The following is a 527,919-nucleotide window of genomic DNA, read 5'->3' as shown; positions in this document are numbered from 1 at the left end:
TATCAGCAACGTATGTCAATAAACACATTTATACACATGCATGCGTGTATCTATATATGTGAATAAATACTAATCATTCCTCCTTTTAAGGTCATGTAGAATACCTTTTTAAACGTGGGTGCATTGCTAAATATTGTGCGTGTCATTGAGATTGCGGCATTTCTTTGATGCCGGCAAAGCGACCCAGCGTACTGCAGGGGTATTTCGGCGGTACGTCTTTGATGCCTGCGATGCGACGAGAGTTTGAATTTAGAGAACTATGAAAAAAAAGGCGCTATTATTTTTATTTATAATAAATATAAAACGGAAAACATTAAAATCCATCATTTAAAAGATAAAATTGTTAAACAAAACAAAATTAAGAGAGAGAAAAACATTCGGCATGTCTTTGATGCCGGCAATGCGACGAGCGTCTAAATTTAAAGAGCTGCTGACAGAAAAGAGCTCCATATTTGTACTGAAAAAAGCCGCTATTATTTTTAATTATGACCAAAAAAAAACGGAAAGCATTCAAATCCATCATTTTAAAGACGAAATCATTAATCAAAACACAAATAAGTGAGAGAAAAAAGATTCGGCACTCAGGGACTGAACCCGGGTCGCCTGGGCACAAGTCCACCACTCCAACGACTGGGCTACGCGGACCCTCGCTTCAGGACTTTGGACTCCAAAATATCAAGAACGCGTGGATCGATTTTAAAACAAATTTCACATTCAGATGTTTTGAGAACGTCTCTATCAAATGAAAATATAAAAAACATTCAAATCTCAAAAATTGAAAAATTAAGGTTTTTCATTTCCTTCCGGTGACGACCGGAAGTGACGGTGGACGTTCAAATATGCGTAGTACACTGCGGCTGGACACTTTCTACCATCCCAGAAAATTTAAAAGTTCTATCTTAAATACTTTTGGAGAAAACTCGTGAACAAGCAAAAACATAAAATCTTTAATATCTCAGGACCGGAAGTGACGACCAAAAAAATCCCATGTACTTTTCTTACAAATTTTGTCATGAATAAGATCTGAAAGTTTCATAAAAATCGGCCGAAGCGTTTTTGAGAAAACGTGGGAGAAAAAAAAAAGAATATTAATAATAATAGAGGAAAAGAAACAAAGCAAAAACAATAAGGTCTTCCGTTTCCAACGGAAGACCTTAATAAAAGTTTACATGTGACATTACAGTGTTCTTCACAATAAACGTGTAGGTGGATCAATCATTTGTTCTGTGTGTCATGTGTTGTATGTGTAGTTCTTGCTGCGTGCGATGATTCGCCCCAATCATCGAAAAATTCAACGTCCAAATACTTTTTTTTTTCATTTTCTGATATTCAAGTCTTTACAATACTTATCCAATTTGTAAATAATTGATTTAGATTTTTCGGGAGAAACATCGAAAATGCATGGTCATGAAAAAAATGTCTTTGATAATGATTAAATAGAATAATTCATTTCTTTAATTAATAATGGCGCAAATCAAACAATCAGTATATATAATGCATCATATGATTTATGGTAAATTATTTGATACAAAAACGTGATATTATACCTTGTTTTGCGACAGATTAGAATGTCTTAACATCATTGCATGAATTGCGTCACGTGATTGCCTTATAAATTTCTTCACACGACGAGCGTCAAAAATTTATACGGCAACATGGTGTACGTAATGTTATTTGAGGTGATTTTTTAAACAAATGTTTCGATTTTTAAGCCCAAAATATTAAGAGTCCACCCCCCCCCCCCCCTTTGCCCGTTACGGAATATAACGATCCTACATTTTGCACATTATTAGAGAATTAAGCTAAGAATTCATTTGTTATAGATTATATTTTGTTTGTTTACATGTAAAATTTAGGTCCTCGACAAAACAAAGCACAAAATAAAACCACAAAACCTCTGCTCCGCCTCACCTTCTATGGACTTTACCGACCCCACAAATTTCTGTAAACAGTCAGTAACAAACCTTATAAGTAATAATATTGTATTGTAAAATATCATAGAATATTGTAACATATTGAACAGAGTATTAAATTGAATATTGTATCCTACCATTTAATACAATATCTTTTCATATGATATTTTACGGTATATTGTGATTACTGTTTTTATGTTAACATGATTTGAATATCAAATATATCATATTGTGTAAAATATTATTACAGTTGCTATACTTGTTTATGTATAATATCATGGTATCATAGATATAATTTTCATATAATATTATCAAATTAGTCTCATGTTGGTAATATCTTGTCTCAGTAAACAGAATTCCCAAAAGGGAAAGAACAGTTGCCTAATGCCAAGTTGGATATAATGGACGAGGAAAGTTAACGGTGATTTGATGCTTTTTACATGGTCTTAGAAGACATGTTAATCACTGACTGTGAAAGGAGACTGGTGGATTCCGGACAGACAGATAGAAGCGTGTTAGTACATGGGGGAAGCAACCACAGATGAATATGACTTGGAAGAGGAGGGTTTAGCAATTTTAGCCAGTGCAAAACTTCACTGCTGCTTCAAAATAAGATGTAAATATAATGGCCCATCTTAAATTAAATTCAAGTTTTTGATTTAACTCGTTTTGATTATGATTAATATTTTATTTCTCTTATCAAATATATAATTAGTGTTGCGACGTTTCAAGATATTTCTTTACTCCGTTTCCAAAAAGTGTTTGTGGATCAGTTTCAAACTTCAGTTTTTTGCTTAAAAAATTTGAAGAGAATTCAGATGATCATTTCCAAAAGAAATAATTTCTAGGCTTCAGCAAAATTTATTGCAAAAATATGACAACGTTTCTGAAAAGCATAATTTGAAATTAAAAAGAGCGGTGTGTTACAACGGTCTTTGAAAATTACGATTTTTTTTTTCAAAGTGCATTAATTTTGGGATTAAGTCAACGGACTTGTTGTCAAGTTGCTGAATATCATATACATTTATGTTTTGGAGATAAAAAAAGGGGAAGGGGCAATCTTCCAGTAATCAATTAAATAATGTACTGGTAACTGACTTGAATCTTTGGTTACCCCCCACCCCCATTCTCAAAGACGGTAAATTAGATTCATTAGGGTTGACTTATAATCATACTATCAACAAATTACGAATTAAACTCCTGAATTTGTGATTTATACATTTTTTTTTCAGAGTGCATTAAGTGTCTCGATGCTAAAAAAAAAAAAAATGCTGATGTGCCTTTGTAACGCACATTAGAATATATTTTTTTTAAAGTGGGTTAAATTGGTCCCAAATTCAACGCACTTTGAAAAAAACAATTCAAAGTGCATTGGTTTGTTCCCAGATATAACGCACTTTAGAAAAAAAAAAGCAAAGTGCGTAAAATTTTGGAAAGTGCGTTGTCACAAAGGTGTGTAATAGATAGTGAGGGAGTGGAGTGCTTTTGTGTAAAGGAGATTGTAGGGTAGTCAGGGAAAATGTTATGCCTCGATGACCTTTTTTCATTTATTTTGAGTTGAAAATGAAAAAAAAGCAATAAACTTGAAAAAGAAATCAAGAGGAGAATCTTTAGTGCATTCGTATCTCAGCAAAAGATGCAAACTTCAGATGTTTCCTGTAGTGGGATAATGTTGAATCCCCCCTTTTCGCCCACTTGCCCCCTTGCCGATGACGAGCCAATATATTCTCAGTAGTTCATTTAGAAAGATGATTCATGTACCGAATAATTAGACATTATAGTTAACTGTAAATATTTGTAATTGTCTCAGTGTATCAAAATCCTTAATTAGCAAAATATTGAAAGCATTTGCGATTAATAAATTACCCCCATTGCAAATCGGGTCCCCCTGGCAATTGACGTCAGTTGACGTTATTTTTCGTGCTAGACATAAACTTGCTGGGGATATTACTCTCAAACAGAGTGTTGAAAAGCTTTGATTTTCATTATTCTGGATGGGCTCTAATGAGAAATCGACTTTGCGGAAAATATGTAAGAAGAGTGACCATATACGATGTTTTATTGCATACATGTATAGTATACCACCAAACGGACTTCGAATCGATTTGTTTATGGACAAAATAATATGTAGGCTAAATCTTACTATATATACTTTGAGAATAGTAAGAGGGTTAATCTTGAGAGGTGAGTCATAGATGTACGTTTGTCGTATGCTTTGTGACCTTTAGGGTATGCACCCTTTTTGTACTTGATTGATATACGTATTGTAACTTTGTAGCTGATCTCGAATCCTCCACAAGCATGTTCCTTTCCACTTTTAATTTTTGCGATTGTGTTGCATCATCGGTACAATAATGTAAACACGCTCGTTAATTCATTTTTTGTGTGGAAATTATGTCCCGGATGTGAAGCAGTGTCCCACACTGTCGACAATCCAATTAGTCATTCATATGTTTGATTTCAATGACAAGATCAAATTCGCATTCATTGTTGTCGTTTAATTTTGATTTTAAGTTGGCCACCAGGAAATCGTCATGGATTTCTTTATTTGCGTGTTTTGAAGAATTGTGATTTGTAAATTAATCCTTTTTGATGTTTGACTTAACATGTTTATGAATAAAAAAAAATTAAAAGTTTTTAATTTTTCTAGTTTCTTTTTAGTATCAATGATTCGGCCTTTTTTTGTCACGGAAGGTGACGTCTGCCATTATTATTATATATATAACGTCAGTCACGGACTGTCGTAATAAGGTGACGCCTGAACAACGATCGCAAAGTTATTTAGCGTGGTACGTGATCAATACGTTAAGTTTAGATACTATTGCACAATGTCGAAGCATGGGTTATATACCATGGGTTATGGAACCCTTGCCAACAAAAATTCAGAAAAGCGTTGTTTCATCATGTATTAATCATAATTGTATCTCCCTAACTCTAAATGCACTTCCATGTATTAAATAATATTCTAGCAATCTGCTTATTCTAAATCGTTGTAAGTAGGATATACAAAAAAAAAAACATATTCCAAAGATTTTATTTTCACTGGGTTTTTTTTATATTTATTTCCTCTTTCCATAATCAAGGTGAATGACAGAACAATAGGGAAAACCCCACCTACAATAAAGAGTTCGTTTTCCTGACTGTTTAGATGGAGATAAAAATTCATCCAGTCTGTCTTTGTCATTATCTACACAAAAAGAAAGTTTAAATCATAGTTTAACAGTATAAATTATTTGAATGAATATTTCATCAAAACAACTCTCTTGGTTTTTTTCTGAATCACATTCTGTCTTTTACCAAGATCTGACTTCGGTTATTAAAAAAAATCGAACCATTTTGGTTGGTATCGACGTCTCCCGATATCCCAAAAGCAATTAGTCCAAATAGCACAAAGAAAACAATCTAATGATAAAAAAAGAAATACAGATAAATCATAATAATTACATGTAAGTATATACAAAATACATTCTCAGTCATTATCAATGTATAGATTGGCAAAAAGTTCACACAAACTTTTTGTGCATACATATAAAATGTCTTTCCTTCTCAAGATTACAAAAAAAAAGAAATTTCAATTATTTAATTCTACATGATCTGCTTTATTGGCGCTTAAAATGTATTATTAGCTTTCGTTGTAGATTAATATAAGAAAGTTTAAAGATGAAGTATCGATGGAGCGTTGATTAATTTTTTTTTAATTAATAAAAAATTAAATTTAAAACCTGTATTCAGCTCCCGAGAGTTGATCATACTGTTATACTAAAACAGATATTTTACTATTACAAGTACGTGTATTACTGATGAAAAAAAGCAATTTTTCATGGATAAGAAAATATCCTGTCGTGATCTTGTCAAACAGGATGATCTCGATTTGAGCAAATATATTTAAAACATTGGGATTCAAGTACAAGACTTAATTTAAATGTAATCAGGTTGAATTTTTAAGACTTTAAGCATTTAAGGAAAAAATGTATCAACCATTTAAATTTAGAATCAAATATCAAATAGTATAGTAGTCATATCATATAGTTATATTGTTTTATTTTAGTTTTACGTACCAGAATTTTATGATTGTTTATCTCCATCTGTAGCACGGGATGGAAGGCACCTTGTAGTTATATTAATCTTACGTTCTGTTCTCTTTTTAGTTACCTCGTGTAGTACGTAATACTTTGCCATGTATATTGAATTCCATTACATCGTCGATCGTGACTTTTTATGTTTTTATGAACATGATCTGATTGCATTTTGTAAAATAAATTTCTCCAAAAAATCAAATCTTTTATAATCGATACATGGTATTAAAAGAAAGCCTTGAACTCAAACAAACTTTAAATGTTTTATAGAATTCACAATAATAGTGCATTCAATTCATGCAGGAAGTTTGCTGTTTACTACAGTTTAAAAGTCCTTAATATTTTTATTACCTTTATATAAAGAAATTTTGAATATAGGGTGCCCAACTATTGAATTTAGTATCTAACAGATATTAATGTGTAGTACATATATTATGTATATGACATCTTTCAAAAATGATAACTCAGAATATTGGTTGAAGAAATTTCTGTTGAAAATGAATACCAAGAGCGCTCGAGTAATATATTTGTTATTTTACAAATCAAGGATAGAGAAGCATCACATACGTAGCACTCTGCAGCGTAAATTAATCCCGCTCTAGTGTACTGTACATGATCCCTTTATATTGAATTGATGTAGAACTATTCTTAATTTTAGTTTAGTATTTTTTTTTACATTGAATGCAATATACTAATGGCTCTAATATGTTTTATAGCAGTACACCAAGAATGCAATTCATGTATTTAGATAATGCTGATCAGTTATCCTGAATGTGAGTCTGTATACAGAAATTTCAATGAAAATAAAACTGCCAAAATTATCAATTTTGTTGCAATGCTTATCAATTATATAGTTATTGAAATTGACAATGTGATATTACATTTTGATGAACCCTTTATTATGCATGTCTTGTGATAACGTAACAGGTGGGTTTTTTTTAGACTCCACATGAATTTAAACAATAACAAGGTATTTATGGAAAGCATGCGATCTATTTCAAGAACAGCAACCTACAATATTTCATGTCTAGGATCAATTACGAAAGCTACAATCTGCCATTGTGAATAAACAAGTTACTTTTTTGATATAAAAGAATCTGAAGCCTACCCCCCACCCTCTTACGATTGTAGTATTGATTGGAATCAGATAAAAGGGGTTTTTGCACAGTAATATATAATTTTGAATTTAATATAAAACATTTTACTGCAGATCAATTTACGCATTATTTTTCATAATCTAAAACATTCATTTTTTCACATGACAATGTTTTTTTCAGTGTTTCTCCCAAAGAACCTAAATAATTATATAATATCTTCAAAGTGTGATGAGTATGCTGAGTATGGTAAGAACTAGAACATCAAAAGGAGTATTAATACGTTTTACTTTGCGATCATTGGGGCGAACGCAGCAGGAACTACACATACCATGAAACAGTTTCTTACTCAAAGAGAACTCTTTCAGTGAAATCCGTAAGAGATGAGCTGAGTGTAGGAGTTTGGACCTTTTCATTTGTTTCCTAACTTTATTTTCAATTTGTGAATTTTTGTTTGCTTGATAATTGTCATAGAAATGTGCACTCCTTTTTAAAGATGTATAATTAGTCGTTCCCATTAAAATGTTTGACAATATGCAAACTTTTGCGTAAAGGTTTTAACTGGTTAACGTTTCTCTTTATTTCTTTATATCAATTAAAAGATAGAGACTTTAATTCTAACGAACATTAGACCCCCGACTGCTGGATAAAGTCAGTAGCATATAATTAATCCTTATCTAAGCAATGCAATATTTAAAACACATTCTAAATAGCCGAGGGATAGCAGTTTACACCTAAATACCGATTACTAATTACACATAAAACACAGTACAGTTGCTTGATCCACCTCTAAGTCCACCTTGATTCACCTCAAAGCTTATAGTAGGGAAATCGGGCGCAAATTAACGGTGACGTCACATGTAAACTTTCATTAAGGTCATCCATTCCGAACGGAAGGCCTTCCTATTATTCTAAAAATTTTCAGATTTTTTTTTATTTTTCTTATAGACGCCAAAGTTGATCCTTATTATATCACTCGTTTGCTCACCCATTCTTTTAAAATTTCAGGTCTGATAACTTTCCGGGCGAAATTGTCGTTTAGTTGATGAAAATCCCTACCGGTTTTGAATGATTACCCGTTCAGTAAAATTTAATAACCTTTTTTGTCAGATGGGTTTAGCTTTAACGATGACTTACAGTCTCAAGGATTGGCTGCTTTGGAAGTAGACACATTGACAATGTGCAAAATACTATCCATTTGTTATCCAAATGCAAATAAAAGGAGTTAAAATTGCAAACATTTGATATAAGATGTATTTCAGAAGTTGTTGGTCTTACCGGGACTTTTCATTTGGTATGAAGAAATACGTGCTGGCCCCTAATATCAGGGAGTTAGAGCCAACTTAGAGGCTTCAATTATTTTTGTCAATAACTTGTAAGGTAATTAATTATTGAGGCAAAGTTGTTAACAAATTAATTCTGATTCCAGCCGTAGTATTTAACTTGATGTTTTGTAATTAATATTCAGTCTTTGCAAAAAAATTATAGCCGGTTCGGCCCATTTTGTTGGGGTGTGCACGTTTAGGAAGTTGTAAACGGGCTTCTTGTTATGCACTAACTGATACATGTAGCGCGTAAAGATGATTCAACATAAAATTCTAAAATGCTTTTTTTGATATGTATATTTTCATTTCATAAAAATAAAACTTTATGACTTTCTTTTAGTTGTTTGTTTTAAAATTGTGCCACTCTCTATATTTAGATACATTCCGAGACTCATGTTACCGATCGATAATAGAGTCGCTGTATATGTGTCAATTTTAAAGATTTCTAATTTTGGATTATTTGCTAAGGACCATTTCAGAGCCTTTGTCCGGAAACGAATGTCCCTAAACAATTTCAAAAATAAAAATAACTCGCACCCGGAAGTTACGATTTCTCATCTGTTTCTTTCTTAAAAACTAAATTTAATTTAAAATAAAATTAAGGTTTAAAATTGTCTAGAAAAAGAATAACAACTAGAACAGAGTAGGTCTTCCGTTGTTGCTGCGAGTTGAAAATATATATAATTTAAATGATTTGGTGTTAAACGATTATTATGTCTAAAATTTACGTTCTGCTTTTGTTATAAATACGTGTTGTGATTGAAAGCCTGTATAAAAAATGTTTTTTGAAAAAGACTGGAAGAAAATGTTTTAGGAAAACTATTTGTCGAACACAGTTGGTGTAATTGTTTCAAAAACTCTTTAAACAATGAGAAGTTTAATGGTGATCGAGTTAAATCTTTAAAGGGTAGCAATCATTGTCATATACATGTACTCATAATTTATTGTATGTTAAAAGAGATCAAACCCGCCTAAATAACACTTAATCGTTTCTTTAAGATAACCTCTGTATTTAAATCTTTGTAATTTTTTGGAAGACTATGTGCAAGTTTGAAATTGTTGCGTGGTATCAAAACAGGCACGTAGCATCAGGGGGGGGGGGGTGCGCCTCCACTTAATTGTGCAGCAAAGATTTTTCTTAAAATTACATACAAAAAAAAATGAACATGGAGTTGCCCCATCCCACTTTTATGGGACCATTTAAAAATTGAATTGAAAATAAGGAAATAATTAGTCAACCTCAGGTCAAAGGTATACTACTACACCCCCCTCCCCGAATTAGGATTTTCAGAATTTTGGATTTTTTGTTTTTTCTTGTCAAGAGTTTTTGGATGAGATTGCCCTCCACCCCCACTTTCAAAACCAATGCTACGTTCCTGCTATATTTTGTAAATTATAGTCACAATTGATGTCATCTCTAACATTTCTATAGGGCTGAAATATATATTTAATGAGTCGAGTAGACTTGGACATTCAAAATAAGAAAAAAATAGCTATCAAAGATCAGCGGTATAGTTTATGCAAAAGTGAGCGTCGAAATTTTACACCAGGTGCTATGTAATTTGTACTAATTAAATAACCTTAGTTACAAAAATGAATATTACTTCTTTGCATGATGCTATAATACACAAATACCTTATTTCTATGTCAATTTTTTCTTCTTTATCAGATCATAAGTATTTATCTCGGAAAAAATCGGGAGACACTTCAAAATGAAATATGCGTAAGATCATGGTGTTAAGATTTTTATTTTCATTTAAATTGATATAAATGTGACAAAGGGGCATATTAAGTCGGATTTTGGGTTTAACATTTACATATATAAAGGAAATTCGACGCTTGTTCCATGTTAATTTTGTTTTGTGGTTTCTTCTGTTTTCTCATAAATATTATATCAAGAAAATACACTCCGTAAACATCTAAAATGTGCAGATTTAGAGGCGGTGAGGTATTTGTTTCATGAATACATGTTTGTATCATTGAGTTTTTCATTGTTTATGATTATGTTATTAAGATGACCGCAAATGGCCAGTTACCACGCGATGGATCTCCTTGGCCAATGTTCAGAAGATGAGTTACGTAATTGTGTACACAAAAGTCAGGGATCTGTAGGTCGATTGTATCAGAATATATGCTTGATAGTCTTTATTCAAATTTGAGTATTAATTATATGCATGTATAATGATTTTGATAATATCTAAATAAACAATTTCTGCATTAACAAAGATCTTGCTAATGACGGTCGTCGCACATAGGAGCATCGCAGGTGCATGTAAAATATTAACTCAGTGAAAATACAGAAGTATAAAGAGCTTGTAGGATTTGTTTCATAAAACAAGGGAGGAAAACTCATATACGGTGATTAATCATTGACGTATGATGGCGACACACATGAACTACGCGTCCTTCTACCCAAAGGTAGTCTAAACGTGCGAAGCGTCTGTACAAAATAATCACTAATCATTCAAGGCGTGATAACTCTCCACGGCCAAGTGCGATGAATAAGTTACGTAATTACATAACACAAAACTTACGTTCTTAAATGTTGCAGTAATTGTATGCTTATTATAATATAATCATATACTCAATTGTTTTGTTTTAACTTCTTGTGCTAAATTGATAAAATTAAAAAACAATTCAACTTCTTTTAATTAATCGCTCCCGAAATTGTTTTTATTTTGTTTATAAGAACAAAACATATTCCAAAAGGAGTTATGATAAATGCACAGGGCACAAAAAACGTGGTCTAAATTTAAATGACAATAACATTCGCAGGGGTGGTAGTCGGAGATTGGATTTGAACGTCATGTGCACATACCGAACTGTACGTCATAATAGCCGATGCTTAGCGTAGAAGGGTGTGTAATAACAATTGACGATTGTCGGAGGGGTGTGTATTAAATTTTGTTTTGCCTCGGACTAGAATGTCTCGACGTCATTGGATGAAGAGCGTCACATGAATGCCTTATAACTTTCTTTGCACGGCAAGCGTCAAAATTTATACGGCAACATGACGGACGTAACGTTATTTGAGCTGATTTTTTACACAAACGCTCAACCATACCTTTAATTTTTAAGCCCAAAATATTAAGAGTGACCCCCCTTTGCCCGTGACGTAATATTAAGATCCTACAATATGGCATCCATGTTTGCACAGACGACTGACGAGGAAGGTAAAAAAATTATTGAGAATTAAGCTATGAATTTTAATGTTATATATTATCTTTTGTTTGTTTACATATCACACTTGAGGTCCTCGACAAAACAAAACACTTATTATTCCGCCTCGCCTTCTATGGACTTTACCGACCCCACAAATTTCTGTACACAGTCAGTAACAAACCTAATAAGTAATATTTTATGATCGCAGGTTGACTAACTAACATCAAAACGAAAAGTGTAAGGCGAGTTACATGTAATAGTTGGGATACTTTGGATCTAGCAACTTTGGTTTAAAGTATGCAAATAAATACGCATACGCTAGCGTTTTAAGTTTTATTTTTATAACACAACAGATTAGGAGTTAATATCTATATGATAAAAGTTAATACATGAACGTATACATTATTTGACGGTAAACAATGAACGGATTGTGTTCTACGTCTATACGATTAAATGATAGATGCAGAAAACGGAAAAGTTAAAAGGAAAACCCCTCACTCCCTAATTGCTTTTTAAAATTGCTCCCCAATTGCTTTAAATTCTTATTTGGACAGTAACAATAAGTTACAGAGAAATTTGACCTTGGAACAAAATTGTGTACATCATTCATTTCAGTTTGGATTTTTTAAAACCCTGCTCGCTCCTCTAAATATCCAGCCAGAGGTTTTTGTTTCGTTTTTTTTCAATTTTAAAGAATTGTTTAAAATAGACCCCTATGATATTAATCTGTAAACGTGTTTATTCACACGCTTGCGCGGAATATATTTTAACTACATGTATCCACATATTTAGTATCATTGTGGTATATTAAAGTTCATTAGGGTTTCATTGGGGTTCATTGTGATATCATGTGGTATCATAGGAGTATCATTAGGTATATTTGGGTATCATTGGGGTTCATTGGGGTATCATTGGGGTTCATTGGAGTATCATTGGGGTTCATTGGGGTAAAAAGACGCACTGGTTTTTTAGTTATAAAGCAAAACTTTCTAGGTGCCTAGATCCGTTTCTGAAGGGGCAAGCCCCTTTTGTATGGTCTCAAATTAAAGCTCTTAACATTATGCACAACTTTTGGTCTATATATGTTTAGGAAATATTTCAAATAAAAAGCTACGAAGCTAAAACATTAGTAAAATTTAGCTTTTTTTAAAAACATATATTTTGATTTAATAATTCGAGTAGTATAATTGGTCAATTAAAATACAAAAAGATCAGAGGAAAATATTGGCAATCATTGTCACAAGCATCTTCAATTTACGTTTGAAGTCTCAACATCTTCTGTGAATGTTCTTGATACTACAGTTTACAAAGGCCCCAGATTTCAAACCTTTAACAAGCTTGAAATCAAGTCATTCATCAAACCTACAAACAACTTTCAATATCTACACAGACAGAGCGCTCAAAGCCCATCTGTGTTTAAAGGTTTCATTAAAGGAGAATGCATTAGACATGCACGAAATACTACCGACCTTACAATTTTGAATGCTACACTCAATGATTTTTCGTAAGGCGCATCTGTCAAAAGCGGGGTTACTCTCCCCAAGAAATTGACACAATTATCAAAGAAACAACAGACACAAATCGAACAAAACTCATCCTCAATAAGACTCCAAAGCAAGCACTACGTAACCCTACGGAATTGGTTACTAAATTCAATTCTTGCCTTAAAGGAATCAAAAAACGAATTTTAAAGTATTGGGATATTGTACTTTGGAATTCTGAATGCAAATCTTCTATTGATGCTCGACCTATTATAGCTTTCAGCAAGCACAAAAACATTAGCGACGAGATAATCAGGTCTCACCTAAAATAAACATCAGCTATTTGCAGACCCCTGATGAGGCTCATAACTGCCAAAACACTCTACAACTATTAGTACTTGCATATTTTAAATTGCAATTTGCTTTTTTGCAAAACATTACACTATCTTTGTGGTTTGGAGAGTCGGGTCCTAATAAATCGCTAACAAGTCTGGTTGATTGATGTCGCTAATTTTCACACAGTGTCAATAATAAATATTTTAATCTTTAAATTATTTGCTACAGACCATTTCGGAGCCTTTGTCTGGAAACGAAAGCCTCAAAAAATTTAGAAAAAGGGAAATAACTCAAAACGGGAAGCTGCGATTTCATTTTTTTGTGTTCTAGAAACATAACTCAATTTACAATATACCATGAAAATTTGAATGAAATCGAATGACAAACAAACAAGTTATTGAGGTTTTTAAAACGTCTAGAAGAAGAATATCAATAACTAGAGCAAAGCTCGTTGCAGAGCAACGAGTGGGTCTTCCGTTCATGTCGAAAGTAAAGCTAGAAGTTCCTGTAAGAAGCAGAGTTCTTAAACCAATAAACAGAAGTAACTAAAACAAAAAGAAAAAAAATCGAATTGTTCTTGGTACTAGTTAACAAAACCCGAATGCTTCTAAGTACGAATAAACAAAACCCTTGTCGATTTCAAGAACGAAATAGCAAATAAAAATCCGAACGTGCTTAAGTGCGATTTAACAATTATCGAATAAGTTTAGGTACGAGTTAATTTAACTCTGAACATAAACTATTTTCTTAACCAAGAAAAAGGAATCAAAATTTCCGGAAAAATCAATTTTTTAAATCCCTATATCTCTGTAATGCATCGTCTGATTTTAAAACAGATTTCAGTTTAAGACTATGATTTGTAAGTTCTTTTATTTGCTCTATTATTAATTACAAATTATAGTTAAAAAAAAAGTAATTGTAAAAATACTTTGTAGCCCTTCCGGTCCCTAATTTGAGGGGTCAGCCCCATTTTGACATCAAATAAATGGTCTTGAAAATATAAACATATTTTGTTCAACAAATATTCACAAATTGTGTTAACCGTTCTAGATATATCCGAACAACTGTATTTTAGGGGCCGACCCTTAAACTCCTTACTGGGGCCAAAAAAAAAAAAAATTAGGTCCCATATTGTTAAAAACAATTATTTTGAGCAATTTTTCTTCTAAAATGCTTTTCAAATATTTCTCTTTTTCTAGATATTAATGATCAGAGGTTTGGACATCTGGCCCCTTGAAACTTCTAATTACGTAACCTATGACTTAGGTGTGGTACCGTATAGATAAACAACTGTATAATAAATAGTTTTGCTTCTATAATAAACAACAAATTATTTTTCAGTAAAAAGTTATTATAAAAATCACTTTATAGCTCTCTTGGCCCTTTATTTGAGGGACCAGTCCTTATTTCTTGATATCAAATAAAAGGTCTTGTAAATATAAACCACAGGATGAATTTCCATCTTTAAGTCCTCCTTAAAGATAGCTTAAAGGTGTTTAAAGGTAGCTTAAAGACGATCTTTAAGCTATATGTGTTGCTTAAAGGTGGCTTAAAGAAAGCGTAAAGATGGCTTAAAGGCAGCTTAAAGACTATCTTTAAGCCACCTTTAAGCCACCTTTAAGGACAACTTATAGGTCTTTAATGTCCAAACTTCTTTAAGCCACCTTTAAGCCATTAAAAAAAATTAATTCAATAGTATGCTTAATTTCCAACAAAATGTATTAACTTTATGAAAGAAAAGGTATTTAAACGGTTTTTGTTCTAAAAAGAAAAATGAAAAAAAAAACACACAAAAAAAGTTTACTAGCATCACCACACTTCCTCTGCGCCACGGCAACTTACATATATATGAGCGTTTTTATATCCTATATATCAGTGGATATTGAATCACTGTATTGAATGTGTTTACTTGAAAAGATTTTGACAAACCATTCAGTTTGTAACAATCAATTATATCTAATTTATAAATTACATTCATGCATGTATTTAGAATGAAATACGGAACTTGGTCTTCAGTGAACAAAAATATATTTAACTAAATGGAAACCGTTAGGTTCACTATAGTAGGCTTTCTTAGTTAATAAATTTAAACCGAGTAGATATACGTTCATCTAATTTATAGCTATAAAAATGAAGGAAAGAAAATGAAATCATTTCTTTTATTAAATGCATTGATACTATTAGGGTATTTGTTCAATTTCCCGCAATTTCCCGGTTTTCATGATCGCGGCGCCGTTCCAATATGTTTAAATATTTACATGTAATTGTATGTACATGATTTTTAAACTATCAATTCTATAACAAACAAAATTACCAATTACCGGTGACGCATTTACTGCGTGTGGCAATTGCAAATGACTTGTACATACAATTGTATGATGTGCCAGGCCGGGTATATTTGACATATTTACCCTTATACATATATTTAAATAATCAACCCCTATTTATGATCACCGGTACATTAATTAATTAGCCTCAAGATTTTACTCTTACATACATGTATCGTTAATTTGTAGACGTAACATCTTTGAAACCCAGAGCTAGGAAATAATACTTTGAAAATGAATAACAAATGAACATACTAAGATTCAACGCCTTTAGAAACCCTGACGTGCACCTGGGCACACGATACACCTGTTGTGTATACCGTGTATATTCTGTGTTAGTTCCAGGGGTTTTCTTAAGTTGGACAAACAATAGACTTTAATTAGATATACACAAACATGCACCTGGGCACACGACACAACTGTTGTGTATATCTTGTATATTCTGTGTTAGTTCCAGGGGTTTTCTTAAGTTGGACAAACAATAGACTCTAATTAGATATACACAAACGAACAAAACCATGTCTAGACAAACAAAGCAGTAATATCCTGCCCGATATAACAAAGGCAGTTGAGAGTCTTTTCATCTTTAACATGTATCTAGCAGATCTAGATTTAGAAATTATGAAAATTGAAAAAAAAATACAAACCTTAAACCGATTATCAAATTAAATCATGCATTTTTGGTTCATTATCTTTATTTTGTTCAATAACCGAATGAACTGAGAGAGAGAGAGAGAGAGAGAGAGAGAGAGAGAGAGAGAGAGAGAGAGAGAGAGAGAGAGAGAGAGAGAGAGAGAGATTTTTTTCACCGATTAATTTATAATAGGAAACAAACATTTTTTAATTAGTTTTATGCACATATTAAGATACAGAGACTGCTCTCATCCCTATAATAATTTTGAAACCCTCCAAAAATTTTAAAGAATTTTATAACGGCAATCTGTCCATCGTAGCAGTGCTGATGATAGCGATCTGTGTTTAATGGAGCGACGATTAAAACCGCCTGGAACACCCCCCCCCCTTCCTTGGAAATTATATTATCACTCGGATGACCACCTCCCATCTCTATAAAAGAGCTTTTGCATTTAATATATGTTTTTATTGTTCAGCTTGATCAATATTGACTTAAAGGCCACTTAAAGACAGTCTAAAGGCAGTGTAAAGAGAGCGTAAATACCACTTAAAGATGCTTAAAGGTGGCTTAAAGGTGGCTTAAAGAAGTTTGGACATTAAGGACCTATAAGCACTTGCTTAAAGGTGACTTAAAGGCGGCCTAAAGGTTGTATAGCCTTTAAGCTCCTTTAAGTCACCTTTAAGCCACCTTTAAAGGAAGTGAACATGAAAAAAATAATTATTGCTTGATAAATTTTAAAAGCATTTTGAAACTTAAAAATGAGGTCTGTTACCTTTTTGTTTATTTCTATCAAGAGATTTTATCAATTAAACACTCTCAGTGAAAGGTTTATGGAGGTAATCCATTATTCCCCAGCATGCATCTGTTCTCTGACGTAGATAAGCCACATTGTTGCTGGTGACTGGGTCAATGTTGGAACTAGGCCAGTGTTTATGTACAGAGTTGATAAAAGTTAAGAAGAAAAAATATGCCTTGATGTGAAGAAAAATTTTGTGTACTGTCATGAGAAGACAAGGATTTAGTACATTTCTATAAATGAACCTCAGATAACTATTTATAATTTGTACAAAAATGAATATAGATAAATTAATTTGTGAAATATAAGACCATCACATTCCAGATCTTTGTACGGAGATGCATGTGGCAGTCAGTGTTTACATAAATGAAATGCTGTTTTTAGATTTCAATTTAAATTAATATAAAATTGTAATTCCATTTTCTTTGTGGGCTTTCTTACCGTTACTTTTTGTTTAAATGCCCTGGAAATTTTTTTCATTTGTTTTTTTTTTTATACATAAGATCTTGATGATATGTACGCCGGTTCTGTTTATGCTGTCAGAAGAATAACAGGACTAAGACACTTTTTAAAAGTCATGATGCTGTGCAGTGCACCTGGTGTGCTCATTTATGTAGCACACATAATGTTCAAACCCATAAACAAGAAATTCCCGAGTGCAAGAAAAAATAGGTCACAATAACACTGATCCACGGACATTCCGTTCTAGTTACATGTCACATTAACTGCTGGTGGTAATGCATCATTCTGAGATCCAAAATCTTCCTCCATAAACACTGTTTAAAGTGACCACTCTTTACATTCCTTTCAAGTTTCCATTCACATTTTGATTAGAGCATTTTATCTCTGTTACTAAACGTGTGTAAAAATGCAATGTGTCTCACTGACGGCAGCATCAGTGCTGCCCTCTCTTAGATGCTTAGAGATAACCCAGCAGGGAGGTAATGATTTTAACAATATGGCAGCGCTCATGGATTGCAAGAATTAGTTATTCTAAGTGGTATATCTTTTTACTGAGGAAAGCTCTGTCTAAACGGTTTTCAGATATCATTATACACATCAAACAGACAAATTTGAGCCCTTGATAATTTTTTCATGTTCACTTCCTTTAAGGACTTGCTTAAAGATGGTTTTTCGCCCTGTGAACACTTTTTGTTCAACAAGTGTTCAGAAATTGTTATCCGTTCTAAAGATATCTGAACAAATGTGTTTTAGGGGCCGACCCTTAAATTCCTTAATGGGGCCACCAACAAAAATTATTTAGGTAGCATATTGTTTAGAACATTATACTAAGCATTTTTTGTTCATAATGGTTATTTAAATATTTCTCCTTTTCTAGATATTAAAGATCAAAGTTTTGGACTTCTGGCTCCTTGAAACCCCTTATTACGTAACATATGAGTTAGGTATGGTACAGTATCGATAAAAAGATGAACAATGAACATTTTTTTTCATAATTGATATCAAATTATTGTTCAGTAACGAGTTATAGCAAAAAGACTTCAGAGCCATCTTGGCCCCTAATTTAGGGGTCAGCCCTTTTTTTCTTGAAATCAAACGAAGGTCCTAATTAATCTGAACAACTTTTACATCACATGTCTTAACAAAATATTTACACATTAAAAGCTAGGGCCGAAAGTGGGCAAACATTTCGTGAAAAAAATTGGTGCCAATTTTTAATCTCGGGCGAGCTTCGTTGCCTTACGCATTTTTCAAAATATCAAATAAAAAGGATCATCTACAGATATTCATCTACTATCCCTGAAAGGTTCACGTTTCTATCGCAATTAGTTTTTGAGAAGTTACGTGGAAAAAATGGTCCTTAAAAATTCACTAAATCCTTAAAATCTCAAACCGGAAGTGGCGTCATCAGCGAGAAATTGTTTAATGTCAAGTACTTTTAATGCTCAATACGTCTAGCATTTGAATTTCTGCAATATTCATCTCAAATAAAAGTTATCAATAACGACAAACATTAGTGACGCAGAAACTTTAAATAAAATTTTTATTGATAAACAGTAGTTCTCATTCAAACCTTTTTATCAATCAATTATAACAATGAATAGTCCAATTCAAGGATATTCAAACATTAAACTCAAATTGTTTCAAAGTTACACATTACTAGTTATCTTTCCGTTCGTTGTTTGCTTAAAGTAATTGATGTATGTAGATGGAGATGCGTTGGCGTTTAATTCACGTATTGGTGTAATTATAAGCCATTCATCTTCTCGATTAGAGCATTTTTGTTTCCCTTTGTTTTCAAAGTTTACAAACATTAAGCATTATATATTGGAGATTGATGATAAAGCCTTTGGTTAATACAGTCTGTAAACATGTTTAAATAGTTATCCTCACGGAGTTACATTGTTCTGTGATGTGAACGTTCTGCTAATGTTTTCACCAAATGTGTTTGGCCTCATCACTGAAGTTGTAAAATATATGGCAAAATATTAACACAGAAGCCTGAGACCGACTTCAAACGCAATTCATCCGCCGGACCTCCAAGTATCCTTTGACTTGATAGATATAAACAATCTAGACGAACTGGAGAAAAACTCGTAACCATGGCATACATGAGGCTAAAATGAAAGGACGAGTTCCTCCCGTTGAACACGGTAGATTTTCTAATGTGCAAAGTAACCTTCCGAAACACGCGGTGTGAACGCACTTTGTCCTAAGAATGGCTTTACTGAGTTCAAAGAGCTAGGTGGCTCCTTTTATAACGTTGTACTGACGTTTTATGGAATTGTTGCTTGGAAAACGTATCAAGTGTTTTAGTCTCAATGTTCTATTGACGTCACATATTTTCCGTTTAATACACAGATATGCGATATTCAGTTTACTTTGTGGTCACACTATACATACCAATTTGCTTTGAGTTCATCAAGCGATAGTGTTGAAATGATTAATAGCACTAACGTTTGACTGTTGGATGTACATATACTTTTCAACACTTTTTAGGATAGAAAGTTGATACATATCAGGGCCTAGCTGTAGTTTTTGCTGTCGATGTTTTAACGAAGAGTAAAAAAAAATACGGTCATATCTAGAACGTAAAACCTGTTTAAATACTTGTATTTCTTTTAACTTGTAATTTGTATCTGATACATGTATATGTACTCTGAACGAATCTGTTGTATTCAAGACAAACACCTTTAGGTATGGTAAAGGCTCACTGTAAAAATATGTTATCTATCTAACATGTAAAAGCTCTCAAAAAACAGAAGCAATGTACTTTTTTTTCTTTCAGCGAGTAAATGCAAATCGTCGAAAGTCCGGTTTCCCATCATAATATGATGTAGATTACAATTGATATTTATCTAATATTTAAATACTAGTACAATAAATTACACAAGCACAATAAGGTACATTTTGTTCTCCATCAGCTGGTTAATGCAAATTATAAAATGTCCAGTTTCTCATCATTAACGAGGCCGAGTACAGAACGAGTACGCACGCTTTCGCGCAGCGTTTCATTTGTATTGTGACGTCATCTTTTTGTTTTGTTGACGCCATGGCGTGATAGCTTCAACTGCAGATATTCAGCGAAATTTGTTGAAAATAGCTCGTTTGATGCGTAAAATTGATATTATATTGTGGAATAAACATAAACGTCTCGAAGTATAAGCTATATTTGGACTCGGGTTGAAAACGTGAAGAGGGTTCAGCAAGCCTAGCCCTCTGTCACGTTTTCTTAACCCGCCTAAATATAGCTTAATTCATATATTTCAAAACAGTAACCATGTATTTTATTTTAATGACCTTTAATGTGTGATGTTATATATGTATTTAAAACTAAAATATGACTGAATGTTTTAATAATATTATAAAGATCACCATTTTCGTCTTTGTCAAATAAAAAATAGCCATTATCTGACAAGCTGGAAAATTGGGCATACAAAAAACAACTTTGATAAGACCCCTGGAACAAACCAGGAGGTAAAAGGTTTTTTTTATTTGACCATTTGATGCCTGTTAGCAATAACTTTAATATGTAGAATAGAAAAAGAAATCCCTAGGGCAGAAGTTTCAGAAAATTTTTAAAAATGTTCAAAATTGATACATTTCAAGCAAAATCCCATAGGGTCCTATGTTAAAAATTAATAAACTTTGAGATGACCCCTTAAACAAATGGTGTGGTAAATGTTTTATTTTTTTATCTTAAATTAATAATTATATCAGTAGAAATTCATGGAAACAATTTCATTCAAAAATCTAGGGCAGAAAAAATTAGACCCGGCCTCGTTAAATGATGTAGTTTACTTGATGTAAATTTCATTATCTTACTCATCTATACCTCGCGCTTATGTACTGTTATCTTTTTAAAATAATCGAAGAGGACGTCATGTCTAAAACGCAAAAAAGAAAATCAAGTGAAAATGCACCGTGTATAATAAAAAAGTATACAAAAATGTTATATTCTGCAAAAAGTTATCTACTCTCTGTCATTTTTTATAAATTATGATAATTAAAAACGCAAGAAATTAACGTCGATATATGCCACATAGTCGTTGCTTAAGGATATATAAATGCCGACGTTGCGTAAAAATATGAATTTCTGCAAGCGTATCATTGAAATCAGTTGAAACAATACCACTTTCTTTAATAAATAATTATGTTTTTGTACGTCTATCATAAAAATATAGAAGTTTTTGATAAATAACAACTGGTTCCTAGTTTTTTTCTTATTAGTCCTTTTATTGTTTTTAAAGCATTTTTATCTAGATGCGACAGGAAGACGTTGATGTTTATAAATAGATCAACGGCGTTTGTATTTCAAGCGTCCAAATTATAATCTAGCAGATCCCTCTGCAAAAATATAATTGCAAGATCGTCGTTGTTACAGCGTTTGATTTTCAAGCGTCCAAACTATTATGGCGCAGATTCGCTATCTGCGAAAATATGATTGTAGAGGTTGAAGCAGAGTTATTGTTACTATCTACAATAATCATATGATAACTGAAAAAAAACTCCCCCAGATGAAATTTTTTGGTGGTATCCATTGTAACAATTTATAACTGGTTTTGTCGATGGTAAAAAATGACACAATAAAACAATGGTAGGATATCATTATACTAGTAAGTGGCAAAATGTTATATCTAAGTATATGGAATTTGCAATTTAACCATGTTCAGAGTCAGTTGCTATGGCAACAGAAACCAACATAAAGGGTTACTGTATAGACCAATGTGTTTTTAGGGATTGAATGGGGTTTTAGCTTGCCTTGACCCAAATGTTACGTTTTAATTTTAACATAGATTTTGATGTCAATAGAAACTGATATCGTGATCTTTATTGTAAAAAGTTTTTCTTTTGAATGATGATGTTTAGATAATAAGGAAGTTCTCGTTGTTATGGTAAGGAGGTTCTTGGGAGTTCCCCATTCCTAAATTGATAAGGTGGTTTATGCGTGTGCTTTGTCAGGATATTTGTTGACTTTAAAACATATTTCCGATAAACGCAAAGTGATGAAGCAAATGGATTGCCATGCTTATTTAAAATTCAAAGTAAATGTGCCTCTTTTTTATCAAATGAAACAACTGAATCCAAAAAAAAAAAACTTTGGCATCATACAAAGTTTTATTGTTCGGAAACATCACATTGATGAGGTTTTCCTGTTCAATTGTTTTCTCAAAGTGGAAAATAAGCATCCTATTTATATACAAAATGAGAATTTACTTCGAAGACCCGGTTTCCAGGAGCATTATGTTGTTTGTCATTGATTTTGCGAAGTTTTGAATTTATCATATTGTCTGCCATTCTAAAATATTAATACTATGCGTCTTTCATGTCGAAGCTGCATAAAATAAAATGAACATTATCTAATATCCATCTCTGGAATAGGCAACTAACTAGTTCATGTATTTATGACTTTGTACAACAACAATGCAAAATTCATTATTATGCAAAGCTTTTTTCGCAAATTGTTTCGGTCTTGTCTATTTACCGGTTAACAATTTTTTTGATGCATAGAGGGTATAATCTGATGTCTCAAGGACTGTTTATGTCTAAAAACAACATTATCTGGAATGTTTTTCATTCAGGAAATCAAAATGCTGTTTAATTAATTTTGACAATCAAAAACAATTGAAAAATGTGGGATTTTTTCTGTCATTCGCGATTTTTTTTTTTTTTTTTTTGCTAAAGAAAACACAATTGAAATAATTTGTACATGCATATCAAGATTTTTTTTCAAAAATTAAGAAAATATTATTAAAAAAAAATGAAACAACGAACAATCCTGACCTAGATACTTTAACGCAATTTTGTAGTGAGTTTAACTTATCAAGTAATTTATAACCGGTAAAGATCCATAATGATTTAAGTTTGCCAACAGAAAATTTTTGATCTTCTTTTTAAAATTATCATACTTCATTTCCGTCCCTTATACGTTAAATGTTAATGAAGTCTTTATATTTTGCTAACAAGTAAACATTAAGAAATTCATGCAGAATTTGCCTTTATATATGTCTTTATATATCTGTGCATTTAATGCCGAGGGAATGTGCCCTATCTTCAATATTATAATGTTCAAAAAAAAAATTTAAATATTGTTATGAAATTTACATCAATAATTTTCCACTCTTCATTAATTGATCAGAGTTAAAGATATTAGTTGAAGTTAAAGTTCATTAATTGATCAGAGTAAAAGATATATTCTCTATGGACGAAAGAGTAATCACGATCAGACAATTCATTAAAATACATGTATATGCTTTAAAAAGAGCCATTTAGATAATCAATAAATGCATAACCGTCCTCTTTTGTTTGCAGAGTTCACACCTATTAAACACTTAAAACACATTTATTTAGCCAGATTATACCAGCTGACCAGTTGTATTGAGAATCAACCTGCTAGGGGCACAATGTTGTGTGTTGTGATCCTCTTGGTTCTCTATTTACCACCATCGTTAGGTTTCACAGCAGAAGTGGTCAAGAATTTGACAAAACTCATATTTGACACAAACGCTTACGACAGCAGCCTTAGACCGGCTTCAAACCAAATGTATCCGACGGACCTGAAAGTGTCGTTCGACCTAATAAGCATAAACAAGCTAGACGAGTTGGAGGAGAAACTCGTTACCACGACGTACCTGACCCTTCAATGGAAGGACGAGTTCCTCACCTGGGACACCGCGGGATTTCGGGTAAAAAAAATTCCGTTGCCACAGAACGCAGTGTGGAAGCCGGACTTTGTCCTAAAGAATGGTTTTACCGAGTTCAGAGAAATAGGTGGCTCTTTTTATTACGTTGTACTAGCATTCGATGGAACTATTATTTGGAAACCGTATCAAGTGTTTGAGTCACAATGTTCCATTGACGTCACTTACTTTCCATTTGATAGGCAGATGTGCAATATTCAGTTCACTCTTTGGTCACATTATACATACCATGTTACTTTGAGTTCATTAAGTGAAAATGTGAGAATGGGCAACTACAAAGCAAATAAAGCTTGGGAAATCACGTCAACTTCACAACACATCGACAATTCTGGGTCCAAAAAATCATAACATATACCCTGAATTTGAAGCGAAAACCTGGTTTTTACGTCGAAAATCTTGTCACACCGATTCTGTTTCTAGGTGTATTGAACATTCTAGTTTTCATTATTCCAGCCGATGCCGGAGAGAAGATGTCCTACTGTTTCACTGTGGCTTTGGGATTCATTGTCTTCTTGACAATCATAAGCTCTGAACTACCGGCCAATTCGGACAGCACGCCGTACCTTTCAAAATACCTACAGATTCAAATCTTTATGGGAGGAATAACACTCGTCATTTCTGCAATACAACTGTGGCTTTGCCACAAATCTGAGGAGCAGAAGGTCTACACACCTTTAAAAATTCTAGTTAAAGTTGCATTGTGCAAAACACTTAAAGTCAAAGTGTCTTGTGACGACAGAATTCCCCAAGCCAATGAACGGAACGATAAGAATCAGAACGCGGAAAAATTTGATGATCCAATTTCCTGGAACGATGTTTCGTCTGCCATTGATTTTGCAATGTTTTTGATTTATGTTTTCCGTTTATTTTATAAGCACTAGTACCATTATGGCTTTTCTAAAGAATCGGTAACAAATATACTTCGTTTCCGTCATAATCGTTTTTAGATTTCTTGTATTTTGAATGTTTACAATGCTTTTTGACGTCATCATTGTTAAATTAAGACATTATCCAAAGGTTTTGTTCATCAAATCGATCATGTTTTCTTCATAGTTTTTTTTTCTCAAAGTGGAAACAAATTAAAGCTAAAAGATCATCTTTTAGAAATTAAAAGGTAATCAAAGATTCAAGTTCATCTTTTGTAAACATTTTATAACAAATTAAATATAATAAAAGGCGTTTTTTCGTGCAGTGTGCTTTATTAACTGTATGATTCGGTTTCCTGGAAGTTAATTTTGCGATTTTTTGATTTTGATACTCGGCTGTATAAGAACTGCTGAAATTATAACTTTTCTAAAGAATTTTGTAATTGGTGACTTATTAGTACAATATATATAAGTATTCATATATAAGTATTTATGAATTTGTATAACAACAATGCAAAACTGTATTGCTTAAAAAACCTTTTTTGGTCATATTGCCGGTTTAAACTTTTTTAACTACACGTTATCAATACTTGATTAAGAGAAATAATTTCATATTTCTTCAAACAATATTATCATTTTTTATGTCCCGGATAATGGCGACGTCGTGGTTTCTATCTATTCAATTCTATTTAACAACTAAACATGGACAATCGATGAAGAAATAGATAAGTAGTTAAATTTAACAGTGAATTAGGTGGATGTCTTTACGGCGGAAATTTGCGAGAGAAAAATATAACGTTCACATTGTTTTCAAATAGAATGTATGTGTACAGCAAAATATCCTGCAAATAATGTGTACAATGAATGAACTAATAATTCAGTGATGAACAGATCAAGCAATCAAACCAGCTGAAGAATATATACCACAACATATTTGGTTTGTCAAATCTTTAATTTTTATTCTAAAACCATCGGGCTCTGGCGTATCACATCGCCGGACTTTAGCAGATTTAGCGGACTGTTGCGTGTCAAATCATCGGGTTTTAGTGCAGACTAAAAGACTTTGGCGTGACCATTGCACTTTCGAGTCCTTCATATATATGACATGCTAACAGTATCTTCTAAGTTTCGATAAAACTAGAAATAAATTTTAAAATATAGATCAATATGATGAAGATGTTTTCTTGAAATTATCACAAGTTAAAGAATCACTTGTATATAATAAAAGAGTTGACATTTGAGCAGGTATTGGTTTCTTTGCAAAATGATTTCCGTTCAACTTCTTGATTTTAGGCCATACACTGTAAACTATGAAGCTCTAGTTCTATTAATGTTTAGTGATTGAAAAGAAAAGGTTTCACACTTGTTGTCCGAGCAGTATTAAGCATTATTATACTTTTATGTTAAATACTGAAATCTGATTGGCTTAGACGCAGTTGATAATCCGTTTAATCATCCTCAGCGTTATCAACGCACTTGGCAACCGGTAACACAACGAATTGTTACATGTGCGTAAATTATGCGCGTACGGTTCGCGGTAGAATTTATGTCATTTTTACATAAAAACAGTAAGATTTTCTCTAAAATAAAGACATTCAGTTTAATAAAATAATTAGTGCCTGTTTGGGAGGATAATTGTTGAAATTGACACCCCTCGAAAACCATTGTCAACCTCCGCTTCGAGTCAGTTGACAATGGCTTTCTCGGGGTGTCAATTTCAACAGTTACCCTTCCAAACAGGCACTATTTATATAATATTTACATTCAATGTATATTTCTCCATATATTTTTGTATTGGAAATCTGCGACGTTCAATTTCTGTGCACACATTTTGCTTATTCATGCACCATAGGCACTGATACAAAGTATTCACGTGTTTTGATTATATTATTTTGTAAGATTAGATAAAACCGTCAATCTTACATAACAAATCTAATATTTACTTTTGAAAAACAATCATTATTATATATCTACCCCCCCCCCCAAAAAAAAAAAAATATGTATATTTTTCTCCAGAAAGATTTTGGCACTATATTTTGTTGTTGCGTAAGCTAACTAAATAACATGTAAATATGGCTGTTTCATGCATGTTTCGTATTCCTGACTAAGAGCGCAAATAATGGCTATATAGCGGCAATAAACAATATTCATACAAATAGACATCAGTATGAAAATAAAAATATACTAGACACGACCTCGTTGCGAGCAACGAGGAGGTCTTCCGTCCGATTTAAGAACTTGAGATAGATGTATGACCTTGACGTTGCTTTTTAACAGCTACACATGATTTGAAAATAAAAGAAAGACGTCTTCATTCTTAGGACAGAGACTATTTTATTTCCGTTGTAAGCACTCTGGTTGAAAACATTTAGGTCCCTCTTTGTTCCAAATTGAGGGACCATCCCAATTTTTCTATACCAAATAAAGAAAATTATTATCCTTAACACATTTATACAACAAGTGTTTAAAAATTTGATTCTATTCTTAAGATATTTGGAATGTCCCCAATTTAAGGGGCCAGCTCCTTTTTTTTGATATTAAATGAAAGGAAATTTAAAACTAAACAGATTTTGTTCATCAAATATTAAGACATTCGTTACTGTTTATAGATATCTGAGATAGAGTTTTTGTAAGGGCCGATCCCTGATCTCCTTCTATTGGACTGTTTAACGAAATGTTGATGCTTGAATACTGTTCAGTAGATCATTTTGTACATCTTTTCTTCTATACTGCTTATCAAAATATTTTTCCTTTACGAGATATAGGTAATCAAAGTCTTGATATCCTAACTGCTAAAAACCCTTAATTACGTTGCACACGAGAAAAATATTATATTGTATTGGTACATTACAGGTGGGCCCCTTTTTCTTGGTATTAAATGAAAGGGAATTTAAAACTAAACAGATTTTGTTCAATATTTGTTCAACAAGTGTTTAGAAATTATATACATGGGAAAGAAATATTCTAGGAGCCGACCCTATAACTCACTAATGTCTCAGTAAAGTGCTATCGATGAAAGACTTCAGAGCCCTTTTGGCCCCTAAATTGAGGGGGCAAGCCCCTTTTTCTTCATGTCAAATAATGGGTTTTTTTTATATGAAATATATTTTGTTCAATTTGTTACCGTTCTTGGGCTATTTGGGAAAAAACGTTTTAGAGGCTGGCCCTTATATCATTATCGGGCCACAAAATGATATTATAATGGTTGAATTTTGTTTGGAACATCATTATAGGGATCTTTTATTCTATATTGCTTTCCAAAATATTTGTCCTTTTTGAAATATAAGTGATCGTAATTTTGAACCTCTGGTCCCTTAGAACCCCTAATTACGTAAAGCATGGATTTTTTAATTATGTATAGTTAAATAAATGTAAGAATATTTTGGCTTCTTGAGCCCCTAAAATGAGGGGCCAGTCCCTTTTTAATAATGTCAAATAAAAAGTCTTTTGATATTAAATATGTTTTGCTAAATAAATGTTTAGAAATTTGTTACCGTTCTTGAGCATTTGGGAAAGAACTTTTTAGGGGCTGGTCCCTTATATCCTTATCGGGGCCACAAACGAAATTATAATGGTTGAATATTGTTAAGAACATCATTATTAGCATCTTTTATATTGTTTTCAAAATGTTTGTTATTTTTGTGATATAGTTGATCAATATTTTGGACTTCTCGTCCCTTAAAACCACTGATTACGTAACGCATGATTTTTTATAATGTATAGTTAGATAAATTGAAAATAAACATTTTTGCTTCTTAAACATATTTCACAATATTTCTCAGTAATGTGTCATGGAAAAAAGACCTCAAAGACATTTTGGCCCGTAAATTGAGAGGACAGCCTCTTTTTCTTAATGTCAAATAAAAGATCCTGTAAAAAAGAATTTTATTGTTCTACATGTCTTATCAAAATATTTTGGATAAAAATGACCCAATAAGAAAACCGAGAAAAATCACTTCATTTTTTATATCTCAATCTTTGGGTCCAGGCGAGCTTTTGTGCCTTTTGCGCCAGACATAAATGATTCACTTTAGACAAACCTACAATTATTCATCTACAATTCCTAAAAATTTGAATTTGATATCTTTTGTCGTTTAGGAGGAGTCTAGAAGGAGAACTTGCGTGCACAAAATTTGTAAGAAAAAAAAAATAATAGGGAAGAAGTAACCGAACAAAAACAATGAGGTCTTCTGTTGGAAACGGAATAGTTTAATAAGTATGGGGTGATTATTTTTGGATGTCGTCGATCCTTTGACAAACCAAGCCACCCATGCGAATGTTATTGTCATTTAAATTTAGACAACGTGGTTTAATTTGACCTTTTCAGTTTCGCAGTAAAAATCGTGCCTCGTGTTTATAGTCTATTTCCTGGAATCTAGGTACTTGTAGTCAAACATAAAATCTAGACGTTTATTAATATTAAACAATATCTCCATTGATTGGTGGATAAATTGAGTTCTAGTAATAAATGTGACAATAGAAAATATAGGGTTTTCTGCTCTTGCAACAATTAACATTATAAAAAGCGGTCCTTTCCTTAGGATTAATTTTCGATCCGTGCCTGACCTAGAAATGGCATCAATACTGAACAGACAATACTGTTTTATGCAGAATGTTCCTTGAAATGGGTTCGATATAGTAAGTTTTTTTTTCCGAAACAGACACACATTCATTATATAAAAAGCACGGTTATGTACACCAAAAGCATCAAACATGGCTATGATTTTATTAGGCAACCCAATGTTGATATTTTCAACCAGGGTAGAGTGGTTGAACACGAACGATAACTGTTTTCTGAATATTATTAGTTAGGTTAAATAACCGCTAGATGATACAATGAGACATATCTTTTCTAGCTGCAATAATCTAGCCCTCTCCGATTTTCTATATCTGATGTTTACCGGAGAGGGCTACAATTCCACAAAATTGTTTTTTTAATGCGGCTGACTTTTATATTTGACTTCCTTTAGATAGAATGATTTTTAATTCAGGTTGAACAAATTAACTGTATATAAAACAAAACCAGATACAACACATCAGCATGTTTACCAGTCGTCTTTTTCAGCAGCCATGACAGTTCTCGCGTGATTTTATGGGATGTACGCTTGGAGTTTTGATGGGCTTGATAACGTGAATGTCAGAGTAAATAATAGATCTTACCTCGTTATATCACTAAAACATAATTTAAGGAAATGGTATATAATGGAAAATTCATATTTACCGCGTTAATTATGTTTAAAATAGGGGAATTCCTATATTCAGTTCAAGATCTGCTCCTGAATTATAATTGGCTGTCCCAAAATAAAACCGGTCAAGGTCAGTAAACATGGCGGACAAATTCAACTTTCGTTGTTGACATACACGAAAAATAACCGATATATGGACTATACTTGATATTTTTGGATTATTTTATGCCATAGACATCTATAACGTTTGAGTTCAGGAAAGAAATGCAAATGTTATTGTCATTTATAAACGATTTGAGACGAAATCGTTGCGGGAGTGAATCACTCCCGCACTTGCACCGTTACGGAGATCCTATGGAGTTGTAACCCTCCCCCCCCAAAAAAAAAAAAATAAATTTTTTTTTAAAAATCGGGAGAGGGCTTCATTATTGCAGCTATATCTTTTCATGTTTTAATATAACTCAAAGTAGGATATGATATAAAAAACGACCAGAACTTATGTATTTTGAGATTACATGAACACTTATACTTCTGCTCGAAATTTCACAGGAACTGAACAAATCTCGGGGGAGTTTCCTGTACTCACATTCGAACATATCTGAATTTATTACATACTTTACAACGATAAAGAAAACTTTCCGAACACATTCGCAGGGGTGCAAGCAGTGCAAACAAATTATCTTACTTCACTAACGCGCGATATTCAATTTGTCTGCACCGTTATATGGCCGATGACATCTAAAAAAAAAAGCAGCCATTCAATGCTTAATTGAATGCTTATTGTTGAATGTCGTCGGTCCTAGAATACAGCTAGGCTGGGCAGAAAAAATTAAATACCACGCGTTTTCAATGCTTATTTTTATGTTTGCATTGATGTTAATTGTATAAAGCATTCTGTGTGCACTGTCGCTTTAAAGCCTATATATGCGTTTCTAGTCGATGACATAAAAAAGAACACCTACATTAACAGGTTATTTTGTTCGCTTCAACGATGAAAAATATATTGATTAAATATTAATTTGTAGAGAATTTTATTTTTTATTTTTTATTTTAATTTAAATTTTAATCTTCAATAATAAATACATTTACAACAGAACGGATTTGCTCATACATCATAAAGGTCAGTACGATCTACCTATTGCAACCAAAAAAGGAAACAAGGTTTTAAGATGTACGTCAATAATTTCCCCCCGTCAAGTAATTGTTCATAGTAAAGATAAATGCTTTGTGAAAACAAAATGAATCATTAAGCTAGTCAATCTATGAAAACATTTTAATCAACTTTAGAGAAATTGATTATCAATAAACTCATTACTGTTTTCTTTTGTTTGCGGATTTCAAACCTATTAAGCACTTAACAAATCAATTGGGAGGCCAAACTAGATAGTTGAGCAGTTGTAATGAGGTGAATACCTAAACGGGGCAAAATGCTGCATGTTGTGTCCTTTCTGGTCCTGTTTCAACCATTCTCGTTGGCCTTTACCGCGGATGAAGTCAAGAATTTGACAAAATACATATTTGCCACAAATGCCTACGACAAAAGCTTAAGACCGGCCTCAAACCAAGTGTCTCCGACGGACCTGAAAGTGTCTTTTAACTTGCTGAGTATAAACAAGCTAGACGAACTGGAGGAGAAACTCGTCACCACGGCGTACCTGACGCTTTCATGGAAGGACGAGTTCCTCACCTGGGACAGAACCCAATTTCGGATAAACAAACTAACGTTGCCACAAAACTGGGTGTGGAAGCCGGACTTTGTCTTGAAAAATGGTTTTACCGAGTTCAAAGAACTAGGCGGCTCTTTTTATTACGTAGTACTCGCATTCGATGGAACTCTTTCTTGGAAACCTTATCAAGTGTTTCAGTCACAGTGTTCCATTGACGTTACGTATTTTCCATTCGATACACAGACATGCAATATTCAGTTCACTATGTGGTCACACTATACATACCAGGTAACACTGAGTTCATCAAGCAGTAGTGTTGAAATGGATGACTACAAAGTCAACAAAGTTTGGAAAATCACGTCAACGTCACAAAACATCGACAATTCTGGATCCAACAGTATAGTAACATATACCCTAAATCTGAAGCGAAAACCTGGTTTTTACGTCGAAAATCTTGTCACACCGATTCTGTTTCTAGGTGTATTGAACATTTTGGTTTTCATCATTCCAGCCGACGCCGGAGAGAAGATGTCCTACTGTGTAACTGTAGCTTTAGGTTTCATCGTCTTCTTGACAATCATAAGCTCTGAACTACCGGCCAACTCTGACAGCACGCCGTATCTATCAAAATACCTACAGATTCAAATCTTTATGGGAGGAATAGCACTCGTCATTTCAGCGGTACAACTGCGGCTTCGCCATAAATCTGAGCAGCAGAAAGTATATACACCATTCAAACTTCTAGTTAAAGCCGCATTTTGTAAAAAGTTTAAAGCCAAAGTATCATGTAAGGATAAAGCTACCCCAGTATATGAACAAAACAAGGAGATTCAGGACATGAAGACATATGATGATCCAATAACATATACCTGGAATGAGGTATCGTCCGCCATTGATTTTGTGATGTTTTGGATTTATATTTTCGTTTATTGCATAAGTACTATTACCATAATGACTATTCTTAAGAACTAATAAAATACAAAATTTATCTTGAAGATCGGTGATTATATGTATGCGTGTATGCAAAATTGTGTTTAAAATTCATTTTACATGTATTATTAATGGGATCTCATCGTTTTAACTTTCTTCTTAAGTTGCCCTGCAACACCCTTTCTTGAATGCAAGACATTGTTCTAGTTTTTTAGCTCACCTAAACCGAAGGTTCAAGTAAGCTTTTCTGATCACCTGTTGTCCGTCGTCCGTCCGTCTGTAAACTTTTCCCGCTTTTGACTTCTTCTCTAGAACCACTGAGCCAAATTTAACCAAACTTGCTACAAAGCATCCTTATGGGAAGGGGATTCTAAATTGTTAAAATAAAGGGGACAACCCTTTTTAAAAGGGAGATAATTGCGAAATTGCGAAAATTGGGTGGGTGTCTTAAAAAATCTTCTTCTTAAGAACCACTGCACAAAATATGTGCAATATTTACACCAAAGCTTGTATATATAGTGAAAATTCTAAATTGTAAAAATCGGGATCCTCAGGTCAATACTGGGGTCCCAAGAGGGGTTCAAAGTTGATTTAAAAAGACCAATTTATAACATAGAAATATACATGTATGAGGGAAAATGTTTTAAAAAATGTATCCTCAAGGACTACAGTGCTAAAATTAGTGAGATTACTATACAAGTACCCTAAGATAGTGTTGATTCTAAATTGTGAAAACCGTGATCCCCGGACTAATACTACGTACGGTTCCAAAATATGTTCAAAGTTTAACATAGACTTATATAATGGGAAAATGTATTTAAACTCTTCTTTTTAAGAATTACAATGCTACAGTTTGTCAGATTACTATGCAATCATTCTAAGATAGTGCAGATTCTAAATTGTTTAAAACATTTTTTCATTAAAAGAAGTATTCAAAAAAAAAGAAAAAAGAAATTTCCATGATAAGTGTATTATAGTTAAATTATCTGGAAATAAATGTGTATGTTTATCGACTAGTTTTTTGTTTTTTTTGGAATGTCGATCCCGACATCAATTACTCACATATCGGGCTCCAAGTGATCGGAATCAAAGATCATAAATTCAAACAACTTCAAAAAGGTGTGGATCTTGGTTTTTACGAAGTTTTGATTCACAAACACAGAGTTAGGAAAGATAAAGGAACAAAATATAAAAATGGTTATGGAAAAAAAGTAGGAATCATTGATAGACTTTGACTTGATAAGTCAACTATATATAGACTTTCCATGGTTTTTTTAGTTTAGTCTATAAGACAGATGATCGATGACATTGCAAAATCTAACATGCCTAATGTCCTCATCACACCTGCAATATTTTTATTTGATGAATCGATAAAGAAGCTTTTAATGATTGAAATACAAAACAGATGCCAATATCATCTTTTAATTATTTAACGAATATTTTTCAATTTTTTCAGTGAAATGGGATTTTTTACTGCAAATGGGTATTTTAGAGCTTAAAATTCAATCTCATTTGATGTGTAAAATAACTATGAATAAAAACATGCAAAAGATAAAATTGTTTCTTCTTTTTATGTATTGTTTAATATATGGCAAAATCTTGAAATATATGAGTTTTACAATATTTATTCAGGGTTCACTTCATAATAAACCCTTTCGAAATAATTAAAATGATACAAGGACTATTGTTCAGGTGAGCGATTTGTGGCCCATGGGCCTCTTGTTGTGGCTTGAATTTGCAAACTTGTCAAGGTGACGCTATTTCCCAGTTCTGATATATCATACCTGCCTTATATTGGCCGTTCGTGTCATTGTGATGTTTTTCGTGAAGCCTCTGATTGGTGTTGTAAATCCCTTAGAACATGTTTGGCCCTCTTGCCTCCCTTTCTGCAGTCCTGGCCAACATTTACATTCGTATTAAAAACATAATATGAGAGATTCTGGATCCTCTGACCACCCCTTTCTGAACTTTTTTTTTTGAATTTGGTTTAAACTCGTCAACAGTGGAACATATTTGTATTCCTCAAAAGCAGCTCTTCACAATCTCTTTAAGCGAAGCGAGCTCTACCGGCAAGGCGTGTGTGAATAGAAAATTCGGACTATTTGCACATTCATTCAACGGATTTTTTTTGGCGTCAGTAAATCGGACCAGTAATGCCTTGTTTTAATCATCCCAGTAGTTCCCTGTAATCATGGTGTCCCATTTTACACTCTCACGAGAACAAGATAAAAGACTTTGTACATGCATTGTAAATATACTGCCGACACAACGCAAATTCCATTACATAAGGCTAACGGAGTTATCGTCCTTTCGAGTGACGTCACAATGGATTTCTTACACATTGATCCGACAGAAATTTTCGGCGTCAGTAAATTTCGACCCACAATGCAATTCCTCAATGTCGGACGATCTCACTAGACTGGATACCATCTCGCGAGAATCAAAGTAAAACTAATTTGAGAAACAGATAAATTATGTAATTTCAAGAACATAATGCTTTTAAGTAAACAAGACAGTATATTTCGCGGAGTTATTTTTTTAGGGTGTTTTCAAAGAGACAGACGACACTTGACCGACGTGAACTTTGACGTCACAATAAGGGGAAATTACTCTAAGTAGTTATTGTAAATCTGCTGAAATATAAATACCAAAATCTTCTCAAAATCTTGCAGAGCTAACGAATGGGGACATTTCTTCAAAGATAGGAAACAGCTGTAACTTGCTCTTATTTGGATGAATGCTCACATTTATTTTATTCACTATATTTACGGTAATTTCCAGGAATCTTTTTTAAAAGGGGGCGTGGGAACATCATTCAAAAATTCTTCGCAAGCAAAAAGAAAAAAATTCTCAAAGTCAGGAAAATTCTAATCCGGGTGAAGAATTAGGAGTGCGTAGTATGCCTTTACCTCTTTAGCTGCTCAATAGTGTCTTTATTTTCACTTCCATTTATTTCATGCTCCCGGGGAATCCATTTTCCTTATATGATCAGCAAGTTTTTTTTATACGTAAAGGACTATGTGCGGTTTTATGCATTTTTTGCCCCCAAAATCAAAGTTTTAGAAAGAAATAAAGGTGTAAAAGGTTATCACCACAGTGACGTCATAATGTAGAAATGACGTCATGAAGATTGCATCATTTTGATAAATTGATGTTTTGTAGCAAAATATGGGTGTTTTCCGATGATTTTTCGACTGGGAAACGTCGAGCGCAGGCTTGCTCAAGTACCATTTTTTAGTATAATGTGTGTAACTATCTGAAGAAAAACATGTGTTAAAATCGCACTTGAGCAGACCTGCGCTCTATATTTCCGAATGCAAGATATAGAGCAAAAATGAGAATATTTTCTATTTTTTGCAAATTTGCGGGAATTAGGTCATTTGGGTGACGTCATAGATAAACAGCGAATGAGTAATGATGACTAAAATCAAGATTAACGTTATAGGCATCCTCTATACAATGATTTGTGAAGATTTTATTTTTATACGATACTATTTAAAAATTGGTTGAAATCGGGGGCAGATATTTGACCATACCGCACATAGTCCTTTGATTTTTTTTAAACGAGGGAGGGGGGACTCTGTGATAAGTCAATTTTTTTTATGTAAGTTTAAGAAAAATGTCTGCTGCAAGAAAAGAGGAAATAAACTGTAATGTACATTATGTTAAAATCTTTATTATTCAACAACATTTAAATTTATCCGAGATAAATTCTATATATAAATAGAAAACAAAATCTTATGAATTATTAATGATGAAAATTTACTGGAAAAAATAGGCGTGTTTATTTTATTCTGCATTCAAATTCATTTACTTTACGTCGCTAGTTTTATTTTTATTGTTTTATCATAATTCATTATTTTATCACATGCTGCGCTCGCCCCAACGGTCGCACCGTAATACATATTATATGGTACAGATCCATTGCCGACTCAGTCAGCTTGTGGTGGTCAGATACATAGGCGCTGCCTTGCAGGGTCAAACCTGCTGCAAAGTTCTTCATTCTTTCCCTTGTCTCTTTAATGATATACTTTATATAACCTTTGTGTTCCACCCATCCATAGAGCCCTGGTATACCTGCCTTCTGAATAGATGTATCTATGCATGTGTTATCCACCATACAGTACAACCTAATATTCGCTTTGATAGCAATGATTGTTTGAATCTTCGCTCTACCTAGTTTTAATACACTAGTACATGTAGATATCTCGTGCACAAAACATACCTGCGCATGCAATTATCTCGAGCTTATTGTGTTATACCTATATACCTTTATTATCTCTTGGGCATGACATATTATCTATAGCGCACAAAAAATAATCACATGCGTTCTACATCGACAAAATATTGATTGATAATGTTTTGAATTGTTCTGATGATGCATATTTTGGATATCAACCGTTCATATTTTACCGATCGTAAATTTAATAAAGTGCTTTAATAACCATCAGAAGCACCATAATATTCTTATTGTCACCAGATATAAAGAAACGCCTCATTTCTCCTAGAAGTTGCTCAATAAATGTTTCTATTTTGGATGATGAGTGAGGATGACGTTGAACCTTAAGAGGTCAGGAAAGGAGACTAACGATGGTAAAGTTTATGTTATTTATTACTGAATGTCCCAGGACAAAGGTCAATTAAGAAATAATCATTCATGGTAATAACTAGAAGGCCACTTACATTATTGGCGGCGGAAAGCGTAAAAAGACGTTAATGCAAAACGAATAACAATGCATTATTCAATTTTCATCATCCACACTATCCTCAGCATCACCATGCTACGCTTTATTTATATTTTACATATATACAATTAGAAACAAAATACTATTCCTATAATTCCATATTTCTTATGCGCTTACAAAGTTACATGTATCATTATTCAGTTATTCATGCTAGTGGCTACTGATATTTTATAGCCTTAATCATATTTCTACATTTTTATTTTGGTAAATTGCGATCAAGGAGAGTAACTCTTACTTAACTTGGAAAAATAATAGATATTGTGACCATTTATCATTCTTTGCAAAGAGTTTAATTAGTGAAATCTGAGCAGCAATGTACTATACCTGTATGTATATTTGTATTTTTTCATCCTGAAACACATTTGTTGACATTGCTCGATATCTATTAAATCTATTACAGGGTTAAATCCCCGAATTTTTTCAGATCAAATAAAGATCCTTAAAAGTGGGCTTGTTAATTCTTTGGGACAACCCATTACGTTACAATTTTCTCCATTCAATTATTTCTTTCAACACTGACGCAATATATATTTTAACAAAAATAATATTAAACTAAACATGATCTCGTTGCGAGCAACGAGGAGGTCTTCCGTGCGATTTTTTGAAGGTAATATGACATTGACTTTGATATTTGAACCTTTATCTCCTTATCGGGACAACGTAACAAAATTTTGATGGTTGAATATTGTTAGGAATATCATTCTCAGCATTTTTATTCTATATTGATTTTCAAAATAATGTTCTGTTTGAGATACGTTATCAAAGTTTTGGATTTCTGGCTCCGGGATCATGAAACTGTCTTAAATCTTAAATCAGACTTAAGTCAATAAATTTGCACTTAAATTTTAAGATTGTTCTTAAAGTGGATCACAAAAAAATGACTTACAAAAATGTACGGTTAAGTCTGAAATATTGTCTCAAATCTTAAGACTGCTATTATGCAGACTTAAGTATATAGAATGTTACTTAGTAAGTTCAAAATGGCGACACTAGTTGGATTTTTATGAAGAAATGATCAGCAAAGAAGGCGGCTCCCTCGTCCTCGGGTTTTCTATTTATAGTCTAGGTTTTTCCCTTTGTGGACTTGCTATTGAAGTTATTTCCCTTTGTTAAAGTGAAAGTGTGTAAACACGTCTGTATAATGACTGACATGTTATCCAGTTAGAAACTATGCTAATATTTGTCTGAAGCATCTTTTAAATATAATTTTTCAACTTTGTTGTATATAATAATGTTTACGATGCAGCCGACAGGAATCTTTAAACGAAGAAGAGTTCCACTTTTAACAAATTCGGTCTAAAATCGCGTGAGTTACTATGAAGTTTAAGCTAAGACAAATCTTACCTTAATTTTTTCTTAGATCGTTTTGTGATCCACTTAAGTAAGCAATCTTAACTAGGTCTAAATCTTACATTTAAGACAAAATTCTAACAAATTTAAGACAGTTTCATGATCCCGGAGCCAGGTAACTTAAAACCCCTAATTACGGAACGCATGATAAAATAATTATAATTTACTGTTAAATAAATGTGAGATAAACATTTTTGCTTCCTAAACATATAACAAAATATTTCTCAGTGAAGTTCTATGGATTAAATCTTTTAGAGCTCTTTTGGTCCCTAATTTGAGGGACCAGCCCTTTTTCTTGATATCAAATGGAAGGTCTTTTGATATTAAAATATTTTTTTCAACAAGTGTTTAAAAATTTGTTACCGGTCTTTTGTAAAGACTGTTTTAGGGACTGACCGCTAATCTCATAATTGGGATCATATGACAAAATTTCGATGGTTGAATATTGACTAGAGCATCATGCTAAGCTTTTATTATTCCATATTGCTTTTCAAAATATTTGTCCTTTTTGAGATATAATTGATCGAGATTTTGAACTCCTGGCCCCTTAAAACCCCTAAATACGTAACGCATGATAAAGTTTTTATGATGTATAGTTCAATATGTGTAAGATGAACATGTTTGCTTCTTAAACATATTACAAAATATTTCTCAGTAAAGTGCTATGGAAGAAAGACTTTAAAGCCCCTTTGGTCCCTTAAATAAAGGCCCAGCCTCTTTTTCCTGACATCATATGAAAGGTCTTTTGATATTAAACATATTTTATTCAACAAGCGTTTAGAAATTCGTTACCTTTTTGGGGATAGGACATTTTAAGGACTGACCCCTTATCTCCTTATTGGGGAAAATAACGACACTTTTATAATTGAATAATGTTTAAAACATCATTCTAAGCATCTTTTATTCTATATTGTTTCTCAAAATATTTGTCCTTTTTGAGATATAATTGATCGAAGTTTTGGACTTCTGGCCCCTTTAAACCCCTAATTACGTAACGCATGATAAATTTTTTTAATGTATAGTTTTATATGTGTAAGATGAATATTTTTATTACTTAAATATATTACAAAATTTTTCTCAGTAAAGTGCTATGAGAAAAATACTATAGAGACGTTTTGGCCCCTAAATTAAGGGGCCATCCCGCTTTTTTATGTCCAATAAAAGATCTTTTTAAAATAAATTTTAATTGTTCTACATGTCTATTCCTATGACTCTGGAGGTTTTCCCGGGAAGCTGCCATGAGGATAGACTTTGATAGACTTTGTAAGACAGACTTTCCTTAGACCGCCTGGAATTTTTAAAGAAAGAATCAGGCCAATGGTAGGTTAGATCCTCATGTTTTATAAACCAGGTATTTTAGTTGCAACGTTGAATAAGAAATCTATATTTTGCAAAATTATTAATTTTTCCAAACGAAACTCATTTGTAATAAAAGTGTTATTTATACATGGATGATAATTTGAACCAACTTAGCATGTCTGATTACACATGAACCAAAATATTCTGTTATTAGTTGTCAAGAACTTCTTGTTGAGATATTTTCATTATTTTTTCCGGAACAATCATATGGTGTAAAAAATAACAAACAAAAAAATGTGTAAAAAAAAAGAAGAATGATAATGACTGTTTCATCTAATCAGTAAAATAATGCTAAAAATGTTATTCTTGATTAAAACTCTGCGAAATGATATGAAACAACATGCAATTATTATCCTACCATAGCTCAATGACTTCGCGCATAATTTTAACGCAATATTCGTGACTTCACTGAACAGCCACGATAGCTTTGTAGAAAAAGGCGTGACCTTATTTTGAAAGTAACGTAAATAACCTTAATTGTTATGATCCATTTAAATGAAAATCATCCTACTTGTTCACTTTTAAATATTGTGTTGTCTCACATGAGCATGCATACCATAAATTTTTTAATACAGAATACGTGTTTTTTCATTAGGAAGTGGAGAAGTAAAATTCAGCATGCGCCGTCATTTGCTTGGATTGATCTTATTGATGCAGATAATGAATAAACAGAATAGGAGATATATACCTACTAGTAGTTAGTTAATCACAATAAAAAAATCCTATTGTGCTCTTAGTCAGATGCTATGTGGATGTAAACAACAATTAATATTAGAACTTGCTTTCCGCAGTTGCATTTCTTCATTTCTAAAACAATAATAACAGTTGATTATGATACAGATAGTAGTGCCAAATTTTTTTCATTTGTACAGATTTGCATTAAAGTGATCCAATGAGTTTGCTTTATATAAATTTGCATAGTATCAGCCATGGGTAAGTAAAGATTGGTTCCTATATGTACTATTAACATGAAAAATCCCAAACCACATTTATAATATAAAAGCATTGACTCTTTTCTTTTTTATCGAGGTGAAGCATTGATCAAAAGTTCATTGGAATTCATGTATCACAGGCACTATTTGTTATATAAGTTCCTTGCAATGTTAAAATTGATACCCCTATCTAGGTCTACCGAACATAAGATACATACGTATCATTATATTGGGTTTTTCGTTGGACTGACACAAAACCTGACCTAACGCCGCCTGAAATTCATTACATTTACTGAGTTTCATGCAGTGATGTGACAGAACAGAAAGATCCAAGATGACGAAGATGTGTAGTTAAGAGTTTGGTTTTTTTTATTCGAAAAATGTATAAAATCAGCAGAGAGGGTGCTTGCGAGCCCTCGCCGAAATCTCCCTTATATACAACACAACGTTTGGGAAGAACGCTGCTGAGCATGCCCCAGGTGCCTCTGACCTGCAATTGAGAATATTTCCCCATTGTAAGTTGTAATAACATTTCTTTCAAGATTGATGTGCAAAAACAAAGAGAATATATGAGTATAACTTTATAGCAAGTCAAGTTGACCTATTACATGTATAACATTAATTTTAAAGTGAAATAAATATTACGGTAAACATGTACGTACATGTAGTATTGGGATATTCTATTTTTTCAATTTTTGTGCAGACAGAGGTTCGCAATAAATTAGGTATGACCGTATGACATAAAATGCCATGTGTAATGTGATCAATTTAGAAATATGCTAATTCATATCTATGATATTTGTTCATTAAGGGGAGAGTTGATAATGTGTTTATTTGTGTTAACGGTGCTTACATGTACGCCTGGAAAAATAAAATTTCCCCTGGAAAAATATAGGCCTGGAAAATGAAATGACGCATGGAAAAGGTTAGGTTAACGCTTTAAAAGTCCTATTTATAAACAATATAAAGTGACTTACAAACTTACATAGCCATTTCTTTTCGTCTAGGATTTTCAAATACTGTCATGAGTGTACACTTAATTGAAACTTAGCCTTACTGAAATTTCCCTAACACATGAATGGATTTTGACTTATCAGGGGATTGCACTCCTGCTTGAATTTCCAGGCAAAATTTTGTTTCAATGCTTTTAGCACTTTACGCCAGCAAAAATGACACCCTAAAAATTGAAATGAAGCCTAGAAATGTCCTTTTCTACTGAGGCGTAACTTTACACAATTCCGTCTTATAATATAATAATTTGAATTTGAAGATTTTGCCAAATTCCACTTATATTCCAGGCATTTGCACAAGCAAAGCAAATTCCAATCTAAATAATCAGGGTCACAATTTCGTTTTTATAATTAAAAAATCAGGTATGGTGCTTACCTCCAGGGTACATATGTGTACATCTTAACTGCAAATAAGGTCCTTTCTTGAAAACTGTAGGAAGAGCTATTTTGACACTTGATGCACCAAATGTACAATATAATGTAAAAAAAATAGCTAGTCACTATCATTACAGATGTTAACGTATACCAAAGTTTTGAAGCTGATTCCTTTAAACACTGTTACACTAAGATCGTGGAACAATTATACTAATGTGTGTTTCTAAAACAATTCCAGTTATTGTTCAAAATCCCATCACATATGATATATTTATTTTCAAACCCTTTTATATCACTTTTTTCTGATTTGTCTGTGGCCTTGACAAACTATTTAATTACAAAAGTAATTTAGTTGTGATGCATAATAATAATAATAATAATAATCATGCAGCTTATCCTATTACAGAATGGCTGAGCCTATAGGTGATGAGGAAAATCGAAGAAATGTCCACGGGTCAACCCCAGGAGAAGTGCTTGCCATTCTGGTCATATCATTGTTTTTGCATGTAGTCTTGTGAGCCTGGTTAGCCTTGCTAGCCATGGTGCCAATTGATATTGTTCAAATAATGATCCGTGAGGGAAAGGCGGGGCCACAATGGAGGAGGTACAAGTTTACATAGGAAAAGAAACTGTTCTCAAAAGCTCAAGTGCAATAATATATGGTATTACTTGTATGCACGCTTCTTGACGTATTGTTGATTCTCAACTGTTTAGACTATGGCCTCTGGACAATTATTGGGTCTCATACGGGTTTAAATCTGATTTTCTTGAGAACTGCAATTCTTGATATGTGATATAGCTATGCAATCACCCTGGTATAAAAGGGCACAATGCATAACATAAGAATATCTAGAGGAAAAAATTGACGATCTTTTTATACAGGATCTATTCTTCTACCTTGCCCAGATATGTTATGTCAATCGCAACTTCTAGGGCCTTTTAGGTAAAGGTCAGAAAAAAAACACCTTAAATGCATTACCTAAGCGTCGATGACAAACCCCCTTTTTGAAAAAAAAACTTGATATCAAGATAACAAATTTTAAAATCTGTTGATATGTTAGCTACACTTAATGAAAATCAATAATTTCCCTAAAATATAGCAAAAATGGCACACAAAGCTCTCTGGCCGATTCTTCTTTAGATGGGTAAAAATTTTGTAAAAATTTCTAATATACAGTAATGTTAATACATTAATGTGCATTTGAGGTTTTTTTGAGCTCCACCGGAAAGGGCCGAGAACTTGCGATTGATTTTCTTTATGACTGATATTATTATGGATAGGGTTGGTAAGGTGAGCGATGTGGCCCATGGGCCTCTTGTTTACATTTACAGCGGTTTGATTCTTTTGAAGAGCTTTTATAAGAGTTTATAAGAACTTAGGGCGTTTAATGATTTAAAATTCAAATTTTAGATGCTAACTTTTATTTCTAGGCCGGGGTAAAGTATTTGCGACCGGGTGAAAGCATTATTGTTTTGGGATGGAGCAGGTCTATGAAATCTAGTTAACAATGATGGTAAATATTTGTAGTTCTAGCTGCATTTGCCCTTATTCTATTGGTCACACATTTATGACCTGCCAGAAAAAGAGTCGATGGCTTTAATATCGAATGTGGAGAATAGTGTATTATATAAAAATGAGAATTTCTAATACCTGGTTGATATACATTTTATTTTCCTATCTTTTAGCGGATGCATCAATTAAGGCAGGAGGACAAATACCATTAAGTAACTTGTCTGCTGAAAATAAATCAGAACATCTTACTTAGCTTGCTTTTGTTGTTAAAATGTCCTAAACAAAAATTCCAAGGAAAAGGTGGAAAATATAACAAGTTTCTTTATAAATAATTTACAATTTATACTTGTTTTTACAACTTTAGGATAAGAGATGTATCTTTACATGTTATTTTTCTATGTATGAATGTGTTTAAGCAAAAATGTAAACCAAAATGTGAGATATAATTGATTAACGTTTGATAATTAATCAGAATATTGTCATGTTCCTTGGATGAGGGCTAAAAATTTTTTTAAAAGACTTATGATCAAGTTCATTAAATTCTATTAACTTAGCTGTGTAACAGCTTGAAAATTATAAAGTAATTCAAATTATTTTTGAAGACAGGAAATTGTGATTCGGATGATTGTGTACTTGCTATTTCATGCGTACTAACATTCTATTTTCTTATTGTTTTGGCCAAGTGTGCTTAAGGTAACTCCGTACCTATAAAATTATGGGTTCAAAGTTAAAAAACTTAACTTTTTTTAACTTATTGGATTTGAATTTCATCAAAAAATAAATAAAATATATATGTATCCATATTATTTAAGATGAAAGGTAATAAAAACCAAAGGCTGAAATAGTCATCTGAAAATCCCACTTTTTCTTGTTTAAAAATTAAATAAAAGTGGATGGATAGTTGTTTATCTATTTAAATTTATTGCTAACTATGTCAGAAAACTAAAATTAATTAAAAAAAAGAAAAAATTGTTTACATTAGAAAAATTATAGCATTTAGATATATCACTTAGAGAAAAATAAAAAAGAGTTATTTCCCTTTGTTATTATTGAATTATGTCGAATATAAGGATGAAAAACGCTTATAAAATATCTCCAAGTAAACAATGATTTGAGTTTTTGATATGCACCTATAATAACTTGGAAATTAAAAATCTACTTGCAAGAATTTTAATGAATTCATGGTTTATGTAAAATGTATGACGTCACAGGAGGGTGGATTTACTTTAAATGTAGTAATATTAATTTGTGGCTTTTTATTATATGTTCTCATACATTTGTAACTGTGTTCATTCCAAACTTTTATGCAATAAAAATGCAAAAAAAAATAGTTTCTAAAATCTTTTAAAAAGCCATTAGGCCCAGATTCTAGATGTTTGCTGACCACATAGCTTTAATAGAATTTGATTTGATTCCTTTTACTCATGTTTTTCAATACGTCAAACAAAACAGTTTAAAAAATGGTTAAAAAAAGATTAATGCCCAATTATACAATTATGGAGCATATCATGTTTTGTCATGGCATGTGGTGATAACGAACAGTGTCCAAGATGTCCAAGATCAAAAATACAAAGGACGAGCAAAGCAAACACGGGCCTATTTCAATCTTCTAATGAAATGCATTCCCAACTACTACTAAATATTTTTTTCAATAGTGGTTTTATTGCAATAGTGGTTGCAACAGTGTTTTATATTTCTCTTGGAGTTTCGTCCCTTTCGAACTTTCAATTTTGATCATCATTTGAATATAGTATCGAACATTTTTCTAGCGCGACACCATTACCAGAAATTTCTAATTTTATTACTTTTCTGTAAAGGTTGGCCATTTTTAACTTACAAATTTGTTGTTGATAAAAGCAAATGTATAAATGTACATGTTTGCAGGAAATGTTGGTGCAATATTTTTTTCGGTAGTTATGCATCTTTATTATTAAATTATTGTGTTTATTTAATGCGTACACTGTCGTTCACAATGTGTAGCATTGCTAAGAATTAGAGGAGAGTGAAATATGTGGTCTTGCTTTTTTTCATTGAATCAATCAATCTTTAAGATAAAATACAATACATACTGGTAATTTAAATGAACTTTGTGATCTCGACCTTTCCTATTACAATGAAAGTCCTTCATTTCTGTGTTTAAACTTAAACATGTATGTAAAACAATGAATCGTGTTAAAGATTATTACATGCGGACCTTACCTATGGCTTCAAACACCATGCTTAAAAATTATCTATTTTTGCAAGCAATTAAGTGTTGTCATTTTACATATCTTGACCTTACTTGTCACCTTGATTTATTTTCCCTTGATAGGTATTTACAAATAGGCCTTCGTCTAAAAGAAACTGCAAACATATAGGGAAGCAAATTAAAAAAAAAATCACCCTGTTAGGCATATTTCCTGTTATATTAATCAGTATAGAAATACATATGGTTTTCATATTATATCACCAAATATAATTGAAGGTGTGATGTTAATGTCTTCTCGATGATTTTTATGGCTAAATTAAGATCAAATAAGTCTTTCTTTCTTAAAACAAACCTTCTAATACTTAGATTCAAGCTTGCATTGTCATATTAGATCTTGTATTGTATAAATGGGTATGTATAATATTAAAGACTCAAATAAAAAAAAAAACCACATATATATTCGCAAGTTCACTTAGGTTTCCTTTTAAGCAATCAAGTTATAGTCATCAATTGCACTACTGTTTACAATTTTTAATTATACCCGCACTTTCTGAAGAAAGTTCGGGTATATTGTTGTTACCCTGTTCCGTCCGTCCGACCGTCTGTCACGTTTTACTTTCTCAAACTGCTCTTACATCTTATAAACCAGCAAACTGAACTCTTGGAGTTTGATTTGGGGTATCATATTGTTTTGTAAAAAGGTTTAAAATTCTCTGTTAATATATGATTTAAGGGTGGGGATCTCAACTGTTTTGAAGATATAAAGGGACTTGCTGTTTGAGGGGGTTAGGACCACCCACAGGGCCCATGAGCTACATAACATTTGATGCCCCTTGACATCAGAAACATGAATATATATGGTTTAGGGGTCATGATTATAACATTTTCTGAGATATATGGTAATTTCAAATTCCTGGGGGGTAGATGACACCAGGGGTCAGATCTAATAAACCCTATATATTGCCAGTAACAGTCAATATATGATTATGAAAACCCTATAATATTATCTTTGTCCTTTTCAAGTTACCATTTACAATAGAGTCTACGATTCTTCCTAAGAATCAAGGTTCAATCATATATGTTAGACCCCACACCCTCCCCCCCCCCCCCCCCCCCGAAAAGTGGTTGTCTAGCCCAAAATGAGAAAATTCAAACCAGGGTGCACAACTAGATATGCAGGCCTATCATATCCTAGAGTTGTGTACAATTATGTTCAGCCATCTCTGAGAAACAAGTTCAGAGCGGGAAAGAAGAAAAGGAAGATGAAGAATAATAATACATGTAATAAGAACCGTACAAAAACAATAAGTCTCCAAATTATATTCGGGAGACTAAATAATAAAGATTAAATAGAGATATGATCATCAAACATCAATAATTTAAAGATAATTGACAATTTCTGATTCTAAGGGGGTGAGGATGACCCCTTAGGGTCATGACTTACATGCCATAATGATCTGATGCGCCATGACCTAAGAAGGAACAATATTTTTGGATTAAGGTTGGGATTTCATTTTTTTTTTATGATATTTGATAATTTCAGGAATTGAGATAATAAAGAATAAAGAGTGTGAACTTTTAAAAAGTTGCGTCTTAAAAAAGTGAATAAAGCATATTTTAAAGAGGAAAAAATAGAATTAAGCGTTGGGCCAACACATATCTACTGAGTTTCATTTCCGTTTTATATCCACGCAAGCGCAGGGGAATAAATTATAAGCAAGCGGCCTCTCAGTCAGCCTGAGGTTTTTGTACTAATATCATTTGTATATTTTAAGATTCATTTGTAAATGCATATTTCTTTCTTCAGACATCGAAAAACTTAAAATTTAAATTCACTGCAAGATATTTGTTTTCATGTCTCTGTTAAGACAATTTAAACTATTTTAAGACAGCAATCGCAATCACATGAAACTCAACAACTTGTTTACATTTTTAATTTCCGTATAGTTTAACGACATGTACATGTAAACTGAAATGTGATGACTATTAATGCGTGAAACCTTATGTATGGCAATCTTTTGTAAATTTCTTCTTATTTTCGTTGTCATAATAAAAAAGTAAAATATCTTTTTTGAGTCACTGAGTCACTCTTAAACATATCATGAAAAAAAAACCAAAATCCATATAGTAATACATGGATTATTTAATTATAAAGAGACATCTACGCCTGTATATAACTTCATGTCAAAGCCTTAATCAGCTCACCTAACGCAAATGTTAAAGTAATTAATATGTGTCTGTTGTCTGTCATCATTACTGTCTTCTTTGTAGTTGTCGTCGTAAACATTTCACATTTTCATCATCTTCTTTAGAACCAATTATCCTAAGATTTGAGAGTAGTACTATTTGCAAAAATCAAGGGATCCTTCTTCTTACAAGGGGACAAAATAATTATTAACAAACAGTTGACATTTGAACTTATGATATCACTTTTCAAACTTTAATTTGTGTTAAAATATCTAGTTTTAATTATTGAAACCTTACCCACTTCCTTACCCAAGCCTACCCAGGATAAGTGCGGTGCCCAATAGTGTTCAAATTTTGTTAAAGGAATAGATTTGGAAATACTTTCGATATCTCCAATGTTACGATATGATACCAAAATTTGGTCCCAAAAGACGGGTTCAAGGTTAACATAGCAATACAGTTTAGATTTTACATTCATTTGTTAGACCGTGATGCTCCAACTATTACTAGGGTCTCAGGAAACGTTTAAAATCAGTCTACGGTTTATGGGGAAAATCTTTTAGAAATATTCATTTCAGAAAGAGATATGCTCTAGTTTGTAAAATTAATAGGTATCACAACATCATTATATATGTTCAAACAACACTGGGGTTCAAATTTAAAGGGACCAAGTAGTTGACATATAATATGTGGACACAAATCGATTTTTTAATAAAGATTTACTCCCCTATATCCCAGATATCCCCTATGTGTCTTGTTGTATTCGTACCCAATATGAAAAAGGAGGAAGGGGTCAACATCTGTCATTCCGTTGTTCAATCCACATTTTTGGAGACACGATAATCTAAGTAGTTTTTAACATAGTATATATAAATTTTGCACACATGTAGTTTTCTTTTTGTAGAAGACGACTGTAAATTTGAAGTTATATGTATATGCCCGACTGTATCTATTGTTTGCATGTCATCTTAGAATTAATTAATCACTATGATTTATACATCTTAAAAACTAAACCATTTTAACTCAGTTTACCTGGAATGTCTACAGCAATAGTACAATTTATTGCTTGGGATTTACAATTTGAGATTTGAAAAAAAACATGTTCTGTTAAAAATAAAAACAAACAAAGGGTCTTATTTACATGACGTATGGTTGAACATGTTTAACAAAAATAAGGTGTTATATAAATCTACCCATGAAATTGATACTGGAATTTAGGTGATATAAAATGTGTCATTGAGTCATTTCATACACAACATAACATTCCTTTCACAAAGCAGAATTTATTATGTAAAATGAAGTATATTGATTATTTTAATAATTTAATGTTCACATGGAGGGAATGTGTGTATATTAACACCCCCTTTTGATCTTATTTGAAATGAGTTTAACTCTTTTCGTACAAGCTTACACACTTATTCTAGTCAAGGACTGGGAATGAAAATACAGACTACAAAAAGGCCTCATCTTTTCATCAGAAGGACAGAAAGATGTCTGCACTACTAACAACTGCTCATCTGGGTTAACAGCTTTGGGCAGGTTATCTACTGTTTGCAATAAAGGTAACTAAATTTAAAATCAAGTACAAGGTTTAAGGTGGGGGATAACACCATTTCTGCAACGGTTATGTTTTTTTTAAATAAAGAGAGGATCCCATAAAACAACAAGAATATCTTTCGTTGAAAGTTCTAAACATTCAGATAAATATGAGCTACTTTAATATCTATTTGGGCTTGGAGCTTAATGGCTAGGCGTTACAGGATCTGTTTTGGGATTTTTCTGTTAAAACATTTACAGCTCTCAATGATTAAGAATGATCAAGGGTACTCAATCGACCCACCAACAATATAATCGCATTTTTGGGATAAAAAAAAGTGTTCCTGCGAACAAAATGCGAATAAGTATATTTGAAAATGATTTTCGTCAGCGAAAGTTTACTACAAAATGACAGCACATAAATTTCGAGGCTACCTTTTCTAGGATTGTTGGCTGCTGTTAAAGTAAGCATGTTGGCCCTTACTTCATTACAAGTTGTCTGAACTAGCACCTCCTTCCCTGAGTCCCGGGGACCGACCAGGATAATATACTTTGTTAGAAGGGCGTGTTCATGAACCCCCTAGGCTAATTTGAGAAGGAAGGCTTCAACAAATAAAGAAATGGTGATTGGAACTTTGAATCAATTTGGGTATACTCATAACGTTTGAATAAAAATATCACAACTAAACTGTTGTGACCAAACCCCCAGAAAAATGTGAAGAAAAAATTGGGAATTTACCATGAAAAAACTACTATAAAAAAGCTACACAGCAGTGTAGTGTACTATGGATTTTATGTTTATATATATATATATATTTTTTTATATATTTTTGGTTATCTCGAAAATAGTTTGGCTTACATTACTTCTCCCTATTTAGATTTTGTTACAGCAAAAGAAATATATATATGGAGAAAATATAATTCTTTCCACATATGTTAATGATAATAAATGATAATAAATGTATATTGTCAATGAAACCTAGTATACATAAATGTTAAAAATTAAAAGTTGTGGCTTTTTACAAACACATAATTTTGGTGCCTATTATGGGATTCCCTTTTCAATTTATTGTCTGATAGCACAACAATGTGTGAGACGAGCATTCGGGAATTCTCCCAAAATCTAATATGATTGTGTCACTTTCTTATAGAAATGTTTGACTTTTACACAACTCTTTGTTTTCTCAAGTTGTAGTAGCTGGACAAGGGAGAGATATTAACTTTCTGTAAGTTTTGTAAGTATACATCTTTCATGAAGTTGATATGGAAGATAGATGACTATAAAATCTAAATTTACATGGGATCTTGGAAAATAGACCACAGGTATATATGTTACTAAAATCAATCTGATTAAAATTCAATCCCTTCATATGCTCTGTTCTTGTTGGTCACTTTGGTTGTAAAGTACTAGATACATATATAAATATAAATGAAAGGTTAAAAAATGTTTAAACTAGATTAGTCTTCAAAGTATGCAAGACATGGTTGAATGATTTAGTTTTGGTTGTAAGGCTCTATTAGATTGTTAAAAAATGGTAAGAATGTTCCCTACATCTTAATAATACTGGTTTTAAAATTAGTTAGATTTGAATTTTGATAATTTAAGGTGTAATGTCCCTCTGCTATTAATTTTATCATATCTTTTTTTTTAAAATTTCATATTGATTTTCATAAGTCATAAGTCAATATCAATAGATTCAAATGAAACAAAGTTGAAGTAATGAAGCGCTGCTAGATTGTTCAAAAATTGATAATGTGTCTAATCATGATATGAAGAAAACTAGACATAGTGAATAGAAGAAGCAAAATTTTACCATCGCAGCATAAAATTAAGAATATCAAGTGAATATGAAAATAATATATAGGTATATACATTGCCAATTCATAATAGAAAACATAACGAAGCGCTGCTTTTTAGTTCAGAATAGCACTTTGTTGCATAGGTTTGTAACAAAAATTGCTTCAATTAGCAAGAGTTATCTTTCTTTATCATAGACTATTGAAGGTTTTACATTCATGTTTTACATACAGTACATGATAAATTGCCACAGTTTCTAATCAGAAAGGTTGTCTGTTTTTAAATTTGGATAAGATAATAGTACATGTAAATGGATCCATATACATGTAGTTTAGAAATGCTAAAAATGTAAACCAGTCGTGAGAGAATTTTGTTATAACACAGAAAGGATCTTTCAGTAATTTTTTGATAGCAATATAGTGATATATTGTCTTTAATAAAATGTAATATTATTTTTCAATGTTGTTGTCCCATATCTGTTCTCTCACCTAAGAAAACCCTTTTTCAATTTTAAACATTTGAAACGTATAAGTTTCAACGACAATAATTAAGTCTAGAGTTTGCAATTGTCTTGGTCACGTTTTTCTAAATTAAAATTCATTCCCCTTTGTAAACGAGCTATAAATAGAGAGAGAGAGAGAGAGAGAGAGAGAGAGAGAGAGAGAGAGAGAGAGAGACAGAGAGAGAGAGAGAGAGAGACACACACAGAGAGAGAGAGAGGGAGAGACACAGAGAGAGAGAGAGCAAAATTTAATCCAAAATTCAATGGCCTAAAACATCAAACACGCGCACGTACCGTTCATGTACTGAACTAGTACATAAAATTTAGTAATATTAAAAAAAAATTAATCCATTGGGGGTAAGGGAATGGGTATTACATGTAGACATTACCTCATTAAAATTTTGATAAATAATGATTCGCTTCTTGTATTTTTTTTTGTAAAAGTTTTCTTTACTTTTTTAATTGCCAAAAGTTTGGGTTCAGTTCGTCTCGTTCAATTTTCGTTTTTTATAATTGAATATTAAATAAATGTCGCCTTCAAACATCAATTGGGGCCCAGCAGTGTTTCCCTTATTCCTACATGCCTTAATAATTGTGAGTTCACAGAAACAACGTGAGATTATTTTGTACAGAAGTTATCTCTCTTATCAGAGGGATATTACACCTTAATGTCAAAATTTACTTGAATTCTTTTTTATAGCCAACAGCAAAGATTTATATTGTAAGGAAAGAATTCAACTTCTATAACAGCTTATAGTTTGTTCTAACCAAGATCCAAAAGAGTATGGTGGATTCACCCTTTTAATCTGACTTTCTAATCAGAATAAAGAGAGAAAACATTTTAAAATCCTTCCCAAATACCATAAAGCCAGACAAAATAACCTAATTCGTTTTTTAACAAAACATTTTTCAACCTTAATTGCAAAAAAGAAGTCTCTAAATTTAGAAGACATGTGCATATGTCTGATTGCCTGTATCTATTGTAATCAAGTCAGAGCATGAATATTTTTTTCTTGGTTTTTAATTTCATTTCTTAATAACTAAATGATTCTATCTCGGTATATCTGGCATGCTAACGGCCCTAACACCACACATTTGCTAGCTTTTGCATGCACATTGCAATACCTAAGCATAAGACCGTTTATTAAAATGTTAAACAGAGATATAATGAAATTTAAGTCGACCTGTGAAATTTATAAGAGATTTTTGTTGTAATATAATATATGAACCTTTTTTATGATATCATTTCCAAGATAAATGCATGCAATATTGGCTGATGTCATGTCAAACATGTTTACCCCACCTCGTTAAAGACCACCTGGACTAAGATTTTATTTTTTGTGCCCCGAGGTCGGTATAAACTTTAAGAGAAGGCTTGCTCTTTGGCCGCATATATATGTATTTGTATTTGAAAAATGAACATCAATTTTAGATAAAATTGTATTTGAGGGAAAAAATGATAGACATATGATGATTGGAAGTCTTAATCCATTCAGATACAGTCAAATATTTCAATATCAAGTTACAACAGAACTGTGAAATTGTGACCAAAATATTATTTATTGGCATACGTGCTATAAAACGTTAAAAGGCAGCATTTTCCTGTCTTTTAAACAGCTAGGCTGACACAAATTCTCCATTTATATACTATTAGATTGTTTTCAGGAAATGGGGAAGATGATTCTTTCCTTTGATTGTTATGATAATGCATGTACATGTATATTGTTAAAAAAAACATTAACAGATATAAATGTTTAAAATTTAAGACAAAGAGTTCAAAATTTATAGTTCTGAAATTTTACTGACAAATATCTTGAGGTACATAATCCGGAATTCACTGCACGATATTTTGTATCTATGCGCATGTGCACATATGAAAGAGACAATTATAAAGTCTGGCATATAATTGGTGCCACCAAAACTAGTACCTATATCGATTTAAAAGGTAGTTACGTTATTGTAGGTTTGTGTTACAATGTTTAGCGCTTTGTCCAAATGTGTATGTAAATTGCATATTTGATTCAATTATGTTAGAAAAAGAGAAAAAACTACCAGGCAGCCATCTTGCAGCAATGTTATAGATTTGCATGTTCTAAAAGAATAACACATAGTTTTGATTTTTACATGTTCATAAAATGAGTAGGAGGAGTAAAAAATGAGCTAAGAATTAATTTTTTTTAAGATAAAAAAGAAACATTTCCTTATGAACTTGGCCATACATATATATGTATGTTAACAAAATATTTATACAAGGAAGAAAATGGCGCACTTCACCTGAACATTAAAATGACTATGAAAGGTTAAAATAACAAAATTTAGTTTTTGTAAAGATAAAAGGTAAACAATGAAGAAGGGCAGGTACATGTACATGCACTTAATATTAACTACAAAGTGATTTATAAATGAGCCTAAATTGTTCTAACCCAGTTTACATAGAATCTGAAGCAATTGTATACATTCTTTATGATTTAATTTTATATAGTTAGAAACAAAAATTAATTGGACAAATTTTAATTCTTTATAAAAAATAAAAAAGAAACAAGTTCTTCAAACGTTAAAGGTATTATCCTATGGAGATAAATATTTCTGGGTGTAAGCCACTGTGACATCAATAAAACAGATTATGCCAGTGGGAAACTTTTAACAAGTATCAAGGCAAAATAAAAATAAAACGTTACAAGCAGATAATTAACATATATACTTTTTAAACTTACGTGTACGTAAGCTTAAAGTTGTGATCTTTTCTTATCCATTATATTCCGGTTTCTGATCTGTTAAACCATCTGTGTAGCAAAAGGCTCATTGACAAATCTCTCTCTCTCTCTCTCTCTCTCTCTCTCTCTCTCTCTCTCTCTCTCTCTCTCTCTCTCTTTAAAATAATTGCATTTACAATTATCTGGTTAAAACATACTTGTTCATAATAGCTCATCAAAAAGGCGCGGCTTCATCAATTTCATATCATAATATAAGCTGTATTTTTGGCGTCCAGTTATAAATATAAATCGAATTGCAAAATGACAAACATTAATAAGTCTCAGAAAACTGCTAAATTGAAGTAAATTTGTCTTGCGTCTCAGAGACTACATATACCTAGGATGGGATTAATATGATTTAGATATTGATTATCATTAATATTGGCCTTATTGTTTAGTATTTCTGGCTCTACATGTTTGTTATAGGTCCCTTTACATATTTTAAATGATCCCTACCTTTCAACTCTTTCTCATTTATATTCCACATCTCAGATCCGATATCCCCTCTTTTAATGTTGCCTTGTTTAAGCTCGACAACTATCTAACTTGTAATAACGAGCCTAATATAGATATCTTAATTTCTTTCAGAATGGCTGAGCGAATAATTAATGATGAGGACAACAAAAGTGATATCCAGGTGAGAATTCCAAGAGTTCTTTTAGTCATGCTGGCAATAACACTAATCCTGCACATTATCTGGTTAGCCTGGTTAGCCTGTGTGGCCATTGTACCAATTTTCATACAGGCATTGCACATTTGTTAGAGCTATTCAATTGAGGTATTTATATGCAATACATGTTTATACAAGGTGTGTAAAAGACATGGATTACATAAAAGACATATTGTTTATCTAAATCGTTTATTTTAGAATAAAAATATAAAACAATCAAGGGTTTTTCTTTAGGTTGTAACATTTGTAGATGACAAATTTAGTTTACAGAACTTGTTAACATTTGGTGACTGCCAGTATTAAGCATTATGTATTTTTCAATTGTTCCATATATTCGATAATATAATAAAATTCATCAGCAATATGTCCTTATTAAACTACAACATTTGCAATCTCTTTCACCAAGTTGGATATTGGGGCACCTTCTAGCCTCGATAAATGATTCACCAAAAGTAAATCTATGATTTTAATGACTTTTGTATGATATTATGTACGATATAAACAATAAAGATTTGTTCCCCGCAAAAACAAATGGAATAACATTTCTAATATTAGTTTAATTTACATGATGTTTTTCTCTTCTCTTTTGCAGCGGATGCATTAGGAGTACTGAAAAGAGAGTACATGGAGCCTAAACCTACTTTGAAAGATTGCATCCTAAAGTCCTCAAAAGAGCACTAAGTCTTGCTTCTTCCATTTATTATCTCAAACTAAATAAAAACTCAGTCGCGATGTGAAAATAAAAGTTACTTTTGCCAAAATTAGACTTTCCTCTACCGTTATTTACATTCAACTTTAAAATTAGATATGTATATTTTGTGCTTAATGTGTTGAACTAAAATATAATATATATGTAGGGTATTTCAAGTTCAGCCTAAAAGTATATGAAACTTTGAACAACTTTTTTTTTTAATGAACCACCTAACTATGGCATTATTGGGGAAATCATATACAAGTAATTGTCCTATTATGCAAATTACATGATTATATCTGTGCTAACTTCTAAAGTTTATTTTTAAACATGTATTTCTCTTGTGCCAAGCTTGCTGAACTTAGGAATTTTTTATGTACTTAACCGCGGTTATTTCAAACATATTTGTAATATTTTTTATTCATTTACTTATTTATTTTGCTGGTCATTCTTCAGTCTCCAAGTTTACTTACTGAATTAGATTTTTAATTCTTGTTGCTTCTGTATTTTGACATGTTACAGCGGCACAGTTTTACTAATCTGATATGCTAAGCATCGCGTACCTCCTCTCAAACTGCTGCACAGATTAATAAAAACTCTGTAGGTAAGAAGGACAGATTGTGTAGATCTGTATATTAGCAAGAAATAATTTCAACTTTTATCATATATCTGGTATTTTTCGCTCCGTTTGAATTTAGTTTTTGGTCATCACTGATTCAGTACAGAACAGTTTGTCGGTGCAACGCCTCTTACACCAAAGAATAGAATTTTAAGAAAATTGTAGCAGATAAAGACAAACTTAAAAACAAGTTTTAAAGCGATTATTTTTCTGGATTTATTCCCCTTTATTCAAGTATTTTATATTAACTATGCATACTTGTCCAATCATTATCTTGTGTAGCATTGTCATAATGTAATGTAGGGTATGTGAGATTGCTAACTTTTTCTTTCATTGAAAACGAATAATGTTTATGCATGTTGTTTTAATACAAAAGTATGAATAAACCCTGGAAATCTTTAATTGGCTTTTAAAATTGATTGAGGGTGTATGTTTAATCCTAATGTTATTTTCTTCTATCTTCCTAACAGCATATCAGTGTATATGAACTGCCTGCACACAAAATACGAAATCAATAACCCTAAAATATATACATGTATGTACGTGACAGATTTTATAGATCTCAGTGTCTGGGCCACGGTAAATCAATAGAAAAATTTATATGAAAAAAAGTTATATGAAAATCTATAAGGTACGAAATTGATTTTATGTAATGCCGCTTATTTATTGTTGCATAAAGACTATCCGACTCTTGAATTTAGAATTACAGTGGCATAATGCCGATTTTTATCTAAACAAACAAACAAACTCCCATAAAATAAGTTAATTCGCCAGTATTGTTGGCATTTTGTAACATGCAACATGGCACAACATATAACCATTGTAATCAATTACTTATTGTTGAGGCACTTTAAAAGGCCTTTGCATGCACATGGGCCACATCGCTCACCTGAGCACCAATGGCGAACTACTTTGAATTAAAACACTTTAAATAATTAAGAATAGTAAAATTTAATATAAAGCAAAGTTAAGTACCTTAATTTTCTGATGTAATATTCAATATTTCATAAAGGGGGTGGTTGAAAATATATTGCGCTATACAAATTATATATAACACTTGTATATTATTTCCTGCAGTTTTTGCACATATGTGAACAGTAATAGCTCTTTAAAGACATGCATTTTCTAATTAAAGACGCATATCAGTTTAAAAAGCAGAATCCATTGTGGACTTACCTTATCGCGTGTAATCATAATTTAAACATGTTGAATCTACACAGGCATCTGAATGCCTGAATAAAGCAATCAGTCGCTTAATAAGCCAAATATAAAAAAAAATTCCTATTATGTATAAATATGCACAAGGTGTGTAACGCCATTTTGACCCCCTCGTCGATTCAGGCTTCAATTTGCCACATTAATCAGATATGCCTATCGGTTTGCGTGTAGCATTGAGTTCAGATATATATTTCTCAATAAATATTTCCTTCTAAAGTTTAAATCCAACGCACTGATAATGCTATCAACTAAAATTCATGCAAACTTTGAATTTCGTCCCAGCTCGATAGCTTTCAGCTGACGTAACAAAATTTTAGCTCCGAACTGAAAGCTCAAATGCATAAACTTTTTAAAACAATAATTTTGAACTTATTTCATTGACAAACTGAGATCAGATAAATTAAAGAAACTTAACAAGTATTCCTTTTAAAGGAATGGTCGGCAATAATGATATATTGATAGCTATAAGCAATCAACATTATTAGTTTGATGTAAAATAATGAAAAAAGTACTGTATTTTTACAAAACAATAGAATATTTTGAACCTGTACACCATAATTTCATCATTATAAACCGTCAACAAATATAATTTTGAAATAAATTTGGGGAAAGCCGTTCGTAAACTCCTTGTCCAGTTTTATATTTTTAACGTAATTATTGAATGTTAATAATGAAAAAAGTACTGTATTTTTACAAACAATAGAATATTTTGAACCTGTACACCATAATTTCATCATTATAAACCGTCAACAAATATAATTTTGAAATAAATTTGGGGAAAGCCGTTCGTAAACTCCTTGTCTAGTTTTATATTTTTAACGTAATTATTAAATGTTAATACTGAGTAGGGCTCTTCAAAGAGCATTAACATGTATACAAAGAAAGAGTTGTATTAAAATAATTTAATGCGACTGAAAAACTTTGAATGCCATCATAACATTGAGGTCGCATTATAAGGTAACCTTGTTTATAAATCAAGCCGTCTTCCTAGCTACTGTTATGCAATATCAATAGATCAGTTCATGGAGCATCTTCTTGTGATTGAGGTCGGTTCATCGAGGTCAACTGCATTACTGGAATGAATATTTTGATCGAAATTCTTACGCGTGAGAAAAAATGTGCATTCTTGAATTAACAGGTTGAACTCTATTTTATGTATGTTTGCATCTCTTAAAGTAAATGAATTGACATAAAACTGAGTAAAATGTTACATAAATACTAAACCAAACTTCAAGTTTTTATAAGAACTACTTATGCAAGCGGAATGTTTGCGCACGTGGAAGCATTTGCCGGATGCCTCATATGGACACAACAGTGATCGGCCAAAGCCGATCACAAACACTATGTTATTTGTTATCCTCATTTTACTTAACATATATTTTAAAAATTTTATATATAAAGAACCTCGTTTTCGAGATATCGTAGACTAGTCCTCTGTGTCGATTGTACGAAAGATGCCAGTCTACGAGATATAGAATAACGAATCCAATTAAACTTATGAACTGATTGACCCCCTTTATTAGCATTTTTGTAATTAGCTAAAATTTGGAACAAAATTAAACCTCAATTGTTGCAATTAATATTTTCCTTTCCATAAGGATAATTTAGATAAATTACTTTAAGATTAACTCAGTAGTTCTTGAGAAGAATATTTATTTTTTAAATGCACCCCCTTTTTAAACAGTGTCGAGGTTTTCTCTGCTTTAAATACAATCTGGTCTTTTATTTCTGCAATTTATGTTCACCTTCTTATAAGAATGATTTGTGCCACATTTGGTTGAAATTGCCCCAGTGGTTTTAGAAAAGAAGTTCAAAATGTAAAACATTTACAGATCTAGACGGACGGACGGACAGACGGACGGACGACGGAGAACGGGTGATCAGAAAAGCTCACTTAAGCTTTCAGCTCAGGTGAGCTAAAAAAAACCTTACGATCAAAATTTCTTTCAAAGTCCGTGGTTGATTTTTTTCTAAAAATGGGACATACTGGATATTATTGATTCTGTTCTTAAATAGGAAAATGTGTTTCACAATTAATTTTCTTACAGTGTCTAAAACGCCGTTGGGTCTGTGGATAAGGATGGGAATCTGATAAGACTACAAAGAGGCTTCATCTCACCGTCCACCGGACATTGAGACGTTCCCACCGATAACAACCTGCCATCTGACTTCACACCCTTCATGGCTTTGGGTAGTTCTTTCTTCAACCCTTTGGAATCAGTCTGGAATTTAAAGCAAAGTAAGCTTTAAAGTCCAGTAATTGGGTTTTTTTTTAAATAACATTGAATCATTTCTTGAACAGAATCTATAATTTTTATTTCTTTTATTTAAAGTTAAAACATTTCAAAAGGAAAGGGAAGTATAAAGACAAAATAGCAAACTTATTGGATCTGTTTTAAAAGTTTCGATTCTAAACATTCTTTTACAGTATCCTACGTTTACTTAACAACTGATAATTGTAAACCACGTCCGACCTAAAATTAGAAAAAACGTATTATTTCTTTTATATATTTATCCAAATTGCATGTTTATAAAAAGAAATCTTTAAAAAAATATACGTTTAATGTTTAAATATATATATATTTTTTATTTTAAGAATTTTTTTCAACAAAGACACAACACCGGGTTGAGATACCTTTTAACTAGATGAAAATGAGCATTCTTGGGGCATCTTTTCCGGGATATTGGTCAAACATGTTGACCCTAAACCCGTTACAGCCTTGACAAGCATTTTCTTTCTTGTGCCACGGGGACTGGCAAAGAGGATGGACTTTGTAAGAAGAGCTTGTTCATGGAACCCCAGGGCTTTTTAAGGAAAGAATGAACAAATTGAATGGTATGCGATTGGACCGTACTGTGAATCGATTCAGGTAGTCACAACTGTTGATAGAAAAATCAAAACGATTTGTAAATTATGCCCATATACGAAGTATCATTGGGAATTAAATATAGACGTGTTAAAGTAAAAAAAAAAAGTAAAGACTTTTATGTATATCATTATTTGGTTTTCTTGAAAATAGACATGCATTACTTCCCTCTTTTTATGGATTTAACAATAAAGATAATATATTTGAGGGAAAAATAAAAATTCTTTGGACAAATAGAAACGGTAAAATGTTTACGTTGTCAGATAGATTTAAAAGACATGATCGAGTGTTAAAAATTATAGTTTTGTCCTTTTACCAACAACGATTTACATTACATTTTCTGAGATAAATTGAGCTGCTTTATTGATCATTATGCGCATGAGCGACAGCTTCGTCACACATCTAATTAAGAGTAGTTCTATTTCCATATTGACGCTTATGTTTTTGATCGGAGAAGATAATTAAGTTAATACAAACAAGGTATCTGTATGTTCTTATGTATAAATGAATTGTCCCAAAAAATATGTTTTTTAAAATGAATGAATTGCAAATCAAATTTCATTTAATTGGTAGAAAAGATGAAGTTATTGTCCATGAACAGCCATCTCGCTTTTTAAAGCAGTCGAATAACACATAGCATTTATTGCTACTGGTTCAAATAATGAATATTAAAAAGAATATTTAACAAAAAAGAATTATATTTTGTTAAAAGAGATATTTTTTTTAAAAAAGCCTTATATGAACCCGAGCCCTTGCTCAGAAAAGATGTCAGCTAGAGGCCACCCGTCTGGAATCTTAATCACCCATACACATTTATATAATATAAAAATAGGAATTTTTTTCATATAGAGAAGAGGTTTAGTGCTACGAGGAATGAAAAAAAATCCTTTTTGATTCTTGAAATATGTTACCATAGCTAGGCCAAATAAATCTCGACCAGTCTCAATTTATCAAGCTATCTGACATACATTCTGTATTACTTTGTATTGGATTTTATTGTTAAAAAGGTTCAAACAGGATAATCAAAAAATTATGATACTGTTTTGAATGCCCAGCACAATTTTAAAGAAAAAAATACAATTCAGTGCAACATATCGTATAAATAAACAAGGAGTATAATTTTATACTATTTAGGTTAAGTGACGTTTTCATGTGTTAAATGACAGATCAGGGAAATAAGATATTATCATCTAAAAAGCAAATTGCGTCTTTTTGGTTAACTTGACGTTTTTCGTTTGCAGGTACAAGAACAAGTTTTAAAATAAATTGCCATCGCACCCTGTTTTACACTTCTGTTTGATTCCTCTCCTGATTTCCTTCAATAAGCAGCTATGATATTACATTTAAGATTTTATAATTTGATCATTTCATAACATCAAATGAGAGATCCCCTCCCCAGGTTTACACAAGGGTTACGAGTAACGCAGCAGTTAGCCACCCCCTGGGCTAAGTCCTCAAGGACATGAAACTTATTTCAGTTTTGTTTCAAACCATACAACAATTCTTGATGTGTTTTGGGGACACTTTTCATGCTTTGATCTACTATTATTCATTTTTTTTATTTTACTTGTTGTCCATAGTTGTCCTTTTTTCACTATGTAAGCATGTATTTTTTAGATTCACGATTTTTTTTATTTTTTACTACCCTTCTACTCTTAAAGTCTTTTTATGTCTATAAAAACCAGTTCATCAAAGAAGAGAGATTAAAGTTTAAGGTGAACGAGTCTCAAATTTCTGTTCGATTTTGTAGCTCTTAGGTAAAGATGTGGCACCATGAAAACCCAACACCAATTAAATGACGTCTTTGCCTCTCTTTCAATTAGATTCTTTTCGTATTTAACTATTGATATACAATTTTAGCCACTAATAATTAACATGATATCTTATTTAACTGTTTAACCCATCGGGTAAAATGGTTTTGAGGTTTTAAAAAATCATCAGAATTTATGGATCACCTGTAGCATGACTCTGTATTAAATGATTGCATGCAGATCACAGTCAATGCCAGTATAACATCTTGTTATTTATTGAATTAAGTTGAGTACATATGTAATCAAATAATATACATTGGCAATATAAGTTTGAATGTTAAGATATATATTTAATTAAAGCATTTTAGCTAGGCCAAATGTGTTTCAACCAGTTACCTTCAAAAAGATTTTAAACTTTTTGTCTTTTAAGCTTTTTTTTTCTCACAGAATGCCTTTCCCTGGAGGAAAAATTATTGGCCTCGGTGACGGAAATCATAGCAGAGAAGACATCCATCCTCCACATATGGATGATTCAGGAGAATGGCATTGGCTTCCTATACTTATCGGATGCTTATTTCTGATCGTCATCGTAATATTCATTATATGCCTCGTAAGCAACATTATATTTTGCAAAGAAAGAATAAAAAAAATCCATTTTAACAAAACAGATCAAGAAATGTGTGTATATGAAAGATATATTTTACTATAATACATTTTAGGTGTAAAAACGTTTCTGTATTTGAAAAAAAAATTGAATTCATGACTGTATAACATTCAAATTCATATATGTTTATTTTGGTTTCGTATTTTTGCAGTTGAAACGCAGAAGCAATGTATTTTTACATTGGAGTTTCAGATGCGATGAACATGAATCTACATCTGAGAATGAAGAATTAAAGCATAAATGAAAAACTTTTCCAGTCTATGTGATGCTTTATTCTGATGCCAGATAATGTATATCCATGATTAAATATTAAAATCATCATTGTTAAGATTTTAACATATATATAAAGTTTACTCTTTGTGATTGATCTTTGCTGGAATCAAGGGTTATTCCGATGACCCATAACAGAATTGGGGGCTCGTCCGGGATATTGAATTTCGTTAATTTGCAAATTGAGTTTAATTTTGTTGTTTTGTTAAATTAATAATTTAATTATCCAGCAGAAATCAACATGGTATTTTCGGTCACAGACTTTCTTGCCTCGTCAGGTACAGGTTTTTGAAATTTTGAAAAAGGATGACTTGATCGCATTAGGTATGCACTTTGTTTTAAATGTAATGCTTCAATGAAGAAGCAAGAAATTAAAACAAATTAATAGAGGAAATTTTTTTAGAGACATGTGATTTTCAGGCAATTTTTAAATTAGAATTAGAACCTTATAAAATGTCAGAAATGCAGCATCTAGTAGAGTTAGAAAAAATCCAATTAGAACGAGAAAAGTTAGAAAGAGAAGACTGAGAACGTGAAAGAAAATTTGAATTAGAAAAATTAAAATTAGACAGACAAGAACGACAAAAAGAGCGTGAACTGAACTTTGAGTTAAAGAAACTGAAATTACAGCACACAACAGAACATTCATCTTTTAGGCCTGAATTTGATGCAGCTAAAAATATTAGATAATCTCCAAAATTCAGGAAAAATCTGTAGACAAATATTTCTCTTTATTTAAAAAATTAGCAAAAATCTTAAATGACCACAGAAGGTTTGGTCAACTATGCTACAAAGTGTACTTACTGGCAAAGCAGCTGAGGCATACTCTGCTCTTGGTAGCTGAGAGTTCAGACTATGAACACGTCAAGTCCGTTATTTTAAGGGCATATAAATTAGTACCAGAAGCATATAGACAGAAGTTTAGAAAGTATAAAAAGTTTGATAATCAAACATTATTTGAATTCTCACGAGAGAAAGAAGATTTGTTTGATCAGTGGTTTAGGTCTAAGAAACTTGATAAATCTTTTTCTAATTTACGTCAAGTCATTCTGTTAGAAGAGTTTAAGGATTGTGTTTCTCAAGATTTAAAAAAACATTTAGAAGATAAGAATGTAAAAACTCTTGAGGCAGCAGACCCATCGGATACTTTCACTCTTTCTCATAAAAAGATTTTTTTCACAAGATCTCAAAATGCCAATTATTCTAAAAGTTCAGACTATTTTAACAAGAGTGTTCTAGAGTCTCAATCATCCACAAGTTCCCAGTCTTCACAATAAGGTGGTTCTAGGTCCGGTCCACGACGTTTTGAAGGTTCTTCTGGAATAGGATCGCTTCCTACTTGCAGTTATTGCAAAAAGGTCATCTTTTTCAGTAAATGTTTTAAACTCAAAAGAACAAAATGACCTTGACAAACATCAACCATTTGCCTGTGCTGCAGTTAGAGGTGATCAAGGAACCTAAGTTTCATTTTGTTCTGACACTCCTGAAGTTCAGGGTGCAAAGTCCAGTTCTACTGATTCTATGAAGGATTATAAGCCATTTTTGTCCCAGGGATTTGTTTCACTAGTACTTGATGACTTCAGCGAAACTCATCCTGTTAAGATTTTGAGAGATACTGGGGCTGCACAGACTTTATTGTTAGATAGTGTACTGCCTTTTTCTGAGCAGACCTTTACTGGTAGGTCAGTTTTATTACAGGGTGTGGAGCTCGGCGTCATTAATGTTCCCCTACATTTAATTTGTTTTAAGTCCCAGGTGTTTCTTTTTTGCTAGACAATGATTTAGCCGGTGGAAAGGTTGTACCCGATCCTATAGTCTGTGAGAAAGTTACGTCCAATGTCACCAATGTCATCATCATGAAGATGATGATTTATATCCAGCTTGTGCTGTTACTAGAGCGACTGCCAGAAGACGAGAAATTGAGGCTGACCATTCTACAGATGCAGTTACGAAAGATTTTTCAACTAAAATTGATTTAAATGACACTTCCTTTTCCAATATAGATGATTATAAAACAAGCACTGAACCACAAAATATTAGAAAATGATCAAGACTATACCATTTTCTAGATTTATCGGCAATGACGATAAGTTGAATCTACCATCAAAACAAGAAATTGACATCATCAGCCGAGAGAAATTACTTGCTGAACAACATAGAGTCCCTGATATCATTCAATTAAGTAAAAGAGCCCTTCCACCAGAAGAGGTCATTAAAGTCGGAGAATGCTTTTACCTGAAGGATGGCATCCTTATGCAAAAATGGCGACCACCTGATGCTTCCCCTGATGAAGTGTGGCGTGTTGTTTACCAGATAGTAGTCCCAGCTGTGTATCGTAGGGACATCATGGCTATAGCTCAGGAAACTCCTGTGGCAGGTCATTTAGGTGTCAATAAGACTTGTCATAAAATTTTGACTAATTTTTGTTGGCCTAAATTGCGAAAGGATGTTTCTGAGTTTGCAAGTCGTGCCATTTTTGTCAGATGGTAGGTAAACCAAATCAGAAGATTCCATCTGCACCTCTCCAACCAATTTCAGCATTTGAAGAACCTTTTAGCCGGGTATTTGTGGATTGTGTAGGACCTTTGCCTAGACCAGTATTTACTTACCATCATGTGTACATCGACAAGATTTCCAGAAGCCATACCACTTAGAAATATCAAGGCAAAGACCATAGTCAAGGTCATTACCAAGTTTTTCAGTTTTGTGGGGCACCTAAGGCAATCCAGTCTGATCAAGGTTCGAATTTCATGTCAGGATTGATCCAGCAAGTTATGCACGAGTTGGAAATTAAGCAGTATAAATCAAGTTCCTACCATCCATAATCCCAGGGCGCGTTGGAACGTTTTCATCAGACACTTAAAACAATGCTGAAGACCTATTATTACCAGTATGAGAAAGACTGGGATGAAGGAGTTCATCTTGTACTATTTGCTGCACGGGAGGCTGTTCAAGAGTCTCTTGGGTTCAGTCCTTTTGAACTGGTGATTGGTCATACAGTTAGAGGTCCTTTGAAGTTACTGAATGATAAGTGGCTGACTGAGACTAGTGATCTAAATCTTGTAGATTATGTGTCTGTTTTTAAAGAAAAACTTTACACTGCTTGCAAAATTAGCACAGGAAAATCGAAAAAAAATTCTCAATTGAAAATGAAGGTATGGTATGACTAAAATGCTAGAAATCGTAGTTGTATTTCTACCTATTCCTGGACATCCTTTACAGGCCAGATATTATGGCTCTTATGAAATTGAAAGTAAGATTAGTGATGTAAACTATGTAGTTAGCACACCAGATTGACGGAAACAAAAACAAGTGCGTCACATTAATATTTTAAAAGAATATCACGAAAGGTTTGACCGAATTCTTGTCAAACCAGTTTCCACTTTAGACAATGTTAAGAAAGTTCAAAATTGTATTGAAAGTGAAATGGTTATTGATATAAATGAGAAAGATTGTAATCAGAGTGCCCCTTTACAAAATTCAACAATTGTTGCTAATTTTGACACCAAAGTTGGACATTCGAGCATAAACCAAATAGAACAAGTTAAAAAGCTGGTGGATGAATATCATCAACTTTTCTCTGATGTCCTACAGAAAACAAAATGCAGCCTGTCATGATGTCATAGTGGGCGATGCTTTACCTATCAAACAACATCCTTATCGACTCAATCCCATAAAGCTGCAGTACCTAAGAAGAGAAGTACAATACATGTTGGACAATGACATCATTGAGCAAGGTAAAAGTAACTGGAACTCACCATGTATTCTTGTACCAAAACAGGATGATACTTATCAATTATGCACTGATTTTAGAAAAAGTGAATTCCGTCACGAAAACTGATTCCTATCCCATTCCTAGAATTGATGACTGTATTTACAAAATAGGAAATATCATGTTTGTCAGTTGAACTGTTGAAGGGTTACTGGCAAGTTCCATTAACAGAAAGAGCAAACGAAATTTCCGCTTTTGTAACCCCGAATGGACTTTACCAGTATAAAGAAATGCCCTTTGGCATGAAAATCGCACCAGCTACGTTCCAAAGTATGATTCAGTCCCTTCTCCAGGACCTCGAAGGATGTGAGGCTTATATTGACGACGTCATCATATACAGCAAAACACGGGAGGAACATCTTCGAATCATGTGTGTATTATTTGACATTTTAGCTAAAGCCAACTTAACAGTGAATCTTGTAAAAAAGTGATTTTTGTCATGCTTATGTAGAATACTGCTTATGTAGGTCATAAGATAGATCATGTTACTCCAATTATGTTTTAAGTGGAGGCTATTTCTATTTGTTTAATTGGACAATATAAGTTTTCATTTGCACTCAAACTCAAGGGGGGGGGGGGGTGTTATATATAGTTGGTTTGAATAGTAGAATATTCTGAAGTTGTCAGTTATTCTTTCTAGAATATTCTTGAGTGTCCAGGTAATTCATGTAATTTCTTGTACATATAATTTCTAGAATTTGCAAGATTTATATTTTAGTATAAATAACTTATAAACAGTGCTCATAAGAGAGACTCTCATTGGACCTTTATTCAAAGACATTAAACTCCGAACAGTTTACTACTTACTGGGACATTGTGATTTGATCCATTCGGCAGATTGTAACGACATTCTTTTGTTAGGATTATATATATATATATATATATATATATATATATATATATATATATATATATATATATATATATATATATATCTAAGTGTCAATAAATTAAGTTAAAAGTTTACTATTTGTGATTGATCTTTGCTGGAATCAAGGGTTATTCTGACCCATAACAATATTCCGATGTAAAATATCAGCATCAGCCCCCTCATTGTTGCCCAACCCCACCCCTGAGATAATGATTTAAACAAGCTTAAAATAAAGATTCTTAATCTACGTTACCTCAGTATATTTCTTTTTATGGTCAATTGCTTTTTGAGAAAAAGGGTTTTTAAATACCGGTATTTTTTTCTATAATTATATTATATTCCAATGTGAAATATCCTCCTCAATTGTGGCCCAACCCTACCCCCGGGGACCATGATTTAAACAAACTGAGGATGCTTCAATTCAAAATTCAGCTTTTCTGCTAAATTTGAGTTTGATAGATATTCTTTTAAATAAATAACAAAAAGATATCATTTATTCTTAATTATACCCCCCTTAAAAGAGGGTGTGGTCCCTTACTTTAAAAATTGAATTGTCCACATCCAATAATGCTTTGCGCCAAGTTTACTTGAAAGTGGTCCTGTGGGTAAGGTATATTTTCCTTGCCTTACTATCATCCTTTCCCTTTCTTTCATTTCTTATCCTTCTTTACTTTCTTCGTCTTTCTTTTCATTCGTGTCTTACTTTTTTTTTATCTTACAATTGATAACAATACTGTAAACCAACTTTTATTCGCGCGCGAGAAAAATTCGTCCTAAGACCATCCTAAGGATGTAAAATCACATTTTTGGGGAATATTTGGACTGTTGTGAATATTTTTCTTAAGATTAGTGGAATAAAGCAATATTTCCCACAGTTCCAGTATTCCGACGAATTCCGACAAACCTCAAACTTCCAATCCGGGAGGGGGGGGGGGGCATAGTCATTTATTCTATCATGTATGTTCATTTAAACAAAATTATGTGGGGAGAGACCCCAAACTCTCCCCCCTCCCCCTTTCCCGTTCCTTCATGCCTGCCTTCAAGCAATTTTTAACGCAAATATACTGTGTCTGTTTGGCGAATAAAAGTTATTCACTTATTTTTAATATCTACATTGTACACTACGTGAGATACATTCTTTGTTTTGATTCTTTTGTAAATTTTTCGAATATCCTTGGATAAAAAGTAAATTTACATCGGCTAATTTTTATCACTTCATTCTGAAAAAAATGAAAATGTTCGTAATGTTGAATAAACTGTATTTATGTATTTTCGAGATATATTATGACTTATTTCTTATTTAATATGCTCGTATTCTGTATTTTGAAGATTAAAGGAGTGTTTGTACTTGTGTTTATTCTACATGTAAAGTTAAATTCTAAGACAAGCGCGTGTTTATGTATTACATGTACTTGAATGACAGGATTATCAAATGTGAATTTACACTTAAAAAATGCACACGTTTTGTTTAAATAATTATTTGCTTTGTAAACTAATTCTATCCTGATACATATTTTCTTTAAAAAAAAATTTGGATTTCGAGGGGGGGGGGGGTGCTTTATTTTTTTTATTATTATTTTTTTTGGGGGGGGGGGGTTGGGTTTGTTTTTTTTTTTTTTGGGGGGGGGGGGGGTCGGGGGAGGGGTTCGTTTATTGTTATTGGACACTGATACGGAAGCTCTGGGATGGCATTGACTTACTTCTAAATTGTTATGACTTATTCATTATGACTTAATTGTTATTATTTGATTAGACTGTTTTTTAATTTCAAGCTAAGATCGTGTAAAACGTGCTCCAAGAGTATTACGGATTAAGAGGGGAACAGAAAATAAAACTCTTATGATTATAGTTGTTTGCAACCTCTTTTTCGATTCTTTTCAAATGACTCTATGGCTGGTGTTAAAAAAATTTATGTATGGTAAAAGTACGTCAAACCAAAGAAAAGAGGTGTATTGGGAAGTTCTTAAGAAGCTTGGGACTCATTGGTTGATAAATCTATTTAAAGATATCAATGTTACTAGAATGTTCAACTTGGACAATCCAGTTGTGAAAGAGTGTCTGTGACTTTACTTCATGCACGCCTTTAACACTGATTTGGATAGAATAGCAAATCACAGGAATTCTCATAAAATTTGGTCACAGAGAGGATATGCTGAACTGCCTTCTGGTAAACCAGATGTCTTGTATTTTGTACCTGAACTGACAGACGGACAAACACCTTAAAACACCTGTGACTGCTGAAGATGTTTACGTTTGTATCACATGTACATGTAATTTGTATGAAAAGAAGAAAGAAACGTGTATCGAAGAGTTCAAAGAACTTGTGAACTTAATAAAACCCGATGTTCAAATCCCAGTTCATCCCTATGAATCTTTGGAATTATTCATTGAATTGAACGACGTTCTCAAAGACTACGTATTTTAAAACAAGTCACAAAAGATAAGTACACATATTTGGTTCGTGTGCGTAGAACCTTTTCAATGGCACTGTTTCTAAAATATTTTCTGTTTCATTACTTGTTCAAGGGCATTTCAGATCATTAATTTTGTTACTGCTGCAAATATACAGGGCATAAAACTAATGTATCCGTGTTATTCCTTTCCGCACATGATTAGATAGCATAAATCCTAATAATTTATCAATCATTACCCCCTTTCCTCGACACTACCAATTGCATTATGTATCTAATGCTTCCCTCATAACATAAAGTCAATCAAATCAAAATTGTGGTACATACGTAGGACTTGGGCCACATGTACATGTATATACTTGTTGTTTCTTGCATGTACTTATTACTTACTTGTTGTTATTTAATACCTACTTGTTATTTATTAATTTTTAATACTTACCTTCTATTACTTAATGCCTGCTTGTTAATTGTTAATTTTTATTTCTTAACTGTTAATACTTATTCTTTACTGGTTGTTTATTAATTCTTATTACTTATTTCTTCATTTGTTATTTTCTAGTTATTTCTTAAATTTTATTTTAGTTTTTCAACTCTACGACAATCAGCTCCAGTCTGAGGATTAGAAACCCCAACATTTAAGACTTTCTTTGCCAAATTAGAAGCATGTGTTTTTATGGAGGATAATCGTGTTCAAAAATCCAGACATAAACTTGTAAATCCAAATACTAGTACGTAATCGTGTTGGTGTGTGAGGCTGAGTATGAATATGTGTAATTCTGATCGTGTAACCTATAAAACTCATAGATAAACACATGTAAGATTTGACTCAGTTCCTTCGCATGATGCACAATTTGCAGCTATATTGCTTTTGTCATGTTGTAAATTTTGAATTACATCATGACACTTTCATCAGATAATTAATCCTTCAACTTTGCACACTTTCAATTTGTAGTTTTTGCATTTGTATCTTCAGGCTCGGCAATAGCACATCTGACATAATACAAATTGACGAATGTAAAGTCTACAAGTTTATCGAATTTTGAGATGACCTTATACGGCAACTGCCTTGCTGCGGGGAAACGGCATGCCGTAATTACCGGAATGGATGAAAATTAAACATTATACGCTTTTAATGAACGACACTTTTTCTATCGAAAATACCGGTATTATTTTTCGAAACAAAATTGAGGTATGATTGAAACTGGACCAAACCGGAAGAGGGTGATGTGATAAATGCGCTAATTTCTGTAATATTATTATCATGGCATTATACGATAAGGGTTGAAAAGAAATGCCTAATATCTTATTTCTCTGAAATAATTTGACATGTAATTTAAAATGGAGTATATTAATAAGTTAATGCGTACTCTTTTCTAGAAATGAGACGAATCAAGAAATTTCCTAAGGGGTTAAATATATTTTGAGCGGCATGAGGTTCGGAGACAGCCGTGAGGTCCCATGTAGCTCCATTGCTTCTGAATTCTAAGAATTTTTAACTGGGTTTTTCGATCATTGAAATAGTGAAATTGGCGGGCAGGCGAGTGGCTGCCAAAAAGGTACCCGTATTGTACCGATAACTCCTCGTACAGTTTTCGAGATAGGAAATTGTTCTTTTGCATATCAATTATAAATATATCAGAGGTATGCAAATTGCTAGGATTTTTATTTCTGATAATTTATAATATATATATATATATATATATATATATATATATATATATATATATATATATATATATATATATATATATATATATATATATATATATTAGCTGTTGAAGTCATTTTTTGGCAAAACATTTCATATAGAGTATCCAATTTCTTTGGATACTTGGTAGTATTTATCAATTCAGGATTGACAAATGGATTATGAATACTGTTCACACATGTATATACGAAAACCCGGTTTGATGTCACATTGACAGCTTTTCTCTTGTTATTTTTCTGAATTAGTTAGAATAAACGATCTGCAAATATTTGGTAATTTTTTACGGAATATTGTATGTTACTATACATGTATATATACTTTTTTAAAATATCAAAATGATTTTGTTGTGCAAGTGAAAGATAAATAACAAAACAATCTATACTCTATCCCGTGTTTTTGCTTCCATCACTTTTCGCTTGATCTTTCGATAATCATAAATACCTTTGAGCTCAAACTACTTTCATCCACTAATATGAAAAATGTCCAGATTATCTGTTTTGACACCCCCCCCCCCCCCACCGCTTTAGATTTCAATACACATCCAAAAATAGAAAGTCCACGAGGATTTTGCATTGCATCAGCCATTAATAAGCCCGGATGATAACATTGGAAATTTGAGCGAGGTTGTCCGAATACTTCCGAATGGAGAAAAGATAGATGTAAACATTTCCCATTATAAATCTCCGTAAGAAATTTGTTTTCGTTCCTGTAAACTTTTATGAGTGAAAAGGGATAATTTGTCAATGAAGATATCTTGGATATTTTCCATTTCATCGATTTCAACTGTACTTCTTTCACATGTGTATTTTTATTCAAAATCAACAAAAAGTGGTGGAAGCAAAAACTCGGGACAGAGTATAGAACTGTTATAAAAAAAAGTTTTCTGAAAGTAAGGAACGGGGTGGGTCAGATGAATTTGATCGTATATGAACTGGTAGAGTTTAAATCATAAACTATTTTAAAATATATACTGTATAGACGATAATTTTACAAAATTAAGTAGCTGCTTTATGGTAAACAGTACATGTTCACAAGTAGCTGTAAAGCTGTATTATAATAGCTCTCCGGAATTTTTTACCAACCAATTTTACAAAGCGAGTCTGTATTGAACCGACATTCAGGACGTCATGCTCATATTCCGTAATATTTGCTTGAAATTTTCATAAATGCCAATTTTCACAAGCTTGATAGGCTTTTGTCCCTATACATTGCCGACAATGCAAAATGAAACATTTTTAAAAATAATTTATACACATTGTAATTTCACGACAGCGAAAATTATCTTTGGAATTTTTATTTATTTATTTTTAAAGGGGGTGTCGTTTCTCGTGTCTCATATTAATCAAAATCTCAAAAAGAATGTCTTTATATTCTTTGTTTTTCTTATCGATAACTTTCCAAAAAATGATACTTTCTAAGAAAAGTTGTTATCCAGAGATAATATGATTATAGACCTACCTATTATTTTTTTTTATTTATTCCGTCCCTATTCCAGCGATTACGGCATGCCTTTACCTGCAGCTAGCCTTTTTCTATCGGTGACGTCACTGTTTCCATATATGGTCATGTCAAAATTCGACAAACTTGTAGACTTTACATTTGTTGATTTGCAAAACGGAAATACAAATGATGAGACTACAGATGGAAAGTTTGTATTATAGTGGCAGGTTACGTGTAAATAACAAACAGCAATTTACAGCTGCAATTGGCATCTATAGGAAAAATTAGATTGAAGGACTACGAGTTCAACTCTAAAATGTTTATCCCTGAGTTTCATAGGTTACGTACACGATCAGACACATATTCATACTCAGACTCACACACCAACACGATTACATATTCGTATTTACAAGTTTACATGTCTGGATTTTTGAACACGATCACCCTCCAAAGTTTTAACATAAACCTAGATACCCATGTTAAAGAAGGTTTTTACACCTATAAGTGTGATGACAGTCCAAGTCATTTCAATTCAATTGAATGGATGTCTGAAAAGTTATAGCTATTGACATATGTATTTTGTATTTAAAAATAAAATTAAAAAAATCAAATAAAAATGTTTAAAAAATAATGCATGTATTATTCATAGTTTTGGGGAGTTGATTTTAATCAACTCTCCTATGCAGTTACTCAGGCAAACCGAAAGTGAAACGGTGTTTGGACCGAAGCACAAATCATCACCGCTGACATTGCCGTGAATTACCGACCAAACCATTACACACTAAACATGCGATGTTCGCACAGGCACTTGTTTCTGAGAAAAAAAATTATATAGTATTATAATAACACAGGCACTTGTTTCTGAGAAAAAATTTTAGCCTTATACTATATAATTTTTTTTCTCAGAAACAAGTAGGCTAAAAATTTTTCTCAGAAACAAGTGCCTGTGGATGTTCGTAATTAATATACTTTGTCATCAATTGAGGAGTGCTTGAGAAAGACAGGATGCATGGTTGTATATACAAGACTCTAAATCTCTGATTTGTTTGATCAAGACACATTTCTTTTAATTTTGTCAAATACTGATAAGCATTACCGATTGGTCAAAAATGGAGAAATGTGATTGGCTAAAAAATTTAACACATTTCAATCCCTTTAGTATATGATCACTACAGATACAAATAGGCTATTTTAAAAAAAACGAGCTCTTAATAATTACAGCCAAACATGTACGACCATCTTGGCTACAAAACGCAATTAAATCTGCAAACTGATGTAAACATTAGTTACATGGTATGTAGTTGACCTAATATGGTTTATACGCGGCGGTATATCACAAGTGACCGTTTGATGCCCACGATATTTTGGAAATGAACTTTGCGCAAAATTGAATTGATTTCGTGAATTCTATGTTGAGCTGAGAAAATGGCGATGTTTTCAAATTCTTTCTTAAATTTTGGTTTGTTTCTTCGTAAAAAAGAACAAATGTTGTTTGGGCAACATTGATTATATATTAGCCCCCCTAGGACTTCTTCGCGTCGGGCGATATTTCGTCCCTCCTGGGGCTAATATAATCAATGTTGCCTTCAAACTAAGTCAATATTTGTATAATATTAAAAAAATTTAAAAAATTGAATGACAGGAAAAGTATTAATTGAGCTTATCTGATTTGTACTACATACCTTATAAACGCATAACGTTTATACAAATTGTTAGTAGTGTCTTTTATTAATTTTCAATCTAAAGTTGAAAATGATTACATGACAAATTATAATTTGTCATGTAATCATTTTCAACTTTAGATTGAAAATTAATAAAAGACAGTAGTTTTAATACAACAGCATAAATAAAACCCTACATAACTTCAAAGCAAATAAAATAATACGTAACAATTCCTTTTGAAGTTTATTACAGTAAACTGAAATTCTTCATATATTCACAAGTGTATAAATTAAGAAATATTTCCTTCATTTCAACTTAAGTACTGACATATGTATTACTTAAGGTTTTTGTTTCATAATGCTTTACAAAACAATTTCTGCAACCACAAAAAACATTTATCACAGTCATCAGGGCGGATTTTCTCCAAAAATGCATCACTTTTTATTTCTTCTTCTTCTTTCCTCCTTTCTTCTTTCCTTTTTTGCCTTTCCCGCCTTTTCCTCCTTTTCCGCCACCGCCATCATCATCGTCTGCTTGGGCTGCTTTGGCGCGTTTTTTGCCCAGAGGAGTCTTTGCATACCAACCCTGTAAATGTGAAAAACATATGAGAATATTTTTATAAATGTCTACACATAAATGATTGAATTATAGATGTATCCGCATGTCTGTAGCTCTAGGTCTTGAAAAAATCGGATGGACGACCTGAGAGCTACAGTGCCTACCACAGTAAAAAAAAAACCCTGCAATTTACGGGCCACAAAATATTGCGCTTGTTTTTAAAAAAATCCGCCCGAGCATGAAAAAAATGTCAACTAGCAGGACCTCCCTCACGTGCCGTTTAGCTCGATCAGCTGTCATGCTATAACAGTTGGGAAGCTTTACCCAGGTAGTTCACTACTCCTATACTCTGACTTCATGTGCGATTGTTCTGTTTAGATACTCGTCTTTAATTCTAGCATTCTAAGTGACAAACTATGGTGTTGCCCCCTGCTCAAAATACGATGGGTTTGCTACAAACAGGCGCCTGACAACAGTGTATGAACTGATGGATTAACGATTTTCAAAATATAATTTTACTTTCTATTCAAAAAGCATTGAACAACCCACTGAAATACGATATATCAGGCTGATAAGATCAATAACGGCTAAAGTGATCAATCAAATCAAAATCAAATTATTACTCCTTAAAAAACAAATATAGGGAAAGGTAATTGTTTTGCGTCGATGCGCCTCGGAACCGAAACGTCATAGTAACGAAACGTCTTATCACTTAGGTGCCGAAAGATCTTTGTGCTGAGGTGCCATGTCACCGTTGGTCTTCGATAAATTTCGGATGTTGTCGACATCTATATAGGTAAGGAAATCAACCGAGGTACGCCAAACGTTTACAATAAGGTAGGCCTAATGTTGTAAGAAATCCCTGAACTTTAGTTTATAGGAAAATGAATTTGTTTGCTAGATTTTTTATCAATGCTATGTGGCAAGTATTTTTGTTCAACAGTTTATGTGCAAGTACAAGATAATTTATCATATGTTGACGATTGAAACTGACGAGATTGAGTTCAATTTGCAGATTTTTTCACAAGTAAGAAAGGATGGTAATGGCATGTCAACATAAGTCGCTGTGTGCAGGTCAATGGATGTGGAATGCACTGGCACTTTGAGTTATAATAAATTTTTAACAGTATAATGCAATCCTGTGGACAAACAGATTTTTATGAACAGATTGGGAAAAAATCATTTTTTATTTTATTTTTTGCACTTCAAATTTATTTCCAATTTGGGCTATTATATCCCAAATGGAGAATGATATCCCATTTGGGCGATTGGTACCAACCTGATTAACACATTAAACTGAGTCAAGAAAATAGGTATTATATAATGTAATTATACTGATTTATAAGTAAATTCCTTTATTTTATTTAAATTAGCTAGCGGTGCTCCCACCTTAAATGCCTCCTCCTCCTCTTTGTAGATGGGGTCAATCCTGGCCAGGGGCGCAATGAACTCCACCGACTGCAGCGGCTTCTTGGAGAGAGTTTGGATCCTCCTCTCCGTTAGAACCTGGGTGATGGCGGTCAGCATGTGGCCGGGCGTGTAACCGTCCGTGACTTTGGACAGAGAACTCACGTCCAGTGTGTTGGTGATTACTCCATTGTTCTTCAGAACCAACCTCCTCCATAACACTCCAAAATGTTTATTAAAGTGTTTTGTTATACTTTCATGTACAATACTGAAATCTGATTGGTTAAGACGCAGTTAATAATATTTACTATTACCCTCAGTGTTAGCAACGCACTTGGCAACGGGTAACATTAAAAAATGTTACATGCGCGAAAATTATGCGCGTACGGTTCGCTGTAGAATTCACGTTATTCCTATATAAAAGCAGTAAAATTTTCTTAAAAATTTTAAAAAAGACATTCAGTATAACAAAATAAATAGTGCCTGTTTGGGAGGATAACAGTTGAAATTGACACCCCTCGAAAACCATTGTCAACCTCCGCTTCGCGTCGGTTGACAATGGTTTTCTCGGGGTGTCAATTTCAACTGTTACCCTCCCAAACAGGCACTATTTATATAATATGATCCTGCATTAAGCTAAATACATACATGTAAATTATTTATACAAAATTGCATCATATATATACATGTACCAGCTATACTATATAAATAGTGCTTGTTTGGGAGGGGAAGAGGAGGTTGACAATGGTTTTCGAGGGGTGTCAATTTCAACTTTTACAGTTACCCTCCCAAACAGGCACAATTTATTTTTTTTTATACTGAATGTCTTATTTTTAATGAAAATTTTACTGCTTTTATAAAGAAATGAACTGAATTCTACGGCGAACCGTACGTGCATAATTTACGCGCATGTAACAATTCATTCTGTTACCCGTTGCCAAGTGTGTTGCTTAGGGTAATAGAACGGATTATCACCTGCGTCTTAACCAATCAGAATTCAGTATTTAACATGAAAGTATAATAAAAGTAGATAGTGTATGTTCAGCACTATAAGTGACACAATACTCCAAGGGTTAATTAGGGCATATGTTGTAGTACTTAAGCTTTTAAAGCCATAGGTAATATATTATATACCAGGTATTTTACAAATGATATGAGGAATCTTTAACATTTTGACATTTTTATTGGTGCACGTAAACCTGAATTATTGCCCTACCTTCCCAACAATATAATATATGACTACGTAGTAAGTGAATTAGGCTCTCTGAACTTTATGTTATGTATATATTCTGGTATATGTACATGTACTCAGTATGCAAGATAGATAACTCTGAAATCTTTATGTGAAAGTGTACATGGATATCAGGTATTTAAACCTTGTAAAGATAATTGACTGTAAACTAATATACCATAATTGCATATTCCAGACATTGTCTTTTTTAAAATATGAATGAATGATGTTTTTGATTTTTTTTTCTAGTGCTTCCATTATTTGTCATCTCTGCCATTCCTTGATTATTGTACAATACATGCTACACGTAGATATTGTTGCATTAATAAAATTTCATTCTTGATTTTTAAACTCATTTGATATATAAATTGATATCCTATACCCCTATATATCACCGATATATCACCAAATCTGTTTTTAAAGCCTGCCCAGTTCAAATCTATTATAAAGAAATCAGTGGCTGATAGTTGTGCAGAGCAAAATTATGGGACCACTTCATCCTTTTAAAAAACCCACCACAGTATTAGTTTCACATAGCTACATTGCATATTGAGTCTGCTGGGTATTGACATTTGTCTACCCCATAAAACTGGTAGCTAGATCAGTTTTCAACATGAAAAGATTTAAAACCCTAGTGCTGAAGTACTTACCTAGAATAATTGATTTCTTATTGATTGAACAGATCCGGAAGCTTTAATATAGACTGGTCATGCAGTGAGGGTGACACTTTAAATGTACATTGTATGTGGTGTATTGATCATGCACCAGCTGGGTAAACAAGTTTCCAGGTACTTGAAAAATTTATTAGCCTAGCAGTAACATTTATTTATTCTTCCCTTTAAATTAAAAGTTTTAAACTTACAGTGTCTGGAAGCATAGTCGGGTCTTGGGATGAGGATGATCCTTTGGTACAGACTACAGAGGGGCTTCATCTCCCCGTCAAACGGACAGCGAGACGTCCCCACCAGTAACAACCGGTCATCCGACTTCACACCCTTCATGGCTTTGGGCAGTTCCTTCTTCAACCTTTTGGGATCAGTCTGGAATTTGAAAGAAAGGTAAGCTTTAAAAGTTAAGTATCAAGGTTTCTAAAACTTTTAACAATCATTTCATGAAAAGGACATGTCCATATAAAAAAATTACCTTATTCAGGTTTTAAATTTCTTAGCTTAATTGTTAAAACAATATTTAAAACCTGAATAATTTAGACTTACTGGATCTGTTTTAGGAATTTTCTTTTTAAACATTCTTTCGCAATCTCCTATGTAAATGACAGAGGGTTGTAATTCTCGACCAACCTGAAATAAAATTTTAAAAATTTAATCTTAAAAACATTAAAATTATAACATTTAAAATAATTGTTAAATTCTGATGTATTGTTCATTAATGATATTTTACTTTTTTTTTTTTAGAGATTTTCACAACAAAAAACACACTGCACACAAAATTGAAAATACCTTAAAAACTAGATGAATGAGCATTTTAAGGCCATCTTTTCCAGGGTATTTGCCGGCTATATTGGCTGCCGTCAGGTCAAACATGTTGGCCCCCACCTCGTTACAGACCGCCTGGACTAGCATCTTCTTCCCTGTCCCCCGGGGACCGGCCAGGAGGATAGACTTTGTGAGAGGGGCCTGTTCATGGACCGCCTGGGATCCTTAGAGAGAAAAAGGATAAATTCTAATGGAAATTGGTATATGATTGGAACTAACTGTGAATTCATTCATGCAGGTACAGTCAACTTTTGATAAAAATCACAATGATATTGGGGAAAAAAAGGACCACAAATGAAGTAGCGTTAAGAATTAACTATAAGTATGCTGTAAAATTCTTAGTACCGAGGGAAATGATAAAGCATTTACATGGTCAAAGAAATTTAAAAAACGTGACTAAGAATTCAAGTCCTGGCATTTTACCAACAATATTTTTGTAGCATAGATATTATCTGAAATGCATTATGGGTTTCATTGTCTAGTGCTGCGCATGTACGTACAACGGAAGGGTAATCCATGCTGCATGTAACACGAGGTTGATCCAATAATTCTTAGTAACCCAAATATTTTCAAAAGGACAGAAGGTATTAAAAACAAGGTAAAGGCATGTTCTAATCAATAAATTTTTCAAGAAATGTCTAAAACAAAGTAGGTCTCATTGAATACATTGCAAATTTCATTTCATATAATTTTTAGACGTGAGGAACATGGAGGAATTTATTGTGCATGAGCAGCCATCTTGCTTTGGAATTGCATAGCTGTAGTGTTGATCATATAGGTGGAATGACACATAACATTAATTGTTACTGGTTCAAATAATGAATTACATTAAGGAAAATATTAATAATTAAAAGAATTATATTCTGTTTAAAGAGAATTTTTGTTAAAAATTTCCTCATATGAACTTGAGTCCCATTAAGTTGTATGGCCTGTAAAGATTGCAGCTAGCTAGAGGTCATAAAAAATCAACAGTTTAGTTTTTTATCACCCATTAACATACATTGAATTATAAAAAAAAAGGTATTTTTTTATGTAGAGAAGAATTAAATGTTACATGGAATAAAAAATATCCCTTTACATCCCTCAAAAACATGTATATATGAAAAAATGACAATAACAAACTGTCAACCATCTCAAAAATCCATAAAACGAAATACAAATTCAAAGCAGAGCAACATGGACCTCTAAAAAATAGAGGTAAGATTAGCTAGGTGCCCAGGAGGAATGAGCAACCTCTGCTGAACGGTCACACCCACTGTGTGCTGTTTGTCGAAATCGGGAAAAAACGGAAAAGTCTGTAGAATTAGGTGATTAATTATGGTCTAACAATTAGTATGAAAAATGTCAGTTAGCATGCAACCCAGTGGAAGATTGTATTTGCTAACAAGGTCGTTGTATCGACCATAGAACTTACGAAAAGATGACCTCAAACGAGACTGTTGACAGTCCTGTTTTATCAACTTGTTTGTCAGTAGCTTGCCATGCCTTAGAAACTGTTCATACGAAGAGCATGCCCTTGTGTATCGAATTAACTGAGAGACAAAAACACCATATGCAGGTGATGAAAATATATTGCTACATAAGTAAGGAAAGTTGACTATAGAAAAATTGAAGTCATCCTGTTGTCATAAAGTTTTGTTTTAAGGTTACCATCAATGTCCATTTCCAGTAAAATATCCAACTATGAAACAGATGATGCAGACTCTGTGGTATCTTTTATTTCAAGTTTTCTGGGATATATCGAGTCGACATAAGTATGGAAATAATAACTGTTGATTGATAATACGTCGTCGATATACCTGAATGTTGAGTTGAAGGCCACAGCGAGTGATACTATAGCATTTACTTGAAAGCATTTTGCATGAATCACACAAACATGTAAGTTAGGTACACATTGTCAAACACCTGCTCAAATCATGTCTTTAATTTGAGCACAGTTTATTTTTTTACATATATAAATAATACTTCTTAGAACAATTCCTTTTTTTTCTTCCCTACATTTTAATGTCTCAATTTATCATGAACATACAACATAGTCTCATTTACTTCAACTTTCATCTTTACTGAAAGATTCATTACCAATGTTTGCATGTCAATCACAGTCAATGTTACTCTTATTCACTTACCGGTAATTAATATTTGGTTAAATTCAGTGAGCAAACAATACATGTATGCCATGGCAATTTAAGACTGATATATTAAAATAAAAATTTAATTAAAGAATTCATTAAGGTAAGGTTTGCGGTTACAGGGAGATAACTCACATTTTCATTAAGATGTAACACCGACTACCCTTTATTTGACGTCATAATTGATATCATTTTTTTTTATTTTGCGGGGTTTTGTAGTTTCAATGAAAGAATAACAGAACACAAGCATTTTATCAATTTCCACAAAAACAAAGTCCGCATCATATGGTTTTGAATAGTGTTTTAGAACAATATCAGATTACACATATTCTAAGATACGTTTTTCCTGAAATCGGGGGGATTAAAAGGTTTCAAATAAGATGCTTTACATAATAGAGAGGTTGAGATTTCAAACGTGTACGGGTACGTGTACTTGAACTAGGGGAACCACCTAAATTCCTCGTGAATTACGTCATCAGTTTTTGTGACGACATGGTTTCTACACGTTCTCTAAACTTGTAGAGTGTCGTCTACACGTAAGTTCAAACGTGTAGCTTTTTACAACAAATTAAATCATATTGATGAGTGAAGGTGTTCTTGTGATACATTATATAGATTTTTTAAACTTCATTTGCATGAAAATTTATTAGAATTTCACCATTTATTTGGAATTGACTAAACAAATTCATGTCACAAAACTGCGTCGATTTACGTACACATTTATATCCTACAAGTTAAGAAATCTCAACTGATAAATTACAAAAACGTGTACGTGTAGTTTTAACACACGTACGCGTACCCGTACATGTTTTAAATCTCAACCTCTCTAATAGTAGTCCAAAATTAAGACTTTTGTTGCATTTTCTTCTATTTTTAGATAGTTCATAAGAAATTAATAAAAATGAATCATGATATACATGCATGTAAATAGTGACATTATTTTCAAACATTTTAAGCATAAATAACCCCCATAATAGCCACATATAAAAAGTACATATTTTCACGAAATTGTTTAAATTACATTTTATCAACATGAATTTTGACCTTTTGTAGTTATAAAACAGGACAACAAAATCATTTGAATTTCATGAAAAAAAAGACTTTAGTGTAGTGAACAAAATGGTATGTAACTTTGGTACAACTCCTAAAAAATGCAAGCCCCAAACCTTACCTTAAATAGCTAGGCTGCCAAATAAATTTCAACTAGTTGCCTTAAATCTATTCAGCTCAATTAAGTTAATTAACGAGGCCGAGTACAGAACGAGTACGCACGCTTTCGCGCAGCGTTTCATTTGTATTGTGACGTCATCTTTTTGCTTGGTTAACCCCATGGCGTGATAGTTTCAACTGCAGATATTCAGCGAAATTTGTTGAAAATAGCTCGTTTGATGCGTAAAATTAATGTTATATTGTGGAATAAACATAAATGTCTCGAAGTATAAGCTATATCTGGGCTTGGGTCGAAAACGTGAAGAGGGTTCTGCAAGCCTAGCCCTCTGTCACGTTTTCTTAACCCACCTAAATATAGCTTAATTCATATATTTCAAGACAGTAACCATGTATTTTATATTAATGACCCTTATTATGTGATGTTATATATTTATTTATTACTTAAATATATCTGAATGTTCTAATAATACTTTAAAGATCACCATTTCCGCCTTTATCAAATAAAAAATAGCCATTATCTGACAAATCTGGGAAATTGGGCATACAAAAATCAACTTTGATAAGACCCCTGGAACAAACCAGGAGGTAAAAGTTTTTTTTTATTTCACCATTTGATGCCTTTTAGCAATAACTTTAATGTGTAGAACAGATAAAGAAATCCCTAGGGCAGAAGTTAAAAAAAAATGTAAAAAATGTGCAAAATTGATACATTTCAAGCAAAATCCCATAGGGTCCTATGTTAAAAATTAACAAACTTTGAGATGACCCCATAAACAAACGATGTGGTAAATGTTTTATTTTTTTATCTTAAAATAATAATTAAATCAGTAGAAATTCATGTAAAAAAATTCATTCAAAAATCTAGGGCAGAAAAAATTAGACCCGGCCTCGTTAAATGTAACTTTTTTTTCTTGCAGAATGCCTAAAGGAATATCTTACACTGGCCGCACAGAAGGAAATTATAGCAGAGAAGTAAATAATAGCAGTGTAGGAAATGATACTATTGAAGGAAATCATCCTGCACATGATGATTCAGGAGAATGGGATTCGATTCTATATACTGGAGTCCCAATTCTGATCATCATTTTAATAATAATAATCTTCAAATGCCTTGTAAGCAATTTTTAATTTTGTACAGAAAGTAACTAATGAAAAAAAAACCATAAACTTTTTGTGTGTATGAAATATGTATTCCACATGAATCGGTGTTAAATGTCTAAAATTGTATTTCGATATTTCGAGAGAGAAAAAAAGTACCATAAAAGTGGTTATCAAAAATGGGGGCAGCGTTCAGTTAATTAATGACACAAAAATAAATTTCCTTTTTTTTTTTTCATCTTGCATGATGTACCTATAGTAATCTTTGTTCATGAATATATTTAACTCATACTAATATAATTCATATATGTTTATTTTGATTTTTGTATTCTTGTAGTGGAGACGCAGATACAATGGACATGAACAGATCAGGATGGCGAATAAAAGCAAAGAAGACAAAATAATCAAGCTATGAAAAGAATTAAACCAATAAAATATGCAATGTGGTGCAATTAAGGTCAAAGATTATTAACAAAGATGTTTAATTTTTTTATGAAGACAAAATACATGTGGTACTTTCGCAAATGTTGGAGGAATTTAAAAGCCAGTGTGGCACTGCAATGGTATATTTTCCAACTGAAACACACTTTGAGGAGAGGGGACACTGTATGACGCTTTGCTCTAATTGCTTACGATGTACATGCATTTGTCAATCATGAACTTCTCATCATTAATATTATAAGACTTTAAATGACAGAGCTACTGTGATTGTATATCGGTATATTAATATACATGTAGTACTTTGTATATTATATTCCTTGAACAGCTAGCCTTGCCAAAAATGTTGATCATAGCCTAGCCTAAAGCAAACATTATCATGAGAAGATGTGAATTTATTTGTTTCTGTTTTATGAATCTATTATTTTGATTGTATTGTTTATCTTTCAAGCTTTCTTATTGCATTCTTTTTTTTTATTTGGTCTGTTTCCAAAATAAAACAGTCCTAGCTTTCCATTTTGTTGACATTGTTTATTTAGAAAATTTCTGTTCTATAATTAGAGCTTAATCAGAACAGTAGAGGAAAGAAGATCCTGCTACAATTTTTTTTTGATGCAGGTCTCAAAAGTTTAGACCAAACAGAAGCACTGGTATTTTACAATGTATTAAACTCTTAAATATAATGAATACTGTGGAATCATTAGATTTCGTGGTGGCTCAATTTTCGTGGAATTCGTGGGTACTTCTTTGTCCACGAATTAACATCCTCCACGAATTTATAAATTAGGGTAATTAAGTCATATATCCTTTGTAGGTTTAATGAATACACGAAATTACGTCCCCACGAACCTGTATCATTTAAGCAATCCGCGAAAATTGGCCCCCACGAAATTTAATGATTCCACAGTAAGTCCTTATTCTAAGAGTCAAGACTTACCTAAAGGTAATATTCCGAATTCCGTCACTAATCTCCTGACATCACTCAGTGAGGGCATGGGCTCTATGTTGGCCTGTCTGAGAGTGGTCCCCAGGTAGCTGTACTCGCCCTCAAACTCCGAGAGTCGGATCTGAGGACAGCGCACAATGATGCCCTCCTTCACTAGCTCCTCATAGAGGGATTCAATTGTCCTGTAATTTGTTGTACAAATTGTCTCATGAATACCAACCAAACACACACAATTCTTGATTTAAACAAAAACAAGATATCATATATAGAGTCTGATTTTTTCTCTTAAATTTTCCCATCTTTTTTAATATTTCAATCATGTAAATCTATCAAACTTGCTAAATTTCATTTATTTTGTTCCCCCCTGAACGAAACTGTAAAGGCTTTATCTAATAAATTCCAAAGACCAAATTAATATAAATTCTTAGGCACTATAACTTCAAGCTGTTAACCCAGATAGCATGACTACGTTGGGCCAACGTTGGTAATTGGTAATTGTACCGTTGGTCGATGGTTGGCGTTGGGCACACAATGTTGGCCCAACGTTGGGCCAACATTATAACACATCTTTCATAGCACATTGATTGCTTTGTTGGCATAACAACGTCGGGCCAACGTTGGGCCAACATAAGTAAAACATGTGATCTCTATTTGTTGGTAATGCACAGTTGGCCCAACGTTGGGCCAACATCTTACCATGCCATGAATTTCGACTTAGTGTTTGTTGGTGTCACAATGTTGAGCCAACGTTGGCCCAACATAAATAAAATATATGATCTATATTTGTTGGTAATGCGCAGTTGGCCCAACGTTGGGCCAACATAACATGCCATGAATTTCGACTAAGTGTTTGTTGGTGTAACAATGTTGAGCCAACGTTGGGCCAACATAAGTAAAACAAATGATCTATATTTGTTAGTGATGCGCAGTTGGCCCGACATTGGGCCAACATCTTAACATGCCATGAATTCTAACTAAGTGTTTGTTGGCGTAACATTGTTGGGCCATGGGTGGGCCAACGTAGGTAAAACATGTGATCTCATTTAATTGTTGGTAATGCGCAGTTGGGCCAACTTTGGGTCATTATTTTTACATACTACGAATTATGACAGAGTTAAAACAAACAAACAGATAACATAAACACAACCACAAAAATTTAAGGTATAGGTGAGTAAATAATGTGATTTGCTCTGTTAATTTTGATTGCAATTATGAGGAATTTATAGTGTCTTAATTATGTTTTAACACATGAAAATGTTAATTAAAAAGTTTGTATGTATAACTTGTTGAGTTTAATCTATTTCTCTTACTTTGGAATACATAACATGATACATTGTATGCATATAGATCTCAGTAATTTGGGTTGAAAAATAGTTAATATATGTTATTAATATAAAAAGTTTTAAAATGTCAAACGTTGGCCCAACGTTGGTTCGTTGTTAGATTTTAAACCCGACAATGAATTTTTTTTTATTTTTTGAGAAATTTAGTGGAGCATTGTAAATTGTATTTGGGCTTAATTATTTAAAACTGTTGGGTCATAGATGTTGGCCATTGTTGTTCTGTTGAGGGATGGTTATTGTTTATATAAATCTGATGAGCTGTATGTACACGTGTAGCTGGAGCGCCTATTGCATAACGAATCTTAAAGTGTCGAAATTAAGAGGCAGACGGAGCTCCTTTACTGCCCAAGTATCTAGGTCAGTGCTATTCACAGCATGGGACTGGCCAGTTTCCTTGGAGATCGGTCATCTGATATAACCAGGATGGTCAAAACTGCCACGTTTTATTTCGAATATATTGCAACCGTTGTGCGTGTACACCTATAGTAAATAGTGTTTTTTCTACTCTACGAATTATACATTAGAAGATTGGGGATACATATGCTACAAAAAGTAAGTACATGATAATTTATTATATTAACTTATGTAAGTATTAGTTTTCTTTCAAGAAATCGAATGCTTCTGTAATGTTTCTTTATATTAAATAATGTTTGAATTGTCAATGAGTTAAGTTAAAAAAAATATAGAAACATTCATAATCATATTATACATTCCTTTACAGTATAACAGATAACATTAATTCATATTGAACAATAAAAATAACAACTAAAATTTACATTTTCAGCCGCAGTAAGAAAAAAACAGACTGTGTGCCTCTGCAACAGATGTAGAGATAGGGAAAGACGGGTTTCGTTTTTCAAAGACCGTGAAGGTGAAGGGAAAAAAGGGAAGAAAGAAAAAAAGCAAGGAGGTAACCAAAGCCACTGAAGACAGTGACCCGGACAGTGATCAGACCCTACAGTTCGATTGTTACTAAGGAATTTACATAGACAAAGAAATATGCTAGCGATTCTTTTTAATTCTAAAAAGTGTTTAAATGTATTGTAAATTCTTACTAAAAAAAAATAAAATCTGTATACTATGTTTTTGTTGCATAGAATATTTGAACTCCTGCATCTTAATAGCCAAACAGCAAACAGGAATTAATTGAACAAGAGTGTTGAATTTAAATTGGGATTACATTGAATAAGTGCCGACATGCTACGTTTAGCCATTGAAAGTTTGATCGTTGTCACTACGTTAGCCCTCACCTGTTTACTAGGATGGACCAACGTTGACAGAGGACGTTGGGCCGATGTAATTTTCCTCGTAATCTTTACGTTGGGCCAATGTTGACCCTCAGTTGTTCATTACGTTGTACCAACGTTGGCAGACTACGTTGGGCCAATGTAATTTTGCTCATCGGCCCTACGTTGGTCCAACATGTTGGACCAACGTAGGCCCAACATGTTGGACCAACGTAGGGCCGATGAGCAAAATTACGTTGGCCCAACGTAGTCTGCCAACGTTGGTACAACGTAATGAACAACTAAGGGCCAACGTTGGCCCAACGTAGTCATGCTATCTGGGAAATTGTTTAGCTGTTTAGTTGTTTTAGCTGTTTGCAGGTATTGTACATTCATGCATGTGATTGCAAAGTAAAATTTCCTTCATAAAATGTGAAATAGCAAACTAGAGAGGGGTATGGGTTATTCATGAAACCTAAAGAAATTAACAAACTTTTAGGAAACCAATTGAATTCATCGAAATGGCCCATAGTAAGCTACATAGATTACATGAATATGAGGCTGTCCATGCATTCTTGACAGTGAGGAATAGGATATATCTATAGTACAAATATTAGTAATTCAGCCTTACCTGTCGGGAGTCAAATCCTTCTCCTTCTTCTTCTTCTTCCCTTTCTTTCCACTCTTCTTTCCCTTCTTCTTCTTCTTTTTCCCAGATTTTTTCCCCTTTCCTTTCTTCCCCTTGTCCCTATCCACAGCCTGCAAACAAAAATAATGTTTTTATAATGGAAAAATCATTCTTTTATTTGAGGATACTGTCACTAGAAATTCATTTATGAGCTTTTCAAGCTTTATTTATCAGTAATTTAAAGATAAAGATAAGATTTTTTTTCAGAGAAAAATTTACGTACAGCTTTAAGATTTTTCAGTTCTGCTCTCATGAGTTCATCCACTTGGATACGGATCTCTTCCTCCACTTCTTTTCGTTTTTCCTCTTTGATGAGTTCTGCATCGTGTTTCTGGGAGAAGTTGTCTTTTTCATCACGAGTCATCCACACAGATTTATATTTATCTGTTCCTTCGTTGATAGAAGGAACGAAACTCGACTCTGCCATCTTCCAACCTTCCTCTTCTTCCTATGAACAAAAAACAAACATTGAGCCTTGAGTCCAAATAATAATATCATATTCATTAAAATTAAGGCAATCAGTCTCTCCAGACATTCTATGAAAATAATTATATATATATATATATATATATATATATATATATATATATATATATATATATATATATATATATATATATATATATATATATATATATATATATATATGTGGTGTAAAAATTCAATTTAATAATTTTGTCTCTACATATAAGAAAATCATGCCAATTTACAAGACAACAATGAATTCTTAAGAATAAACATGATGGTGAAAATGCTAATAGAGTTAACAAAAACATAAATCCAAAACTTCACAAAATCAATGGCGGATGAAACATTGTTTCAGAAAATAGGAAGCTTAAGTTTCTATATGTCCTGATTTGCATTGTTGGCTTCATGTACTTGGGAAATTTTGTCTTTACACGATACTTCTGCCTTAACAAGACCGAGTACAGATTGAGAACGCACGCTTTCGCGCAGCGTTTCCTTTCTATTGTGACATCATCTTTTTGCTTGGTTGACGCCATGGCGTGATAGTTTTAACTGCAGATATTCAGCGAAATATACTGAATAAAGCTCGTTTGATGCGTAAAATTGATATCATATTGTGGAATAAACATACACGTCTCGAAGCATAAGCTATATTTGGGCTCGGGTCGAAAACGTGAAGAGGTTCAGCAAGCCTAGCCCTCTGTCACGTTTTCTTAACCCGCCTAAATATAGCTTAATTCAAATATTTCAAGACAGTAACAATGTATTTTATATCAATGACCCTTAATATGTGATGTTTTATATTTATTGCTTAAATATGTCAGAATGTTTTAATAATACCATAAAGATCACCATTTCCACTTTTGTCAAATAAAAAATAGCCATTATCTGACAAATCTGGGAAATTGGGCATACAAAAAACATCTTTGATAAGACCAACTGAACAATCCAGGAGGGAAAAGGATATTTTTTATTTGACTATTTGATGCCTTTTAGCAATAACTTTAATATGTAGAATAACAAATGTGCAAAATTGATGCAGTTCCAGCAGAATCCCGTAGGGTCGTATGTTAAAGATTAACAGACTTTGAGATGAACACTTAAGCAAATGGTGTGGTAAATCTCTCAATTTTTTTAATTAAAAATATTAATTATATCAGTAGAAATTCATGTAAAAAATTCATTAAAAGTCTAGTGCAGAACAAATTAGACCCGGCCTCGTTAAACTTTTAGCAAAATGCAACTTTCACTAGAAGTATGAATGATGTGTACATACTTCTTGCTCCTCATATTGATGGCGTATGAAACACTGTTCCTGAAAATCGGATCATTAAATTATCCATGTCCTAATTCTCATAATGGACTGAGAAAACTGTTTCTTTACACGACACTTTTGATTTTAACTTTTTACAAAATGTAACTTTAACTAGCAGGTCTTTTTTAAAAGTGTTATTTGTTCACGGATGTGATATGTATTAGGCATTATGAACATCGATGTTTAAGCCCATGCTTAATATCATTCGTAAAACGTTACACACAGGTATCTACACTGAGTACAATATTGTGTGTTGTAACACTTTTGCTTATGTTTTCACCAAATGCGTTTGAAGTTACCACTAGATGGTGAACATTTGACATAAAATTTGCTTGCGAACAGAGTTTACGACAATAGCCTACGACTGGCTTCAAACCAAATGCGTTCAACGGACCTAAAAGTGTCTTTTGACCTAAAAAGTATAAACAATCAATACGAACTGGAGAAGAAACTCGTTACCACATCGTACATGACGCTGAAATGGCTGGACGATTTCCTCACGTGGGAAACAGTAGGGATTCCCGTTTACAGACTTACCTTTCCTGAAAACGAGTGTGGAAACAAAACTTTGTCTTAAAGAATGTTTTAATGAGTTTACAAAGCTAGGCGTCTCTTTTTTAATTTAAGGAATAAGGAATCATTCTTTGAGTTTTTTGAGGTGATACTTTTGGTTGGGGTGATACTTTTGGTTGGGGCATGGGCAAATTCAATAAAGCCCAAAGGGCTTATAATAGATTTGATCGAAATTATCACCTCGTAGTATTCAAAGAATGATTCCTTATTACTTATATTTATATTAATTCCAGTGTTTATACTTTAAAACAACATGAATTAGAGCCACTTTTTTACGAAGCACATGCTGTGTATCACAACATGTGCAGCCAATACCGTTTTTCGGTTATGCTATAAGACGCGCTAAATTTATGTCACTAATGTTTTATAAAGTTATCGGGTTTTAGTGCTCAAAATAGTTTCGTAATGTTATCACAGAAAAAGACAGTAGAAAATGTAAATATGACGCTGTATCAATTGACGTTTGATGGTAACTGCTACTTGGAAACCTTATCTATCGTTTTAGTCATAATGTTCTATCAACCTCACGTTTTTTTTTCCGTTTACAACACAGACGTGCAATATTGAGTTCATATTACACACTAAATAAAAAACTTAAAATTCATCAAGCTAAGTGTTGAAATGTGAAATTACAAATTAATAAAGATTTAAAAAACAGTCCAACTTTACAAAATATCTAAAATTCTAGACATTCTCAATATGTAACGTAAATCTGACTTTCACGTTGATAATCTTGTCATACTGATTCTTTTTTTTTATTTGATGTATGGTTCATCAGTTGCCATTCCCGCTGATATCAGAGAGAAGATGTCTCTCTGTTTCACTGTGGCTGTAGTTTTCATAGTCTTTTTGACAATCATTAGTTCTGAAATACCTGCCAACTCAGACAGTTAACATGTTTCCATAGACACAGGAGTTCTGAGTCAAGACTGGATTTTTTCTTGTTTTAAAAATAGATGCCATGCCGTCTGAAAAGAATAGGGTATGATATTTTGAGACACAGTTACAACATAAATGTGCAAAATTCAAACTTTTTTCTCAACAAATGGTTGTAGAAAGGACATCAGTGAACCCCTTCATTTTTTTAGATATCTAAATCTTAAAATACAGTCTGTAGTTGCGCAGTTTGACACCTTATTAAAATGATTAAAAAGACATTGTCCTGTTCTTGTATACATAATTTGCATACAAAACAACATGTGGAATCTCATATCTATTGCTTTTGTATCTTTTGGCAACAGTTTTGGTCAGCTTCGAGCAGAGACAAGCCAATTCAAGAAATGTTTACATTCTTATCCTCAAATGTACAAAATGGCCGCACACCCCCCTTAAGTTTAAAGACAAAATAAATGAACATTGTCTAAGCATGGGTTACAGTAAAATTCGTTTAGTACGAACACGGATATAGCGAATTCTCGGATATAGCGAACTTTTTATAAGTCCCCGGTAAAATTCATATCAAATCTTTACAAAATTTTACGGTTATAATGAATTCGGATATAACAAATTTACGGATAAAGCGAACTGATTTTGAGTCCCGTAGAGGTGAATAATAATCAAATTTAACACTTTTATAGCCATTTTTATTTCACAAATTGAAAAGTTCGCTTTACATTTTATCATAATAGTTTGAATGAATTTATTTTCAAATAAATTTTTCAATTTACAATCCGATTATTAAAGGTATCAAAGTAATTTATTTTGATTTTCAGCCCTAGTTAACAACAATTATAGTCTTGTGAAAGAAAACAAGTATTTAGTGAATTCGATATAGTTATTATTACGAATTCGCTATAGGAATATAACAAATTACGGATATAACGAAGTAAAACCATTGGTCCATAGGACTTCGTTATAACCAGGTTTTCTGTATTTACTTTCATGGAATGCTTGCGAAAAAAAAACAATAAGGAAAGCAATATTTTACTATGCGTTAATCATACTTGTATTTTCCTAATGCTTTATTGGATGCATTTACTTGTAATAGATTTATACTAGCACTCTGCTTCATTCCAAAATGTTCTAAAAAGGACATACAAAACAAATAATATTCCAAAGATTTTTTTTTCACTTTAACTTTTATTTAACTCCTCTTCAACCTCTGTCAGAAGGACTATGTTTAAAATTCCACCAACCATTGGAAGATCGTTTTGTTGACAGTTTAGATCGAGATAAAAACTCATACTGTCTGCCTTTGTCATCATCTACACAAAAAGAAAGTTTAAATCATAGTTTGGCAGTATAAATGATTCGATTTAATGCTTCATAAACACGTCTCATGGTATTTTTTTGTGAATCACGTTCTGTCTTTTACAAAGATCTGACTTCAAATGAGAAAAAAAAATCAAACCTTTTTGGTAAGTATCGATGTAACCCGATATCCCAGAAGCAATCAGTCCAAACAACGCAAAGAGAACAATCTTATGATAAAACACAGAGATACAGATAAAGCAAAATTCTTAACTTTACTTGTATACGAAATATTTTCGCAGTCATCAACAGAGTAGAAATTGGCGAAGCAAAATCTTTATGAAAAAAATGTCTTATCAATTTTGAATTGCGCATAAAATGGTAAGAAATTTTAATTATCTAACCTTACATGATCTGCTTGTTTAGCGCTTAAAACTTATTAATAGCTTAAATTGTACATTAATATAAGAAAGTCACCATATGAAGTATCGATGAAGCAGAGTTAAAAAAAATCAATTTTTTAATCTATTCAAAAATATAAAACTAATAATCTGCACTCTGCCCCCGAAAGTAGATAACACTGTAATACGAAGAAGAGTTATTTTAACAATATACTTACGTATATTACGAAAGAAAAAAACATTATTTTTACGAAATCGTAAACCTTTCAAACGGAATATATACACATGGTCCGCTTTTGAGCGAATATATCTTAAACATTAGAATTCAAATACAAGACTTAATTTAAATGTAACTATGTTGAATTCTTAAAGACATTCAGTATTTTAGTAGAAAATGTATAAATCGTTAAATTTCAGAATCAAATAATTATTAAATATTATAGTAGCCATACCATTAAGTTATATACTAGTTATTGCTTTATTACAGTTTTACATTCCAGGATTTTATGATCGTTGATCCCCATCGTTGATGATTGATGAGTACTTGTCCGGAAAAGCTGGTTCTGTACCACTGGATGATAGGCATCATGTAATTATATCATCCCTACAGTTTCTTCTCTTCTTAGTTAACTTGTGTATTATGTATTATTTTTCCATGTATATAGAATTTCGATACATTGCCGATCGTAACTTTAATGTTTTTAGGATCACGATCTCAAATCATTTTGTAAAATTAATCTCTTCAAAAGCAAATGTTATATAACTGATAGATGGTATTACAAGACTTGACCTCCGACTAACTATAGATGTTTTAAAATTTCACAACAAATGTGTATTCAATGCATGACCATTTGCTGTTTACTTCAATTTAAAAGTCCTTAATATTTTTTTTTTTACCTTTATATGAAGAAATTTTGAATACAGGATACCCAAATAATGAATATAGTATAAAGTATATAACAGATATATCTGCAGTGGAATGTCTATTATTTCTTTCTAACAAATAAATACTCAGTATAACGAATATTGGCTTAAGAACGTTCTGTTGAAAATAGATAATGGGGCAATTAAATGAAATATTAAATTCGACCGTCATCGGTCAATAGGGGAACTTTTCCATGGACCATTCTTTCCTCATTCCTCTTTTTGGCATTTATTCAGGTAAATTTTCTTTTCACTTTCTTATGTATTAGACGGAATCAAGCAATGTTATATATGTTAAATGTTTCGATTTGCTTAATAAATTCGTAAATCTTCGTTATTATTGTTATTTTGTAATTCAATGGCAAAATGTAAAGAGTGAACAGGATTGGTGTTAAAAGACGTTTCCGCCTTAGTTTATTATGCTTCAATTGATGCTAATCAATTGATCTTCAAAACAAAACCGAATTTTAGAAATACAATGATGTCATATGTAAAGAATGAGATTCTAGTCTACATGTAGAAGCAGAGTACTATTTGACAATCCTTTGATTAAATGTTGATCCTTGCCACTTAAAAAAGTATATGTAAAGAGTGTTTTGACGCTTCAATAAATATTTTTACCAACGACTTATAATGTTTTACAGGAAGCTCTTGTGATGAAATATATACAATTCTAATTAATTTTGAATACGAGTGATAGTGTGTTTATTGAAATCTCAAGTGTATTGATGTTTATCGGGATTAAAGTTTATTGATGCGTGGACTGCATTGTATTAAAGTCTTACACAAACTTCTAGTTCACATTATGGCTGACCATAAACTTAAGAGGTGTTTGGTACAGTGTACATGTATTTTGCTGAATCAATAAACATATTTTAATAAATCTCATTGCACTGCTTGAAATCTATTAAAACATCTTTTTATCATAAAAATATGTATAATCTATAACGAGCGGAGAGTAGCTAGGCAAGCAAAGTGAGCTTGAAGCGCTAGACCGCGGGAAATAAAACGGCACAAATTTACAGATTCATATAAAAAGTATTTTGGCAGCAGCCCAGCATGCCCTCTAGTCCCTGTAGTGCTTTGCAGAAAATGGCTGACCTTTCATTCGGAATATACAATTTTGTGAGGTTTATGGACTTGTTATTAGTACTGTCACCTATGAGAACCATGAAAGCTATTTCACGTTTTTATTTCTTCATATTACGTCAAGAAATATATGATTGACATCAAGCAATTAAAATTATAATCTTTACTTACAAAAAGTGTATGATTGTTGATACCCATCGTTGGTGATTGACCAATTGACCGTATCTTGTCTCCCTCTGTAGCACAGAATGATATATATATATATATATATATATATATATATATATATATATATATATATATATATATATATATATATATATATATATATATATATATATATATATATATATATATATATATATATCATATCATATATAATTCATCCTGAAAGTGAGTCCGTATACGGAAATATCAATTAATACCAAACTGCGTAAATTGTCAATTTGCCATCCTAAATATTGAATTACAATTCGATATTACTTTTTGATGGACCCTGTTATTATGCATGTCGGATGATGATGTAACAGGTGTTGTTATTTTGATACTTCACATGGATGTAAACAATAGCAAGGCATTTTTGCAAGCATGCGGTTTATTTAAATAACAAGAACAATATTTCATATCTAGATTCAATTACGAAGGCTACCATCTGCCATTGTGGAGTTGAAAGTTATTTTTTCAATGAAAAGATATAAATAATTATAAGCATATGAAGCCTTCCCCCACCCCTCACGATTTTAGTATTGATTAAGACCATTGAAGGGTTTTTGAGCAGTAATATATAGTTTTGAGTTCAACCAAACGGTTAAAGATGCGTTTTCTTACAACCACTGTTGAAATAAAGTATTTCAATAGTGGTTTGGATACATTTCAGTTGATGTCTTTTATTATGTCTGTGTGTAACATCTTCCTTTCCAGTAGGCAATTTCTAAATATAAGAAGTATGTCTTATGAGATGATGAATTCCTTTTCAATAATGATATTTTTATTTACCTTTTTATGATCATGTGCCCATACCACCTGTCATCTGGAACCGAAAGTGTTATTCGCAGATGAAATATTAGGCATAAAAATAACATGTATCCCTACCGCTATTAAAATATTTTATTTTAACAGTGGTTGTAATGAAACGCCACCCTAACCTCTATTGATATAATTTATTTCAAAAGTGGTTACAATGAAATGCATTCCTAACCACTATTGAAATAATTCATTTCAATAGTGTTTAAAATGGATTGCATACCCGACCACTATTGTATGTGGCGTGTACAATATTTTGCGGAAATTAGTTTTTTGAACACGTTGGCGTGGATTTGAATTAGCGTATTCCTGAATTTGACTATTTGTATACATATATGTATGGCATTTAGCGATGTACTTGATTTAGCGGAAGCTGCATTCCGCCAAAAGCGCTAAATAGAATACACAGCCAAATGTCATTTACAGTAAACCAGATCATGTAGGGTTAACTAATTTAAATTTCCTACCATCTTATGCACAACCTAAAACTTAAAAAGACACTTATGCATATGCATAAAAACTTTTTATTTATTTTTATTTAAACTTTTTGCCAATTTTTACAATGTTGATGACTGTGCTTGTCTTTCTTATATAGGTATTTATCTTGTTTTAACTGAAGTTCTGTATTTCATCATTAGATTGCTCTATTTGTGATGTTTGAACTGATTGCTTATGGGATATTGGGTGACGTCAATACTAACCAAAAAGGTTTGATTTTTTTTTATCAACTGAAATCATCTTAGATCTTGGTAAAAGGCAGATTGTGAGTCAGAAAAAACCAAATGACTTTTGTTAATAAAACACTCAATCAAATAATTGATACTGTTCAACTTTGATTTTACCTTTCTTTTGTGTAGATGCTGGCAAAGACAGACTGGGTGAATGTTTATATCGATCAAAACAGAAAAGAGAAGGATCATTGATTGGTGATTGGTGGCGTCATGAATATGGTTCTCTCACGAGGTTGACAGAGGAAATGATTATAATGATGTCTTTCTCTAAACTAATGTGCAATTGTTCATAAAATTAGATAGTCGAGTTTTCGATGGGTATGTTATGAAGTATGAACAGCAAATTGTTTCACAAAATATGTGGAAAATCCACACGGAGTAATGAATCAGATGACCTTTGCTCATCAATATCATTGAAATTAGTATTATAGGCCTATTTAATTAATTGGTTGGCTGGTTGGTTGGTTGTTTCAATAGTTAGTTGATTTGGTTTTTTGGTTTTTTTTGTTGGGGGGGGGGGGGTAAATTAACATGATGTGATGGCGCGACAATGCTATAAGATGATGGTACGAGAGCGATGGTGCAATAGCGATGACGCGATGGTGCAATGCGAAAATGTGATTGATGCTATATCGGTTCATCTCAGATATTAATAGAAATGATGTCCTTTATTTATACAGGCACAATTAGCTAACCAAAAAACAATTCCACATTATTGTCCTGAAAACTTATCTACAGACAGCAACTATATACGTAAACTGGTAGAACATACAAAACATGCATTTCTAAGTGATAAATAAATTTACATTATATGTGATTTAAACTACTTGGAATTGCCTAAAATAGTGAATGCATTATATAAACCTTCTATGGAAATAAAATACAGGCTATCACTGAAACGCCGAATGAATATTTAAAAGATTCTAAAGTTGGGTAACATGAAAAAAATAGAGATAAATCGATCATTCCAGAAAAGTGCGCCGTGAACTGTAAAAGATCTTCTTAAATATTATGTCTTTGCTCTTGGAATGTATTACTTCTTCGCGTCAATGTGGATGATCTTGTGTTTATTGTTCTGTATACAAAGTAAATTGCAGGAGGCATCCAATTCAGTAGTTGTAGCATTTCTGACATAGATGAATAAAAATGTTTGTTTAAAACCACCCCCTAGCGGCTCGCTTTTGAAGTAAACATTATTTATTAAGACCATTTTTGTTCTTCATGTTCAGTGTAGCAGTAATTAAAATTTGGAAAAACAATAGTTTTAAAATTTAGTTCTCTGTTGTATCATTATCGTGCTATAGAATGTTTTGCGCACGTTCCTTTGAAAAGAAAAATCGCATCAGGCAGTAATTAAAGGAATAGATTTTATAGGTAAAATTGACCATACTCGGTTGTTAAACTTGACTATCTAATTATATTTAAGTGTCTTTCTTTTTAGAATGAAATTATTTTAAAGAGCTAATTATCGGTATAAAAAAAAATAAAAAAAACACGAAAATCTCATGATCGTGACATGGTTTTAAAACGGAGTGGGTAAAAATGCACATTAAAAAATGAAAATGCACAGTCATACGCTTCATGTACAGAGCAAAAAAAATAGAGCTTGATCTTGTATAATAGTGAGCCATAAGATTTGATAAATGATGTGTCTAAAAAATCTAAACCTGAATTAATAGTTAAGATTATAAATTTAAAAGGAAAGGACGGTACCTGTACTCTATATTCATTTTGATTATCAGAGTAACCTCCATTTAATTTGTTAAATGATCGATGTGCATGATATGAATAAAATGACATTACTATCCTATTATTCTATTTAAATATCAAATTAAAACTGAAATCATATAAACAAATCTGGTTATAAAAGTTTTTCACTCACAAAAATTGGAAGATGATATTTTCGCTCTTTTTGTGAGAAAGGCACAGTCATTCATGTTAACAGTTCTGGTTTGAATACAATATAAAACATTACGTAAATAGTGTCTGTTTGGGAGGGTAACAGTTTGAATTGACACCCCGAGGAAACCATTGTCAACCGACGCGAAGTGGAGGCTGAAAATGGTTTTCAAGGGGTGTCAATTTCATCATGCTGAATGTCTTAATTTTTAGGGAATGTTTTACTGCTTTTATATAGAAATGACGTGGCAATTTTATGGCAAACCTACGCGCATAATTGACGCGCATGTGACAATTGTGTTACCCGTTGCTTAGTGTGTTGCTAACACTGAGTGTAATAAAACGGATTATCAACTGCTGCTAAACCAATCAGATTTCAGTTTTTAACATGAAAGTATACTATATTGATATACTCAGTTGAAATCAGAGGGGATTTCGAACTATGCTCCTCCGTGCGCACGTATTTTTATGACGCAATGCGAATCTAGATAGGTTTCCATAGTTCTTGAATTAAAAGAATTAAGTGATTTAATAAAAAAAACCCATCAAAATAAGTTTTAAAAATCAACAAATTTAAAAAAGTTCAATCTTGCGGATAGGAATTTGTCGTCTTCGTCAAATCTGTAAAAACTTAAGCCGTGGAATGGTATCACTCAGCATCTGTATTAGGATATTTTAGAATTTTGCAAAACAGTTTAAAAACAGTTTAACAAATTTACTCAAAGTATCAAATAATTGTTTTTATAAGCGGAATATTTGGAAGAATATTTTGCTTTGTTTCGTCTCATTTTGATTTTGCCTTTCTGATCGATATGTTACATGTATATCTAGCTTTGAATTACTGCAATTTTCACCTCAAATGATAAGACTTTTTGTTGTCAATCATTGACAAACATTAGAGATGCAGAAACTTAAAAGTAAACTCTGATTTATATTTAGTAGTTCTCATCAACACCTTTTTATTTACATTTCTAATTTTCAATAGTCCAACTGAAGGAATTTCAAACATTAACCTCAAATTGTTACAAAATTTCACATTAATACATGTAGTTATCCTACCATTTGTTGTTTGCTTAAAGAGTTATTGATGTCTGTACATAGAGATGCTTTGGCGTTTAATTTACTAATTGGTATGATTATGAACCATTAGTCCTCTCAATTAAAATGTTTTTGTTTTTGTTTTGTTTTTTATTGTTTTTAGAGTTAGTTTAAAAATATTAGGTACTGTATACATGTATTGGAAATTGATGATAAATCCCATGGTTAATACAATTATTTAAGATGTTTATACAGGTACCTACACGGAGAACATTGTTCTGTGATGTTACTCTTAAATTCTGCTAATGTGTTCACCAAATGCTTTAGGCTTTATCTCTGAATTTGTAAAACACTGAACAAAATATTTGTTTTAGACCACTGCTTACGACTGCAGCCTGAAACCAGCTTCAAATGAAATGCGTCAGACAGACCTACATGTACTAGCATCCTTCGAATAAACAAGCTAGACGAATTATAGAAAAAGGCGTCACCACAACGTACCTGACACTTAAATGGAAGGACGAGTTCCTCACGTTGGATACAGTTAATTTCCCACTGTGTTGATTAACCTTCCGATTTTTTTTTTTACAGCTATTACATATGCTCTTAGTCAATGATATAAAACATACATGGAACAATCATTTTAACAGGTTATTAAATTCGTTTCCACGTCTAAAAAAAAATCTTGCAAGAAACTTTTTAAAGACATTTTTTATTAATAAAAGATATTATTTAACATTTTTTTTATAAGTGCATATCAAATTGGTTATATAAGTTTGAATCTCTCATTAAGCTAACAATACTAAATATATTCAAATTATATTTGCAAACTGGTCGAGGACAGATCGATGAGACGTGCCATGGTGGTCGGCGATGGCTTCAGTAATACATCGAGGAAAAACCAATTTGCATAATCTGTTAAAAATAAGCACCAGCCAAACGCGTGAGGTCCTAACCTGCGACCCATTGTAGGTGTGACTTTTTGATAAAAATATCGTAGCTGTCGATAAAATACCTTATTAAACAATAATAGCGATCTTCCAAGTTTGTATACTGTCAAAACTGAACTGTTGTGATGGGTTCGTGAAACGTTTTACTCCTTACTAATTCACTTGGATTACTCCTGTTTTCAATAAACAACAACAATATGAAAAAGAAATAAACAATAAATTTATCTACATATGTACAAAGGAAATATTTGTTCTCCAAGGGCCTCCACAATTTCATGCATTGTCCACATCTGTCCACCACGCTTCACCACGTTCCACCACACTCCACCACGTTCCTCCACGTTCCATCACAATTCACCAAGATCCACCACGCTTCAATATCTTACACCCCGTCCGATCACACCTCTGCGAATGTTAGTGTCATTCAAATTCAAATCAGACCACGTGGTTTTACTTGACCCTCTAAGTCGTGTGTTGTGTTTATAGTCCATAGAATCTAGGTACTTGTAATCTAATATGTAAACTAGACATTTATAGATTTTCAACTTTATCTTCATTACCTGGTGGATAAATGAGGTCTAGATATAAATATGACAAAAGAAAAAAAGTTATATTTTTTTTATGTTGCAACAATATTAACATGTTTAGTAGCGATCGCCATACGGATTAATTTTTGACCCGCGCCTGACCTATTTATAGCATCAGTGGTGAAACAGACTATACTATTTTATGCAGAATGTTCCTTGAAAATGGTTTTTATACAAGTTTTTACACATAACAGACACCCGATTTTTTTTTAAAAGCATGGTATTGCCCACCACAACCATTAAACATGGCTATGATCTTATTAGGCAACCTAATGTTTATATTTTCAACCACGTGTAGAGTAGTTGTACACGAACGATAACTCTGTTCTGAATATTAACATGTAATTTAAATCACTGCTAGATGATAAAACAAGACATATATTTTAATAGATTTTCGTGTTTTAATATAAATCAAACTAGGATATATGATATGAAAAACGATCAGTACTTACGTATTTTGAGAATATTATCTGAACACATACTTCCGCTCGAAATTTCACAGGAAATGAACAAATCTCGGTGAAGCCTTGTGAACTTTCATTCGAACACCTCTGAATTTATTGCATAATTAGCAACGATACAGAAAACATTCCGAACACGGGGTGGATCATGTTTAACAATAAATTAAGAACTATAACATTAGTCACTAAGTTGTGGCAATAAAAATACAGAAAATATAGGCAACCAGGTCTCACAACGCCAACGACAAGTTATTTGTTAGGATACATGCTGATCACATATCCGGCTGATTTGGACATGGTATGACCTCGTTGGTTGAGTCTTCTGTGGAGTTTGATAAACTGAAACTAGAACTGTCATTAGATTCATCACAGTTTAACTCACATTTATGACGAATCTGTAAAGCTACTGCTTTCTAGTTGCTGTGCGAAGGAGTAAATGTGTCTGTTTATTATTACAGTCTTTTGCCAAATGTCCATTTCTATAACAAATGTAACACCTTCTGTCGTAGTTCTGCTGTGATGAAGTTGAAGATGGTTGCTGCTTCGGGTCAGTTCTACTGCCAGCGCTTCTGAAACCACTGTGTCTAGGATTTTGATTCTGAAAAACTAGAAAGTCTTTAACGAATGATGAATAACTATGAGCTTCAATGAACTGGTTTGCCAGATTCGGCATTTCCTCTACAGTTTTTGGATGACGCTCCTTAAGATACATTCCTAATTGATTACTACAGCTGTTAAGACGTAATTGTTCTTTCAAAAATAAGTCTTTAGTGTTCTCATACGATTTATCTCATTGCAATTCAGTTTCTCTTTTGATTTTTTCTAACTCAATTTCACTTTCAAACTTTTTAGCTTCTCTCTCTGCTACTCTTTCCATTTTTTCAAACTGTTCTCTCTCTTTCTTTTCAACAAAATCTTGTAAGTAACTCCCGAATGGTTCAATCCGAACCATCTCACCCATTGTTACAAAAAACAGTTTCAAAATTTATAAAAACAGAAGAAATAAAATTGAAAAACCACATGTTCATTTACTTCAAATTTAAAATTCAAACAAAGTCCGACCAATGAATGACAAAAATGAAAATCACCGTTTGTACTAAAAAAAAAAAAAATACAATACAATACATTACAATACTTGGCTAACAAAGAGTCATCTCACCGCTGCCACCAAAATATCACAACTGAACTTTTATAATGGTTCTTTTAATGTTTATCCCTTATTAATTCATTTGGTTGACTCCTGTTTTCCATTAAACAACAACTATATGAAAACAAAATAAACAATATATTTATATTCATATGTACAAAGGAAATATTAGATCATGGTTCTCCACGGGCCTCCATAATCTCGTGCATCGTCCACATGTGTCCATCACGCTCCATCACGCTCCATCACGATCCTCCACGTTCCACAACGCCTCAATATCTTACAACCCGTCCGATCAGGTTTTACAATAAATTAACAACTATAACATTTGTCACCTACAATTAACATACAGATTTCTAATAAATCATTATAATCATAAGTTATGAGCTATGTGCCAGACGGTGTCATGAGGGAAAATATATCCTCCAGACAAGTATTTTCATATAGGACTTATATAATTATATCTTTGGTTTCCCTTTGTCTGAAATGACACATTTTCATTGGTTTAAACATGACACATGAGTGCCAGATATATTTCTATGTCTGACTGGTGGGATTAACATTAGGCAATGTGGCGGAAAACTAGTACATTTTTGTGCATTGTAAATTGCAACTTTTTAACACGTGTGGAACTGTAGTTCCCAATTTGTCTACCCGAATGTTTTCAGGCTGGGAGCTACAGACCCGCAGGCACATGTAAATGCATCCAATTAAGGATGGGGGGATACAAGTATGATTGACATGTGTTAGATAATGCTTTCGATATTGTTTATGCAAGTTTTCCATAAAAGGAAATAACCCATGCTTAGACAGTGTGCAATAATCCTTAAACTTAAGGGGGATGTGCGGCCATCTTGTACATTAAAGGATAAGAATGTAAATATGTATTGAATTGGCTGTGTCTGCCCAAAACTGACCAAAACTGTTGCCAACAGATACAAAAGCAATTAGTACGGCATTCCACATGTGGTTTTCTATGCAAATTATGCATACAAGAACAGGACACTGTCTTTTTAATCATTAAAAATGCTGTCAAACTGCGCACCTACTGACTTATTTTGAAAATTTAGATATTTGAAAAAATGATGGGGTTGATTGGTGTCCTCTCTAAAACAATTTCTTTAGAAAAAGTTTGAATCTTGCACACTAATGTTGTAACTGTGTCTCAAAATAGGGTACCCTATCTTTATTTCATCGACATGGCATCTATTTTTTAAAACAAGAACAATCCAGTCTATACTTAAAACTTCTGTGTATATGTAGACATGTTAACTGTCCGAGTTGGCAGGTATTTCAGAACTAATGATTGTCAAGAAGATAATGAAACCTAGAGCCACAGTGAAACAGAAGGACATCTCTTCTCTAATATAAGCGGGAACGGCAACTGATGATTTGAACACCAAAAAAAAAACCCACAACAGAATCAATGTTGACGAGATTTTCAAAGTAAAAGTCAGGTTTTCGTTAAAAATTGAGGGTATATGCTACGATACTGTTTGTTCCAGAATTGTCGATGTTTTGTGAAGTTGAACTGACTTGTCACTTCATTACTTTGTAATTTCACATTTCAACACAATCGCTTGATGAACTCAAAGTCTTTAATTCAGTGTATATAGTGTGACCACAGAGTGAACTAAACATTTCACGTCTGTATTAAACGGAAAAAATTAGGTCGATAGAACAATGTGACTGAAACTATTCATGAGGTTTTCAAGTAACAGTTCCATCAATCGCCAATACAACGTTATAAAAAGAGACGCCTGTCTTTTAAACTCGTAAAACCATTCTTTAACACAGAGTTCGGTTTCCACACTCGTTTTCAGGAAAGGTAAGACTCTGCCTCGATCCACGGTAGAAACTCGTCCCGCCATTTCAGCGTCATGTGCGCAGTGGTAACGAATTTCTTCTCCAGTTCGTCTTAATTGTTTATACTTATTAGGTCTAAAGACACTTAAGGTCCGTTTGACGCATTTGGTTTGAAGCCGATCGTAGACTGCTGTCCTAAGCAATGGTTGCAAGTAAAAATTTTGTAAAAGTTTCACCAATTCAGCGATAAGGTCTAATGCATTTGGTGAAAAGATAAGCAGAAGTGTTAGAACACATAACATTGTATCCCGTGTAGATATTTGTGTATACCTTCTTAGAATGATATTAACCATGGTCTTAAACATCGATTTCCAATAAAGCCCAATGCGTATAAACTCTGAAAACAAAAACACTTAAACACGTGCTAGTTAAAGTTACATTTTGTAGAACGTTTAAAAAAAATGTCGTGTAAAGACAACATGTCCTCGATAATAAGGAGAATCAGGAGATTACAATTGGTGATTTGATGATTCAATTTTCTGGAATAATGTTTCATACGCCATCAATATGAGGAGCAAGAAGTATACACACTATTCATACTTCTAGTTTAAGTTGGATTTTGCAAAACGTTTGAGGCAGAAGTATCGTGTAAGACAAAGTTTCCCTAATACATGAAGCGAACAATGCGAATTAGGACACACGGAAACTTGAGCATCCTATTTTCTGAAAGAATGTTTCATCCGCCATTGATTATGTGATGTTTTGGGTCTATGTATTTATTAATTCATTAATATTGATATCATCATGGTTGTTCTGAAGAATTAAAGTAGTATTTGTCTTGTAAATGAGTATTACTTTTTTTTATATTGAAAGACAAGACGAATAATTTTTACACCACATATATCTGTATACAATAGAATATTTTTTTTTAATTTTTGTGTCTTTATTTTTCATCCTTTTTTTCTATTACAAAAAAAATTGCAGATTGGTTCAGATAAGATGAAAAAAGTATCTGAACGCAGGTTGAATAATCTAATCGAATATTTGCTAACAAATACAAGAAACCATCTATTGTTTTAATAATTTTTATCAAATATTAATTGTCCTTGTATCTCAATCAATGGCTATACGATGCATGACTGTACTAAAATACATAAACTATCACTCTGATTTATAATCAACAGTATTGTATTACACGGAGAGTTTTAAAGAAATATACAGAAAGCGAAATAAAATCACGACAAGTTGTAGCCTTGATAATTGATCCTAAATATGAAACATCACCGTTACAGTTCCTCTTTAAGTAGATCACATGCTTTAAAAATGTCATGCTTGCTTAAATCCGTGTAATGTCTTGCAAAAAATGCATGTTTTTTCATAATCAATAGACATACACAATAAAAGGGTCAATCAAAATTTGATGTCGGCGTGCGTACCGTTATATTTGGCATTTAAAAGTTGATTAATTTATGCAGTTCGATTCTCGTTGAGATTTCAATATTCATACTATGACTCGTATTCAAAACTAATTAAAATTGTATATATTTGATCATTAGAGCTTCCTGTAAAACATGTTCAAATCATTGGTAAAAAAATATAATGAAAGGTCAAATGAAATACACTTTTCAAATGTACTTTTTGAGTGTCAAGGATCAACATTTAATCAAAGGATTGTCAAATAGTACTCTGCTTCTACATGTAGACTAGAATCTTATTCTTTACATGTGACATCATTGTGTTTCTCAAATTCGGTTTTGTTTTGAAGATCAAATGATTAGCAAAAATTATAGTCTTGTGAAAGAAAACAAGAATATAGGAATTCGCTATATTTATTATTAGGAATTCGTTTTACGGATATAACGAATTACGGATATAACGAATTTAAACCATTGGTCCATAGGATTTCGTTATAAACAAGTTTTACTGTATTTACTTTCATGGAATGCTTGGAAAAAAAACAGTAAGGAAAGCATTATTTTACTATACATTAATCATACTTGTATCTCCTTAATGCTTTATTCGATGCATTTACTTGTACTACTAGCACTCTGCTTAATTCCAAAAGGTTCTAAAAGGATATACAAAAAATAATATTCCAAAGATTTTATTTTCCCTTTAATTTTTATTTAACTCCTCTTTAACCATGTGAAGAATACCACCAACAATTGGAAGATCGTTTTGGTGGCCGCTTAGATCGAGATAAAAACTCAAACTGTCTGCGTTTGTCATCATCTACACAAAAAGAAAGTTTAAATCATAGTTTGACAGACGAGTATAAATAATTTGAGTTAATGCTTCATTAACACAAGTCTCATGGTATTTTTTCTGAATCAAGTTCTGTCTTTTACAAACATCGGACTTCAGTTGATAAAAAATAATCAAACCTTTTTGGTAAGTATCAATGTCACCCGATATCCCATAAGCAATCAGTCCAAACAACACAAAGAGAACAATCTAATGATAATATACAGAAATACAGATAAAGCAAAATTCTTAACTATACTTGTATACGAAATATTTTTGCAGTCATCAACAGAGTAGAATTTGGCGAAGCAGAATCTTTAAAAAAAAATGTGTTATCAATTTTGAATTGCGCATAAAATGGTAAGAAATTTAAATTTTTTAACCCTACACAATCTGCTTGATTGACGCTTAAAATTTATTGATAGATTTAATTGCACATTAATATAAGAAAGTCACCAGATGAAGTATCGATGAAGCAGAGTTAAAAAAAATCAATTTTTTAATCTTTTCAAAAATATAAAACTAAAAATCTGCACTCAGCCCCCGAAAGAAGATAACACTGTTATACGAAGAAGATATATTTTAACAATATACTTACGTATATTTCCAAAGGAAAACAACATTATTTTTACGAAATCGTAAACCTTTCAAACGGAATATAAGGGTATTTCCCTCTAACTATTTTTAGAATGGGTAGGACAACAAAGTGGTGCCTTTAAGCAAAATAGTCCCTATACTTGCAGAGTGTATATACATTTATTGGGACATTTTAAATCAGAATGCCTTACACATGTCAGAAAAGAGGATTTGCAATTTTAAAAACAAGTTTCAAAATTGAATTATCATTTGAAGGAAAAAATTGAAATTGTTTGATGAACACCCTTTCCAAAACTGAGAAATTCCCTACTTTTATTTTCATTTTCAGAGTTTTTCAATACAGACGCATTTTGCCGGAAAAGGAATCTGACTTCAAACCACGAAATTTTAACAGGAAAGAGACAATTTGATGAGCTTTCATTCAAGAGGTCCCTCGTTGCTGAACGAAAATTAGGGCCGGAGCTATGAACCATAACGTTAACATTACCGCCTATGGAAAATGCATTAGTGGACTATACCCATATACACATGATCTGCTTTTGAGCGAATATATCTTAAACATTAGAATTCAAATACAAGACTTAATTTAAATGTAACTATATTGAATTCTTAAAGACATTCAGTATTTTAGTAGAAAATGTATAAATCGTTAAATTTCAGAATCAAATAATTATTAAATGTTATAGTAGCCATACCATTAAGTTATATACTAGTTATTGCTTTATTACAGTTTTACATACCAGGATTTTATGATCGCTGATCCCCATTGTTGATGATTGATGAGTACTTGTCCGGAAAAGCTGGTTCTGTACCACAGGATGATAGGCATCTTGTAATTATACCATCTCTACTGTTTCTTCTCTTTTTAGTTAACTCGTGTATTACGTAATACTTTTCCATATATATAGATCGCCGATCGTAACTTAAATGATTTTAGGATCAGGATCTCAAAACATTTTGTAAAATTAATCTCTTCAAAAAGCAAATGTTATATAACTGATAGATAGTATAACAAGAGAGCCTTGATCTCCGACTAATTTTGGATTTTTAAAAATTTTCACAACAAATGTGTATCCAATGCATAACCATTTGCTGTTTACTACAATTTTAAAGTCCTTAATATTTTTGTTTACCTTTATATGAGGAAATTTTGAATACATAATACCCAAATAATGAATGTAGTATATAACAGATATATCTGCAGTAGCATTAGTAGTAGTAGTAGTCTATGATATCTTTCTAACAAACAAATACTCAGTATTACTGAATATTGGCTAATGACGTTCTTTAAAAATAGATAATGGGGGCAATTAGATAAAATATTAAATACGACCGCCATCGGTAAATAGGGGAACTTTTCTCGTTTACAGACCATGCTCTCCCCATTCCCCTTTTTGGCATTTATTCAGGTAAATTTCCCTTTTCTCTTTCTTATGTATTAGACGGAATCAAGCAATGTTTTATATGTTCAATATTTCGTTTTGCTAAATAAATTCGTAAATCTGCGTTATTATTGTTATTTTGTAATTCAATGGCAAAAAGTAAAGAATGAACAGGATTGGTGTTAAAAGACGTTTCCGCCTTAGTTTATTATGATTCAATTGATGCTAATCAATTGATCTTCAAAAACAAAACCGAATTTTAGAAATACAATGATGTCATATGTAAAGAAAGAGATTCTAGTCTACATGCAAAAGCAGAGTACTATTTGACAATCCTTTGATTAAATGTTGATCCTTGACACTTAAAAAAAGTACATGTAAAAAGTGTATTGACGCTTCAATATATATTTTTTTACCAATGACTTAAAAATGTTTTACAGGAAGCTCTATTGATGAAATATATACAATTTTAATTACTGTAGAAGCAGAAATATTCGTTGGGGATTTAATTTCGTTATTTTCGTTGGCAATATAAATCAACGAAATTAAATCCATGACGAATTTTTAACCCTGGTATTAATGAATACAAAAAGATTACCATATGACGAAATTAAATGCCAACGAAATCTTGTTTGGTTTAAAAACAACGAAATTTTGACCCAACGAAAATATATGTTTCTACAGTAGTTTTGAATACGAGTCATAGTGTGTATATGGAAATCTTAAGTGTATTGATGTTTATCGGAATAAAAGTTTATTGATGTGTGGACTCCATTGTACTAAAGACTTACACAAACTTCTAAACTAAGTTCACATTATGGCTGACCACGAACTAAAGAGGTGTTTGCTACAGTGTATATGTATTTTGCTAAATTAATATACATATTTTAATAAATCTAATGGCACAGCTTGAAATCTGTTAAAAACATCTTTTTTATTACAAAAATATGTATAAACTAGATACGATCTCGTTACGAGTAACGAGTAGGTCTTCCGTTCAATTTTTAAACGATACGATTAAAAAATCAATGAAATTTGAGATAACCGCTCCATTTCAGATATCATATACCATCGCCAATATCCTTTAAAATGCTAAACAAAGAGTTTTGCTTTTTCACAAACAGCACATTAAAGATTTAATATTTTAGTCCCCTAAAATCCCTAATTACGTCATCAATCGGTTTTGAAATGAGTTTTACAAACTGATAATGTTACGATCAACAACTTTGTTTCTATGATGCATTACAAAATTTTGATCGTTTTAAGGTATGTGTAATAGAGTTTACAAGTGTCTTGGCCCCTAATTTAAGGGGCCAGCCCTTTAATCTTGAGTTCATTCGAAGGGTCTCACGAATACTAACATTTTGTGTTCTAACACTTATCTAGAATTGTTATTCATGTTTTAGATTAATATGATTGGATAATTTAGGGGCCGGCCTTCTAGATCCTTAATGGGGACATACATTGGTGTTTTGATTAATGGATTCGGTTAGAATCATCAATGCAAACATTTTCTCTTCTACAATGCTTAACAAAATATGTCTACTTCTCTAAATATATTGCGTCAAAGTTTTAGTACTTTGGCTCCTAAAAATCCCTAATAACATAATAAAAGGGCAAAGCAATGATTTTCCCTGATATATATTGTAACGATCAACAACTTTGCTTCTATAATGCATTACAAAATCTTTATCGTTTTTAAGTTATCTGTAATAGAATTTACGAGTGTCTTGGCCCCTTATTTAAGGGACCAGCCCCTATTTCTTGATTTCTTTGAAGAGGTCTTCAGAATACTAACATTTTTTGTTCTTACACCCATCTAAAATTGTTGATCATTTTTGAGATACAAATGATTAAATATTTTAAGGGCCAGCCCTTTAGATCCTTAATGGGGACTTACATTGGTGTTTTGATTAATGGAATCGATTAGAATCATCAGTGCAAACATTTTCTCTTCTACACTGCTTAACAAAATATGTCTACTTCTCTAGATATATTGCGTCAAAGTTTAAGTACTTTGGCCCCTAAAAATCCATAATTACGTAATAAATGGGCGTGGCAAGGATTTTACCTGATAGATATTGTTACAATTAACAACTTTGCTTCTATATTGCATTACAAAATCTTTATCGTTTTTAAGTTATCTGTAATAGAGTTTACGAGTGTCTTGGCCCCTTATATAAGGGGCCAGCCTCTTTTTCTTGATTTCGTTGGAAAGAACTTATGATTATCTACTATTTTTATTATATATGTCTTAATAAAATATCAACTCATAAAAAGATATAAATCAAAACGTATGAAAATTTTGATTCGAAATCTGTACCCAATTTTCGAGCCTAGGCGAGCTCAAAGAAATGGCGCTACTGGCGTAAAAAAATTGCATTGTGCACAACTTCAAACTATGGTCTACCTATCCTGAAAATTTTATATTCACATTTCTGATAGTCTCTGAGTTTATGTCTGCACAAAGTTGGTCGTAAAAACTTACAAAATCGGCCGTAAATCGGAACCGGAAGTGACGATTTCAAAATTTTAAAAAACTTCTAGAATTATGACCACTGGCAATCATCTGTGAAAAAATGGTCGAAATCGGCCGAATAGTTTTCGAGAAATCGCGTGCACAAAATTCGTGGAAAAAAATAATAATAATAACTAGATACGATCTCGTTACGAGTAACGAGTAGGTCTTCCTTGCGATTTCTGTTTTAAATCATACCATGATTATTCGATATAATTTCAGAAATACCCCCCCCCCCCATACACACTTTCAGATAATGTATACAAATCCCTAATTACGTAATAAATGGGTGTTGCAATGAGTCTTCCAGATAGATATTGCTACATTTAACAACTTTGCTTTTATAATGCATTACGAAATCTTAATCGTTTTTATGTAATTTGTAATAGACTTTACGAGTTTCTTGCCCCCCCCCCAATAAAGGGGCCAGCCCTTTTTTCTTGATTTCTTTGAAAAGGTCTTAAGAATACTAACAATTTTTGTTCTTACACCCATCTAAAATTGTTGATCATTTTTGAGATACAAATCACTACTGGCTCTAAAAAGTACTGAAAGTGCCATTTTTTACTGATAGTTTCTGATATTTACTGATATTGTACTGTTAGTGCTGAGAATTGCTGATATTTACTGATAATTTTACTGCTGTTACTGATAATTGCTGTTGGTTCTGATATTTACTGATATTTACTGATGCTTTTGCTGTGAGCTCTGATAATTACTGATATTTACTGAGATTTACTGTTGGTACTGAGAATTGCTGATAATTACTGAGAATTACAGGCAGGGGATTTTTAAGAGATTAATTTTAATTACTGTAACATGCAAATTATATTTATTTAAAATTATCGGTAAACAAATACCGGACATTTTTAAAGAGAAATATGTAAGATCTAACTAAAGTTTTATCAACAGTAACTTCTTTTTTAAAACCACAAAAATTAGATTTGATTATTATTCTTATAATCTGCTTATTTATTTCAATGCATATTTTTTCTGTTTGTTCTTGTTCTAAGTTTTATTTCAGCTGATTAACACAATTCAGCACATAAATAAATGAATGTAGAAATTGCAGAATTGCTATATATCCCATCCCCGTGCGCCAATCCACTCGATACTACAGTGTTACATTGTTTATATAGAACAATCCATAGTAACAAAAAAAAATATAAAGATTTTAACCACTTTATGTAATTGATAAACATCTATTTAATGATTCTAAATTTTGAGCGATCAACTCTTTAATTGAACCGTGTTAAATATTTATAATTATAAACTTAAGATGTTTTTATCCCGGCCATAATCACTAATTTTGTTTTCAAAATAAAATCAAACACTTTTGTTTCACATTGTATTTCCCGGCCATTTATATTTGTTTATTCTGAGGCTGCAAGATATATACACAGGTGGTCAATTTTCACACCTTGCCACAGTCACTCTGTCGTGTATATATTCTGAGCGCTGTCTGTTAGTTCTGAGGGTTTTCTTGATCCCAGACATACCAAAGAATCTTTTCAGCGACTGCCAGACATATACACAGGTGGTCAATTTTCACACCTTGCCGTGGTCACCCTGTCGTGTGTATAGTCTGAGTGCTCTCTGTTAGTTCTGAGGTTTTTCTTAATCCCAGACATACAAAATATTTTTTTCTGCTTGCTTTTAGGCGTGGAGATTAAATATCTAAGCGTTCATAGATTACAGAAAATCAGTTAAATTGTGTGTCTTATTTTCAAAATTATATAGCTGGTCATATAACCGCATACAAGTGCATGAATAAAGTATTAATGAGAGAGAGAGAGAGAGAGAGAGAGAGAGAGAGAGTTTTTTTCAATCAAATCGCTGTTGCAATCGGTGGTTATGATACTGTAATGGGACATAATCATGCTTATGCCTTTCTGCATTGACGCCTCAAAATACGTTATAATAGATTATCTGAGAGAGAGAGAGAGAGAGAGAGAGAGAGAGAGAGAGAGAGAGAGAGAGAGAGAGAGAGAGAAAATTAAAGCATGATGAGCCGTAACACTTTTTCACTATATTAAGCTGGTGTTCTTTGTAGTCTTAGAAAAGTTTACACTCGAAATCTGTGTTTGAAATGGCAGTTGTGATGCTGAAATAGAACTTTATCGTGCTAATGCCGTTATGCAATTTTGACTCGGAAACTCAAATTTTAGGACTAGATAATATATGCGAGCAAGAGAGAGAGAGAGAGAGAGAGCAGGGTGGGCAGATTTACAATAATAGAACTAGATCATGACAACATTACTAGCCGTGCAACAGAAGATATATGTATTAAAAGAGAAAGAGTGAAAGGTCTGACAATAAAAATTATTCTTCGCCGATTGTTACCTATTTTGATTTCAGCAAATGGTAGGAGAGAGAGAGAGAGAGAGAGAGAGAGAGAGAGAGATTATTTATCCAACTTTTTTTAATCAATTGAATGCGGAACAAATAAGATGATGAATATGAAAATCATTCTAATACGTTATTTATATTGTTGTCAATAAAAATAATACTTTTCTCTTTCAATAAATATTCTCAAGATCATGGATTCCTGTATACGGATATTACGTAATGTCATACACAAGGTGCCAGACTGACAATTTACAAGGTTGAATTGCGACATTCAAACCTCTTGATCTGCTGAAAGTATGTATACTATACACAGATACTGCCTCGCTAATCTTTCTGTGAAGTAAAACATCAAAGACATTATAAAGTCCTGACCGGGTATCTCTCTATTTTGAAAAGAAAAATAATCATGTTAAGAATTATGGGGTTTTTCATTGTTGAAAAAAAAATGTCCACCGCATTTGGAAATTAAAATTTTTGTGGAGTCTGCCTTAAGTTTAAGTACCAAATTTTGACCGGCTTTCTAATATTGTCTAAAATGTGATCTGTGAGTTTCCGAAGTTCAAAAGAAGCTAAATATCAAATAAATAAAACTTAAGAATATATAATTTAATAAATTGTGTTAAATCTGAAATATGTGTTATTTAATAATTAAAAGACAAAGTTTTAGGCCTTAAAATATTCTCAGTAATTATTAGCAATTCTCAGTACCAACAGTAACTCTCAGTAAATATCAGTAATTATCAGAGCTCACAGCAAAAGCATCAGTAAATATCAGTAAATATCAGAACCAACAGCAATTATCAGTAACAGCAGTAAAATTATCAGTAAATATCAGCAATTCTCAGCACTAACAGTACAATATCAGTAAATATCAAAAATTATCAGTAAAAAATGGCACTTTCAGTACTTTTTAGAGCCAGTAGTGAATGTATGAATATTTTAGGGGCCAGCCCTCTAAATCCTTAATTGGGGCGGAAATTCGTGTTTTGATAAGTGGAATCGATTTAAATCATAAATTCAAACATTTTCTCTTCTATGATGTCTAACAAAATATTTCTACTTCTCTAGTTATATTGCGTCAAAGTTTAAGTACTCTGGCCCCTAAAAATCCCTAATTACGTAATAAATGGGCGTGGCAATGATTTTTTCTAATAGATATTGGTACTATCAACAACTTTGCTTCTATAATGCATTACAAAATCTTTATCGTTTTTAAGGTATTTGTAATAGAGTTTAAGAGTGCCCTGGCCCCTGATTAAAGGGGCCAGCCCCTTTTTTATTTCTTTGAAAAGGTCTTAAGAATACTAACAATTTTTATTCTTACACCCATCTAAAATTGTTGATCATTTTTGAGATACAAATGTTTGAATATTTTAGGGGCCAGCTCTCTAGATCCTTAATGGGGACAGAAATTCGTGTTTTGATAAGTGGAATCAATTTAAATTATTAATTCAAACATTTTTTCTTCTATGATGTCTAACAAAATATTTCTACTTCTCTAGTTATATTGCGTCAAAATTTAAGTATTTTGGCCCCTAAAAATCCCTAATTACGTAATAAATGGGCGTGGTAATATTTTTTTCTAATAGATATTGGTACGATCAACAACTTTGCTTCTATAATACATTACAAAATCTTTATCGTTTTTAAGTTATTTGTAATAGAGTTTACGAGTGTTTTGGCCCCTAAATAAAGGGGCCAGCCCCTTATTTTTGATTTTTTTGGAAAGAACTTTTGATTATCCACCTCTTTTGTTATATATGTCTTAACAAAATATCAACTGATAAAAAGATATAAATCAAAACGTCTGAAAATTTTGAATGAAAATTCGTACCCAATTTTCGTGCCCAGGCGAGCTCCAAGAAATGGCGCAACAGGCATTAAACAACTACATGCTGCACAACTCCAATCTATCGTCTACCTATCCTGAAAATTTGATATTCATATCTCTTATTGTTTCCGAGTTTATAGCTGCACAAAATGGGTCGTCAAAAATTACAAAATGGCCGAAAATTCCGTACCGGAAGTGAATACGAAAAAATTAAGAAACACGTATTAAGTTTAGATCACGCCCTAACATCTGTGAAAAATTGGTTGAGATCGGTCGAATAGATTCCGAGAAATCGCGTGCACAAAATTTGGAAAAAAAAAATAATAATAATAAACTAGATACGATCTCGTTACGAGTAACGAGTAGGTCTTCCTTGCGATTTCTGTTTTTAATCATACCATGAATAATCGATATAATTTTAGAATTACCGACCCCCCCCCCCCCCCACCCACACACACACACACTTTCAGATAATGTATACAAATCCCTAATTACGTAATAAATGGGTGTTGCGATGAGTTTTCCAGATAGATATTGCTACAATTAACAATTTTGCTTTTATAATGCATTACGAAATCTTAATCGTTTTTATGTAATTTGTATTAGACTTTACGAGTTTCTTGCCTCCCCCCCCCCCAAAAAAAAGGGGGGCCAGCCCCTTTTTCTTGATTTCTTTGAAAAGGTCTTAAGAATACTAACAATTTTTATTCTTACACCCATCTAAAATTGTTGATCATTTTTGAGATACAAATGTATGAATATTTTAGGGGCCAGCCCTCTAGATCCTTAATGGGGACAGGAATTCATGTTTTGATAAGTGGAATCGATTTAAATCATAAATTCAAACATTTTCTCTTCTATGATGTCTAACAAAATATTTCTACTTCTCTAGTTATATTGCGTCAAAGTTTAAGTACTCTGGCCCCTAAAAATTCCTAATTACGTAATAAATGGGCGTGGCAATGATTTTTTCTGATAGATATTGGTACGATCAACAACTTTGCTTCTATAATGCATTAAAAAATCTTTATCATTTTTAAGTTATTCGTAATAGAGTTTAAGAGTGCCTTGGCCCCTAAATAAAGGGGCCAGCACCTTTTTCTTGATTTTGTTGGAAAGAACTTTTGATTATCTACCACTTTAGTTATATATGTCTTAACAAAATATCAACTGATAAAAAGATACAGATCAAAACGTGTGAAAATTTTGAATGAAAATTCGTACCCAATTTTCGTGCCCAGGCGAGCTCCAAGAAATGGCACAACAATCATTAAACAACTACATGCTGCACAACTTCAAACTATCGTCTACCTATCCTGAAAATTTCATATTCATATCTCTTACGGTTTTCGAGTTTATAGCTGCACAAAATGGGTCGTCAAAAATTACAAAATGGCCGACAATTCGGTACCGGAAGTGACTACGAAAAAATTAAGAAAAATGTATTAAGTTTAGATCACGCTCTAACATCTGTGAAAGAATGGTTGAGATAGGTCGAATAGATTCCGAGAAATCTCGTGCACAAAATTTGGAAAAAAATAATAATAATAATAAACTAGATACGATCTCGTTACGAGTAACGAGTAGGTCTTCCGTTCAATTTTTAAACGATACGATTAAAATATCAATGAAATTTCAGAATTCTCCCTCAAACACTCCCATTCCGATAATGTATAGGATATTCAATATCCTTTAAAATGCTTAACAAAGTGTTTTGCATTTTCAAATATTGCTTATTAAAGATTTAAGAGTTTAGTCCCCTGAAATCTATAATTATGACATCAATTGGTCTGGAAATGAGTTTTACAAACTGATATTGTTACGATCAACAACTTTGTTTCTGTAATGCATTACAAAATTTTAATCGTTTTTAAGGTATGTGAAAAAGACTTGACGAGTGTCTTGGCCCCTAATGTAAGGGGCCAGCCCCTTTTTCTTGAGTTCTTTTGAAAGGCCTAACATATACTAACATTTTTTGTTCTTACACCTATTTAGAATTGTTGATCATTTTTGAGATACAAATGATTGAATATTTTAGGGGCCAGCCCTCTAGATCCTTAATGGGGACAGATATTGCTGTTTTGATTGATGGAATCGATTAGAATCATCAATGCAAGCATTTTCTCTTCTACAATGCCTAATAATATATGTATCCTTCTTTAGATACAAATGATTTAATATTTTTGGGAACAGCCCTCTAGATCCTAAATGGGGACAGATATTGGTGTTTTGATTGATGGAATCGATTCGAATCATCAATGCAAGCATTTTCTCTTCTACAATGCTTAACAAAATATGTCTCCTTCTCTAGATATATTGCGTCAAAGTTTTAGTACTTTGGCCCCTAAAAATCCCTAATTACGTAACAAATGGGCGTGGCAATGATTTTTCCTGATAGATATTGTTACGATCAACAACTTTGCTTCTATAATGCATTACGGAATCTTTATCATTTTTAAGTTATCTGTAATAGAGTTTACGAGTGTCTTGGCCCCTAATTTAAGGGGCCAGCCCCTTTTTCTTGAATTTAATCGAAAGGTCTTACAAATTGTAACATTTTTTGTTCTTACATCTATTTAAAATTGTTTATCATTTTTGAGATACCAATGTTTGAATATTTAAGGGGCCAGCCCTCTAGTTCCCTAATGGGGACAGAGATTAGTGTTTTGATAAAGGGAATCGATGAGAATTATCAATGCAAGCATTTTCTCTTCTACAATGCTTAACAAAATATGTCTCCCTCTCTAGATATATTGCGTCAAAGTTTAAGTACTTTGGCCCCTAAAAATCCATAAATACGTAACAAATGGGCGTGGCAATAATTTTTCCTGACAGATATTGTTACGGTCAACAACTTTGCTTCTATAAAGCATTACAAAATCTTAATTGTTTTAAAGTTATTTGTATTAGAGTTTACAGGTGTCTTGGCCCCTAAATAAAGGGGCCAGCCCCTTTTTCTTGATTTCGTTCGGAAGAACTTTCGATTATCTTATACTTTTGTTATATATGTTTTATCAAAATATTAACTGATAAAAAGATACAGATCAAAATGTATAAAAAAAATGATGCAAAATTCGTACTTAATTTTCGAGCCTAGGCGAGCTCAAAGAAATGGCGCCACCGGCGCCAAAAAACTACTTTGTGCACAACTACAATCTATGGTCTACCTATCCTGAAAATTTCATAATTATATCTCTGATAGTCTCTGAGTTTATGTCTGCACAAAATGGGTCGTAAAAACTTACAAAGTCGGCCGTAAATCGGAACCGGAAGTGACGATTTCAAAATTTTAAAAAACTTCTAGAATTATGACCACTGGCAATCATCTGTGAAAACAGGGTGGAAATCGGCCGAATAGTTTTTGAGATATCGCGTGCACAAAATTTGTGGAAAAAAATAATAATAATAATAATAATAATAATAAGAAACAGTACGAAAACAATAAGGTCTACCGTTGGAAACGGAAGACCTTAATAATAATAATAAGAAACAGTACGAAAACAATAAGGTCTTCCGTTGGAAACGGAAGACCTTAATAATAATAAGAAACAGTACGAAAACAATAAGGTCTTCCGTTGGAAACGGAAGACCTTAATAAGAAACAGTACGAAAACTATAAGGTCTTCCGTTGGAAACGGAAGACCTTAAATATAACGAGCGGAGAGTAGATAGGCAAGCAAAGTGAGCTTGAAGCGCCAGAGCGCGGGAATTAAAACGGCACAAATTTACAGATTCATATAAAAAGTATTTTGGCAGCAGTCCAGCATGCCCTCTAGTCCCCTTAGTGCTTTGCAGAAAATGGCCGACTTTTCATTCGGAAAATACAATTTTGTGAGGTTTGTTGACTTGTTATAAGTACTGTCACCTATGAGAACCGTGAAAGCTATTTCATGTTTCTATTTCTTCATATTACGTCAAGAAATATATGAAATAAATAAAGTTTACATGTGAAATCACAGTGAATTTGCGTTAGATTTCTCCACAATAAACGTGTAAGTGAATCAATCATCTGTTCCGTGTGCAATGTGTAGTATGTGAAATGCTTGCTGCGTTCGCCCCAATTATCGCAAAATTCAACCTATGAATACTTTTTTTCAACTTGTGATATTCAAGTCCTTACAATACTTATCAAATTTGTACATGTAAATTATTGATTTCGATTTTTCGGGAGAAACATCGAAAAAACGTGGTCATGATGAAAAATGTTTTAGATAATGATTAAAAAAATTAATTTGCAATAAAATGTTTAATGAACTCAAACTTATATATTACTGCTCAAAAACCCTTCAATGGTCTCAATCAATACTAAAATCGTGAGGGGGTGGGGGTAGGCTTCAGATGCTTATTATTATTTATATCTGTTCATTGAAAAAATAACTTCCAACTTCACAATGGCAGATGGCAGATTGTAGCCTTGGTAATCTAGATATGAAATATTGTTCTTGTTATTCAAATTAATCGCATGCTTTCAAAAATGCCTTGCTATTGTTTACATGCATGTGAAGTATCAAAATAAACAACACCTGTTACATCATCATCCGAGATGCCTAATAAAAGGGTCCTTCAGAAAGTAATATCGAATTGTAATTCAATATTTAGCATTGCAAATTGACAATTTACGCAGTTTGGTATTTATTAATATTTATTAATATTTCCGTATACGGATTCACTTTCAGGATAAATTATATATGATATGTATATCATCCTGTGCTACAGAACCCGCTCTCGGGAGACAAGATATGGTCAATTGGTCAATCACCAACGATGGGTATCAACAATCATAAACTTTTTGTAAGTAAAGATTATAATTTTAATTGCTTGATGTCATTCGTAAGAATCTATGGGTTTTTTAATATATATAATTACCGTCGCATACATCATCACCTAATGTAGCGTAACGGTAACGGGTTTGGCTTCAAAACGTAATGATTTTAATGGGCCAGAGTTCAGAACCAGTTGTTGGCACTTGTAAGATTTTCGTTGAAAACATCTGCCGTGCTCTACTTCGGCACAGTATGCTTACGCTATATACACCAATTGTTTACTATGCGAAAATAGGTGAGTATTTAACGAGAAACTGACAGGAGGCATTGTTATGAAATACAACTACCACGAAGCAATTATTACAGTAGTAGTTCGGGATGTTTTTTATTATAAGATTTACTTTACAGACACCATTGAAGTACAACTATTATTGAAATGCATTAAAAACCTGCATATAAAATTGTTTTCATCTAACGAACAATTTCAAATACACAATAAAAAAGGTATTATAAACTTGTATATTTTGCAATAATAAAAATCGAGAGTATGAAATCAATATACTTTTGTTAGGATTTTTACTATTATTATGATAGTGGTTATGGGTAGAATTAATTCTAACAATCACGGTAATTACCTTTGAAATTAAACAATAATTTTTTTTTAAATAGTTGGGTAAAAATTTTATTATACATATCACAATTATGATAAATTATTTCCATATGTAGGTCGCGGATGTATTCCACTGGCAAATTATAGCTTAATATTATTTATAGATAAATATTATAAAATATCACTATTGAGATAAATTATTTCAATAGTGGTTGATAATGTATTTCATTATTAGAATCACTTTGCATCCACGATTGAAATAAATTATTCCAATAATGATTTGGAATGCGTTTCAATTCAACCACTTTTGAAATAAATTATTTCAATAGTGGTTTGGATGCATTTCAGTTTGTCTTTTATTATGTCTGTGTGTAACATTTTCCTTTCCAGTAGGGCAATTTCTAAATAGAAGAAGTATGTATGATGAGATGATGAATTCCTTTTTAATAATGATATTTTTTTATTTACCTTTTTATGGTCATGTTTCCCATAACACTTGTCATCTGGAACCGAAAGTGTTATTCGCAGACGGAAAATTAGGCATAAAAATGACATGCAACCCTACTGCTATTGAAATATTTTATTTCAACAGTGGTTGTAATGAAACGCCTCCCTAACCACTATTGATATAATTTAGTTCAATAGTGGTTACAATGAAATGCATTCCTAACCACTATTGAAATAGTTCATTTCAATAGTGTTTATAATGGATTGCATACCCGACCACTATTGAAATAATTTATTTCAATAGTGGTTGTATTTGAAAATTGGTTTTGATAATGAAATACATCATACATTTTAATTTAAATAATATATCTCAATAGTGATATTTATAATAACATCAATTTATAAAAAAAAATATTGAACAATTATTTACAAATTTAGACTATTAATGAAATACATCCTTGACTTATATGTAAAAATTTTATCATATATATGATATGTATAATGAAATTTATTCCCAACTACTATTGAAAAAAAATTATCGTTGAATTTTATTAGTATTCTTATAATGAAATACATCCATAACCACTATTTAAGTAATATATTTCAATACAGATAATTATAATGAAATACATTATAAAATATTTTAATGGTGTTTGTATTTCAACAATGATATACAATTTCTTTCTTTCCAAATGTGTTGGAATAGTGATTACAAAGTAATATTCATAAAGAAATTAATTCCCAACTAAGTTAAAAAAAATTGTAATAGTAGTTGTACTTCATTAGTGTCTGTAATGTGATTCTTAATATAATGAAATAAATCCACAACTACTATTCAAATAATTACTTCAAATGTGGTTGTATTTCAATGGTGGTTGCAAAGTGATTCTTCTAATGAAATACACTCCTAACCACTATTGAAATAATTTATTTCAATAGGGGTTTTATTTCAATGGTGGTTGCAACAAACGCTGCTTCATCGACATTCGCTTGCCACTTTTACATTCTTCTACAACCAAATTTATTTATGAGTTTAACGTCAAATACTGTAAACGTATTATATTTGGCGTGTACGATATTTTGCGGAAATAAGTTTTTTGAACACGTTGGCGTTGATTTGAATTAGCGTATTCCTGAATTTGTAGACATATATGTATGGCATTTAGCGATGAACTTGATTTCGCGGAAGCCGCATTCCACCAAAAGCGATAAATAGAATACACAGCCAAATGTAGTCATTTACAGTAAAGCAGATCATGTAGGGTTTACTAATTTAAATTTCCTACCATCTTATGCACAACCTAAAATTTAAAAAGAGACTTATGCATAAAAACTTTTTATTTATTTTTATTTAAACTTTTTGCCAATTTCTACAATGTTGATGACTGTGCTGATCTTTCTTATATAGGTATTTATCTTGTTTTAACTGAAGTTTTGTATTTCATCATTAGATTGCTCTATTTGTGATGTTTGAACTGATTGCTTATGGGATATTGGGTGACGTCAATACTGACCAAAAAGGTTTGATTTTTTTTATCAACTTAATTTATCTTAGATCTTGGTAAAAGGCAGACTGTGAGTCAGAAAAAGACCAAATGACTTTTGTTAATAAACCGCTCAATCAAATAATTGATACATACTGTTCAACTTTGAATTTAACTTTCTTTTGTGTAGATGCTGGCAAAGACAGACTGGGTGAATGTTTATATCGATCAAAACAGAAAAGAGAAGGATCATTCATTGGTGATTGGTGGCGTCATGAATATGGTTCTCTCACAAGAGGTTGACAGAGGAAATGATTATGATGATGTCTTTCTCTAAACTGATGTGCAATTGTTCATAAAATTAGATAGTCGAATTTTCGATGGGTATGTTATGAAGTATGGACAGCAAATTGTTTCACAAAATATGTGGAAAATTCACACGGAGTAATGAATCAGATGACCTTCGCTCATCAATATCATTGAACTCAGTATTATAGGCCTCTTTAATTCATTGGTTGGCTGGTTGGTTGGTTGTTTGAATAGTTAGTTGATTTGGGGGGGGGGGGTTGCTGGGGGGGGGGGGGGGTAAAATAACATGATGTGATGGCGCGACAATGCTATGACGATAGGATAATAAGATGATGGTATGAGAGCGATGGTGCAATAGCGATGACGCGATGGTGCAATGCGATAATGTGATTGATGCTATATCGGTTCATCTCAGTTATTAATAGAAATGATGTCTTTTATTTATATAGGATGGCACAATTAGCTACCCAAAAAACAATTCCACATTGTGGTCCTGAAAAATTATCTACAGACAGCGACTGTATACGGAAACTGATAGAACATACAAAAAATGCATTTCTAAGTGATAAATAATATACATTATATGTGATTTAAACTACTTGCAATTGCCTAAAATAGTGAATGCATTATATAAACCTTCAATGTAAATACAATACAGGCTATCACTGAAACGCCTAATGAAAATATTTTCTGAGGTGAGCATATTTAAAAGATTATAAAGTTGGGTAACATGTTAAAAATAGAGATAGATCGATCATTCCAGAAAAGTGCGCCGTGAACTGTAAAAGATCTTCTTAAATATTATGTCTTTGCTCTTGGAATGTATAAAGCATTACTATTTCGCGTTAATGAGGTTGGTCTTGTTTTTAATCTTCTGTAAACAAAGTAAATTGCAGGAGGCATCCAATTCAGTAGTTGTAGCATTTCTGACGTAGATGAATGAAAATGTTTGTTTAAAACCACCCCCTAGCGGCTCGCGTTTGAAGTAAACATAATTTATTAAGACCATTTTTGTTCTTCATGCTTAGTGTAGCAGTCATTAAAATGTGGAAAAACAATTGTATTAAAAATGAGTTCTCTTTTGTATCATCATCGCGCGATCGACTGTTTTGCGCACATGCCTTTAAAAAGAAAAATTGCATCAGACAGTAATTAAAGGAATAGATTTTATGTGTAAAATTGACCATACTCTGTTGATAAAGTTGACTATCTAATTATAATTAAGTGTCTTTCTTTCTAGAATAAAATTATTTTAAAGAGCTACATGTAATTATAGGTATAAAAAAATAAAAAAAAATAAAAATAAAAACGAAAATCTCATGATCGTGGCATGGTTTTAAAACGGAGAGGGTAATAATACACATTAGAAAATGAAAATAAACAGTCATACGCTTCATGTTCAGAGCAAAAAAAAAATAGAGCTTGATCTTGTATAATAGTGAGCCATAAGATTTGATAAATGATGTGTTTTAAAAAATCTAAACCTGTATTTATTGTTAAGATTATAAAAGGAAAGGACGGTACCTGTACTCTATATTAATTTTGATTATCAGAGTAACCTCTATTGAAATTGTTAAATGATCGATGTGCATGATATGAATAAAATGATATTACTAACCTATTATTCTATTTAAATATCAAATTAAAATTGAAATCATATAAACAAATCTGGTTATAAAAGTTTTTTCACTCGCAAAAATCGGAAGATGATATTTTCGCTCTTTTTGTGAGAAAGGCACAGTCATTCATGTTAACACACAGGATGAATGACCATCTTTAAGTCCTCCTTAAAGATAGCTTAAAGGTGTTTAAAGGTAGCTTAAAGACGATCTTTAAGCCACCTTTAAGCTACCTTTAAGCTATAAGTATTGCTTAAAGGTGGCTTAAAGAAAGCGTAAAGATGGCTTAAAGGCAGCTTAAAGACTATCTTTAAGCCACCTTTAAGCCACTTTTAAGGACAACTTATAGGTCCTTAATGTCCAAACTTCTTTAAGCCACCTTTAAGCCACCTTTAAGCTACCTTTAAGCCACCTTTAAGCCATTAAAAAAAAATCATTCAATATTGTGCTTGATTTCCAACAAAATGTATAAACTTTATGAAAGAAAAGGTATTAAAACGGTTTTTGTTCTAGAAAGAAAAATGAAAAAAAAAAACACAAAAAGACGGCCACGGCGAGAATTGAACCCGGAACCTTTAGTTTACTAGCATCACCACACATCCTCTGCGCCACGGCAACTTACATATTAATGAGCGTTTTTATATCCTATATATCAGTGGATATTGAATTACTGTATTGAATGTGTTTACTTGAAAAGATTTTGACAAACCATTCAGTTTGTAACAATCAATTATATCTAATTTATAAATTACATGCATGCATGTATTTAGAATGAAATACGGAACTTGGTCTTCAGTGAACAAAAATATATTATACCTAAATGGAAACCGTTAGGTTCACTATAGTAGGCTTTCTTAGTTAATAAATTTAAACCGAGTAGATATAAGTTCATCTAATTTATAGCTATAAAAATGTGAGAAAGAAAATGAAATCATTTCTTTTATTAAATGCATTGATACTATTAGGGTATTTGTTCAATTTCCCGGTTTTCATGATCGCGGCGCCGTTCCAATATGTTTAAATATTTACATGTAATTGTATGTACATGTACATGATTTTTAAACTATCAATTCTATAACAAACAAAATTACCAATTACCGGTTACGTATTTACTGCATGTGGCAATTGCAAATGACTTGTACATACAATTGTATGATGTGCCAGGCCGGGTATATTTGACATATTTACCCTTATACATATATTTGAATAATCAACCCCTCTTTATGATCACCGGTACATTAATTAATTAGCCTCAAGATTTTACTCTTACATACATGTATCGTTAATTTGTAGACGTAACATCTTTGAAACCCAGAGCTAGAAAATAATACTTTGAAAATGAATTACAAATGTAAATTAACTGTAATTCACTAGACTTATCGTATACTCGTACATACTAAGATTCAACGCCTTTAGAAACCCTGACGTGCACCTGGGCACACGACACACATGTTGTGTATATCTTGTATATTCTGTGTTAGTTCCAGGGGTTTTCTTAAGTTGGAAAAACAATAGACTTTAATTAGATATACACAAACATGCACCTGGGCACACGACACAACTGCTGTGTATATCTTGTATATTCTGTGTTAGTTCCAGGGGTTTTCTTAAGTTGGACAAACAATAGACTCTAATTAGATATACACAAACGAACAAAACTATGTCTTGACAAACAAAGCAGTAATATCCTGCCCGATATAACAAAGGCAGTTGAGAGTCTTTTCATCTTTAACATGTATCTAGCAGATCTAGAGTTAGAAATAATGAAAATTGAAAAAAAAATACAAACCTTAAACCGATAAACAAATTAAATCATGCATTTTTGGTTCATTATCTTTATTTTGTTTAATAACCGGATGAACTGAGAGAGAGAGAGAGAGAGAGAGAGAGAGAGAGAGAGAGAGAGAGAGAGAGAGAGAGAGAGAGAGAGAGAGATTTTTCACCGATTAATTTATAATAGGAAACAAACATTCTTTAATTAGTTTTATGCACATATTAAGATACAGAGACTGCGCTCATACCTACAATAATTTTGAACCCCCCCCCCCAAAAAAAATTATAAAGAATTTTATAACGGCAATCTGTGTCCATCAGAGCGGTGCTGATGATAGCGATCTGTGTTTAATGGAGCGACGATTAAAACCGCCTGGAACACCCCCCCCCCCCTTCCTTGGAAATTATATTATCACTCGGATGACCCCCTCCCATCTCTATAAAAGAGCCTTTGCATTTAATATATGTTTTTATTGTTCAGCTTGATCAATATCGACTTAAAGGCCACTTAAAGACAGTGTAAAGGCAGTGAAAAGAGAGCGTAAATGCCACTTAAAGATGCTTAAAGGTGGCTTAAAGGTAGCTTAAAGAAGTTTGGACATTAAGGACCTATAAGCACTTGCTTAAAGGTGACTTAAAGGCGGCTTAAAGGTTGTATAGCCTTTAAGCTCCTTTAAGTCACCTTTAAGCCACCTTTAAGGACTTGCTTAAAGATGGTTTTTCGCCCTGTGACAGTTCTGGTTTGAATACAATATACAAAATTACATAAATAGTGTCTGTTTGGGAGGGTAACAGTTTAAATTGACACCCCGAGGAAACCATTGTCAACCGACGCGAAGCGGAGGCTGACAATAGTTTTCAAGGGTGTCAATTTCATCATGCTAAATGTCTTAATTTTTAGGGAATGTTTTACTGCTTTTATATAGAAATGACGTGAATTTTACCGCAAACCTACGCGCATAATTTACGCGCATGTGACAATTGTGTTACCCGTTGCTTAGTGTGTTGCTAACGCTGAGTATAATAAAACGGATTATCAACTGCTGCTAAACCAATCAGATTTCAGTTTTTAACATGAAAGTATACTATATTGATATACTCATCTTGGAATTTATGTTTAGAGTCGTCAAGTGTCTCAGCAATCAAATGGCACACCTGTTACAAATCAAAATCCATATGCTCGTAAATACGGATGTAAAGAAATGTATGTTTCACAAAACTTATATGTTTTTCACCCCTCATATTTAAACTATTTCTTGCATAGTTATATGGATTGTTTGTCACCAATGTCACTCTGACTTACATATACATGTACTTGTAAATATATTTACCGTATACTTGCACTATTCATTTTAGTATTGCAATTGACTGACGTTTTCAAAGTAATTGTTTGACCATAATTAATCACCCAATTGTCTACGGACTTTTCCGGAGTTTTTTCCCCCGATCACGAAAAAGAGAACACGGCGGGTGTGAACGGTCAGCAGAGGATGCTCACCCCTCCTGATTTTACCTCTATCTATTTGGAGGTCCGTGTTGCTCTGCTTTGAATTTGTATTTCGTTTCGTGAATTTTTGAGATGGTTGACGGTTTGTTATTGTCATTTTTTCATTATAATTCTGTTTGTTGTTCATCTTTTAATCAATATATTTTAAAATTTATTTAAGCAAATTATTTAAAATCAAATATAACTGGTCAACTATAAGGCATGCTCTCAATCCTGGCATGGCCCAGTTAGCCTGGCCTGGTCTCAAAGTGGGGATGGCTTCACTTTTGCACTTAAAATTGGCTTTGCTCCAGACATTCGCTTTTCCTAAAAAAAAAATAGCTTGGCCTCATTAATCTATTTATTAACATATTGATCCTAAATATCACATCATGCATCTTTGTTAGTAGATAAAAGACCAATGTGAGGGAATTTCGAACTATATTTTTATGACGCAATGCGGATCTAGAAAGGTGTCCATAGTTCTTGAATTAAATGACAAGAACTAAGTGATTTAATAAAAAAAAACATCAAAATGAGTTTTAAAAAAGAACAAATTTAAAAAAGTTCAATCTTGCGGATAGGAATTTGTTGTCTTCGTCCAATCTGAGAAATCTTTAGCCTTGGAATGGTATCACCAAGCATTTGTATTAGGATAATTTAGAATTTTGCAAAACAGTTCTCTCTCTCTCTCTCTCTCTCTCTCTCTCTCTCTCTCTCTCTCTCTCTCTCTCTCTCTCTCTCTCTCTCTCTCTCTCTCTCTCGTTTTTGTAACAAATTTACTCAAAGTATCAAATAATTGTTTTTATAAGCGGAATATTTGGAAGAATATTTTGCTTTGTTTCGTCTCATTTTGATTTTGCCTTTCTGATCGATATGATACATGTATATCTAGCATCTGAATTACTGCAATATTCACCTCAAATGATAAGACTTTTTTGTTGTCAATCGATTTTTACACAGTTTGAAATCTCGATTACATCTGATATTCAATCAGTTCTTTTTGGAAAATACAAAAATAAAGAAAGTTATAAATTTTTTAACCTGATAGCTCTTATTGTGAAGCAATATATTTTTTCATGTAAATATAAAAGTAATCCGATACCAAATATACATGCCTTGAAAAAGGTCATAACAGAAAGAATCTTAACTGAAAAATATTTGCTGCTGAAAAGATGTAATTATAAGGAATACGAAAGCCACTGGCAGAATATCTGTGAAAAATTGTAGTTATAGAGATAAGTTTAATTTTTCTGTTTTTTGTTTTTTTGATCGATGTGAACCCTCATACCATTTCATTTGTTTTCAGTATAGCATAGTCTATACTTGTATTGTAATCCACCTGCATAATCTCTCTCTCTCTCTCTCTCTCTCTCTCTCTCTCTCTCTCTCTCTCTCTCTCTCTCTCTCTCTCTCAAAATCAGCTTCACTTCATATGAAATATACAAAACTGTACTATTAAGTAGAAATAGTATAAAGACTATGTAATATGTTTATAAAAATGTTACAATCATTATTATGATACATATGTACATATGTTGTGAAATGAAAAACCAATAAAAAAAAAAAAAAAAAAAAAAAAAAGAACTAAGTGATTTAATAAAAAAAACATCAAAATGAGTTTTAAAAATGAACAAATTTAAAAAAGTTCAATCTTGCGGATAGGAATTTGTTGTCTTCGTCCAATCTGAAAAATCTTAAGCCTTGGAATGGTTTCACCAAGCATTTGTATTAGGATAATTTAGAATTTTGCAAAACAGTTCTCTCTCTCTCTCTCTCTCTCTCTCTCTCTCTCTCTCTCTCTCTCTCTCTCTCTCTCTCTCTCTCTCTCTCTCTCGTTTTTGTAACAAATTTACTCAAAGTATCAAATAATTGTTTTTATAAGCGGAATATTTGGAAGAATATTTTGCTTTGTTTCGTCTCATTTTGATTTTGCCTTTCTGATCGATATGATACATGTATATCTAGCATCTGAATTACTGCAATATTCACCTCAAATGATAAGACTTTTTTGTTGTCAATCATTGACAAACATTAGTGATGCAGAAACTTAAAAGTAAACTCTGATTTATATTTAGTAGTTCTCATCAAAACCTTTTTATTTACATTTCTAATTTTCAATAGTCCAACTGAAGGAATTTCAAACATTAACCTGAAATTGTTTAAAAATTTCACATTAATACATGTAGTTATCCTACCATTTGTTGTTTGCTTAAAGTTATTGATGTCTGTACATAGAGATGCTTTGGCGTTTATTTCACTAATTGGTATGATTATGAACCATTAGTCCTCTCAATTAAAACGTTTTTGTTTTTGTTTGTTTTTTTATTGTTTTTAGAGTTAGTTTTAAAATATTAGGTACTGTATACATGTATTGGAAATTGATGATTAAGCCCATGGTTAATACAATTATTTAAGATGTTTATACAGGTACCTACACGGAGAACATTGTTCTGTGATGTTACTCTTAAATTCTGCTAATGTGTTCACTAAATGCTTTAGGCGTTATCACTGAATTTGTAAAACACTTAACAAAATATTTGTTTAAGACCACTGCTTACGACTGCAGCCTGAGACCAGCTTCAAATGAAATGCGTCAGACAGACCTACATGTACTAGTATCCTTCGAATAAACAAGCTAGACGAATTGGAGGAAAACGCGTCACCACAACGTACCTGACACTTAAATGGAAGGAAGAGTTCCTCACGTTGGATACAGTAAATTTCCCATTGTGCAGATTAACCTTCCGAATCTTTTTTTTTTTACAGCTATTACATACGCTCTTAGTCAATGATATGAAACATACATGGGACAATCATTTTCACAGGTTATTTCATTCGTTTCCACGTCTAAAAAATATTGTGCAAGAAACTTTTTAAAGACATTCTTTATTTATACGAATAGATATTATTTACATTTTTTATAAGTACATATCAAAATGGTTATATAAGTTTGAATCTCTCATTAAGCTATCAATACTTTTATTCAAATTATATTATTTTTAGCGCAAACTGGTTGAGGACAGATCGATGAGACGTGCCATGGTTGTCGGCGATGGCTTCAGTAATACATCAAGGAAAAACCAATGTGCATAATCTGTTAAAAATAAGCACCAGCCAAACGCGTGAGGTCCTAACCCGCGACCCATTGTAGGTGTGACTTTTCAATAAAAATACCGTAGCTGTCGATAAAATACCTTATTAAACAATAATAGCGATCTTCCAAGTTTGTATACTGTCACAACTGAACTGTTGTGATGGGTTCGTTAAACGTTTTACCCCTAATTGATTCACTTGGATTAATCCCGTTTTCCAATAAACAACAACCATATGAAAAAAATAAACAATAAATTTATCTACAAATGTACAAAGGGAATATTTGCTCTCCAAGGGCCTCCATAATTTCATGCATTGTCCACATCTGTCCAACACGCTCCACCACGTTCCACCACACTTCACCATGTTCCTCCACGTTCCACCACAATCCACCAAGATCCACCACGCCTCAATATCTAACACCCCGTCCGATCACACCTCTGCAAATTTTATTGTCATTCAAATTTGGACCAAGTGGTTTTATTTGACGCTCTACGTTTCGCAGTAAAAATCGTGTCTTGTGTTTATAGTCCATAGAATCTAGGTACTTGTAATCTAATATGTAATCTAGACATTTATAGAATTAAAACTTTATCTTCATCACCTGGTGGAAAAATGAGGTCAAGATATAAATATGACAACAGAAAAAAATAGTTATTTTTTCTGATGTTGCAACAATATGAACATTTTTAGTAGCGATCCCCCTACAGATTAATTTTTGACCCGCACCTGACATATTTTATGCAGAATGTTCCTTGAAAATGGTTTGATATACTAAGTTTTTATACATAACAGACACCCGATATTTTTTTTCAAAAGCATGGTATTGCCGACCACAACCATTAAACATGGCTATGATCTTATTAGGCAACCTAATGTTTATATCTTCAACCACGTGTAGAGTAGTTGAACACGAACGATAACTCTGTTCTGAATATCAACATGTAATCTTAATCACAATAAAAATACAGAAATTATAGGCAACCAGGTGTCGCAACGCCAGCGCCAATGACATCTACACAGGCTGCGTGTTCCCGAGATCACAAAGCAGGGGAGACACAAGAAACACACCCAAGTTCACACAGGAAGGGCTTAACATACACGAATAAACAGCTCGGCGTCCAGACCTCATCTCCCAAAAATCAGCCAACACTCAGTATAAAAAGCAATCAAACTAACCAAACAAGTTTTACACGTCCGTCTGTGATACAACACTCCAACAATTCATTTGTTAGGATACATGCTGATCCAATATGCGGCTGATTTGGACATGGTATGACCTCGTTGGTTGAGTCTTCTGTGGAGTTTGATAAACTGAAACTAAAACTGTCATTAGATTCATCACAGTTTAACTCACATTCATGAAGATTCTGTAAAGCTACTGCTTTCTGGCTGCTGCGCGAAGGAGTAAATGTGTCTGTTTATTATTACAGTCGTTTGCCAAATGTCCATTTCTATAACAAATGTAACACCTTCTGTCGTAGTTCTGCTGTGATGAAGTTGAAGATGGTTGCTGCTTCGAGCCAGTTCTACTGCCAGCGCTTCTGAAACCACTGTGTCTAGGATTTTGATTCTGAAAAACTAGAAAGTCTTTAACGAATGATGAATAACTATGAGCTTCAATGAACTGGTCTGCTAGATTCGGCATTTCCTCTACAGTTTTTGGATGATACTCCTTAAGATACATTCCGAATTGATTACTACTGCTGTTTAGACGAAATTGTTCTTTCAAAAATAAGTCTTCAGTGTTCTCATACGATTTATCTCTATGCAATTCAGTTTCTCTTTTGATATTTCTAACTCAATTTCACTTTCAAACTTTTTAGCTTCTCTCTCTGCTACTCTTTCCATTTTTTTAAACTGTTCTCAGACAAGTATTTTCATATAGGACTTATATAATTATATCTTTCGTTTCCCTTTGTCTGAAATGATACATTTTCATTGGTTGAAACATGACATATGAGTGCCAGATATATTGCTATGTCTGACTGGTGGGATTAACATTTGGCAATGTGGTGGAAAACTAGTACATTTTTGTGCATTGTAAATTGCAACTTTTTAACACGTGCGGAACTGTAGCTCCCAATTTGTCTACCCGAATGTTTTCAGACTGGGAGCTACATGTAAATGCTGCACGTAAATGCATCCAATTAAGGATGGGGGGGGATACAAGTATGATTGACATGTGTTAGATAATGTTTTCCTTATTGTTTATGCAAGCCTTCCATAAAAGGAAATAGCCCATGCTTAGACAGTGTGCAATAATCCTTAAACTTAAGGGGGGTGTGCGGCCATCTTGTACATTAAAGGATAAGAATGTAAATATGTTTTGAATCGGCTGTTTCTGCCCAAAACTGACAAAAACTGTTGCCAACAGATACAAAAGCAATAAGTACGGCATTCCACATGTGGTTTTATATGCAAATTATGCAAACAAGAACAGGACACTGCCTTTTAAATCATTAAAATGCTGTCAAACTGTGCAGCTACTGACTTATTTTGAAAATTTAGATATCTGAAAAAATGATGGGGTTGATTGGTGTCCTCTCTACAACCATTTCTTGAGCAAAAGTTTGAATCTTGCACATTAGTGTTGTAACTGTGTCTCAAAATATGGTACCCTATCTTTATTTCATCGACATGGCATCTATTTTTAAAACAAGAAAAATCCAGTCTTTACTTAAAACTTCTGTGTCTATGTACATGTAGACATGTTAACTGTCCGAGTTGGCAGGTATTTCAGAACTAATGATTGTCAAGAAGATAATGAAACCTAGAGCCACATTGAAACAAAATGACATCTCTTCTCTGATAAAAGCGGGAACGGCATCTGATGATTTGAACACCAAACAAAAAAACAAAACAAAAAAACACAAAAGAATCAAGATTGACGAGATTTTCAAAGTGAAAGTCAGGTTTTCGTAAAAAAAAAATGAGGGTATACGCTACGATACTGTTTGTTCCAGAATTGTCGATGTTTTGTGACGTTGAAGTGATTTTTCACTTCATTACTTTGTCATTTCACATTTCAACACAATCGCTTGATGAACCCAAAGTCTTTAATTCAGTGTATATAGTGTGACCACAGAGTGAACTAAACATTTCACGTCTGTTTTAAACGGAAATAATGAGGTCGATAGAACAATGTGACTGAAACTATTGATGAGGTTTTCAAGTAACAGTTCCATCAATCGCCAATACAACGTTATAAAAAGAGACGCCTGGCTTTTTAAACTCGTAAATTTAAACCATTCTTTAACACAGAGTTCGGTTTCCACACTCGTTATCAGGAAAGGTATCGATCCACGGTAGAAACTCGTCCCGCCATTTCAGCGTCATGTACGCAGTGGTAACGAATTTTCTCCAGTTCGTATTGATTGTTTATACTTATTAGGTCTAAAGACACTTTAAGGTCCGTTGGACGCATTTGGTTTGAAGCCGATCGTAGACTGCTGTCCTTAGCAATGGTTGCAAGTAAAAATGTTGTGAAACTTTCACCAATTCAGCAATAAGGTCTAATGCATTTGGTGAAAAAATAAGCAGAAGTGTTAGAACACATAACATTGTATCCCGTGTAGATACTTGTGCATACCTCCTTAAAATGATATGAACCATGGTCTTAAACATCGATTTCCAATAAAACCTAATGCGGATAAACTCTGGAAACAAAACACTTAAAAACTTGCCAGTTAAAGTTACATTTTGTAAAACGTTTAAAAAAAATGTCGTGTAAAGACAACGTGTCCTCGATAATAAGGAGAATTAGGACATTGCAATTGGTGATTTGATGATCCAATTTTCTGGAATAATGTTTCATACGCCATCAATATGAGGAGCAAGAAGTATACACACTATTCATACTTCTAGTGAAAGTTGGATTTTGCAAAAAGTTTAAGGCAGAAGTGTCGTGTAAAGACAAAGTTTCCCTAATACATGAAGCGAACAATGCGAATTAGAACATAAGGAAACTTGAGCATCATATTTTCTGAAACAATGTTTCATCCGCCATTGATTTTGTGATGTTTTTGTGATGTTTCTATGTATTTATTAATTCATCAATATTGATATCATCATGGTTATTCTGAAGAATTAAAGTAGTTTTTGTCTTGTAAATTAGTATCACTTTTTTTTATATTGAAAGACAGGACGTGTAACTTTTACACCACATATATCTGTATGCAATAAAATCAATTTTTTCAATTTTTGTGACTCTATTTTTCATCCTTTTTTTCTGTTACAAAAAAATGCAGATTGGTTCAGAGAAGAAGAAAAAAGTATCTGAACGCAGGTTGAATACTCTAATCGAATATTTGCTAACAAATACGAGAAACCATCTATTGTTTTAATAACTTTTATCAAACATTAATTGTCCTTGTATCTCAATTAATGGCCATACGATGCATGACTGTACTAATATACATAAACTAGCACTCTGATTTATTATCAACAGTATTGTATTACACGGAGAGTTTTAAAGAAATATACAGAAAGCGAAATAAAATCATGACAAGTTGTAGCCTTGATAATTGAACCTAAATATGAAACATCATCGTTACGGTTCCTCTTTAAGTAGATCACATGCTTTAAAAATGTCACGCTTGCTTAAATCCGTGTAATGTCTTACAAAACGATGCATGTTATTTCATAATCATTAGACATGCACAATAAAAGGGTCAGTCAAAATATGATGTCGGCGTGCATACATATTACCGTAATATTTGGCATTTCAAAGTTAATTAATTTAAGCAGTTCGATTCTCGTTGAGATTTCAATATACATACTATGATTCGTATTCAAAACTAATTAAGATTGTATATATTTCATGATTTGAGCTTCCTGTAAAACATGGTCAAGTCATTGGTAAAAAGAATATAATGAAACGTCAAATGAATACACTTTTCAAATGTACTTTTTTGAGTGTCAAGGGTCAACATTTAATCACTCTGCTTCTACCTGTAGACTAGAATCTTATTCTTTAAATATGACATAATTGTGTTTCTCAAATTCGGTTTTGTTTAGAAGATCAAATCATTAGCAAAAATTATAGTCTTGTGAAAGAAACAAGAATATAGTGAATTCGCTATAGTTATTATGACGAATTCGTTATACGGATATAACGAATTACGGATATAACGAGGAAAAATCATTGGTTCATAGGACTTCGTTATAAACAAGTTTTAATGTATTTACTTTCATGGAATGCTTGCGAAAAAACAGCAAGGAAAGCATTATAATAATGTTACTATACGCTAATCATACTTGTATTCCCTTAATGCTTCATTCGATGCATTTACTTGTAATAGATAATATACTAGCACTCTGCTTAATTCCAAAAGGTTCTAAAAAGGATATACAAAAAATAATATTCCAAAGATTTTATTTTCACTTTAATTTTTATCAAACTCCTCTTTAACCATGTGAAGAATACCACCAACAATTGGAAGATCGTTTTGTTGACTGCTTAGATCGAGATAAAAACTCATACGGCCTGCCTTTGTCATCATCTACACAAAAAGAAAATTTAAATTATAGTTTGATAGACGAGTATAAATAATTTGAGTTAATGTTTCATTAACACAAGTCTCATGGTATTTTTTCTGAATCACGTTCTGTCTTTTACAAAGATCTGACTTCAGTTGATAAAAAAAAAATCAAACCTTTTTGGTAAGTATCGATGTCACCCGCTATCCCATAAGCAATCAGTCCAAACAACACAAAGAGAGCAATCTAATCATAAACTCAGAGATACAGATAAAGCAAAATGTTTAACTACACTTGTATACGAAATATTTTTGCAGTCATCAACAGAGTAGAAATTGGCGAAGCAAAATCTTTATGAAAAAAATGTCTTATCAATTTTGAATTGCACATAAAATGGTAAGAAATTTTAATTATGGAACCCTACATGATCTGCTTGATTGGCCCTTAAAACTTATTACTGGCTTTGGTTGTACATTAATGTAAGAAAGTCACAAGATGAAGTATCGATGAAGCAGAGTAAAGAAAAATCAATTTTTTCAATGTTTTTAAAGAGATAAATGTAAAATCTGCACTCAGTTACCGAAAGTAGATAACAGTGTTATACAAATAAGATATGTTTTAACATTATAATTACGTATATTACGTATATTAGCAAGGAGCAAATTAAAGTGTTTTTATTAAAAAAGAAATCGCAACCTGTCAAACGGAATGTATGCACATGATTTCTTTTTGAGCGGATATATCTAAAACCTTAGAATTCAAGTACATGTACAAAACTTAATTGAAATGTAATGCTGTTAAATTCTTAAAAACATTAAGTATTCTAGTAGAAAATGTATAAATCGTTACATTTCAATATCAAATGTTAAATATCATAGTAGTCATGTCATAAAGTTATAAACTAGTTATGGCTTTATTACAGGTTTACATACCAGGATTTTATGATCGTTGATCCCCATCGTTGGTGATTGATGAATTCTTGTCCGGAAAAGCAGGTTCTATAGCACAATATAATAGGCATCTTGTAATTATATCAATCCTACAGTTGTTTTTTTTCTTCTCTTTTCAGTTAACTCGTGTATTACGTAATACTTTTCTGTGTATATAGAATTTCGATACATCGCCGATCGTAACTTTAATGATTTTAGGATCACGATCTCAAATCATTTTGTAAAAATAATCTCTTCAAAAAGCAAATGTTATATAACTGATAGATGGTATTACAAGAGAGCCTTGATCTCCGACAAACTTTAAATGTTTTAAAATTAACACAAAAATAGTGTATTCAATGCATGATAGTTTGATGTTTACTATAGTTTTAAAGTTCCTGTTTTTTTGTATAAATACCGTATAACGGGTATTTTTTACGTGCTGCTAATTTTTACTAATTTTTACGAGTTTTATAAATCCGTAAAAATTAAACGCGTTAATTTTGACAGAAGTAAAAAAACACCGCACGTAAATTTTCTACATCGTACGTATGAGAGCAATGTTTATGACCTTCAGCTCGGCTGTACACATAGGTATATTTGAGCGTTTTTGGTCACGTGGTGATAACAGTTCAGATCTTTCTATTTTGTAAAACTACATATAATGCCACGTTAGTTGCTAGATGTCTTTTTTTGGTTGGGAGAGAAAGGAAAAGAGAAAGAGAAAAAAATTGAAATGGAGTAGTCTTTCTTCTTTCCCGGTAAATCGAACTGAGACAAGCACATGGTGTATATCAATGATAATACCCAGATAAATAGGAATAAGTAAAGTGTATATCACATATGAAATAAAGGTAAATGTATAAACACAATCATAAATATAAGGAATCGTTAACAGAAAAACGATTTTCTGATTTGTATACGTGTTAACTGTAACAAAGTCACGGTGAAGATTTCCCCCTTTTACCCAATGATTTTTATTTTTACGGACATGTCCAATTCGTAAAAAAAATTACGCGTAAAAATTCAAATCACCCTATTTTATGACAAATTCGTAAAAAATCACAGCAGTAAAAATTACCCGTTATACGGTATATAAAAAGAAATGTTGAATACAGGATCCTCAAATAATGAATAAGGTATGTAACAAATATGTCTGAAGTGGCATGTCTATGACATGAAAAAATGACAATAACAAACCGTGACCCATCGCAAAAATCCATGAAACGACAATTCAAAGCAGAGCAACACTGACCTCCAAATAGATAGAGGTAGGATCAGGTGCCTTAGAGGAGTGAGTATCCTCTGCTGACCGATCACACCTGCCGTGTGTTCATTGTCGTAATCGGGAAAAAAATCGGAAAATCCGTTAACAATTAGGTGATTAATTATGGTCTAACATAGAGTATGAAAAACGTCAGTCAGCATGCGACCCAGTGGTAGATTGTATTTGCTGATAAGGTCGTTGGTTCGGCCATAGAACCTACGAAAAGATTACTTCAAGCGAGACTGTAGAAAGTCCTGTTTTATTAACTTGTTTGTCAGTAGCTTGCTTCACCTTAAAAACTGTTCATTTGAAAAACATGCCCTAGCGTATCGAATCAACCGAGAGACAAAAACACCATATGCAGGTGATAAAGGTTTATTGTTTAGTATGAAGGTTTATCTTTCTAACAAAAAAAAAATACCACAGTGTTACTGAATAATGGTTAAAGAAATTTCTGTTGAAAATAGAAAAAAATGAGGGCGATTAAATGAAATAATAGATACGACTGCCATCGATAGGGGAACTTATCTCGATTACAAACTGCGCTCTCCCGATCCCCCTTTTTGCTTTTATTAAGGTAAATTTTCTCATTCTTATGCTTTAGACAGAATCAAGCAATGTTATATACAGTTAAATATCGATATCTCGAAGTTCGGGGGACCACGGAAAAACTTCGAGATATTCGGGTGTTCGAGATATCCGAAGTCGAAATTCTTCGACTCCATTAGTGTTTTTGTTTTTGTCCTGACATGTTAACACAGGAAGTCCTTATATGCACTATAATTTGAGAACCGGTATGAACGGAAAAAAAGACGGAATATTGAAACGATGTTTTATTTATAGACATTTATAGACATTGCACATATACACTTAAATTTGAATCCTGGTCCCTGGCTGTCTTGAACCACTGAAGGACGGCTTCTTCTGTATCTTTGTAGGCTGCTGTCCTCATTTTCTTCCTCTGGGGTCGGAAGGTGCTCTGCTCATATGCTTCTTTGATCTTTTGGGCATTCTTTATCCACGTTGACAGGGTGTTGGGGGGGGGGGGATCTCGTATTTCTTGGCGATGACCGCTTTACTTTCTATACCTCTTTCGACATCGGCAATGGCTTGAAACTTTGTTTCAATGGTGTGGGTCTTTAGCTTGCGCTTCAGCCCGGGAGTGGGGAGCTTGTCTTTGCTGTGTTGAGACATGTTGTTGAATGATGTAGAGAATTCTGTACCATCTTTTATAGCCAAAGACAAATGTGTTAATTGTTTAATTTTTGTTCACATTAGAAATAAAATTTGTCATATTTAAATCAGCGCGTTGGTAATTTATCATGATTTAGTGTGTGTTATTAAATATATTTTTGGTATATTATTCATTAAGTAGAAGTTCACTTTGATCATGCATCGATATCGATTATACGATAATTTACGCTGCGCTATTTGGTAATTGAGTGACCGTGAACTTGTTTGCTTTATAAGTAGCGTGCATCATTATTCATATTATCGGTAATGTTAGGGGTGCATTCTTTTGGGAGCTGTGAACTTGTTTGTTTTATCAATCACCGGAGTATATACCCAAGCTGTTATAACAATTACCGTGTCATCGATAGCTGCACTGGCTAAGCGTGGAGTTAATAGACTATCAGTCTTGAGAAAAGGTGTGAATTGCCGCGGGCGAGAATAACGAGGACACGACATGCGGGGTGCGATTAGCAGACCGGAAAATTGACTTCACTTCGAGATAACCCAGGTAAAATTTGTTATTGGGACCGTAAACATACTTCGACATAAGCGGGGTATTCGAGATAACCGTATTCGAGATATCAGTAGTTTTTTAAATCATATATATAGGGAAAACGGCCGGGACCAGCGGCCGAATTCGACATAACCGGGGTATTCGAGATATCCCATGTTCGAGATACCGATATTTACCTGTATGTTCAATATTTCGTTTTGCTTAATTAATTCGTAAATCTGATTTTTCATTGTTAGTTTGCAATTCAAAGGCAAACTGTGAAGAATCAACATGGGTTGGTGTTCAAAAAGGAGATTCTGCCTTGGTTTATTATGCTTCAATATCAATAAAAATCAAACTGCTAATCTACCGATCTTCAAAAAACAAAACCGAATTTGAAAAATACAATAATGCCAGATGTAAAGAATGAGATTCTAATCAACATGTAGAAGCAAATTACTATTTGACAATCCTTTGATTAAATGTTGATCCTTGATACTTAAAAAAGTACATGTAGAAAGTGTATTGATGCGTCAATACATTTTTTACTAATGACTTAAAAATGTTTTACAGGAAGCTTTAATGATTAAATATATAAAATTCTGATTAGTTTTGAATACGAGTCATAGCATGTATATTGAAATGTCAATGAGAATCAAAATGCCCAACATAATCAACTTTTTAGTGCCAAGTAAAACTGTTATATGTACGCACGGCGACGGCGACATTATGTTTTGATTGACCCTTGTATTATGCATGTCTGATGGATATGAAATATCATGCGTCGATATTTGATACATTACACGCATTGAAGCAAGAGTGGTTTTTTTTAAAGCATGCCATCTATTTAAAAAGCAACGACGATGTTTCATATTTAGGATCAATAATCAAGGCTATAGCTACAACTTTTCATGATTTTACTTTTCTTTCTATATATTTCTTTACCACTCCTTGTGTAATACATTACTGTTGATAATGAATGAGTGCAAATACATGTGTATTAGTGCAGTCATGCATCGTATGGCCATTAAGAAGATACAGGGACAATTAATGTTTGATAAAGATTATTTAAACAATATGACGGTTTCTTGTATTGGTTGGCGAACATTTCATTTGAGTATTAAACCTGCGTTTAGAGACTTTTTTTCTTCTCTGAACCAATCTGCAACTTTTTGTAGTAGAAAAAAAGGATGAAGAATAGCCAACACAAAAATTGGAAAAATGATATTATTGTATACAGATATATGTGGTGTAGAAATGAATCGTGTTGTCTTTCAATATTAAAAAAGTCATACCAATTTACCAGACAAAAACTACTGAATTTTTTGAGAATAACCATGACGATATCAATGTTAATGAAATAAACAAATGCATTGATCCAAGACATCACAAAATCAACGGCGGATAAAACGTTGTTTCAGAAAAAAGGATGCTCAAGTTTCTTTATGTCCTAATTAGCATTGTTCACTTTATGTATTGGGGGAACTTTGTCTTTACAAGATACTTCTGCCTTAAACGTTTTGTAAAATGCAACTTTAACTAGAAGTATGAATGATGTGTAAACATCTTACTCCTCATATTGATGGCGTATGAAACATTATTCCAGAGAATTGGATCATCTAATCACCAAATTTTCAATGTCCTCGTTCTCCTTATGTACCCAGGAAACGTTGTCTTTGCACGACATTTTTTATTTAAACTTTATACAAAATGTAACTTTAACTAGCAAGTTTTTAAGTGTTTTTGTTTCCAGAGGTTATACGCATTAAGCTTTATTGGAAATCGATGTTTAAGACCATGGTTAATATCATTTTAAGGAGGTATACACAAGTATCACTACTGAATTCAAAATCCACTGATATTCCCAAAAAATGACTGACATTGTCTGACATCTACTGTATAGCCACTGTACCCTACTGTAAATCCACTGTAAACCCACTGTACAGAGTTACTGTACCACACTGTATCCCACTGTACCCCACTGTACAGAGCCACTGTACTCCACTGTACTCCACTGGACAGCACAGTACCTACCCACTGACCAGCACTGTACCTCACTGTACACCACTGTACGGGGCACTGACCAGCACTGTACGCCACTGTACACCACTGTACATGGTACTGACAAATACTGTACACCACTGTAACCCACTGTACCTAGTATGTTTTAATAAGTTATTATGTTTAAACAATGAATTGAATATTTACTTTATTTGTGACCAAAATCTGGATTTGTTTTGATTCTTTCCTATTGCTTACAAGAGAGAAAATGGGCTCCTATTTCTTTAAGTTCATATATATTTACATGCGCGGTCAGAATTCTTTCCAGGGAAAGGGCAGGGATACTTGTTTTCTGGGGGAGCTTAGACATATTTTGGATAGTTGTACTATGTAAGTTTAAAAAAAAAATTAATTATCCTCTGACCCCCCCCCCCCCCCCCCAATCCTCCGATCCACGCATGTATTTATCTAAAAACTCGGAATCCAATTATCATACAAAATATAGCAACTTATTCAATAAAAAGGGGAAAATATTTTTATATATTTCAAAATCAATGTTTTAGTAACTAAACATCTAGTTGATTTTTTTTTTTACAATGAATTTCATTTAATCAATATTGTCAAATAAATATTAATATATATATATGTTACATTAAAGTTTTAAAATTAAGAGAATCTAAAACTATGAATTACAATTTATAGATAGTTTTAGATTTTCTGAATTTTAAAACTTTAATGTTACATATATGTGGAGGAGGGACAATTTTTTTAACGATAAAAAAAATTCCACCATATTGCTCAACATACTGATTTATTTTAAAAGAGAGAAGATAACTGGTCTGGACTTTAAAATGTCTTTGAAGTTTTACTTCACAGGAAGATCAGCGAGTCAGTATCTGTGTATAGTATACATACTTTCAGTAGATCAAAAGGTGTGAATGTCCCAATATTCAACCTTGTATATTGTCAGTCTGACACCTTGTTCAAGATATTATGTAATTCCCTTATCAGGGTATTTGTGGTCTTAAGATTATTAAATCCATTTGAAATATATTTTTTAAAAAACATAACATGTATGAATAAACGAAATACTCTTTATATTAATCATTTTAGATGCGTTTTTTATTATTTAAATCAAGTCGGATATTAAACATGTTAAACATTTATAAATCCTCAACCCACCCCCCCCCCCCCCCCCACCAGTCGCTGGTATCAAAATAAGAATTGTGTTAAATTAAAAATGAAATATGGTGATAACGAACAGTGTTCAAATAATATTTCACCCTATTACCATAACGGTACTTTTAATTAAATACTTTTGAATTTGAACACTGTTCATTATCAACACATGTAATACATCTACATGTATCTTCTCTTGCATAGCTAAGAATGTCGCCATGATATACATGTAGTAACAGTTTTAATAAGAAAAAATATACCCCTTCTTCCCTCTCTCTCTCTCTCTCTCTCTCATGTTGTAACTATTCTCCTCCAAAGTCAGGAAGGCATACATAAGCCCCCCCCCCCCCCCCCACGGCGCGCAATATTTTTGCTGCATCACAATTTAATTTTAGCATCTCTTCAATTGTAAGCGACACCTTAATTAATAGGCAAACATGTTTATTTTCTCTTTCCGTAATAAGTGAATTGTGTAAGGGTCGGATAAATGAGAAAAATAGTTTAATTTATTATTCAGTAATTGAAAAGACGCAATTTATTTTTTGAATCATGTTGAATTTATATGACCTAATAAATTTCACGACGATGAATGAGCATGCAGTCCAAAACATGCATACAAAATTTTCTTTTTAAAACAAACTTATGAGCTATTAAAGCTGTATTTACTGATTATACATTCAGTTGGAACTTGTTGCACAAAAACGTCACTCCATGGAAAACGAACTCCATTACTTGTCATCGTATAATGGCTGCCTTACATTCAAGTGAATATTTTTACTGATCGTATGGTTTTCTTATACAATTATATTTGTTAAAATTAACGTCTTAAACAATGTCAAGTGCTAAACACAATGAACTGAGTTAAATCTTTAAAGCTGAATTAGTTTACTGAATTTTTTAATTGTGCTTTACACACGTGCTCGGACGACATTTCCGTATCAAATCGCTTCGTTTGGTCATTAAAACAAAAAGATATTCAAACTATGACGAATTCTGACTAGTTATTTATATCTTGTGTAATATTTGCTTCCTGTGTATAGTGATAAGCAGCGTTCACGATCGCAGGTGGACTTCCAGCCCCGGAGGCTTTCAAACCTCTAGAAATTAAGCCCCGCCCTCACCTGAGATTTACCACCCGGTAAAAACAGTTCGGCCTTTAAAACGATCTTTCGTTTTTTCTTCTGGGTTTTTTTTTCTTCATTTACTGAAACCAGTTTATTGTATCATAGCAAACATTTCAAATCTTCTATAAAATCTCTCTCTCTCTCTCTCTCTCTCTCTCTCTCTCTCTCTCTCTCTCTCTCTCTCTCTCTCTCTCTCTCTCTCTCTCTCTCTCTCTCTCTCTCTCTCTCCATGCTAACGTACGAATATTTTAGTATTTAAATAAAGTATTTCCGGTAACATGTAGTAATGTTGACAGCGGCTAAATCTACATATTGGCATTAAAAAAAATTAAAGTGTGTATTTATCTGTAGTTTCGGGATAATGTCCATGGATTCAAATGATTTGAAGTTCGTTATTCAATGATTGTCTTAAAAATTCTTAATGATTGAAAGTCAACGCTAAAAAGTAATATTTTATATCGACAGTGTACTGTCTCCTTCTTTGTGTATGTCTACAGAAAGAATCTTTTGTCTGTCTGGGAACAACGAAAAACCCGGAACTAACAGAAAGGCTCAGACTATACACACGGCCGGGTGACTGTGTCAAGGTGTGAAAACTGACCACCTGTGTATATGTGTTGGGATAAATAGATGTAAACGTCGGGAAAATACACTGTTAAAACAAAAAATATGAATTTTCACTTTTGATTAAAAAAAATCATTATGGCTGTCGGGTGCATTGGGATCATAATCATTTAAAATCTGTCTTAAAAAATTATTATTATTTACTTACATGTAGGACTAGTTTTATGTAATGTTTGCACACAAGTGGGATTTATTATATCTATTTAATAGTGATTGCACATCGAGGTCAAAATTTAAAAAAAAAATGCATTAATTTTTATAACCGATTGCTTAACATGAATCGTTTCGACATAACACAGTACTGCAAGGGGTATCAAGTGGATTCGGGAAGAAAAAAAGGGGGGGGGAGTGATATTATTTATATAATTACATTTCATTTTTCGACTTAAAGTTAGCAGATATTTTTCTAAAACCACGGAGTTGGTTGGCAAAAATAAACGTAAGACATAAAGAAAAATAATCGATATGTAAAAGAAGCAGTTTAATAGACAATCAATTTCTTATTATTCTAATCGATTTCTGATAAATATATTCTCTCTCTCTCTCTCTCTCTCTCTCTCTCTCTCTCTCTCTCTCTCTCTCTCTCATGAATTTTCTAGTGCTAAAACTTGAGGCCCCGAGTCAGAAAGGTATAAGCACGTTAAAATCCCCTTACGGCATCACAACCGCCACTTCCAACATAGATTTTATTGTGAACTTTTCTACGCTTGCAAATGACACCAATACAATATTGTCAGAAAGTGATATACCTGTAAACTCTCTCTCTCTCTCTCTCTCTCTCTCTCTCTCTCTCTCTCTCTCTCTCTCATTATACAAAACAAAAGTGTGTAGCGTAGGGCATTTTATATATCTTATTTCTTAAACATTTAAAAGTAAATCATATATTAAGAAAACTGTACAGCTACGCATATTACATCATGTTACAACCTTCCTTGATTTAAATCATTCCTTTTATTTCTTGCTGAAATTAATGATACAGTTAATTACCGCTTAATATGTCACTGATTATGTTTAAAATTTATAATGTATTCTGCAGTAGGTGTTATTTTGTAAAATTAAAACCCGACATTTGCAATGTATATTTAAATATTTTAATCAAAAGAAATCAATGAACAAATGAGCTAGAAACTCGCACGCTATCTTCAAAATGTACCTGTGTAGTCAAGCGGGCAGTCATGATATTTGGACATGAGTACAAAAAAAGCAAGCATGGATATATTTTGTAGATTCTGTGTTTAATTGACTGTTTTTAGTGGCTAACACACAGTTTATGAGACACAGAGAATTAACAACCCGATCATTTAAACGAGGGCTTGTCATATATCATCAATAAGAAATGATTATGTAACCTTGCTGGTGGGGGGGGGGGGGGGTGAGGGGTATTTTCAAATGACTGGCAGAATGAACATTATGACATGTACTTTCACCTTATAGCTAGAGAAATTATCATAATTTCATGATCGTAACATTCAATAACAATAGACATAAAGAAAACATATTAAATAAATTTAACGACCTGTTGCATTTTTCTGTCAAGTTATCTGTATACATAATGATAATGCTATATACAGCATAATAAAAATAAATATCGAAGAAAAAAAATATACTGAAGATTTAAAAATCTGATTTTTTTCTCAAATTAATAGTACAGTGCGGTACAGTGGGGCACAGTGATGGTTAGTGCCCGGTACAGTGGCGTACAGTGGGGTACAGTGCTGGTCAGTGCCCTGTACAGAGGCGTACAGTGGGGTACAGTGGAAATCAGTAGGACTGTACAGTGGTGTACAGTGGGATACAGTGCTGTTCAGTAGAAATGTGCAGTGGGGTACAGTGGGATACAGAAGAAGTCAGTGAAATGTACTGTGAGGTACAGTCAATGTGCAGTGGATGTCAGACAATGTCAGTCAATATTTGGGAATATCAGTGGATTTTGAATTCAGTAGTGTATCTACACGGGATACAATGTAATGTGTTGTAACACTTTTGCTTATCTTTTCACCAAATGCATTAGACCTTATCGCTGAATTGGTGAAACTTTGACAAAATGTTTACTTGCAACCATTGCTTAGGACATCAGTCTACGATTGGCTTCAAACCAAATGCGTCCAACGGACTTTAAAGTGTCTTTAGACCTAATAAGTATAAACAATCAAGACGAACTGGAGAAGAAATTCGTTACCACTGCGCACATGACGCTGATTCGGCGGGACGAGTTTCTACCGTGGATCGAGGCAGAGTCTTACCTTTCCTAAAAACGAATGTGGAAACCGAACTCTGTGTTAAAGAATGGTTTTACGAGTTTAAAAAGCCATGCGTCTCTTTTTATAACGTTGTATTGGCGTTTGATGGAACTGTTACTTGAAAACCTCATGAATTGTTTCAGTCACATTGTTCTATCGACCTAATGTTTTCCGTTTAAAACAGTGGTTAAATGTTTAGTTCACTCTGTGGTCACACTATATACACTGAATTAAAGACTTGGAATTCATCAAGCGATTGTATTGAAATGTGAAATTACAAATTACTTCAACTTCACAAAACATCGACAATTCTGCAACAAACAGTATCGTCGCATATACCCTCAATCTTTAACGAAAACCTGACTTTCACTTTGAAAATTTCGTCAAAATTGATTCTGTTGGGTTTTTTGTTTTGTTTTTTTTTTTGTGTTCAAATCATCAGTTGCCGTTTCCGCTTATATCAGAGAAGAGATGTCCTTCTGTTTCACTGTGGCTCTAGGTTTCATTATCTTCTTGACAATCATTAGTTCTGAAATACCTGCCAACTCGGACAGTTAACATGTCTACACAGAAGTTTTAAGTATAGACTGGATTGTTCTTGTTTTAAAAATAGATGCCATGTCGATGAAATAAAGCTAGGGTACCCTATTTTGAGACACAGTTACAACTGTACATTAGTGTGCAATATTCAAACTTTTTCTCAAGAAATGGTTGTAGAGAGGACACCAACCAACCCCATTATTTTTTCAGATATCTAAATTTTCAAAATAAGTCAGTAGCTGCGCAGTTTGACAGCATTTTTAAATGATTAAAAGGGCAATCTCCTGTTCTTGTATGCATAATTTGCATATAAAACCGCATGAGGAATGCCGTACTTATTGCTTTTGTATCTGTTAGCAACAATTTTGGTCAGTTTTGGGCAGAAACACCCGGTTCAAGAAATATTTACATTCTTATCCTTTAATGTACAAGATGGCTGCACGTCCCCCTTAAGTTTAAGGATTAGGCCTATTGTATTTTATATAGTTAAAAATACACTTGCACTCTGTTTAGTTCTAAAAGGTTCTAAGAAGGATATTAAAAAACTAATCCTCCAAAGATTTTATTTTCATTTTCATTTTTACTTATTTCCACTTTCAACCTTTTCCAGGGTTGTCATACTGCCGATATCTCCAATAAGCATTGGAAGATCTTTTTCTTGACTGTTTAGCTCGGGATAAAAATTCATATAGTCTGATTTTGTCATCACCTACACAAAAAGAAACTTTAAACCATAGAATGGCAGTATAAATGATTCGATTTAATGCTTCATGAACACGTCTCATGGTATTTTTTTTTCTGAATCACGTTTTGTCTTTTACAAGGGTCTGACTTCAGTTGATAAAAGAAATCAAACCTTTTTGGTTAGTAACGACGTCACTTAATATCCCATAAGCAATCAGTCCAAACAACGCAAAGAGAAAATCTAATGATAAAACACAGAGATACAGATAAAGCAAAATGCTGAACTACACTTGTATGCGAAATATTTTCGCGCGAATTCTCAAAATCATGAAAAAAATTCCTAATTGTAACTTCAATTTAATCAGATTTCTTATTTTCAGTTTCATTTATTACATTCTCCTACAAAAGTGAAGGGGGCAAATATATGATATTTCCATTTATTATTATATGTAAGTTTAAGAAAAGTGCCTGCTGCAAAAAAAGGGGGAAGCGGCACCCCCCCCCCCCTTCCAACTCCCCATCCCTGATGCTACGTGCTTTTGATGTGTACACACGGTGTGCTCTGGAGTATTATTCTGTAATCCCAATTTGGACTCGGCCACTAATCGGCGCAAAAAAATAATTATGAGACATTTTGGCGCGGAGTCCTGCTATACCATTCACGCAACGGCTGATATCACGATCTAGTGGTTTGAATGAACCACTGGGAGTAAGTCAAATAAATTGTTTGACATTTGTTTTTTAACAACTACATGCATATTATACTTTGGATCGATTGTTTTGGAAGAAACCTATTGAATTAATATATATATATATATATATATATATATATATATATATATATATATATATATATATATATATATATATATATATATATATATATATATACACACTTGACAAACATGTATATTTAGTAAGACACGTGAGTTTTGTGCCCTTTTCAAGATGAATGAAATTTAATTACCTTTTTAAAATGTTAAATGTAGATAATTTATAAATTGCTGATGAAGGCTTTTTTATATTTCCGTTTATTGATGTTAGGCAAATAGTTAAACGCGTAAAACGTTGGCAATTCAGAACAAAAAATAAACAGCTTTTGATTCAAATAGTATTATTGACGAATATTAAGTTCACAATTTGGAAATCATTTCCACGATGATAATAATATCTTCATTGTAAATCGGTATAAAAGGAAGCGTTCAGTTGGAATCAATCCCGTGTTAATTTACTGAACTCAAAATTATATATAACTGTTCAAAAACCCTTCACTGATCTCAACCAATACTTCAATCATGAAGGGGTTAGGTTCCAGATGCTTATTACTATTGATATGTTTTCATTGAAAAATCAATGCAACTCCACAGTGGCAGATTGTAGCCTTGGTAATTGATACAAGACATGACTTATTGTTAGATGCTGTTATTGAAATAGATAACATGCTTTTTAGAAATCCCTTCTCAAAATAACAACACATGTTACGTTATCACCAGACATGCACAATAAAAGAGTTCATTAAAAAGTAATATCAAATCGTCAATAACTATATATTAAGCATAGCTTGTCAATTTGCATACTCTGATTTTCATTGGTATATTTCATTTGAGTAAATATTAATTCAATGTAAAAAAAAAAAAATTACCAATCTTATAATGAAAAGTTCCACATCAAACCAATATAAGGGGGGACGTACACTAGAACGGGATTAATTTACGCTACAGCGCGGGTATGATAAGGCAACTCTCAGCGATCAAATTCCTCTGATCGATATGACGTCACAATAAGCAGCATGATGTCATATTTTACTCAGAAACATGTCGATTTTAACTTTTTCTCTGGTTTAAATTATAAAAACTACAGGCATAAAATATCACTAGAAACTCGTCTAACTGAATAAAGCTTCGATTTCTCTCTATTATGTATAATTATCATTTATGACGTCACAAGCATATTTAATAGAGAAGATCATGTATCGGAATGCAGTGTAAACAATGCGGAAATAAGACTTATTTAATACAGATACCTAAGATTTAGATGAGTGTCAGTTAGGATATAATCAGGATAATACAGGCATGGATATTTTGTTTTATCAGCGAGTGTTTTAAGGTAAACAGATCAACATTTATTTGGCTTTACCATCCTTTCCTCTGTCAATGTGTACAAAAAGGTAAAACTATAACACTACCACGGATATTATGAAAGATGACTTTGGTAAATATCAACGGTATATGACCTAAACTACTTGAAAAGTGCTGCTAGAATCCTGTGCTTCGTTGTTTTAATTGAAAAATACGTAGTATTGTCAACGAAATTATAGAAGTTGAGAGGGTTTCCGATAAATATTTACAATATCTTTTTTATGCGATTAACAATAGGATTCTAGCAGTGATACCAATAAACATGAACTAATTGCCAATCGAATTATAGTAGCAAACATACAAATAAATTCGAGGTAGTGTTACACTTTTTAATTTTTTGTTAAGGTAAAACAGTGATCAATTTTTAACTGTCACGTGATACCATGGCTCGGCAGCTTCAAAGATTGAGTCGATTCCGAAGTAGAAAAATGATATCTTTGGGAACACATTCACTTGGTATTCATATTCAGCACTGTTTTCAAATTTATCATAATTTTGACGGTCATTAAACTCGGAGTTGCCTTAACCTACCCGCGAGAGTCTTGCGTGTGTGTTGCTTCTCTATCCTTGATTTGTGAAATAGAAAATGTGTTACTCGAAAGTTCTTGTTATTCGTTTTCAACAGAACTTTCTTCAACCGATATTCTATAATACTGATTGTTCTTTTTTTTTTAAATATATTATAGACATACTACCTAATACATATTTGTTAAATAATTCATTTAATACTTTGGTACTTTATTTTTAAAATTTCTTCATATAAAGATAAAAAACTAATTAGGTCCTTAAAAACTGTAGTAAATAACTAACTACCATGAACCAAACACTATTTTTATGAAATCTATAAACATTTAAAGTCTGATTATTTATTTCAAATAATAAAAATTATAACAATGTAGAGATCAGTTAAACAACATTTGCTTTTTGAAGAGATTTATTTTACAACATGTTTTCAGATCATGTTCATAAAACCATAACAGTTACGATCGACGAAGTAACGCATACTGGTATCAGTCATGCTTTTGAAGGGAAAAAAATGTTAGCTGTGTATTAAAGTTCCAGTTATTGTAATTGTCATTATAAACACTATGAAAACAGTAATGTACGGGATATCTTTCGTTGATGTACATTTTAGCGCGTGTTTTAATCATATCTATATTATGATAAAAGTATTTTGCGTAAATGCTGTAACACTGTAAAGTACATAAGCCGAAATGAGCTCATTCGTTTTTTTTTTCAAATAGAGTTACGCCGCTCCATGAAATGCAACATACGTCCAAATTCAAGCACGTAGCATCAGAGGGACAGGGGAGCCTGCCCCCCACCTTATTTTTTCTCGCAGCAACTAATTTTTTAAAATTTACATATAAAAAATTGAGTTCACCCCCCCCCCCACTTTTTTGCGAGTAAGTAAAAAGTTGATTAGAAGATAAGAAAACTAGGAGTGAAATTGAAGTAATACACTACATCAGCCCCCCCCCCCTCCCCTCCCCCCTCAACGATTAGGAGTTTGAAGATTTTTGAAAAATTCAGATTTCTTTTTTTTTCTTTGCTTGTCAAGATTTTTTGGATGAGTCTGACCACCCCCCCCCCCACTTCCAAAATCGATGCTACGTCCCTGCCGTCCAATTAAGTTTTTTTTTTAGGTACGTCTGGAAACTAGAATTAAGTTAAATTTAAAACTACAACTGCTGATGGAACGGATTCCAGTATCGTTGGACCTAATCAACCTTAAGTAAACAAAAATGTTAATGGCACTTGGAAATGGGGAACCTGTATGCTAGGCTACTAGGATAGGAAACTCTAAAGTGATTAGATAGTGGTTATCAGTATATCTTAAAGAATACAAATCTTTCAATAAGGTTGTCATATTATTCTTGGTTTAAGAAAATAAATCTCTTTAAAGGAACGTTAACACGATTTCAGCTCAAAATGTGAAAATCTATTTTTTTCAATTTCACATTTCAATTTTCAAATTGTTTAGATTTGTAAAAATAGGTACTTTTAATGCTTTGTCAAAATTTGAAAGTCAAACAGTGAGTTATATGTAATATACAGAGTTTAAAAATGTTTGTTTTTGGTAACAAAGTTCTAGCTCTCATATGGTTTACATATGTGTTCTATTGAAATGTGTCTCAATCAAATGTTGCTTTTTTCTGTTTATTTTATTATCTATGAACACATTAACTTAGATTACCTTGTTTGCCAGGAGTCATTTGGTCAAAGAAATAGCAATTCCACACTTTATATTATTTTTTATATTATTTGTAAACAAATGTAAGACTCGAGCTTTGTTTACATAACAATGATTTTTTTTACCTCCGTCTATATCTCTCTTATAACGTGACTTCTAACTTTCAAATGTTAGTTAATCATTCAAAATGATCAAGCAAACTATTTTAAACATAAAAAAAAAAAATAAAAATGTTGATCTAAAACAGGGCCCAAGTCCCTTTAGAATTACGGTTATATTCTTTGAAGAGTTTAATTCCGTATGGAATGTACTAGTATTTTCGTTTTCTGTCTGTTTCTGCGTTTTTAATTACGGAAACTAGATAAGAAAAGCACTTGCTTCATCCATAGTATTCTTTTGTACCCTTCAACAGGCTAGTTAGCGTAGTACGTTTTTATGAACCTATATTCCGAAGTACTATGCCAAATATGACAGACTTTTCAATCTGAATGTACGAATTTGTGAGGTTTATTGACTCAATCACAGTAAAACACTCACTTTGATGAGAACCAAGAAAGTTTTATATATGTATTACGCGCCTTTTTTTCTCTTATTTCGTCAAGAAACATACTAAGCATACAACGGTTTACATGTGACTTCACATTGAATTTGCGCTAGAATGCCCACGATAAATGTAGAGATTGATCGAGCGTTTGTACTTGGTGTTACGTGTAATAAATACTCGCTGTTTAAGTGTAAACTGCGATTCCTTTGCTGATTGGATTTTGTCTAAAATCTGATAAGGTTAAGACCAGGGGATGATTGAATTTTAGCCCCATGCTTTACTCTCTTATTGATCAAGTAGAGGTGGGAGGTCTATGTTTTCATAATTACGACCACATATTGTTATAAATAGAAAAAGAGAAAAAAACATTCAGTTAAAAACTCTGCATTTTGACAAGTCTTTAAATGGAGTGAATTATTACACACCTAAAAGTTTATCACAAATATTTAACATACAAAACAACAGAATTTACGAAACAGGTGACATTAAAAACTAATTATGACAATGAATTTATATCGCTTACATATTTCACTGACTGAATTCTCTTTAAAAGTAAGAAAATGTTATGTATAGGGTTGGGAAAATTAGTCGGTATATGTAGTATATTCCCTGCTTCGTTCGCCCCAATGATTAACCAGAAACCATATTGATACGTTATTTCATTTTTTTTTATTGTTTCCAAACTCTTCATATTCGTAGATAATTTATTCAGGGTCTTCACCTAAAAAGCTTGGTTATGTGGAAAAATGTTTTAGGTTGGGATCAAAATTTAAAATTATTACGCAAAAAAAATATTTTAGATTAAACTAAAAATTATACATAAATGTGCAAAAAAAAAAACCTTTACTGATCTCAATCAATACTACAATCCTGGGAGGGGGAATACGTAAGTCCCAGATACTTTTTTACTATTTATATATTTCATTGAAAAAATAACGTGTGCTATTTCCCTATCGCAGCTGTAGCCTTGGTATTCGACCCTAGACGTGGAATATCGCTGCCGTTTTTTTTTTTAAAAGACCACATCCTTCCTATAAAATACCTTCTTATTCTTTACATATTACATGTAAAGTATCAAAAAAACAACACCTCTTACTTTATCACCAGATATGAATAATAAAAGGATCAATTAAAACAGTAATAGTACATTGTTAATAACTGTTTTTAGCAATGCAAAATTGATTAATTTATGCAGTTTTATTTCAATGATATTTCTTTACATTGACTCATATTCAGGATAATTAATGAGCATTTATTTGTTTGGAAGAAGTAATAGAAATGCTACTACATACATATTTGTTACATACTACATTCGATGCTTGGGTACCCCGTATTCAAATTTTATTTCTTCATATAAAGGAAAACGTATTAAGAACTTTAAAACTGCAGTAAACAGCATATCACCATTTAATACAGTATTATTGGGAATTTTAACATTTGAAGCTTGTTGAAAGTCAAGGTTAGCTTGTATTACAACATATAAGGTATATAACATTTCTTTTCTAAAGGGCTTGAATTTCTAAAATGTTTTTAGATCATGTTCATAAAATCTTAAATCTAACCATCGACGATGTATCAAATTTCCCTTTACGTAGAAAAGTAATACGTACAGGACACAACTAAATGAAAAAAAAAAACACGTAGAAATGATATAAATACAAGGTGTATATCATTCTGTGCTTCAGAACCTGCTCTCGGGACAAGAATTGGTCAGTAACGAACGATGGGGATCAACAATCATAAAATCCTGGTAAGTAAAACTGTAATAAAACTACATTATTTAACCGTATTCTTTCAACTAATTCATGTATATGATATAACAATATGACTTATATGTAATATGACTTCTATGATCTTTTATATTTGATTGAAAATAATTCAATTAATAATGCATTTTACCCCTTAAAATCCTTCCAATGTAACATGGTTTAAAACATTTAAAATGTTAAAATGAAAATTAAGTACTGTAATCCAAATGTCTGAAAATATTTGCACAAACGGCTGTCATATGTTGATGGTCAAGTTTGACAGCTTAAAAATTTCTTATCCACGAAAACTTGTTCACCTTGTGTTTTGGTTATAATTATAGTGAAATAACTTTTCTCTGTATGACAGTATGACACTATTTCAATGGCTGAATGTAGATTTTTCTCAAAGATTAAAAATTAAAAGTTATTCTTACCATCTTATTTTCAACCAAAAATTGGAAAGACATTCATGCATAACGATTTAGCTTAAACGGTTCACCATTCTCTATGCTGCTGATGATAGCTCTTGTCTATTGTATAAAGTTTATAATTATATTTTTTTCCACGTATTTCTTATTTATCATTAGATTGTCTTCTTTGTGCTGTTTGGACTAATAGCTTATGGGATATCGGGAGACGTCGATACCGACCAAAAAGGTTTGATTTGTTATATCAAATTTGTTTAGATCCAAAATTCAAGAGACTTGTGGTAATGAAATGTTCAAGCATATCATGTTTTCTGTTAAATTATGACTGAAGTTTCTATTTTTGTAGATGTTGGCAAGGGCAAACTGGATAAACGGTATTTTAAATCTGAACAGCCAAGGAAAAGATCTGATTGGTGGAATTATAAGAAGAATGGTCTTGCTCAAGGAAAGGGTTGAAAAAAAAAGCATGAAAAGATATAAATAAAGTGAAAATGAAATCCTAAGTATTATATTATTTTCTGTGAATTATATCTTACAACTTTTAGAATTAAACAGAGTGCTTGCATATAAGTATCAGAATGATTCGAAATCACACATTAGGAAGATACAAGTATGAATAATGTATGATGAAAAAATATAATGCCTGTTTGGTAGCAAGAGCTATGTGATATGACCTTGACATTCTTGACAAATAGAATCGTGATTCAAGGTCACTGTTTACATGTATTCATTAATTACAAACAATTATGGTAAAGTGTGAGCAAAATTTATGCCTTGGTAAAAAATCTGGGTTTTAAAGAGATATCCTATGAAGTTTTGACCTAAATCAAAAATTCCAAAAAAAAAAAACTGTCAACCATCTAAAAAAAATCCATATAACGAATTACCAACTCACAAGAGAACAAACACAAAACCCTTAAAAAAGATGGAGGTGGGTCAGGTGCCAAGGTGGAGTAAGCATCCCCTGCTGACCGGTCGCACTCACCGTGTGCTCCTTGTCACAATTGGGGATGTCATGATGAAGGTGTCAAAACGCGGGGGTGTTAAGGAAGCATATGGAATTTGAGTTGCATGTAATTCCGTGAAATCACAAATTTTAATTATTATGTACATATTCAAATATCTAAGCAACGAAACGTAGATCAAAAACATATAAAAAATACTGAAGACAATTTTTTTTCCAGAAATTAGTTTGTGTTACGTAGATTTACACATTGATGACGTCATGACTAAAAGTTGAATGTCGTGTGAATTTGACCGGAAAGCATTGTAAACATATTCAAAATATAACTAATCTAAGAACTCTAATAAAGTATTATGGTGTGATTTATTGAGAATTGAACATAAGAATACTGGGGGAGATGTTCGTTTTATCAATCATTCGCTAAAAGGTATGTAAATTTGCTTTTATTTCTCAGCCAGGCTTTCCTCTGTCGTTGTTTACGATGTAAAAATCCAACCAGAACAACACTACCCCGTATATATTGAACTTGAAATTTTATACGCATCGTTAGTTTGATCAATGCTTATATTGAAAAAAGCTGGTAGAATCCCATGTTGTGTGTTGAATTGATGCAATTTGCCGTTTTCCGTGCAAACTATATAAAAGTTGGGAAGGTTTTACTAGAACCGGATAAATAACTTTTTAATAGGACAAACACTGGATTCTAGCAGCGGTTTTGATTAAACTGAGATGTTTTGCTTTCACTTGGTATGCTTATTTTATTTTGGAAACCGCGGGGTAGTGTTGTTCTATCTCATTTTATGTTAAGGAATATACGTAAGCTATTTATAGTTGTCACGTGCTAATGTACCAATGTGGCAGTAATGTACTACCCGATTTTATTGCACTGACATCTATTTTAAAGGATAATACTAAGTTTTTGATCTTATTCAAAGTAATAATTTCATTTCACGATTTTGTGAATATAACAGTCAAAATAAGACGCTAAATTGCCCATATGCTTCCTTAACACCCCCGCGAATCGGGAAAATGACATAATAGGAACAAAACAAAACGCTGATGATTTGATTCGTTTGTGATGTCAAAATACAAACTTTGAGCAAACACGGACCTTCATTTAATTAAAGATGGGATCAGGTGCCTTGAAGGAGTTAGCATTCCCTGCCATCGGTCCCACCCGCCGCGTGCTCATTGTCATGATCAAGAAAAGTAGACGAAACCTTAGTCAGCCAGGTGTATGAACAATGTTATAAATAGTATGAAAAACGTCAGTCGGCTTGAGCTTTAATGAAACATTGTACTTGCTGACAAGGTCATTATATCGAAACAGAGAATTTGCGTAAAGATAACTTTAATTGAGATTCTTGATATTCTTGTTGCAACAACTTGTTTTAGTGGCTTTCCTCGAAAGAGAGAGAGAGAGAGAGAGAGAGAGAGAGAGAGAGAGAGAGAGAGAGAGAGAGAGAGAGAGAGAGAGAGAGAGAGAGAGAGAGAGAGAGAGAGAGAGAGAGAGACCGGTACCTGTTTGTAGATGTGTAATTTCCCACTTTTAAATTTAATGGTCTGACTATATGCAATATCTACATAATTTTTTTACCCGTTTATTTTTTCATTTTATTTCTTTTTATTTAGTTCAAAATGTCCTATTGTTTATTTCCTCCCTACTCATATACTAACCTGCTTACTGTACATGCACAATTAGCTTAAAAATGGATCGATATGACATACCGATATTAAAAACAAATCATACGTCAATGAGGCAGGTATCGCAGTCTATACTGAAATAGCCAGTACACTCATTACAGATGATTGATCCACTTCTAAATTTATCACGGGAAATATAGCACGAGTGCACTGTGACGTCATCCATGACTTTGTTCGTCTTTGTTTGCGTTTCTCGACTCAATACGAAGGTATGGAAGCATGTACCAAATCTTTTGAGTCTCGCCAAAGCATATGCAGTACTCAAAACGTGTTTTGAAACTTTAAGTCACCGTAAATTACGAGTTAAAGGTCGGCCATTTTTGGCATGGCACCACGGGTGAACACATTAGAGAGCATTATGGGACGTAGACAAAAAATTTTGTTTGATGAACTGTAGGTTTAGGTCGTTCTTTTTCCCGCACACACTGGTTCTTAGAGCTTGCTTCGCTCGCCGGCGCCGACGCCGACCTAAAACAAAATGTTGGTTTTAGGTAAGTTTGGGCAATGAATGAATAAATTAGATTAGAAATATGTCATAAAACGATAATCTAATTTTAAAAAAGAGTAAAGTCCCGGGGGTCTTTATACAGTACCTGCAACGTTATGTTTTACAAGATAAACGATAGGATAGGATTCACGCACGATAGGATAGGATTAACGCACGATAGAACAGCAAACATGCACGATAGGATAGGATTGATACACGATAGGAAAGGATAAACGATGCTCATGGTAAACGTATAATTGCTTTAAACATTCCTCACGAATAAACTAATAAACTAATAATTTGAAAAAGAACACGTACATGTACGAATAACGATTTACGTGGAATTTCTTTTTAGTAGCAATTCCCGAGTTGTTAATCATCACTGCATCATTTATAGAATGTATAAAAATGACCAGTTAATTTTTAAAAGATAAAATTATGAGCTTAAATGATCAATCAATTTTCTGTATTTTTAACATTGTTTTCATTACCGAACATCCTAGCCGATCGCCGCGAATATTTCAGCCCAAGATCAAATCACACGGAAAAAAGCGGGTTCAATTATAAAAATCCAACTCTTGCTTAAGTAAATATAAAATCTATCATAAATACATTTTTTTCTATATAAGAATTTGATGCATTAAAAACGTCATGACGTCTGGCATATCTAAGGTTTAAAAGTTGCAGTCTCCGAAACAGTGCAGACAATGGGAGCAAGCGCTATTATGATATTTCACACACACACAAAAATAACCGATGCATGTTTAAGGTGTCTGCATTCACATTCACAATTGATGAAAATGTTATGTGGGATGTAATAATAACAGCGAGCAAGAGTTTTCAAGTAAAAGCGATGTTCACAATACAGTGCACGTGTGTAATCCTGATTTTAAAATAGATCAGCATCCCACCGCGATGGAAAAGGGGGAGGGGGTCATCGCAACATGTTGTATCATATTTTCTATTACGGTACAATGTAAGTAATAATTGGTGTTGGATTATCATTGTTACAAGAGAGTCATCAGTTTGGATTAAAACATATATATATATATATATATATATATATATATATATATATATATATATATATATATATATATATATATATATATATATATATATATATATATATATATATATATATATATATAAGATATAAGAGTATGAAAATTGTTGATTTGAATAAATTAATAAAGTTATTATAATTAATACGTCTAAACAGTACACATATACAAAGTTAGATCCACCCTTTCTTTTAATTCATACACATGTACATATACCCTTAGGGCAGTGGTTGATCATGAGTTGGTCAGTGGATATTTGTGATCTTGGTTTTTATTGGTTGTTTGTGTCTGGTTGAATTTGGTTGGTTTGTATATTTTGCTTTATGTGTTTTACCGCCAAGTTTGACAATATTTGTCTGGACATTGACCAAAACAGACTATATATTTATATTGAGAAGTAATTCAATTTTGGACCAGACCTTGCTCTTTTTCTGGTAAATTATACTAAGTTTACTAATATCCTATAACACTTACTATTAATAAATTGATTATCCTATAAATTGCAGAAAACATTAAATAAGTCCATGATCACAAACTAATGAGTATGAATGAATTGGAATGAAAAGATATTTTTTATATGGAATACAGTGTTGATTATAAAGATCAATATTTGGTTTATTTATTATAGTATTAATTGATTCTCAAATCAATTGTATATAAGAATTTTATGAAGATCAGATATTTGATTAAATTGGTCATTTATTAGATCAATTAGATTATATTTCAGTAATAAATATTTTTAGACTTATTTTGTTCGATTTACAGAGTCAGTCAATGTCAATATAATCTCACCACGCAATCGGTGTACGTATTATGAGCCTGTTCCCATAGAATGGTGAGAAAGTGTTTTCGAATATTTTTTTTTATCTGATTAATATTTTTTATGACTTATTTTGGAGAAATGTAATTCATGTACATTATAAGAGTTCCCTCCCGCTAAATGTTTAAAGTACAATTATAGTAAGATAATGTAAAAATATTATCTTGATGGAAATACATATATACTGTACTAATGTTATATTCTGATATAAATTATATTATTGTTTTATGATATTTCAGGGCTTAAATATACATTGCAAATTTTAAAGTCACTGTGTCCGGATACGAATAAACGAACCATACAGATATCTTTGCTGTCAGTTATTATAAACACAGACTGTAACATTTTGGCGCCCACGTTGGGACACAATGACTTTATATGTAATTGGAGCTGGAAAAACTTCACCAATCCTACTCAGTGAACTGTGAACCATGACAACCAGTACCAGTGTATTCAGATTGAATAATGACTCGTTGGCCAAGTGTCCCGCGCCTATGTTCCTAAATTGACTGGGATCCGCGCATCTACTGTTATTCCTAGGATCAGCTGTTCAACTCATCGACAGAGTACAACACGTGCAAACAAACTGTGTATCTCACCTGGTGAGTCGTATAGATATAAGACTTTGGTGCACCATATTGACATTAGTAATTTGTGTGCGCGCATGTATGCACACTTTACCTCAAGGTAGACAAGTCTTGATTTATCATAATTCATTAAACTGTTGAAAGAATTGGTATAACACAAAGCATGTAAATCTGTGATTTCTTTAGTTTGACAGTGCACTTTAGTATAAGTTATCCGGATTTAAATACCTGTGTAATATTGATTGAGACAGGGTTGCGTTTGGCCACAATCCTTAAACCATTTTTTTAAAGATATATTTTTGCCCTTTATTGTGTATTGATCATTTGAATTTGAAATTAAGAACAACAATAGCAAGAAAGGAAGTGTGGGTACAGTACAGTGTAAGTGAAAACATTAACAATTTGCGCACACCCTATATTGTTTTCCCCGTATTTCCAAATATACTAATTATAAAAGCTAATTAGAAAACTATTTGCTGTATACTCTCAAGACTTTTGACAGTTTGTTGACGAGACTGACGTGAGATTTGGACTACTTTGCCGGTTGATTGAGTTGGTTTGCATCATTGAACATTTATTTTGAGGGTGAGTTCAGTGTTGAACAAGTTTTCTGTCGCAGAGTTGTAGTAATATCAGTCTAAGTGGTTTCTGTGATGTTTGATAGCTATACACAGTATTTAAAACACACATTTAATTAATTTCCCCTTTAATTTAGTTTTAAGCTTTATCTCCATTGTTTATATATATTATTTCTACTCGTATCTAAATCATCGGGTTCGGTTTTCGCCGTTCAAAAATTATCGGGTTCGGTTTTTGCCTTTCAAAAATCTAATCGGGCTCGATTTCCGTAATAATAGCGTTTCACCGGAAGTAAACAAAGTTTAATCGAGGAAATTCGCTGTTTCCATTCATCTCGGTATTTTTTTCTAGTTTATTTCAATACAGAAAAGATTTATTGAATTCTTTCATCATTTGTTTATTGTTATCTTTATAGCGAGCGCAGCTCGCCGGCGCGCAGCGCCGACGAGCGAAGCGATCTCTAAGAACCAGTGTGCGCGGGAAAAAGAACGACCTAAACCTACAGTTCATCAAACAAAATTTTTTGTCTACGTCCCATAATGCTCTCTAATGTTTTCACCCGTGGTGCTATGCCAAAAATGGCCGACTTTTAACTCGTAATTTACAGTGACTTAAAGTCTGAAGACACGTTTTGATTACCGCATATGCTTTGGCGAGACTCAAAAGATTTGTTACATGCTTCCATACCTCCGTATTGAGTCGAGAATCGTAAACAAAGACGAACAAAGTCATGGATGACGTCACAGTGCACTCGCGCTATATTTCCCGCGATAGATTAAGAGGTGGATCAAACATCTGTAATGCGTGTACTAGCTATTTCAGTGTTTTAATTTTTTTTTAAAATAGAGATTGTATGTATATATATTAGCAAGAGCCATACTTTACTGTCATATCGATCCATTTTTAAGGTGGAAGGCTACATCGTCACAACATGTCTGACATCCGTTCGAAACGCCATTTTGTTCCGGATTGATAATATTTTGTCGTGGTACAAAATAGCTATACACCGTTAAATTGAACTCTTCTAACACGGGAGGTGATATAGGAATAAAGTCACAAAAACGCTTATAAGTATGTCAATTTTTCTTCCTGTTTAAAGCTTTCAACTAACATTGATTATCAGCTGTTTTGTACGGAAAACGTGGAATTTAAATAATTTACTGTTTCACCGCTATTGGCAATACATTTTAGTCATGTCATCTGCAACAGACGATCATACATTTGTGACGGATTATCGATATAGGTAAGCAGATATCATATTTTCACTTAAACTATGTATGTACGATGAATATAAAACGAAAGTACCGTAAATACGATCTCTTGAATTGATCCCAATTTCCCAAATGTAAAACATTTGCAGTAAACTACTTGCATTGAAACTTAGACATTAAACTAATGTTTTTTTGATTTAAATAGATAACGCTAGGGCCATGTAGCAATAGCAGTGGAAGCCCGTATTTGCAAGCCAGTTGAGGGAAGGACAGAATTCTGAAAAGGAGCATGTTTTTCATTTCCACACGTACATGTGTATCACTATGAACATCTAATGTATGTATAAATATGCGTATGGTTGTTGATTATAATTGCTATTGTATATAAAAAAGTAAAAGGCAATTTCACTACTAATATTTTGTTTTTAATAGGTAAATACATACAATGCGTTCATCAAAAATATAACTTTTCATCTTCAAATATCATCATAAGCACTACACATCTTATATATACACATGTACATATTTAGCATAGACTTGTTCCTTTTTTTAATTTTTCTTCGTGAATTTTATTGATTAAAAAATGGTCCCAAGATATTTGAGACCATGTAAAATAAAGAAAGACAACTCTTAAACAGGATCTTTCATACCAAGATTTTTGCAATAATTCAGTATTTTCTTTAATTTTTCAATTTCATTCAATTTCTTTTTTTCATCCTATTAACCAATGATATTGTTGATATTTTCAGATTTTTGTGGGATTTTGTCAAGCAGTTTGCCTTAAAAGAATTTTTTTATATTTAAGTTTCATATTTATGTGGATTCCAATAAAAATCATACAAACTTCATTCATGATGATTTTGTCTTTTATTTCTAAACTTAATGACATTTCACTTTCATAAGAAATTTAAAACAGAAATGTTTAAAAATTTGATAAATAAGGTGTTATCTGGAACCAGACTGATATTTTAAAAATTCTCTACAAAATAGAGTATTGTATTTTGAGGTCTATTATTGTTGAATATTGTGCCTATTATTAGTAACAAATGCATGGAACAAAAATCTCCTACACTTATTTACTGTAGAGATCCACCTTAAGCTAATTGTGCATGCATGAGGGAGGAAATAAACAATAGGACATAAAAAGGAATAAAATGAAAAAAAACCCAGTTAAAATAATTATGTAGATATTGCATATAGTCAGACCATTAAATTTAAAAGTGGGAAATTACATACCTATAAACAGGTACCGGTCTCTCTCTCTCTCTCTCTCTCTCTCTCTCTCTCTCTCTCTCTCTCTCTCTCTCTCTGGAAAGGGGGTTGTGCTGAATGTATCATAACCATTAAAATTAGTACCTTTGGCATATTTATTGTAGAGCACTACTCTCTCAAAAATTCTTTGATGTTCGTTGATACCTAAATAAAACTATAAGTTGACAATGTTGCAAGGTATGTGTAATTCTTGCTGCGCTCGCCAGAACGGTAGCACCGTAAAACATATTATTTGAGCTGAATTTTTTCTTTCAGGTAGAACTTATTTATTTCTTTGATTCATTTACTTAAAGAAAAATCATCAGCTGTTGCTTGCAATAATTTATTGTGCCTTTTGCATACTGTCCAAATTATTTATGGTTCATTTTGAACTACCCTCCTGATTTAAAACAATTCACATTGCTGAATTTGCCATTTCTTGCAGAGATATAATCTGTGTGAAATTTAGTTACTCATTTGCTTATACCAACATCTACTTGGTTACATGCATTGTGTTGTTGCATGAATTTGTGTGAATTGTTTTTGATATATTCAATATTACTTGTGTTAGCTACAATCATACAATTTAACACCATGTCAGACACTGAGGAATCAATGTCAACAGAGGAGATAGCCAAAGTGGTATCTGCACTCAAGCAGCTAAAGATGAAACCAAAAGCTGATTCAGCTGAAGATTTTTTATCATGGATGTCATCTGCTGTTCAGGAGAAGAAGATCAAGGAATAGGTTGTAAGTACTGATACTGCCTCTGCTTCTCCACGACCTGCTAAATCTATACCTCCTAGTCAGTTCCCTAAAATTCCATTTTTCTCCGGAGATTCTAAGAATGATGCCACATATGAAGTTTGGAGATATGAGGTGGAATGTCTCTATAATGAGTCTTATAGTCCAGATGTCATTCATCATGCTATACGACGCTCACTTAAGGGAGAAGCAAGTCGAGTGGTAATGCATCTTGGACCAGGAGCACGAATAACCTCAATTATACAGAAGCTAGACAGTATTTATGGCACAGTGGCTGAAAAAGAGGACATTCTCTCAGAGTTTTACAGTGCTAGACAGAGAGAGGATGAGGAATGTGCGAGATGGAGTTGTAGATTGGAGGATATTCTGAATAAGGCCATACAGAAAAACCTCATTGACCGTAGTCAGTTCGAGGAGATGCTAAGAACCATGTTCTTTAAGGGACTTCGACCTTCACTTAAAGATATATGTGGACATCTATATGATAAATGCAAATCATTCGATGAATTGAAAACATCTGTGAGAAAACTTGAGATTGAACATCATCCACAAACTACAGCAAACGCTGCCACAGTGAAAGATCAGTCAGCTGACAGATTCGATAGCTTAGAAGCTAAGATTAATCAGTTAACCACTGAGGTCAGAAGTATGAAGGAAAAAGAGTATTCTTATACTCCTATTCCCCAGCCTTATAGGGCACCAAGACAACCATATCAGAGAGGCAGACAGGAAAGAGGATACAGAGGAGAATATAAGCAATATCCCAGATTTCCTCAGCCCCAAACTACAGATGTTGCTAAGGAACCTCAGAGTTCCAGGGTAAGAGAACCCCCTACTTGTTATAGATGTGGACAGGTAGGCCATATCGCTGTGGGATGCAGAGTGTTAGTCAACCACAGGCGCCAGGCTTTAAACTACAACACGTCAGCACCTGGGGACAAGGGGTTGGCGAGAGGATCAAGAGTCCCAGAGAAAAACAACTAATTGGAAAACCAAATGAAATATCAGTGGCCATCAATGATGTACAATGTACAGCTCTTCTAGATACAGGAGCAACAGTATCCACTCTAAGCGAAGCATTTTCTAATCAGTACCTTTCAGATGTAGAGCTTCATTTACTGGACGATGTTATCAATATAGAGTGTGCGGATGGTCAACTGATGCCCTATCTTGGCTATGTATGTGTTGATTTAACACCATTTGGTATTCCGTCTTTGAACAAACTAAGTGATTGTCTGTTTTTAGTTGTTCCCAAGAGCAATTATAATGCACATGTACCAGTGCTTATAGGAACAAACATCTTACAGAACCTGATGGATGTGACAAAACAAGAGTTTGGCTCAAGATTTCTGCAGGATGCAGCCATTTACACACCATGGTACTTAGCATTCAGATGCATTGCATTGAGAGAGAGGGAGTTACACAGACATGGCTATGTATTAGGATTAGTAAAGAGTGCTGAGACAGATAGAGTTATCATCCCTCCGAACAGTCATGTGACCATTCTTGGATACTTGGATAAGAAGATTCCTTATCATCAAGTAACTGTCATGATGCAGCAATCTGAAAAATCCTGCATTCCATCTGATGTAGACATAGAGGCTACACTGCATCAGTATGTGTATGAAGAGTGTCAAACAATGCCTGTTACCATCAACAACATAACAACCAGGACTATTTCAATATCCCCAAAAGGAGTGATTTGCGATATACAGCCTGTTGCTATTGAGGACACAACAGTTGAGAAATCCTCTTTGTCAAGCTCAGAACAAATTGAGGATATTATATCCAAAATTCAACTCCCAGATGATATTGGAGAAGATGAAAAACAGGACTGTTTGAATTTGTTGAATTCTTACAGGGATATATTCTCAACAGGAGCAACAGACATAGGTACAACGAACAAAGTGAAGCACAGAATTGAACTCCTTGATGAGATACCTTTTAAGCAGAAGTACAGGAGAGTACCACCAGCATTGGTTGAGGAAGTCCGTACTCACATCAAGGATTTACTAGCTGCAGGCATTATCAGACCATCTCATTCTCCGTTTTCATCTAATGTAGTTTTAGTTAGAAAGCATGATGGATCCTTGCGGCTATGTATAGACTATAGGTATCTAAATTCTAGGACTATCAAAGATAATTATGCTCTGCCTAGAATAGAGATTTTAGATTCTATTTCAGGTAACACCTACTTCAGTGTATTGGACATGAAATCCGGCTATCATCAGATAGAAATTGCAGAGGAGCATAAGAAGAGAACTGCCTTCACTGTTGGTCCACTTGGGTTTTATGAATTTAAACGCATGAGTTTTGGCCTTGCAAACGCCCCTGCAACCTATCAGCGTCTTCAAGAGCAATGTTTAAGCGACCTTCATCTAAAAATTTGTTTTATATATTTAGATGATTTAATCATATTTTCTAAATCTTTCAGGGAACATCTTAATCGCCTTCAGCAAGTTTTCCAGAGAATTAGATATTATGGGCTTAAACTTTCTCCCAAAAAGTGTTCCTTACTTATGAAGAAGGTTAGATATGTATGACACATTGTGTCCGAGCATGGGGTTGAGCCAGACCCTGATAAACTTGCTAAAGTTAAAAACTGGCCTATTCCACAGAATCCTGAAGAGGTAAGACTATTTTTAAGGTTTGCAGGATACTATAGAAAATGTATTCATGATTTCTCTAAAATTGCTAGACCTTTATTAGATATCATGGCCACAGGCAAAAAATCAAGAAGTAAGAAAGTGGATCCAAAGTGGAGGTGGGAGAAGGAACAGCAAACATCATTTGACATCATTAAGCAGAAACTTACATCACCGCCAGTCCTAGGTTACCCAGACTTCGACAAACCTTTTAAGCTCCATACCGATGCATGTCAGACAGGACTAGGCGCAGTGCTATATCAGGAGCAGGATGGAATGGATAGAGTTATAGCATATGCTAGTCGAGGACTAAGTAAATCTGAAAAGAATTATCCTACTCACAAACTGGAATTTTTGGCACTTAAATGGGCTGTCACAGAAAATTTTTCAGATTACCTTCAAGGCAAAGAATTTGTAGTATACGCCGACAATAATCCCCTTACCTATGTTTTAACTTCAGCAAAATTGGATGCAACTGGACATCGATGGATTTCAGCATTAGCTTCATTTAATTTCAAGATCATCTACAAACCAGGGAAAACAAATATAGATGCAGATAGACTATCCAGATTAAAGGAAGTGGAAACAGTATCTAGTGACACCATTAAGGCAATTTGCCAGCTTGCAACTGGACAGCCATATGCAGAATCTCTTGCTATAGATGATGCTATTTGCAACCAAGTACAACCTTGTACAGATATTGGAAAGTATTTGGATATCATGGAAATCCAAAACACAGATCCTACTGTTAGTTTTTGGAAAAACAAGGTACAGGAATGTATTAGACTCAAACGAGAGACACTCATTACTGAAGATGATTTTGTTTACCACAGGAACTTTGCCAAACTTAGAGTAAGAGATGGTATTTTACTCAGAGAAGTCAAAGTAGATGACAATACTCATCAGCAATATGTAATTCCTGCATCAGTGTCTCCCACTGTTTTGGAATACTTACATAACAAGATGGGTCATTTAGGGCGAGATAAGACTCTCTCCTTAATTAGGCAAAGCTTTTACTGGCCAAAGATGCAGCGTGATGTTTCTGATTGGATCAACTCCTGCGAAAGATGCATTAAGAGCAAGACCAGCAATGAGAGAGCAGAATTGGTCAACATCAGAACATCAGAGCTACTAGAGCTTGTATGCATGGACTATCTCACTCTTGAACCATCGAAAGGAGGAATACAAAACATTTTAGTCATAACCGATCATTTCACACGATATTCAATTGCCGTGCCAACCAAGAACCAAACAGCCAAAACAACAGCAGAAGCTATTTATAACCATTTTATTGTTCATTACGGGATTCCAGGTAAACTTTATTCGGACCAAGGGACAAATTTCTGCAGCAACATCATAAAGGAATTATGCTCCATATTTGGCATCTCTAAATCCAGGACAACGCCATATCACCCTATGGGTAATGGTATTACAGAGCGATTCAATAGGACATTATTATCAATGCTAGGAACATTAGATAACGCTCAGAGAGCTAATTCGAAAAAGCATATTAACACACTGGTTCACGCATATAACTCTACTAGACATGATACAACTGGGTTCACACCATTCTATCTAATGTTTGGAAGAGAACCAGTTTTGCCAGTAGATGTGGTCTTTGGATTTCACAGGGCGAAAAACCATCTTTAAGCAAGTCCTTAAAGGTGGCTTAAAGGTGACTTAAAGGAGCTTAAAGGCTATACAACCTTTAAGCCGCCTTTAAGTCACCTTTAAGCAAGTGCTTATAGGTCCTTAATGTCCAAACTTCTTTAAGCCACCTTTAAGCCACCTTTAAGCCATCTTTAAGCATCTTTAAGTGGCATTTACGCTCTCTTTACACTGCCTTTACACTGTCTTTAAGTGGCCTTTAAGTCAATATTGATCAAGCTGAACAATAAAAACATATATTAAATGCAAACGCTCTTTTATAGAGATGGGAGGGGGTCATCCGAGTGATAATATAATTTCCAAGGAAGGGGGGGGTGTGTGTTCCAGGCGGTTTTAATCGTCGCTCCATTAAACACAGATCGCTATCATCAGCACCGCTCCGATGGACACAGATTACCGTTATAAAATTCTTTATAATTTTTTGGGGGTTTCAAAATTATTGTAGGGATGAGCGCAGTCTCTGTATCTTAATATATGCATAAAACTAATTAAAGTATGTTTGTTACCTATTATAAATTAATCGGTGAAAAATCTCTCTCTCTCTCTCTCTCTCTCTCTCTCTCTCTCTCTCTCTCTCTCTCTGTTCCTCCGGTTATTAAACAAAATAAAGATAATGAACCAAAAATGCATGATTTAATTTGATAATCGGTTTAAAATGTCCTGGAAGTCAAAATATAACTTGAGTTTAAATTACGCGGATTTTAAAATAAAACAAAGTGTAAAAAACAAAATTTCAATGCGTGGCCTTATAAGCGAGTTATCCGCCGTCAAAGTTGTTGATTTTCGCACCTGCTCAAAACCAATCAGCGCAACTTCCGGTTTTACTATAAATAGAAAAATTAGGCGTGACGTCACAACACAGCTTTTTCAAAGATGGCCAACAGAAGCGATAGCAGCATTTCCAGTATTTCCTCGTCCGATATTGACCTCCACATGTCGTTTGAGGTGGGTGTGTTGAAGAAGGTGTTCATGAAGCCCCCCAGAACATCCAGCCTTACAGATTTGAGCCAGAAGCAAGCAGTTCCGACGAATCGGACGACTCCAGAGGGGACAACCCCGAGGATGATATCGTCGACAGAGTAGGAAATACGGACTGGTACGGTATTTTTGACATGTGAAAGCTTTATTTATAAATAATATGAAACAATTTGGAACCTATGACATTAATTTGAAATAAAATACGTTTCAAATGCGGCTAATTACCCATATTATAAATCTACACAATTAACCAAAATGGCGAATTTACCGATCGACGTCAAGTTACTACAGATGTACATTATAAAAATTCTACTTATTTAATAATAACTAAGGAATCTGTAATTTTATCAATATAAGAGTCAATATTATTCAACATTTTTTGATAAACTTTAGCTCCAACATTGATCAAACCTCGTATTTATGTTCTTGATTGGCCTGTTTTATTTACACATTCCCCTGACATTAATAGTGGCATTTTTTAATTTTTTTTTGACACATCCGTATACTTTATTTTTTTTTATTACACACAATTAGGCGCAAGTGCAACTGTTGTGCAGCTATGCCCACTGCAAAGGAAAGCATCTGCTGCCAAGAAGTACAACAGATTGATGCCAAGAGGGGATCTATTCATCAGTTGACCTGTATAACTCGGCACCCGGGGTTTGGACCAGTTTGTCTGGACGAGTATGTACTCGAGACAGCATATTACCAGTACAGATCCCAGTATGGAGAATTAAGAACAACCACAGAAGAGTAAGTTGTATAAATGTAGCATTTATTTCATACACATTGATTGATGTTTCATCAACTTGTACTCATAAATATGCTTTTTTTATTACAGAAAAAATAGGTACACAGCCTATCGCCAGCTTGTTCGGTGGTGTTGGGGCTATTTAGGAAGAAACGTCCGTGTTCCCCTACCAGCATGTGCAGTGACCAAGATTAGACAGACTTTTCAGTCCAACCAGTACAGAGGGTTCCAAGACCCAGAATAAGTAAGTTTGTTTAAAAAAAAATAAACATGCAACATAATACAAATGTTCAAACAAAACAAACACAAATAAACATATTAAAAAAAATAAGCAATAACAAGGAAAGCATCAGTTACATAAAAATTTGAGTACAATAAGTAAACAGATTATATGCATCCAGGAACGGGACGTTGACCCTGCTTTCATGATCCCATATATACAAAAGGGGAGGGTTAGAGCAACATCAATGGGGTGGGGGGGGGTGAACAATATATACAAAATGACTTAGAACAGTTTCAGTTAACACATCAAATATTCATGTATATGATGGTGAATCAAACGTATGTACAGTCACAACATTTCCTACACTGTTGTCTCCCTGCCTGCAAATCTTGACTGGAAGTGAAGTATGGCATCTTCTTTTTCAGGATGGATGAACCCGCTACACAATGGAGGTGGCTGTACAGCTGGTAAACATGGAACAGGTTCATCACTGGCTCCTTTTACGACAGATAGCGTCTCCTGCATAAGGGTTGATGTATATCCTGAAATAAAGTGGGCGATATAAACAAACTGTACATAATAAACTGTTTGATTTTGCATTTATGTCAACATAAAAGTATATAAACCTGACACACTGTTGTTTGATTACTAATAAGTCATCCATCAGAAGATAAATGTGCTTACCATAAGTTGGATCAACACTCTTCTTCCGCACACTGTAGTCCCCATGCTTGAACTTTGGAAATGAAATCTTGTATTGTAAGTCACCCTCTTTGGTTGTGGCACTGGGTCTCGAAGAATTTTCATTAAAATGAATGGCAGCAATCATCAACCTTAAAAAATCAATGGGTTAGGAATGAATAAATTTTAATAAACAAATAAGAATACAGTGTATTTAAGCTTCTAATGGAAAGCAAATATAGATGTCTTTGGAACAACCCATTTTCATTGTATAAATAATTTAAAAAAATATATATCATTACATGTATATAAATACTACATACCTACAGTACATTCCATGATAAGAAAAGGAAACCATCTTGGGTGCAAAGTGGTTTATGGTGCTGTGGAAAGCTTCGACCTGTGAAGTCTGATGCAGGGGAGACAGTTTGGGAACATCTTTCTGCATTTGTTTCGACAAGATGATCTCCGATAGCTTTTCACTGGCTTTCGTTTCTGAAAAAATGAACAAAAAATCTATAGTAAATTGATAAAGTCACAAAATGAGAACTGTTTCTATTCCTGTTAATATTAAAGATGAAAGTTGGTTTACTAATTTACCTGGCTTGATCCATTTCTTTTGTCTCTGGTCCCCATCAAGTGTCTCATTAGCGCAGGTTGGAAATGCATCACTGTGGCCTTCATGAACATTATGGATGTGATTCTCCACCAATTCCAACTTGGCCCACATTACATCTCCATCACCATCTGGCGTAGAAGCTGCCACCCAGTACAAATGGTTGGTCAGGCTTTTGTTCCATCTAGAGATGTCTTCGCATTCTTTAAGCTTTGATGCTGCCAGTATCTTCTTTTTTAAGCCTGAATAAAAATAAATGATGAAGTGAACAGCTGTAATACTACAATACAAACATGGATTTGTTGCTTCTTTAAGACTAATTGTTCTTTTCTGGCAACTAGCTTACCTTTTGTTACATGCCACACATCATAATAGTGGGTTGTTTGTGGGAGGTTCTCTCTTATCCACTTTTGGATCTGAAGATGGCGATCTGTAATGATGATGCCAATCTGCAAGTGATGTTCTTGAAGCCATCTCACAGCAAGCTCAAGTCCTCGTTTCTCCATGGCATTACTGTTCTTCACTTGATTACTCTGTAATTAGTAATAAAAATCATGTTAAAATAATACACACACAAATAACAGGTAAACAATGTTTTGGTTATAATTGTAGATCCTTAAATAAAAATGCATGATAAAGATTATTGGCATTTTTATCAAATAAGAAAAATATATATATTACCTGAACAAGCTGAATATCCACAACAATGCCCTGTTCTAAGTCAATGGTGCTGTAGGACCCGTACTTGGCACAGTGTCCAGGAGAGTCAGCTCTGCCATCTCCACCGAGGACAAGTGGTTCCTCTCTTTCTTCTGCCATCCTGACGTAATCCCTCTGATGCTTGTCCCATTCTCTAGCCACAGAAGGGAACAAAATCGATGACTGGTGGGAGGAAAATGTCCTCTGGGTGATGGTGGCTACTCCCATGCACTGCAGGACCCTAAGGACTTTGGCTGCAAGGGCACCAGAGAAGAGAATACCAGCAGATAGTCCAAGGTTTCCAGCTGGAATGGATCCAAGATACGGTTGACTGCACCACTGCCATGAAAAACCACAAAACTGGCATTCAGCTACTATCTTCACCATTGTTCCAACCAGGTGTTGAACACAATCCACAGCATATCGATGACATCTCCGACAGGCACTAAACAGCTCCATCAGCTTGGACTTGGAGACGATGAATTTGGTTTCTTCCAAAGGATTGTGTACATCATTCCTAAAAAAAAAACCACAAAATAAATTCACATTAATTCTAATTACAAGATTAGCAAATGATGGTAATTAACATCATTTTTTTTTTAAATTATAATATGCAGCATTTGTCAATATTTAGACAGAAAAATAACAATTGAGAAATAAATTTTCAAATACATATATCATATAATTTTTATTGTTCCAAGCATACTTACTGATCATCTTGGATTTGGGACTCCTCAGATCCTGTAGAAGATGGCTCATAGACAGACCCACGATCACTGTCTGTCTCGCTGGATTCCTCGCTGCTGCTCAAAGGCTCATTTCTAGCTGGTTCTCTGTCTGGTCTAGGTAGTGGGGGGATATCTGTGCCATTGCATTGGACTCCTATACTTCTAACTCTTGGCCTCATATCAGCTTGTGAGCCTAAAAAATTGCCACAAATGTTTAAGAGTTATATGGCCAGCATGCTTAGTATATCACTTTTTAACATCTTAGATTAGATAAAGTGGCTAATTGTATGATAAACAGACTTGAAATTACAGTTTACATTTAATTCATTAAACAATATGCATTTTCTGCTACAACGATTAATCCTTTGTTAAAAATACCAACAATACATGATACTTTCTAGAGATACACATATATCTTTACACACACAGATTTGTGAATTCCTACAACTTACCTTTTTCTTTCATCTTTGCACCGACTTGAATTTTCATGCTTCGTGTTCCAACTTTCACTGGTGCTGGGGTCTGGCATGCAATTGAGGAAGTAGCAGGTTCTTCAGGTTCCTAAACATAAAATTAATATGTGAAAGTTAGCGTGCCATATTTCTATTTCTAAAAAGAAAATGCTAGTTACTAAATTTATCTATAAACTATTTCAAACTTTTATAGTCAATAATAAATATGAGAATCACTGTAGCATTAATAGCAATAATAAACATGCAGAATAATCTCATCACTAAATGACTTATGTTTTAACAGATCAGAAATCAACCGATAGCTTCAGAAATCAACCGATAGCTAAGATAGCTGCTTTATATTTGTATTTACCAAAGCTGGATCTTCTTGGTCATTATAAGTTTGCTGTATCTCATGATGTGAAGATGGAGTGTTGTTTTCTTGCAGCAGTTCTGACAAAATCTGAAAAAGATGCACATAAAATTTAATAATATTTTGTTTCTGGTGTTTAAATTATTTAAAGCATCATTTGAAATCATGATTATTTAAATAAAATGGTATAAAGTCATGGTTCTATTGATCCCGTATTAAATAGCGATTTGGATTCGCCTCCAATACTAGTTACATATATATACGAGGAAATTCGAACTCATAATGCAATATTGCATAAAATCGGAAACAATTTACTGATTATTACATTTTGTTTTTATTCAACTTACCCTTAGTTTTGCGCGCTTTGCGTGAGCCCCGCGTTCCTGTGTTGGCGCAGGCAAGGAAGGACTCGGACTGTAACCAGATAGCCGTATATATATGAAATATAAAATTATGATTGTATTCTGCTTTACGTTAATTAGTCATTAGCTTGTTGTGCACTCGATACGAAATAAGTGTATAGTGAACAATATTAAAGGTCATTGACCGAAAGGGACAACTGCGTAGTTAGAACTCGTGGTGTTAGCGGAATGACCAGGAAGAATAAAACTCTCGATGATGATTGGACTTTAGAAAGCGGTCAACGGATGCAAGACTCTTAATTGCAATTAACCTTTAACAATGGACTTCGTTATAAGTCACTTATGAACTGTGACCCGAAAGGATGTTCTAACAATTGCTTATTTTATTTTTACTGATTTTTATACTTATGATTTGATTAATAATTAGGAGATGAATTTTGGATTGATAGCAGATTGATTATATATTGCTTTTATACCACTATACGATTACAGTGCGTAATACATATAACAAAACTCCAACTGACTTATGATTTCAAAAGTCTAAAGAATAACAACAGAAGGATCACATAGACTTTTATGGTGCCAGTGACCAGGACAAAACGAAGTGCTAAAGAAAAACTGAACTGTTAAGGTAAGAACTTTTTCTCAATATCTCTGTTCACTATCTCAAAGTAAATAACTCTGATCAGCAACCTATATGGCAACTGGAAATGGTTATGATAGAAAAGAATTTAAAAATCAAATGGAACAATTGGAAAAACAATTTGCGGGGTTGGGTCAAAGTGAAGAAAAGGAAGGGCATGAAACAGGTCAAAAATTCTCAGAACAAGAACAGGTAAAACAAAACACTTTTGAAAAACAAACTGACACATATTATGATGCAAGGTTGTATGAAACTAATGAACCTCGACACCGAGTCCCAAATCAGGATGATGATAAAGATTTTTTCATGGGTCAGGTTAAAGCTATACCATCCGCGCTTTCAGTGCCCCTCTCTTCTGTGATAACTCCTTTCGAAGGAGATGCTAGTAAATTCAAGCAGTGGATAAAGGAAATTGAAAAATATGGTTTATTGTCTGGGAAACAGGGTCATGAAATCCCCATGCTCGCGTATATTACGAGTAAAGGTTCGGTAGGAGACTTTATTAAAAGATATTTGGACAAAACAGACGCGTCGGAAGAAATGCCGTCGTGGAACGATTTAAAAGAATCCTTAAAAAACAGATTCGCGGAGATTACCGACTCACAACACGCGTTAGCAGTAATGCGCAGGACGCGGCAAAATTCAAACGAAAGTGTACAGTTATTTGCGGAACGGTTGTTGCAAATCGCGGAAGACGCGTATAGTAAAGACAAATTAATAGATCCCTTAGTCCAACAACAACTTGTAGACATATTCTGTGACGGTCTGACCTTTGACTATCTCAGGATGAAAATCCTTAGAGAAAACCCCAAAGACTTGGAGTCAGCAATTCAGGTAGCAATGCGCGAACAAAATTTAAGACAAAGACTAGCTATAAGGGGGTCAAGTATAACAAGTACTACGCCGAATGACAATAGACAGACTGTTTCAAGGTTTGACAGTACAACGCCTTTATTAAGTGAAAGATTGGTTAACTTGTCCTCGACAGACAATAGACAGGAAGAACCCATGGAGGTTGACCACACGAGGAACAAAGGGTGTTTTAAGTGTATGAAAATTGGTCATAGGGCCAGATTCTGTCCACTAAATAAACCCCAGGCATGAGTTTTACTAAGCTTCTTAAGTTTAAGATTTCATCGTAACCGTAAGTTACGATGAATATCTGTTTTACCAAACTTCTTAACTTTAAGTTACGTCAAAAATATCGTCGTAACTTACGACAGCCTATGGGCTACTCTAAGTTAAGAATTTTTCGTATTTTTCTAAGTAAATGAATAAAAATGGCCGCCTGCTTATTGTTTATTGAAGTTTTAAGAGAAAACGAAGACAAGGCTTTCCGTCGTGAACGCGTTTTCAGAGACAGGAGTCAAGTTCTAGATATGTTGACCGACAGCGAGCTCATTGGGCGATATAGATTTCCAAGGCGAGTTATTCTGCAGCTGACAGACGATGTCAAAGACTTCATACAGCCACAAACTTTGAGGTCGCATGCCATTCCAGCCCACATCCAGGTATTTTTATGGATATGACTTAACAGAGGAAATTCTAAATGAAAATAAACAGAAGCTGGACTTATAAAGCTTCTTATCAATCAAATTCTTACAAAATATTAATATCATAATACATCACACTCATGATATTGATTAAAAAAATACACTTACTATGTTGGTTATGTTCAAAGAATGATTCCGAATGATATCCTTGCAAACATTTCTATTTGTCCACTATTTTGATAGAAGGATGAAGAGTAACCAAAAGGGCCACAACTGTATTATTACTTCATCGAGTTGTTCCCCTTTAACAAGATTGTGTGTGATGAACCATACAAATTTAAAATAAAAATTAAATATTGCCTAAAAGATATATAAAGCATTTTTTGATTTATTGTGTAAAATTTATATCATTTCTTGTTGACAGTCAAGTATGGTTAGAATATATTTCCATACCTATACTAAGCAATATTATAGTTCAAGTATTAATCATAATATAGTAAAATGGTGATCAAGGAAATAAATTAATACATAGTTAAAGAATTAAAGAAATCAAAGGAGAGAGGCTTTTTTGTCATGGACGTTTTTTTAACTAAATGAATAGACCTATAAAATTGTGTTAAGCCTAATGGGGTAGCCGCGGATATAAATGTATATGACATTTTTATCCGCTACTTGTGTTAATGTCTGGTTAAAAAATTCTGAACCTGCCCCCCCCCCCCAAGCATCAAATAATGTTTTTTATCTTTGAAAAGTCTTTATTTCATTTAATTATTAGTACATGCATTGTAACCGGGTCTTGATGCAGATGACATAATAACACCAAGTTGATTTTATAGGGTTCGATTCCTTTTTCAATAAATTGTAGGAATATATGGTAAATGCAGGAAATCACACTAGAACAACACACACATAAAACATATATAAGCACACAACAAAGACAATACAAACACAAACATCGCAAAGACATTGACATAAAACATATATTTACTTAGATCACCTATTAATATTATCAGCAAAGACCGATAATTTGATAATTTATATATATTAAACAATAATTCCAAATGATCAGAAATATTTATGGTAATAAATATCAATAAAACTATTTACAGCAATGACAGAAACATATAGTAACCAATTTATGGAACTGAGTGCAAGCTATTTACTGGATTTCATATCATGAATCGATCACCATATTCACGATATTAATTGTACACACTGTCAGCAGTGACCAATACTGATTAATCAAAGCGTAGAATAAAAACACCTTTATACAAATGGAATATTCCAAAATCATTTCTTTACTCTATATATTTTGACTTAACCATTATTTTAAATAGGAGTGTTTAGGTTTAATCACACACAACACAGTTAGTATTGCAGTGCAGCGCAAAGAGTGAGAGATTGAATGAATGAATGAGTGAATGAATGATATGTGAATCAAAATACCTTAATACTATACAAAACTAAAATTAAAACTAGGTAACACTACTACATTTTATCATTATCTTTTGTTCATTTTATTTTATTTACTTTTTTTTTGCTTGTCGAAGATTTTGAACTAATTTCCAGGCTACCCTCACCCTCTTTTATAAACATACTACAGGTGTGTTATGTCAACAGTACCTTTAAATCATTCCAGGTTCTAACATGCTTGCGTTTCCTGGCTAAAGGAGACTACCTCTCAGAAACAACAGACATTCATGGGATCTCCAAATCATCTGGATGTCTGGCTGTTCATCGAGTGGTCGATGCTGTCTTCAAAGCTTTGCAGAACATCGAGTTCCCTACAAGGAGGGAACACATTTCCCGTACCAAAGCGTCGTTCTACAAGATTGCTGGGTTCCCAAATGTGATTGGTGCCATCGATGGGACTCAGATACCCATACAAGGCATGGGAACAGATGACGAACACCTGTATGTCTGCAGAAAGGGTTTTCATTCCATAAACGTGCAAGCGGTTGTAGACGCAGATTTAAGGTTTGGATATTAAAACTCTCAATTCAGATAAAGATGAATTGCTAATTAAAAGTTTAAACGTTTATATATACACCAAAGAAATACTTATGTTTTTATTGTTCAAATATTAATTGATTTCCAGGTTCACAAATGCCGTCTGCAAATTCCCAGGAGCAACCCATGATGCGTTCATTTTGCAAAACAGCTCCTTGCCAAATTTGATTGAAAGCCTTCAGGATGGAGGTTGGCTGATAGGCGATTCGGGTTATCCCCTTAAAGAGTGGCTGATGACTCCTATCAGCAACCCGAGGAGTGGACAAGAAGAGCGGTACAATTCGGCTCACTGTCGTACTAGAAATGCTATTGAAAGGGCATTTGGTGTGCTTAAAGCACGTTTCAGGTACGTCACCTTTTAATCAAAATATCAAATTTAATTCAGATCAGGAAATGGTGTATTGAAAAAAGAATTTTCTTCTAAAAGAGTGAAAACCTAAAACATTTCAAACTTATAAATCAACAGGTGCTTGCACAAAACTGGAGGATGCTTGCCTTATAGACCAGACAAATGCACGAAAATAATTGAATGTGCTATGAGGCTACACAACTTGGCCATAAACGAGAGGGTGCCTCTCATGGTAGAAACTGAGGAAGAAGATGATGTCCAGCAACCATTTGCTCCAGTTATCCCCAACAATTGTACTGCAGCAATGCTGAGAGATAGACTTGTACAAAGATTTTGAAGAGGTATTTAGGTTTTTAAGTTGTTGCAATTTTCATGTTAAATTTTTTTGGGTAAATTGGAAGTCTTGCTATTCTATTGACCGACAATAAAATGATTTCCAGACTTCGATTAGTCATATTTTTGTTGAGACCCTTTTTAGCTCACGTGAGCTGAAAGCTCAAGTGAGCTATTCTGATCACATTTTGTCTGTCGTCCGTAAAGCCAGGAAAGCTGAAACTTGTGTGGAAGCATCCTCAGGTAGTGTAGATTCAAAGTTGTGAAATTCATGACCCCCGGGGGTAGTGTGGAGCCACAATGGGGGTCGAAGTTTTACATAGGAATATATAGAGTAAATCTTTAAAAATCTTCTCCTCAGAAAATCATGATCCCTGGGGGTAGGGTGGGCCACATTTGGGGGGGGGGGGGTGTTAAAGTTTAACATAAGAATATATAGAGTAAATCTTTAAAAATCTTCTTCTCAGAAACTAATCAGCCAGAGGATTCTTTATAATTGTTAAGACTTTGTCTCCAGGACAATTCTTTGGCCTCACAAGAAGGTTCAGAGTTTGATGTAGCTTTATATCCCATATATAAACAATTGTTAAGGATCTTTTTGAGAACTGCAATACTCATCATGTGATATGACTATAAAATCATCCTGTTAGAAAAGGAACTAATGATTATAAACATAAGAATATCCAGGGGGGAAATGGATTTTATTTATACAGGATCTACATGTATTATAATTGTACATTGTCCAGATTGTTTGTATTATGACTCCATTAAGCTGATTTTATCATACCTATTGTTCCTCATGTGAGCGATGTGGCCCATGGGCCTCTTGTTTGAGGTTCTGATTGAAGCAAAACTACATTATTGTCGCCCTGTACACAAATCGATTTGTTATTTATTGCATTGTACAGGAATCTTTATTATGATAAAATTAAAGATTTGTTTTCACCCATTATATCACACAGGTTTAAGTACACCCAGAATTATAATATATTAGCATCTTTAGGTAGCAAAATAAATTTCTCAGAAACACAGCTCACATTGCTTTAAATGTTACTTTATTATGATGACAGAAGTTAAATAATTGTACATGGACAATATATATCAATATAAAAAAACTACTACATGTACTAGCATTTTGATATAATAGTAACCAGTTCACAAAACAATCAACATATAACAAGCAGTTTCTAATCTGAAAAACCATTATACTGGATCCTGTAATCAACAATATTCTCTCCATTTTTAACAATTTATCATCAGAGACTTTCATCAGGACTCCACAAAAATACAAAGTCTTACAAATTAATAAATGTACCAGCAATTCTTTTTTATTAGCATTAAGATATGTAACTACAGTTTTCCCTATAAATAATATCGTGAACATTTCAACAAGAGGCCCATAGTTCACATACAGTAGTAATATGAAACATTTTTTGAATATTGTAATGATTTTAAATTACCATACATTAGAATGTAGCTTAGTAGTTCTTGAGAAGAAGATTTTTATAAAGATTTTACCCAATGATTTTTATGAAGAACTATTTTGAGGGTCATTGTCTTAACAATTTAAAATCTTTACTAAATATAGAAGCTTTGATATAAATATTCTTTAGAAGAAGATATTAACCTACCTTAAGTTTTTTTAGTGCATATATTAAGAGAATTTAATTACAGGAGATAACGACAATGACAATGGTTGAGAATTTCCTGACTGGTGCATGGAGTTGCTTATGGATTCAACTGCAATGGTGCTTCTGCGTTGTAGTTCAAGCATTTCTTCAAGAATCTTGATTTTTCTGGATCTGTATGTCTCCAGTTTAGAAATCTTCTCCTCTTCCATAGATAACAGCTGTGATATGTGTACCGGAACTTCATTTTCTTTTAAAGAAAAGTTTTAGAAAGCATGAGAATAGGTTTTCTTTTTTTTTTTAAATATCAATTCATTCTAACAAAGTCAATAAGGGTTTTTTTCTTTAAGGTTTTATCTACACTAAATAGACTGCTGACATTTAACAAACATTTTTTTTAACTAACCTCCTAGTGTAAGACTTGCATGAGAAAAAATGGCTGTCATGTATATTATTTGTTGAAATCAAACTTAATAAGATATCATCATTATGACAAAGTAGTGTGATGGACAACTTTTTAGTTCCCTTTAACAATATCACTGACCATATGCCTCCTTAAAGAATTAAAATTCACTTTACAAGGCTCGATTTCATTGTTACCTTTCCTTTGCACCCTTGTCTGTTTTCTTGGCCTTTCTTGACTTTGACTAGACTCGCCTGAAATTAAATTTGTAATAATTCAATATCCATTTTTAATGCAATATTACACTTGTATAAACTTGTATAATCTTTTTTTATGCCTTCACAATCATTAGTGCTTAAAAACCTATTAATTTGTATAAAGTTATATGTTGATATTTTTTGTCTCATGCTATCAAACTTTTGATACAATATTGTTAAATTGTTATTCATTACATTAATTGTGTTGTTTTAAACTTACTCTCAAAATTCATGTCTTTGTATGTGCTGTTGTTGATACTTGTCATTCCTTTGATAGAAAGAATATGATTAATGAAACAAAATTATCAATCGAAAAAATTATGTTCAAAAGAAATTGTTATATAGTTAATAATATGCATTTCATGAAAATAAATATTCAATTCAATAAGTATATATCAGTTATCTTGTGTGAAGGGATCATCAGATCTAGTACATGTACATACTTGCACATGGGGTTGAAGCAGACTCGCTCAGTTCTGAATTTTCTGATGCCGGAACTTCATGGATAATAATCCCTGCAGGTACCACTGGGGATGGTCTACTTTCTACAAAATGATTAATAAGGTTACTTTTTGCTATTAGAAACTGAGACACTTCTTATGATAAACATAATGGTGGATGGTTTGAATAAAAAAACTTGTTTAAAATATTCAACATCAAGAACTATATTATTTCATTTTATGAAAAATTGCATCAACATGAAAAGTTTGTATTACATGTGATTACAGTCTGGGTGTAGTGAGTTACCTTAGGTTAATATCAATGTGAAAATTCATAAATATATATAAAAAGCCAATTTACCACATTCTGCGGTATCAACTCCACCACTGATGCCTTCAATTGCAACATCTGATAAAGACTGTAGAACCTTTAAAAAAAAGCATACCTTTACTAAAGGAAATGATTTGTTCATGACAGACAGACAAATATTTTACTACTTATATTCATAAGAATTTTTTGTAAGTATTTACCAAATTTTCCCAATTTTTGAACATGAAATTTGGGGCTGGTCCTCCTCCTGTCTGTTTCATTGATCTCCTCCTCTCTGCTTCCTTTTTCTTTGTCAGACTTTGCATGTCTGCCCATTTTTTCTTCATTTCCTCGGTTGTTCTGTTGACCATTGCAACAGCATTGACTCTATTAGAATATAAATATTTGCCTTAGGTACTTAAATATATGTTTTTAATATATCAAATTTGTGCAGCTGTAGAGTGTATCTGTGTACACATATATATGTATTTGCACATTGTTTGTGCTTATAGCCTTATAGATAATGAATTTGTGAAAAAATGACAAAATGTATCTAAAAAGTTTCAACTCATTTTTTTTAATATTTCAAAATCCTGAAACCATCTTAAAAAGTTATATTGCCAGTAATATTGACCCAACCCACAACAGCTGATTGAGTAACTCAGTCAATTTATGGGGCCAATATGTATAATACATATATGAGAAATATTGTTTATTATATCCGTATATGAAAGATATATCAGTATTATATTTAACATTCACATGAGAGAAAAAAAAATCTTACAATTAAGCAACTGCACTGTTTCTGTATGATGTATATTACTGATAAATGAGAGAGTTATTTTTAACATTGTTAAAGATTTATTATTAAGGACCAGGCAAAATTTATCACTATGATGGGACAGGTACACACAGGCATGAGACAATGACTTTTTTCATAAAAGAAAAGTATGGAACAAAACTATTTTTTTAGCATTTGATAACACCCATGGGACAAACGCTTTTTTAGAATGAGTTGCAGTTCTCAACTAAAGAATTTTTTTTTTATTTTAAACATTTTCTATATTTACAAGACAAAAAATCTATAAAAAAAAAAACTTATTCAAGAGGGAGTTACTCCCCTTGTTATCCAAAACTGTCACTTGTCACCTATAACTTACCTTTAACTCACACTAACATCCTCTGAAACGATATCTTGTCTTAAAATTAGAAAACTTATGCAATTCTGAGAAAAAGTATGCCTCGCATTGCCAATTCCATTGAGGTTTAAGAAAAATATGGCCATTTAAGTGAACCCACCATTTCCACTTTTCTATTATTAACATAGAGTCATAGGGCTCTTCTTTAGTTAAACATATTTATTATAATCTTTTTGATATCAATTGTTGTTCAACCTCCTTTAATAAGAAACCTTATTCAGTACTACACACATTTACATGATAGTATCATGATAAAAGCCTCACATCACTTAGAAATACCCTTGCATGTATTACCCTCCCCCTATCTTTAGATTTTCATAAAAAGCATCAGTTTGAAATGATGATAAATAGACCCCTTCACGATAACCGTTCTACTGCTCTCTTGCAGGGCAAAATGATATACAGGTACTTTGCCAAAATTTCATTACGTAGAAAATTAAATGACATAAATAAAACAATTGACGTTATATGTCATATTTCACCAAACTATGTAATTTTGTCGTGCAAATGAGCAGTACCACAGTTACCGTGAAGGGGTTAATTTTGCCTGGTCCCTAAAAAAAACAGAACATAGCCTTCAAGATATCTGACATTTTTGAAAAATTATTTCAAAACTGAATCGCAGTAATTAAATCATTTTGTTGAAAAATCTATGAATACAGAAATATTTCCAGAAGCTAATGTTATTGTGAGTTTCCTCTATTATTTACCTCAGTGATGTTCAGCTTACATCTGATTACTATATCTAAAAATATCCCGACGTCATATGTCAATTTCAGCGTGTGCTACTTCATGTAAAGCATATTTATAAAATTCTTTCAAAAACTGTCCTCAAATGAATATATCTAATACATTTAGAACAACTGAATAAAAAATGTAATTAGTCTTCAATATCTGTACTCCAGTGTTACAATCATTATATAGTCTTTCATGCATTGGAATTCTATGGCAAGATTATGTGAACTTAATTTATATTCTGGGTATGTAGAGAGAATTGTTTTGTTAAACTTTTAAAACAACCGATATACGGTGCTATAACATTGTCATTGTATGTGCTATCATATCATTTCTAAGGATTTGAGGTCCAATTTTGATACTTTCTCCAAATTACTTACTGGTTAGCGATATCCTGCCACAGTTGATTTTTCCTCTCAGAAGTTATAAAAGCGGAAAACTTCCCCTTTAAAACTCGGAAGTGCGGAGCTACTGCCTCTGCTAAAGCCATTAGCTCCGACTCACTCCAGTTGGGTTTTCTCCGTTTCAACTCTTTCTCCATTGTTGAAAACAGTTTCGCAGACGATAAAATGTAAATAGCCGCGAAAACGAAAGTGCCCTCTGCGCTTGCGCAGCGTTCGTAACTACGAATATTCACACCTCCGTTATTAGAGAGTTCCATTACGGAAACTTGCGAACGTTTCGTAAGTTAAGGTTACGAATAAAACTTACGAACACGTTAGTAAAACAGAACATTCTTATCTTAGATTAAATCTTACGAAGTTCTTAAGTAATAATATTTTTGCGTAAGATAAGAAGCTTAGTAAAACTCATGCCAGGTTAGGCCCCGCCCTCAATTAAATAAACCACTTCATAATACTCAGTCTGTGCATTATGTTGAGCAAAGCCCCCGCCCATCGATTGAGTGTTGGAATTGTGGTAGAATAGGACATTTGCGTGCAGATTGCTGGAGCAAACGCAGGTTTTCAAGAACGCAGCAAAATAGAGGTAGGTCAGCTGATCGTCAAGATCGATCACGTGATTTTAAAGACCAAAATGATAGGAGATCACCCAAAATCTGGACCCATCGCGCCACGTTTGATAAACAAAATCAGGAAAACTAAGATGTTCTTCCTTCGTTGAAGCCCGAAGGAAGAACTTTCATAAAAGACCTACATTTGAAATTAATTTTACAAACAACCCCAGTACCTGTTTATTAAAAATTGGAAAAAATAAATTCAGAGCGTTAGTAGATACTGGCGCGGCCGTATCCTTAATTAGTAAAAAAATGTATGATAATTTGTTCCCCCGCCCCAAATTGTGTAAAAATGATATTCCTTGTCTTCAAGCAGCAAATGGTAATTCTTTAATTGCGTTAGGGTATGTAAATATTTCATTTAAGATTGCAGGGTTAACTTTAGACCATAAACTTTTTGTGACAAAGGGACTCAACCGAAACCTGATTCTCGGTCGTGATTGGCTCAAGAAAAACAATGTTCGTTTATACTTTGATCTTGGACTCATGCGCATTGATGGCAGGGCTTATGCTGAATTAAAGGAGGATCTACACATTTCAACGATCGTAAGAACACCTAAGAAACCTATGGTGAAACCAAATACTGTGACTGTATTTTATGGAAAAGTGAAAAATAATTTTCCCCTTGAAGATAAAGACTTAGTGGAAGTGAACAGTATAGACAATAATTGTATTATGGAGGACCCAGGACTATATTTAGAAGACTCAGTTTGTGTTGTCCGAAGAAACAGAAAAATTCCCATGATCTTCGTTAATCAAACCAACAAAAGTTACAAAATCCCTAAAGGCTACATTGTAGGACGTGTCACCGCATTAAGACCAAAAGAAATCTCGGAAATCCAAACCCAACAGGACAATGAAGAAAAGATTGATGTTCCTGAAAGATTCGAACATTCCATCCAAAGACTTGTGAGGAAAAACAATGACTTATTTGCTAAAAAGGACAGCGACCTTGGAGTGACCGACACCGTCAAAATGAAGATAGAAACTGGAGATCATCAACCAATAAAGAACAGACCATATCGAGTTCCCCTCAATAAAAGACAGATAATCGACAAGGCCATAAAGGAGATGATGAGCGCAAGGATTATTGAAAGATCACAGTCGCCTTGGTCATTTCCTCTGGTAGTAGTAAAGAAGAAGGACGGATCAGACAGTATGTGCGTAGACTTTCGAAGTTTAAACAAGATAGTAAGACCAGTATCATTCCCATTACCATTGATTGATGACATTCTTTGTTTGCTCGGTAAGGCCAGGTACTTCACTGCACTAGATTTAAAGAGTGGATATTGGCAGGTAAAATTAGAAGACTCGAGTAAAGAAAAAACAGCTTTTGCATGCCACAAGGGATTGTTTCAATTTAATAGGATGCCATTTGGATTAAGTAATGCCCCAGCAGTCTTCCAAGAACTCATGAACATCGTTCTACAAGGACAAGAGGAGTTTGCTATCGCATACCTGGACGATATACTCATATTCTCAGAAACACCGGAAGATCACCTCCATCATATCCAGGAAGTGTTTGATCGTCTGAGGACGCATGGACTAAAACTGAAGTTAAAGAAGTGTATCTTCTTCAAAGAGCAGACTGAATATCTTGGTTTTATTATCAATGAACATGGCGTCAAACCGGATCCGAAGAAAGTGGAAGCCATTAAAAAATTACCAGCCCCCACTACAGTTAGGGAAGTCCGTGGTTTTATAGGTATGTGCAGTTATTATAGAAGATTGATACCAAATTTCTCAAAAATTGCGGAACCATTGATCGACTTAACCAGGAAGTATGCCAGATTCAAGTGGACATCATGCTGCCAAGAAGCGTTTGACTTCCTTAAAGAGAGTTTAACAGTAGTGCCTTTATTAGCTTATCCAGATACTAATAAGCCATACATCTTGTACACCGATGCCAGCGACAATTGTATAGGAGCTTGCCTCACCCAAAAGACTGACGAAGGAGAAGATAAGCCGATATACTATCTATCCCACAAGCTGAGTAAAACCCAGATGAAATGGTCAACCATAGAAAAGGAGGCATTTGCAATCCACTACGCCCTCCAGAAGCTGGACCATTACCTGCACAGTGCTGAGTTTACTATACGGACAGATCACAAACCGCTCAAATATATTTTAGAATCCCCTATGCAAAATAAGAAGATCCAATTATGGGCTTTGAGTATCGCTGGATATAACTGCAAGGTAGAGTACATAGAAGGAAGGTTCAATTGCTGTGCGGATCTTTTATCCAGGTTACCGTCCGCTATCTCTGATGATGAAGAAGAAAAATCTGAGTGTGATGAACCGGATGTTAAAGACAATTTCTTTGAAGTAAACGTACTAAACTCAAATGCTTTCTCACCTAAAAGATTAGCCAGGTGCGAAGTTAAACAGCAGGACGAATTGCTCAAGCCTTTCATCGACTTACCGGAAGAAATAAACATAACGGAAAGCCAACAAAATGATGAGCAGATCAAAAAGCTGAGGAATAGGTTGAGTAAAGGAAAAGCAACGGCGACCGAAGAAAAGAAGTTTCTTGAAATAGATGGCTTAATGTATTATCTTTCAGATGGAGATTCTGAAGGTCCGAGACTGCGCTTGTATATACCACGTGAGTTAGAACTTTTGGTAGTACAACAATACCATGATGGACTTGGACATATGGGAGTGGACAAAACGTATGATGTAATCAGACAAAAATATTATATGCCAAACTTATACAAGAGGTTATATTCTTATATAGAAGGGTGCGTAATATGCCAAACGAGGAGCAATAAGAGAACTCAACCTCCACTTCAAGAGACAGACATACCACCTTTTCCAATGGCTAAGGTAGGACTCGATTTGTCAGGACCATATCCAACTTCACTGACAGGAAACAAGTATATAGTTTCTTTCATTGACATTTACTCTGGATGGCCGGAAGCCTTCCCCGTTCCTGACAAGTCAGCTGACAAAATAGTGCACCTTATATTGGAAGAAATATACCCCAGATATGGCTGTCCTCTTCAAATTCTCACAGACAATGGAACAGAGAATGTAAATCAAAAGGTACAAGAAACCTTGAAAGAACTAAACATTAACCACATCACAACATCTTACTACAGTCCTCAAGGCAACGGCAAAGTAGAGAGATTCCACCGCACTCTTCATGACGTAATGGCTAAGAAGATAACAGACAATGCCCAAACATGGGATATTCATCTTAACCAAACATTGGCAGCCATTCGATTTCACCCGAATGAATCTTCAAAGTGTTCCCCATACTATCTGATGTACAATAGAGACGTTGTATTACCCCTTGATACTTTACTGAAACCTCGTCGAAGATATGCAGAAGAAGATCAACATAAGATCGCCCTTCAAGAACAGCACAAGGCGTTTATGTTAGTACATCAAAATATGAAAGAAGCCAAGAAGAAACAGAAAGCCCAGGCTGATAAGAAGAGCAAAGATGAAGATTTCCAGGTAGGAGACCCAGTCTATCTCAAGAACAACAGGAGACAAAACAAACTAGATAAAAAGTGGCTCCCCTATTACCGAATTATTGAACAGAAAGGGCCAGTCAGTTTTGTGGTGAAGGATCAATTAACTGGATCTATCACCAAGTGCCATGCACGGCAATTGAGATTGGCAGATATTTCGCACTGGCCCCTCCCACAAGATATTGAAGAAGGTGGAAGAACTCTGAGAAAAACCAATTATGTGGTACCACCTGAGGAGGAATCATCTTCGGAAGATGATGGCGAGGTGCAGCCAGAGCCATTAGAAAGAGCTATTCGGTTTAAACAACAAGAGAGAGAAAATTCTTCAGACGAAGAAGATATACCTTTAGCTGAACTTCAGAGACGCATAAGAGCTAAACAGATCATGGATGGTCGACCCAGTAAGGACGAGCATGAACAGACTGTTGAGTCAGAATCGGATGAGAACCCTGAGTCAAAACAAAGTGAATATCATGATCAAAATTATGAGGTACCTTTAAATACCCCAGTTATACCCTTAGACGAGGATATGGAAATTTGTGAAATAAATTCTAAAGTAGGTCTAGGCTTCACCCGTAAACAAATCCCCAAACCGCGTAAACCAGTCCCTAAACCTCGTAAGAGTATAGCTGTTGGCCAACAACAGCATGTGGAAAATTGTCTTGCCATTATGGCTGACGTGATTAAATCATTGGTATAATGTGTTGTAAAAATAAATAATAATGAGTAAGTTTGCTTTGTATATATTGCTCGCTTTTGGAATAGGTACGATAGTGTGACACCTTTGACTGATAATGAAATTCCGCGGACGTAATACGTTTGAAATATCGGAACCCGCGATTATGTAAAGAAACCGTAAAACTTTGTCGTTGTTAGAAATTTAAAATTACTGATAAAATAATAAATGTAAAGATAAACATCTTGAGTTTGGACAAGGTTGTTCTGGTTTTCATGGATCAATATTACTTCCTCCTTACTATAATCGAGAAAGTCAATTTAATATGTCGGACTCCTTTCAAAATGTTATTGATGGCATAAACACATACACACTTTGGGATCCCCTTAACATCAAATTTCCGGGAATGGGACACATTAAGATCCCCGATAAATTAAAGGATATTAAGGTTTTCCCTATGGACACACTAATGGCGGAATTGCCAGTAAACAATGAGCTACAATCTATGGAATCATTACCTTGGGTGGGAAGTCTTTGGTTTTATGTATTTTTGATTTTGGCAATAATAATTGTATTCGGAATTTGTATCCTGAAACGTAAAACTATCAAAAAGTTAGGATATAAGTGCCGTGGTTGCTGGTCGGGTTGTCGAAAAAGGGGTGGTGACGGGGATGAGGAAAGTTCTGGCAGAGACAATTTGTCTGGTGTTAATCCTGATCAACGAAATTCCCAAAAGACTATTGAAATGAACCCCATAGTAAAGGACACTACAACCCCAAAGAAACCTCGCCGTTATGGAAAACCACGACGATCAATTGCAGACGCTCACGCTATTGGACCAATCACTGAAGAATTAGCATACCAGTTGACCGGAGAGAATAGGAACTCCGATTATCCGAGGCCTGAACGCTATGGACCGGACCCGGACTTGGCACGCGAATACCTTGCAGAAAGGGCGTTGATGTCTAAGAAATAGAGGAACGCAGTCGATGTTCCGCGAGGTGCAAACTCGCCATCCGCGCAGGAAGTGCCGTTGGTGTGCTTATATAAATTGTGTATTCAATATGTTGCAATTTGTGAAAAATGAAAAATGTTATTGAAATAATTATGAAATGTTATATTTGAAATCAAATGTGGTGAGCTGATAACTGCGAATGGAATTCTTCGAATCCGAATTACACAACGTTTTCTTGATTATCGTTCCGATTATTCGAAATGGATGCAATTGTGTGAAACCGATAACTTTAGTGTAACTTTTATGTACGCTGGACTGTATAACATTTATATATGCTTATGTATTTTATAATAATTCTAGCGGCGCTTATGCTTGAATTAACATTTTATAATGGACTTTATATGTTACCTGTGTGGAACTTTGGACATTGGACAATTCTGATTGCAGTTAATTGCGATTATATTTGATTTTGATTATTTTGTATTGGTTTCTATTGTTGTCAAAAGTATATATGATTATTACTGACTTTTGCATGAATTGCTAAACAATTATATATTGTCAGGAGTGAAGTATACATATTTGTTGACAGACTATTATTGTGTCTCAAGCCGGTATAGGAAATTGGTCACTTCATTCAACCTCTTAACATAGATGTTCTGACCGGTGTGTCACCAGGAAGTTCATCTGACCTAGAAGAGTTTGAAGGATAATTTCGAACACCGGGCACCTGGCGAAAGAAATCTCCCTCGGGGATATTTCTTTTGTTAGGGGGACGTATGTAACCAGATAGCCGTATATATATATGAAATATAAAATTATGATTGTATTCTGCTTTACGTTAATTAGTCATTAGCTTGTTGTGCACTCGATACGAAATAAGTGTATAGTGAACAATGTTAAAGGTCATTGACCGAAAGGGACAACTGCGTAGTTAGAACTCGTGGTGTTAGCGGAATGACCAGGAAGAATAAAACTCTCGATGATGATTGGACTTTAGAAAGCGGTCAACGGATGCAAGACTCTTAATTGCAATTAACCTTTAACAATGGACTTCGTTATAAGTCACTTATGAACTGTGACCCGAAAGGATGTTCTAACAATTGCTTATTTTATTTTTACTGATTTTTATACTTATGATTTGATTAATAATTAGGAGATGAATTTTGGATTGATAGCAGATTGATTATATATTGCTTTTATACCATTATACGATTACAGTGCTTAATAAATATAATAAAACTCCAACTGACTTATGATTTCAAAAGTCTAAAGAATAACAACAGAAGGATCACAGGACACGCAATGAACGCCTCATTCAGCTCGTCTCTCTTCCTCTTTGGATAAATGGAAGGGACCGATCCAGGAACCAATCGCTTCTTCCTAGGGATGCCAAAATCCTTCATAAGAAAATGCTGCTGTTCGTAACACTCCTCATTAAAATGTTCGCTACATATCACAGTATACTGCGATGGTCCAGTCCAGTCAGCCCTAGTGAGTTTAACAAAACGAGTCCATGCAACCCTCTGACGTTCATCCTTGGGAAAGGAATGCACCGATACATCGTCCGTCTGCCTCTTACTGCATCCTGCTACTACACACATACGTCCCTTGCTTTTCCCACTCATTTTAACGATAAAAACCTGAGTATTTCTTCAAAGTGTTTACATTCAAAATAGCGCCAAAGCTGTGTTGTGACGTCACATCCGGAAACAGCTTGTTTTCGATGTCGTAAAGGTGTGAAAAAGGGGAGATCGCCGTTTTTCGCCGATTTCTCATTTATAAAGGATTTTTCGGCGGAAAAAAAATAAGATAATATTTTATACATTAAACTACACCTTTTAAACATAACTTTTTATTAGACTTCCAGGACACTTTAAGGTTTGTATTTATTTTTTTTCAATTTTCATTATTTCTAACTCTAGATCTGCTAGATACATGTTAAAGATGAAAAGACTCTCAACTGCCTTTGTTATATCGGGCAGGATATTACTGCTTTGTTTGTCTAGACATAGTTTTGTTCGTTTGTGTATATCTAATTAGAGTCTATTGTTTGTCCAACTTAAGAAAACCCCTGGAACTAACACAGAATATACAAGATATACACAACAGTTGTGTCGTGTGCCCAGGTGCATGTTTGTGTATATCTAATTAAAGTCTATTGTTTGTCCAACTTAAGAAAACCCCTGGAACTAACACAGAATATACAAGATATACACAACAGGTGTGTCGTGTGCCCAGGTGCACGTCAGGGTTTCTAAAGGCGTTGGATCTTAGTATGTACGAGTATACGATAAGTCTAGTGAATAAAAGTTAATTTACATTTGTAATTCATTTTCAAAGTATTATTTCCTAGCTCTGTGTTTCAAAGATGTTACGTCTACAAATTAATGATACATGTATGTAAGAGTAAAATCTTGAGGCTAATTAATTAATGTACCGGTGATCATAAATAGGGGTTGATTATTTAAATATATGTATAAGGGTAAATATGTCAAATATACCCGGCCTGGCACATCATACAATTGTATGTACAAGTCATTTGCAATTGCCACATGCAGTAAATACGTCACCGGTAATTGGTAATTTTGTTTGTTATAGAATTGATAGTTTAAAAATCATGTACATACAATTACATGTAAATATTTAAACATATTGGAACGGCGCCGCTATCATGAAAACCGGGAAATTGCGGGAAATTGAACAAATACCCTAATAGTATCAATGCATTTCATAAAAGAAATGATTTCATTTTCTTTCTTACATTTTTATAGCTATAAATTAGATGAACGTATATCTACTCGGTTTAAATTTATTAACTAAGAAAGCCTACTATAGTGAACCTAACGGTTTCCATTCAGGTATAATATATTTTTGTTCACTGAAGACCAAGTTCCGTATTTCATTCTAAATACACGCATGCATGTAATTAATAAATTAGATATAATTGATTGTTACAAACTGAATGGTTTGTCAAAATCTTTTCAAGTAAACACATTCAATACAGTGATTCAATATCCACTGATATATAGGATATAAAAACACTCATATATATGTAAGTTGCCGTGGCGCAGAGGAAGTGTAGTGATGCTAGTAAACTAAGGGTCCCGGGTTCAATTCTCGCCGTGGCCGGTTTTTTTGTGTGTTTTTTTTTCATTTTCCTTTCTAGAACAAAAACCGTTTTAATACCTTTTCTTTCATAAAGTTAATACATTTTGTTGGAAATTAAGCACACTATTGAAATAAAAAAAAAATTATGGCTTAAAGGTGGCTTAAAGGTAGCTTAAAGGTGGCTTAAAGGTAGCTTAAAGAAGTTTGGACATTAAGGACCTATAAGTTGTCCTTAAAGGTGGCTTAAAGGTGGCTTAAAGATAGTCTTTAAGCTGCCTTTAAGCCATCTTTACGCTTTCTTTAAGCCATCTTTAAGCAACACATATAGCTAAAAGGTAGCTTAAAGGTGGCTTAAAGATCGTCTTTAAGCTACCTTTAAGCATCTTTAAGCTATCTTTAAGGAGAACTTAAAGATGGTCATTCATCCTGTGTTTTCCAACAGCCATTCTGAGGATAAGTGTACAACTAGGTGGCTTAAAGATAGTCTTTAAGCTGCCTTTAAGCCATCTTTACGCTTTCTTTAAGCCATCTTTAAGCAACACATATAGCTTAAAGGTAGCTTAAAGGTGGCTTAAAGATCGTCTTTAAGCTACCTTTAAGCATCTTTAAGCTATCTTTAAGGAGAACTTAAAGATGGTCATTCATCCTGTGTTTTCCAACAGCCATTCTGAGGATAGGTGTACAACTAAGTACATATCCGAGCTGAAGCAAAGACTGCAAGATGCTTACAGACAGGCACAAACAGCAATAAAATCTTCTCAGCAGAAGCAGAAATGCCGTTATGACATAAAAGCAAGAGCCATCACTTTAGAGGAAGGTGACAGAGTTCTAGTCAAAAAAGTGGCATACGACGGCAAACATTAAATTGCTGATAAATGGGAAGATGATATTTATGTCATTTTAGCGAAAGCAAATGATGACATTCCGGTTTATAAAGTCAGACGTGAGGATGGAGAAGGAAGAACTAGAGTTCTTCATAGAAATTTGCTTCTACCTATCGGAACAAAGCTTCCAAGAAGTACTTCTCCTCCTCCAGTTATTCCTAGAAAGAGAAGGAAGGCAGAACCAGTAAGCATTATTACTGAGAATGATTCTGATAGTGACAGTGAATTTCCTTATGTAGATAACTCTGCATTTAGAAATGAAAATTCCCAAGTTACTCCCAGTTTAGATGATGACGATCAATCTACAACTGAGGAAGCTTCAGCAGCTGGTTCAGGGGAGGACGCTTCCCATCAGGATAAAGAGCCTGAGAACCAACCTGAAGAGATCATCAATGATGATGAACCAGAGGATGATGTCAACAATGATGATGATGATGATGAGAATATCATCCATGATGTTGATAGCACTGATGATTACATCAATGAATCTGATGATTCTGAAGATGAAATGCCTTCCAGAGAAAATGACGATACTCCTACTCCAGCCCCAAGAAGATCTACCAGACAAAGAAAAATGCCAACATGGACAAAGGAGTTTGTCATGATGAACCAGACACAACCAGATTGGCTACAAAGAGCAGTATTTGTGAAAGGGTTGATGAATGATGGTTCACTACGATACATTGACCAAAGTAGATGCCAGATGGCTTTACTTAACATTGTGTCTGCTTCTACATGTTCTAATACATGATATTTTTAAATTGTAAATATATGTATTTTATGCCATGTTACTTTTCAGATATATGCAGCTTCCGAGTTGAATGACGTGGAAGTCATTCTGCGACCGGGGGGAGAGTGTAAGAGTATGAAAATTGTTGATTTGAATAAATAAATAAAGTTATTGTAATTAATACGTCTAAACAGTACACATATAAAACGTTAGATCCACCCTTTCTTTTAATTCATACACATGTACATATACCCTTAGGGCAGTGGTTGATCATGAGTTGGTCAGTGGATATTTGTGATCTTGGTTTTTATTGGTTGTTTGTGTCAGGTTGAATTTGGTTGGTTTGTATATTTTGCTTTATGTGTTTTACCGCCAAGTTTGACAATCTTTGTCTGGACATTGACCAGAACATACTATATATTTATATTGAGAAGTAATTTAATTTTGGACCAGACCTTGCTCTTTTTCTGGTAAGTTATACTAAGTATACTAATATCCTATAACACTTACTATTAATAAATTGATTATCCTATAAATTGCAGAAAACATTAAATAAGTCCATGATCACAAACTAATGAGTATGAATGAATTGGAATGAAAAGATATTTTTTATATGGAATACATTGTACAGTGTTGATTATAAAGATCAATATTTGGTTTATTTATTATAGTATTAATTGATTCTCAAATCAATTGTATATAAGAATTTTATGAAGATCAGATATTTGATTAAATTGGTCATTTATAAGATCAATTAGATTATATTTCAGTAATAAATATTTTTAGAATTATTTTGTTTGACTTACAGATAGAGTCAGTCAATGTCAATATAATCTCACCACGCAATCGGTGTACGTATTATGAGCCTGTTCACATAGAATGGTGAGAAAGTGTTTCCGAATATTTTTTTTTATTTGATTAATATATTTTATGACTTATTTTGGAGAAATGTAATTAATGTACATTATAAGAGTTACCTCCCGCTAAATGTTTAAAGTACAATTATAGTAAGATAATGTAAAAATATTATCTTGATGGAAATACATATATATTGTACTAATGTTATATTCTGATATAAATTATATTATTGTTTTATGATATTTCAGGGCTTAAATATACATTGCAAATTTTAAAGTCACTGTGTCCGGATACGAATAAACGAACCATACAGATATCTTTGTTGTCAGTTATTATAAACAAAGACTGTAACATATATATATATATATATATATATATATATATATATATATATATATATATATATATATATATATATATATATATATATATATATATATATATATATATATATAAATATATATATATATATATATATATATATATATATATATATCTATCTATCTATCTATCCATCTATTTATCTATCTATCTATCTATCTATCTATCTATCTATCTATCTATCTATCTATCTATCTATCTATATATATAAGTCCTACTTAAAGGGGCATGGTCATGATTTTGGTCTTTGCACGACATTTTTTATTTAAACTTTTTACAAAATATAACTTTAATCAGCAAGTTCTTTTTTCAGTGTTTTTGTTCCTAGAGTTTATACGCATTAGGCTTTATTGGAAATCGATGTTTAAGACAATGTTTATAAACAATTTAATGAGGCATACACATATATCTACACAGAATACAATGTAATTTGTTCTAACACTTCTGCTTATTTTTTCACCAAATGCGTTAGACGTTATCTCTGAGTTGGTGAAACTTTGACAACAATTTACTTTTAACCATTGCTTAGGACAGCAGTGTACGACCGGCTTCAAACCAAATGCGTCCAACGGACCTTAAAGTGTCTTTCGACCTAATAAGTATACACACTGAAGGCGAACTGGAGAAGAAATTCGTTACCACGGCGTACATGATGCTGAAATGGCGGTACGAGTTCCTATTGGGATCGAGACAGAATTTCCCATTTACAGACTTACTTTTCCTGAAAACGAGTGTGGAAACCGAACTTTGTCTTAACGAATGGTTTCAGACCCTTAAAAAGCTAGGCGTCTCTTTTTATAACGTTGTATTGGCGACTGATGGTACTGTTACTTAAAAACCTCATCAATAGTTTCAGTCGCATTGTTCTATTGACGTCACTTTTTTTCTTCCCGTTTAAAACACAGACGTGCAATATCGAGTTCACTCTGTGGTAACACTATGTACACTGAAGTCTAGACTTTGAGATCATCAAGCGATAGTGTTGAAATGTGAAATTACAAAGTAATGAAGTTTGACAAATTACTCCACATTCACAAAACATCGACAATTCGCTACCAAACCGTGTCGTAGCATATACCTTCAATCTTTGACGAAAACCTGACTTTCACGTTGAAAATCTCGTTTAATTTGTGGTTTTTGGTGTTTAAATCACCCGCTTATACCAGAGAAGGGATGTCCTTCTATTTCACTGTGGCTCTAGGTTTCATTGTTTTCTTGACAATCATTAGTTCTGAGATACCTTCCAACTCAGATAATCAACATGTCTCCATAGGCACTAAAAGTTCTTAGTATAGACTATATTTTTCTTTTCCAAAAATAGATGCGATGCCGACTGATAAAAATAGGGTATCCTATTTTGAGACACAGTTACAACATTAGTGTGCAAGATTCAAACTTTTGCTCAAGAAATGGTTGTAAAGGGGAAACCAATAAACCCTTTCATTTTTTCAGATATCTAAATTTTCAAAATAAGTCAGTAGCTGCGCAGTTTAACAGAGTTTTTAAATGATTAAAATCATTCTTGTATGCATAATTTGCATATTAAAAAACCACATGTGGAATCTTGTATGTATTGCTTTTGTGTCTGTTGGCAACAGTTTTGGGCTGAAATAGCCAGTTCAAGGAATGTTTACATTCTTATCCTTAAATGTACAAGATGGCCGCACACCTTTTTTAATTTAAGGATTACTGTGGTTTCATTAATTTTCGTGGGTATCAATTTTCGTGGATTTTCTGAAAACCACAGATTCAAGGATATGTAATTTCGTGGCCAATGATCCTATCAACACTAAATATTAGTTGAAATTGAACTTCAATGAACATTTAATTTCGTGGATCAGCTTAACAACGAAATCCACGAAAATTGGTATTCTACGAATATTGATGAAACCACAGTATTGCACACTGTCTAAGCATGGGTTATTGACTTTTATGGAATTGTTGCAAAAAAATTAGGGAAATCAATATATAATATACGTTAATTATACTTGTATCTCCCCATCCTTAAAGGAAGTGAACATGAAAAAATTATCAAGGGCTCAAATTTGTCTGCTTGATGTGTATAATGATATCTGAAAACCGTTTAGACAGAGCTTTCCTCAGTAAAAAGATATACCACTTAGAATAACTAATTCTTGCAATCCATGAGCGCTGCCATATTGTTAAAATCATTACCTCCCTGCTGGATTATCTCTAAGCATCTAAGAGAGGGCAGCACTGATGCTGCCGTCAGTGAGACACATTGCATTTTTACACACGTGTAGTAACAGGGATAAAATGCTCTAATCAAAATGTGAATGGAAACTTGAAAGGAATGTAAAGAGTGGTCACTTTAAACAGTGTTTATGGAGGAAGATTTTGGATCTCAGAATGATGCATTACCACCAGCAGTTAATGTGACATGTAACTAGAATGGAATGTCCGTGGATCAGTGTTATTGTGACCTATTTTTTCTTGCACTCGGGAATTTCTTGTTTATGGGGTTGAACATTATGTGTGCTACATAAATGAGCACACAAGGTGCATTAATTGCACAGCATCCTGACTTTTAAAAAGTGTCTTAGTCCTGTTATTCTTCTGACAGCATAAACAGAACCGGCGTACATATCATCAAGATCTTATGTAAAAAAAAAAACAAATCAGAACAATTTCCAGGGCATTTAAATAAAAAGTAACGGTAAGAAACCCCACATGGAAAATGGAATTACAATTTTATATTAATTTAAATTGAAATCTAAAAACAGCATTTTATTTATGTAAACACTGACTGCCACATGCATCTCCGTACAAACATCTGGAATGTGATGGTCTTATATTTCACAAATTATTTTACCTATATTCATTTTTTGTACAAATCATAAATAGTTATCTGAGGTTCATTTATAGAAATGTACTAAATCCTTGTCTTCTCATGACAGTACACAAAATTTTTCTTCACATCAAGGCATAATTTTTCTCCTCAACTTTTATCAACTCTGTACATAAACACTAGCCTAGTTCCAACATTGACCAAGTCACCAGCAGCAATGTGGCTTATCTACGTCAGAGAACAGATGCATGCTGGGGAATAATGGATTACCTCCATAAACCTTTCACTGAGAGTGTTAAATTGATAAAATCTCTTGATAGAAATAAACAAATAGGTAACAGACCTCATTTTTAAGTTTCAAAAGGCTTTTATAATTTATTAAACAACAATTATTTTTTTCATGTTCACTTCCTTTAAATGGATGCATTACATGTGTTATAAATATACAAGCACTCTGTTTAATTTTCAAAGGTTCTAAGAAGGGTATTCAAAAACTAATGCTCCAAAGATTTTATTTTCACATTAGGATTTACTTATTTCCTCTTTCAAACTCTTCCGGGGGAGTGATAAGGATTATAGCTCCAAGATCGTTTTCTTGACTGTTTAGCTCGGGATAAAAATCCATCCAGTCTGCGTTCGTAATCATCTACACAAAAAAGTTTAAATCATAGTTTGGCAGTATAAATGATTTGAATTTTAAAATGCTTCATTAATAAGTCTCTTGATTTTTGTTGTTGTTGTTGTTTGTTTGTTTGTTTGTTTTATTTTTTTTTGAATCACGTTCTAGATCTGTCTTTTAAAAGGATCTGACTTCAGATGATAAAAAAAAAATAAACCTTTGTGGCTAGTATCCACGTCACCAGATATCCCATAAGCAACCAGTCCAAACAACGCAAAGAGAACAATCTAATGATAAAACACAGAGATACAGATAAAGCAACATGTTTAATTACACTTGTATGCGAAATATGTTTGCAGTCACCAACATAGTAGAAATAAGCGAAGCAAAATTGTTATGAAAAAATGTCTTTTCTGATGTCAATTCTAAATTGCGCATAAAATGGTAAGAAATTAAAATCATCTAACCCTACATGATTTGCTTGATTGGCGCTGAACACCTATTATTAACTTTGGTTGTACATTAATATAAGAAAGTCAGAAGATGAAGTATCGATGAAGCAGAGTAAAAAAAAGTCAATTCTTCAATACTTTTAAAGAGATACAATTTGAAATCTGCACTCAGCCCCCGAAAGTAGATAACACTGTATAACGAAGAAAATATAGTTAAACATAATTATAACGTATATTACAAAAATAAAAAAAAGTTATTTCTTATTTATAAGAAATCGTTAACCTGTCAAACGGAATATATACACATTATCTCCTTTTGAGCGAACATATCTAAAACATTAGAATTCAAGTACATGTACAAGACTCAACTGAAATGTAATTATGTTGAATTCTTAAAGACATTAAGTATTTTAGTAGAAAATGCATCAATCAAATAAAATTCAGAATCAAATGTTAAATATTATAGTAGTCATGTCATTAAGTTATACTAGTTATTGCTTTGTTAAAGTTTTACATACCAGGATTTTATGATCGTTGATCCTCATCGTTGGTGATTGATGAATTCTTGTCCGGAAAAGCAGGTTCTGTAGCACAAGTTAATAGGCATCTTGTATTTATATCATTCCTACAGTTTTTTCTCTTTTTTGTTAATTTGTGTATTACGTAATACTTTCCATGTAAATAGAATTTTGATACATCGCCGATCGTAACTTTAATGATTTTATGATCATGATCTCAGATCATGTTGTAAATTTACTCTCTTCAAAAAGCAAATGTTGCATAAGTGAGGTCGTATCACAAGAGAGCCTTGATCTCCGACATATTTTCAATGTTTTAAACTGTTAACAAAAATAATGTATTCAATGTATAATAGTCTGTTGTTAACTACAGTTTTAAAGTTCTTAATATTTTTGATTAACTTTATATGAAGAAATTTTGAGTACAGGATACTCAAATAATGAGTAGGATATGTAACAGATATGTCAGCAGTGGCATGTCTATGACATCTTTCTAACAAATATATACTCAATATTACTAAGTATTGATTTAAGAAAGTTCTGTTGAAAATGGATAATGAGGGTTATTAAATAAAGTGATTAATACGACCGTTTACAGAGTAAGCTCTCCCAATTACCATTTTTGGTATTTATTAAGGTATATTTTTTTCTTCTTCTTATGTTTTAGACGGAATCAAGCAATGTTATATATGCTCAATGTTTGATTTTGATTAATAAATTCGTAAATCTGTGTTAATATTGTTATTATGGAATTCAAAAGCAAACTGTAAAGAATGAAGATGGGTTTGTTTTAAAAGACATTTTCGTCTTGTTTCTTAATGCAACAATATCAAAAAATCAAACTGCTAATTAATTGATCTTCAAAAACATAACTGAATTTGAAAAATACAATAATGTCAGATGTTAAGAATGAGATTCTAGTCTACATGTGAAAACAAAAAACTATTTGACAATCCTTTGATTAAATCTTGATCGTTCGTAATCAAAAAGTGAACTGATGTTTATTGGGATTAAAGTTTATTGATGCATAGACTGCATTGTATTAAAGACGTGCACAAATTTCTAGTTCGCATTTTGGCTGACCACTACCAAATGAGGTGTTTGGTAAATGTATTTTGCTGAACCAATCAACATATTTTAATAAATCTCATGGCACAGCTTGAAATCTTTTAAATATATCTTTTTTATCACAAAAATATGTATTCTATAACGGGCGCAAATCCCCAGCCCGAAGAGTAAGCAAGCAAAGTGAGCGCCTTGCAGAGAGCGGGAAATTAAACGACCGAAACTTACAGATTCATATCGAAAATATTTTGGCAGCATCCAAGCAAGCCCTCTTGTTCCCGGAGAGCTATGCAGAAAATGGCCGACTTTTCATTCGGAATATACAATTTTTTGAGGTTTGTGGACTTGTTATTAGTACTGTCACTTTGGTGAGAACGATGCCAGCTATTTCACGTTTCTATTTCTTCATATTACGACAAAAAAATTATGAAATAAATAATAGTTTACATGTGACATTACAGTGTTCTTCACAATAAACGCGTAGGTGGATCAATCATATGTTCTGTGTGTTTTGTGTTGTATGTGTAGTTCTTGCTGCGTTCGCCCCAATCATCGCGAAATTCAACGTACAAATACTTTTTTTTTTCAATTTCTGATATTCAAGTCCTTACAATGTTTATCCAATTAGTAAATTATTGATTTAGATTTTTCGGGAAATGGTCATGAAAAAAATGTCTTTGATAATGATTAAAAAGAATAATTGATTTCTTTAATTAATAATGGCGCAAATCAAATAATCAGTATACATAATGCATCATATGATTTATGGTAAAATATTTAATACAAAAACGTGATCTTATACATTGTTTTGCGACAGATTAGAATGTCTTAACATCATTGGATGAATCGCGTCACGTAATTGCCTTATAAATTTCTTTACACGACGAGCGTCAAAAATTTATACGGCAACATGGTGTTCGTAATGATATTGGAGCTGATTTTTTACACAAACGTTTCGATTTTTAAGCCCAAAATATTAAGAGTCACCCCCCCCCTCCCCCCATTGCCCGTTTCGTAATACATGTATAACGATCCTATATTTTGCACATTATTAGAGAATTAAGCTAAGAATTCAATTCTTATAGATTATCTTTTGTTTGTTCACATGTAAAATTTAGGTCCTCGACAAAACAAAGCACAAAATAAAACCACAAAACCTCTGCTCAGTATCACCTTCTATGGACTTTACCGACCCCACAAATTTCTGTATACAGTCAGTACCAAACCTTATAAGTAATTATATTGTATTGTAAATTATCATAGCATATTGAACAAAGTATTAAATTAAATATTGTATCCTACCATTTAATGCAATATCCTTTCATATGATATTTTACGATATATTGTGATTACTGTTTTTATGTTAACATGATTTGAATATCAAATATATCATATTGTGTAAAATATTATTACAGTTGCTTTACTTGTTTATGTATAATATCATGGTATCATTAGATATAATTTTCATATAATATTATCAAATTAGTCTCATGTTGGTAATATCTTGTCTCAGTAAACAGAATTCCCAAAAGGGAAAGAACAGTTGCTAAATGCCAAGTTGGATATAATGGACGGGGAAAGTTAACGGTGATTTGATGCTTATTACATGGTCTTGGAAGAAATATTAATCACTGACTGTGAAAGGAGACTGGTGGATTCCGGCTAGACAGATGGAAGCGTGTTAGTACATGGGGGAAGCAACCATAGATGAATAGGACTTGGAAGAGGAGGGTTTAGCAATTTTAGCCAGTGCACAACTTCACTGCTGCTTCAAAATAAGATGTAAATATAATGGCTCATCTCAAATTAAATTCAAGTTATTGATTTAACTCATTTTCGATTATGATTATACCCGCACTTTCTAAAGAAAGTTCGGGTATATTGTTGTTACCCTGTTCCGTCCGTCCGTCCGACCGTCTGTCACGTTTTACTTTCTCAAACTGCTCTTACATCTTATAAACCAGCAAACTGAACTCTTGGAGTTTGATTTGGGGTATCATGTTGTTTTGTAAAAAGGTTTCAAAAATTCTCTGTTAGTCCTGGGGGTCAAATAATTGGTGAAAAATGACGTTTTTTCACAAAAAACCTTCTTCCTCGAACTCCTCCTACATTTTCAACAGTAGACAAATCATCTTTTGGAATATGTTTTAGGGTATCCTATAGATGCGCAATAAGGTTTCGGAATTTTCAATTTTGTCCTGGGGGTCATTTAATGGCTGAAAAATGACATTTTTTTTTACAGAAAAAATGGTTTCAAAAACGTCTTTTTTTTGGCAGTAGCCAAATGATCTTCTAGAATATGATTGGGGTTGTCGTATTGAGGCATGATCAGGTTCCAGAATTTTTTTTTTTATTAAGGGGATCAGTGGGCAACAAAAAATGACGTTTTTTGGCCAAAAAATATGGTTCCCAGAACTCCTCTTACAACTTTTGGAGTAGCTACGTCATCTCTTGGAATATAATAGCGGCTGCCCTATAGATGTGCAATAAGGTTTTAAAAATTTAAATTTCATCCAGGGAGTCAAATAGTAGCAGAAAATTGACGTTTATCACACAAAAAAAAATTGATCCAAGAGCTCCTCTTATGATTTAATGGATAGACAATCATATCTTGGGATATGATAGGGACTGTTCTATAGATGTGCAGTAAGGTTTTAAAAAATTTAAATTTCATCCAGGGAGTCAACAAGTAGCAAAAAATTGACGTTTATCACTTCAAAAAAACATAGATCCTTGAACTCCTTTTATGATTTACTGGATAGACACATCTTGGGATATGAGATCCTTGAACTCCTTTTATGATTTAATGGATAGACACATCTTGGGATATGATAGGAACTGTTCCATAGATGTGCATTACGGTTTTGAAAAATCAAATCTAACCCTGAGGCCCATTACCTACCAGTACATACCTTTTGATGCCCTTTAAGGATCAAGAATATATATGGTTAAGGGGTGGGGATCTCAACCGTTTGCACTTCCTGTTCAAGGGGGGTCATGACCACCCCCGGGGCCCATGACCTTCATACCGTTTGATGCCCCTTGACACAAGGAACAAGAATATATATGGTTTAAGGGTGGGGATCTCAACTGTTTTGAAGATATTAAGGGACTTGCTGTTTGAGGGGGTCAGGACCACCCACAGGGCCCATGACCTACATAACATTTGATGCCCCTTGACATCAGAAACATGAATATATATGGTTTAGGGGTCATGATTATAACAGTTTCTGAGATATATGGTAATTTCAAATTCCTGGGGGGTGGGGATGACCCCAGGAGTAAGATTTAATAAACCCTATATATTGCCAGTAACAGCCAATATATGATTATGAAAACCGTATATTATTATCTTTGTCCGTTTTCAAGTTAACATTTACAATAGAGTATACGATTCTTCCTACAAGGTTCAATGTTAGACCCCACACCCTTTTGACACCCCCCTCCCCCCCTCCCCCGAAAAGTGGTTGTCTAACCCAAAATGAGAAAAATCAAACCAGGGTGCACCACTAGATATGCAGGCCTATCATATCCTAGAGTTTTGTACAATTCTGTTCAGCCATCTCTGAGAAACAAGTTCAGAGCAGGAAAGAAGAAAAAGAAGATGAAGAATAATAATACATGTATTAAGAACCATACAAAAACAATAAGTCTCCAAATTTCATTCGGGAGACTTAATAATAAAGATTAAATAGAGATAGGATCATTAAAAATCAATAATTAAAGATAATTGACAATTTCTGATTCTAAGGGGGTCAGGATGACCCCTTAGGGTCATGACTTACATGCCATAATGATCTGATGCGCCTGTTTGACCTAAGGAGGAATAATATCTTTGGATTAAGGTGGGGATCTCAATGGTTTTTATGATATTTTATAATTTCAGGAAGAGGACTTGGGATCATGACCTATACATACAATCTTAAATGCCTTGAACAAAGACACAATAATATAATATGTATATGATATATGATTCAATTTAAGAACCCAGATATAGATCAATCATCTGTTTTGTAATACTTCCTCTGTATATATACATGTACATGTATTAGTTTGTGTTTTGTTCTATACTATTCATGTTCATGACTGTAGTATGCCTTAGTCTTACTTTAAATTACATTAACAAATTGTCAAATATATGACTTTGAACCCCCACTCCCATGCAAACAAACTCAAATATAAACTGTTCTCTAAATAGAGAGAGAACAGACAAATGATCTATTGAGATATGATCAGAGGTCATATTTCTACCTTGGGATCAATAAGTATAGTATTCATTGACAAGTTAAAATTAATAACAATAAATGATTCAACTAATAAATGTTAATACTCCACATTCACCCCTCCCACCCCCCAATCTAACCTGGTTATAAAGATTCAGTCTTCTTAATACATTATTACATTTGTACAGTAGCAAATTTTAAATCATTTCTTGATTGCTTTTTCTCTCGTGATTCACATTAACATTTTGGAAATTGCTTAATTCAATTTTTAAGATTTATAAACAAAATGTTATATGCATCACTTCCATGTGTATTCGCCTATTTGGGGCAATTGTAAAGTCTCCTAAACAAAGCAGTGACATCATTAGGCTAGGAAATACCCACATGGATCAAACACTACTGTATAACATATGAATAAGATAAAATACATTATTATTTCTAGTTCTAAAATGTCAGGGTCTCTCCAAGGGGGCATAATCTATATACAATTTTACGCGCAATGACACAAAGAGCAAAAATAAATTATATGGTTTAGGGATGGGGATCTCAGATCTCAGAAGTTAACAAAATATACAGTGTACGTATCATATCATTTCCTATTTCATAAAGGCAGGGGGGGGGGGGGGGTTAAAGACAACACCTGGGGGTCATTAATGTACTTTACACCATTTGATGCTTCATAATGACATTAGAAGATATTTTGTATTTTCCTGTTTCGTGGGGTCAGAACAGTCCCATATAAGGTCATGACCTACATTGTATTTGATGCATTATAATACATTAAGAAAGAAATACTCCTTCCTTCCTATTATAACTCATATAAAAATGATAAGTGTCTACACCTACTTACATGTAATACACAAATTTAATAAGAAATTGTTTATACAGGGTCAATATGGGGTCAACTCAATAGTGCATGCAGTCTGACAAATGAAAAAAATTTACTTTTGCAACTAAAATGACAGAAACTTTACAAATGCGATAGGATAGGTAACGATGATAAGCTTATTTAAACATTTTAAAAAAGATGATGATACAGTATGCTGTCAAAGGGAAATCACATTTAGAAAGTGAAAGCAGAACTTATATATGTATGCTGGCATCTCATTATATTCTGCTACTGCTACTACATGAACATGTATTATGCTTACCTAAATTGGTCAACATCATAATGATAATCCAATTAAAACACAATAATGAATTCCTTTAGCTGATCTTAACTAATCCTTTTCTGCATACGGAAAACACAGACATTGTAGGTATGGGTGTTGCTAAAATGCGGAACGGAAAACGGAACGGAAAACGGAACGGAAAACGGAACGGAATGGAAAATATCATCACGTTTGTCGCTTAAAAAGGGTATAGACTGACCAGAAACGATTTACTTTGTATCTTTTATTTATATCTAATGAATGATTATCAACATGATGTTATCTTATTAATATTCATATGAATGTCTATCAATTATAGCATTGTATTCATTCGGCTTTAGTTGAGTACGAAACGGAAAAATCAAATGTATTAACATGATTAAACGAGCAAATTATCTATAACTGTTTACATATTTTTCTTATATGGTATAGCTGGCATATCAGCGTAATGTACGCATTTAGTGAAAGCGTTTTATGCGTGTTTTGAGTATTTTTATATTTCAAATATGATGTACATGTATATACTTACATCAACATTGAATTTTCGGTGTTCTAGACGATCTTTTGTCTTACAGATGATACAGTATCATTGAGATGGAAGAAAAAAAAACCGTAGGACTGACGACATTAAAAATTAAAATACAGTTAACATTAAAATACCCGGTAATTTGTGAAACTAGTAATTTGTGAAACTAGTATTTTTAGCAATGCAATTTTGCTTACGTTTGTATTACTAAGCAGTTGTTTATTCCAGCAGCTATATACATATGATCCGAATAGAGAGCTCTAGACGTTGCCTGGTTTGATTTTCCGATTATATATTGGGACTATAGTCTGTCGATCCCAAAATATTCATGCAGCACATTTGGACGATTTATAATGGAAAATGTTGACATCTTTTCTCTATTTGGAAGTCACTCAGAAGACCTTGCACAATTTTTCAACACTATCATCCGGGTCTGTTGAAATGCAAAACCCCGTAGACTTCTTTATTTTTAGCAGTGCATGTATACCAGCTGATAAGCTAGAGAGGACGTTTTAAAGAAAGAATAATGAGAATGTTTAATGCTTCTAAAAGAATCGCTTGAACCCTGAGGTATTAATAAATATACAGCAAAAAGTGAATCGAGGATATTTTGGGACAGAATATAGTGGTCAATGCATGTACTGTTAATTTTTTCCGAAATAAATATTCTTGAATAAATAATCTTATATTGCTAATCTTTCAAAAAAAATTAAAAAGGTACATAAAGTATATCGTTTTATTATGATTAACAAATATATGAGGTAAATAACATTAGATAAGATTTTCCGTTTTCCCTTCAGTTCCGCTTTCCATTCCGTTTTCCGTTCCGCGTTTTAGCAACACCCATGTATGTATACACGTGAACCTATCTAATCGAAGAGGCGGGTAAAACTAGTACCCGCTAATGAGACATGCAGACCTGTGTTGTGTACGTAACTTCAGACAAAGATCATTCATTTGTAACATGCATGTATTTTTATGACCTATTCTTCAAATCCACTTGCACTATTTTATTAGGTAAATAACAGCTTTAAGGTGGTGCAGGACACCTGCATATTGTGATGTACATGTATACTTTCTATTGAGATAAACAATAAAGTATATTAAATATTAATTAAATATTTACCCCCCCCCCCAAATAATGTTACCTAACATTGAAGCGCAATGGGTTAGAGCGTTTACATGTCTGTAAGAGTCCAAGGTGTTTTTTTGGTAATTTTACAATTGATATAAATGAAATTTCATGGGGCAGGGGGGGGGGGGGGGGGGTCTGGACCCCTCACTCCCACCCCTTCTCTAAATCTGTGCACACGATGATGTTCATGTAGGCACACAGAAGCAAATCTAAAACCGGCAACCGCCACGGGGAGGGGGTATAATCTAATTTTTAATTTTGTTTGTAATAATTATATAGACTATTATACTTTCTATGACATAAAATGTTAAGATTATTGATTAACTGAAAATTCACTGCAAACAGTTCTACCCCAAATTGCACATAAAGTGCTGATCATGTCACGATGTGTATTATCATATGGGAAGGGATCTCATCCTTCAGTTATGAAAATTATAAAGAAGATGGGTGGATAAGGCGTGTAAAATGCCCATACGCGGTCGGACAGGCTACTGAAAAATTAAAGTATCAATAAATCTGATGTTTTTTTTTAAATCACTGAAAACAATATATATTTAACGAATTATTGATTTTTAACCTATAGGTATGTTCAATACTTGGAATATGTTGACTCAAACAGGCGTGTACGTATCAAAACCTGCAAATACTGTCATTTTTTAGAACCTCAGGGCATTTTCTTTTATAGAGTGGGTCTTTGCTCCATATTTTTCTCATAGTCTAATTAAGGTCGATTGGAAAACAAACCGATTTCAATCAACAAAAACGTGGAGAGATGACCCACTATACATTAAAAATATCATTTCGTATCCCAACAATTAAACGTTTTGAAAAAAAAATACAAGTACGGTAGTTCGTGACCTTAGTCACACATAATATTTAAAATGTCTGAAATGGCTCAGTGGTTAGAGCACCTGGCATAAGCTAACCTTATATATCTAGGGTTTTTATGTTACGGGTTCGATTCCACCATAATTTCCGACAATATTTTGTTTCTTATTTTTTGTTAAATATATTAAAAACTGACTATAGTTAGAAATTTTGCTTTTGCAAAGTTTTATTATAATATATTTGAATAGATTTAATTGGGGAAACATAAATTCAAAATTGTATTTCACCACTAAACCGAATGGGCATTTGCGCCATCTTATTCCCCCATCTTCTTTAATTGTTTTACCGGAGCTTGCATGTTGCCTTCATTTTTAATTAAACTGGTACAAAACAGTGTTATTTAGGGGCAAACACATGGTGCGGGTATTACTGTCTAATGACAGCATCTAGTTAATATTTGTTTCTCTTATCTAATATATAATTAGTGTTGCGAAGTTTCAAGATATTTCTTTACTCCGTTTCCAAAAAGTGTTTGTGTATCAGTTTCAAACTTCAGTTTTTTGCTTGTAAAATTTGAAGAGAATTGAGATGATCATTTCCAAAAGAAATAATTTCTAGACTTCAGCAAAATTTATTGAACTTGTTAAAACAAATATGACAATGGTTTTGAAAAGCATAATTTGAAATTAAAAAGAGAGGTGTGTTACAACGGACTTTAAAAATTACGCACTTTGAATTTTTTTTTCAAAGTGCATTAATTTTGGGATTAAGTCAATGCACTTGTTGTCAAGTTGCTGAATATCATATACATTTATGTTTTGGAGATAAAAAAAAGGGGTAGGGGCAATCTTCCAGTAATCAATTAAATAATGTACTGGGAACTGACTTGAATCTTTGGTTACCCCCCTCCCCCCCCCCCCGTTCTCAAAGACGGTAAATTAGATTCATTAGGGTTGACTTATAATCATACTATCAACAAATTACGAATTAAACTCCTGAATTTGTGATTTATACATATTTTGTTATTATGTGATTTGACACTGAGAAGTCAACCGTACATGTACGAACCAATCTTAAGTTCTACTGATCGTACAATGACTAATTCGCCGGAAAGCGAATCGGAGATTGATCAAGCTTAAGAAGCATCATCCCAAGACTTGGTGCAGGATTCCGAGGAGGTCACTTTCGGTCCTGTCAACAGCTGTTATGCACAATTGATACCTATACAATTTGTAGAAAATGATACGCAGTGTTTTATCGATCTTTTAATTACACGTCTTGTTTTTAGTAAAGATGTTTTTTTTAAGAAAATGCAATACACAATACACACGCTTTAAGGTAGTACAAAACAGATAAGCAAAATTTTTCCTATCATTCAATTTTTCTGAAATTTTTGTATTTTTTTCTTTAGAATAAAATCTTACAATACGTAAAATTTGAAAAAAATCCGACCTCACAATTTTTGCCCACAGTGCCCCAAACCTACCATTGGAACCACCTTTCAGTGGAGTGAAAAACGAAATAGTCATTGTTATAATTTTCTATGCCATTAAGTTATTTTTCAAGATATTACAAATATTTGTGCTGTTAATTAAACAGAATACCTTCTTGTTAGTTAAAGATACTGAAATAAATTCTAACTGGTAGCTTAAGATAATTTTTCATACGATATAATGTAAAACTAGTGGTTGTGAATACTCTTTTTTAAAAGACGAAAATTTGCAGCACTTAACGGTATCTAAAAAGAAAATGTATAATTTAAATTTGAATAAAATTTAACAGTTTGATTGTCATGACCCTTTAATTAAAATATATCAAAATAAAGAAAATTTAACCATTGGTTTTAGATTAATTAAGGTTTAAGTATGTTTGACAGAGGTATAAATTGATAAAAACCCTAGATGACGTCATCATATTTGACCTTTGACCTGTTGATATGACCTTGAAATTTGTTTGACATAAAACCTAAACACTGGTGGTGGTTGTGTCCAAATTTCAGTAGCCCTTTTCACAAAAAAACGTAAGTTTAATCTTAATTATTTGACTTACGAATACCGTAAGTCATTTCTTAAGTCGTTTTCACGAAACCACTCGTAAGTGAAAAAAACACACTTAAGAGATTTCCCAAGTGCTCTTCTAAAAACGCACTTAAGATTACACTTACGACAAAAAGCTTTCTTAGCAACACACTTTCGTTTTCAATGCGGCTGCGCATTCACATCTTCCGGTTACGTAATCGTCTGCAAATTCGACATAACAGCGGGAAATTTAACATAAACACAACATGGACAAACAAAAACGCAAACCAAACTGGAGTACCGATGAGTTGGAGGCTTTGGCTCAGGGTGTTTCGGCCAACATCAAGACTATAAGAGGAAATTCTCCCCTGGCCTTACCAATAGCCAAAAGACGCAATGTTGGCAACAAATAGCCGAACGGTGAGTTGACAGCGCACTGTTGTTTCACTGACCTATTTGTTAAGTTTTTTTAATCTTCGTTTCATATGAAAACAATTTAAGCAAATCCTATATTAAATTTACTTTAAAATTAATTAATGTTGATTATATAATAGGTTTTTATCGACACAAATATCTAATTGAATGATATCAGGGATGTATATACGTTCCCTCATGATATGAAACAGCTAAAAGTCTAAAACCTCTATAAATATGTGTTTTGAAAAACTGCATATCTTTGAACGAATGAGTTAGACCTACATTCAGCAGTTACATGATTATAAAATAAGGACCAAATTGATAGATAAAATACAATGAACAAATGATGCAAGAAAAATGAACATGTGAATAAAAATGCACATGTATGTAAAAAACAATTATATAAAATGATTTGGATGGATGGATGGATGGATGGATGGATGGATGGATGGATGGATAGATAGATAGATAGATGGATGGATGGATGGATGGATGGATGGATGGATGGATGGATGGATAGATAGATAGATAACATTTTAAAGTATCAACATTTCTTTTAGAGTAAACTCTGTCAACATCTCAGAAATCACACGGGATGTTGTTGATTGTAAGAAAAAGTGGCAGGATATTTCAAGTGCCACAAAGAAAAAAGAAGCTGCACGTTTGAAAGAGATGAGAGGTACAGGAGGTGGTCCTGCACCTTTGGAGGACATAAAAACCTGGGAAAGACTTGTAAGTTCCTGGCTACGATTATTGTACATGTAGTTGTCTTTGTATGTATTTCTTATCTGAAACAATTTGACACTAAGAGTTTAAAATGTTGATCAAGAAACATGTTTGCCACACTTGTAAAATATATTTTTTTTTAAAATTTTGAATTAGATTCTTGGCACATTATCTAAATGCTCTGTGGAAGATGTGGAAGGCGGAGTTGACACTTTAGAGTGTAATAAAGCAACACCATCTTCTTTCATTACAATTGAGAAAGGTAAATATCATTCCTCTTATTGATAACTAATTTAAGATTGCATGACTCTCATAGAGTAATACATGTATATGATTTACATTTAACTCCATGCAAGTATGATAAAAGTTCATTTTGAAAACAATTTTCTGCTAGTCAATTACAAGTATTGCTTTATAGAATTGTATGTACATGTATTACCAGTAAGTAACAGTACCTCATACCTTATACATGCACAGGTGTCATACAGAGAGACTCCTCTCACAGTTAGACTTCCCTGTGGGAAGACTCACTCTGAGGAAAGTCAGTATATGTTCCGATACTATATATACAATATAGCTATGAATATGAGTATTGTGTTTGATTTTATATCTATTTTATAATATTTCTTCAGATTTTGATTCTGTATCAGGAATATGTGATGATGCTGTTGCAGATGTAATAGGACGGGTTGGGTCAGAATCACATTCTGAAATATGTTTACCGTTTCCTATGTATTATAATTTATTTCCCAGGTTCTTTATGATTTGAGATTCTGCTTGGTCTTAATTTTAAGTTAAATAATATATATTTTTCACCTTTTGACACCGTTCAACACACTGTAATGAAAAACACCAGCTTCAACAAACAACAATATTTATTTACGACTTTATAGAAAATAACAAAAACAAAATAATTATAACAATGGTAAATTCCTGCCGAGTATAAACCAAAAAAATGTTACTATCAAAAATTCCTATCAAAAATCCCTATGAACACCACCATCAAAATCATCAACAAAAATCACCCCCCATCCTAGCGTACGGGAACGCTAGCCCACCTAGCCGGGGGAACGGCCTAGGTTTAATACAAAAATCCCTTTTAATAAGAACCTAACACTTAACTTTTAGTTTAAGGGCCAAAAATAATTCAACAGGAGCAAATGACGACGACAAAATGATCAAATTATTCTCCTAACGGGTGCAACCTGTTAAATACCTAATAAACCATGTTAGAGAAGTGAGAAACTTACAGCAAATCAATGCTTAACAAGTCCCCAAGAAACTACGAATTTCGGGGCTTTATATAGCAACCACGACAATAGAAAAATATAACGTTAAATCTAGTGAATAGACTGTAAGGGTATGACCTTTGACTGTATTTAGCACCACCCGAAAAAGGTTACTTCCGGTATATTAACCAATCGAAAAGTATAAACAAAACTGGACATTTCCTATGATGATCGAACACGTGTGAAGGATTATTATCGATCTATATGGCAAAACAAACCTATTTATAGTAACCACGGAAGTAAGTATATTAACTAGAAACTTCCAACTATTATTAGAAACAAAAGTAGGGGCAAATAGGGAATACATAACGTGACTTGAATCCATTCCTGCTACACTCCCCCCTGCTTAAGAATAAATGATATAATCATTTATTTTAAGGATAAAGTTATACATAATCATAGCAGGAATTTATATAAAAATAAAACAAACATTTTTCTTTCCCTACAAACAAAATATAAAATTCAACAATGAAATCAATATATGGCCAGTGATTAACAATCATTATTAAAACATAAAATAAAACTATAATGGCCAAATATTTGTATACCCTGCGTACCTACTAAATTTAATCTAACAGTTCCTCAATCTAACAACCTTCTCTTTACTATTCGGCCCCCAGAGTTTCTTTGTAACTACAACTGTCTCGGTGTCATAAGCGAACACCACCTGGTCCCGGGAGTTGGTGTCCTCTCTTACTCAAGGGGTCGCGATCCCCGCAACAAGTGACCTCCGCCGCCTGGCCTCTTCATCCCGAAACTGTCTCCTATTGTCTGTGATCTCACAGATTGGCATAAGGCCATTTCCTGGATTATGGTACTTTCTATTGGGAAAAGTCTTCAGCTCCAGGTCCTCAGTTGGCTGATTTGGGTGCACCCGACCCATGTGTCTGCTGACTTGGTTCTTCCTCATTGTCGCAAACCGACACAGGGTGCACTGATATCCATGAATATATTCCATATGTATCTCTGCCCAATGTCTCCGACATTTAGCCACACATTCCAGGAAGATGTCGCAACCCTCGGCCGGACATCTCATTCCTCCTTCCTGCCAGACGGGTCAGATATCTCTATCAAGCTCCATTAACTCCTCTTCGCTCACTAATAGGTCCAAAACAAAATCCTCCATAGATATTTCTGAAATTATTTATGACAATTAAGTACGTACAATATATACAGATCATTATTCATTGTCCGAGTGTACTAGTAATTACAGGGTTTGGAAAAGAGCGCTCAACAGACCAGCTGTTTATATATATTCCAATCCCCTTCTTACAAACAAAAATTAACCATTAATCTAATGAAAATTTCTGCATAAAAGATATTGATATAAAGAATTTGTTATTATTTTTAACTTATCTGCAAATTATGGAGAATAGATCTCTCTTGGCTTAACTATTCTCCCAGTTCTTGTTTTCACAGGAGAATTATGTACAGGTTGCACCAGAGAATCATCAGAAATTTGTGAAGAGGAAGTTTCGCTCAGATTTTCTTCATCAGCCTGGAAGCTCTCTACCTCTTCCAGCCAATTGTTAGGAGGTTGTCTCCCTTGGAATGGTTTCAGGTGATCCACATGGACGACTATGGGATTTTTTTCAGAATTTAACTGTATTTCGTATGTAACATCTGAAATTCTTTTTATTACCAGATATGGCCCTGTCCAACCTTGACCTAATTTATTGGAAATCGCAGGCAAATACCATCTCCAAACCCAATCACCAGGCTCATATTCTCTTGGTTTTAACCCTTTATCATAATATTGTTTTTGTCTCTGAGCTGCAATGCACAAATTATCATGAGCAAATTCAAAAGCATTATTCATTGCAATTTCTAACCATTTGACATACATTGAAGGACACAATTTCCGGGGATTTTCAGGAGGTATTCCGACCATAATATCTAGAGGACAAGATATTTCTCTACCAAGCATAAGTAAATTTGGACTACATTTTGTACTAATATGGGGGGTAGCTCTATAAGCCATCATAAGGTAAGGCAAATGATCATCCCAGTCATCTTTATTTTCATTTACAAAAGCGGACAACATGGCAATTATGGTTCTATTAAAACGCTCTACAAGTCCATCAGACTGAGGTCGATAAGGAGTAGTTCTTGTTTTCTCAATACCCAGGAGTCTACAAAGTTCAGAAAATAATTCACTCTCAAATTCTCTCCCTTGATCTGTATGTATCTGATTTGGAACACCATAGTGTGCAATGAATTCAGTAGCAAGTTTATCAGCAACTGTAAGTGCAGTATGATTTGAAACAGCATAAGCTTCTTTCCACTTTGAAAAATAATCACCAACAATAATGATATATTCATTTCCATTATTAGTTTTAGGTAAACCACCCAAAATATCTTTTGCAATTCTATCTAAAGGTTTTGTAGATTGAAGAAGAGAAGATTGAAGTGGAGATTTCCCAAACCCTGGACCTGGTTTTCGACGTGCACAAAGATCACATGATTGACACCAAAGTTTTACATCGTGGGACATTCCAGGCCAATAGAATTTTCTCTTAATAGATTCATATGTTTTGTCTCTGCCTAAATGACCTGATAATCTGGAATTATGGAGGGATTCTAAAATCTTTTCTCTAATAATTTGAGGCACTACAATTTGATTTAAGATGTTTCCATGTGGATCTTTTTCACTTGTTCTGTAAAGTATCCCATCGGGTTTGATTTCTAATTCTTCCCACATTTGACATAAAATTCTAACTTCATAGGAGAATGACCCCATTGTTTGTCTGTTTGGTTTATGATCAGTTGTTGATTTGAGTGTTTTAAATTTGCCAATATTGCTATCTTCATTTTGCCATTCTTTTATTTGATCAGGACCCCAGCATTCTACCCAATTTGAAACATCAGAAGTATTGTCAATGGCTTGCACAGGATAGATTCCCTGCTCAGAATACTTAGATTCTTCATGCGGAAATTTTCCTTCTTCAGCCACAACCTCTAAGTTTAAACCATGATTATTTGCTAAGTGTTCCGGAGAATCACAATCGGGGCATTTTTCTCTTGTACATTTACGTTTAACTGGAATTCGGGATAAACCATCGGCATTTAAGTGTAAAGTTCCCCTACGATGTTCAATTTCAAAGTCATACATATCTACAATGCTTATCCAACGAGCAATCATCCCCTCTGGATTTTTAAAGTTCTTAAGCCATTTGAGAGAAGCATGGTCTGTTCTCAGTAAAAAATTCTGACCAAACAAATAATTTCTGAAATGTTTCAAAAAGGTAACAATTGCTAAAAGTTCTTTATGGGTTGTACAGTATTTTCTCTGAGAGTTAAGTAAAGAAACACTTGCATAGGCAATAACCTTTTCTTCCCCATTTTGAATTTGGGACAAAACACCACCTAACCCAGTATCACTTGCATCTGTGTCAAGTACAAACTTTCCATCAGCAATAGGGTATGCCAATATTGGAGCAGAAACTAACAATAACTTCAGCTCATCAAAAGCTTTCTGACAGTTTTCATCCCACTTGAACCTTTTATTTTTCCTCGTGAGTTGACTCAAGGGAGATGCTATGGTTGAGAAATTTGGAATAAATTTTCGGTAATAACCTGCAGTACCTAAAAATGATCGAACTTCTGTAACATTGGTTGGAATTGGCCAATCTTGAACAGCAGAAATTTTCTTAGGGTCACAGCTGATGCCAGCTTTAGAAACCCGGTGGCCTAAATATGCAACTTCAGTTTGAAACAATGTACACTTTTTAGGTTTGAGTTTCAGATTAGCTTTCCGTAAACATTCAAAAACATCTTTAAGATTTCTTAATGCAATTTCAAATGTACTGCCAAATACAATGACGTCATCTAAATAACATAAGCATCTCGTCCAATTGAGTCCACCCAACACTAAATTCATAAGGCGTGAAAATGTTGCAGGGGCATTGCATAACCCAAAGGGCATAACATTGAAATGGTATAATCCCCTGTGAGTGGTAAATGCGGTTTTACTTTTGTCAGACTCTTTCAATGGACATTGCCAATATCCACTAGCTAAATCCAAAGTGGAAAACCATTGTGCACCTGATAATGCTTCAAGTGCATCATCAATTCTGTTCAAGGGATATGCATCCTTCTTTGTTATTGAATTAAGTTTGCGAAAATCTATGCAAAATCTGGTAGACCCATCAGACTTTGTAACCAAAACAACAGGAGCAGACCAGGGACTATTACTAGGCTCTATGATATTCTGTTCAAGCATTTTCTTAAGTTCAGTGTCAACAATTTCTTTTTGCTTTGGAGAAAGTCTACGTGGAGGTATTTTAATTGGATTTTCATACCCAGTATCAATGTTATGTTCAACCAAATCTGTGTGACCCAACTTTCCATCTGGTTTCATAAAAATATCTTCAAATTCTGTCAATAAGTTTTTAACTTGATCTTTTTCTTTTCCATTCAATTCATCTGACACTTTACTTAACAATGTAGACAAATGATCTGGGAGTTTTGAAATTTTAGAATGAGTTTGAGATTGAGGTTCGATATAATGCACACTCTCCACTGGTTCTAGATCAGCAATGCAAGTATTTTTATTCAATCTAACTGACCTGTTTGTAAGATTAAGGAGTGAATAATAGAATCATTCATTATTAAGAGTGTGGGATAGTGAAATTCCACCGAGGGGACAAGATTCATAGTCCAGGACGAGGCTTTGCCGAGTCCTAGACCGTGAATCTTGGCCCCGAGTTGGAACCTCACTATCTCACACGAGTAAATAATGAATGATTATTTTTCTCGCATAATTTACATTAAAAAACCATGTCTGACAACTTTCTGTCATGACGTTCAAAAGATTACTTTCGGTTTATCCCTCCGCGTGCTTCAAATAGTGCAAGTAAAAATAAGAGCATCCGACAGTTTCATTAATAAAAATATAATAAATTGTAATTAACGAAGCAAAACAATTTCTTAATGAATAATCTCAATCAATCATTTTGCATTTCCATACAGCAGAAAACTTTTGTTTACGTTTTAAAGCGGCGTAGTAATACACAGTGTAAGACAGAAAAATCTCACACTGCTGTCTCTCACTGGACAAACCGATCTCACACCAGTGATAATGCGAGAAATAGAAATCTCATCCTTTTTAGGATTGACCAAAGTTTTAGCCATCAAAAGACCATTTACATTGACAATTTGTTTGGGTTCCACCAAACCATAATCTGTACCAAGTTTCCCTTGAATGTACCCTTTACAATAGAACTCTGTGTCAGGGGGTATTTTAATAGTGTCACAGAGTCGGATTCTGGCACATCTATGCAAGTTTAGTGGGGTTTGTGAAAGAGGAAATATCTGTTTGCCAACCTGCAAACTTTCATTACGGAAATTAATAACTCCTGAATAACTCTTCAAGAAGTCTACTCCCAAAATACTAATATTTCCCTCTAACTTTCCAACAATCATCTCTTGCTCAAAGATAGTATCTGAGTCACATAAACTAAATGAAAAATTTGACATTCCCAGTATTGGAATTGATTCACCTTTCGCACACAACAGCGTTTTATTTACGCTTTTCAGCTGCTTAGGTTTTATCTTTCCATATAACATGTCAAATATATCCTCATCAAGAATAGTAACTGCAGAACCTGCGTCAACCAGAAAACTCATTAGAACACCATCCATCTTTGCCTCAACAAACAAGCAACTTGGTTTTATTGTATTCAATGAAATTATTGGCCTATTGGTAAGTTTGTTTTCTTCACCAGTTTTAAGGGCTGAATTGTCGGCCTCGAATCCAACCCCACCTATTTTCCCGAATTTGAATTGACATTGTTTGAAGTGGTTGGAACATTATTTTGATCCCTGTTAAAGTTTGGTTTATTTGGGCATTTCCAATGAGGGTGATCTCTCCTTTGACAATATTTACACTTAAACCATCTTTCTGATTTAATTGATCTTATTTCAGATGTGAGCGTACTCATAAGTTTAGCCATTTCTTCAGAAATTATGGAAGCCAAATCTTTCCCAGAATTTTCAGAAGTTTGCGGAGTTTCCGAAATAACATGCACACTTTTCTCTTCACTCAAAGGTTTTCTGAGAATTGTTTTGGGCCCCTCAAATGCTTCATATTCAATAGCCAATGTAATAGCTTCATCAACAGATCTAGGGTGTCCAAATTGAACATGTTTTTTTATTTCAGTATGGTTAAGACCACAAATGAACTGATCAATGACATAAGTCTCCCTAGCAATTCTATCTAATTGTGGGTACGCTTTTTCTGAAAGATGTTTTAGTGCATAACCAAACTCTGAAATACTCTCAGTTTCAATGCGCTTGCGATTTTTAAATTGACATCGATATGCTGCTTCACGACCAGGAGGGTTAAATCTCTGTAAGAGAACCTGTTTAATGTCATTAAATTCTCTAATCTCTCAAGGGTCCAAATCTCTGAAAACTTGTTGAGCCTCCCCTTTTAAACTAATGGCCAACTGTTGTGCTTTTTCAGCACTTGTCCAGTTGTTGTACCTAGCAACCCATTCAAAATGCTGTAAATAAATTTCCAAGTCTGTTGTACCATCATAAATTTGAGGTTCTTTTTCTTTTCTTGAAAGCCTATGAGAATTTACAAAATGTTCACGAGGAGGTAACTCTTGTGCCATTGCTTGCGGAATTAATCTCGTAGGAGTTATTCCCCTTGTCTGATTATTTGACATTCGGCGCGGAGTCTCAAAATTCTCATTTATTCGGGAACTCTTGTTTAATTGAGAAGCATGCAAGGACGGTTTAGTATTGAGAGTTGAAACAGAGTGTCTTTGAGTACCAGGTTGTGAAAACCTTCTGTCCAAAGTATCTCTTGAACTCTCACGCGAGTGAATGTCGCGTCGGGATTGACGGGAATCTGCGGACGTCGAGTCAAAGTGTACGCGTGCCGGTGTTTTAGGCATTTTATTTTGATTTGAAAATGAAGATTTATCTCCATAACTAATTGGAGTACTTGTAACAAACTCAGGATTTGATTTCCGAATGTCTTTAACATGTTTATTTTCAGTTTCCAAATTCATACTCTGAAATTTTGGATCATAACTCGAAGTGTCGGGATTTTCTGAAATACCTGAAAAATCTGAAAATAATTGTCTAAGTTCTTTTCTAATATCTTCCCTTAGAAATTCTGAATCAGGTACGCGTAACCCACTCTTTGTTTTTATAGTCCCAGAATATTCTTTAGGTTCTGTTAACTCTAAATCATATTGCGACAAAGTAGTTTCATCGACAAAGTCACTCGTGTCCGGATAATATCGGTCATTGAAAAACACTGTCTCTTCTATTGTGTCATGCATTGTTCGAACAGGTGCTCTGTAAACATCAGGTTCTGTGACACGTGGCGCACGGGCAATGTACGACTCGGCACTTTTTAGAATTCTGTCAGATATTTTAGCACGTGGACTTTTCTTATAAACTTCATCTAAATCAACAAAAGTTTGCTTTGATTGACCATCTGGTACACCGTAAAAATCTTGAGGTTTTGCTAAATTTTCAAATCGCGAATCTTTATCCATTTTTAGCGTGAATTTTTATTATGTTTATTGAAACAGGCTTTAACAAAACAGCTGACTGAAAAATACGTGGGCGTGAAATACACAAGTGGTTTTACCAACAACCCAAAAATCACTCAAAAAGCCAAATACAGCGGGCTCAAATCCTGGTCACGGCACCATTTTTGTAATAGGACGGGTTGGGTCAGAATCACATTCTGAAATATGTTTACCGTTTCCTATGTATTATAATTTATTTCCCAGGTTCTTTATGATTTGAGATTCTGCTTGGTCTTAATTTTAAGTTAAATAATATATATTTTTCACCTTTTGACACCGTTCAACACACTGTAATGAAAAACACCAGCTTCAACAAACAACAATATTTATTTACGACTTTATAGAAAATAACAAAAACAAAATAATTATAACAATGGTAAATTCCTGCCGAGTATAAACCAAAAAAATGTTACTATCAAAAATTCCTATCAAAAATCCCTATGAACACCACCATCAAAATCATCAACAAAAATCACCCCCCATCCTAGCGTACGGGAACGCTAGCCCACCTAGCCGGGGGAACGGCCTAGGTTTAATACAAAAATCCCTTTTAATAAGAACCTAACACTTAACTTTTAGTTTAAGGGCCAAAAATAATTCAACAGGAGCAAATGACGACGACAAAATGATCAAATTATTCTCCTAACGGGTGCAACCTGTTAAATACCTAATAAACCATGTTAGAGAAGTGAGAAACTTACAGCAAATCAATGCTTAACAAGTCCCCAAGAAACTACGAATTTCGGGGCTTTATATAGCAACCACGACAATAGAAAAATATAACGTTAAATCTAGTGAATAGACTGTAAGGGTATGACCTTTGACTGTATTTAGCACCACCCGAAAAAGGTTACTTCCGGTATATTAACCAATCGAAAAGTATAAACAAAACTGGACATTTCCTATGATGATCGAACACGTGTGAAGGATTATTATCGATCTATATGGCAAAACAAACCTATTTATAGTAACCACGGAAGTAAGTATATTAACTAGAAACTTCCAACTATTATTAGAAACAAAAGTAGGGGCAAATAGGGAATACATAACGTGACTTGAATCCATTCCTGCTACACAGACTTGCCGGATAATTTGCCAGGTACATGTATGTTTATGATTATAATGATTATAAATGGTTTTAATATGATTTTTTTATATGGATGGAATGTCAACTTGTTTTAAACATGTTCCTTAACCTAAAATGAAAGATCATATTTCTTGGCTCATCATAGTTACATTGTTATTGTGAGAGATGAATACATGTATTACTAAAAGAAAATTACTGATTAAGTAAGTGCTTTGTATATTTATAAAACATCATGCACAGACATGTAATTTCCATCTCTCCCTATAATTTCATAAGTTATTTTTGATACTTGCTGTTTTGTTTAGAAACTCCTTGCAAATTATCTTAGGTTATTCATTTATTGAACTTGCAGTAATTACTATCAAATGTTCTGTATACAACTCTATTCTTATAATTTTTTTTAGATAGCATCTCAGAAATGAAAGAAGCATCTGTCCCAACTCTGCCACCCACTTTGCCAGGTACATGTCATATGCATTATTTTCTTTTCACTCATTTAGCACATTTTTCTGAATTTGTGCAGCACTGTTAGTGTGTAACTTTTACTATGCTTAATATAAAAATACACCAGTACAAATTATTCCTAGTGTAATGTTTACATTAGATTTTTAATAATGTAGCTTTTATCATTTAAAGAATACTAATTGATAACTTTTATCATTTAAAGAATACTAATTGATAACCTTCTCTAATGACTATTTAGAAGCATGCACTTCAAATCTCATGAATGCATCATTGACAAGGCCTGTGAAAAAGAAGAAATTACATGATAGTTGCTGTAAGTATAACAGTATATAAAAGCTTTTCTAGTGTAGATGCAACTATGGCTTTAAGATTCAAATGCACTTGTTCAAAGCTAGTTTTTATTATACTATCATACATGTGAACACAAATTTCAGATTATCTCATTAAGTTGGAGAAATGCCTTTTACAGTTAAGCCTTTATCTGTACAGCATTATGTATTTTCCTTATAAAGTATGTTGAAATCTATGGAATTATAAATTAAGCTGCATGTACCGTACATCTGTCACCTATATTATGACACAATGAGCATGAAAATCAGTTTTTAATTAGTCAGCAATTTTGTATCCGATGTAATATGCATACCAACATTTTTAGCCAAGTCTGCAGAAGCACCGAAAGATGTTAGGGAGGAGTTTCTTGAAATGGAGAGAGAGAGAGATAAGCACGTACATGAGTACAGGGCCAAGAAGATTAAATTCTATGAAAAGATGGTGGCACAGCAGGATGAAATGCTTCAGTTGCAGAGGAGATCAACAAAGGCAGTCGATTTAATTGTTGCTAAGTTTCCAGGACACTCTTTGAATTCTCCTTTGTCACCATTTTCAGTCTCACCAATCATTAAGTTCCCAAATCTATCATAAATTGACAATTTATGATAGATTTGGGAAAATCCTCCACAAAGATGAAATTTAATTCTTCACAATTACTGTGAGGAATTAAATTTAATCTTTGAAGATGGTTATTAACTATTCCACAGAAAATTTTTGTTAACTACCCAAGATATATATTTACACTTTTTACAGTTCAATGTTTTTTACCCTTCTAGCAGTCAGACCATCAGTCCTGTGTCCTTTTAGCTCACCTGAACCGATGGTTCATGTGAGCTTTTCTGATCACCTGTTGTCCATCATCCGTCTGTCCGTCTTCACTAGAACCATTGGGCCAAACTTAACTAAACTTGGTACAAAGCATCCTTATGGTAAGAGGATTCAAAATTTTTAAAATAAAGGGCGTAACCTTTTTTGAAAAAAAAGAAGATAATTGCGAAACAGTGAGTAAAGGGTGTATGTCTTTAAAAATCTTCTTCTCAAGAACCAGTGCACCAGAAATGCCAATATTTACACAAAAACTTGTATATATAGTGAAGATTCTTAATTGTAAAAATTGTGATCCTTAGACTGGCCAAAACTGGGGCCCGAAGAAAGGTTCACAGTTTAACATAAAAATATATATTATGGAAAATGTTTTTAAAAATTTTAAAAAAGAAATAGCATATGCTACGAAATAGAATGTTACAAGGAACTAAGTTCAGGTGAGCGAAGTGGCACATGGGCCTCTTGTTTGTTATTTGTTTTGTTAATTCCCCAACATGACTTCTCTTAAACCACTACATGTCACAGAATTTATTGAAACATGTAGGGATTTAGGACATAATGTGTAGATGGGCATATATCAAGGAAGTTTTTAATTTTTTTACTCTTTTGAATTTAGAATTATTTGTTGTTAAAGACAAATTGTACATGTTTTGTGTATGTTATGTGTAGGTAAGGTATTCAATTTGTAGCATTCTCAAGTAATAGCCAGGGAGCATATGGTTTTCAAGCTTGTTTGTAAACCAATTGTATAGTATATGTTTATTTGAACAACTATCCATATTAATGAACAGATAATGGATTTTAAAAAAAGTAAATCTAATTGAATGCTGCTAAATATCATCATGCACACTCTGTTTCTGTACACATACAAATTCGCAAGATTGTTGAAAGTTTTAATTATTTAATTCCAACCTAATTCATATTTCATAGCTTTGAATGAGAGAGAGAGAGAGAGAGAGAGAGGAGAGAAAATGTGTTTTTTTCTCCATATGATTGCCAGTATTAAACATGTCTGTATTACATGTACTTATTACTAAACATTTTTTAAATTGCATTGATATGATTGTCAAACAGCAGATATATTTTTTTTCTGCAATAATCAATTATGTGTTTATGTAATATCTAATTATTTTATGATTAATGAAATCAGTATTATCATACCATTATTAAGTAAGCAATTTTTACTTTGTCACTTAATGATCTCTGATCCTCAGCAATGTTGGACAACTCTAAATTATCCGGAATTTGTTTATTCACACCATAAATTTGCCTTTCATATACCGGTAAACAAAATTTAATTAGTTGTTTCCATGGTCAGTTAATTTCAGTTCAATTCTTTAATATTCACTGATGAGACCAACAATTATTCAAGCTATCAATGATCGAGATATAGAATTGAAGAAAAACTTTCTAAAATTTACAATCATTTTTAATTTTGGATAATAATGCATTAAATACAAAACAGTTTATAATCAGGAAAATAATAAAATTTATGAAAAAATTCATTCACTTCATATAAATTGAAAAAAAAAATCATTTTAAGGCAACAAACACTTTGAATTTTACTTATAATACTATATAATGTTATTGTTATAAACTTCTATCAATATTTACAGTTGTACATAAAGCTGTTGACGATTTAATGAATTTGTCATGGTTTTCCTTAATAATTAAACAACAATCTGATGACACAGCCCAACTATACAATTTTCATTTACAAATATTTCTACAAGAGAGAGAGAGAGAGAGAGTGGAGAGAGAAAAAGAAAGAGTGAGAGAGAGAGAAAGACATAATTTAAGAGACATACACACTGACAGTAGTAAAAATATGGTTTTACATGTAGAAAAAAAAATAGAACGATAAATTATATTACACAATACTTTGAGAATATTTACATTGCGTGCATTTGTATGAGCTTAATTATCCTTTCATTAAGCCATTTGCTAGTTTTAAAGGTATACATCAACTATATATATCATATTTACATTTCATTTGATATGATAAGACAAATTACATGATAAAATTTTATGTGATGATACTCACATATGTACTATTTTTAACACAATGTCATAAGAAATTTAAGGAATAATGCATTACATTACGGATAATGTTTTCAAAACCTCTGAGCAATGGTCTGTCTCACCCTGAAACCATCATTTCCATTTCCCCTGTACACAGCATTGTTGTGCAGAACCTGGATGGGATCTTCTGCAGCTTCAAGCGGGAGTCTTCGATTGATGGCCATATTGTGCAGTCTTAGGCAGCATTCGATCATTTTGATTCATTTTGGGGCAGTGAACTGCAGACTTCCTCCAGTTTTATGCAAGCATCTATTCAAAATAAAAAGGAAAATAAGTTATGTTCACATGGATTAGTTCTAATTAACATGTCAAGGATGAATCCCGAAGTGGATTTTATTCTTAATTGATTCAACCTAATATACAAAAAATAATGAACAAACCTGAACCTGCACTTAAGAACCCCAAATGCCCTTTCCACTGTGTTTCTGGTTGAGCAGTGGGCTTGATTGTAATTGTCTTCTTTGGTGCCTCTTAGTTCATTGAATGGGGTCAACAACCATTTCTTCAGGGGATATCCTGAATCTCCCAAAATCCAGGGTCCACTCAAAGTTTCCATCAGTTGAGGTACAGAGGAATTGGCCAATATGAAGGAATCATGAGTTGATCCGGGCCACTTCACAACAGCATTTGTAAAACTGAAAGGAATATAAGCTTGATTAGTTGAACCTTATTATTTCTGCTATTATTATAATTTTTTTGATAGTGGGGGGGGGGGGTAATATGACTTTAGAGCGGACTAATGTAATTAAAATTAGATTTTTATTTTGCTCCAAATACATCGCTACAGGTGCACAAAGATCTACGGTTATCTATGTTAGATTAGGGGTGGACAAGTGAATTAATTGCTTTTGGTCAGTAATCTTTCTCAAAAATTATCATAAGAGTAAAAGTTACCTGTAATGTATGATTTTAATATATATTTTTAGTCAATAAGTATTTACCGAAGGTCGGCATCCACAACTCCTTGAACGTTGATGGAGGGAAAACCCTTGCGGCAGATGAAATTCGGTTCGTCATCTCCCGACATTCCCTGTATGGGTATCAAAGTACCATCTATAGTGCCAACAACGTTTGGGAAATGTGCAATTTTATAAAACCCATCCTTTACTCTCTTCAGCTCATCCACTGTAGTCGGGAAAGTAATGTTATCAAGCTGTCGACATAAAGCTTGGCAGACAGAATGTAAAATCCTTGAAGCTGATGGAACAGAGACCCCATTCAGGTCCGCCACTTCTGACAAGTAGTCCCCCTTTGCCAAAAAGCGAAGAGTGATCAACACCTGAGGAAAGAGAGAACACAATTGTTTAAGTGGGGTGTTACAGATGGGGAGGGGGAGAAATATGAAAGAAATCTGAGGCTCAGTTTTCTTTTATTAGGGGTTCTTCAAGACTTTTAAAAGTAAAATAGATTGAAGGGCTAAAAAAAAACCTTAAACATTTTTACCAATTTAATAGTAATTATAACTACCACCCACACCTCTACTCCATTCCCCAATTATTCTAGTAAAAAACTTTTCATAGCAAAATTTTTTTTTTTTGGGGGGGGGGGGGCTTGGAAATCAACTACCAAAAAAGTGGAATAATCAAAATATAGGCTATCAATTGACATAGATAGTTTAAGGCTGTGTAAAGTACTTTGTTTGGAATATATCTTTTTTAGCTGAGTAATGAGAATCAACAATGATGCTTAAACATGTTAAATATCATAATAAACCATATTGCATGCATGATTTTAAGTACCCGGTATTAAACCCTTCTGTTTTCTTATATTTTTGGTTATTAAATAGTGAGATAAATTGATAATAATATTGAAGTTGATAAAAGTATGATAGATCAATACTGACAGGTGCCTGTTTAATCATACTCAAAAATTATCTTTTCAATGCTATATGGGGCGAAATTACAGAGGACTGAAAAAAGTGCCAGTATAATTTCGATACGAACCGTTAACTCTCTATGAAAATGAGGTAAAGAAAGAAGTTTATATTATAACTTACTTGGATGCAAACAGGAATCGCACATGATCTAGAGGTTGGATGCTGAACAGTATCATTTACCAAATCAGTCAGGAGCAGAATTTCTCGCCGAGGAAAACGGTATCGTGCAACCAAATCTACGTCCGTATATCTGTCTAGCGGGTTAATTCGGTCCCGAAAAACACGTTCTCGTCGCAATGCTCGATCGTTTTCAAAAAGGAGAAAAAAGGCAGCCATTTTTGTTGTCAATTAATAATCTTACGACAAAATATTTGCACTTAAGTTTTTATTTTTACACTTACACTTAAGATTCATGTAAGATTTTTTGTGAAAATGAACAAAAACTTAAGTTTTCACTTACGATAAAAATTAATCGTAAGTTTTTTTGTGAAAAGGGCTACTGGTCTTTACTATGAACATAACACAAGTTACGCATTTTTAAATGATATAAGGCTAAATTGCACAAAAATCATATGAACACCATCCAAATGAATGTTTCAAAATATTCGAAATGTGTTGTATCCTAAGTTTATTTGGCCTTGAGTAATTGATGGGTATGATTTATATTTTTTTCTTAAGATAGTGGACTGAAATTAATTTTTACATAATATTAAGTCATTATTTTGTGTATTTGAGAAAATATTTCAAATAATTAATTTCAGGGGTGTTTCTTACTGCCTTAATATCAAGATATTATACTTTATAATATAAATATATACACAGTGCTATCAATTTGCCCTCTGTTCATGACGATCTTCGCTAAAACACATTTTCACCCCCCCCCCCCCCAAAAAAAAAAAGGAACACTGAATCGTTATTTCAATGACGATTGTCTTCACTTTCTAAACTGAATTAATTTCATTTTTTTTCTATTTACATGCGTCATGTGCAACTGTGACCTTCAAGGGAACTTTTTATTAAGAACTGTCATGACATTGTCGTAAATGTTTTTTTTATTTCATGAAGTAGTCTATGTCCCGCAAATTCCAGGTACAGCAATGTCACTCTCTACAAAATTTGAACCATTTGTTCAGGACAAATTCGAATTTATTTACTAGTACTTCGTCGTGGTTTAAGTTCTTTTTATAACGATATCCACATTATCACATCAGAGCATGGACGTGTCCCAAAATATAATGAAATTATTAACCTTTTTTAAAATTTAGGTGTTCATGTGGAAGTTGTGTCCAAATGCCAACTGCAAAGGAAAACAAATGCTGTAGGCACACCAATGTTGTAGATGGCAAGATTGAGGAACAGGATTTGGAATGCATCACTGAACATGAAGGCTTCATAGTTAACTGCTTAAATAATTATGTTTTAGAAACTTCATATTATGAATATATCCAGGATAACGGTAGACTTGAAGAAGGTCAATTCATTCACGAGTAAGTTTGATGGTTTTGGGGAGTACATGATGTAACTGTAAAATCATTCTAAATTAATTAGCAGCTTATGAATGGAAGTAAATTGAAGTAACATTGCATAGTGTAGAACTTATTTTTTTCATTGTATCTTTTTCATTTCCTTTTCATTTCAGACTCTACAGATATCTAGCATACAGAAGATTTGTCCGTTGGATTTACCACAGACTTGGAAAGAAAAATAGACGAATATTGCCTTCTTGTGTTGTGAACAAAATACGACAGACATTTCCTTCGCAAAACTATTGTGGCTTTAAGTATCCAAACTAATGGTATATTTATGATGTATTTAGTAAATACAGTAAATCTTGATCTATGAGATGCTACAATGTCTTCTTTCCTTGCTCTTTGTTCCATTTTGGGCTACTGGAACTGGCCTATGTCGATATTCTAAAGCGTTGGCAGCACGGGCCTCTGCAAAAGAACTATGGACTTCTCTTCTGAATATGAGCTCTTCAAAAAGTTCATCAATGTAATCTGTAAATAGGAAGTGTAGTTGTGATAGCATTTGACCAAACGATTTCAACATTCTGTTATAAAATTAGTTAACTTGCACCTACTGAAGGTTTGCTTGAACTTCACTTCTTTGGCAACTCCTTCACCATGCTTTCCTTTAAGGAATGAAACGATATATATCAAATCACCATTTTGATTTTTTGCTTGCTGTCCGGTAGAGTTTTCATTAAAATGGAGGGTAGCTAAAAGTAATTTATTCAAAAAAACAATAACGCCATTTATGTTTGTATTATAAATTCATGATCAAAGAAAATTGAATGCTTGAATTTCCCATATTTTTGCTTTACCTTGCTTCCATCTGTGCATGGAGGTAGTGCAACAACTTTGGGGCAAAATGGCACAGAACTTTATGAAAGGCCTCCAGTCCAGATGTCTGTTCTGCTGGGGATATTTTCTTGATATCTGTCATCAGAAGTCTGCCCTTGACAATTTTCTCCAACTCCTCGTAAGCTTTAGAACCTGATAATAACATTGAAATGTAAAGTGCAAGGAATGATGACTAATTAATAATTGATTAATTTCATGCTCAGTCTTCCCTTCCCCTTAAAATAAAAGATAAAGACAAGGTTCGTGTTAGCTGCAGATCTGTAGCTCTCTGGTTGAAAAAATTCGGATAGACAAACCAGAGAGCTACAGTTCCAAGCGTTGTAAAAACCTCCGATTTACGCCGCCGTTTTTGTGTCGCTCGCTTCGGGAATTATATCCGACTTTAAAAGCATTCAACCGCCTAAAAAATTGGATTTATTAATTAAACATATAGTTTACCCTAACTGTGCTAACTTTGTTTTCCTTTCAATGGTTCACAACGGCCATCCTTCGCCTTGGAATGTCATCGTTTTAAAAAACTCGCCTTATGACAGCCATGTTTACCTAGTAGCGAGATCTCGGGTGCGTCGATTTACTCAAATGGACCCAAATGGACCAAATTCAAGCGGAAAACAATTATAATAAAATCCTCATAATTTAGGGAAATTTGGAAAAATAAAAGCCGAAGGTCCATAACAATAATTAAAATTATTTTAAAAAGTTGTTTTATTTTTATATAATATATATATTATTTGAATATAATTACATACATTATATACTTTTACAAATCGAGATAAAATGCTCATCTTTATTTTTCAAAAACAATTTTTAAAGATATACATTGTACTGAAATAATTTTAATTCAATCGCCTATGATCTCACAGTTTTTCTTTTTGCACACTGCTTCCAACTTCTTAAAAATACCTTCAAGGAACAAATAGAAATTAAATTTTGTTCAATTCTGATTGATTATTACATGAATTCTTGCATATTGGAATTCATACATTAATATATCTTGCTTTTTAATTTTTAAGATAAAAATAAATATTTGATAGAATATAAATTTAAAAAAAAACATACCCTTTGCAATGTGCCAGCAATCAAACCAGTGTACAACTTCGGGATGGACTTCATGCATGTACTTTTTTTATATAGGAGTGCCGGTCAGCTACTACATGTGAAACTTGTAACTCCTCTTCTGCTATTTTAGCCAGTCCTCTCTGTAACCCTTCGAGTTCCATTGCATAAGAATTTCTAACTTCATTTTTCTACAATTCAAAACGTACTGCATTAAAAGCACACACTTTGACCATAATGTTGCTTCAAATATTTCATGGTTAAACTTGTAAAATAAAACATAAGACATACAAATACATGTACCTGCACAAGCTGTGTACCCGGAATCTTGTTTGTCTTCAGGTCCGTCAAGGTATAAGAAAGATATTTGGCATTGTGGCCTGGGGAGCAACATCGTCCATCTCCACCAAGTCTCAACGTCTCTCCAGACTCTCGTGCTGTAGTGAAGAGATGTAACTGCTCTCTTTGCCAAACATTGTCTACAGTTGGGACCAAATACAAAGACTGGATCTTCATATATGTTCCTATACTGAACATCTGCACTGAAGCATGCATACACAATGTTAAAACCTTGTGAGCACTGCCACCCGAAAACAAAATAGCTCGAGCTATAATCAAGTTTCCTAATGGCATATAATCTGATGTAGGTTGACTTTCCTATTTTCTCTGAGTATTACAGTTTTCACAAGAGCTCTTAATATTGATGTAAGAACCTAAAACTGTCTTTGACACGGAGCATGGGAACCCACAGCTACAGCAAGATGTAAATAAACTATCTAGACAAGATTCAAACACAATAAACTGTCATTCTTTGGCGGGGTTAATATCGTGATGTATATCATTCTGCTCCTCGTTGTCACTTTCCGGAATCCAATCTAAATCACGCTCCACACTTTCATCATTGTTGTCATTTTCAATACTGGACACAAAGCTGTGGTCAAGAAGATCATTTATGCAGCTGTCATTAGACTGAGTACCTGTAGATATTCTTTCCACACCAGGGGAAGGTAAAACATCTATATCTACATCTTACATGCCGTCGCTTATGTGTTTACAAAGAAAGAAAAATGAGAGTCATTATTGAAGATCAGATCAAGACAAGTGCTTTTTAATATTAAAATATGCTTTATTATTATATTAATTAAGAATATATGTGCATACTTTTTTCATCTTATCAGAGGTGCCAATGCAATCCAATAGATAATTTATTTCATCATAGGGAATAAATTTTTATTAATTCCAATTTTATGCCATTAAGAACAAAAAGCTACCACTGATAAGAGATACTAGTAAATTACATTAGATATTTATAGTAATTCTATAATTTTATAAACAAACTCACCACGATCATACTTTAACAAAATACTCTTGAGTAGCAACAAAATATGACTAATTTCTCCAAAATATGTAGTTCACAAACAAATTTAATATCGGTGTTCTTTAATATTATGTTAAATTAAATTAACTTACAACTAATTTATATGTAGTGGGAGACATTGTCGAAAAGCATTAAACACTTGCTTCTGTTCCTGTTTGAACTGATTGAGGTGACACAGGAACATCATTTTCATGTTGTGCTCTGTCATGTATATCTTGATCTTCATTCTGCATAGTGTACATTTCTGCATCCAGTGGTACATCACTGTCACCGGCAGATGTGTTGTAACTTCCGTCCAAAAATTCACCAATCCTGAGTAATTAATTATATTTATAAATGTCTTGATCAATGAAAATTTAATTAAAAATGTGCACTATAGCTGCTAAATAAATTACAATCGACAATATGGGTTTAATGCAACAACCTTTGTTTACTCTCGTTGACGCTTTACTCTAAATAAGGCCCATTCATGATTCTACATGTACTATACAGCCGAGCAGCTTGAATTTCCTCTAAACTTGTAGCCAATAATTATTTACTCGCGTGAAAGATCATGAGATAAACATACATTAACATTAACAGATTGTATATTAATATGCAGGAAAAAGAGCACGGAAAATCTTACGCTATATCGTCTTCTTTTTGCGATTTTTACGATGGCTGTTGACCTCCGACCACTTCGTATGACTGACTAGTCGACTAGTCGACTGACTAGCAGATCGTTTTAGTGTCTTTTCCTTGGGGTTTGTGTAGTCAAATATTGAAAGTATTGCCCCAGGTTTAAGCATTTTAGATTTTACCTGAAATCCGACGTTGTCAGGATTTATTGAGAACTGATCTTTGTCAAAATGGCGTTCGCACAATTTGGTGTATTGTGAGGGTTCAAACCCGTCTCTCTTCAACCCCAGAGTCCATATTTTTCTAAATTTTGGGTCTCTGGGAAATAGGTACATGCTTAGACCCTGACCAGACTTTATCGTACAATTAAGCGCGACACGCTGCACCATTGTAACGATCACATGCGCTTCCCTCGCTGTCGTCTGCGTATCTCGGTCAGATCGGAATGTCTCTGATGACGTCAATTTACGCAAGGGAAATAACACCTGCAGTATTACAGATCGATATGTCGTAGGATGATATTTTGAATAAAATCAATATGAATGTCAATGTAAAATAATTAAATGTGACTTATTATCTCATTTAAAACATAATAATAAAGTAATCAAATTAGAAAAAAACTATACCTACAAATTTTATTAAATTTGACCTTTAAGATTAGAGACTATTGCACAATGTCGAAGCATGGGTTATATACTTTTATGGAACTCTTGCCAACAAAAATTCAGAAAAGCGTTGTTTCATCATGTATTAATCATAATTGTATCTCCCTAACTCTTGATTAAATGCATTTCCATGTATTAAACAATATACATTTTAGCAATATGCTTATTCTAAATCGTTCTAAGTAGGATATACAAAAAAACATATTCAACAGATTTTATTTTCACTGGTTTTTATTATTTCTTTCCTTTTTCCATAGTCAAGGTAAATGACAGAACAATAGGGAAACCCCACCTACAATAAAGAGTTCGTTTTCCTGACTGTTTAGATGGAGATAAAAATTCATCCAGTCTGTCTTTGTCATTATCTACACAAAAAGAAAGTTTAAATTACAGTTTAACAGTATAAATTATTCGAATAAACATTTCATCAACACAACGCTCTTGGGTTGTTTTTTTCTGAATCACATTCTGTCTTTTATCAAGATCTGACTTCGGTTATTAAAAAAAATCGAACCTTTTTGGTTGGTATCGACGTCTCCCGATATCCCAGAAGCAATCAGTCCAAACAGCACAAAGAGACTCAGCTAATGATAAAAATACTAATTCAAAGCAGAGCAATACGGACCTCCAAATAGATAGAGGTAGGATCAGGTGCCTAGGAGAATTGAGCATCCTCTGCTGACCGGTCACAACAGCCGTGTGTTCATTGACGTAATCGGGAAAAAAATCGGAAAAATCCGTAAACAATTAGGTGATTAATTATGGTCTAACAAATAGTATGAAAAACGTCAGTCAGCATGCGACCCAGTGACAGATTGTTTTTGCTGATAAGGTCACTGTATCGACCATAGAACTTACGAAAAGATTACTTCAAGCGAGACTGTTGAAAGTCCTGTTTTATCAACTTGTTTGTCCGTAGCTTGCTTCGCCTTAGAAACTGTTCATTTGGTAAACATGCCCTTGCGTATCGAATCAACCGAGGGACAAAAACACCATATGCAGGTGATAAAGGTTTATTGTATCTTTCTAACAAAAAAAAACCCCGCAGTGTTACTGAATCTTGGTTAAAGAAATTTCTGTAGAAAATAGAAAAAAATGAGGGCGATTAAATAAAATAATAGATACGACTGCCATCGATCAATAGGGGAACGTATCTTGATTACAAACCGCGCTCTCCCGATCCCCCTTTTGGCATTTATTAAAGTAAATTGTATTTTTCTCATTCTTATGTTTTAGACAGAATCAAGCAATGTTATATATGTTCAATATTTCGTTTTGCTTAATCAATTCGTAAATCTGCTTTTTCATTGTTAGTTTGCAATTCAAAGGCAAACTGTAAAGAATCAACATGGGTTGGTGTTCAAAAAGGGGATTCAATATCAATAAAAATTAAACTGCTAATCAATCTATCTTCAAAAAACAAAACCAAATTTGAGAAGTACACGCATGCCAGATGTAAAGAATGAGATTATAGTCTACATGTAGAAGCAATGTACTATTTGACAATCCTTTGATTAAATGTTGATCCTTGACACTTAAAAAAGAAAAGAGTATTGATGCTTCAATATTTTTTTTACTAATGACTTAAAAATGTTTTACAGGAAGCTTTAATGAAGAAAATTTAAAATTCTGATTAGTTCTGAATACGGGTCATAGCATGTATATTGAAATATTAATGAGAATCAAACTGCCAAAAAATCAACCTTTTAGTGCCAAGTATAACTGTTATATGTACGCACGGCGACGGCGACATTATGTTTTGATTGACCCTTGTATTATGCATGTCTGATGGTTATGAAATAACATGCGTCGATATTTGATACATAACACGCATTGAAGCAAGAGTGGATTTTTTAAAGCATGCCATCTATTTAAAAAGCAACGATAATGTTTCATATTTAGGATCAATAATCAAGGCTATAGCTACAACCTGTCATGATTTTACTTTTCTTTCTGTATATTTCTTTACCACTCGTTGTGTAATACATTACTGTTGATAATGAATCAGAGTGCAAATACATGTGTATTAGTGCAGTCATGCATCGTATGGCCATTAAGAAGATACAGGGACAATTAATGTTTGATAAAGATTATTTAAACAATATGACGGTTTCTTGTATTTGTTGGCGAACATTTCATTTGAGTATTAAACCTGCGTTTAGAGACTTTTTTCTTCTTCTCTGAACCAACCTGCAACTTTTTGTAGTAGAAAATAAGAATGAAAAATAGCCAACACAAAAATTGGAAAAATGATTTTATTGTAAACAGATATATGTGGTGTGAAAATGAATCGTGTTGTCTTTCAATATCAAAAAATTCATACCAATTTACCAGACAAAACCATGACGGTATCAATGTTAATGAAATAAACAAATGCATAGATCCAAGACAACGGCGGATAAAACGTTGTTTCAGAAAAAAGGATGTTCAAGTTTTTTTATGTCCTAATTAGCATTGTTCAATTTATGTATAGGGGAAACTTTGTCTTTACAAGATACTTCTGCCTTAAACGTTTTGTAAAATGCACCTTTAACAAGAAGTATGAATGGTGTGTAAACTTCTTACTCCTCATATTGATGGCGTATGAAACATTATTCCAGAGAATTGGATTATCTAATCACCAATTACAATGCCCTGATTCGCCTTATGTACCCAGAAAACGTTGTCTTTGTACGACATTTTTTATTTAAACTTTTTACAAAATATAACTTTAAGTAGCAAGTTCTTTTATCAGTGTTTTTGTTCTTAGAGTGTATACGCATTAGGCTTTATTGGAAATCGATGTTTAAGACCATGGTTACTGTGGTTTCATCAATATTCGTTGAACTCCAATTTTCGTGGATGTCGTTAAGTTTATCCATAAAATTTAATGTTCATTGAAGTGCAAGTTCTACTAACAGGTGGTACTGATAGGATCAATGGCCACAAATTTACGTATCCTTGAAACTGTGATTTTCACTTTATCCACGAAAATTGATACCCTTGAATGAATGATAATAATGAAACCACAGTACATGTATAATCAATTTAATGAAGTATACACAGGTATCTACACGGAATACAATGTGGTTTGTTCTAACACTTCTGCTTATTTTTTCACCAAAGGCGTTAGACGTTATCGCTGAATTGGTGCAACTTTGACAACAATTTACTTCCAACCATTGCGTAGGACAGCAGTGAACGACCGGCTTCAAACCAAATGCGTCCAACGGACCTAAAAGTGTCTTTAGACCTAATGAGTATACACACTAAAGACAAACTGGAGAAGAAATTCGTTACCACGGCGTACATGACGCTGAAATGGCGGGACGAGTTCCTACCGTGGATAGAGACAGAGTTTCCCATTTACAGACTTACTTTTCCTGAAAACGAGTGTGGAAACCGAACTTTGTCTTAATGAATGTTTTCACGTCCTTAAAAAGCTAGGCGTCTCTTTTTATAACGTTGTATTGGCGATTGGTGGAACTGTTACTTGGAAACCTCATCAATAGTTTCAGTCGCATTGTTGTATTGACGTCACTTTTTTTCTTCCCGTTTAAAACACAGACGTGCAATATTGAGTTCACTTTGTGGTAACACTGAAGTACAGACTTAGAGATTATCAAGCGATAGTGTTGAAATGTGAAATTACAAAGTAATGAAGTTTGACAAATTACTTCAACTTCACAAAACATCGACAATTCGCGACCAAACCGTACCGTAGCATAAACCTTCAATCTTTGACGAAAACCTGACTTTCACGTTGAAAATCTCGTCTTGTGGATTTTTGGTGTTTGAATCACCCGCTTATACCAGAGAAGGGATGTCCTTCTATTTCACTGTGGCTCTAGGTTTCATTGTTTTCTTGACAATCATTAGTTCTGAGATACCTTCCAACTCGGACAAGCAACATGTCTCCATAGACACAGAAAGGTCTTAGTATATACTCGATTTTTCTCTTCTAAATATAGATGCGATGCCGACTGATAAAAATAGGGTATCCTATTTTGAGACACAGTCACAACATTATTGTGCAAGATTCAAAACTCAAGAAATGGTTGTAAAGGGGAAACCAATAAACCCTTTCATTTTTTCAGATATCTAAATTTTCAAAATACGTCAGTGGCTGCACAGTTAAACAGTGTGTTTAAATGATTAAAATGGCATTCTCCTGTTCTTGAATGTATAATTTGCATAGAAAACCACATGTGGAATCTCGTATTTATTGCTTTTGTGTCTTTTGGCAACAGGTTTTGGCTGAAATAGCCAGTTCAAGAAATGTTTACATTCTTATCCTTAAATGTAAAAGATGGCCGCACACCTTTTTTAGTTTAAGGATTATTGCACACTGTCTAAGCATGGGTTTTTTACTTTGATGGAATTGTTGCAAAAAATAGGGAAAGCAATATCTAATACATGTTAATTATACTTGTATCTCCCCCATCCTTAAATGGATGCATTTACATGTGTTATAAATATACAAGCACTCTGTTTAATTTTCAAAGGTTCTTAGAAGGATATTCAAAAACTAATGCTCCAAAGATTTTATTTTCACATGAGTTTTTACTTATTTCCTCTTTCCATTTTTTCTGGGGGAGTGGTAAGGATGATAGCTCCAATAACCATTGGAAGATCGTTTTCTTGACTGTTTAGCTCGGGATAAAAATTCATCCAGTCTGCGTTCGTAATCATCTACACAAAAAAGTTTAAATCATAGTTTGGCAGTATAAATGATTTAATTTAATGCTTCATTAATAAGTCTCTTGTTGTTTTTTTTTTGGTTTTTTTTTAATCACGTTCTTTCTTTTACAAAGATCTGACTGCAGTTGATAAAAAAAAAATTCAAACCTTTTTGGTAAGTATCGATGTCACCCGATATCCCATAAGCAATCAGTCCAAACAACGCAAAGAGAACAATCTAATGATAAAATACAGAGATACAGATAAAGCAAAATTCTTAACTTTACTTGTATACGAAATAGTTTTGCAGTCATCAACAGAGTAGAAATTGGCGAAGCAAAATATTTATGAAAAACAAATGTCTTATCAATTTTGAATTGCGCATAAAATGGTAGGAAATTTAATTTTTTTAACCCTACACGATCTGCTTGATTGGCGCTTAAAAATTATTAATAGCTTTGGTTGTACATTAATATAAGAAAGTCACTAGATGAAATATCGATGAAGCAGAGTTAAAAAAAGGTCTTTTTTTATCTTTTTAAAAAGATAAAATAAAAAATCTGCACTCAGCCCCCGAAAGTAGATAACACTGTAATACGAAGAAGAAATATTTTAACAATATACTTACGTATATTACCGAAGGAAAAAAAAATATTTTTACGAAATCGTAAACCTTTCAAACGGAATATATAACACTGTGCCGGATAATTATGCCAGTGCCAAGGTGGCACTTTTGCACCCGCTTAAGCTGCATATATCAAAAAATTCAAATATGCCATATGATAGACCATTGCTTAAAGAGTTAACAACCACCTTTGTTATCAGTGTATCTCACCTGTCAGGTAAGATAGTTACCTTTCAAAAAAAAATTCCTATAGGAAAATAATGTTTCCCATAGGAAAATCAATATTCCTATAGGTAATTTGAAATTTCCTATCGGAATACAAGAACTTCCTATAGGAATTTCAATTCCGATAGGATTTTATAAAATCCGATAGGAAAACTTAATATCCTATAGGAAAAACTACATGTCTGAATCAAATTCCTACAGGAATTACCATTCTCCTATAGGACATATAATTCCTACAGGACTTTTAAAAAATCCTATAGGATTGTCATTATTTCCTGTATGAGAGTCAATTCTCCTATGGGAATTATCATTTTCCGATAGGATATTAATTTTTAAAGGTAAATATATCACCTGTCAGGTGAAACACACTAAAAACAAGAGTGGTTATATACTCTCTAGACAATGGTGTTTCACCTCGGCACTGGCATAATTATCCGGCACAGAGTTATATACACATGATTTCCTTTTGAGCGAATATATCTAAAACATTAGAATTCAAGTACAAGACTTAATTGAAATGTAATTTTGTTGATTTCTTAAAGACATTGAGTATTTATGTAGAAAATGCATCAATCATTAAATTCCAAAATCAAATCTTAAATGTCATAGTAGCCATACAATAAAGTTATATAGTAGTTTTTGCTTTATTACAGTTTTACATACCAGGCTTTTATAATTGTTCATCCCCATCGTTGGTGATTGATGAATTCTTGTCCGGAAAAGCAGTTTCTGGAGCACAGGATCATAGGCATCTTGTATTTATATTATTCCTATAATTTCTTCTCTTGTTATGTTAACTCGTGTATTACGTAATACTTTTCCATGTATATAGAATTTCGATACATTGCTAGTTGCAACTTTAATGATTTTATGATCATGATCTCAAATCATTTTGTAAATTTAATCTCTTCAAAAAGCAAATGTTATAAAACTCAGATGGTATCACAAGAGAGCTTTGACCTCCGACATACTATAAAGGTATTAAACTGTCTACATAAATAGTGTATTCAATGCATGATTGTTTACTACAGTTTTATAGTTCTTAATATTTTTTTTTGCCTTTATATGAAGAAAAGTTGAATACAGGATCCTCAAATAATGAGTAAATTATGTAACAGATATGTCAGCAGCGGCATGTCTATGACATCTTTCTAACAAAAAAACTCAGTATTACTGAATATTGGTTTAAGAAAGTTCTGTTGAAAATGAATAATGAGGGCGATTAAATAAAATGATAAATACGTCCGTCATCGGTCAAAAGTGGAAAATTTCTCGTTTACAGACTAAACTCTCCCCATTCCCTTTTTTTGTATTTATTAAGGTACATTTTCTTTTACATGTGTCCTTCTGATGTTTTCGACGGAATCAAGCAATAATGATAGATGTGTTCAATAGTTTGTTTTGCTTGATAAATTCGTAAATCTGCATTCGCGGGTATGATAAGGCGACTCACAGCGATCAAATTCCTCTGATCGATATGACGTCATAATAAGCAGCATGATGTCATATTTTACTCAGAAACATGTCGATTTTACCCTTATCTCTGGTTTAAATTATAAAAACTACAGGCATAACATATCACTAAAAACTCTTCTAACTGAATATATCTTTGATTTGTCTCTGTTACGTATAATTATCATTGATGACGTCACAAGCATGTTAAATAGAGAATATCATGTCGGGAGACAAATCATCGGAATGCAGTGTAAACAATGCCGAAATACGACTTATTCAATACAAATACCTAAGATTTAGATGAGTGTCTGTTAGAATATAATCAGGATAATACAGGCATGGATATTTTGTTTAATCAGCGAGTGTTATAAGGTAAGTGGATCAACATTTATATGGCTTGACCAGCCTTTCCTCTGTCAGTGTGTACAAAAAATGGAAAAAGTGTAACACTACCCCGGATATTAGGAAAGATGATTTTGGTAAATATCAACGGTATATGACCTAAACTACCTGAACAGTGCTGCTAGAATCCTGTGCTTTGTTGTTTTAAATGAAAATTACGTAGTATTTTCTATGAAATTTTAGAAGTTGAGAGGGTTTTTGATAAAAATTTACAATATTTATTTTATGCGATGTACAATAGGATTCTAGCAGTAATACTAAGAAACATGAACTAATTGCCGATCGAATTATTGTAGCAAACATACGAATGAACTTCGGGGTAGTGTTACACTTTTTGATTTTTTGTTAAGGTAAAAAAGTGATCTATTTTTAACTGTCACGTGATACCATGGCAGGGCAGCTTCAAAGATCGAGTCGATTCCGAAGTTGAAAAATAATATTTTGGTGAACACATTCACTTGGTATTAATATTCCGCGCTGTTTTCATAAAAATAAACATTTTTTAAATTGATCATAATTTTGACGGTCATTAAACTCGGAGTTGCCTTAACCTAACCGCGTTATCATTGTTATTTTGTAATTCAAAGCCAAACTGTAAAAAAGGAACATGGGTTGGTGTTAATAGACGCTTCTGGCTTGTTTCATTATGCTGCAATATCAATTAAAATCGAACTGCTAATCAATTTATCTTATACAATACAATAATGTCAGATGTTAAGATTGAGATTATAGTATACATGTAGAACCAAAGTACAAATTGACAATCTTGACAATCCTTTGATTAAATGTTGATCCTTCGTAATTAAAAAAGTACATGTAAAAAAGTGTATTGATGTTTATCGTGATAAAAGTTTATTGATGTGTCGACTGCAAAGACTTACACAAACTTCTAGTTTGCATTATGGCTGATCACGAACTAAAGAGGTGTTTTGGTACATGTACTTTGCTGAATCAATAAACATATTTTAATAAATCTCATGACACAGCTTGAAATATATTTAACAATATCCTTTTTTATCACAAAAATATGTATAAACTATAACGAGCGCGAATCTCCGGCCCAAAGAGTAGGCAAGTGAGCTCTTAGCGCTAGAGTGCGGGAAATAAAACGACCCAAACTTACATATTCATATAGAAAATATTTTGGCAGCATCCTAGCATGCCCTCTTGTTCCCGTAGAGCTATGCAGACAATGGCCGACTTTTCATTCGGAATATACAGTTTGTGAGGTTTGTGGACTTGTAATTAGTAATGTCCCTTTGGTGAGAACCATGAAAGCTATTTCACATTTCTATTTCTTCATATAACGTCAAGAAATATATGAAATAAATAAAAGTTTACATGTGACATTACAGTGTTCTTCACAATGAATGTATAAGTGAATCAATCATCTGTTCTGTGTGTGATGTGTAGTATGTGCAGTTCTTGCTGCGTTCGCCCCAATTATTGCAAAATTCAACCCATGAATACCTTTTTTTCTTTGTAAATAATTTATTTCGGGAGAAACATCGAAAAAACATGGTCATTATGAAAAATGTTTTAGATAATAATTAAAAAAAAATATTTTATTTGCAATAAATTGTTTGATTGAACTAAAAATGATATATTACTGCTCAAAAACCCTTCAATGGTCTCAATCAATACTAAAATTGTGAGGGGGTGGGGGGTAGGCTTCAGATGCTTATTTTTTTATATCTTTTCATTGAAAAAATAACTTTTAACTTCACAATGGCAGATTGTAGCCTTGGTAATTGAATCTAGATATGAAATATTGTTCTTGCAAAAATGCCTTGCTATTGTTTACATGCATGTGAAGTATCAAAATAACAACACCTGTTACATCATCATCCGAGATGCATAATAAATGGGTCCATCAGAAAGTAATATCGAATTGTAATTCAATATTTAGCATTGCAAATTGACAATTTACGCAGTTTGGTATTTATTGATATTTCCGTATACGGACTCACTTCCAGGATAAATTATATATGATATATGTATCATCCTGTGCTACAGAACCTGCTCTCGGGAGACAAGATATGGTCATTTGGTCAATCACCAACTATGGGTATCAACAATCATAAACTTTTTGTGAGTAAAGATTACAACTTTAATTGCTTATGTCAATCGTAAGAATCTTTGGTTTTTTATATATATATAATTACCGTCGCATACATCATTACCTAATGTAGCGTGACGGTAACGGGTTGGGCTTCAAAACGCAATAATTTTATGGGCGAGAGTTCAGAACCAGTTGTCGGCACTTGTAAGATTTTCGTTGAAAACATCTGCCGTGCTCAATTTTGGCACAGTATGCTTACGCTATATACACCATTTGTTTACTAGGCGAAAATAGGTGAGTATTGAATATATAACGAGAAACTGACAGGAGGCATTATTATGAAATACAACTACTATTGAAGCAATTATTACAGTAGTAGTTCGAGATGTTTTTATTATAATATTTACTTTACAGACACCATTGAAGTACAACTACTATTGAAATGCATTAAAAACCTGCATATAAAATTGTTTTCATCTAACGAACAATTTCAAATACACAATAAAGGTATTATAGACTTGTGTATTTTGCGATAATAATAATCGAGAGTATAAAATCAATGTACTTATGTTAGGATTTTTACTAGTATTCTAATAATGGTTATGGGTAGAATTAATTCTAAGAATCACGGCATATCTACTATTGAAATTATACAATAGTTTTTTTTTTTAAATAGTTGGGTTTAAATTTTATTATACATATCACATTTATGATAAATTATTTCCATAAGTAGGTTGTGGATATATTCCACTGGCAAATTATAGTTCAATATTATTTATAGATAAATATTATTAAATATCACTATTGAGATAAATTATTTCAATATTGGTTGAAAATGTATTTCATTATCAAAATCACTTTGCATCCACTATTGAAATAAATTATTCCAATAATGATTTGGAATGCGTTTCATTTCAACCATTTTTGAAATAAATTATTTCGATAGTGGTTAAGGGTGCGTTTTCTTACAACCACTGTTGAAATAAAGTATTTCAATAGTATTTCAATAGTGGTTTGGATGCATTTCAGTTTGTGTATTTTATTATGTCTGTGTGTAACATTTTCCGTTCCAGTAAGGCAATTTCTAAATAGAAGAAGTATGTCTTATGAGATGATGAATTCCTTTTTAATAATGATATTTTTTGATTTACCTTTTTATGGTCATGTTTCCCATACCACCTGTCATCTGGAACCGAAAGTGTTATTCGTAGACGGAATATTAGGCATAAAAATGTCATGCATCCCTACCGCTATTGAAATATTTTATTTCAACAGTGGTTGTAATGAAACGCCTCCCTAACCACTATTGATATCATTTATTTCAATAGTGGTTACAATAAAATGCATTCCTAACCACTATTGAAATAATTCATTTCAATAGTGTATATAATGGATTGCATACCTGACCACTATTGAAATAATTTATTTTTATTTTGAAAATTGGTTTTGATAATGAAATACATCCTAAATTCTAATTTAAAAAATATATCTCAATAGTGATATTTATAATAACATTAATTTTTATAAAAAAATATTGAACAATTCTTTACAAATTGAGACTATTAATGAAATTCATCCTTCACTTTTATCATATACGATATGTATAATGAAATTTATTCCCAACTACTATTAAAAAAAATTACCGCTGAATTTTATTGGTATTCTTATAATGAAATACATCCATAACCACCATTTAAGTAATGTTTTTCAATACAGATAACTATAATGAAATACATTATAAAATATTTTAATGGTGTTTGTATTTCAACAATGATATACAATTTCTCTCTTTCCAAATGTGTTGGAATAGTGATTACAAAGTAATATTTATAAAGAAATTAATTCCCAACTAAGATTAAAAAAAACGTGTAATAGTAGTTGTTATTCATTAGTGTCTGTAATGTGATTCTTAATATAATGAAATAAATCCACAACTACTATTAAAATAATTACTTCAAATGTGGTTGTATTTCAATGGTGGTTGCAAAATGATTATTCTAATGAAATACACTCCTAACCACTATTGAAATGATTTATTTCAATAGTGGTTTTATTTCAGTGGTGGTTCCAACAAACGCTGCTTCATCGACATTCGCTTTTTTTCACTTTTACATTATTCTACAACCAAATTTATTAATTTAATAAGTTTAAACGTACTATATTTGGCGTGTTCGATATTTTGCGGAAATTATTTTTTTGAACACGTTGGTGAGGATTTGAATTAGCGCATTCCTGAATTGGACTATTTGTATACATATATATTTGGCATTTTGCGATTTACTTGATTTAGCGGAAGCCACATTCCACCAAAAGCGCTAAATAGAATACACAGCCAAATGTAGTCATTTACAGTAAAGCAGACCATGTAGGGTTAACTAATTTAAATTTCCTACCATCTTATGCACAACCTAAAATTTAAAAAGACACTTATGCATAAAAAACTTTTTATTTATTTGTATTTAAAATGTTTGCCAAGTTCTACAATGTTGATGACTGTGCTTTTATTTCTTATAAAGGTATTTATCTTGTTTTAACTGAAGTTCTGTATTTCATCATTAGATTGCTCTATTTGTGATGTTTGAACTGATTGCTTATGGGATATCGAGTGACGTCAATACTAACCAAAAAGGTTTGATTTTTTTATCAACTGAAATCATCTTAGATCTTAGTAAAAGGCAGACTGTGAGTCAGAAATAAACCAAACGACTTTTGATAATAAAACGCTCAATCAAATAATTGATACTGTTCAACTTTGACTTTAACTTTCTTTTGTGTAGATGTTGGCAAAGACAGACTGGGTGAATGTTTATATCGATCAGAACAGAAAAGAGAAGGATCGCCTTTTGATTGGTGGCGTCATGAATATGGTTCCCTCACAAGAGGTTGACAGAGGAAATGATTATGATGATGTCTTTCTCTAAACTAATGTGTAATTGTTCATAAAATTAGATAGTCGAGTTTTCGATGGGTATGTTATGAAGTATGAACAGCAAATTGTTTCCCAAAATATGTGGAAAATTCACACGGAGTAATGAATCAGATGACCTTCGCTCATCAATATCATTGAACTCAGTATTATAGGCCTCTTTAATTCATTGGTTGGCTGGCTGGTTGGTTGTTTGAATAGTTAGTTGATTTGGGGGGGATTTGTTGGGGGGGGGGGGAGGTAAATTAACATGATGTGATGGCGCGACAATGCTATGACGATAGGATAATAAGATGATGGTATGAGAGCGATGGTGCAATAGCGATGACGCGATGGTGCAATGCGATAATGTGATTGATGCTATATCGGTTCATCTCAGTTATTAATAGAAATTTATATTTTATTTATATAGGATGGCACAATTAGCTACCCAAAAAACAATTCCACATCGTGGTCCTGAAAAAGTATCTACAGACAGCGACTGTATACGGAAACTGATAGAACATACAAAAAATGCATTTCTAAGTGATAAATAATATACATTATATGTGATTTAAACTACTTGCAATTGCCTAAGATAGTGAATGCATTATATAAATATTCAATGAAAATAAAAAAAACTGGCTATCACTGAAACGCCGAATGAAAATATTTTCTGAGGTGAGCATAATTAAAAGATTCTAAAGTTGGGTAACATATTAAAAATAGAGATAGATCGATCATTCCAGAAAAGTGCGCCGTGAACTGTAAAAGATCTTCTTAAATATTATGTCTTTGCTCTTGGAATGTATAAAGCATTACTATTTCGCGTTAATATGGTTGATCTTGTGTTTATTCTTCTGTAAACAAAGTAAATTGCAGGAGGCATCCAATTCAGTAGTTGTAGCATTTCTGACATAGATGAATAAAAATGTTTGTTTAAAAACACCCCATAGCGGCTCGCTTTTGAAGTTAACATTATTTATTAAGACCATTTTTGTTCTTCATGTTTAGTGAAGCAGTAATCAAAATGTGGAAAAAACAATGGTATTAAAAATAAGTTCTCTGTTATATCATCATCGCACGATCGACTGTTTTGCACAGGTGCCTTTAAAAAGAAAAACCGCATCAGGCAGTAATTAAAGGAATATATTTTATATGTAAAATTGACCATACTCGGTTGGTAATCTTGACTATCTAATCATAATTATTATAAGTGTCTTTCTTTCTAGAATAAAATTATTTTAAATAGCTAATTATAGGTATAAAAAGGGTAATCAAACGGATTATCAACTGCTGCTAAACCAATCAGATTTCAGTTTTTAACATGAAAGTATACTATATAGATATACTCTCCTTGGCATTTATGTTTAGAGTCGTGAAGTGTCTCAGCAATCACATGGCACAGCTGTTACAAATCAAAATACGGATGTAAAGAAATGTATGTTTCCAATATTTTATATGTTTTTTATCCCTCATATTTCAACTATTTCTTGCATAGTCATATGGATTGTTGGTCACCAATGTCACTCTGACTTACATATACTTGTAAATATATTTACCGTATACTTGCACTATTCATTTTAATATTGCAATTGACTGACGTTTTCATACTAATTGTTAGACCAATATTAATCACCCAATTGTCTACGGACTTTTCCGGGTTTTCCCCCGACAAAGAGCACACGGCGGGTGAGACCAGTCAGCAGAGGATGCTCACTCCTCCTAGGCACCTGATCCTACCTCTATCTATTTGGAGGTCCGTGTTACTCTGTTTTGAATTTCTATTTCGTTTTATGGATTTTTAAGATGTTTGACGGTTTGTTATTCTCATTTTTTCATTATAGCTCTGTTTGTTGTTCATCTTTTAACCAATCTATTTTAAAGATTATTTAAGCAAATTATTCAAATTCAAATAAAACTTGTCAAATATTAGGCAAGTTCTTAATCCTGGTATGGCCCAGTAAGCCTGGCCTGGTCTCAAAGTTGGAGTGGCTTCACTTTTAACTTAAAATTGGCTTTGCCCCAGAAAATCGCTGGTCCTTAAAAAATAATTAACTTGGCCTCATAAATCTATTTAATAACATATTGATTCCAAACATCACACCATCATTTTTCTTTGTTTGTAGATAAAAGACCAATGTGAGGGGATTTCAAACTATGCCCCTCCGTGCGCACGTATTTTTATGACGCAATGCGGAAGTAGATAGGCCTCCATAGTTCCTGAATTAAGTGATTAGGACTAAGTGATTTATAAAAAAAAACATCAAAATTTTTAAAATTAAAAGTAACAAATTTGAAAAATTTCACTCTGCGGGTAGGAAATTGCTGTTTTCGTCAAATCTTTAAAAACTTAAGCTGTGGAATGGTATCACCAAGCATTTGTATTAGGATATTTTAGAATATTGCAAAGCGGGAGGGCTGAAAGGAAAAGGAAATGAACGATTGTGTCTTGACAGTAACTCAGTTCTAAAAGTTCTAAAAGCATGGACATTCAGTTTGAAATGCAAAGTTTGTTAAGTCAAAGATACACACTTAACACACTTTAATGTTTAGAGAAATTTGTATGGCTCACAATATTACGACTTCGTCTTAATAGTTACGTGTAGCAGACAGCAGCTGGAACACTGAATACTTTGGACGAAATCTACATATTAAATTTTGAAAATGTTCTACATGATCCGGATTAGCGAGTCGTCCACCTGGAATTCCACAATATTCAACACTAATGTTTTCAATTCCAAAATTCTTAAATTTCACATCTGAATCGATATATTGTTTCAGTTTTACGATATGCGAACTCCCCAAAAGCACAACATCCGCCATGATATTTTTAGAACGCTATTTCCATCTATTTTTAGCTATTCTGATAGACAACGCACACATGACATTGGACGATTCGGAATAGATCTCAGAATAAAACTTCCAATATCTTTTTTAGTTAACAAAGAACTGTAGATAGCTCTGGCCCTGCATAGCTGCGTTTACTATACTCAGAGACATACATGTATAAGTCGTTCTTTACTCTTAACTTATGAACACATTACGTAACAACCCACGCTATCTTTTAAATCCGATAACCAACGTTAATATATGTTTTTCGGCATCTAACTGAAGTATCTGATAAGTGCACTTACACTAATATTGCCGGCTTAAATTCCACAAGCAACTTCCTTGTATTATTTACAGATTGAAAATCTTTTTAAACTTTTATTTCGGGTGCGTTGTTTTGATTCAAGCTGCCACACCTAGCGCTGAAATGGGCAGACAACTCTACCCGTAAAAATTACTACACCAATGCCACCTACCGGTTAAAAAGGTTAAAGGGAGATAATTCGCGATTGCCAAAAATGCATTTATTTGCATAAATGTAATTTTAATTACTTGGTGCGTCAAGCACCAAATTTTGTCATGAAGGTTCTTTGAACATTACTTGAAAAAAAAGATATCGTTGGCCATTTAAGGTTTGGTCATTTTCAAGATGGCCACCTCTTATTTATAAATGGCATTTTTTTTCATAATGTTTTCAGATACTTCAAATATTTCTGGGTAATGTTTTTATTTTCTGTGGAATAAGAATGTGTTGTATTATACAATATGTGTTTCATTCAATATATGAATACTCTGCGCATGCGTTGAAAGACAAGCTGCATTTTTAACGTACATGATCAATGCAGTCATTGCAGAAACAATTTGAGCCGGTTCGGCCCATTTCCGTAGGGGTGTGCACGTTTAAGAAATAATGAAAGGGCTTCTTGTTTTGCACTAACCGCACGTATGCAGTGCGTAAAGATGATTCAACATAACATTCCAAAATGCTTGTATTGGTATGTATATTTTCATTTCATAAAAATGAACCTAACAAAGACATCTTGAATTGTTTCATTACTAGAAGATGTGTTAATAAAATGGTTCCAATACATGGTAATTAAACTAAATTTTTCAACAATACACGGCCGTCCTAAAAAGCATAATGTGTATTACTGACATACAAATGTACGCTGGCAATTTAAAGTATAGGATTTTTTCCAATGGTACGATTTCTTTTATACTGATTTTCGATGAAGATTATATAATTATTGTGGAGATAATTTCCAAATAGTGAACTTAATATTCGTCAATATTAGTAATTGGATCAAAGGCCGTTAAATCTTAGTTATGACTTGCCCACGTTTCACGTGTTTAACTATTTGCCTAACATCAACAAACGGAAATATCAAACAGACTTCATCATATCTACTAACAAAATTATATATTGTTGTTAACAAATTTAAAACGATTAAAGTGATCTAATACTCCCACTCCCATGCAATAATCAAATGTAACCAATGAGAGAAGACAAGATGAAACTCAATGTCAAATATCTGTTACCGATTTATTCTCTTTGGAAAAATATTTCTCCTTTAATAAGTAGTAACTAATAACTGTTAAACCATAGAGGAATGTGTGATCTGCGCATAAGAAGTGTTTGATACAATATTTCTTTTTTCTAACAAACAAACGATCAATTTTATTTAAAAAACTCCAAAACAAACTACACATTCATTCTATACCTGCAATATTGCCTTTTTGATCTGTGTCATCGTTGTAGGTTCATAATCTTACTTTTTGTGATAAGAAAATCTTAACATTATATGGTATTTTTTTTCAATGAATGCTGCTGATATCATAGAATCCATAACTCGGTTTACAAAATCGAATACATTATTAGTAGAGTATACTTATCAGAAAAAAAATACACCTAAAAAGAACGAAGCAATCTTTTAAAACAAAGTTCACAGATCCATGTTAAAAATGTATCAGATGGGTGCTGGCACGATATAGAACCCCTCGCTGATCAATGTTTTCATTCAAGCATGTAGGTCAAACAGTCCTCTCTCTCTCTCTCTCTCTCTCTCTCTCTCTCTCTCTCTCTCTCTCTCTCTCTCTCTCTCTCTCTCTCTCTCTCTCTCTCTCTCGTTTATGGAACAAATCTACTCAAAGTATGAAATAAATTGTTTTTATAAGCGGCATATTTGGAAGAATATTTTGCATTGTTTCGTCTCATTTTGATTTTGTCTTTCTGATCAATGAGTTGAATCTAGCATTTGAATTTCTGCATTATTCATCTCAAATGAAAAGATTTTTCCAGTTGTCAATCATCGATAAACATTAGTGACGCAGAAACTTAAAATTAAACTTTGATTAATTACACTCATGCAGTATCTCTCATTCAAACCTTATTATCAATCATTTCTAACATTCAATAGTCCTATTCAAGAATATTTAAACATTAGGCTCAAATTGTTTCAAAATTACACATGAATAGTTATCCTACCGTTCGATGTTTGCTTAAAGTTATTGATGTCTGTACATTGAGATGCGTTGGCGTTTATTTCACTAATTGGTATGATTATAGGCCATTCATCTTCTCGATTAGAGCATTTTTGTTTTCTTTTGTTTCCAAAGTTAGTTTACAAACATTTTGCACTATATATTGGAAATTGATGATAAAGCCGATGGTTGATACAGTCTGTAAACATGTTTATACAGTTATCTACACGGGAGTACATTGTTCTGTTAATGTGTTCACAAAATGAGTTTGGCCTCATTACTGAAGTGGTAAAATATAGGACAAAATATTACGACAGAAGCCTGAGACCGGCTTCAAACGAAATTCATCCGCCGGACCACCAAGTATCCTTTGAATTGATAAGTATAAACAAGCTAGATGAACTGGAGGAAAACTCGTCACCACGGCATACCTAACGCTAAAATGAAAGGACGAGTTCCTCACGTTGAACACGGTAGATTTTCTAATGTGCAAGTTAACCTTCCGAAACACGCGGTGTGAACGCACTTTGTCCTAAGAATGGTTTTACCGAGTTCAAAGAGCTAGGCGGCTCTTTTTATAAAGTTTTACCGACGTTTAATGGAACAGTTACTTGGAAAGCGTATCAATGTTCTATTGACGTCACATATTTTGCATTTGATGAACATATATGCGATATTCAGTTTACTTTGTGGTCACACTATACATACCAGTTTGCTTTGCGTTCATCAAGCGATAGTGTTGAAATGATTAATATCAAAGCCACTAACGTTTGACTGTTGGATGTACATATACTTTTCAACACTTTTTAGGATAGAAAGTTGATACATATCAGGGCCTAGCTGTATTTTTTGCCATCGATGTTTTAAAGAAGAATAAAATAAAATACGGCCATATCCAGAACATAAAACCTGTTTTGATACTTGTATTTCATTTTACTTGTAATTTGTATCTGATACATGTATAAGTACTCTGAACGAATTTGTTGTATTCACGACAAACACCTTTAGGTATGGTAAAGGCTCACTGTATACATAAGTTATCTATCTAACATGTAAAAGCTCTAAAAAAAAAACAGAAGTAAGGTACTTTTTATCTTTCAGCGAGTAAAAGCAAATCGTCGAATGTCCGGTTTCCCATCATAATATGATGTAGATTACAAATGATATTTATCTAATATTTAAATACTAGTACATTAAATTACACAAGCACAATAAGGTACATTTTGTTCTCCATCAGCTGGTTAATGCAAATTATCCAATGTCCAGTTTCTCATCATTAAATGATGTAGTTAACTTGATGTACATTTCATTATCTTACTCATCTATACTACGCGCTCATGTACTGGTATCTTTTTAAAAAAGTATCGAAGATGACGTCATGTCTGAAACACAAACAAGAAAATCAAGTGAAAATTCACCGTGTAGAATAAAAAAGTATACAAAAATGCTATATTCTGTAAAAAGTGATCTACTCTCTGTCATTGTTGATAAATTATGATATTAGGTAAAAACGCAAGAGATTAATGTCGAAATATCCTCCATAGTCGTGGCTTAAAGATATATAAATGCCGACGTTGCATAAAAATATGAATTTCTGCAAGAATATCATTGAAATCAATTGAAACAATACCACTTTGTTTCATAAATAATTATGTTATTATACGTCTATCATAAAGATATAGAAGTTTTTAATAAATAACAACTGGTATCTAGGTTTTTTTATATTAGTCCTTTTATTGTTTTTAAAGCATTCTTATCTAGATGCGGCAGGAAGACGTTGATGTTCATAAATAGATCAACGGCGTTTGTATTTCAAGCGTCCAAATTAAAATCTAGCAGATCCCTCTGCAAAAATATAATTGCAAGATCTTCGTTGTTAAAGCGTTTGATTTTCAAGCGTCCAAACAATTATGTTGAAGATTCGCTATCTGCGAAATTATGATTATAAAGGTTGAAGCAGAGTTATTGTTACTATCTACAATAATTATATGATAACTGAAAAAAACTCCCCCGATGACATTTTTTGGTGGTATCCATTGTAGCAATTTATTACTGGTTTTGTCGATGATAAAGAATGACACAATAAATTAGTGATGTAAGTGGCAACATTTTATATCTAAGTATATGAAATTTGAAATTTAACCATGTTCAGAGTCAGTTGCTATGGCAACAAAAACCAACATAAAGGGTTACTGTATAGACCAATGTGTTTTTAGGGATTGAATGGGGTTTTAGCTTGCCTTGACCCAAATGTTACGTTTTAATTTTAACATAGATTTTGATGTCAATAGAAACTGATATCGTGATCTTTATTGTAAAAAGTTTTGCTTTTGAATGATGATGATTAGATAATAAGGAAGTTCTCGTTGTTATGGTAAGGAAGTTCTCGGGAGTTCCCCATTCCTATATTGATAAGGTGGTTTATGCGTGTGCTTTGTCAGGATATTTGTTGACTTTAAAACATATTTCCGATAAACGCAAAGTGATGAAGGAAAAAGCAAATGGATTGCCATGCTTATTTAAAATTCAAAGTAAATGTGCCTCTTTTTTATCAAATGAAACAACTGAATCCAAAAAAAAAATACTTTGGCATCATACAAAGTTTTATTGTTCGGAAACATCACATTGATGAGGTTTTCCTGTTCAATTGTTTTCTCAAAGTGGAAAATAAGCATCCTCTTTATATACAAAATGAGAATTTACTTCGAAGACCCGGTTTCCAGGAGCATTATGTTGTTTGTCATTGATTTTGCGAAGTTTTGAATTTATCATATTGTCTGCCATTCTAAAATATTAATACTATGCGTCTTTCATGTCGAAGCTGCATAAAATAAAATGAACATTATCTAATATCCATCTCTGGAATAGGCAACTAACTAGTTCATGTATTTATGACTTTGTACAACAACAATGCAAAATTCATTATTATGCAAAGCTTTTTTCGCAAATTGTTTCGGTCTTGTCTATTTACCGGTTAACAATTTTTTTTATACATAGAGGATATAATCTTATGTCTCAAGGACTGTTTATGTCTAAAAACAATATTATCTGGAATGTTTTTCATTCAGGAAATCAAAATGCTGTTTAATTTATTTTGACAATCAAAAACAATTGAAAAATGTGGGATTTTTTCTATCATTCGCGATTTTTTTCTTTTTTTTGCTAAAGAAAACACAATTGAAATAATTTGTAGATGCATATCAAGATTTTTTTTCAAAAATTAAGAAAATATTATAAAAAAAAAAAGAAACAACGAACAATCCTGACCTAGATACTTTAACGCAATTCTGTAGTGAGTTTAACTTATCAAGTAATTTATAACCGGTAAAGATCCATAATGATTTAAGTTTGCCAACAGAAAATATTTGATCTTATTTTTAAAATTATCATACTTCATTTCCGTCCCTTATACGTTAAATGTTAATGAAGTCTTTATATTTTGCTAACAAGTAAACATTAAGAAATTCATGCAGAATTTGCCTTTATATATGTTTTTATATATCTGTGCATTCAATGCTGAGGGAATGTGCCCTATCTTCAATATTATAACGTTAAAAAAAAAATTCAATATTGTTATAAAATTTACATCAATAATTTTCCACTCTGCATTAATTGATCAGAGTTAAAGATATTAGTTGAAGTTAAAGTTCATTAATTGATCAGAGTAAAAGATATATTCTCTATGGACGAAAGAGTAATCACGATCAGACAATTCATTAAAATACATGTATATGCTTTAAAAAGAGCCATTTAGATAATCAATAAATGCATAACCGTCCTCTTTTGTTTGCAGAGTTCACAACTATTAAACACTTAAAACACATTTATTTAGCCAGATTATACCAGCTGACCAGTTGTATTGAGAGTCAACCTGCTAGGGGCACAGTGTGTTGTGATCCTCTTGGTTCTCTATTTACCACCATCGTTAGGTTTCACAGCAGAAGTGGTCAAGAATTTGACAAAACTCATATTTGACACAAACGCTTACGACAGCAGCCTTAGACCGGCTTCAAATCAAATGTATCCGACGGACCTGAAAGTGTCGTTCGACCTAATAAGCATAAACATGATAGACGAGTTGGAGGAGAAACTCGTTACCACGACGTACCTGACCCTTCAACGGAAGGACGAGTTCCTCACCTGGGACACCGCGGGATTTCGGGTAAAAAAAATTCCGTTGCCACAGAACGCAGTGTGGAAGCCGGACTTTGTCCTAAAGAATGGTTTTACCGAGTTCAGAGAATTAGGTGGCCCTTTTTATTACGTTGTACTAGCATTCGATGGAACTATTATTTGGAAACCGTATCAAGTGTTTGAGTCACAATGTTCCATTGACGTCACTTACTTTCCATTTGATAGGCAGATGTGCAATATTCAGTTCACTCTTTGGTCACATTATACATACCAGGTTACTTTGAGTTCATTAAGTGAAAATGTGAGAATGGGCAACTACAAAGCAAATAAAGCTTGGGAAATCACGTCAACTTCACAACACATCGACAATTCTGGGTCCAAAAGTATCATAACATATACCCTGAATTTGAAGCGAAAACATGGTTTTTACGTCGAAAATCTTGTCACACCGATTCTGTTTCTAGGTGTATTGAACATTCTAGTTTTCATTATTCCAGCCGATGCCGGAGAGAAGATGTCCTACTGTATCACTGTGGCTTTGGGATTCATTGTCTTCTTGACAATCATTAGCTCTGAACTACCGGCCAATTCGGACAGCACGTCGTACCTTTCAAAATACCTACAGATTCAAATCTTTATGGGAGGAATAACACTCGTCATTTCTGCAATACAACTGTGGCTTTGCCACAAATCTGAGGAGCAGAAGGTCTACACACCTTTAAAAATTCTAGTTAAAGTTGCATTGTGCAAAACACTTAAAGTCAAAGTGTGTTGTGACGACAGAATTCCCCAAGCCAATGAACGGAACAATAAGAATAATAACGCGGAAAAATTTGATGATCCAATTTCCTGGAACGATGTTTCGTCTGCCATTGATTTTGCAATGTTTTTGATTTATGTTTTCGTTTATTTTATAAGCACTAGTACCATTATGGCTTTTCTAAAGAATCGGTAACAAATATACTTCGTCTCTGTCATAATCGTTTTTAGATTTCTTGTATTTTGAATGTTTACAATGCTTTTTGACGTCATCATTGTTAAATTAAGACATTATCCAAAGGTTTTGTTCATCAAATCGATCATGTTTTCTTCTTATTTTTTTTTTCTCAAAGTGGAAACAAATTCTTTATAAACAACTGATTTATTAACTGTATGATTCGGTTTCCTGGAAGTTAATTTTGCGATTTTTTGATTTTGATACTCGGCTGTATAAGAACTGCTGAAATTATAACTTTTCTAAAGAATTTTGTAATTGGTGACTTATTAGTACAATATATATATATAAGTATTCATATATAAGTATTTATGAATTTGTATAACAACAATGCAAAACTGTATTGCTTAAAAAACTTTTTTTGGTCATATTGCCGGTTTAAACTTTTTTAACTACACGTTATCAATACTTGATTTAGAGAAATAATTTCATATTTCTTCAAACAATATTATCATTTTTTATGTCCCGGATAATGGCGACGTCGTGGTTTCTATCTATTCAATTCTATTTAACAACTAAACATGGACAATCGATGAAGAAATAGATAAGTAGTTAAATTTAACAGTGAATTAGGTGGATGTCTTTACGGCGGAAATTTGCGAGAAAAAAATATAACGTTCACATTGTTTTCAAATAGAATGTATGTGTACAGCAAAATATCCTGCAAATAATGTGTACAATGAATGAACTAATAATTCAGTGATGAACAGATCAAGCAATCATACCAGCTGAAGAATATATACCACAACATATTTGGTTTGTCAAATCTTTAATTTTTATTCTAAAACCATCGGGCTCTGGCGTATCACAGCGCCGGACTTTAGCAGATTTAGCGGACTGTTGCGTTTCAAATCATCGGGTTTTAGTGCAGACTAAAAGACTTTGGCGTGACCATTGCACTTTCGAGTCCTTCATATATATGATATGCTAACAATATCTTCTAAGTTTCGATAAAACTAGAAATAAATTTTAAAATATAGATCAATATGATGAAGATGTTTTCTTGAAATTATCACAAGTTAAAGAATCACTTGTATATAATAAAAGAGTTGACATTTGAGCAGGTATTGGTTTCTTTGCAAAATGCTTATCGATTTCCGTTCAACTTCTTGATTTTAGGCCATACACTGTAAACTATGAAGCTCTAGTTCTATTAATGTTTAGTGATTGAAAAGAAAAGGTTTCACACTTGTTGTCCGAGCAGTATTAAGCATTATTATACTTTTATGTTAAATACTGAAATCTGATTGGCTTAGACGTAGTTGATAATCCGTTTAATAATCCTCAGCGTTATCAACGCACTTGGCAACCGGTAACACAACGAATTGTTACATGTGCGTAAATTATGCGCGTACGGTTCGCGGTAGAATTTATGTCATTTTTACATAAAAACAGTAAGATTTTCTCTAAAATAAAGACATTCAGTTTAATAAAATAATTAGTGCCTGTTTGGGAGGATAATTGTTGAAATTGACACCCCTCGAAAACCATTGTCAACCTCCGCTTCGAGTCAGTTGACAATGGCTTTCTCGGGGTGTCAATTTCAACAGTTACCCTTCCAAACAGGCACTATTTATATAATATTTACATTCAATGTATATTTCTCCATATATTTTTGCATTGGAAATCTGCGACGTTCAATTTCTGTGCACACATTTTGCTTATTCATGCACCATAGGCACTGATACAAAGTATTCACGTGTTTTGATTATATTATTTTGTAAGATTAGATAAAACCGTCAATCTTACATAACCAATCTAATATTTACTTTTGAAAAACAATCATTATTATATATCTACCCCCCCCCCCAAAAAAAATATATATATATTTTTCTCCAGAAAGATTTTGGCACTATATTTTTTTGTTGCGTAAGCTAACTAAATAACATGTACATATGGCTGTTTCATGTATGTTTCGTATTCCTGACTAAGAGCGCAAATAATGGCTATATAGCGGCAATAAACAATATTCCTACAAATAGACATCAGTATGAAAATAAAAATATACTAGACACGACCTCCTTGCGAGCAACGAGGAGGTCTTCCGTCCGATTTAAGAACTTGAGATAGATGCATGACCTTGACTTTGCTTTTTAACAGCTACACATGATTTGAAAATAAAAGAAAGACGTCTTCATTCTTAGGACAGAGACTATTTTATTTCCGTTGTAAGCACTCTGGTTGAAAACATTTAGGTCCCTCTTTGTTCCAAATTGAGGGACCATCCCAATTTTTTTATACCAAATAAAGAAAATTATTATCCTAAACACATTTATTCAACAAGTGTTTAAAAATTTGATTCTATTCTTAAGATATTTGGAATGTCCCCAATTTAAGGGGCCAGCTCCTTTTTCTTGATATTAAATGAAAGGAAATTTAAAACTAAACAGATTTTGTTCATCAAATATTAAGACATTCGTTACTGTTTATAGATATCTGAGATAGAGTTTTTGTAAGGGCCGATCCCTGATCTCCTTCTATTGGACTGTTTAACGAAATTTTGATGCTTGAATACTGTTCAGTAGATCATTTTGAACATCTTTTCTTCTATACTGCTTATCAAAATATTTTTCCTTTACGAGATATAGGTAATCAAAGTCTTGATATCCTGACTGCTAAAAACCCTTAATTACGTTGCACACGAGAAAAATATTATATTGTATTGGTGCATTACAGGTGGGCCCCTTTTTCTTGGTATTAAATGAAAGGGAATTTAAAACTAAACAGATTTTGTTCAATATTTGTTCAACAAGTGTTTAGAAATTATATACATGGGAAAGAAATATTCTAGGAGCCGACCCTATAACTCACTAATGTCTCAGTAAAGTGCTATCGATGAAAGACTTCAGAGCCCTTTTGGCCCCTAAATTGAGGGGGCAAGCCCCTTTTTCTTCATGTCAAATAATGGGTTTTTTTAATATGAAATATATTTTGTTCAATTTGTTACCGTTCTTGGGCTATTTGGGAAAAAACGTTTTAGAGGCTGGCCCTTATATCCTTATCGGGCCACAAAATGATATTATAATGGTTGAATTTTGTTTGGAACATCATTATAGGGATCTTTTATTCTATATTGCTTTCCAAAATATTTGTCCTTTTTGAAATATAAGTGATCGTAATTTTGAACCTCTGGTCCCTTAGAACCCCTAATTACGTAAAGCATGGAATTTTTAATTATGTATAGTTAAATAAATGTAAGAATATTTTGGCTTCTTGAGCCCCTAAATTGAGGGGCCAGTCCCTTTTTAATAAAGTCAAATAAAAAGTCTTTTGGTATTAAATATGTTTTGCTAAATAAATGTTTAGAAATTTGTTACCGTTCTTGAGCATTTGGGAAAGAACTTTTTAGGTGCTGGTCCCTTATATCCTTATCGGGGCCACAAACGAAATTATAATGGTTGAATATTGTTAAGAACATCATTATTAGCATCTTTTATATTGCTTTTCAAAATATTTGTTATTTTTGTGAAATAGTTGATCAATATTTTGGACTTCTCGTCCCTTAAAACCACTGATTACGTAACGCATGATTTTTTATAATGTATAGTTAGATAAATTGAAAATAAACATTTTTGCTTCTTAAACATATTTCACAATATTTCTCAGTAATGTGTCATGGAAAAAAGACCTCAAAGACATTTTGGCCCGTAAATTGAGAGGACAGCCTCTTTTTCTTAAAGTCAAATAAAAGATCATGTAAAAAAGAATGTTATTGTTCTACATGTCTTATCAAAATATTTTGGATAAAAATGACCCAATAAGAAAACCGAGAAAAATCACTACATTTTTTATATCTCAATCTTTGGGTCCAGGCGAGCTTTTGTGCCTTTTGCGCCAGACATAAATGATTCACTTTAGACAAACCTACAATTATTCATTTACAATTCCTAAAAATTTGAATTTGATATCTTTTGTCGTTTAGGAGGAGTCTAGAAGGAGAACTTGCGTGCACAAAATTTGTAAGAAAAAAAACATAATAGGGAAGAAGTAACCGAACAAAAACAATGAGGTCTTCTGTTGGAAACGGAATAGTTTAATAAGTATGGGGTGATTATTTTTGGATGTCGTCGATCCTTTGACAAACCAAGCCACCCATGCGAATGTTATTGTCATTTAAATTTAGACAACGTGGTTTAATTTGACCTTTTCAGTTTCGCAGTAAAAATCGTGCCTCGTGTTCATAGTCTATTTCCTGGAATCTAGGTACTTGTAGTCAAACATAAAATCTAGACGTTTATCAATATTAAACAATATCTCCATTGATTGGTGAATTGAGTTCTTGTAATAAATGTGACAATAGAAAATATAGGGTTTTCTGCTCTTGCAACAATTAACATTATAAAAAGCGGTCCTTTCCTTACGATTAATTTTCGATCCGCGCCTGACCTAGAAATGGTATCAATACTGAACAGACAATACTCTTTTATTCAGAATGTTCCTTGAAATGGGTTCGATATAGTAAGTTTTTTTTCCGAAACAGACACACATTCATTATATAAAAAGCATGGTTATGTACACCAAAAGCATCAAGCATGGCTATGATTTTTTTAGGCAACCCAATGTTGATATTTTCAACCAGGGTAGAGTGGTTGAACACGAACGATAACTGTTTTCTGAATATTATTAGTTAGGTTAAATAACCGCTAGATGATACAATGAGACATATCTTTTCTAGCTGCAATAATGTAGCCCTCTCCGATTTTCTATATCTGATGTTTACCGGAGAGGGCTACAATTCCACAAAATTGTTTTTTTAATGCGGCTGACTTTTATATTTGACTTCCTTTAGATAGAATGATTTTTAATTCAGGTTGAACAAATTAACTGTATATAAAACAAAACCAGATACAACACATCAGCATGTTTACCAGTCGTCTTTTTCAGCAGCCATGACAGTTCTCGCGTGATTTGATGGGCTTGATAACGTGAATGTCAGAGTAAATAATCGATTTTACCTCGTTATATCACTAAAACATAATTTAAGGAAATGGTATATAATGGAAAATTCATATTTACCGCGTTAATTATGTTTAAAATAGGGGAATTCCTATATTCAGTTCAAGATCTGCTCCTGAATTATAATTGGCTGTCCCAAAATAAAACCGGTCAAGGTCAGTAAACATGGCGGACAAATTCAACTTTCGTTGTTGACATACACGAAAAATAACCGATATATGGACTATACTTGATATTTTTGGATTATTTTATGCCATAGACATCTATAACGTTTGAGTTCAGGAAAGAAATGCAAATGTTATTGTCATTTATAAACGATTTGAGACGAAATCGTTGCGGGAGTGAATCACTCCCGCACTTGCACCGTTACGGAGATCCTATGGAGTTGTAGCCCCCCCCCCCCCCCCCCAAAAAAAAAAAAAAAAATTTTAAAAATCGGGAGAGGGCTTCATTATTGCAGCTATATCTTTTCATGTTTTAATATAACTCAAAGTAGGATATGATATAAAAAACGACCAGAACTTATGTATTTTGAGATTACATGAACACTTATACTTCTGCTCGAAATTTCACAGGAACTGAACAAATCTCGGGGGAATTTCCTGTACTCACATTCGAACATATCTGAATTTATTACATACTTTACAACGATAAAGAAAACTTTCCGAACACATTCGCAGGGGTGCAAGCAGTGCAAACAAATTATCTTACTTCACTAACGCGCGATATTCAATTTGTCTGCACCGTTATATGGCCGATGACATCTAAAAAAAAAAGCAGCCATTCAATGCTTAATTGAATGCTTATTGTTGAATGTCGTCGGTCCTAGAATACAGCTAGGCTGGGCAGAAAAAATTAAATACCACGCGTTTTCAATGCTTATTTTTATGTTTGCATTGATGTTAATTGTATAAAGCATTCTGTGTGCACTGTCGCTTTAAAGCCTATATATGCGTTTCTAGTCGATGACATAAAAAATAACACCTACATTAACAGGTTATTTTGTTCGCTTCAACGATGAAAAATATATTGATTAAATATTAATTTGTAGAGAATTTTATTTTTTATTTTTTATTTTAATTTAAATTTTAATCTTCAATACATTTACAACAGAACGGATTTGCTCATACATCATAAAGGTCAGTACGATCTACCTATTGCGACCAAAAAAGGAAACAAGGTTTTAAGATGTACGTCAATAATTTCCCCCCGTCAAGTAATTGTTCATAGTAAAGATAAATGCTTTGTGAAAACAAAATGAATCATTAAGCTAGTCAATCTATGAAAACATTTTAATCAACTTTAGAGAAATTGATTATCAATAAACTCATTACTGTTTTCTTTTGTTTGCGGATTTCAAACCTATTAAGCACTTAACAAATCAATTGGGAGGCCAAACTAGATAGTTGAGCAGTTATAATGAGGTGAATACCTAAACGGGGCAAAATGCTGCATGTTGTGTCCTTTCTGGTCCTGTTTCCACCATTCTCGTTGGCCTTTACCGCGGATGAAGTCAAGAATTTGACAAAATACATATTTGCCACAAATGCCTACGACAAAAGCTTAAGACCGGCCTCAAACCAAGTGTCTCCGACGGACCTGAAAGTGTCTTTTAACTTGCTGAGTATAAACAAGCTAGACGAACTGGAGGAGAAACTCGTCACCACGGCGTACCTGACGCTTTCATGGAAGGACGAGTTCCTCACCTGGGACAGAACCGAATTTCGGATAAACAAACTAACGTTGCCACAAAACTGGGTGTGGAAGCCGGACTTTGTCTTGAAAAATGGTTTTACCGAGTTCAAAGAACTAGGCGGCTCTTTTTATTACGTAGTACTCGCATTTGATGGAACTCTTTCTTGGAAACCTTATCAAGTGTTTCAGTCACAGTGTTCCATTGACGTTACGTATTTTCCATTCGATACACAGACATGCAATATTCAGTTCACTATGTGGTCACACTATAAATACCAGGTAACACTGAGTTCATCAAGCAGTAGTGTTGAAATGGATGACTACAAAGTCAACAAAGTTTGGAAAATCACGTCAACGTCACAAAACATCGACAATTCTGGATCCAACAGTATAGTAACATATACCCTAAATCTGAAGCGAAAACCTGGTTTTTACGTCGAAAATCTTGTCACACCGATTCTGTTTCTAGGTGTATTGAACATTTTGGTTTTCATTATTCCAGCCGACGCCGGAGAGAAGATGTCCTACTGTGTAACTGTAGCTTTAGGTTTCATCGTCTTCTTGACAATCATAAGCTCTGAACTACCGGCCAACTCTGACAGCACGCCGTATCTATCAAAATACCTACAGATTCAAATCTTTATGGGAGGAATAGCACTCGTCATTTCAGCGGTACAACTGCGGCTTCGCCATAAATCTGATCAGCAGAAAGTATATACACCATTCAAACTTCTAGTTAAAGCCGCATTTTGTAAAAAGTTTAAAGCCAAAGTATCATGTGAGGATAAAGCTACCCCAGTATATGAACAAAACAAGGAGATTCAGGACATGAAGACATATGATGATCCAATAACATATACCTGGAATGAGGTATCGTCCGCCATTGATTTTGTGATGTTTTGGATTTATATTTTCGTTTATTGCATAAGTACTATTACCATAATGACTATTCTTAAGAACTAATAAAATACAAAATTTATCTTGAAGATCGGTGATTACATGTATGCGTGTATGCAAAATTGTGTTTAAAATTCATTTTACATGTATTATTAATGGGATCTCATCGTTTTAACTTTCTTCTTAAGTTGCCCTGCAACACCCTTTCTTGAATGCAAGACATTGTTCTAGTTTTTTAGCTCACCTGAACCGAAGGTTCAAGTAAGCTTTTCTGATCACCTGTTGTCCGTCGTCCGTCCGTCCGTCTGTAAACTTTTCCCGTTTTTGACTTCTTCTCTAGAACCACTGAGCCAAATTTAACCAAACTTGCTACAAAGCATCCTTATGGGAAGGGGATTCTAAATTGTTAAAATAAAGGGGACAACCATTTTTAAAAGGGAGATAATTGCGAAATTGCGAAAATTGGGTGGTTGTCTTAAAAAATCTTCTTCTTAAGAACCACTGCACAAAATATGTGCAATATTTACACCAAAGCTTGTATATATAGTGAAAATTCTAAATTGTAAAAATCGGGATCCTCAGGTCAATACTGGGGTCCCAAGAGGGGTTCAAAGTTGATTTAAAAAGACCAATTTATAACATAGAAATATACATGTATGAGGGAAAATGTTTTTAAAAATGTATCCTCAAGGACTACAGTGCTAAAATTAGTGAGATTACTATACAAGTACCCTAAGATAGTGTTGATTCTAAATTGTGAAAACCGTGATCCCCGGACTAATACTACGTACGGTTCCAAAATATGTTCAAAGTTTAACATAGACTTATATAATGGGAAAATGTATTTAAACTCTTCTTTTTAAGAATTACAATGCTACAGTTTGTCAGATTACTATGCAATCATTCTAAGATAGTGCAGATTCTAAATTGTTTAAAACATTTTTTCATTAAAAGAAGTATTCAAAAAAAAAAGAAAAAAGAAATTTCCATGATAAGTGTATTATAGCTAAATTATCTGAAAATAAATGTGTATGTTTATCGACTAGTTTTTTGGGTTTTTTGGAATGTCGATCCCGACATCAATTACTCACATATCGGGATCCAAGTGATCGGGATCAAAGATCATAAATTCAAACAACTTCAAAAAGGTGTGGATCTTGGTTTTTACGAAGTTTTGATTCACAAACACAGAGTTAGGAAAGATAAAGGAACAAAATATAAAAATGGTTATGGAAAAAAAGTAGGAATCATTGATAGACTTTGACTTGATAAGTCAACTATATATAGACTTTCCATGTTTTTTTTTGTTTAGTCTATAAGACAGATGATCGATGACATTGCAAAATCTAACATGCCTAATGTCCTCATCACACCTGCAATATTTTTATTTGATGAATCGATAAAGAAGCTTTTAATGATTGAAATACAAAACAGATGCCAATATCATCTTTTAATTATTTAACGAATATTTTTCAATTTTTTCAATGAAATGGGATTTTTTACTGCAAATGGGTATTTTAGAGCTTTAAATTCAATCTCATTTGATGTGTTAAATAACTATGAATAAAAACATGCAAAAGATAAAATTGTTTCTTCTTTTTATGTATTGTTTAATATATGGCAAAATCTTGAAATATATGAGTTTTACAATATTTATTCAGGGTTCACTTCATAATAAACCCTTTCGAAATAATTAAAATGATACAAGGACTATTGTTCAGGTGAGCGATTTGTGGCCCATGGGCCTCTTGTTGTGGCTTGAATTTGCAAACTTGTCAAGGTGACGCTATTTCCCAGTTCTGATAGATCATACCTGCCTTATATTGGCCGTTCGTGTCATTGTGATGTTTTCCGTGAAGCCTCTGATTGGTGTTGTAAATCCCTTAGAACATGTTTGGCCCTCTTGCCTCCCTTTCTGCGGTCCTGGCCAACATTTACATTCGTATTAAAAACATAATATGAGAGATTCTGGATCCTCTGACCACCCCTTTCTGAACTTTTTTTTTTTGAATTTGGTTTAAACTCGTCAGCAGTGGAACATATTTGTATTCCTCAAAAGCAGCTTTTCACAATCTCTTTAAGCGAGGCGAGCTCTACCGGCAAGGCGTGTGTGAATAGAAAATTCGGACTATTTGCACATTCATTCAACGGATTTTTTTGGCGTCAGTAAATCGGACCAGTAATGCCTTGTTTTAATCATCCCAGTAGTTCCCTGTAATCATGGTGTCCCATTTCACACTCTCACGAGAACAAGATAAAAGACTTTGTACATGCATTGTAAATATACTGCCGACACAACGCAAATTCCATTACATAAGACTAACGGAGTTATCGTCCTTTCGAGTGACGTCACAATGGATTTCTTACACATTGATTCGACAGAATTTTTCGGCGTCAGTAAATTTCGACCCACAATGTAATTCCTCAATGTCGGACGATCTCACTAGACTGGATACCATCTCGCGAGAATCAAAGTAAAACTAATTTGAGAAACAGATAAATTATGTAATTTCAAGAACATAATGCTTTTAAGTAAACAAAACAGTATATTTCGCGGAGTTATTTTTTTAGGGTGTTTTCAAAGAGACAGACGACACTTGACCGACGTGAACTTTGACGTCACAATAAGGGGAAATTGCTCTAAGTAGTTATTGTAAATCTGCTGAAATATAAATACCAAAATCTTCTCAAAATCTTGCAGAGCTTACGAATGGGGACATTTCTTCAAAGATAGGAAACAGCTGTAACTTGCTCTTATTTGGATGAATGCTCACATTTATTTTATTCACTATATTTACGGTAATTTCCAGGAATCTTTTTTAAAAGGGGGCGTGGGAACATCATTCAAAAATTCTTCGCAAGCAAAAAGAAAAAAATTCTCAAAGTCAGGAAAATTCTAATCCGGGTGAAGAATTGGGAGTGCGTAGTATGCCTTTAGCTCTTTAGCTGCTCAATAGTGTCTTTATTTTCACTTCCATTTATTTCATGTTCCCGGGGAATCCATTTTCCTTATATGATCAGCAAGTTTTTTTTATACGTAAAGGACTATGTGCGGTTTTATGCATTTTTTGCCCCCAAAATCAAAGTTTTAGAAAGAAATTTATAAATAAGGTGTAAGATAGTTGAAATCATATTGGAAATAAAGGTGTAAAAGGTTATCACCACAGTGACGTCATAATGTAGAAATGACGTCATGAAGATTGCATCATTTTGATAAATTGATGTTTTGTAGCAAAATATGGGTGTTTTCCGATGATTTTTCGACTGGGAAACGTCGAGCGCAGGCTTGCTCAAGTACCATTTTTTAGTATAATGTGTGTAACTATCTGAAGAAAAACATGTGTTAAAATCGCACTTGAGCAGACCTGCGCTCTATATTTCCGAATGCAAAATATAGAGCAAAAATGAGAATATTTTCTATTTTTTGCAAATTTGCGGGAATTAGGTCATTTGGGTGACGTCATAGATAAACAGCGAATGAGCAATAATGACTAAAATCAAGATTAACGTTATAGGCATCCTCTATACAATGATTTGTGAAGATTTTATTTTTATACGATACTATTTAAAAATTGGTTGAAATCGGGGGCAGATATTTGACCATACCGCACATAGTCCTTTGATTTTTTTTTAAACGAGGGAGGGGGGACTCTGTGATAAGTCAATTTTTTTTATGTAAGTTTAAGAAAAATGTCTGCTGCAAGAAAAGAGGAAATAAACTGTAATGTACATTATGTTAAAATCTTTATTATTCAACAACATTTAAATTTATCCGAGATAAATTCTATATATAAATAGAAAACAAAATCTTATGAATTATTAATGATGAAAATTTACTGGAAAAAATAGGCGTGTTTATTTTATTCTGCATTCAAATTCATTTACTTTACGTCGCTAGTTTTATTTTTATTGTTTTATCATATTTCATTATTTTATCACATGCTGCGCTCGCCCCAACGGTCGCACCGTAATACATATTATATGGTACAGATCCATATCCGACTCAGTCAGCTTGTGGTGGTCAGATACATAGGCACTGCCTTGCAGGGTCAAACCAAACTGCTGCAAAGTTCTTCATTCTTTCCCTTGTCTCTTTAATGATATACTTTATATAACCTTTGTGTTCCACCCATCCATAGAGCCCTGGTATACCTGCCTTCTGAAAAGATGTATCTATGCATGTGTTATCCACGATACAGTACAACCTAATATTCGCTTTGATAGCAATGATTGTTTGAATCTTCGCTCTACCTAGTTTTAATACACTAGTACATGTAGATATCTCGTGCACAAAACATACCTGCACATGCAATTATCTCGAGCTTATGGTGTTATACCTATATACCTTTATTATCTCTTGGGCATGACATATTATCTATAGCGCACAAAAAATAATCACATGCGTTCTACATCGACAAAATATTTATTGATAATGTTTTGAATTGTTCTGATGATGCATATTTTGGATATCAACCGTTCATATTTTACCGATCGTAAATTTAATAAAGTGCTTTAATAACCATCAGAAGCACCATAATATTCTTTTTGTCACCAGATATAAAGAAACGCCTCATTTCTCCTAGAAGTTGCTCAATAAATGTTTCTATTTTGGATGATGAGTGAGGATGACGTTGAACCTTAAGAGGTCAGGAAAGGAGACTAACGATGGTAAAGTTTATGTTATTTATTACTGAATGTCCCAGGACAAAGGTCAATTAAGAAATAATCATTCATGGTAATAACTAGAAGGCCACTTACATTATTTGCGGCGGAAAGCGTAAAAAGACGTTAATGCAAAACGAATAACAAATGAATGCATTATTCAATTTTCATCATCCACACTATCCTCAGCATCACCATGCTACGCTTTATTTATATTTTACATATATACAATTAGAAACAAAATACTATTCCTATAATTCCATATTTCATATGCGCTTACAAAGTTACATGTATCATTATTCAGTTATTCATGCTAGTGGCTACTGATATTTTATAGCCTTAATCATATTTCTACATTTTTATTTTGGTAAATTGCGATCAAGGAGAGTAACTCTTACTTAACTTGGAAAAATAATAGATATTGTGACCATTTATCATTCTTTGCAAAGAGTTTAATTAGTGAAATCTGAGCAGCAATGTACTATACCTGTATGTATATTTGTATTTTTTCATCCTGAAACACATTTGTTGACATTGCTCGATATCTATTAAATATATTACAGGGTTAAATCCCCGAATTTTTTCAGATCAAATAAAGATCCTTAAAAGTGGGCTTGTTAATTCTTTGGGACAACCCATTACGTTACAATTTTCTCCATTCAATTATTTCTTTCAACACGGACGCAATATATATTTTAACAAAAATAATATTAAACTAAACATGATCTCGTTGCGAGCAACGAGGGGTCTTCCGTGCGATTTTTTGAAGGTAATATGACATTGACTTTGATATTTGAACCTTTATCTCCTTATCGGGACAACGTAACAAAATTTTGATGGTTGAATATTGCTAGGAATATCATTCTCAGCATTTTTATTCTATATTGATTTTCAAAATAATGTTCTGTTTGAGATACGTTATCAAAGTTTTGGATTTCTGGCTCCGGGATCATGACACTGTCTTCAATCTTAAATCAGACTTAAGTCAATAAATTTGCACTTAAATTTTAAGATTGTACTTAAAGTGGATCACAAAAAAATGACTTACAAAAATGTACGGTTAAGTCTGAAATATTGTCTCAAATCTTAAGACTGCTATTATGCAGACTTAAAGCTGACATGAATTCATAAAATCATTTGGTCGCCATATTAGTTTCGATCGCTCCTCTACTGCCACTGGGGTATATATACCGGTTGAGAAAGTTACGGTCGGTTGCTTTCCGATCGAGGTATTCGCGTTGCACGGACTTCTAAATGCATGAACTTCACATTGTAGTAAAATGTAGTAATAAAGAATAAAGAAAACAACAATCAATAAAATACAAAATATATTTATTCTTTGAAAGGATGTCCAAGGTATCCGTATTATTTTGCACATACAGTGCTGCCTTACTTCGCATGCACATCGAACACGTGTGTCGTTCATACAGAGTGCATAACGTCTGCACCTTCTTGAAAACCCTGGCGACACTACATCCAACACAGTAGCTAAATGATAGTAAATCCAAGAAAATAACAACGTTTCCATCCGTTCCTACTAAAACGCCCCATTTCTAAAATCCATGCGATAATTGGCATTGCTCGATCTGCCACAGTGTGTGGTTTGCGCATGTGCGATGTTATAACATACACAGGAAAACGGTCTACAATTATCGAGGAATTTTCGAAGTATCTGCGCCTGGATTTCAGTCGTTTATTGGATATATCTTGCCAGTGCAGTGGTTTGTTCAAAACGCGTTTTTACAAGTCCTTTCGTCCAAGGTAACGTGTTCGAGTGTATGAAATTCCTGAATGCGGTGAAGCATGAATAGTGCTCTCGGCCTTATATAGGGGGTGTGTAGCGATGAGCAGAACAATAGAAATCGACAACTAATATGGCGGTAGTCGGAGATAAAAGGGAAATAATGCGTATTTATGAATTCATGTCAGCTTTAAGTATATAGAATGTTACTTAGTAAGTTCAAAATGGCGACACTAGTTGGATTTTTATGAAGAAATGATCAGCAAAGAAGGCGGCTCCCTCGTCCTCGGGTTTTCTATTTATAGTCTAGGTATTTCCCTTTGTGGACTTGCTATTGAAGTTATTTCCCTTTGTTAAAGTGAAAGTGTGTAAACACGTCTGTATAATGACTGACATGTTATCCAGTTAGAAACTATGCTAATATTTGTCTGAAGCATCTTTTAAATATAATTTTTCAACTTTGTTGTATATAATAATGTTTACGATGCAGCCGACAGGAATCTTTAAACGAAGAAGAGTTCCACTTTTAACAAATTCGGTCTAAAATCGCGTGAGTTACTATGAAGTTTAAGCTAAGACAAATCTTACCTTAATTTTTTCTTAGATCGTTTTGTGATCCACTTAAGTAAGCAATCTTAACTAGGTCTAAATCTTACATTTAAGACAAAATTCTAACAAATTTAAGACAGTTTCATGATCCCGGAGCCAGGTAACTTAAAACCCCTAATTACGGAACGCATGATAAAATAATTATAATTTACTGTTAAATAAATGTGAGATAAACATTTTTGCTTCCTAAACATATAACAAAATATTTCTCAGTGAAGTTCTATGGATTAAATCTTTTAGAGCTCTTTTGGTCCCTAATGTTAGGGACCAGCCCTTTTTCTTGATATCAAATGGAAGGTCTTTTGATATTAAAATATTTTTTTCAACAAGTGTTTAAAAATTTGTTACCGGTCTTTTGTAAAGACTGTTTTAGGGGCTGACCGCTAATCTCATAATTGGGATCATATGACAAAATTTCGATGGTTGAATATTGACTAGAGCATCATGCTAAGCTTTTATTATTCCATATTGCTTTTCAAAATATTTGTCCTTTTTGAGATATAATTGATCGAGATTTTGAACTCCTGGCCCCTTAAAACCCCTAAATACGTAACGCATGATAAAGTTTTTATGATGTATAGTTCAATATGTGTAAGATGAACATGTTTGCTTCTTAAACATATTACAAAATATTTCTCAGTAAAGTGCTATGGAAGAAAGACTTTAAAGCCCCTTTGGTCCCTTAAATAAAGGCCCAGCCTCTTTTTCCTGACATCATATGAAAGGTCTTTTGATATTAAACATATTTTATTCAACAAGCGTTTAGAAATTCGTTACCTTTTTTGAGCTATCTGGGATAAGACATTTTAAGGACTGACCCCTTATCTCCTTATTGGGGAAAAATAACGACACTTTTATAATTGAATAATGTTTAAAACATCATTCTAAGCATCTTTTATTCTATATTGTTTCTCAAAATATTTGTCCTTTTTGAGATATAATTGATCGAAGTTTTGGACTTCTGGCCCCTTAAAACCCCTAATTACGTAACGCATGATAAAATTTTTATAATGTATAGTTTTATATGTGTAAGATGAATATTTTTTTTACTTAAATATATTACAAAATTTTTCTCAGTAAAGTGCTATGAGAGAAATACTATAGAGACGTTTTGGCCCCGAAATTAAGGGGCCATCCCGCTTTTTTATGTCCAATAAAAGATCTTTTTAAAATAAATTTTAATTGTTCTACATGTCTATTCCTATGACTCTGGAGGTTTTCCCGGGAAGCTGCCCGGAGGATAGACTTTGATAGACTTTGTAAGACAGACTTTCCTTAGACCGCCTGGAATTTTTAAAGAAAGAATCAGGCCAATGGTAGGTTAGATCCTCATGTTTTATAAATCAGGTATTTTAGTTGCAACGTTGAATAAGAAATCTATATTTTGCAAAATTATGAATTTTTCCAAACGAAACTCATTTGTAATAAAAGTGTTATTTATACATGGATGATAATTTGAACCAACTTAGCATGTTTGATTACACATGAACCAAAATATTCTGCTATTAGTTGTCAAGAACTTCTTGTTGAGATATTTTCATTATTTTTTCCGGAACAATCATATGGTGTAAAAAATAACAAACAAAAAAATGTGTAAAAAAAAAAGAAGAATGATAATGACTGTTTCATCTAATCAGTAAAATAATGCTAAAAATATAATTCTTGATTAAAACTCTGCGAAATGATATGAAACAACATGCAATTATTATCCTACCATAGCTCAATGACATCGCGCATAATTTTAACGCAATATTCGTGACTTCACTGAACAGCCACGATAGCTTTGTAGAAAAAGGCGTGACCTTATTTTGAAAGTAACGTAAATAACCTTAATTGTTATGATCCATTTAAATGAAAATCATCCTACTTGTTCACTTTTAAATATTGTGTTGTCTCACATGAGCATGCATACACTAAATTTTTTAATACAGAATACGTGTTTTTTCATTAGGAAGTGGAGAAGTAATATTCAGCATGCGCCGTCATTTGCTTGGATTGATCTTACTGATGCAGATAATGAATAAACAGAATAGGAGATAAATACCTACTAGAAGTTAGTTAATCACAATAAAAAAATCCTATTGTGCTCTTAAGCAGATGAAAAGATGCTAGTGCTATGTGGATGTAAACAACAATTATTATTTGTACTTGCTTTCCGCAGTTGCATTTCTTCATTTCTAAAACAATAATAACAGTTGATTGTGATACAGATAGTAGTACCAATTTTTTTTTCATTTGTACAGATTTGCATTAAAGTGATCCAATGAGTTTGCTTTATATAAAATTGCATAGTATCAGCCATGGGTAAGTGAAGATTAGTTAATATATGTACTATTAACATGAACAATCCCAAACCACATCTATAATATAAAAGCATTGACTCTTTTCTTTTTTATCGAGGTAAAGCATTGATCAAAAGTTCATTGCAATTCATGTATCACAGGCACTATTTGTTATATAAGTTCCTTGCAATGTTAAAATTGATACCCCTATCTAGGTCTACCGAACATAAGATACATACGTATCATTATCTTGGGTTTTTCTTTGGACTGACACAAAACCTGACCTAACGCCGCCTGAAATTCGTTACATTTACTGAGTTTCATGCACTGATGCGACAGAACAGGAAGATCCAAGATGACGAAGATGTGTAGTTAAGAGTTTGGGTTTTTTTTATTAAAAAAATGTATAAAATCAGCAGAGCGGGTGCTTGCGAGCCCTCGCCGAAATCCCCCTTATATACAACACAACGTTTGGGAAGAACTCTGCTGAGCATGCCCCAGGTGCCTCTGACCTGCAATTGAGAATATTTCCAAACTGTAAGTTGTAATAACATTTCTTTCAAGATTGAAATGCAAAAACAAAGGGAATATATGAGTATAACTCTATAGCAAGTCAAGTAGACCTATTACATGTATAACAGTAATTTTAAGGTGAAATTAATATTAAGGTAAAAATGTACGTACATGTAGTATTGGGATATTCTATTTTTTCCATTTTTGTGCAGAAAGAGGTTATCATTAAATTAGGTATGACCGTATGACATAAAATGCCATGTGTAATCTGATCAATTTAGAAATATGCTAATTCATATCTATGCTATTTGTTCAACAAGGGAGAGTTGATAATGTGTTTATTTGTGTTAACGGTATCCCTACATGTACGCCTGGAAAAATAAAATTTCGCCTGGAAAAATATAGGCCTGGAAAATGAAATGACGCATGGAAAAGGTTAGGGTAACGCTTTGAAAGTCCTATTTATAAACAATATAAAGTGACTTACAAACTAACAAAGCCATTTCTTTTCGTCTAGAATTTTCAAATACTGTCATGAGTGTACACTTAATTGAAACTTAGTCTTACTGAAATTTCCCTAACACATGAATGGATTTTGACTTATCAGGGGATTGCACTCCTGCTTGAATTTCCAGGCAAAATTTTGTTTCAATGTTTTTAGCACTTTACGCCAGCAAAAATGACACCCTAAAATTTGAAATGAAGCCTAAAAACGTCCTTTTCCTTTTCTACTGAGGCGTAACTTTACACAATTCCGTCTCTGCCCGAAATAATTTGAATTTGAAGATTTTGCCAAATTCCACCTATATTCCAGGCATTTGCACAAGCAAAGCAAATTCCAACCTAAAATAATCAGGGTCACAAATTCATTTAATAATTAAAAAATCAGGTATGGTGCTTATCTCCAGGGTACATATATGTACATCTTAACTGCAAATTAGGTCCTTTCTTGAAAACTGTAGGAAGAGCTATTTTGACACTTGATGCACCCAATGTACAATATAATGTAAAAAAAATAGCTAGTCACTATCATTACAGATGTTAACGTATACCAAAGTTTTGAAGCTGATTCCTTTAAACACTGTTACACTAAGGTTGTGGAGCAATTATACTAATGTGTGTTTCCAAAACAATTCCAGTTATTGTTCAAAATCCCATCACATATGATATATTTTTTTTTCAAACCCTTTTTTATCACTGTTTTCTGATTTGTCTGTGGCCTTGACAAACTATTTAATTACAAAAGTAATTTAGTTGTGATGCATAATAATAATAATAATAATCATGCAGCTTATCCTATTACAGAATGGCTGAGCCTATAGGTGATGAGGAAAATCAAAGAAATGTCCAAGGTTCAACCCCAGGAGAAGTGCTTGCCATTCTGGTCATATCATTGTTTTTGCATGTAGTCTTGTGAGCCGTGTTAGCCTTGCTAGCCATGGTGCCAATTGTTATTGTTCAAATAATGATCCGTGAGGGAAAGGCGGGGCCATAATGGAGGAGGTACAAGTTTACATAGGAAAAGAAACTGTTCTCAAAAGCTCAAGTGCAATAATATATGGTATTACTTTTATGCACGCTTCTTGACGTATTGTTGATTCTCAGCTATTTAGACTATGGCCTCTGGACAATTATTGGGTCTCATACGGGTTGCAATCTGATTTTCTTGAGAACTGCAATTCTTGATATGTGATATAGCTATGCAATCGCCCTGGTATAAAAGGGCACAATGCATAACAAGAATATCTAGAGGAAAAAATTCACAATTTTCTTTATACAGGATCTATTCTTCTAACTTGCCCAGATATGTCAATCGCAACTTCTAGGGTCTTTTAGGCAAAGGTCGGAAAAAACCCACATCGAATGCATTACCCAAGCGTCGATGACAAACCCCCTTTTTGAAAAAAAAATTGATATCAAGATAACATATTTTAAAATATGTTGATATGTTAGCTACACTTCATGAAAATCAAAAATTTCCCTAAAATATAGCAAAAATGGCACACAAAGCTGTCTGGCCGATCCTTCTTTAGATGGGTAAAACGTTTGTAAAAATGTTATGTTTATACATTAATGTGCATTCGAGGTTTTTCTGAGCTCCACCGGAAAGGTCCGAGAACTTGCGATTGATTTTCGTTATGACTTAATGATATAAAAAACTAATATTATTATGGATAGTGTTGGTCAGGTGAGCGATGTGGCCCATGGGACTCTTGTTTACATTTACAGCGGTTTGATTCTTTTGAAGCTGGTATATAATGACCTAGGGCGTTTAATGATTTAAAATTCAAATTTTAGATGCTAACTTTTAGTTCTAGGCCGGGGTAAAGTATTTGCGATCGGATGAAAGCATTATTGTTTTGGGATGGGGCAAGTCTATGAAAAGTAGTTAACAATGATGGAAAATATTTGTAGTTTTAGCTGCATTTGCCCTTATTCTATTGGTCACACACATTTATGACCTGCCAGAAACAGATTCGATGACTATAATATCGAATTTGGAGAATAGTGTATTAAATAAAAATGAGCATTTCTAATACCTGGTTGATATACATTTTATTTCCCTATCTTTTAGCGGATGCATCAATAAAGGCCGGAACACTAATACCATGAAGTAACTTGTCTGCTGAGAAAAAAAATCAGAACATCTTACTTAGCTTGCTTTTGTTAGAATTTCCTAAACAAAAATTCCAAGGAAAAGGTGGAAAATATAACAAGTTTCTTTATAAATAATTTACAATTTATACTTGTTTATACAACTTAAGGATAAGAGATGTATCTTGACATGTTATTTTTCTATGTATGAATGTGTTTAAGCAGAAATGTTAAACATATGAGATATAATTGATTAAAGTTTGATAATTAATCAAAATATGTGTCATGTTCCTTGGATGAGGGCTAAATGGGTTTTTTTAACAACTTAAAAGACCCATGACCAAGTTCATTAAATTCTATTAACCTAGCTGTGTAACAGCTTTAGAATTATAAAGTAGATCAAAATATTTTTGAAGACAGGAAATTGTGATTTGAATGATTGTGTACTAGCTATTTCATGCATACTAACATTCTATTTTCTTATTGTTTTGGCCAAGTTTGCTAAAATGTAGTAATATTAATTTATGGCGTTCTGGTATATGTTCCAATACATTTGTAAATGTGTTCATTCCAAATTTTAAAACAATAAAAATGCAAAAAAAACATGTTTCTAAAATCTTTAAAAAAGCCATTAGGCCCAGATTCCAGATGTTTGCTGACCACAGCATCAACAGAATTTGATTTGATTTTGATTTGATTCCACTTACTCATGTTTTTCAATATGACGAGCAAAATAGTTTAAAAATGGTTTCAAAAAGATTAATGCCCAATTATACAATGATGGAGCATATGTTTTGTTCATAATACGTAGCATTGCCATGAATTGGAGGAGAGTGGGATATGTGGTCTCGCTTTTTGTTCAATGCATCAATCAATCTTTAAGATAAAATACATTTTGGTAATTTAAATGAACTTTGTGATCTCGACCTTTCCTATTACAATGACAGTCCTTCATTTCTGTGTTTAAACTTAAACATGTATGTAAAACAATGAATATTATTAATGATTATTGCATGCAGACCTTTCCTATGGCCTGATCTTTACACTTAATATTACATTGGTTCAAACTCTTTCGAAATTTAGATTGAAACAAACATCATGCTTAAAACTGGTCTATTTTAGCAAGCAATTAAGTTTTGTCATTTTACACATCTTGACCTTACTTGTCACCTTTATTTATTTTCCTTTGATAGGTATTTACAAACAGGCCTTAGTCTAAAAGAAACTGAAAACATATAGGGAAGCAAATGAAAAAACAAGTATTCCTTTTAAAGGAATGATTGGCAATAAAGATATATAGATAGCTAGAAGCAATCAACATGATCAGTTTGATGTAAAAAAAAAAAAATTGAAAAAAAAAGTACTGTATTTTTACAAAATATAGAATATTTTGAATCTGTACACCATAATTTCATCATTATAAACCGTCAACAAATTAAATTTTGAAATAAATTTGGGGAAAGCCGTTCGTAAACTCCTTGTCTAGTTTTATATTTTTAACGTAATTATTAAATGTAAATATATCTTGAAGTTCTTGTTCTTCTTCTTGTTTTTCTTCTTGTTCTTGTTCTTGTTCTTCTTCTTCTTCTTCTTCTTCTTCTTCTTCTTCTTCTTCTTCTTCAGAATACTGAGTAGGCTCTCGGCTCTTCACGTAACACGTATACAAAGAAAGAGTTGTTTTACAATAATTTAATGCAACTGAAAAACATTGAATGCCATCATAACTTGCTATTGAGGTCGCATTATAAGGTAACCTTGTTTATAAATCAAACCGTCTTCCTAGCTACTATTATGCAACATCAGTAGATCGAGGTCAGTTCATGGAACATCTTCTTATGATCGAGGTCAGTTCATCGAGGTCAACTGCATTACTGAATGAATCCTTATGCGTGATACAAATTGTGCATTCTTGAATTAACAGGTCGAACTGTATTTAATGTATGTTTGCATCTCTTAAGGTAAATGAATTGAAATAAAACTGAGTAAAATGTTATAAAAATACTAAACAAAAGCTTTAAGTTTTTATAAGAATTACTGATGCAAGCGGAATGTGTGCGCACGTGGACGCATTTTCCGGATGCCTCATATGGACACAACAGTGAACGGCCAAAGCCGATTCAAAAATATCACTCTGTTATGCATATTTCCTGTTATATTAACCAGTATAGAAATACATATAGTTTTCATATTATATTACCAACTATAATTGAAGGTGTGGTGTTACTGTCTTCTTGATGATTTGTATAGCTAAATTAAGAACAACTCATTCTTTATTTGTTAAAACCAACCTTCTAATACTTAGATTCAAGCTTGCATTGTCATATTTGTTCTTGTATTGTATAAATGGTTATGTATCATATTAAAGACTCAAATAAAAAAAATCACATATATATTCACAAGTTCACTTAGGTTTCCATTTTAAGAATCAAGTTTTAGTCATGAATTGCGCTACGGCTTACAACTGCTAATTTGATTTGCAGTTTTCTTTTTAAATGAAATTTTCCGAAAGTCTACATGTTCTGTGTTATTATAGAAAATGAATCAAAGAATAAAGATAGCGTATCTACCATCAAACAACGAGACTGACTTCAGACTGATTACACAAACATTAATTAAAGCCGCAATGTCTCGTTACAACAACAGTCAACAAGTGTAGTATCAGGTTACCAGCACACAATTTAAAAAAACAATACGCCCTTTCACAGGAACACATAAGAACTAAGACACAACATACAGCAATGGGTTTAAGGACTGGGTGGTCGAGTAAACACTCCTGCCCTTTATCAAAACAGCTCTACTTCCTATTTTATAAAGCTCTAACCGAATACCGACGTTTCATTCACCGACTGAAGATGGATCGAAAATGACAGTGTGTGTGTGTGTGTGTGTGTCTGTCTCTCTCTGTCTCTCTGTCTCTCTCTCTCTCTCTCTTTCCTCTCTCTCTCTCTCTCTCTCTCTCTCTCTCTCTCTCTCTCTCTCTCTCTTATTTGATACTGTGACTCAATTTTTGAAAGGGTTCAATTTTAAAAACAACTGTTTCTTAATCTACGATACTTGTAACAGGACAAGGGAGAGCTATTACATATCTGTAATTATATATGACCAGACATGTACACGCAAAGACGGAGATATTGTTAGTACATGTACATTAAAGTGTAACAGTTTGTCGCGTGACGATCTGTTACCTTGAATTTAGGAGGCAGGACTCTTTCGTCCCCGGCAATAGAAAGAGGGCAGCAGTTTCCCAGGGCTTCTCCACTACCGATTGTCAATAGTTTTGACTGTTTCACATTTAATTTGGCTATAAAGATTATTTTATCCAATGAAATATACACTTTTGAAATATTACGCTGTTAAAAAGTGAATAAATCAAACTTAAAAGAAAAACAAATAGAAATTGGCGTTGGGCCTACACATAAATATTGAGTTATAGTTCCGTTTAATACCCACACAAGCGCATGGTAATGTTTATACTGCAGTGCGATATGTGTCATAAGCAAGCGGCCCCTCAGTGAAACATCAGTGAAAAGTTTCTATGGACTACTATCATTTGTATATATTAAATTTTGTAAATGCATATTTTTTCCTTCAAAGATCGAAAAACTTAAATTCAAATTATCTGCCAGATAAATGTTTTCATTTTTCTGTTAAAACTTTTTAAACTATTTTTAGACAGTAGTCGCAATCACACGACACTCCACAACTTGTTTACATGTTTAGTTTCCGGATTAGTTTTAACTACAGGCAAACTGATATGTAATGACTTATAATGCGTGACACCTTCTGTATGACGAACTTTTGTAAATTTCGTCTTATTTTCGTTGTCATAGTCAAAAAGTAAAACCTCTTTTTTGAGTCACCGAGTCATTGTAACAAATACATATTAACATATTATGAAAAACAATCCATATAGTAATAAATGTATTATTTAATTATAAAGGGACATCTACACCTGTATTTAACTTGATGTCAAAGCCTTAATCAGCTCACCTAACGCAAATGTTAAAGTAATTAATATCTGTTGTCTGTCATCATTGTCGTCTACTTTGTAGTTGTCGTCGTAAACGTTTTACATTTTCATCATCTTCAAGGTTACAATAGTAATACAGTTTAGATTTAACATTGTTAGACCGCGATCCTCAAACTATTGGTTGGGTCTCAGGAAACGTTCAAAATCAGTTTACGATTTCATGTGGAAAGGGAAAATATGTAAGGGATATTTAATTCAGGAACTGATATGTTAAAATTACTAGTAATAGGTATAACAGCCTCATGTTATCTGTTGAAACAACACTTGGTCTCAAATTTAAAGGGGCCCAGTGGTTGACATAAAATATATGCACACGGATAAAACGATTTTTTAATAAAGATTTACTCCCCTATGCCCATCTATGGCCCTTACTTCTCTTTTTGTATTCGTACCCAATATGAAAATGGGAGCGGCGGTCAACATCTGTCAATCCACATTTTTGGTGACCAGAAAATCTAAGTAGTTTTTAATATAATATTTACAAAATTGTAGTTTTCTCTTTGGGGAAGACGTCTGTCAAATTGAAGTCTTATGTATATGCCTGGCTGTATTTATTGTTTGCATCTTAAAAATAATACATCACTATGATTTGAACATCTTAATAACTAAATCATTACCTCTGGAATGTCAACAGCAATAATACAATCTATTGCTTGAGCTTTACAATTTGACATTTAAAAAAAAGACATATTCATCTAAAGATAAAAACAAACAAAGGGTGTATGTCTGCATTACATATGGTTGAACATATTTAACAAAAATAAGGTGTAATAAAAACCTACCCATGAAATTGATACTGGAATTTTGGTGATATAAAATATGTCAATGAGTCATTTTATACACAACATAACATTCCTTTCACACAGAGCAGCATTTATTATGTAAAATTAAGTCTATTGATTATTTTAAAAATTTAATGTCCCCAGGGAGGGAATGTGTGTATATTCACACCCCCTTTTGGTCTGTTTTAAAATGAGTTTTGTACAAGCCTGCAGGCACATTCTAGTCAAGGACTGGGAATGAAAATACAGACAACAAAAAAGCATCATCAGATGGACAGCAAGATGTCTGCACCAGTATTAACTGATCTTCTGAGTAAACAGCTTTGGGCAGGTTATCTACTGTTTGCAATATAGGTAATTAAACTTAAAATAATGTTACAAGGTTTAAGGTGGGGGATAACACCATTTCTGTAACGGTTATGTTTTGTTTTAAAATAAAGAGAGGGTCTCATAAAACAGCAAGAATATCTTTCGTTGAAAGTTCTAAACATCAAGATAAAGATGAGCTACTTTAATATCTTTTTGAGCTTGGAGCTTAATGGCTAGGCGTTACAGGATCTGTTTTGAGATCACATTTTAAAACATTTACAGCCCTTAATGTTTAAGAATGATTAAGGGTTCTCAATCGACAATTTAATCGCATTTTTTGGACGAAAAAGTGCTGCTAACAAAATGCGAATAAGTACAATATATTTAAAAATGATTGTAGTCAGCGAACGTTTACTTCAAAATGACAGCACATACATTTCGAGGCTACTTTTTCTAGGATATTTGCCTGCTAATATTAACTGCTGTCAAGGAAATCATGTTGGTCCTTACATAATTACAGGTTGTCTGAACTAGCACCTACTTCCCTGTGTCCCGGGGACCGGCCAGGATAAACGAATTTGTGAGAAGGGTGTGTTCATGAACCCCCTGGGCTCATTCGAGAAGGAAGGACAAATCAAATAAAGAAATGGTGATTGGAACTTTGAATCAATTTAGGTATACTCATAATTTGTTAATAGAAATATCACAACTAAACTGTTGTGACCAAATCCCCAGAAAAATGTGAAGAAAAAAGTAGGAATTTACCATGAAAAAACTATTTGACTTACATTACTTCTCCCTGTTTTTGATTTTTTACAGCAAAAGAAATATATAGATGGAGAAACTATAATTCTTTTCACAGGTGGTAATGATAATAAATGTATATTGTCAATGAAACCTAGTATACATAAATGTTAAAAATTAAAAGTTGTGGCTTTTTACAAACACATAATTTGGGTGCCTATTCTGGTTTTCCCTTTTCAATTTATTGTCTGATAGCGCATTCACAACAATGTGTAATAAAAGCATTAAGGAATTAGTCTTCAAAGTATATAATACATGGTTGAATGATTTAGTTTTGGTTGTAAAGCTCTATTAGATTGGTAAATATAAAATGTTGCCTAAATCTTAATAATACTGGTTTTAAATTAGTTATTTTTGAATTTTGGCAATTCAAATTTTTTTTTCACAGCCAATAGCAGAAATTTATATTGTAAGTAATGAATTCAACTTCAACAACAGATTATAGTTTGTTCTAACCACGATTCCAAGAGAGTAGGATGGGCCACCCTTTTAATCTACCTCTTTGATAAGAATAAATAGAGAAAACATTTAAAAATCCTTTCCAAATACCATTAAGCCAGACAAAGTAACCTAAATCGGTGTTTTAACAAAACGTTTTTCATTAATTGCAAAGAACAAGTCATGTGTGTATGTCTGACTGTCTGCATATTGTAATCGAGTCTTAGTATGAATATAAATTTATATGTTTTTTTTTGTTTTTAATTTCATACCTTAATTACTAAGTAATTATATATCTGGCTTGCCAACAGCCCTAACACCACACATTAGCTTGCTTTTGCATACACATTTCAATATTAAAAAAGTTAAACAGGGATAAAGTGAAATTTATCTCAAACTATGAAATTGATAAGAGATTTTGGTGTAATATAATATATGAGTCTTTTTATACATACCACAGACCCTTTCATAGGACAGCTTTTATTATGTAATGTAGGTACATTGATTTTTTTTAGCATTGTGATGGTCCCAGGTAGAATGTCTATACATGTAATTAAATACCTTATTTCATTAATATTCTGTATAAAATGAGTTTAAAACTTTGTTTCGGGCCCAATATCAGAGTCTAGTCAAGGACAGAGAACATATCAAATGGACACCGTGAATTTACCAACAGATTATCTGACTTTACAGCATTTGGCAGTTCTTTTATTGTTTGAAATTAAGGTAAACTTTAAAATTGATGTTCCAAGGTTTAAAATTACCAGTAATATTTTTTAACAAAACAAACAAGAATATCTATCGTTGAAAGTTGTAAACTTCTATGGGCAGGGAAGTCTTATTCATAATTTTTATTTCTTTTATTCAAAGTTAAAAAATTCCAAAACGAAAAAAGTAAAAAGACATTATAACAACTTATTGGATCTGTTTTAGTACTTTTGTTCTAAACATTCTTTTACAGTATCCTAAGTCAATAACTGACAATTGTAAATCTCGTCCGACCTAAAATTACAAAAACGTATCAATTTTTATTATATTATATGTTTAAAAAAGAAATCTAAAAAATCTAAAAAATGTATCGATTAATCAAAAATATATTTTTATCTTAGAGAATTTTCGCAACAAATGACACAACATCGGATGAAGATACGTTTTAACTAGATGAAACATGAGAATTTTGAGGCCATCTTTTTCGGAATATTTACCGGCTATATTGGTTGAAGTAATGCTTAAACATGTTGACTCCCAACGTGGACGGCGAAACAGACTTTGTGAGAAAGGCTTGTTCATGGACTGCCGCCTGTGATCCTTAGAGTACGGATAGTAAATTTGATTGGAGAAATGGTATGCGGTTGGATCTTACTGTTAATTCAATCAGGTATAGTCACATATTTGAAAGAAAATCACAATGGTACTGTAAAACTATGACTATAAAAGAAGTATCGTTGGAATTAAGTGTTGATGTGTGCGGTAAAAGTTAAAAAGTAAAAACAAGTCGTAGGTATTTCATCATTTGGTTTTCTTGAAAATAGGCATGCATTAGTTGCCTTTTATGTGGATTTAACAGTTAATGATATGCATTAAGACCTACTATCATTTTGGATAATGCATGTATACACCACAACGTGCATGTGTCTTGTTTTCATTAACCAAACTATCTTCTGTAGTTTTAAAGATATTGGCGTCAATATAAGTTATGTATAGTAACCTAGTGTCAGCTGGATGACGAATTTGTTGCGCATGCGCACGATAAATAAACAATATATTTACAACCAATTTTAACGTTGTTAAAAATTTTAACGTTTTTACACATATTTTTGGTATTTTTGGCCTTTTTCTTTCAAATTAATAAAAACTATTGTAAAAATTCACAAAATTTAGAATGAAAATAAAAAGACGCGCAAATTCATGCGCACTCGGACTGTACTCGTAGTCGTTAATTGTTAGAGAGAGGGATTACTGGGTATGTATACATTGCGTTAAGTAAGAATAACTCATTGCATTTACTGTTACTTGATCAAGTTATTAATAAAAGGAGGAAAAATAAGGAATCTAGAGAATTAAAATTTGTTTAAAAAGATTTTTTAACATTTGTGTAAATGAACTTGATCAGCTAATGCGTTCAGTAAAGATGGCGGCTAGAATTCATAAAAAATCAACACCTCGGTATAATATCTTATAATCAATAACCCATAAACATACACATGATGAAGAAAAGATGAATGTTTTACGTAGAGAAAAGGTTTAGTGCTGCGAGGAATGAAAATTAAAAATCCTTTTAGTTTCATGCACCACAGCATAAACGTGCAAGCGGTGTGCATGATTCGCACAAACATGAAAAGGTATAGAAACAGCAAGCTAATACAGTGTCTTTAATTCGAGCACAATTTATTTTCTACATTATGAACTGTCAAATGCTATGTTTACTTCTAAAAACATTTCCTTTGTTTTTGCTTCTATCATTAAGGCATGTTTACATTACTCTGGATTTACTTCAAATTACTATCTTCATTGAAGAGATTCATTATCATTGAATGTAGATCACAGTTAAAAAATAACTCTTATTCACTTATTCCACAAAGGTCACAGTGTGCAAACAATATATCATGGCAATAAATAAGATTAAGATAATAAAATATAAATTGAATTAAAGCATTTAATGCATGAAGCTAGGCCGAAAAATTTTCAACCAGTTACCTTTAAAAATAGTTTAGAATATTGTCTATTTAACTTTAAGTGACAGATGTTTTTCTCTCGCAGAATGCCTTTCCCCGGAGGAAGAATTATTGGTGCCAGAGAAGAAAGTGACACCAGAGAAGGAAATCAACATCCACACATGGATGATTCAGGAGAATGTCATTGGATTCCCATATTTGTCGGTGTCCTATTTCTGATCATCATGATCACCGTTATAATGATCTACAAATGCCTTGTAAGCAATCTGATATTTGCACACAGAATAATAATAAGAACATCCAGACATATGTGTGTTTATGAACGAAGTGTTTTCACAGAAATAGGTGTAAGCAATTTAAACTTATTGTAAAAAAAAAAATTAATGAATGAATGTTCAAATTCAAATTCATGTAAAACATATGTTTATGCGGTTTTATATTCTTGCAGTGGAAACGCAGAGGCAATGCATTCTTGCAGAGGAGATGTAGTTGCAATGAACATGGATTTGCAGTTGACGATGAAGAATAAAAGCACAAACGAAAAGTTTCAAGCTATTTTTTTACCTTTCGTTTGTCGATCAAAACAAAAAAATCTTATTAACTTATAATGTTATATGATGAGTTGGACCGGTACAATATGCAGTTTGATGCAAGGGAACGCGGAGGGGAGGGGGTAACATACCTTGCTTTATTTTGATGTACAATACAATGTAATTCCTGGAACAGCCAGCCTTGCCAGAAATGTTGAACGTACCCATTGATCGTAGCCAAGCCTAATTAGAGGAAATTGTGTCAATGAGTTGATGTCGCTTTTCTCTGTTTCGTGAATTAATTACTGTGACTGTATTGTTTAACTTTCGAGCTTTCTTATTGTATCCATTTGTTATATTTGGTTTACTTCTAACATTAAAGGGTCCTAGCTTCACATTTTGTTCATATTGTGTATCTTGAAAATGTATGTTCTGTTATAAGAGCTAACTCAGAAACGAAGATCTTGCTTAAAATAGTTTGATGCAGCTGGGTATCAAAAGAATTGTCGACCAATTAAAAGCCCTGGTATCGCATTAAACTAATGAATATCATAAATTAGTTCTAATATTCTAAGACTTACCTCAAGGTTAAATCCCGAATTCCGTCACAAAGTACATGTAGCTGTACAATGCTCTTTTACACTAGATCCTCAGAGGAATTCAATCGTCCTGTAATTTGTTGTACAAAATGGCTCATAAATACTGGGGAAACACACAATGTATGATTTGACAAAGACAATATATCAAGACTTTTTTCTCTTTTCCCTTTATTTCCTAATATATGTAAATCTATCGAACTTGCTAAACCTGAAATAGTTATAAAGACTTTGCGTTTATAAATTGAGCCCCTTTTGTGACTAGATGATTTCATAGTCATTATCAAATATTGAGCATTGCAGTTCCCAAGTAGATCTGTTCATATAAATTTAAACCTACATCAGACTCTGAACCCTTTGTGTGGCCGAAGAATTGTACAGCATTTACAGTCTAAACAATTGAGAATCAACAAATGTCATGATATGCTTGCATATTATAATATTTTTTTAAAAAGAATAATTGATTTGTTTCCCTATCTATACACTACCTACAGATGTTTCCACACAAGTTACAGCATTTCTGCCCAATTGTATTTTGGATGCTTCCACACAATTTACAACATTTTGGCCATTCATGTATTGAGTAGAATACTTTAAAAAATTCTCTGTGCATTCCTTTATAAAAATTCGTCCTCCATTGGGGCCAAATCCTACCAGGCAATCGGTTTTTAACGCAGTTCGCAATTGAATAGTGAACTGCGTTCTAGAACGCAGTTCGCAACTCAAAATTTAGAATCCATATTTGGGGCCCGAAATTTTCAGGGGCATCTTCTGGTGGTATTTCACTACCACTGTGAAAATATGGTGATGCAGTTATCTCTACTTTTTGAGAATCGGGCTTATTTGCAACTAAATAGTGAACTGTGTTCTAGAACTCTAGAACTCTAGAATGCGCAAAAACATGCGCAATGAAAACTAAAAGATTTCAGGAAAAATATCTTTTCTGTTTTGGGCCCCATATTTCCAAAATATGGCATGCGACAGGTCACAAATAAAACAAATGAACATCTTAGGTCCTCATCTTTATATCACTAGTATTTCAGGTGCCATTTAACCTCCTAAACCAATTATTTTCTTACAAATTAGCAGGAGGTAAGATAATACGCAACATTCAAATAAACTCATTTTTAATAACGTATGTGAACTTTCAAAATGTCACTATCATTTTAAATGATTTAATTATTATCAATGCTTCTTTGAATATTTCTTATGTAATATAACAACGAAGGAAAAAACAATTTCCCTGGTTTTGCCTCGTATAAACCACCAAAGGAAATGTTGCTGTTTAAAATGACCAGATAAAACGTATTCTCTAGGTATTTTGATACAATCGCTTGTATATGTGAATCTTTGCGGTGCAAATCTGAAATAACTTGTAATTACGATTTACAATACTGAACAGTTTGTAAGTGCAACTCCTCTAAAACCATTACATAGATTAAAAAAAAATAGAAATTCGTAGTATATAAAGGCGAAAGTATTCAAGTTTTGATGCGATGATATTTCTCGGAGATATGCCCATTCGTGTAATTATTTTGTGTTAAGGTGGCTCTATACACCTACAGTTTATTCCAATTTTTAATAGAAGACCACAAAACATATACTTATCAAATATTAAAATGATGATAGGGATACTATAGGTATTTTTAAAGAATATTTTAATGTTTTTTCGTGTTTTTGAGTTGAGTTGAAGAAAATTTCCTAAACATAATGTTGGAAAGATAAATACATACATTATAGGCCTGTATAATTGAATATATTCGCTTGAATGCAAAACTAAGTCAAATAAATTAATAGGGAAAATTGACTAGGCTAATAGGATTTATGTAGCCCAACCTGAGAGAAATTCAATGAAAACCTCCCATCCCCTAAAGGTGTATATATTAATGTGCATTAAAGTATATTATAATTGAAATATTTTCACCGTTTTATAATTTTCTTTCACAGTATTCAATCAAAAATACGTTAAAGAAAATTTTGGAAATTAAAAAAAAATTATCGTTCTCAACAGAAATCGAACTCATGACATACAAGTTTGTAGTGAACCCACTAATCCACTGCGCTACGGTGTATCATATCGATGAGGGGAAAGCAACTATTTAAAAAGTCATACTTAATTTCATTGTTAATTTCGATAAAAAATACCACACAGCGTGAAAGTGTCACATACCACATTACTTGTAAATAATGAATTTTCCAATTATCAAATTAAATTTATTAATTTAACAAATTTTTCAAAAGACCGATCCCCATACATTTCGCCTCAGTTTAAATCAGCCATTACCGGAAATGCATGCTTCCAGATTTACTTTTTTGCGTACTGCGTCATCAAAAAGTGGTGTATAGAGCCACCTTAAATAAAATAGATACTTTTCTGACCGATCATTGTCATATGTAGCATTGTCATGTATTATTGGAACGTAGGGCATGTGAGCTTGCACACTTTTTATTTCATTTACAGTCACCGTGATACAAAAGACCCGTGAATTTATTTATCTGAAATGTTTCTTTAAGGAAGGAGTCTTTTCTGGTTTTCGACTTGTCAAACGTAAATTTGATTAAATGTTCATTAAATCAAGATGAAAGGAAATTAAAATAGTATATTTTTCTTTCTTTTTTACTATCATACAACTTGGCATAGAAAAATGTAATCAATGTTTAGAATGGAACAAGGACTATATTTTTGGCGTAGGAAAATATCACATGTTGCGCAATTCAGAATTGCTGCAGATTATATATATAATGAGTCTGTTTTAGCATTTTAAAAACAATAACAATAATGTTGGATTTTTTTTTTACTAATGTGAACTAATAATATGATACTTGGGTTTCAGAATATGTTTTTAAAATATGATTTGCCTATCAAATAACATTTTTATAAGCTTTTTAAAGCGCCCATTCTATACATTGATTTTTGTGAAAAAATCACTAAAATCAGTTTTTCTCTCTTATGAAATGGTCAATATATTAGCTTTTCTGTCAATTTATATCTTTATATAAAGTCTTCATAATACATAAAAATTAGAAATATTTTATTATTGGAAGCATAAAAAATAATCAAAATTTCTTCAAAATTTAAGAAAATTAGAGGAAATGCGGGCTAAGCAATATCAATTTTAGTATAAATATTTATTCCAATTTTGTAGTATAAGCTGATAGACACTCTCATGGTCTATGATTTCATTGAAGATTTGAATCTTCAAATCTTAAACAAATGTCTACAGAACTATAAAGAGCTACACGTATTTTTATCATTCTTTACGTTGAGGAAAAAGATAGTGACCTTGACCTGACCTTTATCCGAAAACAAAAAGGTCAAATTTAATTAAACTGATAGAATCATTAAGTAATATGATCCGTTTGACTGTGTCAAAATTTCATGCATTTCTGATTATAAGAAGTATGTTTGATAATGAAAAGACTCCTTCCTTAAATAAACAAATTAATGGCCTAATATCATGAAGAAATAAATTCTAATCTTAAAAAATGATATATCATACCCATGATTCACTTCAGACATAAAAAGTTAAGGTACAGCGTATTTTGATGATTTCGAAACCTACATTTGAATGTTATTCTGTGATTTTTGTGCAATTCAGCCTTCTATCATGGAAAAATGTGTAAAGACCTGAAATGTGGTCACAACTATCCTGCAGGCATGTTCACAAAGCTATCTTACATGCACATACACATGTATCGTTCCTAAAACCTTCGTTTTATATTATTTCGTATATCTTTGTTAACAAATTTAAACTTAGAACAATTAAATTGATTTAATATTCCCACTCCTATGAAAGAATAAATTGTAACCAATAAGAGAAGACAAACTGGAACTCAATGTCAACTATTTGTAACCGATATATTCTCTTTGGAAATGCATTCTCTTTTAATAAGTAGTAACTAATAAATGTAAAAACCATAGAGGAATGTGTGATCTGCGCATAAGAACTGCTTGATACAATATTTCTTTTTTTCAAACAAACACAATTGATTCTGATAAATATTATGGTAAAAAAAAACTCCTAAACAAACTACACAATTATCTTACACCTGCAATATTGCCTTTTTGATCTTTGTCACCGTTGTATGTTCATAATCTTACTCTTATTTACTTTTAAGAAGTTCTTAAAAGTATTTATATGTGGCGTATTTTTTCATGCTAAGAAAGATTTGATTGATTTATCTATTTAAATATGTTATATAAAGATATATCTTCACAGTAAATCACGCAGTTTATATCAATCGAGTTAAAACGATATAGAAATTAATAAATAATTTTTATAATTATTTCACGTCAACATTAAATACAGCATTTGAATAAACCCCACCTTAAATTGGCCACGTGATACCATGCTCAGTCGATCACAACAACAATGGCGACGACGAGAAAGATAGGTATTTGTGGAACAAATCTACTCAAAGTATTGAATAAATTGTTTTTATAAGCGGCATATTTGGAAGAATATTTTTCATTGTTTACTCTCATTTTGATGGTGTCTTCCTGATCAATGAGTTGAATCTCGCATTTGAATTTCTGCATTATTCATCTCAAATGAAAAGATTTTTCCAGTTTCAATCATCGATAAACATTAGTGACGCAGAAACTTAAATTAAACTTTGATTTACATTCAGTAGCTCTCATTCAAACCTTTTTATTTATCATTTCTAACATTCAATATTCCTATTCAAGAATATTTAAACATTGAGCTCAAATTGTTTCAAAATTACACATTAATAGTTATCCTACCGTTCGTTGTTTGCTTAAAGTTATTGATGTCTGTACATGGAGATGCATTGGCGTTTATTTCACTAATTGGTATGATTATAAGCCATTCATCCTTTCGATAAGAGCATTTTTGTTTTCTTTGTTTCCAAAGTTAGTTTACAAACATTTTGCACTATATATTGGAAATTGATGATAAAGCCAATGGTTGATACAGTCTGTAAACATGTTTTTACAGTTATCTACACTGGAGCACATTGTTCTGTTAATGTGTTCACAAAATGAGTTTGGCCTCATTACTGAAGTGGTAAAATATAGGACAAAATATTACGACAGAAGCCTGAGACCGGCTTCAAACGAAATTCATCCGCCGGACCTCCAAGTATCCTTTGAATTGATAAGTATAAACAAGCTAGATGAACTGGAGGAAAACTCGTCACCACGGCATACCTAACGCTTAAATGAAAGGACGAGTTCCTCACGTTGAACACCGCAGATTTTCTAATGTGCAAGTTAACCTTCCGAAACACGCGGTGTGAACGCACTTTGTCCTAAGAATTGTTTTACCGAGTTCAAAGAGATAGGTGGCTCTTTTTATAAAGTTTTACCGACGTTTAATGGAACAGTTACTTGGAAAGCGTATCAATGTTCTATTGACGTCACATATTTTGCATTTGATAAACATATATGCGATATTCAGTTTACTTTATGGTCACACTATAACTACCAGTTTACTTTGAGTTCATCAAGCGATAGTCTTGAAATGGGTAATATAAAAACCACTAAAGCTTGACTGTTCTATATACTTTTGAACACTTTTTTTTGGATAGAAAGTTGATACATTTCAGGGCCTAACTGTAGTTTTTGCGGTCGACGTTTTAACAAAGAATAAAATAAAACACGGCAAAATCCAGAACATAAAACCTGTTTTAATATTTGTATTTCATTTAACTTGTAATTTGTATCTGATATTTGTACTCTGAAAGAATCTGTTGTATTCAAGACAAACACCTTAAGGTATGGTAGAGGTTCACTGTATACATATGATATCCATCTAACATCCATTGTAAAAGCCCTTAAAATACGGAAGTGCAATAAGGCACCCTTTTTTCAGCGAGTAAAAGCAAATTGTCGAAACTCCAGTTTCTCATCATAATATGATGTAGTTTACATTTAATATTTATCTAATACTTAAATACATTAAATTACTCAAGCACAATAACTTACATTTTGTTCTCCATCAGCTGGTTAATGCAAATTATAAAATGTCCAGTTTCCTATCATAAAATGACGTAGTTTACTTGATGTACATTTCATTATCTTACTCCTCTATTCCACGCGTTCATGTTCTGGTACCTTTAAAAGTTTTGAAGATGACGTCATGTCTTAAATGCACCGTGTAGAAAAAAAAAAGATGTACAAGAATGTTATATTCTGTAAAAACGTGATCTACTCTCTGTCATTGTTGATAAATTATGATAAGTAAAAACGCAAGAGATAAATGTCGACATATGCCCAATAGTCGTGACTTAGGGATATATAAATGCCGACTTGTGTAAATATGTGAATTTCTGCAAGAATATCATTGAAATCAATTGAAACAATACCACTTTGTTTCATAAGTAATTATGTTTTTGTACGTATAGCATAAAAAAATATATAAGTTTTCGATAAATTACAACTAGTTCCTAGTTTTTTTTAAATAGTTCTGTTATTGTTTTTATAACATTTTTATCTAGATAATGTGGTAGGAAGAGTTAATATTTGTAAATAGACCAACAGCGTTTGTATTTCAAGCGTCCAAATTATAATCTAGCAGATCAGTCTGCAAAATTATAATTGCAAGGTCTTCGTTGTTAAAGCGTCTGATTTTCAAGCGTTCAAATAATTATGTTGCAGAATCGCTGTGTGCGAAATTATAATTATAAAGGTTGAAGCATAGTTATTGTTCCTGCCAACAATGATTATATGATTACTGAAGAAAAACAAACCAAATGACATTATTTTGGTAGAATCCATTGTAACAATTTTAGACTGGTTTTATCGATGATAAAAAATGACATAATAAAACAAAGGTAGGATATCAAATTAGTGTCAAAATTTTATATCTTATATATATCTGGAATTTGCAATTTAACCATGTTCAGAGTCAGTTGTTATGGCAACTCTGATATCTCAAGGACTGCCTATGTCTAAATACAACATTATCTGGAATTCTTTTTTTTTCAGAAATCAATTTATTTTATATTAATAAGTGACAATTAAAAACATTTTAAATGCGGGGTTTCATTTCTATCACTCGCGATTTTTTAGTTTGTTTTTTTTGCTAAAGAAAACACAATAGAAAAAAAATGGACATGCACATGTCAAGAATTATGTAAAAATTAAGAAAACATTTTGAAAAAAAACCCCAAAGAACAACGCAGCCTGTTAAGGCTGACTATGAAAATATCAGCGGATTTAAACGTTCATATAAAGATGCATGTATTAAAACAATATATCTATGTAAAGTTATTTTATCGTGATATAGATGTAATATTAATTGAAACAGTACAGTAAATGCTGCTTTGTATGACACTTAGTGCGGTCCCCTCAAATGATAGTCACGTCATATGTGTTGATAATTCTCCCGAATTGAGGTCATAAACAAATTTCAATTTTACAAGGGCATAACCTTATCTAAATTTAAATTTTGAATGATTATTAATTTCTATTTTTTTGTAGGTTCTGAAAAGTGCTGCTGCTTTGTAAAGAGTTCATCTGTTATTAGAATAAATATCAACAAAATGAGCTCCGGTTGGAATTTATATGACCTTCGCTTAATATTTTACGTATTTATTAATTCATTCTGTAGAATTCATTGAAGAAGCACTTTTTAATAAATTTAATATTCCCTTAATTTATATCCAAAAGATCGAAATGATCTGTTTAGTGTATGCCCTTGTAGATACGCTTCACGATGTTAAACACATCGAACTTTTACATTAAACACTCTAGAAAAGATATAATACATGCTCCAAAAAATAATTACATGCCGAATCAAAACAAGGATAGAAGATAGGATTTAATGGTATAATAATTGTTTTATGATTATGCTCCGTTTACTTATAAAATACATCTGCTCATGTTAAAAACTTGATTGATTCGCCTCCCTTTACACTTAAAATGCGTCAAAATTTACAATATGACGTCACATCGATAAATGCACCGCGATCAGTCTGTTGTTTATATTTATCTTTGTTGGACATATTTGACTCTAAAGTTGCACGCATAGGTGAATTTTAATGTAGTTTAATGTTTCCGTTCCCATAACAATCGGAAATTATTTTTAAATTATTTATTAGCAATTTTGATAACTTGTTGTTTTGTGTGATGTCATAGTTAACATTTCTTAACTTTGTGGTTGGCGCAACCACAAAGTAAACCTTATGTCAGTGCTGCGAATCGTGATTACCTTAATCACAATGATGTAGTGAGTTTAACTTATCAATTAATGTACAATCAGTAAAGATCCATTTAAGTTTGCCAGCAGAAAGTTTTTGAACTTCCTTTTTTTATTAATCATACTTCATTTCCGCCCCTTGTATACGTTAAATGTTAACGAAGCTTTTATATTTCACTTACAAGATAAACATTCATTTATGTAAAATTCCTTTCTTAATCTTTATACATGCATAATTTGCCTTTATATATGAAAGGATTTGTGATTTAATGCTGAGGAAATGTGCCCTATCTTACAGTATTAAAATGTTCAGAAAAGGTTTTATTCGGCCTAATCAGTGCACTCGAGACAGAAAATAAATTTAAACATTGTTATAAAATGTACATCAATAATTTTAGACTGTTCATTAATTGATCAGATTTAAAGATGTATTCTCTATGGACGAAAGAGTAATCAGGCTCAGAGAATTCATTAAAATACATTGATATGTTTTAAAATGGGCCATTTGGATAATCAATAAATGCATTACTGTCCTCTTTTGTTTGCAGAGTTCACACCTATTAAACACTTACAAAAGATTTATATACCCAGATTATACCAGCTGACCCGTTGTATTGAGAATTAACCTGCTTTGGTCAGATTATACATACCATGTTACTTTGAGTTCATTAAGTGAGAATGGGCAACCACAAAGCAAATAAAGCTTGGGAATTCACTTCAACTTTACAAAACATCAACAATTCTGAATCCAACAGTATCATAACATATACCCTGAATCTGAAACGAAAACCTGACCCTTACGTCGGAAATCTTGTCACACCGATTCTGTTTCTGGGTGAATTAAACATTTTGGTTTTTGTCATTCCAGCCGATGCTGGAGAGAAGATGTCCTTCTGCATCACTGTGGCTCTAGGATTCATTGTGTTCGTGACAATCATTATCTCTGAATTACCGGCCAACTCTGACAGCACGCCGTATCTATCGAAATACCTACAGATATAAATCTCAATGGGAGGAATAGCACGTGTCATTTCAGCGGTACAACTGCGAAAAAAAAAAAACGTTCATGTTGTTTTCAAATAGAATGTATGTGTGCAGCAAAATATCCTGTAAATAATGTATACAATGAATGAATTCATATTTCAGTGATGAACAAATCAAGCAATCAAACCAGCTGAAAAATATATACCATAACATATATGGTTTGCAAAATTTTTGATTTTTATTCTAAAACCATCGGGCTCTGGCGTATCACAGCGCCGGATTTTAGCAGATATAGCGGACTGTTGTATGTCAAATCATCGTGATCTAGTGCAGACTAAAAGACTTTGGCGTGACCATTGCACTTTCGAGTCCTTCATATATATGACATGCTAACAGTATCTTCTAAGTTTCGATAAAACAAGAAATAAATTTTAAAATATAGATCAATATGATGAGGATGTTTTCTTGAAATTATCACAAGTTAAAGAATCACTTGTATATAACAAAAGAATTGACATTTGAGCAGGTATTGGTTTCTTTGCAAAAGGCTTATCAAATTCTGTTTCACTTCTTGACTTTAGGCCATACACTGTACACTCTGAAGCTCTAGTTCTCATAATGCATAGTGATTGAAAAAAAAAGGTTTTATACTTTTCGTCCGAGCAGTATAAGCAATATTTATATTCAATGTATATTTCTGCTTATGTTTGCATTGGAAATCTGCGACGTTTAATTCCTGTGTATACACTTTGCTTATTCATGCACCATAGGCACAGATACAAAGTATTCACGTGTTTCGATTTTATTATTTTGTAAGATTAAATAAAACTGTCAATCGTCAATCTTACAAAACCAATTTAATATATACTTTTGAAAAACAATCATAATTATATATCTACTCCCAATTAAAAAAAAAATTCTCTACAAAGATTTTGGCACCTAATAACTTGTTTATATGACTGTTTCATTTATGTTTCGTATCCCCTTCTAAGAGCGCAAATAATGGCTTTATAGCGGCGATACACGATATTCATACAAATAGAAATCAGTATGAAAATAAAAATATATAAGCATTGAGTGCTTATTTTTTTAATGCCGCCGGTCCTTTGACATATTAAGCCACCCCTGCGAATGTTATTGTCATTTAAATTTAGACAACGTGGTTTTATTTGACCTTGTCAGTTTCGCAGTAAAAATCGTGCCTCGTGTTTATAATCTATTTCCTTGAATCTAGGTACTTGTAGTCAAACATAAAATCTATACTTTTTTGATATTTTAAAATGTTTCCATTGATTGGTGGATAAAATGAGTTCTAGAAATAAATGTGACAATAAAAAATATAGGTTTTTCTGCTCTTGAAACAATTAACATGATAAAAAGCGGTCCGTATCCTAAGGATTAATTTTCGATCCACGCCTGACCTAGAAATGGCAATGATACTGAACAGACTTTACTATTTTATGCAGAATGTTCCTTGAAATGGGCTCGATATACTAAGTTTTTATTCGAAACAGACACCCATTCATTATATAAAAAGAATGGTAATGCACACCAAAAGCATCAAACATGGCTATGATTTTATTAGGCAACCCAATGTTTATATTTTCAACCACGTGTAGAGTGGTTGAACACGAACGATAAGTCTGTTCTGAATATTATTGTTTAGTTGAAATAAACGCCAGATGATGCAAAAAGACATATATCTTAATAGATGTTTATGTTTTAACATAACTCAAAGAAGGATATGATATGAAAAACGACCAGTACTTACGTATTTTGAGAATATTATCCGAACGCTTAAACTTCCGCTTGAAATTTCACAGGAACTGAATAGATCTCGAGGAAGTCTCGTGTACTCCAATTTGAGCACATCTGGATTTATTACATACTTTGCAACAATAAAGAAAACATTCCGAGCACATTTGCAAGGGTGCAAGCGGTGCAAACAAATTATCATACCGCACTAACGCGCTGTATTCAATTTGTCTGCACCGGTTGGTGTGTTATAGCATAGGCGTCGGAACGGGGGGTGGGGGGGGGGGGCTAGGGGGGCTTAGCCCCCCCCCCTACTTTTTTTGAAAAGGTAGACCTAACCATTAGACACAAAGCATCATTGAGGGTTCAGCCCCCCCCCCCCACTTTTTCTCGCAGCAAAGATAATTGTTCCTAAATTTACATTGAAAGATTGAGAAGTTGTAGTGATAGGCATACTAGCCCCCCCCCCCCCCCCCCCCCCGGCATGGATTAGGAGTGCCATGATTTGGGAATTTTTTTTGGGTAGGTAAGACTTTGTTTTTGGAAGTATAGGTTAACTTAACCCCCCCCCCCCCCCCGGATTAGGAGTTTCATGATTTTTGGAATTTTTTTTCCCTCAATATTTGTTAGGATTAGTTTAGCCCCCCCCCCCCCCAAACTTTCAATTTGCTTCCGACGCTAGTGGTTATAGGGCAGATGACATCCAAAAATAAGCAGCCATTCAATGCTTAATTGAATGCTTATTGTTGGATATCATCGGTCCTATAATACATCTAGGCTTGGCAGAAAAAATTAAATACCACGCGTTTACAATGCTGATATTTATATTCGTATTGATGTTAATTTGTATAAAGTATATGTGTTCCGTCGCTTTAAGCCTATGTATGCGTTCCTAGTCAGAGACATAAAAAAAACAGCTATATTAAGGTATTCTATCCATAACCATCATATTTCATATCTAATAGATTGCAAGTTTGGTTATTAAAATCTTTAATTATAATAAATTTACCATATGTTGAAGTTAACATTGAAGCCTATGGGGAAAATGCATTTTGCAATATATTCCTTTTAAATTATAGTACAAGTAATTTTCTCACATTTCTCTTGGTAAAAAGTTGCAAAAGCTTGCAAAAGCTTTTCCATCTGCGAATATGCTAAAATAATTCATAGTTTACCATAAATATTTTCAGAAAATGATTCTTTTTAAGTTTATTGTTTATTATATAAGTTTAAAGTGCAAAAAAGTTCATTAAATTGACTTCATACATACACCCAAGTTTGGTTAATATCAACCTCATAATAGCTTTGAAATATGGACTTATTGTTGTAAAGATCACTCAAAATTGTAAAATTCATCTTAGTTATGGATGGACTACCTTTAGTTAACAGGTTATTTAGTTCGCTTCTACGACTAAAAATATATTGATTAACTATCACTTTTGTTAGAAACTTTAAAGAGAATTTCATTTTTTATTAACTAGTTGATATGATATAATTAATGATTGTTTATCATAAGTACATATCAAATTAGTAATGCCAGATTGAACGTTTTATTTTTATCTTCAAAAATAAATACACTTACAACAGAACGGATTTGGTCATATAAAGGTTGGTACGGTCTACCTATCGCAATTGCGACCATAAAAGGAAACAAAGTTTTAAGATTGACGTCAATAATTTTCCTCTATCGAGTAATTGTTCATAGTAAAGAAAAATTCTTTATGGAAACAAAAAAATGAATCATAAAGCTAGTCAATTTATGAAAACATGTTAATCATCATTAGTGAAATTGATTATCAATAAACGCATTATTGTTTTCTTTTGTTTGCAGAGTTCAAACCTATTAAGCAATTAACAAATTATTTGGGAGGCCAAACTAGATAGTTGACCAGATGTAATGAGATGTATTCCTAAACGGGGCATAATGCTGTATGTTGTGACCTTTCTGGTCCTGTCTCCACCCTTCTCGTTGGCCTTTACCGCGGATGAAGTGAAAAATGTGACAAAATACATATTTGACACAAATGCCTACGACAAAAACTTAAGACCGGCCTCAAACCAAGTGTCTCCGACGGACCTGAAAGTGTCTTTTAACTTGCGAAGTATAAACAAGCTAGACGAACTGGAGGAGAAACTCGTCACCACGGCGTACCTGACGCTTTCATGGAAGGACGAGTTCCTCACCTGGGACACAACCGAATTTCGGATAAACAAACTAACGTTGCCACAAAACTGGGTGTGGAAGCCGGACTTTGTCTTGAAGAATGGTTTTATCGAGTTCAAAGAACTAGGCGGCTCTTTTTATTACGTAGTACTCGCATTTGATGGAACTCTTTCTTGGAAACCTTATCAAGTGTTTCAGTCACAGTGTTCCATTGACGTTACGTATTTTCCATTCGATACACAGACATGCAATATTAATTCACTATGTGGTCACACTATACATACCAGGTAACACTGAGTTCATCAAGCAGTAGTGTTGATATGGATGACTACAAAGTCAACAAAGTTTGGAAAATCACGTCAACGTCACAAAACATCAACAATTCTGGATCCAACAGTATAGTAACATATACCCTAAATCTGAAGCGAAAACCTGGTTTTTACGTCGGAAATCTTGTCACACCGATTCTGTTTCTAGGTGTATTGAACATTCTGGTTTTCATCATTCCAGCCGATGCTGGAGAGAAGATGTCCTACTGTATCACTGTAGCTTTAGGTTTCATCGTCTTCTTGACAATCATTAGCTCTGAACTACCGGCCAACTCGGACAATACGCCGTATCTATCAAAATACCTACAGATTCAAATCTTTATGGGAGGAATAGCACTCGTCATTTCTGCAATACAACTGCGGCTGCGCCATAAATCTGAGGAGCAAAAAGTTTACACACCATTCAAACTTCTAGTTAAAGCAGCGTTTTGCGAAACTGTTAAAGCCAACGTATCGTGTAAAGACAAATCTATCCCAGTGCATGGACAAAACAAAGAGGATGGGGACACGGAGGAATATGATGATTCGATTTCTTGGAACGATGTTTCATCTGCCATTGATTTTGTTATGTTTTGGATTTATATTTTCGTTTATTGCATAAGTACTATTACCATAATGACTATTCTCCAGAACTGATAATATGCGTAGTTTATCTTAAAGATTGGCAATCGTACAGTGGTTATTACTTTTATTTATACCAATGATTCCATAATATTTTACGTCTCTTGTCACTTAAGTAAAGTCAGTCTCAAATCTGCCAGTTTTCTAAGACTTAATCGAATTCTCCGTAATAATGAAAATTTTCTACAAATTTATATATACGCTCAATTACCCTTTCAAATATTTACGTATACATTTCAAAGTCACAAATAACTTTATTTCAAACTCAAGGTAAATGAAAACACTTGTTAAGGTACCATTTTTTTATTAATGAAGGTAATGGTATATACAAAAAACACAGTATATACAGTTAAATAAACTTCCCGTTATCACCATCCACAGGATGAATGACCATCTTTAAGTCCTCCTTAAAGATAGCTTAAAGGTGTTTAAAGGTAGCTTAAAGACGATCTTTAAGCCACCTTTAAGCTACCTTTAAGCTATAAGTATTGCTTAAAGGTGGCTTAAAGAAAGCGTAAAGATGGCTTAAAGGCAGCTTAAAGACCATCTTTAAGCCACCTTTAAGCCACCTTTAAGGACAACTTATAGGTCCTTAATGTCCAAACTTCTTTAAGCCACCTTTAAGCCACCTTTAAGCCACCTTTAAGCTACCTTTAAGCCACCTTTAAGCCATTAAAAGAAATTTAATTCAATATTGTGCTTAATTTCCAACAAAATGTATTAACTTGATGAAAGAAAAGGTATTAAAACGGTTTTTGTTCTAGAAAGAAAAATGAAAAAAAAACCACAAAAAAAAACGGCCACGGCGAGAATTGAACCCGGGACCCTTAGTTTACTAGCATCACCACACATCCTCTGCGCCACGGCAACTTACATATATATGAGCGTTTTTATATCCTATATATCAGTGGATATTGAATCACTGTATTGAATGTGTTTACTTTAAAAGATTTTGACAAACCATTCAGTTTGTAACAATCAATTATATCTAATTTATAAATTACATGCATGCATGTATTTAGAATGAAATACGAAACTTGGTCTTCAGTGAACAAAAATATATTATACCTAAATGGAAACCGTTAGGTTCACTATAGTAGGCTTTCTTAGTTAATAAATTTAAACCGAGTAGATATACGTTCATCTAATTTATAGCTATAAAAATGTAAGAAAGAAAATGAAATCATTTCTTTTATTAAATGCATTGATACTATTAGGGTATTTGTTCAATTTCCCGCAATTTCCCGGTTTTCATGATCGCGGCGCCGTTCCAATGTGTTTAAATATTTACATGTAATTGTATGTACATGTACATGATTTCTATAACAAACAAAATTACCAATTACCGGTGACGTATTTACTGCATGTGGCAATTGCAAATGACTTGTACATACAATTGTATGATGTGCCAGGCCGGGTATATTTGACATATTTACCCTTATACATATATTTAAATAATCAACCCCTATTTATGATCACCGGTACATTAATTAATTAGCCTCAAGATTTTACTCTTACATACATGTATCGTTAATTTGTAGACGTAACATCTTTGAAACCCAGAGCTAGGAAATAATACTTTGAAAATGAATTACAAATGTAAATTAACTTTTATTCACTAGACTTATCGTATACTCGTACATACTAAGATTCAACGCCTTTAGAAACCCTGACGTGCACCTGGGCACACGACACACCTGTTGTGTATATCTTGTATATTCTGTGTTAGTTCCAGGGGTTTTCTTAAGTTGGACAAACAATAGACTTTAATTAGATATACACAAGCATGCACCTGGGCACACGACACAACTGCTGTGTATATCTTGTATATTCTGTGTTAGTTCCAGGAGTTTTCTTAAGTTGGACAAACAATAAACTCTAATTAGATATACACAAACGAACAAAACTATGTCTAGACAAACAAAGCAGTAATATCCTGCCCGATATAACAAAGGCAGTTGAGAGTCTTTTCATCTTTAACATGTATCTAGCAGATCTAGAGTTAGAAATAATGAAAATTGAAAAAAAGAATACAAACCTTAAACCGATTAACAAATTAAATCATGCATTTTTGGTTCATTATCTTTATTTTGTTTAATAACCGGATGAACTGAGAGAGAGAGAGAGAGAGAGAGAGAGAGAGAGAGAGAGAGAGAGAGATTTTTTTCACCGATTAATTTATAATAGGAAACAAACATACTTTAATTAGTTTTATGCACATATTAAGATACAGAGACTGCGCTCATACCTACAATAATTTTGAAACCCCCCAAAAATTATAAAGAATTTTATAACGGCAATCTGTGTCCATCAGAGCGGTGCTGATGATAGCGATCTGTGTTTAATGGAGCGACGATTAAAACCGCCTGGAACACCCCCCCCTTCCTTGGAAATTATATTATCACTCGGATGACCCCCTCCCATCTCTATAAAAAAGCTTTTGCATTTAATATATGTTTTTATTGTTCAGCTTGATCAATATTGACTTAAAGGCCACTTAAAGACAGTGTAAAGGCAGCGTAAAGGGAGCGTAAATGCCACTTAAAGATGCTTAAAGGTGGCTTAAAGGTGGCTTAAAGGTAGCTTAAAGAAGTTTGGACATTAAGGACCTATAAGCACTTGCTTAAAGGTGACTTAAAGGCGGCTTAAAGGTTGTATAGCCTTTAAGCTCCTTTAAGTCACCTTTATGCCACCTTTAAGGACTTGCTTAAAGATGGTTTTTCGCCCTGTGATCCTTACCAAGTTACAACGTAAAGCCTGTCTTAATGGTAATGAAAATCCAAGTAAAAATAACCTAAATCTTACGCCAACCCATATACACTTAGCGAGGCAATGATCAAGACGGGAAATGGAGATTAAGTTCCACCCACCTACACGGGGAAGTAAGTTGACTCGAACCCTAGAGAAGATTCCAGTTCAACTGCCGGACTAAGGCAAATCCTGACTTTATATAAACTGCGCTCTGTACGTGTGTGTGTTTCTCTTAACCAATTAGAACGACATATGTATTTATAACTCAAACCAACATCCAACGAAATCATTATGAATAACACAGACACTTTTCGAATGATACTTTAACGAATACACCCGATCATATTTATTGTAACGTTTTGCTTAAGCTATAGACGAACCTGTGCTTGACATGTGACCATGCTAAATATGACCCTACCACAATACCTATGTATGTATACAAAAAAAACTGTTTAAATTGTATTCTATTGCTTGAAAAACACTGCAAGTAAAAAAAAAATTTGATCAGTACATAACTCAAAGAAGGCAGAGTGTTCAACAAATTAAACATCAGGTGTACCTGAAAATTTTAGATATGCTTTGTGAAGATATACATCATCGTATAGTAAATTGTATTATAATTGAAAAAAAAATACCATATTTTATACAAAGCTCTTCTTTTGAAAAAGATCAATATCGTCTAAAAATGGCCAAGACCATCAAGCCATCTTAAAATTATTTACTTTACCAAACAGTAGTATACATCTAAAGAAGATACATTTCTGCTCTCTGGCAGCTTGGTACTCACACTTTTTGTTTGTATATACTTGTATATGTATATACCGTATGTTCCGCTCCTTGTGCTCGCCTGTCGGTTCCGATTATTACTAGATATTCTCCAACCTTCACCGGATGTTTGGAATTTGAATCATGACATTCTCAAGTTAGTGGGTCAACAGTTGTAGGCAATCCTTTTCTCGGTGGACCCCGACCTCCAGCAAAAATTGTCTCGACGGTGTCATATCCATTATGATAACTTCTTTGCTGCTTTTCCTAAACATTTATTGTTTTGTTGCATACTTTCTCGATAGTTTTAGTCTTCTGAGCCGCTTCAACATTGCGCTGAGAATCGTCTGTAACCGACTTCTACGAGAAACAGCGAAGCAAACCATCCTCTGACCTTGCAGTTTAACATGAGGTCTGCGCACTGGAGGCTTTTTCACTCATATGTCTCCTCGCAACTGTCTTCCCATGGCAGGTACACCTCTATTACAACTAGATTTTTGGACATTTGGGAATCAACACTGAGTATGGTTGTAAATGTATTTCCACGATGTTATGGGAAAATAACTTTCAATCAAAATCCACTCTGAGCTCCCAGTCAAGCCCATGTCAAGCAATCATGACGTCTGTTGCTATGTCAGCTGTATATTTATCTTGTCTGAAAAATTGTACGTGTATCTGTCTTTGTTTCACGTTTTAATACCATTTCCATTTCCACTCCACCTTCAGCATCTCTTTGTCATGTCGATAACCATATAACCATATGTCCCTTGAGAAAGCTATACATGTACTTGGCATGTGGATAGAAAAAAGATTATGCGCCAGGGTCAATATCTTTTCACACAGCTTACAGTTGGGATCTTCGCTTTGTCCCCACTGTTACCAATTTGCAGGAGATGAGAGTGTTATACACTGACCTCAGTAGGGATTAGATTTTGAACTAGTCTTTTCACCACAGTGTTGTTCAAATCGCTGTGGTAAGTCATATGTCATCAAGGCCCCCTTTTCCCAGGTTCTGTTAACTCTTGGTTTTCGCTGCTTTCTGTGCGCCTTACTTAGGCTTGAGCCTTGTGCGCATCTTTGCTGCTAAGGCTTTTGACCACTGCTGAAAAGGTGACATTTCTATGATTTGTCGTCCAGTGTTTTCGTCGTTTGTGTAGAATAAACATAAACATCGTGTCATTATTTTTTCGCATGATCTTAGATGGTTAACATATATATTGATTCTATATTATTAAATGCCTACAAGAAACTGAAAAAAAAACAAAACAAAAAAAACAAACAAACTTTAATTTAAGGTCATTCAGAAATCTTAACCCCAGTTATACACTAATTTAAATAGATCTCAGTTGGAATATCTATGATGTATTATTATATGGGATTTATCTCTCCGACGGACCTGAGAGTGTCTTTTCGTCATTTCAGCGGTACAACTGCGGCTTCGCCATAAATCTAAGCAGCAGAAAGTATATACACCATTAAAACTTCTAGTTAAAACCGCATTTTGTAAAAATGTTAAAGCCAAAGTATCATGTAAGGATAAAGCTACCCCAGTCTATGAACAAAACAAGGAAATTCAGGACATGAAGATATATGATGATCCGATTACATGTACCTGGAATGATGTATCGTCCGCCATAGATTTTGTGATGTTTTGGATTTATATTTTTGTTTATTGCATAAGTACCATTACCATAATGACTATTCTCAAGAACTGATAAAATACATAATTTATCTTGAAGATCGGTGATTATATATTTGCGTGTATGCAAAATTGTGTTTAAAATGTAATCTACATGTATTATTAATGGGATCTCATCGTCTTAACTTTGTTCTTAAGTTGCCCTGCAACACCCTTTCTTCAATGCAAGCCATCGTTCTAGTTTTCTGTGGCTTGAATTTGCAAACGTGTCAAGGAAACGCTATTTTCCAACGCTGATAGGTCATATCTGCCTGGTATTGGCCGTTAATGACATTGTGATGTTATCCGTGAAGCCTCTGATCGGTGTTGTAAATCCCTGAGTCCATTTTTGACCCTCTTGTCTCCCTTTCTGCAGTACTGGCCAACATTTACCTTGATTTCGTATTACAAACAGAATATGAGAGATTCTTAATCCTCTGACTACCCCTTTCTGAACCTTTTTTTCTGAATTTGGTTTAAACTCGTCAACAGTGGAACATATTTGTATTCCTCAAAAGCAGCTCTTCTCAATCTCTTGAACCTTCTCTAATATGTGGTACAGATCCATTGCCGACTCAGTCAGCTTGTGGTGTTCAGATACATTGGCGCTGCCTTGCAGGGTCAAACCAAACTGCTGCAAAGTTCTTCATTCTTTCCCTTGTTTCTTTAATGATCTAGTTTATAACACCTTTGTTTTCCACCCATCCGTAGAGCCCTGGTATACCTGCCTTCTGAATAGATGTATCTATGCATGTGTTATCCACCATACAGTGCAACCTAATATTCGCTTTGATAGCAATGATTGTTTGAATCTTCGCTCTACCTCGTTTTAATGCAAAACATACCTGCACATGCAATTATCTCGAGCTTACGATATTATACCTATATACCTTTATTTTCTCTTGGGCATGACATATTATCCAGAACGCACCAAAAATAATCACATACGTTCTACATCGACATAATATTATTGATGATGCTTTGAATTGTTCTGGTGATGCATATTTTGGATATCAACCGTTCACCTTTTACCGATTAAATCTAATAAAGTGCTTTAATAACCATTAGAAGTTAAGCACTATCTTATTCTTATTGTCACCAGATATATTTCTACTACAAGTTCCTCTATAAATGTTTCTATTTATGGATGATGAGTTAGGATGACGTTGAACCTCAAGAGGTCAGAAAAGGAGACTGACAATGGTAAATTTAAGGTTATTTATTACTTACTGTCCCAGGACAAAGATAAAAAAGAATAATCATTCATGGTAATAACTAGAATGCCACTTAGACTATTGGCAGCGGAAAGGGTTAAAAAAAAAAAGGACATTAATGCAAAACAAACAACAAAGCATTATTTATTTTTCATTATTCGCACTATCCACAGCATCAACATCTTACACTTCATTTATATTTTACATGTTTACATTTAGAAACAAAATACTATCCCTATAACTCCATTTTTCTACAAAGTTTTCATAATTCATAATTCATTTATTATTCTAGTGGCTATTGATATTTTATAGTCTTATGCATTATTTTTACATTCTTGGTAAATTGCGTTCAAGGAGACTAACTCTTATTTAATATGAAAAAATTAAGATATTGTGACCAGTTATCATTCTTTGCAAATTGTATAATAAGTGCACTCTGTGTAGAAATGCATTAAACCTGAATGTATTTTTGCATATTTTCATCTTGAAACAGATTGTTAACATTGATTATCTTTATGCCGATGTCTATTAAATATATTACAGTGATTAATCCCCATATTTTGTCAGAATAAAATTAAGAACCCTTAAAGTCGACTTGTTAATTCTTTGGGACACTACGTTATAATTATGCCCATTCAACACGAAAACAATGTATATAATATCAACAACAATGTAAATAAATTGTTAAAATCGAATACTGCGTGCCGAAACATCTTTGCAACAACTGTCCAGAGACCACTTAGTCGTGTGATCATGTTAGGCAGTCTAAATAAATGCTAGATAAGAAAACAAGAAGAATACCTACAGTACTTTTAAGATTATATCGACCGTGTATATTGATCATGACATAAGCAGAAAGCAAAAATATGCTTATATTTGGTTTGGTTAGGGATTTAAATTTTTATTCACTTTTTAGAAGGTGTATAGCTACTATAATATTTTAAAGAAACATACTATCTTTCTATCCTAATTTGGGGGAATGTGTCGCAACATTTGCATTGATTTATCAAAAGTCGGGGGGGGGGGGGTCAAACCACTGTTTGACTTTGATGGGGATTTGAAATATGTAATTATAGTAGAAACCCCTTCTGACATTATTATTTTGTGTGTATATTTTAACCGATGTTTCAGCACTACAATGTGCGGGCGTTCATTTACCACTGACCCGACAACTAGAACCCCTGATTCGTGCAGGGGTAAAACAACTTCAATAAAGACATACTGTCCACCATAAATTATTACTGTAAATGTGTTCATATATTCGTCTCTATGTGCCTAGAAATAAAGATAGTAATTTGTTTTTAGATTGCCTTAAGTGTCTAACCCTTGCTTAAAAAAAAAAATTAGGTTAATGTGCGTGAAGGTTCCTTCAATAAATATTTCATTGAAATGTTACACAGTATGCACCAATGAAAGATAACAATAAGTTTGGCAATTGAACAATTCTATACGAGAAGTGCGCACACAAAAGAGTATATCGTTTGTCAATACTATTTTTTTCAAATGTACATTGGAATTCTTGTGTTAAGTTATGGGTTGATCGAATCCTTTTGTTCATATTTCTCTCTGTGACAGCTGTGGTTTTATAGACTTAAAGACTTATAGGCAATGTTTTTTAAGGATAAGAGACCTAATGAAGAATGCTGCAGTGTGGTGTGCAAATATGTCTCCTTATATGAACCTATTTGTAAGACAGTGGTCCGGACCATTCTTGTTTAGGTGAACAATATGACCCATTGACCTCTTGTTTTAGCCTTCCTGTGAAAAATAATGAATATATTTCATGGCTTGAGGGCAAAATAACAGAAAATTTGTCCTACGTGACAAGAAACGAAGAACATAGAGCAACATAACAATCAGTGTTTTTCTTTTACAAAGGGACAAATATTATTGCATTGTGGCCTAAGAACATTTAAGTTATAAAATTGTTCTCATCAGTTAAATTTCCAGTTTATAGCTCTGCTGAGCCAAAGGCTGAAGTTAGTCTCTTATAAAATGTGTTAGTTGTCTGTGGTTGTAAACTTTTCAAATTTTCATTTTCTCCAGAACCACAAGGTCAATTTAAACCTATCTTGTTACAAAGCATTTTCGAGGGAAGGGTTTTCAAGTTTGTTCAAATGAAGGGACATGTTCTTTTTTTAAGGGAGATAATAATTAGAAAAGAATGTAAAAAGGGTGTTGCAATTTAAATTTTCTTAAAGTTGTCCAGAAATAATTAGTTAATTTAAAACATGCTTTCCTCAAAGCATCTTTAAGGAAAGGATTTCACTTTTTATTTTTTTTATTGAAGGACCAGGTCTTCTTTTAAAAGGAAATATTTAGGAAAGAGTGGACATTGCATTAAGTTGAGTTTCAAAATTTCCCCAAGACTTTCTCATTAATCTTACATAAAGAAAATCTTAAAAGAACCATCATATTAATATAATACATGTATACATTTTTCTAGCTAATCAATTATGCCATTTTTTTTCACTGCGACCTTCCGGGTGACCGTGGCTTAGATTTTTTTTTCTTTATTTGGATTTGTTTTAGTCTAGACGAAACTTTTTTTTTCAATGATACAAACTATTAATTGTTTATTCACTTCCTAAAGCATATTATACCGTTATCTTACACATATATGAAGATACCTTTTGGTATTATACATATGGACATGCTCCATGAATATGATTACTTAATATCAAAATTAAAATCATATCTAATCATGTAATAAACTCATCTAACGAAGTTAATTCCACAAGATTTTAGGACTGCTAATATAACACGTTTAGATAGATAATATATATATATATATATATATATATATATATATATATATATATATATATATATATATATATATATATATATATATATATATATATATATATATATATATATATTTGTCTAGGGCTTAGTTGGATTATTTGTCTATTTGAAAAATCCAATGCAACCGACATCTGATTGCATTTAATTCTGAATACTACCAAGACACAAAGGCAATGAAACACCTATAAAGTCGCAATACACAGCAAACAACGGGTTTAAGAACCAAGTGGTCTAGCAAACAAGTATGATGCTTTCAGATACGGCCCAAATCACTGTTTTGTAAAACTCTAACCAAAGAGATTTATCAGAAAACTATACCCTACAATACAACTGAAGACGGCTCAAACCTGAAAGGTACCTGCGCATTTCTACAGCTGGTTTAAATTATCAATTTGGCATTGTCCCATATTTGAATGCGTAATGTGCATACAAAACTATGGAGGGTAATTGTGTTCAAAAATCCAGACATGTAAACTTGTAAATCCGAATATGTAATCATGTTGGTGTGTGAGTCTGAGTATGAATATGTGTAATTCTGATCGTGTAACCTATAAAACTCAGGGATAAACACTTTAGAGTTGACCCCGCAGGCCTTCAATCTAATTTTTCCTGCAGATGCTAATTGCAGCTGTAAAATGCGGAATGGGGACGAATAAATATAAGAAAAATATAAGGATGGTCTATAATCATAATATCTCTGGATAACAACTTTTCTTAGAAAGTACTATTTTTCGGAAAGTTATCGGTAAGAAAAACAAAAAATATAAAGACATATATTGGTTTTGAGATTTTGATTAATATGAGACATAAGAAGCGCCCTTTAAAAATAAATAAATAAAAATTCCAAAGATAAGGTTAACTGTCGTGAAATTAAAATGTGTATATAAAGATATTTATGCAGCACATTTGGACGATTTTTTAATTAAAATACACATACCTGTGAAAGAAGTGCAATTGAAATAGTAGAATGGGATAATTTTCAAGATAATTTCAATGACACATTATCATCTTTCACTCGAAAAAAATTCACAGGAATAAAAACGGATTCCTTACGGAGATTTATAATGGGGAATGTTTACATCTTTTCTCCATTCGGAATACTCTCGGAATACATCGCACAATTTTTCAACGTTATCATCCGGTCTTGCTGCAATACAAACACATTTTTTAGCATTGTATTTAAACCTGATAAGCTAACAGGGGTGTTTCGACTGAGAAATCTTTGAAATTTTTCCAGAAAAGTATGAATACATGTATAGTTACATACATGTACATTTTTCCGCAAAAAATTACCAAATCTTTGCAGGCCGTTTATTTTAACTAATTCAGAAAAATAACAAGAGAAAAGCTGTCAATGTAACAGCAAACCGGGTTTTCTTTTGTGTGAACAGTATCCATATTATAATCCATTTGTCAATTGATAAATACTACCTATCCAAAGAAATGGGGTACTCTATATGCAATGTATTTGCCAGAAAATGACTAAGTTCAACAGCTGATATTTTTTGACAAATTATCAGAAATCAAAATCCTAGCAATTTGCATACCTCTGATTTATGTATAAGTGTTATGCAAAAGAACAATTTCCTATCTCAAAAACTGTACGAGGAGTTATCGGTAGAATAAGGGTACCTTTTTGGCAGCCACTCACCCGCCCGCCATTTTCACTTTTTCAATAATCGAAAAACCCGGTTAAAAATTCTCTCTAAAAATTCTTAGAATTCAGAAGCAATGGAGTTACAACATGAGACCTCACGGCGGTCTCCGAACCTCATGCTGCTCAAAATATATTTACCCACTTAAGAATTTTCTTGATCCGTCTCATTTCTAGAAAATAGTACGCATTTACTTATATTCCAGTTTAAATTACATGTCAAATTAGTTTAGAGAAATAAGATATTAGGCATTTCTTTTTAACCCTTATCATACAATACCATGAGAAAAAATTACAGAAATTAGCGCATTCGTCACATCGGCGACGATTTTTATGTGCATGACCCTCTTCCTGTTTGGTCCAGTTTCAATCATAATTTAAAAAAGATTCTAAAAATAATACCGGTATTTTCGATAGGAAATAGATAAGTGTCCTTCATTAAAAGCTTATTGCAACAGTTAAGCTGAATATTATGTTTATGACTTATCCATTCCGGCGATTACGGCATGCCGTTTCCCCGCAGGAAAGCAGTTGCCATATAAAGTTATGTCAAAAGTCAATTTTTATTATGTCGGATGTGTTATTGCCGAGTCTAAAGATACAAATGCAGAAACTACGGATTGAAAGCTGCAAAGTTGAAGGTTTAATTAACTGATGAAAGCAATAAAGCTGCGAATTGTGCATCATGCGAAGGAACTGAGTCAAATCTCACACGTGTTTATGCCCGAGTTTTATAGGTTACACGGTCAGAATTACACTTATTCATACTCAGACTTACACACCAACACGATTACATATTCGGATTTACAAGTTTACATGTCTGGATTTTTGAACACAATTACGTTCCATACAAAACAACATGTAAAACCTCATGTTGATTTTTTTATCTTTTGAAAACTGATTTGGACAGAAGCAAGCTAGTTCAAGAATTGTTTACATTTTGATCCTCAAATGTACAATATGGCTGCACATCCTTCTAAAACTCATTAAATGCACTATGATAATAAATAAACATACTAGGTTGAAAGTTATTTATTGAAACATTATAAAAATGGGCAACAGGTACTCTGCCTGTGTAAGCCCTTTTCTGAAACATGAATTCTGCTTCAATGATGTTTGTTTAATAAGATTTTATATTCTTATACCTATGAGTCAAAGGCTTTCATGGCATAATAGGTTAAAATATTTCTTTTTACCATTAGTCATATCTAATATATTTGTGTAATATGAGTATTCATGAATTCTCCCAAAACCTAGTTTACTTAATTATTGAAAGGGTTCACTTATATTTCACTCAGTGTTTTCTCAAGTTGTAATAGCAGGACAAGAGAGAGATATTAACTTTCTGTACTTTCTGTAAGAATATATCGTTCATGAAGTTGATATGAAATTTAGATGCCTTGGTATGGAATCTTGGGAACTAAACCACAGGTACACATGAAACTGAAACCAATCAGATTAAAATCCCTTAGTCTGCTCTAATAGGTCACTAGAATTGCAAAGTATAAAATACACGTATACATCGTAAATGTACGGTTTTTAAAAAGATGCTTTAACGAGATTAATTTGAAAATTTGATAAAAATGGTTGTGAGATTTGATTTTGTTTTAAATGTCCAAGTAGCGTAGTGGACAATGCACCCGATTTTCACAGCTGCGACCTGAGTTCGATCCCCGTGATCGACAGTGGTTGTATGTGATAGGGTATGGCGGTCGCTTGGACACGTGGGTTCTCTCTGAGTACTCCGGCTTCTTCCCACACAAATGACCCCTTTGCGCTAACATCCGTGCCAACGAGAGATATTAATAGGAGTTGTAGAACTGGTTTATCAATCGTTGTAAAATAAAGTTCAGTTCAGATTTTGGTTTTAAATCTCTATTTGATTGGCTGAAATAATTATTTATTATCTTAATGATGCTGCGTACGTCATAAAAATATCAACAGTCTACGTTTTCTTTTATTTAAAAAGAGACATCTACAACTTAACAGAACTTGTTTTGCCAAACCCTTAATTAGCATCGGCTAAGGTGAGCTTTTTTATTCAAAATGTGTTCGTTGTCGTCGTTGTTACCGTAAACTTTCCACATTTTATCATTTTCTTACGAACCGCTCGTCAAACTTCAAGCAAAATTATCCCAAAGCATCATTGAAATGTAAGAATTAGAAATTGTAAAAAATGAATAAATCAATAGATAAAAAATGGCAAAAACCTCCTTTAATGGTATATATTAAGCAATTGTTGGCAATTTAAAAATATTCTTCTCAAACACCATTGAGACAAAGAAGTTAAAACTTGCGTTGAAACACCATCAGAAAGTGTAAATTCAAGTTTGTTTGTCTCATGATCCCGATTTGTAGGCTTGGAACACGATTAGGATACAATTTTAATACAATAGTGAGTTTCTTTTTTTTAATTGTTGAATTTCTTAATAACAATCGTTCGTCCAAAAAAGTTTACAGATGTGTAGAAACATGGTAAAGCAGATTATATCAAAGTTTGTTCAAACCGTAATCCTTAGGGGTGGTTGGAGCCAACCTTTGAGTTAAACTATTTAATAGGAATAAATATAGAAAATTAAACATCCTTCCCACATATCATTACGTAAAACGATATAGCCTGAGTCGTTTTTAACGAAAAAAAATGTTAAACATTGTACAAAAGTAGTTCCTTTTCAGGGAGGAGTTCTATAAATTTTGAAGTTATATGTATATTGACGAACTGTTTGCATGTATTGTAATCACGTCAGTGTAAGAATTAATATTTTTGTTATTAATTTCGTTTCTTAATTATTCAGTTTTATATTAGTGTATCCGGCATGCAAACAACCCTACAGACACACATCAGCCAACTTTTGCATGCAATTGCCAATTCATTTTCATTTAGAAATGAAAAATAGAATTAACAATGGACCTATACCTAAGTGGCCTATTCTTTAAAATGCTCAACAGGAGTATTGTGAAATTAAATTTACCTATGAAATTGATAAGAGATGTTTGTTGTAGCCTTGTTATGTATAAATAAAACTAACCCCGTTTTTTAAAGCCTATCCTTCAATGTAAGTATATTGATTTTTTGGTGATTTAATGCTCCGTTATCCAGGTAGAGTGTGTACACAGTAAATTTAAATACCCCTTTTCAATTTGTGTATCATGAGTTTACAACTTTGTTTCAGCCCTGAACGAATAGTCAAGTCAGTGAAGGAGAACAAAAAACAGACTACAGGGAGGCTTCGTTGCTACATCAAATGGATACCGGGAAGTTCCAATCAGTGCCAACATATCCAATTTTACATCATTGGACAGTTCTTCTACTGTTTAAAGTTAAGGTAAACTTTAAAATTAAAGCTACAATTTTTGAAATGACGGATATCATAATTTTTGTATCAGTTATATTTTTAATCAAAAAAGACAAAACTATCTTTTGTTCAGGGCTAAAACAAAGTTGTAAACATATTTATGGGAAGGGAATTGTTTCTCATAAACTTTGACGAAGAAAATAAAAGCTAGCTATATTAGGGACTGGTTTGGTTTGAAATTATCTTCGCAGTTGAATTTCAGTTGTCTCTGGTACCAATAGCGGGTTCTCCATGATCCCACTTAAAAATTAAACAATTTTTTAAACATACCAGAATATATTTTAGAAAACAAAATCTAAAAAGAAAACATAAAATGGACAATTCAGATTTGAAAATGAGAATAAAAACCGAATATACCGACGTGGCCTATGCTTGTAAATGTTCAAAAGAAATATAGTGAAATTTAAATCTACTTATGAAATTGATTTTAGGTGTAATATAATATTAAGCGTTTTCATACATATCACAAACCCTCCATTTTATAAGGTTGCTTCAATATGAAATGTAAGTATATTGATTTTTTGAAGTTCCCAGGTAGAATTGTTAACTTTTAATACATTTCATAACCCACCCCCCTTTCACAGAGTACCTTTCATTATGCAATGTAGATATATTGAATATTTAACGAGTTAATGTCCCCAGGTAGAATATGTACACAGTGTGTTTAAATACCCCTTTTCATTTTATTTAAAGTGAGTTTACAACTTTGTTTCAGGCCTGAACGCATAGTTTAGTCAATGAAGGAGAACGAGAATTCAGACTACAGAGAGGCTTCATCTCTCCATCAAATGGATACTGAGAAGTCCCCATCACTGCCAACACATTTGACTTTATACCACTGGACGGTTCTACAGTTTGAAATAAGGTAAATTACAAAATTATAGTGAAAAGGTTCAAAATGACAGATATCAAAATTTGTGTATCAATAATCTATTATTTTAATAATAATAAAATAATTTATCTTTTGTTAAAAGTTGTAAACAAATCTATGGGTAGAGAATTGTTTGTCATAAATTTTGACTATGAACATAATAACTAGCAATAATTATAGGACCTGGTTTGCTTTGGGATTTTGTTTTTCATTTTAATCTCAGTTTTTTATGCAACCAATAACGGGTTCTCGACGATCCCACTAAATTAAAAAAAATTGTTTAAACATACATAAAAATTTTATTTTAGAAAACACAATTTAGGGACAAATATTTCCATTCTACAGAAAATGTTTATAATTTCAATGATATTTTTACAGAATGAATACCATAAAATGGCAGCACGGCAACAGAAGTATCTTCTATAAAGTAGAATTATCATTTTTTATGATTTTTTTTCCAGGAAAAATCTCTGCAATATTGGCTGATGTCAGGTCTAACATGTTGGTCCTCATCTCGTTGTAGACCGCCTGGACTAGTATGTCCTTCCTTGTGCTCCGAGGTTGGTCAGGATGATACACTTTGTGATAGGACCTGCCATTGACCGCCTACGATCAATAATGAAAGAAGAATGTATTCAATTGAGAAATGGTTATTGGAAACTCAAATTCATCCAGGTACAGTCAAAACTTTAAAGAAATAAAATTACAACGAAACTGTAAAAAAAAAATATTCATTTGCATACCTACTAAAAACAATTGAAATAGTTGCATTTTCTATATCCTAACTCGTAAACAGCTAGACTGACATTAAATCCCCTTTTTTGTAGATTTTTTCAGCAAGGGAGGAATTCAATTATTTCCACTGATTGTTGATATATCTTGAATATTATATATTATATTGATACGAAATTTTATTGATTTAAATGTTAAAAAAAACTACAAATAAATTCAAAAATTTATAGATCTAGCTTTTTGCTGACAGATATCTTGCAATTTACTGTACGGCCTATTGTATCATAGAGCATGCGCACTCAACGGCCATATATAACAGAAGCAATTGTAGAGGCTAGTTTTGTCGCCAATACTAGTATTTTTTCGACTTAGAAGGTAGTTTGATCATTTGAAACAATGATTTTATTCTTATGTTTAGTGCATTGTCCAAAAATATATTTTATTGCATATTTGATCTGTTTATGTAAGGAATTGAGAAAATTTGCCAGGCAGCCATTTTGCAGCAATGTTAATGAATTGCATGATCTAAAAGAGGAATAACACATTGTCTTTATTTCTAAAGTATCAACTAATGAGTACAAAAAGTAAAGATGATTTAAGAATTTGATTTTGTTTAAAGATAAAAAAGTATTTCCTTATGAACTTTGGAATATATTTGTAAACATAATATATGTACAAGGAAGAAGATGACGTAAGCCAACCTGAACATTAACATAAATTTGAAAGCTCAACAAACAATATTAGGTTTTTTTACAAACATAAAAGATGAGCAATTTGACAGTTTGACAGCTTTTTAAAATGATTAAAAAGGCATCATTGTCCTGTATTTTATGCATAATTTGCATACAAAACAGCATGTGGAATCTCATATCTATTGTTTTTGGTTTTTTTGGCAACAGTTTAGGTCAGTTTTGAGCAGAAACAAGTCAATTCAAGAAATGTTTACATTCTTATCCTCAAATATACAAGATGGCCGCACATCCCCTTGATGCACCAAATGTACAATATTATGTAAAAAAAAAATAAAAAAAAGATTGTCATTATCATTACAGATGTTAAAGTATACCATAGATTTGATGCTGATTCATTTAAACACTGGTTCATGAAGGTTGTGGAGCATTTATACTAATCCATGTTTCCAAAACAATTCCAGTTTTTGTTCAAAATCCCACCACATACGATATATTTATTTTTAAAACCTATTTTATCACTTTTTCTGATTTGTCTGTGTAAGTGGACCAGCTCGACAAACTATTTAACTACAAAAGTAATTTAAGTTTGATGTATAATTTTAATCATGCAGCTTATCTTATTTCAGAATGGCTGTGCCTATAGATGATGAGGTAAATCAAAGAAATGTCCAAAGGTTAACCCCAGGAGAAGTGCTTGCCATTCTGTTCATAGCACTGTTTTTGCTGCAGGTAGTCTTGTTAGCCTGTTTAGCCTTGCTAGTTATGGTGCCAATTGTTATACTAGCCTACATTATTTACAGGTAAGTTAATGTAGCAAGTTTTAAAAATGTACATGCTATTATTTAGAAAATAAAATAAATAACTTTCTTTTGAGAAGGGGGCACACAATTGAAATGTTTTATTTTGAATAAAATGAAATCATTCATCACCAGAATATATATATTTTTTTAATTTCAGTGGCTTCTGTAATCTTGCATTGCATAGATAAATAATAACTTTATAATTTACATATATTATAAATGATAATGGGAGTCATTCGGAATCATCATACATGTATAGAGGGTCACACTCTTTTTTCTTAAAAAAAATAGATGTAAGATCAGATGCCTTGGAGGAGTGAGCATCCTCTGCTAACAGGTCAAACTTACCGTGTGATCTTTGTTGAATAATGTGAAAAGCCTGAACTTTGATGGTTGAATTGTATAAAATGTAGAAAAGTCATAAGTTGTTTTGCAATTAAATTTGGTAGAATTTATCTAATACAGTAAGATACAGTTTATGGATCATTTATGCTAATCCATGTTTCCAAATCAATTCAAATCATAATTCAAAATCCCAGCACATATGCTATATTGTGATCAGATTCTGATATCTTTTAGCCCTAACTTTTCATTTATATTCAAATCCCAATTATTCACTTTTTTCTGATTTGTTTGTGTAAGTGGCCTTGAAAAACTATTTAACTACAAAAGTTATTAAGTGTGATGTAGTATTATATTCATGCAGCTTAACCTATTTCAGGATGGCTGAGCACATACATGATGAGGATAATCAAGGAAATGTCCCAGGGTCAACCCCAGGAGAAGTGCTTGCCATTCTGGTCATAGCACTGTTTCTGCATGTAATCTTGTTAGCCTGATTAGCCTTGCTAGTCATGGCGCTGATTGTTATACAAGCCTACAATATTTGCAGGTAAGTGGATGAAACCAGTTTAAAAATATATATGGTATTATTTTGAAAAAACAATAAATATCTTTTTTTAGGGGAAGTGTGAGAGTATCACAGAAATAAAATGTTTGATTTTGTATGAAATCATTCCATTACTAGAATATAAATCTTTCTAAATGTTATTTGCTTCTGTAATCTTGCATCGCAACATAAACACGAACTATATTATTTACATGTATTATAAATGGTCATGGGAGTCATTTGGAATTATTACTTTAAGGGTCACACTCTTTTTCAAAGGGAAAAGATTAAAAGACTGTTAAAATCTTGTTTAAGATTAGACAATCTGAAAAATTGTTAGTATTCTTCAACAATCGTAGTCTCAAAAGCCATTTGGCCAGAAAAGCTGAAGTTATGTCAAAGCATCCTTAATAATAATAGTTCAAGTTTAATCAAATCATGATACTCGGGGCATAAGGTGAGGTCACAATAACGGTCGCATTTTTGCGTAGAAATGAACCAAAAAAACCTTTAAAATCTTCTCCGCAAAACCAATTGGCCAGAAAGGCTGTATTATGTGTAGAACCATTCTCTGATAGGAAATTCAATTTTGTTTAAATCATGTAATTGGAGTAACATTTTTACATAGAAATACCGGTTTATAGATAAAAATCTTAAAAACTTTTTCTCAAAAATCAATTGACCAGAAAGGCTTTAACTAAAGTGAAAGCACACTCAGATATGGTAGATGAAAGTTTGTTCAAATCCTGATCCTCGGAGTGAGGGTGATGAATTTTATATAATAATATATTGGGAAAAAATATTATTTGTTTCTAAAAATGAATTGGCCAGAAAAGTTAAAATCTTTTTTGAAGCGTGAATCTCAGGTTGTATAGATTTAAATTTGTTCAAATCATGATCTCTGAGGGAAAGGCGTGGGCCATTATGGAGGGAGTATAAATTTACAATGGGAAAAGAAACTGTTCTCAAAAATAAGAGTGCAGTAATATATTGTATAACTTTTATGCACGCTTCCTGGCATATTGTTGATTCTCAACTGTTTAGACTATGACCTCTGGAAAGTTATTGGGACCCATAAGGATTCAAAGTCTGATCTTTTTGAGAACTGCAATTTTTAATATGTGAATATAGCAATGCAATCACTATGATACAAAAGGGCATACTGCATAACATAAAAATGTCTATAGAAAAAATTGACATTCTTTTTATACAGGATTTATTCTCCTTACTTGCCCAGATATGTTGTGTTAATTGCAACTTCTCGTGCCTTTTCGGCAAAGGTCAGACAAAAATCACTCCGAATGCATTACGTAGGCGTTCATGACAAACCCCCTTTTTTAAAAAACCCAAAACAAAACAAAACTTGATATCATCAAGAGAACAAATTTTAGAATCTGTTTAGGTGTGAGCTACACTTCATGAAAATAAAAATTTTCCCAAAAATATGACAAAGTAATGGCATACAAGACTGTCTGGTCGATACTTGTTTAGATGTAAAATTTTTGCATAAATTTCAAACATACAACAATGTTAATACATTTATGTACATTTGAAGTTTTTCAGAGCACTACCTGAAAGCTTCGAGAACTTGTAATTGATTTTGATTGACTTAATGACTAAAAAAAACTTATATTATTATGGATAATGTTGGTCAGGTGAGCGATGTGGCCCATAAGCCTCTTATTTACATTTTTTGCGGTCTGATTTTGTTGAAGCTGGTATATAATGACCTAGGGCGTTTTATGATTTTAAATTAAAATTCTAGATGCTAACTTTTTGTTCTAAGCCGGGATAAAGTATTCGCGATCGAGTGGATGCATTATTTTTGGGGGATGGGCCAAGTTTATGAGATGTAATAAACAAGGATGGTAAATATTTTTATTATACTTTCACGTTAAATATTGAAATCTGATTGGTTTAGACGCAGTTGGTAATCCGTTCTAATACCCTCAGCGTAAGCAACGCACTTGGGAAGAGGTAACACAACGAATTGCTGCATGTGCGTATATTATGCGCGTACGGTTCGTCGTAGAATTCACTTCATTTTCATATGAAAGCAGTAAAATTGTCTTTAAAATTAAGACATTCAGTATAATAAAATAAATAGTGCCTGTTTGGGAGGGAAACTGTTGAAATTAAGACCCCTCGAAAACCATTGTCAACCTCCGCTTCGCGTCGGTTGACAATGGTTGTCTCGGGGTGTCAATTTCAACAGTTCCCCTCCCAAACAGGCACTATTCATATAGTTGTTCCAGGTGCATTAATTTTGCTTTTATTCTAATTGTATTAGATGGCTATAATATCGAATGTGCGAGAATAGTGTATTGTATAAAAATGAGAATTTCTGATACATGGTTGATATAAATTTTATTTTCCTATCTTTTAGTGGATGCATGAATTAAGACCGGAGGACAAACACCCTGATGCTACTTTTATTGTAAAATAACAAAAATTCCAAGGGAAATGTGGAAAATAAAACAAGTTTATTTATAAATAATTTACAGTTCATACTTGTTTATAAAAATTTTGGATAAGAGATGTATCTTTCCATGTTATTTTCCCATGTATGAATGTGTTCAAGCATATATGTAAAACAAAATTTGATGTATAATTGATCAAAGTTTGATAATTAGTCATAATATTTTTCATGATCCTGGAATGAAGCCTTAATGTTTAAATAAAAATTAAATGACTTTTGATCAAGTTCATTAAACTCTATTAACCAAGCTGCGTAACAGTGTTTCTTAAAAATTATAAAGTAATTCAACTTATTTTTGAAGACATGAAATTGTGCTTGGATAATTGTGTACTTGCTATTTTATGCTTGGCTTTCTGTTATATGTGCTTATATATGTGTTCTGTCAAACTTTTATGCAATAAAAAGGAAACAAAAATAGTTTCTAAAATCTTTAAAAGAGCGATTAGGGCCAGATCCCAGATGTTTGCTGACCACATAGCTTCAATAGAATTTGATTTGATTCCTCTTACTCGTGTTTTTCAATATGTCAAACAAAACAGTTTTAAAATGGTTAAAAACTGATTAATGCTCAATTATACAATGATGGAGCTTATAATGTTTTGTCATGTGGTGATTACGAACAGTGTCCAAGATCAAAAATCAAAAGGAAAAAATACAAAGGAGGAGCAAAGCAAACACAGGCCTATTTCAATAAAGGTTGCAAAGTGATTCTTCTAATGAAATACCTTTCCAACCACTACTGAAATATTTTTTTTTTCAATTGTGGTTTTATTCTAATGGTGGTTGCAACAGTTGTATTATGAATATATTTTGTTTTTCTGGTAGTTTTGTCCTTTCCAAACTTAAAATGTTGATTATCATTTGAATATAATATCGAACATTTTGCCAGCGCAACACCATTACCAGAACATTCCAATTTTATTACTTTTCTGTGAAGTTTGGCAATTTTGAATTTACAAGTTTGTTGTTGATGAAAACAAATGTATAAATGTGCATACCGGTATTTGCAGGAAATGTTAGTGCAATGAATTTTTCGGGAGTTAAGCATCTTTATACATTAAATTATTTTGTGTATTTAGTGCAAATATTGCCATTCACTATGTGAAGCAATTTCAAGAATTGAAGGAGCGTGGGATATGTGGTCTTACTATTTCTTTCATCGCATCAACCAATCTTCAAGATAGAATACATAATGGTAGTTTAAATAAACTTTGTGACCTCGACATTTCTTATGACGACACCAGATCTTCATTTCTGTGCTAAAACTTCAAAATGTATGTACAAAATTAATCATTTTAATTATTATTGCATGCAGACCTTTTCTATGGCATTGATGTTTACACTTTTAATGTTACATCGGTTCAACTCTTTGAAAATTTAGATTAAAACAAACATTATGCTTAAAAATTATTTATTTTTGCAAGCAATTAGACTTTGTCATTTTACAAATCTTAACCTTCCTGATGACCTTAATTTATTTAGCCCTAATGTGCATTTACAAATGTGCCTTAGTAAAAAAGAAACTGCATAAACATAGGGAAACAAACGAACAAAAAGTCACTTTTATATTAACCAGAGTAAAAATACATATGGTTTCCATATACTATTATCAAATTTAATTGAAGGCGTTCCTGTCTTCTCGATTATTTATACAAAATTCAAATCAAATAATTGTTTCTTTTTAAAACCAAAGCTCTAATACTCAGATTCCACCATACATTGTTAAAATTGTGTTTGTATTGTATGGATATGTAAGGAATTAACGTTTCGAATAAAATAATATTTATTTGTTGGTTCATCTAGGTTTCAATCTTAAGAATCAAGTTGTAGTCAATAATTGCGCTAATGCTTACAACAGCTAGTTAAATCTGCAGTGCTTTTAATAAAAGTTTCTCGAAGCCTACCTTGGATATTTCATTAAAAGATAAAGAATAAAAGGACCAAGATACCACATCAACCGTTAAACAATGAAAATGACTGCAGACTGATTACACAACATTTATGACTGCCGCCATGACTCGTTGTAACAACATTCAACAAGTGTAGGATCAAGTCTCCAAGACGTACACGGTCGGTGGAAAGTAGCAAAGAAATAATCAAATTACCCATACGTACTTCATCGGAACACCTAGTCACAGTATACAGCAACGTGTTTAAGAACTGAGTGGTTTAGGGGCACAGCTCAAATTCCTGTTCCACAAAACTCTAACAGAAGACCGACTTTTCATCCACAGACTGAAAATGGCTCGATAATGACAGGGTGTCAGTATACATATACCACACATGTTCTTACCGACTGGCCTGACAATGCATTGTTTCTGTTTGTCACTTGCGAGTTACTGGTTAGTCAAAAATTGAAACATCTAATTGGCAAAACAATTCTATCAATTCCAATTCTGTTGATGTTATTTCATAACCATGATTACAGACACTCATAGTAGGTTTGCTTATTTGATTGGTGAGGGTGAAAATTATGTCCGAAAATCATGCAATATTATTTTTAACACACCAAACTGCAGAACAATTTTCACTTTTTTGTATTTTTTTTTTGTAGAAACTTATAGGTGGGATGAGTTTTTTTTTAAAGAAATTTAATATTAAAAAATTCTCAGCCGTGCTATTCTACCTACAAATATTATACAGTATATAATCTAAGATTCCCTCTACGATTTTTTGTCTGATAGCGCTAAAAGGGACATCTAACACGAGACTGTTCCATAAATATTGCTACAAGAAACTGTATCGGGATATTATATTATTGAAAACGAATGAAATTCTTATTCCACAGTAAAAATGTATTGTCCAAACGAATAGTAAATATAAAAAAATACATGATTTGCAAATTTAATTGAACTATGTTAGGAAAAGGGGGAATATGCTTAGCAGCCATTTTTCATTATGCTATAGACTTTCCTGGTCTGAAGAAAACATAACGCATAGCTTTAATTACCACAGGTTTTAACAATGAGTACAAAATGCTAGAAATTGATTACAGATTTTAAAAAAAATATTCAATCTTCAGACGTTTTTAAAATAACAATTACGTTACTTGGTTCTATATATAAAACCGGACACTGCGATATTTTTTGGATTTAACTATATATATATATATATATATATATATATATATATATATATATATATATATATATATATATATATATTTATATAATATGAGTATTCAGGAATTCTCCGAAACCTAATTTGATAGTGTTACTTAATTATTGAAAGGGTTACTTATGTATCACTCTGTGTTTTCTCAAGTTGTAGTAGCAGTACAAGAGAGAAATATTAAATTTCTGTAATTTCTGTAAGAATACATGTATATCGTTCATGAAGTTAATATGGAATTTAGATGCCTCTATGATCTACATTTGTATGGAATCTTTGGGATTTAACCACTGGAACTGAAATTAATCAGATTAAAATCCGATCCCTTAATCTGCTCTAGTAGGTCACTACAATTGTAAAGTATGAAATACACGTATACATCGTAATTGTACGGTTTGTTAAAAGATGTCTTAACTAGATTGATCTAGAAAGTTGATAATATATGGTTGTGAGATTTTGTTTTGGTTTATCTCTATTTAATTGGCTAAAATAATAAGATTATATCTTATAAAGAATGCTGCTTTTGTCATAAAAAATATCAACAGTCTACGTTTTCTTTCATTTATAAAGAGACTTCTACAACTTAACAGAACTTGATTTGACAACCCCTAATTACATGTAGCATTGGCTGAGGTGAGTTTGTTTTTTTTACAAATTGTTGGCAATTAAAAAATAATCTTTTTAAACACCATGCGACAAAAAAGTTAAATCTTGCGTTGAAGCATCATCAAGAAGTGTAAATTCAAGTTTGTTTGAATCATGACTCAAGGGTGTGGTGTTGGGACAAGATTAGGATACAATTTTAATACGATAGAGAATTTCTTTTTTTTTTTTTTTAATGTTGAACTTCCTAATATATGTAACAATCATTCGTCCAGAAAAGTTAAAAGATGTGTACAAACATCCTAAGGCAGGTTATTTTCAAGCTTGTTCTAAACGTGAGCCCTAAGGGTGGGTGGAGCCAACCTTTGAATTTGACTTTTTAATAGGAATAAATAGAAAAAATTCTTCCCAGATATCATTAGGCAAAACAAAATAACCTAGGTCGTTTTTAACGAAATATTTTTTTTAACTTTGTATAAAAGTAGTTTCCTTTCAGAGGAATAAATTTTGAAGTCAAATGTATATTGACGGACTGTTTGTATGTATTGTAATCAAGTCAGTCAAGTTAATTCTTTTGTCATTCACAGGATGAATCTTTGCATTTCAGTCAATTGAAAGGTGACTGAAAGGTAACTGCAATGTGACTGAATGGCATAGCTGTGCCATTCAGTCACCTTTCCAGACCATTTAGTAAACATTCAGTTGACTGAATGGCAGAGCTTCATCCTGTGATTAATTTCATTTCTTTAAATTACTTAGTTTTATATTTGTGTATCTGGCATGCAACCCTAAAAACACACATCAGCTAGCTATTGCATGCAATTGGCAATTTTTTTTTCCATTTAGAAATGAAAATAGGAATAAACAATGGACCTAAACCTCAGTGATCTATGCTTCAAAATTGTCAACAGAAGTATTGTGAAATTTAAATCTACCCATGAAATTGATAATTGTGTTGTAGCCTTGTCATATATACATATCAATAACCCGCTTTTCAATGGCTATCTTTCAATGTAAGTTTATTGATTTTTTTAGTGATTTGATATTCCGTTATCCAGGTAGAATGTATACACAGTATATTTAAATACCCCTTTTCATTTTATCTATCATGAGTTTACAACTCTGTTTCAGGCCTGAACGAATAGTGTAGTAAATGAAGGAGAGCGATAATATAGACTACATCAAAGGGACACCGGGATGTTCCCATCAGTGCTAACACATTTGAATTTACATCATATGACAGTTCTTCTACTGTTTAAAGTTAAGGTAAACTTTAAAATTAGGGCTACAATGTTTGAAATGACGTAATTTTTGTATCAATTATATTTTTAATCAAAATGGACCAATATCTTCCGTTAAAAGTTGTAAACATATATATGGGAGGAAAATTGCTTGTCATAAACTTTGACTAGGATCATAATAGCTAACAATATTAAGGCCTGGTTTGGGTTGAAATTATCTTTGCAGGTAATTTCTGTTTTCTATGTAACCAAAAGCGGGTTCTCCGTGATCCCATTTAAAAATCAAACAATTGTTGAAACAAACCAGAATTTTTTTTAGAACACAAAATCTAGAAAGAAAACATGAAGTGGACAATTCAGATTTGAAAACAACATTGAGGAATGAGAATAAGATTAAAAAATTGGCCTATACCTACGTGGCCTATGCTTGAAAATGTTCAACAGAAATGTATTGAAATTAAAATCTACCTCTGAAATTGATAAGAGATTTTAGGTGTAATATATTATTAAGCCTTTTCATACATATCACAAACCCTCCTTTCACAAGGCTACTTCAGTATGAAATGTAAATATATTGATTTTTTACGATTTGAAGTTCCCAAGTAGAATTTTTAGCCATTTCATACATTTCACAAACACCCCTTTCACAGAGTAGCTTTCATTATGCAATGTAGGTATATTGATTATCTAACGATTTGATGTTCCCATGTAGAATGTGTACACAGTGTATTTAAATACCCATTTTCATTTTATCTATCATGAGTTTACAACTTTGTTTCAGGCCTGAACACATAGTTTAGTCAATGAAGGAGAACGTGAAAACAGACTACAGAGAGGCTTCACCTCTCTATCAAATGGATTCTGAGAAGTCCCCATCAGAAGCTTTACATCATTGGCAAGTTCTTCTACTGTTTAAAGTTAACGTAAACTTTAGAATTAAAAAAAAGAGTCAAAGGTTCGAAAGGACGGATGTCAAACTTTTTATATCAGTCATATTTTATATCAAAATAGGTCAGAATATATTTCAATGAAAGTTGTAAACATTTTTATATGTCATCAGTTTTGACTAGGAACATAAAAGATAACTATAAACGGATCTGGTTTGGTCGGAAATTTTCTTTCACAGTTTAAACTGAATTTTAATTTATTTTAGAAAACAAAATTTAGGAAGAAAACATTTTCGTTCTAGAAGATTCTAATACATTCATTAAAACTGTTTTTTTTTAGAAAGAATGCTACAAAACGACAGCACATAAAAAGAAGAACATTTTTGGGATATTTTCTTAAGGATAAATGCCGCCTATATTGGCAGATGTCAGGTCAAACATGTTGGCCTTCATCTCTCTTATTGACCGCCTGGACAAGCATTTTCTTCTCTGTGCCCCGGAATCGGTAAAGAGAATAATCTTTGTGAGAGGGCTTCCTCATTTGCCGCCTTGGATCTTTAAAGAAAGAATGATATATTCAATAGAGAAATGATGATTGGAATTTAAATCCTTTCAGGTACAGTCACAACTTTTTATTTTACAAAATACAAAGGAACTGTGATATTGTGACCAAAAATTTTATTTATTGGCTTACCTGCTATATAAAGTTAAATGGCAGTATTTTCTAGCTTCTATCTTGTAAACAGCTATGCTAACATCAATTACCCATTTTTATATATTTTTTTCAGCAAAGAGGGGGTGTTAATTCTTTCCACTGATGGTTATAATAATACATGTATATTGTTTAAGAAATTTAATAGATATAAATGTTAAAAAATTAAGACATAGAGTTCAAAATTTATAGTTCTGAATTATTACCAACTTATATCTTGCATAACACAATCCGGAATTCACTGTACGATCTATGGTATCATAGCGCATGCGCACACAAGGGCTGTATAACAGGAACACTTATAGAGGCTGCTCTATATTTTTTGTTGCCAATACTAGTATCTTTATAGATTTAAAAGGTAGTTGGGTTATTGAAAACAGGGTTTTTATTCCAATGGTTAGCGCATTGTCCAAAAGTATATATAAATTGCATATTTAATTAATTTGTGTTAGAAATTATGCCGGCCATCTTGCAGCAATATTATAGAATTGCATTATATAAAAGAATAACGCATAATTTGAATTTCTACAGCTTCATTAAATGAGTACAAACAGTAAAAAATGACTTAAGAAGTAGATTTTGTTAAGATAAAAAAAACGTAGTTCCTTGTAAACCTGGACATATATAGGTAAACAAAATATATGTACCAGGAAGAAGATGGCGTTCGTCACTTGAACATAAACATAAAAAACAAAATTCAGTCATTTTACTAAGATAAAAGGTAGACAATGTAGAAGGACAGGTAACACTTATAAACCTACTAAGTGGTTTATAAATAAGTCTTCATCGTTCTAACCCAGTTTATATGGAATTTAAAGCAACTGAATGCAGTCTTTATAATTTAATTTTATATTATAAAAATAACAGAAATTAATTGGACAAATGTTCTTTAAAAAAAAGATTATTTCAATTTTAAGGTATGATTATGTAGATTTAAATATATTGTGGGTGTAATTCATTGTGACATCAATAAAATAATTTATGACAGTGAAAACTTTAAGACAAGTATTTAGGCAAAGAAATAGTGTGTAACAAGCATATAATGGACATATAATTTATAAATACTTTTTAAGCTTACCTCAGCTGAAAGTTATGAGCTTTTCTAATGACTTTTTTCTGGTTTCTAATCTACTCAACCATCTGTAAACTTTTTTCTTACTTTTTTTGAGAACCACTGAGAACCACTACTTTTAAATCCATATGAAGTTAATTGACGATTGCTTAGCAAAAGTCTCAATTTTTAAAATCTCTCTCTCTCTCTCTCTCTCTCTCTCTCTCTCTCTCTCTCTCTCTCTCTCTCTCTCTCTCTCCAAATCTTTGCTTTGACATATCATATGGTTAAACGAGCCTTGTTCATGATACCTCAGCAAAAAACACAGCTTTTTAAACTTTCATAGCATAATACAGACTTCCTTTCTGGCGTCCAGTAATAAATATATAAATCCAATTGCAAAATGGCACATATTATTAAATCACGGAATACTGCTGAATTGACGTAAAGTTTTGCGTCACCGAGGCTATAAGATGGAATTTAATATAATTTTGAAATCAGCTACTGTCAATATTGGCCTCATTGTTTGTTTTCTATTTCTCTGGCTTTGCATGTTTGTTTAATATGTCTTTACATATTTTTGGTAATCCTTACCTTTTACTTTTTCTCATTTATGTTCCTAATGCATACCCATCTGTCCCTCATTTGGATAATCTGTCTTTAAATGTGGCCTCGAAAATGTAAAACTTGTAATATAATAACGATCTAATGGCAATATCTTAATTTCTTTCAGAATGGCTGAACGTATAAATGATGATGAGGACAACCACAGTGATGTCCAAGGGAGAATTCCAAGAGTTCTTTTAGTCATACAGGCAATAACACTTATCTTAAACATAGTCTGGTTAGCCTGTGTAGCCGTTGTACCAATTGTTATCAAGGCATATGTTGCCTACAAGGTAAGGAAATTTATTTTAAACCAAAAAATTATATATTCTTTTAAAGATAACACATTTAGATTACAGAACTTGATAACAAATGATGATTGACAGTATTAAACATTACAAGTTCTTCAATTGGTTCTTATATTCGAGAGAAATTAATAAAATTCATCAACAATAGTCCTGAATTACAACATTTGCAAACTCTTTCACCAAGTTGAATATTGTGCCAATTCACTGAAACTAAAATTAGAAGTTTATTATATAGACTTTTGTATAATATTATGTACAATATAAACAAGAGAGATAAATCTGATGTTATAAATGGTTTCAAGATTTGTTCCCCGTAGAAAAAAAAAATAGATGAAAATTTTTAATATCAGTGTAATAAACATAAGTTTTTTCTCTTCTCTTTTGCAGCGGCTGCATTAAAAAGACCGAAAGAAGATTACATGGAGTCTAAATAAATACTTTGGGGAAACAAGTTCTAAAACAAAACACTTGCTTCTTCCATTTTTTGTCTCAACCTAAAGAAAATCGCAAAGGAGATGTGAAAATACAAGCTTCTTTTGACAAAATCAGACTTAATTCCTTTACAATTATGTGTTTTCAACTTTAGGATAATAAATGTAATTTTGTTTAGAATGTGTTGAACTAAAATATAAAGTAGGGTATATCAATTCAACCAAAAAGTATATCAAATATGAAACTTTGAACCACTGTTTCTCTGAATGATCAACCTAGCATTGGAAATTATTGGGGAATGCATGTACATATAATTTACCTATTGTGCAAATTATATAACTAAATCTGTACTTACTTTTATTTGTTAATTTTTAAAAAAAAATTCACTTATGTCGAGGTTGCTGAACTTTTGCGGACATTTTGATTTACCTAACTGTGTTCATTTAAAGTATTTATGTAATAAAACATTCAAAATAAACATTTTAACACAAAAGCAAGAATATGATTTTTTTATTTTTTTGCCAGTAGGTCAAGGTTTACCCTTCTTTCTTTTCTGTTGGTCATTTTTCAATCTCCAATTCTACTTATTAAATTAGATCCTTAGTTTGTTGTTCTGTATTTTGATATGTCACTACGACACAGTCTAACCAATCTGTATTGGACTCAGTCTCAGATTTTTGCATGAAACTTTAATTTAAGAAAAATATATTGGATTTCGTAATTTAAATGAACTTTAATTTGTGATCATCCTATGACATCAAAACTATTCTTTATTTCTTTAATAATGAAAGAATTGTTTCTTTCGACATTTGAGATTTTCCACCCAGCAATGATACAAGGATATAAAACAAGGAGACCGTATAATAACTTAACTTTAATCCGGATAATTTTAAAAGTATGAAATAGACTCTCTATTTCTTATGTTGCATTTAACTTAGTTTCGAATTTTAATATAACTCTTCCAAAATGTTCTCATTAAACTATTTATAGAAACGTGCCATAAAATATATTTTTTTAGAGAAGTTCAACTCAATCCTGCTTTTACCTAGACCATCACAGTCAGCTTTTTTCCCTTTACTTTACAGTTATCTCAGTCTAAAACAAATTTAGTGATACAAACTTGAAAAAAAAACTTACCTTAGACTGTACCTTTTCATTTTTAAAACTACATTTTAAGATAAGCGGATGTCGCATTATCAGTTTCTTAACTTCTGATCCGTAGATAAAGATCAACAATTCTTAATTGATTTTCTATAATAAGGCGAGCTTCAATGCCTCCAAAGATGTCAATCCCCAAAAATATTAATTTCTGCAATAATTATCTTAATATTAGTTATAATATGCCAATGACAAAGCAGAAAGTAATTTCTGTTCGAGCACTTACAGCCTGAACAGTTACCATGTTATATAAAAAATGTTTTGTTTTGTTTTTTTGTTGTTTTTTGTTTTTTGTTTTGTTTTTTGTTTTGTTTTTTTTTTTTTTGATTTTTGTTTTGTTTTGTTTTCTTTAGGCAAGAAGGCTAGAGCGTAGTTTGAGATTTCATTAAATAGATTAATATATCCATTTGTTATGACCAAATTAAGACCGTTTCTACAGCATACATGTTTTACTCATATAAACTATCAAAACACAAAAAACTAAAGGGAATATAATGTTTAGACTCATCTGCCAGTCCTGCTTTTTAACTGTCGGTGTAACTCCTCTTTAGATTTTAAAACAAATAATTAATTTTAAGTAAGAATGACATATTGTGTTTCATTTACACTTTTATTACTTTTCTGGCCATGGTATGCTTCGCCCCTTTGATTTACTCCGCTTTAGTTCATCACTGATTACAGTACTGAACAGTTTTTCGGCGCAATTCCTCTCAAACCATTAAATTCATAGAATTTCAAGAAATGTATAGCATTCAAATACAAAAGTCAAGGAAAAAAAGAATCTAGTTATTATCATAATGCCCCTTCATTTAATTACTTTGTGTTGAATTATTCATTATATTTGATATTTTACTCTTTTTATGCATACTCTTTCTATCATTCATGTGTAGCATTATCATGTAATGTGGGAGCGTAAGGTATGAGAGCTTGCTCACTTTTTGGAAGTTGATTTTAATCAACTCACCTATGCAGTTATCCTGGCAAACCGGAGGTGAAACTGTGTTAAGACCTACGCACAAATCATCACCGCTGACAACTTTGTACTTTTAAGTACTTGAAAATAACCGATAAATTCGATGTGATATATTCAGAAGCATTGTTGTCAAGGAAACTTATTCATAAAAACTTTGAACATAGTCAGGTTTTTTTTTATTGGAACAAACAATTTATAATTTTTTTGTATTCGTACACGTGTATTCATACGCCAGAGCTCGATTGCTTGGAGACAATTTTTTCAGAAATATTTCGATTACTGACACATAATGCATTGTAGAGTTTGATGGTGTTGATTTTATCTATAGATAATACATAACATGATTTATATGGAGTTTTCCGTTAATAGCTAGAAATTCTTGTCGGAAAAGCTTCAGTTGTTAATTCATATAAGAAAAAATAATTGCGTAATTATTCAAATAGAGCTATAAGAAACTACTTGCCAAGCGGAATTACATAAATGTATCTTTGATTTTAAAATGAATTTTCAAATAAATAATATTTAATAAAATATACTCCCGTCTGTTCTTCAGTTCTTTGATTTCTTTCATTGACAACACATACATGTAACGTTTATACTAAGTCTTGTAGTTCTTAAAATAAAACAGTATAAATAAACCCCCAGACAACTTAGACGCAAATCATACGTAACAATTCGTTTTAAAGTTTATTACAATAAACTGAAATTCTTCATATATTCACAAGTGTATAAATTAAGAAATATTTCCTTCATTTCAACTTAAGTACTGACATATGTATTACTTAAGGTTTTTGTTTCATAACAATTTCTGCAACCACAAAAACCATTTATCACAGTCATCAGGACGGATTTTCTCCAAAAATGCATCACTTTTTATTTCTTCTTCTTCTTTCCTCCCTTCTTCTTTCCTTTTTTGCCTTTCCCGCCTTTTCCTCCTTTTCCCCCACCGCCATCATCATCGTCTGCTTGGGCTGCTTTGGCGCGCTTTTTGCCCAGAGGAGTCTTTGCATACCAACCCTGTAAAAGTCAAATAAAACTTGTGAAAAACACATGAGAATATTTTTATAAATGTCTACACATAAATGATTGAATTATAGATGTATCTGCATGTCTGTAGCTCTAGGGTCTTGAAAAAATCGGATGGACGACCTGGCAGCTACAGTGCCTACCACAGTAAAAAAAAAACTGCAATTTACGGGCCACAAAATATTGCGCTTGTTTTAAAAAAAATCCGCCCGAGCAGGAAAAAAAATGTCAACTAGCAGGACCTCCCTCACGTGCCGTTTAGCTCGATCAGCTGTCATGCTATAACAGTTGGGAAGCTTTACCCATTGGCGTACATGTACACTACTCCTGTGCTATGACTTCATGTGCTATATTGTTCTGTTTAAATACTATATAGTCTTTAATTCTAGCGCTCTAAATGACAAACTACGGTGTTGTCCCCTGCTTAAAATACGATGGATTTGCTACATACAGGCGCCTGACAACAATGTATGAACTGATCGATTAACGATTTTCAAAATATAATTTTACTTTCTATTCAAAAGGCATTGAACGACACACTGAAATACGATATATCAGGATGATAAGATAAATAATGTCTAAAGTTACCAATCAAATCAAAATCAAATATTACTCCTTTAAAAACAAATATAGGGAAAGGTAATTGTTTTGCGTCGATACGCCTCGGAACCGAAACGTCATAGTAACGAAACGTTTTATCAATTGGGTGCCGAAAGATCTTTGTGCTGAGGTGCCATGTCACCGTTGGTCTTCGATAAATTTCGGATGTTGTCGGCATCTAGATATGGAAACCACCGAGGTACGCCAAAAGTTTACATTAAGGTAGCCTGAACTTTAGTATTTGATTGCTAGAAATTTTATCAACGCCATGTGGCAAGTATTTTTTTTTTCAATAGTTTATGTGTAAGTACAAGATAATTTATCACATGCAAATATCAACATCTAACAGGTCCAGTACCATGAGTACAGTCACTAGATTAAACTACATATAGCTTGATTTACATACGTGGCTTTGTTTACCTACCTGAGGTAAGTTTATTTAGCTACTCAATCATACTTTTGTCTTAAATGGGCATTTGTACTAAAAGTCGCACTATGGTGCAGGAGTATAATTTTCAACTTTGACTTTTTAACGCAGATGCAGTCAAAGTTTTAAAAGTTTTGGGGCTATGTATAACTGCATGTTTATATGTTACCAAACAGCTATTTTCTAAATGGAACAACAAAAAAGAACAGTTCTGGTTAACATGATGATTGATTGGTAATAATTCAAATATGAAGTATTGAATTCAATTTGTTGTACTCAGATTTTTTCACAAGTAAGCATGGTAATGGCATGTCAACATAAGTCACTGTGTGCAGGTCAATGGATGTGGAATGCACTAATTTTTTGAGTTATAATAAATTTTTAACAGTATAATGCAATCCTGAATCCTGTGGACAAACTGCAGATCAGATTCTTATAATTAACAGATTGGGGGAAACAAATTTATTTTTTATTTTTTACACTTTAAATTTATTTTTCATTTGTGCTATTATATCCAAAATGTGCTATTATATCCCATATGGGCTATTGGTCCCAACCTGATTAACACAATAAACTGAGTCAACAAAATAGGTATTATAATGTGATTTAACCACATTATACAATTGCACCTATCACTGATTTATAAGTAAATTGCTTTATTTTATTTAAATTAGCTAGAAGTAGTCCACCTTAAATGCCTCCTCCTCCTCTTTGTAGATGGGGTCAATCCTGGCCAGGGGCGCAATGAATTCCACCGACTGCAGCGGCTTCTTGGAGAGAGTTTGGATCCTCCTCTCCGTTAGAACCTGGGTGATGGCGGTCAGCATGTGGCCGGGCGTGTAACCGTCAGTGACTTTGGACAGAGAACTTACATCCAGTGTGTTGGTGATTACTCCATTGTTTTTCAGAACCAACCTCCTCCATAACACTGCAAAATATTTTTAAATTTCTTTTTGTAAGTGTTACCGGTATGATCTGGAATTAAGCTATAAAATACATAAATTATTTATACAACATTGCATCATATATGCATGCATGTAACAGTTATACATGTAGAAACTATTAGTGTATGATCAGCACTATAATGGTAAATGACACAATTCTCCATGGATTATAGGGCATATATTCTAGTACTCAAGCTTAAAAGCCATGTAATACATGTATTTATATTTTATAAATGATTGGAGGAATCTTTGACATTTTGACATTTTTAAATGTGCATGTAAACCTGAAATATTTACATTCTACTGTGTTTTTCCATTAAATTCTGTGATCTTCAAATGCCTCTAAATGCAACAAGTAGTCAAAGGTCAAATGTGACGAGTTTTATTATGACGTCACAAACGTTGAACGCTGTAAACTGCAACGTCACAAGCGAAATTCAAAGTTCACGCTTGTGGCTGTTACTGTGGCTCTTCCATTAATATTAACTTACCCTTAGAATAAGATCGGAATTTTAAGGCATGAATCACATTTGCAGACAAGGCAAGAAGTTGAAAAAATGTAAATATAAGCATTAAATCATGATTTTGTGAAGTATACACTCTCATAACTGCCGCGGTGTGTGCATACTAATTTTCATAACGCGCTAACGCGCGTTACTCAATTTGTATGCACACACCGCGGCAGTTATGAGAGTGTATACTTCAAAAAATCATGATTCAATGCTATATTATTTCCCTAAGTAACCTTCCAAACAATATAATACATGTACGTAGTAAGTGAATTAAGCTCTCTGAACTTTATGTTATGTATTTAATATACTGAATATGCAAGATAGATAACTCTGAGGTCTTTATGTGAAAGTGGCATGCATGAACATGGATATGAACCTTGTATGGATAATTGATTGAGAAAACTAATACATGTAATGCAAAGGACTGTATATAGTTTGAGCCTAAAATGGCCCCCTTAAATGAACATCATCATTTTACTGTTATTGTTTTTGTTTTGTTTTGTTAAATATTTCACCTAAACCGTTTATTAGACAGCAATATCAAATCTATTGTATTGAAATCAGTTAATGGCTGATAGTTGTTCAGAGCAACATTATAAGACCATTTCATCCCTAAGAAACCCCCTCCACAGTATTAGTTTCACATAGCTGCATTGCATTTTCAATCTGGTGTATTTACATTCTAAACTGAATTTTTATCTAGTACCCCATAAAACTGGTAGATCAATTTCTAACATAGAAAAATTAAAACCCCTGTCCTCTCAAGTTCTGAGCCTAATTCATTAATTTCTAAAGACTTATTGATTGATATTGAGTTAAATTCCTCTAACAGTGCAGGGAAGCATATAGTCTGGTCATGCATGCAATGAGGTTAAAAAAAAATGTAAATGTATGTGGTGTATTGATCAAGTGCCAGCTAGGTAAACAATTTTTCGAACATTTGAAAGATTTATGAGCATATACTAGTAACATTCTTTATTCTTCCCTTTAAATTGAAGTTTTAAACTTACAGTGTCTGGAAGCATAGTCGGGTCTAGGAATAAGGATGATCCTCTGATACAGACTACAGAGGGGCTTCATCTCCCCGTCAAACGGACAGCGAGACGTCCCCACCAGTAACAACCGGTCATCCGACTTCACACCCTTCATGGCTTTGGGCAGTTCTTTCTTCAACCTTTTGGGATCAGTCTGGAATTTGAAAGAGAAGTAAGGTTTTGAAAACTTTTAACAATTATTTCATGAATAGAACGAATCCTGTAAAAAAATTATTCAGGTTTTTAACATTCTTAGCTTATTAAAACCATATTTAATATATAATTTAGACTTACTGGATCTGTTTTAGGAATTTTCTTTTTAAACATTCTTTCGCAATCTCCTATGTAAATGACAGAGGGTTGTAATTCTCGACCAACCTGAAATAAAATTTTAATAAAAATTCAATTTCAAAAACATTAAAATTATAACGTTTAAAACAATTGTTAAATTCTGATGTATTGTTCATTAATGATATTTTTTTTTTTTTTTTTTTTAGAGATTTTCACAACAAATAACAGCACACAAAAATGAAAATACCTTAAAAACCAGATGAATGAGCATTTTAAGGCCGTCTTTTCCGGGGTATTTGCCAGCTATATTGGCTGCCGTCAGGTCAAACATGTTGGCCCCCACCTCGTTACAGACCGCCTGAACTAGCATCTTCTTCCCTGTCCCCCGGGGACCGGCCAGGAGGATAGACTTTGTGAGGGGGGCTTGTTCATGGACCGCCTGGGATCCTTTATGAGGGAGGAAAATATGTATTAATGAGTGAAAACATTATGTTTATTTATGGGAGAATAACCATGTTGGATCATTATCTTTAAGTACATGTATTTCAGGTATTTGTATAATTTCAAATTAAAAACAAAAAAATCAATCTAAATTTGTAATCTGTTTCTAAAAATTTATCAAATACATGTATACATAATTGGAATAAATACACATGTGAAAACTTAATTTCCAGCTATGTGAAGTAATGCTGGCATTACTTTTATGTAGGTATTTTGCAGTAATCTAAATATAGATTTAAAACTCTTCGTATTGATCAGGTACTTTATGAATAGTATTGTGTAACAAATTCAAAAAATTTACCAGTAAATTGTACATACATAATTTTACAAGTATATTTAAAGTCTACCACAAAAAAAGTCTGAAACAATTATCTGAAGTGCATGATTGCATCTATTTCAGAACGGGCCTCCATACAAGACATCACGACGCATGAGCAATACAGCGGAAGTCAACATCTCGTGGCCGCTGCATCTATACAGCATTGTAGCGAGGTGATTCAGCGTTTAAAGGTAAAAATTTAGATGATTGATCGACACAACGGGCAACAAACTGCATTTGTATATTCCATTAACTAGATGTTTCAAAGAAATCTTAACATCATTATGCAAAATTAATTGTTTTTAATTTTTCCAAGATGATATGAATTATTAAAGGCAGCCATCTTGAAAAATTAGAGCAAGGAAACATGCAAATACACAGACTTTGCTTTGGGTTTTGCTGATTTGGGTCATAAAAAAGGAGGAGAGATTGATACTTAGTAATTCCTTATTCATATTTAGAGAACAAAGAAAGAAAATTAAGGGAAATTACTTGTAATAATCCAGGAATTAATTTTGAGTAAACAGGGTGCATGCATGGGTGTGGCCCCGTTGGATTAAATGTACATTGTAAATTCAATCAATTCTGGAATTTATTACACTTTTAATCTGTGCAAGTTTTATTTTATATATGAATGGCTACAGATGAGAGTGTTGCGCGTCGGAAGGAAAGCTGTATTTTGAATTAGTAAAGAACATGACTGAAAAAGTTTATTTTGATATTACAATACATGGTGGCTTAATATTTTCCTGGATTTTACAGATATCCTCATGCACCCATCAAGTTCAATAAATGTATATCAAAAACAAATTATGACACACACTTTTTCTTTATTATATTAGCCATGCTCTCCATGAAATAATGTATGTTGACCTCTTAATTGAGCCTCTCAAAAATTTGTAATCCATAAAACTTGGCCCACATGAACTTAATTCCACAGTATTTGGGATAAAAAATAATCTCCATGATTTTGTTTAAAACAAATTGTGCAAATTCTATTGAAGACGTCGCCATCACTGAAATAAAATGATATTCTAAACCAAATATTTTTTGAAATTGTATCCTAATCAAGATCATATATTCCTGTATGCCATTTACAAATTTCAAAACTACATGCCAGTTGTTGCTCTTGTGTCTTTGTAATAGTTACATCATTTGGATTGAATTCTTTGCTTTTATTACTTGCAATGACATTTTAAAATTGAAGTATCCAGCATACTGCTTTCTTCAGCATAGTTCATGTATTATTATTATTTTTTTTTTGACAGAATGCCTTTTCCAGGAGGTACAGTTATTGGAGCAGAAAACCAAACTGCTTCTGTTAATAATACTACATCAATATACATGTATAACAACACTCAACTTGCTCAAAGCACCAATAGTTTACCAACTGACTGGGGATTTATACAGCTGATGACAGCATCTGTAATTCCCTTGATACTAACTCTGATACTAGTATCAATGTGTATATACTATAGATGCAAACGCAAAGCACGGACAGCAGGGTAATTAAGCTGTAACTTTTTTCTATCATTAATTATTTGTGAATGAACACAAAAAAGTTACAAATATAATTGAATAAATGAGGGCAAATACTTGTATGAAATTTGATTAAATTTTTCAAAATGATTTCTTTTTTTTTTTTACCTTTACTACTTGTACTATATGTCAATATTTTCATCTTTGCAGTGCAGACGATCAAAGAAATCAACCAGAAATTGAAGCTAATCAATTTGCTGTTGACATGGAAGCTATTGGAAATGCCACTTATATATGACAAACTGATCAAATTGGCACATGTACCAAAGTAAGAAATTAAAGCTTTAGCCAAAAGAACAAATGTCTCTCCTCTTTTTAATTTCTAAAAGTACTAGTTTTTTCAGATAAGTTCTTATTCTAAGACTTACCTAAAGGTAATATTCCGAATTCTGTCACTAATCTCCTGACATCACTCAGTGAGGGCATGGGCTCGATGTTGGCCTGTCTGAGTGTGGTCCCCAGGTAGCTGTACTCGCCCTCAAACTCTGAGAGTCGGATTTGAGGACAACGTACAATGATGCCCTCCTTCACTAGCTCCTCATAGAGGGATTCAATCGTCCTGTAATTTGTACGAAATGTCTCTTAAACCTAGTAACCGACTTGGGAAAATGAGTTATGTTAAATTTAAATGCAAATCAAAGTTGCCACTTTGACATGTACATGCACAACACCACTTCATTTTTGTGGGGCTGGTGATGGTGTTTAAAAGAGTATTAGAGGCATGTAAAGTGTTAATATTTGTAGTAAAATATCCAAGAATTTTTTTCAATCAAATATTTGCACAGACTTTTTGAGGAAATAAAATTAATCAGTCAAAAATTACTGCGATTTTTTTTGCATGGTAAACTTTTAGAAATCTGTATGGAAATAGCAAATTGGAGAGGTGCATTGTTTATTCACGAAACTGAGAGAATTTAACAAAAGAAACCAATTGAATTAAATTTAATAAAATTGCCTATGATATTAAACTATGTGTGCCTATTCGTGCATTCTTGATGGCGTGGAGTATATATAAAAAAATAATTCTGACTTAGTTACCTATCGGGAGTCAAATCCTTTTCCTTCTTCTTCTTTTTTCCCTTCTTTCCACTTTTCTTTCCCTTCTTCTTCTTCTTTTTCCCAGACTTTTTCCCCTTTCCTTTTTTCCCCTTGTCCCTATCTACAGCCTGAAAACAAAAATTAATGTTTTAACGGCAAAATCATTTTTGCAATTGAGGATTCTGTCACTATGAGCTTTTCTGGCCATTTAATTATCAATAGTTTAAAGATGAAGTTTTGAAATTAGCATCTTTACTCAGAGTAAATTTACGTACAGCTTTAAGATTTTTCAGTTCTGCTCTCATGAGCTCATCCACTTGGATGCGGATCTCTTCCTCTACTTCTTTTCTTTTTTCCTCTTTGATGAGTTCTGCATCGTGTTTCTGGGAGAAGTTGTCTTTTTCATCACGAGTCATCCACACAGATTTATATTTATCTGTTCCTTCGTTGATAGAAGGAACAAAGCTTGACTCTGCCATCTTCCAGCCTTCCTCTTCTTCCTATGAACAAAAACGAACATTGAGCGTTGAGTCCAAATAATAATATCATATACATTAAAATTAAGGCAATCAGTCTCTCCAGACATTCTATGAAAATTGTATGTAAGGAATTTTTTAGTTGATTTAAAAACATTTATTTCCAAATGAAGCTACATCACTAATAAGCTCACAGGAGTTTTACATTTCATAATGAGAATGCACAGAGAGTCATCAAGGATAATATTTTCCTCCACTTTATTCACCCATTTGCCCTCTTTCTTTGCACAAATTCAAAATGGTACCATGCATACTTTATAAGTCATTTCTTGAGAACTTAATTATTATTTGTATTACTTCCAATTCAAATTTGGGATAAATCTCTTACATTCAATTGGCAAATTTGACATTTGGGGCCATAAAAATTACTGTAAACCAACTTTTATTCATCGCAATTTTTTCTCGCCACAAACCGGTCCTTAATTGCCCTATGAGTGCAATAACAATCGGTTGTAGATAAGGCTTAATTGCGAAAATTATTTTGTTTTGACCAACTTTATCTTAGGTTATTCTGCAAAATAAAGCTGTCACAAATTAAAGTTGACAGTAACTTTGGTCAATTAATCATTAAGTGTACACTTCACTTACCTCATCATCACCTCCTTTCCCTTTCTTTCCTTTCTTATCCTTCTTTCCTTTCTTGTCTTTCTTCTTGTCCTTTTTGTCTTTCTTTCCTTTCTTGTCTTTCTTCTTTTTGTCTCCATCCTACAGTAGCAATTAGAAAAGTATGACAAAATTTATACACATGTAAAATCTTTGGTAGAAACATGTATATGTTTGCTTATAAATTGTAGTTTATACATGTTGTATGAAGGTATTTTCAGTTATCGGGAAATGACTTATTTTATATCATAACAAAATAAGACCGTCACATTGAACATGCATATATATTATATTGCAACAAATTGTCTAAAATGATTGAATATTGGCCGTATAAAATCCATGCCAGTGGGCTTTTTCAGAATATGCTGTACATGTATATATAGCTTTTCAACCCGTCAGGTTTTTAGAATGGAGAGATCTTAATTTATTTATTGGTATGTTCATTACCAACCAAACATATTAAGGAAGTTCAACATGACCGTTATATCATTACTCATCATGCAATGACGGCATTACCTTGTCATTAAGCTCTGCCTCCAATTCCTCCGGACTCTTCTCCTTGAAGATAAGAGCTGATCCACCATCATCCTCATCCGGATATTCTGGGAATTTCCCCTGGGCATCTCTGTAAGAAATTCAACAAAGCTAAATAGCAGATACAATCACAATTGAATGTACGTCTACATTCATAAACTAGTATATCAATTTTCATAACTTTTACTAGCTTCAGAAATTGCAGCAGGGTAAATTGTCACACATGACCTTCTTGCTCTCAATGGTCATCATACAACAGATGTGTGACCTTACTGCACCTACTGAACATCTTACCAATAGATGTGTGACCTACCTGCACTCAATGAACCACTGCCTGATCTGATCCATCATGGTTTCCTTGATGTCTGGGCCCTCAGTCTCTTTGATCTTCTCCTTGATTGTTCCCAGGGCCTGCTGGTACTCATTCTCATGGTTTCCCTGTGTGATGCGCCTCGTGGCCTCAGTCTTCAGAGCTAAGGCCTGAGGGGTGTTCTTTATACTAGTGGGTAAGGGTGGAGGTGCCTGTGTAGGACAAAAATGGTCTTTTTATCTTCCTGGTAATACATTTGTAATTGTAAATGCTTCTCTATCTCTCTCTCTTCCTTTCCTTCCCTCCCTCTCTCTTCTCTCTCATTCTTTCTCATATACTATCTTAATTGTTCTTGTTCTCTCTCTCTCTCTCTCTCTCTCTCTCTCTCTCTCTCTCTCTCTCTCTCTCTCTCTCTCTCTCTCTCTCTCTCTCTCTCTCTCTCTCTCTCAAAACAAACCAAAACATATTACATGTATATATTATCATAATCCCTGATACAATATAACTATCAGTTCCTTTACTATGTATAATATGATACATCTGAACAGAATATTTTCATGATTTATACAGAACATAAAGTTAATTACCATGCCAATGAATATCATTTCTTCATCTCTCTCTTTTTTGGTTCTCCTCCTCTGAGCAAAACCTTTCCAAACCTTCAAAATTAAAGCAAGAATTAAACAATTTGTTTGAAGGAGAAAATGGAACATGCTATGATTATAACATAATAATTTAATTCTGGTTGTAACGCGCTTTCTGATTGGCTATAAATTATTTCATATTGTATAAAGAATGTTGCCTATGTCATAGTAAGACTAACGTCAAAACGTATCAATACGCCTGACATTACGTTTGAATTTTGTACAATTTTACGTCATTTTAAAGGTCAAATGACCGTTTTTATCTACAATGAAGAGTAAAAAAAATAAATTATAAGCAATGAATTCAATATTTATTAGTTTTATACGATATAAAATGGTTTGAAACAGTTTGCGCTTTTTTATAAACCGCTTTGCAGTTTATAAAGCACATAACTGCCCCAAATCATTTTAAATCATATAAAACAAATAAATATTGAATTCATTCCTTAATTATTATATGATATGGTATATAAATTTCCAAATAATCTTAACTGATATTGCATGCACACAAGACAGGATGGGTCATATCAATCTTTTCAAAACATAATCAATTTTCAATTCAATTTTCTGTTGAAATATAATAGTCTTAGAAAAGAGTTTTTTCCCTTTGCAAATCTTGCAAATTTCTTTTTATTAATTTTTTAACAAAACACTTGCCTGCCTCATTATACTTTGAGCTTTTGGGCCTGAGAACCAATACATTAATCTTAATTGGCCTTACAGTATTTTACAGGATGCAGCTAGATTGTACCTTCTGAATTCTACAGGCTGCAACATCTGGGTCAAGAGTTGGAGCACCTCGAGTTTGAGCGAGTCTGTCTCGCTCCTCCTGCTCTCGAATCTCTTTCATGAACTTGGCTCTGAGTCGACCCTGTCGAGCACGCTCGTGAACTTGAATCATCTTGATGGCATCCTCAAGCGACATTTTGAGTTCTTCTTTCTGCTGCCAAAATATATCATAAATTGATCATGACATGAAACTCGATCAGCAAATTTGTAACTTCTGATTAAAGTTTATGCAATTAACATAGTTACTGTATTAATTTAGCTAAGTACTCTATACATAATTAAGTTTTATTAAAATTCATTACAAACTTTCTTTTTTATAAGGAAGGTACAATTAAACATGTACAAGAATTTCAAAATGTATCTGTATATATATTAGAATGATCAGTATTTCAAATACATACATAGAATTATAAATAACACAGTAATATTTCATTAAAAAATTTTTAAAACAAACTAAACAAAGCATATGTTATACTACATACATCAGAGCACTATATATCATCCTCAATAAACAATTAACAAGCAAAACACTATTATAGCAGTTACGCTACATGTATTAATCATAACACATTGAAAATACACTGTATCTTTGACGATTTCTTGTTAATATATTTAAGCATACAATGCATTGTATTGCTATACTTTGGCTGCACACTTTCTATAGAACTGTTAAATACTGCTTGACATTTGAAATTTTCTGATTGGTATGTTAAAGCTGCTTGATTATAAAATGTTTATAAACAAAGCTGGTTAAAATAATCAAAATGAATTCTTTTTTTAAAACTGCATTTAATTATTAATATTAGCTCAAATCATTAACAATAAAAAAAATTGATATTCTCCATAGCAGATTAAAAAGCTTCTGATAAATGTATGTGAATAATTCTTTCTGCAGGCACTCTTTTTAACACTTACAAATGCTAAACGCTGGAGCAAGAAAGATATATGAGTAAAGAAAAATAAAGTGAATTGATAAAAAGGTGAATGAATAAAGTACAATGGTGGCATATTTATAAACATGCATGCTATTGCACAATCATAAAAAATCAAAACTATCTGGTGAAAAATTGATCTTCACAAAATATAGAAGTGTTGCTGTACATAGTAAAATAATACATTGACTCTATCTTTAAAAAAAATATATGTATGTATGCATAGTAACAATGTACAAGTGACTGATCTTTGAAAGTGCAAGTAAAATGTGATAACACGTAAATTAATGTAGATATTTTATCAATTTTTGAATAATTTCAAAATTCAATTTGTATTTCTAATAGCTAGAATACTTACATCTTCTTTTTCTTGGGGACCAATCTTGGCCAATATTTTCCCCAAAAGTTTTTCTCTTTCTTTTAAAACGTCATATCTCTCATTGATGAAGAATTTTGGAATAGGAATTTCAACATCATTCTTAGAATTAAAAAAAAAATACAACATACTAAAATGGAACCAATGATATAATCATACTGAGTATAGAGCTTAATATGTCTTAAAATTACAAGGAATATTAAATTGAGCTATCAGATTTTAAAACGAAAAGAAAAAAAATCAATTGATTTTGGAATTCATGGACTCTTTTAAAAGAGATATTTTGAATAACTGTTTCATGCAAACAGCAATATGATTTTGCAAACCCCACATATATTTTTTAAAACCACTTACAGGTGTAAGTTTCAGATCTGACAAAACATCGTCAAAGTAATGGTATTCTGAGAACTCTAGGTTGACCATTTCATGCTTCAACTCCAAGATTCTTCCCATGGTTCCATCTAAGACATGACGAAGAACTCGGCGTTTTTGGGGATGAACGATCTGGTCATAGCACTGCTCCATCTTTCTGAATATTTGGATGTACTTTATGTACATCGTGGCCAGCAACTGGAAAGCAGCGAGTCGGTCCTGGCCAAAGAATAAAAAAGAAATCATTAATTATAAAATTATATTTTGAATATTTAAAACAAAAAGCATGAAAAAAAAAACCCCAAGATTAATGCATCATGAAATTTCTATAATTTGGAGTTCTCTGGTCACTATGTCAGCATGCATCGATCATGTTAGATATACATGTATATAGCTTAATTTTTATGGCTTGAGATCAGTTGTTGTAGAAATATAAGTTAATTTTTATACATTATTAACTGTCTTGGGAAAATACTAGTGACTACTTAAATACTACCTACTGATTACGTTTTAAATTTATTGGAAAACTGCCCTAGAATGGTGGAAATTCAATTTTTATCTGTGATATACATATACAGGGAGATAACTCTAAATAAATAAAACTTAAATTACCTCTTAACATATAGTCAATGAGATTAGCCCATGTGAGGATTGAATGTTTCATATACATATAAAGAAAACAAAGTTATACCTTCTCTGGCTTTGACGGTTGTTCTGGAATCTCCTGCTGTAGGAGGTCCATGAGAGAGGACTGGGCCTCCTGCCATTGTTTGTTGTATGTACTATAAAAGAAACTTTGCGAGTTTAAAACCAGAACTCGTATCGGGTTTTTTTTCACACATTACAATCAATAATTCATCTTCTAAAATTCAATTTAAATAAATACTTTATACTTAGAAGACTGGGACAACTATAGCAGTGTTGGGCGAGTTCTGCCCATATTTTTTAAACCAGATGTTATATAGCGTGAAATATGACAACTGTTACATTTTTGAAGCCATATATAAATGTGGAAAACGAAATTTCATAACAAAAAAACTTAATCCTACCTGTGAGACATTTTCTTGGGTATTTTTTTCCTAAGAAAAATATATTGACATCGTCTCTAATCCGCCATCTTGTTTACGTATCCATCTGTTGTCAGGCGTTCGGAATAACTCGGACCATTCTTCAAACGGTACCAGGAGAAAATGTATCCAAGAGCAAACGTACCCAGAAGAAAACGCACCCAATTCCAAGGGTACGTTTTCTCCTAAGAAAATGTACACATGTACGCTTTGTTTGCTTTCTCTTGGTAAAAAGTTACTCTATAAAAATCATAAACATGATAAAAAAAAAACTACTTTACTGTATGAATTTGATAGATGATATTATATGAATTAAATAATATGAACAAGTTTGGTCAATTTTATATATGGACATTTCAGTAATGAAAAAAACAAACAATCCAAATAGATGACATATGATTTACCGATAAAACGCGTTATCGACTTCCTGAGATAGTCATATTAATTCATTAAAGTAAGTCATTAATTCATTATAATGATAAGTAGAATCTCTCTTTTAGGCATCTCTATCTTCTATCTGTAATCTTGTATGCCCTCTTGGCCCAAAATTGGAAATAAACTATGATTATTAAGATTAAGATCTCTAAAACTATATTGCAATCCAAACTAAATTATTATGTCTAGATTTTTTTAACGCTTTCATTTATATCGATGGATTCATTGCCGACTAATTAAACTGCTCAGGGCTGAGGCGATGTCTCTGCATTTGTATATAACACAATCATTGTCTAATTAATTAATGTATGATTATGTAATAAAAACAATTTTATTCTATTATTTATTTATTTTATTTGTGACCTACATAAATGTCACATGTCATTTTTTGGAAATATTGCATGGGTCCTAAACAAACAGATATGATCATTTTCCTGAAATTATTGCTTGAATTCGGCATGAAAATAGATTTTTTTTAAAAAAATCAAACATTGTCAAATATTTATAGTTTGAACTATTTTTGGGTTATGATTTCAATACAGTATGAAGTAAGTTGAACACATGTAGTGACTATAAAAGTAATATTCAAGTCAAAGTTTAAAAAACCTTGCTTTACTGATGCCAGTAGGCAGTACATAATGAATAAAACAGCAAATGTCAAGATTGTTACAAAATTGGAGTAATCAAATTATAACGCAAATTGAAAAAAAAATTATGGCAGTGGAGTCGGAAGCAAATTGAAAGTGGGGGAGGGGGGGGGGGGTAGGATTTAACTTCAGAAATCTTGACAAGCAAAAAAAAAAAATAATTCCCAAAATCATGAAAATCCAAATCCGGAGGGAGGGGGGGGGGGGGGGGGTTACCTATACTCTATAGTTAAAATTTTTCAATATTTCAGTCTTTTTAAGGTAAAGGAAAAATTATGTTTGCTGCGAGAAAAAGTGTGTTTGCGGGGGGGGGGGGGGGGGCTGAACCCTCTCTGATGTTATGTGCCTAATGGTTAGGTCTATTAACTTTGCAACAACAAAAAAGTAGGGGTAGGGCTGAGCCCCCCCCCCCCCCCCCCCCCGGGTTCCGACGCTTATCAACAGTAATGCCAACTTTCCAAAAGTTATAGTACAAATAGAAATACATTTAATGTCTCTTATAAAAGTAAAAAAAAAAAGTATGGGTCACATAAGATATAACATGAAATATGCTAATCAAGTTTAGGCAAAAATTGGAGTTAATTTTATCTTGAATTCCGTAATATATAAGCTAAATACAAAGGTGTTAAATTATCCTTTTTTGACATATTTCTTATCTAATCTATACATTCGTTGCACAAAATTACCTAAAACAAACATTTAAAAAAAAATCAGACCCTCTACATATAATACTTGTATTATATACATGTGTGTATTATGCATTACAAATAAAATCAATATATAATGCAATTATTTTTAGATTAGAGGTGACAATGGTGACATAGAAGAGCTACCCAAAAATAGAGGAGCGAATCTCTTTAAAAGAGAAAAAGAGAAAACGTACCTCGAGAAATTTGGGTACCTTTTCTCCTGGGTACGTTTTTTCTTCGGTACGTTTTCTTTCGAAGCGACTTTGGACATTCGGCACTCTTCACCTTTTTCCCTATTCCTGCGTATTGTATTTATTGCCGAATCTGAAATAAAATGAAGATATATGCAAAAAAATATTTTATATGGAAATATATTTATTGACATACAAATTAAGAAAATATAACACCGAACAATAATATTGTTCTTAATCTCATTGTGTACGTGTATGGTCTGTTGCAAAACAGGTCAACAAGGTATATTATCGGTTATTAGACATACCCAAGCTCAAGTTATCTTACTTCCGGTTTTAGAGGTACCTGTCATACAATTATTTGTAACGCAACGTATTTCGTTATTTCTTTAGAGATGACGTGTTGATTACATTTATTCATTTAATTTTGCAGCTACGTCTTAGCATTTAAGGATATCAAAGGTGTGAGGAAAATAGATACGCTATATCTAGTATTGCGTTTATCATGTTTTTAGTTTTTTCAGGGACGTATATTTTTTTTATGAACTGATAAAACAGAATGTAATCGGAGAGGGCGTTAATTGCGCGATGAAGTTCAAAAGATAAAGTAACAGCACTAAGGCATTGTATATATCTTATTCATACAGTGGATGCATGTTCTTATTCTTTATTTCAGACATGGCTCTCCAGTGGACCTTTGTGGCTTCTTTTATGTACATTGAGATTGCAGTAGTAATCATATTACTCTTACCATTTGTTTCACCTGGAAGGTTTGTGTTTTGTTTTCTTACAACTCAAATGCTTGAGCAAAAGGTTTTTAGTGATCTTTTCTTACTAAAATATAACTGGTGACTGTGTCTATAACCTAATACATATATATACTCAATAGCAGTTCTGAGACAATATACTGTTCTTCGCTGATCCGGTACATATCACGATACCTGAGATGCGATACGATACATACCACGATACATTGCAACTCAATGAAAACATGAAAAAGGATTCAAAGTTAATTTAATTGGGCACTGTGTTACCCCATATCTATGTTACCCAAACATGTACATAGTGATTTCATTATTTTTTTAAATAAGCATTGGACAATTTACTTATCTGTACACTATTTTTGTCACAAATAGGTAATCTGAAAGTTTTTCACACTCCAGATAAGCTTCATAAGATTTTTACAACTTTACTTAGTCTTCCTCCATCAATGAACTCTCATATTAGGCATGCAGTCTAAAAATAGTCGATATGTGAAACTTTGACATTTTTGAAAGATTTTTAAAAATTTGCTCAGGTATCGATATCGTTGTATTAATTTATACTCCAGTCTGTCCTAAGAACTGTTTATCAGGGTAATTTAATGTTATTTGCTATGCAAAATCCCTGTAGACATTTAAATTTTAGTTACATTTTTTCAACCTGACAAGCTAGAGGGGACGCCATGTTTAAAAGCAATTTGGGTATTTGTTCTTATGTCTATTAGATAAAATTTGTTAGAACCCTGAGTAATTTATAAATATCAAATACAAGTAATTACGCAATAGGTGATATAATTCAGCATACAAGTAGATACATGTATTTTATGACATCATCATGTAAAAATATCAAAGCATTTACAGATTTGTTTTCATCCCCAAATTCTAACTAATGCTGGATGGTAACTGAAGGCAGAATATGGTATATTGTAAGAGACAATGTTTGTCCTGGTGCTAGCTATACTTCTGAAGTAGACAAATTGTCATATCTAATGTTCATACAGTGTAACTTAAAACTTGACAGGAGTTGTATGGAATGTCCAATAGATTCAAATACAGTAAAACACGCTAATAACAAAGTGCTAGGCCTGAGGGATAGCCACAGGTGATTTGCTTTGTTATAAACATAATTTCCCTATATACATCCGTTAGCTTCACAATAAGTTTATATAAAACCGAAAGGAAATGATAATCACTTCACTTTACCATGTTTACTGGTACATTCATATCAATTACATGTCAATTCATTACAAACAATTTAATGTTTGCTAAATAAGCTTGTTGTACTGTATGCTGAATCATATATTTAGATTAATGTATTAAAATTTATAATATAGTGTTGATGGCTATGAATTGAGGTGTGTTCACTTGGAGTATTCAAATAGTGTTAATCTTTAGTAAAATGCAAATTGTGCTGCATTGACTTTAAATTTAGAATTAATTAACTTAAAAACATAATTTTTTGATAATATCTACATGTAGCCATATAAATTGAATTGAGCTTATTTTTAGTACCTACTGAACATTTTCTAATTGTTATCTAATTATTCTTGTATTTAATCATTGAATTTCTATTACAGATGGCAGAAGATTTTCAGATCTCGACTTGTGTCTGGTGTTTCGGCTTATTCCAACATTTACTTCAATGTGTTCATTGCCATTCTGTTAATACTATTTGTGGGTAAGACATGCACATTTATCTTAAGAGGGCGTGAGATGGTTGGATGGCCGGCGCCATTTTTAGACTATATTAATCTCTTTTAAAAAAGAGTTTTGTACAAAGATAAAGCAAAATATTGAAATTTTAAAGCTAAAAATGATACAAGGTTTTTTTTGTTACTGATTAATAGTATATATATAGATAAACAAATCATATCTGAAAATTAAGATAGACCTGATGGTTAATTTGTTGATCATCCAGCCTCCTTTAGTTAACATTTTGCCATTCTGCTACCATTTCTTAGGGGTTTTTATCATCCACTGTGAAGGCTATTCAAACTCTGAAAATTTCTGAGTCTTTTATTGTCTGCTTCTTTAACTATTTAGGAACTAGCTTTTTTATAGTATATCCCCTGCTCTGAAGAGGAGAGGGGAGCATACTGTTTAACCCGTGTGACGTGTCTGTCGAGATCTGTACAAAACAGATTTCTGTCACAATTTTCTCATCAACTATTAATGACAGATGCTTATAGTTTTAAGGTCAAGATCTAGTAAATGATTCCAGAGTTCCTTTTTAGTGCAGGAACCATTATGACATAATAATTAATTTGAAGAATCTTTTTCCTGTACTTTACGGCTTTAACAGAATTATGTAGAAAATTAAACAATTTCTTGACATGCAATGCTAAATCACCGAAAAGTAATCTCGATACCTAGTATATTCAATTTGACATCGTTTTAAAGAGGAGGTCAAGAGCTTGTTTAATTCAGTTTTTGGGGAGAGTGTAGGCAATCTAGATTTATTTTGTTAGTCAAAAATGGACAAAACTCCGAAATTTGTTCCTCAATACCTATATATTTCATTGGAAATGACAGCTAGTTTAAACCTTGATTTTTCATTGTGGTTACCAAAAATTTTAGCCCCAGTACACCCTATCAAACAAAGCTATGTCAAGGATTTCTCAGCAACTATTCATTGCAGATGATTGAAATTTTAAAACACTTTTTGTTTAGGCTGGACATATGGTGGTATTCATTTTTGAAAAAAATTTGATGACAACTTCCTGTTAAATGTCGACTTTGCATATTTTGTATATAATTTACTTCGGAAGGGTGGGGGGTATCACTAGTGAGCACTGACTTTGCTGACAGATATCTTGTGTGTAATATCCAAATCAATACATGTTATGTAGTGATTATCAAAAAAAATTAACACAATATTTGAAATTCAATTTTTTTGTGTTTGAGATAATGCTACAAAATTTAGCAAAAAAAAAGTAGCCAGTAGAAAAATCCAGTTATTTTGTGGATGGATGTAAACAAGTATGTACATGATCATTGATGTAAAAAGCAAAGTGACGTACATTAAAATCCTAATTGTAGCAGTAGCAACATGCCTAGATAAAATATGTTCTCTCCTAAACTTTTCTGACGAATTGTAGATTCCATTAGAGAAGTTCACAAGTATACTGCCCCCACAGAGGAAGTGGATCTAAAACACAACCCCGACGCTGCAAACCTGGCCATGATGAAGCTGTTCAGGGCCCAGAGAAACTTCTACATCTCCGGATTTGCCCTGTTTCTGTGGTTGTAAGTGGTTTTCTTTATTGCATAACAAATTCATTGACTTCTTATTTGTTTTAGATAATTAAGATGTTGATGGTAGAGGATTAGGGAATGTTTGTAATACCGGTAAATTGTTTTTCATTCAGACGTACTAGAAAAAATACTAGTATTTACATATCTTTCTTGGATATATTTTTTATGCTAAGCATGATAAGATTTGCATATTACTATCAAATTGCAATTAATCTACCTTGTGTTGTTGTCGTCAAAACACTGATATTTTCTTTGCTTGTTACAATACAAGGAGCAAATGGTCTTGACTCCTACATGTATTTGAGTTCTTATTGTTCAATATTGATAAAGGAATTATCTTTGATCCCCCCCCAATGCTGAACATGCTAAAAGGATAAACATACTAATTTTAAAATAAAAGTGAGCCCCAGTTAATAAGTTACAAGACTGTTACATATATTTTTGTTATTGTTAGGGTTATTGTTTGCCTCTTGATCACTAGATACACAAAACAAATCAAAACATTGAATTATAATGCTCATGGCTTGGGTATTTTGCCTGTGCAATTGTCAAGTGATTCCACCGATGAGTGACTTTGTATTAATATGCTGATCATGTTGTGATGACAATTCTGTAATATAGAGTTTGTGCTTCTCTGATTCCAGCATTATCCGGCGATTACTGACCCTGATTAACGAGGAGGCCAAGCTCGCCGCTCAGTGCCAGGCATACAAGAAGCAGGCTGAGAGCGCCACTGAAGCCGCCAAACGCCTGATGGAAGAGAAAGATAACTCTGTCAATAAGGTGAGGTTTAGCAAATCTTATGTTATGAAATTATTAACATAATTACCTGCCGCCAAAAATTTGTACAAGGTGTAATTTTTGTTATGAAATATGGCCCCCATGAATTCAAATGATTTAGAATTAATAAAATCATGACGACTGATTTATTTCGGATTAAGCAGTTTTATAGATTATTTCTAAAGTAGCAGATGACAAACCTATATACATGTATATCAGTCTTGTAATTTTGACTTGGTTTTGATTTAAACTTTGGTAACTCTTCTTAGTGTTTTAGTGGCAAATAACTGTTTGGGGTTTTTTCCATTTCAAATTGGTGTTGTTATTACTTAGTCTTTGTCAGATTTGAATGTTTAAATTATTTCTTACACAATTTAAAAAGCACACTTAAAGTTTATGCTTGTTTTTTAGGGGAAAGAAGATCATGAAGACCTGGATCCGGAGGAGAAGAATATAGCCGTCAAGTTGGATCAGACTAAGGAACAGCTAGTCAAGACTAAAGAAGGTAGGAATCTCTCTCTTTATGAACATATTACGTTAAGTTGAATTCTTCACGAAGCGTTGAAGTGCATAGGGTCAGGTGCTTATCTCTGGTTTCCTAGTCACTGTGCTGAGCGGATGAGAGTCATTGACTCCCCCCTGGATGGGACACCAGTCCATGGCAGGTTAACCCCCAGCATGAGTCGGTACTTATATAATGCTAGCTTGACTGAGACAATGCAGATAAAGTACATTGAGTAAGTGCACAACACAGAACATAGGGGGACCACAGTGAGGATTGACCCAGCAGTCTTTTTGTATAATTGACGTAACACTTACGACCAGTGAGCCATATGCTTCTTATCCAAAAAACACACTCGCCAATGGGAAACATCTAGCACATTTAAAAACTTTATCTCTGAATTGAGTGCATTTGATTAAAAAAAATATTTTTGGATTTCTGTTTTCGAAAGATGTATCTGTGTAATTATTTACTCTGTAAACTAAATTTATGGGATCATACAACACAAATAATAAGAAGTGTTTGGGGTTTTTTTCTCCATTTATTGGTCATCTTGTATTAATATGAATGCATCCTTTGCTATGCAATATTGCATTTTGCTTATATGTTTCAGAACTGAAGAAGACAAAAGTTGATTTGGAAACTCTGAAGTCCCAAGCCACCAGCACGAATAATGAGTATGATCGCCTGTTGAAGGAGCATGAGAAGTTACAGGTCAGTTAGACCCCATGTCTATTGAATCGAACAAAGACTCTTAAGCTGTTATTTTTATTTTTACAAAGGTTTATTTACTCAGATTATTTATAATTGTCATTAACACAACTTATTAAGAATGATCAGATTCTGTCTATCATGATCAGAGATGAACAAATTTTTTATTTTTATTTTTTTTTGGGGGGGGGGGGGGTCTGATGGTTATTTGAGTTTGGATGCTGCGGGTCTGTGGCATATTTTTGTTAATTTTGTGATGTAATATAAAGATATTTGAATTTTGCAGGTGGTCAGGACCCTCCTGACCCCCCTCTGCACATGGTTGTTATAATTGTAATGTAAAATAATGAAAATTTTTGATTCTCTTCTGGAACATAGGATTCAAGAAATGACAGCAGTATCTTCAATATTTAGTGCACATACAATGTCCCTTCAAAATTGCTAGACAATCAAAATCAGACCTTTATAGAAAAGAAAACAATGTTAACTTTGAAATTTCTATGGTAGAATCTAAGGCCTTAGATTGAATGTTGTGCACATACAACAGCAGTATGTCAACATCATACCATTGTCCTACTCGTTCAATGAAAAAGAGAGATCATGACTCATTTGAAAATAAACCCCTCTGACTGTCACATTTTATGTAGAAATTTTGGCCTTTGGAACCTAAAAACCATCCATTTTCATGTTGTGAATTTGGAATTGTAGTTAAACTTATTGGGTTAGCTTCTTTCACAGAGTATGAGATTGAAAGCGTTACAGCCTCAATAGTCATGTACATGTACCTGTTCACTGCATATTGCATCTGAATTATTGATAAAGAATAGTCTAATGAAAATTTTTTATTCAGCTTGTCACAAATAAAAAATTATATCTGTTTCAGATTTCATTCAACATGAAGCTTCTTATAAAAATCATCTTAACTCTGTATTTTTCTCTTTCAAATTTGATTCATATTGTTTTCTTCTTTTTATTTCCATAGAAACAAGTGGACACAGAGAGCTCCAAGAAGGATAATTAAATTTAAGGTCTCAATGAATGGGTCAAGGAGAGGTTAATGACAAACCCATGACAATTAGAGGATGTATCAACAAAATTTGTATGTTTCCTTCTGCTGCAGTAAAACTGTGATTTTATTTTCATGGTCTTTTTTGCAGCCCTTTGTGTGATAAATGGTATTTTACGGTATTTACCCATAATTACCTATTATGTACATTGTACATGTACATAGTGTTCTTAGAAATGTATTATATGTTAAAAATGAATGTTCTATTTATGACGGGAAAGTTACACTCTTATGAAATGTATGTTAAAAAAGATAATAAGTTTGCTCTGTGCCTTTTTTTGTTTTTATTTATTAATGTTTGTGAGCTTTATATTTATCTACTTGAGATTCTTGAATAGTTTATTTTGGTAGGGAATGGTGTGATAATGTCTATTTTTAGATAATTTTTGATAATGACTTAAATTGTTTAATATTCATTCATTGTTTAAAAAAACAATTTGAAATACTAATTAAAAGTACATGTAACTTGCTCCAACTCTTAGTCATATGGACTGTTTATTCAATCTTGTTCATGTTATAATACAATGTATCTAGTAATTGATATATTTTGTAAACCAAAAAAAAAATTCTCTCATTAATATTATCTAGAAAATAATATGTACTAGGCATTTACAAAAAATAGTGTATAGTTCCAAATATTTGACTGTCCTAATTTATAGTTAGTAGTTAATGTACTTTGAATTGCAAGATACGCACTGATTTTTAATTACCTGAAAAAATCATGGACCTGATCTGCATCAATGAACAGTTTCTTTCATTTATGTGTATTTGTGCAATAAAAAATTCCACCCAAATGAAGCTTGGTTTTGAATGGTACTTTATTTATGCTATCTTTATTTCATTCAAATGTAATTAATGGACACAGTGACAATTATATGAATTGATCGGTTGAATTTACAGTAAGATAACATTTTTGTGTATGAATAACTTTTAAATGGAAACTATTTTCACAGGGGTTTTTTTCTGTTAATCAGGGATCAGCTGTAAAATTGAGATTGAAATAAGGGGGAAACGAGCAAAATATCTTTCTTTTTTTGTCATTTCTTTTGCACTGTGGAATTTGACGTAAGTTGGAACGAAAAAAATTTATACGAATCTTTATGATGTTGAAATACTGTCATCTTTCATCAGTTTGTAAAGTTTTTGAACAGGTTACACAACTTTTTTTGCATTATTATATTGCACTCGGTGCAAAACCCCGTAGACTTTATTTTCAGTCAGATATAGATTAAAATATTAAAACCCATGAAAAGGTCATATTGAAGTGCACGTGGGTTAACTTTTCAACATAATTACATGTATCAATGAAATTACATGTATTATATTCGTAAGAAAAATTCTGCGTGTGTCAGTTTTCCTGTTTCATGGATAGAGTAAATACTTATTAATTTTTAGCTATAAACCTGGACCTGTTCAATTTGGCTTTTTCTGATCACCTGTTTCTGTCATCCGTATGTTATTTGTTGTTTTTTTAAAAACATTTTTGACTTCTTTTCTAGAACCACTCCACCATATATAACCAAACTTGGTTCAAAGCATTCTTATTGGAAGATGATTAAAAATATGAAAATAAAGAGCAATATCCTATTCAGTTTTTTTTTTCTCAGGAACTACAATGCTTCAAATGTTGAGATTACTTTGCAAGCATACTACGTATGTAAGATAATGTAAATTCTAAATTCTTAAAACCATGACCCCCATGGCTGTACTGGGGTCACAATTTGGGTTCAATCTCCAATCAGGTTCATCATCATATCAACACTGCATACAAGGAAAAGAACATTTACATGTGTCCAGTCAAAATTTAACAGCGGAATATAAAGGTTTTTTTAACTTGAAGAACTACAACTCATCAATATGAAATTACTTTGCAAACAGCCTACGAAAGTGTGAATTCTCCATTCTAAAAATCGACCCGAACTAATGCTAGGGCCCCAAGAAGGATTAAACTTTAAAGTGTAACAGAAATGAATAGGAAGTTGTATATAATTCATCTTCTAAAGAACTACAGTCTGTGAAATTACTATGCAAACATTATCAACTATTGTAGATTCTAATTTGTGAAGACCAATACTGGGGCCTCAAGAGAGGTTCAAAGTTTAACAAATTAGAAATAAATAGGGTAACTATTTAAAAATCCTCTTTTACTACATTGATGTAACTTGTGACATTGTAATACAAGCATCTTAAAGATAGTGTAGAATTTAAATTGTTAAAGTCGTGATCCCCGGACTAAATTTAAGATATATATTTATTGAGGTGTTCAACGTTTCAAATGGAAAATTAATATATCTGGAAAATGTTTTAAAAAAACAATCTTTTTTTTAAAGAATTACAATGCTACAATTTGTGAAATAACTAGACTACTTTTGTGTGTAGGATACGAGTAAATGTTTAAAAATCTGTTTCTAAAGAGCTTCAATGCTACGTTTAATTATTTTACTATATGAAAGCGTTTTTAATTCCTGATATTGAGGTAATAATGGTCAGCTGATGCATCCTAGATCTTAGGATATGCTGTCCACAAAGGCAGGCTTCTTTTGATGAACACGGAGGAATAAACCAATATTGGTTGTTTCATTTCTCCTGATCGACTTGCAGTCACTCTTTTTTTTTTAATTAACGAGTAGAGAAGTCGTATTTCTAAGCCAATTAATTTCCCTCATTTTTCTACCAGCCTACAGTTATTAAGCATGTAACCCTTAATTAATTAAAGCTCACGTGAATTCATAAATACGCACTATTTCCCCTTTTTTCTGCAACCTCCAAGTTTTCGATTTCTATTGAACACAAAGCTCATCAATTAACACCCCCCCCCCCCCCCCCCCCATGTCGAAGGTTGCCAACTAAACGTCTTTTTGGCAATAAGGAACAGTCTTCAATAGCTGCTATAAACGTACACTATTTAAACATGTAATTGATTATTGTACATTGCAATCATTTCTGAGAAAATACAGAAAAAGATCTTAAATGTTAATTAAAATTATATCTTACAGTATAATGGTCAATCCGAAAAATAAAATGTTACATTAAAATGTTCATGTCCTCTATGTACTATAGAGATAGAAGATGAGAATCATTTTATACTGAAATCTCTTTTATTGTGATTTGAGAGAAAAAAAAAATCGTTAAAAAAATTTACTTTACATGTAACAAACCTGCTGTTTTTAAATTGCATTTAATTCAAATGCATGTATTGTCATAACAAAATGTACAAAAATTGTGCAAATTGAGTAAATTTAATATAAGAGATGCTTTTGTCATCAGAAAACTGCTTTCTTTTCAATCTGTATATAAATTGTATTGAATGTCTAGATGAGCTTACAGTTGACTTATTATAACAATTTATAGAATACAAAATAAGGCAGAGGACGTTTTCATGCTCCAGCGCATTCACTCAGGTATATTTTCATTCATCCGAACACATTACATTGGGCGGAAGGATTTGCAAAATAGTTTTTGATATCATTTTCCACATGACAACAGACAGCTTTGGTCCTCTCCCGCTCCATACCCCCCCCCCCCCCCCCCCCGGACGAACAAAAACATCCCGATTCCACCCATGTTCAATTCTGTTTTCGATGTGACTCATAAACCTTGTTTAATGCAATTCATGTATTAAAGAACATTGAAATGCCAACATTTTGGTCATCTCTGCAGTTATAACTGTATATGCTTAATTTGTGTAAACAATTTTAATACCCAGATAAAAACTATAACCCCCCCCCCCCTCACAAAAAAGTATCGCTTTCGATTACTTTTTAATCAACTAATTGGTGACGAAGTTTATTCTTCTGTTTTTTTAAACTACTGTGGTTTCATCAATATTCGTTAAATACCAATTTTAGTTGATTTCGTTGTTAAGTTTATCCTTGAAATAAATGTTCATTGAACTACAATTTCTACTAATATTTTGTATTGATAGGGTCATTGGCCACGGTATCCTTGAAACTGTGATTTTCACTTTATCCACGAAAATTGATGCCCTTGAATATTATGAATTAATGAAACCACAGCATGTATACTCTATAGGTAACTTTATGCTTTTTAAGAAATTTAAGAAGATACTGTTAATATTTTATTAACTAAGCCTAGAGATTGATTGAACAAGAGAACAAAGGCATGGAAGACAACAATTTCAGTGTGTTGACCAAAGATATTCATTGATATACATTTTTAAAATATGTATATTTAATATTCAATATTTCTGTTGTTGCATGTGACATTACACATAGAGCAAATTTTTTTCTCAATCGAACGGTATATAATAGCATTGGTATTGATCAGTTTTAGATGAATGTATAGAGCGATACACCAAAATATCAATATTGCTTATCTTGCATTTTCATGCGATACATACAAGAATCAGTAATCAGATTCGTTTTGCAGAAGATTAAACAAAATATATCAGACAGTGGGTGGGTTCACAATAGTTTTGTTATTAATTTATAGTCAGCAAAACATTCGGTTAATCGATTTAATTGTAGAGGTATAATTAAACTAGAGCAAAGCTTGTTGCAAAGCAACGAGTTAGTCTTCCATTGCAGCTGAGAGTCGAAAAAGAACAATATACGAGTAATACGTTCTTTATTTTAAATGTGCATTTGGTATTTTTTTGAGTCAGTATCAGACATTATATAAATAGTGCCTGTTTCGGAGGGTAATAGTTGAAATTGATAGCCCGAGGAAACCATTGTCAACCGACGCAAAGTGGAGGTTGACAATGGTTTTCGAGGGGTAAGGTTCTGCCAGCATTTTAATAAATAAAGTAGTATTTGCATCATTTGCATATAGATATGCCACACTTTATCAATCTAGATTGGTTAAGATAGGTAAATTTACCTTGCAAATGAAATGGTTTTATCTTTTGTTAAATATTTTGATATAAAAAACAAACAACAAAATTCCATTCAAAATTTAATTTTAAAAAATACAATAATAACAGTCCTGAAGTGGGGGAGGTAGCTGGGACTGAGGTTGTGTGTACTCTTATGTATGTGCAGGAATGCAACAGAGCATAGTTTGCAATTTATCCCGCAGCGTTTTGATATTTTTGCAGTAGATGAATGGATTTACTATAGAGTTTAGAGTGGCTACATTTGCAGTCAACAGAATCACGGATTGGCTTTCTGATTTCAACAAATTAACGATAATGAAGGGTCCCGTAAAGCATAAGAGAGCAACGACGATAAATCCCACTGTTTTCATCGTATGAGACATCTTCCGGAGTGTTTCCTGAGAGCGAGGCTGCCGTGATGGCGACATAATGTTATTCAGATGTTCTGAAACTGTTTTGGCGTCATTGGGATCACTGTGTACTATCGTCCGTAATTGGTTGTTTCCGTTTGGTTCGATCCCATGAATGTTTTTACTTTTAGATGGGAAGGCAATGGTGGAAGCCACTGTTATACGCTGCGCATGTGTTTGCTTACTCGACTTCCGCAGTGCAAAAAGTGCCATTAGATAGAAGAAAACGGTACAGGATACAACTACTCCGCTATATAAACAGTATGCATATCGAAATGGCTTAAATTTCTCCCCAAAGACAACTTGGACGAAGCAAACATTAAACTTTTTATTGATGTTTTGTAAATCTATAAATGCTAAAACAATAACAATTGCAATAGCCCAGTTAAGTGAAATAAACACGAAACGGTTTTTCTTTGAAAACAATTTAGCATTCAAATTCGTCTTAGACAGTAGTATGTAACGGTTAAGGCAAATCAGACAGATCTGTGTGACAGACGCTAAAAGCGCCACGGCGTTAACAATGATAACAAAAGCGCACGGCCCTGGCATACGGTATAACGTGGAAAAAGACAAGCGAATACCGTTGGTGAACAAAGCCAATCCGCTACAGATATCTGTTGCAGTCAGACCTACCACCAGAATGAAATGTGCATTCTGCTTTAAAGGAGAACATTGAATGGCGGCAACTAAGACAACGACGTTTATCAAGGTCACTACGCCGCCAATGGCTATAGCTAGCAACGATATAACAAGAGAGGGTTCTGCAGATGCTGGAATGGTTGAGGTTATTCCAGTTTTATTCCACGTGTCCATAATCTACAATAACATAATAAAAAAAACAAACAACCAAGAACCAGTTGTATTTGTTTCAGTTTCGCTATAAATGGTGAACTGATCATGATTAATCTTGACAGGTTGAAAATATCCTGCAAATCAAATGTCATCCTGTAATCACCACCAATTACGACTTTTGATCTTTGTACTGCAAGTTAGCCTTAAGATAATTATAATTGCGACCTTATCATAAAAGAGATTTCTAGGTTTTTTCACAGACAATGCCAAAAAGGCAATTGCTAAAAAAAACCAAAAACTTGTGTCATGTAAAATTAACCGATTTTTTTTTGTCATTCTTTGTTAAGGATACTTATAAAACGTTGCAATAATGAAACATGAGGCAGAAAAACGGTTTCAAAAGTATCTTGTCATCATAAGCATTGTTATAACAATAGTGTAAACTGATTCCATATCATAGGTGAGGCATTTCTTCATAACATGCTAAACGAGAAGAAAACTAAAAATACAATTTATATCCTAAATAGTCAATGCACAATTAATTGTGTTCCGATAGCATATTTCCTTGTCCTGGTTAAAGGGGAAAATAAATTAATAAAGTTCAACAATGATACCATTTACTTTAGGTCAGACGAACATCTGATACTTTTTTATTTCAAATTTTCAACAGCCTGATGATATATCAAATAGAATTTTATATATATGCCTGGTAATATTCCCTAATTTCTTGCAAGAAAGCCTGTCAAAGTACATGTAGTAGTAAATCAATAAAAATCCCTGGGAAAGATAATATTAAATTACTTTTGATACAATTTAATCTCAGTCAAACTGGTTCATCAGTCCTGTAAAGTCATTATTCCTTTACTAATGACTACACCATTGATAGGCTTTACATGTATTTCCTGTCTGGGATGGAATGGTTTTTTTAATACTGTGATTTTCATTATAAAAGGCGATCATTTTGAGTGGATTCATTTAACTTCATAGTTTTAAAAATCGGTATATTTGTGGGCAATCGTCTCATCATTTAAATACTGTCTGGTTTTTTACTCCAATTATTACTTGATTTTATTCACTTGTATTCACTCAATAACGAAATCCACAAAAATGCTTCTCCAACTGGTGATAGTAAAATCATATAAAGAGTGAAGACAAACAACTTAATCTAATTACATAATCATTACATTATCTCAAATGTTTGAAAAAAAATGTTAAGTGTCATCACTGTTAGGAAGGTGTTTACATTACAATTCTAATGTTAAAACTGTTAAATAAAAAAAAATGAAAATTTATCTAAGAGGTTTGAAAATTCTTTTAACGTATTAAAATTATCACTCTTCATTAAAATCTGCGAAAACTTTATTCATGCCTAATTTTGCAAAGCTCATGACTCGCAAAACAATTATATTATTGCATAAAACATTAAAGTTTATAAACGACATATTAAACTATAAAAGTATTTTGAGAAAAAAAAATATAGTAGACATTTCAAAATAAAAAAAAAACAGGCTTATACGAGGGTCAATCAAAAAATACGAAGACAATGTGGCTGTCTATCATAATTTTTTCATGAAAGTCATACTTAACAGATTAATCTGTGCATCAACACTTATGTCATTGATTTGCGAAGTTTAAATCCATTTGATGAAACGGTATTTTTGTTACCCCTTTTTAAAAACAACATGTTTTGTCACCACGGCGCACGGTAACGTTCAAAACATGACGTCAAGATTAAACACGCACAGTTTATAGATATACCCCATCTTTATATCACGCTTAGTCTCTTCTGCCTTTCTCCTTACAATTTAAAATGGCACTGAACCACTTAACATCTTATTTTCACACCTTTATTCGAGAATCATAAGTTTGTTCTTCGAAGTTTTCATTTTCTAACCATGTATCTATTAGTTTACAGTAAGGATAACCCTGAACGTCGGTTGACGTTACTTATTTTTTGACCAAATATTTATAGATATTCTACTCTCTCTCGGACTGTTTTATATTCAAAATACAATTACCACCACCCCCACAAAATTTATTACAGTTAAACACAAACTTGCAAATAATTGTTGACTTATTTGTTGCACCATTGAGCATTTTCACAACTTGTATCGGCTTTTCCTGGGTTAAATCCATTTTGGTTGTACTTCTCGTTGCGCCGTGATGTCCGGCGACGTCGATGTTTTTAGTCAATTCTAAAGAGGACTACCTGTCTTTAGTTACAAATATCTGTTCCACAAAACAATATATCCCGTCATTATTTGGAACATGGAATTCCATGACTATACTAAATGTGAGGTTTCAATATTATTGGGTTTTAAGCCCAATTTATAGAGATATTACTTTCAACATTATATGGTTTATTGTTGACATAACACAAATGTTGACCGTGCGCCGTGACCTCATTTTTGCAGGATTAGATTCTGAATAATTCTTAGAAATAAAGGAATTTTTTAACTTTTTTTCTTGCAAATTGTTTAAAACTATTGCTAAATTATGTCTTCCAAATTTAGTAATGATATGACGTTAAGTAACATAGCTATGACAAATGTCTTCGCATTTTTTGATTGACCCTTTTTTGATTCTAAATGATTAGAATTTTGGGCTTTAAAATATTTCTCATTTGTCTCTATGGTCAATACCGTTAAATGAGCCGACTTTCAATCAAACTCTATTTCCTTTTAGTATACGGGAGACTAAAATCTATAGTAAGATCTGTCTAGTTGTTGAGCCTGAGCAAGATCCGGGGAAAACGTTTCTTTTAATATTTTAATACATGATAAAAATAGTTCAAGACAACGAATCACTCATTTTATTGGAAGACACATCTTGAAAAATTTGCCACGACGTGCAATTCGAGTTAATTATTTATTGAATACTGTGGTTTCATCAATATTCGTTGAATACCAATTTTCGTGGATTTCGTTGTTGAGTTGATCCATAAAATTAAATGTTCATTGAAATGCAATTTCTATTAACATTTTGTATTGAAAAGGTCATTGGCTACGAATTTACGTATCCTTGAAACTGTGATTTTCACTTTATCCACGAAAATTGATACCCTTGAATATTAAGGGAACCACAGTACATTAATGAAGGGTTAGATACAATGAAAAAAAAATCGAAAATAAAAATATCGAAATAAAATTTCAATTAAAACTAACATGAATATATGTACATGTACCTTTATTAGTTAGTAATTAAGTCAGTTCATAACAAATATTACCCAAATACAAAAACACTATTATTTTAAACTACACAGATATTATGATAATTACTGAACAATTAATCGAAACTCTTACCTCTTCTGACATAAACTTCTCTTTGAATCAAATAATTAAAAGCCCGCCCCAGAGCAGTTCTAGCTTTGTTACATATATAACTGGAGAACTGTAGAAAAAAGAACTCAGAAAAATCTTCTTTTTATACCACTACATGTATTAAAATAATCGATATATACCCAGCCTACAATGCAACCTATATTTGGAATTTATAAATCTTCATTTACCACATTTCATTGATAAAGGTAGAATAAGGAAGGTGTTAGACCATTTCATACTTACTCTGTATTTATGCCACTCATTTTCTTAAATAATTCGATAGTTATAAACACCACAGGGATCAAACAATGTTCATTCAATAGTATGAAAAAATCCCAAAATTTCTCCATTGAAACACACCCTTTCTAGCTTATCAGGTTTCAGTACACAGTTAAAACAAATGATGTCTACGGAAATGTTGTATTGCATCAGACCAAATGATAACGTTAAAAAATTGTGCGACATATTCTGAGTGGCTTCCAAATGGAGAAAAGATGTCAACATCTTCCATTATAAATCTCTGTTTGATTTTTTTTTCGTTTCTGTGAATTTTTTCGAGTGAAAATAATAACGCGTGAACATTGTTATATTGGAAATGTCCACTTTCCATCATAGGTATGACGGTGTATTTTATTCAATGAAAATCGTCCAGATATCTTGGGACAGACGTTAAAAGGTACTTGACAAATTAACAAATTGTTTGTTCACGAGCATTTTCTTAAATTGTTTGTAAAAAAAAAATAACAAAGCTTGTGGTCATGATAATATTTCAATGAATATATCAAAATTCAGAAAGATTTTAATGCTAGTAACATTAAACCTGTGTATAAAAACAAAGGGGAAAGTGCAGAACCCCAAAATCATAGACCGGGTACACTTCTTTGTTGTTTGGGAAAATTATTTACTGCTATCGCAAATGAAAGTTTAAACAAATACGCCGATAAGGGTGAACTCATTTTATAGAAACAACCTAAGGTCATAGTTCTATAGATCATATTCCTTTACTGAATTCTCTTATTGAGAAAATTGCTTTTATAGATATTGAGAAAGCATTTGACCTTGTTTGGCATATTAGCTTAAGATTTTATTGAACAATATTGATGGAAAATTATTTGAAATTATCATTAATTTAATATCTATATAAATGTATTGAGTCAAATTTTTGGTCAATGGATCAAGTTCTGAATTTTTCGAATGTACAGTTTGAGTAAGACAAGGGTAAAATTTATCACTTTTTTGTAATTTTCACTATATTTAAATGATCTTTAAGAATACCTGTATGCAAATAATGTCAGATTTGTCAGGCCTTCTGAGAACATTAAGTAAGATCTCATGATAATGTTTATTTAAATCTTTTTTGTTTTATTGTATGCAGATGATACTATCTATTGTCAGAAAATTCAAAAGATTAAACTTTTACAAAATGTTTTTTTCTAGATACTGCCAAAAAATGGTGTTTTAAGATAAACAGTTAAAAAACTAGTCTTGTAATATTTGGTAGAGGAAAGATGTTTTACTTTTTGTAAACATTTGTTTAACTTGGGAGCCTAAACACAAAACTTTATGGCACATGGTATAATTTGAACTTAAACGATGCTCCTTAACTTTTAATTTCATGAGTTAGAATGATTTCCCTGGAGTAAATTACTTCATTTCCAGATGTTTAATGTTTTGAAAAATTTCAATAATACATGATGTGCAGCTATTAAAAAAATCTTAAATCAAAGTGGATTGCGATATATGTCAGGGGTTGGATAATGTAATCAGTAAACGTAATCACCTGTAATCAAATACAGGTTGCTGAGTAATCATGTGTTATAAGTAATCATCCAGTTTTCTGATTACAAGTAAGTGTAATTAAACCAATTAGTATTTTTAACAAATCTATAATTATGATTAGTTTTAGATTACTTTAATGATTACAATAAAAATCAAAGTACTGAAGTACCGAAAGCCGTGCTCTTTTGGTGTGTCTTTGTGCATATTGTGTAGTAAAGACTGAAAATATCTCTCTCTCTCTCTCTCTCTCTCTCTCATGTTTTTAATGTCGGCAAAGCGTCAGAGAGCGACTAAATTTTGTAAGCGGCTATAAACAAAAATATGTCTGTCTAGTAGAAAAAGGTTCAACAGTTGCTGCCTTGAATTTTGCAACAAGCGTTTTATATTCAATCCCTATTTCATCAACGCGCAGCAAAGTAGTTTATGGAAATTCATGCGCATTGTATGTGTCCAATATGCACAGTTTTGTAATTTTAAATCACGTTATTAATAAGAAAACTAAAAAAGATAGACAATTCTCTCGAAATTAAAAAAAGAAACAAAATGCTAACACTTTTGACAAAACGTGCTCTTTGTGTCACTATTTGGTATAGCGGAAGCTTTAACTTTGACGCTGTTTGGTTTTTTGTTTACTTTTGAAGTTGTGCAATTAAAATGCTTGAAAAATAAACTCATTAGAGTTTTTCGGTGAATAAACTTCAACTTTAGATAATTGGTTTCAGTAAAGAATGGATATCATTAATGTAATACAGTTGAACTTTGGTATTTCGAACACCGATATCCTATACAATGGATATATCGAAGTGATTTGAAAGTCCCAACCACTTATACTTTAAGTAATTAACCTTTGATATATCAAATACATATGTAATTTGATATCTTGAAGTTTTTTACCAGTTCTATGTAGTTTGAGACTACGAGGCTTTAATGTATGCGTTTAGCAGCACAGCTTGTGGTATACAGTCAAACATGTTGTCGTCAAAAGTAATTTCAAAGAAATAAAACAGTTACTGGAATTTGGAATCAGAATTGGTATCATTGTTTCGACATTTCTGTTTCTATTTCTAAATGATTTTCAAGTCAGAACTTAATATTCAATCTTAGAATAGATCAATGTTAATATAAATCAAGGAAGTCTTTTATTCTAAAGAAAAAAACACAAAATCATAACAATCGTCTCAATTTTATTTCGAGTTAGGAATCTTATATTTTTAACGGTCACATTTCCTTATACCAATAAATCGATAGTTTTGGATATGAACATCATTCCTTTTAATAAAAAAAATGTCATCCTAGAGCATGCAGGTAGAACTCTGTGTAGTAAAAAAAAAATAACTTTTTTTGCACTTCAAATAAATATTCAGGTTTTTATGTCATTCTACCTTCTGTGACTTATGAATGGACAACTATGTAAGCAGGTTAATCTTTTTTTTGCAAAGGTGCAAAATATTTAGCACCTGTGACAAAAATTTCACCTCGCAGAGAAAATCAAGTGATACGGTACAGACAAAAACATAATCATAACCCAGACAAAAATATCACAAGCATATAGTTTTTTAATATTGAATGAAAAAGTCTAAACAAAGGAAATGTATTCAAACAATTAAATTGGCATTAATTACAATCAAAAAGTCATTTCTGGAAGAAAAAAAAAAGAAGCGCAATGTTTGTTAACTAAAATGTCCGTTATCAAGATTTCCTTGTTGTCTTTTTATCACAGTACAATGATAGTATGTCCAAGATCACATCTCATCACAACACTGTCTGCTACAAACTGCAAACGTTAAAAAAAAGAAAACAAAACGTTTGCATTACAATAACAGTCGACATTATTTTTGATAGTATGGTCAATCATTTCCATGGACATCTATTATTATTTAAGATATACATATAGTTTTACTTACCCACATCATATGTTTATACCTATCTGACGCACTCCATTGACAAAAAACCACGAATAGCAATTATTATAACTTTAAACCTTAAATAGACAACCATTTAAAATCGACAAGTAGATTATGATAGTAAAAAAAAAGTTAAAACCAAATTATTATGTTAATTCGGCGATTTATAAGGTATGTTATTCAATATTATCATGTAAGCAGCTTGTTTTCTATGTCTATCCCAATACACATGTTTAAAAAAATGATTCAGATTTTGTTTTGTTTCCTCTTAAAAGATGAGAAGTGAACACTTACCTAGTGGACAACCTCAGACAACCTCCAGGTCCATCACAGACCAAACACCAGCAAATACATAATTACCCCTTTGAAACCGACGACTTTGTCGAACGACAAATCAGAAACTCTTTCTTCCGCAGATACGCCATTTTTTTTATCAAGTTAAACGGTTTTGTTATTTTCATATTGGTATGGATTTCTCGCAAATGAAAAAAAATCGTTTTCTTCATGTGATTTAATTTATGATACAAACCCAAATGGAATATGTGTGTATGTATACTAGTTCGTATCAAATAATCTGATTTTCCATTTGACATTTTCTTTGTCAATTATAAAGGCCTAAATTCAAGATACTGGTATATGAATTGAACTCAGATAATTTGTAAATATTGTGTAAAACTAATGAAGATATATGCTATCAATAAGTGAATACTTTTTTTGGTTTACCATTTTGTAATAGCGCCGGTCCATTTAAGTACTATATGGATGAATTTCATATATTATTAACCAACTTTTTTTTTTAAAAAGTTAAATGTTCATGTGGCATACTAATTGTTGATAATGATTTGTTTAATAAAGACATTCAAAGGTTATCGAGAGTTAAAAACAGTTTAAAAAAAGCAAAACATTTTAGCATTTTTGCTCTGAAATGTTCTCCTTGTAATAGTAAACTCAAATTGAAAATGAATAAAAAAATATTGTCAGTGATAAGAATACAAACGCCATTACTTTCATTGTAGACGTGCACTGCCAATGTTTGAAGTTTTCCAGAGTTCCATATATCCAACGTATTGTTGCATTTCTCAGAGCTATCATTACCAATGACTTCTCGTGAACAAGCTGCTGAAAGTACAAGGCATTAAGGTAATATGACATCTAATATGAAATTATGTCTGAAAGTCTGTGTGTCTGATTACAAGTATGGTCAGAGACGTGTTATATGCTTGAAGTAAAAAGTGTTATGCTGGTTTGTAATATTGTAGATATGGCCTACTGAAACTGTTCAAATATGCTAATACTAGTACCTTTATTGCAGAAGTATCCAAACCATCCCGAAAGACATCCAGAATCACACAACCCGTTGACATTGTTGCACCCAGCACATGTTTCCATGCATCTTTCAGCACATTCTTCTCCAAAATATCCATGTTGGCAAGCTGATCAACAAACGAAAGTATACAATTATACATAATCATCTAATTTGACAATATATGAACAACAAAACGAAGAAAAGAAGATATAGAAAGGTAAAAACTAAGAAATAAAAATGCATGTTCATATATGTGAATAATATATTGTAAATATTTATTTAACGTTATTATGAATGCACCCCCCCCCCCCCAAATCATTGATTTCTGTATACTTTCTGCATACTTACGTGTTTTACACAAGTCTCCCCGATAGCCAGGACCACATCCTGTTGCGCATGTGCCATTAATGTTGAGACACTGATCCATGTCACGACAGTGTCCACACATTTCTTTACAGCCCAGTCCGTATCGTCCTTTGTTACAAGCTATTAGAATAATATTGTTAAAATTTTATCAGGAATTCAAAAACAATTTGCAATAGTTCTTTTCTATCTATCTATCTACCTCTCTCTCTCTCTCTCTCTAGCTACTCACGTGTTTTACACAACGCGCCCTGATAGCCAACATCACACCCAATCGTGCATGTTCCATTAGTATACAAGCAAGGGATTGTGTAACGGCAGTTTCCACATGTTTCATTGCAGCCCTTACCATATGTTCCTTCGTCACAAGCTAAGATTACAAAATTAAATTAACTTAAGTTTTTTGGGTTTTTTTTTTTTTTTTACAAATAAATTAATACATGTACAATTATTTACTTAATACCTACGTCTTTTACACAAGTCTCCCTGATATCCAACTTCACAGCCGGTTAAACATGTTCCATTGGTGTTTGAGCATTGAGATACATCTTGACAATGCCCACACGTTTCTCTGCATTTCAAACCATACGATCCTTTATCACAAGCTATAATTATACAAGCACTTTGAATGAAACAATTATTGAAATTTATATATTACCATTCCTTCACCACTTTCTGTCTCCATTCTCTCACTGCATACATCCATTGATCTAACATCTTATATTTTACATCATATAGGTATACAATTTTGTTTCCATATATATTCTTAAAACTTACGAGTCTTGCAGAAGTCTCCCTGAAATCCGGCGTCGCATCCAGTCAGACACGTACCATTTATACGAGAGCATTGTTGGACATCAAGGCAGTGCCCACATGTTCCAATGCAGTCCGCACCAAATGATCTTATGTCACATTCTATCAAACAAAGTCATTGTGAATTGTTTTACTGACAGGAAATAAAAAAAAACTCCATGGTTTGAATTAACTCTTTCTAATACGGCTTGCTATGTTTTTTAAAACAAATTTATAAAATCAAAATAAATAAATTCAATGCATGAATTTTAGCCCCATGCACTGTACCTTCTTGACAATACTCTCCTTTCCAGCCTGGGTGGCATCCGGAAGTACAAAGACCTTTTACATGTTCACAGCCTTTGCAAGTTTTGTTACATTCGTCAGAGCAGTTCTGACCAAAGAATCCAGGGGGGCAGGCTAAATAAATTAAAACATAAATGGATTTGTTAAATAATTAACAAGATAAAACTATGCTAGTATTATGTGTCAACTGCAGACAGACTGAAATGTCTGGAAGTGTGACTGAATGGCAAATAATGTTTCCAGTTTTTGATTAGTATTACCTTTTGGTAAGCAGAATGACATGCTTTGATATTATGTTTAATTTAAATCTTGGAGAACCAAAAAAAGGTCACTATTGAAGGATATAAATCAATCGATTTTGAATAAGATATTTGTTTGTTGTATGTTTATAATGTCCATGTACTTACGTGTATCACAGGTTTCCCCTAAAAAGCCAGCGTCACATCCGGTCAAGCAAGAACCATTGATACTCGAACATTGCTCTAATTCGGCACAGTGGCCACATGTTTTATTACAAGCTGTGCCAAAATATCCTCTATCACAAGCTAAAATAAACGGATTTCGACTGTCGTTTATCAAAATATGTTTGAACATGCATAAAACGTTCTATTTTAGTAGCTTAGAAAAATATATGTCAATCGGGTGAACAAACGGGAGAATGCATTGTTGATGAATATTTATGGTTCAAGCAAAATTTGAAATTGACAAAAGACTGGGTTTTTTTTATTTCAAGCGAAACATTATCTCATAATTTTCTTTGCTAATCTACAAATTTTCATATTTTAAGTATTGCATAAGTGTTGCAGTATTAATAATGTACACGGATACTTTCTGGTCGGAAGTTTTAAGATTTATATCAAATATTTCATTTCAATCTTAAATTTTCAAATTTGTTTTTCCCGTTGACATTTAAACGTCCGATATAAAAGTAAGTATTTAAAACCGACTCATTTAAAAAAAATCATTGAACTATATAATGCAACAAATAATCAAATCATATTCGTACATCCGGATATATTTATGTTATTTATAGCAAGAGTTTCAATTTATTGTAATTATTTGAAAAAATAATTATAAGCAGCTAGATTCTGTGAATTTCAGGAATTCAAAGGTGCATTTAACTAAACAAGAAAAAATACTACCTAATTCACATCGTTGACCTTTAAACCCGGGTTTACACATCTGACAGTTGCCCGTTTCTAAGTGACAGTTTTGGCAGTTAATATCCGGACATGGAATGGAGCAATTTTGTCCGAAGTATCCTGATCTTGAACATCCTTAAATAAATGCGTCGGAAAATATCATGATTACTTTACATAAAAGATTTGAGATTAATACAGCATTTAAGTTTTGGCCTTCCCATTTGAACATGCATGTAGTGACGGAACACTTTTGATTTGCTTTTACGACCATTAATTTTTATTGCATATACTATTTTCGTACGACATATTTTGGTCCTTTTCTTTGAAGTTGCATTTTTAACCAGTCTCAGAACATCTAATGTAGTCACCTTAAAATATATTGTTGTTTTTGTAGTTGTTTTGTTTTAAGAAAAAATAACCTCTATAAAACATGTTGTACACAGCGGTATCTGTGAACCAAAAGAACTATTTTCTTTCATGCCAAAAAAAAAATACAAAGGGAGAGTTTGATATCTTTATGAAGATTTACATGTACATAGGAACATCGTTTCAGTTTTTGGATTGGATATATGAGCATCGCAAAATGTACTATTTATTTACACGCTTAAATAGCTATATACTTCAAATTTCTTATCAGGATGATATCTATTTGTTTTGTCTTTTTTTTTCATTTTGATTATATCAATACTGTTAAGTTTACTTTAACAGTTTTATTTTGAAAAATATCTCAAAATAAGCTTTCATTTTCACTTTAAATCCTAACAAAATAAAATTACGGGAAAAAAGTCATAGAACATATTTACAAAACATGTTTTTCTTAATAATCCTGAAACAGTTGTAATTGTTTAAATTGAACTCACCGTAAACCTCAACTTCACAGAGATTGTTTGAGGCATAACTAGAGTAATCATAAGGGTAACTAACATCTTCTCGTCTCTCGTTACGGTATATGACGTATTGTCCATGGACAGGGCACGTGATATTGAAAACTGGCGGTATGGTATTTTTTGTGAAATTGATATCTTTGAAACATAGAGTTGCTTGCTTAATATCAGGTGTGATAGAAACGTACAATGAAAATCCTAAAAAAGAGTCTGCCTCGAAAAGTCTAAATCCTGGAAAAAAATAAATATATGATTTCAATTGAAGTAGTTCTCTCAAGTGAAATTTAGATGTTGTTCAACGTACATGCTTATATACACTTTTAATTTTTAGAACATCAATTAATGAGCAAAGCATTCATTTTTACTTAAAAAGGCAATGGAAACTACCAAAGGTAAAATTGAAAATAAAATCATGGTCTATTTAAATGCGCAGTTGATCACATTAAAACTTTAGAGCTTTAAGTTATTTATTTGTGAAACTTTTCATTCTTGCAAACTTTCGATATGTTTTTAAACAAAGAAATGCTAACAGTTTATGTACCCGAATCCGAATCCCTTGTTCTGAAGTAGATGGTGATATGATGGATGCTTTGGATGCTCGTCAGGTTCACCCACCAGATGGCGATTTGGTCACCTTCTGATTCCACACACTCATCCCCAAAGACACTCAAATCAGATTTGAGCCCGTCCACAGCATTACTTGCGTGATATTGAGCGTCCTGATATGGATGTAGCTGGTACGCTGGCTTATGAAGGGCGATATTGACTGTCAACATAATCATACAATGTTACTTACTAAATATCACAGAGTAATAATTTGCAATTTTAAAAACAAACAGCATGCATTAAATAAATGATAGTATCATACATCATATATAGAAGTAAATTCATAGATGTGTTTAGACTAAGTTAGTTTGGAATTATACAATATAACATGTCGTCGTAAGTGAAGTATGAAATATCATAGATTTAAAAATAAGTTGTAATATACTCACTGTAAGCCCCTGTAGACATAATTGAGCATAGAACAATGATACAGAAAGCGCCACACCACGCACTGTTATTTATGAGTAAACGCATTTGTACTCTTCTTTTAATATTTCCTCCAACTAGCAAACTCAAAAGACCTAATTGCGCATCTCACAGCAATCCTGGTATTGAAAGACTGTAAAGAGAAACAAGGTTTATATGCAAATGAAAAAATGTACCAGGAAGAACACGATCCAATGAGAATGTTAGTATTTGTTTAGAATATCGTCACAAAACACTTGACAGGGGCCGTTTTGAGGAATTCTTAGCAATCAATTGCGATTTTCCTACTAACAATAAATGATATACCAAACTCAAATTTACATTTTACTTTTTTATTAATAGATCCATTCGATTTATAGTTAAGAACACATGTTTACATTTCTCTTTTTGATTCAAGTATCATGATTACATCATATGCTTTCTATTCATAGTAAAGAAACACAAACACTCAACGGCCATTCAAAACTTTAAGCAATATTAAAAACTGCTGTTTAAAAATTATATGAACATCGTTCAGTAACAAAAATAACAATCTGGTTGCTCCAAAAACATTTATACATGTATCTTTTTAATTGAAATTTGTCTTATCATTGAACGCGTATTAAACATTATTATTATATTTTGGGTACAAATTATAAGTTCGACCTTTCAATAAAATGCAAAGAATCCTTTTTATTCCTAAGTCCTTAGAATAAAGGCCAACAAAAAAGACCTCCCCCCCCAAAAAAAAACAAAACAACAACCCAAAAAATTAAAAATCCTGATTTGAAGGTTAATTAATTATTGCTGTTGATTGAGGGTTGAAAAGTGCCTGTCAGGTAGTTCAGGAAAAAGTATTTAAAATGAAAGGCTGAAATAGAAATACATTAAACAAATGCAATGAAGAAGAAAAGTTTAGTATTTAGATATGTATCTTTCCATATGAAATTTTTAATTACACATCGAATTTTAACGTCCACTTGGTTGGAAGTTTGTATAAAAATTATAAGAGTTTCTCTGTCTTTTTCTTATAGACTTAATCAGTTTGATTTAAAAGATGATAGTCACGCAGTGTTCCTGTTATGTTTAATTTGACGTCCCGATTAGATTGTAATAGTTATTTTAAAAATTAAGGAGTATCTACAAGTATTGATGTCTGGCGAAACTTATATAAGACCAAGTGCTGTTTATTATATCAAATTACATGTACATGTATTAAATAACATTATCATATATAGTATATAATAAATTGATTCGTCAAAAATACGTTATTATAACGATAATTGTTCTTTTTAAAATTAAGATTTAAGAAACAGTGTAGGAATAGTTGCTTTGAGTATAGACATAACAAACGTCTTTTAATACAGATTAAAAGTACTTTAATCATTCATCATCATAACATGTACCATTTTGTTGACATCGTTCCATTTTTGGGAGTTGATTTTAATCAACTCTCCTATGCAGTCACTCTGGCAAACCGAACGTGAAACAGTGTTTGGACCTAAGCACAAATTATCACCGCTGACACGTCTTAGTTCTTGAATATAATAGAAAAATTCGACGTAATGTATGCTGAAGCATTGTTTTTCAAGGAAACTTATCTATAAACATTTTGAAAATAGTAAGATTTTATATGATACAAACAATTTAGATATTTATGTAGTCTTATGTATCCCTACGCCAGAGTTTATATAGTCTCGTTCAACCAAAAGCTCGGCTGTCTCCGTACATCTCCGACAAACAGAGAGGCTCTCTTGCTTGTCGGAGATTAACAGAGACAGCTGAGCGTTTGGTTGAACGAGACTGGAGTTCAATATCAATAGTGCTTGGATCCATACAATTTTTAGAATTGTTTCGATTACTAATACATAGTTTGAAATCTATCTTTAAATATTACACAACATGATCCATATGGGGTTTCTCTAAATTCTTGTCTGATAGGTCTCATTAGAATTCATATTATAAAAAGTGCGTAATTTAAATACAGACTAGAAACTAATTGCCACGCAAGATAAGTTGATTTTAAAATATATGATAATCGATAAAATCAACTCCCGTCAGTACTTCAGTACTTTGATTTATATTCGTGTTGAATTTAGATCGATTTTATCTGGCCAGGGAAGTTCCTTTTAATTCAGAAGAGGAGAAACCTCCTTATCACCCACTTTACATCTTTAAACTTAAGATGAAATCAATCATAACAGGAAAGCTGCTTGACATCTTTTCAAATCAAGATTAAAAGTAAAAGAAAAAAAAAAACCCGAAGAAACCCTTCATCATCATGGTACATGATTGGTTTCTTCGAAAAGTTTAAATTTAAACTTTCCTTTTAAGAGGAGTTTTGTTTATTTTAAAGGGCGCTCTGAGTTTTTGTGAAATGTTTGGGGTAAAAACTTTCTGCTATATGAGACACTTAAAATACATACAAACACTCAAAACACACATTGATTTTTCTGTTAGTTTTTCCTTCAGGGGGTTTTCTCTAATATATGTTGATTTGTGAAATACTTTAATTTATAAACGTAATTTGTCTAAATTCTATTCTCTCATTTAAGTTTCAGAATAGCATGAACACTGACATATTACTTAAGGTACATTGTAAATTATTTAGATAAATATTAAGAAGATCATACTGTATAAAGCCATCACAATATTGCAGTTGTTTTTATTAAATATGTATTCATTTTCACATATTTTCACATATATTTCATACATTTTCACTTATTGTTATATACCTCAACTCGTTTTATAATTGTCCTATATCATGACAGAACTACAAACAGGAAAAGAGAGCTTTTTCTCATAGCATGTTGTGTTACAGCATATTGTAGCTACTTTAATATCAACAAAAATATTGCTTAATGTTTGTTGCATTAAGTTAGAACCGTACATCAATCACATCCCATGTGATACGAATTGAATTAGCACATTTCGTACCTTTTACCTGTACAGTATCTTTAATTGTAAATTTAACAACACATCGGATGATTAGTGCTTTACGCACGCAGTCGTATAAAAAATATCGGTGTCCCGGTATGGTTTACCGTTTCGATCCACCAAATTTAATGTAAATACAGACAAATCTAGATGTCAGCAGGAAAATTAAATTTGAAAAACAGCATAATACTGAATAAGAAACAATATGATGATGACATTTTTTATTAGGGCATTTAGGAATTCAGACACGTGATAGATCATGATCACGTTTTTTGATTGTCTCATTGTTAAAAATTTCCTTTAGCAACGGATTTGAATTGTTTCTCTTTTAGTATTCTTAAAAAAATTGTATGTAGTAGAAATATATTATGCCGATGATTGCAGCTGGGTTTTTTAAAAACTAAAATCAAATACATATTACTGGCAGTAGCTTATAAAAATTAAACAAATTTGGATTTAAAGCCAAATAAAATATTAAATGATCACAATTGTATATAATTTAGGTTAAATTCATACTATTAACTTTTTTCCCTAATCACCTAGTGATTTTTCTGATAGTTATGTAATCGGAATTTGTTAACTATTTCTCAATTATTCATAATTATAAATTATATATTTGAATTATAAATGTAGATTAAAGCTTGAATTGTTGTTCACCACCGTTTTATTTTGGTGCCATTGACCTTTTTTTATTTTCCTGTAGAATTAAGATCAAATTTACCAGGCGTAGTGAAGCTATTTCTAATTCAGAAGAGGAGATACTTCCTACTTGTTGAGAAACAAAACATCCGCTTTTATCCTTTAAATAACTGGAACACTTAAAAATTATTTGGACTTAAACAACTGTTAGAAAAGGAAATTTTCATTCTAAAAGGCATATCCGTCCATCTGTAAAGTGATTGTTATTTGTGGGGTAAACACTTCCTTTAAGGCGGGATACCAAAATACATATTACAAACAACCAACCAAACAGAAACATTGGTTTTTCTTAAAGGGGTTTTGTGGCCATCTTGTGGTTGTACAAATGTAAACGAAATGTTAACATTTCTTGAACCGACTAATTCATTCCAAAAACTGACCATATGCATAAGCAATTTCGCCACATATGATTCTCATATGTATTGCCTTTCATATGAGAATCCTTATATAATAATATGTGTATCATAGGCATATTGAATGATATGAGTATCATATGTGGCAGATCATATGAGAATCATATGAACACTCATATGTGGATCATATGATCAATATACATATGATTCACATATGAAAATTCTTTCATATGAGGATCATATTTATAACACAAATGTAATCATATGATAATCATATGAAAGAAATCTCTGTAAATAATTTCATATATTGTTTTTAGAGTTTATAAAAAGAAACTTCTTTAATTTGCATATTTTTAATATAATCAAAGTTAAACAACACGATTTCAAGTTTATTATACCTATAACGTTGTGTAAACCGCATTCAGGTTCTAATGTACAATAATGACACAGCTACATGTACTGCATGTGTGTTGGCAGACATGCGTGTTAAAAGAATTAATTTTAAAATATATGTTTACATATACACATTTATCCTTTTTGAAATGAATAAGTAACCATGAGAAAACAATTAATTCATTCAAAAATAAAAATAAAAATAGAATCTCATTCCGGGAATTGAAGCAGAATCGGTTTAAAATTTGTTTTGTCACATACGTCACATTTTACGTCAGTAGAAGCGGAAGATGGCATGAGAGCGATTTTTAAAGTAGGTAAGATTGCCATTATCCTAACCAAAATCATTAACTTAAAGTTTATTTTGCATAACAGATTTATTCAATTTGGTCGTCATAAATTTCCTATTCACTCACCGTACCGATAATTTTATATGTATGTGAAAATATCGGTACGCATGTTGGGCCATAGGCGCGGCGTAATATAGTAGCATTATTAAGATGATTAATCTGATGTGCAATTCATATCTTTGATAGATGTATGTTACAGTTATCAGTTTATCTGTTAAGCTCTGAAAACATCAAAAGTGAAAGTTGAGAAAAAAAACGATCAATTACCTAAGGAAAAATTCGGGTTAAAATGAAACAGAGCAACATGTACATGTAATACCATAACATTCTTCATGAATGAACATTTTTATTCATGTCGTCACTTCATTTGCCCGAAACCTTCTCTGAAATACTGTAATTGATGCATTTTAAAAAACGAAATGTTAAAATCCGAATTTTCCCGTTTAGCTACAATTATAGAATTGTTTGTGCTTAACACTTCATGTTTGTTTTGAAAGAAAACAAAGCAGAGAAAATCAGGAGTAATAAAGCCCAATTAAAGACGCACACAACACAACAGGCGATTGTTATGGACAGGAAAAAAAGCAAACCTCGCAGGATTGAATGATAATGTGTAGGATAAACTGATTGGTCAACATAAATCATCCAAATGCATGCAGATATTGTATAGTCAGGTAAATATTCTGCCATGTAAATATGATATCTTTTGCAAGTATATTTATCGATTGATATTTTCCTTTATGAATTTATACTTCTTATTTATAACTGGCATATATGACCAAAGCAAAACGTTATAAGAATGGCCACTCAGTGACTCTCTTGGATATACTTATTGTTGGGCTTATTGAAATTTTATTTTTTAGAGTTTTTGATAGCTGAGTGCTCAGTATAAAGCATGTTTCAACTGAGTAAAACTGCACACAAAGATATATACACAAACTCTGGGTATCAAAGGATTTCAAAGGTAGCATATATGTCAACTTAATGATAACTGTAATTTGCATTACAAGTTCATAACAATTTATTCATGCTAATTGAAAGCACCTTTTGTATTTCAAAGAACCAGTAACATTGTATTATATATCATGTGAATACTTTGAGGTGTTTAGAAAATATTATATGTTTTGTTATTTTTTAATTTACTTTTAACTGAAGAATAGTTATGTACCACTATGTTGAGTAATTGTTCAATTATATATTTTAGTAAATTGTCAAAAAAGATAATGTGCACTACAATCTTAAGCCTAAGAGTGACTTATTCTGAGGGATTCATTGGTCCAGATTTTGCTAAAGGTAAGTATTATATGGCTGCTATCAAACATTTTTTTTTCAGAGTTATTGAGATATTCAAGATCATGAGCACATGCAAAGGTCATTAAAAATAAACTAATAAAGTCTACTATCTTTCAGGTGAATTTTTTTATTCTCATTTATAATGAAGTTGATTTAAAGATGTATGGAATATTGTACATTATAAATTACACTTAGTCTATAGTTTTTAAAATACTTCTTTTCATCATTTTAAAGGGACCATATATTTCAAAGAAAATTTAGTCTGCAACCAAGGAGATACTGAAGAATTACACGGAGATATTTATTCTAAGAAGATTCTGGCCATCATTCCATTTCAGGACCATGGACAGCAAGCAGATAAACAAGAAAACAGGTCTAAAAACGTGAAATTCTCCAGTTCTTAACAAGCGATAGACATTGATTTTACTAAATTTTCGTTTTGTAATATACACTTTAATGATTTTGGGTATATTTACTCATGATATGACTTTCATTGGTATACATGACAGTACTTATACATTTATGAAATCAAATGTCCAACAATTTGTATAATTCTTAAGAAGAATATATGTATCGACAAATGTTAATAACTTGTTTTTCTATATTCTTTGAATAATTTAATTATGTGCACTATGTATATAACCTATTTCTTTGTATAAAAAACAAGACATATTAGGAATAGATCTGTAGAATAATATGTTTATGTCTAAAAACTTTAGAAATACATTGATAGATTTTATCTAAAGCAGAAATACCCTATTTTCTGTCTGCACAAGTGTATATTTTCCTTTTGATAAATATGAAAAAACCACATATGTATGTTTCATATGATTTACATATTATGCCCCTTTCATATGATTTTCATATAAAAATAACTTTCAACACAGATAAAAGTTTCATATGTTAATCATATGAAAGGGCTATCATATGTAAATCAGATGTGAATCATATGTGGATCATATGATTTGTCACATAAGATTCACATATGATGCCCTTTTTTATGATCTCATATGAAACTAATCATACAATCCACACATGATTCACATATGTGAATCATATGTGACGAAGTTGCCTGTGTATACGTTCATGTATCCACAACTTAGAAAAAATAAATAAGATTTAACATTTGTTAAAGAGGAAGGACATTTAAGATATATATATATATATATATATATATATATATATATATATATATATATATATATATATATATATATATATATATATTTATATATATATATATATATATATATATATATATATATATATATATATATATATATATATATATATATATATATATATATATATCAGGCTTGGGGCGAATTACATTGTAAAGTAATGCATTACATTACCATTACTTCATGAATTTGGGCATTAAATTACCATTACCATTACTTGATTTTCTTGAAGTAATGCATTACATTACCATTACATGAGTAAAGTAATGCATTACCATTACCATTACTTTTTTTTAAAAGTAAAGCTTATAAAGAGTATAAACATGTTTTAAATATACAACACTCTTTAACATATCTACAGCTTCATGCTCAGTATCAGGTTCAAATTCAATGAATAACCAAGAGTCATTCTTTATTTGCTCAATATATAATCATATTGTGGCAATATGAACAACATATTACATAAGTAAAATGATATTTATAGACATTTGACATGATACAATATCAGATATGAAATAGAGACACAGGATAACATGCGTAACAAAAAACAATTTATGAAATAATGTTGCGGTTTTTAAAAGCTAAATATAGATATATCTCCAGATTACACAAATCTGTATAATTTTGGACACTAAATTTTATTACTTTATAAACAGATGATTTTTCCCAGTTATATTTCTTAATATATTTTAATCGTATTTCTTTTTACGGAGGACACTTTAAGACAAAAGATTGCTGTTGCACTTTATGATCGAAGTTTCAATGGGTTCATCTTTTAAATGCAGCCATCTTCCGGGCTGTACTAAATAAATGTTTTGCAGGAGCAGTCAAAGCTTGGACTGGAAAATACTGTTTGACGATCTTTATCTTAGGATATATTAAGTGCAATAATAGATTAAATACATAAATCTTGTATTTTCTATCAGTCCAAACTAATGTACAGTGTAATTAATATACAAGAGAGAGAGACAGACAGACAGACAGACAGACAGAGAGAGAGAAAGAGAGAGAAAATAAGTAAGATTATTTTCAAATGGGTTATAATATTGGAAGTGATATTGATTTTCATCATGGATGGACAGTGCATTCATTTTGCTTTTAAATGTGCATGTCTGTCTCCTATTCTATTGTGACATAGCGAAGGGAAGGGGATTGGGGTGTTTAGCACTAGTACTTCTTATAACAATAGATTGTTTTGATACTTAGGTTATCCTGGAGGCATAGTGTGTTGTTGACACATTTCTTATTGAAGTGCAAACTAATTGGAGTAAATTGTTTAAATGATTAAAAACTCTTAATAACAACAATCTTTTAAAAAAAGTTATGAAATTGTGATGTTATCTTTAGTAATATTAACAATTCAAAAATGATTTTTAAAAAACCTTTTTTAATAAAACATGTACAATTAGAACATGTCTTTTCTTAATTAGAATTATATCTTTCTTTTAATCAAGTTCAATTTCAACTATTCATTTATTCATCACATTTTTTAAAGTGAACATGCATAGATATGCATAGTAATGCAAAGTAATGCCATGTAATGCCAGCATTACACTAGACTTTGGAAAGTAATGCATTACATTAGCATTACTTGTAATGCTAATTTTGAGGCATTACACATTACTAGCATTACTTTGAAAACATGTAATGCATTGCAATGCATTACCATTACATTTAGCATTACCCCAAGCCTGATATATATATATATATATATATATATATATATATATATATATATATATATATATATATATATATGTATATATATATATATATATATATATATATATATATATATATATATATATATATATATATACTTTTACTAATAAAGAGGTTTGAATTATCAGATAGGGTCATACTTTCAATTTGTTGTAATGAAAAAAGAAATATCAATATTATTGATGCCTTTTTATCTAACCCATTTTATAATTATAATGCACAGTGCACAGACGTTTTTAAGAATTGTATATTTGACATCTGTTGACAGTTCCAACAACCGAATAAAAAAACAACAATCTCAAATGAATATTGTTCCAAAATTCACAGAACTTGTAAGCTGAGGGTTCTACACACCTGGGAAAAGTTCTAAATACAAACCCGAACTTAATGTATTAATAAATGTACTTAAATATACCAAAAAATTTAGCATGTACACGATTTAAAAATGACAAAAGGAAAATTTTAATTGATGGAGAAACTCCAGCTTTTAGAACTTTATCGCTACTCGTAAAACAAAGATTCCCACAGAATTCAAACTCAGGATATGCGGGTCAGTAGATCAATGCTACAACTGTTGTGCAACAGACAACAAGAATCAGCGATGTGGACAGTTTCATACTGGATTAAAATCACCATCACGTGATGTACTGACATAAAAAGGAGGTGTCACGGGGTGTCGTGGATTCTAAAAACAGAAATTTTAAGTAATACTGATGCTTTTTAAACTTAACAGACCGGAATTGGATCTGTGTGTAACGGAAAGGATGGCATAACGTCCTTTTTTAGAGTTTCGTGGTAGCTCTAATAGCAGCAGGAAAAATAAATTCGTGTGTTTAAATACTGTGTATAAATTGTCAAAGGCGTTTGATTAATTGCATTTTTCTTTTATGATATACCTTATAACGAACTTCTACAACGCTAGGTTATTATAGGGGTATAAAAGCACAATGGCAAATCTCACCATCCGAACAACAGAACACTTGTTCAAATATAAAATAGCTAAACAAAAATCTAAATATTTTTGATATGTATTTAATTTATGGTGTTCAATCTAATAATATGTATTGACTCATTAAATGTGTAGATACACTGTATTTTTTTTTTATCAGAATGCAAACACGTGCGGAATGAAATCTCAAGTCGACCTCATTCAATTCTAATTTGCATAAAACCAAGATATATATTGTTTACAATTTTGTAATCTTTGATCAAATATTAAACTATTTATCTTTTACGACGCTTTGTTCATTATTTATTTTTCTGAAAGTTAAATTATGTGGATTTTAAATCTTTTTCTCCTTCTGTGTTAATTATTCACTGTAGATGTCGACGTATTGTTGAATTATGTTCTTCATCTTTTTTTTCGATGTCATTGTCATTTTTTAAAAATTTTGTTGATTAAAGACCAATTTGAAAAAGCCTATGGTACGAGTCAAGAATTGAAAAGATGAAATTATTAAAAATCCAAATATTGATATAATATCCTTTTATTAACCCCAACGCCATTAAATTAAGAGTATATCAAAGTTTAATGTATGTATATGTACATGATCACGTGTATGATGATTAATTCTTTTCATCGTCAGATTAAAATATTTGGTCATTATCATACATGAAAAAATATAAAATTATCTTCAGGAATTTTTAAAATATTATTTTTTTAAAAAATTTTGTGATAAGGCAGAGTACTGTTAACTCCTATTTAAAAGTAAAATCGCACTATTTCAATGACTCGTACTCATTTGAATTTATTTATTATCTATAATTCTGCTTTATTCACTTTTATGAAGATTCGTCCTGTGCATTTTCCTTCTTTTAAAATTGAATGAAAATATGTTAATGACTTAAAAAGGAATGTTTTTATTAAGAAAAAAATTAAAACTCCCCGACCTTTCACGATACTTACAAATTTCAGATATATTTTAGATACTATCTACAAATACAATGTAAATTATAATGGTAAAAAATCAAAAATATATTATGCAAGTTAAATTTACAGCGAATATAGTTAGATGATTTTGTTTTATATAACAAAAGCCAATATCATTTGAGAAGATGGGTTACAAATGAGACCTTAAAAGAATAAACAAATAAAAAATCTGCACTCTGTGAAAAAAAGATCTTTACACGAAGAATTTGAGACGTATCTTTTGACACCTATTGTCATCATATAAATCACATACCATACAAACATGTTATTATGCGCAAGCCGGTCGATATGTGTCAAATTCCTCTTTGTATTTTTTTAACACTAGATCAGTTTGCATAATAAGATCAATTTCCAATTGAATATTAAGCGAAGCTGTGACGTTGACGTTGTTTCTCAACAGATATATAATTTGTACACTTTTAAGTTACATATCACATCTAACCTGGATAAAATACGTCCCCCTGGAATTTTGAGGGCTATCATTTCAGGGCCATAAATGGTAAGCGCCTTTTTTTCCTGATGCTTTTTATTCAATGATGCAACGCATTTAAAATAAAACCTTTCAGCAGAAAACGTTTGAGAAATTTGGTTGCCAAGAATTTCCAGTGTTCTGTATTTCTGCTTGAAAAACTATGAGAAACTGCATTTTAAGGCAAACATACCTTAAAACATGTTAGAAGTTAAGTTTTATATCAAAATGTTCTGTATACACATTTTTTAAAATTTTTCTATGTATGTTTATTTTTAGACTGTACATATTTCATTCTTATTATTTATTTAAAATTTACTGACATTAATGACACTTTTCAATGGAATCAGTGATACAAATAAAATGATTTCGTTTTCACTTGATCTCTTTTTAGTTAAATGCATTTATTTTGATGCTTAAAGAATATTGTATTTAATTTCAGAAAAATACCTAAAACTGATCATTAATCAATTAGTGCAAAATTACTTTATCAAAAAAAAACAACCTGTAACAACAATTCAATGGACTTAATAAAAAATGTATTTCCATGACAACACTGTGTTCCAGTCCGTTATGATAAAATAGTGACTTATTAATTATAACAAAAGCCTACAACAATGCACATTTAGTAAAAGAACGGGTTTGAAGAATTAATTAATGGCAAATATTAAAGGTTGTTTAAAATATAAAACGTTATGATGTATAAATGATTTACTTTAAAACTATGTACACAATTCTTTACCAATAAAAAAATTTTTTGCGGAAAATCGTCATGAGTATTGAAATTATACCCGATTCAAATTTTTTTTTTGAATTTTTTGTAAAGATGGATTTAGATTGCTTTCAGTGACATATTTTTAATACATGTGTATCCTTTAACATCCTGGTTTTATACATGTTAAAAAACAATAACTATACATGTTTAAAAAAAAGAATTCATTTTCTAATGAAATTATTAATTGAAAAAAAAAATGTCTTACATACAATGGTTTCATCTTTGTTCGTTGGGGACTAAATGAACGTATCTACAAATATTTGTTAAATATTCATTAAAATTATCCTTCATTTTCTTCAAACAAAATTACGTCTTTTTAAACCAGGTAAATTTGGCTTTTCACGAAAATTGACCAAAACGAATAAAATTGATGCCACATTATCAAATAAAATATGTTTCAAATTATTTATTTCCTTCCTCTTTATTCCAGAAAATGGACACTTACAACGAATCTAGGATTAACACACCAAATATGACTTTTCAAACCCCAACTTTTTCTATTTCTGTTGCGTTATCCATATCAACCATATTAATCGGAAGCATTGTGACATTCATAAATGTATCAGTTTTGGTGGCCGCCATGAAGTGCTCTCCTAAGAAACAAAATGCCCATTTTAATTTGGTCGTTGGTCTTACGTTCACTGACATATGTAGTGGACTTAATTTGTTAGTTAATGGTATACGATTATCATTCTCAACACTCTATTTAAAACCGATATTCTGTGCAACGGCCACTGTCGTTCTTTCAGTGGCAATTCTGGCATCCGTAACACAGACCTTTTTCATTTGCTTCAACCGCCTTCTGTCGATCAGCAATAGCAGTTTGAATAAAAAAATATTTTCAAAACGGAATACATATATCATATGTGTGGCGAATTGGGCAACTGCCATTTCTCTTGTTTTGATATTCGTGGACATTAATTCCATCATCAATCGCCAAATTATTTGTAACATTCATACAGTTTTTGGAGAAAACTTTGAGTGGTTTAGATACAACTACTGCTGTTGTTGCATTGTAGTAGTAGCACTAACTATATTCTTATACTTTGTTGCACTACACATGCTTCGAAAGGTCTCAAGAAAAACTCACGTCAGCACCATAGCAGAAGGTATCGCAAGGAGGGATTCAAGGAACTTGAGTGACAATCGCACAACGTTTGATACAGCAGAGTCCAATTCTACTTATCCATCGTCAGTTTCACGGGACACCAGGAAAATTTCTCAGAGTATGAAAACAGTCGGATTAATCATTGTAGCACTAACTTGCCTTACCGGACCTTTAATTATTGTATATCTTATTGACACTGCAAGTCAACCAGCCATTTTATTAACTACAAACCTCGCCGTTCTGAATTCTTTGGTTAATCCATTTCTTTATTGCCACAAGATAAAAATTTTAAGAATTCAGCTTAGGTTAATGTTTTGCAGATGTTGTCCATTATGATGAATTACATGATTTAAAGGGGCATGGTCACGATTTTGGTCAATTCTATTTTTTTGTTTTCATTATTTACAATGCTTTAGGAAAGCATTTCCACCGATCAAATGAAATTTGAGGGTCAGTTGTAAAGTTATAAGCAAGATACGGGGCTCACAATTCTTCGTCATGTAAACAAGGCTCGTGCCCTATTGTTGTTTACACAGGTTCAATATACCAGTAAAAAATCTTTTTCAAGCTGATTTGTCTATCTGCTTATTCATTGTAAGCATAAATAAACAGTTCCTTACGTTTAACACATTCATTAGGTCTAAAATTGGAATTTTCACTTCAACATTCAAAATGTAAACAAAAGCTTTGTTTACATAGAAAGGAATTGCAAGCTCTGTAACTTGCTTATAACTCAACGAAAGACACTCAAATGTTTGCTGTCTATTAAAAATGCTTTACTGAAGCATTGTGATCATTAAAATCGGAAAAAATTAATTTTTGACTAAAATCGTGACCATGCCCCTTTATGTCACTATTAAGTGAAATATTCATATGCAGAAAAATAAAATATAAACTACCTAATCAAAAGGATTTTTTGCGTTTTACAGATTAAATATTTTCGTCTATTTTGTATATTATTTGCTGAGATCTATTAGACTGCTGGTCAGTAGACTGCGATCGTTTGGACCGCTGGTTAACAGATTGCAATCATTTGGACCGCCGGTCATTAGAGTGCAATCTATTGGACCGTCTGTCAATAGCCTGTGATCTACTGGACTAACACCATGTTTCGAAAAAAAAGATCTAGATTTTCAAATTTACATGTAAAGTTTGTAATTTTAGTATTAATTTACAATGATCTGAATGCATAAACGTATGGAAACCTTCTATGAATATTAAAATAATAATTCGGTAATAATTAAACATGGAACAAATTTAATGCCTTGGGCAATGAAACCCACTGATTTGTTTCCTGCATCACAGGGAAATAGTCTGGTCTATTAACTGCTCATGATCATGTATCAAATAATTGTATACTGTAAATTTAGAAAACACAATTAGATACAGTAAAAGATGAAACACAAAACAGGACTCGGCTTTGAATTATTATACTGTCTATAATTTTTAAGCACTCAATAACTTAACGAATCAGTTAGACCCCAACACAGCGCTGACAAGGCTTACTATGAAAATATCATGCATTGTATTTAAACGTTCAAGAAACGATGCATTTTTTTTGCAAAGAATTTATGTAAAGTTATTTTATCATGATTTAAAGTTGATAATAAATGAAACAACATGGCAGATGTCACTTTGTATGACAATTAGTGTGGTTCCCGGATTTGACAGTCAGTGATATGTGTTGTTAATTCTCACGAATGGACGTCATAAATAAGATTCAATATCGCAAAGGACATAAAGTTACAAAAGAATCATTTTGCAACCACTATCGAAATAAAACCACCGTGACTATTGAAATAAATTAGTTCACATGTGGTTGGGGATATTTTTCATTAGAAGAATCACTTTCAAACCAATATTAAAATCCAACTACTGTTGAAATTCAGCTATTGTTTAGATATGAAAATGATATGCAGCCCAACCACATATGCATCGACACATTTCATTTCAATAGTGGTTGTAATGAAACGCATCCTAGGCAACTATTGAAATACTTTATTTCAATAATGGTTGTAATGAAACGCACCCTTGACCACTATTGAAATACTTTATTTTAATCATGATTGTATTTCAATGGTGTTTGTAAAGTGGTTTTCATAATAAAATACACCCCAATTACAATTGAAATAATTTGTTTCTGTAGTGAATAACGCAAATGTTACACACAAACAAATAGTAGGCAGAGGACAATCAGATGGCTGATCAAACCCAATTTCATACCCCCCCCCCTTCTGATTAAAAGAAAACGATTTCATTCATATCTTTTTTAGTTGTGTTTATTTGGTGTGAACAGAACTTATTGTACATCAGAAATTTGTATTTAAGTTTTGGCAATTTACTAGGGTGTTCACCCCTATACAAATAATTAACACTTTTCATAAAACATGATATATCTATTGGAAGAGAGAGGTAAAGACAAAATATGAAAACAATTTGATATGTATGTAAATCTGCGAGAATTGGTAATTTATTTCTGCACAGAAGTGAATCATAACATTGGTACATTAATTTCATAGTTTCGGTTAAAATGATATACAACTTATTTCTTTCCAAACGTGTTTCAATAGTGATACGACTTTCATTCCTTACTACTATTGAAAGAATAAATTCAATAATACATGTAGTTGAATTTCAATAGTGGTTGGAAAGCGATCCTTCTAATGAAATATATTAATAACTATTATTTAAAAAAATCATTTTAATAATGGTTTTATTTCAATAGTGGTTGCAAAGTGATTATTTTAATGAAATACATTCACAACCGCTATTGAAATAATTTATTTCAACAGTGGTTTTATTTCAGTAGTGGTTGCAACACATACCTTTGTTTGAAATAAACACTTGAATGATATCTAAATTTTACTCATCTTGTATATTATGAAAAATGTTGTTGCTTTGTATATAGTTTATCTTTGATATAAGTAAAAATCAAAGGAATGAGCTCCGGTTGAAATTTATATGACATTCGCCTTATAGCCTTATATCCTACGTTTTCTATTAATTCATTCCCTAAATGTATATCCTAAAGATTGCAATAATCTGTTAAATGTATGCCCTTGTAAAAAGCGAATTGAAATAGGCTTCCCGATATCAAACACATCAAACTTGGACATTAAACACTCTGGAAACCGAAGCAAAGACCGTTGCAAAGAAACGAGTTGGTCGTCCGTCAATGTAAAAAGTGAAAATTGGAAGTTCCTGCTGGATGCAGGGTTTTTGAGGCAATAGCTATAAAACGAACAAAAACAATCCAAATGATTCTTTGTATGACCTTACAAAATATGAATTATTCTAAGAACAAATTAATAAAAACCCAAATAAGAACGTGTAAACAACAAATATAAGAAATTCATTCGAATGCAACTTAACAATCTGTCGATTTCTTGCTTGAACGAGTTAACTTATGCTTGGTTTTAAAAGTTTTCTTTAAACCGAAATCGCGGAAATAATTATTTCCAGAAAAATCCATTTTTAAACATCGATATCGCTGCAGTGCATTGTCCATTTTCAAAACGGGTTGAGGTTTGAACTTGGCATGATGCTGTTCAAGTCAAATGTGACAAAAAGAACATTTTGCTACAATAATTGATAACACATGTTTGCTTCATGTATCAAGAATTTCAGGACGCATGTTCTTTAGTATAACATTATTAGCAACTTTTGTTCAACGTTGGTTTTTAAAATATTAATCTTTTTTTAAAGAGATTTAATTGATGTCTGGTTTTTGATTAATTGCCCCTAGAAACCCATAATAAAGTAAACTATGAGTTTTTCCATAGAACTGTATGGATGAACAGCTATATAATGAGTATTTTTGCTTCAATGATATTTTACAAAAACTTTCTCAGTAAAGAGTTATAATAAAAAAATACTTTAGAACCCCCTCGACCCCTAATTTGAAGGGCCAACTCTTTTTTATTGACATCAAATGAAAGGTTTTGAAAATATGAACGTATTTGTTTAACAATTGTTGATAAGTCAATTCCTTACCGGGGCAACCAACAATTCTTTTAAGGTATAGCTATTGTTTAAACATTTTCATCTTTTGTTCTACAATTCTTTTAGAAATATAATTTCTCCTTTTCTAGATAACAATGATCAAGGTTTTAGAATCTGGCCTCTTAAAAACCCTAATTGCATAACTAATGCTTTAATTAAGGTATTGTATAGAAAAACAGTTGTACAATGAAAATGTTTGCTTCTATAATTAATACCAAATAATATTGTTCAGTAAATATTTATATATATAAGACTTAAAAGCCCTCTTGGTTCCTCATTTGAGGGACCAGTCCTTTTTCTTTATATCAAATAAAAGGTCTCCTAAATATGCACATCTTTGTTTATCGAGTGTTTAAAAATTGTTGACCGTTCTAGAGATATCTGATGAACACAGACCCTTTAACTCCTTTAACGGAACAAAAAATTGTTGAGTAGCATTTTGTTTCGAACATTGTTTTTGAACATTTTTTCTTCTTTCTGCTATTTCGCCTTTTCTAGATACAAATGATCATAAAAGAAGGAAAGATATTATATTGTTAAGAATAATATTCTGAGCAACTTTTCATCTTCATTGCTTTTCAAAATAGTTCTCTTTTTTTTTTAGATATTAGAGATCAATGTTTATGTCGTCTGGTCCCTTCAAGCCCTTAATTACGTAACATTTGATAAAAAAAGTGGAATAATGTAGTTAAACTGCTATACAAGGAACATATTGCTTCTATAATTAATGACAAATTATTTTTAAGTAAAGAGTTATAACAAAATTACTTTAGAGCCAACCTGACCCCTAATTAATGGGTTCAACTCCTTTTCTATTAATATCAAATGAAAACGCATTTTATTTGAACAACTTTTGCATTACATGTTTTGACAAATTATTTATACATTTAACAAAAATACAGAAAATGTGCAAAAAATTCCTGAAAAAATAGGTGACAATTTTGTAGCTCGGTCGAGGTTTAACCCATTGTGTGCACTTTACTATAGGATATACTTACAATCTTCTACAATTCAGTTATCTTTAATGCATGAAAGTGTTGCTTTGCTATGATATTAAGTTTCGCAGAAGTTGCGTGGACAAAATCACCAGTAAAAAATCACAAATTCCTCACAATCGCAAACTGGAAGTCACTGCATCAGCTCTGAATTTTATAATTTTGAAACCGGATACCCATATAAAGAAAAAAAGAAACCGTAGCACAAAAATAGGGTCTTCGTTGGAAAATGAAAACCCTCCAAACTTAAAACACGCTCTAAAAACAAGTACAAGCTTGATAAAAACAAGTCTATATAAATGGTTTAATAATTGTTTTATCATTTGTGAAATGCATTTTCCCATGTTAAAACTTGATTAATCCGCCTCTCTCCTCAAATAATATGCATCAACATTTACAGAGTGACGTCACATTGACAAGTGCATTGAGATCAGTTGTTTATATTTATTCTGGTCGGCGAAATCACAAAGTAGACCTTAACAGTGCTGCGAAACAACTATAAGTGAAATTGATAATATGCATTATATAAATGTATAAGTGCAGTTTACTGCATTAGGGGCCGCATTTTTCAGTAAACGAAATTTGAAAACGACACAATAGAAATTACATGTGATTACGCTTTTCTCGTGGTTAGGTTGCATAACCAATTTTTTTTATGTAAAAGGTTTAAAAGGTGTACATGTACAACATTAAGAAAAATTATTATTCTCATGTTTGTTGCTTTCTAAATAATTCTTTTGCATGAGTGTCTTCCACTTGGTTTATTGTGTTTACAAATTTGATATAGTTTTAATCCTTAACACCAAGAGGATCATTTTAAAAATCCTCTTTTTTGATGAAATAGAAAACTCTAGAATATTAATTCTAGCTTTCACACTTTTCAATACCTTTATCTTAATTCAATCGATACGTAGATGTGTGAAAGTTTCTATGTACTTGTGAAAAGTTCGTGTTTGTTCCTTTTTTATCTGCGTTCTTTTTTATCTATGTTTTCTTCTTTATTTGACTAATCATCCTTATATCCTACGTTTTCTATTATTTCATTCCCTAAATGTATATCCTAAAGATTGCAATAATCTGTTAAATGTATGCCCTTGTAAAAAACGAATTGAAATAGGCTTCCCGATATCAAACACATCAAACTTGGACATTAAACACTCTGGAAACCGAAGCAAAGACCGTTGCAAAGAAACGAGTTGGTCGTCCGTCAATGTAAAAAGTGAAAATTGGAAGTTCCTGCTGGATGAAGGGTTTTTGAGGCAATAGCTATAAAACGAACAAAAACAATCCAAATGATTCTTTGTATGACCTTACAAAATATGAATTATTCTAAGAACAAATTAATAAAAACCCAAATAAGAACGTGTAAACAACAAATATACGTAATAAATTCGAATGCAACTTAACAATCTGTCGATTTCTTGCTTGAACGAGTTAACTTAAGCTTGATTTTTAAATTTTCTTTTAACCGAAACCGCGGAAATAATTATTTCCAGAAAAATCGATTTTTAAACATCGATATCGCTGCAGTGCATTGTCCATTTTCAAAACGGGTTGAGGTTTGAGCTTGGCATTATACTGTTCAAGTGAGATGTGACGAAAAGAACATTTTGCTACAAAAATTGATAACACATTTTTGCTCCATGTATTAAGAATTTCAGGACTCATGTTCTTTAGTATAACATTATTAGCAACTTTTGTTCAACGTTGGTTTTTAAAATATTAATCTTTTTTTAAAGAGATTTTATTGATGTCTGGTTTTTGATTTCTTGCCCCTAGAAACCCTAATAAAGTAAACTATGAGTTTTCCCATAAAACTGTATGGATGAACAGCTGTATAATGAGTATTTTTGCTTCAATGATTATTTACAAAAACTTGCTCAGTAAAGAGTTATAATAAAAAAATACTTCAGAACCATCTCGACCCCTAATTTGAAGGGCTAACTCTTTTTTATTGACATCAAATGAAAGGTTTTGAAAATATGAACGTATTTGTTTAACAATTGTTGATAAATTGTTGATTGTTCTAGAGATATCTGAACACCCTTCAATTCCTTAACGGGACAACCAACAGAATTTTTAGGTATAGCTATTGTTTAAACATTTTCATCTTTTGTTCTACAATTCTTTTAGAAATATTTCTCCTTTTCTAGATAACAATGATCAAGGTTTAAGAATCTGGCCTCTTAAAAACCCGAATTACATAACTAATGCTTTAATTAAGGTATTGTATAGAAAAACAGTTTTACAATGAAAATGTTTGCTTCTATAATTAACACCAAATAATATTGTTCAGTAAATATTTATAGATATAAGACTTAAAAGCCCTCTTGGCTCCTTATTTGAGGGACCAGTCCGTTTTCTTTATATCAAATAAAAGGTCTCCTAAATATACACATCTTTTTTATCGAGTGTTTAAAAATTGTTGACCGTTCTAGAGATATCTGATGAACACAGACCCTTTAACTCCTTTAACGGAACAAGAAATTGTTGAGTAGCATATTGTTGCGAACATTGTTTTTAAACAATTTTTCTTCTTTCTGTTATTTCTCCTTTTCTAGATACAAATGATCATAAACCAGGAAAGATATCACATTGTTAAGAATAATATTCTGAGCAACTTTTCATCTTCATTGCTTTTCAATATAGTTCTCTTTTTATTTTTAGATATTAGAGATCAATGTTTTTGTCGTCTGGTCCCTTCAAACCCTTAGTTACGTAACATTTGATAAAAAAAAGTGGAATAATGTAGTTAAACTGCTATACAAGGAACATATTGCTTCTATAATTAATGACAAATTATTTTTAAGTAAAGAGTTATAACAAAATTACTTTAGGGCCAACCTGACCCCTAATTTATGGGTTCAACTCCTTTTCTATTAATATCAAATGAAAACGCATTTTATTTGAACAACTTTTGCATTACATGTTTTGACAAATTATTTATACATTTAACAAAAATACAGAAAATGTGCAAAAAATTCCTAAAAAAATAGGTGACAATTTTGTAGCTCGGTCGAGGTTTAACCCATTGTGTGCACTTTACTATAGGATATACTTACAATCTTCTACAATTCGGTTATCTTTAATGCATGAAAGTGTTGCTTTGCTATGACATTAAGTTTCGCAGAAGTTGCGTGGACAAAATCACCAGTAAAAAATCACAAATTCCTCAAAATCTCAAACTGGAAGTCACTGCATCAGCTCTGAATTTTATAATTTTGTAACCGGAGACCCTTATAAAGAAAAAAGAACCGTAGCACAAAAATAGGGTCTTTGTTGGAAAATGAAGACCCTACAAACTTAAAACATGCTCTAAAAACAAGTACAAGCTTGATAAAAACAAGTCTATATAAATGGTTTAATAATTGTTTTATCATTTGTGAAATGCATTTTCCCAAGTTAAAACTTGATTGATCCGCCTCTCTCCTCAAATAATATGCATCAACATTTACAGAGTGACGTCACATTGACAAGTGCGTTGAGATCAGTTGCTTATATTTATTCTGGTCGGCGAAATCACAAAGTAGACCTTAACAGTGCTGCGAAACAACTATAAGTGAACTTGATAATATGCATTATATAAATGTATAAGTGCAGTTTACTGCATTAGGGGCCGCATTTTTCAGTAAACGAAATTTGAAAACGACAAAATAGAAATTACATGTGATTACGTTTTTCTCGTGGTTAGGTTGCATTAACAATTTTTTTTTATGTACAAAGTTTAAAAGGTGTACATGTACAACATTAAGAAAAATTATTATTCTCATGTTTGTTGCTTTTTAAATAATTCTTTGGCATGAGTGTCTTCCACTTGATTTATTGTGTTTAAAAATCTGATATAGTTTTAATCCTGGACACCAAGAGAGGATCATTTTAAAAATCCTATTTTGATGAAATAGAAAACTCTAGAATATTATTTCTAGCTTTCACACTTTTCAATACCTTTATCTTAATTCAATCGATACGTAGATGTGTGAAAGTTTCTATGTACTTGTGAAAAGTTCGTGTTTGTTCCTTTTTTATCTGCGTTCTTTTTTTATGTATGATTTCTTCTTTATTTGACTAATCATCTCATTTCATATGTCCAAAAGAGTTTTTGTAAGTATTTAATTCTTTGGAATGCTAACTTGTCTTTTCTTATGCTTTGAGGACGGAGTCTTTGTTAATGTTGATAGCTATTCAAATGTGCAATAAAATCATTCTAGTATTCTATGTTATTTATTTTCAATCAGATCATATATTAAGATACAACAATAATTTTTAAAGGACATTTAAGAATTCTTACACATTTTTATTTTAAAAACACTGTTTCGATTACATGAAATTAACAAACAATAACGATTGAAACTTAAAAGGTAATACCTATATTAAAGTTCTTACATCTCCATAATGTCTTCATGAAATGCAACATTTAAGAAATATATTGTACCCAGCTTGTATTTGCTTGCTCGAAAATTTGCAATGTACAATGTAGGATAGCAAAACAATACACTTCACATTTATACACATATATTTAATCGTGATGCAACATTTACTTGTAATCAAGTTTGAAAGCAATAACAACAAACTACACATTAATATAACTCTGTCGTAAGTAAAGTTCTACACACTGAGACATATTTTAAATTAAGATATCAGTATCATTGATTTTCTAGATATTGTAAAATTTGGTCGCTCAATGAACATTTTCATAATATCAGTCAACCGACTGCAGACAGCTGCTGACTGCGGACCGCAAAGAAAAGACTGCTCTTGTGGAACGTATCAAAACGCGTTTTTTAAATTTAATAAGAATTTAGATCTTTACGCCGCCGCTTTTTTTGGGGTTATTTTCTTAGATAAAATTGATAACGTAAAGGAAGATTTCGCGAAATATCAGCTCTTTATATAAGGTAAAAAAGGTTTAAGTATCATAAATATTCTAATACGTTTAAAATTCTTATAATGCAGTTGTGTATGCATAATTTATGCATTTATTGATAATGGACAAAGTGTTTGCTTTTGAATCAGACTTGATATTGTTTACAAACAATTCCTGCTACAATTTCTACAACATATGCCAATTTTAATCTTGGATGCCGCCATATTCTGCTTAAAGTTTTATATTTTTTCAACATGCAAATTATGCGTTTTACAAGTGTTTTTTAAGAGGATACAATTTTATTAAACTTTCGGCGCTTTCTTTGCTCTTGGTGTAACTATTTGCTGTTTAGAAAAGGGTGTTATAATTGGATATATGTTTCCATATATTTTTTCGCCTAAAATGAAACAGTCTAATGGGTAATGGGGGTCTCTTTCAATTTTGTATAAAAGTAAGGATTACTGCTCATCGTCGTTTTGATGTCGAGGAAACCCTTTTACTAGACAACGGATCAACCCAAAATTGTCGATTATGAATTGTGCATGGTCAATTTTTTTCATGAATTGTTGTTGTATTTGCATCAAACAGTTGAGACAAGAAATTGTAAGATAGATAACATCTCAACAAAATCATCAATAAAAGCGTACGGTTTTTGGGTAACAGATTATGGCCAATCATTTTCCTACCCATAGCGTTAGTATTTATTGCACAATGTCTAGAACAGTTTCTCAAGGCTCTCGCTTGTTTTCTCACAAAAGCCAAAGGAATGGTCTGAAAACATGCAGAATATATTTCTTCCTTGCCACACACCTGATTCACCTGTACAAGGACGACATCGCACATCCACCAAAGGATCAGGTGGGGATTGGTGATAATCATCAATATTGATATAAATTGTTTAACAATAAAACAATCGGGTGGTCACGAAGCAAAAGCTGGGAGCGCTGCAACAACAGCATCAATATCAATGTACCTGAAATTGAAACAATTCTTATAAAAATAACCTGTTTTATAATCTTGATAATTTATATTTACCGGGGGTTAGGAAGAAGGGGGATATCAAGAGAGGTTACTGAATAAATTAAAACTATGGAGGTCAGTTGTCGTCGAAATATTATTTCGTTAATTCTCTAATACATGTACATATAACGTAGGAAGATTATTTGCATTTCATATTATTTGCTCCCCCCTCCCGTTGATTTAATTGCTCGTGAGAGTAACCAATACATTTCAAAAACCGTATAACATCACAATTAAATTGATTCCAGGTTATTAGGTTTTTACGAACGTCTACGGGGTCTATGTTAAATTGATATATGTTTTTAGAAATCCAATTAATTCGTAATTCTATTTAAGTTACAGTTGGGTCAGCAATCCAACACTCTTGATTATCGCATTAATTCATTGAATATCATTTAGTATCCTTTCATGATAAAATTAATAATATTACTAATATAATTAAGAACGGAATGATAATGACATTCTTGAGTTGAATGGATCCTAAAAAGAAAAATTTCATTTGTGACCTAATAATATTTAAAATCTTCCACAAAATTAACGGCCTTTACTCTAAAAAAAACAAAACAAAAAAAACAAAAACAAAAAAACTTTTGCTTACACTTTTTTTTTACTTTTGATATGATCCGTTCGTTTTTGTTTTTGTTTTTGTTTTAATTTTTTTTTTGGTACACGCTCTTCATATTTTTTATTCCACTTCGAGAACATGGACTTGCTTAAAAATGGATGATTTGCCAGATATCCAAGATGATAAGCTTTAAGTATAACATGTACTATTTCTTATCAATATCTAAATACATATATGTATTTTATTTTTCTATTGAACACGACGTGCATTTCATATGTATAGTCAAAACATGCACAGTACATGTTAAATACATTTAAAAGGGAATTCACTTCTAGAGATATATCATAAAAATGAAAATTGTTCGAAAATATTTAAAACCGTGAATTTTCATATGCTTACGTCGAAAACCAATGAAAAGCAATATTGAAAAAATATGCGAAGAATGATAATCTTATTGATAAGCCACTATAAAAATTTCATTCAAATTATTAAATCTTTTTATTTGTATCAATAAAGAGGGGCTAATCGGCAAGTTAAAAGTCCAAAAAGGTCTGACCTCTTTTATCTGTTTCTTTGAATTGGTGAAATGTTGGACACTAGAGAAGGGAGAATATTTATATTTATCAGTTTTGTGGTGCTTATATCGATAACCTTTGATTGGATCCTACATCGATTTTGTTTTGCCTCGGACTAGAATGTCTCGACGTCATTGGATGAATTAACCTTTGATTGGATCCTACATCGATTTTGTTTTGCCTCGGACTAGAATGTCTCGACGTCATTGGATGAATTGCGTCACGTGATTGCCTTATTAACTTCTTTACACGGCGAGCGTCAAAATTCATACGGCAACATGTCGGACGTAACGTTACTTGAACTGAACTTTTACACAAACGTTCAACCATACCTTTAATCTTTAAGCCCAAAATATTTAGAGTGAACCCCCTTTGCCCGTGACGTAATATTGCAATCTTAAAATGGCATCTAGGCCAGGTTTGAACAGAAGAATGACAAGGAAGGTAAAAAAAAAATGAATAGAGAATTAAGCTATTAATTTATTTGTTATTTTTTATCTTTTGTTGTTTACATATCAAACTTTAGGTCCTCAAAACACTTATAAAGTTTGTTACCGACTGTTTACCGCCTCGCCTTCTATGGGCTTTACTGACCCCACAAATTTCTTTAAATAGTCAGTAACAAACATAATAAGTAATATCAAGGAAAGGGTTTGAACTTCAACTCTTAATTTTGCCTGTACATATCTAGAAAAAGAGAAATATTTTGCAAAAAAAAATATATATAAATATAAAAATAGTAATTGAGTTGTACACTTTATCATGATATTTTTTTTGGAATTTTTGCTTTTAAATTTGCCTTAAGAAATTTTGAAATATTGTACATGATAATATCTACTCGTTTAGAAATCGCAGAGAAAATCTATTTATATTCTTTTTCATATTGAGGATTCTAAAAGCAGTACAATGTTGAATGCCTTTTCCGCAGCCTGTTCTTGTTGCATGAATTCCAGAAGAAAAAACCTGACTACCCAATGAGTGATTGTGTCATTTATTGACCAGATAAATGACAGAATTATAACTAAAGCACATGAAATGTAGAATTACAATTATCATATTAGCTAATGTAATAACTGGGATAAGGTCTTATGATAAATTAAGGATTTAAGCATAGAAATGTTAGATTACAATTAGTGCTTATCCCAGAGATTGCACATGATAATATCTAATCGTTTAGATATTGTAGAGAAATTTTATTTGTTGAGCGCAACGAGATAACCTTTAGTGACGCATATAATCAGTAAAAAAAGATATAACAAGGGTATATTACAAATATTTTAATGCCAATAGAAGGTTGTGACATTTTTCGCTTTCGTTTTTGCACACAATTATTCAAACAGTCTTGAATTTTACCGATCCCATTGTTGTCCAAGATTCTACTTTTATTAACACGGTATACATGTTTATGATTTGAAATTGAACTTGGTATATCATTCAAAAATAATATGATTCCATCGTATTAAAAATATATAATTGCATTGACGCAAATAACATTTTATTACCTTTGAGAACAACGCCCGCAAAACATTGATCTCAGAGCAACATGCAGTATTTTAATTTTGTTACAATATAGGAATGGATTAATCATTGAATTTAGAACGGCAAGGTTTGTTGTCAACAAAATGGCTGGTTGACTTGCGATGTTGATAAGATTGACAATAATCAACGGTCCAGTAAGGAATGTGAGTGCCAATATAATCAGTCCGACTGTTTTCATACTTTGATAAATTGTTCTCGTTTCTTGTGACAGTGAATCTTGACTCAAAGTAGCATTATTTTGTACTGTTTCAAAATTTGTGCGGGGTTTACTCAAATTCCTGGATTCCCTTTTTTCGTCAAAGAGGAGACTGGTATGTTGGTGACGAAAGTTTTTCTGCAGGCTTTTCGAAGCATATTCAATGCCATCAAGTATAATAGTATAGTTGATGTAACCCCTATAATACAAGTGCAACAATACACGTATCTGAATACATCAAAATTATCCCCAAATACGGCATGAATATTACAAAGGTGTTTAGAATTGGTGATTGATTTCACATCTACAAATGCAAAAACAAGAAATATAGAAAAGATCCAGTTAACCACAAATATTAAACACAAGTTCCTTTTTGAAAACGTCTTCATATTCAAGTTCCTTTGGCTGATCAACAAGAAGCGGTTGAGACAAATAAAAAACGTCTGTGTTACAGATGCTAGAATCGCCATTGCTAGAACCATTATAACAGAAGCACAAAGTATAGGTTCTGAATAAAGAGATGGTAATGACAATCGTATGCCGTTTAACAATAAATTGAGTCCGCTACAAATGTCACTGAACGAAAGGCCAACTACCAAGTTGAAGTGGGCATTTTGTTTCTTTGGAGAACACTTTATGGCAGCAACTAAGACTGAAACATTTATGAATGTCACAATACTTCCAATTAATATAGATGATACAGATAAAGCAACTGAAATAGAAGGAATTGGTATTTCAAAGGTGATGTTTCCTGTTTCGATATTTGTTTCGTTGACAGGGTTCATTTTCTGGAATGAAAGTAGAACACTATAAAATTATTTAAGATCCATTGATTTAATTATGCATGTTAACAAAGCTGCTAATTGTATGCATATCTTACCTAAATCTTCCCTAAATATGATATTCAATTATTATTATATATTGCATTACTGTAAATTCCTAATTAAACACGAGGAATAAATATCCGCATAAAATTGCGAGAAGCACATCTCGCAGATTTTAAAATCTCGCTTTTATTTTTTCAGACAAATGTAAACTATTTGGAATTATGATAAAAATTCGGCATTTGCGATTTTAAATTCTCGCGATTTGATGCAAAACCATTGAATCGCAGAATTAAGTACTCGAGTAAAATAAAATAAATAAAATAAGGAATTTACAGTATTTTGTGATAAATGATTATTAAGTTAAAAATGCAAATTAATTTTTTTAAGTAAATGTAACTCAAGTTATATTTTTGCATTTTTGTAAACAGTTTGTTTTAATTGAATAAGATATCGCCCATAACATTCCTTGGGGGTATATCGTTAATTAATTTGATAAAAACTGACTGTTAAAGGTCTAAAAAAAAAATATGAAAATACATGATAATAACATGTACGTAGGTAACAGATTAATATCAGGATATTAATAACAAGATTAATGAAAAATTTAAGAAAGAAAAAACGTTCTTACCGTTTTAGAATAATACAGATATGCCGAGCAGAAGAATGGAAATAGATGTCGTAATAATATAAGTTTAGTGATAAGTGAAATAAGAAAGACTCGTTCATTATATTCTCGTTCATTGACATGTCTTACACGTACATGTACGTCATAGCTTGAGCTAGATTAAACTGACAGTTGATAGTATACTTATCGGATTTCTATATATAAGTGGATAAATATTGAAAAAAAAGATATACATGTACTGGCGTGTTAAGGAAATGTGTTTCCTTAATGTGGAAAATGTAGTGGAATTACTTAGTGTATTTATGTATTTAAATTGATAACATATATTTTAAGAAGATGTTTTGTTGCGAAATAATATGATAATTTCTATCGTTTTGAACGTTTCACGAGTGCCAAAAAAATTGCCAAAACATTTTGAAATCAGGAATAACAGCCTATCTAAATTATCTTCATTTTCTCATTTTTTCCCTTTTTCTTGACCTTGTTTTCATAGAAACGAATGTCAATTTTCATAAATGAACTGTACATCAACCGCAATTGATATGACGTAAAAATTTGATAGTTATCTTAATATTAGCCTTAAAAAAATAAAACACCAATTTCAATAATTTTTAACGGTTTCGATGTAATATTTTTAGAGTATTGGTTTCTCCATCAATGTTTTAATGAAATGAAAATTGACAATAAGGCAAAGTTTGTTTTATGTCTTTAACAGATTATACAAGAGGCCAAAACCACATTTAATAGCTTTAAGTTAGGTAAGGTTTGCAATTTTTTAAAACTGTATAATTAAGCGTATGAAATTAAAAAAAAACTTCATCAATTACCTGAATAGACCAAGATATTGATAATCAAGTTGTTTAAAGGATCCAACTACTAAAACAGAAAGTTTTATTTTACTAAAGAAAACGAAAAATGATAAAAGTCATTGTGCAGATGGTATTAAAATAGGAATTTCAAAATCTTTTTTAATAAAATATTTTTAATCTGTCTCCAGATTAATTTTCAACTTTTATAAAAATCTTTAAAATAAACTAAAGTTATAGAAATCATAATTTTCTTACCTAAATCTGACAAAAATAATCCAATTCTAACTGCAGGTCTAGTAACCACTCAGAACATATTTATAGAAAAAAAAATCAAACTGATTACTTGCTATGATACGTGAGAATAAACGATAAGAATCGTTTTTGTTTATAGAGTAAACAATACGGGGATTTAAGGGGATTGATTTCTTTCATCTTTATAATGAAGTCCTTTGGAGATAAATCAACTAGTATTACTCTTAATAAAAAGAGATCTAATTTACCACAGATCTAACGAGGTACCGGGGTATATTGCGACAGTGATTTTTAGATGTCTTATACTCAAATTTAGAAAATATCAAAATGAAGGAATCTAATGTAATAATACGTAGACAAAGTCGTTGTCTGTAATATTTTATAAGATAGACATAACAAAGAAATAGATATATTAATTCCTGCACAAACATAAAAACTGAAATAACATTTTAAGTATTAACCGAATGCATTGCATTGATTATATGAAAGAAAAACATTCATCTGTCTTGCCGTTTGAATGACTGAGTGATTTACATCTTACTCTCAAGAAGTTAAAATATTATTGTTAAATATGAAAGAGAAGATATGTGTTGTAGTGGATTCCGCATGAACATATGGGGTAAAAATTGTTCATGTCATTGAAGCCACACGCCGAGTTGGCCAGGTGAATGGATGTATGGCAGCCGAGTAGAGTCATGTATAAATCAGGGTGTGAAAACCCCGCTCAGTTCTGTGCATATGCGAATATCAAAGGATGTGTGATTGAATAGAACCATGTATTTCTAGTTCCATGGTAGAGGAGCACATTCATTAACTATGGCCAACAGAAAAGAATTGGTGATACAATGCACGTGCTACTGAGTTTTGTCATGATTTTACAAAAGCTAATTTATTGGGGGTTTTTTTGGTAGATATTGGGGAAAATTATTTTTTTAGAGAAATTTTTTCTGATGAAAGAAAAGTAGACATATTAAACATGTCTCTCTCTCTCTCTCTCTCTCTCTCTCTCTCTCTCTCTCTCTCTCTCTCTCTCTCTCTCTCTCTCTCTGTATTTCGTGGTATAAATGAACTGCTTTTTTTCAAATTTTTCGAGGAACGATTGTTTGGAAAGCTTCTGTCATCCAATCAATTTGAATTTGATATAACGAATAGTGAAAATTATTGAAAAATAATTTAATTTCACCCGAAACTGACAACGCTGGCGAACGAAGGTAATATATGGTTGGATCAACTGTAAACTGTTAAAAAAAGCATTCGAAGTAAGAATATAAAATAAACAGTTATGGACTGATTTGGAGATCAATTTCAACAATTTCAACACATTTAGAATTATACTAAATAGTAGTGAAAGGGAAAATGTGTAGCATTCACATTTTAAAACTCGGTGACACAAATCTTAGATCGAAATATTTAATAATACCAAGAGCATTTAAAATGCTGCATGTTACATGTAACAGTACATATATAAGTATACAAATTTTACTCATTTCAAAACTTCCTTTAGAAATAATGTCAATCATAATAAAAAGTAAAATAAATCATTTAAGTAAAACTGAGTTTAAATCTATAGTTCATTTAATATATAACGTCCTTTGTAGGTAGTACTGTGTCATTTGGTTTAAGCAATGAAAATATACATGTTTAGTGCATGATTTCAAGTTAAAGTCTTTTGAATTTTGTTTAATGCTTAGAAAAAAAAAAGAATATGTCAAACACTTGCAGTGCGAATATAGAAGAATTTGTATTAAGTGGCTTGTTGACAATAATCTGTTCCATTTTATTGCATAATTTAGGTGTACATACATGTATATATGCAAATAAGATATGTTTGAATCAATTTCTCATTTCAATTTTATGAAAATTAAAAACGTATGAAGAGCGCTAAAGTGTCCATATATGTACCTATATACTTTAACCAGTTCTCTTCATGTAACTGGAGAATTTAAAAGCCCTACCCTATTGCAATACTTACAAGATTAATGTATAGTGTCAAATACTTTAATTCAGTGCCTCGTTGATAGTGGGGACATTCTTTTCAACTCCTTTATTGAACTTACTTAGAAACAAAAAATAAGATTTAAATGATACGAGTTATTTCGCCTTGCAATGTGTAAAATTATAGTATACTTTGTGTATAATAAATATCCTCCTAAATGAATGCGTGATTGTTTAGCAGGAATTTGAAAATTATGCGCTTCCGTCTTTGCTGCGACCCGCATGTACGACTTTCTTTTACTTGCTGTAAGTATGCTTTCTTTATTTGTTTTGGGACAAATATTTATCGGTGTTGTAATTATTTTTCTTTGATAAAAGCTGAATACTTCCCTAACATGAATAGTCTGCCGTATTTCATTTTCGTAGCCACTATCCCTGCAACCCCTATGTAAGCCTTACACCTCCCATCAGTTCAATATATTGTAGAGGTCTCAGCTCTGTGGATATAATTTACACGATTCAGTTCTAAAGAGAGTTTAATAGCGAGCGAAGCGAGCTCTAAGAACCAGTGTGCGCGGGAAAAAGAACGAGCCAAACCTACAGTTCATCAAACAATTTTTTTTATCTACGTCCAGTAATGCTCTCTAATGTTTTCACCTGTGGTGCTTTGCCAAAAATGGCCGACTTTTAATTCGTAATTTACGGTGTCTTACAGTTTGAAGACACATGCTTCCATACCTTTGTATTGAGTCGAGATACGTAAACAAAGACGAACATAGTCAAGGATAACGTCACAGTGCTCTCGCGCTACATTTCCCGCGATAAATTTAGAGGTGGATCAACAATCTGTAATGAGTGTACTAGCTATTTCAGTATAGACTGCGATTCCTGCCTCACTGACACATGATTTGTTTTTAATTTCTTTTAAATATAGAGATTGTTTAAATACTGTGGTTTCATCAATATTCGTTGAATACCAATTTTCGTGGATTTCGTTGTTAAGTTGATCCACGTAATTAAATGTTCATTGAAGTTCAATTTCAACTAACATTTTGTATTGATAGGGTCATTGGCCACGAAATTACGTATCCTTGAAACTGTGGTTTTCAGAAAATCCACGAAAATTGATACCCACGAAAATTAATGAAACCACAGTATATACTTGCAAGAACCATATTTTCTGTCATATCGATCCATTTTTAAGCTAAATGTACAGGCATGTACAGTAGGAAAGTAAGTATATGAGTAGGGAGGAAATAAACAATGAGACATTTTGAACTAAATAAAAAAGAAAAAAATGAAAAACAACAGTTAAAAAATTTATGTAGATATTGCATATAGTAAGGCCATTTAATTTAAAAGTGGGAAATTACACATTTACAAACAGGGACCGTGCTCTCGCTCTCTCTCTCTCTCTCTCTCTCTCTCTCTCTCTCTCTCTCTCTTGTAGAGCAATACTCTCTCAAAAATTCTTTGACGTTCGTTGATACCTAAATAACACTAGGTTGACAATGATGCAAGGTATGTGTAATTCTTGCTGCGCTCGCCAGATTGGTAGCACCGTAAAACATATTAAAAACAACTCTCAAAAATTTTTTGAAAGGACACAAGACAAGATAAAACTGTGTCTATCAAATGCATCTCAGTGCCTTTATACACTTCAGGAAAGATAAGAATATTTTGTGATATGCTAAAGAAGAAAAAAAAATGAACCACTTCGTTTTGCCTAATTATTACGAATGTATTCTTCATATATTACGTAATTTAGTATTTAAGCAGCCAAAAGACCAAATCTTTTATCTTTAATATCTGACGACAACAAAAGCAAAGAAAAGCAATATTGAATAAAAGATGTTTAGAATAATGTTAATTTCATTTAAATTATCAAATCTTTTTACTGGTACCAATAAAAAGGTCTTATCGGTAAGTTAAATTCCCAAAATGTCAGACCTCCTTTATCCGTTTCTCTCAATTGTTAAAATGTAAGACACTAGAGGAGAGAGTATATCTACACATCAGTTTTGCGGTGCTTTCAACGATAAGTTTTGATTGGACCCTACATAGTCTTTTAAGGAAGGGGTTGGAACCTCAACACTAAATTTTGCCTGTACGTATCTAGAAAAGGAGAAATATTTCGAAAAAAATATAAATATATAAATAACTAATTGGTTTATCATAAAAAATTTTAAAAAGTTTGCACGAAGAAATTTTGAATAAATGTTATGGATAATATCTATTTGATTAGAAATTTAACTGGAAACCTACTTTTTGCTTGCAACGAGGTCACATGTAGCGATACATATAATTAGTAATAAAAGATATAACAAGCTCTTTTAATACAAATATTTTGATGCCAAAAGAAGGTTGTGACATTTTTTGTCTTTTCACCATATGCGGTAGACAATTTTCTAAACATTCTTGAATTTTATTGATCACTTTGTGATACAATATACCACAGTAACTTTTATTAACAAAGTATAGTTGAAATATAATTTGAAATTGGAAAATAGGATATATATTATATGAACAGTACTGACGATACCCTATCATCTTATTAAATATATATATTTACGTTCACGCAAATAATATTTAATACCCTTGAGAACAACGCCCGCAAAACATTGATCTAAGAGCAAAACCCAGTATTTTCATTTTGTTACAATATAGGAACGGATTAATCATAGAATTTAAGACTGCAAGGTTTGTTGTCAACGAAATGGCTAGTTGACTTGCGATGTTGATAAGATTTGACAATAATCAACGGTCCAGTAAGGAATGTGAGTGCCAATATAATCAGTCCGACTGTTTTCATATTTTGAGAAATTGTTCTCGTTTCATGTGTTATTTTCGCCCTTCTTCACTTGCAAACGGTTTTGTCCCGTCTAAATACGCCAAGATACGCTTGTGTTCTAAAGAGATAACTTGGAATATTGAAATTCACCCAACTTTTCAAACTTTGTGCGATTTTTACTCGAATTCCTGGATTCCCTTTCCGTCAAAGAGAAGATGTGTTGTTGACGAAAATTTTTCTGCAGGCTTAACGATGCATATTCAATGACACCAAGTATAATAGCATAGTTGATATAATCCCTATAATACAAGTGCAACAATACACGTATCTGAACACCTCAAAATAATCACCAAATACGGCATGAATGTTACAAAGGTTTTTAGAACTATTTAAATACTCGTTTCTTGTGACAGCGAAGATGGATACACAGTTACATTGTTTTGTACTGTTTCAAAATTTGTGCAAGGGTCAGTTACATTCATAGACTCTCTTTGAATAAAGCAACAACTGATTTTGTAGTTACGAAAAAATTTCTACAGGTTTTACGAAGCATATTTAGTGCTACAAAGCACAATGATATTGTTGATAAAACCCCTATGATACAGCTACATGTACAACAATACACGTATCTGAATAACTCAAACGTATTCATGAAGATATATATATATATTCCAAATATTTCCGGGTTTAGTGATTTAATTCAGAGCCACGAAAACCGAAACAAGAAATGTAGGAATTGTCAAGTTGGCCACAAATTTTATACACAAGTCCCTTTTTGAAAATATCTTTACATTCATGTTGCTCTTGCTGATCAAGAAGAAGCGGTTAAGACAAATATTAGAAACGTCTTTGTTACAGATGTTAGAATTGCCTTTGATAGCATCATTATAACAGAAGCACAAAGTATAGGTTCTGAATAAAGAGATGGTAATGACAATCGTATGCCGTTTAACAGCAAATTGAGTCCGCTACAAATTTCACTGTACAAAAGGCCAACTACAAAGTTGAAGTGGGCATTTTGGTTTTTTTTGGAGAGCATTGTATGGCGGCCACTAGAGCCGAAACATTTATGAATGTCACAATGTTTCGAATTCATATGGATAAAATAAATAAAGCAACTGAAACATCTTGGACAGTAAAGAATGAAAATAGATGTGGTAATAACAGAGGTTTAGTGATAAATGAAATGAAATAGACTCGTTCATTGGCATGTCTTACATGTACGTCATACCTTGAGCCAGATAAAACTGACAGTTAATAGTATACCTATCGGATTTATAAATAAAAGTACAAGAATATTAATAAAAGCATGTTATGCATGTACTAGTGTGTTCAGATAATGTGTTTCCTTAATGTGGAAAACGGAGTGGAATGACGTTTTTGAAACAACACGTATGTATGTAAAATGGATATCAAATAGGTTTTTTGAAGAAATGTTTTGTTGCTTAAAAAATTATTATTTCTAGTGCTATGGACGTTTTACAAGTACCAACAAAAACATTGCTAAAACTTTTTGAAATCAGGAATAACAACCTATCGAAATTACCTTCATCTTTTAAATTTTCCTACATGTATATCTGGGCATTGTTTCCATAGAATTGGGCGTCAATTTTCATAAATGAACTGTATGTCGATGGGCATTGATGTGTATGTTAAAATTTAAAAGGTATCAACTACGGCTTATTAAATAAAAATTCAATAATTTTTAACAGTTTCGACCAAATATTTTAAAAGCATTGGTTTCTTTATCAAAGTCTATGAAATGAAAAACGACAACAAAGCAAAGTGTGTTTTAAGTCTTTGTTAGCTGATACAAGAGGCCAAAATTTTATTTTATAGCAGATTTTATACCATAACGCACATAGTCCTTTGTGTAGGCTTTTTAGGCTTTGAAAATATTGAAAATACTATTCAGGGTAGCTCTACTGTAATGGGTTGGAGGATATATAGTCCAATTCAAAGTTTGCAAAAGTTGTTTCCCTTTGCGGAAACAAGTTATAAACCTCTTAACTACAAAGGCCACTGTGAGAAATCTTTTGGTTTTCCCCCAAAGATGGCGGCCAAGGACATAACTTTGGTAAAATGTGGATTGGTCTACATGTATGCTGTATCGAAAAAAATGTTTCTTTATTAATCAATATTATATACCATGACATAATCCATTAAATCAGGAATGATATAAAATAAAAGAATTCGTGTGAATTAAATGTTTTTTACATAGTTTATTTTGGGTTAGTAGACAACATTTACATGCAACAGAAAAGCATATAAACTTTCAATCTGATCAAATTAAAAGTTCGAGTTGATTTCAGGGCTAGGTCAAAGTTTTAGAATTCTTTTTTTAAACTAAAATGAAATGTTTGAAGCGAATGAAGAAAGATCATAAACACAAAAAGTAATATGATGAGCTTATCTATGATTCCTGAAAAAAATTTCTGACATCCTGCAATAGATATATTATTAATTTATTGAACACTTATATAAAATAATTCTTAGAAGAAACCCTGAAGAAAAAATAAAATAGTTGTAAGAAAGTTTAAGTGATCATGAATCAAACAAAATTATAGCAATAGCTAATAAATAGAAACACATACACTTTAAGGGAAAACTATAAAAGGTCAATGTACATGTACCTGTGGATTAGAAAAAAAGAACACCTATAAAATAGTTGTGATATATTGAATCACGCAACTTTATTAGGAAACAGTTTTCATAGACATTAAAAATGGTCAAATCATAGAATCACAAAAAGAAAATTTGCCTCATAAAAAATAAAGTTTTTTTAAGGTAAGGTTTGCGGTTACACAGAGATAACTCACACATTTTCATTGTGACGTACATGTAACACCAACTACCCTTTATTTCAGTTATGACGTCAAGATTTATATGACGTCATAATTGATTTCAGTTTTTTTTTATTTCGCGTTTTTTTTTAGTTTCAATGAAAAAATAAGAGGACACAAGCATTTGATCAATTTCTACGAAAACGAAATCCGCATCATATGGTTTTGAATAGTGTTTTAGAAACATCAGATTACACATATTCTAAGATACGTTTTTCCTGAAATCGGTGGACTTGGAAAGGTTTCAAACAAGATGTTTTCGTTTACATAATAGAAGTCCAAAATTAAGACTTTTGGTGCATTATATTGTATTTTTCGATAGTTCATCAGAAATTAATAAAAGTGAATCATGATATTAATAGTGATATTATTTTCGAACATTTTAAGCATAAATAACCCCCATAATAGTCACAAATAAAATGTACATATTTTCACGAAATTGTTTACATTTCATCCAAATGAAAATTGGAAATCATGAACTTTGACTTATAAAACGGGACGGGCAAAATTCATTTCAATTTCATGAGAAAAAAGACTTTTGTATAGTGAACAAAATGGTATGTAACTTTGGTACAACCTCTAAAAAATGCAAGCCGCAAACCTTACCTTAAGGATCCAATTACTTGAACAGAAGCCGGCCTAAATTTACCAAAGGAAACAAAAATTCATAAAAGTCCTTGTCCGTAAATCCGTGGCCAAAGTCGCATGTATCATTTAAATAAAGCATTTTCTTGTAACTGAAATGGCATAGTAGTTAGAGCACCAGACCTGAGGTACATTGTAATCGTAAAAAAATAATTCTTTTTAGGTAAATTATGGGTTATATACCAACACCAATAGCCTCATTTTCTTTCAAAAACCAAACGAAGTTACAAATTGTGTTTTTGCAAACTTGGGTTATTAAATTGTCAAAAGATTTAAATGGAAAAATTTTTAAATTGTATTTTAGGATTAAACCAATGCGCATTTGCTCTATCCTATATACATCTTCTTTCCATTTGCTAGAATCATTGATAATCACAGACATTTTTCATCAGTTTAGTTCTTGAAAAATTCTGAAAATAGTTATAGAATTAGTGGTTAATGACATATATAATCATAACCAAATTTATATTAATTGTTAATGCTATTCATATACAGTTTAAAAAATGAAGATTTCCTTCGTACGATACATATTACAAAAGTAAAGGAAAGCACTTTTTATCAACATCTTCTTAAAAATGAAATGTTGACACAGGATTGTTGTGCTCACGAAAATTCAAAATTACATACAAACGAACATTTATATGCATGTAATCATGTTAAATAATTTTAATGCTTGTTGTTTTTTAAAATATATCTGGAAACAAAACAAAATATTGTAAGCATTACCGGCATTTCTATAATCTATATTTTACCGTTCACATCATGTTATACAAGCCTAAAAATACAATATAATGAGTAAGAAATAGATGTATGTATTAGTATTTTGTCGGTTTCATTAAAAAACTAAGACATTTCTCTTTAATACAGTACATGTAGAGCATTTCTGCATGATATATCGAATTATAATCTTGCATGAAAAAAACCCCCATAATAACATATCCTTGTGCTAAGTTTTCCAAAACATATGAGCACATAAAATGATTAAAACTATTTTCAGTTAGGGATGCCAGTAGGGCTTTTCTCAATATTTATGCAAACATAAGCGGAAGAAAATATGTTGTGTGTATATTTGTCTATTGTAATATTATTGTAACATTATAGAACAATAGAGATAAATTACCATCTAGAGATACTTAGTTTTTGTTATGACTTTTGTAATATTAACATATATAGTACTTGGGTAATATCAATAATAGTAAAATGCAAAATAATGAACTTGCTTTGTCTTTAAGAATTGCGATTTATTAGTATTTGTTGCGTTGAAATATTCTGAACTACAATGTGCAATTATGTCACTGATTTTTGCATCATTTAAAAGTGTGAATACTTCGAAGAACCCCATAGTATTATTTGAAAGCTTTATGCTTAATAAAACCGAAAAAGGATAACACGAATGGAGTCAGTCTGCAATGTCCGATGATATCAGAAACACACGAGAACTCATTAGAATGATATTTTGGCCATAGTTTCTGTCATCACAAGACATCACCACAATTTGTAAAAAAATGTTCATACTTACACGCACACAATTTTTTTTTAGAAAATCTATTGCACTACAACAGTAAGAAAAACCATGCGGCATGCGGCTTTATCTTTTCAGTTAGTTTGCAATGCTTAACATGAAGACAAGAACACGGAATTTACTTTCTGTGTTTTATAAAAGTCATACAATAGTTGACAAGGACGAAGGAGTTTGCCAAGGCCGTTTTATTACTAAGCTATCATTTACTAATTGTATACTATTGATTTATCCTTTCTTTCTTGAATTTCTAATATAATGGAAATCCTTGATAACATAAAATTTGATACACATATATTCCATAGATATATATTTCTATTCATTTGTTATTCTTTTATTGTTTCTTCGGTCTCCTGTAATTGTCGATTTGGGCCAACAGGGTCCAGCCCAGTTAATATTTTCATTCAAATATGCATTGTTTTGAATGTTTCTCTAGATATTGTGTATCATTACAAAGTACACTATAAGAAAAACAAAACATAAACGGAAACGTAAAAAATGTAGGCCTTGGAACTTTTCCACACAGAAATAACCCATTATTGTCAGGGTTATTTTTCCTCTATTTTTAATGAATCCATTGTACCAATCTGCATTTGTAATACGGTACTTGAACATTATAGCAAACTTTTTTATTTTCACAGTTTGAGAGTATCCTGTTAGAAACTAAAAAGAAAATGATACCTAATTAATACATATTACAATCTGAGGAAATTCACAACTGTAGTATATTTTTGCTTCGAAGTCCGAAAAATAAGATTTTTTTTTCTTCATATATTCCTATAGTTTAGACATTTGTATTTTGAGTTTGCTCCTAAAAAGTAAATTGTTGATTTGCAAGAAACTTCGCACAGATACTAGAGATGGTGAGATTACATACAACTTCGCACAGATACTAGAGATGGTGAGATTACATACAGTTAAAAATGAAGGGTTTTGCTGGAAAAGATTGCATGCTTAAAAAAGAAAGCAAATCAGTATACTTCGAAGCAAATGTTGAACCCTTATATTAAACTGTCACGAAAGGCCAAACTATTGCTGCAGCTTTGATTCCTCTATCAATCTGATGCTTTTAAAGCACGGTTGTATGTAGTGTATCAGATATGAAAGTAATAATACCGTCAAAGAAAATCAATTACGGCAAACTATTTATTACAGTCTTTAATGAACAGCTCATAAAAGAATATCAATTGGGTTTGCTTCTAGCGCTGTAAATATATTATTTCTTTTTATCTTAGACACATCCAACTCTGTTATATTTTACTGAAGATTTAATATTTGTTGATATATTCTTGATTGATATTTTAATAAACCACAGTATACTTTAATAAATATTGAACTTTAAACTCAAATTGTTTTCATTACATGCTTGTTTAGCCAATGGTAACTTATAATTCTATTTTGGAGCTAACTGTGATTCAGAATAGATAAAACTCAAACAATATTGATGCATAGCAAATGTTACGGATGTACTTAGGCTCAATTTATAAACTTTAAAACATTTTTTTTAATTTAAGAAAACAAATATATTAAATTAAAACAAGGAATTAAATTTCATGTAAGACTGACAGTGTTAAATAAATCCATTACACAAAAGAAGGTAATTTATGATAATTCAACTGTTAACTGACCACGTGACACTTGTAGTAATAGTATAATTAAACAGTTATAGCCTGTTTAAATTTGCAGGTTAATACACGTAAGTGATGGTAAGAACGCAATGTCAAGTGATGTCGACCGAACGCTGAGAAAAACAATTTCGACGAAACTTGATTGATCATCGTAGTTCATAATGGTTACATTGTATATAAATGTAACACAAACACTTCAATATCGAACCTGAATATACACATTCAAAACTGTACGAAAAACTCATAAACCTCGATGGCACAAATATCAAATCTAAACATTTAGTAGTACCAATAGCATTTCAAATGTTAACATGCAACAATAAATGTACAATTTCACGCATTGTTTGATAAATACTTTATTTGTAAAATTTTGAAATAAATCAAATTAAAACTCAGTTTTTAGTTACACGATTGAACAACTTTAAATACAGAACGACATTTGATTTAAAGTTTATAAAGTGTCATTTTCTTTTAAAATGTGATTCAATAAATTTTAGTATAACACAATGAAAGCATCCAAATTTAATGCGAAATATCCACTTATTGTCATTTGATTTTATTTAAAAAGAAAACAAAAGAAGGCAAACGCAATTTGATTGAAGATGAAAAACATTTTATTTTTCAATGCAAATTTTATGAAAATAATAGAATCTCTTTCTTTCATAGTATAAACTTAGATGAAAATCTAGATGAAACTGTCAATTTAAATATCATCATGAAAAATAATCAAAGACGGACAGCCAAATATCTCAATTTGATTTATTCAGTTAGACAAAGTTATCTGTACAAATCAAAGTAAACTCATGCGCTCAGAAATGTATATTTGTATATTATAAGATTTCAAAGTGACATATAGGTCCAATGGGCCGGGTGTAATTCGATAATGTATAATATTGTATTGTACTATATACTTATGACATACACATGTCACTATAATAAAATATTTACTTACTTACTTACTTGTAGTGCAGTTATAGATTTATTTGTGTTGAATGCATGACTTTCTCCTAATGATCTTTTCCATTTTATTGCATGCTTTTAGTACATATGCATAATCGATATGCTGGATTCAGTGATTCAATTTCATTAAATGGAAATCATGGTAAATGTATGAAGAGCGACGAAAGTTGCATTTATGTAACAGTACATTAAACCAGTACTGTAAATACGTTATTCATTGCCCAGCTGCTTTATATAGGTACCATTTTGTTAAGAAGCCTTTCAATACAAAAATGAGATGAGAATGATAAGAGTTATCTCGCTTTGCAATGTCAAAAATAACAAGGGTGTCCTAATTTAGCAGGAAGTTGACTTTCTGTCATTATTTCCGTCTTTGCCGCGCCTGTAGATCAGCTGGCGATCTGCATAATTATGCAACATTCATGTGGTTGTTACATTGTAATTTCAATTGTAAGTATCCTTTTTTTCAATTAGTTTTTTGGGACAAAAACAAATGGATTTGTGTTGTGTTTGTTTTCTATTTGATTAAAAGTAAACGTAAACTTCTCATAAACGGCATTGTTCATTCCCTGCATCCTCTATATAAGCCGCAGATCTTTTACAAATCCAATTTATTACGCACGCTGTAGAGAGTTCGTGGCTGTGTAGACATACATCTACAATTGCCATGTTACTGGGTCATGATAAAATTATGTTTTTACACAATATTTAAAAGCGAGGAGAAAACAAACATCTAATATTCAGGTTAATGCAATATTTTCAAACAATAAAATCGACGTAAACAAGAAATTTAATACCCTGTCATTAAATATGTCAGGTGTGCAGTCATGTGTAACGAAATCGTGGGTATTATATACTTGTGGCATTGCCTGAGTTTTATGAGTTTAGTTCAGCTTTAATTTCCTCGTTTAGGGCATTATTTCCATACTTATTTATTATATACAGTGGTAACAACGTTATTGTTGACAAGGCAATCGTGTTTAATAGTTCGTGTAACGTGGGTGATCGTTCGTGTAACGTGCGGGATCGTGCGTGTATCAGGAAAAATAGTTTGCGTTTTTAACCGTGCGTGTTCGTGCGTGATCGTGCGGTTTTTTCGTTTTGTAACTTTTTTTACGGAATGTCAGGATTTATTCTTAAAACAACGACAAGTAGTTTTTGTAAAACAATGTGAATTTTACTTTTTTCTATAGAAGAACATTGACAGTTGTTAACATTCACTCTCTCTTTCGTGGTTAAATACATTTAAGAAGTATTTCCACAGCTCATTCAATCCTTTGTTCGGTCGAGTTAGTTTTGCATAATGTTATAGTCAGCCTATATCAAGCATCCATTGTGTCTTCACACATAATTTTAATCATATTAGCAAGAGCGACACGTTGAATGAAAGCAGTCAAGCTTACCCACTCCCCGTTTTATACTAAACGATTGTACCCAACGTTTTTCTTTCAAATGAGAATTCGATACGCATTCCTATCTGGTACATTGTGTTAACATTTTTTTGAAATAAAAAAAAATTATAGACGCTTTAAAATTTAAAAAAAATAAAAATAAATCAATTGTATACTGTAAATAATGAAAATATTCAATGTGTAAAATCGAAATTCTATGGAACAAGGTAACAAATTTACCTCTATCTCGCATAATCAAATCGTACGTAAGGGAACTGTATTACATAAACAGTCAAATTTCGTATAGTTAATGCATTATCTTCATTTTATTTACACTTAAGTTATTATTCGTTATGGAGACAAACAATTTTTATTTGTGTATAAATCATTAATTTTTTTGGTATAGATGTTTAAATTGTTTACTCGTAAAATATTAAACAGTGCATTGCTACTGTACATGCCGCTTTTCAATATAACACAAACATAAAGCAATACAAATTAAAGCAATACGTTTTCTTAATGCTAATCTTAAAAATTAATTTTGATTTTGCGTGTTTAATGGTGTAGAATCGTTCGGTTGCGTGTTTTATCGTTTTTGTTCGTGTATCGTGAAAATTCAGTAAGTTAGTGATCGTCCGTGTAACGTGCGTGATCGTTCGTGTATCGTGCGTGATCGTTCGTGTATCAGAAACGTGCGTGTCGTTTGTCAACAATAACGTTGTTACCACTGTAATTCATCATCTTGCTTTATCTTAACTGTGTAAGCGAAGATTACTTTAGAATTCAAAGGACAAAGTGATCGATAAATTTGACAACAAATATATTCTAATACATATACAATAACACAGTGTACAAGGCATAAGTTTAAAGTTTACATTTGCAGATAAGTTCCTTTTATGAGCTAACTGAAGAGAAAAAACGTTAATTAGTATCTGTGTGAACATTTTTGAACTGGTCAATGGGATTTGTTTCTGCGTCACAATGATAATCACTCGAGCTAGAGTTTTGGCTGTTGCATAATTAGAAATGTACACATTTAACGCGGATATATTACTAATTTGAACGATATATCTTTCTAAAATGTTGCATGTATTAGTAACATTTATGTTAAAACGTTTAGCGAAATATGATTTGGTAAGTGCTTAATCTATTCTTCTTGTGTGCTCTTAGGGCTTTATCCGGGTGAATTGTTTAACATTTCTGTTTAGTTCTTAAATAATTGCACAACGGAAATGTGTTAAAACATGTGTTGATCAAGATTTAGCATATCTGAGCCATAAGTTTCACAAAGAAAAGTTACTAAAGGATGTATTTTGGACTTAATTTGAAACTAAAGGGTGTATTTTGGACTTCATTTGAAACAAGTACCTTTGAAAGGGTCATTTGATTTGATACAAGCATCTTTCAAACGACCATTAAAATAATTTTTCCCTCGAAGAAATAATAGGAACTGTTAAGCCAGAACATGATTGAACTCTTAACTATGAATTTAACATATTGCAAGACGACAAAATAAAGAGGCTTAAGATATGAGGCCTAAGATATTATAAATCAAGTATTTTGATATTAAAGTATATGGGACAGTTAAAAAAAACATTTAATAGTAAAATTTGTAGATACATATAGCTTTACGGGAAGTATCTCACAACGAAAAGTAAATAAGAAATAAAAGTGACAAATTGATAGACGCAGACAAATGAGAGAGAAATAGGTAGATTGAACGATGGACTAATACTAATACGTAGATAGATATATAAATCGACATATCGATAAACTATAAGCAGACAGTTCATGTTCATTTACTTATTTCCTTTTTAATTTTTAAAGGTTTAGTGCAACACCACATGCATAATTTAGACGCAGAACAGGAGGAGCTGTTTCTATTTCATTCGGGACTATTGATTTTACCTAAGTCGATCGTTTAAAACCAACCAACCAACCTAGATGATTTGTGTTCTAAACTCAGTTTGTTATCCTTTGGAATGAATTAAAATAGTTAACACAAAACATATTATGGTCGTTTTATATCGTCTAGTTTTAAATAGTATCCTATGAGCATATGTTTGTTTAACGTTTTGGATAAAATTTTGATTTTAACTTATTTTAGGTTTAACCGACGAATATTGGAGAACTATCCAGCATTAATGTGTACATTTGGAAACTACTAGTAACTACTGTTGAAAATAGTTTTGAAGACAAAGAGGTTCTCATTAAAAAGATTGCAGGTAAGTTTTCGGGACATTAAATCGAAAATTAATGTGAACAGATTTTCTTGAATGTAAATAAGAATATAATATCAAGAGATAGATAGATAGATAGATAGATAGATAGATAGATAGATAGATAGATAGATAGATAGATAGATAGATAGATAGATAGATAGATAGATAGATAGATAGATAGATAGATAGATAGATAGATAGATAGATAGAAAGATTAAATGATTGATTTACTTTTTAACGTGATTTTCCTTTCTTATGAGATCACATTTACATGCATATGGGTTAATTTTACTCCCATTTTTTTTGTTATCTTTTTGTATTAATTCTCTATTCTTTATCAATATCTTTTATTTATTTATTTTTTGCTAGTAGTTAGCTCTAGGTAAAAGTGAATTGAATAAAAATAATGAATAAATAAATACGCATTCAGTGTTATCTTTGGAATACAATACACCATTGCCAATGTAATTGGAACAAGACCCAGCTTTTCCTGTCACGTTGAGAACAGCCAAACAATAAAAATCAAAACAATATCGTATAATTGCATGCAACAATTAAACCGAATTCAATAAAACGCAACTGTTAAATGCACTTTTTCTAAATAACCTACATGAAGCTATGAATTCCATGATAGCAATAAAAAAAATAGTAGCTATCGTTTGGTAATGTTAATACCGGTAGACACAGGTTTCACTTCCATGTTTCGCCGGTTCAATATTATCATTTTTTTTACTTTGCTAGTATAAAATCAGATGTTTGTTCTTTGATTAGCAAAATAAAGTTAATATGATTGAAATTTGTACTTCATTTTAAGGGGAAAAAATAGTTTGCATATGAAAAACACAAAGTGCACTACGTATACATGTATATTATTCAAAATCTTTTAAATTGACCCAACTCATATATTTTCAACCTTTTTCTTGTTTTTACTTGTACGTGTATTTATTTGATAATCAAGTTTTCTTTGTTAATATGGTGAAATAAAAGGTTTTTTAATAACATAAGAAATTTAAACTGCTCTAGTATCGAGAGCAGGTATATTCAAGTGTATGTCGATGTTCGAGAAGAATTTTTTTCCATCAGTGGATAAACAAAACTTTTTTATAAATACAATTATTATCAGCAATTGTGACACGGAAGGATAATTGACAAATAACAATAAACAACGACTTTATCACCATTTCTTTATGTTTTCCAAAAACACGGATCATGCATGGTTTGGAAATTAAAGCGAAGATCCAAAATATAAACTCTGTTTCCAAATAAATGAAAAAGACAATCAAAAAATTAAAAAAAAGCATCGAAAATGTCCGCTAAAGTAGCAAAAAAATTATTCTGATCCATTTAAATTTGAAATAGGATATATCAAAAAGAATTGGCAAACGTTTAGTCTTAGTTTTAAATCAAAAGAAAGGCTAGAGTATTTGTTAAAATGTTAGAATGGCAGATGGATACTAGATACTATTAATCGTGTACATTATTCAAAATAAAATTATTCAATAAAGGGTTATAACATTCAATCCAAAGAAAAATGTAGTAAAATGCAACAAACCGATCCATAACATTCTTATACATGTATTACATAAAGTAATTTTTTTTAAATTGAATTAGAATGTATTGATTTTTTATGCATATCGGCATTTTTCTAAGTAATATTATAACGAAAAAAACTACTATAATTTTACATTGAAAATGTAGCTAGCAGCTTTTTTTTAACTGGAATACGCATGCTCGACTTCAAAATATGGCACTCTGGGAATACGAGGGTTATTATAAAAGTTCACGGACAAAGTGATTTACGGAAAAATATTTTGTATGATGACGTATTAAGTATACAAAAAAAATCATATGATTTTGATAATTCATTCAAAATATACAGCGATTTTAAGTATGTATGATTTATATTTACGGAGCGCCATTTCATATTCCCACGACGTATTGCGACGTCAAATAACTGATCATGAAAGGCAAATCTGTCACATTTTTTCAAGTAAAATTCTTTCAGTTTCACGCACTTTTTATGTGATTTATCCTATTCATAAAATCCACCTCCATATCGTTTTTTGTCAAAAGTTTGTATAATGTCTTTTATTTAATATCGTAGATCATTTAGGTCCGAAAATCTCTGTCTGAAGGTCGATAAAGCAAAATCCACTTGTGCAAGATTCGGGTTGTATTGAGACGGGGAGAGGGATGGGTTGCAGCAAGAGCTAAAAATATCAGTCCTTATTCCATCTTTAAACATATGATTCCATTTGTAAACCATTATTCTTGACAAATGTGGGCCATCTCTAAGAACATCTAAGAACCTTTAGGTCTCATCGGAGATTTTCCTGCCTTTAATGAAGGATCGGTGCTCCATAATGTCCATTGACGTTAACTTTTTTTACTTAATTTTCGTGCGCGGGTCGTCCATATTCGGGGATAAAATTGTCGGAAATTCTTTAATTTAATTGAAACTTTCACAAAATGACTTTCATAAGATATTGTAACGTTATATAAAATATCATATATTTTTTTTTCAGTTTAAACGCTACATTTTATTAATAATTTGAAATGCGTACAAAATACAAACATATCAAAAGCTGACATGCTCCGTGAAGCATATCTTATCATAATGAATAAGCTGTACATTTTTATGGTGCATTTTAAAAAAACAAAATCTTTACCTATGCACTAGAGATTACGTCAAGTTTAAAATTGAAAAAGTTTCGCTGGTATCATGCGAAAAGTCCGCTCACAATCGAGCTTGTCCGCGAACTTTTCTAACAAACCTCGTACTCCTGTAGATAAACTGTGCCATGTCAATTTCGTTTTATCATCTACATGTGCTCTGAAATTTTGTATTTTGTTGTAAATGCCAAAAAGTAACAGTGTCTTAGGTCTTATATTTTCTCATTTTTTTTTTCAAAAGGGTGGCTCCCATCAGCCACGCACCTCCGTTCACTTGACTCTACACTAATTTAGTGTTTCGGCGGTGTGATACGAGGTTAATAAGTAATAAATGGTTTTGAAAAAGGAATCGGTTTATAATTTAGGTATTCCTTTTCTTTAATTTTACTGCTGCAAATCCGCCTCATCAGGAGTTTATTCGCATTACTGTATGTGTATGTACATAGTACATATATTAGTTATTGTTTAATTATTGAGGAGGTGAGAATATCACCAATATTTTGATTTCGTTTGTAGGACACAATCGGTAATTCTGAGAAAATTTGTCTACATTCTTGTTCTCTTGTAAGAATGTGCCAGTATTTAGTCAGTTTTTGTTTAAGATGCCGTATGCCTGGGTTATATTTGGTGACAAAAACTAGAGGAATTTTTCGGTTTTTAGTTGCGTTTTTATTTTTCAATGAACTGTCTCTGCTATAGTTTGCAAGTACACATTGTATACTTGTTTTGATTTCTTTTTCACTGTAGCCTCTTTTTAAGAGATGCATTTCAAATTCACGTAGAATACTCAGTAGAGTATTTTCATTGCTTGTATTTCTTAAATGGCGTATAGTTTCGCCTTTGATAAATCCTTTGAAAACAGAGGAATTATGAGCACTGCTACGTTCCAAATATTGGAATGTATTTGTTGGTTTTATATAGGTTTTGAAGTCAAGGATTAGATTTGATTGAAATCTATTTCCTTTAAACACCGTTGTATCGAGGAAATTAATTTCTTGTGTAGAGAATTCATACGTGAATTTGAGTAAAGGGTGATGCGAATTGGCTATTGCGAACAATTCATGAATTTCAGTTTCAGGTCCATGAAAAATAATAAATCCGTCGTCGCGATAGCGACCGTGATATATAATGTTATCTTTCCCCGCAAATTTGCAGACGATTTCATTGGTGATTTGGTGTAAGCGAATATCGCATACAGATGGGGAGCATTTAGAACCCATGGCGCATCCTATTATTTGTTTATATAAAACTGAATTAAATTCAAAGATATTGTTTTCTAATACCAGCCTTAAAAGAAAACAAAGATCTGTTGTGGGGGGAGCTGGAATCGCGTATTCTGATTTATCAAAATCAGCGTAGGCTGTCTGAACTGCCGTAATTAGCTCTTCGAAATGCATATTTGTGTAGGGTGATGTTACATCATAACTGACCAACAGGCAATCTGCGTGTGGTCTTAGATGTTCAAGTTTAAGGATAAAGTCCGAGCTGTCCCTGATAAGAGAACAAGAGAACAAGAATGTAGACAAATTTTCTCAGAATTACCGATTGTGTCCTACAAACGAAATCAAAATATTGGTGATATTCTCACCTCCTCAATAATTAAACAATAACTAATATATGTACTATGTACATACACATACAGTAATGCGAATAAACTCCTGATGAGGCGGATTTGCAGCAGTAAAATTAAAGAAAAGGAATACCTAAATTATAAACCGATTCCTTTTTCAAAACCATTTATTACTTATTAACCTCGTATCACACCGCCGAAACACTAAATTAGTGTAGAGTCAAGTGAACGGAGGTGCGTGGCTGATGGGAGCCACCCTTTTGAAAATTTATGAGAGGGACTTTGTCCCAATGGCTCTAACTCCCTTGAATCGCCGACTTTGTCTGCGATCCGTATTTCCTGCCATTTGATCTCGCTGATTCATTTGTTTCGGCACAACCTTGTCACCACTCCTAATTTTACATCATATATGATTGTGAGACTGGCCTGAGAACACAAAAATGCACAAATTGTCGCTGAAGAAGTACACGTTCGGAAAAATGGAGTCACAGGATGATGATCATGATATCCCGTGCAATCAGGAACAGGTAACCTCTATACCTGATTCCGATGAGGATTTTGATTATAATTTGGATCTCACTAACTTGGAATTAACCTCTTCCATAAAAGAAGCTAACCAAGACAATGCATATGCAGACTTATTGTCGGATGCAGTTGATAGCTTTGAAACTGCTCTGACCTCGAGGCACAGTATTGCTTGTGCTAGAGAGGGGCTCTCTTATGCGATCATGTCCGGCAAACTACCACCGTACATGCGATGGCACCTTGAATGTCGCCCTAACCTGGGAGATGAAAGCATTAATAAGGAATTCCAATAACAAACTAAGAAATTCGGGGAGAAACCCTTAGTGCCATCGGAAAATCCACCCAAGCGGCCGGAGCAGCCAAATCTAAATTTAACGAAAAAACCAGACAGTTGAAGGAAGAATTTGATCGGAAACTTTTAGATTTCAAAGTTAACATCCGTTCAGAAAGAAAATCCACAATCAATCAACACTCCAGACGACCTTACACTGCCAAGGAAAAGAGCGTGAAAAAAGGACAAAAATTCCGTCCATATTGAATATGTGTTCTTATAAAGCCAACGAGCTTTGTGAAAAATTTAATAGCTCAAACAATCATGTGACAGTATACCTTACTGTATTTTAAAACAAACTCTGCTATCATTCATAATGTGGTTTATAATTGTATTACAGCATTGAACAATAGCTCATTGCGTATCGCAATGCTTTCAATTTAGGATTTACCTATATTGCATAAAAATGTGAGTGCTATTAAATTCGTATTGTCAAAATAATGCCTATGCCTTGAGTTTTGATTGGAGCTCAGTTTTCTGCAAGCTCCTCCCACAGTTTGGGAATTAGTTTGTTGTCAGGTCAGTAGTCATTCAACAACAGAATGGCTCGTCGTTTTAATCGAAACGCAAAATCTAAATCCAAAAAACACCGATCATTTAATAACACAGCTCGGAAAAATAGAGAGCATAGAAACAAAGTGCGTATAGCACGGGAACATGTTTTTAATCTCACGCCTGACAAATTGTCAGATAACGATTACTTACTTCTGGCTAGAGGTCTTAAATTTGTACCATCACCTACCTCTCTTCATGTTAAACAGCAAATAATGCGCGATTTCAATGAATTCGCCAGAAAATTAAAATGCAGATACATGTTCTATGATCAAAATAATGACAACAATATTCACCCCCTTCGCATGAAAAGTGGCTATCAACCTGCAATGATGAACAATCCCATACAAAACTATATTGACAAAACAAAACTAGAATTGTCATCTATGGAAATTCGTAAGACAACTGACAATCTAAGCGCTTTGGAACGCAAAGCGCTAAACACATTAAAAGGCAGAAAAGACATTATTATTAAAAAAGCTGACAAAAATAACATGTGTGTTATACCCAACAAAAGTGATTACATCAAAGAAGGTGAACGTCAGTTAAATAGCAAATACTACTGCAAAATTACTGATCTTAACTTTAGGCATCTTAATGAAAGCATCATGAATAAACTATCAGAAATGAATGATAACGGTGTACTTGACAAGGTATCTTTTGACTTTCTTCGGAAAGCTGAAAACACGAGGTTAGGGAGACTGTATTTGCTCCCAAAAATACATAAGCTCAATATTGAGACATTTAATAAAATCAAAAATAAATGGATGCTGCAATGTACCAATTATTCCACCGGGTCGACCTATTATTTCTCAAATAGGATCACCCACCGAACGCATAAGTCAGTATGTAGATTATTTTCTAAATCCAATTGTGCAAACATTAAGCACGTATATCAGGGACAGCTCGGACTTTATCCTTAAACTTGAACATCTAAGACCACACGCAGATTGCCTGTTGGTCAGTTATGATGTCACATCACTCTACACAAATATGCATTTCGAGGAGCTAATAACGGCAGTTCAGACAGCCTACGCTGATTTTGATAAATCAGAATACGCGATTCCAGCTCCCCCCACAACAGATCTTTGTTTTCTTTTAAGGCTGGTATTAGAAAACAATATCTTTGAATTTAATTCAGTTTTATATAGACAAATAATAGGATGCGCCATGGGTTCTAAATGCTCCCCATCTGTATGCGATATTCGCTTACACCAAATCACCAATGAAATCGTCTGCAAATTTGCGGGGAAAGATAACATTATATATCACGGTCGCTATCGCGACGACGGATTTATTATTTTTCATGGACCTGAAACTGAAATTCATGAATTGTTCGCAATAGCCAATTCGCATCACCCTTTACTCAAATTCACGTATGAATTCTCTACACAAGAAATTAATTTCCTCGATACAACGGTGTTTAAAGGAAATAGATTTCAATCAAATCTAATCCTTGACTTCAAAACCTATATAAAACCAACAAATACATTCCAATATTTGGAACGTAGCAGTGCTCATAATTCCTCTGTTTTCAAAGGATTTATCAAAGGCGAAACTATACGCCATTTAAGAAATACAAGCAATGAAAATACTCTACTTAGTATTCTACGTGAATCTGAAATGCATCTCTTAAAAAGAGGCTACAGTGAAAAAGAAATCAAAACAAGTATACAATGTGTTCTTGCAAACTATAGCAGAGACAGTTCATTGAAAAATAAAAACGAAACTAAAAACCGAAAAATTCCTCTAGTTTTTGTCACCAAATATAACCCAGGCATACGGCATCTTAAACAAAAACTGACTAAATACTGGCACATTCTTACAAGAGAACAAGAATGTAGACAAATTTTCTCAGAATTACCGATTGTGTCCTACAAACGAAATCAAAATATTGGTGATATTCTCACCTCCTCAATAATTAAACAATAACTAATATATGTACTATGTACATACACATACAGTAATGCGAATAAACTCCTGATGAGGCGGATTTGCAGCAGTAAAATTAAAGAAAAGGAATACCTAAATTATAAACCGATTCCTTTTTCAAAACCATTTATTACTTATTAACCTCGTATCACACCGCCGAAACACTAAATTAGTGTAGAGTCAAGTGAACGGAGGTGCGTGGCTGATGGGAGCCACCCTTTTGAAAATTTATGAGAGGGACTTTGTCCCAATGGCTCTAACTCCCTTGAATCGCCGACTTTGTCTGCGATCCGTATTTCCTGCCATTTGATCTCGCTGATTCATTTGTTTCGGCACAACCTTGTCACCACTCCTAATTTTACATCATATATGATTGTGAGACTGGCCTGAGAACACAAAAATGCACAAATTGTCGCTGAAGAAGTACACGTTCGGAAAAATGGAGTCACAGGATGATGATCATGATATCCCGTGCAATCAGGAACAGGTAACCTCTATACCTGATTCCGATGAGGATTTTGATTATAATTTGGATCTCACTAACTTGGAATTAACCTCTTCCATAAAAGAAGCTAACCAAGACAATGCATATGCAGACTTATTGTCGGATGCAGTTGATAGCTTTGAAACTGCTCTGACCTCGAGGCACAGTATTGCCTGTGCTAGAGAGGGGCTCTCTTATGCGATCATGTCCGGCAAACTACCACCGTACATGCGATGGCACCTTGAATGTCGCCCTAACCTGGGAGATGAAAGCATTAATAAGGAATTCCAAGAAATTTGGAAAACAAAGACCAATACAATCAGAGACAAGATTCTCAAATCGTCAGTGGATTTCATGGACGACAAAATTGGTCTCGCCAATAACAAACTACGAGAAATTCGGGGAGAAACCCTTAGTGCCATCGGAAAATCCACCCAAGCGGCCGGAGCAGCCAAATCTAAATTTAACGAAAAAACCAGACAGTTGAAGGAAGAATTTGATCGGAAACTTTTAGATTTCAAAGTTAACATCCGTTCAGAAAGAAAATCCACAATCAATCAACACTCCAGACGACCTTACACTGCCAAGGAAAAGAGCGTGAAAAAAGGACAAAAATTCCGTCCATATTGAATATGTGTTCTTATAAAGCCAACGAGCTTTGTGAAAAATTTAATAGCTCAAACAATCATGTGACAGTATACCTTACTGTATTTTAAAACAAACTCTGCTATCATTCATAATGTGGTTTATAATTGTATTACAGCATTGAACAATAGCTCATTGCGTATCGCAATGCTTTCAATTTAGGATTTACCTATATTGCATAAAAATGTGAGTGCTATTAAATTCGTATTGTCAAAATAATGCCTATGCCTTGAGTTTTGATTGGAGCTCAGTTTTCTGCAAGCTCCTCCCACAGTTTGGGAATTAGTTTGTTGTCAGGTCAGTAGTCATTCAACTACAGAATGGCTCGTCGTTTCAATCGAAACGCAAAATCTAAATCCAAAAAACACCGATCATTTAATAACACAGCTCGGAAAAATAGAGAGCATAGAAACAAAGTGCGTATAGCACGGGAACATGTTTTTAATCTCACGCCTGACAAATTGTCAGATAACGATTACTTACTTCTGGCTAGAGGTCTTAAATTTGTACCATCACCTACCTCTCTTCATGTTAAACAGCAAATAATGCGCGATTTCAATGAATTCGCCAGAAAATTAAAATGCAGATACATGTTCTATGATCAAAATAATGACAACAATATTCACCCCCTTCGCATGAAAAGTGGCTATCAACCTGCAATGATGAACAATCCCATACAAAACTATATTGACAAAACAAAACTAGAATTGTCATCTATGGAAATTCGTAAGACAACTGACAATCTAAGCGCTTTGGAACGCAAAGCGCTAAACACATTAAAAGGCAGAAAAGACATTATTATTAAAAAAGCTGACAAAAATAACATGTGTGTTATACCCAACAAAAGTGATTACATCAAAGAAGGTGAACGTCAGTTAAATAGCAAATACTACTGCAAAATTACTGATCCTAACTTTAGGCATCTTAATGAAAGCATCATGAATAAACTATCAGAAATGAATGATAACGGTGTACTTGACAAGGTATCTTTTGACTTTCTTCGGAAAGCTGAAAACACGAGGTTAGGGAGACTGTATTTGCTCCCAAAAATACATAAGCTCAATATTGAGACATTTAATAAAATCAAAAATAAATGGATGCTGCAATGTACCAATTATTCCACCGGGTCGACCTATTATTTCTCAAATAGGATCACCCACCGAACGCATAAGTCAGTATGTAGATTATTTTCTAAATCCAATTGTGCAAACATTAAGCACGTATATCAGGGACAGCTCGGACTTTATCCTTAAACTTGAACATATAAGACCACACGCAGATTGCCTGTTGGTCAGTTATGATGTAACATCACTCTACACAAATATGCATTTCGAGGAGCTAATAACGGCAGTTCAGACAGCCTACGCTGATTTTGATAAATCAGAATACGCGATTCCAGCTCCCCCCACAACAGATCTTTGTTTTCTTTTAAGGCTGGTATTAGAAAACAATATCTTTGAATTTAATTCAGTTTTATATAGACAAATAATAGGATGCGCCATGGGTTCTAAATGCTCCCCATCTGTATGCGATATTCGCTTACACCAAATCACCAAAGAAATCGTCTGCAAATTTGCGGGGAAAGATAACATTATATATCACGGTCGCTATCGCGACGACGGATTTATTATTTTTCATGGACCTGAAACTGAAATTCATGAATTGTTCGCAATAGCCAATTCGCATCACCCTTTACTCAAATTCACGTATGAATTCTCTACACAAGAAATTAATTTCCTCGATACAACGGTGTTTAAAGGAAATAGATTTCAATCAAATCTAATCCTTGACTTCAAAACCTATATAAAACCAACAAATACATTCCAATATTTGGAACGTAGCAGTGCTCATAATTCCTCTGTTTTCAAAGGATTTATCAAAGGCGAAACTATACGCCATTTAAGAAATACAAGCAATGAAAATACTCTACTTAGTATTCTACGTGAATTTGAAATGCATCTCTTAAAAAGAGGCTACAGTGAAAAAGAAATCAAAACAAGTATACAATGTGTTCTTGCAAACTATAGCAGAGACAGTTCATTGAAAAATAAAAACGAAACTAAAAACCGAAAAATTCCTCTAGTTTTTGTCACCAAATATAACCCAGGCATACGGCATCTTAAACAAAAACTGACTAAATACTGGCACATTCTTACAAGAGAACAAGAATGTAGACAAATTTTCTCAGAATTACCGATTGTGTCCTACAAACGAAATCAAAATATTGGTGATATTCTCACCTCCTCAATAATTAAACAATAACTAATATATGTACTATGTACATACACATACAGTAATGCGAATAAACTCCTGATGAGGCGGATTTGCAGCAGTAAAATTAAAGAAAAGGAATACCTAAATTATAAACCGATTCCTTTTTCAAAACCATTTATTACTTATTAACCTCGTATCACACCGCCGAAACACTAAATTAGTGTAGAGTCAAGTGAACGGAGGTGCGTGGCTGATGGGAGCCACCCTTTTGAAAATTTATGAGAGGGACTTTGTCCCAATGGCTCTAACTCCCTTGAATCGCCGACTTTGTCTGCGATCCGTATTTCCTGCCATTTGATCTCGCTGATTCATTTGTTTCGGCACAACCTTGTCACCACTCCTAATTTTACATCATATATGATTGTGAGACTGGCCTGAGAACACAAAAATGCACAAATTGTCGCTGAAGAAGTACACGTTCGGAAAAATGGAGTCACAGGATGATGATCATGATATCCCGTGCAATCAGGAACAGGTAACCTCTATACCTGATTCCGATGAGGATTTTGATTATAATTTGGATCTCACTAACTTGGAATTAACCTCTTCCATAAAAGAAGCTAACCAAGACAATGCATATGCAGACTTATTGTCGGATGCAGTTGATAGCTTTGAAACTGCTCTGACCTCGAGGCACAGTATTGCCTGTGCTAGAGAGGGGCTCTCTTATGCGATCATGTCCGGCAAACTACCACCGTACATGCGATGGCACCTTGAATGTCGCCCTAACCTGGGAGATGAAAGCATTAATAAGGAATTCCAAGAAATTTGGAAAACAAAGACCAATACAATCAGAGACAAGATTCTCAAATCGTCAGTGGATTTCATGGACGACAAAATTGGTCTCGCCAATAACAAACTACGAGAAATTCGGGGAGAAACCCTTAGTGCCATCGGAAAATCCACCCAAGCGGCCGGAGCAGCCAAATCTAAATTTAACGAAAAAACCAGACAGTTGAAGGAAGAATTTGATCGGAAACTTTTAGATTTCAAAGTTAACATCCGTTCAGAAAGAAAATCCACAATCAATCAACACTCCAGACGACCTTACACTGCCAAGGAAAAGAGCGTGAAAAAAGGACAAAAATTCCGTCCATATTGAATATGTGTTCTTATAAAGCCAACGAGCTTTGTGAAAAATTTAATAGCTCAAACAATCATGTGACAGTATACCTTACTGTATTTTAAAACAAACTCTGCTATCATTCATAATGTGGTTTATAATTGTATTACAGCATTGAACAATAGCTCATTGCGTATCGCAATGCTTTCAATTTAGGATTTACCTATATTGCATAAAAATGTGAGTGCTATTAAATTCGTATTGTCAAAATAATGCCTATGCCTTGAGTTTTGATTGGAGCTCAGTTTTCTGCAAGCTCCTCCCACAGTTTGGGAATTAGTTTGTTGTCAGGTCAGTAGTCATTCAACTACAGAATGGCTCGTCGTTTCAATCGAAACGCAAAATCTAAATCCAAAAAACACCGATCATTTAATAACACAGCTCGGAAAAATAGAGAGCATAGAAACAAAGAGCGTATAGCACGGGAACATGTTTTTAATCTCACGCCTGACAAATTGTCAGATAACGATTACTTACTTCTGGCTAGAGGTCTTAAATTTGTACCATCACCTACCTCTCTTCATGTTAAACAGCAAATAATGCGCGATTTCAATGAATTCGCCAGAAAATTAAAATGCAGATACATGTTCTATGATCAAAATAATGACAACAATATTCACCCCCTTCGCATGAAAAGTGGCTATCAACCTGCAATGATGAACAATCCCATACAAAACTATATTGACAAAACAAAACTAGAATTGTCATCTATGGAAATTCGTAAGACAACTGACAATCTAAGCGCTTTGGAACGCAAAGCGCTAAACACATTAAAAGGCAGAAAAGACATTATTATTAAAAAAGCTGACAAAAATAACATGTGTGTTATACCCAACAAAAGTGATTACATCAAAGAAGGTGAACGTCAGTTAAATAGCAAATACTACTGCAAAATTACTGATCCTAACTTTAGGCATCTTAATGAAAGCATCATGAATAAACTATCAGAAATGAATGATAACGGTGTACTTGACAAGGTATCTTTTGACTTTCTTCGGAAAGCTGAAAACACGAGGTTAGGGAGACTGTATTTGCTCCCAAAAATACATAAGCTCAATATTGAGACATTTAATAAAATCAAAAATAAATGGATGCTGCAATGTACCAATTATTCCACCGGGTCGACCTATTATTTCTCAAATAGGATCACCCACCGAACGCATAAGTCAGTATGTAGATTATTTTCTAAATCCAATTGTGCAAACATTAAGCACGTATATCAGGGACAGCTCGGACTTTATCCTTAAACTTGAACATCTAAGACCACACGCAGATTGCCTGTTGGTCAGTTATGATGTAACATCACTCTACACAAATATGCATTTCGAGGAGCTAATAACGGCAGTTCAGACAGCCTACGCTGATTTTGATAAATCAGAATACGCGATTCCAGCTCCCCCCACAACAGATCTTTGTTTTCTTTTAAGGCTGGTATTAGAAAACAATATCTTTGAATTTAATTCAGTTTTATATAGACAAATAATAGGATGCGCCATGGGTTCTAAATGCTCCCCATCTGTATGCGATATTCGCTTACACCAAATCACCAATGAAATCGTCTGCAAATTTGCGGGGAAAGATAACATTATATATCACGGTCGCTATCGCGACGACGGATTTATTATTTTTCATGGACCTGAAACTGAAATTCATGAATTGTTCGCAATAGCCAATTCGCATCACCCTTTACTCAAATTCACGTATGAATTCTCTACACAAGAAATTAATTTCCTCGATACAACGGTGTTTAAAGGAAATAGATTTCAATCAAATCTAATCCTTGACTTCAAAACCTATATAAAACCAACAAATACATTCCAATATTTGGAACGTAGCAGTGCTCATAATTCCTCTGTTTTCAAAGGATTTATCAAAGGCGAAACTATACGCCATTTAAGAAATACAAGCAATGAAAATACTCTACTTAGTATTCTACGTGAATTTGAAATGCATCTCTTAAAAAGAGGCTACAGTGAAAAAGAAATCAAAACAAGTATACAATGTGTACTTGCAAACTATAGCAGAGACAGTTCATTGAAAAATAAAAACGAAACTAAAAACCGAAAAATTCCTCTAGTTTTTGTCACCAAATATAACCCAGGCATACGGCATCTTAAACAAAAACTGACTAAATACTGGCACATTCTTACAAGAGAACAAGAATGTAGACAAATTTTCTCAGAATTACCGATTGTGTCCTACAAACGAAATCAAAATATTGGTGATATTCTCACCTCCTCAATAATTAAACAATAACTAATATATGTACTATGTACATACACATACAGTAATGCGAATAAACTCCTGATGAGGCGGATTTGCAGCAGTAAAATTAAAGAAAAGGAATACCTAAATTATAAACCGATTCCTTTTTCAAAACCATTTATTACTTATTAACCTCGTATCACACCGCCGAAACACTAAATTAGTGTAGAGTCAAGTGAACGGAGGTGCGTGGCTGATGGGAGCCACCCTTTTGAAAAAAAAAAAAAAAAAAAAAAAAAAAAAAAAAAGAAAAAAAGGATAAAATTGTCGGAAATTCTTTAATTTAATTGAAACTTTCACAAAATGACTTTCATAAGATATTGTAACGTTATATAAAATATCATATATTTTTTTTTCAGTTTAAACGCTACATTTTATTAATAATTTGAAATGCGTACAAAATACAAACATATCAAAAGCTGACATGCTCCGTGAAGCATATCTTATCATAATGAATAAGCTGTACATTTTTATGGTGCATTTTAAAAAAACAAAATCTTTACCTATGCACTAGAGATTACGTCAAGTTTAAAATTGAAAAGTTTCGCTGGTATCATGCGAAAAGTCCGCTCACAATCGAGCTTGTCCGCGAACTTTTCTAACAAACCTCGTACTCCTGTAGATAAACTGTGCCATGTCAATTTCGTTTTATCATCTACATGTGCTCTGAAATTTTGTATTTTGTTGTAAATGCCAAAAAGTAACAGTGTCTTAGGTCTTATAATTCCAACTTATTTCTTAAATAACATTAAAAGCTAGCTTTTTTAACTACTTCAAGCTCGGAAAACAACATCGGACATGTTTTCGAGTTGCCAGAAAGTCCAGGAGAGATACGATTGCTTCAAAACAGTACCTTTGTTTCTACTTATTTCTTATTTTTTTACATTAAAATTGAAAGTGTTTACAGTCAAATACAGAATGATGAAATCACTGGTAATGAGTTATGTCATTGCCGATGTGAAGCCCACTCGAAATTAACCATTTTGAATTTAACCCCCCCCCCCCCACACACACACACACACACACAAAACACAATTCTAGTGCCTTTCAAATTAAAATTAATCGATTCAAATTATTAAACCAATGGCTTATAAATCATCTTTTGTATTTAAAAATGGCTACAGCGCTAGCTTACCAATCTTTTTAAAAGATACGCTTGTACAAAATATGCCGGTGAACTGTCATTGAAACTATCCATTGGCAGCAACGTTAGATTCAAAGTCTTTTAACTTGTTTACCAACAACCAACTCTACATTACCGACAAATAATGTTTCCTCGATATATTTAGAACGTATTTATGAGCGTTGATGACTTCAGAAAGTTCATTGTCCTCCTGAACAGCATATTCTCTCTTTTCTCGTCCTCGGAAAAGTACGTAGTTGACCTATAGGGGGACAAGATACTTGCTACTGTCCCAATAGCCAGTAAATATTCATGTATAATAAATGTTTTAACATCTATTTAAACAATACAATATTATAACGCTTAAGAAATTTATAAATCGGATAAGTCTTTTTGCACTCCATGACAACGTGTATTTTAGGCAATGAATTAATATCAGACATTTAAACCTGAATTCAATATGCGTTGCAACTGATTCGCGCTAGAGGGTGCAGCTTTTAAAGTTCTTTCCCAAACAAAACAAAACCTTTAACAGACCGTTTAAAAACCAAATCATAGTAATGTAAATGGATATTGATTATAAACAGATATGCATCTATTATGTAGCTCTTGCACTGTCGTAGTCCGGATTTAATGCGTTGCACGAAATGGCTGTGTTCGTACAAGCTGATTTGATATCAGTTTATATGATGTTAAATTCTTATTGGATTATTTAACATACTGAAATGCGTTTGTTATTTTTGTTTTTATCATTATTTTCAGAATTATCTATAATAAGCTAGATGTGTAAGGAACAATGGAAACAAACGATGATGAATTCACTCGTATGGATAATTTTCAAACGTTACAGACTCATCTCAGAATTGATTGTGCACGGTTCCTTGGGAAAATCTTGCAAAAATGGCACCAAGATATCGAAAGTTTAAAAAAGAGTGATACTTTTGGAAAACTTGATGTAGAATCCCAAGCAGAAATCCGGAAAAGAAATAGCTTTGTTCTGAGCTTACCTGTACTATGTGATGTTTTGTTAAAATGTCAATATGAAAAAATAAGCAAGGGTGAGCGCGTTTCGCTGCTTCCACCTTCAAGTGTTCAATCTTTTATTGATGATATTGTCACACTAGACACGACCTGGAAAAGGTATATAATTGATAACGACAATCAAATGATACCTTCAGATGATATGCAAAAGTTACGTGAAATGTTTGAAAGCATTGGAAAAGGAATGGCCGGTCGATTTTCCGATTTGGGAGAAGCATATGTCAAGACTATTGAACGATTTCGATCACAATGTAAGTTATTGTTTAGCTTGCAAAATGTTCATACAATTTCAAAATCAATTTCCATGCAATCAAACATTTTAACATGAAACGTTTTAACAGTATCTTAACATGATGACTTACAAGAAATATTTCAATAATGATTGGAAAATGAATATATTTCTAAAACATGCATATGTTTCATATATTTAACAGTTATTGAAAAAAGTAGTTCTTCCGTTCAAATTGGAAAAACAAATACAACAAAAATCAAGGTTGACCCAAAGAGGCAAACGGATGCTCCCTTCTTCTTTGAGCAGTATGGAGAAACGAATTATTTTATAATTCAGCTGGATGATAGGAGACAGTCGAGACATTTGGAGCTACGATCAAGTGAAGACTGTAAGGGCTTTTCTACATACAAAACCTAAACCAAATTTTATCTGCTACGAGACTATTTTGCAAAAATTTCTCGCGCGAGAATCAAACTTGATTTACTGTACTTAAAATCCACTTTATCATGAATATGTAAATGCATTGTGCTTTTATCATGAAATAATATCTGTTCGCAGTACGGTTTTAAAAGGAAACTAATTTTCTTTCAGTGAAACTAAGAATGGTTTTGAGGTCTAACGACACTCCAGAATGGAGAGAAATTACTGAAAATGTACTTAAATTAGACATCTCAGATCTCAACTCCAATCCAGTGCTCCTTGAAAACGACATCATCGTTGACTCTATCGAAAAAGGTTGCATTGTTGTAAGTTTCAACACAATCTCAGGAAATTCAATCAAAGCCTCACTCAGAAAACTATTTGATGTATTGTTTCGATTACTGGAGATGGAAAAGACGTTACAGAAATACAGTGTTCCTGTAATTCAAGTCAATGGATATATCTACTGTCCTGAGATATTTGCCGAAGGTAAGCTATATCATTTTGTCCAAAGATGACAAAAGCTCATGGGATGAAGAGCTGCCATTCATTCAACTGAATGTTAACTGAAATGTCTGGAAAGTGGACAACAATGCATAGCTATTCCATTTATGATCAGTCACCTTTTAGTAATCTTAAAGTCACCTTAGCTGACTCTATGCAAAATCTTTATCCATTAGCAGGTCATAATACAGCAGGCTGCAAATTCACTTTGTTTTTGTTTTTTTGTTTTTTTCATGAAACTGCTTTTATTTTCTGTTTCAGAACAAAGTTCAAAGAAGCATCAAGATATATCTATTATTCGGCATCTATCATGGACAAGCACGACACAAAACTGCGATATAGATATATATGTCACTAACCTAATGAAAAATCTTATTCAAAACGAATTTTCAACAGATGGTAAGCAGATAATACATTGATTTTTAAGAGCTTACAAATTAAACAAATATGAAATGTTTTGTTTAGACATCGCAATTTTGAACATTTTTTTCATAATTTGTTTGCAGTTGACGAGCAAATTGAACTCCAAATCTTTTGGAATATTGCGTCTGACATGGAATGCTCCCAAAGTACATTTAGCTATGAAATAAGGAAGCTTTTAACTCAAGAGCTGGAAGCATTAGGATTAGAAATTAAAAATGTGAAGGAATGTGCAAACAAAATAGCTTTGAACATGAAATGTACTAGAAAAATTGCTTACTCAAACTTTGTAAAGGATGGTGGGCAAATATCCATTATCTCCAGGATTCTTTTTAGCCATGTTCCAGCATCATTCCTGATATTATCAGCATATCTGGACACCAATTTTGTCAATGACTCAGTTTCAGGCCAGGGTAAGGTGTTATATTATTTAGTAAAATTAGTATTATCAAGCAAGATTTTCAACTCATCAATAATCATTCATTCTGAAGTTTTCCTATTGTGATTCTTTTATCAAAATAATAAATTTCTACAGGCTTTTTTTTTTTATAGATTTGATCACTTTTTTTCCTTTCTTCCTCAGGTTTGGTATTTTACTTGAATCCGTTGTCAAAGGTTTCGGATGCATTGGCCACTGGCAAGTTCTCAAAAATCGTCACGGCGATGTTAGAAGGAAAAGATTCCTCTTTGATGAGAAACGACGAAGATGTCAAGATTAAGGCAATTCTTGAATATTGCGAAGGTATTGTCGTAAAGTAGAAGCCGTGTTACACCAAGTAATAATTTTGAATTTGAACTTTTTTTGGCTGCAGTGTTTAGCGCAGTGTTTGGCTTTCTTTTAGATACAGCAAAAGAGAAGCATTTTCCAAAAAAGGAAAATAGATCAAAGATACCCAATGATCGAGATGTACAAAGTTCAACAGAAGACTTAATGGAACAAGAAACAGACCTCGATTTATTTGACGCCTGTCGAATGGGAAATCCAAATCTGGCTCGACGCCTTCTTGAGGATGGAAGGAATCCCAATGCAAGGAATGAAAATCGTCAATCTCCCCTCCATGTGGCAGCGGAAGGCAATCACCTTCGTGTTGTAGACAATTTATTGGATTTTGGTGCTAAACTGAATGTATGGGATAAAAACCATGATTCTCCACTGACTATAGCATCTTGCAAAGGACATAGCAAAATGATAACATATCTTTTAAAAAGAGGAGCAGATGTTGAAATAGTGGACAAAAATAAGCATACTGCGCTTTATTTAGCAGCTGAAAAAGGACACCACTATGCATTGACAAACTTACTGAAATTTGGTGCAATTGTAAATTCTAGTAGTGATAATCAAGTGACTCCGTTGCATATTGCTTGCAGGAAAGGGCATACTAACATCGCACATGACTTATTGATGTACGGTGCCGATGTTCAATGCGTCGATGAAGATTTCAATACGCCTCTTCACACAACATTACTTCACATGGGGGATAACTCTCATTGCATACTCGTTGTAGAGGAATTGTTAAACAGAGGGGCTCTCATCAACAAGAGAAACGGAGAAATGAAAACACCTCTATGCATTGCATCAGAGAAAGGTTTGATCAATGTAATTCCCATATTAATGAACGCCCAAGCAGATCCTAACTTTTCTGACAATAAAAACAACTTGCCTCTTCATTTGGCTACCAAAAGCAACCACCTAGAGATTGTTGAGATAGTTTCCAAATTCAGTCAAAACTTTGATAGATGTAATGCCGAAGGAATGACACCAAGAATGTTTTCACAAGAAAATGAAGCGATGTCAAAGATTTTTGAAAGTTTTGAAGGAAAAGGTAAGTATAACAGTTTTACTAACTTCTGAAGCAGACCATCTGATGCGAATATTTTGGAACAAATCTTATTAATACAAATGATTAAACAATTAGATTCAAGGGATACTTAAATCATATTCAATTGAACCAATTAATTTACATTTAAATTCATTGATTATCAGAAATAAACTAATAGTGGAAAGATGGTTTGATTTTTCAACATTGTCCCCTACGTAAATCAATAAGTTAAATGAATAAGGGTTTAAATTTAAGTGTTTTTATTAACAGTTAATTAACTTATCAATGGGCCTTTTACTTTTCAGAGGATTTTAGAAGTGTTGCTTACAAGTGCGCAAAGCAAGGACAAAAAGACAAACTTACACCATTTCTGAAACAAATGGATTATTTGGATGAAAAAGATCCCTTTGGAAGATCACTGTTATATGTTGCATCTTGTAATGGACATGTCGATATTGTCAGACTGCTAATTAATTCAACGTTGGACGTTAATGATTGTGATCATTTTAACAGGTCTCCGTTAAGTGTTGCTGCAGAAAATAGATATTATTCAATTGTTGAATGTTTGCTTGAGGCAGGAGCGGATTCGAACAAAGTCGACAGTTTGGGAAGAACGGCGCTACACTACGCAATTAAATCAGGCAGTGTTGATATTCTAAGTACCATTTTACAACATGGGCATTGTGTGTACAGGGAAGATAACGAAGGAAAGACGCCGCTTCATTTCTGTGCAAAATATGGAAATGCCAGCATTGCAAACGTTTTACTTACAAGTATGGTTGACATTAATGTCAATCAGTGTGATCTGCGAAATGTCTCACCTCTGCATGAGGCAATAGAAAATCAACAATTAGATGTAGTAAACACTCTTCTTTCACATGGGGCTGATACAAATATGCATGACTCAAATGGAAGAACGCCTTTGCATTTGGCGGCAAAAAGTGGTAGCATTACCGCAGTAAACATTTTGATAAAAGATGGAGCACAAATTAATGAACGGGATAACTTATTTCAGACCCCGATTTTTCTAGCAGCCCTATTTGGTCGAAGTGTGTTAAAGGATTTAATAGTAAATGGAGCAGATTTGAACCTTCCTGACGACAAAGGGAAAACTCCATTGCACGTATCAATCCTTAATAGACATTCATTTGCAGCAACTTTTCTGATTCAACAAAATGCTATCGTTAATGCAGCAGATCAGGAAGGAAAGACTCCATTGCATATGGCATCTCATTTTGGAAATTCAGATTTAGTTGACCTTTTGCTAAAAGCTGGCGCGGGTGTAAACGCAGTAGATGTCAACAATCGAACTCCTCTTCATAGGTGTACATCTCCCCATGTGTTAACATCTTTGATACAAAGTGGGGCATCTGTAAACTCCAAAGATAATAGAGGGAACACTTTACTCCATTATACGATTGAATATCTGTGCGACTCTGAGAAGACATTAAACAAGGCCGATGAATATTTAAGCATTGTAAATGAGCTCTTGTCGCATAGGGCAGACGTATGTCTTCGCGACAACAGAATGGACACTATAATCCATAAAGTAGTGCATGCATCTAATTACCACCTATTGACAGAATTACTTAGCTTTGATTTTGATTTGAACACAAGGGAGACGTTAATTGATATTGTAAATGATTGTTTGAAACAAAGTGAAAACGAGTTTGTCATTGATGTCCTAAAACGATGGGGCAGCATTCAACAGACACAGACAGGTTGCGAACAATTGGAATGTATGAACACACAGGAAAGGGAAGTATGTCCCCCTCATCTTTTACACCAGCATGAAGAATGGCTTCGCAAACATAGTAAGTATATTGATAATGGTTTAATTTGTAACGCTTATTTTTACGCTCTAATAACATGTTATGTCTATTGACTGTTCATTGTCTATTTTCGATAACGTTTAATGTCTGGTGACTGTTCATTGTCTATTTTTAGAGTGTTTGAAAAGAGCAAACGTTCTTCGAAGAGTGATGTCACTCGAGAAAGGTATATAGCGATTTACAATGGTTTCCTCTATAGTATTTCAAAGTTACAAAGTAATAGAATATCATGTACGTTTGTTATTTTTTAACTCTTGAGTACGGATTGAATATTGCAATATCCATAGAAATTGCTTTTTCTGAGATCATTACCTGTATTAATGATCTGGAAACAAATATTAAGCTTAGTCAAGTAATGTCTTGTTTGTTTTGCTTTGAGATAAATTGAAACTCGCAATATATTTTTGTTTTGAATTTGATGTCATTTATTGAACTATGAAAAATTTCATAGCTTATCTTCTCCAATATAATTCCAACTGAATAAGTGTTTATATTGCTAAAATTGCGTTCAATTAAAAAAAAGTGTAGGTTTGCCACTTCATCACCAACTGATTTCTATTTATCAATTGTAAATAAAGGAACTCTATTAGCCTTTATATCTTGTAGATCATAATGGAAAGGATGGAAGAAAAAGAAAAGAATCTGTAGGAGAATCTTCACTTATTGAACCACTTGAAAAAATGTTACGAGTTCAAGGTAATTTGTTTTTCACTTTCGTCACGCAGGTAGGCCCATTAAACACATATTCGGGATTTGTATCTGATCATCAGAGTATCCCTTATAAAAATAAAATTATATAACAATGGGCAATGCAAACGTTGTATATATTTTATTCTTCTCTAATATTAGTTATGCATTAAAAGGGAAAAAATGGAACCATTGCGTCATTCCAGTTATTAATTAAAATTAGTATTTCTAAATATAAAATATATAGTATGATAAAGACCGAGTGGATTATTAAAATTTAAGTTTTGTGTGACGGGACAACATCTCAGACACCACTGCTTTAGCTTATAGTTTGATTATTGGGTTAGTAGTAACATACATCGAATGAACATAAAAATTATTTTTAAACAGTCTGGCTTTCCAAAAATTTAAAGCTGTGTGGTCCGATTTTTTTTTTGGTTATTACAGTATCAAATAATTTTCCATACAAACCATTTATCCTAAACAAATTATTGACTTTCTCCTATTTACACCAGCAGATTCGGTCTCCTTTCAAAGTTACAAATATTTAAAGTAAGAAAACAATTATTTCTTTTTGGGCATACGAAAAAACAAACCAAAATGCATCATGGGAATGTTTAGAAAAGGAAACAGTTTCGTCCCCCGAATGATTGAAGTTATTCAACCCGAATGCTATGCATCGATTGTAAACAAAGCAAACTTTAGAAATATTAGCGAACAAAACGTACACATATTTATTTTTAAATTGCCTGAACATTACACCTTTATTTAAAGCGATGTCAAATTCGTAATTCAGCCATACCCGTCTCGACGTCAGGGGTAAATTTGATCATGAGGCGAAATAACACGATACTCTTTTATGTCGTTTGTTTTGTTAACACATTTTGTATATATTTTTTGTCATTGAAATTTGGCTAAATTGACTGAGAAAACTACTGCAATGTCTATTATTCTACATATACTTAGCATAACCATCGTTTAAAAGCGTGCATAGAATTAGATATAAAGTCGGACCAGGCAGTTTAAACTAAAATAATATATAATTGGCAAAGTTCCCTTAGATACGAATATGATAATTAAATGCAAATCTTGTAAAGCTCGTTGTTTATATTCCGCATAAAAATTATCTATATCATGTTGATTTTGAAATAATGTTTTCCATTTTTCAGGTCAACAGGATTGAGACAACGGCATAAGTTTCATAACATGGATACCTAAACATTGTACGAAGCGAATCCTTATGGTCCGATGAATATAAGTTCATGATTGTATGAAATGTATTGCAGTCTGTTTTATGCATCACTTTTAATTTCAGTAAAATAAAATTGTTTTAACTTTATATTGGTCGACAATGTTACATCAACTGTGCATTGATTTTAATGATTATTTTGCAGTTCTATGAGCAGCTTTCAATGCAAAATCTCTTATCAATACTATAAAATATTCTTTACATATCTAAAAATGTTAATATTTATGGTGTGCGCATCACTATTACACAAAAAATGCATCGGATGGTTGTCAGATGTGAATGCCTTTAAGAATGATATGCTTTTTTTTGCTCGATGGCTTTGCATAACACAATTTGTTTTCATATCAACTCTTCTTCGTTTAATAAATAGAACAAAAAGAAATGTCGTTTAAATTCAATTAGCAATTCTCTCTCTCTCTCTCTCTCTCTCTCTCTCTCTCTCTCTCTCTCTCTCTCTCTCTCTCAGTACATGATCCAGTCACATGTACTATAAAGCTATTCTGGTTATGTGACAGTTGATGTCGTGACCTGCCCGTATTAATTTTACTATATGAGTAAAACAATTAATTATTCTTCCACTAAATTTAACTGAGTAAAACTTTCTATGTGCATCAGACATTTTCTCTTTTATATATTTTCTGATGAACCTCTGCATTTCGACCACTGAAGTTAGCTTTCGGACAAAACAATAAAAAGAACCAAGAAAAATAAGTTTAGCTTTGTAATAGCTTGATCTACAAAAAAATCATTGGAAACAAATTACAATTCATTACTCGAAAGGACTGCGTTCTATTTGACCAAGAGGGCATTGCTTCAGATAGCAAATGTCGGATCCTGATAACAGACCTTAGTAGCAACCTTGTTCACATCCTAGATCAGGGCGAACAGTTCCTTTGCTACATTGAGGAATGTCAATTAAATATGCCTTGGGGTTTGTGCGTTCATACAAAAGACAATCTGATTGTAGCAGAGTACAAGACAGGTAAACTGAAAAAAAATACAATATCACATGTAGCAAAACTGGTTGACACGATTGCATATAATATCATTAATGTGTAACTTAAGAACGCCAAATTTGTTACTATGTTAGGTATTTTATCAACACAAATTCAAATATTAAAAATCTAATTAACTTTTTTAAAATAATAACTAGATATGCACAAACATTTTTGAAATGTTGAAAAAGGCTGACATAACATTTTAACGTGTTGTGTGCATTTTTCAAATAAAATGATAGAGAAAACGAGTTTTGTTTTAATTTTGAAGTTATTCTTTTTGTCTCTTCTTTTCTGTTTTGTTAACAACCAATACAAAGCTTTTTTGCTATGCAAAACAGTTTTTTAAAGTAGTTAAGGTGGACAACTTTAATAAAAACCAAATGTCACATAGGTAATCAATAAGAAGTATTTATCAACTGATTAAAAATCATATGATACAAAATAGTATAATAATTGTATAGTATTATATGATACAATATATATTGTATCATGTTGTTGACATTTTGTATAATATGGTATTGTATCCAGCGATATGATATGATATCGTATCATGCCAAAAAAGTAAAGATAGTACTATGATAGTATGTAATATGATACAATATTCTATCATTTCATACGATACGGTATTGTATCATATGGTGATATGATATTTTATTCTATGAGCTTTTTGATACAAGATTGAACCGTATGATATGATACTCAATAATATCGCATCTTTTAATATTTTATCATCTCATACAAATATGATACAAGATGTATCAACAATACAATACTGTAATAATAATACAATATCATATCATACAATTTCATTTTTATGATTTATTCACATATCGTTTCCCATAAAATTTACTATAGTATGTTAAATGATATCATATTAAATAAATAAAATACAATATTGTATCATCTCATACAATATCATACACTTGTGTATTATATTTTATAATAAAACATAATTTTATATGATACAATATAATATTATATGATTCAATAGTATAGGAAATCATGTGCTATATATCAACAGTCATATATATCAAGCAAGTTAGAGTGAGGCTGAACAATGTTTTCTTAGCATTCTTCATAAGAGAAAACAGGCTCTGTATTTGAATCTAGAGATATGTTTCAGAACTAAAGTAAATGAACTTTGAAAGTTTGTCAACAATTATCTTAATTATGAACAGAATCTACTCCCTTTATTACTAGCTCCAAGACACTAACACAATTTGAGTTGTTCTAAAATTAAAAACCTGCCAAAGCATCTAGATAATCAAGGTCAATCTCCATATATGAAGCTAGCTTGGGATTTGTTTAAAAATCAACCATGAAATTTTGATTAAGTACGACTACATAGTACATAACCATGTGACAAATAACTTAACCTCCCCTAGCATCCGAAACCTATTATCCAGAATTCAAGCCTGTCATTTGCATCAGTATCACAAGATGCGTCATCTATTGAAGTATGGTGAAGATAGAACCAATACTAACATTGATACGGCCATCAAGGGGCACATGCTCCAAAACATGTTGCCTGCTTCAAAAACACCCACGTTCTCTAGCATCAAGAACCTATGACTCAGATTCAGCATTCAAGATGCACCATTCAGGACAGTTTAGTGAAGTTAAGACCATAATAACTTAAATAGGGCTATCAAAGGCACCTCGTTCAAAAACTTTAACCTGCTCCAAAAACCTTAACCTCCTTCAGCATCCAAAACCTGTTGCTCATATACAGCAGTCAAGACTGTCAGTTGTATATGTATCATACGACGCATCATCCATTGCATTTTAGTGAAGTTAGGACCAGTAATAACTTAGATATGGTCATAAAAAGGGCACTTGCTGCAAAACCCTAACCTCCTCCAGTATCTGCATTAATGGCCCATGTTCAGCATCCAAGTTTTTTAAGTCGAGAGGTATGCCAAGATGCATAATCTATACAAGTTTTTTGAAGATAGGACAAGTAAAAACTAGGATACAGAAGCTTGTCCATAAACTTTGATAAGTTCCGGACGCCGACGCCGGGATTATAACATAGCTTCCCCCGACATCGTCTCGATAAGGTAAAAAAAACAACAATATGAAAGCATGTGTGTTACAGTTGAAAATTTAAAAGATTTTATACATGTAATTGTTTAGATGATTTTTCAGGTGCTTTTAACTTTAAACGGTAATAGAAATACTTTTCTAAAAACAGGAAACAAAAGAACTAGGTACGGTTGTAATGGTATAAATGCCTAAAATTCCAACATTTTTCAAGTTGTTTATGAAAAGTAAAAAATGCATAATTACGAATATGATGTCAAGTGTAAGCTATAAATCCGTAAAAATAATCGTGCAAATCGTTGCTAAGCAACATCAGCATCCGCTAAATGCACGATGTTTACCGGAAATTAACATATTAAAGGCAATTTTTACTATAAAATTTGAAAATGTATATAGAGCACAGTCCTCGAGCAAAACGAAACATGATTTATTAAAATATAATTAAAAAGAGAAAAGATTTAAACATAATTACATGTTGCTCGAGACCTGCGCCGATAGTTAAATTCCCGTTTTGTGACGAGTTTTAGTGGTGGTTTCAGTCGGGCAGATGCGGTTTATTCGCCGTATAATCAATTATCGATGACGACATTCAGACAAGATGAGATGAATTTATCTTCAGTAACTTTCATTACAAAAAACTGATATCTTTAAAAAGTTCTGATAAATTATTATCATGATAATGAATATAGGACGTGGTCATTTTTGTTTTCACTAAAGGTCTACCGTCAACTTTATTTAGGCCTACCGTAAGCGTCACCGTAATCGATTTACTTTTATTTATTTATTTATTTTTGTTATTTCCGAAAAGCAAACAAAGTTGCGATCAGTAATACGACAGCATAGCATGTAGAATCATAACGAAAAACATACATATAGCTTACCCTTTTTATAACATTTACCGTTATCAAAACTATATAAAGACATGATTACAGACATTTGTTCTTTATTCAAGAGAACAATATAATTTTTCATATATTTAGAATGAGTTTTAATATTTCTTTCTTTATTACTTACATGTGATGTACAATTTTTACCGCACGCCGTGTAATATTTTAGGTATCATTTGTTCCAAGAAACAAACAAATCATTGCATAAGTTTTTGATAAATAAATGCCCTCAAATGTGCAATACATTGATATAAAATATTTTTAAATCTTTATAATTAACCATAAATAATGCACACTGTGGTTTAATCGACGCTTTATATTATCTCTTTCCATGTATCGTTACCGGGGACAAAAAAATTCTGAATATGAGCGAAAAGTGCAAGATGAAAAAAGACAAAAGGATTGTTTATGGCATAAATGCATTTATACTCAACGATTTTAGGCATACATATCTCAAACAAAACTCATCGTTGATGCTAGAGAATGCAAAGACGCAAACACCCAATATCAAAAACAAGTTGTTACCTTTTCAAGAAAATCCCGATTTCGTATTTTGAAACTACACTGCGAGCCTAAATTCTAACGAAACTACTTTGGATGCAAATTGAAATACGGAAATTAATCAGATTATGTTTAATTGTTAAAGACTATAATAATTTACAATATTTTTTTTTTTAGATATCAACCCTTTCAAAAGAGAATGTATAAATGATGCAACGTAATTGTTAAAGCAAATGTGTTAACATTGTTTATATGTGGAGCACTATAATTTGAACTTTCCAGAAACACACGAGATATTGGACTTTTTATTTACTGTGAATAGATATGTTAGTAATTATATGTATATAATAATTGCCATTATACAACTTACCGCCCTATTTAAAACTACCATTATAATTTGATTCATATGAACTCCATTGCTTACGTGTATAGCGTTACGATGCTAAATGCGACGTCATTATAACGTGACTAAAATGACACACTATTTGAGCAGTAGCACACACAAAACTTATGAAGAAATTATCAAAACTGTTCTATTTCATGAAGTTACATAATAATGTCTACCTTTTAGTAAAAAATATCGTTCAATTTAGAGATAGGGCCATTTTTGGCATATACCGTACCTAGTTCTTTAAAAAAAAAAAACCCAGGTATTATTTTTAAAATCAATATACAAAAATACAGAAAGATAAAAGTATAGTTTCTTGCTAGGCATGAACTGTTGTGAATACACAGGGCACAGGGGTCATTGACCAGTTGAATACTCTTATCTAATTATAGTTATTGTGTTTAAATATTAGTACTTTATTATTTCATTACGAGCTTCTTCATAAATTGCAATGGTTTCTTTACATTTTTTTTTATTCTTAAGTGCGTTTATAAGTAACTTTATAGGCAAAAACAAATGCTACATACGCCTTTTTCATCAATATTAAAAACAAATTGCAAAAATATATATTTAGTTAACATTTCAATGTAATCAAAAGAAGTAATAATAATAAATCTTTCTCATGTTGTTTGCTATAAATAAATTTATTCTGCTCTGTCCTGAGGCCAATATGAACCTGCCTGTCACAGAGCGATTTCGCTTCATCACTTGCATTTTTTTTTTAGTTTACCTAGGAAACACTGACTAATATCATAATTATTGCTTCCAATTTGAATTTTAATATCATTAAAAAGTTTGTATATAAAATATATATTCAATATTCTCCATATAGCAATGTATAATCGGTTACAAAAAATTACCAATTAAAGAATATTACGTTATTACACACTTTAGATATAACAAGCACGCGTAAGCTTTCCTGAGATGTGAAACATCTGCATTACGAAAGTGAAATTATAGACTAGCCATTCAAAATAGAACATGAGTTATGGCGAAACAGGAAACATTTTAGAGAATTTGTCAATGGCCTGTATAGTCAGTTTACACGCAAGGTGTATATATGATGTAATTATAGACATTTTTAGGCGGGCTTTGCTGAAAGTAAACAAAAAAAAAAGAAGAAAAAACCAAAACAAACAGCGTCAAATTAAAAGCTTCCGATATACCAAATACAGCTAGGTTATGTCAAATTTATAGGGTTTTTTTGCATATAAATTTAGCGAGTAGTTTTTTTTCCCTTAATAATTACGTGTTTTAAAAACAAGACTTTGCTATTTTTGGCACATAACGCGCATGAAATTCCATGAACTGCTTTACAAAGCATTGGTAATATGCTGCACTTAATGGAAGAATGATTTTATAACGCTCTTTTCCAAACTTAATGCTCTGATCTTTGTTCTACTGGACAGACATATTTTTGTTATTAGCCTCTTACAAAATTTAGTCGTTCTCTGACGCTTTGCCGACATTTATAGCATGAGGACATAAGAGAGAGAGAGAGAGAGAGAGAGAGAGAGAGAGAGAGAGAGAGAGAGAGAGAGAGAGAGAGAGAGATTACTGTTAAGTCACAAAGGAACACAGCCCGGCTTTCGTTGCATTAGTTCTTTAATTATAAGTTGTAAGAAGCTTTAAAGATACAATGATCTCATAGTATAATGATATTATGAGACGATGTAAGTGCACGATTTGTTTGAGTTAAAGTTTATAAAAGTTACAAAAGTAGAATTACGTAACCTTTGTCTACAAACATGTACTTATGTATGGGCAGCGGAAAGGGCAAAAAATACATTTTTACAAAATCAATGATAAACTCAATTCAGCAATCTAAAATAATATTATCAAGGACCATAACTGCAAAACCAACAGTCTTCCTTGCAAAATAAATGTAATTAAAATCAACCAAAGATATCTAAATACAAATCAAACACAAAAAGTAAAACCAACAGACATAAATGTAAAACAAACATACATCAACATGAAACAAGCGGACGCACAAATAAACGCCAGGTGGCGTTTTTTGGGAAGCAATATGCGTCATCGATTATTGGAATCCGGGATGGTTCGCGCCTATTCTGTTTCGCCCTGAGACGTTGATATATTTATTATGATTTATTAAAAATTAAAAATGATATTTCAATGACCTGTTTATACTCGTACATTTGTTCGAAATATTCATATAGTCTTCTTATAGTCTTCTATAAAAAAAAACAAAAACGTCATTTCATTGTTATCCATCAGGCACGTAGCATCATTTTTGAAAGTTTGGGGGGGGGGGGGGGGGCAGGCTCATCCAAAAAATCTTGACAAGCCAAAAAAAAAAGTGGGCAGCCCCCCCCCCCCCCCCCGATGCTACGTGCCTGTCCATAAACATGATGATAGACAAAAAATTGAAGGAAACATTTTCAAAATGCGACAAGACATATGTTCATTGTAAATTAAAATTTCATAAAGTGCATGTATCAGAATACTTCAAGCTTATCGACATGAATACTGCCATGTCTTATATTTTCTTCAATCTACTTGTACAGGCAATGCATAAGAATGTAGAGAAATAAATCAAACTTCGTTATAGAAAACATTGTATGCTTTAATTAATGAATATTTTGATGATAACAATTTATACAAAGTGTTTACTTTAAGACTTTCCGTTTCCGTCAGGCTAAGGCACATCTGTATAGATAATTATAGCAAACCAAATTTTCACGCCTCTATTCACGTAATGTCAGTCATTTGTTGCATTTCGTATCACTTTAATTTTACTGAGTGGAAGTAATGCAAACTATACAACTTGACATTTTTGTCAATTTTCTATTTACTGTCATCCGGTTAATTAAAAATTTACAAACAAACAAACCAACAAACAAAAAAATTGAAATAGATCGAATTCTAAACGATTAGATTTGATTAAGTTTGACTTTTGCTATAAGAATTTTAATTTTTTGATTAAATTTATATTAATTTTATAAGACTGGTAAAAATCGTAGTTAAATAGTGGATGCAAGGGAGGGGAGGGGGGGGGGGGGCAATGTAAAGATCAAGCAGATAGTTTATGTAATTAAATAATGATCCTCAAAATAGAGCTATGCTAACTATATAATATTTTACATTTGTAATTACATTAACATTCCCGAATTTTTCATAATGAAATACAGGTAATTCTCAAGTAAGGACAGGCTATAATTGTTATCACAACATAATTCACACCTCTTGTTATGAACGATATAAAACGACATAACGTCATAAAATTAATAAATAAAAATCCTAATAAAGCAAGCACGCTGTCTTGGCCGTGCATGCATAAAAGCAAGCACCGTCAGTAAAGCAATGTTTTTTAAACTTTAACTTAAATATTACTTTTAGAGTCACTACATGTGTTCAACTTCACAGTGTATTGAAATTGTATTTTAATAATTGTTCAAACTTTAAATTTTTGTTTGATTTCTTCAAATAATCAATTTGCTTGTCAAATCTCTGTATGGGGCCCCACTTTTACAAAAATTGCAGGTGACATGGGTCACAACATAGACAAATGAATTCGAAAAGTTTAGGTCCCCGTCGTTATATTCAAGTGTTTTCGGATGATTGAGATTACTAGTATTTTAGGTGCCAGCCTCCTTAATCAATATTCAATATATTAGACTTTCTGTCCATTTACCTATATATTAAGAGAGAGAGAGGGAGAGAGAGAGTGTGTGTGTGAGTGAGAGAGATATATTTCTGTTGTTGTAAATTCACATGTACGTTTGACTAACACTGTATTAGGAAACATTACTAACCGTCCATAATAACAAATTGAAATGAAATGTAATTTTTAAAAACAAACTTTGAACGAAGCGAAAAATGTTCATCCTATGATGTACAGTCTATTGGTATTTTAACAAAAGCCTACATATTGTTCCGAAAGAGAAATATCATAATCTTTTTCAGTTAATTTTCTTAAGATTACTGTTAAGTCACAAAGGAACACAGCATTTTTTTTGTAAAAGTTTTAGCATGTTATTACCCTGAGGATTCCCGTCATGTAGTCTATATGACGGTGCAGGAGGGCACAATAACAGTTACTCTAAATGGAATTCAGAGGTAGATGTACCAAATCAAACAATACCCTACTTTTTTCTCGCATTATCGCCGGTGTGAGATCGGTTTGTCCGGTGTGAGACAGCAGTGTGAGATTTTTCTGTCTTACACTGGTTATTAATACGCCGTTCTAAAACGTAAACAAACGTTGTCTGCTGTAGGAAAATACAATATGGTGGATTGAGATTATCCATTAAGTAATTCTTTTGCTTAATTTATTACAATATATCCTATTTTTAATTAAAAAACTGTCGTACGCTCTCATTTTGACTTGCACTATTTGAAGCATGCGGTGGGATAAACCGAAAGTAATCTTTTGAACGCATAGCCTCGTCCTAGACCGTGAATCTTGTCCCCTCTGTGGAATTTCACTATCCCACTCTCGTAATAATTAATGATTCTATTAATCTCTAAACGGATCTCCACGTGCTCGTTTTAAACTGACTCACTCTGAAAACCTTGTTTTGGGGTTTAATCCTCTCAGTTATGGCTGTTTGACACAAAATCATCTGACAGTCAGCTTACCAGTTGGTTCAACTTCGATCAACATGGACATGGTCAATTACGTTCGAAAGAGAAATTTAGACAATAGAAATCGGTAGTCTAACTGTGGAGTATAAGAAAAAATTTCACATTAATTCAACAATATACGTCTAAGCATTAAATCAACACCTGTAATCTAATCAGATATACTACTTAACTATGTTAATGAGGACCTATTTAGAAAAAGCAATACATGATTTTCCTACATATGTTACGAATGAAAATATTTTGATATTGCATCTTGATTCTCATTATTCATGTTGTTTTTTTTTTCATCCATGTTAATATGAGTGCATTTAGGGTCATATGTGAGACAAATGAGAATCATTCTCTTCACCGGATGTTGTTTTAATTAAAAACAATAGGAAAGTACTTGCAATGTACGATGTAATTCAAAGTGGGAACTTTTATTACACGTACACAAACCACATGGTGCAGGACTGGTATGTTTTAGTCAATATGAATTATTTTATTCTTCCTCTTTTGTCTTTAATATTAGGAAAATTTATACATATTTTATTTATTTGATTTAATGTAGTGTGTGATATTTAGGCTATGTTATTTAAGTTTTAATGGTAACTTCTTTGTAAAATAATCTTATTCTCAAGTTTTACAAATACAATTATTCCGTTGGACTTTAACTTTTAAATATGTATATGTAAGCATTTATCAAACATATGTTATTAAAGATTTAACAGCTCACAGAGACGAGGCACCACCTTTATATGACCAATTAACCAAGTTATATGAAATAGTAGTTAATAATCTTATTAAAATATGCTACTGTATGTTACAATATTGTATTATTTCATAAAATACAATACCGTATCATGTCATATTATACAATTTTAATCGATTTCACGCCATATAATTGTACCGTGCAGTTATGAACACCTATGCATTGAATATAGCATTTGGTATGCCAAGAATAAAGTTTTAGAAGAATACATTATTATTTAAGTTATTAATTACAAATCATTAAATTCATGACCAAAGTCATATATTGCATTTAGATAACGCAATTTTTTTTTATTAAAATGGCTGAGTGGTTAAAACACCAGATCATAGGTAACCTTATAGAACAAGGCCCTTTAGGTTGAAGGTTCGATACCACCAAGATTTGGGGCAATAGTATTGTTTTCTTATTATTCCTATTATTTTTCAAAATATTCAAAACTGCATATAGTAAAATATTGTTTTTTGCAAACTTGTATTATAAAAATATCAAATAGATTAAAATGAAAAAAAAAATGAATTTGTACATTAACGATTGAATCAATGGACATCTTCACATCTCCTTTGAATAAACTAGTCCTAGTAATCACTCTATGTGCATCATTTTAATGTTAACTTGATTGATACACTTTTTTACTTATAAGGTCAAGATCTAGTAAATGGAACGTGCCTAAAGGCTCATGAAATTAAAGATAAAAATTCTTTTAACGATGCTTCATTACTATATTAGATTCTTTGTCTCGTAGGGTTTACAGTGGCTAAAGATTTTTGTGAACACAATGATAAATAATGTTTTAAACAACCATTTTCTATAAAATATGAAGGATTAAAGTAACAATTCTAGGAGTCTTGTCCATTTTTGACTAATGAAATATATCTAGAATGCCTATAGTCTCTCATAAAACAGCATTAAACAACCTCTTGACGTCCTTTTTAAAATGATGTCAAATTGAATATAGGTCCCGGGATCAATTTTCCCGTGATTAAATATAGAATGTCAAAATAATGTCTTATATTCTACATAATTTTTTTAAAGCCTTAAAATACGGAAAATGATTCATCAAATCAATTATGGCGTCATAATGGTTCTAGCACCTAAAAGACTTCTGGAATCATTTGCTAGATCTTGACCTTAAACTTTTACAACCAATTCTTTTTATCTGATAATTTTGTTTTGAAATGTATAATTATTTAATTAAAACATGCCTTATCATTACATTTCTACGTTGCTTTTTAAGAGTCTCTAATTGTTTAATCAGTTGTATCTATTTTTAGTAGTATTTGTAATTTCCTCATTTATATATAAAACAACATTGGATTTTAAGCGTTATCCGTACACTTCCTGGTTTATAGAAAGCACTTGTGATACGAAGGAGTGTTTCCGTTTACTGCATGATTAAACGCAGAGCAATTCCGATACATATTAAGAGAATTTCCTTTTTTTTAATTTCTACTTGACGAGTAATTAGCACAGATCAGTTAAAATGTTTACATCAAATTAACACTTTTATCACATTGCTAAAGAGCTGCTTGAGGAATAATTTATGTATTCCGATGTAGCCGCAAAAAGTGATTCCCCCAAGAACGATGGTTGGGGGTCAAATTTCTTCGTATTTTTACATTGAAGACCTGTACTTATAAGTCTTCCTTTAGGTTTATCAAATAACCCAATCACATAGAAATACAATCAACACTTATACACAGAAATTTTAAACACAATATCACGGTACATGTACAGGTGCATGTGGTAAGCAAAAGATTATGTCAAATATGTTTTTCGGATTGGTCCTAATATATAAATATAAAATTTATGGCTTAATGATGAGGATTTAAGATGTGGAGAATGTAAAAGTTGATTCATTTGGCGATTAAAAAAAAAGAATGTTGTTCGATTAGCGTCTACCAGTATATTACATGTTTGCTTCAATATGCGATTAAGATTTTGCAACGTGACGTCATAATTAAAGACTACGTTAAAATTGCATGTGTCGCCTAAAGTTTTTTTTTCAAACATGTTAAAGCAGAATTCTCTTATTCATTTGTACAGATTGACACACCTATCAACCATCAATTATGCAGATTACAGGCCAAAAATATTTCATCCGCCAATTTTCAGTTCACTCAAACCAACGCTTTGTTTTAGTATCAGCTGCAGCCTAAAGCAAGAAATTAAATGTGACCTAGTAGATCCAAAACTAGTAAACGGCTACATTTTTAATGGAAAAATGTAGCTTTTGTCCAAACCAATTAAATTTTTTAAGCATTCAAAATTGAACCCTAGGTGACATTTTCGACCTCCACAGATGACTTAATAAAAATTCCAAAAGTATGAATTATTTTATTGCTTTGCTTGAAACTTTTCCTCCTGCGTAGTAACAGTATTGTGTTGTGTGACTCACAGCTAGGCCTATAATGTAGAAAAGATTAAAAATTTACTAATAGACTGGGTAAAAACATGATACAAAAATCGTGTTTTCTATCCCCTTTACAAGACTCGGTAATAGAAAACACACAAATCGTTGGATGAAACCCTTATATCATCACAAATCATAAGATTTCTATATATACAGTTTTGATATATTATCAATAAAAGACGTGTTTAGCAAATCAAATTGTGCGCACAGGAATTGAATAAATTGTAGACAATGTTTAGATCTTTAAAGTATTTCATGTATTTATCATCCGAAAGAGGTAACTACTTCTTTGTGATTGATTCATTGTCTGTACATTTCATTTCAGAAATTTTTGTTTAAAAAACTGCTATTTCTTGAGGAATGGACCGAAGTGAGAACGAGTTTAAGCTGATCCGTAATTTTGAGACATTAAAAAGTCATTTCAGAATTAACTGTGTAAAATTCCTGGTACAAGTCGTAGAACAGTTGTATGATAAAGATATCACAAGCCTAAAGGAAAGTAGAATATTCCGGTTGCTTGATCAGAAGTGCCAGGAAGAAATATCAAAAAAGAATAACTTTGTCTTGAGCCTTCCTGCGCTATGTAATGTTTTTGAGAACATGAACGAAAATGAATACAAAGCTAAAAGCACCCACTTGCCTTCAACCTTTAGATATCAGACTTTTATTGAAAATGTTCTGACACTAAAGAACTTGTGGAAAACGCACATAGTTGATAATGACGATGAAAAAATATCTTCAGAAAAAATGCAACAGTTGAGTGATCATTTGAAATGTGTTTCAAAGGAAATGGCTTCACAATTTCCCGACATTGGGAAGAAATATGTAGAAAGTGTTCTGCAACTTCAGAAAGACGGTAAATAAAAAATATTTTATGAAAACAATTATATTTAAATTTTTAACCGGTAATATTTTATTTAGGGCTTGGAGTGCAAGTCACTGTCACCTATCATTATATGATTGAAAATTAAAAAAAACAACAAAAAGCAAGATGCAATAGGGATTATTTGTTACATATTCATGCTTTTATATATATATATATATATATATATATATATATATATATATATATATATATATATATATATATATATATATATATATATATATTTATATTTATATATATATATATATTACTATTTCAATAGAAAATGAGAAAGAGGTTTTTGCTTCTCAATTTGGAAATACAAATTCAATAATTATCCAAGATGGCGAACAAACAATCTACGTTGAGCAATTTGGAAATGACAATAAATTGATTGTTCAGCTTGAAGATAGGACACAACCGAGACTTTTGGAGCTTCGATCGGGTGGGAAAGGTCAGGATTGCCATAATTTTAATTTATGTTTTTCACATGACATTAAATGTACTTCCATGCATAAATGTACATAAATATCATTTTATTCTGCTAATATCGTCAATTTATTGTCTTTTCATATATATAAAAGGGAAGCCATTTTAGGTCAATAGCAATGCATATTTTTTTTACTTATATCATATAGTTGAGGAGTTTTGTTACTTTCAGTGAACCTACGGATAGTTTTGAAATCCATCACCACCTCTGCATGGGAGATATTTACAGAAAGGATAACGGCAATTGATCTTTCTGATTTAAATTCTGACCCAGTGCTAAAAGAAGCGGGAATCACAGTTAACACTATAGAGAGAGGGTGTGTTGTTGTGAGTCTCACAACTGCTTATGGAGTCCCTATCAAGACCTCTCTCACGAAACTTTTTGCTGTATTATTTCGAGTTCTGAAATTTGAGTTAACACTGCGAAAATGCAATGTTTCGGAGCTAAATATTAGTGGATACGTTTACTGTCCAGAGAGGTTTTACGAAGGTAACACATTTTTTTGCTTAAAATACTAAACAATAGGTTTTTTTTTAACTTTTTGTTTTTTAAAAAAGCTTTTATTCCAGGACAAGACTCAGATAAATGTCAACAATTACCTATCATTCGTCATCTCTCATGGAAAAACTTGACTACAATCTGTGATATAGATATAGATATATACGTCACCAATCTCATGAAGATCCTTATTCAAAACGGATTTTCAACTGATGGTAGGTAGCCACAAATTACATATCGATTTGCTGTATTTTAAAGTAAAAAAATAATAATAATACTTTTGCTGTAATTCTATTATACTGCAGTTGATGAGCAACTTGACGTCCAAATCAGATGGGATATCGGTGAAAGCGTGGATAAAGGCATGCCTTCGTGTCAAATCCCAGCTTCTGTTGATGCAACTCTATTGCTACCAGACGAACTCAAAACATTACAGTTGGATTTAAGACACATAATACAAAGTGAAAAAGCAATACGTTTAAGATTCAAATGTACTGGAAAATTTGGCTATCTGAAGTTAGTTCAGGAAGAAGGAATATTATACACTATCACAAAGATGCTTTTCCAAAACGTGTTGGCATCACACGTACAATTATGCATTTTGCTGGATACCAACTATGTTCATGACTCCGATATTGGTCATGGTAAATTTATGTATTCAGATATTACTATTTAAAGTAATACGTTATATCTATAATGCAACTACGTAATGAAACTAACAAATACAACTGCTGCAATTAAATGTAGGAATGTACAATTATCTTTAAATGTGATATTTAAATATCATACGCTCAACAATTGACTGAAACTTTAATTAATTTATATTGTCTTTCTCTTTAAAAGGTGTTGTTTTGCATCTGTCTAAATTTTCGGGTGAGGTAACCAGCGGATTTTTATCAAAAGTAATTAAGACGGTGTTAGAAGGAAAAGAGGTCTCGTCGATGGAAGACGGTGAAAATTTAAAAGTCAAAGCAATTCTTGAATACGAAGATGGTATTACTTTAAATAATAGATTAGTATTTATTATAAATAGCAAAAATCTTTTTTATTTATTTTTTTTTTCTGTAAATGTAAAAGCTTGGTATTTGTTATCGTAATCAACAAGACATTTTTATCTTATTCATAGCATCTGATGAAGAATCTCCGCCTCCTACAAAACGGAGACAAAATAGTAAAAAGAACGGAAAGTATTACGACAAAATGGACACATCAGATGATTCAGTTGAACAGGTCTCAAGTATGGGCCTAAAGTTCTCCCTTTATATGTAGTCTTTATTTTGATGTCCTGAAGAAGGGACGGGTTGTCCCGAAAATTTGACAATATTTTACTTTATTGTCCGTGTCGTTGGTTATTTTAGTGCTTTTTTATAGCTCATCTTATATATATATGAGAGATAAAAAATTGTATATACTATGTGTTTTAGATATTTTACATATAATTTAAAAAAAATCAAATTAAAAAAAAAGGTTTCACTGGCGATTGAGCCCTTGTCGCTCGAATTGATGACCACTGTCTTTTTTTCTGTATAGTGTACTGATATTTATATTTTTTTCTTAAAGTAATTTTATGAAGAATATGATTTGGTTAGAATTTCAATTATCATAGAGATTATAAATTTCGGACAATAGCCATTTTGTTTGTGACCATTGCTGGGGGAAGTTCAGAAAACTTTTTTAAGTAAAATAATTGTACTGCTACTATATAGTATTGAATGTAAAGTAAGTTTTATTTATCAGTAATTATCAAAGTATTTATTGTATCACAGTTGAGAGCATATGTTGAAATTATTAAGAAAGTTTACAAAGTTTAAAGGTTTCAAAGTGAATTTGTATTCATGATTTGAATACAGACTAATGTTTGAAAAGGGTACAGTAATATTGATTTTATATGCATTTTTCTACAATCTTAAACATGTATATTTTGCATAGTTACATGTCTAAATGGTTTGTTCAGATATTACCTACCAGTACATGTAATTGTACAGTTGTGTTTATACAGTTCCTTTCACCCTTATTTAGGGTAGGTACTTGTGTACTTGAGAAATTATTGATTATGTCATTTACATATTGTCATAGTATGTTTTTAATCCCCAACTTTAACTTTTAGAATTCAATATTGTAGTAGCTTTATTTCTTTCTATGGCCATCATTTATAAAATATAATATAAAGGCTGTAACTAAAGTAGAAAAACAATATATTGTAATTGAACACACACACACACACACACACACACACACACACACACACATATATATATATATATATATATATATATATATATATATATATATATATATATGAGTGTGTGTGTGTGTGTGTGTCATTATAGTAATTGAATTAATTGTGATGCTTTATTACTGTGAAGTGTATATATGTATTATGTTTTGTAGGAGCGTCACCATTTTAATAGATAATAAACAAAAGTCAAACCACCAAACTCGTTATATATATATATATATATATACGAGGGTTGTTGTAATAGTTCGCGGACAAGTTCAATTGTGAGCGGACAATTTGCATGATACCAGCAAAACTTTTATTTTAAAATGCACCATAAAAATGTACAGCTTATTAATTATGATAAGACATGCTTCACTGAGCATGTCAGCTTTTAATATTCTTATATTTTGTAAGCATTTCTACTTAATAATAAAATGTACCGTTTAAACGAATATACGATATTTCATATAACGTTAAAATACCTTATAAAGGTCATCTTGTGAAAGTTTCAATTAAACTGAAGAATTTCTGAAAATTTTATCACCGAATATGGACGACAATTAAGTCAAAAATGTTACCGTCAATGGGCATCTTCGAGAACCGGGCCTTCATTAAATTTTGTATTCAAGCAGGAAAATTTCCGTTGATACCAAAAGGTTCTTTGATGCTGCTAGAGATGGACCATCATTGTCAAGAATAATGGTTAGCAAATCGAATCAGATAATCAGATGTTTTAAGATGGAAGGACTGATACTTTGAGCTCTTCCTGCAACCCATACCCCCCACTACCTTGAAAAAGCGTAATAGGTTTGCCTTTAAGTTGTTTGACGTCACATGGCATCGTGGAAATATGAAATGGCGCTCCATAAATCTACAGCATACATACTAAAAATTTCTGTATTATTTTGAACAAATTATCAAAATGGTATGATTTTTTGCATACTTATTTTCAATTGACACTCATTTAATAAGACATACGTCATCCTACAAAATACACAGTAATTTTTCCTTAAATCCCTTTGTCCGCAAACTTTTCTAGCAACCGTCATAATAGCGTTAGCAAAGTCTTTGGGGTTGATGTCACAATATTGGCGTATTTTTGAAGCATTATAAATATCAATTAAATAAAAACAATTTAATTTAACACAAACATTAAAATGGTACACGGATGTTATAATAAACTGTTCAATTTAGGTTTATATGTTCTAATCAAATGTTTTTCTTTTTCTCGTCTTTCAGAAGACTCGCACATTTTATAAAAAGGGATATCAGTAAAAGATTTCGTTCCCGTAATGTATTTCCTGTTTCTCCAATAGAAAGTTCTCCACAACCAGAACATGTGATTACATAAATTAAAATTTTGTAATAGCATGAAATGTTATTGTTGATTGTGAACTCTTTCCCACTAAAGTTGAAATTTTTGTCCTGTTTTGATATACGGGCAGGTACCACACCGTGGATCTTGGCATTTGGTTTCTTTGTAATCGGCTTTTCTGTGAAATTTGACTTGATAAGAATTCTTCTTAGATTCTCTGGTTGTCTTTTACTGTTAATAAACTTCTTCTGTTTTTCAAATATTTTAGAAAGGGTTTCATCCGTCTTCAAGACTTCGTTAAGATGTTTAACTGTAGGAGTAACGTTTGGATTTCTCGGGTTATATGTTGTTACTAATGGTATTATGCATTGGGTTTTGTTCCATCGAATGGGATTAAGTAAATCTTTTCTATCTAATTTTTTACATTTCTCAATGGCGTCATCGAAAATTTTTTCTGGATAATTTCGTTTCATCGGGAACTGTTTCAGTTGATGTAATCTCTGTATTTTTACAGGCTTACTGTTGACTATGGTACATATCTTTCTTGCTAAATTATCAGGTATGGCTTTTTTGTATGCCGTGGATGACACGAGTTAAAATGTAAATACTGGTGTGTATCAGTCGGTTTGTAAAATATATCGGTCATGATGACCTCGTCTTGTTTAGTCAGTAGAATATCGAAGTACGAAATACGATCAAGACTTTCTGTAAATTTGTTGTCTGGATTAAGTTCATTTAATATTTCTTTAATAGTTTTCAGGTTGACATCTTCTGAATTCCAGACTATAAAGCAATCGTCGAGGTATCTGTTCCAGTTTGTTAAGATATATTTTCCAGTGTCCTCCTCAAATGTCTGGTTAACTTTTTTGTCCTTCGTTTCCTCCAAATATCATAGGGCTAACGTCGTATATGTTGGAGCCATTTTGGTCCCCATGGCGGTCCCCTTGATTTGTCTAAAGTGTTTACAATTAAATGTAAAAGTATTGTTCGTAAGAACGATTTCCACAGCTTCTAAAATAAAATCTTTTAGGAAAAGGTTGTTTATTTTCTCTGGATTTTTATTTACCCAAAATTAATTGCTTTAAGTCCCAGAGAACTTGATATGTTACTATACAAATTGATAACATCAAGTGTAACAAATTTGCTGTTTTCCTCAGTTTTTTGGTAAATGACGGAGGAAATCCCGGTCACCTTGAACGTAGCATTTGACTTTACTAAACTATGCTTTTAAAATAAGGTCTGATAAACTGCTGAGTCTTTGAGTTGGTGCTGAAGGACCGCCTTCTATTGGTCGGAAAGAGATATCACTTGGATTTGGACAATGGATGGGTTTTAATTGCCTCCTTGGTTTGTTCTGATTTGTGTAATTTTGGAAGACAGTAAAAGTTGCTCTCTCTTAAAATTCAAAATTTGTTAAGTAGGCTCCCTCCTTATCTGTTAAATTTGATGTTGTTTTATGTCGTTTCAACAGATTTTTTATTTTTTGCATATCAATTTTCTTGTCGACATTTCTTTGTAATAGACAGTGTTTGACAGCATGTTAATCATATGCTCTTCGTAAAAATTAGAATCCATTATGACAACTGCACCACCTTTGTCCACTTCTTTAATCACAATTGATTCATCGTTTGACAGTGATTTTAAGGCTGTCCTTTCCTCGTTATTTAAGTTGTATTTAGTGTTTTCATTGTTGGTGTTACTATTCAGAGTAAAATGATTAAGAGTATGACAAATAGTATCTAAAATTTCATTTTTACCCTTTTTAGGATTAAAGTACGACTTGTTTCAATTGTACATGACAGGTACCAGGCTTGGGGTAATGCTAAATGTAATGGTAATGCATTGCAATGCATTACATGTTTTCAAAGTAATGCTAGTAATGTGTAATGCCACAAAATTAGCATTACAAGTAATGGTAATGTAATTCATTACTTTCCAAAATCTAGTGTAATGCTGGCATTACATAGCAATACTTTGCATTGCTATGCTTATTTATGCATGCTCACTTTAAAAAATGTGATGAATAAATGAATAGTTGAAATTGAATTTGATTAAATTTATTTTTGAAGAAAAAAGATATAATTCTTGAGATAAAAATGTTCGTTTTTGAATTGTTAATATTACTAAATATAACATCACAATTTCATAACATTTTTTAAGAGTGTTGTTATTAAGAGTTATTGATCATTTAAACAATTTACTCCAATTAGTTTGCACTTCAATAAGAAATGTGTCAACAACACACTATACCCCCAGGATAATCTAAGTATCAAAACAATATATTGTTATATGAAGTGCTAAACACCCCAATCCCCTTCCCTTCCCAATAGAATAGGAGACAGACATACACCTTTAAAAGCAAAATGAATGCACTGTCCATCCATGATGAAAATCAATATCACTTCCAATATTATAACCCATTTGAAAATAATGTTACTTATTCTCTCTCTCTCTCTCTCTCTCTCTCTCTCTCTCTCTCTCTCTCTCTCTCTCTCTCTCTCTCTCTCTCTTGTATATTAAGTACACTGTACATTAGTTTGGACTGATAGAAAATACAAGATTCATGTATTTTTTCTATTATTTTCAAACTAACAGCCCCGGTGAGGATGCAGTTAAAAGATGAACCCTTTGAAACTTCGATCATAAAGTGCAACAGCAATTTTTTGTCTTAAAGTGTCCTCAGTAGAAAGAAATACGATTAAAATACTGTATCTTAAGAAATATAACTGGGAAAACCATCTGTTTATGAATTAATACAATTTAGTGTCTAAAATTATAAAGATTTGTGTAATCTCAGGAAATATCTCTATTTAGCTTTTAATAACCGCAACATTATTCCATAAATTATTTTTTGTTATGCATGTAATTCTGTGTCTCTATTTCGTATCAAACATTTTAGCATGCCAAATGTCTATAAATATCATTTTACTTATGTAATATGTTGTTCATAATGCCACAAGATGATTATATATTGAGCAAATAATTAAAGAATTACTCTTGTATAGTCATTGAATTTGAACCTGATACTGACCATGGACCTGTAGATATGTTAAAGAGTGTTTTATATTTGAAACATTTGCAAAAACTCTTTATTAGCTTTACCTTTTTTTTAAACAAAGTAATGGTTATGGTAATGCATTACTTAATTTTACTCATGTAATAGTAATGCATTACTTCAAGAAAATCAAGTAATGGTAATGGTAATTTAATGCCAAAATTCATGAAGTAATGGTAATGTAATGCATTACTTTACAATGTAATTCGCCCCAAGCCTGACAGGTACATGTATGGTTTTTAAAAAAAAATCAAAGTACTGAAAGTACTGATAGGCGTAAGCATGATTGCAAGTTGTCAATGTCATAGTGTTATTACAACTATTTTCTTTTTAAGAATTAGTTTGATAACATAAAACACTATTCTAATATGTCATAAGGTATATACATGTAGTAAATGTGGAAATACTCTGTTACTGCACCAGATTAGTCTGGATCATGCCTTAAATAAAGATTCAATGAGAAGAGCAATTTAAACATCAAAACATTTGTTTTGTGAAGTACATTCGTATAACAGTTGATACTTATATGCAAGCTGAAATTACAGGAATACATTTTCATTTATTATGCCGATTTATTAAAAATGTTCATTTTGATATCAAAATGATGAAAGAATATTATAGATTTAGTAAACTGAACTTCTGAAACTGTAGTATTTTATTCTTTACAATAATGTTTCACAAAAATGCAGAAGTTACATTTGTACATCACTTGATTACAGTATTTTACAGAATCAAGTAGTATGTGTGTCACTTTGCTTACCTGAGAAGCAATAGCCATTGAGAAATCAGCTTCATAGAATAATACACAAAATATCTGGACAATGTGTTGTAAAAAAGGTATTCAATAAAGAGATTTTGATGTTTTCTTAATATATTCTCAAGTTTAACAGTAACAGAATGATTTCAAAGTCATTTTATATGTGGAGAATTGCAGACCTCTAATTGATCCTCAGATTGCAGTTCATATATTTTGTTGACAAATGTTCAAAACTTAGAAAGAATGTATTTAGTTACTGTACTGTATACCAAACACATTTCACAAAGATCAAACATATATGCAAATGTTGAGAATTACAATACAATGTAAAAGCCCAGTAATTTATGGATAACTATATATTGATATTCAATAATGTACAAATTATGTGTCCTTTACAATTGCTTCATATTGTACTGTCAAATCACAGGTCTCTAGTATTGAAGACATTTGAACTTTTAACTTTTAAGTTTTTATTTTAATACTAATGGACTCTTCAAGAGAACTTCCACCATTACAGAACATAGACTTTCAAAGAATCCCTTTATGGCTGCATGCTGTAATGGTGTTTTTGGAAAGCGTGTTATCCTGGAGTGTGCCATTTGTGGTAACAACAATTTCAATTCACTAGTGTTGTTTTGCATCCATTATACCAATGAAAACTGTCTCTTTCAGCAGGATATTCTAAAATGTGTTGATGAAAAATGAATAATGGATATGTTATCAAGCAATATTTCATTACAATATACTTGACCTCCAATAAAGAAAACATGGATTTAAAAAAAAAATTAATCTATAAAATATTTTGAATTCATATGTGTTTTACCTTAAATAATTTATTTTCAAAAGTATACATGTATTTTGCAAATAAAGGATGAGATATATAAGAAGATCACACAATATGAATTATCAATAATTGTAAGGTTATTTTGGTATATTACATACAAGTAATGGAAAATATAGTGATTGAACTGTAAATGAAAGTTTAATTTTTTTTCTCCAAAATTCTTCAGTTTTTAATTGCATTTAGTACAAGAATATTTACTATATTATTAAAGATATGACAACAAGATATCTGTGAGTCAATGCTCACTAGTGATACCCCTGCTCTGATGTGTATACAAAAAGCATAGTTAACATTACATGTAATGGGAAGTTGACATTAAATATTTTGAAAAAATCCTACCGAATGGCATACCTTAACAAAGACTGAGTTAAAATTTCAAGCATCTGCTATTGTTGCTGAGATATCTTTGACAAAATTTGTTTTATAGACAAACAGACACACAAGGGTAAAACAATATACTCCCTCTCCTTCCGAGTATGGGTATAATTAGTTCATACTTAAACAAAAAAACCACGGGGAATATTGTATTTAAATTTAGTTGTATTTACTAACCTTGAAAATGGCGTTAAGGCCATTAAGATGAGGATTCCAGCATATTTCAGATGCCCTGCTTCCATTTAGAAGTTGCAAACGTGCAATGTTTGTCCCTCTTTAAAAGTGCTAAACTGGGGAGCCAACACGGCATTTTTATAGCATCCGTCTTTTTCTTTGTTTTGCTTGAATTTAGCTGTGCAACCAAATTTAGCAACTCTCCCCTTCACCAGAGATGAAGAATGATGTTGAGCTCTCATTGTCTCCTCTTGTCAGTTAATGTTAATCAGTTTCTTGACATTCATCTGAAAGAACATATACATATAGAACAAATAGATTTATGTTAGGTTATTATCTATAATCATTGTCAGGTATATAATTGAGTCTTTTTGGAATTGCAATTAATCATGAACATGGTAGATCAAAGATATACTGGTATATAGTCCAAGTTCTCATGAATTGGAAATTTTAAAATTTAAAAACAAAAGATGCAGTCATCAAAATTATCATATAAATTATGATGTAGAGAAATTTCCATAGGAAATTTTAGTCACTTTTATTATAGAGTAATGATAAGGTAATTCTGAGATACAAGTAAATACAGTAGGTAAAAAGATAAATCATATTAATTTTTTTTAAATGTTCAATTAAATATCTTTGCAATTAATAGCCTATCTGGAATATTCATTATATCAACCAATGAATTGTATCTTGTATAATACTTAAAAGCTATATTTGAGATATTTTTAGAGAAAATTCATTTGCATTATTCATGAGTCATTTTTAAACCAAGCTGAATATTGTAATTTTTTGTAAGCAAAATGAATAAACCCTATATCAAACAGTGCAGTTCGTAACAAATTACAAAATCACCATATGAACATATAGATCTGCAAAGATGTCACAAAATATTAAAGGTTTAAAAAAAGGAAATGTTATCTTCCTTTATATGCGATTCCATTGTGCTAAATTTTAATCTTTCAAGATATCCTGTAGGCCTCGCCTTGTACAGTATTCATAACAAAAGACCGACATTTCAGAATTATCGATGAATGCCTAACACAAACAATATAAATTCTTTCATAAAATTTATCTACTTATCTGAGATTTCTCTGATTCTAACCCTCGCTTTTATATTGTGACATGTCTCCTCCGCGCGTCACAATATACAAGCGCGGATTAGAGTCAGAGGAATTTCGGATTAAGAAAGTAACAGCTCCTCGATCAAGATTATTGTAACATGAAAATCTAAAATGATGAGGCAAACGTTTATACAATGAGAAATCACACATTAATTACCTAACTTACCTTACGTATGTCGAAGATGGACAGTCACCAGTTGTTCTCAACGTGGGTTTGTTGATAAAATTTTACACCGCATAACGTACGTAATGCAGTATTGTCTGAGATTACTATGCGAAACGTTGGTATGTTTACAAATAATTTATAGGCATTGTATCATTCAAATAATCTTTTTTAAATAGATTTGTACACACCCTTGTTTTTTTTAAAAAGCATTCATTACCTGTTTCCCTATCATTTTTTCCTTCTGTACTCATAAACACGCAATTTCAAATTTAACTATTTTTTTCCTCGGAATTTCATCTACAGGCATCAGACTCCGTGCTTATCCTTTGTTTATGTCGCATACCATCGCAAGAGTTATCGTTCGTTCCTGTACTATCAAAAACGTAATTTATCTACCACTTGCTATCTTTGCTATAGGCATTTTCAATGGATAATTAAAAACGATGAAGTAAAAATTTAGAGACATACATGTACCACAGTTCTATTATCAGAAACGATGTTTAAAAGGGGTCGAACAGTGGTGGGGGGTATAGAGTTGTGTGCCCTTAGTTTAAATAACATCCGATAGTTTACCATGAAAAAGGGCAGGAATTTGACCTATGACGTAGAAGGTCATAAATGCAATTGCAATAGGCGCTTCCGCCTAATAAAATCATCGACAAAATACAAAAACAATTTTTTGTGACAAACTATTAATCATGCCCAGAATATTTGAGTGGTAGCAAGGTTTCATTGGAATCCATGTCCATGCACGTTGTATCGGTGTTGCAGGTGGGGAAGGGGGCACCAATCTTATCGGAAATATTGTCAAACTAACAACATACCAAACAAAAACAAAACATCTCCGTTAAACTTTGAAAGTGTTATCAGTAGGTGGAAGGGGGTTTGGGGGGTTTGGGGGGAGGGGGGGGGGGGGTGTGAAGTTTACCTTAAACTTCCATTTCAATGTTGATTTTGGTTATGCCAATACAATTATTTATTTGCATGGTCCCATAAAAGGGGAGCTTCGAAATTAAACTTTCTATATACATGTACATAAAGAGAACAAGAGGCCCAGGGGCCACATCGCTCACCTGAGCAACATTTGCCTTAATTCTGATCAAATTAGTATTACAGTATCAAAATATCTTGACAACTGAGTACAGTAGATCTTGCTAAAAAAAATTGAAAATCTGCCAATTTTTATCAACCTCTTATTTTTTTGGTAAATACCAAGCCCATTTTGTTGTTGTACCTGTAAGAAGATTTTTCTCTATTCCTATATACCCCCCCCCCCCATTTCATGGCCCCATTTTTCTCTAGGTTATCATGGTTTCATCAGACTTAAATCTGCATAACCTTTGCTTTCACACTAAGTACTGAGTTTTGAACCGAACACTTTCCCAGAATAGTTTTAAAGATTTTCTCTTTATATTCCTATGTAAAAATTCAAACTGCCATCACGGTCCCGCCCTACCACTAGGGACTGTGATTTTGCAAACTTGAATTTACACTACCCGAGGATGCCTCTACACAAGTTTAAACCCTTTCTGAAGATTTTTTTAAAGAAGATTTTTAAAGATTTTCTCTTTATATTCCTAAATAAAAATTCATCTCCCATTGTGGCCTCACCCTACCCCTGGACTATTATTTAAACAAACTTGAATCTATATGATCTGGGGATGCTTCCACTCAAATTTGGGCTTTCCTGGCCAAATAGTTTAGAGAAGAAGACTTTTAAAAAATTTCTCTATTTATAAATATCCATCCCCCATTGTGACCCCGCCCTACCCCCAGGGACCATGATTTGAACAAACTTGAATCTACACTTCCTAAGGATGGTTACATGCCAATTTGAGATTTCTTGGCCAAATATTTTTGAGAAGAAGATTTTTAAAAGATTTCCTCTATATATACCTATATAAATCTTGATCCCCCAATTGTGGCCCCACCCTACCCCCGGGGACCATGATTTGAACAAACTTGAATCTATACTATCTGAGGATGCTTCCACTCAAATTTGAGCTTTCCTGGCCTAATAGTTTTTCAGAAGAAGATTTTTAAAGATTTTCTCAATATACTCCTATGTAAAACTTGATCCCCCAATTGTGGCCCCACCCTACCCATGGGAACTATGATTTGAACAAACTTGAATCTACACTACCTGAGGATGCTTCTATTTTAATTTGAGCTTTCCTGGCCTAATAGTTTTTGAGAAGAAGATTTTTAAAGATTTTCTCTATATATTCCTATGTAAAACTTGATCTCCCAATTGTGGCCCCACCCTACCCCCGGGGATCATGATTTGAACAAACTTGAATCTACACTACCTGAGGATGCTTCCATTTCAATTTGAGCTTTTCTGGCCTAATAGTTTTTGAGAAGATTTTTTAAGATTTTCTCTATATATTCCTATGTAAAACTTGATCCCACAATTGTGGCCCCACCCTACCCCCGGGGACCATGATTTGAACAAACTTGAATCTACACTATCTGAGGATGCTTCCACTCAAATTTGAGCTTTCCTGGCCTAATAGTTTTTGAGAAGAAGGCTTTGGCTCAGGTGAGCTAAAAAAGGTTAAGTTTACAATACAATAAGTTGTTAAAGTTGGTTTCTGGAGGAAGAGACTTTGAAAATTTTCTTAATAAATATTGACAATTTTTTTTACTGTTTTAATCTTTAGTTTTTAAGATCTGTGTACAAACATAGAATTGTGAGCAAATCTCTGTATCTTGCTTATAATTCGAAGCTTAACACTCAACAATTAAAACACAAGAAACATGCACTATAACAAATAAAGAACACAATTTATTTTTTCGAAATGAATCATATATATACATGTACATGTATATACCTACATATTTCCGACAGCGATATCAAACTCTATTTAAACTGAATAAACTCGAGAAAATGCCGAGCATCTCAACAAAACCTATTGCATTAATCTACCATTACGCAAAATATAATGCCGAATTTCCGATAGAATGAATTGTATTTCAGTACTTTTTTGATACATCAGATTTTGCTTAATTTGCGCAGGTAAACAGTTAACTGTTTGGTTTGATTTACCGAAGTCTCTGTTTGATTTGATACGTAAAAATCACGAAATACAGACGACAGTTCCCAGGTTATAAAGCATAAATAATGAAAACGAAACGAAAATCAGAACAAGCTAACACCAATGTCATGTGTGAAAACTGTCAACGCATTGAAATATTTAGCCTCAATTTACTTCAAAAAATCGGCACCAATATATTTTGCATGTTTCAAAAATTTCCCTTCATTCGCGAACTGTTGCCCAACAAGCAAATTCATCATAGTCAGATCGACCCTTTTTCGTATAATGTCATGGCTGCTTTAAACAAAGAACCTCGTTTCAAGGTATCACACCGGTAATCGGCCAATCAATTGTAGTTCCATATATACGTCAGAATTATTTTTTTCCTTGACTGCATTTTTACATTTTCCTTTACTCAGTTTTAAATTTTTTTGTACCACTGAGTAGGATATTTCATGCATTTTGTTAGGTGATGATTTTTTTTCACAGGGACTACTTCTTTCAGGGCTCATGCAGCAGCTTCCTGGGGAGTGTGCAGTCTGTTTACATACAAATGGAAAACACGTGGTTTTGGAGCTAGATATTTTGAGAAAATGCAGTATCGCTTGCCCTTTTTATGGTGTTAGCTGATGAGATAGGTAACAAATAACATTTCCTCCGAATATTTTGTCATGAAAAATACAAACTGATTTTTAAGAATTTTTCCCCCTCTATAGTGTTATATAGTGAAAACAATTACCGGTGTGATACCTTTAGATGTATGGAATACGAGTCTTGGTAAAATGGGTACGCAAACCCGGGCCGTAGCAAAATAAAAGCCGGGGCAGATCGGCAATCGTCAATTCCAAATACGCATTATTTTGCAGCAATATTTACAGCAAATACAAATATACTGGTCCATCAAATATCCTGAAATTTTAATGAGATTGGCGGATTAATAACTGCCAATCTTTTGTTTTGCCCAGGCCAAGTCATGTCTATCCATTTTACCGGATGCCGAATCCGAAGCTATTTAAAAACTGATTGAAACACGCCTTTCCTTTATTATTATTTTCGTAATAACTCAGATTTGAAACAGAATTAGACCTTAATTTTTGCAATTTATATTTTCCTTCCCATAAGGATAATTTATGCTAAACTACGTTGAATTGGAATCAGTAGTTCTTGAGAAGAAGATTTTTGAAAATGCACCCCCCTTTTTCTACAGTTTCAAGGTTTTCTCCGCTTTGAATACAGATCAGACTTTTATTTCTGCAATTTATATTCGCCCTCCCATAAGGATGCTTTGTGCCAAATTTGGTTGAAATTGGATAAGCGGTTTTAGAGAAGAAGTTCAAAATGTAAAAAGTTTACAGACGGACAGACAGACGGACAGACGGACGACGGACAAAAAGTGATCAGAATAGCTCACTTGAGCTTTCAGCTCAGGTGAGCTAAAAACTAGAAAAAATGAGAGTAGCCCACCCCCACTCCTCCTTTTGTCACGAGCCTGTCTGTCAATGTTGCATTTCAAAAGATAAAACACTGTCTGTAACGCATATCTGTTTCCTGACATAATATTTTGTTAAAACTAAATTTTACATTGTAAACTTGTTATTCATACATGCATGTACATGTACGTATATTGTTGTCAAAACGTGGTTCGGAATATCTCAAGAGGAGTTCACACTATTATCAAAGAGCTTTTCCTTTGTTTCTCTTAAAAGCTAGTAAGTCAAATAAAATCTTTGTTAGTCATTTAAATTTCTACAGATGTACACAGATTTGCCGTTCGTGTTATCAAACATTAAACATCAGGTAAAATCTCCGACAAAAATATGCAAATTTAACATTTATGTTGTCGTTTTGTTTTGCGATATATTACATTAATATAGCTAAGGTGTTCTCGTGAAATTTCTTAAGCATTATGTTCATATTTTCTTTTTTATAACTACATTTCGGTTAAGTATTCTTATTGTGTAAAGTCAACTCCTTTTTCTCTCTTGAAGACGAAAAGCAACTCTAATGCATTCACAAAAGTATCCAGGTATAAAATTGATTGAAAATGAAATAAAGCATTCAAATTATAGATTTATTTTTATGTGATATGCAGTACGATAGCAGAGACTAAAAGCATCAACTAAGCTTCTTAGCCTGTATAGAAGCAATACAAACCAATAAAAACAATCATCAAAGTACTGAGAGTGATCGATAAAAAATACTTTATTGTCGGTATATATCGATTGATATCAAGATGATTAATGCATAAATGAATTGTATGAAATTTGACAATTTCGGATAAGGTTTATACATATGTTTTTGTCTGGTATGAAATCATTTGATAATTAATCTTTGTCTACGTTATAAAACTGAAATCGGCATAAACGCTAAATAATCTTAAAATGTGGTCTTAAAAATGAAAGTTCAAACATACATGACAATTGTACATATCAAAAACGTATGTTATAATAATAATAATATATATGATATAATAACGTAATTTAGAGAGCGAATGTGGTACTTTTAAAATGTTGCTATATAGTCTTGCCTAAAAAAAACAAAATTACATTCAAGTTGGAAATTCTAAGCAAACGATTGGAAAAATTAATTGTTCTTGACATCTTTTAAATCAATACTTATTATACATTTAAGGAGCAAAAATATGTTCCGAAAAACAGAGCCATTCAGCAAGGCAAGATAGTTTGCTTACATCTTGAAAATTAAGCCCGGGCCATTTCACTCCTATAAAGCAGATTCAATATATGTTACGGTTGCAAATAAGACTACAATGTACTGTGGTTTCATCAATATTCGTTGAATACCAATTTTCGTGGATTTCGTTGTTTAGTTGATCAACGAAATTAAATGTTCATCGACGTGCAATTTCTATTAACATTTGGTATTGATATGGTCATTGGCCACGAATTTACCCATTATTGAAACTGTGATTTTCACTTCATCCACGCAAATTGATACCCTTGAATATTAATGAAACCACAGTATTTAGCTTCTTAATTCTAAAGAATTCGACCAATGATTCCATGTACATGGTATCTACTGTATCTACTGTGAGAATAAATGAAATCTGTTTATTTCTATTGTGCTGAGTCATAATGTTTCTTTAATACGAAAATTAGTTTTGTCATGCTCGGAACTATGTGGTGGGTGGGGGTCCGAACATACCCCCTTTCTGGAAAATTCAAATTTATTAAATGCAATTCACGCAGTACAGATACATGTACTGGAAAAGGCCACAAACCTACTGGAAAGCAAAGTTACATATGTATCACATGTAGCATCATCCAACCGCCACCCCAACCGGGGGGTAGGGGTGGTTATAGAAGTTTTTAGTTACGCGCATGCTTGGTCTACTGTCATTTTTTCTATGATGAAATACTAATGTCAAATGAATAAATGTATGTGGTGGCTGATGTCATGGTCATCGATAACGCTGAACATTGACAGCATTGCTTTCACTACACTATAAACCAGCTTTAAGGTTGTGTAGTACACCTCCATGCAGTGACGTACTCCTTGTCGTAATAAACATTAAAATCAAGTTTAAATTTACAGATTAATGTTTTCTTTCATAAAATTGTTAAACAGCATTGCGTAACGGATTAGAGCGTTAGTAAATGTTATGTGAAGTTGATTTGCAGAAAAAAATATAGGGTGGAGGGGATAAACCTTCACCGATCTCCGCTAGCTGTTGCTCCCTGCCCATGCCTGAAATATTGAAAAATTATAAAAATTTCAAGTTATTAATATGTTGAAGAGTTAATTCAATACAGTATTCATCAATGCAAGTGATAATTACTTTCATTGTCAATATATCAGCTATTCTTTTACTTGTGCGATCGTTCAATCTTTAATAACATTTTATGTAATGTGCATGAACTTTTTCACTATATTTTATTAAACAAACATACAATGTGTTCCAACTCTTAACATACTGATTTTAAAAATTCAACAATTTTAGAATAAGTTAAAAATGTGTTAAAGGAAATGACATTCTTATAGCAATTTTTATGGTAGTGTAATGCTGTAAAAAAAATGTTCTTCCAATATTTAACAGGTTAATATTATTGTTACTAGTATCTGGTCACAATAAAACGAATGATACCCATAATACATAGGCGCCATCATCAAGTTACAGACAATTTACATTATTGCCCTTCCCCTTCTTTTGATTTTCATAAAAAAATTGACATTATAAATATTAAGAATAGGCTAGCGAGCAAAGCCTATAATTATATAAACCTCCCAAATACAAAGTCAAGCAGTGGCGTTACAGGATATTTTGTGGAATATACACAGCACTATTATTGATATTTTGTAATTTTATAATAAGTTATCTAAGCTTTATCATAATTTATATGAATTGTATTAGAAACAAATTGCCGATCAACATAATTAGTTTAATAACATAATTTAGTAAAGAAAAAGCCCACATATTAAGGAAGGAGTCTTTTTTTCTGGTTTTCTACTTGTCAAAAGTAAAATTGAATAATGTTCATTAAATCAAGATGAAAGGAAATAAGCTATTAGACATTCTGATATTCTATCATTTCGCCGAAAAATAGAAGTCTACATATATTTTTATCATCCTATAATTTGAGGGAAAAGGTAGTGACCTTGGACCTGACCTTAATGCGAAAACAAGAAGGTCAAATTTGCATATTAAGCTTGGTAACAGGTAACACAACGAATTGTTACATGCGCGTAAATTATGCGCGTACGGTTCGCGTTGCTAACGCTGAGGGTAATAGAACAGATTATGAACTGCGTCTAAACCAATCAGATTTCAGTATTTAACAGGAAAGTATAAGAAAAGAAGTATGTCTGATAACGAGATGACTCCTTCCTTAAGCTTCGAAATTTGCATATTTTGCTATATCTTTAAATAAGTTCTTTTTTTTAAGGATATATTAATATAGTAAAATTGGCCACGACGTACATTCAGCCCTATATTTACATATTTGGCAATCAGTTTGAATGACGTCTCATGCACACCCATATAGAACGTTTGATAAACACTTTGAATTGGCCTGTTTTGGTAATTCGGGTGATTAGTTACCTGCAGAGGATTTCTTATTTTGAGTCATAATTTTACGTGAATATTTTATCGACTCCAGTTTCTATTTCCATGCATTTTACAAAACATACAAAAACAATCAGAGTGCATTTTGCCTTTATGTGTCGATTGAAGATAAAATGTTAACCACAAATGAAGCTTTTTTAAGACCTCGGGGCTTATTGAAGTTCTCTCACATATGCTAATATTTTTCATAATGCATTAAAGTAAACACAATTTTCTTATTTTATAAGGTAGTGTCATAAAATTGCTTTAAATGTTATGTTTTTGGTCGAATGTCTTACATATTGTAGCAAAACAGGAAATATTAGAAAGAAACAACTGCGTTTTAATTATGAAAAAACACCTTTTCTTTTTTCCAATTTCTTTCTCCAATTTGTAAAGGTCGGTTTTTAAAATGAAACTAGAGTTAGACAATCATGTTAAATTTTCTTTTGATATACATGAAGAAGGCAGGTATAATTGAATGCATATTTGTAACCTAGAACCATTTTAACAAGACCTTAAGTTTGACTTTCAGTAGCTATCTATTTTTTGCAACAAAACAAGTTGAAAATTCTCTTATACCCTTTACTCTGTTCCAAAATATTTATGCAGCATATTTTCTTCTGGGTTCAAACTATTATAATATCGATGTTGATCCAATACTATGAAACATTTCCAAAACATCCGGATGGTAACGTTGAAAAAAATATATATACTAGGTGTTCCGAGTGACTTCCGAACGACAAAAGATGTCAGCTTTCCCATTATAAATCTCTTTCAATCTCTCTTTCGCGAATTTTGTTCGCGTGGGCCTATCCGGCTAAAAATAGATGAATTATCATTGAAGAAATCTTTGATTTTATCCCTTTTATCGTTTTCAATTGTACATTGTATATACTTCTTTGACAGGTATGTGTATTTTCATTAAAACTCGTGAAAAACGAGGGAAACAATAATTTGGTTTTTCCTGCTGTGTACATGTATAAAAATAATCAAGTTTCGTGTACCTTGTATACAAGTTAGTAAGTAAGTAAATGATTTATCTTTGACGATAGTGACATGTTTTTATAAACAAATAGAGACATGTATATTATTTAACAACTTGACGAATAAACACCCGGCCCATCGGACCTATATGTCACTTTATAAACATGAGTATACAAATAACAATAGGTTTACGCATTGTTATTTTTAATACAGGGTAGATTGTCTGCACATAAAAGCTGAATATACAAATTTTGCAGTTTGATGTAAACAATTCTGTCTATTTTGCATGTTATCTTGCATGTTGTCATATCTTTATGTTAAAGAACCAAGGTAAAAGGGGAGAAAAACTTAACAAATTTCCTCCAATCATCACTGTGGATATATGCACATAATATGTATATATTATACAAATGCACGTAGAGCATAGTGTTACAACGGTGCAACGCTTGGGATCTCCTTGAAATTACATGTACATGTACCAGTAAGAATAACAAAATGCGAGGATTCCAATGTATCTTACTTTGCGCTTTGCTTAACTCAATTATGGTTAACGCCTTTTATTCTTGTGAAAGTGCTACAGATGGCAATTCATGTCCAGACAATTCCGCGTGTGTAGATGTAGATGGAGATACAAGATTTGAATGTGAGTGTAATGAAGGCTTCGATGTGGTCGATCTTCCCGGATTAACTATTGATGGTCAAGCAGCAACAGTGTGTATAGGTATGGAATATTCATTAAGAAAGAGAACTTTGGTAGTAATTTATATGTTTTTAAAAGAATTTCTCTATTTTGGGGGGAGGAATATACGCGCAGTATAATTATAAAATAACATTGAATAAATTGAAAAATTTAAGGGCAAAAACAAAAAAATGAAAAAAAAATCGAATTACTTTTTTCCTGCAAAATATAATGAATTTTAATTGGATAATCTAAAATCTCTATCTCATGATGGTTCATCAGTAACATTAATTCATACGCGGTACGTCACTTTTTATTGAAGAGATTGTAAAAGAAAAGATATACTAGTATATGTCATGGATGTTTGATCTGGAGCATTTCAAATAATCATAACTCCGCGTTTCGTGTTTCGAAAGCTTGAACTATGGCTGTGCATATCATATTTTGCAATCAAGTTTTGGATACCCCAAATAACTGGTTTTTTTTTTCTTTTCATTTTCCTTAGATTTTGGATATTGCAGTCCGTTTGACAACAAGGTAGATGACTGTATAAATGGACAATGTGTCGTCTACCCGGACCAATACGGATCATATCAATCCACTTGTAAATGCAAAGACGGGTTCTACGGCGAAAAATGTGACGGTGGGTAACTTACACCTTCAAAACAGCAAGAAATTAAGAACTTAATGTAATATAAGCTGTATTTTTTTTTAACTTTATTTTGCTGCAAAGACCTGCTGATATGCTAAGTGTACATGTAACTTAAACTTTTATGATATAAAATAAGATTTGAAAAAATATTATTAATTTTAGTCAGAAGAAATGTTTCTCGTCGAAGGACTATGTAAAGCAAAACAATTTTTGTACAGGGCAATAATAATTCAATTTTGCTTCAATTTAGGTTTCTTAACGCCTTTTCCGGCAAAAATAAGGGTAACAGAAATAAAAAAGAAACCATAATATAACTTTGTCATTTTAGTAGAAAATATTAACATTTTCGTAAAAAAATAAATTAGCATGAAAATTGCAGCTCATATTGCTTTAAGTTTAATTCATCTCTTATCTTTTGCCACCAGTTTTCGTGAATAGTAATTATAATGATTTATGATAGGTCGTCAAACGTAAATTTTATGTTATCTGATGGTACATGTACATGTAAACATGTGGCGTTTAATTTAAAATGAATTGTAACTTCAGAAACAATGCCACAAGCATCTGCTACAAGTGGCACCACCAAGAAATCGGGATCTGAAGTTCTCACTGCAATCATTGGGGGAGGAGCAATTCTTCTTCAACTAGTCGGAGGAGCTGTCGCCTTAGCGTCCTTAACTGGATAGGTGTCCTCAAGGTCCTCAAGATCCAACTGACAACTGTTGCTCTGACCATATCAATGATAGAAAATATTAAATACTAGTAAATAAAAAGGTAGTTGTTATTGTGTAGATGGCTATTGCTTTGCTTTACTATAGAATGATAATTAAAAGCGTTTACAGTATCGAGCAGACACAACATGACAGGAAGCAGACCCAAGCTACATGCACTCCAGGTCTGATTTCTGTGTCCGCTCATGCAGGGTCTGCTTCGGGTAAGCTATGGCGTCCCACAGCTGACCCCAAGCAAACCTCAGGCTGACCCAGAACAGACCCAGAGCGGACATAGAAAAACATACCTCTATTTCAGAAGCAGACCCAGAAAGAAGACCTTGATTTCAGAAGCATGCAGACCCTTAATCGCTGATGAAATATGACCAAATGCTTGTATGTGGAATATACAAGGGGCATGCTTGCAGGCGATAAGAAAAAAATGATGGGTCTGCTTCACACTTCAGTACTTAAAGCGGACCCCAAAAGTTAACCCCGAGTAAAACCTTAGCAAACACAGAGCAGACGCAGAGCAAACGCAAATTTAAAAATGAAAAAAAGCCGACCCGACCATGCCCCGACCAGACCCGGGGTCAGCTGAAAGGTGTAAGATAGTGTCTGGTCGGTACTCTATGTGAGTATGCCTTTTATACATATTGACAAAACAAAAACTGATTTGGATTCTGAATTTCGACAAAAACCGCCGAAATACTTATACACGTGTAAGTGGAGGGAAAAAAACCCTTTAACCCTTTTAAATATTTGCCCAATAGCATATAGATGTAATATTTCTTAAACTTCCGTAACGCCCCTTTTAACTACATGTATATTTAAAAGGGTTATCTAAAGGGCGAACATTGAACACAAACTTTATACATCAAAACAATAATTTATTTCTTTAATGAATTCTAATTTATATATTATGGTCAGGTTTTGTTTCTAATGTAAAAGTAACGGAAAAAAATTATTAAACTGAATTGTTATATAGAGCAAGCTCCCGCCAGAGTTCGTTTAATGCTCACAAACCATGCACCTAAGTTTGTAAATGACGCCCCAACGGAGAATTTGGCAAGCACATGCAGGTGTTTAAAATGAGACACAGATACTCATATATATGTAGGTATTGTGTATATCCATGCATGGCCACAATGTCCCGACCATAAATTGTGGTAACCTATAATTTGGTATAATTAAAAATATCTAAAGTTCACATGCAGGCACCTGAATTTAGAAATAATTTTTCATAATAATGATAAATTTCTGTGCTACAAAAAAATTAAATTAATATTTCTAACGTCATGTTCCTGTGTTAAAGATATAATTTAATTATTTTTAAGTTATAGGTACGTTATGCCCCCTCCCTCCCAACGAATAATGATTCTCGTGATTTTGAGAAGTTCACCCGTGATTTTGAGGAGGTGTCCTTTTTGTGTGAGTGCGTGGGGGGGGGGGGGGGCTTGTCAATGTTTGCCCCCCCCCCCCCCACTTTAAAAAAACGATGATACGTGTTTGTATTGGATCAGATTGCAATGAGTTGTTTTCTGGAATTACTAATGTTTACCTCCCCAGTAAATCTATATTAAATATATATACATTTTATAGTAAAATCTCAGGTATGAAAATTTATGAAGCTATATTTTCTCTCTTATCAAAGTGAAACTTAATTAAGTTAAAGACTGAGGTATTTTTCGGGTCTCTTTGTTGCCTCTAATAAAGAGTGTAACTGTAAAATTTCAAAAAATAAAGTGCAAAATTAAAGTTTAAAAAAGAGTTATGATCGTTAATAAAATTCTACACGTGTCGCAGAATTTCGTTTATATATGCATGTATTATATAGATATATCCCCAGTGGGCACACAACGTTGTTTCAACGTTGAGAAATGGTTGAAATCAAGTTGCAACGTTGTTCAACCATTATTCAACGTTGAATCAACGTTGAGGTTTAAACGTTGAAACCCAAACCATAACTCAACGTTGATTACACGTTGAAGACCCAACTTATTTTCAACGTTGAAGACATCAAACACTTTTCAACGTTGAAGCAACGTTTTAATATATTAATGAAACTGAACACATATTTTCAAATTTAAACCTCTTTATCATTTGTTTAATTTAGGTTTTACTTATATTTTGAAAAGTGGAAGCATTAAATGACGTGTTTTTACAAATATTAAATGTTAATTTGAATACAATTTTATCTTATATATATTCCAATAAAATTAACATTTTATTGTCTTATCCAATTAAAATATCAATTTTCTTTTAAATGAAAATTTAAATTAATATTTCACATTTCATTTTTAGACGGTGGCTGTTCAACAGCCTCGTGATCCGTATATTGTGATTGTCTTGTCCGTGACGTCAAATAATGAGGATTCCTTAAGCACCATCTAGCGGTGGTCGAAATAATGAATAATTATGAGATTCAATGAATAAACATGGTGTGCTTCTTTGTCTCTGTCGTATATCGTTCGCATATTATCAATTAATCTCCCGCGGAGACGTATCTCTCTTTACAGCTGCCCCCTCCCCGCAAGTGATTTGGGAAGTCGGTGTATTTAAAAAAGATATATATATATATTTGTATATAATATATATCATTAAAACTGGAACCATACTACTGAACTTGAGTTCTCTGCAAATTCAAAATAAATAGCAAAATTAAGTTCATGTGTTTATTGTGTCCATAGGCTTAATGAGAGAGAGAGAGAGAGAGAGAGAGAGAGAGAGAGAGAGAGAGAGAGAGAGAGAGAGAGAGAGAGAGAGAGAGAGAGAGATTTCTTTTGAGAAAAAAGAAGTATACGAATTAAACTTCACAAACACTGTCACAGTATATCATTCTTTAAATTAAACATCACAAACAGTGTATAATACTTCATTGTTAAGTATGCTTCCTTTCTCTTTACTTAAAATCACACATCACAAACAGTGTAGAATACATGTACTTCATCCTAACATGATAAGGGTAAGCGCGCTGTTTTTCCTTAAATAAAAAAAATCATATATTGTCATTAGTTTAATTTCCTCCGAAATGATGCCTCCGTCTATCAGTACTTTCAGTATTTTGATTATAAAAAAGATTGTTTTCATACAAGAAATTTGAGATTGAGCTGTGAGTACTGCAAGTGGCTAATTGCATTTTAACTGGGTCAGTGAGAAGGGGATGCGCGGACCTATCACTACTGCAAGCACTGCTGATCAAGGGAGTTATGCAATTTACCAGGCTGCTCTATGTCAGCTTGACCGCTAAAGACGCTATTGGTGAACAAAGAAATTCAGTTCTTAGGTACACCTCGTGCAGTCACTACACAGATTTTATGTACAGTAAAATGCCGGGATTTTAGCTTTTGGACGATTAATTTGTGACTATTTTATATTTTATATTTTACACTGGAGTATCTTGGGAGTTATTTTTTAAATCAGTCTGCAGAATGCATATGATGAACTGACTATTGTGGATTCTACGTTTTTGTGTTGACATCCTTTGTTTCATGTCATGGAAAACAAGCATGGCTACCATTTGGCGGAATGTACGTGGTTTCTCCTACAGCCTTATTTAAAACATTTTGAAATGCCAAGTTCAACTTTTTAACGAGGACTTAATACACAAGTTGTTTAGCAAAGGATATACTCAAATACTTCTAGGATTTAAATAAAGGTCGACTTTATACATTTGGATTTTTTAAATAAATTGTCAAAACACATAAAACAGCACAACGTAATAAAAGACGATATGTTTATAAACAACTTTTTACATAAATCACTTAATTTTAACTTTTTTTCATTGTCATATCTATATATTTTAAACCAGATTTCAACACATTTTCTACGTTGAATCAACGTTGAATTTTGACGTTGAAACAACGTTACATTTTCAACGTTGCCTCAACTTTCATATGCAACCTTATTTCAACGTTGATTCAACGTTGATGTCTGACGTTGAAACAACGTTGTTTCAACGTTGAAATGCCCGCTGGGTCAGTTCTAACCATGCTAACAGTCCGACGTTAACGCTGAAAACTTTAAAACAATTTAAAGTACAAGAAATTCCAAGAAAGTTTACTCAATTCATGTGTAGCGAGTTTCTCTATGCTTTTTAAAACATACTGAGTGTTCTATGATTACTTAGTCTATAATTCGATACATTATTATGTACACCATATTCCTATTTAGTGTATTAACAGGCATTTATTAAGTGTTTTTAAAACTACGGAAAACTTCATAATTAGGTAAAATTCGAACGTCAGAAAATTTATGCATCATTTAATGGTATTCAAATTAAAAAAAAATGTAGATTTTTTCTTCTTCAGAAGAATGTTCTTTGAGGAAACTGGGACATTCTGCAAGTCGGGTTCGATATTCTGTACTCTACTTTCGTTTTACAACTATTTCTTATTTCCGTGAGTTTTTGTTTCGAATGGTAATTAATAAAGGAAAGTAACTAAAATCGTGTTGAAGGTAAGGAAAATGTTTAAATGCACCAAACTACATAATGATTCAGGTACACGAGTTGTCGGTTCATAAGATAAATGACCAAGACACAGCCGACAGGCTAATTCACGTCCGCAAAGCTCGATCAATGCTACCATAAGGATTTATGTCCGTCTTTTATTGATTTCAGTTTTAAAAATCTTTAGGTGGAACTATCAGCTGACATTTCATGAAGAAGGTGTATTTCTTGAACTTGTACTTTTGACTTCTAAAGGAAATTACACCAAAATTAAAGTTTCAGAGTCTCTTCAGTTTTACAAAACTGTTTGATGAATATGTAATTACAGCAGAAGACCCATCTGGGTTTTTTTTTCAGAATGGAAAACCTCGTCAGAGCTGTGTTCAACAAAGGAAGGTGGGAAAATCCCAAAGAGTTTGACACATGGAAAATTCCTGGAAAATTAGAGTTCTTAAAGATGAGGCTAGGAGACAAAGACAACAGTGACATTCCTTCAGATCCAAAGGTATAATAATGAATTATTTTAGATATACTTCAATTTAATTTTGATGTACACTTCTTACATGATGTCACAGACGTACATGTAGAATACAAAGATATACATGCATGTACAGTACACTATATTCTGTTCTACATATAGTATTACATATATGTGTTTGTTATTTGTTTACATGAAGCTTATGAATAACAATTTTAAAGGATTCAATGTCAAATAACATGTAATTGATCAATGAAAAGGTTTGAAATTCTTAGTCTGCAAAAGAAACTTGATAAAAAATTATCATGCGCTAGCTGGAAGAGGAGAAAAAATATAATTGAAACAGTGGTAATGGTTAAAAAGACTTGTTCTAAAGGGTGTTAAGAAAGTTCGTTCTGGTTGTAAATTGACAAAAATAAATTGACAAAAGCAATATTTCTGTTTCAAATTCACACTGGTTATACTAGAGAATTTTCTCTCAACATATCATCAGTTATCCTCCCCTATGTGCACTCTCTGGTGGTGTCATAGAGTGATGTAAACATTTATGTCTATTACGTCATCAAACAAAATGACGAGTTCGGTGAAAAAGCAGACGTCTTGCACAAGTGTCGATACTGTCAACATACGAGCCCAGGCTTTGGCTTTATTAGATGCAGGAATCAGTGTGAAAGATGTGGCTAAACAACTGTGTAAAAGTGAGCGATGGGTAACAAAGTGGAGACGCAGGCGAGAGCAAAATAAACAGCTCACCGACCAACCGAGATCGGGCCGACCGTCGAAAATAGTAGGCGTAGTTAAAAGGAAAGTCAAGAACATAAAATACAGAAGAGGAAAATCAACAAGAAAATGCAGCAAGGAACTCAAGAACTCGGGCTTTAATGTAGGTCATGTGACTGTGTTTAATTATTTACGGAAAGTAAAAAAATGGAAGGCATTTAAGCGATCAAGAAATCAGCTTCTGACGAAAACACAACGACAAAAAAGATTGAAATTTGCTCGTGATCACAAGCACTTGACAGCTGAAGACTGGGAGAACTACATCTTCAGTGACGAATCTTCAAATATCTGTTTCATGTTCCGAACCGACAAGACGATGTTGTGTTGGGGTCCCAGTCAGATGAGGTACCCGACGTCAGCTGCGTCAAGTCAAGCGCCAAAGTCATGATCTGGGGTGCAATGGGAGTAAACGGTTTGTCAAAGCTACACATTGTTCCATCCGGCAAAACTATAAATGCAAGATATTATGTAGATAAAATTCTTCAAAAAGAACTTAAACCTGCACTGAATCGACAAAAAAACACTGGCAGGATTGATGAACGAAAGTTGGTTCAATATCCAGGACACGCTACGTTTGTTCAAGATGGTGCGACACCTCACACTGCCCTAGTAACACAGAATTGGTGTAAAGATAATTTACCAAACTTTATTTCGAAAGAAGAATGGCCGGGCAATTCCCCAGAAATTGTCTGGAGTATTCTGGACAGTGAGGCCTACAAGGATCCGCGCCCGACATCCATGGACCAATTACGCCGCCGTCTTCAACGAGCATGGAGGGAGATACCTCAGAAACATTTGATTTCTTTAATTCATTCAATGCCAAACAGAATTAAAAATGTACTGAAAAACAAAGGTGGTCTATCTGGTTATTAAAAATCAAAAAACTTACAAACGAGTTGTTTATTAATGAATCTAGGCTAAAGTAAATCACGGAACGAACTTTCTTAACACCCTTTACATGTATCTGGTCAGTATGAGATTTTTTTGTATCATAAATATGTGCTCATTCAATTCGTGTCTCAGTCGATCATTGACAATCAACATATAATGATCTACAATTCTGTTTATTTTGAAACGAAGTAACTGGTAAGTCACATAATGGAGGAATTTATATGTCATTGTTTGTAACAGATTTCTCTGCATTAGGCCATTATGTTGTCTAATGACATGTTACTAGGTAATACATGTATTTTATTTTACATAGTCTAGCATTTTGATTAAACACATTAATGATTCATCATTTTGTTTTCAAAATTTTCTGATAATTTAGAAACTGGATGAAACTTTGCCAGTGGTACCGGTGGATTTCGAAAAGCTGAAAAACCCTGACCCCAAGAGTATACAGATTCTATGGATCGGCCATGCCACTGTGTTTGTACAAATGGAGGGAGTCAACATTCTGTGCGACCCTTTATTTAGTGAACGTTGCAGCCCTACATTCAAGGTCGGTGGCGTGGAACTACTGAAGCACTTTGGATACAAGAGATATCGACCAGTCCCCTGTAAAATCGCGGATCTCCCGTGTGTAGATGTGGTACTGATCAGTCACGACCATTACGATCATCTAGACACCGAATCCATCATGGAAGTGAAGGAGAAATTTCCCCAGGCGAAATATTACGTCCCTATGGGTTTGAAGGAGTGGTTCACCAGCTGTGGATGTGTGGAGGCTAACATCGAGGAGAGACAGTGGTGGGAGGAGATTCAGCACCCCCTGCCCGGACAGAAGAACCAGAATCTTACCTTTGCTTGTACCCCTGCTCAGCACTGGTGTACGAGGAACGGAATGTTAGACCAGAATAAGGTAAGGTGACAGGAGACAGATCAGGGATATGGTCAGTTTTAGTTTGCACAGCATTTAAATCTAGATAGAGAAGATTTTTTTTGGGGGGGGGGGGTGGGGGGGGAGGGGTTGTTGTTTTTTGAGAAATGTATTATCAAGGAATAGACCAGAACAAGGTGAGGTTACAAGAAAGTAAATAGGAAGACTTAGTAGACATAAATGAATGGAACTGTAGTACCAAGACATAAACTGCATCAGATGTTTTGTCTTTAAACTATAACCAGTAATGTGTTTTGTTACAGATGCTGACAGTCACAGATTGAGTACATATATCCTGATATGCAAAATAAACACCCTGTTGTCGGACATGTTCATATATTTATGTTACAATGTATTGCATGCATTTTCTCTAGTTTTCAAATTTTTTAAACATTCATGTACATGCAAGATTACCAATCCTCCATTTCCATTTGATGACTTGTCTCTTACTGGTCATTTTCTTTGATCTAATAAAAGCATTGTTTTTTTGTAGAGACTGTGGTGCAGCTGGGCTGTGAAAGGACCAACCCATTCGTTCTACTTTGGTGGAGATACAGGGTATAACAAAATTGCCTTCCAGCAGATTGGAAAGAAATATGGACCCTTCTCACTCAGTGCTTTGCCGATTGGAGCTTATGAACCAAGGTTGTCTACTTTTGATAAACATGATACTTAATCAAGACAAGAACACATTGCAGAATCAGTGATCCAACAATTTTTTTTTTTATAGAAATTTTAGCACTTGTTAACTAATGTGTTATTTGCTATTCAAAAGAGCATCTTTGAGTACTTTCAGTACTTTGTTTTATAATTTATTACGGTTTTCGATAGGTGGTTTATGCATCCTCAGCATGTCAGTCCAGAGGAATCTGTAGAGATCCATAAAGAAATCAGATCAAAGTTTACCTTAGGCGTTCACTGGGGTACTTTCAAACAGATGGGGTGCTTTGAGGTAATTACGTTTCTTATTAATTACTGATATCAGCTATATCTTGAAGTTCTCCATTAATTAAGATAAACCAAAAAAGAAAAAGATAAATCTAAACAATCATTCATTCTGTTGCAACATGTCAAATTTGTGGTTCAAATTGTTGACAATAAATGGCATGTATTAATAGTAACAGTCATTCTGTAAGCATCATGTTATTAATAAGTTATTTAAGCATTTTAATAATCTAATTTTTACAGTACTATTTGGAGCCTCCAGAACTTGTGAAAAAACATCTTGAAAAATTAAATCTACCGGCCAGGAGTTTCCGGACCATTAACCATGGGGAGGTGTGGACCATCTCCACAGAGGAGGTCAATTCCTAAACCATTTCGTGTTCGCAATGTTCATAACAGAAAATTATGAAGTTTGAATTTTTTTCTTACCTTTTTTTTTTTTTTAATTTATTTTGCTTCTTGCAAATTTGTTATATTTCTTACAGAAAATTTAAAATGTCAGTTGTATTTTTGTACTAGCATTTAATGAATTGTTTTCAGATTGATATGCATGCACATTGTAATTGGATATTTTGGTTATTATTTCATGTACTTACAATGCTGTAGTTAGAAAGGATAAATTAGCAATGTAAGGTTTTTTTTCTGGAAAATATTATGTGAATCCTGGCACTACAAAAAAAAGTTTATGAACTTGATTTAAAAAAGAATTGATTTTGAATATATTACTTTGTTATATTTAATCATTAAGATTCTATCACTTGATATTAATATCCGACTCTAAACACTGTCAAATAGTCATTAGTATATTTAAATGAAATTATTAATCAAACATTGGTGTAGGTTGTTGTTTAATAAGGATCGTGACATATATACATATATGACCCGGCATGCTTTCCTTCGAAATTTTCTTTACAGAAACTATACTATATAGAGCACTTTTGAAGAATGTTTCGTATGCAAATGAAATAAAACTGACAGTGTACTCATGTGTATCGAAGATTTGGCAAGATACTAATTTATTAATAAATGTGTAAATTTTTGTTTTTGACTAATACATATAGTCCATGCAGTTGAAAAAAAAATTAATATTCAAATTAACAATGTTGCAAGTACCACTAAAAAATCCTAATTTATGATTTTTGTCTAGAATAGTTAAAGACTGTATGATCATGTGTTTCTGGTGATACAACTGGACTCCAGCCAATTGTAGGTTGTAGGATATTTCTGACAGTGCATCAAGTTGAGTTTTGAAATTTATGGTTTCTGTCATTTTATTTAGAATAAAATATCTGATGAAATTATATATATGTGTGTGAATGACTTTTTACATTAAATATTATTTCAATTTTTTTTTAAATTTAAATGATAACCTTTTGTAAAATCTTTTGGGTTTTTTTTCACATGACTGTATAATAATCATGTTTTGCAAAATTAGATAATATGTTTACCATTAGACACGTACTTAATATACGTGATGCATTCTGTTATTGAGTAGCATTGTAGTGATCAGAATATAATAGATAGTATAAAGACAAGGAGTTGAAGTAATAATGTATCAAATGAAAAAAGTGCAATAATGTTCTTGTTTTATGCACAAGAACTTTAAAATCTAGGGTTTTATATGATTTGATTTTCAATTTGAAAATTGATTACAGAGAGGTGTTTTCTGTTTGTCAGTCTTAACAGTAACTGTTTAAAATATACTTTTATATGACTATATCATTTTTTTTAGTTTTGTAACTTTTGTTTGTTAAAAAAACAGAGAAAACAATGTTTGGTGTGTAATTTACCTGTAAGAACTGATTATTCCTTGTATTGTTTTTTTTTTTATACCAATTCATTTGTTACATATTGTTATTTGCCTCAGTTAATCTTGCTAATATTAGTGCATTAAAACTATTTTGCTACCAGTTATTTTCACGAGTCTCTGTTACGATATCAGTCTATAAAGAACAACCTAAAAATTGCAACCTATAGACAATTCCACGAGTCTCCTATCCACATTTGGTATTAAATATAAAAATGCTATTCATGAATCTATAACACCCTGTTTTGAACTAATGCCCCATTAAGGTCCCGCAGAGCAAGGGGGCCACAGTGATCATGCATCCTGTCCCCTCTACTTCACTTGCTGGCCCAGGAGCATATTTTCTCTTTATTTGTTGCAATCAGGCTTACATCTACAGAGTGTGTTTTGGTAAGGGGTTGCAGTGACCTTGAACCAAGTTTCTGAAGCAAAAGGTCAAGGTCAAAGACATATATATATATATTCAAAATCCTTGTCCTAACCATTTATTCTCTCCCATGTAATAGACTTTACCACAAGATGTACTGGTAGGTAAGGGGTGTGCAGTGACACTGAATCACATTTCTAGGTCAAACTGTCAAGGTCATAGCTGACCTCTGTGAAACTTGTATGGAATTCACTTTGAGTTCTTTCCCAATGGCCTTATCTTCCACTAGGAGTGCTTATTGGATAAGGAATGTGTTTTAAACAAACATTTTAAGTTTGGGGTTAAGGTGAAAGCAAAGTTTAGCACTCTCATGTCTTTAACTCTTTTCCCCCTGATGCCACCATATGACGCATTTGTCATTTCCCTACAAGGTTTTCTTAGCTTCCCCCTGAAGCTTTTTTCACTGTTTGAGTGGTATTGTTTTACTATAGTTATTTACAAGAATTATTGTCTGACCATGCCATATGATATACCATTGTGATCGGGAGAGATTGAACTTTAACATTATAACTTTAGAATACACAAATAAATTAACAGAAATTAATTAGGTGAGTTTATTCAGGTAATTTTACCTGTACGTTAAAAAAAATTACTGTAAACATGAAAATTAATGAATGAAATTTTAAAATATGATCAAATATTGTTCAAAAATATTTTTTCATGTTTTGAATAATTTGTTTCTTGTTTTATCTTGCGAATTGAGACCAATACACAACAATCAGATTTAATCAAAAGTGTAGAAATTCATCCCTAGAGTAATATTCTATCAAACTATCATGGTTCATGTATCACTGCAATCAGAATTTTTCTAAGTTTTGCATTTATAATTATTTTTATATAAATTATATCAGATACCTGTAGTAAAGGTACAGAAATTCAGGTAAAAATACCTGTACACTTTTGTATCTATTGTCTGCACAGTTACATGTATAAAGCAATATTTATTTCAAAATAGTTATTGTAATTCAGTCAAAACATTATACTATTCAAAGGGGGATTTCAAAACATTTAGTTCAGACCCAGGTATGAACTAATAATTTACCGACTTCGACAAGTTTCGTTTTTTGGCACCCCCCCCCCCCCCCCCTCGCCGATGTATAGCATATACAGCATTGTATATTAGTTTCTATTGGGTTTTATTTCTTAAATAATTTTATGGAACAGTATAACTACAAAATACTGGGAAAGATCCACAGTTAATGTTAATGTGTTGAATTTATAAGTTAGATTATGCCCAGGCTGACGCAATGCACATGTGCCGATGTTCGGAGGCCGCCATTGTTGTTGTCATGCAGGTGTCATGAATTAGCCCTAATTCACCGCTAATCAACCAAATTCCTGTCATAAACTTCAAAGGAAGTGGATTGGTCATGTTTATTTCCACTTGGGAGTAATTTTAAACACACAGAATCATCTAGAATATCTAAACCAATCTCTGTCATGATCGTCCGATGCAGCCATTTTTTTAAACTTCACAGGTGTGTGTATCACGTGATATCTGTCAAACCATTGCATAACCTGACTGTGTATAATCGTCTCTGTAAGGTAGACACCATTAGGTGTTATTTGCCACTCAATTTTGCTTCAGACAAGTAAAATAAACAAAGAGATTGGGGTTCTATACGGACGCGTCATAAGTCGTCATTAGGGAAATGACCAATGCGTCATATCGTGGCATTAGGGGGTAAAGGGTAAAATGCTTCAGGGGGAATAGAGTTAATTGATTAGGTAACTAAACTGCATGCCAAGCCCCATCCAATCCCCCCCACCCTTCAGTAAAAAAAAAATATAATTACATGACCATGATGACTATATAATTTTATTATACTTTCATGTTAAATACTGAAATCTGATTGGTTTAAACGCAGTTGATAATCTGTTCTATTACCCTCAGCGTAAGCAACACACTTAGCAACGGGTAACACAACGAATTGTTACATGCGCGTAAATTATGCGCGTACGGTTCGCCGTGGAATTCACGTCATTTCTATATAAAAGCAGTAAATATCTCTAAATTTAAGACATTCAGTGTAATAGAATAAATAGTGCCTGTTTGGGAGGATAACAGCTGAAATTGACACCCCTCGAAAACCATTGTCAACCTCCGCTTCGCGTCGGTTGACAATGGTTTCCACGGGGTGTCAATTTCAACTGTTACCCTCCCAAACAGGCACTATTTATATAATATATCTGTAAATAAAAACGTAACATATATTTTAATATATAAATTTATTATTTAAATTGAGAAAAAACAACATAAGGTATAAGGGACTTGAATCACAGAAGTAAGCCACTATATATATTTATAGCAGCTGAAACAGAAATACACAGGAACTTTTTAGAGTGCTTTAAAGTAACAATGTCCATTGTTGTGCCAATCAAACACTGCAGTTTACTTAAAAACAGGAAAGAATACATTTATTTATCATAAGTGTCACACTTATAATACATGTCCATTACACTTAATGATGTAAGGTAAATGTAACATTGTGACTTGTAAACCTGTAACAAACAGTAACATAGACACGCATCTGACATGTAAACTTGTTACATCATTCAACTTTTGACAGGTAACCAGCTCTAAACAACTGAAATACAAGTACATATCGGTACATGTATGAATATAAATATATGTCATGTAAACTTTATATCTTTAACAAAAAATGAAATTTGATAGCTAGACTCTTGACATGTAATCTTACTTCTGTATGCAGATGCAACATTGAGTTCTTTCTGTCAGAATAATTTACTTTCAATCCTTATAAACAATGAAGACTCAAGTCAGATAAAAACTTAACACTATTAAAAATGCACAATTGTTTACGAATTAATAGTCAATGGCAACATGTTAAAACTGTTAATACATTTCTTTTTTGAGACATGTTATTACTCAGCGAAACATCTCACTGCAGCCGAAAAGACAATTAAAGGGTTTACGCTAGCTGCTACAATATCACAGAATATGTTAACAATATTAAGACACTTCAGGAACAACAATTAAAATAAATATTTTTATTATATTTTTTTCTTCCCGGAAAATCTCCGAACAACAAATAAAAATGCCAATTACTACAAATTCAACAACTGTAACAGTTACAAAATGTCACAATCAACAATTACACGCAGCTACATGTAGCATATGATGCATCTGAATTGGCAGGTTTCTTCTTGATTTTCTTTCAACTGTGTATTAAGTCATCATTCAAAGTTATAAATTCTTTTAAGCCAACTATATGGTTTTCAACCTTGTAGAATTCTGCTATACACGACATTGTAAATACTGATACAGTCATGACACTCAAAAGAGCTCAAATATTGGCAAAATAAAATCTATAAATCATATTTGAAAAATAATTTTTTTGGTAAATAATATATAATCTATTGTAGAGTTCTTATTTCCTATTTTGAAGACAAACATCACAGATTGCTTTGCCAAAGTTGTAAATAATGAAAACATCATGGTATAATGGGACCACATTTGTCAACTAATATAAAAGCAGATTTAACCACTGATATATCAACATTATAATACTTCACGTACATATGTAATAATGTAAATAAAACACAGCTCATAATACATTTACAAATATATTGGAATATTTAATACACATATATATATTTATTGTCAACATTTCAGCAGTTTTGCCACCGATTTGGCGGGAGAACAAATGTTGCCCCTTTCTATCAATCTACAGTTAATAGATAAACTATCTAATTTCTCTCTCTCTCCTCTCTCTCTCTCTCTCATATATAACACATACCATATTCACATCTGTGCATCTTATATATTTTTATCTGTCATAATTTTATTTTACCACCCTGCTTTATCTCATATATAAACTTTAATTGAAGCTTGTATACCAATCAATACACAAAATCTTAACTTACAAATAATTTGTTGAATCAAAAGATCTGAAGTTTGTACAGTAGAAACTCAAACCCTCATTTCAAACTTTTTTGAAGAAAATAATAAAGCTTCTATATTTTTACAACATATGATATTTTGCCAACCACAAACGGTATTATGCAAGTACTTTAACTCTGTATCAGTTCATTTCAATAAACATCAAAATTGCAAAAAATAATATAAAAACATACCCTCATTATTTAAATTTGGCTAAAATGGGTAAAAGGTTTATCACAGGCAAAAAATAAACATTTCTTATTTATTTACGGTAATACACTTCCAGAAGGCACCATGATATGAAGATCTGGAGCAAAAATAATATACTCAATGTAGATATTGAGAAAAAAACAAATGCTGGGCAATATATAACATAAAGGCACTACGCATCAGCAGTATATATAATCATAATTCAGTTATTAGGCACCTCACAGACCGAATACTAGAAAGGGGAAAGAAAAGGGTGTTGCATTTACAGACTTTATTTTACTATGTACAAAATTAATGTACATTTCAATTTATAAAAATAAATAACAATCCATTCGAATAGAGATTTCATGAAGAATTAAGTTCTCTAAACAGGCAAATCTTTCAATTCAAATAGTTCCACTTCCAACAATGTTTTCATTCTTAACATGACATTAACTGACCATGGCCTCTTTTGCATTATATAACTTGTTGTTTGTTGGAGGGAGGGACTGAGCGATCACGCTGGGGAAGGCTACATTTGGGTTCTCCACCGGCGGGAGCGTGGACTTGTTTTCCGGGACGATTCCTTCGTACGGACCAAACTTTGTGACATCATCGGGAATCCAGAAGAGATGGTTGTCTCTCTCCCAGTCCTGTAGGGGGACGATGGTCCGGCGATACAGCTTGGTCCGCTCCGTGTGTACAGCACTGCAAAAGTAGAGACTATGTTTATTTGATTGACAGGCATATAGTTAGTCAGGTTGACCTGTTGCAAAGCACACTTGGGCCATAATATATTAAATTTGCTAACAAAGAAGAAATTAAAAACATTTTTGCTCACAGATGAGAAATTTACATGACATATGAAAAATATTCTCTTCAATATTAACAATTTTAGCATTGATTTAAGTTAATATTATTAGAAAAAAAATATTCTGATATTTTGACTATCAAACAAATCCTCACTTGAAATCGGCCCCCTTGCTCTCCCTAAACTGTCTATGCTGGTAATCATACACAGGGATCTTATTCCTCTCCAGATTCCAGCTGTGGTCTTCGTAAGGCCCCGGTTTGAACCCGTTGGTTTTCTCCTGCCCTTCGTTCTCCACAGCAGGAATTGTGGGAAGGCCGGCCTCGCGAGCTGCTGTATCCACGCTGGGATTCAGCACCACGTTCAACGGAGGCACTTCCTTTAGCCCCAGACCCCGCTTCCTTAGCGAGAACTTGACTGGTTTGTCTTTCAACAGACCCTGAAGCTTATCCACCTGGTTCTGCCCCTTTCTTCCGCGCTCGTTCAACTCTGTCTCCTTCAGACATCGGTGGAAGTACTGCCGAGTCTCGTCCACTACGACCTTTGACCTCCAGACCTCGAGGTCTTTACGGAAGGCGGCTATTTTCTCCTCCTTTAGCTTTTGTCCGGCGAGGTGGATGGTGACTGGTTCTCTGATGAAGCATGACTGCGGGCGTTTGTACAGCTCCAAGTCGTATCTACGGTGTGTCCAGGGGAACTTGTCACGGTCCAGTGGAGGTTGAAGCATTCCTACGTGGAAGAAGTTTTCTCTCCATTTCTGTAACGACGGAGAAAAACAGGTAAAAAATGAACTTTTTTTGGAAGCAGGGAATTGAGGTTGTTTTTAATACTTTTATTAAGCCATACATCATTGAATTTCATCTAAAACTTATATCCTCTATTTCAAATACATAAAACTACAAACTAATTCAAACTTCCCCACATATTAGAGGCAGCTGCCAAACCACATTCAATCAGTCTTCTAATGCATGAATGTGTAAAGATGACAAAAACTTAAAGACATTCATTATAATATTATATAGTAAGTTACAGTAGATTTCCCCTTCACGTACCTCCTGCAGTTCCTCAATGCGTGCTGTGTTGGGCCTCTGTGGATGTTCATTACACTCTAGTGTGGACTTCATTCCCGGGTATATCCACCCCTTCTCCGTCTTCCACCTGGCCTGAGACTCCTCCTTCTCCGCTTTCTTGAGGGCCTCCACATTGACCGGCACCACGGTCATGGAGTGGTGGAACTCCTGGCAGTAGGTGAACCTAGTGTCTGGCTCCTACAAAAGGATGGTATTCATTTCAATTTATTGACCAATTAGGGGCCCTTAAGAGGCAACAAGATGATTGTACAGAACAGATATGTATAAAGTTGAATCATTAAAACAGGGGCCAATTTTTGTAGATTCATGTCAATGTTGATCTTTCTATAGGACTGGTTCGTTGGGATGTAATTCTGTGGGTTTACTTCATTCTAGTACATGTTCTATGTAAAATGAATAAATACTGCATTTCATGATTTGTAAGGGATGTTGCTATAAGTCATTATTTTGCTTATTAATAGTTGACTACAAATCAATCACATTTTAATTAAAATAATGGCGTATGCTCTCTTCTTCACTTGCACTATTTGTAGCGCGGCAGGATAAACCGAAAGTAAACCTTTTAACGTCAAAAGAGAAAGTTGTCAAACATCGTTTTTTGTGTAAAATAATGCTAGAAAAATGATCATTCATTATATACTTGTGTGAAATAGTGAAATTTCACCTCGCGGCCAAGATTCACAGTCTAGGGCTCGACTGAGCCTTGTCCTAGACTGTGAATCTTGTCCCCTCGGTGGAATTTCACTATCCAACACTCGTAATAATGAACGAATCTATTATCCTTATTCCTTCAGGGTGTTAATTATTGGGTGAGGGGTACCCACAAAATTCACTAAAAAATTGAGCTAAATGTCCTGAATTCTCAAGCTCTCTTACAGTGAAATAACATCCAGTTATTACACAGAAATATCATACCTTTACTAAGACCTTTAAATACTGTATATATTAAAATTTATTTTTATTCCTTGACCCTTACCTCTGCTAGCATCTGTCTGAGTTTTTCTTTGGCGAGCTCGGTCGAGTTGAGTGACTGTGAGCTGTAGTTATGGGCCACCGTGACGTCCGCGCGAATCGTCGGTACCTTGGTTCTCTCGCGCTCCTCCTTGTTCTTATCACTGACCACCCTCACGTCATCCTAGTTAACGGAGAAAACAAAAACTCAGGTTTATAAAGTTTGAGCAATTTCATGTCATTTTTGTCTAAAAGATAAAGTGTTTTTTTTCCACCAATTTTGGACTGGGGGCTGGGGATCTTTCAATTGGGAAAAATAGCAACAAAACAGGAAATTTGGAAAAATTTGTTTTTATTGATTATAATGAAATTTAATAATATCTATCATTTATTCAAATTTTATACTAATTATAGCACAAGGCTTCTTTTTCTAGAGGAGTGGTCTTGAAATTATATATTATTCTGTTTAGTCTTTCTTACAAATTTTTGACAACTTGTACAAAGTTTTTTTTTTGGAAATTACATTTGGGAATTTTTGGTCTGAAATTGGGAAAATGTTGGGAAATTTCCGATTGGGACTGAGGCTGAATTTCGGCCCCAAATCAGGCCCAAAAAAAAACACTGAGAGATTACATGTTTCTCTCTGGATTCTCTCTTTTCTTTAATTAATGAACACCATCCAACAGTCAATCCATTGAAAAAAATATTTTTTTGTTTTTTTCCACCATCTTTCAACCAATAAATTTCATTCACGGACAACCCCAAAAAAATCTCTAAATAATAATTAAAATTTGTAAATGAAATTCTTATCCAAAAAGGACAATATAATTTGTTGGCATTGAGAATAACCCTGTTGAGTCTGTATAAAGGTACCTTGTTTTCTTTGATGAAGTTGACCCTCTGTTGGCGTGCAGCTATGGCCTCCATGTACTGGGGGTTGAAGTGGTCGATAGGGGTCCAGACGTGAGGCTCGTGGGTGGCAGTCTGACCAACAGGTCCCTCCCTCTCTTCCACAGTCTCTGGTTTGTAAGGCTGTAGCTCTGTACAAAATACAGAGTTTTTAGTCTGTGAAGTGTGGTGACTAGACAGTATTTATGTTAATCTTGTTTTAATTTACAAGAAAAATTAGCCCTCAAGACAAAAGACAAATACATGTAAATGTTTTTCTATTTAACACAGTTTAGTAAAAAAAGAAAATTGAGTTATTCTTGCGATTAAATTTAAAACAAAACACCTGTCTGGCCTCATAAACTAAAGATTTATGTTGGCCTAATTGTTAGGTCTGGGATGAAGATACCATCACTTACCATCAAAATCTTCCTGTGTGATGGGGACACCAAACTCGCGACTCATGGAGATGACCATGTCAGCTGTGGGGAACAGTGAGTTCCTGACCACATCCTTCATCACATTCGAATTGATCAGCTATTAGGGACAAAAAAATAATATGGTTTTTGTTATCAAAATTGATCATAAAAATATATCTGAATTTTATATTTGTACAAAATGTCAATTATACTGTGATATTCACTGAAAAGGGAAGCAAAGAAATAAATTATTAAACATTTTTAGCATCTTCACTTAGTTCATTGGCATGTAAGTTAAGGAGTTAACTTTTCTTCAATTGAAAATGGCTTCTGTTTTTTTATCATAACCTCTTTTCCAATGACCTTGACCTAGTTTATAAATGACCTTTACCTGGTGAAGGTTGAGCAGCCCCTGGAAGCAGGGCTTGGGCACCATGTCTCTCACGTACAACAATGGCTGCTGTATGATCTGACTGAGAGGCTCATGGAGCTTGACTCGACAAAGGTCAACGTCCAGCGGGCCGTACAGACGATCACTGAAGCTCAGGTCCGAGTTGTACAGAACTCGCACATCTTAAAAAGAAAGTCAAAGGCACGTTAGTTCATTCTACAGGCCACTGATGATGATTAATGAGGATGGCAATACCAGGTGATTATCAAATTTGCTTATGATTATATGTAACTGTTTAATGTATGAATATTTAGGGGAACGATATAGTGTGTAAGTTTTTTTCAGGTACGCAAACATCATATTTTATGACTTCTTTTTCAGAAGTGTTCATTTTCTCCATTTGTTCATGTTGTATGTTTTAACATTTTATCTATTTATGGAATTTCAGTAAAATAATCATTAAAATATGTGTATGTTACCTGTATATAGAATTATTCTACCTTACCTGAGTTCTCTGGGGCAGGGACGGTCTCCCACACGTAGGAGATGGCCCTGTCCTTGAGTCCCTCAAGAACAAACACATGCTTATCTCCGTCCATCACCTGGAACCCGGTCATAATGTCCAAATCTCTGCTCTTCTGCTGTGCCCTGTAACATTCAAGTAGATGTATAATCATTACGATATTATTGATAAATTAAAATTTAATTGAGCATTGTCCTTGAATTTACAGTTAACCATAGAGAACTGTTTTGCGGTCCTTACAATATTACTCTGAGCATTCTGATAATGGATTATTTCAGTAATTTTTCTGAAGGTCAGCGTATTGTGTTAAAAGCTCAAAAAGTTTGAAAATCCTTTTCCAATTGCAAGTATCATTAAACATGCATGTTTTGCCATAAAAAGTTACTTGCAACTGAAATCATAACTGACTAGAAATGGAAAATGACTTCATATGTGAACAGACTTACAGTGGAAGTTTGTAAGTTGACCGACAATGACAGTTGTAGGTTGACTGACAATGAAGTTTATTAGTTGACTTACAGTGACAGTTTGTAGGTTGACAGTGCGGCACTGATCACGTGTGGAGGCATGTCGTCCAGCTGTAGAGCCTTAGCATTAATATCTGTGACCAGAGTCTCCAACTGGTTCAAGATGGTCGTGTTCTTGTAGTTGAAAATGTAGGTTATTCGACCAAAAGGACACTGGGAAGAAGACAAATAAAATGAAGCAGTCTTCAATCATATTTTTTTTTTTCAATTGGTGAATGGCATTACAGCATGTCTACTAGAAAAGCAGAGCTTCTGAACAGCTGATGAACAGATTCACGGTGTGAGGCTTTGTACTTAAGTCTAGTGACTGAACTATTTATACATTTACTTAAGGGTGTTATTTACTCAGGGTTTGAGTTCTCAAATTCCGATTGTTAAAAAGTTCAATGTAATGAGTGAAATTTGTTCTAAACACAAAAAATGTTTATGAAATGAATTATTATTGACAAAAAATTCAACAGTTTTACTTTATTATAGAATTATGCTCAAACAAAAATTGACTTTTAGCCAAACAGAGGAAATGCGGACTAAATTTTGCAGATTTTGTTTTCTGCTAAATGTTTTTTGGCAGTAGTCTAATATTAAAAGTTAGGATTTTATATTTAAGTCTACGTAATTTTGCTTATTTTCCGTTGGTTTTACCTAACTTAGTCATTAAAATAATCTTATGGCACAAATAATAAAAATATTGAAAATAACTTAAAAACGATAAAAGACATCGTATCTCAAAATTTTGATCATTGACCTCATATAAATTTTATGCCAACAGAATAAGGTCAATATAAGTAGTTCAAACTCATAAATGTTTTCGTATTATCATCATTCAATTTTTTGTAAAATTGAATCAAAAATGGGTAGAGATTTGAAAATTCATAGAGGAAATTCGAACTGAATTATTTTTTAACATTGATGCTGAAATCTTAATGTTGTGTACTTATTTAGTGCCACTACCATTCATAAACTATATCTTATTTTTTAAAGTGTTTAATTATTTGTAATATTTTTATAATTAAGAAAATCTCAATCTTAGTGTTAAATTTTACGGGATTTTTCTTGATTTTTCAATAAATATTCAATGGCCATTAACTCAAAAAGTAGGTCATTGACCTACTTTTCTGAAAGTGAAAAATAACAATACAAGCAAAGGTCTATAACACACAATAGATGGTTTTTCATTATCATCAGTGGATTTTTTTTTCATTCTGAGTAAACGTCATCCTTAAAATATAGATGCAATCAAACAAATTTATCAGGCACTTTACCACAATACCAGTTTGTTTAAAAGTATCACATATTTCATTTACTATTATGGAGGAGAAAAATGTATTATGGATGTTTAATAATTTACTTTCATAATTTTGACTCCCAAAATTATATTCTAATTTTATATAATGTATGTTATTTATCAAGATACCTGTGGGGTGGAGGATAAGGGCTGTTTAGCGGCCACCTCTGTGGGAGTTGTCAGGGGGTTGGCTAGTTCTACTTTCACTTTCAGCATGGCATTGGACTGTACATAATGACCAGCATTGTATGGTTTATCCACTGAAAAAAAAAGTAGCAAGACAAGAATTAGTACACCATCAAAATAAAATTGATTGCATGCACACATTGTTCAACAGTGCATTTTAATATGCAGGTTGATTCTCTTTAGAACTTATTAGCGTTGAAAAAACAAACAAACAAGTACATGTACAAAGTTTGCGATGGGCTTTCAATACTATCAGATGAAAAAATAATTAAATTAAAGAAGCTTTCATTGATACAATAATTTCCATTATTTTATTTTGCCATTTATAAAATTTGAATCTACTTATTCTGATCATCAAAATGGAGAAAAATTGCCTTCTGCCTCCTCTTATTAAGAGCATTTATAATTGCTAAATACTAAGAGAAGAAAATCTGCCAAGATCATGGGAGGCACAATAAGTTAGATATATAGCTAAAATCCAAATAAAAATTAAACCAGATATATGCATGACCTTTCAGGTCCTTTCCCTCCCTGCGTTAACTTCATGTTATTTACCTGGTCCGTCCACCGCCCCCATCACCCCCACGCTGCGCCCATCCTCCCTCTGTTCTGTGGGAAACACATCCGGAATGGGGCAGTTATGGATGGGAACCTTCAGGTGGAGGAATTGATGTCCCAGCAGCAGCTCTGACAGATCCACCTTGGCTACTCCATAGGGATCCCAGGGTTTATTTCTACCCTTGAATGGGTTGTGTACAGTTCTTCTGCCTGTAAAAAATAACACCAAAAAATTAAGGTGACAAATGTATGAATTTCAAATAAATCTACATTTATTTATTAATTTCCATAATGCAATACGAAAATTAAACAAAGAAAAGAAATTGTTTCTTTAAATTGAATTATTTAATCTTTAGATGAAAATGATAATTGTTACTAATCTGCATGCTAAAACAAAACAGGTTTATCTTTGACATACTTTTTTATATGTTTTTTACTGCATCTACAGTCACTGTGTCACACTAGTACTCTATACAGGGTTATTTTTTCGCCCAATGTTATTTTTATATTTTCAATCTTCACTTGACTTGCAAACAGTTTCTCATTTTCTTGAAATTGACCGCCCAAAGTTGTTTTTAAAAAGAAATAATTTGAGACAATGGAATTTGCCCAGTCTTAAAATTGCCAGCCAACGAAGCCACGAAGGCGAAAGGAGCGAAAAATAAAACACACTCCAAGGCAAATATTTCTCTGTCTACCATATGTCATAATGCAATAATAAAGACTTACTTGCGACAGTTCCAACATTACTGATTTTCTCATCTTCCAGATCGTCCCCGAACAGGGTGGGTTTTAGCTTCACCCCCTCAGGTTTCCTATCTCTATCATGGACCTCAATCTCTAGAGGGGGACCGTTCAAATACTGCCTCAGTTCTGAGGGCTCCAAAGTTCCTGTATCATTGAAATAGTACTTCATTTTGAAAAATCAAGGAGAGAGAACTTTACTTCCACTGGAATGCATAATTATGTTTTTAGGATGGGAATGATGACCATCAAAATGAACTTTACGTCTACATTCTGAGTTCATCAACTCATCAATGACATATAACTTTATGTTGGAAACAGCATACGGAGAGATGACTAAAATGTTTTCACAAACTTTTCACTGGTATATAGTGGGGAGTTTCACTGATTATGCATATTTTAGTAAATGCAATATACAAAAGAAAAACAGATACTACAAAACATTTATGTTTTATAAGATTATAAGATAAGAATGCTTGATAACAGGTGACCAAAGTTATAACTTTTTAAAATTTAATAAATACCTAATAAGACTACATTAACATCATCCAAGTAAACATTTTCTCTCTGCTCCCTTCCCATGCTGCAATGCTCTGGCTGCTTGTAAAACTGATATTTACAAAACACAGGCTGGCATCTGAAACCATACGATAAAAGCATCATTTGATATTTGAATCAATGCATTATGAAAAAAAATAACAACACAGTTATAAAATAATGGGATATATTTTCTTTAAGCTTACAATGAATAAATAGAAATATTGAGCCTCTTGTTTAGATGATGAGAATGAAAGAGGTCTGAGGAAGGGGAAAAATTGAGCCTCTTTCTGGGATGATGGGAAGGGAAGAAGGAGGAGGAAAGGGAAAGAGGGAGGAGAAGGAAATACTGAGCCTCTTTTTAACAAGGAAAGGAGGAGGGGGGAAATGTTAAGCCTTTTTTCTGATATGAGGGCAAGGGAAGGAGAAAGGGGAAATATTGAGCCTCTTTCTGAGATGATGGGAGGGGAAAGAGGTGGAAAATGAAAGGGGGAGGAGGAGAAAGAGGAATTATTGAGCCTCTTTCTGAGATGAACAGAAGCTAGGAGTGACCTACTTGTCATTGAGCTCGTCATAAGACATAGGAGTGTTGGGCAGGTTTGAGGCACTTTTGATGGTGAAGATCATTGGATTGAGCTCCTTTCTCTGCTCCTCGGACATGAGAGGTGCATCCAGCTTCAGCTGTATAAACATGTCCTCTATCCCAGGGACAGGCGTCTTCAGACGATTGGTGACCGTCTTCATTCCTACAAATCAAGAAAGTATGTTCCTTGTCAAAAAATATCCTTGAAATTGACTTGTCAATAAGTTAAAAAATCTCATTATTCAAAGGGGCATGGTAACAATTACTAAAAATTTCGAAATTTAGATTTCCATGTTTGATGTTTAAAGTGCTTAACTAAGGTAAAATTTGAGCAGTTGTCAAGTCAGGAGTGAGATACCGGGCCCACAATTCTTTGTTATGTATACAAATCTCATCAATTAATTAATGTCAGCTGATGTACTTGTTAGGTTCATAACGTAATTATAACATTTTTTGCTAATTCACCACACCAATTACATCCAAACACTCGATCACTTTTCTTCCCTTACTGATATTGAATCAAAACTCGGAAGTAGTATTAATTTAATATATAGGATATATACAGCCTACTCCGGATATATTGAAATTCAGGGGACCATGCAAATTATTTCAATATATCCGTATTTCAATATAAGCGAAATTGACTGACGTGAAGCCGCCATTTTTTAAAGTTCAATCCCGATGTAAGCATAGAAAACCAAACCCGAACAAATTATTAGATCATCATTTATCTATTACAATAAATGGATTACATGGAACATTAGTCCTTGAAAGTTTGATTAAAATTATATCCGAAAGTTTTGTAAGTTTCGTTTTGTTACTATCTTAAACCTCATCATAATCTCGGATCGCATTCTTTTACGTTTTAGAAAAACGTTAGAGAAAAATCACCACACTCAAACGCTTCAAATATTGCTGAACGCTGCTTGATTACCATCATAAGTGTACACGCAATAATCTCAAAATCCTTAGCTATTTCGAATTTAGGCTTTGTTTTTTCATCAATAGCCATAACTAGTTTGTATTTAGCGTCCGGGGATAAGGTATTTCTTTTCCTAGGGGTTTCCATATTACCTCTAGCCTCAATATATCCGTATTCGTAAAAACAAAAAATTAAACAGTGAATAAATTTTACTTTTTAATAAAAGTATAAAAACACATATGAAGAGAACCTTTATATATCAACCGATCAGTCTGGCATAATTACTGTCACCAACCGTAACTACAGCCGCCAGGGAGAACTTCAATATAACCGTTATAAAAACAACTAATTATCACCTTTGGGGACCGATCAGTGGCTTCAATATAAGCGATATTTCAAAATAACCGATTTTATTATATCCATGAAATCAATGCAAAGAATATGAGAGGTAAAAAGTGGGGATTTATTTCTATTTCAAAATAAGCGGACTTTCAAAATAAGCGAGTTCAATATAAGTGGAGTAAGCTGTATGTTGCTTTTGCTTTACCTGAGAAGAACAAGGCCATCCGGATTGGAACCATACAGATTCCATATTTACGGATTTGTTCCGCAGCCTGCTGGGCAGCCAATTCTTGTTTTTTTGTTCTACGTGGGGCTTTCACCTGATTGGCTGAGACAGAAGCCTGCTTTCTGACAGAGCCTACAAATGACAAAAAAAAAAACCAACTTAATTTTTAATAGCGTATTAGTGATGAAATGGGGCTTTAATTCTATGCAACTATGACTGCAAATGACATTATTCTGTAGTTTTAAAAGAAACAAAGTACTACATAAATTTCAGAGGCAGTTTACGTAATACAAAAGGTGCTGACTTTGATAATATCAAGCATAGTACAGAGTAAAATTCATGAGATTTACCTGATGATTCTGCAGACTTTGGACCTCTGGACCTGGAGGGGGATGATTTGGGTCCTCCTGCATCTTTCTTCCCTGAGCTGGACTTACTCCTATGAGATTCTTTGCCCGAGGGCTCCTCTGTGCCGTCGTAGTTTGCTAAACGACCCAGGCGACTAAATGATGACCTAAAAAGACATCAAGTTTGAAAAATAAACAGTGTAATAGATTTCAATGACATGTACTGAACATCAAAGCAAAAATGTCTTTACATGTAACTAGAAGCTATCATAAACATTTTACAGCTTTTATTATAAAAACTTAAGAGAATTCCTACCTACCTATATCTCAATGTCATTAAAATTGAAATGATATTTTAAAGAGTGCATTGAACTTTATTCAACTGTATTCAGAATTAATAGCAACTGTTACCTTCCCTCCTGATCTGGCTGTTGGTTGGGAACCCCCACCAGGGTTTTGGGGGTGGGAGACCCTGGGGGTCCTCCCTGGGAGGGACCGTCCCCTGGGGCCTGGGGATTAGAGTCATAGGATGGCTTGGTCTCTAAGGGTTTCTCCTCTGTAAAATAAAAGAATATAAACCTTTCAATTTTCTCTCGGATCCTTGTTTCGTTAGAAGTATCAAGACATCTAAAATTAAGGAACTGCTTCCTTTTGATAAAACAGACATCTCTCTTTTGGATAATTCATTCATAAAAATTTCATTGTCAAGTTAGATGACAATCTCTGTCAATTTTTTGCCATGCTTAGTGACCTTGACTTCTACCTACCCTCCACCGGTCGGAGGACTTTGTCCATCGAGTGGAAGGACACCTGTGTGGGGATCGGCCGGATCTCGTTGGCTTTCTTTGGCTGGTGTTTGGCGAAGCTCTTTGACAGTCTCACTACGATGCTACGAGCACTGTTCTGGTCTTCTTCTCCTAAAAAAGAAGTAATTTAAAACATAGATGTCAAACTTTTCAACAAAACTCTAATTATCATTGATTTCATAGAGTTATTTATCCATATTAGGTAAGGTTAGACACCTCTCTTATCTCAAATTTGAAATTATAATCATTATGGCTCACAGTTAAATCAAGACAACACAATAATTCAAGTTAGAAAATGAATGGCATTTAGCACTGCCATTATAATCATTATTTTCAGTTACATATCAAAATCTTATGCATCTTTCAGTCTATTGAGTCATTGTGTGCACTTACATGAAATGTGTATTTCACAAAATAATACCTGGCTTACCTGGTTTTGAGTTAGGAATCTTGAACTGCTTGGGTTTGGTGAAGCGAGCTTTCGCCCCCACCTTCTCCTTTGTGTCCCATATTCTCAATTCGATGTTGTGGGTGAACATCTTGAGTAACAACTCACTGGAGATGTTGACAACATGTCTGCAATCATCAACAACATAATCAAACTTACTTTCTTTCATCTATGCATTTTTACATGTAAATCGTTGCATGAATACTTAAATGTACTGAAGCCTCAAAAGTATGGGAAAATTCACCATTTGCACAACTTCCTAATATTTATAAATTATCCACTATATTACAAGTTAACACTATCTTAATATTTTTTTTCTCCAATGAGAATGTTTATCTACGATATGTACATGAATCATCCTGCACCACTTACTTATGAGTCCATGCAACCCATGTAAGTTCTCCCTCAATCCAGGTCCGGACGATCCGCGGATCATGTGACGCCATGAAGATAATGGCGGCAGGTCCGTAGGTGACCACATCTACCTTCTGTAGGCTGCTTTTCTCGGGGGTCAGGTAGTACTCCAAGTGGTAGTAGTTCTGGGCCCGGGGCGCCTCAAACACCTGCTTCTTCTTCTTGATCAGCTGTTTGATGTCAGGGACATCCTCATCTTCAACTGCACAAAAACAGGAAGTGGAGGTAATTATGGTTGATTTTTATAAAAAAAAGTTCCCAGTTTTAAATCAAATGCACATTATGGATTGTTATTTACATGAAAAGTTAGAGGCTGATTTTTAAGACATGAATATGAATTCTAGTTTATTACAATGTAAATAGATTTAATTTTACAACTGAATGAAGACGGTACATTTCAACAGTATACACAAGCATCAAATCTAACATGAACTAAATGCATTTAAAACGTTTATAAATAAGTGAATTTGAAAGCACAGTGAAGAAAAATATACTCAAATACTACAAGAAATTAATTCTACGGAAACAAGAACTTACAGAACTGAATGTAAATGAACTAAATCATAAAACTGGTGTCATCTCAAAATACAAATCAATTAACTGTGAACATGAGCCTATATGAAAAAACTAATTTTTGGATTCTAATCAAGGTTAGCAAAATTGTGGATGGAATTGAAAATTGAACCATGCTGCAATTCATAGGTGGTATGACCAGATGGGAAGCTAGAATAATTAAATGTTTCACCAAAAAATTGCAAAAAATAAAACATATAGGTGATGAATTTTTTTTTTAAAATGCATGCATTGATTTTGGTTGGGGTTAAGCTTCACTACAAGCGGTATTGAGCATGCATGCACTTTATGGTAACTGCATAGATTGTATTATTTAAGTGCATAGAAGGGTGTAGATTACTAAAATATATAACTACATATATTTGATAATTTCTGTGATAGTTTGGGTAAAACTTAAGAATTAGGGTCATGGGTTCAGCTGATGCCAAATTGGCCTGATTGTGTTGAGAAAAGAAACTTTCCCTAATTCAAGTAAAATTAACAGACGAGTTATGCCTCTAACAATTGGTCATATAAAGGAAAAAACAACATATTGATTTAAAAATTCAAAAAATAAATGAGGGACAAAAATTAAAACTATATAAAGAAGTTAACTTATTACATTGTATTAAGCAAAAGAACCAGCATGCTTTTGGGTTTTGTACAAACATCATGCAAAGAAGTGGGGCAATTTAAAATCTGGGCTAGCTACCACGAGCAGTTGGTTTTTGCTCTGTTCTTTCAGGGGTGTTATAAGTCCTCTCAAATATATTGTGGGGCCTCTCGGGGGTATTGTCTACCCTTTCGGGAGTATTGACTGTTCTTTCAGTGGTAACGGACAGAGATTTGGGCGAAGTTGACTGAGACTGTTTCCCTTGTGATCCTTGTCAAAACAAAAAACAAAAAAAAATTGTGCTTATTTATGGAACCAATTCAAATTGACCAATAATATTTCAGTGTATACTCCAACCATGAATTAATTATGTACTGACAAATCATTTTTCAATGAGCTGTGTATATGCATTCATTGTAAGATGAATGTCATTGACTAATATTAACTAGGAATCTGTCAATGCTAAATGAAATTGAAATTATTCACTAAAGTGAACTGTTTATTTATCACATGTTTATCCCAATATACGGTGGATATCACTCATGGGATAAATTTTTGATATTCCACTGTGTGTTCTTACGCCACGTGACGTCATAGTTAATCATTACGTAAGTTTAGACGGTTGATTGACGTAGAATGAAAAAGTAAATAATTAACTCACTTGAGGGGTGTTGAGATATAGATTTGAAACATTTAATGTTGTTTCAGTTATTTGTCATGAATTCATAAAATAATGTTCGAAAATGAATGTCTGTTTGTTAAACTTCAAGGAACTTTTTTTCCATGCGTAACGTTGTTGACGTGTTGTAAATAATGTGTTGTGCGGCTCACAATCACAATTTTTACAGAAAAGTTGGGATTAACAAAATACTTGGTAAAACATGTGATAAAAAGAATCTCTCATGATTTGCGATGGTATATGATTTTTATCCAACTCGTTGTGTGTTTTCTATCCCCTCGCCAAGGCTTGGGGATAGAAAACACACAACTCGTTGGATAAAAATCATATACCATCGCAAATCATGAGAGATCCTATATTAATCTAAAAGTTGAGTGTCGGTTTTCAACTTATATGAGAAATCTATCTATATTTGATTGACTTCAATTGACAGCATTTTGTAATTCTAAAACTTTCAATGTTATCTCAAAAATATTTCTCTATAAAAGCCTACTGATCAATTTTCTCAAAATATATATATCGCAATATTTATAAATGTATTTTACATAAAATGTTCATTAAAATTAATTAAATGTATTCCGTTCATATAAGTCTATCATAAATACATGTAAGTAGATTGCTCAAGTATCAAAATAAACCTTGTTTCCCATCAGTTTAAATCCTTGCATGAATGAATAAATTAGGTCTTAGGCCAGCTAAATTGGCCCACGATGAACCACCTATGTGTGATATTGTATAAGTAAAAATGCCCACCCCCCCCCCCCCCCCCAAAGAAAAAAAAAAAAGAAATCAGTGAGTATGAATACATTCTTATAATTGTAAGTTCATAATGCATTTTGCATATTTAAAATTAGAATTGCATAGCTATAGGCAACAACCATGAATCTTCTATCAAAACTACTTGCATTAATAGAAAAAAAGAAAATCAATGGAAATATTCCGAATACAAAAAAATAAAATTTTTACCTTATCTCATACATATTTTGTAATAGAAAGGACAATCTCTCTTCTCAGAAATTAAATCAAAGATTCCGCGTGAGCACAAAAAACACTATAAATTGCTGGTATCAATACATGTACTGTCATGATAAAGTACATTGTATAATGCTAAAAGAGCAAGTCTTATTTATATACTTGACTTGGGATCCCTATAATCAATAAACTGTGTATGAATCAGGGCCACAAACAGACAAATTGAAAGCTTCCATCCTTAACAACATTGTGTATAAGTTCTCCATTGATTGTCCAAAGAAGATAGAGATAAAGTTACAGAGTTATTGGAAAATAAAAGTCCCGTCAAACACGCAACCCCATGACATGTTTTCAATAATCAATAAAACATTTTCAGAACAATGCTTGGAATCAAAAAGCTTAATGTAACGATTGAGTATATAATGATACATAATGATCACATGTCGTTTGAATTGACTTCATCTTTTGCACATTTTTCAGTGCTCTGAGAGAGTCTTACCCAAAGAGAGAGAGAGAGAGAGAGAGAGAGAGAGAGAGAGAGAGAGAGAGAGAGAGAGAAAATCCTCAAAGTGAAAGACAGTAAAAGAGAGAAACAGAAAATGGAGATATCCTCGTAATTAAATTTTCACATATCTTTTATTGCATTGATTCACATATCTTTTATTGCATTGATTCACATATCTTTTATTGCATTGATTCACATATCTTTTATTGCATTGATTCAAACATAGTTGCCATCGCATATCTGAAAGCCATTCGCATGTCAATTGCCATTACCATGGCATTAAGAGCATTTAGGCAGGTAATTGGTCTGCCAATATTCATGGCACCTAGGATGTCCATAATAGCCTTATATCATGTATAATTCATTCAATTTCCTATACAGGGTGCAGGATGTGTACAGGCTTTAACTACATTATATACAAGAATATTAACAGAGGCACTGCTAATCTAACTATAGAAATAATTGGCTGGGCCATAAAATGCATAGCTTGACAAAATACAGAGCATTTATATCATATAACACGAAAAACGGTTACATTAGTGCATAGTTCTTCAATTTGTTTTAAGACAAGAAAAATGTTTTGTATAAGGAATTTTATTTTATTTTTATTTGTATACAAAAAGTGTCTAACTTGATTTATGTTCACGTAAGCTCATTCTGTCAGTGAGTGTTTATATACATGTAATAATAAATCAAATTGGAATAAAAAAAAATTACAGTACTATAAAATACTGTAACAGATGACTTGTGCGCAAAATGATATAAATCTAATATTTTTTTTCTATAAACTGCCTTTTAAATTAATATTTACTCATTATTAACACAAAACTTAAATAATTAAGTAATAAACAGAAAGATATTGTCAATGAAAATATCTGGCTCTTAAAATTCTTTTTTTTAAAAGTTGTTTGTTCCAACAAAACATGTGTTACTCCCACTGGTCATGCACCCACTAAATTTTATATTACTAATAACTAAGTCATATACTACAGGTAAAACAAAATTCTATCAAAACATTTTTTTTTTTTTTTTTTTTTACAAAAAATGCTTCCACCTGAAACGTGCTGCAAACACCAATATCATTACTAACTGAAAAGTACTAAAATCTAAAAAATGAAGCGTAGAAAACAGTGATGTCTAATAGTAAGAATGCTAAAGAAGTATATGTGTACTGCTCTAGATCTACATGTACAGAGATGGCCCAGTGTTTTTTCACTGCGGTTTATAACTATATGAAACATACCGGTCGAAGGGCGAGTGGACGTGGAGTTGCTGTTGTTAAGCATGGCTGCAATTAAACATCATTTCATGATAAATCGTGATAAAATGAACATGCATGATCATGATAAAGAAAGAAGAGTAGAGATTCTGAGCATAAATGATGAAAGCATGAAAATTATGAGAACAATCAGATGATATGGAGTTCATAAATTAAGAATGAATGGTGAAAATTAAGAGAGTGAATGATGAAAAAATTGAAATGAAGAGAATGAATGATGAAAACATTGAAATAATGAGAGAATGAATGATGAAAGAAATTGAAATTATAATCATATCAATGACTGCATGATGAAAAACATTCGAGATGATAAAATGATAAATATGAATGACAAAAAATAGAATTCATGAGTATAATGATGAAAACATGGAATAAAATGAAAAATACAATAAACGTCAGATAAAATTATAGCCAAATTTGTGACTTGAAAGTGATGAATTAGCTACCAAGGAAGATATTAATATCATTAGTAACCGGTAAATGATTAAACATAGCAATCATGGATTGCACAGTTTTGTAGGAGTTTTGCTCTTAATTAATATCATTACACAGTAATGCCAATAGATTGCTGAGCCCACAGATACCACATCATGGAATTTCAGGAAAGAAACACAGTGTATACATATAAAGAATGAATAATATGAAAAATATATGATTAACATACCAATGACTACTAATCCTAGTCTAAAACATTTTCAAAGTACTAAGATATGTTTTATCTAAGTGTTATTGATTCAGAAACTGAATTGTAATGTCAGCAAGTTCTTTGGAATATATTTATACATAAAAGGAGAAAATGAATTCCTTGATAACCCATGTAATCAGGTACATGCAGTTTTAAGAATGCAAGATAACTCACATCAGAATTATATGAATACATCTATCAAATCAAAGAGATATCAGAACTGAAGATAGATTTATAAAAGTTAAGAACAGCTGTAGAGATTCTGATGTTACAATAATTTAGTATCCCCTGAGACATATAAGAAACATGCACCAAATTTGAAGAGAGACGAGTAATCAGAACAGATTGAATCGGTGGCTGAGATACATACCCCTCCTCTGCTGCTTTTTTGTTAAAGGTTTTTCTTTAAGAAATACACAGATAAAATTTTAAAATTGAAGATTTTCAAAAAAATTCTCTTTAACTTGCCTGACAAAATTCACTCCAAAAATGGTTCTTTTGTACAATAAATTCTATAATTCAGAGACATGTTTATGCATATAAATGCATTGGTTGAGCTTTTTTAAATATGTACAACATAAACTTGAATCATCCAAACATCTACAATTTAACTAGAATAGTTTTTTGAAAGTTATTTCTAATGTAGGTTCAGTGTCTTCATGTTGCAAACAGCCAACTTTTCTAAAAATTTCTATTAACATCATGCTGCGCTCTCATAGCAGTAACCTTAGCTACTTGCAAATTCAATAAGCTTTTCTTCTATCAAAAAACATAACTTTCAAGTCATAAATAATAATGACAAAAGAAAAATTGTTCAAAGTTGTAGGGAATATGTACATGAGTTCACACATTCTAGTTAATACACATAAAACAACTCAAAGCAACAACTGTTACAACATTATCAAAGTCAAACAAACACAGAATATATACACATATTGTGAATTGAACCTCCCAGAATATACTTACTTGTAGGTACGGCAATACAAATCGTAATTGTGAAAGTAACTTGTCTGGCATCGAGATCAATATTTGTCTTCTTCTTTTTGCGTGATCCTTTCAATGGATGAGCCATGTCGCTGCTGCTACTCTTTGGGCGACCTGCACTCTGGGAACTTCCGGGACGATCTGATTCCCGACTCTCTGACCTGTCCGGAGGAGAAAGTCCACTCTCATCCTCAGTCTTTGTATCCGTTTCTGGACTGTTCTCGTCAACTTTGATCTTGGATTCCCCTTCCGATTCTTCCTTATCTTCCCTAGAGGGGGGTCTTTCAGGGGATACCTCCTGATCAGACATTGTCTTATTCCTTCCTCCTTTCTCAATTTATCTAAAATCAAAACTGCAATACTCAGTTCAATCAATCACCTTTATTCACTATTTTTTAATTTGTTGTAAAATTATTTTATGAGTCCTAGCGTTCTTATAAAAAGTAACATTATTTTAGTTCATATCAATCAGCAGAGCTTCAAAATGTGACACAATGTAAGGCTACCAAATACAAGTAAAATTTATAATGGCCACTATTCAGATAGCTTGACAACTTTGGAAAGTTTTCAAAGTTTTCTGACAACATTTTTGGTAGTTAGCAAACATAAATAGACAACGCATTATTTTTATTCTCATGGAGATCGCAGTTCCATGGTATGTAACATTGTAATAAAATAATATCGTTCATCAATTATTGATGTTTATAAAGACTTCGACCATCAACGATAACTCAAAATGCTCACAGTACACACACATGGGTCTTTAATATGATTATTCAAAATAAAAGGCAAGGTAAAAAATGTTTACACACTTGAAATAGAAAACAAATATCAGTAGCAATTACTTTATGCATATGATTATAAAAAAATGACATAATAAAACCGTACCGATAATTTTATGACAACTGTCCCATAACCATGATTATTGTTGATCACACACGACAACCGCCGGAAGTGCTTTCGTAGTTTGAAGAAAATAGTTCATAGAAGAATTAAATGGAGGCTAAAGAAATTTCAAAATATCTTGATTTGATAATACAAAACAAATAAATAGTATGTCTTATTCTTAAAAATGCAAATAAGGGTGATTATGTAAAGTATAAATGTTAAAAGCCTAATGAGTTACAAACGCGTAGGAATTTTCTTGTTGCTACAACATCAGACTTTTCCCGCGAAGATACAAAAAGAAATTTATATCATTATAGGGCAATAATTTAACTCCCTTCATTTAAATATAGGTAATGAGTTTTATTTAAAATTGAAAGGAGTTTTTAATACATGACTCGCATTTCACTACATTCTCATTTTCTCTCTCTCTCTCTCTCTCTCTCTCTCTCTCTCTCTCTCTCTCTCTCTCTCTCTCTCTCTCTCTCTCTCTCTCTCTCTCGCTCTCTCTCTCATTCGATTAATTGGGAAAGCGGATCCAGCAATTTGGAAAAGGGGGGTTCCATTCGATGATAATCAATATGTGCAAAATTCATCATTTGTCAATAAACAACGTTTTCCGTGTGTATACAACTGTATTTAATAAACATTCATCTTGAGCATCACTATCTATTTCACATCTATTTCAAAATCAGAGTGCATGCACTGCATTATTGAGCGTTTTGCCGTTTTGGTTTAGGTCAGAAAGATTTGCATAATATCTAGCTTTAAGAAACCCAAGTTTCCGGCAATGAGAAAGTGCGTCTATGCTTGATAGAAAAGAAACACTAAAAACTGTGAACAAAAAACAAGTCAGAATAATTACAAAAAAAAACTATTAAAAAAGGATATTTAAAAAAAAAAAATTATGTCTTTCATGTTTTTAAATTATGAACTATTTATCGGTTTTGATTTCTATATATCTAAATGCAGGCACGTAGCATCAGGGGGGGCCGGGGGGGGGGGCCTGGCCCCCCACTTTTTCTTAAAATTTACATATACAAAATGGAATTATCATTGAGTTGGCCCCCCCACTTTTTTGGGAGTATGTAAAAAAATGATATGAAAATAAGGAAATGAGTAGTGAAATTGAAGTTATATAGTAAGCCAACCCCCCCCCCCCTCCCCCCCCCCTCACGGATTAGGATTTTGAAGATTTTGGGAAACATAACATTTTCCTTTTTTTTTTTTTTTTTTTTGCTTGTCAAGATTTTTTGGATGAGTCTGGCCCCCCCCCCCACTTTGAAAAACGATGCTACGTGCCTGAAATGATAGGATATGACAAAAGAATAGGGACAATTTATCTGCTGAAAAGATGGTACGTGTGTAATACAATGGTAAAAGCAATATTGTCGTCCCAGGGAACTTGATGTGACCTCTGTAATGGGTGCGCTACATCATCCGGACTAGTACAGATGCGATCATATTTAAAAAAGTTTTGAAAAGTTGTGCATTTTCATAATGGTTTACATATAAACCGTTTACACGGTATTTTTGTAACAGAATTTCCGATTCTTGGAAACAAAAACAAAAAAGGCTTTCTTTTGTGTTTCATGTGGGTACGAAGGTAGCTAGCATTCCAGAAAAATAGCATAACCCGCGTAAGCGGGTCATGTAGTTTTCTTTGTATTTTTCGTATGAAACGAAGTAAAACTCATCTATTATAATTTAAGTTAATTAACTAAATGATACATTAGAAAGCGGCTTTTTAAAGTAAAACGAATGCGTATTTGAACGTCGTTTTACTCGATCGATGGCTTGTCAGTTCAAAACTGTATGAACTATAATCGATTTTTTTTAAAGAAATAGAGTAGAAAATAAATTGTAGATGTTATTATAAATCTGTGATACTGCATAATTTTATGCATTTTTTCTTTAATTTTCCACATGTTTACTCAGTGTAGTAAACACCGGATGCTGAAGGGGGGTACAATGTACTTTATTTCGATAAAAAATCGATAGGGTTTTTTCACATAAGAACAAAATTATGGGACGTAGTACGAAATTCTTTAAATAAGCAATTTTAAAAGCATTTATTTGAGATAATATATAATAGTATTTCTATCATAAATGGGAAAAATTGCCTTTAAATACGCATTAAATGTTTTCAAAAAAAATCATATGTCCCAGAGAAAGGATCCGCCAATGATATATGCAAAAAAGATATGATATATAAATTGTGCCTGTTTGGGAGGGTAACTGTTGAAATTGACACCCCGAGACAACCATTGTCTACCGACGCGAAGCGGAGGTTGACATATTATGGTTTTCGAGGGGTGTCAATTTCAACAGTTACCCTCCCAAACAGGCACTATTTATTTTATTATACTGAATGTCTTAGTTAAAAAAAAATTACTGCTTTTATATAGAAATGAAGTAAATTCTACGGCGAACCGTACGCGCATAATTTACGCGCATGTAACAATTCGTTGTGTTACCCGTTGCCAAGTGTGTTGCTAACGCTGAGGGTAATTGAACGGATTACCAACTGCGTCTCAACCAATCAGATTTCAGTATTTAATTAACATGAAAGTATAATAAAATATATTACTTTACTACGTCGGTAATTCAAAAGATGGGCATAATTAGATAATTAAAATTACATTTATACTAGTACATGGAGGATAAGATAGTGCAAGAATGAAATTGCTGTTACAATTATTACAAATTCTTGAACATATATTGAAATAGATAAGTGTCTAAATTGTTTATAACTGAAAACATACTTTTTTGTCTAGTATGAAATAGTTTGAACTGTGTGTTTCATTTTTTTTATCAAACGTGGTATAGAAAAATATTTTTGGGAGACATTCATCTAAGCACGTTTAATTGTCGTAAAAAAGATCTTTTTTAAGCAGCTGTTGCATTCATTTTACAACTCCCTCGTATACAATATTTATTTCAAACAACTTCATTTTTATATGGCTCCCATTTGTATTGTTATGTAAATTTACAAATCCTTGATAAGTTCGTGCAATTAGGCATCTGTGCCACCCATAACTCTCTCGACAGTGTATATATAAAACATTTCTATCAGGGATAATTTAATTTTGCACAGTCTTGTTTTATACAATTTTCAGCCCAACCTGGCTTCACATTAAGGTTTGATATTTGAAAAAAGTTTGTACCTATACTTTTCTTTTAATAACCGTTTATTCACATTTTACTGCATATATATATATATTAAAATGTAATTGAAACGCATTTAGATGGTCATGGAGGATGTTTACTTAATTATGTTTACATACATGTAATATTTCATTATATATATCCTAACTTTTTCAGATTTTACATTCGTGACGTTTATATAATTATATTCGACAATGCGACAGAGAACTGAAGTTTTTGCAACTATAATTCTTTTGGCAACTGTTCTGCGTCAAGGTAGAAAAAAAAGATTGTATCAAAAGAGCGTTTCTGAATTTTATAGACTGCTTGACTTTTTTATTTTATTGCTACTTTTCAGTACAGAAAAAGAAATTCAAAATGTTTATTGTATAGATATTGTAAAAATAATAAAATTGTTACAGATTTCCAAATGCATATGTTAATGTAAATGCTTATACATGCACTTGATATTATACATTGTATTCTTTTTCATGTGCAGTATTAATTTTTACTAGTAAAACATGTTTTTCAGAGAGAAATTTAATCTATTTTTTGTAATATGTATTTATTTCTAATCGTTGATTTTTTTTTTTTGTAAAATTTACAAAGTATTGCATGATCAAATCGTTAGTAAGAATTATTTTGTCAAACGTAATAAACTATGCACCTCATCATAATTTCTTTATTTTATCTATTTGTTTTTTAAGACTCTGCTCTATTTTGCGTCTACAGATATCGTGTGCATAATTTTGAAATATTTTCTTTTTTGAAGGACAGTCCATTCCGGCTGTAGGATTCAGTGCAGTCATTTCAAAGGATACCTATCTAGGCGACAATCAAGCCATAAAATATGACCGAGTGCTGACTAATATCGGAAACGGATACGACAAGTGGTCCGGACACTTCAAAGCGCCATTAAAAGGACTTTATGTTTTATCATGCACAGTCATGGCTGTAAAAGGTCATGATATTTCTGTTGTGTTGGTTAAAAATGGACAAAACATGATGAATGCATATTCAAATCGTTCCGCATGGGATACAGGAGCCATCTCGGTCGCACTCGCCTTAAAGAAAGGAGACAAAGTCTGGATTAGGCGATACGGCCATGGACGATATGTTAATGGAAACTACAACATATTTTCTGGATACCTTATTTCTAGAAAAATGTAAATCAATTTATTAAAGTTTTAGTCTTAAAAATTTTTTCTTTTGTTTTTGTTTTTTTTAAAGTGAATTTCTTCAAGCTCATCACATACTCCAGATGGAGGCGATAAACATCTTACACATGTATTTATCTAACATCAACTTTTGATTAGCAATTAGTTGTTCATAAATTAAACGCCAATGTTTTATATTTACGTGCAAAGTTATTAATTGTAATACACTTTTGTTTAGAAATTATTCTTCAGTGTATTACATCTTTTAAACAACATTTTAAGCTATTTCTTTCAATCAAAAATATATATTTAAAAAATCAGTCGCTGTTTTTGATTTTAATTGCATTTAAGGTGGAATGACACATTTGAAAAAAGTCACCCAAACTAACAGTAAATTATTTGATTATGAAAGATATAATGATAAATAAACTGTACATTTGTCAAAAAAAGCGAAATATTAGCAGCTTGGGGACAACAAATGAATATCTAAAAAATTCAATTAAGTTAAGTAACAACAAAATCTCCTGCGGGATTCGAACTTGAAATAAACGGATCACAAGCCCGACGTTCTGTCCACTCGGCTATGGAGTAATTACGTTACATGTTGCCGTCGATTAAATTCTTTCAATAAAACGAAATGTCAGAGGTCAGCCATTTCGTGATGATGTACTGTAATTCCAACTTGAGTTGGCAAAACCGTTTATGTATATTAAAAAAGTCTATATTACATGTACATGTGTATGTGATTTAAGGCAAAGTAGAGTCATGTTACATGTATTTGTATTTGAAGTGGCATGTATACCTTGTTCCGTATATATATATTTTTCAATTGAAAAAAAACAAGGCTTATATTTAAACGATCTTTTTACACGTACTTCTTTAATGATGCGCTCTCTCTCCATTTCTCTCTCTCTCAATTTCTCTCTCTCTCTCTCTCTCTCTCTCTCTCTCTCTCTCTCATAAAACAAGATCCTGTGCATACAAAAAATACTCATTAATAGAGTAAATCATTTTGAAATCCTGAGCTTTACTAGTGTTAAAATAATGTATATTTATGCAGCTGTTGCATTCATTTTATATATCCCACGGGATGAAATATATCCCTTTCTTAAAAATATGTGGTTTATATTACCAAAAAATTGATTTTCTTTCTGCTGGTATTATGATATTGTTACATGTAAATTGCATTGATTGATTCGAGTGATATTTGCGCATAACATATACAAAAACCAATCACCAGACCAGCCTGCATGTTTACGATACTTTCCTTAGATATGGCCTAAGTGTGTTTTTAAAGATATGTACATGTAGGAAAAAAGTTAGGAACATCCTAAGATCAACTTAGGAAACGTCTTGAGATGTACTGCGACGGTAACTTATAGGAACATCTTATGCTATGATACCCTAACCTTCAACAACCATTCTTATTTTTCACATTTATTCATACAGATCGAATTTGAGAGACTTTTGTAGGGATATATCATTAAAAGGACTACTAGTATATATATGATATGGGCCTAAAATGGCCCCCTAAAATGAACATCATCATAAAACTGTAATTCTTTGTTTTCTTTGTACAGATACATGACATGTTTTTACATAATGTTCATTTTGATTCAACTGCCCACAATTTAGAAATATGACATGGTAAAGACAACCTTTTCCCGCAATTTTTGCAATTTTTAGCATAAAACAGCTTGTTTTCAAGCAGGGCCACATAAAATATTTTTATCTCGTAATTACGAGAACAAATCTCGTAATTCGAGAAAAGATCACGTTATTACGAGTTAGTTATCTCGTTATTAAAAGAAAAAAATATTGATTCCAGTCATGGACAAATAGTTTGACGAGATATGCTGCAAGCACGCAAAGTGCCAAAATACAGACTGATACAATGCAAGCACACAATCCTACAACTCTGGACCCAATTCTACATCTACAATACCAGGATGTAACATGGGATTCACCAAACTTAACTCTAGTGTCAACGCAGGTAGGATGTCGACAAATATGACGACTGACGAAGTTTTGGCGTCCATCATATGGGGATCTAGTTGGTGTATGTTGAATTCCAATTTTCAACTCCTCATTGAAATGTTTTTGCGCATACTACTTTGCTAGACAACCTTTATACACCCCGATTACTAATACGTTGATCTCCTCTTCTGCCATAATGGAGAAGTTGTTTTTTTCTGATGCACTGTTTCCTTCTAGTGTCCTCTTATTTTGTCTAACGGTCTCTTTTAACTTGAAGCTGCAAGTCATTGTTTAGTTTTAAAAGGTGTAACGTTTCGCATTCAAAAACTTCATTGGCATCATCTTCTGTGCTGATAGCTTGCGAGCATTTGTTATGCATAGCTCATCCAATAGAAATGTCCTCTCCAACAAAGGAAATCAGAGTGATTTGAATAACTCCGTCAAAGTACTGTCGCAGGAACCGTAACTGAATTTTTCTAAATATATTATTTCCATTTAACACAAGAATAACACGCCAGGATACAAAACCATGAACAAATAGGGTCTGAACCAAAGGACACCATAGTTTTTAAATGAGGTTCCTTTTCCTATCACGTATTTGAATCCAATACTTTATTATGTGGCGTATAAATTTTTGTAGTAGATTTCTTCGGGAATATTTTAATTTACGGTACACGCCCCCCTAATATTCTTGGAAACTTGGGATAATATGGTTAATTTTTTATTCAATAAACTGATTTTAAATTTTGTAAGGTAAATACCCATACAAGTTTCGCTCTTTAAGCAACTGTGTCAAGAATTGACGACAGCTATATGTCAACAGGTTTTCAAATGCTGCTCTTTTGATAGGTATATATGCCTTAGTCGCCATTAATGATATTTTTTAATAGTCCATCTACTAGTATTTAATATACTATTTGTACCCAACAAAGTAATAGACAGAGGGATGTGCAAAGTGCCTGTGTTTAAAACTGTGCCATTTTACATATAATAAATAATTATATCACTGAACACCCTCCACTCATGCAATAAAAGTACATGTATATTATTTTGCGTTCTCAATTTATATCATTAGTCCAATCTTTTAATATCGGTATATTAACATGTCCAAGGACCCTTAAATTCCTTAAAAATCAAAATTGTTTCTATTACCATATTTGTCCTTTTGCTACATTGATTTCCATTGTTACCTAACAGCGTATTTGTTGTGTGATGTTTGTTTCTTCAGCCTCTATCCATTTCAAATTTAATTCGGGGTTTGTAATGTAAACTTTTATGACATATTAATGATATGCACCAGTATAAAAATTCATTGCCAATGAATAGGATTAAATGCACTATACTATGAAGTAAGATTTTACATATTTTAAGTCTGCTCTAAAGAGAAAAAGTCTGACATACTGCTTGCATCCAATAACAATTTCAGATATGTCAAAATCTAATGTGTATAATGCAATTAGGTAATGAAATGAAAAATATATAATTATCCAATTTTGAAATAATTTAACTGTTGTTGTGGTAACTCAGTGGACAGACTTTTCGGTTTCACGATGAACCATCGTGCCATGCAAAAGCTCATTGTCTTTTGCATTTTTGTTGTTTATTTGCAGATTTTTGAATATTTTTCGGAAATCGATCAATTATTTGAGCAAAGTACAGTAATGTTTTATCTGAAGCTGCTACTTAACTATTTTTTCATTATTACTAATTAAAAATAATTTTTTATGGATAATCTCTTTAATTACCATACATTTTACTTTAAACATAGGGAAATCTTAAAGATGCGCGCAGTGAATGAAGTCTTCCTTTTGTTCTACCCACTTTCTTTTTCTCTCTCAGTTAATCTTAATAAAGCGAAGAAATCATGTACACATACAAAATTATAATTTAAAAAAAAACCATTATGTCTATACTATCGAATAATATATTTGAAGTTGTGAGTCAATTTAGTGCAAAACAAAATTAAAAGAAACACTCATAAAAATAATATTAAAATATGTACAAATATTTATACAGCTGTTACATGTAACATGCGTTTTATATTTTTCGTGGAATAAGTTTCTGCCTACAAAGTTTATATTTCTAGTTGATAACTTGATCCTCTTTTCGCTTGCATTTAGATATCGACTGTTTTTTAAATGTATAAATCCTTGACAAGTGCACGCATAATTTATAAATCAATATATAACACTATTTCACACGGACCATCTTGTTTTATGATTTTCAGTTCAACCTTCCAAGGTTTGATTTTTTACATGCTTGTTTCCAATGTTTTTTCTTCTTTTATTTAATAATCGTCATATATTCCATTTATTGATAAAATGAACTACATTTGGCTTGCGAACTCGTTGATACATGGTAAATGCTGGGTCATTGTCAATATATCAAACACAATATTTAAATCTCTTTGAAAATTAATTACGTGTTACACAACGTTTTTTTTTTTAAATTTTAGATTTGTGATTTTTATGTGTACAATAATGGTACAGAGAACTTATACTATTGCAACTTTAATTCTTCTTGCAACTGTCCTGCAACAAGGTATTGCATTTCTGATTAAAATGAATCATATAACGCTTTGAAAATATATCTAAAATTTTAAAAGAATTAAGCATCGGAAGTCGCTGAATAAATGAGATTTGAAAGTAGATTGTAATTGCTATACTTACAAAATACATGTACATGTAGCATTAATAGTTTTCCTTTTGTTTCATTAAGAATACATATATATGCATTGTATTAAGGAAAACAGGATCAAAGAAAATTTGTCAAAAATGTTATGCAAAAACTTACCATTGACCGTATTCATGTACATTTATTTCATACATGTAATCAATTAATAATGGGATATTTTATTGAACAATTTCTAAGCATTAATTTGTAGTTTGGACACGATTTATACGCACCTTAACATTTACATTAAATTATGCTAGACTTAGTACTTAATTTAACTTGATAAAATGAAATTCTGTAAACGACAATAGTGTGTTTAAATATTTTCATCTGATTGCAAAATATGAACATGTTAGAAAAACATTGAGAAATTGTGGGTTTTTTGTGTTTTTTTTTTTTATCTCGGTGAGTTTTTATTTCCAATAAATATACTGATTTCATTCTCTTTTTATTATATCCTAATATTATATGTAAATTGCAACATTTAATTATTGTCCCCATGCATGCACTATATGTTGAAATGGTGTTGAGTGAATGAACTTGAACTTAAAACATTTTTTTAAAGGACATTCCACTCCTGCAATAGGGTTTAGTGCGATCCTTTCAAAGGATGTCTATCTAGGCGACAACCAAGCCATACAATATGACAGAGTACTGACTAATATCGGAAACGGATACAACAAGTGGTCCGGACACTTCACAGCACCCATTAAAGGACTCTATGTGTTTTCATGCACGGTTATGGCTGAAAGTGAACACTATATAGCAGCTATGATGGTAAAGAATGGCCACGTAATGGCATATATACATTCAAATCTCACTGCATGGGAGACTGGGGCTATATCGGTGGTACTGGCTATGAAGAAAGGGGACAAAGTATGGATACGCCGATACCATGGTAATCGACTTATCCATGGGAAATATAACTTGTTTTCTGGATACCTCATTTCTACACAGATATGAATAAATTATTATAAATAAAATTTTCTGTCTTGTTATTTGTCAATTTTAAGATTATCTTTGCAGTGTTACCTTTTGCTTTTAAAAAAGTAGGTCAACGACTTATTTTTTGTGCTATTGGCATTAAATATTTTATGAAATTGTCAGAAAAATTCAAAATTTTACACTATCATTAAGATTTTCTTTCAGTTTATGAATAGCAGTGGCACTAAATCGATACCAAGCATTTTAAAGTTTTCAGTAACAGTTTTATAAAATTCTCTAGTCTCCATTTCCACTATCGGTTTACAAATCCCTATCCATTTTTCAT

At 32.6% G+C, this 527,919-nt stretch overlaps 14 protein-coding genes and 16 long non-coding RNA genes across 48 annotated transcripts; 19 read left to right on the top strand and 11 right to left on the bottom strand.

Moving 5' to 3' along the window:
• Nucleotides 1-4,978: 4,978 nt before the first annotated feature.
• Nucleotides 4,979-6,082, bottom strand: LOC117682893 (uncharacterized). Its single transcript, XR_004597127.2, has 3 exons — nucleotides 5,972-6,082; nucleotides 5,246-5,315; nucleotides 4,979-5,100 (listed from the first exon to the last, which is right to left on the bottom strand). It is a non-coding gene; the product is annotated as an uncharacterized lncRNA (long non-coding RNA).
• A 25,688-nt stretch (nucleotides 6,083-31,770) lies between these two features.
• LOC136274288 (neuronal acetylcholine receptor subunit beta-2-like) lies at nucleotides 31,771-34,636 on the top strand. The gene has a single exon (XM_066080727.1). The coding sequence runs from the start codon at nucleotides 31,787-31,789 to the stop codon at nucleotides 32,996-32,998; it is 1,212 nt and encodes a 403-aa protein (XP_065936799.1). The 5' UTR covers nucleotides 31,771-31,786; the 3' UTR covers nucleotides 32,999-34,636.
• A 41,412-nt stretch (nucleotides 34,637-76,048) lies between these two features.
• On the bottom strand, nucleotides 76,049-350,283 carry LOC105342112 (dynein regulatory complex protein 11). 3 transcript variants are annotated; one of them, XM_066082412.1, is made up of 17 exons: nucleotides 350,127-350,283; nucleotides 349,769-349,859; nucleotides 349,060-349,296; nucleotides 348,688-348,807; nucleotides 347,360-347,551; nucleotides 346,552-346,623; nucleotides 345,968-346,176; nucleotides 345,637-345,745; nucleotides 345,106-345,222; nucleotides 89,769-89,993; nucleotides 89,489-89,616; nucleotides 86,280-86,470; nucleotides 80,472-80,671; nucleotides 80,229-80,312; nucleotides 79,877-80,054; nucleotides 77,766-78,004; nucleotides 76,049-76,403 (listed from the first exon to the last, which is right to left on the bottom strand). In XM_066082412.1, exons 1-17 carry the CDS (start codon nucleotides 350,135-350,137, stop codon nucleotides 76,260-76,262), a joined length of 2,547 nt encoding a protein of 848 aa, XP_065938484.1. In that variant the 5' UTR covers nucleotides 350,138-350,283; the 3' UTR covers nucleotides 76,049-76,259. The 3 variants fall into 3 exon arrangements, with proteins under 3 accessions (XP_065938484.1, XP_034306521.2, XP_034306522.2); XM_034450630.2 differs by lacking the exons at nucleotides 76,049-76,403; nucleotides 77,766-78,004; nucleotides 79,877-80,054; ... (3 more) ...; nucleotides 89,489-89,616; nucleotides 89,769-89,993 and adding exons at nucleotides 336,424-336,767; nucleotides 338,493-338,731; nucleotides 340,270-340,447; ... (3 more) ...; nucleotides 343,982-344,109; nucleotides 344,257-344,481; XM_034450631.2 differs by lacking the exons at nucleotides 76,049-76,403; nucleotides 77,766-78,004; nucleotides 79,877-80,054; ... (3 more) ...; nucleotides 89,489-89,616; nucleotides 89,769-89,993 and adding exons at nucleotides 336,424-336,767; nucleotides 338,493-338,731; nucleotides 340,270-340,447; ... (3 more) ...; nucleotides 343,982-344,109; nucleotides 344,257-344,481 and having other exon boundaries at nucleotides 347,360-347,548.
• On the top strand, nucleotides 79,933-85,856 carry LOC136274781 (uncharacterized). 2 transcript variants are annotated; one of them, XR_010713204.1, is made up of 6 exons: nucleotides 79,933-80,072; nucleotides 80,427-80,745; nucleotides 80,990-81,105; nucleotides 81,204-81,285; nucleotides 84,724-84,919; nucleotides 85,242-85,856. It is a non-coding gene; the product is annotated as an uncharacterized lncRNA (long non-coding RNA). The 2 variants fall into 2 exon arrangements; XR_010713203.1 differs by lacking the exon at nucleotides 81,204-81,285.
• On the bottom strand, nucleotides 108,261-110,048 carry LOC136274286 (uncharacterized). Its single transcript, XR_010712564.1, has 3 exons — nucleotides 109,729-110,048; nucleotides 108,532-108,601; nucleotides 108,261-108,379 (listed from the first exon to the last, which is right to left on the bottom strand). It is a non-coding gene; the product is annotated as an uncharacterized lncRNA (long non-coding RNA).
• LOC136274451 (uncharacterized) lies at nucleotides 121,732-124,879 on the top strand. Its single transcript, XR_010712786.1, has 3 exons — nucleotides 121,732-121,859; nucleotides 124,340-124,409; nucleotides 124,563-124,879. It is a non-coding gene; the product is annotated as an uncharacterized lncRNA (long non-coding RNA).
• On the bottom strand, nucleotides 138,058-139,164 carry LOC136274287 (uncharacterized). The gene is made up of 3 exons (XR_010712565.1): nucleotides 139,069-139,164; nucleotides 138,313-138,382; nucleotides 138,058-138,159 (listed from the first exon to the last, which is right to left on the bottom strand). It is a non-coding gene; the product is annotated as an uncharacterized lncRNA (long non-coding RNA).
• Nucleotides 141,830-157,999, top strand: LOC105340561 (uncharacterized). Of its 2 annotated transcripts, none has more exons than XR_010713200.1 (4): nucleotides 141,830-142,073; nucleotides 157,012-157,076; nucleotides 157,662-157,731; nucleotides 157,849-157,999. It is a non-coding gene; the product is annotated as an uncharacterized lncRNA (long non-coding RNA). The 2 variants fall into 2 exon arrangements; XR_010713201.1 differs by lacking the exon at nucleotides 141,830-142,073 and adding an exon at nucleotides 152,538-152,556.
• On the top strand, nucleotides 164,788-165,766 carry LOC109618219 (uncharacterized). The gene is made up of 3 exons (XR_002199186.3): nucleotides 164,788-164,950; nucleotides 165,124-165,255; nucleotides 165,668-165,766. It is a non-coding gene; the product is annotated as an uncharacterized lncRNA (long non-coding RNA).
• On the bottom strand, nucleotides 172,980-177,302 carry LOC117682850 (uncharacterized). The gene is made up of 10 exons (XM_034451378.2): nucleotides 177,096-177,302; nucleotides 176,749-176,838; nucleotides 176,376-176,484; nucleotides 175,906-176,116; nucleotides 175,178-175,712; nucleotides 174,843-175,029; nucleotides 174,481-174,738; nucleotides 174,204-174,375; nucleotides 173,884-174,032; nucleotides 172,980-173,741 (listed from the first exon to the last, which is right to left on the bottom strand). The coding sequence occupies exons 3-10, from the start codon at nucleotides 176,410-176,412 to the stop codon at nucleotides 173,560-173,562; spliced, it is 1,731 nt and encodes a 576-aa protein (XP_034307269.2). The 5' UTR covers nucleotides 176,413-176,484; nucleotides 176,749-176,838; nucleotides 177,096-177,302; the 3' UTR covers nucleotides 172,980-173,559.
• On the top strand, nucleotides 173,103-173,829 carry LOC136274779 (uncharacterized). The gene is made up of 2 exons (XR_010713199.1): nucleotides 173,103-173,220; nucleotides 173,625-173,829. It is a non-coding gene; the product is annotated as an uncharacterized lncRNA (long non-coding RNA).
• On the top strand, nucleotides 178,869-183,750 carry LOC117683603 (putative nuclease HARBI1). Its single transcript, XM_034453196.2, has 5 exons — nucleotides 178,869-179,264; nucleotides 180,886-181,223; nucleotides 181,345-181,602; nucleotides 181,723-181,946; nucleotides 183,613-183,750. Exons 1-4 carry the CDS (start codon nucleotides 179,034-179,036, stop codon nucleotides 181,940-181,942), a joined length of 1,047 nt encoding a protein of 348 aa, XP_034309087.2. The 5' UTR covers nucleotides 178,869-179,033; the 3' UTR covers nucleotides 181,943-181,946; nucleotides 183,613-183,750.
• LOC117683604 (nuclear apoptosis-inducing factor 1) lies at nucleotides 182,977-187,599 on the bottom strand. The gene is made up of 7 exons (XM_034453197.2): nucleotides 187,291-187,599; nucleotides 185,198-185,363; nucleotides 185,028-185,094; nucleotides 184,670-184,771; nucleotides 184,447-184,494; nucleotides 184,167-184,223; nucleotides 182,977-183,816 (listed from the first exon to the last, which is right to left on the bottom strand). Exons 1-7 carry the CDS (start codon nucleotides 187,569-187,571, stop codon nucleotides 183,593-183,595), a joined length of 945 nt encoding a protein of 314 aa, XP_034309088.2. The 5' UTR covers nucleotides 187,572-187,599; the 3' UTR covers nucleotides 182,977-183,592.
• Nucleotides 202,292-203,460, bottom strand: LOC136274881 (uncharacterized). Its single transcript, XR_010713327.1, has 3 exons — nucleotides 203,395-203,460; nucleotides 202,642-202,711; nucleotides 202,292-202,451 (listed from the first exon to the last, which is right to left on the bottom strand). It is a non-coding gene; the product is annotated as an uncharacterized lncRNA (long non-coding RNA).
• Nucleotides 225,406-228,616, top strand: LOC136274778 (uncharacterized). The gene is made up of 4 exons (XM_066082409.1): nucleotides 225,406-225,424; nucleotides 225,817-225,873; nucleotides 226,116-226,190; nucleotides 226,533-228,616. The coding sequence occupies exons 2-4, from the start codon at nucleotides 225,831-225,833 to the stop codon at nucleotides 226,796-226,798; spliced, it is 384 nt and encodes a 127-aa protein (XP_065938481.1). The 5' UTR covers nucleotides 225,406-225,424; nucleotides 225,817-225,830; the 3' UTR covers nucleotides 226,799-228,616.
• LOC117680495 (putative nuclease HARBI1) lies at nucleotides 228,661-231,384 on the bottom strand. The gene is made up of 4 exons (XM_066082408.1): nucleotides 231,111-231,384; nucleotides 230,056-230,393; nucleotides 229,495-229,749; nucleotides 228,661-229,363 (listed from the first exon to the last, which is right to left on the bottom strand). The coding sequence occupies exons 1-4, from the start codon at nucleotides 231,324-231,326 to the stop codon at nucleotides 229,315-229,317; spliced, it is 858 nt and encodes a 285-aa protein (XP_065938480.1). The 5' UTR covers nucleotides 231,327-231,384; the 3' UTR covers nucleotides 228,661-229,314.
• LOC136274285 (uncharacterized) lies at nucleotides 246,386-249,461 on the top strand. Its single transcript, XR_010712563.1, has 3 exons — nucleotides 246,386-246,530; nucleotides 249,061-249,130; nucleotides 249,279-249,461. It is a non-coding gene; the product is annotated as an uncharacterized lncRNA (long non-coding RNA).
• Nucleotides 284,706-289,760, top strand: LOC136274284 (uncharacterized). Of its 2 annotated transcripts, XR_010712562.1 has the most exons (5): nucleotides 284,706-284,963; nucleotides 285,439-285,593; nucleotides 287,270-287,538; nucleotides 288,921-289,092; nucleotides 289,284-289,760. It is a non-coding gene; the product is annotated as an uncharacterized lncRNA (long non-coding RNA). The 2 variants fall into 2 exon arrangements; XR_010712561.1 differs by lacking the exons at nucleotides 284,706-284,963; nucleotides 285,439-285,593 and adding an exon at nucleotides 285,645-286,886.
• LOC136274777 (uncharacterized) lies at nucleotides 317,998-325,365 on the top strand. 2 transcript variants are annotated; one of them, XM_066082404.1, is made up of 6 exons: nucleotides 317,998-318,175; nucleotides 318,921-319,070; nucleotides 319,538-319,751; nucleotides 321,127-321,300; nucleotides 322,022-322,192; nucleotides 324,576-325,365. In XM_066082404.1, exons 3-5 carry the CDS (start codon nucleotides 319,723-319,725, stop codon nucleotides 322,137-322,139), a joined length of 321 nt encoding a protein of 106 aa, XP_065938476.1. In that variant the 5' UTR covers nucleotides 317,998-318,175; nucleotides 318,921-319,070; nucleotides 319,538-319,722; the 3' UTR covers nucleotides 322,140-322,192; nucleotides 324,576-325,365. The 2 variants fall into 2 exon arrangements, with proteins under 2 accessions (XP_065938476.1, XP_065938477.1); XM_066082405.1 differs by having other exon boundaries at nucleotides 319,600-319,751; nucleotides 324,576-325,364.
• LOC117682222 (uncharacterized) lies at nucleotides 329,203-334,047 on the top strand. The gene is made up of 5 exons (XR_010713198.1): nucleotides 329,203-329,648; nucleotides 330,405-330,518; nucleotides 330,851-331,126; nucleotides 333,007-333,172; nucleotides 333,575-334,047. It is a non-coding gene; the product is annotated as an uncharacterized lncRNA (long non-coding RNA).
• On the top strand, nucleotides 340,325-343,266 carry LOC136274780 (uncharacterized). Its single transcript, XR_010713202.1, has 5 exons — nucleotides 340,325-340,465; nucleotides 340,791-341,133; nucleotides 341,486-341,595; nucleotides 342,673-342,909; nucleotides 343,094-343,266. It is a non-coding gene; the product is annotated as an uncharacterized lncRNA (long non-coding RNA).
• A 2,141-nt stretch (nucleotides 350,284-352,424) lies between the features above and the next one.
• Nucleotides 352,425-359,979, top strand: LOC105342127 (B-cell receptor-associated protein 31). Of its 2 annotated transcripts, none has more exons than XM_066082403.1 (8): nucleotides 352,425-352,448; nucleotides 352,783-352,876; nucleotides 354,445-354,545; nucleotides 355,966-356,113; nucleotides 356,767-356,905; nucleotides 357,314-357,407; nucleotides 358,018-358,118; nucleotides 359,098-359,979. In XM_066082403.1, exons 2-8 carry the CDS (start codon nucleotides 352,785-352,787, stop codon nucleotides 359,134-359,136), a joined length of 714 nt encoding a protein of 237 aa, XP_065938475.1. In that variant the 5' UTR covers nucleotides 352,425-352,448; nucleotides 352,783-352,784; the 3' UTR covers nucleotides 359,137-359,979. The 2 variants fall into 2 exon arrangements, with proteins under 2 accessions (XP_065938475.1, XP_065938474.1); XM_066082402.1 differs by having other exon boundaries at nucleotides 352,428-352,568.
• An 11,514-nt stretch (nucleotides 359,980-371,493) lies between these two features.
• Nucleotides 371,494-378,184, bottom strand: LOC105342079 (multiple epidermal growth factor-like domains protein 10). Of its 2 annotated transcripts, none has more exons than XM_011448910.4 (12): nucleotides 378,015-378,184; nucleotides 377,561-377,785; nucleotides 376,996-377,250; nucleotides 376,136-376,270; nucleotides 375,401-375,538; nucleotides 374,976-375,107; nucleotides 374,673-374,810; nucleotides 374,363-374,500; nucleotides 374,128-374,265; nucleotides 373,881-374,018; nucleotides 373,528-373,659; nucleotides 371,494-373,345 (listed from the first exon to the last, which is right to left on the bottom strand). In XM_011448910.4, the coding sequence occupies exons 1-12, from the start codon at nucleotides 378,097-378,099 to the stop codon at nucleotides 373,086-373,088; spliced, it is 1,914 nt and encodes a 637-aa protein (XP_011447212.3). In that variant the 5' UTR covers nucleotides 378,100-378,184; the 3' UTR covers nucleotides 371,494-373,085. The 2 variants fall into 2 exon arrangements, with proteins under 2 accessions (XP_011447212.3, XP_011447213.3); XM_011448911.4 differs by having other exon boundaries at nucleotides 371,494-373,342.
• Nucleotides 378,185-382,499: 4,315 nt separating this feature from the next.
• Nucleotides 382,500-385,193, top strand: LOC105342080 (uncharacterized). 2 transcript variants are annotated; one of them, XR_902452.4, is made up of 5 exons: nucleotides 382,500-382,729; nucleotides 383,260-383,436; nucleotides 383,626-383,726; nucleotides 383,967-384,055; nucleotides 384,290-385,193. It is a non-coding gene; the product is annotated as an uncharacterized lncRNA (long non-coding RNA). The 2 variants fall into 2 exon arrangements; XR_010712560.1 differs by having other exon boundaries at nucleotides 382,504-382,725.
• A 34,976-nt stretch (nucleotides 385,194-420,169) lies between these two features.
• Nucleotides 420,170-447,527, top strand: LOC105347954 (uncharacterized). Of its 2 annotated transcripts, XM_066082399.1 has the most exons (14): nucleotides 420,170-420,280; nucleotides 423,049-423,186; nucleotides 423,329-423,446; nucleotides 439,703-440,232; nucleotides 440,416-440,601; nucleotides 440,805-441,122; nucleotides 441,399-441,536; nucleotides 441,644-441,970; nucleotides 442,141-442,299; nucleotides 442,400-443,380; nucleotides 443,683-445,191; nucleotides 445,325-445,375; nucleotides 445,816-445,905; nucleotides 447,066-447,527. In XM_066082399.1, the coding sequence occupies exons 4-14, from the start codon at nucleotides 439,737-439,739 to the stop codon at nucleotides 447,077-447,079; spliced, it is 4,269 nt and encodes a 1,422-aa protein (XP_065938471.1). In that variant the 5' UTR covers nucleotides 420,170-420,280; nucleotides 423,049-423,186; nucleotides 423,329-423,446; nucleotides 439,703-439,736; the 3' UTR covers nucleotides 447,080-447,527. The 2 variants fall into 2 exon arrangements, with proteins under 2 accessions (XP_065938471.1, XP_065938472.1); XM_066082400.1 differs by lacking the exon at nucleotides 423,049-423,186 and having other exon boundaries at nucleotides 420,180-420,280.
• A 9,355-nt stretch (nucleotides 447,528-456,882) lies between these two features.
• LOC136274776 (uncharacterized) lies at nucleotides 456,883-463,845 on the top strand. Its single transcript, XM_066082398.1, has 8 exons — nucleotides 456,883-457,025; nucleotides 460,057-460,587; nucleotides 460,880-461,050; nucleotides 461,258-461,575; nucleotides 461,656-461,799; nucleotides 461,890-462,228; nucleotides 462,428-462,577; nucleotides 462,711-463,845. The coding sequence occupies exons 2-8, from the start codon at nucleotides 460,092-460,094 to the stop codon at nucleotides 462,851-462,853; spliced, it is 1,761 nt and encodes a 586-aa protein (XP_065938470.1). The 5' UTR covers nucleotides 456,883-457,025; nucleotides 460,057-460,091; the 3' UTR covers nucleotides 462,854-463,845.
• A 4,967-nt stretch (nucleotides 463,846-468,812) lies between these two features.
• Nucleotides 468,813-471,679, bottom strand: LOC136274775 (uncharacterized). Of its 2 annotated transcripts, XR_010713197.1 has the most exons (3): nucleotides 471,616-471,679; nucleotides 470,329-470,612; nucleotides 468,813-469,613 (listed from the first exon to the last, which is right to left on the bottom strand). It is a non-coding gene; the product is annotated as an uncharacterized lncRNA (long non-coding RNA). The 2 variants fall into 2 exon arrangements; XR_010713196.1 differs by lacking the exon at nucleotides 471,616-471,679 and having other exon boundaries at nucleotides 470,329-471,601.
• A 10,198-nt stretch (nucleotides 471,680-481,877) lies between these two features.
• Nucleotides 481,878-482,797, top strand: LOC136274283 (uncharacterized). The gene is made up of 2 exons (XR_010712559.1): nucleotides 481,878-482,021; nucleotides 482,577-482,797. It is a non-coding gene; the product is annotated as an uncharacterized lncRNA (long non-coding RNA).
• A 4,246-nt stretch (nucleotides 482,798-487,043) lies between these two features.
• Nucleotides 487,044-493,118, top strand: LOC105334696 (N-acyl-phosphatidylethanolamine-hydrolyzing phospholipase D). 2 transcript variants are annotated; one of them, XM_011438248.4, is made up of 6 exons: nucleotides 487,044-487,198; nucleotides 487,548-487,695; nucleotides 489,719-490,252; nucleotides 490,764-490,915; nucleotides 491,102-491,222; nucleotides 491,459-493,117. In XM_011438248.4, the coding sequence occupies exons 2-6, from the start codon at nucleotides 487,549-487,551 to the stop codon at nucleotides 491,582-491,584; spliced, it is 1,080 nt and encodes a 359-aa protein (XP_011436550.3). In that variant the 5' UTR covers nucleotides 487,044-487,198; nucleotide 487,548; the 3' UTR covers nucleotides 491,585-493,117. The 2 variants fall into 2 exon arrangements, with proteins under 2 accessions (XP_011436550.3, XP_065938469.1); XM_066082397.1 differs by lacking the exon at nucleotides 487,044-487,198 and adding an exon at nucleotides 487,327-487,409 and having other exon boundaries at nucleotides 491,459-493,118.
• Nucleotides 493,119-496,171: 3,053 nt separating this feature from the next.
• On the bottom strand, nucleotides 496,172-517,771 carry LOC105334697 (uncharacterized). Of its 7 annotated transcripts, none has more exons than XM_066082389.1 (25): nucleotides 517,699-517,771; nucleotides 516,793-517,151; nucleotides 516,197-516,229; nucleotides 515,106-515,150; nucleotides 511,806-511,976; nucleotides 510,500-510,743; nucleotides 510,110-510,255; nucleotides 509,641-509,790; nucleotides 509,285-509,429; nucleotides 508,877-509,040; nucleotides 508,506-508,658; nucleotides 507,010-507,199; nucleotides 506,441-506,553; nucleotides 505,902-506,063; nucleotides 505,170-505,382; nucleotides 504,558-504,688; nucleotides 503,136-503,296; nucleotides 502,599-502,741; nucleotides 502,094-502,275; nucleotides 501,703-501,820; nucleotides 501,269-501,435; nucleotides 500,421-500,579; nucleotides 499,406-499,621; nucleotides 498,509-499,110; nucleotides 496,172-498,250 (listed from the first exon to the last, which is right to left on the bottom strand). In XM_066082389.1, the coding sequence occupies exons 2-25, from the start codon at nucleotides 517,118-517,120 to the stop codon at nucleotides 497,995-497,997; spliced, it is 4,392 nt and encodes a 1,463-aa protein (XP_065938461.1). In that variant the 5' UTR covers nucleotides 517,121-517,151; nucleotides 517,699-517,771; the 3' UTR covers nucleotides 496,172-497,994. The 7 variants fall into 7 exon arrangements, with proteins under 7 accessions (XP_065938461.1, XP_065938462.1, XP_065938465.1 ...); XM_066082390.1 differs by having other exon boundaries at nucleotides 516,793-517,163; nucleotides 517,699-517,754; XM_066082393.1 differs by lacking the exon at nucleotides 511,806-511,976.
• Between the last annotated feature and the right edge of the window lie 10,148 nt (nucleotides 517,772-527,919).

Source organism: Magallana gigas, chromosome 4 (assembly GCF_963853765.1).
Source record: "Magallana gigas chromosome 4, xbMagGiga1.1, whole genome shotgun sequence".
NCBI classification, from domain to species: Eukaryota; Metazoa; Mollusca; class Bivalvia; order Ostreida; family Ostreidae; genus Magallana; species Magallana gigas.
The sequence above is the reverse complement of the archived record's forward strand: the minus strand, read 5'-3'. Positions and strand labels throughout refer to the sequence as shown.

What these genes read in the sequence shown, in the direction of transcription:
- LOC136274288 (XM_066080727.1), top strand. Translation starts at nt 31,787, where the DNA reads ATGCTGCATGTTGTGTCCTTTCTGGTCCTGTTTCAACCATTCTCGTTG.
- LOC117682850 (XM_034451378.2), bottom strand. Translation starts at nt 176,412, where the DNA reads ATGAAAATTCAAGTCGGTGCAAAGATGAAAGAAAAAG. An exon ending in TGCAAAGATGAAAGAAAAAG is followed by an intron (nt 176,117 to 176,375) that starts GTAAGTTGTAGG and finishes GCAATTTTTTAG; the next exon opens with GCTCACAAGCTGATATGAGG. An exon ending in TATCATGGAATGTACTGTAG is followed by an intron (nt 174,033 to 174,203) that starts GTATGTAGTATT and finishes TGATTTTTTAAG; the next exon opens with GTTGATGATTGCTGCCATTC.
- LOC117683603 (XM_034453196.2), top strand. Translation starts at nt 179,034, where the DNA reads ATGGCCGCCTGCTTATTGTTTATTGAAGTTTTAAGAGAAAACGAAGAC. An exon ending in CCATTCCAGCCCACATCCAG is followed by an intron (nt 179,265 to 180,885) that starts GTATTTTTATGG and finishes AAATCATTCCAG; the next exon opens with GTTCTAACATGCTTGCGTTT. An exon ending in GTGCTTAAAGCACGTTTCAG is followed by an intron (nt 181,603 to 181,722) that starts GTACGTCACCTT and finishes ATAAATCAACAG; the next exon opens with GTGCTTGCACAAAACTGGAG.
- LOC117683604 (XM_034453197.2), bottom strand. Translation starts at nt 187,571, where the DNA reads ATGGAACTCTCTAATAACGGAGGTGTGAATATTCGTAGTTACGAACGC. An exon ending in AGTTGATACCGCAGAATGTG is followed by an intron (nt 184,772 to 185,027) that starts GTAAATTGGCTT and finishes ATCATTTTGTAG; the next exon opens with AAAGTAGACCATCCCCAGTG. An exon ending in GACAAGGGTGCAAAGGAAAG is followed by an intron (nt 183,817 to 184,166) that starts GTAACAATGAAA and finishes TTTCTTTAAAAG; the next exon opens with AAAATGAAGTTCCGGTACAC.
- LOC136274778 (XM_066082409.1), top strand. Translation starts at nt 225,831, where the DNA reads ATGAAAGAAGCATCTGTCCCAACTCTGCCACCCACTTTGCCAG. An exon ending in TCTGCCACCCACTTTGCCAG is followed by an intron (nt 225,874 to 226,115) that starts GTACATGTCATA and finishes ATGACTATTTAG; the next exon opens with AAGCATGCACTTCAAATCTC. An exon ending in GAAATTACATGATAGTTGCT is followed by an intron (nt 226,191 to 226,532) that starts GTAAGTATAACA and finishes CAACATTTTTAG; the next exon opens with CCAAGTCTGCAGAAGCACCG.
- LOC117680495 (XM_066082408.1), bottom strand. Translation starts at nt 231,326, where the DNA reads ATGGCTGCCTTTTTTCTCCTTTTTGAAAACGATCGAGCATTGCGACGA. An exon ending in CGATTCCTGTTTGCATCCAA is followed by an intron (nt 230,394 to 231,110) that starts GTAAGTTATAAT and finishes CTCTTTCCTCAG; the next exon opens with GTGTTGATCACTCTTCGCTT. An exon ending in GTTGTGGATGCCGACCTTCG is followed by an intron (nt 229,750 to 230,055) that starts GTAAATACTTAT and finishes TATTCCTTTCAG; the next exon opens with TTTTACAAATGCTGTTGTGA.
- LOC136274777 (XM_066082404.1), top strand. Translation starts at nt 319,723, where the DNA reads ATGGTTATTGGAAACTCAAATTCATCCAG. An exon ending in GGAAACTCAAATTCATCCAG is followed by an intron (nt 319,752 to 321,126) that starts GTACAGTCAAAA and finishes ATCTTATTTCAG; the next exon opens with AATGGCTGTGCCTATAGATG. An exon ending in CTAGCCTACATTATTTACAG is followed by an intron (nt 321,301 to 322,021) that starts GTAAGTTAATGT and finishes AACCTATTTCAG; the next exon opens with GATGGCTGAGCACATACATG.
- LOC105342112 (XM_066082412.1), bottom strand. An exon ending in CAGTGGTTCATTGAGTGCAG is followed by an intron (nt 345,746 to 345,967) that starts GTAGGTCACACA and finishes AATTTCTTACAG; the next exon opens with AGATGCCCAGGGGAAATTCC. An exon ending in AAATTCCTAAAACAGATCCA is followed by an intron (nt 80,055 to 80,228) that starts GTAAGTCTAAAT and finishes TTCAAATTCCAG; the next exon opens with ACTGATCCCAAAAGGTTGAA.
- LOC105342127 (XM_066082403.1), top strand. Translation starts at nt 352,785, where the DNA reads ATGGCTCTCCAGTGGACCTTTGTGGCTTCTTTTATGTACATTGAGATT. An exon ending in AAGATAACTCTGTCAATAAG is followed by an intron (nt 356,906 to 357,313) that starts GTGAGGTTTAGC and finishes CTTGTTTTTTAG; the next exon opens with GGGAAAGAAGATCATGAAGA. An exon ending in AGGAGCATGAGAAGTTACAG is followed by an intron (nt 358,119 to 359,097) that starts GTCAGTTAGACC and finishes TTATTTCCATAG; the next exon opens with AAACAAGTGGACACAGAGAG.
- LOC105342079 (XM_011448910.4), bottom strand. Translation starts at nt 378,099, where the DNA reads ATGCGTTTACTCATAAATAACAGTGCGTGGTGTGGCGCTTTCTGTATC. An exon ending in AGGTCAACGATGTGAATTAG is followed by an intron (nt 375,539 to 376,135) that starts GTAGTATTTTTT and finishes CGTTTATTTTAG; the next exon opens with CTTGTGATAGAGGATATTTT. An exon ending in GGGAGACTTGTGTAAAACAC is followed by an intron (nt 373,660 to 373,880) that starts GTAAGTATGCAG and finishes TTTGTTGATCAG; the next exon opens with CTTGCCAACATGGATATTTT.
- LOC105347954 (XM_066082399.1), top strand. Translation starts at nt 439,737, where the DNA reads ATGGAAACAAACGATGATGAATTCACTCGTATGGATAATTTTCAAACG. An exon ending in TGAACGATTTCGATCACAAT is followed by an intron (nt 440,233 to 440,415) that starts GTAAGTTATTGT and finishes TATATTTAACAG; the next exon opens with TTATTGAAAAAAGTAGTTCT. An exon ending in GCTACGATCAAGTGAAGACT is followed by an intron (nt 440,602 to 440,804) that starts GTAAGGGCTTTT and finishes ATTTTCTTTCAG; the next exon opens with TGAAACTAAGAATGGTTTTG.
- LOC136274776 (XM_066082398.1), top strand. Translation starts at nt 460,092, where the DNA reads ATGGACCGAAGTGAGAACGAGTTTAAGCTGATCCGTAATTTTGAGACA. An exon ending in TCCAGAGAGGTTTTACGAAG is followed by an intron (nt 461,576 to 461,655) that starts GTAACACATTTT and finishes CTTTTATTCCAG; the next exon opens with GACAAGACTCAGATAAATGT. An exon ending in AATTCTTGAATACGAAGATG is followed by an intron (nt 462,578 to 462,710) that starts GTATTACTTTAA and finishes TCTTATTCATAG; the next exon opens with CATCTGATGAAGAATCTCCG.
- LOC105334696 (XM_066082397.1), top strand. Translation starts at nt 487,549, where the DNA reads ATGGAAAACCTCGTCAGAGCTGTGTTCAACAAAGGAAGGTGGGAAAAT. An exon ending in ACATTCCTTCAGATCCAAAG is followed by an intron (nt 487,696 to 489,718) that starts GTATAATAATGA and finishes CTGATAATTTAG; the next exon opens with AAACTGGATGAAACTTTGCC. An exon ending in GAATGTTAGACCAGAATAAG is followed by an intron (nt 490,253 to 490,763) that starts GTAAGGTGACAG and finishes GTTTTTTTGTAG; the next exon opens with AGACTGTGGTGCAGCTGGGC.
- LOC105334697 (XM_066082389.1), bottom strand. Translation starts at nt 517,120, where the DNA reads ATGTCTGATCAGGAGGTATCCCCTGAAAGACCCCCCTCTAGGGAAGAT. An exon ending in TGGGTTGCATGGACTCATAA is followed by an intron (nt 510,256 to 510,499) that starts GTAAGTGGTGCA and finishes TGATGATTGCAG; the next exon opens with ACATGTTGTCAACATCTCCA. An exon ending in GATTCCTAACTCAAAACCAG is followed by an intron (nt 509,791 to 510,109) that starts GTAAGCCAGGTA and finishes CTTCTTTTTTAG; the next exon opens with GAGAAGAAGACCAGAACAGT.